At 39.9% G+C, this 530,948-nt stretch overlaps 9 protein-coding genes across 18 annotated transcripts; 2 read left to right on the top strand and 7 right to left on the bottom strand.

Moving 5' to 3' along the window:
* Window positions 1-23,998: 23,998 nt before the first annotated feature.
* LOC310908303 (tetraspanin-7-like) lies at window positions 23,999-24,733 on the bottom strand (the record flags this gene model as incomplete). The annotated part of the gene is made up of 1 exon (XM_083859165.1): window positions 23,999-24,733. Exon 1 carries the CDS (start codon window positions 24,710-24,712, stop codon window positions 23,999-24,001), a length of 714 nt encoding a protein of 237 aa, XP_083715291.1. The 5' UTR covers window positions 24,713-24,733.
* Window positions 24,734-39,185: 14,452 nt separating this feature from the next.
* On the top strand, window positions 39,186-72,486 carry TRABD (TraB domain containing). 3 transcript variants are annotated; one of them, XM_083860059.1, is made up of 10 exons: window positions 39,186-39,251; window positions 50,713-50,775; window positions 52,922-53,000; window positions 55,634-55,800; window positions 56,657-56,797; window positions 61,745-61,855; window positions 63,237-63,376; window positions 64,651-64,823; window positions 66,403-66,514; window positions 69,235-72,486. In XM_083860059.1, exons 2-10 carry the CDS (start codon window positions 50,752-50,754, stop codon window positions 69,443-69,445), a joined length of 1,158 nt encoding a protein of 385 aa, XP_083716185.1. In that variant the 5' UTR covers window positions 39,186-39,251; window positions 50,713-50,751; the 3' UTR covers window positions 69,446-72,486. The 3 variants fall into 3 exon arrangements, with proteins under 3 accessions (XP_083716185.1, XP_083716186.1, XP_083716187.1); XM_083860060.1 differs by lacking the exon at window positions 39,186-39,251 and adding an exon at window positions 39,324-39,340; XM_083860061.1 differs by lacking the exons at window positions 39,186-39,251; window positions 50,713-50,775; window positions 52,922-53,000 and adding an exon at window positions 53,964-55,497.
* A 2,920-nt stretch (window positions 72,487-75,406) lies between these two features.
* SELENOO (selenoprotein O) lies at window positions 75,407-87,042 on the top strand (the record flags this gene model as incomplete). Its single annotated transcript, XM_083859080.1, has 9 exons — window positions 75,407-75,915; window positions 77,270-77,473; window positions 78,444-78,624; window positions 81,610-81,740; window positions 82,095-82,375; window positions 82,690-82,840; window positions 84,660-84,845; window positions 85,423-85,579; window positions 86,237-87,042. The coding sequence occupies 9 exons, from the start codon at window positions 75,407-75,409 to the stop codon at window positions 86,420-86,422; spliced, it is 1,986 nt and encodes a 661-aa protein (XP_083715206.1). The 3' UTR covers window positions 86,423-87,042.
* Window positions 87,043-90,421: 3,379 nt separating this feature from the next.
* Window positions 90,422-113,670, bottom strand: TUBGCP6 (tubulin gamma complex component 6). Of its 2 annotated transcripts, none has more exons than XM_083858917.1 (26): window positions 113,617-113,670; window positions 112,244-113,054; window positions 110,602-110,765; window positions 109,019-109,229; window positions 108,314-108,487; window positions 107,151-107,272; window positions 106,749-106,824; window positions 106,196-106,305; window positions 104,393-104,484; window positions 104,161-104,300; window positions 102,355-102,504; window positions 101,625-101,706; window positions 101,459-101,547; window positions 101,169-101,284; window positions 100,412-100,550; window positions 100,211-100,327; window positions 98,662-99,970; window positions 98,181-98,236; window positions 97,729-97,921; window positions 97,294-97,462; window positions 95,920-96,061; window positions 94,740-94,934; window positions 94,345-94,477; window positions 93,905-94,118; window positions 92,633-92,832; window positions 90,422-90,851 (listed from the first exon to the last, which is right to left on the bottom strand). In XM_083858917.1, exons 2-26 carry the CDS (start codon window positions 112,988-112,990, stop codon window positions 90,760-90,762), a joined length of 5,232 nt encoding a protein of 1,743 aa, XP_083715043.1. In that variant the 5' UTR covers window positions 112,991-113,054; window positions 113,617-113,670; the 3' UTR covers window positions 90,422-90,759. The 2 variants fall into 2 exon arrangements, with proteins under 2 accessions (XP_083715043.1, XP_083715042.1); XM_083858916.1 differs by lacking the exon at window positions 113,617-113,670 and adding an exon at window positions 113,195-113,282.
* Window positions 113,671-114,746: 1,076 nt separating this feature from the next.
* On the bottom strand, window positions 114,747-130,953 carry HDAC10 (histone deacetylase 10). 2 transcript variants are annotated; one of them, XM_083858806.1, is made up of 21 exons: window positions 130,763-130,953; window positions 130,361-130,433; window positions 129,385-129,519; window positions 128,973-129,069; window positions 128,222-128,319; window positions 128,041-128,145; window positions 127,774-127,842; window positions 126,986-127,112; window positions 126,449-126,514; window positions 126,033-126,092; window positions 125,566-125,655; window positions 124,233-124,339; window positions 122,570-122,637; window positions 121,817-122,087; window positions 121,097-121,187; window positions 119,652-119,737; window positions 119,137-119,190; window positions 118,428-118,512; window positions 117,801-117,986; window positions 115,890-116,049; window positions 114,747-115,222 (listed from the first exon to the last, which is right to left on the bottom strand). In XM_083858806.1, exons 2-21 carry the CDS (start codon window positions 130,423-130,425, stop codon window positions 115,197-115,199), a joined length of 2,046 nt encoding a protein of 681 aa, XP_083714932.1. In that variant the 5' UTR covers window positions 130,426-130,433; window positions 130,763-130,953; the 3' UTR covers window positions 114,747-115,196. The 2 variants fall into 2 exon arrangements, with proteins under 2 accessions (XP_083714932.1, XP_083714933.1); XM_083858807.1 differs by lacking the exons at window positions 130,361-130,433; window positions 130,763-130,953 and having other exon boundaries at window positions 128,969-129,069; window positions 129,385-129,498.
* Window positions 130,954-132,421: 1,468 nt separating this feature from the next.
* Window positions 132,422-135,849, bottom strand: LOC310908533 (secreted frizzled-related protein 2-like; the record flags this gene model as incomplete). The annotated part of the gene is made up of 4 exons (XM_083859666.1): window positions 132,422-132,732; window positions 133,827-133,919; window positions 134,829-134,998; window positions 135,563-135,849. 4 exons carry the CDS (start codon window positions 135,847-135,849, stop codon window positions 132,422-132,424), a joined length of 861 nt encoding a protein of 286 aa, XP_083715792.1.
* A 13,461-nt stretch (window positions 135,850-149,310) lies between these two features.
* MAPK12 (mitogen-activated protein kinase 12) lies at window positions 149,311-181,582 on the bottom strand. Of its 2 annotated transcripts, XM_083859663.1 has the most exons (12): window positions 181,403-181,582; window positions 180,360-180,489; window positions 170,671-170,729; window positions 169,227-169,338; window positions 160,261-160,290; window positions 159,618-159,665; window positions 156,535-156,649; window positions 155,846-155,917; window positions 155,194-155,273; window positions 154,337-154,415; window positions 152,659-152,832; window positions 149,311-151,920 (listed from the first exon to the last, which is right to left on the bottom strand). In XM_083859663.1, the coding sequence occupies exons 1-12, from the start codon at window positions 181,516-181,518 to the stop codon at window positions 151,850-151,852; spliced, it is 1,086 nt and encodes a 361-aa protein (XP_083715789.1). In that variant the 5' UTR covers window positions 181,519-181,582; the 3' UTR covers window positions 149,311-151,849. The 2 variants fall into 2 exon arrangements, with proteins under 2 accessions (XP_083715789.1, XP_083715790.1); XM_083859664.1 differs by lacking the exon at window positions 152,659-152,832.
* A 7,361-nt stretch (window positions 181,583-188,943) lies between these two features.
* Window positions 188,944-220,052, bottom strand: MAPK11 (mitogen-activated protein kinase 11). Its single transcript, XM_083859662.1, has 12 exons — window positions 219,860-220,052; window positions 206,821-206,950; window positions 205,829-205,887; window positions 204,782-204,893; window positions 202,529-202,558; window positions 202,347-202,394; window positions 199,902-200,016; window positions 199,707-199,778; window positions 197,998-198,077; window positions 195,154-195,232; window positions 193,614-193,787; window positions 188,944-190,382 (listed from the first exon to the last, which is right to left on the bottom strand). The coding sequence occupies exons 1-12, from the start codon at window positions 219,970-219,972 to the stop codon at window positions 190,309-190,311; spliced, it is 1,086 nt and encodes a 361-aa protein (XP_083715788.1). The 5' UTR covers window positions 219,973-220,052; the 3' UTR covers window positions 188,944-190,308.
* A 51,045-nt stretch (window positions 220,053-271,097) lies between these two features.
* PLXNB2 (plexin B2) lies at window positions 271,098-521,243 on the bottom strand. Of its 5 annotated transcripts, XM_083859523.1 has the most exons (40): window positions 521,136-521,243; window positions 512,380-512,482; window positions 478,961-479,034; window positions 442,110-442,296; window positions 386,922-386,988; window positions 350,093-351,200; window positions 348,248-348,430; window positions 346,970-347,092; window positions 343,130-343,230; window positions 340,866-340,992; window positions 339,199-339,349; window positions 336,562-336,676; window positions 335,773-335,875; window positions 335,197-335,298; window positions 329,280-329,372; window positions 327,999-328,080; window positions 322,587-322,759; window positions 320,281-320,429; window positions 317,235-317,343; window positions 304,511-304,647; window positions 303,697-303,864; window positions 302,588-302,696; window positions 300,663-300,890; window positions 299,996-300,172; window positions 299,391-299,530; window positions 298,257-298,357; window positions 295,830-296,059; window positions 294,657-294,838; window positions 293,853-293,919; window positions 293,591-293,737; window positions 290,101-290,257; window positions 288,956-289,056; window positions 287,847-287,931; window positions 281,727-281,881; window positions 279,963-280,123; window positions 279,231-279,378; window positions 278,669-278,733; window positions 277,913-277,988; window positions 275,788-275,862; window positions 271,098-272,985 (listed from the first exon to the last, which is right to left on the bottom strand). In XM_083859523.1, coding segments are annotated over exons 5-40 (5,535 nt in total). In that variant the 5' UTR covers window positions 386,924-386,988; window positions 442,110-442,296; window positions 478,961-479,034; window positions 512,380-512,482; window positions 521,136-521,243; the 3' UTR covers window positions 271,098-272,880. The 5 variants fall into 5 exon arrangements, with proteins under 5 accessions (XP_083715649.1, XP_083715648.1, XP_083715651.1 ...); XM_083859522.1 differs by lacking the exon at window positions 478,961-479,034; XM_083859525.1 differs by lacking the exon at window positions 478,961-479,034 and having other exon boundaries at window positions 512,380-512,479.
* Between the last annotated feature and the right edge of the window lie 9,705 nt (window positions 521,244-530,948).

The raw sequence follows: 530,948 nt of genomic DNA, 5'->3' as shown, positions 1-530,948 counted from the left end.
AGGAGAGATGTCACTCCCTATGGATCCAGCAAGAGGACTTGATTGTTGCAATTTGGATGTCCATGGTTGGAGTCATCATGGCAGTCTTGATCTGTTGGGCCCAGCCCCCACACAACATGGAGTTTGGCAGCTTATATACACTCAGGCTTATGTGGGAATGCCCCAGTCCTTGCCCCAGGGAGGTGTTTTCTTAGGGGGTCTTTTGATGGTTTGTGGCCCCTTCCAGTGACATGACTGCTTCTTTTCTGTTTCTAGCTGTGCCAGTTGTACCTCCTTAGGGAGGAATAGCTTCAGACCTCTGTGTGAGGGCTCAATACCTGCCCTGGAAAGGAGTTGTATGCTGTCAGCCTTATTGGGGGATAGGAAATTGGTATGGTGAAAAGCATTACCCCATCTCTGCAGGATAAGATTCTAAAACAGCTACTTAACAGCCTTTTACCTTTTCTGGCACAAAAATGCTTTGTAGACATCAGTCCCACTTTATGAGGGAAATAATAACAGAGCTTAACCAGCCATCCAAGCCAAGTTCAGTCCATCACACATTGTTACATACAATGGGGATTTTAGGATAAGCACTATGTGGGACCTGTAATTTACGTAATGTAAAGCCACCATTCCCCCTTACATTACTTCAGTTGTGCCCAGCTGCACGGCCTCTGTGGCCTGAGCAGCCCAGTACCATAAAGGCAGCAAGGCAGGGGACAGGTACTGCTGACAGGGCAAAGGGTTGGGGACAGCTGGAGGACCTGGCTGTAACACCCCGAGGTCTGGGAGCAGTGGGGCACAGAGCTGATGGGAACATGGAGCTCTGGGCTGTTGGCAGATAGGACTGCAATGGCTCCTGCTGGCTTGTCTCCTGCCAGCCCTGGGAAAAGACACTAGCATGAATTTAAATAACAAATCTCCACCTACACAGCCTGGGTCTCATTCCACTCAAGGTACAGGAGTGGAGCATCACCTGTGACAGGATTGCACACAAGGTCTGTGCCTGGCCTGATGGGTTACTGCCAGTCACTCAGAGTCACCTGAAAGCAATGGCACATGAATTCTGAAGATGAGTCAAATGCCCCACTGCAATTTTTAGATGAATTAAAATCATTATACTTCAGAACTTGTTAAACACCAATAAATAATTAGAAAAAAAATTGGAAAATTGCCATAAGACACTAATGAGCTTGTTACTAAAAGCAAGGTGAAAGAATAGGACCCTAATGCCACTGTTAAAGTGATGTAACTCCCTTATGCCACAGTACTTTCAATTGTCAGTAGACAGTGTGGTGAGTTTCTTGCTGGCTGCAGCCTCTCAGCTGACATTTTTACAGACATGTGGAAAATCCCTGAGGTTGCCCATTTGCTCTCCACTTGGTACAGTTACATAAGTCAGCTGAATGGGTCTGAAATGATACACCAATATATGTAAGTATCAGTGTCAGGCAAAGCAGATTTTCTCAAAACTAAGGATCTGAATTTTGTGTAGTGTTTTGAAAGCAGCAAAATTCAATAATTGGAGAGAATTTCATTATGCAGAAAATGCAGAGCAGGATTCTCAGGCATGTACCCTTACATCTGACGAGGGTGGTGTTTCCTAGGAAGAGCTGCCCACAAAGGTTCACATATTGCCTTTTCATTCAAGAGCAGAACTCAAGTCTGTGTGGACAAACTATCATTCTCTGTGACACTAGCAGTGTCCTATTGATTGGTTCCTGTTGATTTAGCATCTGTTGCTGCCCTTGTAGAAATCAATATCACACTTGACTGGACCTAAGAAAGAAAGGAAACCATATACCTTTCCTCATCCCTGGGATAAGCTCAGAGAACACCCACTTTCCTCATCTTTACATGTTGTGTTCCAGCAGGTTTGCAGCAACATCTTTCACAAGCTGGAGGCTGCTGAAGTCAGGCACCCAGCTCTGAGTGGTAACACAGTGGCTGCTTGCTGAGGGCAGGATGGTGGCCCAGGCATGGTGTTTCACTGACCAAACTAGCAGACAGCAAGTGTATCTTGGCTGATATTGGAGTAGATAATTGATAGGCACATAGCAAGCACTGCTTTGCTAAAATGAAAGGAAGACTTTAGTGTCCTCCCCACCAAAGGGGACTTATTTAAACTGAATGACCAAAGATGAGAGAGATGAGAAAATGCCGCATTTTTAAAATGTCTGCTCAGCCTGAATTGCATTTACATCTCCATCTGCCTTGCCTCTGCCTAGTGGTTTCAGCTTGACAGATCTGATGACTCACATTCTTCAAGGCTGCTTTCCCATTTACTTCACAGGAAATAGGACTGCATGTTGAGAGCACAGAAACCCCTTTCTCCAGGGTACTCTTACTCAGAGTACATTTGACAACCAAAAAGAGAGACAAGTGTGTCAGAAACATCTTTTGAGCTATATTTAGGCTGTGTAAACCCAGCAGGAGATCAACCATTTCTGTCTCACAGCAGCTCGAGAAGCACTTCTGTGGGGACTTTTCTAATGCAATAATGATTTTAGTATTGATGTTACTAATATTTAGCTGTACTGAGTAAATGTACACATACACAAACATACATTTATATATATCAACTGTACACCTAAAAATTCTATATATGCATGTAAATATGCATCTTGCATAGGAATTTTCATCTTCTGTACTTTACTTTGTAAATAAGCTTACTTATTTACTTATTTAGTAATTTCTTTTCCCTTCATTCCCCATTATCCCACATTAGGCCCAACCCATCCAGTTACACGTGTTGCTGACTCCACTGGCATTTTCCAGTGCCCAGCCTGCTGGTGAGGATGCTCTGATCCTGCTGGGTTGATACTGTCAGTGAGTCAGGCCCTGATCATGGGAGCTGTTCTGTGCATTGTACTTCCAATGACTCCTTGGCACTAAAACCCAGGACAGAATTTATCTCTGTGCTGGGGACACACTTTGCCACAGTCACTTTGTACATCCTTTGCATCACCAGAGCTGGCTCCCAAGGCCAGCATTGGACCAGAGGAAAGCAAAGCAGAGAGGAAGCTCCTGTCACTTGTCTCAGCCACCAGGTTATCTGCCAGTTAAAAGTACAGCAGGGTTAGATCTTGCAGGCTGCATTGAGGGAATTAAATCTCCAGCTTGAAGCAAGCTTGTCACTGCCCTCTCAGGCTCACATCAAAAGGAGCACTAATGAAAAGCTAAGTCTGAGAGCATGAGCCCAGGCTCCTAAAGCCACTGACTGAATGAGAACTGAACATAGCCTCAATCACACTTGACCTAGCACTGCACAGGGGAAAATTCTTGCCTTTATATCACAATCACAGAAGAGTATTAATAGGAATACTGAAAACCCATCTTTAACCTTTCAGTTAGAGGGTTCAAGAAGCTCCAGAAGAGCTCATCCTTATTGTCTCTGGCTTACAGTTACAGACACTGAAGTACAAGAAAGTAAAACAGTTCTACTTCAGCTGTGCCTGAACATCTAATCTAAAGCTGACAATATGCCAGCAAAACTAGGATAGTTTTGGATTCTGCAGGTCAGGATGGTTTTGGGTTCTGCAGGAAAGCTCTCTGAATTCTCCTCCTACTAGAAAAAAAAATTATTTTTTTTAATTCTGACAGAATCATTGTGGAATATTGATCAAGGAATGTTTCACTTTAAAGAAACAACATCTTTTGTCATTAAAATCATTTTGCTAAAATACATGCTACACAGCACATTGGGAGGTTTTAATGATATTTTTTGTGACACCTTTCAATATTTTCTGGCTTTTAATAATGAATATTTCACTGTCTGTAAACAGACTGTAACTAATGGCAAAACATTCTGTGTACTTTATTTACAAGAAACAAATCTTCAGCTTTTGCTATTCCCTGAGATGTTAGTGGTTTTTAACTGGTTTTCAACATTGTACAAGCAAAAATAATTATGAATGACTGCCATACCACTGAGGATCTCAGGGTTCTGCAGGTCAGATTCAAGGAAATGCTGGCCTCCCAATTCTGTTGTCCTCAGTGGTTCTGGATGCTTCTGTGTTTTAATGCTTTACTGATTTGCTGTTTGTTCACAGAATGGATTTGCCTGGTGTCAGTGCCAGCTTCAACTGAAAGAAGTTGTTGGGCCTCCTGCTGCTCCCAAGAGCAAAGAAGTTTACTGACTCTTGCTTAACTCATTTTGCTTTATAATCACAGGGCTCATAGCAGTCACCAGTCTAGCTTTCCACAAACACATCCAGGGACAGCAAAGACTACAATAAATCCCTGAAAGAGGAATGCATGATTCATAAGCAAAATTTGACATCTTGCATGAAATGAGACAGAAAACCACTCCATAACTCACTCCACTGCAGATGGCTGCCTGTAAAGAAAAATTACACATTTAGAAGATTTTACCAGTTTTTGCTCTTAGAGCTTTTATACCATGGCAATAACCCCATGGCAGTTTACCAGTTCCTGCTCTGGAATAACAAGCTTGTGCCCAGACCCTGAGGCGCACAGCAGAGGAGACAGATGGGTACATTTTGTTGCTGAGGAAAAGAGTTTCTGAGAGCAGTTCAGGAACTTCTTTTGCAAAGTGATGGATGTGTTCATCCATGCAAACTTGGAAAAAGGACGTGCCACAATGGGGGCTAAGAAAACTCTGTACTATTTGTCCTCTATGTACAGTCCTGCAGACTTCACATTGACAGATTTATCCTGTTATTGGAAAGGCTTGAACAATATAAAGGAGTGACTAGATGTCTAGAATAAATTAATAGTCAGGAGAAGGGAAGGCTGCAGGGAGATCTTATTGTGGCCTTTCAATACTTGAAGGTGATTATAAGAAAGATGGAGACAGACTTTTTAATAGGGCCTATAGCAATATGACAAGGAGTTTTAAACTAGAAGAGGGTTGAAAAAAGAGTTTAAACTAGAAGAGGATATGTCTAGATTAAGACTAGCTATAAGGGATAAATGGTTCAGAATAACAAAGCTGAGAGTCTGAGAAACCTGGTATCCCAGCTTTCTTCATAGGATGTTTCACATGACAATAGAAGTGGCAGAAGAGTCAAAGAAGCTTCCTTAAGAAGCTTAAGTATCATAATTACTCCAAGGCAATGAGTACTTTAAAGTACAGAGTACTTTAGCACTTGGGAAGAAGGCATGAAGGGTCACAAAGGTGATACTGGAGGTACTGGAGTATCTCTCCTATTAGGAAAAGCTGAGAGAGCTGGGAGAATGAATATAACCTTTTAGCTGGACAGGCAGTGGCTGTAAAAGGAATGGCATTGAACATACCTAATGCCTCTGTCCCCACGCAGTCCCCTGGTACCAAGCTCCCTCAAAAACTCTCCATGTGACCATGTGAAATCAAGGAATTCCCTGTTATGGTAAGAGAACATCAACCAGAAACACAGTATATATAGAGAGAGCTACCTCTCCCTCTGTATTTAAGATCTTTCCAAAAGTCTATTTAACTCTTTTTACCACAGGTTTGTCAGGATGTCCCACAGCAGCAGTCAAAGTGTTTCTCTGCAAGCCTGTCTTTACTTGTAAGAGTTGCTGGCTTGGCCTAGTTTGCTCTAAATCCTCAGTTTCTACTCAGCTGCTGGGGAGGCCTGGTCTCCTGCCATAAGTCTTTGTTTAAACAGAGTTTCATATTAAAATAACCACAAGATGGGAACCAAGGGCAGATCCAAGAGTAAAGTCTTGGAAATAGACACTTGGACCTAAACCTAGAGCTATTTCTTTTCATATTTTCCTTTTACCATCTAGAGGCAGGTTTATGTTACACTGAATTTCTAGGTAACAAAAGAGGAAATGTGGGCTGACAAATGAAATTTTCTCTGTGGGCTTGCTCCTCTTTTTCCTAGCAGATCAAGTGTCTCCTTTGGACTTCAAACAGTTATAATTAAAACTTTATGGTCTTCTCTTGTACTAGTTCCTTGGTAAATACATGGTAAAACAGGCACGTCATTTTCACTACAAATGGGAATTGGATTTTTGATTTTTACCTTAAGCATTGAAACAAATCCATAAAATTTTATCTAATTTCTTCAAGTTTAAGAAGTATAATTAAGTTTCGTGAGTTATGTAGTGAATTAAAATCTGTAAATCTCTAGGCGTTTTATAAATGCTTCATGTTTGGGCTAATAGTAAATTGCAAGATACTTGGTGACAGATTTCATGTGCAAAGCCAAGGCAGAAGTCTACTGATGAGATAACTTGCTAATTTAGCACATTACTTCCTAGTGTTTGGATGGCAGCAGTGCTTGGGAGCTGCTGTCATAGAGCAGCAGCACAATGGCTGCTCCAGCCAAGAAGCCAGTGAGCCCACAGCTTCTGCACTGCCCCTGCCCAGATGGCTTTGCCTGCCTGCCTGGGCTCACAGCTGCCCCTCCTTGGAGGGCTCCTGGGCAAGCACTGAGAACCTCATCTTTTTGGGCATTAAAACACACTCTCTATTCAGGAGGGTTGTCCACTTCCTTGTTTCTGCAGCCAAAATATTACCCAGCGAGGAATGAGCCCACAGATCTGCAGCCTTGGCTGTGCAAGGCGTGGGGACACAGGAGGGATCACTTGACTTAGTGATTTCTCATGGGAGCTGGTGAGGAGCAGAACACAGCTGAGTCAGAGCTACCAAAGGCAACAGACGTCCTCTGGGAAGTCAAACACAGCCAAAGCCATGTAGACAATGCTTATCCTTAGTTGGGCCAGTTACTGATTTGTCTCTGCTCCCCTCCCCTTCACCCAAAGCCCACAGTCTGTCACAACCCTGCCTGCTGAGCCCTCCTCTGACAGCCCACTGTTTCTCTACCATATATCTCTTTGCACATAAAATCTGTTCTTCTCAAGGCAATTCTTACAGATACTGTGCCTGGGTTTCACTGCCTGTTTCTTCATTAACCAGTAACACAGTACCACAGGAGCAGATCAGTAAATTGATGCAGTTGGTGCTGATTTCCTCGCTGCTCCAGCATCTGTGGTCTGGAAGTTTAAATTCAGATGACATGGACCAAAAATTCCTGCCAGGCATCTATATGAGACTTGTCATGTGTCTGAAGCCTTATTTCTCTACCAGGGGCTGGTTTGTACCTCTGATAGAATCTCCAGGGATATTCTATGCTGGAAAAGCTGCAATCACAACAGACTCACTCTGCAAAATCAACCAATATGCAGCTGGCAGGTGCCACAGGCAATATTCTCCAGAATCACGCTACTCCTTGAAGCCAAACTGCCAGAGATGATGATGTTATACTCTCTTCTCTCCCTCAGTCATCCTCATAACACCTCACTCCCAGAGCTACAGATCGAGTATTGGTGGACAGTACCTTGCTCTGCCTCACCAAAGCTCTGCCTGGCTGCAGCTCATCACCACAGCTGCCACAGAAGAGGCTGCAGAACCCTCCCAGCAGTGAGGAAAACAGGGAGAGCCAGTAGGTGCCAATACTGTTCACCAGCTCTGGAGAGCCAAACTGAGTGGAATTTACCAGGTGCATTCTCCCCAGAGGGTAAAATTGTGCTTATGCACTGAAATGACGCGGAAAGAACTCTACAACTAATAGTAGTTGTTAGAGCAGTAGGTATTTATCGACGTCGAGATGCGTGGGGAATAATTTCACCAAAGACAGGCATCCCTACCAGGGAACTTGCCCTTCTTATTATTCCTTGAGGTCTTGCATATGCATGACATTCCGTGGTCCCCCTTCATACATATTAATTCCCTGACCCCACTCATCTCTCATCTGTGCTCGGTATGGTAATTACTCCACGCCCTTCTGGGCATGCTCAGTCCTTAGTGGTGGTGGTCTCCTGGCATGGTAGTGGTCTTCTGACATTCACCTCTTCACCTTTATCTCTCCCATGTGTGCTTTGGCTCTCTTGGCACGTTTTCAAGGAAACATAGCATCTTAGAGTCTGTGTTGGTTTTTTGTTGTTTTGTTTTGTTTTGTTTTGTTTTTTTAATCTGTGCCCTTAGCCCTGTTCTTCTGCTGTTTAGGCTAGTTCTTCTAGTTCTTCTTCTGAGTATGCCAAAGGTTTCCCATACTTGTGGTGTTCAGGTATATGCAAAAGGGTAACAGACACAACATTCAGTGTTCACTAAATGTCTTCTCAAATGCAATTTCATATATTCTAAAGTACTACTTGGAATACTTTCTAACATACAGTATATGTTCGTAACTCTACTATAAAGGATCAGCTGCGATTTTTCAAATCTATGTCTCATGCATCATCATCATCTTCAGCTTTGCCCACTGAATGTGCTAACATTCAGCTACTGTGAAGTAAAACTAGACTAAAATTTACAGTCTATTTTCTACCTCTGTGTGGCAATTATGTGTGTGTGTGTTTACTCTTGCTCCATGCTAAAAATTAAATAAATCCCTCATTTTCACTAAAGAGCAAGTTTTGCTCTATCATAGGATAGACACAAATACAAGACTGCATGCCCCAGAATACCTAACGCCTCCCAAATCCACTTTCTAGATTCCCCCACCAGTTTCTTCTGTTCTCTGGAGATGACTCCATTAGGAAACTCCTTAGAGAAGGAATACTAATGTCTTCATTGTAATGTTGAAATTTTAAATATTCATTTGTTGTTTCTGCTTAGGAAGTCAGAGACCATATGATAAGTGATACCAAATGTATCCAAATAAACTATGATTGTGCTGAGCAATCTATCAGGTTAGAGTAATAAATGACTACACAAACAGCTAGCTTTAATGATGTTTCCTCTGCAGATTTACAGCAGAAATAACAACCCAAAGCATTTGGCTCCCAAGCAGCACAGACAAGACCTGTTTAACATGGATGTCTGATACACTGACTTTATGGCATAGAAGTTTGCACACCTGAATGCAAACTGAGGATTTTATGGTATCATTTCCATTTTCTTCCTGCTGAATGGTAATAAAGCAGCAAATGTATGAATAAGATAACATTGTTTCTGTTAGCAGGCTGGCAATCAGGTAATCAGCTTTCTCTGTGCACTAGCCAATTTGTATGTGCTGGTCCAATTATGCCTTACTCCTGGAGAATAATGCCAAGTATTTAGAATTGTTATTCCAATGACACATTACCTCCAAACGTTTTTGTTAAAATATCTTCCTCTTGATAACTCCCTTAATCACCTTCTGAAATGTTAATATGTATCTGCCCTTGTGTCAATATATTAAATACTTTTCTTTTAATTAGAGAGTTCAAAGGCTTTACAAATGAAATGGAGTCAACTCTTCTCTACATTAGCCTGGACCATTTATTTTGCCATCACTTGAGCTGGACTAGGAGCTGTTCCCACTGGCAGGAGTCCTGCTGGGCTGTCAGGATGGGCCACTTGTCTTCAGCAAGGCAGAGGCAGCAAATCGGCCCTTGTCCTCAGAAAGGCTGTGACTGAAAGGCCACCTTGAAGCCTCTACTTCAGGGGCATAACCAAACCACCAATCACGGGCCATAGAAATTCAGGGGGAATTTAATATGGACTGCTTTACACAGGCACAGGACCTTTTTTTAATAATCTGAGATATTTTCAGAATTTAGTTATTAAAGTTAGCCAGAGAGTTCTGAGAGCCCACGACTTTAGTACATGTGAGGAAAAAAAAATAAAATTGAGTTGGAAAATATTTTCTGAAGTACTGCTTTTTTTGTCTCCTGCAAAAATGTTGGGATGAAAATACCTGACACATATACAAGAAAAGAGATGTGCAAGGCAGAAAGAGAGAGGACAGCAGATACCTATATGAAATTAGTAATTGAAAACTCAGAGATGATATAACAAAAACAGCTTTACAATTTTGTACAGGCAAGCAGCTTGCACAAAGTTGTATGTTTACCCAAGATCATACAGGTGAAATAAAGAAGTTCTATGTGCTATACCTAACCTAAATGTCAAGGTCAAATGCCACGGTGCAACACTCCTCTGTAAAATAAGTTTTCATTGACCTTCCTGCATCACCTCTCTTTACCACGTTGCTTTCAACACAACGATAGACATTGTGGATAACAGATGCTGCTTTGGGGAACAGGATTTGGGTGTAGAAGCCTCAGTGGCTTTTTTTGGGATATTAAAATTGTAACTTGTCTGATTTTATTATTAATGTGTCTGTTGCCAGCTGAGTTGCCATACACAAAAAAATTCATTTGGACAAGCATAACCCCTCCTTCTCTGAGGAGTTTCACATTTTTTAATTCAAAGGTAGCAATACAGGCTGAGTATACCTACACTCTGTATCCTGATCCTTGAGGTTTCTTCTTCAGCTAATGGCTTATACAATCCTGCCAGCTTACAAGACATCAGGCTCCAGCCAGGCTGCTTCAGGATTCCACACCTGTCTCACCTGCAGGAACCATTCCATCACTATCTGAGGCCACATTAAAGACCCACAGTTCTTCACCTCTGACACTTTCAAGGTAGACAATATGAGTACAGGTGGGTACATTGATTTATGTACCAGATGCTGCAATTCTACTGCTTTTCCATGGTGGCATGAAGTGAGGAATTCAGCTCAATTCTTACATTTCCTAGAAAAATATACCATTAAAATGTACTTAGCAAATTTGGATCAGTGGGTAAGAACTTTGAAGTAGACAGATTTTCTCCCCTTTTCTTAGGATTGAGTATTCTGAAGCAGGATGCAGTTCTTTCTCTCAGCACCAGCACTCCTTTACTGTTAAAACTGTCAGGAGTTCATTAAGAATCCTGCAGTAAGAAAGATTCTTTCTAGCCAGTAAGTCTGACACAGTGCTACACGAGAGACCAAGTAGAGGATCAGCTTGTGTGTGAGTTGTATTGAGCTGAAAGGTGCTGTTCAGTATTCATTGTTGCCTGCTGGGAGCCGACAGCTCTGCCCAGCAGCACTGACTGACCAGTGCCTGCTGATAAGTACAGGAAACACCATTTCTACACACAGTACACAAACAGCATCCCTAAATAGCCTATTTACCCAGCTGCTCCTGCTCCTCTCCTCCTCTCACCAGGAGACAGACCTTAATAGTGTTTGTTGGCAGGAGCTGCCTTTGGTACACAGGTGGAAATGTTTCCGTTAACTTCAACATAGACATTGATCACAATCATGAGCTCATGTGGAAATGGAAGGTTCAGAAAAGAACCAGTTTCTATTCCTTCTGATAAATTAATCCAAAAGGTGATATTTTGTATGTGGTTAAACCAGTTCTGAATAAACTCATTGAATGTCCAGTTTTTCTGATTGATATTCACTCACACATATCCATTGTTAACACTATTCAAAGAGATAAAATGTTATAATTTGTTGCCATTATGTGTCATTCTATCATCTGGTATGATTTAGTGTGATAAGTACTTGTAACAATCTCAGTGCTTATCTGCTAACTAGGTTTAATGACAAGATTCCTAAACTAACTATAAGAGACAGAAAATACCTTACCTGCATATTGCATTAATTATGCATTCACTCAGTGGCAATAATGAAAGTTCAAGGCTTGCCTGAAGTTAGACTTAAGAATCAGCAAATACATTTTTAACAGCTTAAAGCTAACATCACCTTTTATGTAATTTCTTATTGAGAAATAATTATAGCATTCATCTTGCATGTAACTTGCAGACACAGGCATTTATCTGATTTTTTAAAACACTTTATTACCATTTGTAATCAACCAAGGTAACTACACATCTTTGCATGTGTTTTAAACTCTTTTCTATCAAGAGTTTTATAATCAGTTTCTGGAAGAAACTAAAATTTTTATACTGCAACATGCAATCTAAAACTATTGCAAGTATAGGTGACAGAAATAGAGAAAATATGTTTCCAAAAGCTTATGTAATAGGATCTGAATTAATCTCAATGATGGACAGGGAGTAGAAATTATTTTTTACTGAGTTGTCTGGAAAGAACACCCTCTTAACAGTTAGCAGCAATGTTTGTTCTTTAACTATCACAAGTCATATGTAGCTAAAAACAATAATCCCTCACTTGTGAGCCTTCACTCACAGCTTTGATGAATAGCATATTAATATTGCACAGAAAGAACTTGGAACATTTTCTCATATACCTGTCATGTGTGCTTTGTGTTTATGCTAATTTATTTTATGGAATTAGAGTGCTCCCAGTGGTACTGCAATGAAATCAGTGCAGTTATTGTAATTGGATTTACCTTGCCAGAGGAAAGGTCAGCTTTCAAAGAAGAAGGAATTATTTCACCTTTCCCTTCATGAGCCAGACTCCTCTGTGATGTGTACATATAAAGCCTAAACTTCCATCTCCTTTGTTGACTGACAAATTTACTGCATTCTTTTTGGGAAAAAAATAAAGAACCCAGTGTAACCCTTAGCTGAAAGAATTTTCAGGCTGCATTTAGAAATTACTTTACTCATTTCTGAAATGCAGTCACCCCAAGTGAAGTAAAATGTCTTTTCTAATAGGAAGTAGTGTCAGACAATTTCAAAGCAAAATTTCAGGGGGACTCAAGAGAAGTCAGGCTGTAATTACACCTGGTGAAAATTACCCAGGACTGAAGGCTAATAGATATTTCTTTTTAAGTCTCGTGGGATTGCTTTAGGGACAGAGAATTCTCATCATGAGATAGGAGCAGATGAAGCAGAACAGAGAGATAAGAGCCAATCTGTTGAAGGGACAGAGATGACGTAAAGGATTTGGCAGTCACCACATAGAGAGTGGGGCTGGCTCTGGTGAGCTCCAAACTGCTGAGCAGGGTAACCACTCACTGAGGCACGGTTGGGTTGGACTGTTTGGAGGCCCAAGCCCGTCTCTATGAAGCCCCACGGGTCCCTGCTCGCCCCCATCAGGAGTTTCCACATCTCTGTACACAATCTGTCACATCCTCATGCTCTAAATTATCTGAACAAGTACATTCATTAATATCCAGGGACCTCAAAAATCCCCAGGGAAATTAAACAGCTCTTTCTAGACAGGCTTTGTGAAATCTAAAGTTAAACTCCTTTTTAGAAAATATTGGTTTTTTCATAAGCAGAATTTATACCATTGTGCTGGGAGGGCAGTTTCACAGCTGGCATTCTGTGGCTCCACGTAGGATAACAGAACATGCAGAATGCAGCCACAGTGTGCAGCAGCCACACTGCTGCTGGAGCCTGTCTGTCCCTCAGGGCTCTGTGTCTCTGTCTGCAACAAGGATTAAACACATTTCATTTGTACATTTTCTGGGCAAGGTCAGGTCAGTCTCTGAAATTATGGGTATTGGATCATGTCATGCCTGAATACGAGTGCAAGTGACCCATGAAATTAAAGGACATGTTCTTGTATTTGCTCAGGACAGGCCAAGCTCCCCAAAAGTGGATCTGCTTGGAAAATCCTAGCTAGACTGAAGAAATTGTTAGTAGGTGGAATAATCACCTGAACTAAAGATATTTAAAAAATTACAAGTGTAGCTTGAGTCCAGTGAAACAGAAAAGTGGTGGTGATTTCAGCCTGGTTTTTGGGGATTTTTTGTATCAGAGAAAAAGGTAAAAAACAAGGAAACAAAAATAATCCTACAGATGTGCTATATCTTAATATCTTTGAGGAACTAAAACTATAACATCAGGGACTAGGGCACATCAAAAATAGATACCAGCACTGTGGTATCTGCAAGGATCTGTCTGTTGCCAGGTTTTGGCAAGAATTTGAGTCGTCTGAGACACTGTGATGGGGGAAACAGCCTGTAAGAAATTGTCTCTTTCCACAGCTGTGGTGACAGAGGTTATCCTCTGATCCTCTCCCTCAGTATATAGTCTGAGACTGTTTACTGTGAGGTCTTGGGGACATACAAGTCTGCTGCCATCCAAATCTGAAACCAACTAGATTTGGTGATGTGGTGAGTGAGGGTCCACATGAGTGTGTTGCAGTCTGCCTGTGTTATATGTGACTTTGGAGGGGCTTCCCAGAAATCCCAAATAATGTGACATGGTATCCAGTTGCCTGATCTGTCCCTTGCTATCTTGATAACCACTAACTTTCAGATATGTCCATTACATTGTTAAAAATTTCCTGGAGTGTCTCCAGTTGTATAGGCATTTCTGTCTTTTTAATAACACTAATACATTCTCAGAAAATCAATATAACAGCATCAGAATTTACCAGCTCAGTCTTGCTCATTGAAAGAATAAGAACAGTTGTGCAGCCATTAAGAGACTAAAAATTGCTCAGCCTGATAGTCTCTAAAAAGTGAGACAAGAATTACTTTTTGAACACAAAAACTCTAGGTGACTGGTGTTTGTATCAAAAAAAATTCCCATCAGCTTTCCAATGTCTAATACAAGCACCAACTTTTTATCATGAGTAAAGGGCCCTCTATGAAAATGTGGGCCATGCACATCTATGGTGTCCATGCACCATTTTAATCTGAGTGACAAGCAGCATTGCAAGCAGTGATTTCTCCTACCACACCTGCTTGGTATTTGAGGCCACAGCCTTGGTATCAGCCCAGGGTACAAAGCAGAGATTTGCAGGAGTCAAAAAAAGAAACTTAGCATGAAACTGTAAAGTACAATTATTTTTGCCAGAAATGGTGTTAATACCTGCCCTGTTGAAGTGCAAACATTTTCTTACATCAAACTTAATAAAGCACATAAAATAATCTGCCCAGAAATGAGATGCCTGGCAGCAAGGTGAACAACTGGGTTCTTGTCTGTTCTTTACATAAGGCACTTTATGTGCTCTACTTATTAAAAAAGTAAAATTAAAGGATTTTGAAGCTAGCAAGTGCATGCTTTAATTGCTGGTGCTTGTTTGAAATACAAGCAATAAACCAGGAAATCCTTACATAAGGGAATTGTGAAAAGGTTTCCTGCATTGATAAGATAAACTTAAGTTACATGACATTGATATTGACATTTTCTTAGGTGTTCTATAACAGTGTTTTCAGAGAGATGTTTTATTATCCTATTAAATTACTCTATGTGATCCAAATATTAAATAGTTACCTTAAGCATTTATCTTCTCCTGCTTCTTATTTTCTACCAAAAAGAGTGCTACCTGGATTTCACAATTCAGATTTACTCATGCCCAGTGAATGCGGGGCATTGTCAGACAGTAAAGGAATTAGGAACATGGTGGCTTGTCCTTTGATCTGGTTCCATTTTGGAGCATCCTCAATTTTCAAGCCCTATGTCAGGTGACATGTCATCAACAAAAACAAGTATCAGAACAACTCTGAATTCCAGTAATCTCTTCATCTCTCCCAAGGAGACCTGTGGCCCAGAACAACCAAAGCATTCCCTCTTGCATTCTCAGCACCTTCTCTATAGTCCAGAACAGCTGAACTCTACATGCTCAACACTGCTACTCCCTGAATTTGCTTTCAGCCTGCACTGGCACAAAGGATTTCACTGAAAGGAAAACTTCCCGCTGTGCCTGTAAAACTCCTATTTCCCAAAAAGCATTCTCCCAGCAGGCAGTGTACTGTGGCAGAGTGCCTAAGGGTACCCCCCGAGATGATACCTTTGGTCTTCTGCTTTCTAAAAGGTGTCCTCAAGAATAAAATTACCAGGTATAAGCTCAAGGCATACTGTTCAGTAAGTATGGGACCATTAATGTAACATCCAATCATTCTACAGAAGCTTATTGTGAACAAAATGGAGCTGAAATGTTCTAAAGTGCATTGTAGCACATTTTCAAGATTGAGATTAGTAGGTTAAAATTTATAACACATTTGCAATCAGCTTTTATCCTGGCCTCTTCAGAGTGTGTAACACATTCCCATGATACAGAAAATAAAAATGCAGGACTATGTTTAGCCATATTCTATTACAAAAGCTGCTGCATGCCAAGGCAAGGCCTCAAGAACACTTGACTGGCCTGTCACATCTGTTAGCACTCAGTGGCTATTGTTTAACATCTGGGTATATTTTTCAACAGTTTTCATTCAATCCTTCTATGATTTTACTGGCATTCACAATGGGTACAGACATCCAAGCTGGTAACAGCAAAGTGAGTAAACCCCAGAAATGACATGCAGAGATGCTTCAGTCAGCTCTGTGGGAGCCATCACTGCAACCAGGAGCAGGGGTAGCTATGCCAGCATGTGCTCTGCCCCAGCTGGGCAGATTTATTATGGGACTCACCAACTGAAATGTCTGTTCTCTGTCTGGGCTTCTGCTCCTGGCTATGCCATGGTTCTTCAGCCCTTTTCTTCAGCCCTTCTAAGCTGAAAACATCCTCCAGAATGGGTGAGGGAAGGACAACTGCACAATAGGAACTCATACCACTTCAACCCAAGTGCCTCCACTCAGCACAGCATCAAATCAGTCAATCCAGCTTGAGAATAGGAATAGAAGATGAATGATGTACAAAATCTCTGGACACAAATATTAACTGACTTTTCCTGAAATTACTGGACAAGAGAGTGAAAAAAAAATCACTGCTTCTTGTCCCTGGCAAAGTGGGACTGAAATGAAGCATTCACCTTCCTTGCAAGTAAAGACAGTCATATTACAATGCAGTGGCAATATCCTACACATTGTTTACTCATGTAATGATTGTTCTTTTCCCCTAAAGTATGACTTTCATGTGTGTCAGTTCCTACAAGTGACCACTGTGTGATTAAACACAAGAATGCAGCATCTGCAAATGCAGACAACTCTGATACCCAGAGAACTGCATCTTGGGTATACTAAATCATGCCACAAGAAATGTGAAGACAGCAATTTGATGACCCTCCCCAAGCCTTTTTGTCTCCAGGCTGAACAAACCCATCTCCCACAGCCTCTCCTCATATATCACATTGCCCAGCTCCCCAACAGGCTAAGTGGCCTTGGGCCAGATAAGTCACAGTTCATCAACTGTATCTTGTCCAAAACTGGACAAATTGCTCCCAACACAACCTCGTGAGTGCCAGAGACAAAGAATTAATATTTTCTTTGATCCTGCTGGCTACAGTTCTGTTAATACAGCCCAGAATGTGGTTGGGTACCTTGGCTGCAAGAGCACCCTGCTGACTCAACCTCCACAGCAGGTCTCTTTTGGCAAACTTGAGAATGGAATAAACTTCCAGAGCCTTCAAAAGTCATCCCAAGGAGAACTATCTAATGTTTCCTTCTTATCTCTAGAATCTACACTCTGATGAGTTGATACCCTCAGGTAACATTCCCAGTTCACATTGGCTCCTTACTCCTGAGCATATGCTCACCCGTGTGAGCAAACAGCCCCTACAGCACAGTGCCAGCACAGCACAGAAAACATGGCACTCATCCATTCCATAGGAAAATACATGGACTACAGAAACACAGGACTGAAAGCTGTCTACACTCCTCACACAATCCCTGCATAAATCAGCATGGATTTGGGAGCTGTGATGAGATGGACTGTGATGTGAGGTCTATCTGCTCCCATTGCTATCCAGCAGATGGGATGGGCTTCTTTAAAATCATCAAATCCAACCATTAACCCGGCACTGCCAAGTCCACCATTAAACCATCTCCCTAAGTGCCACATCTACATGTCTATTAAACACCTCCAGGGATGGTGACTCAACCACTTCCTTGGTAAGCCTGTTCCAATGCTTGGCCACACTTTTGGTGTATAAATTTTTCCTAATATCCAATCTAAAACTCCCCTGCTGGAACTTGAGGCCATTTCTGCTCATCCTCTTGCTGTTACATGGGAGAAGAGAGTGTCAAATACCTTTTAAATCTCATTTGAAGCTGAATAGCATAGCTTGAAAACATGTAAATATAGGATAGAAATCATGATAAAAGCCAAGAGGAAAGATAAAAAAAAAAAAAAAAAAGTCCCCAAAAATGTACCAACTAAGGACCATTGTACTACAATGTCATAATTAAAAGCTGGAGAGGAAGCAGCAGCAGGAGAATTACATTAATGAAGCTTAGATTGTACAATTGAGCAAACTCTGAAAAACAAATGGCTTAAAGGGAAGCAATTTTTTTTATTACAGTCTCTGTGGACAAGCTGATTAATCTGTGTTTTATATTATAAATTAGAAGCAAACAAGATATTGAACAGTGCAATCTCAGAGAAAAGTAGTGATATCCTTTTTTGGGGGGTGAAATATGTAGGAAGCACAGGAGAAATCTACTGGATCCACTAGCAGGGACAGAATGGTTTCTTCAACATCACTGCTAAGCCCTCTCCAAAAGGAAAAGAGCATGATGAGTGTCTTAAGGCAAAAAATAAGCACGAAATAAATGTGAATGTCTTAAGCACACAAGGATGTCATATAGAATGGAAATAAAGGATGACATCCCTGACACCCTGGAAGCCTGACATATACAACATATGCTAGAAAGCTGGCTTTGAAACAGCACTCACATCTTCATTTCTACTTGTCAGCTGTATTAACCAGGTGGATGTCTCAATGCCCTCTACCAGGAGACTTAAAATTATCTGTATTCTGCTTTTAAGCTGTAAGACTTGTTTTCTGAGACCTTCATTTTTTCCCCACTATCTGATAACACATTTATTTTCTGATGAGTTTGCTCAATGGTAGCTTCTTTTATTAACTTTAATTAAATTATTAGTGTAATCACTAGAGTTGATCAAAAAACACTTATTTCTCCAGGTAAAATACCTAGTTTATCTTCTGCCCAAGTTTCCCAGAATATTATCATTTTGACAAAACAACAGCAACAACAATACCATCAAGTCAACAAAGATGATATATGCAAGGGGAGTGGGGGGAGAGTGTGCTTTGATAAGAAACAACTATCTAATAGAAAAATAGCTATCTGAAATTATTGTTTAATTATTAATTTCTGCCAAATTTTTAATATAATTATAAACTACTAGTGCTAGAAAAGTGCTGCTACTAAAACAGACATATCAAGAGACTTCTTTTGAAAAACCTCTCCAACAAAGAGCTCAGACTTTGATGGACTGCCTGACCTTGGGGTGGGTGGCTAGAAAATAAAGGAATTTGTTCAAGGGAGCCCATAAAGTAGCAGAAAACTAATAAGAGAGATGAGCATTACAGATAATTACACTCCGAGAATAAGTGGACTTAGAGAGGTAGGTGGAAGGGCAAAATGGATAAGAAAGTGTGAACATGCTACACTGGAATGCAGGAAATTTTGCAATATTAATAAGTTTCCAATTCTGCTTATACCTTATAATCATGATGGTTTCTTTACCAGTTTCAGTGAACAACCTTTTCCAAATTATGAGACAGGTGTATTTAGCTGTTGGATTTGTGCTTTACTTACATGGTTATTTTGGCTGAACTCTGCATTAAAACTCAAGGTGCTACTGCATCTGACAAGCCTCCTCCTCCATCTCTTCCGAGAGTTTCTAGGCAAGAATGGCAGTACCTGGGATCACTGATACACCAGTGCACTGTGGCATGGAACAAGGCATAATACTCCTGCACAACTGCTGAGAGGAGTATCTTGTCCTAGAGGTGTCTTTTGGCACACTACACAGCGCTGTCAGCCAAGTCAAGGAACCAAACAGCAGAGAAACAGCCCAGGAAGATGCCCTCAGAAGAGCAGTAAAGCAGTAGAACTACTCTTACTGATGCCGACATTTTAACCAAGACATTATCAATCCCAGCCCTCCTAGAAGTGACCAGAGATACTCTCAGCACCCCATCTCCATGACTTGGAAGAAGTGAAGCTCTCCAAAATTAATAGCACTAAGCATGAAAGCTTCCTTTTCTTAGGTTTTGAGACCACACCTCTGCTCTAAGGTGCTGATATCTTAGGATGATGCATCTCATGGCGAGAGAGAAAAGCTGTAGAACCATTAATTTGGGAAAACTAGAAACATGAATTACCAAGCAGTATTTCTGTTTGTTGTAGTGCTAGGATGGAATATGACAGTCTTTCAAGAATTGGCAGTCCCAAGGAGTTGTCTGTCTTGGCCAATATGAGCATTGCACCTCCCTTTATTTTATTGTGGCCTTGCCTAAGATTCAAGATACTGTTCAAAACCAACAAATACAAATGTTATATTAATAATGTATCAGTCTGAGTACCCTAATATGACAAACCAGGGATAACATGTACAAAATGGGAATAGTCTAAGATTGAAGCTTTAAACACTACCTAATTCAAAACTCAGCCAACCTTAGAGTGACTCAAGACATAAGGAGAATGAGTGTACAAGAGAAGCCAAGATGCACAGAAACCACTTCAAGCAGATTAGAGAGATCTTTATAGAATTAGAGCATTCAAAATAATGTTTAATTTGATAATTTTAATTCTGTAGCCCAGATAAGATGCTCTAATAAATTCTATTTTGTAGGTTTAAAATCATTAACAAAATATTTCCTCCTTACAACAGAGTACTTTGTGTTAATTGTAAATCAAAGCTAATGTGAAGGACAGAATAGGTTCCTCAGTTTGTTTTTTTTTTCTGTCTCATCCACAAGCAAATCCATATATATGACCAATATGTTTCTGAAAAATTCATATGTGTGATGGTGTTCTCTTTTGATAACATGGGATACTATATCCTTTGATATTTGCATTTTACTGGTCCAGAGAGTAGATGGAAACAGTAGAGGGCAGAACAAAGCAGGATTAAATTATGATATTTTAATTGATTTCTCAGCGAACTAAAATGGCATATTGAACAGAGTGAAATTTACAGGTTTGAATCACATAGAGTTGACTAGAAATACGTATTTTTACCATTTTGAAGCACAGTGGTGCACAACCAACAAAATATTCACTATGGCTGTCAAAAGACTTACCCTACAAAGACCGTCAGCCTCTGAAACAGAAGGAAACAGAAGAACCATAGGAGATCCTACCACTAGGTTGTTTTGCACTATAGTTTGCTTTGAATGTCCTTTCATAGCATCACCCTGAAAAGCTTAAAATTCAAGGAGACAGTGTGACTGCCTTTAACTTTTGAAGTTGCACAAAGTAAACAGTGGCATTTAAAAGGAAACTCTGTGCACATGGGAGGCCAAATGTTTAAGTTTTTTAACCCCAGGATAGTCAACCCTGATTTAAAAATTCACCAGTTCTTATTTAAAATTTCATTTGTTATGAAGGCCATTTTTAGTTCTGGTTTTCTGTAACACAAAGTTTAGCTACAGCAAATAATTCATATTGGATGAAATATCAAAACACTTTTGAAGTTTGAAAGATTTATATTCTTCGCATTCTAGATCAACATTATAAAGTAGTCCTTGTTTCATAACAAGGGTCTAATCTCAGCACCCTGTTAATCCTAAATCTCACTTTGTCCAAACAACAGAGCTGTTGTTTCTACAACCGTAACACAGCTTGCTTGCTCCTTGATTTGAACAGCCAGTAATGTTAAAATTGATATTAGCCTCTTGTAAAAAATTGTATGATCTTTTATTAAAATATAAAATATATTTTGATGAGTGACTTTAAAGTTGAAGCAGACAACAGAAAACAAACATGTATTCCAGCAAGGGATACATGGTGATGTCTAGAGTAACATTTTCCAGTTACAGCCATTCTGACCATCCAGAACAAAATCAACCTTGAATCCAGATAAATCTTGAAGTAAGATTTGGTCACTGAGCACAAAGAATTCAAGACAACTGAAACAGCTACTGGGAATCTCTTATCTGGAAATTAATTAGAGAAGAATGACATTTCTTTCTTACTATTACAAAAGTTAATGCTGTTAATTCTAGGAACTGGCAGTAAACATTTAAGTAACACAGCCACTTCATTAAATCTTTGGTGATATGAGTATATTTGGCATTTACATGGTCATTGCCAAGGTTTATCCTATTTTAGTGAGGCCAAGAGTGCAGAGTGATGGTTTACATTTTTAATTATCCATTACATTCAACTCAGATTCAGACCTGACCACTATACAAACATACACTGGTATGTTTCAAACTTGCTCTTATTCCTATTTTGATATTCTTAGCAACTTAAAACCAGAACAAATTCACTGAAGTGCATATTTACACTATGCTTGAATGTGTTTTAACAGAATACTTCATTCTGACCACCTGCTATTTATCACATAAAGCAACAAGGATCAAAATCAGAAATAATTTTAGTCATCAGTGGAGTAAAAATAAAGCAATGTCATATTCTTGTAAATTTTCAAAGCCTATGAATTCAAATAAAGAAGATATTTTCATAAACCCAGTGCAATTCCACGTCCCTTTCCCACACTCTCTACAATACCTGTTTTATTGCATCTATAATGGATCTTTTGAATAATAATTTTAAAAATCCAAAATATGCTTCTGTCTCTACATTTCAACATACACTTCATTTCACTTGCATTTACTTGCACCTCGTGTGGTCATACAGCAATGCAAACACTCTGAGTTGACACAGTGACCTGTTTTGCTCTTAGCAGCTGCTAAACTTTATTTCTCAAGTACCATTTACCATATAAACCATACTTTTTGCCCATTGTTAAAACTGTACAACATAACCTTGACTTCCAGAAAATAACAGGAGTTTCACTACATAACTAAAAAAAGATACAGGGACGTTTACAAGCAAAAATGCAGAATACATTTTGTAAAATAATAAACATCAGCCCTCAAAAATAAATCACTGTTTTCCCTATAAAGAGAGATTCCAAACACATTTCCAGGGTTCACCTAGGCAGATGAATACCCAAATGACTGAGAAGACTGTTCACACTACACTGTTAACCTGGAACATGACTATCACAGCTAAATAGCCACCTAGTATATGAAAAAAGCCTTTCCTCCAAGGTTCTCCTCTCCTCCCATGAAGCTACCAGTCATCTTCTTTACTCATTTGACCATTCTCCACAGCTTTGCAAGTCACGTTCCTAAGAGATGCCATGTTCTAGACTTCCTTTGTGGTTCTTTGATTCTTTTCTGAGCTCATTCCTCCCCTGTTTGCTGGTTAAGGTGGGCCTGTCTTTGTGCTCGGAGGTAGAGAAATATGTAAAAGTACAGTTCACAGGTTTTAAGGAAGTGGAAAGAAGCTGAAGTTCTGAAACTTCAGAACCCTTGAAGTGCATGGCTTGCTTTTCCTCAAACTCTAAATGCAAACACAGATCTGTTGTGAAAAAAAACCTCAAAATCTTGGAGATTTATATTGCTATCTACCCTAAAAACACCCAGGGCTAGACAGGGCTTGGGGATTTCTCCATTTACTCTCAGGCTGTATACAGATCTGACTTCAAAAATGTAGGTGGGGGCACACTTCAGAGACAAATCCTTTGAGAGAGGAAAAATGTCAGAGTCTGAGAACTGTTGTTTAGAAACCCTTCTACAAAACAGCCTGTTCCATTCATCCTGATATTAACAGTAAAAGTCCAAAGCAAACTTCTGAAGGGCAATGAACCCTTCCCTCCTCTTGCTACCCTTCATCATTTCTGATTCTAGAGCTTTTGCCATCTTCCTATAGGACAGGGACCGGGGTTTTAGGTCTTTTCAGCCCTGCAAAGATACATATAACCAGCAAGACACTGGCTAAGAGGACAGTCACATCCCGAAGGAGGGAGTAACACTTGGAGCTACAGCTCCACCTTTAGACAGAAATTGGCATTGGAAACACCAACAGCGGGAAGCGCTCGTAGCAGCTGGACAGTTCGAATACACTCACACCGAAGGCAGGATATCTTTGCGGCAAAGGGATGCGCGATGCTGGACAGTCCCTCCAGTGTCAGCTCTGGCACGGCTGTCTGGGTGCCCCGGACCAGGCCTGCCCCTCGTGCACTAAAGCAGTTTTCCAGTAACATCATTTTCCAGTCTCAGAAGAATATTCACATGGTGTAATGTCAAGAGACATCTCTCTTGCTCTCCCAGACCCTCTCCTCTTTCCTGGTCCACATTTCGGTGCGTTGGTGTTAACATCACCCGGAGAACCGGTCAGCCACGCCTCAGATGCCCCAGAGAGTGATGTCTGTCCGCGCTCCCGGCAGAAGTGGTCCAGAGGCTCCAGTGGGGGATCCGCTGCCCTGCAGGACACACGGCCAGGCCAGCAGGCACCTTCCCAACACCTTCCCTTCCCGGGGACCTGAGATGCTCATAGCGCACCGAACACAGGCGCCAGAGGAACGGAGCCTGGAGGAGGACGCTCAAGTGGAAATGCTGAATATGCAGGGAGAGTTTTCCCGGTGGGATGTACTCAGTTATGTGGGACAGAAGGGCGCTGGAGAGGACAAGGGGCAGGAGGGGGGTCTCAGCGGGCGGTGGTGCCCAGCGGGCGGGCAGGGACGCGGGCAGCCAGCAGGCAGGCCAGCACGATCCCGACCAGCTGCAGCAGCGCCAGCCCCAGGGCGGCGGTGGCGACATAAGACATGTTTCTGCCGACGAAGGCGGACACGGCGTCGAAGCAGCCGTCGGGGTGCAGGCCGCGCACGTCGGGCGGGCTGCGCTGGCAGGCGCGGCGGGCCCGGCAGCAGCTGAGGGGCACCGAGCCGTTCCGCCCCGGCCCCCAGGGCGAGCCCAGCCAGTCGCGGTAGCTCTCCACGCCGCAGCAGGACAGGGCGCGCTGCAGCGCGTCCAGCGCCTCCGCCGCCGCGTCGTCCTCGCCGTAGGCCCGCAGCGCCCGGCGCAGCCCCGCCCGCAGCCCCTGGGCCAGCGCCTGGCGGGACCGCAGCGCCGACAGCCCGGCCGCCAGCCCCGCCGCCAGCGCCGCCGCCAGGAAGGCGCCGTAGGCCCGCAGGAGCCCCCGGTGCTCCGTAGCGGCGCCGAAGCAGCCCAGGAAGCCCCAGACGATGACCCCGACGCCCGTGGCCAGGAGGATGGCGGGGGCGCTGGGGCAGCCGCTGGCAGACAGCGCCAGGTAACTGCCCAGAGACAGCCTGGCCCAGAGCCCGATGATGAGCATGGCCAGCCCCGCGGCCCAGAAGACGAAGCTGAAGGCCATGAGGGACAGCTTGAGCAGGGTCATGGTGTCCCCGGGCCCTGCTGCCCTCGGGGGCAGCGGCGGTCACGGCGAGGGCCGGCGGTGCGGACACACACGGGCTCCCCGGCGGTGCCCGAGGTGCGGGCGGGTCCCCGGGCAGCCGGGGGTGCGGGCCCGGTGCTGCCTCCCCGCCCCAGCGGGAGCGAGTCCCGCCGCTCCCCCGCCCCGGCCCTTTTTGAGGGCGCGGCCCGGGGCGGGCCGGCGGGGCTCGGCGGGGGAGAGGAGCCGCCCACAGGAGCTGCTGCCGGGCCCTGCTCTCGGACCCCGGGCCCCGCAAACAGGTGCGACTGGCGGCAGCTTCCTCGGCCCGCAGCACCGCGACCCTCAGCCGAAAACCTCCTGTGAAGGAAAGCTCGATATTAACTTTTAGTGATATATGCTGCAGCCCAGGTTTACCCTGGGCAAGGGACTAAACTTTCATAAGCACTAGGAATAATGCTTAACACACAGATAACCCACAGGAAGCATAAGGAGAAAGTTTGGTTTTGTTTCTTTTACCGCATCAAGCTGTGCTATTAGGACACCTTGTAGAAATAAGGATAAATCTGTACCCGAATATTAACTAACTACACATTCAGTCAGTCAGTCAGTCAGTTTAGATTTTCCCGGCTGGAAACTATTTTCAGTGTGTCCTGACCCTGTTAAATATTCATTGATTTAGCCCATGATAACAGAGCCGCAGAGAAGACATTAAACCACAGTGAGGTACTGTTATATAACTCGTGGCCCGGGAACCTCCAAGAAGAGATTCCATCCTCAGTGTAATCTCATTGCAAAAGAGCAAAAAATAAGCTACTCCTACAAGTCAAGTTAGAAAAATACTAGGAAGCTGTAAATGAGACAGTGTCTCAGTCAGAGGTAGAATTAGCATCTCCAGGTGTATTTGTATGTACGACAGTCACACCAAAAAAACAGGTCAGAGTACCCTGTGGTTCACATCTTTATCAAACCCTTTTGGGACTGAATTCTGAGGTTTAATTGTGTTTCAGTGGTAACATTTTCTTGATTTCTTTTTGTTACAGATTTGGAGAGGGAGAGGAGGTGCTTTATGTGTCACATTTTAATGCACAGGTTTAATGTACAACCAGAAACTCATAGTTGTCAAACCATTAATATAGCATAATCCTAACTGAAACATCACTTGTTCTTTATTAAAGGCCTTGACAATTTCATTAGCAGGAGAATGCTATCATTCCTGCATTTTGCAGAGTCTCTTCTTTTGCCAGTTTACAAGTTTAAGCTCTTTATCACATCTGAGCTAGTTTGATTCTCAGATCTCTGAAGATTCCCGGATCTTTATGTCAAGATGTTTTAGGAATGATGATGTCCATGCTCTAGAAGTACTTCTCAGGACATTGCATTATATTCCTCATTTTAGCACTAAATCATATGACTAATATCCACAGAGAAGAACAGAGGCTCACTGCAAAGACAAACCAGAGGTCTGCAGGTGTGGAATTTCATGGTCAAAAGCTAAAAGACAATGATTTTCACGGTTTCACACCTAAATGGGCAGTGTTGGGACCTGTGACAGTCACATTTCTGAAGCTGTGTTTCTTCCAAAGCAGTCTCTGTTGGCCAGGGAGCTGTCAGCCATGCAGGGAAAAGTCCTTGCTGTCCTTAGAAGGGCTGGTCATTGCTGTGTTGCAATCTTCCAACCACCTGCTTTCTCTCTTAGGATTTTGCACCGTTTCATAGCAGCATTTTTCCCTTTTGATTCCTTGAACTGCTAACAAGCTATATCTCAAAACTACCAGCTGTTGTTTTGCCTTCTTTATCTCACATGCCTCTGGGGACTTGCTCACAATGGAGAAATTTTTTTCTGAAGTTTCTCAGAGTTATCAGAACTAGGTCTTGGATCACAAACAGCTGAAACCCACAGAAGGGCAAGACTAGCTATGTTAGGCAGTGCTAATCAGGGGCTACAGACCCTTTTCACGGGTCAAACCTGTGAACGCTCTTTCTGAACACTGTCTCAGTTCAACAGGCTTCAACACTAATAAAGAACTCCAGTCAGTAGGATTTTCTGTTATCCTTGCCCTTCCTGCAGTGAAAGCAGACAGGCAAAATAGCTTTAGAACAAGCTCATATCTCAGGTACCTACCTTGGGAAGCATTATACCTGGTAGGAGCAGCCAAAATATAGGTCATATGGGCAGAGCTGCTTTCATCCAGCTTGCTCTAAACATGTGCCAGAAATAAAGAGTGGTGCTAGAGGTACAGAAATCCAGATATCCAAAAATACATTTTATGATCTGTTGGTGCGGTTGTGAAGCATCTGACACAAAATTATAATGGGTTTACAAAATAACTATTGGTTCCACTGGGAGTTATGTCTTGAACTCCCTCCAAAAATCATGTTAAGCATTCAGTGTTGAAAGACGCCAGATGATAATAACATCTGTGCTTTTTTTAACCAGGGTGAATATACAGGGCCAAATTCTGTCCATTCTCATAATCCATGCTCCTGGAACTGTTTGAGTAAGTAGAGGAGGTAGGATTGGATTCCTTGAGTGTATGCAAAGTTATAAATGATGAAACAGCTTCAAAGTCTGAAAAATAAACTTACTGGAATAGCTTGATTTTTCAGACATTGGCCAAATCATAAATTATGTTTACATCTTAGTAAGAAAACTGTTAAAAATCTCATGAAATCATACAAGTGAATAAATTTTTATGATATTACATGTGTAATATGTGGACTGACAATCTGATGAAAGAGAAGTTCCATGTTGTTTTGGAAAGCAGTGTTGTGGAAATACCATAAGAAGGGAGGATCAGATGTGCCTAAGTCAGAGCAGCAATACTGATTATCAAAGAGTGGTTACAAATATGGGCAGGAAATAACTGAGATTGATCCTGGAAAATACAAACTGATACATCCTAGAGAAAACTGGTGCTTACTGACAGCAAGAAGCTGCCAAACTGTGCATCTGAAGGATATGTGGGTGACGGGAGATACTTAATTAGGCAGCACTTTGCAATACTATTTGGCAAGGAGCAGCAGTCTGCTTGAAGCATGAATTTTCCTCTTCCCTTAGTGTTTTGGTTTGGTAATACCTTAAGTGTTACATCTCATTCCTGGCAGATGCATGGTGATTTTAATTTAAAGTGATCATCTCAACTTTCTGTGGGTGTTTTTTTTTGTTTGTTTGTTTGGTTTTTTTGCAGAGTTTACACTTGAAATTCTGAAGTGACTGTTTCCCATCACTCTGTAACAGAGGGAAGAACAATGCAGGGATTCTTCATGGCTTTCAAGGAAACTGAGCCTTTTTGTGGTTCTTAGTTCATGATTATTTAAGATATCTCTGGCTAGAAGAGTGAGTGGCAGCACTAGTACAGAGAGCAAGATCACGTAGTTAGGAGCTCTACCACAAAAACATGGGTAGCAAGAGTAGCTTTAAAAAGTATTGGTTTAATGTGCTCAAGTGTATTTTCCTTAGATACCTAAATGAGATTTTCATGCCATGATTTACAGAGAGGTACTATGCTGCTAAAGTAGCTATAAAGTAGCATTTATTTACCATGGGGAAAACTAGAAGTCCTGGGATGGCTGCATAGTGTTCTGCTGGTGTTATACTAGTGTACCTTTGATGTTGTAACTATTTATGATTAGTAGTTTATTGTCTGCCAATATGCTTAAGAGTTCCTCCCATGGACAAGATGCCTACTGGGTGGGATCCCTGTAAAAACAAAAGAAAAGTGTCTCCTATGGTAAAGTCTGATACTGCAATGCTTCATCACATTGAGTGATTTCTTACACCATAAATTTAAGTCCATTGAGTTCAATAGAACTGTTAATAGGAAAAGCAGACTTTCAGTGTAAGATGAGTTATCTAATTCCAATTGAAATTATTTTTATGTAAAACTGAAAGTTATCTTTAATTTAAATTGATGTAGATGAAACAAAAGTCATAGTTTTACAGACTCTTAGGGCTGTGCAGCATGGATATGGTGCAAGCCCAGGTCAAATGGGAAAAGATGAACTTGGAGAAAGGGAATTTCCTCTTAATCTTTCCATTCATTCTGGGAAGGAAATGTGTCAACATTTCATAACAGAACTCACTTCCAATTCCAGGACCCTTCAGGGAAAATGAATGGATTATGAAACACTACATATTATTTGCTCTATTATAACAAACCTTTGGTCCAAGAGGAAATATTGGATAAACTGCTTGTGCTCTATCAGCAGACTGAGGGATGCAGCCTGGGCAGAGCAGAGAGGCACCCAGGTGGGGTTCCCACCAGCTTGCATAGCTGAGCAGATGTCTCCACCTGCAGCAACTATGATCCTAAGGAAGAACTCAACCTACTGATCCTTGGAATGTACTAATGTACTTCACCAACAGCACTAGCACGAGCACTATATGTTTTCACAGCAAGTTTATTTTAGGAACTCAAGTGTATAATCTCTGCTATACATCAGTTACTTTGCTATAAATAGCAATGATCAGAGATGCTTTGAATTAATGATTTACTTCTAATGTGTTTTTTAACCTTAAAATAAAACACAAAGTTTAATTTTAGCTGTACCTTCACCATAACTAGAGGAAAATATGATCCATGCCTTGAGCAAGTCTCTCAAGGAAAAAATCAATGCACTTTCCATTTACCCCACAGAAAATTATTATATGCTGGACATCAGATATATTTCAACACTAGAATATCCAAATACCATGCAGGCTAGGTTGGTGGTAACATCTTAAAATACCATGTCAAAGGAAGTTTAAAAAAAAAAAAAAAAAAAGTAGATCTTTAAATTTTTCTTTTCAGGGAGCAATGGGAGAATAAGATAAGATTAAACATTGCCAAATTTTACACTTGATTAGGAAATATTTGAACATTAAGTCTCTGTTACCACTTGTTGTATAAGGAGCTGAGGATATTAAGCATTTCACATATCTGTGTCATGTGCATATTGACAGCAGTTCAGTGTACTTGGCCAGTCATCATTCATATAACATTTACTACACTTATCAATACAGATTTCCATATATGAAATTTCCAAGATCTGTAGTAACAAAAATCTCTTCCACTTTTCCCTTGGTTGGTATAATTTTGTATCACCTTTGCTGGGTTTGAAAGTTAATGACCTTATTTATTTATAACTCCTTTTCTTTTCCTGTCTTATCTTAAACAAATGCCATGATACTAATAGTGGAGTAACCAATGCAAAACAGGGTAAATTAGGGAGTCACATTGCATAGCACAATTACTTCTCTCTTTAATTTTATCACAACAGTGGAGGCTTCCAGTTCACAAATGCTGGTGTAAGGGAGAAGACTGTTCTTCTCTGGATGCATAAAAAGACCTCAATACACCATATAGTTTTATTTTGTTATGAAATCAATGGACAGTAGACTTTTAAATTATAATGTAAGTGTAAGTTTCTGGAATGAACATCTGTCATTGCTGATTATATAAAAAAGATAATGCACACTACGTGTTGTATAGAGGTGATCTGCATGTTGCCTGTAATGTTTTTTTTTATCAAAAAAGTACCTATCAGTAGTCCCTTGCTTCCTACTGGTGCTTGGCACAAATTTAGTGGGGAAAAGGAATATTTAGTTACAAGCAGGGTTAATGCTTTCTGTGTCTCTGAGTGAGGAATTGGGAAATCTCATGGATAATTGCATGGCTGAAGCATTTAGCAGAAAAAAAAGGTCCAGTGCAAAGGTAGGTATTCCACATGTACCAGCTGATTCCTGCCTGAACACGTATCTTCTTTGTCTCTGCTGTGCATCTGTGTTTTGGCAGATCTTGCCATCACAGGAGAGGTCAAGGTGACCACACACAGTGTGTGTGGGCTGGTGAAAGAGCACCACTATTATCCTGGGGTCACTCAAACCTTTATCCTTGCTGAGGTGAAAGGTTATGGCTTTTCTGTAACGCAACAACAGTACAACATCAGAGGTTTTTCCAAGCCTTGGGGCCTGGATCCATGTTCTTTTACAGCTTCCTTGAATTGCTCACATTAAGTGTGCTGTCCCCAAGCAAATATTGCTCTTGCCTGCTGTAAAGGTCAGGAAAGGCTTATTCAAAGGAAACAGCATGCAAACAACACACCACACTGGCATCATTGCTTTAATCATTTGTAGGCTGCCTGTCCTCTCTGATATTCAGATATGAAGAATCTTGTTTAGCTCTTTATAATGATAAAATCTTAAGTATTGCCACTACAGTTTTTGTATTAAAAATGCCTGTTACATTATTCATTCTATAGCTTGCCTGTAGACTGTGGTGGTGCTTAAATTCAATTCCAATTGGGTTTTCACTGCTCCGGTTTGGTTTTATAATTTGTGTTTTATAATTTTGTATTTATTACTATTGTTTAAGATGGCCTCTCCTTCCCTCTCCTTCTCTCCTTCCCTCAGACTTTCCTTCCCCCCCCCCCAAACCTTCCCGCCAAAATCTTGGTTGTCCTGGTAACCCCATCCCATAATAGTTGTTTACCACTTTTCGGTTACCTGTCAATCTTTAAGTTATATAACTTCCCCACCCCCTCATCATGTATTCCTCCTCCTCAAGTTACTTGTTATTGGTTCAAAAGTTGTGCATTGCCTCATTATACGATGGCAAAAGGTTGTAATTGGTCCCACGCGATCCCACCCCTGAACCCACTCAATAAAAAGCCGTGCCATTTCGAGGCCAGCGTCTCTCTCCGGAGCGCTGCCTTGGGGCTACGCATCCCTTGGTTGCACACCCTGAGAGTCCCGCCTTTCTATTCTGCGCACTATCCGCACCGTGGCCGAGTTTGCCCACGCCTCTGGCAAAGTGAGCCCCTGGATGTAGTGGCGGCAGGGCTGGCCGGAACTGCACCCATTGGAAAGCCGATCCACTGCAGTAGACAATAAAGCAATAATCAGCATGGTAGAAACATGAGAATTACAAGAAGTTTTCTTAGAGTTTCATATTGGAAAGACAGTAAGAATTGATGAAAATTTTCTTCTTTTATTTTTTGTGACACATTTTTCATGTACTTTTAAAGTTACTGGTCTCCATGGGATCATGAGAGAAAAGTCCTGCTTAACTAACTTAATTTCCATTTATCTCAAGGTCACCCATCTAGGTGACCAAGGGAAGGCAGTAGATGTGGGATTTTTTTTTTTTATTTTGGCAAAGCTTTCAATACAGTCTCTCACAGTATTCTTCTTGACAAAATGCCCAGCACACACAGCTGAATGTGTCTATAATACATAAACAGTATGATTTTATACTGTTGTAGTTTGGGTTTCTTTTCCCAAGAAAAGCAGACAATTTAGGCAGTAACCTGTCTGCGAACTATTCAGGTTTTCAGATGGAGACGCAGCCCTTAAGCAAGTGGCTTGGGAAGTTACTGCTGGTAGTTCCTATATTCTCACTGGAGATGGAGAGACAGATTACAAGAGTGCTTCTAGGCCACTGTCATGCCAGGTAGGATGGATTTGGGAACCCTCACAAGTTCATTAGGGGCACTAAACTCTGATTGAAGGGTGATAACTCTTTAAACTGCTCTACAAGGACCACAAGCCTCAGGGCAGGTGACTGGAAGCTGTTCGTTGTGACCATGTGGTAATTTTATTTTTTCTTTTTTTTTCCTAATAGAGTCCTTTTCAAACTTGTCTGCATTTAACCAGTAAGTTCTCCACCTTCTCAGAAATCTTGAGGATTTCTCCTTCCTTCTCTTCACTCTTATCCTTAGGTGTATGCCCCAGGACTTTTTTCAGAAAATTTGAACACATTCAATTTCTTGGAAATTCCACCTCTTTGTTTCAAGGCCCATTACAGGACACAGGCATGGAAACTGACATTTTGACCCAAATCCATGGGAGGCAATTGAATATTCTGATATACCACAGGTATAACTTTGGATTTTAGGTTTTGATTCTGCATTGTGCAACTACTCTCTACTACTGAAACATGTACACAAACACAATGTAACATTAAGGTGTCCTAATGATTTTATTAGCAACTTAATTTTTTTTTCAAGAGAAAGGCATTATGAAGGGACTTTTCATGTGTTAAACACTTTTCCATCTAATCTATGAAGGCAAAAGCAGCTGGGATTTGTGAATCAGAGTATTTCTAGATATTACTAAGAAAGGGATTGTAATCATGTGACATGCTTGATTTTTTTTTTTTTAATTGAATTACATAATTGAACAAATGCAATACTAATGGTATTGAGGCTCTCCAGCTTTAGCCCACTCACAGCAAGCTCCTGGAACCAGATCCTGTAGTCACTGCCATGAGAGAGACTTTTGCCAGGGACTTCAATTGTGCAAGCTTTGTCCTCAAGTGAATTCATGTACACATAAGGAATCTTACAGCTCATGCAAACAGGGGAGCTGATGGGTGGGCAAGTCGATTACAGCACTTTCACTGATTCCACATATGGACATAGTATATGGGAAAATGTTTGCACCACCTGCTCAAATTAACTTACTGTTCTTTGCTTTGAATGATCCCCCAGGCAATCAGTGGAAAGCAGGAAGCACCCAGCTCTTTCAATCCCCCGTTCAATTTGTTGTAGGAAAAGCTCTTGATGTTTATGTACACCCCAAGGCTTGTGAGAACAGAGGAATTTAACAGAAAAAATCCCATTGGCAAACCAGGGGTTTCAGTACAACTTTAAACCAAGAATCTGGACCCCTCATTCTATTTCTTGAGTTCACATCTTACATTGACATCAGCAGTGATTTTCAGTGCTTCATTAACTGGTCTTTATCTTCAACTCATTTGTTTATTTATTTGCAGGGATTACAACCAAAGCCTCTCATAATGCCATACAGCTTTCAAATCTGAGGCAGACAAGTGTGCATTATGGATTGCAAACTGGCATTAGCCCAGATTTTCTGCTCTGCAGCTCTAATCCAGTCTGTTATTAGTTGAAGACAGCACTGTGCAATTTAATTTTCATGTGTAGGAACAAGACCATATATAATAGCTCTGTTGTCTCTCCTTGTCTTCCAAAGCTTATGGGGGTTAGGCTTTGTTGTGAGACTTGCATTTTCCTCTGGTGAGCAGAAAGATTAATTTGTACAATCCTAGGCTTCCTCACGTCTCTCTTTTGCCTTCTTTTCCAGCTTTTCCTGTAGAGAAGCACAGGCTCTGATTTGCCTCCTGGGTGAGGAAAGCCCAGGGCAGGTGTCACATCCACCTTGCTGTCACAGCAGTGCCACGTTGCTCACTGCACATGCCTCCCACACAAATGATCTCACAGACAGCCCCGTGCTGATGCAGCTTCTGTACCCAAGCTGTGTTACCCACAAGAACTAGGAATGCCTCTACAATCCACTGTGCTCTGCATGTCTGCTACAAATTTAATGGAAAGGGGGAGAGCAGAGGGTGGGGATGATGCAGAGGAAGAACAAAGGAACTGTAGCCTTTCCACCCCCTCTGCCATCAGCACCATCCTCCTCCACATGCGCGCTGTGGACTGCACACCTGCCTGTGCCATGCCACCGTCACCAGCATAGCAGCTAGGGCAGGACTATTAAAGCCTTGCTCACAGTCATCAGCTGCCCTTCACAGCAACCACTCATGATGAACTGTGCCCACATCTCACGCAAGTTTAAGGGAAAACTGTAAAGTCCAGAGACAGCTGAACTAGTCCCCTGTGTGGTTTCGTTCTTCTGATTTACCAAATCATCTTTGTAGGAGCTCGTTCCAGCCGCATACAGCAGCTCCGTCGTAGAAGCGATGTAGAAGGAACAGCTCCTAGACCCTCCCAGCCTCAGGAGCACAACACCGATGCACTGATGGCCCTCCTGACACGGCAGGCTCCACCTCTGTGCTGCCCCAGTGACAGAGCAGCCGTATCCCCCCTGGGCACAGCAGAATCGCTCTCCAACATCCCTTTAGCATGTTTAGATGACGCTGTTTCGGAGCAACGTGAATATAGGCCATACTCCAGATCCGAGGGAGTGAAGCACGCTGGAGGCGGCCCTCGGGGGCTTTTCTGAGCGATAACAAACATGCAGCGAGTGAGATCGAAATGACAGAAACCTGCGTCTCCTCCAGGGAGGACGGTCAAAGAAAATTCAGTGGAGCTGCTAGTCATTACGTCTTTCTTCTTCAGCCCCGCAGTCTGAGATGGATGCTGTCTCCCAAAATCATGCCAGAAAAGCAGGCGGCGGAGGCCGCGGGGTGACCCCGTCCCCAGGGGCGCTGACGGAGCGCGGCCGGCAGGGGGCGCGCCAGCCCCGCGGCACCGCCGCTCCCGCTCCCGGCCGCGGGCGCGCTCCCTCGGGCCGGCACAGCCCCGCCGGGCCCCCGCCCTTCCCTTCCCTTCCCTTCCCTTCCCTTCCCTTCCCTTCCCTTCCCTTCCCTTCCCTTCCCTTCCCTTCCCTTCCCTTCCCTTCCCTTCCCTTCCCTTCCCTTCCCTTCCCTTCCCTTCCCTTCCCTTCCCTTCCCTTCCCTTCCCTTCCCTTCCCTTCCCTTCCCTTCCCTTCCCTTCCCTTCCCTTCCCTTCCCTTCCCTTCCCTTCCCTTCCCTTCCCTTCCCTTCCCTTCCCTTCCCTTCCCTTCCCTTCCCTTCCCTTCCCTTCCCTTCCCTTCCCTTCCCTTCCCTTCCCTTCCCTTCCCGCCCTCTGCTCCCGCCCTCCGCTCCTCGCTGCTGCCCCAGCCCGCCCGTGAAACCCTCCCGCCCGGATCCCGACGAGCCATGGTCACACCAGCCCCGCCTTGCTGCCGGGCTGGAAACGCCAGAGGTGGTGGGGAAGGATTCTGCTGATCTAAAGAGTGCCCAGCAGTGATGGGTCCAGGGGAGTTTTCCAGGCAGTGTGCAGTACCCACCTCAGCCAAGTATCCATGAGGCTGGGACTCACGGAGAGAATCTTAAGGCTCACTAATCTAGAGAAGGCAAGAGAAGAGGTGACAATGTTTAAACACGTGAAGGCTGCTAAAAAGAGAAAGTCCTCCAGTCCCACAGAGCACGAGCTACTGGGCTTGGATACAAGCAAACACGGTTTAGGTCAGATGCTTGAATAACATTTCTAGTGCTCAAGGGCAGTGTTTTGGTTGGTTTTGGTTGGTTGGTTGGTTGGTTGGTTGGTTGGTTGGGGTTTTGGTGGGTTTTTTTTTTTTTGGTTTTTTGTTTTGTTTTTTTTTTTTTTTTTTTTTTTTTGGTGGTGGTGGTAGTGGTGATTTGTTCTTTATTACAAGCTCTTTAGAATCTGTTGTGACATGGACAGACAAGGCCATCCAGGAAACAGCCTGGTACCCTCCCTGGCAATCTGTTCAGGTGCTGATTGAAATGTTGCACTGGGTCTCTATTTGCTGCAAACCAGAGATCCCTGAAGACAATCGAGCCCTTCTGGCTGATGTCATTATTGCTCCTATCAGTTCTTAAGAAATCCTATGTAAAAATAACTTGTTAAGAAAGAGAAACAAGAGAGCAGAATGGATGGAAGATGAAGGCAGGAGGGAGGGAATAAAAGAAGGAAAGAGAGGAAGGGAGGGCAGGCAAAAGTGCACTTAGCTTCCCCTTTTCGTTCCTAGCCCTGGAAATCCCAAAAATTCTTTGAAATTTCTATGGCTAAGAATAGGAGGCTGTTCATGAGGAGCCCTTCTGGCTCATTACACAACAAACTTCAGATATACTGTGCTGTGGCTGGTAACCATTTTGTGAGGATGTTTCAGTATAAAAAAGAAGTGCATTTTAAGTAGAGTTGAAACACTAAAGAAATCTGACAATCATCTACTATGTCCTCTCTTCAATACTGGCATTTGCCATTGATCTCAAAACAATCCCACATTAATAGCAACATTTAAAGAAAATATTCAATGTTAAGAACAGGATTTACACATCACATTAGGCTTCTCAGAAGACACCAGTGACCCACCTTGTAATTGCTAATTAATGGAGTGTTGAATTACGTCAACTCTCTCATTCATTACTCACAACGGAGCAGAATAAAATTTACAGTCACACAGGATCTTGCAGAGACACCACAGTTGTCAGAGGGATCCCTGGCACAAGGGCATCTCTGCTGGCCAAGGATGTCTTGCTTTTGATAAACTTCCTCCCATTTCAGCCCTCCCTCTCCACTTACAGAAGTGTTGTGCACCACAGACCAAGCTGAAACAGCACAGGCAGAATCTCCAGCCACAGTTTTTCATGTCAATAGAGACCTGCATCTTACTTTGGTCCTTGTAAAGGCATGTTCAGCTACCACAGCTCTTGCTGAGCCAGCAAAGGAAACACTGCCTGAAGTAAGTATACAACCAACACTGTTGACATAATCAGGGTGCAGCATCACAAGCTAAAATAAAATCAGGCCAGCAAGGTTCACAGTATTCCCAAAAGCACAAGGCTTGTCAATCAGATCAGATTAGGTGAGGTCTTTCCTGCAGGCTAAGGCAGTGCTCTCATACTCTGACCAAAAAACCATTGAACTTTTGCAGCTGAAACAGTGGGAAGCTTGGGAACAGACCTGTAGCCTCTCAAGGGGCTCACAGATTTTGAACAAAACACCATCGGTGCTGTAGTAGGAGGAGCTGCACTCAAAAAATACTGAACTGTCACTCAGTATCAGCTTGAACCAAACACATGACACTGCAAATAGCTGGGGCTTGAGTAAAAGCCTGGCGCACACTGATAGTTGAGCAAATCTGAGGATAAAACCTGTGATCAGCTGAGTAAGGGACATTACTGCAACTTGATACTGAGGCTGCTGAGCATAAGGGCCTCTCACGTGCTGCTCAGCCAACGTGCACATGGTTCCCCTGTACAGAACAGCCCTACAGTGGATCTGGTGCCACGGAAAGCTTGCGGCTGGGCAAGGCTGATGCCTGGAAGAGATGGGATTAGAAGCAGAATCAGAAGCAAGCAGCTGTGGTCAGGGGGAGCAGCTGCATCTAGAAATTATACTACTCAAAGTGCCAATGCCTTTGGATGCCAATAAAGCCATTGGGCACACTCCCCAAAAGCATCAACCAGCTCATTCTGATGTAGTAGAGTGCCCCATCTTTCTTGGTGACCTTCACTCACCAGTTGTGGGGGAAAAAAACCCAAATGTATTTGGAATCAGTGTACAGCACTAGATTAAAATGCCCAAAGTGAAATTTTCTTCCTTTTATGTCAGTCATTGGATGGTTCTTCCTCAGAACTGAAGGTCTGCGTAGGTTGCACCTTATTTCATTTGGTGTTTTGATCATTCACACATGAAATGCCTGCTCTGTGCTTTTATAGCAGGCTGAAACAGGAAGTAAAACTCCCAACTGTATCAACATGTCTGGACTTGATTTCCACATACCACGTACTTGCAAAGCTCAGCCTGATCCTAAAGTAACCCAGGATGTGAAGTAAGAAAAAATCAAAAAACATATCTTCAAATCTATTCAAATGAAACTGTATTTAGACAAAAAAGTGCTCAGACTAAATGGGTGTTTAAGCCATACTGTCATTGAACTGTGACTTATCAGAAACAGAACAGAGAAGCAGGAAAAGGATAGACAATTCCAGGACACAACCAGTCGTTATAATCAACTCTTGACACATCTTTCTGATAGCAAATGTTTTCTTGACCAGAAAAATATTTTTATGTATCAGCCTAGTAATTTGGAGTATCATCAATTGCCCCTTAAACAAGTGATGTAACACAGATTTTTCATGTTGTGTGTGTGAAACATTTAACTCTTGCGGCAGGAGAGGCCCACTGACAGAGAGAGAGAGTGAGGGGCCAGAACAGCAGGGCTGCACACCGAGGAACTCATGGGTAACCTCAGAGCTGACAGCGTTTGGAGTCTGGTATCCCTGCGATTGCATCTTCATGAGACTCACGGTGTGTTTGCACACGGACACCCCGAGCAGTCCCACTCCTGAGGGTTCTCTCCTATCCTCACACCTGGACACATTTCCAAACTCTTCCAGGGACGGCCACGGGTGTCCCGCCCCGCAGCCCCGGCAGGCACGGACCCCTGGGCAGCCAGGCTGGCTCCCAGTCCGGGGCTGAAGGTCGGTGCCAAGCCGGACCTCCCGCACCACGCCGGGCTCGGCTGAGAGCGGCGGCTGCGGCCGCAGCGTTGCCTCACCAGGACAGGGTGAAGCGGCCTCACAGGCGTGCTCAATTCCCTGCCAGCAGGCCCCCGCCCCCCACGGAAGCCGGAGGCGCTGGGAAGCCCGGCGATGGCAGCGCGGTGATGGCAGCCCAGCACGCTCCGCTCCGGGGCTCCCGCAGAAATCCCGGTGGCCCCAGCGGCCCTTCCGCGGCACAGGCCCGAGCGGCCGCCGGACTCAGCGGACACGGCGCCGCGCGGCCCCGGGCGGGAGCGGAGCGGAGGAGCCGCGCGGGGAGAGCGAGGGAGGAGGAGAAGGAGGAGGAGAGGCCGGCGCGCCCCGCGGGCTGGGAGCTGTAGTCCTGTGCCGCGCGCTGCCGAGCGGCCGGGAGCGGAGGAGGACTACAGCGCCCAGGGTGCCCCGCGCGGGCCCCGCCTCGCGCCGACTCGTGCAGCACGTTGTCCGGCTAACGCGCTCCGCGCCCGCTCCGCCCGCAGCGCCCCGGCCAGCGGCGGCTCCGCCGCTCCCAGCGCCCGGCACGGCAGGTCAGCGGGGACGGGGGGCGGCCGCGCTGCCGCGAATCGCCAGGCTGGGGGCGGCGGGGCCGTGCCGGGGCCGACCCCGGTCGCGGCGGGTTCGTGCAAGGGGGAGCGGATGGGGGGTACCGCGGTTCTCCCGGTGCCTCCAGGAGGGGCGGGGGCCACGAGCGGCGCGGCCGCGTCCCCTCGCTGCTCGCCCCTGTCCCCTTGCTGCTCGCCCTTGGCACGCACCCGGCCCTGCCCCTGCGGGTGCCGGCTCGGCGGTGCCGCCGGGCAGCGCCGGCTGGGGCAGGAGGCGGCCAGGGCGCGGCGGCCCTGCTCGCTGCCGCTGCTGGAGGCGCCCCCCGGGCCTGGCACTGGAAGAGCTGCAGCTGGGGCTGGTCCGGCTGCCCCGCCGGTGACCCCGCAGGCGGCGGGGCCGAGGGGCCTCTCGGGCGGGGGCGGCCTCTCGGCGGGCGGGCGAGTTCCGCTGGGAGCGGGCGGGCTGAGGCGTTCGGCCCCGCTGCGGGGCAGGAGAGGCCGGGAGGCCGCTGCCGCCGCTCCCGGGGCGTCCCTCGAGCAGGCCCGCGCTGCCCTGCCCTGCCCTGCCCTGCCGGCCCTGCCCTGCCCTGTCCTGCCGGCCGGGGAACTGCAGCTGGGCAGGAAACCTGTGGGGAAATGCGGCTCTTGGGGCCGTTTGTAAGGGCCCGGGGCCGCGTGTCCTCAGCCCCTTCGTTACAGCTGTTACCTGGCTGGGGTTCACGGACGTGGCATAACGCACCTGATCGAGGTGTTCACTGATAAGAGCCTTTGGTTCTGGCAGGGAGCTGCAGAAAACCGAGACTCACAGCTTTTCTTCCTTTTTTTTTTTTTTTCCTCTCTCTCTCTAAGCATCTAAACAGTTGTGGGTTTTTCTGAATTCACCTCTGAAAATAGTTCAAATTAACCTAGTTTTTGAACATAACTCGTGTCACAGGCATAGCCTGGGTTTTTCTCTTGAGGAAGATATATGTACAGATACAGATATCTATACAAGAAAGGTGTTTATTTTTGCTAGCTTTCAGGAAGAAAGAGTATTTTTCTTTGGTAAAACTTTGCAGAAAACGCATCTGATGGGTTGGAAAAGTGAGAGAACGGGATGGATGGTGTTTTACAAGTTAGATGCTGTTTCACAAATGTGGTGGTGACAGTACTAGTTGAAAGAAATACGCAGGGGGTCTGGAATGACACTTCTCCATTTTGTAAAGTTGTGTATTTGGGCAACTACTGTTCACCTCATTAATGGAAGTATTCCTTCTTGGAAAGCTAACAGAGTAAAGCAAAAAAAACAAAACAAAAACAAAAAAAAAAAAAAAAAAAACCGAACAAACAGACCCCCAAATCAAGCAGATTCCAGGGGTTTCTCTACTGTATTTTAGTAGGGGATAGATCTTACACAGTAGGGGAAAAAACACATGTCCATTTAATTATCCTAAGATAAATGAATTTATTAATTGAAAAATCTGGGTTGTGGCTGTGGCACTGGTTTGTGCTCTGCTGTCCCTGGCAGTCAGTAGACTTTCAAGACTCAGTATCTTGAATTGACTATTGTATCGTAAATTTCAATTTTAAGTTGCTAATTGTGAATTTCAGTCCTCACAGTGTCTGGCCCTCTGGCATCTTAACTGTAGACTTGGGTATTGTGTAGCTTGGTGCTTGAAGAGTTAAATAGATTTTTCAGTGTATTCTTGCTTCCATATGGTAAATATGATGAAACACTGCTGCTGCTGCCACCCCAACTGTGAATGAACCACGTGGTATTGGCGTCTGTTTGTGGGAGAGCCATATGAATGTTTTTTTAAAATAATACTTTTTGGAAAGCATCTTCTTTTCCCTTAGTTGCTATTCAGGAAAAGTGCAGAAAGAGATTTGGGGCAGTCTTTGAAAACGTAGAAAAGAGAGCAGGCAAGAGATAAGTGTGCTCCAGATTTAATGGGAGTGGTGTGTAACTGTGTCTGTCTGGAGTGATATCACAGCGTGTGCTTTGCCAGCCGGTGCCAGTGGGAAAGAAAGATTCTGTAGCTCTCCTTGTCCTGTCAGGAGACGGGACTCTGGCTGTCTTTCATAGGTGATTTAGTACAAAATCTGACCAGTAAATACTCTTGGTGGTGGTTATTACTAGGTTAGAAATGTATTTGCAAATACCTATGTGAATTGAATGTAAGATCAGACCTTCAGTTATTGAATGTTTTTTTAAAGGACCATTCAAACTTCAGGTGGTTTGAACATGTTAGTTAATACTGCGGTTCTGTATTTGAACTTTTGCTGTGAGTATTTTTCTCCCTTTCTAAAAAAGGACTCAGGGGAACATAATTTTAATATCAACCACAATTTATAGATTTGTATGAAAACATGCATGCACTCAGTGACAAGTTCTCTTCCTGCACACTTTTTTTTCTAACAATAATAATTTTAAAAAAATAGAGGAGCTGTTTTCTACTCCTGCCTCCTTCCTTCCCCTGTCTTTAGTTGATCTGCTTTGTAGTTTCACTTGAAATCACTGAGAGGTGCAGGAACCTGGCATGTCCACGTGCAAGAATTTAAATGTCCTGATGACCCTGCACATCAAGCACTACACTGGGGCTCCAGGAGTGTGTCTTCCAGTGGGTAAGCCCTTCAGGCTGTCTGCTGCTTGAGAGGTCTGTCTCAGGAAGGGTGGGCACGCTTTTGAGAGACAGCAAGAGCCTGCACCACTGCTGAACAACAGCCTACACCATGGCTGCTGGTGAAATTGAAGAAAGTGTCCAGACACCTGTGTGCTGAATCTGGAGATCCTGGTCTTGCCTTGCTGGGATGCGCAGCCTTCATGTTGCAGGACTGGCAGTTGTCCTTCAGAAGGACAGCAAGACAGCCAGTTACAGTGTAGCCTGTAAAGGCCTCTGTGTGAGGGGCTGGGATCAGGAGTTGCTGAGGGGTTTTCTCATTTCTTGGAAGGGCAGCAGATAGTCATGGAAGTAGAGGTGAATTTTTTTGTATATATATAACGAATTTGTTAGGTACAGAGTCCTTTACAGGTTAAACGAGTGGTGTAACAGCTGGATGGACTTGGAAGTAGAACAGTTTCCTGTGAGTGTGTTGATAGTACTGAGTTGTTCGTGTTATCATGGGGCTTCCCTGACTGCAGGCTGGAATTTGCTACCCTGGAGTTTTGTCTTTGAGGAGTTTTTTCTTCAGTTCCCTGCCACAGTAGAGCTGTGTTTCTTTACTTGTTGCCAGAAGATGGGCTCATGTCATGTAACTGTTTTCAGCTTTGTGTTCACCTGAGGATTTTGAAAGAGTAGATCAGCTTGTTCACAGATAGTGTTTGGAGAGTAGGATGAAAGGGACAGACAGAAGGTTACTTATTACTACTGATAAGTAATGTGCTGTGCAGTTGGGCAGACTTATTTTGTCCTCTGAAATCCCAATTTTATCATCATAAGGATTGTGTTTCAAAGTGTTTATAGTAAAAGTGAATGTGTCTGCTGGTACTTTTGAAATGCAGCTTCTGCATGTTTCAGCAGCCAGCCATAGACACCACAGAACTTCTTCACCCATTTCCTTTGCTCGCTGCTTCTGTAGGTAATGAACAGAGTGGAAAACCTGCTTCTTGTAGAACTCCATATGCATGCAGCAGCTGTGCTGTTTTCCTTCTGTTCTGCTTGGGAGTGTTTTGCAGAGGGTTTTCCAAAATCAGAAGTATCACTTGGTTCATAGCTTTACATGGCCTGGAGGGAGGATATCTTACCCCAAGCTGCTGGATACAGGAAAGTCTAATAAAATCATTTTGGTTCTAGATCTTTGCTGAATTCACATAATTCACATTGAAATACAATAAATAGGCAAGTGACTTGGATAGGTCTGTAGGTTCTAAAAAACTGTCAGTTTCTGAGTGTCTGTCCTGACTTGAGCCACATCACTGTGGTCTTTCTGTCCCATGTTTCTAAATGTAGCAGACATTTACAACCTCTTTACAACCTCTGCAACCTCTTAAAGGAGTTAAGAATTTGGGGTAATGTTTGTTCATAAATTTGCAGTGCAGTGTGTTGGTGTCCTGATTCACCTCATACTTACTCATTTCATCAATTAGCCCCAGTCAGTTGTAATAGCAATAACTTGTAAAACCACAGAGCACATGAGAATGCTTTCTTGTCTTTCACCGATAAACATGCTTTCAGTGTCCCAGGCCACATATTCTTGTGTTTCAACACCTAATTTCAAGCAAAATGAATGTAGTTGTCTTTGAACTTTTATGTTTTAACTTGCAAAGCATGCAAGTGGATGTTGACTCTAGTGTGCAGGTACCTGAGTTTAGGCTGCATATGTCTGCATATGCATTCATTCTGCAGGAACACCTCATTGGTGCTCAGAGGGTAAAAATATGCATTTTGAAATTTGTGAACTTCTGAGTCATGAGAAACCAGAGCCGTGCTCTACAACCATCTGTGATTACAGAGCCAGTTGCTCAGTTGAGTTTCAAAGGCGTGGGTTTGTGTCAAAGAGATAACATACAATATGTGGAGTAGGTCACCTTGGTGATAATTTTGAAATACATTCCAATATCTGAATTTGTGGCTGTTACATTAATTGGCAGACAGGTTTCAGCTGATGCATCCTTCTGAGTATGAGCATGCTATCAACAGAGTAGACACCATTTGGAGCTGATGATTGTTTGTAAACATTTGTAAGATTTCTGTGCATAAGTATGAAAAAAGCCTCATCAACCTTAAATACTCTGTTGCAGAGTATGGTGCTGAGACTTAAATGGGTATCTGTTATTTTGGGTTTCCTTTCTCAGTAGGTTAAATGCTAAGCATAGAAAGTGCTTTATTAGATAGGTCAGATGGTGAGTAAAGTGCAACAGTTTGTCAGTGGGAGAAAAGTTGCATCTGTATCTTCTGAAGTACTGATGTGCCTCTTCTGTTTACTTAAAATCAGTGATCCTGGTAAAGGGTAGCAGCATTCAAATGAGATGTGCTTATGCAGGACATAATATGAGTGTAAAGAGTACAGGCTATACCAGCTAAATCAAATATCCATTGCTAGTGAAACTGCACGTTTAGACAATGAAGGGAACACAGCATACCTAGTGCACATAGATACAGGTAAGTTTTTATTGCTGTATCTCATGCCAAGCTGATGGAAGCTGTGTTCTGGCCAGGGATAATGGTGTTGGAGGGCTCGCACATGATTCTGTTTGTGACATAGTCTTTTGTGTGTGCCTGTGGCTTACGTCCAGTTCAAGTCAGTTTTGGCTCAGTTGTAGCATGACATGTGTGAGGTGTGCTATATTCTCACTGGAGGGCTCCCACTTTATTATTCAACAGCTTGGTCTCAAATTCAGTCCTTAGCCTATCTCTTGGCTTTCCCACAGCAACTTTAGAGGAACAAGGATGGGTGGTGGTGCCTCGTTACTAGGGGGAAGTGCTGTGAGCTGTGTGGGGATCCTCGAAGGATCAATGATTAAAAGCAAAGGAAAATTCAGATTGCAAAATTGAAATGCTTTGGAAGTTCCATGAGGCTTCTAACTACTTGTTTAGCTACTAGAGGTCAGATTTGTAGATGTATTTAAGCATTCATGTACCTCAGTTACTTATTTGTAAAACAGGGATGTACATACGATCCTATCTCAGAGGCTACAGGATTAACACTTTGAGTACCATGAGATGTGGGTACCTTCTGCAATGTTAGTGAATATTGTAGCTATCAAAAGCACTAATAGATACATTTAGATTTGTTTGTTGAGGAGATCAAACACAGAAATTTTTGCCTGTTCCTTTCAATAAAAGGTCGAACAAGCTGTAGTTTGGTGACTGCTTTCCTAGTTTCTTTACTACCTATTCTGATGTGTGTGGAGCACATAGAAAATACAGAGCAATTATAGGACTACAGACAGCTTTTATTTCCCTCTTGCACTGTCAACATGTTGAGGAAACAAAGTGCTGCTTCTGAATTTCTGTATAGCTCAGAAGGAGGAAAACATCCAATAAAAATCTTGTTAAAAAGTAGCTGACTATGGTTTTTTATAGAAGCATGAGAAGTTTTTTGAGAGCTTTTTTATTGATTCAGTTGAATCACTGTCTGAAGGAAGCAAATTTAGACAAGACAGTAAAGGAACAAGTTTAGCCCTACTGTAGGAGGATACTGTAATGAATTATCTGTGTGGTGTTTGAATTTTCTCACTGAAATTAAACAGGAAAGGGCCTTTTGTTCTTTAACTTGCCTTGCTAGAAGCCCTGATTTGTGAGTGCATGTGCCTCTTGTGTTCTCGAGACTGCAAGCTAAGAGAGTTTCAGATGCCTAAATATGAAGGTAGAACCGAAACACTTTGGTTGACTGAGGCTATCAAGTATGAAAAATGAGTTCATGAGAAGATTTCGTGCAAAGAAGTGCTGCTGAAGGTGGTTTATATTAGGGGAACTGGAGGGCTGATGGGAAGTAGCATGGCAAGGAGTTCTTTCTACCTCTGCTTTGCCAGTCTCTGTGCAGGGTAGGCATTGCTGGAAGATGTTGAACTTTTCTGTGTGTCCTTTCCTGGACTTGCTTTGCAAGAAAGAGAATAACGCCTGTGTGCATGGGAAAAATAGAGACCCTCTTTGGCAATACTTTTCTCAGTAGCCATGGCTGTCCTGTGTGTGCTGTAGGAACAAGAAGACCTTGAGAGGAAATAGGTGCCTATCAATAGAGATAAGCAATGGCTAAATTCTAGGTTTGCAGTTTATTTGATGGTCTCAGAAATTCCTGTTTGGTTGCCTAGGTATCTTAAGACTTGGCAAAAGGGCTTAATTTTTTTGCACATGTGTATATAAACAACAATTTTTAATGGCCCAGTGAATGGCAGGCCTCCTTGGACTAACAAAGATGCAATAAGCACAAGAATTCCACTTGTCTGGAAAAAAAGTGTTTGAGGTAAAGATTCAATCATCGAGGAGTTCTTTCAAGAAAATTTCAGAGGCAAAGCCTCATCTTGCTGGGTTATAAGAAGCAAGATCAGACCCCTCTTTGTTTCTTCTAGCTCGAGGAATCTATTTGGTAGTACTCAAAGCAGGAAAATGAATCCCTGATTAAGACAGTCTCCTGGCAGATAAGAGAACAGAAATACTTCCTAATCTCTGATCTTTATGAGTGCCTAAAAGCTGCATCTCCCAGTGCATCTGAAAGAAGTACACTGTTGTGTCTGAGTTTTCAGTGATATATCTCACAAGGGGCTCCTACAGGCCTTTGAAGTTGCTGGAGGAGGGGAATTTGATTGGTTTCACATGTTCATGCCAAATCTCATGGTAAGTAGAATTTGAGGTTATGAGATACTGCAGTATACATATTATGGAACACTATAAATAATTGTCTAAACAGTTTTTTTTGCCTGTGGCTTTTCAACTTGGGATTGAATTTCCTTCTGTCCCCTGGCAAGTTCTGTTGAACACCTCCTTTTCACATGCACTTCCTCTAATCGTCAGTGATCTTTTTCTCCTGGAGGAGCAGTGCTGTGTGTTGCACCTCTAAATGGCTGTGAGACTCTTCCTTGCTTGCCAAAATTATTTAAAATTCACCTATGAGTGAACAAGCACAGACAAATAAGATGCCTTGTTACCTTGTGTCATTTCTTTAGGAAGGTAAACTTTGGGGGGAAAAAAGAAAAAGCCCAAAACACAGGTTGGAAAATTAAACTCCAAGAAATTTGGAAATGCAGGGATGTAAATTGTTTAGATGGTTGCCAGAATTTTATCTGAATTGGCCCCTTTTCTTAGTATTGGACATGGTATAAGGAATTGCATACAGATTTGTGTGCTTCAGTTGGTTATCTGTGTAACAGCAAGGTACATTCAGTCTTCTCTCAGAGGTTTCAAATTATATTTCAGATATCATGGCACACACATACCTTCTGTGAAAACACAGATGTACAAGGATAGTGTCTTTTATGTGGATGAGCTAGGTCAGCCTGGGGTTCAAAGTATTTGACAAATTCGTAAAATATACGGACTTTTGCCAGTGGTGCTGAGGAGGATGCTGCTAGCTGAGTACCCAGCTTTGTCTGTACTCTACTGAGTCTAGAAACAGGTCTTCTGCATGGAAAATTTCACCTCCAGTGTAACTTGAGCAGATCTTAGCACCTGAAAACAAGAGCATAGAATTCCTGGGTTGGAAGGGATCTTCAAGATCATCTAGTTCCAACCTTCCTGAAGTTGACAGAAACACTTGTCACTGTACCAGGTTGCTCCGAGTTCCATTGACACTGGCCTTGAACTCTCTCAGGGACAGGGCATCCACAGCCTCTTTGGGCAATCTGTTCCAGGGCCTTACCACCCTCACAGTAAAAGAATTTTTTCTTGTTATCTAATCTGAATCTACTCTCTTTCCATTTGAAGCCATTCCCCCTTGTTGTGTTACTACAGCTCTTGTAAAATGTCCCTTTCCATGGTTTTCGTAGGCTCCCTTCAGGTACTGGAAAGCTGGTCATCCTTAAAAGCCTTAAAAAAGGCTTTTAGGTCATCCTAAAAGCCTTAAAAGCCTGAGTTGTCTCAGCCTTTCCTTGCAGGAGAGGTGCTCTAGCCATCTAACCATCTTGGTGGCCTCCTCTGGACTCAGTCCAACAGGTTGGTGTCCTTCCTGTGCTGGGGATCCCAGAGCTGGATGCAGCACTGCAGGTGGGGTGTCACCAGAGCAGAGGGACAGAATCACTTCCCTTGCCCTGCTGGTCACGCTGCTTTTGGTGCAGCAGCCCAGGACACAGTTGGGTTTCTGTGCTGCAAGTGCTCGTTGCCAGGTCGTGTCTGGCCTCTCATCCCCAGCACCCTCAAGTTCTCAGTGGGGCTGTTCTCAGTCCCTTCATCCCCCAGCCTGTGTTGATAATGGGGAGTTGCCCCGACCCAGGTTCTTGCACTTATTAAACCTCATGAGATTCCCACAGGCCCACTTGTCCTAGAAGAAGACAGTAGCAGACTTGCCTGTCATTGTGTCTGCCCATTCTCTCATCTGGCCGTGGAGCTGGAAACAAACATCTTGTTTTTTCCAAAGGTATAGGTCAGTTAAAAACCGATGCTAGTTAGCATGAGTAAACTTGAAAGAAGATCTCTCCCACCCCCACCAGTACCAGACATATAATTTAGTTAGTAGTGAGAATGGGATGAGGTTTTCTAAAATGTCACTTGGTGGGGAAAAAATACCATGTAGTGCTTCTGTATACGAGTCTATTCTTTAAACAAAACTTGCAATTCATTATTTTGAAGAGCACTCTGTAGATAAGAGTGTATTTTCAAATGCCAACTGGCCTTAACCAAGCTTAGAACTTTAGGTTGTATTTAGGGCCAGCTGATTTACTGCCAGAAAAACACTGTGGTATTTTGCACACAAACCAATTGAGAACTGAGCCCAGAGCTGAGCATCAGAGTATTGGTACACTCTGAGTGATGCTGTAGCTGAACAAGTATTTTCTCAGAGGGCAACTAGTTTCAGCATCTCTGCTTCATGCTGTTCCTCAAGTTTTGAGTCTGCAGTTTTTCCTGCAGCTGTTTGATCATCTGAACTAAAAATGCCTTGGTAGAGTGGGGAGGGGGAAATGGTTTTTTTAAACTGAGCCTGCTTTCCAGTATGGTTTACTGTCTAAGTCAACAGGGAGTTAAACCAGTCTATCAGAGACAGGACAGGATAAAAAGAGGCGCTGAATTTACTTAAGCCCACAAAACTGACAGACTGTCTGGAGCGAGGAGTCCGTGGGCTGGCGTGTCTCAAGGCAGGGGTTTCCTTCTGCTGTGCTGCTTTAGATCTATCTGCACCATTCATAAATTGTGGAAATACTGCAGCAGAAGAGCAGTTCAGCTTCACCTGCCATTTCAGCTTACTCTGACATCCAGGTTTCCTTGACTTGACTCCTTGAAAGGTGGGAAGGTCCTGGTTTTAAAATTATATTGGGCCTTATAGCAAAACCACTGGAGTGCTTATTTTGCCTGTGCAGACTTCTTGTGTGGTTTTGAATAGCTTGTTTTCATGAACCTCTCGGACTGTGTGGAGTGTGTAATTTTTTGTTTTAATGAGGTGTTTGCCTCATAGCTCAGGAGCTGTGTCTCTAGCTGTTGCCTGCTCAAGCTGTGGGGGGCTCTGTTGGGTTTCATGGAAATTTTGTTCCAGACACCATGCAGAAGTCAGGATCTTGGCCACTCTGCTTTTTTCTTGCCCAGCCTGTAGCTGTGATCTCTGGTTTGCTGGCTGACCATGAGCTGTGGACAGTGAGAAGGCACAAATTTCTGAAATCCCTCTGGTGCAGGGAGGGAGATGTGCCAGTGGACAGAATTACATTCACTTGCTTCACACTGCCCAGGCAAATGCTCTTTTAAAAAAACTTATTTTAAGCAAAGCTAGAAAGCAGAATGGCTTTCTAGAATGTGGAGTGCTAATCCAGCTGCAGGAGACGGTTGTGTTTGGAGAAGGGAGGGGCTTGCTACCAAATTTGTGTGCTGAAGTATGTTGTCACCCAGATGCCAGCCAGCTTTTCTCCAGCCTCACCTGACCACAGGGCAAGGAGCCAAACTTGTCTGTCCACTCCTCAGAGTGGGACTGCAAATGTGTTTTATGACTAAGTTGTTCAAGATTGGTCTCTTTATTTAATAAAATAAAACAATGTTCACATGCACTATGAAACAGCTCAAATGGAGGTAGCCCAAAATTCTGTAGTAAAGAAGCAGCACTTTGAGTGCTTCAATATTACTGGGATGGCAGTGAGAATAAGCAGAATGAGCACTAGTCATACATTCAGTGTCTTGTGTGATTGCCTCACAGTACCACTCAAGTCCAATCACAGCGCTCTGCCAGCTTCAGGGAGAACTTTGGACTTTCAAGATTCCTTCGTCCCTATTGTTAAATAAAACGTGGAAACCATTCACTAAAGGTTTGAAAAGCTAGTCTCATGGTTTGTCACACAGATACTGGCTGACTGATCTTCTAAACCTGGCATATTTATAAATGTGTGTGGTCACATGATGCAGATACAACAGCATGTATGACTAGAGTTGAATATTAAGATTGTGACTGCTCCCCTATTCTGTGACTTCTCCCCTATTCTCCCCTATTAAGTTCTAGAAATATAGATAAAAATATAGATAGATAAATACAAAATATAGATAAAATCTGTCTAAAAACTGTCTTGATGTAGTTCATATGGACAAGACAGAACAATTGATTAAGCTGAGCAAGATTTTTGCTGTTGCAAAATCTGTGCTTTGGCTTTAGAGCCTCCTCATGAACGATGCTGGAACAGACTAGTTTTACCTACTGCTGGGGGAGTTGCTCTTGGTTTGTTGTGGTTCTTTTAGTGGCAGTAGAGTTGAAAGGGAACATCTGTTTGCTGCTTTCATTACTTCAACCTTTGTTAGAGACTGTAGAGACACTTTTTTTTCCCCCTGACAGTTCTTGAGCAAATATTGTGGATTATGCCACTAATTTTTAATTCTCTCCCATTTCTTTTTACTTCTTGCAGTTCTTGTGTGGTTGGTGAAAATAAGCCTACGCTGCAGGAATGCAAGAGGAGCAACAGCCTGAGGTAGGGCTTGGAGATGAAGTTTGAAGATGTCTCAGTACAATTGCAGGGAAGGTCAAGACTGAATCAGCCGGGTTCTACGACTCATTCTTGGGCCAGTTCTGCAAAGTCTTAAGACTGAAAATTCCAGTGTGAGACCCCTTTTAAAACGAGGGTGGAGAGCTGAGTGCTATTTCTCTTGATACATTTAGGTTCTTTTCAGGTTCTCTTTCCCTCCAGCTGCAAAAGCTAAAATGGGTCTTTTTTTATTATTCTTCTTGCAAGTGAGGAGTTGCATAAAATAGCCTAACTATGAGATTAAACCTTTAAGAGGAAAAAGGTTTTATGAGTAAATTACAGAAATTGATTGTATAGAAATAATCTCATTGTACATGGCTGAAGTTCCTAGCCAAATTAAACTGAGATGCTTTTTCTTTCCTTGCTGTTCATTTTCTTCTCCTTTCATATCCATGTATCTCAAAACCTTTTTCTAGTATAATGGGTGAAGCTCAGGAACTTTTTATCCTATGAAGTGTAAGAATGTCGGTTCTTTTGTCCCGTTAATGAAAAAAAAGAACAACAGATTACTAATGTGGTGGCTTAGTGTTGTGCTCATTGCAGTGTTGTGATGTTGTGATGACAAAGCCAGCGTAAGTGACAGGATTAATTCCATATGTTACAGATGGATAATTTTTTCCAAAATATTGTTGCGACTAGACTTAACGTATGCAAGCAGTAGAGTCAAGCCATATGTTGTGATCAAAAGCTGAGCTGGTGTTAAATTAGATTTGTGAATGTAATTGCAGTTTGCAGTTGTCAATGAACAGACTTTTGGTTTGTAGTGGAAGGATGATGTGTTGCTGTGGGTATTTTAAACTTTGCACTGTAAAGCTGTTATACTTTTTGAGTTTACTCCATGAGATGTATCATAAATTTTTCCTTGCCTTCAGTGGGGCCACGGTAAGATACTCGGGATTTATTTTCTCAAAATTCCTGCTAGGCATAATGGAATGCAAGAAGAAAATAATAACTTTTGTAGAAAGCTCTTAACAATTGGATGTGCTTTGTACAGACTTGCTTTAAACCTTACCAGGTTAAGTACAAAGTAAATAAACCAGTCATTTTAGCTAAAAAGCTGACATCCATCAGGAGAGGTTGGCTGCCTGCTTGCTGACTCATTAATATTGTCTTTGCTTTGGAAAGTACTTAAATGGTGATGGGTTCTCATCCCATCTCTAACTTTTTGACTTAATATTGTTCGGAAATTGCAAAATCTTCCAGTGATCATCCTGATTAAACTTTGAATTAAGGTAGTTGCCTAAAGGTAGTTTATAATATAGTTTTCCCTTATTCCTGAGTCTTTTCTGCACTAACTCTGCCTCTCTGGCTTGAATGACATTAGCTGAATGACTGGAATTGATTGAATTCTAGGCACAGGTTTTAAAACTTGGCAATTAATTAAAAATAAGAAAGAGTTTTGTTAGCCAAAGACCTGTATCATATACTTCTAGGGATAATATCTAAGAGTCAGTCTTCTGGAATTTTTTCAAGTGCCTTCTGTCCCTTTAGAGAGCAAAACTCTGCAGATGCCTTTTAGTTTTTTTTTTTACTTTGGTTGCTAATATGTATAAAGTCATCATGTGCATGAATTTTCTAAGATTTGATGTGCATATTGTGTAATTGCCCTATTCCAACAAATACTTGGCCTGACTCTTCTAGAATGGACATGTTTAGTCTTTTGAGTACTGATTAACTTTGTCAGACTCCTGACAGACTAATGCTGACTGGTAGTTGAGTCAAATGGTATAAAATAATCAGTGCACATTTTAGTTTTCAACATAGAAAGTGTTGTTGTAGTGTTAGAGATAAATTTGTTCATTTTATCTGGAATCACATTAATTTTAAAACTCCATGTCAGGTACAAATATTATAGGCATGTACAAAAATAGGCATGTAGTAATTAGTTTTTATTTATGTTCTTTATCATACTCAGGCAGCTAGGAAAAAAGAATAGTAAAACCACAGATGTTTTTGAACTGTGACACTGCTTAAACTATTTACTTGCTTGAATATTATTGGTAGGATCAAACTGAGTAAACTTACAAAGGGAAAGATGTATTAAAACATTTCATTATAATTCCCAGCCTCCTTTTGAATTTGTTTCATACAGGCTGCTGCAGATCCAATGTCGTCCTCTGATGCACCGGAAGATGGCCCTAAGGAATCGTCAAGTGTATCGCAGAATATCTGTATGTTTCTGGTTTGACTGGGGAGGGTGTATCGTACCAGAAGGGTATTAAACTAAATATATGTCCTTGCCTTTTCCTTACCTAAAAAGGACAGGGCTGTTAGCAAAAAAGGGAGATGCTAATGAAGGCATAGCTGACTTAATCTGTTCTTGATTCGTTTCAAGGCCCAGTTGTGTAGATCAAATTTAGAAAAAGCAATGATGTATCCATAGTCAGTTTGCTGATCCCATACTTTCAAAAGTAAATATTTTTAGATTGAATAGATACACTCAGCTATTGTTTTAAGCTCAGTTATTGCTTTCCAAGCCAGTGATGCATAAGTATGTGTATGTTTTGACAGTCTGGCATCTAGTGATATGATGGTCAGTTGTCCCAAGTGGAATGCTTTGCCCTTGCTAGCGTGATAATGCTTTGGCAAGCCTGCAGGATGTGGCAATAGAAGTATTCCAGCCAAAATTGTCCTGTGAAGCCCAGGAAGAATATATTTTTTCTTACCTGTTATTGGTAAGATCAGATAATGACAGTCATTTCTTTCTCAAGAGGAAAAAACAAAGGCTTCTTAGGATTTGCCTTATGCCTATATATTGATATTAATGTATACAGTGCTCATTTATAACCATAGGAGCACTTAGATTGTGCTTTCTGGCAAATAATAGGCTCTGAACCACCTTAGGGCAAATTAGTGTGTAACAGTAACACTGCTGAATATTTCCTAGGGATCTCAACTTTCATGGGAGCAAACAGAGCTGTGACTAAAGCTATGGAAGGTGTATGCAGGCCTAAAGAAGCAGATTAATTTTTTATGTTGCTTTTCTCTCCAGATATAGAAGTTGGTTCAATAAAAACCATAGCTGCTCCTGAGAATGTTTTCCTTAATTGTGTCCTTAAATTATAACATCTGGTATTGTACCATTATCACATTTTTTTCTTCACATGAAACATTATTCAGTCCAGTACTGAGTATATGTGTGAGGTAAAGGCTTGAAAAATAAATAGAAATTACAAACTTTAAGGGTTGCCAAGTATGTAGAAACCACTTTCAACTGGGGGAATCTGAACCGTCAGTGGCTTTAGGCTAGGAAAGTATTTGGGACAGGTATCACACACACTTCCCCATGTACTGTATTCTCCCTTAGGCATCCACTTTTGACCATAGTAGGAGGTGGGATATTTGCTTAGGTGGGTTTTTGTTGATTTGCTATGGCTGCTTTTATAATTGTGTGACTGTGGGTGCTACAAATGCAACAGCCTTACTTCTGCTTCCTTTTTCAGTCATGCTTTTCTTACCTCCTCCTTAGCATCACCATTTGTTTTGGCAGCAACATTGTCATAGATCAGACAGTACTGATTGCAGCACACCATGTTCGTAGGTTGCTGAAGGGTTGCTTCTGTTTTTTTTTGGTTTGGGTTTTCTCTTTTGTTTGGTTGATTTTCTTTTAATTTGGTGGGGTTTATGTTTGGTTGGTTTTAGGGGTTTTTTTTGGTTTTTTTTTTTTTTTTTTTTTTTAACACAAAATTTTACACGATTAGTATTTGTGGGACAGAACTGGGGCCAGAGCCACACAGTTAAACCAGATTTGTAAAATGAATGTGTGGTAGGAGGCTGTAATTTATCTGCATCTTTGACGTCCTGCCTACAAACTGTTCACTAATCTTTTTTTTTTTTTTTTTCCCCTGGGCTTATGATCCTATTCCAGGCTTCTGGAGACCACTTGAGACCTCTGCTAACTTGTGCAGCAGCTTGCCAGAGAAAGAGAGTTGGTTGGAAACAAAACTCTGCTTTCCTGCTCAATACTATTTTTTCCTAAGATACATTACAGCTTAAAGATGACTCATTCAAAGTGACTTTAATTTCCCATTGCAGTAGAGTTAAAGCTTCTCTGTCTCAGTCAATGAGGCTATCTGGTGTTTAATAAGGAACTGTGGTGGAGCTCATAGATACTCCTGTTTTCCATACAACAAGCTTGACACAGAGGAGCTAAACTCACATTGTACCATTTTGATCTGAAATAGTTGTTGAATCTAGGGAAGAATTATTGGATTCCTGACCTAAATACCTCTCAAGGTTTAATTTTCCTCTGTGTACTGATCCCTGGTGTGTTAATCACAGGAGAGGCTAAGGCTGGTACTGTAGGTATCCTGTATGTGCCAACACATGCAGGTGACTTTGCCATCATATTCACACCAGTGTCCATGTGTTGCTATCGTTTATATAGATAAGAATCCCCAAAATGAAACACTTTGGGTTTAGAATTTTAAAAATGCTCTTTTTTTTTTTCTTTTTTTTTTTTTTTCTCTAATTTAGTGTATACCTTTTCTAAGTATTCTTTGCTTCTCTGTCCACCTCACCTGCCACACAGCTTCTCTCTTTCCCTTACTGAACTGCGTGGACAACCTGTCCCAGTGTCCACAGGGTAGGAAACCTGGACTGAGACCCATGCTTGGAGGCAGCCTCTCCAGTGATGGCACTCTCAATGATGTAGCTTCAGAATTGAATGTAAGATTACAGTGGTAAATCAATGGCCTTTTAGCTCTGCTCTGCTGTTTAGTGGCGACATTTTTATTTTCTGCCTTATTTACCTGCACTTTATATCATGTATGCTTTTCTTCTCTATTTTTCTTTACATTTATAGCTGATGCAGATGCATTTAAAATTCTCCTGGAGATGAAGTTGAAGAAGAGGCAGAAAAAGCCTTCTTTACCAAATACTGTGACTGAGCTTGATGCTGAGGATGGTTCTAAAGTATATGTAGTTGGAACAGCCCACTTCAGTGACAGCAGCAAAAAGGATGTGGTAAAGGTAAATACTCAGTGTGAGCCCTTGAGCAGGATCTTTATAATATTTCAACTGAGCACTAAGTAGAACGAAGTCCAGCTCTCTGACTTCTTTCTGTGCTGTAACCTTCAGGCTCTGTTTTTTCTAGTTGGCTGTTGGAGGGCTAACAGCACTATGGGATGAGAGGCAGACATGTTATAGTAATAATATTTGGTGCAATACATTGCTCTCCCAGCTCAGTATTTTTATTTGCCCTTTAATAAAAAAGGCAGATATAGTGCCAGTGTTGAAAGTAGAAATCTCACTAGTGAAGCTTACATTGCCTAGATAGTATTTGGCTGTAAAACCATGGTGCACAAAACTTGAATTCCATTCTCAAGCGGCAAATAGGTCTGAAGCCCTAGTGCAAGTCAGGACTATTTCATATTGTATCTCCTGCAAACTCTGCAGTTAAGAGTGGCTTTATTCAGGAGCTAGAGAGGGAGGAATCTTGTAAGAACTGGGGTTGACAATTCTGGCACAAAGTGTATTCTAACTCAGATTGCAAAATACCACAGAGTACAGTCAAGTTAATTTTGTGAATGTGAAAAGTTTAACATGAAGTGTTTCTTCCCTGCTCCCCTCCCCAGCCCAATATGTTCACCATTATCCGGGCCCAAAGCATCCAGTAAAAAGATATTTTGCTATTGCCTTCCTTAGTATTTTTGTCAATGCATAAGTTATTTGGAGAACTCATATTTAGTCTTCTACTGGTTTTTTTAATTTGAAAATTATTATTGGAATGTGCTTTGAAGGTCCCTTTCCTGTTTTAGGTGTTGATATTGTCTGCATTTCCATTTATTTCTTTCTAAAGCAATATAAATAAATTCATCTTTTTCAGACAATACAAGAAGTGCAGCCTGATGTAGTTGTGGTGGAACTGTGCCAGTACAGAGTTTCTATGTTAAAGATGGATGAAAAGACATTACTAAAAGAAGCCAAAGAAATAAATCTGGAAAAACTTCAACAAGCTATAAAGCAGGTATGATTCCTACAGGGAGAATTAAAGGTTTATGTTAAGAACAATTTGTCAAATTGCAATCAGAACCAGTGTTCTCACCCGCTAGGAGCCTAATACTGTTGATGTAGGTGAGAATACTATTACAGTGGCAAAGCTAGATTTGGGTGGTTTTTCTGTTTTCAGATGGAGCATTGAGGACTTTCTTTTCACAATGGGGTTGGTTAGGCAAATTGTTGACCTTGACTGGAATCCTCCTGCATTTAACAGCTGCTCCATTTGCAGGACACAAGTCTAACTTTGTAATTGTAATGCTCTGCTAATATATTTAAATGTGGTTATTATTCCTGCAATCTGCATCTGTATCACAACTATTTAAATAGCACTTAATTTTGGTACCTTCTGTTTAGCTGCATTCCTTCATCATCCTAGTGTGTTGCTCTTTAGTTCCTGCTCTTTTATTCCTATCCATCCACTTGTCTTTTGAGTAGTTTCTAATTGACAATAGGCCCTGAAGGGGGATTCTGAAAAATTTGGGCTAAAATTTGGGCTAAATTTGATCCTATTCAAATTATGACTAGTCTGGCAGTTCGATGTGGACCTGTTAGGATGTGTGTGCAAAAAAAAGTCCTGTATTTTTTTTGGTTCCACTTAGCTAGCTTGCATTTGAGTAATTTTAAGCTAGGCACAGTGAAAACACAAAGTTGACTTAAAATGACAGGGCACTTGATTAGAATGGCAGTGCATGGTCAATAGTAAAAAGAGTTTGTGTCCAGTTGGATGAAGAAATTCATAGATTGTTATTTAGATTGTGTAGTAACTGTATATTGGAATTTCTTTATTGATGTAAGTGGGGAATTTCCAGGACAGCACCCCCAGGGGAATATAATCTGCATGCATGCAGAAGCACTTGCAGTGGCTCAGGGCTGTGCAGTGTGTGTGCTCACACAAAGGGTCTCAGAGCAGGCTTTCTGACTTGCAGAGTTTAGGTAATAATTTGTCTTTCCTGTTTTCTTTATTCATGCTCTATCAAAGGAAACTATACTGCAAAACACTTGCATTTTGCATGAATTGCTGCATCTATCTGTATATCTTAGGTGGATTATTCTGATGCATACAGCCAAAATGCATGTTCACAACAACTGGAACAGCATAGCTAGGGGCTTCTGACCTTGTGAATAGGCACAGAAACTTTTTTCCTTTATATCAAAGCTAAATGCAACAGTTTTTGTTGTGTTAAGAGGAAAAGGACAATGCAAACAAAATAGCAGACTTTTTTTTCTCTGTGATGTAAATTCACGTTGGCAGCTTTGCAGTTACCACTTCCTACCAGGGCTTGAAGCAATTTTGTGTGCAGACTGTTGGCTCCAAAGCCAGAGAATACTGCAAGAATAGAATACTTACAGCTCATTATTACTCTCCTTTACTTTATTTGCAGGAATAATGCAAATAATAAAATTCGAACATAGGGCCTTTTAAAGAACGTATTTCTATATATCTATGGTTTCAAGCAAAAAATCCTCCAACCTTTCCCCTTCAAATCACTAAGAGCATGGATTATATAGGAAAAATCAGGAAGAACAGTCCAGCTGTCTGATGCCAAATTATAGTGTCTTCATTCTTCTCTGATAAAAATCAGACTAGTTGATAAGTTGCTCAAGTTATGCCTTAGTTGCCTCCTCTCATTGAAATGAGATGGGTCCAAAAGCTACACTAAAAGTCAAAGCTGCTTTCAACTGTCATCCTTGTGTTCAGTAATGAGGAAAAAAAGCCTAAATGGTGTCTTTTTATAATCACTTAGATCAATATTGAGCACTGAAGTTGGATTTCATTGCTCTTAATTGAAGCTGGAAACTGAGCAGAATGTTAACATAAAACATTACATATTTGCAATGGGTCACTGGCATTCACAGCTTATCAAGTAATTGCTGGAGGTTAAAACCAGACTTCCTTTAGTTCCTCCTTGAATTTCAAAACCCTTACAGTTGTTTGCAGAGACGTACCTGTTTGCTTTCCGTTAAGCAAAGCAACATGGTGTAGACTGATATCTGGCTCAACCTGGAGATGTGCAGTAACAGTTGGCTTAAACCAAACTGGTAAGACAGGTTTTCTCTTATCTTCTCCCTGGTTCTGCTGTCCCTTCTGTGTCCATGCCATGACCTTGTGATAGTTTGAGTAGGGCTTGGTTTTTTGCTATATTGCTCTCAGTGGCTGCAAGATTGCTGCTCTTAGCACAGAGGGGCAGTTGAGAAACCTTGCTCTGGGGACAGAAGAGAAAGTGAGCTAGTAAATCATAGCTTAACCTCTTTTTATCTGAAGTTACCTGTGGAGGAATATATTGTAATGTTGGTTCTGGCTAGTGAAAACGGCTCACCTTTTGTACTGCATAATACAGCCTTCCATGTTTAGGTAAACCACAGGGGTAGTCCTCTTAAATAAAATGGATATAACATGACTTGGTAGATGATAGGTACATCCATATGGACAGGAGCAGGTTGCTGTTCACTTGCTACCTTCACTTATGTTTTAAAGTCTAACCTTTGGTGGGGTCTTGCAGCAGTAGGAAAGCCAGTTTGAGGCTCCAGGTGTCAAGGCTGTGCTGCCTTAATGGGAATTAGGGTTTTTAAAAGAATTGCGAATGAAAGTACACATGGCTTGTTTCTGCACTTGGTGCTGGATCAGTGACTTGTTCTGCAGTCACAGAGTAGCTCTAAGGCCCTCCTGCATAGGCTATGTTCCCATACATAGTATAAACTTTCTTTGCATGGGTATTGTTCTCTCTTCCTGCCCTTTTCACTGTCTCTATGCAGTTGTGCGTCCGATAGTGCATCTTCCCTCAGTCATCCTTTCCCAAACTTCACCAGTATTTAGTATGTTTAATATCTTCTCATATGTTTGGTATTTCTTTGGACATTTTCTAGTAGAAGGATCTTGTTTTCAAGGCAGGAGTCTGCTAAAGATTGTAAAGCAATGCTTTCATGTTTCAGTATTGTTCCTTTCCCAGTAATCTCTCTTATTCTTCTTGCTTTCTGACTTCTATTGAACACTGAACTGGTAAAATTGGTGGTTTGCTTTCTTTCCTGTGTGCTAATAGCTTTGCATCCCTCTGCCTGTGCAGTTAAATGTCTTTATACTTGCGCATTGCTATGTTTATTTATGGCTGTTCCACCATCTAACCTACAAAATTATTGCTGTCCACTCAGGATTTAATGTTCTTTTTGTGGTCAACTTTCCTTTATACAACACTGAATAATGTAGTATAGATAATGACCTCCTTTACTGTTTTCTTCTCATAATTTTTTCTACATTTTTCTCTTCATTCCCTAACAGTATCTGGCTGGCCAGTTGTTGCTGGTTGCTGCTACATACAGCTGCTTGTCACCCTTTATGTCCTTCCTGCTAAACAAATATGACAGACACAAAGTTTCATGCAGGTTAAGACTACAGACAACTTCGAAACACTTCAAAGATGCATTCTTCTGTTAGCCAACAGGATGTCTTCCTGTCACAGTGTAAAAATGTAAAAAACAACTTCAGGTGCATCAATCCTGAAGGAGAGATCAGCCGGCAAATAACCTCAGGCTGCATTATCCTAGGAGTTCTTTTTCTGGGGGGGCTGGTCGTTTTGTGAGTATCTTTTCTGAACTTCTGGAAACCTTTGTTGCCCAGGCACTTTAACTGGATCTCAGGGATGCTGTGCAAACACTTTTTCTCCTGTTTCTTCCTGGCTCACCCCAGAAGCCCAGCACTTGACTTTCTTCCATGCTTGCTAGTTTGTAGTGTGATAAAGCAGGTAGTCAATTGGCTTTGAAAATAACTCCTCTCTTTTGCCAGTTCTGGTCCTCAGTGACTCTTGAGTTCATTTTATGGCACAAGCCCACCCAGAGCCTTTGGAGAGATCACACAAGCATTGGGTTTGGCACAGGGTAGGTCATTTGAGCAAGGAATGGAGACCAGGACCTTCCTCTGGTAACTTCCAGCAGTTAATATTAAGTCAGGCTATCCTATGTAGCCTCATCTTCAGTTGCATGAAGCTGATGATACAGCAGGAAATTAGCCTTTGTTGAGGGAAAGGGCAGTGTTTTGCCAGAATTATGGACTGATGCCACTTTGGAGGAAATGTGTAACTAAGGTGCAGGTTACGCTTTGATTCATTGAGTCCTAATCACAAAAGTAACTTGTTGAGGACAGCCAGAGCTGCTCAGAAGGGATGGATTTGAGATGTTCTTTTCAATCTTTTTGTAAAAGGTCAGGAAAGGAAAATTTTGCATAAGTATACATAGGAGAATTATTTTCTTTTTCAAGAGAAGAGCTTTGATTTTAAGTCTAGTTCAAGAAAGCAATAGAGAGCCTTCAATATTCTTGTGGGACTGACTCATACTCAGGACTGTGAGGTCTCTTTTAAGATCTTGTGTGCTAAAATCATACACTACAATTTCTTGTACAATGTTAGATTCTCTGTGTTTCTGCATTTAACCAGTCTTCAGCCTAGTGTTTTTCACGATTTTAGACATGTCTGAGATTAGACCACTGGCTATTCACTTCAGTATTTCTAGGACATGGCATTCACTATACATTTAATGAAATATGCTCTTGTGGTCCCTTTATTTTTTTGTATCCAGATAGATCAAGAAAAACTAAATGCACAGTATGAACTGTTTAACCTTTAAGTTATTCAGACACTTTCTTCAAGCAGACAGTAAATACAGACTGATATAAGTCTGGCTATCCTTCTTTATTTTCTTAACCTGCTGTACATTTTTGTTGAAAGGCAGAATATTTTGGCTGCACAGTGAGGTGGACTGATAAAAACTGAAATATGGGCTATATTGATCAGTGAATTGGCTCTAAAATATAGCTTCAGTGCTGTTTCTTCATTAAAATAATTAATGGTTTTTTCACTACTGTGAACAGTGCATTCTTCAGCCTGTTGACTTATTTTTTTACATGTTTTTCTCCCTCTTCTGCCAGAATGGAGTCATGTCTGGACTGATGCAAATGCTGCTTCTGAAGGTTTCTGCTCACATCACAGAACAGCTGGGAATGGCCCCAGGAGGAGAATTCAGAGAGGCTTTTAAAGAGGTGTGAACTTGAAATGGCTTTTCTAAGACAAATTACTGGCCTTTTGCTTCCAGAGTTGAACTCAAATAAAACCATTTTGTTACTGCCTAGAAAAGAGCACTCTGGCCCATATCTCTGCTGAAGCCAATGAAGTAGTAAAAATCATTTTCGACTTCAAACTGTACCTTAAGGTACAAAGATTTGTGGGCATAAGTGGTAGGAAAGCAATTCCAAAAAGGCTTCAAATGATAAGGCTTTTTCCTGATGATATTTCTGAAGACATTTGTTTTCATTAATAATTGACTTTTCTTTAAATACTTGTTTTTGAATTCTGAGTATTGATCTTGGTCTCACTCTTGGTGGTGTCAGGGTTTCAGGCTGTGAAAACCAGCTCTGAAGGTATAATGAGATCTGACACATTCCATTCATCTACAAAGATTGGGGAAGTGAAATATCTGACTGATCTGTTAGTCCTATATGGTCTTTTAACATCACCTTTTGTACTACTGCCAGCAGTGACACCTGGAACTAAATAGTAGCTGTGTTTTACACTACTCTTTTTTATTTATTTATTTATTTTAATTTTTTCTTTTCCCCTGGGAACTAGGACTATCCATCTTGAAGAATATGTATCTTGCTATTTTTATGTAAATTGTAGGCTAGTAAGGAAATCTGAGAGAACATTGCTGATAAACAGTCTGGAATAATTTGGTGTATTTATCCTTAATAAAAAGAAAACTTCTTCAAGGTTTTTCTTGACCATTCTAGACCAGAATGAAACATTTTAAGTCTTTCTCATTTTAAGTGGGGGAAAAAAATTAGCTCTGTCCTATTCTAAAGTGATTGCTGGAAATTTTTAAACAACTATGCATAGGAAAGAATTTTCTAGAAATTTTGTACTGTGCTAAAATTTGTCAAGTCTCGCATTATCATGTGGTATCTGGCATCAGTTATTGTCTCATGAGCTCTTTCTTCAATATACCATGACCAGCTGTAAGGTAAATGATCCTGACAAATCCTAGGTGAAAGCAAAATGATGACAGTTGGTTCACCTCAGGCTTTATTCAGGCCCAGATAGATATTGAGTCCCATTGTCACCTTATGTAGTAAAAATCAAAAGCTTTCTGCTTCAGTACAAGTAACCTCAAGGGTGTGGCATTACAATTTATTTTTTTTACTGTAATACCCACTGCACTGTGTAGCAGATTTATTGTTTTATGAAGTAATGTAGTAGTATTTTGTAAATTATATTTACTGGAAAGCCAAAATATTTTTATCTTGAAGTATGACACTACTTGCTCTTTTTTAAGATACCTTGTTTAACACAGTAAATCCTTAATGTTTGTTAATAAGAATGTGCTGTTCTGCAGTATGAAATGTTGATTTGTATCTTCTCTTTCAGGCCAGTAAAGTACCTTTCTGTAAATTCCACCTTGGTGACCGACCCATCCCTGTTACATTTAAGAGAGCAATTGCTGCACTTTCCTTCTGGCAGAAAGTCAAGCTTGCTTGGGGCCTTTGCTTCTTATCTGACCCCATCAGGTATGAATAAGCACCCCATATGTTTTATGTTGGGGGTGGTTTATTCAATTCTTCAGTTTGACTTTAGTATGAGGGTACCCAGCCTGATGCAATGAAATTTGAAGTTAGTGAGAAGGATGAATATACAAACTATCCTGCAATAATATGTATTTTTGAAGTGAAAGCTGTCTTTCTGATCTTTTGTCAGGGCTTCCTTTAATTGTCTTACAATGCATTACTTCCGAGTGAAGTGTAAGATTAGGTGCTAAAGAATTCCTAGTATACTTTAAAAATTTTCTTTATATTATTATTTTAATGCAGAAAATAAAATCTTTCCCACCACTGTGTGTGGATATTGTAAATAAGGGAGAGTAAAGGTCTCAGTGCAATGATTCGTATGTTCTTAAGAGTTCCACATGCAGATATCAACATGAGATTCCATGGAAAATAGGAGTAATAATTCAGCATCAAAATTGTCAGACTGTTGATGTTTCTGGGTCTGTTGAAAGCTAGCATTTCTCCTTTAGCTTGCCCTGATGATGTTCGTAGTGTTCTTTTCATCTTGGAAACTAAAGGAAGCCTGTTTGACATCTACCTTTAGTAGACAGTGATGCCAAACCAGGTAACTTCAATCCACAAGCTATGACCCACAGCTAGAGGTGCTAACAGAAGGGTTTATAGCACCTATGAAAATAATAAAAGCTCACTACATTTATTCCTGCAGTTCTTATTTTGCATTTCCTGCCCATTTGCTATTCTTCTTTTCTGGAAATTGGTTTATAACTTTGACTTCCCCCCTAGAGTCCTGTGATTGACACTAGGAACCTGCAAATCTCTCTCCATGCCCTCACTGTGCATTACAGTGTGCCTTTTTTGTTCTTAAGTAGACTCTCTGTGTGTTCAGTGATCAGATCTGCTTCCTCAGAAGGGCTGTATGTAGGCTCTTCTAAGCTTATTAACACACACTGAAAGTGGGGCACCACAGTAACTCCTGCCTTTGAAGCCCAGTGGTTGGGCTGAGTTGAGTTGTCAGCTTTTAAAGTGGGAAGGGAGAAAATCCAGTTGAGCTGGCTAAAGGCAAGTGGCCACTTTTCTTTCTCTTTCCTTCACTGTAGAGGCGCTGTTAGGTATCAAGTTTTACAGGTTTATGGAGATTATTTTCCTTCTGGAGAGGAAAACAGGGAGGAGAACTGTACACTGTGTTTAGGTGTAACAGCCTATTGTTTTTATTCATTAGTTTGTGTGTTGACCTTTAAAAGCATAACAGATACTGAGAAAACTTCCCTTTCTTTCAGTAAAGATGATGTGGAGAAATGCAAACAGAAGGATTTACTGGAACAAATGATGGCAGAAATGATTGGAGAATTCCCTGATCTTCATCGAACCATTGTCTCTGAACGAGATATTTACTTGACCTACATGCTGAAGCAAGCAGCAAAGCAGATAGAACTACCTCGAGCTTCAGAAAGTAATTATTTTAAAGCAGAGATTATAACCGGCAAGGTGTTCTTTGTATACTGGTCCAAAGTTCAGTTCTCAGAAAATCTGGAATATTCTGTTCATGAATGCCACATGTCACTTAAGATACAACACTTAAAAATTTAAAAAGGGGTATTACTCTTCTGTTGAAACCACCTAGAGCAGTAGACTCTAAATTATGTTTCCTTTCTCATTGTGCTGTTTAAAACTGGAAAGTAGTGATTAACCAGACAACTATTTCAAAAGGCAGGGATCTGGTATGACAGCACAATATGGGACAGTTGTCTATCTCTCTTGCCCCGTTATCTCACCAAATTCATTGTTGTCACTGGCTGCTGAGGGACTCATTTCTTGATAAGTTAGTTCTCTAATTTCGGAACTCATCATAATTTTTTTTATAATTATAAATTGGGCTGCTAGAAACTTTGATGATCTGGCACTAATAATCATATGTGACTCTGCTGTTTCAGCAAGGTATAGGCACATAGAAAAATAGTATTTGTCTAATCTTTGGAAGTATTTTGCTGGCATATGTGATCTGTATGCCCTTCCTATAGATAAGTGTACTGCACTATGTTACCTCTTACTTAAGATAGTGTTTGTCATCACTTTAGTGCAGACACTGTTGTAGTTGCAGTTCTGATTTAGAGCAATCGTAGAATAGACTGAGAAAAAGAAAATTTAGAAAAAACAATTTGGTAAGTATGTATAATAGTTCTAGTGTTTCCAATACAGTTTTGTTCCATTTTGAGGTGGTCTGCTTTTTATGTTTTTGCTTTATTTTCTGGAAAAACCATGGGTAGATATTTAAAGCTAAAGAGTAGAACTTGTATTTTATATTTAGGTATTATATACAATTTTCCCCATAGGGAAGCAGCCTGATCATTATCTTAGAAAGTTTTTTCTGAGTTATTTTTATTGTGGCATGGTGCTATATTTTTCACTGGAGAAAACTTCCAGAAACCACATTTTGGGTGTTGTGAAATTTGGATGGTAGATGAGGGTGAGAGCTGGCACATGTTGCGTTGGTCTGATGTAGCTGGCCAACTGCTGGATGTCACTGGCCTGGATTTGCTGTTGCTGAAGCCAGGTCTCTAACAGTGAACCTCACAGGGACAGATGTGGTCTCAAGCATAGTTCTCCAGTTGTGAGCCCAAATCTTGTTATACTTTGTGTGCCGGGTGCCCTGTCCAAAGTGACAGAGAAAGTTCTCTGTCCAGGAGATGACAAAGACCAGGGGTGTTCCTCATAAGCAGCACAGAAACATGACTTACACAGAGAAGGAAAGAAGTTAATTCAGCTTGCATCTGCTAAGCCCTGAGGCTGGAGTATGAGCACTGGCCAGATCTATTTATTAAATAAATGATTCCTGAAAATCCAGAAACCATGCTGACTTTCAGACTCTCAATGAAAGAGGCAGTGGGTGAGATGAGTATGTAACAACAGTGTTTCAATATCTGGTAATAAAAGCCCCTATATCTTGGAAAAAATCAATTTTGTAGTCTCACACATTGCCTATTTATTTATAGCTTGAAATTAGATATGTTTCTTTCAATCTCTTTTCTCAGATGAACCTAGACAATATATCCCAGCTGTTGTAGTTGGTGTTGTTGGCATGGGTCATGTACCTGGAATTGAAAAGAACTGGAATTCCGACTTAAAGATCCAGGAAATAATGAGGTAACAATCGGCCTTTCCTATGTATTGATGTAACAGCTTCTCTTGCTGAAAACCAGCAGTTTCTTTGCAGTTTTTCTGGTTGGTTGTCACAGCTTGAAGAGGCATCTCTACTTCATCCTTGCCCTGTCGGCTCACTGACTTGCTGTGCAGTGCTTGCAGATTGTGCTTACAGCAAAGAAAAAGAAAATATCAAAGAAAAAAAAATAGTTGAATATGGAGGGAAGCAGAGATGAGAATATGCCCTTGTCTAGAAAGAAATTAATTGGTCCTCATTTAAGTCTTCTAAAATGAAAATTCAAATGAGGGCTGTAGAATATGCTGAAAACAGAACAAGGCTTTTAGCCTAACAGGTAAATATAAATAATTGGATTTAAAGCTTTTGTTTTGTCAGGACACTGCTGGCTCTGGCAAGCTTTGTGTCACAGTTGCTTGTACCCTTAGTTTTGGATTATTTTAAATTAATTTATATTTTAATTATTTTTTATTTTACCCTATTTGTAAGTATATATCTAAGTAATTACTTGTTTTAATGTGTATACCTAACTAATTATGAGCTGGTTTAACCCATGTATCTGGTGAACTCCTTCCTCAAAGATTTAAATAGATGTATGTGCTTTCTAAAAGACAGAATTGAAGAACCAAGCATTCAGACTGTGTGTATCCTGTAAATCCACAAAGGTCAGGACTTCAGAAATACAGGAGAGCTTATAATACAACCTAGTAGTATTGGTCTGTGGTGCTTTAGGATTTTAGAGTCTTTCAAGTATTCACACTTGCCTTATCACATCTGTTTCTTGTGTTTATGTAACCACCTCATGCATCTCTTCAGAAGCTATGAAAACCAGAAAAGACTGACATCCACAAAAATGGTATATTTAGACATCTAAAATATGATTTAGAGAGATTTTTTGTTGTTTGGATTCAAGAATGCAGAGTACAGAAGTTCTGCATAGCCATTAATAACTATCTTTCAAGGCTAAGCCCCGCCTGGAGTCACAAATTAGCTGTCCATGTTCCTCTGCACCCTTGCAAATAACCCGCACAATGAGGTTGTCCAAATCCATGGAGTTGTGTGGTGGCTGTTGGTTGCATCCTTGACAGCACAGAACTGAATAGCCCAAAGACCAAAAGCCTGTCTTCAAGCCTGCATAGAAGGTCTTTCTCATCAAAGTTTAGGCTCTGACTTGATTGTGTTTACCACACCAGTGCCGTAACTGAGCAGAAAAGTTACTAGTATCTTTCACAAGACATTAATATTTCATTAACTTGATTTTCTGAAATAATATGAAGCAAATGACATTCGTAAGAGTGCTGCATTTGCAACTTATTTTTCTTTAAACTTTTTTGCCCCTTATGCTGTTGCAGTGCAGTTGCAGAGCAGAGCTAGGGCTTTCTTTTGTGTGTTTAATGTTCATCATCTCTCTAGGATGGCAAGTTTTTAAGACTTTCACAGATACTTAGTTAAATTTTAGAAGTTGGAACGTGAACTTGAAAATTTACATATATTTCTAATATATTTACCCATATTTCTAATATATTCTAAAACATACATATATTTCCAATTTTTTTCTAATTTTTAAGTTCATGCATTGAACCTGACTCCAGGCAGACCTTACTGTCTGCCACAGAATATTTTGAGTTGGAAGGGATGTACAAGGATCATTGAGTCCAACCCCTAAGTGAATGGCCCATACAGGGATTGAACCCATGACCTGGGAATTATTACACCATGCTCTTGACCAGCTGTTATTAATTGAGGTTTTTTTAATTGTGGTGAGGTATTAGAATTGAGAAAGAGTAGTTGGAGAAGGGTGTAAGAACATAAAGAGATACCTTTACACCATTCTTGGTTCAATACATATGCTATTTTTAAACTCTCCTGTATATTGCTGTAATGTGCAAAGTCTCACCAGTGATAACTTTTCCCTAGTTTGAGCACATGGATCTAAACTCAGTCTTGTTGTATCCTAATCTCAGCACATCTAACCTGGTTTGAGAGCACCCAGTGTTTTTGCACTGTTGTAACAGAATACACTCAAAACTTTTTCCGCATATAAATAAATGATGCCTTGAGGCTCCTTTGCAACAACATATGAAAACCTCTGAGTTATCCGTGACAGAAAACCCATGAGGTGCTGTGGGTGCAGGGCCAGCTGAGCTGCTGCTGAGCCTGTTAGTGAGGGTGTAGGGCTGCATGTGCATGTGGCTGTGCTCTCAGAGACAGCTTTTTTGGGAAGGCAGTATTAACTGTTTGCTTTGTACACCAGCAGTGAGACTGCTTGAAGGTCATGGGGGTAGATCTGGTGTGCCTGTTGTCCTTTGCCCTCCTTGTTCAAGTGGCCAGTGCAGAGACTTCCAAGTGGCTCTGTGAAAATCTCGATATTCTCTCCTGGTATTCTTCAAGAAGTCTGGATATTGACTTAGTTATTTTGGCAGGGTGATGGATGAGTAAAGGTTCCTAACCATTAAGAGTGGCATAATACATAGGTAAAAAAGGCTTTGTAAGTGTTTTAAGCTTTTTATTGTTATTTAATTTTATGTAGCTCTTGAACATGAAAGAATACACTGTTCATTCATGATGCATCTGTTACCTGAAAATTTCCTGCACTATGGAGAGGAAGGGGGAAAAAGATCTTTTTTTTTTTTTTTTTTTTTTTTTGAAAATGCCTACTGTTTCCAGCTATGCAGATACTATCATTGTTTTCTATCTTTTGTTTCAGTGTGCCTCCTCCATCAGTTTCAAGTAAGGTTTTCAAATTCGTTGTAAAAGCAACATTTCTTGGACTGCTGGGATATGGCTGCTACCGAGTAGGTCACAGGACAGTTCAGTTTGCTCTCTCAATGCCAGCAACACATCTCTATCTTCAGAGGCTGACAGAGGTGTCTCAGCAGTGGACATGGAGTAGAGCATGGAGTAGAGGCTCTGTGTGAAGAAGGTGGCTGAAGAAAGGGTGATGGAGGCAACACGTGAACTGGACTGCAGGATGAGGATTCTAGTCAGAGCTGATTGATGCTGAGCAACACTCAATCACTATATAATAAAAGATTTGATATTAAAGTTACACCAGCTATGATCTAATTAATAGTTTTGATTCTTGATAGGTGTGTTGCATGAAACCAGATGATTCCAGATTGAGGTAAAAGAAATGTGTATGCAAATATATATATATATTATATATGCATACTGTATATGTGTATACTATATATGTGCATTATATATTATATATATATATAAAACTGATGATGTTGTACAGGCAGCTTAAAGGGTGTGTGTTCATGGCTCCTTTTTCAGAGGAAAGAGCAACACAAAGAAAACTAATTGGCTGCATCTCCTCTGAAGTTCAGGGATACTTGAGTGATTCTTTGATTTTTTTTTTCCTTAGGTATAATAATACCAAGTGTTTGTTTCTGGTGCCAGACACTTTTACACATAATTTAAAAGGACATCTTCTCAATGTGTGTTTTATACCTAAACATTTAGGCTTTTTTTAAACTTAAGAGCTTTCCGGAAATTTCAGAATTGTACAGGCTGTCATACGTACATGGCTCAAATTTTTTACAAGCCTTATTGAAGAACAGGAATGTTGCCTTTAGATTGCATCCCTTGTTACCACCACCAGTTGAATTGACTTTCTCCTGCATAGAGAAGGTATAGCCACCCCATCAGAATGCAATGTGGTTTGTGTCAGATGTTTACAGGACGCTCTGTTCCTTTAGATTAGCTTATTTAAACTGTATTATTTAGCCAAATCCTGCTGGTTTCAGTATTGTAAAATTGAAGAAACTAGAACTACTGTACAATTTACTTTAGTTTCTCAGACCTTTCATATTTGGCAAAAAAAGCCTAGAATTAACCTGCCCCTTGTTTTTGCTACATGAAAGTATTTTATTTATCAATGTAATTTCTTGGTGGATGAATATTTTAATCTATTTAATAGAAAGCAGTGTTCAATTTAGTTTTTCAACCAACTGTAGCATTTTATTTGGATTACCTGCTATTTATACATAAAATTATGGGTACTACAGACTGCTGTTAATTTCTTTTTTAATTATCTGGAACATTCATCCATCATCAATCTGTTTCTTTTTTCTTTTTTTTTAATCCTAGGTTCATATTTCTTTGGAATTTTTTGGTACCTTCCCTTTTTACAGGATTGTCAGTGATTGTAAAATGCCCTTGGCAATCAGCTAATCCTAGTTCAACAACACAGATAACATTGTCATATCAAAGTTAACCTGATGTATTTGAACTTTGTCCCCTTTGCTCCTCAGACTCATATACAGTTGCTTATTGTTCAAAGTGAAGTTTTTATCTGTATTAATTTCTTTTGGGAATGAAAGATGGGAACCACTATGTGAGGCAGGAGGAGGAAGAGTTGATGTTGTGCTTTGTGTTTCTTTTTTTTTTTTCAGTTGGTTCAATAAAATCCAGAAACCACTTTTAATAGGGTGTATTTCCAAAGGCTTGTGTTGGAAATGGTTCCATACAGTCTTTCATTTGCTGGAAGTATTACATCTGTCTTCTGTACAGTGTTGTCTTTTTTGAGCTTTTAAAATTAAGGATCTGATGCTCCTCTCTGTGATGGCATTGACTTTGCTGGGAGCTTGTCTGTCCATTCAACCTGATGCTTTTCTGCCTTGCTCTTTAAAAATTTTATGAGTTTCAGTGCAGCAAATTATTAAAGTGCATGTTTATCTTTAACCTTGCTGAATCTAACCTGATTCTGCAGAGCTCTTAAGATGATGCTAGGTGCTTTTCTGGGTCTGGGCCTTACACGTGTCCAGGGAATGAACTTTAGCAAATGAGAATGACAGCAATTCATGCTTCTAGGACACAAAGTGTAAATGATAATATAGAAAACAGTGGGGCAGGTCTTTTTTATTTTCTATTTATTAGTGCTTAAGAAACCACCAGCCATCTCTAGTAAGAGCATTTGTAAACAATTTATAGAAGAGTAGAGTGACTGCCTGAATTTTGATTCCTGTTTTTTAAAAACATTTAATGTATTGTTTACAATTAAGCAGTCCTATTTTAATAATCCTATTACATTTTATGTACATTTGTAAAAGATGAAAGCAAAAGCTTAAGCTCACTCTTCTGGCTTTACTGGCATACCAAAATGTTGTTCTGTTGGTTATTTTCTTGAGAATACTTAGCTGGTAGAATTATTAAATATATTGATATTTTGCTTTAAATTATCTACAGATTTTTAAAGTATCTGCAGGTATTTTAAAAGCTCTGTAGATCTTTGATATCTGTGCTCAGGTAATTTTACACAAAGGAAAACAAATCTAAGGTAAATTTTAGATAGGAGCCTTAATCTTGGGTGGGAATAATGCTAAATGATTGTCATGGAGCATTCTTGCAGTCTTGATGTTTTATGCTTTTTAGCCAAAAGTGATTACCATCTGAGGTGTCCATTGTTATTTAGTTATTCTCTCCAGTCAGTACCTTAGGTCTATTGTTTCAGTCTTTTTTTTTTTTTTACAAAGCATATCAGCAGATTCTTCAGGGAACCTCTTTGTGGATGGAGAATTTGCAATGTATCTTCCCACTGTTTCAAATTGGCAGATGATATGCATGCACTGTTTATTCAGTGGCGCTGGAAAGTGATGAATTTGCAGAACTAACAATTTTATGAATCTATACACAAATTCTTGATGTTGTATATTCAGTGTGTTGTACTGTTTATATAATATAATCCATGTTTTAGGTCCATTCTTTTCTGTTCTAGTCAGTCCTTTCAGTCTTAGCAGCATCCTGTAAAATTTAAGTATATGTTGAATTGTCCCAGCCCCGCCTCAACCTTATGAAGCCATATTGTATTTTTTTGGAGACATGTACATCTGTTTTACGCATTTGTACATGTGATGTAAATTTGAAGTATTTTTAACAATGTGTGCCTTTAAAGTGATTTAAAATAAACAGCAGTATGTTCTATTATATAAAAAATAAAATATTTTAACCACCATTTCTGTTGAAGGTATTTATTTTCCTAATTAGCCAGTATTTTTATTGAGAGCAAACACTGGTCAGCCAGATATAGTACAGGATCATTCCACCATCTAACACATTTTCCTGGAGAACATTACCTGAAGAATTGCCTCCTGCTGAGGGCATCTGATTGTAGTGCTGAAGCAGGGGAGTTAGTTTCTCTGCCTACCACATGTAACTGGTTAATAGGAAAGAACAGTTTCCCTGTCCTACTGAACACACGGGGAGACTGCTCAGCATGAGAACTCAATTTCAGAGTCCAGAGTTAGGTGTGGTGAGTTGATTTTGTTGTTGTTGCTTTTCTTTTCCTGTCTCCAGTGCTCAGTCTTGTAAGGAGCTGACAGCTGTAGTCCCAATCCAACACTGGCTTCACATCAGGCACAGTAATTTGTGTTTCCAGTGCTGTCCTCCGTATGGGAAGTAAAGATCCTTTATGTGCAAAAGATGTTGAATGAGTGGCAAAGAGCTTTATCTTTCAAATTGACATAGGTAAATCAATATGACCATTACTTTAAAAAAAGACATTAATACAAGACCCTGTATTCACATATATGATAAGCTGTGTTCCATACAGATAATGCACCATCTGTTTGTACCCTTTGTCAATCAATGGTCCATCTTTTTTGATTGTGTGTAAAGCAAAATGCAGCCTGTTCTTCCGGGGTCAGGCAAAGTTCCCTGCAGTTGAAATTGGAGCTGTGGCTGCACAGAATTGCTGGTTAAACCATTTAGGTGGAATAAAAATCTTTGATTTTGTACTGTCCCTGAGAGTGGCAGAGGATGCTGCACAGCAGCTCAGCTCTGGAGCAGTGCTCAGTCAGCCTCAGGTGGCACCTGCTTGCTTTGGGAGTGTATTGTTCACCAGCATTAAACTGCACACTGCCGGCCCACGTCATGTTTGAGGTGTCTTCAATACCAAATACAGAATAAAACTGAAAGATTGACTTTTTGAGGTGGATTAAAATGTCTGTGTTTCCACTGGAATCTGTATTTCTGTGTGTGTTGTAAAACATGTAAAAAACTCAGAAACATATCAAAGTTACCTCAAAGTGCCAGGCAGTGGGAACTACCCATGGAAAAGAAACTATCATTTGTGTAGCTCTCAGATAGTCATGTATGTATTTCCCTGTTTCTTTTTAAAACTGAAATAAATAAACTTTAATTTTACACTTGAATGTTTTAAGACTGACATTTTTGTAAGATGCGTGAGTTTTAAGTACTGGCAGGAGAAGGGTCATAATGTGGGTCTAACTGATGGACAGACTTCAGTGGGGTGCTGAGCCCGTGCCGTGGAAACGCACATGGAAGACATCAAGCACAGGACAAAAGTACCTCCAAAGATACACAGCTGAAATCAGTCTACTGACTCTTTGGGTGAAAACACACACCAGCAGTGTATATCCTCTGACCAGCAGGTCTTGTGTGTCCACATGTATGTGAGGACCCCAGGAACAGCTGAAGCTGTCCTGTTCAACAGCTCCCAGCTGAAGAAACTGGCTGGGGGTTGGGTAATTATCCCTTCCCTCGTCGCTTGCCTTGTGCCTGCTGCAGAAAATATATTCCGGGGAGGCAACAGCAGAAAAGATGAGGCTCTCCTTACTCGCACTCCCAGTAGAGAAGGGGCTGGGAGCTGGGGGGTGTGTGCTCTTTTCCATCACAAGACCTTGTCCTTTGAGTTCTGACACCTGGCCTGACTCTGGCTTCTCCCTGGTAGCTCCCTGCTGGGTTGTGACTGTGCTGCAAGGTAAGCAAACGCTTGCTTATGCTTGTTGGTTGTTGTGTCTGTTGATTTGTGTAGTATGACACGGAAAAGCTCTTGTGATGATATGGGCAGGGGGAAAGATGCACACAGCTACTTTCACACTTATCCAAGATACTTGGTACTTGTATATCATGACTAATGCCTGAGTGAAAGTTGGAAGGATCAGACCCAAAAAGGAAAAAAAAAAAAAAAAAAAAAAAAAAAAAAAAAAAAAAAAAAAAAAAAAATAATAATAATAATAAAAAAAAAAATAAATTAAAAAAAAAATCCCAGCTAGGTGATATTCTTTCAGTGATAAGATGTCCCTGATTCTGACGACAGAGAATTTACGTTTACGTTTGTCTATTTACAAACTGGACAAAGTAATGAAAAGCAATATTTGGCTAGATGCAGTGATTATTAACGTGATGTGCCTCTGCATCTGCTTTCTCCGGGGCCAGCAGGAGTGTTCTGTTCTGGAGCCGTGTGTGGGCAAGCCTGGCAAGGTTGCTCAGGGCTTTAAGTCTGTACAAGTGCAACAGGGTTCTGGGTGTGCATCCCCTGCCACTGGGCAGCTCCTCTCCCTCTCCCTGCTGCCATCACCACGTTGTCTCTTGTTATGGTCCTTTAGAGCCGAGACTCACGTTCGAGTTTAGCTGGAATGTACAACAGCAGTAATTTAGTGCCATCTACTGCCTGCAGACGGTTTACCTGCTGTGTCCGGGTGTAAGTGGAGGCATCCACCGGACCCTTCAGAGAAAGAAAGGGTGCACACCTTGGAGAGGTTTGGTCTTGACCCACCACTGAGATAGTGGCTATTAATTGAAATAACACAAAACAGGACCATTCCGAATAAGTACTGAACTTGTAGCAAACATTCGTTTATCTTTTTTCTTGTGGGTCCAGCACTCCCGCGACCCGCTGCCTCAGGCCGCCCCTCGCAGGGCCTTGGAGCGCGCTGAGCTGAGCTGAGCCGAGCTGAGCCGAGCCGAGCTGAGCTGAGCTGACCCTGCCCGCCCGAGGCCCGCCCTCATCCGCCCGCTCCTGGCCGCTCTCCCGGCCCCCGCTCCCCGGGCGGGTGTCCCCTGGGCGGGGTGTCCCCATGGGCGGGGTGTCCCCTGGGCGGGGTGTCCCCTGCCCGGCCCCGCCCCGGCCCATGGCCTCTGCGCTGCGCGGCGCCCGCCGTTTTCCCCCGCGGCTGCTGCGGGCGGCGTCGGGCCCGGGGATGCAGGGCGCGGAGGGCGGCGGGGGCTGGCTGGGCGCGCTGCGCTTCGACAACCTGGCCCTGCGCTCGCTGCCCGTGGACGCCTCGGAGGAGCGCGGCCCGCGGACCGTGCCCGGCGCCTGCTTCGCCCGGGTGCGGCCCAGCCCGCTGCAGAGCCCGCGGCTCGTGGCCATGTCGCTGCCCGCGCTGGCGCTGCTGGGGCTGGAGGCGCCCGCGGCCGACCCGGCGGCGGCGGAGGCCGAGGCCGCGCTGGTGTTCAGCGGGAACCGCCTCCCGCCGGGCGCCGAGCCCGCGGCCCACTGCTACTGCGGGCACCAGTTCGGCAGCTTCGCGGGGCAGCTGGGCGACGGCGCCGCCATCTACCTGGGCGAGGTGCTGGGCCCGCGGGGCGAGCGCTGGGAGATCCAGCTCAAAGGCGCCGGCGTCACCCCCTTCTCCCGGTGAGGCCCGGGGGACGAGGCCGGGGCTCCGGGGCGGGCCGGGTCGGGCTGGGCCGGGCTCGGGGGGAGCAGCGCCCGGGGGACGGGCCGGGCCGGGCCCGCGGGGGGACGGGACGGGACGGGACGGGACGGACTGGGGGCCGCGTTAGCGAGGGGCCGGAGCCGGGCCGAGGATCGGCCCCTCAGGCAAAGGTCAGCTCTTCAGCCCTCGTGGTTATTTGGGTTTTGTTCAACTTTGGCATCAGCGAGTGTAATGCTTAAATGCCACATCAGCTGGTGGCAAGATTTCCCGGTGGAGAACAAGAGTGTAACTGCATCTGCTCGGGTGGCGTTCCTTCTGTCTCCGGTTATCCTCCTGTGCGGGTTCCCCCTTTGGGAGGATGCAGACCGTGGGGAGAGCCGTGTGTAATTACTGCCCACACAGATGGTATTTAAATACGGATATTTGGTTGTGCTGCTGGTCCTTCTCCCCACTCCTTCCAGGGAATAGTGGGCAAGTCCCCAAAACGGCGTACTGACCAAATCCCTGCAGGGGATGGGTATCTTTGTTAGTCACATTAGCCTTTAAATACTTTAAACATTTCAGATGATTTTTCCTGCTTGCATTTCCCCTGTTTTCTGTCCCAGCTCTACCCAGGCTCGGTAACACCTTAGTTTCATGTATGTGAATGTAGGCTTCTGAAGGCCTTCTTCAGGTCTGTGAGGGTTAAGGAAATCACAGTGAAAATCCCAAATATGGTGGTAGCTTTGTAGGTCTGCCCTGGACAACTCTCCTGTTTGCCTGTGGTTTTGGAAGTGCTGGGGGTGTGGGCTGAGAACCACCTGTGTCTGTTCCATTTGTTTAGTATCTAATAAATAAGCTACTTTGTTATCTGTCTGTTTAGGTGGTTTGGGGTTTTTTGGTGAGGCTGTTGTGCAGGGTTATATTTAGGACCCCATTTCTTGATTGCTTACCCAGAAAGATTCAAAATAATATTTTTCATTATATTTCACTTAATTAAGAGGAAAACATTGACTTGATATACAACAAAACAACTATAGCTATCCAAATTTTTAAATTTTTTTGAAAGACTATTGCGTCAATAAAACCAACACAGTTAATGATTAGAAGGGATATGTGTACCTGGAAGGTTTATTCTGATATGTTTGCTCTTCATTGCAAATTGTTGTGTCCATCTAATTGAACTTTAACAGAAGTTTGAAGGTCTTGCTCTTCTTTTCACATGTGCCACTCCTTTTTTGTGTGACCGTGGACAGAGTGTGCTACTTTTAGGCTTTTATTTCTCTGCTGCTCCGGAGGACACAGGAGTTGCTGCCTCAATAGCCTAAACCCCTCCGTGTGTTCTCGCTGCAGGCAGGCTGACGGCCGGAAGGTCCTGCGGTCGAGCATCCGGGAGTTCCTGTGCAGCGAGGCCATGTTCCACCTGGGAATACCCACAACACGGGCTGGCACCTGTGTCACATCTGACTCCAAAGTCGTTCGGGATGTATTTTATGATGGGAATCCAAAAAATGAAAGATGTACAGTTGTTCTGAGAATAGCCTCTACATTTATAAGGTAGGAGCCTATTTTGTTGGTAGATTTTGTTGTTTTGTTTTTTTTTTTTTTTTCCTTTAAAACTAACCTTCTTTAAAATACCATTTTAAGTGTGTTTCCCTCGTGGCACCATTTGTATGTTTCTTGTTCTGGAGGCTTGGAACTTCTTCTGCAGGACTGTAGGAAGCTGCTTTTCTTGCTCAGCAGATGGGATGGGCTGCTGTCCTTGCACTGAGACAAATAAATACTAGGGATGCTGGCCTGGTAGAAAGAAGAAGCAAGTTCTGCAGACTTAGGAGAAGACATTTTTCATGTTTATTCCTACACAGAATATATATATATTTTAATATATTTTAATTTTTTTTAATAGTAATAATAGTAGTGGTGGTAGATCATAGCTCTGTCCTTAATTTCAGTTCTAATGTAGTACTGTGAAAGTTTGGGTGCACTTTCCCAAAGCTTAAGAAGTGTGTGATGTTCCTGCTCCAGCAGAAACTGTTAGGCATTTCAGGAAGTTGCGTTGCTTCCTCTTAGGTTACAGAATATTAGAGGAAGGTGAGGTATAAGGAATATACAATTTCATATGTATGTGTACATTTGTGTGTGTTCCTGTGTGTTTACATATCTGGAAAATATATCTGGTGTTCTTGATGTACAGTCTAATATTTAAAATAAGTCCAACTTCTACATACTTGCAGGGTAATTTTTTTTCAGTAGAAGCTGTAAGAAACTCTAATGAGCTGGTGTTCAGTACTGGCAGGGTTGGTCAGTTCAGTCACATCTTGGATGTAGGAGCTTCCTTTCACCAAGTCACTGAGCCTCACCACCTTCAGTGTAGGGATCTTGCAGGTCTTTTCTCTCAGTCACCTGAAGAATTGGTCTTAAGAGATGTGCTGTTATTGCAACAACAGGAAATGTTTTTATTCCATGCAATATCGAATTATCTTAATAGTATCAGATAATTCTAAAACATGTTTTTATTTTGAAACAGATTTGGCTCTTTTGAAATTTTTAAGCCCCCTGATGAGTACACTGGCCGCAAGGGTCCCAGCGTTAACCGAAATGACATTCGAATACAGATGCTCGATTACGTGATCGGCACTTTCTACCCAGAAATCCAGGAGGCTCATTCAGACAACACTATTGAGAGGAATGCTGCTTTCTTCAAAGAGGTAAGGAAGATCAGATTCTCTTCATAAATCCATATTTCTTTAGGAAGTTCACCTGCAAACACAGATGACTGGAGTCAGTGAATACTTTGTATCATTCACTTGTCTGAACTCTTCTTTGAAGAAAGCACTCGGTAGACCTGCTTATTGATTGAAAGCAGTGTTGATATTGATCTAACCAGTGAAAACAGTTTAACCTTCCTAATGGTAAATCATGATTTCCCTGCTTTGGGGGAGCTTCCCAAGGCTTGTCTCCAGTTGCTGGGACTGTCTTAGACTGTGAGAGGGAGGCTCTGACTGTCAGATGATGAGTTGGTGGTGCTGAGACATCACTTGCAAGACACTGTTTTGTAAAATACTGAGAATGCTGAGTCTCATTTTCCAAATTACAGTTTTAACTTCAGGCCTTAGAACTGGAATGTTTAAGGCAGTTGAGCACTCTTATAACTAGCCAGCAAACAGTAAAAATACCAGTGTCTAATACTTAACTAGTCTATCTAAAAGCTGCTGTGATGCTTTGCAGTCTGAAATGATCTGGCATAGGAATGATGAGGGAGCAGCTGCAGCATGATGCACTTTCATAACAGACCAGTAAGAGGTCAAAAGCCAGACTTAATAGCTGACATTCTATGGTTTGGTTTCTCGCCCTTTTTTTTTCTTTACCACAACCTGTACATACTTGCATTAGTTCTTCAAAGCAAACTGTGACTCAGTTCACCACTATATTCCAAGGAGTTTAACTCTGCTGGACAAACCCTTTGTGTGTGAGCAATTGGGGTTGATGAGGAGAGCTGGGGCTTGTCACTCACTCTGTGTTTCCAGCTCTGCAGCTGATGGCATGTTTACTTCCGGATGGGACTTGGGAATCTTTGTGGATATGTGTGTGTGTGCCCAGTCCTGCCTCTTTCTGCTTTTGGCTGCTTTTCCTGGCCCAGTTACTACTGGTTTCCTTCTCCTTCCCCCCACCCCTATTCCTGTCATCCTTTTCTCGTTTCCTCCAGATCCATTTTTTATTTGTTGTGCTCCTCGTGCCACTGCCTGTCCACACTCCATGTCTGTGCTATCATTGCCTCCTCATGTTTTCTTTCATTCCTAGTGGAGACTTTCCAGACTTTTCTCCACCTGAAAATCACCCCAGTCCATTCTCTAATTGAGCAAATACATCCATTAGCAGGGAACTGCTGTCAGTTCAACTCTGTCTTGTTCTATCATTCTTTCTGCACTGTGGAGGAAATGGAGAATAATGTGCAGGTGATTGCATTTCACAGCACTGTCTAAAAGCATCATTATCTGTACTTCTCAAATAATTTGTAGCTATTGTTTAGATTTAAGTGAGCATGTCCTTCAGCTGACAGTCTTATATATACACACACCATACTTGCCTTCTAGTGTGGCTAGCTGTAGTAAAATGTTGATCAAAAATAATAAAGGTGAAACACACAGAACTGTCTGTTCATCATCGATATACCCATCTTTGAGTGGCACTCAAGCTTTAGTTGCTTTTGGGCACTCTCATCAGGAGGATTTCTTTTTACCAGAACGCTGGTGGTGTGTGATGCATCTGTACAAGGACTGCCTTGCCACTGGAGTCCTTTCATCCCAACTCTGGTGGCCAGGATTTTGTCATTTTTAAGTTTTACATTTTTCTGGCACAGAGCCATTGTGCAGGGTGTGCCTCTCTTACTGGTTCATGGCCTAGGTAATCAGTTTTGGACACATGTAGCTGGCTGCTGGCTCCCAGCTGCCCCATGAACCAGCATTCAGGAAAAATGACTAAAGTACTTACCATGAGAATATTGCAAAAATTAAAAGTGTGGGATATCAAGATGAACCCAAAGGTTCTGTTCCATGCATCATTTGTGATTTTCACTTCCTGTCAGGGCAAGATTTGTCTAATTTTTCTTCTTTACTTGACCGTGTATGTTTTTTAAATAAAAAAAAGTGGAAAAATTCCGGATTTGAGCATAAAGGCATAGAAACATCTAATGAAACAATCAGTAGATTGTTTTTTGAACCTTAGTGAAATACACTTACACTGCAGCATGGAGCAAATAGTTATTTTGAATTTCTGTGCATTGTTAGCTATTTGGGAAGAAGAATGATTTTATTTATGAAAGTTATTTGATTTAAAAGTTTTAGCTAATGGCTATGCAAAATTTTTACTTACAGCAATTGTATTTACTTTGTACAGTAAAGTATTTGCAGCTAGTTTTATTTAAAAACCATGTTAGCTTCCTGAGTTTTAGATTTTTAGTGTTGTAGTTGGCAAGTGGGTTAATGTATTTAAGTAACTAGGACTGCTTTAAAATATTATACTATTTATTTGAAGCATGGTGCACATGCAGTGATTTTAGTCAATTCCATAAAAATAGCTCCCAGTTAAGCAGTGGAAAATTTCTGATGAAGCATGTATTTGGTGAAGAATTGCATTTAAATAAAATTGTCATTCTTGCAATATTTTTATTTAATCTCGTAGCTTTATTTCCACTCTCAGAACTTGGAGAGAAATTCTTATCAGTGCTAAAACCTGTTTGCAGTGAATAGTTTTTTTGTATCAGTCCCTTAACTTCCCTGTAAATCACCCCTACATACGAGGTAAACCAAAAGACTGCATTTGCTTATGTAGTTGTTACTCTGCCTGTTACTCTTTAAAGTTAGTAGTAGGCAAAGAATATATTTGTTTAATGACTAGACTAGTATGCAAGTCTGATGTCAAACAGTTAATCTTATTTCAGTGTACTTTCTCCAGTGCATTTGAAAGCTGTTCAGTTGACTGGCAAGTCAAGCATGAATGGAGAGAAGAGGATGCAAATGGAAATGGGAGGCAGAGAAACAGAGGAGTTACTGACAGGAGGAGAGAGGCAAACTGTCTGTAAGATGTTTGTGTGTATGGCATACTGCCAGAATCTGCTCAGTTCACACTAGGAAATACAGGGATATATTGGAAATACATTGTGATGAAAAATGAAAAGAAGTCCTTTCTTTCAGATAACCAAACGGACGGCGAGATTGGTCGCCGAGTGGCAGTGTGTGGGGTTCTGCCATGGCGTGCTGAATACAGATAACATGAGTATAGTTGGACTAACCATTGACTACGGCCCTTTTGGGTTTATGGACAGGTCAGTGTGGCATCACTGTGTGGAATGTGCATTTGTTCTTGCTATGTTGGACAATCCTGGTGTTTGTGGTTGCTTTAATATTTTAACTCTGAAGTAGATTTTTGAATTGTCTTTATGACAAAAAGATAGTTCTAGTTGTCCTGTAATTCTTCTTTCAATGTACTGTAAACTGTGTTCACAACGTCTCAAGCTGTTAGCTTGGTCTTGTAGCCTGCGGCTTTGGGAAAAGAATCAAGGAGTGGTTTCATTCAAATTTTTTAGTTCCTAGAGCAGAATAAAATAATGAAAGCACTACTTCTCACTGTATTGGTGTCCAGACAATTAGAAGAATGCTAACTACTTCTTCTCTTGTAGGTATGACCCTGAGCATGTTTGCAATGGTTCTGATAATACAGGGCGCTATGCTTACAACAAACAGCCAGAGATTTGCAAGTGGAACCTGGGGAAACTTGCTGAAGCTTTAGTTCCAGAGCTGCCCTTGGAAATAAGCCAGCTCATCCTGGAAGAGGAGTATGATGCAGAATTTGAGAAACACTATTTGCAGAAGATGAGAAAAAAACTAGGGCTGATCCAACTGGAATTAGAAGAAGATAGTAAGCTGGTGTCTGAGCTGCTTGAAACCATGCATCTCACAGGTTGGTGAACAGCACAGAAGGTGCTTATTTAATAGCCCATCAGAATCTATTATCAAATCAAAATACAATTTATATCTTGACCTTAAAAGAAAGTAGCCTTGTGCAACTACGTTGTTATCTGTGAGAAGAACAAAAGGCTGAAAATAATTACCTTCTTGTGAACTCTGTGTGTTGCCTTATATAGGGCCCTTATTTCACATTTGCACCCTCACTGAAACAAGAGTTTATTTGCCTGTACTGCTGTGGGAGGAGGTATGGGAACTGCTTTCCTGCTGATTTATTAGTTGCATTACTAATAAAATTAATTTTTTCAGCTGGAGACTTCACAAATATTTTTTACTTGCTGAGTTCATTCTCAGCAGACATTGATCCTTCAAAATATGAAGATTTCTTAGAAGAGCTTACAAGTCAGTGTGCTTCTGTGGAAGAACTGAAAGTTGTTTTTAAACCACAGATGGATCCAAGGTATGACACTGCTTAAATGCTTTTGGCTTTTGCTCTTAGTTTTATTATAGCCATAATGAAATCTGCGTGGTATATAATATTTCACTGATTTTAAGACTGGAAATGCCACTGTTAAATAGACATGATATATACAGCAGTGACTTTCAGCAGTTGGCTCACAAGTTAAAGTTATCTGAGCTTTTGCTTGGTCTTTTTTTTATTTCCTTCCCTGTCTCTGCTGACTTGGGGCAATGAGAATCCCAAATAATGAAGCGATAGGAAAGTATTTTACAGAAGCGGGTTTGAACTACAATGCTGTTGTGTTCTGCTAGTGTACTGTCAGCAAAAAGTCATTTTCAATAGCCAAAGTTCTCACCTAAGGGTAAACTTCAGGTGGTGTAGTCCATGCCCCAGTTGTTCTGCAGTCCAGCTAGTCTGAGCATGGAAAAATAATAACTCATGTTCAGCTGCTGCTTATAACAGTGATTGCAGCAGTGTTCCACTTTCTGGAGAAGAAGGAAAAAAATTAAAGGTATTTTGGTTACACTTTTCTCCCTCCCCCCCTGCCTTGTTTTTAAGTGCTCCATGAAGGTAATGAACCTACCAAATTTTCCAAAATTTTTTGCTGTGTGTTGATAGCACAATACAGGGATAGCTTGTGTGGTAGAGATGGGACAGTATTTTTTAAACATTGCATTCAGAACTAGAGAAACATCAAAAGTAGCTATAAATCATCATGATAGGGATGTGACATTTTGGAGGGGAATAGTACTGTTTTATTAAAGTAAAGTGCATGACTGATTTCTTTTTTAATTCCAGCACTTGGATATCATAGATCTAGGCATGTCAGATGTGTATATCAGGTCTGCATAAAAGCACCTGGCTTATCTCTGCTGACTGAAAGTAGGAAAATATAACTTGATATAACGAGTTGTCGGTTTTGAGGCCAGGATATCTCTTTTCTCTTTTGCTTAAAAATACATTCACAGAGGAAAGTCACATACAGAATACACTTCATATTTTCATATGCTGCAACTCTTGGGGTTTTTATTTTACTTTATGCTATGCTGTAGTTATTAATTCAGGAAAAATAAAAGCTAGCATTGTATTGCAAAATAAGGTGGAGCTATTGTACAGCACCAGCTAACACAATGAAATATGAAAAGATACAATCCTAGTCAAACTTGCAGCAAAATAGTCTGGATATTGTTTGGAATTTATTAGCAGGAAGCAGTTCTGAGTCTGATTTAGACTGGCTAGCTTAAAAAATTAAACACAGTGTTGTCTCATGTGACTTAAATGAAGTGTTTTTCCCCATATCATTTAGGTTTTTACGAGTACTGGCAAAAAAACCTAGATGTTAAATAAACCAAAAAAAAAAAACAAACAAAAAACCACCAAAAAAAAACCCAAAACAAAAAAACCCAAACAAAACAAAACAAAACAAAAAACACCACCCCAAAAACAAAACCTATGAATTCTATATTATCTTGATATCTAAGTAAGATGAAAATTTTTAAACCAAATTCCTTTCATAGTTCAAAAGGGTGTTTTGATGAGAATTGTGTAACTAAACCAGTAATTTTGAAAATCTACTGTCTGCACTTTTTTTACCATAGGAATGTGAATTAAACACACTGAAGAAGGGGGAAGAAACAGTTAAATTAGGATCATTTATAATAAAACTTGTTTTTTTAATTATGAATTTCTGTTACTTAACCTCTCTAGTGAAATCCTAGTTTGTTGTTAATGTTTTTGTATCTACTTTGATTGCAAAGAGATGGTTTTTGATAGGCAGCTCAACTTTAGTATCTAATGTGTTTGCTCTTTTTGTTCCCAGACAACTGTCAATGATGCTGATGTTGGCTCAGTCAAATCCTCAGCTGTTTGCATTAATTGGAACAAAAGCTAATATAAATAAAGAATTGGAACGCATTGAACAATTCTCTAAACTGCAGCAGTTAACAGCAGATGATTTACTCAGCAGAAATAAAAGACACTGGAAGGAATGGCTGGAGAAATACAAGTAAGGTTTCCCAGTATTGATAGCACTATTATATTTCTGCATTTTGAGAACAATGTGTCTGTCTCACAAAAGCTACCCTGTCTCAAATATAGATTAGGAGGATGGAGAGGGCATGCAACTCAAGATTATTATCTACTGCCATGATCAGTGTCTTTGTTGCTGTGAAAGTTCAAGGGCATCTTTTTATATTGTTTACTAGATTTTGAGGTTGCGTGAGGGTGTAGAAATGACCTATCATCAAATCTAGTATGAAAGTGCTTCAACAATGTTGATGTTGATTCTGACATAGACTTAATTCCAGTTGTGAACTTTTAAGTGCTCAGTTACTACAACTGACTGACCTCTAAGCATCCTTTGAATTCTTTTTCCAAAAGAAAAGTCTATGTATTAATACAGAAAGCAAGCATTCTTAATCAAAGAGTAAAACTAGAAGTCATCTCCAGGAAGCCTAAAAACTTACATGTTAGCAAGAGATTGTTTTGTAAAGTTCCCCCAATAGAGCATTAATTTTTTGTACTGTCACCTTCTACATGTGGTTCTTGGTAAAAACCAGTTGTTGTCACCTGTTTAATTTCAGAGTCCGTTTGCAAAAAGAAATAGAAAGCATTGGTAACGCTGATGCCTGGAACAATGAGCGTGTGAAGGTCATGAATTCAAACAATCCAAAATACATCTTGAGAAATTATATTGCCCAGAATGCCATAGAAGCAGCTGAAAATGGGGATTTCTCAGAGGTATGCTATTATCTCTTACTCTCTAGGCTTGTGTGGATGTGTAGTGGTGCTGTCAATGACTGACGTTGTACCAGGCAAAATTTAGTCTGGAATCTTGGGCAGTAAGGGGATTGGGAATTCACTGTTCAGGAGGTCTCTATTGTTTTTGTTGACACTGTAATTTTAATGACTGCAGTACAAATAATGGAATCAAAATTCAGTCTGAACTTCACCAGCTTTTCTAGGCTGACCTCAGGACAAGAGAGTTGCTTTTACTGTTTCGAGAGTGGCCTGGGAGGCAGTTGAGGATTAATTTACTCTTCTTCCTTTCTGGAAGGTGTTATCTTTTAAAATTTACAGCTTTCACCTGTGGACTTCAGCATGTGGAACATTACATGCAGAATATGAGAAAATAAATTTATTTTGAGAAATTACATAAGAATTTGTATTTCATATTTGCATTTCAAGTTATTTGAGCCTGAGCCTCATATAGATACAAACTCAACCAGGTACAATTTTACAGTTTGCATCTTGTGTATATTGTTCATCTGTTTAATATTTGGTTTGGAGTTTATGTATTAAATACAATATACTTGCTCATTATTTGGCATGAGTTCTTCTCCATATCGTTAAGCTTTCACTTTCTAAATTCTTAATCATGCTATGTTTTCACTCTAGGTAAGAAATGTACTGAAACTTCTAGAACATCCATTCCAAGAAGCAGAAGGTTTCCAGGAGGCAAGGGAAGGTGCAGAAGAGGAGGGAGCAACTGCTACAGCAGCTGTTTGTTCTCAAGAGACCAGAAGCAGACAATCATATTGCAGCAAACCTCCACTGTGGGCTTCGGAGCTCTGTGTTACGTGATCTTCATAACTGCCTTGTTTTGTTTTTTTGCTGTGAACTGAAGACTGATCCTCCTTCAGCAGCGAAGAATTTAGCAAGGCAAACATCAAAGTGCTATTAAGTTATTGAAACAAAACTACATTTGGATGCATCTGCAGCAGTCTTCAGCTGTGCTTAATTTGAAGCAATTGTGGATCATTGGAACAAACCAGTGACAGTCAACAGCCCATACACATCAGTAATCTAAATGTTTAAAGACCCAAAGTTTTTCCTTTATTCTTACTACATTGCAAGTAAAAACCAGTATTTTATGTTGAGGCAGGCTGGACTTCAAACATCCAAATGGAGTTGTTGTTATGTGAAGACAAAAATAACAAGTCAGGAATCTGATCTGTTTTTGTCTGATGTCTTAACTATAATAGTACTTTTAATATTTATTTAGTGCTTTTTCTATGCAGAAACTTTTAGTCCTCTTTAATGGAGGAATATATTCAGTGTTGCTTGTTTGAAGCTATGTTTTATTTAATTAAGTAGTTCATTTCTTGTGAACCTTCAGATTGGTATTTAATCATTATATATTTTCTGAGGATGTGGGCAGGTTTGAATTTGGGGGGAGCAATAAACTTTTTTTAAGAGCAGAATTAAGGGAGTTTACATACATTCACACTTGAAAGCCTGATGGTGATGTTTATTCAGTATGTTTGCACAAAACACCCATAAATATCTACTAAACTCAGGAGTGCAGTTTAGTAGATTGTGCAATTGCCTTGGGCAGGGTCCATAAGCCACATTAGCATGAGCCTTAAACTACCCCAGCACTCAGATCCAGGTTTGTTTTGTATTTATTTCTGCGCTCCTAAGAGAGTCTGCATGTTTGAGAATTGTGCAGGTGAGGTACCTGCTCATCACACTGGTCAGTGGGGTTCTTCCATTCCTTCTCTACTCTTGCACCATTTAGTTCCACAGTCCTTGAAAACCATGCTGGAAGTTGGCCATTTAGGACCATGCTATTTGAGCTTGGGTAGATGAAGGATGTGGGAGGAGAAGAGGAACTGACTTGCTTGTAAGTTATTTAAAACACTTCAGTTGAGGTTTCAGGGAAGGTTGGTTGCCATTATTGTCACATCATCAAAAGAAAGTTGTTCTGTAGTTAGTTGTTACTTAGCTTTCCGAACTTCTTTTTGAAGGACTGTGTTACTAGTTCAGACTCCTGAAAGGTTTGGTTTAATGCAAAGGCTTCTCTTTCCAAAGAGATCACTGTCTCACACTGTAATTTATGTGTCCTCAAGGAAATTCTTCTGCTACCCCCATGCAAACTTGTTATCAGCTTGGGTTGAATTGTGGCTTTTTTAAGTCTTCCTCAATATGAGCTGTCAGCGAACAGGGCAAACAGTTGGACTGTTGCTTAGCCATCTGTACAAATAGTCAGTTTGTCCTCCTCACTGTCACAGGACATAGGGCATGCTTTCTGTCTTGGAGCTGGAGAACTTATTTGTGACAAATGATGATCTCTGACAAGCACAGCACTTTCTGTGCAATTCTGGAGTCCTTACAGAAAAGGACAAACTAGGTGTATTACCTAACCCATGGAAGAATGGTGTAGTTGAAGGAGGTCTTCTGGGAATAATCCATTTTTGTGGGCATTTGAGGCTTTCATTGAGGATTGTCCTTCCTTTAAATTTGGGTTACTAGAACCAAACCATTTAATGGAAACTTTAGCAGAAAATCAGTGCTGGGTTAAGGGGGGGATTACGTGCATTAGGGAGGGAAAGTGTGTTGGCAATTTGAAGTACACTTGAGACATCCTCTTGCAGAACCTGTGGTCTCTTAATGTGCCTGGTCCACAAGGCAGTAACAGGGAGAAGTTGCTCCAAACTGATCAATGTAACTGTGCTGGTTTTGTGTCTCAGTTTGTATCTTTTCTGTTGGGAAGCAGAAGGGAACCGGGTTTTAGAGGAGCTCTGTCCAAGTTTTGCTTAACAAAATGGTGTAAAAAGTAATGATTCTTAACCATGCCTGAGGGATCAAGTCTTTTTAAGGGCATTGTGATAATAATTGCAGGGGCAGTTAATAGTGGTATAGAGGAGAATAATATTTTAACTGTGTGTTTGGACATACAAGGATTTGAATTAACTACCAAATTACTGTGCACCTGTATTGCCAAAATCATGGAGATACTTTGGAATAATTTGCTAGCAATTATCCTTAAAAGGGAAAATGAATGTTACAGTGAGAAAGGCAAATACAGTGGCATTTGCTGCTAAATATTCTTTGCTTACATGTCAGTCAAGTGCAAGAGGTCTAGCAGGGTTGAAATGATTAATGCAGGCCCTTGGTGTGGCTGCTTTGATGTGCCACTCAGTAAAGTTGTATGTGCAATAGATATTCACCAGCACGTAGAAACTCGGAAGGTTTTCACGTGTTCCAGCCGCCCTGAAGTCCAACTGCTCTGTTCCCCAGGGCATGCAACATCATCAGTGCTTTGTGTTTGAAGAATCCTGGTGATCCAGAGCCAAGTGCAATGCTTGTGCTCTTCCAGCACTCTCATTTCAGCAAGTGGGTCATAATTTGATGATAGAGTTTCTTCTGTTCTTATTCCTGGAGCAGTGTGGAAGCAGGAGGTTGTTCAGCGCAATTCAGCCAAATTTTGTCCAGTTTAGAATGTTATCACTTAGTTCTTCAGAGAGAAAGGAGTACAGCTTATAGCATTTGGGAATCTAAATACTTGACTCATAATTTGCTTCTTGATTTTTACTGCTTGTATTTGCAGTAGGTTCTGAAAATAATATTTATTAATGGTCAAATATTTTGCTTATGTAAAAGCCATGGAGTTGTGCTCAAAATGAAGTGGTGACTCTTCTTATCAAAAGCTTTCTGTGGAAATACTTAATTAGACTTAGCCTGTGGCTATACCATATATCCTGAAGTACCCTTGCATAAAATCAAGTGGTACCCAGATTACAAAACTGAAATGAGAGCCTCTTGGAGATGAATCTCTGGATAGTCTCATGTGATAATGGGACTCCTTTCACAACTTGGTAAGATTTCACTTAACTCTGCTTCATGAACTTGCAAATCTGCAGTTGCTGAATGTTTTACTGTCAGCTCTTATTTTGGAATGTTGTGTTGGGAGGGGGGTGGGTGTGTTTTTATTTGTTTGTGGGTTGGGTTTTGGTTTGGTTTTTTTTTCCAAGTAAGTGCTACAGATTTGATTATTTTATTAAAATTAATAAAAATTGCAATTTTAATATTCTTGTTCATGCCTGTTTTCTGAAAGTTTTACTGTTAATCATAGTCTTTGCAGATGTGAATCCAACAGGAGAGTTTCCTAATGATGTCACATCCAGTGTATAGTCACACAATCTGAATTCTAAATGCTGCTGCCACTACCTTGGTTACATCTTGTCATTTGCCTTTATGCTTCCTGCCTTGACAGTGGGAGGTTTTTAGTGTGCAGTGACAGTTCTCAGTTCCTCTCACCTGTATACAAATGTTGCATTTGGTCCTTCCCCTTAACACCTCCCTCTGACATCAGCTGTGGAGCTGGAGGCTGCAGCCACCCTGTGTGCAGCACAGGTGCTGTGCCATGTCAGTCAAAGGACAGGAGGGGCTGTGATAAAGCTCCACACAGACAGCAGCTGAAAGCATTAGTTGGAATATATTGGGAATTATGGCTTTATTTTGCCTTAGTGATGCTGAATTTCTGTTTTAGGTGTTTTAAATGATCACCACAAAATAAGATTCATGGTTTAAATTAAGGATAAAGAAACTAAGTTTGGCACAAGTGTTCCAACAATCACCAATTGCTTGAACAGTCAAATATTGTATCTCCTAGCAGACCACCCTGGCACATCATGTCCTCGTCCATTGTGACTAAGAGTCTTAAAGAATTAGTTACATTTAGATTAAAAATTAATAGCAGTTTGAAAAGAAACCACATCAAATACCAGATACTAAAATTTGTGGGAACATTTGTACCTCATACAAATCTCTCAACAGTTTTAGAAAGTATCTGTTAATTTATTTCACATACATCTATTTACACTGAAGGAAATTCACACCACTGAAAATACAACTTTTACACATTCACAGATATACAGTTTTGCACTCTCTCCTGTGCTAAGACCAGGCACTCATGTCTTCTATCTCTGCAATAATGACAATATTAATTTTTAGCAGATCAAACAACTGGCAGGTTTAGTGGATTTTAGGCATCATCATGCTCTGTATATGGTGGTTATACTCTTCAAGCTTTTAGATGGCAGATTATTTCACTGAAGAAAAATGCCTCCTGCATGGCATTTGCATAAGCTTCTATAAATCATAAGCATATACATAGAGTTTCTGTTTTACTGTGTTCAGTTATCCTTGTAGTAGTTATTAAAGTTAATTCGCAGCAGAAAGTCCTCCAAATGTGGTTGGTATCCTCTATTTACAAGCTTTGTTACCACTGGAAGAAAATCAAAAAAATAAAGTAAGCCTCAACTAAGATTATTTTTTAAATTCATCCTTGACAGCATCTGTCCCTTTTAATTAAAAAAAAAAACAAAACCATAATGCAGAAATCTGAGAACAACAGAAACAAATACATAGTTTAACATAAGAAAAGTCCAGTATTTCTTTCTGGAATTATAAAATATTTCAAATAAATGCAAAAGAAAGACTATGTGTCAGTTCTAAGTGAAAGTGCATTATTTTAACAAAGCATTTCCTTATCAAGTTGCTTTCATAGAAACACAGAAATCAGAGAATCTTTCTCAATAAGATGGTGTGTTCCTATCATAATTTCAACTGACCAGGCAGCATGTTTAGGTCCTCAGGAGACCTCTGTGGAAGAAGCAGCTCTGCTGAAGTTTTCTTGAGCAAAGTCCATTGTGAGAGAGAAAACCAAAGAGAAATTCCTAGGACAAACCCCTCACGCTCTATGAACAAACAAACTGACTGCTCTAAACATCCTGAATTACAAAGGAAAAAAGCCAATAGGAACTCCCTAAGTTCACAAACATCCCATGCACTAATATCAAGGGAATTAGCAAGCAGCAGCAGCATGCAAGGAAGAAGGGGAGGTGTATATATTACAAGTTAGAGCCTGAGCCAAAGCCATTGAAGTCCAGACAACTTTGTATTGGCTTTCAATGGATTCTGGATCAACCCATTGTGGAAAGAGCATTTTACAATACAGGGTGACTGAAGGTACAAGTGGAGATGAACAAGCACATATTTGTTTTGTAGTGCTTAATAAAGAGGGTGTAAAAAACTGGGTCACTCATCAGAGCTCCTTACGGAATGGTCTATCAATCTCTGTCCATGAAGCAACCATAGATCTCGTAGCATGGGCTTAGGTGGCTCCCACAGGTGTTCTGACTTCCTGCAGAATTTGGAAGCAGCCATTCTAACTCATCCTGAAATATCTGTTTTTGGTCCTTTGATACCATTTTTGGACACCCTTAAAGAATAAAAAGGGCAGCTCATTTCCTGAAGAATATAGTCTGAACTAGAAAGTATTCCAGAAAAAGAGATCTAAGAAAAGCAGCTGCACCTCCTTCAGAAATTCAAGATTTTCTGAAAAAAAAAAGGAACCCAGACCCCACAAACCATCTTTATACTAGAGGAAGAATAAGTAAAGTACTAAAATACAAGCAAGATCTGAAAGACAAATGGAAGGTAACCGTTTCAGCACATTACAGCCTAAGCCGACAGTGAGATGAAGTTTTATCATGGTAAAGGAAAGAGCATCTGGCAAATGATCCATGTAGCTGAAAAACTTGTCTGGAGGATGAGCTGGGAGGCTCTCTGAGCTTTAGTCCAACATGGTAATTGGAATTGCCAAATCTCATACCAGTGGCAAAACTCAAATATTGCATATATATCTAAAATTACTTCTGAGTGGTATCTAACTATCTCTCACTGCTGCCAATAAAAAGTTTCAGAACTCAATTCTAGAGAAAAGAAAAACCATGCACATAAGTACAGCTAAATACCAAATACTTATTTTGTAAATCAGCAAAAACTTACAGTCAGTTTTGAAATATCTGTTAGATTTCTTGTGTGGACATCTTAATTGGTGTATATGCAGATCTTGGCAAACCACAATAATGCAGTTTTCATTTGGGAACTACATTTCCAACACTCCCTAAGTGTACAAATCTTCCTACTTTAACAATTTACTACCAAAACGTTCTAGTTGTCAGTTGACCTTTTCTTCTGTCTAGAATTTATGCAATCTCTTACCTTTGAATAAGAAATGGGAGTAATACTTGAAGGTGTTGTAGGACTGCTGCATCAGACCAAAGTTGGGATGAACAGCCATTTGCTTCCCTGCATCAAAGCTCCACGACTGAGAGATGAGCTGGCTGCGGAACTTCAAAATCAGGCTGAAGATGCTGTGTATGATGTTCATCACAGGGGCTGCCTTCTCTGTCAACAGACCCCTAACAGAACAAAAACAGCTTCAGAAATTAGTTGATATAATTTACTGGTTGTAAGACTACAAATACAAAGGAGTGACAATCCTTCAGGTTAAAGATAATTGCTTAAAAAAATCCCCAAGACTGCAGCCAACGAGTTTTAAATAGGGTGCCTAAATCTAGCAGAGTTTCCTTGCCCTTCCAAGAAACTTATATTTGCCCTAGAGTATCTGATTTTTAGAATGACATCTGCCTTTGAAAAAGAGATGACATTTAACAACAATATGCTCTGAGTTTCCTTGAACTTTAATCTCTTATCATCCTATCATTTGCTATCCAAACAGCAGCTCTAGGGAAGACTTTTCTGATTAAAACTCGAGAGACACAAGAGATTTGTTTTCTTGTTTATAATTTCTATTCCTTATCATCTCCCTCCATCTCACACTTCATCATTTCAGTGTATACTCTTCAAGAAGAAATCAAATAAACTCCAGCTCCTTTCCTTTAAGTCACACCACCCCTCTGCCTCACATACAGTAACTAAGGAGCTAAAAGCCTGTGATTCCTAGAAAACAGGCGTCTCTTGCACTGCTCATACATCTAGACAGAGGCATCCTTCTGTCCTTTCCAAGTCCAGCCCTGGTCCCTGCACATGTATTAAAAGCACATACATTGTACAGAAGATGCATTTTACATCCTTTAGCAAGGCTTACTGTGCACACTACTCATGATGAATGAAACAGAAGTAATTTACGAAGGATGGAGTGAAAGAAAAAACTGTGGCATGTGTGCCCTTAGTTTAGGGCTCTTGGTTTAGAGCTGTCCTGAGTAGACTGGAAGCTTGCAGAGGCATGGTGAACAGGAGCAGGAGGTAACTCAAGGAGTCTAGGGAAATGAAAAGGATGGACAGCTGAGAAAAAAGTATCAAAGTAGAGACCTTGTAAGATGCCATGAAGTTTGTTTCTTACATAAGAACACTTTCATATGTAAAGACTACTTAATGTGTCACGTAAGTCAGTTTTGCACAAATACATTAGGCTAGGACTGGCCACTGCCTTAACATGTATTTGAAGTAAAAGTAAGTATGGTTGCTTGCCTGAAGATTGCTTTGTTGAGGTATTCAGCATGTGTTCTGTGAATTTCTTCTAGGTTGCCCACAGAAGACAGTTTGTTTCCAAATTCACACCATGTAACATGAAGAATCTGATTAGCAATGTAACCTTGAATTACTTTCACAAAATGCTGCATCTCGTGTTTATACAGCTGGAGCTGTCGAAACTGAACAGAATTTGATGCACGACTCACTAAAGCTGAAAATAAAAGAAATATATTATCAGCCACAGAGACCATATAAAATCAGAATTTTTAAAACAATGAAGGTTTTTGTCAGTAGAGTCTGCTTAAAATGCCAAGGAAGATTTTTAAGAAAATTGTGGCCTTTTGAAGTTTGACATGACTGTATGTAAGCAATAGTCTAGCAGAGGGTGCTGCAGGCATTTTAAACAGGATGCTCTCTCCATCACTAGTCACACTTACCCGTGCGCTTTAAGTGAAACCAAACGTCCTTCAGAGTCCACACCATGTGCTTCAGCTGAAGCAAAAAGGAGAAAATCTTGTTGTATTTATTCATGCAGCTCTCAGTAATGACAATGTTCAGAGGCCAGTCAACCTACAAAAAAACAACAGCACTGATCATACTACATTTTTGTTAGAAATTATAACTTTATTTAAAATACAAGTATTTCAACAATTATTATGTATTTAAATAAGGTAATGTCATGGTTAGGCTAAGTAAATCCCATAGTTTCCATTACACATTATTTTACTCCATTATTTTAGATTCTGCATTCTTATTAACATATTCACTTTACCATTGTACATAAGAACCATGGCATAACTGCAGTATTCTACCTTGCTCCATGCCTTCTTACCTTGTACCTGAGCTCTAAGCAACTCAGAGCATCTGGTGCATTGGGCTTGAACATTTCTGGGAGATACTTGAGGGCAAAAGAAAGATTGGAAGCAAGCTGGGTATCACCATGAAGACTGTACTGTAGTGCTTTATTTAGGATAGAATTAAGAACCAGTGGATTCAGCAATTCACCAGGTGTTTGGCCTGATCCAAGCTAGGGAAAAAAAAAAAATCCTAATTACACCACATTAATAAAAAGTCTTGGCTCTTGAACACAGGTGAATTAAAGCACAATGGTACAGTGGTGACTACCCTGCCTTGACTGGAGTTTTTACGTCTACCATAGGGATGCATGAACTGCATAAGAAACAACTTCCGAACTATTTTCTCTTCACAGCATGAAGGTGATCTCATACCTACACTGATTTGTTTTCGTATATTTTGCTGTGGTTCAGAAGCTGCTACAAGTTCCTCCTGCAGGGAATAGTGTCTTTAGAAAGCCAGGGACCCAAGAAATTTCTCTGACTTGAATCTGCCTATCTCATCACCTCAGCACTCTCAGAGGTTTACAAATAAAGCTATTCATCAAGTCTAAACCCTAAGTGCTCTCCCTAGTTGGGTCTAAACCATTTTCAGGACTCAGAGAAATGCACTAAGCATTTCCTGAATCTCCTACAGCCACCTATCTCCATAGGCAACCACCTATATCAACCCAGGCTATCTCTCCTACCTTGCTGTCTTCCCCATGAATGCAGCAGTAAATCATGAAAATACTGACTCATCAGAGGGCCCAGGACTCTCTTCACATGCCCTCCCCTCTGCTCTCTATTTGAGGATATTTAAGGTAAGAGTAGGTAGCTTGCAACACAGGCCTTTCCGCTGGATTTTAGCAAATGGCAGCAGGCTCTTCCAGCCTTGCTGCCAGCAGACAAGAGGGGACAGCAATAAGGCAGCAGTTTTCACAGGAAAGAGTGAATTACCCTTCCATGAGTGCTTATCTACCCAAGACCTTTTTTCTGCACCCTTACAACAGTAACGGAGCTCCTGCTACAGAGTTCTTGACACAGTACAAGAGAGGAAATCTTCACAAGCCAGGATTCTAATTCAAACCATTCCCTCATCCCCATCCAAACCAATTCAGAGGCATCAAGGTAAAGCAGACAACTCAAACACTGGAGTTAAGACAACAAAGCAAATACCTTCTCAAACAACAGGTCACTGAGTGACTGAGCAAACTCCCCATCTTCCATTAGCAAAAAGTGTCTCAATGCTTCAAAATGCTTCTCTACGTTCAGCTCCACAAAGTAGTAATCAACTATTGCTTTGTTCACAAGAGAAACACTAAGAATAAAAACACAGAAAAGGTATTATACTCACATGCAACTCCTTCCTTACTGTTAACATTCAGTGGCTACAACAGATTAATGTGCCAATACTTAACTCTGCTAAGACAAGATGTTACTCATATAGGCAAAAACCATGAGATGAAAAATCTTCATCCATTGTATACCAGAATTAAAACCTACCACTTCAGGTAACTGGGTTCTGAAAAATACTGGGGAAGTATCTTAAGACTGGCTACATACAGTGATCTTTAGAATATGCTGCTGGACTTGGAGCAACATTTTATCAATAGCCTTCTTATTTAAGTCACCTATACAAATTAAAAACTATTAAATCCCCAATAAGAATATACTAATTGAAAAAGCTCTGTCACCAGATATTAAGGGCAGATCTATACTACAGTCTACAGTACACTGTAGGTACTCTAACTTCAAATAATTTAACTTGCCTATCAGGGATAGAGTAATTCTCGCAGCACAAAAACTCAGGCTCAGTTTGCTAAATGTGTGAATCTGTACACAGATCATTCTGTAGCCAACCAGATATTTCAAATTAAGTTAAAGACAACATCTTTCTACATTGCACCAAACTTTGAGTATAGCACACTCAGAGCTAGCAGATGGAAACTTACAGGAAAGAACATTCTAAAGAAAGTGTCTGTGAATAATTGTTTCCATGACAAAAGCTAATCCTGCACAAAGTAACAAAACCTTTATTTAAAATATTATTAGATATACTAATTAAACTGTCTAATATATATATGATTTCCTTATATATCCCAATAGTAACAAGAACAGATTCTATACCTCAAAACAGCCTTGAAGCTGGAGTTCTCATAGAAACATGAAATATACCCTGATCAATATTAGATTTCAAGTAATCGAAAGTTGGTTTTTTTTTACTCTTAGCTTTCCTCTTTCAAATATAAACTAGCACAGATATTCTAAATACACATTTTTAAAAGAATAATGAAACTAATGGTGTCAAAATAATTTCTGCATAATCCAAGACTTCCCTCTGAACGCTTATATTCCAAACACATCCATATTTTTAATTTGCACATAAACATCTAAGTTTATGTTATTATTTATCATGCAGATCTGAACTTTTTAATTAGTAATGGACCATTTACTGAATTACTACTAGGAGCAAATTTAAGATATCTATGTGAAACTCCTGTCTCAAAATAGAATACAACCTTAATTGCAAAATTGCTAACAAATACTCACTGAGATACAAGTGGAGCAGTAATAGAACGTTTCATCAGCACTGGCAGAGACAAGAGCTCACTCAGCTGTACAGCAGTTTCATCTGTTGCAGACTGCACCATAGGATCCACAGGAAATGTGTATGATCTTGGTATCACATGATGCAAGAGATGAGAAACGGGTGGTTCTGCTACATTTAAAAATATACAAACATTGTAAGTTATTATATTCAAGCAGCTTAATAATATGTTCCTATTAAACTCTCTATAGAAACACCTCTAGGTTAGAAAACCGTTAACATGTAACATGTCCAAATGTATTTCTCATCTTTGTGCCTAGAAGCAAATTGTTTGTCTATTGCAGTTCATAACATTGGTAATTTACTAGTAAGTCATGGCATTCAGCTTTCTTGCTCGAATTTACCACAGATTCTACTGTTCCAACAGTTCTACTCACACATCAAATCATAACTATCTTGATACTTTTCAATACAATACTGATCCGATAAGGCTTTCAAATAAGCTTGTTCTTTCTTCCATGTATCTTCCTCTTCGCCTTCCTCCTCCTTAGGTGTGGGAGCATTAGCTTCAGAAGATAAAGTTTCTTGAGGCACAGTATCTCGTGGAATGGCCTTTTCAGGTTCTTCTCTCTATAATTCATAAATGGACAAATTTTATGAGAGATGCTGGCTTTGTCTGCTCAGGCTTAATGTGTTCTTACAGGTAACTGCCTAGCTGTTCCAAATGAAAAGAGAAGAGCCTACTCACCTGTGTGTTTCAGACATGTAAAAACAGTATGATTTTACAGTGACTACTAGACTAGGATAGAAATTTATTACCATAACTACCCGTGTGTTCAAATCTTCAAAAGAAAAATAAGTCCTCTCAACAACCACTTTTGTTTCTTACCTGTAAGCTCTGTGAGGAATCTGCAGAAGGGTCCTTGTTGACAACATCTGCAATTACTGTAAATACAATTAAAGTCAACATTTACTTAGACCTACTTATAATACTTGGTTCATACCTCAGATCTGCTCCTAAAGTTGTTCAAAATTCCTGTATAAACTATCACAGAAACAACCACACCAATAACAGTACCTCCCCATAGCCCCACCCAGGTAGTTTTATGAATGTTCTGTACTTAAGGACCCTAAAGGTCCAGTTTCACGAAGTTTCAGGCTAGAATTTTTTAATGCCCTGTTTCTTGCATATAGGAGACAAGTCTAAGCTCAAATTCTTTCCTCTGAATTCTAGCACTATATGAAAAGTAACACAAAGAATTAAGTGGGATAAGTAAGGAAGAAAGTACCCATTTAGAAAATAAACATTCATAGTTATTTTCACAAACCCTTAAACAAATGTTGACTGAATAAACCTAATTTTAATTTACCCTCTTGTTTCTTTTCTACTGTATTTTCCTCTCTATCATCTTTAATATTAGCATCAGGAAAGTCTGTAACACTGTCAGATATCTCTGACTGTGGTAAAGTCTCTTCCTTAACTTGAGATGGTTTTGCTTCCTTTCTGCTCCCTTCAGCAGATGACTCCTCACTGTACAGAAGTGTCTGAACTGTGGAGTCGGATGAAGAACCCAAAATGGCTTTGCGATGAGGTATGGGATCATTTTCTGTAGACGGGGCCCACTTCCCTATTTGGATGCTTGACTGGGATGCGTGTCCAAACGGGCTCCAACGGGATTTCAAAGGCTCTGTGTCCGAAACCAGCTCTCCAATTTTGATGTGTGACTGTGATGCGTGCCCATGGATGTTCCAACGAGGTCTGGCTGAGACCACCTCTGACACGTTTTCACCAACCTTGATATTGGCATCAGATGCATGACCATGGCTGCTCCATCGAGGCCTTGCAGGAGCTGTATTTGACACGTACTCTCCAATCTTAATATTGGCTTCCGAAGCATGTCCGTGGATGTTCCACCTGGGCCTTGAGGTCTCTATCTCTGAAGCATATTCCCCAATTTTAATATGAGCTTCAGAAACATGCCCATGAATATTCCATCGGGGTCGTCTAGATTCAACTTCAGAAGTATAGCTGCTGCTTTTTATATGGGAATCTGAGGAATGCCCATAAGGACTTGAATGTGGCTGGTAAGTGTCCACTTGAGGTACATATTCTCCCACTCTAATGTTGGCATCAGATGCGTGTCCATGAATATTCCACTGTGGCCTTCTGTCATCCACATCAAATACATTTTCCCCAACTCTAACATGTCCCTGCCAAGCTGCAGATGGTCTGAGAACTGTATTAAAATCATACTCGCTCTGCTGATGCAATGGTGCACTGTCTTCCTCAGGTGCTCCTTTCAAGACAGGCTGATTTTCACTTGCTTCCAAAGTCTCAGAAAGATCAGAGCTAATATTTCGGAATGCTTCATCTAGCAAAGATCCTTGCACCCTACCAGCAACAGACTGTTCATCTTGTGACTTCGTTAAGAAATCTTCTATATTCACATTGGATTCAGGCAAGGACTCAGCATTGTATAGAGAACTGCATGCGTTCTCTGAATTTTGGAGATTGCTTTCAGATCCCACTACTTTAGGCTGAAAATGCTCATCAGCACTATTATTTGCTGGCTCTGACATGGGCAGTGCTTTGTCAGCAGAAGTAGCATATCCCTGTTCAGGCTCAGATTCTTTTCTGCCAACTGTCTCATTAGAATGCAGAGGTTCTACAAAAGACACCTAAAAAAGAAATCATTATTACACTGTATGGCTGGTCACATATCAAACTACTAATCGAGGTATTACTTTATTACAGGATTAAAAATTTTCCAATTTTTTTGATGTACTATAAATGATAACTACTCACCTTGCTGTTACAGTAAACCTTGTGTTTACCGAACTGAAATGAACAATGAAATGAAGTCCCTTTAGGGAAACTTGGAACAGCAACTTGAAGTTTATATAAGAAAATAAACTCACTTGTGAAGGTGGATCTTTCTCAACAGCATTTTTATCCAAAGCCAACTGACACTGTTCATAAGGAATAATATCTAATTTTCTCCTGTAGTTTACATCTGGAAGTTTTTCAAGCATTTCCTACAAGTAAAAAAAAGACAAAAGTTTTTAAGTACCAAGTAGCAAAATTTCTAAATTACATTACTAAATCATTTTAGGAAGTACCTCAATGCGTTTTTGATCTTCTAACAGAAACTTAAGACGGGCTGTTTCCAACTTGTGGCGCTGGAGTTTCCACAGTGTTCTTTGTTCCCTACGGGCTGCATCATCAGAAAGTTTGCTATAATGGTCAATTAATTCCTGCCTAAATGAAGGCAAAGAGAAAGCTAAGTTACAGATTTTTGCACACAGATTTTCATCTTCCCTTTTAAAGAATAAGACTTTTTAACACTTCAGGACTGAGAATTGGTTCTTAAAATGTGGAAGCCAGAGGCTTCAGTCACAGAGAATAAACAGGTGGAAAACACAGGACAGCATTTTTAGTCAACATGTATTTCTGTAACTATTTTTAGTACATTACTCATTTGGCTTAAGTAATTTTAGGTGAAACAGAAGAAAGTGAAATATCAATCTAACTCCAATTGCTTTTTACTTCTACTTTGACATACATGTGGCCATTTTGCAGTGGGCTCTGCTTTTAAATTGTAAGACGCAGTTAAATTTTTTCCTCAAATTTTGATTACAACAAAACCCAGACTGGATAAGGCTGGCACAAATTAGTGGATCTCACATTTTTTGGCCACTAACCATTCATAACAAAATTACTCATAGATTACCAAAAATCCTTACATCCATCTTCTAACTGCAAATATTACCCTTATAGAACAATGTCTGCAAACTACTAGTACCATAAATTTTAACACACAATAATTTTTTCCTGAGATCTTTATGATGGTTTTGAAGACTATTCAGGTACATTTACCTTGCCTTTTTTTCCAGTTCTTCTTCTAAAGCTTTCAATCTTTTTTCTCTGTCTCTGAGCTCTCGGGCATAGCTGAAATCATCATCAATCTCCTCCTGCTTTATCGCAAGACGACGCTGCATAAATATTTAACACTTTTAAAAGTCGTTCTCAACACCAGCTCTAACATACACATCTACAAGAAGTTCTTATTTGTACACCATGACGTACTAATTCAACTTGAGTACAGCATGTCCTTTCATTTATTTGCCTAAGAAATATAGTTTGCCTCTAGAAACCCAGAGAGATACCTCTTGGTCCTTTGCAAACTGCTCTTTCAGCTTCTGAAACTGTTCCCGTTTCTTTGCATCCAAAGCCATTCGTTCTGATATTTGCTTGTCTGTATTAAAATAAAGATACTGTTAGTTTACATTAACAAACCCACTAGAAAACATATAAAATGCCACTATAACTTACCACTAATGGCTTTTAGTACTTTGCTAGCAGTTTCCCGAGCATGAACAATTAGTTCTTGTTTGGCTATTTCCATGCGCAAATTCTAAAAAAAAACAAACAAAACCACACAAACCAAAAAGCCAAGGTGGAATTTTTTCTATTATTTTAGACTTGAAATGCATTGTTGCAAAGACAGATGATAACCATTTTATAATGGTTATCAATCAATACAACAAAAATAAGAATAAAACTAGTAAGTAAATGCAAAATCTACAAACTAGTATTGAAAGTTAATACTCCAGATTTTAAAGCAAACCAAATCCATCTGATACATACACTAAATTGATGAAATCTGAAGGCCTGAAGGCCAGAAGTTTCCTTGTAGCTAAAATGTTCTGAAAAAACAATTAGCTATGAAAATTACAAATAGTCTTATCTGGTTACTAATTAGCTTATCTCATTTGTTAAATTAGAATCTAACAGTCTTTTCAGTAGGACAAATCTCCTAAGGCAAAGAACTGAAATTGAAGTCTAACACTCATTTAATATATGAAAAGGCCAGAAAATGTCAACACACTACCTATACTTTTAAAAGCTATATTAAGTAAGTTTATTTGCTGCAATTAAAACTGCAACTAACCCACGAAAAAAATCCTGACTATAAATACAAATTCTTTAGAGGTTATAACAAAAATTAAAATTGATTATTTAAAAAAATCCTGCTGAGGTATTCATTCCTTTATTAATTTACCTTTTCCTCCTTGCTTATGGAACTGTATCGGGCAATTCTTTCCATTCGACCTACGTACACTGCACAATCTCTCTCTATTTCTTTCAGTTCTTCAAGCGAAAAAATAACTGAAATCCGGGGAACAGGTATATCTGACCAACATATATAATGCTGAAAAATGAGAAATTTCCTTTTACATATATTTTTAAAAGTGTAAAATTTTATGTTATAAATTCACATTACACACTTTTTTATCTTAGTGATGCTTCAAGACACTCACACAAACCCCCCCACAGGATCTAAAGCTTTTATTAGTAGCATATTTTGGTATTTATATAATTCAAAGTAGGAGACAAAAGTACAATGGTCCACAACTTGGATCACAGGTCAAATTCTTAAAGAGTTCTGTCTTTGCCACTGAAAATCTAACACATACATTTATATTAATCATGTTCTAAATGTCTCAAATTTTCCTTTTCTGACTATCTACATTAACTGACCATAAGTAACTCAATGCTGAATGCATCCCTCCTATCAAAAATTAGGTTTTGTTCACTCACATCCCCCACAGATCTAAACTCAGTAGGAACTCTCTAAGACAGAACTAACACCCCCACAGGAGAGAGCTCCGCACAAGACAAAACTCTCAAAACCACAGCCAGTGCACATCACAGAGAACCTATTCTCTAACCATACCTGGTCTTCCTACCTGCCTCAACAACACTACATCTCTGAAGCTGTTCTACTAGTGCAGAAAACAGATAACTGAGCTTGAAGGAAAAAACCATAAGAGTGCACAAGCACATTCACACTGGATTCCCCCAGTCTACTGGGAAAAGCCAGAAGATGGAAGCCCAGGGCTGTATTCCTGGGAATGTAATAGCCTAAGCAGAAGGGAAGACCCAGCTCTCAAGGTCATTATCAAAAAGGGATGAAATTGCCTGGCACTCTCAGATACATGGAAGATGATTCAACCTGGGTGCCATATGACCTGGGGGAAGATACTGTGTTAGTGATGCATAAAGCTGTAACATACCATGGAGGTGATTGCTGACACTTTTATAAAGAGCCTAGAACTGCTGGCACACCTGAGTCATGGCCTGGGAATGGTTATCAGAGCAAACTCAGGAGAACTGGCAGAGGGACAGTTCACTTGAGGTATTAGGCTTACACCTGACACTACTGATAATCAATAGCTGATTATGAGCTGATTATCAGCTATATATCAATAGACTGAGCAGCTCCCATCCTAAAGAGAATTCTAGCTACCTGGGAATGTCTACAGACTTTACACACCTCTCTGGTTGTTATATTTTTGGACACAGAGAGAGAAGAGGGAAGACACAAAGCAGTTGAATACGTTTTTCTTGTCAAGGACAAGAATTGTTCTGCAAAATACCAATAAACAGACCTATTTAAGCACTTCTTGAAAATGTAGTGATACAGCTGGAAGAGCTATGCAGAACTGAGCCATGACCTGTAAGTGAGGCAGGTTTAAACCAAAAAGGAGTAGTGCAAGAAGTGGAAGGCACTTGCTTGAATGCCTAAAACATTTTTGTTTTCAATACAAAGAAAATAAATACAGCATGTCCATTGTATACAGTAAATTTGATGGTATTACAATGCCTATTCCTGCAGTGAGGTAGTAGCAGCAGAGTGGATAATTAGCTCACAAGTATCTAGAGCAAGTAATTAATTGCCTTTCACGATTCTACTTACGCAATATTGGGTTTTGATAAAGGAGTTAACTTGCTAAAAACCTGGACTCTTCCTCTAGAGGGATATGGTTTTCTCAATGTAATAGGAAGGAAGCAACCCAAAACTTACCCTAGGACAGCACAATTTCAGCAAGTTTATGGTTTTCCCACATATGTATACATCATTAGCAATATGTTTAAGAAACACAGGGACACAGTCTTCTACTTCTTTTGAAATCAAAACATAACCATGAGTCCAGTAATGTTTATCTATGTAACAAAAAGATAGAAGTATATGTTTTAGTTATTTAATTAACAGCACAAATTAGATAAATTAGAAATGCTCCATATATATACTGTACCTCTGAAACAAAGATAATCCTCATTCACCTGAATCATAAATTCTCCATAAACATCTCTGAATACACCACTGTATACCCAGTCATAGATAAATCTGGAAAAAAAGTACAATATTGAAAATCAATTCTCTTGCATTCTCTGCTTTCTTATAACCAAGGAGTTAGCATGTTCTTTAAAATCCCAAAAGACACAAGCAATAGGCAGGATAAAAAAGCCATCAATTAAGTGCTGTGACACTGACATTTAAATATACAGGAGATAGTGGCTCTAAACTTTTCTTAAAATATTTTTAAGAGACTATTTCAGTGATAATTAGTTTAGATACAAGAACAGTGCCTCAATTAAAACAATTCTATTATTCCTGCATATCAATTTACTAAATATATATATAAAATGTATAGAAAACTTTGCAGCACATCAAGAGAAAAGCAGAAAGGATTTGTTTTAAACAGAGGTAATTTCAGCAGGAAGAAACTAAAAGGGTATAAACCAAAGATGCAGTACAAAGCACTTTTTCCCCAGACCCAGAGGCATTTTTAATATACATGCAATGATGAGAACTACTATTATGGCATATTTATTCATGTTTTTTCATATTTTCTCTGTGTGAGCCAAACTTTTAAAGAAATAAAACTCCCACTATTTTTATACAACACAAGGTGAGGCTATAGATATAAAGGCTCAGAGGCCCTGCAAGATTTTTTTTTTTAACTAACACTGTGCAACAAGGAGGAAGCATTCAATCCAGCAACCACTGCTCAACTTCAAGGTTCTAAATAAAAAGCTAAGAACTTTATAATTATTAAATCAGATGCTTCTATGATTTATTCGAGTAACAACTTGTATTATTTAATTTCTTTCAGGTTAATAAATGAGTGGGTAACACATTTTGTAGATAATAAAAGCTTCCTTCCAGGGTAGTCCTGATCATGTATAATTGATGCTTCAATAGACATCTGCAGCAAATTTAGGAATCAATGCAGCAATCCAAGTTTTTTTAGGTTCCATGTGATGCCCTCGGTATTTCAGAAATCTGACTTCCTTCTATAAATAGCAGGATAAGAGCTGTGAAGATATTTCAGTGAGGCTTCTGGTAAATCTGAAATTAAATTTCTCTGAAGATCATTTCATGCAGATGGAAGAAAACACAAGAAGGGTGGCCACGGGAAGAATCTTAAATTTAGACTACAAATGGACGACAGCTGTAATTGCTGTAAATAGCTATTAAAAAATTTCCCATCTCCAGATGTCTATAAACTAATAATTTCTAAGTTGATGAGCACTGCTTAACAAAACTCTTGCAATCCAAGGAGCCCTACTTTTAATTACTCCTGTTATCAGTTAGTTACATGTATTTAGCCAACAACAGATACTTTATTCACTTTTGCTTACTAAAAAGCCCACAACAAAAAGACAGTGGAAAAAAAGCATGAACTTTCCCAGTTTGTACAACAAAGGAAACTTGTCAGTTTCCAGCTTCAGGAGTTTAACTGAGGTATGAGGAAAAAAAAAAGTAGTTTATCCAAATCTTATGTTCCAGTACGAATTTCCATGACCAGCAGCAAGAAATAAGTCTTATTTACATAAATTTATTTACTAATCTAACCACAAATAATCCCTTACATTGTTACTGAGCTAAGAGGGACAGAACAGCAAAACTAACTAGTTTTAATATATACTGCATATACAGACATGCATTTTTTCTGAAAATATTAAAAGCCATTGTTAAACAGGCAAGAGTTACTCAGCAGATTACCAATTCATAACTCATAAACTCAATTATGCAGAGAACAGTATGGACACACCTTGTGTATGGTTCACAGCTTGTCTTCAACAAAGACAGAAGGACTGGATAATGCTCATTGCTACAATTGTTGAGAGCCTCTTTGTATAGATATGAAAGCAACTTAACACCCTAAAAAATGAAAAATATTTTAACATTAGGCAAATGTCACAACAATTTTAACAAAACACATGGCTCTACATATTTCACTAGACAGACAAGGCACGATTCATCTCAACTTCTTCCATCTATCTGCAGTTAAAATTACCTGAGCAAGTTACCTCAAGCTCACTTTATCATCTCTAGAGTGAAAAAGATATTTTTAGAGTTGGATTCACACGACTAGAAGGCTTATTTTGAGCCCTTTGCTTATTTTAGGAATTGAGAACACTAGACAAATTTCCAAAATTTTCAGTATCTGGAGAAAGGACTATAGTGTTCTAACTGGAGGTCCAGGATTGTAGCTTTGCTAGCAGAGAGACCAACACTCAGTAGCTCATGTAAAATCCAACATAATTTGAAGAATATTAACACTACAACCAAAACAAACATTAAAAAATCAAACAAAAAATCACCGTAGGAAATGAAGCACCAGCTCCACCACTGATCCCCAGTGCCGTTGTTCCTATGCCACACAGTTCAGCTAAATACCTAAAAAAACAATGTTAAAACATATATAAAAATTTCAACCAGGGGTCTCCAAGATCAGCAATGAACTTTGCAGAATTTGAATATTGTACAACAATCATACTTTATCTGCTGAATGGGAACAACAAAGAAACTGAGTATAAGGACTTTGTATGTTTTCCCCAGAATAGTCTGGATATAAAAAAAAAAAATCTGTGAAACAGAGGAAAAATACCGATAGACTAAGTAAGACTGCCCAGGTAATATGGTCTTTTTTAGTGTATATGAAGAAATCAATTGCATTTTTTTTCTGCTATGAAAAGCTTAAACATTTAAAACCATCCTCTTACCTCAGCTGACGACCCAACTTTCTGAATAGAAAGCTGATTGTTAGAAGACTCAAAGTAAGAGGTGTTGACAAAACACAGGCTCGGTAATATTGAAGATACTTTCTCAGTCCACTTGTGAATGCCTGGTATGAAGAGAAAATATTTAAAGTCTTAGGGTGAAAGGTGTTAACAGTCTATCAATGTCTCTCATCAATTGCATCAGCATGAAAACAAACCTCTTAGTAAAATAAATGGCATATGCAAATAAGGGGGACTTGTACACCAAAGTAAGGGGCAAATGAGGGTCCATGCAACTTCAGAATTCCAATGAGCCAGGTGACTCCTCTATACTCTTCACACATCCAGTGCACAGGACCCATGCCCATGCACAGTGAAATTAAGCATCTTAGTTCAGCTTCCTTGACTTGTCCTTTGAGGAGCTCCTCATTCTCTATAATACCAACCCAGGGGAAACTGCTTCCTTACTTTAATGCCTAAACCAGATATTGCACAAAACTTATCTAGAACTCTATCTAACAAAGAGACCTTCTTAACAGAAATTGAGTAACATTGCTGTAAATCAAATATTCAGAATGAATACATTTTCATAAGTAATCCTAACTTAATTCTGTGCATTAGGAAGAGATTAAATCACCAGATATTACAGATTGTAGATACAGCTCAACTTAATATATAGAGACTGACATGGGAAATTTGTACTTAATTTTGAACTAAGGAAAAGTAATTAAAGCTATTCAATACCATATGTCTCTATCTCAGTTTTTATTTTTGAAATATATAAACTTACATATATGTATCTACACAGTGTACTAAGAAAATTCTTGTATTTTCATTTTATACATCTTTGTGTATAAACATATAATGCTTTTAAAGCTTTTAAAAATGTAACTCTTTAATCCACAACAGAACAATATGACTAAACAAATCATCCTTTGGGTAACAAAGACATTTTACTGCATTTTTCAGTGCAAGCCCTCAGCACAGAGAGCTGTGATTTAAACACAACAGCACTGCTCCTTGCTGACCTGGGATGGAGCATTACACTAAAAATACTCTGCAGTTGTGCAGAATGCAGGAATTTCAGCTTTACATGAAATCAGACACCTTCTCTACCTCAGATAATCGGCCCATTTAATGCAGTTGATTTAATACAATTTTTTTACCTGAAACACAAGTCCTTTGCTGTATGAGGAATCCAACACTGGCTGAAGAGAAAAACGACTTAGCCGTGTGTAATAGGTTCCATACTCTGCAACTTCTGAGAGCAGGTTATGCATTGTCTCTGGTGAGGTTCCTGATACATACACCCCCTCCTTTATCACAAATGACTGAGCAGCCTAAAAGGATATAGGAAGAAAAAAAAAAAAAAAAAAAAGGTAGATTTTACTATTTCAGTGCTGTATTCTGATTTAAAATAGCAAACATTTACACACAAAAACAATAGCAGACAAATTCTCAGTTTAGATATTCAGTTGGCTGAGACTGTATAGCTAGGACAGTGAGATAAACATCAAATTGTAGGATATGAATGATGCCTTCAAATATACAGAATAAGACTCATTATATCTAATTCCTTAAAGAAAATCCAATCTACAAAATCATTTACACATCTATTTTCAAGTACTCATAAACCTATTTTTTCTTTAGAAAATTACAAATACTCTTAGCCTATTCCAGTAACATAATTATCACAATATTTAAATACTGCCTTGTTGACATTAGGCAAAATTCAACTTCTTAACACTAGCCACAACTGCAAGATCTCAGCAGAAATAAACGCGTTGAAAAGGAAATCTCTATGAAGAAAAAAAAAAAAACAACCAAACAAACAAATTTGACTGAGAAGTGCAGATGAAAATCTTCCCTACCTGATTGAGTGAAAATGTAGTGGATACCACACCAATGAGGACATTCAAGACATCCTTAACCAGTTCAGGTTCTTTCACCAGCACAAGCTGAGGAAGCTGAAGTACAGTATTAGTAAACAGTTGCAATTCCCCTTCTCGAAGTTTATAGAATTTGTCAAAAGCTTCTCTGCCAGCTTCAGTAAGATATGGTTCCTCTTTTTTACCAGGTGGGCTGTGTCAGAACAAACACAACATTACAAGGTGATTAGATGGAAATACATCTCATCCAGAAAGAAAAAGGCATTTCAGAGTTTTGCACAGGCAGAATTCCTCACGGAAAAGTTCATTGTAATATATATTTTTAATGGAATGTGCATTCAGTCAATGAAACCATAGCTCAAACTCAGTACAGAAAAGAAATACGTAGATAATCTGAACATTAGTTCAGAGACAGAATCCTTGACAGAGAACTACCAGCTGCTTTTATGGCCTTCCCTGATACAGTTTTCACACTAGGAAAATGAGACCCATACATACCATATTTCCATGGTTACTTTAATGCTAATATTCAAGTAAGTTAAAGAGAAATACACTCAAAATGCTAGAAAAAGCTTCTATTAAAACAATTTACCTCTTCTCAGTGAAGATTACTATCTCCTCCAAAACAATTTCTATTTCTAATTCTTCCAAAAATTCCGAATTCTAGTAGCAGGTATTACACTAAATCTGTCAGGCATATGGTCTAGATATAAGTCTTACACCCTTACAGTCTAAACAATAGCAAGAAAAACTGTCTTGTTCTGGTAAAAAAGCTCAAGTGGGCTACAATGGCTTTGAAAAAATATAACAGGGAACTTCTGAGCTTCTAAGGCTCAGAGATGAAAAAAACACTGTTTAACAATGCAACAGCACTCCACTAGACTATTATTTAAAATTACAGAAAACATACAGATTCTCCAAGAATCAGTCACATCACTGTCCACCTGAAATGTCAGGATACCTGCCATAGCTGCCTTTTCTTTTACCTTCCATTTTAGGGGAGCCAGGAACCCTTAACAGGACTGCAGAGCTTTCTCTCAGGAGATGCATCTTCTACTCAAGAGCCAAAGGAACTACAAGTCTAACTAGACCACCAAGAAATCTGTTATAATTTTCTGGCTTGTCTACAGGAAGGGGAAAGGCATACAATACAATACTGGGACATATTTGTTTAATTCTTCTACTGCTCTACAATTACCACTTTCTCTTTTGAAACTGAAAATAGGGAATCATTTTAGACCGAGACAAATTGCATAGCATATAAGAAGTCAAAATAGTTAGAAAAATGCTGCATTTCACACAAATAGCATTTTCCTAATCCCTTCATTTTTTGACAAAGATGATTTTAATCTCTTCCTATGAAACTGCTCCACTCTAAGAACCAGTTTGTTGAAACCACACAACCTTTATTCCTTTATCCCTATTAATGCAGTGTACTGAAATCTGTGAATTAAACATGCTCATTTCACTATTGATACTGAGGTCATGTGGAACCACGATGCAATGCACCCTCCCACATCTGCATATGGTGCATAGTAAGTTTACCAGTAAGATCAGACACATACTACCCAATTCTTTCCCAACATCTTCGTTTGCTGGGTCCATATGTAAGCACTGCATCCCACAAGTCTATGTCTGGAGTCATACTCGGCTCTGACTGAGAATCAGGAGTCAGATTGGATGCTGACTGGAATCCCTCATCTTCTGACTGGTCTATACTCTGAGGAACCTGTCAGAAAGAGTTCAGATGTCAGACATGAAAACATTTTACATTTGCTAATGACTAAGATGATGAAGATACATATGCTAATGAAAAAGATGTTTTGCTATCATTTGTGACCAAATGCCTGTACATGACCCAACCCCTTCCACCTACCTTCCCTTTATATCAATTTTAAGTTTTTACTGTAGGCACTCTTTTATTTTCTTTTCATGTGTCTCTACAGGTATTAATGCCCATACATAAAAGCCAAATCACCTTGAAAATAATATACTATGCTTGTTGGTGTTAAACTTGAAACCTTCTTATTTGGCAGTATATAGTTCTATAAACTGAGAATCTCAGGTATGGACATTCAACAGTACGTAGCACTAATAAAATTATACTGCTCTGCCATTTGTTCCAGGCAAATGATCCAGGCCCCAAGTCTTCAAATATGCAAACATTTTGTTAACTATGACTAACACAGTTTGTTGCCTAATTCATATGCAGAAAATCTCTAAGTGTCCAAACAGGGTATATGCCACATCCTCAACTCCCACTCAACAGGAGCCGTATGTGCAGAACTGTCCTCAATTTTAGTAAAAGACAATCACACCCACGTAAAAAGCAGCACATTCCTCAAGAAACCGCAAATCTTCCAGTCTGATGGAAAGAGTTCAGCACTAACTCAAAAAGATTCTGCCTCCTCTAGGTTACAATTTACATCCACATGTGAACATTGAATGGCACAGGGCTTTTCTATCTAATGTGTTTGCCATCAAGTTTCAATTCAGACCCTGAATTAAAGGAATTGCAAGATCCATCCATATTTTAAGTAAAGGGAAAAAGATGACGATCTAAGGCTATAAATAAGCCTACCTACACACAGTAAAAATGGAAAGAAAGAAGAAAAACTCTAAAAGTGTATCTCATAGAAGTCTATGAGAATAAACCAGCAAAAATAAACAGAATGGACACCAAAAGGGGAAAAAAGATACAGTAGAAACTGTACGCACTGAAAAGGTAAAAGGACAATAGGAACTAGGCCATTCAACGGGGAAAAAAAACCCAGAAAAAAATGCTTTAAGATATAACAAGCCAAGACAACAATACAGCAAGTGAGGTTATGCAATATGAACAGCAAAGCACATACATTCAAACAGGGATGCTTAGGCAGTCAGTCTGAGCACTGAGAAGTAAGCCACAATGCAGGAGTTCCAACAGACAAAGCAGGCAAAAATGCAGGGAAGGTATGGATACAGCTGATGGCTTAAATTCATAAAGCCTATGGCCATGATGGGTTTTGACACAGGTATTCATTATCATACATCTCCAAAGAGTTTATTTGGTTCTGTGCAAGGAAAATGATCCCTGCTCCATCCTGAATTCCAGTGCTGTACGCTTCTATCACCATTTAAACTATTATCTATGTTTTGAACTATAGTTTCAAAGTGACACATGAAAGCATACACACACTCATTAGCCCAAACCAAGTGATACCGTACTTTAATTGCAAGTCCAGACAAATCTGCATTGTCAGGCACTGGTGGTAAATCCAGCTTGATGTCCATGTCATACGTACGGCTGTGGACAAGGGCACCGAAGAGCGAGACGCGCGTTTCTTTCTCGAACTTGTCCCCGGCAGGACAGCTCTGTGAGAACAGCCCTATGGCAGGGAGTCCAGTGCCAGGGGCAGCCTCCATTATCTGAAGTGTTTGTTGAATTGTGTCGTTGAACTGGCATTCTTCGTTTGTTATCAGAGACTGGATGTCAGCTTCAAACACACTTACATCATAATAATCGTAACCCTGGTATTTGACATTCCTCCCAACATATTTGTTGTTCAGAAAATAGTCCCTTTTTTGTGGTACCAGCTGAGGAGGGCCTGTTCCAGCAAGCTGTACTAAAAGATCTAAGACAGAATTAACTTCAGTAAATGGTAAGCATTCAGCTGTTTCCAGTTCCTCCACAAGATTCTCCAGTCTATCTGCTTGAGCACCTAGGCCAGCAACTCTCAAGTTGAAAGACAGCATCAAAATTTTGTTTTTCACCGGGAGCCTGGAAATGTTTGATTGCAGCTTACGAGCCTCATCTTGAAAAAGGTTCATGAACAGAGCATTATAAGCAGCCCTTTTCAGATTTTGCTTAGCTCTTCTCTTGCTGATCTTCTGCCTGCCTAAGTGAACCTTCCATGGCAAACCTGTCAGGTGTGCTTCACACAAGTCATTAAACAACTGTGTAATGCTCTCCATTTCAAATGGAACTGTCAGGGTTTGGCAGTTACAGTCTGGGTCTCTGATTTCATGGAAGGAAGACCTGAAAAATATGAAGAAAAGGAAGAAACTCGTAAGGTGTATAAGAAATTAGTGAGTACGCTTTAACTTGAACTGAGACATGCTAAAAGAAAAGAGAACTACCCTCCAATATATTTAGGACATGAGCTATAAAAAACTCACTTTAACTTTTATCACCAGTGAAGTGATGGTGCAGGAAGCTTAATTCCAGACACCAAATTATTCTCGGCAGACTGAAATAAAAGGGAGAAGGTTGACCTGATGTAATCCGGATCCCTGCGGGAACACCGCTACCTTTTTCCGGAGATACCCAGCACCTCCCTCCCCACGCGGCTGTGCCCTCGGCCCGGGGCCGCGCGGGCGGTGACGGTGACCGGAGACACCGCGCCCGCCATCCCTGGGGCGCTCCGGAGCCCCCAACGGGGAGAAGCGGGGTGACGGCACCCCCGGAGGAGCTGCCGGCGGCGGGGCTCACTCTGAGCATCCAGCCGGGCCCGAGCACGGCGCGCCAACCCCCCCGAGCCCCCGCCACCGGCAGCGCCCCGCGGGGCCGCCCCTCGCCCCTCCCGCCCCGCGGGCCGTACCTGGGCGCTCCCGGGCAGCGGCAGCGGGAGACTCCCCGCCTCCTCCCGGCGCCGCCGACGTCACCCGCGCGCGCCGGGCCCGCCCCCTGCCGGCCCAGGGAGCCCCGCGGGGCCGCCCCTCAGCGCCGGCATTGCCGCCCCTCAGCCCCGCCATGCCCGCCCCTCAGCCCCGCCATGGCCGCCCCTCGGCCCCGCCATGCCCGCCCCTCAGCCCGCCACGGCCGCCCCTCAGGCCCGCCACGGCCGCCCCTCAGCCCGCCACGGCCGCCCCTCAGCCCCGCCACGGCCGCCCCTCAGCCCCGCCATTGCCGCCCCTCAGCCCCGCCACGGCCGCCCCTCAGCCCCGCCACGGCCGCCCCTCAGGCCCGCCATTGCCGCCCCTCAGCCCCGCCACGGCCGCCCCTCAGCCCCGCCACGGCCGCCCCTCAGCCCCGCCATTGCCGCCCCTCGGCCCCGCCATTGCCGCCCCTCGGGCCCGCCACGACTGCCCCTCAGCGCCCCGGCTCCATGCCCCGTGCAGAAAACGCCGATTTGGACTATTCATGAATTTTAAACCATTCCTGCGCTACTCACCCTAAACGTTGTCGCCACTCAGCTGACAAATATATAACAAAAAAGCAATGAACCACGCTGGCCCCGAGCTGCGGGAGGCAACTGCAGCCTTGTGACGTCTTCTCAACCAAATTTTTCAAGACTACACTCTTTCCCTTCTGAATTCATGTTTTAATAAAGGCTAAAATACGTATTAAAATGCAATATTAATGTGATTCAAACACCATACATTCCATTAATCAAAAGCAGGGAAACGGGAAAGAGCTGAGCTCTTTATCAGAAAATGCTTTTTCATTGAAAACGCTGGGTTAAAAAAGAAAGGTGGGGAGGAGGCGTTTAGGGGAGACTGCGAGAGGAGATTCCTGTTAGGAAATAAATTCCTGGTTAGGAAAAATGCTGAAGCTAAAGTTTGGCCATTGTTCAGTTTCCAGTTTAAATACCTCTTTTGGATTTCAAAAGTCAGTTTAAAGAAACTAAACTGAAACAGAACATCTTCATGTTCAGCTCTTCTTGGTGAAAAACCTTTCATATAGCTTTTATTTTCTTTTGAAAGGGATTTTAATTTCAAAATGTTCAAGGATGGATATCATTTCCCCTCCAGCAATATCTGAAAACCAAAACAAATAAGAAGGGAAGCACTGTGGACAATTACAAAAGACAACTGCAAAGGCAGATTTATTTATTCCACATGATATAAAGTTGAACCCAGTAAAAACACCAGTATAAACATAATTTGAAGTATCTAAAATCAAAAGGTCAAATTACTGAAGTCACAATAACAAAAAGGTGCTCTTGAAAATGATCCCTAAATCATACCTGCGATACTACAAAACAAGGCATATTTTGGCTATTGCCTTGGGACGTTTGTTTAATTTTGAGACTTTACGTGATGTGGCCTTAGGCTACTACTAAGTCTCTGGAGATTTGGAGTTCTTATTTGTTATATAGACAATTTATGCTTGGAAAGAGGGCAGAGCGAAGTCTTCATATTTTCCTGTTCTTCTTTATAAAACGATTCTGAAGTGAAATCAATTTCTTGCAATCCCCTCCTTCACTGAAAAGAACAGCAATAGGAAAACCAGCTGTTAATCAAGCTCACCACAATTCCTGACCCCACAAGACTATTTTTATTGAAACCAGACCCCTGGTATTGGGCATTTCTTCTGAAACAGAGAATGGCATTTTCTTTTAGAGATGCCCACCTTTATAATTGCTTTTTTTGGTTGAAAAACAGAAGTCATTCAGCAAAGAAACATTTCTAGACAAGTATGCTTGAAAACATACATACTTGCCTGGACTGATTCCTGTACAAATGCAGTGCCTGATCTTCAGCCCTTTGTGACTGTACTTGCAGCATGACTAATCATTATTGAGTTATTTGTGAACAAGTTAAACATATAAAAATATCACCTGGTTTGGCACTATATTCAGAAAACACATTAGCAATCAGAGCCAGGACATATCTTGTTACCCATTCTTTAAGCACATATTTTGGTAATTTCATTCCAAAATTTTGGAGTAACAGTATTCTTAAGTCTCAAGGGTACAGTTATGTCATGAAATTTGGTGCTTTCTGGCTCAAGTGGCAGAATTAGAAGCATTTAGAGTTTCACATTAGATCAGCCTGGTCCCACTGACTTACAGGACCCAGCTGTATTTACAGGTCATCTTTTCAGAAACTTACAGTATATAAGAGTTAAAGATAAAATCAGACAACTTACCTGAACACTGAAGCATTTTCCATTCCTGCTGAAACTGGTCTCTTAATGCTTTTAATTTATTCACTTTTTCTTGGGTAGGAGGCACATAAATTCCAAAGGGAGGTGTGGAAGCACCCACTAACGCTTTGGCTACACTTTGCATTAAACTTTTCTCTGTGTCCTAATTAGGAAGAAAAAATACCCCTGTGAACCAAACTCTCTTTGTTTCAGTGATACATGCAATACTTTAAAATATACTTTTGTAATTAAATTGCTAACATTAGTAGGTTTTTCTGAAAAATGCAAATTGATTTTTATCTGTTGTAAAACTTGTTTCTTCCAAACTGAGAAAGAATCCCACTTTTCCCTTTAAGACTGAAAAGAAATCGTGCTGGGTTAAGGACAGAAAATATTATCAGGTTAAGGGGAGCATGGAGCTTGCTTACATCATGCATCATTTACTTTCTATGAGTGGAAAACAGTACTATATTTTGCTTACTCAAGAAATTTACTCTTTTGGACTTAAAACAGCCTAAATCAATATCATTTCCTTGCAGAAACTGTATTTGAAATGTTGATGCTATATAAAGATTATTTTTTGGAAGACTGTAACACTATTTTGTTTTTAATAAGCATTTTTTCAAGTATTCTAAAAAGCCATGCACATGCATTGGAAAATCAGCATTCTGTTATGGAACTACCTGTAGAGGACCAATATAAAACTATCAATCATTTTTTTTAACATCTATGCCTAATATCCTTTTATTGTCAGAGTTTACACTTCACAATATCAATAATTCTCTCAATTTCATACTCCTAATTAGTAGTGTGCACATACATTATTTATGGATGCTACATATCAATGTACAAATTATTTTAGCTTAGACAATTGACGTATTAGCATTGTAAATTAAAACAACATTTGAGAAAACTACAGAATAAATTATGTCAAAATCCACTTAATTGGCAGCTTAATGAATAGCATGGCTTTAATTGGGTACTTCTAGGGGAACAGATAAGAATAAGCATACATGAACAATTTTTTGTTTTTTCTCCTTGAAGAACTAGAAGGCACTAAAGTAATCAAAAGTTACTGTTTCTTAGATCACACAGAGAAACTATGTTACTCACAACCAGAGGATGCTGTGAGGATACTCACAGCCACAGGAGAGGCCAAGAGTGTAACGTGAATTCTTTATGTGATTAGACAAATTCATGGAAGATACATTCATTGACACTTATCACTGCTCTGGATACAGCCTCCAGCTCCTAAATTTAGACATCCTTAATGTGGTAGCATGTGGAAAAAGTCAGCCTAGGAAAAGTCCCTATATTTTTTCTTTTCTTTCCTGTGCTCTCTACCTGAAAAAAACAAAGCTGGGGTACTCTGGGCCTCAATTATGTATTATCCCACTTAAGTTCACTTGAAGGACATGTGCTCTTCTGATTTATGTTCTGCAGGCTGGAAGTCGTGTGTAACAAATTATGGCACCGGGGAGAGGAGATTTAGTGGTCTGTTATGAACAGGACAAGGGGCTGCTTTCAGTGACATTTGATGGAAAGAGGCCAAATGATTTAACAGACAGGAAGTGCCTCTTTTCAGGAGACGACTGAGCTGCGGATCCCAGATAAAAATGGAAGTTGTGGCAAACTGACAAAACATCTATGGTCCACAGAGGTAACCATGGGTTTGTGTTCATGCCTTGGCTTCTCCATTGTGCAGGCTGTGACGGCTGCCTACAGCTCGGTGTGCAACTGTGTCTTGTCCTGTTCTCAGGACAGAAAGAAACTTGGGCAGTTTGAGCTGTGAACTCAGGGGTACCAAAGGCAGGATAAATACAGCCAGTATTTTCTACTGAGTGGCTTGAAGCAGTTCATACCAGTGTCTCTGCCAGACACTTTGAAGTACCACGGCTTAGCACCACTTCTTACCTCAATCACTGCAAAAATTCGTGACTCAGCTAATCCTTGTAGTAAAGCAACAAGCAGAGAAATCCCATTTATTCCAAGGCTCCTGTTTGGTCCAATAGCTATTACTGTTAAGTTTGGTTGATAACTATATGCTACAGGAAGAATGAATCCAAGTACAGCAGAAAAGAAATCATTTCCTTCAGCATCCTTTAACAACAACAACAGATTGGTTAGCACAAATATAAAGCCCCAAATTCCCAGATATAAAACAAAACAGAAAGGTGACTCTAAAAAAGCTTTTGATTGTCCTAAGAAACAAGATACTGATCTCTTTTATCAGCAATTTTTATATTAAACATGCAGGATTATTCATCTTTTCCTTAGTGTCTTTGCAGTGTAACTCTGCCTTGCTGAAGATGAACTGCAGTAACTATGAAAGGTTTCCTCAAACCTATGCATTCTAATACACTCTAAAGCTGTATGAAGGAGTAATAATCTGGCAAGGGCAAGAAAAGGAAAAATTTTCAAAGGTCCAAAGTGGAGAAAGGGGTGTAATTCTGAATGTAATTTTATATATTTCTAAATATATTCTATTATTTCTGGTTTTAAAATTTTTCTCCTATGTTGTTTCCAGAAAGTGAATCTTACCTCTTTCCAGTTTAGAGAAATACAGTGTTTGCAGCTGGTCTTTCCAGACTGTTCTTTCTCACAGATGTTTATGATAAGCGTTCTTCTGTAAATAGAAATCTCACTTGAGTATTCAACCAATTATTTCCTAATGGGATAAAAATGGGATATTTTCTTTCCTCATTCTTTAAATACTAATTCATAATACAGGAGCAAATAAGTATTTGCATTAGTACATTACAAAATGTAAACAATTAAAACTGAAATCCTTTTTATGGTAATTTTAAAAAGATGATTAAAGACTACTGGCAAATTACTTTTAAGAAAAAGTGGAAAAAAATAAGTAAAGAACACTTTCAGTGAGGAACTCTGCATCAGCAATATGTGCCTCCTGCAGTCATAGGGGAGATAGGCCCTATTTAATTAATAATTACCTTATTTATTATATTTATTATATTGTATTTTCAATAACAATCTAAATTGCAATTAATACTAAATGATTATACTTTAAACCTACCACCAAATGCATGAAATAGCATTTAAAGACAATAATTTATCTTTGAAGATGTATTTGGGGATGTTTTGTATTATAATAAATAATACAAAAAATTTTATAATAAATGTCAGCTCATGACTGATGCCTTAGTGCAGATTTCATCACCCATATAGACACCTAGAAACATTTAGAAAGCCCTTGGGACTGTACCCCTAATGTAAAGGGAGACCTCACCCATCTTCTGTGTCTGGTATCATCTGCATGTCTCCAACAAATACACAGAGCACTCTGCAGGAAACAAAAATTTACATGCATTTACAAGTAAATTTTTTTTCAATTAGTGCAATTTGTATAAAAGTCTGTGTGTAGATTAGAAGCATTAAAAAGCACATATATTGAATTTGGTCCATTAAAAATAGAAATAAAACACATTTAGGACAGCTCAAGGGAATCCCATTTCTTCCAGCAAATATTGGGGAGGAAAAACAAAAATCAAGAAATTGTCCCCAGGCCAAAGCCAATTGAAAGCTGACTAAAAGTGTAGGCTAGCACAGCCATCATCCTTACAAATTTTTTTGCTTTGGAAAGGCAAAAGGCTGTTGCCGATGTATACACTATTACCTGGATTACATGTGGAAAATGTGTGGGCATGCTATTTGTTTCACAGGCAATTTGCCATATTTGCCACACACAGTATTTGATTTTAAAATGTTGTCAAAGGGCTCTGAATGCAAAACATGCTAATTCACCTTTGAAATCCAAAACGAACAGAATGTCTTAGAGCAACAGCAGCAGAAAGAGCAGTTGTGGGTGATGCTGCAATTCCATTACACACCTACAAAAGACATTTTTACATTCAGAAGCAATGCTGCAAAAGATTATGTCATTTTGTAAGTGTAACAGCTGTATTGATTAATTTTCTACAGAAAGTCCCTATTTGATTATTATGCCCTAAACTACACTATTATTTCCAAAATATGGTGCTATACCAGAAGGCAACTGTAAAAATAGCTTTTCCAGGGGAAGGCCATGTTTACTGGGTCTCTAGATAGTCTGCAAACTGTGCAGAGAAATATACCCTATGAAAAGGAGGTTGTTCCTGAATATTCTGACTCTTCCTTTAACCTAGGCAAGCTATTCTTTTCTGGGAAATACAATTGGTGTATTACTTAGCCAACCCATCAGTTTTCATTTGTGATGTGTGCTTTGAACTCTACATAAAAGCTAAGCAAAAAGATCCATTTCCTCTCCTCATTCCTCTTCTTTGTCAGCACGAAAAGTTAACTTACATCTGCAACTCATTAAAAGTTCTACTTCTTTTTACCAGTAACCATTTTTAAATGGCTACCAGCAACCATTTTTAAAATCTACAGGCTCTCCTGGAGCTGTGTGCAGTTTATAATGTCAGAAATTTGTTCGTATGTGGCTTCCAAGAGCAAGATGTCTTAGTAGAAAGAGGCCATTGTGGTAGTTGCTCTTCCCTGCAGGCCTGGTACCTTTAAGAGAACTTTTTGCTCAAAGGAAGAGTGACTTATTATGATGTAATATTTTTAACTTGTTTTCAGTTCTTCTATGCTTATTCAAGCTTTTAAACATGAATATGAAGATGCACCCTGTAAGCCTGCCCTCTCTTCCTTCCTGACCCTTCAAGAATCAAAATACTGAACTAGAATTACTGTGTTCAGAATCTGAGCACACAGGAGAGCTGCTGAAAACACCACTAAAGAGTATGTGTGTGCATGCACACGTAAGTCAAAACTTACTGTGTAAACTTTGCACATTGAGACAGGAGAAGTATTGACATTTCTTCAGATTTCTTGCTGTTGCTTACTGGTGCTTGATACAGCAACTTCTGCTCCCCTTAAATGAAAGACTTAATGGCTGGCTCCTCCTGGCTCTGAGAGCAATGACAAGGTTCTTAGGGACTCATATTCTATGACTACCTACACTACAGAAACTCTGAACAATGAGTTGCCCAAAGATGATTAGAAAGATGGATTGGGGTTAATAGCTATCCCTAAATAGTCATTTCTCCTCTTGCATGCTCACTCTCATAGCTAAATACATTCTAGCTGAGATTAGTGGATTTGGGAGATAAATAATAACTAGTATCTGGACAATATAGTAGAAGCAAAAAAATCAGAGGAATCCAACTCCACCCCTACCCCCAAGACCAAAACAATATATTATTTACCTCCTTCTTAAGTATTTTATCTAGGATCACAAACATACTGCCAAGAGAGAGCAAAGCTTTCTCCTCTTTCACAAGGTCTGCATAAAAGCCACTGTAAAATAAATGATATGAAGAAAAACTAGGTTAGAGGCAACACTGTCTTCGAAGAGGACACTGATAAAGTCCTTTGTGGTTAGTATTAATGGGGTACATTTTGTATAGGTGCTACACATTGATTCTCAGAAACCTGCTCTAGCAACAAGGTGACAACACTGGTGCCTGACAGTCTTCAGCTCCCTAAACTTGTCTCCATTCTGCACTGGAAGGAAAATAAAAATGGCTGATGATATTCAGGAAACAGAGTTCTGTCAAAATTAGATGAAGACAAGACAAAACGTTGAGTTTCTCAAATCAGAGCAGCTTGGTATTTTTTCTAGCTAAAAGTGAGTACAGAGCTTTAAGACAGCTTCCTAGCAAAATCTCTTTCTAAATTAATATATTTGCATTAACTAGCCTATCTCTGTTGAAAGAATGATAGAGAAAAAGTATTCTGATTATTTCTTTAAAGGATTTCAAGCTATGAGTGCTATACAACACGAAGGTCTTTATTTATAAAGGAAGAAGTTCTGGCTGTAACTCAGTAGACTAAGGCTAAAAAGATGACCATGGCAGACAGAGCTAGATGACAGTCTGTACAGAGTCCTCTCATCCTCTGTGAAAAATAAAATAAATAGAACCAACCTGACAAGAGCTTTTATTTCAGTTTTGTCCATTTCCTTCACCAGCTGAACATGTTCAGGGAGAAAATGTTCTGAACCTTCAGAGCTAGTTGTTGCTGTTTTGATGGGAGGCACTGGAAATAGAATATTTTTCATGTGCAATTCCAAAAACCTTTCCACTTTGTCAGTGTTGTTGTTGTTAGTTATCTTAGATTCATGTTCTGTGGAGGGATTTGAATTAGCCTTCTTTAGTAAGTGTGATTTGGTGCTCAAATTTTGTAAAAATGATGTATCTAGAGAAAAAGAAAGAGGGGTTTAAAAGGTATTAGTTTCTAAGCCATGTGTTAATATTTGGAAATATTTATTCACAAAATAGAATACATGTGTATCCATAGTATACATATTTACTTCATGCACTAGCTACAAAGTTTCCTGACACAGATGTTATTTTTTCAGTGCTACTACATTTGTTTTAGTCTAGTGAAAGGTCATACATTGTAATAAAGCTTATGTCCATATTTTTGACACAGAAAACAGCATCCTAAACAAAGATATAAAAGTGCTACTTTCTGCCATTGTGTTTGCCAGCTTCAGAAAGTTCTTTTCAGACCAGCTGAAGACATGACCTTGAATGAAACCTCATACTGCTTTTTCAGTCACTTAAGGAATAACTGCTTGTTCAATTAGTTTAATCCACTGGTATTAATTTTAATAATTTTCAATTTCTGCATAAATCCATTTATCAATAACATTTGCTTGAATGAAAAGAATCTACCTTCATAAGCCAACCATTTCCAGTAGGGTTTATGTGCTGCTCTCACATTTTGAATAGATTCAACAGCACTAAAAAATAAACCAGATTAACAGTATCAGCAATAATGAAAATCATAAGAGGAATCATAACAAAAAAGCAAAACCAAAAAATCCAACTGAAAATGAACAAGCTTTGATCTCTTCCATGAATGCAAAACAGAATGAGAGTCAACGGGCACATTGCTTGAAAAGATTTGAGAGTCAAGAAAGAAAAGTGAAGAATACATACAGCATGTACACACGTTTACACACTGAGTGAAATCCCAACCCTGCTGTTGGAGGAAGCACACCTGTATGAGTTCAGGAAAAAATTCTCCTGTCTGTCAATGTCTTGCCAAGAGATTTCATCTACACAATGTAAAGATTTAATTAGATAGACTCAAAAGCAAGACAATCTGTTCAGGAACTAAGTAAATCACATACCCTTGCTAGTCTTTGTTGAAGTCTCCTTTTTATTATCATCACTAGCATTTGCAGCACTATGGGCAAACATTCCCATTGCATTCACTATCATACAAACATAATTCAGGTCATATTAAATCCAGGAGAAATTCCATGTACTTGTAGATTACTTTTAAGGTGTTCAGGAGCTGGACTGATACATTGGGTAAGTATGTAATCAACTCTCTATGACATAGGATGACAGCAATCTGAGATACCACAGCTGGTAGAAAAGAAAAAGAAGACACAGAGAGCTTATGGGATGTGCTAGAAGTAAAATAACCAGTTTTGTTCCATCAGTTTATCAAATGCAACTCAGCCCACAGTCTGTGTATATCCACACTGCTTCCCTGACTGATCCAAGATCTGAGTTTTAACTAACACAGCCAACTGGGAGATGCTGTCACCAAAGTGCACTAGGAGCATTTCTGCTAGAAAAAGCACAGGACATCTACTGAGCTGGAGGACAGAACATGGAAATGTGGAGGAGAGAGTGCAGACAAGGTAGAGAGAATGACAATCTTTAGATATGGGACTGATTCAGGCCCAAGGTTCAGAATGCTTTACTAGGTCAGATTCCACCACTGTACAAACATAGTCTTAGTGTCTTTAAAAAGAAGTTAGACTTGAAATTTCATTATCTTGGTATAGCTCTACATAGCCAAGTGCTTTTGCACGCCAGGCCTCAATGCTCCAAATTCCAGAAACACAAGTATTCATCAAGACAGGCTCTGCATAGCATCAACTCTCACTGATGAGAAAAAGGTTTGCCCCAGCTATCGCTGTACTGCAGCGACTGAAGTGGCTCTGGGGTCTGAAGCACTAATCCTTGCCGTTGTATACATTCCCAAATACTGGCTGTAGTTAACTGGTATTACCTTGATTACAGCAGGATTATCTCAGCCTTGAGTGAGATGGAATTCTATCAATTCTAACAAGGCCTAAGGATTAAATGGCTTATAGTTTTATGCTATAAGATCTCAACACTTGAAATAATTTCAGAAACAAAAGTATAGAAAATGTACCTTGGATGACTATTTAAAAATGCAAGTTATACAAAGTAGAAAATAATATATGATAAACTACCATATTAAAACCTTACTTCAGCAAAATTTTCAAAGCATGCATGTCTTTAGTCTCTTTAAAAAACACATTAGTTGTTTCAAAATTCTTAATATGCTTACCTCAGACATGGTGCCATTTCTCCAGTTATTTGAGGTACAGGATCTCCAAGCAAAGTTTTTACAGTCATGCACACTGATTCACCCAATGATTTCAAGTGGTATCCACCCTAAAAAGTATTTTGTGTCAACTAAGGGACAAGTACTTTTAACATCTCTCTGAATTTTAACATAGAAAATAAACTATCCTTTTGAAATGTATCTGTATTTACAGAAATAGAAGATGATACGCAAGTATACCTGAAGTTAATGATTTTTCCATATGAAAACAGTAAGTTAGTAGCCACTTGCTGAACTTCACTGGCATCTCATGATTGAACTCATTTTGTCATAGTTCAAGTAACTTCAGAAATCAGCCATTACTTTGCCATAAAAACATGTGCCTTCTCCATTTCCATCTTCAACAATCCTTGTGGAACATTCCGTAGAAGGCAAATGTCGTCTAAAATAGCTGTATCAGAGAAATCTCCCACAGCCTGACACCTTTAAGATGTGGTTGCCTAATAGTTTGGCAGAATTTGAAGAACAAGATGGATTTAAGACTGCTAGGTGACATGCAGGAAGCCATGTATCACCTATGGAGCAGTTACACCATCCGTGATAGGAGTGAATGCTTATTTGCACTTCAGCTAATAGACAAAAATATCTGTAATAACCTTCTAGAGAGAAGGATGATGGAAGAAAGGTCATGCAAAACAAGAGGTCAAAGTGAACCAATAATCTACAGCTCACTCTTGAGGACCTTGTTGGCAGCAATATTTCCACACACTTATTTACCTGAAAAGCCACTATTTTTCTAACATGCAGCAGAAACAGAGAGTTGAAGACTAGATTTCAAAAGGAGAAAACATTTTAATTGTTTTAAAAAAGAATTAAAAAGAGCTCTGAAAGAGCCTGCATACAGTCATTAAATAAAAAAGAAGGAATTTTCTAAGTGCTCCATTACTAAGTAAGAGTATATTTAAGTTAAAGGCCTTATAAAGTCTCCTGGAGTAAGATACACTTAATAAAACATTGATAATAAAGCCTATTCACTAAATACATTTAAATGAGTTTGGGACTGTTGAAAGCAGTAGACTAATCACTGTTCACAAGAACTGAACAGATTTGTGGAAGATACGCTTTTTTTAATGATGAGCATATGGCTCCTTTGTTTCGAAACGCTAAAGTATAAGAGCACTGTCAATCTTAACCATTTTTGCATTCCTGGTACTCAAAAGAAAGATAAAAATAAGAAATTATTTTGTTAAGAAACTTTGCTTTCTAGGTTCTAGTTTGCCCTAAATGGCTCTAATACAAAGACCTTTCCCCAGGAGCACATTTCAAAAGTCTTTACCTCTAAGATGACACACAGCTTTCCATTAGCTAACTGCATCAGGAAATGGGTCAGGTGGGCAAAAACCTCAGGAGTGGCATTCATCTGACCCTAAACCAAAGAAAAAACTTTAAGAGATGACACCTTGATTCAGAAACACTGGTAAGAAACCCAAACAATCTGAAGTACCCAAGTCTAAGATGGAATACCAGAACACTTGTCTCTCATTATATCAAACAGAATGCTGAACCAACTGCATTTAAGCAAGGTGAAAAAAAAAATCAACACAGTAATTACACACATGGGATAATCTGTCTTTACATGTCTTGTTGTAATGTTTAATGAACTTGGGTCAGCCTAAGGACTCAAGCATTTATTTTTAGCTTGATCAAAGTGCATTTCACTCAGCAATCACAGGACATTAAAACAGCAGGAATATTTTCCTAACAGATTCATGACTGACAACGCGAAGACCACAAGTTACTTACTTCAGGGTCACCAATTCCAGAATCGTATCCAGAGGAGACAAGAACCAGTTCAGGATCAAACTGTTATAAAAGAGACACAGCTGTAGCACACCTTTATGTCCTATTTTCAATTTTGTACAGGATTTCAACTGTACCATGATCAGCTGTTATTTCAATTAGAATATGAACACACATAAGGATTCTCCTTGAATACATTACCCTTTTACACTATTTTCTGCTAGAGAAGCTGCAGATGATTATGTTGAATATTTAAAAGCTCAAATTCCATAAATACTAATCAGTTGTTCAGGGCAACGTCATACCAGCAGAATAAATGTATTAACTGTGCTACTGGCAATTACTGCATTTCTATAAAATATTCAATGGTATTTGTTTAAGAAACACTTAGGAAGTACTCTTTGGCAGTAAAAAATTACCTCAAAAGCCATCGGAAGCAACACATGGAAAAATGCAGCAAGATAATCTGAATTTCCCATCTCAACCTGAAAAATATGAGAAGCACTGGTCATGTTTTCCAGTTCGAATGACAAAAATTCTAAGACTTTAGGGAAAGATAGAAAAAGTTAAAGATGAGAGAATCTTATGAATTATCATAAAAACCCCTTTATTTAAGTAAAGTGAATAAATATCCACTATTTTTAATCTTAATGAGCTTCAGTTCTCTGCTAAACAAGGACGGATGTAACTGTCTCATGAAACACTTTTTGATTTGATGGCTAGGCAAGATATCCACGTAAAAACGAGTGTGTAAATTTTTCTCTCCTTTTTATTTTTCAAATGTTACCACATTTTGAGCCATATTTTTCCAGCAGACGTTACCCTGACAGAAGGATATATACTGTGTAAGACATTTGCCAAGCAAGTGAAGCTGTGCACTTACTCAGAAAGTGTTACAAGAAGGATGAGATACAAAGCTATTGCACTTGGTTTGTTGTGCTGTAAACAATATTTACCTTATTCCAAGGCAAATTTATGTTAAAACCTTTTCCTTTTCCCAGACCCACAGCATCATAATCAGATTCTTTGAGTGAAGGCCAGAATTCCTGATGTTCATAGCGATGCCAAGAAAAGTACAAAACACTGAAAATAAAAAAAATAAAAATCCAATTTGACAAAAAGATTGTGGAAATTACTTTCTATCCTGAACTGATGACTATCCTATCCTGTCCTGAAACTGGTAACTGCATTGCCTGAAAGCAAGAAAATAAAACTATCCCATCCTTTCCCCTTAGTTCTCTCAAAGGATTTAGACTGTGAAAATTGGTACAGTAAGTCCTATGCCAAAATTAACCTAAAAATTAACATGTTAAAAATGTCTTGCAAGCATGCACTCCATACAGATCAAATACAAGAAATTTTCAGAACAGCACACTTGTTTCTAGAACCTACTTATATCACTTTTCCAAAAAAAATATAAAGCTCATGCATTTCATCCAACTACTACTTGAAGACTTTAATTGAGAGATTCATGAACAGAGAATAGATGTACTACCTGAGTACTGGCAAACCAAGGTAACCATATTGCTTATTTTGTTTGTTATTCTTTAAAATAGAACAGATTTACATTTTATTTTGATTTAGATATTTCCTTCTATTTCATAACAAATGAAAAACAGAGACTAAAATAGCAAGCTGAATGTTTTGCAAGATTTTAATTTTAGAAGTTTAAGAAATCATCTTCTCCAGAAAGACAAGCAATCTTTAAACAGCTGATATTAAAGAAGAAAAAAATCCTTCAAACCTTGGATCTTCTTCAAATATATATTGAGTTCCTTGCCCATGGTGCACATCCCAGTCAACAATTAGGATTCTATACAGATCAGTAAAAGAAAACATTCAGAGGAAGAGCCACAACATCTTAATCTACAGAAGGTATAAAGGAAAAAATGTTTATCTGAACTAAAAGGAACATGACACCCAGAAAGCTCTAGATGTTAACCTAAACTAGTACAATGTCAAACTGTTGTTTACATATGAGAAGCTTTTCTAGAGTCAACCATGCACTTACCTCCGCAGACCATATTTCAGTTTTGCATATTCTGCTGCAATAGCAACGTTGTTGAACAAACAGAACCCGTTAGCTGCATTTCTCTGGCTGTGGTGACCTGGAGGTCTGAACCAAAATTTTATAAGTTACTCACAACAAAACAAATTTTGCCAAGTGAAAACTTCCTCAGGTATTTTCTTACCTGACTAAGGCCATCCCATTGCGCACTCTTCCCAACATCACAGCGTCCACCAGCTGCAAAGTTGCTCCCACTGCTAGTCTGGCACAGCGGTAAGTGCTCTGAGAGAAAAACTCATCAACTTCAACAAGGCACTCATGACATGCTTTAGCATCCCAACAGCAAACTGTCCTGACATAATTCTACCCCATTGAAACTATACAAAGGTAGCTCAAACAGAACTTTATAACACAGGCTCCTTTCCCCTGTGGTTATTACCAGTGATCACCGTAATCTTTATGAGGATGTTCTCTGTGGAGCAGCTAAAAAATGTGAGATGGATGTAGTCGGTGGAATAACATGGCATCTCTGAAAATAAGGAATGAAACTCTACAGAAACGTAACACAGAAGACTTCATCTCCATTTCATGGTGCAACATTTAAGAGCAATTGTTACCAAAATGTGATTTGCAGGTCACTAAGGGTCTACACTGACATTAAGTGACAAAAATAGAACTAAAATTTGAGTAGTGCATTATACTGGTGTGATACAATTACAAAAGAGATGACAAGACACTTGAGGAATTTAAATTACAGCATTATACTAAACTAGAAACAGATAATGAGATAATGATAATATCATAAATTAATGTGAGACTGCATCAGTAGCAAAAAAATGTGTTTTTAATCTTCCCCTTCTTAGAAAAATGCCACTCAGGTGCCATAACACAAATAGTGGTAACTCCCAATAGAGGAAGCAGTTTAACTTACACACCGGGTGAAAGAAAAAAGCATCATAATTTTCAGAGACCCTTTTCAGCTCCTCCTCATTCATTGTCTGAGTGCTTTTTGCCACTTCCAAGTGCTCTAAACTGCAGGGGAAAGAGAGATTAACACAACGCTTAAGTAAGCAACTATAAATATTTTTTAGAAGTTTACTTGTATTCCTATGTATAAACTAGCATTCATTGCTTAAGACCCCACAGAGTGAGAATGTAGATTTAGTGGAATAGCAGATTCATAATTCAGCACCTATGCCATACTCAACATTGTGACACATTTTCCATTGCAATTAATGGAAGCCATTGAATTTTGGAACACTCTTTTCAAATGGATCAAAATATAACCTGGAGATACGAGATCTACTGTTTCATTGAACTAATCTGAATGAAAGTTAAATTTCAGACCTATGAACCAACAGGATCTCCTCCTCGCTTCCTTCTCTGGCAGGCACATGGACACATCTTTCCACAAGATGGTAATTTCTAAGCTGCTCATAGGAGGATGAAAGTCTTTCTGGCACTTCAATATCACAAATGGGACTAAAAAAAAAGCAAGAATTATATTACTATAACACTATACCAGCACAGGTAACTAATACAATTAATAAAGCCTAGCTTTTAACTCCCCATTTTAAGAAAATTCGTTACCCTAAAAGAGAAATACATGAGTAAAAATGAAAAAAAAAATCCTTAAGGAATTTCTGTTTTGGAGCTGAGTCAGAAATTGATTCTAAAATATGTAAACAAAAACAAATCTAAAAAAACCCCAAACAAACAACACAATTTTTCGTTTCCTCTCTCACATAAGAGGAAAAGTTGCAATGCTTAACTACAGAATGAAGCAATTAAAACTGTAGGTTACAATGAAGTAGAACAGAAGAGAAGCAGGTTTGGGAGAGAAGACAATCATGGATTGTTACTCTGAGCACTGCAAAGGAATTCCTCTAATTTATGCAAATTTAAGTAATATACCAATTTCTAACTGAATGCAATTGACTTGTTTCAGCTGAGTGAGTATATCTTTATACTTTTCCAAGGTCAATGATACCTTAGCTTTATGAACAATTTAATTAGCTTAAAACACATTATTTAGGGAGCTACTCAGATGCCTCATCCTAGAACCTCTTGTTAAGGCCTCCCAGACTGGATGCCTGCAGCTTCTCAAACCCAGTTTCAGATAATTGTTACAGTACCTAGATATAAAATGAGAATAAAAAGGTTTTTTTCCTTCTAAAGGAAAGACTTTCTGTTTACTTGGAAATGACAGGAAGTATCACCAGATACTTCCTATTACATTTATATTAAAAAAATTCATTTATTTGGTACCACTCTCACGAGTCCTAATAAAGAGCAATAAATAAAAACAACAGCAGTGACTTACTCACTCCAGAGTAGTTTGTGAGTGGTCATCTCCTCATCATAAATCAGCGCTGTTCCTGAAGCCATTGCTACACCTGAGCAGAACAAAACCCCAAGACATCAGAAATTAACTTAAACCAGTTACCATTACACCAGATAGTGAGACTAGAAGTACAGAGCACACCTGCCTGCATGACAGTTTTGTACTTTAGACTTTGTACTTACAGAACCAAATCAAATAAAAACGTTAAGGGCTCAGGATTGTGACAGAACTGCGCCCCCCGACACCGTGTGCGGGCAGGGGGATTCCCGGTGACCGGGAGCGGAGGGCTGGGGTGGCATTCCTGGCGCGGGGCAGGAGCAGCGGGGGCTGCGAGCACAGGCCGCTGTTCCCCATCGCACACGGACTCACCGGCGGCGGGGCCGGACAGGGCGGGAGAGCCTGAGCTACAGAGCCGAGCGGGAACAACGGGACTCCATACACCACGCGCAGCGCAGTCACGGGGATCTGTTCGGTTTACAACTTTATCGGTCTTTCAAACACCCCAGCGAGGCACAAGAGAGATAAAGAAGCCGACGGGCAGAGAGCGGATGATGCGAGCGCTGCCGGCCGCGGGGCCGCGCACCCTGACCCCGGGAGCTCCACCGCCCGCCTCCCGCGCCGCCTGCGGCCCCTGCCAGCCCCCGGCACCCCTGGGCAGCCCCTCACAGACCCCTCCGCGCACGGCCGAGCCTTCCGAGGGCGGGGAGCGCGGCGGCGGCGCGTCCCGGCCCGGCTGTGGGTGCGCCCAGCGCCGCCCTCGCCCCGGGAGCTCCGCCCGCCGCGCTCTGCGCCGCCGCTGGGGGGCGCCCGTGTTCGGGGAGTCCCGCCGCTGGAAGGGTTCTGGCGTGGGCTCAGAGTGACACAACCCACAGCCCCGGGCTGCGCGGCGTCCTCTGACATAATGAAAAATAAAGTAAGAAGCTGGACTAAAGGGTGACCCCTCCATTCCCGCGGTGGCGCGGCCCGGCGCTGGTGCCTCTCTGCCCGTCCGGGCAGCCCCGGGCTGTGTGTGAGCGCAGCATCTTCCTCACCGCCCGCGCTGTCCCTCCCTGCTGCTGGTTCCCAGCCCACGGTAGAAAGTGATGGAACAGTGTCATCACATTCAATAACCTGATACAAACCTGCACTTCTGGGGGATGTATCCAAACCCCAGATCGTTACAGGTACGAATTTTAGAAATCTACTGCCCATTAATTTTCCACGTATTTGTTTCCAGAAAATATAAGAGACACTATTATTGAAATAGCTTCTAATTTATGTATTGCCACCTGTTACTGCGTTTATTATACGCATTTATAAAAGTCAAGTTCTGTCCATCGTCATGTAGTCTTTAATGTCAGTGTATTCACTGACCATGAGTATGCTAATCATGTGCTTACTGTATTTTTTTTAATATATTTTGACTCCATTAGTTCCCTGCAGACCATTTGGAGAACGGCTTAATTTTATAAATTAACTTTTGTAATGTGTCTGAAAATGAAAAGAGACTTTTCAGTCGCAGGAATCTGATTTATGACACCCAGTAACCAAATCTTCTTGCAACTGGGGCAAACCATACCGTGTTTAGTTACTTATTCCTCTCTTTATTCCTCTCTTTATTCCACTCTGATTCCGTCCAAAGCGACCAGCAGAGGGCTGCCTCCTTTCAAAATACTCCAACGGGAGAAAATGAGGCGGATTCATGAAACATTAGGCAAGGGAAAGTTTGGGTAACTGCAGAGAGTGGGTGGTGTAGATAAATACATTAAAAGTAGTCAGTTGGATTTGAAGCTGGTTTATGCTGGTTTTTGCACATATGACTTTTTTAAAAATCATAACTCAAAGAAACATTTATTCATAGCTGTCCAAGTTCAAACAGGATGAGAGTAGCTGTAACACTACCAAAAGGGAAGCCTGATAACACTGGGGTTTGAGTTCAACTTACAATACAATTTAAAAGGAAATTAAAGCTTTATATTCAACTTATAATACATTCCTATTTACAAGATAGGTTTGACATGAGACGTATAATCATCTTTTTACAAATAATAGGATAAATATTTACAAGCATTTATGGTATCTCCACTTCTGAGTGGCCAAAGCCAGCTGGGAGTCCTTCCTCTGCCAGCGATAAACCTGTTTTACTAAAATGATGCCCTCTTCAATATTCCCCACAAGGAGATACACCGTGGGACGGTGGGTTGGTGTCATCTTCTCTATACATTTTTCATTAATTAGCAGCCACTGTTGTATCATACTCTGAGTTTCGTAGGGCAAGAGTGAGCCCTGGGTAATGAATTCCACCTGGCATTCGATGTTATACTCTTGGTCCTCAAATGCTGTTCTCTTCTTGGACAGCTTTACTTTCACTGCTAAGGAAAAAGGAAAAGGAAATGCAAGTCAGACCATTTCTCAAATGCAGCAATAAACAGTACCAGTGAAAACAGCATAAGTCCTTACAAATATTACCATAATTTATGCTGACAGAGTATAGTGAGGCCTTTTCCAGCAAAAGCTTAAAAAATTTTTGAAAAATAAATTTTATGTAGTAAAGGTTTTTTTCCCATTGAATTAGGTGACTTGGAAAAAATATTTTCACAAGTGTAAGTAATTTATTTTTACCATCACACTGTTATGTCAGAGTTTCGGTAATTACATATTGTAAACTGTTGGTCTTGTTCTTGTATCACAAAACTGCCCAGCAATTGCCCAAGCAATTTTCCTGAAACTCACTTTGTCAATGTGTGGGATCTCTAGGCAAAAGTAGCATTTGATACCACCCTTTTAGATATTCCCTTTTCATTATAGGCATCTACCTACCCCACTTGACTCCATCAACAATTTTAACATGACATTTGTCTGTATTTCATGATCTAATGCTAGCCAAAGTCGCTGAAAATCTTTGCACTGCCATCAAAGGGCTTTCCAGGAACTCTCCAAGGCAAACTCCACTCATCACCCCAACAAGGCAACAGGAGGTAAGAATTCCTTTTACTGATATGATTTTCTGAGTCTCCTTCTCAGTAAGTTAGGTATCACAAAAAACTCATTCACAGAAGTAGCAAAGATACAGCATATACTGGTAAAACATCAAAGCTTTACTTTCAATTTAAATGCTATTAAAAGGCAAACTTGCTTATTTGGCTGCTTTTGACAGAAATATTTTCCATAAAGCATGTTGTAGCCAACTAGACCAGAAAAGCTATTTGGTTGGAAACCAGATCATTAATAAATCTTTCATGCGCAGTAAATCCTCCTTATATTTAGATTAGAAAGAACCTATTCTGAAAACCAACCTAAAGCTAATTTAGCAGCCAAACTATTAATCCTTTGAAATCCCTGCAGAAACTGTCACTAATTGTAATCCTAGTTTTAAAGCATTTAGAAGAAGAGTCTCTTTAATACCAGGTACATTAGCAAGGACTTGTTAGTCTCTTTAACACCAGATACATTAGCAAGGACTTACCAAAGTTACTATCACAGAAAACTTCAAGAACTCTTTTGTGTGTAAAGAATTCCTCCACTGCTGGGCAGGTCTGGCAGGTAGGCTTTGGTACAACTGATAAGAAGTTACAAAGTCTCATTGTTATCTTTTAGAATAATTTGTTTTAATTTTCTGCTGTCAAAGCAGAGACTCACTGTTTAACCAAAGGGATAGCAGACAAAATACACATCAAATACAAGGCCAGTGATAATAAGTAAAAGGTCAACACACTTCTCTGAAAATAAGGCTAGAGATGAAAAGGAGTTTCATTTTCCAAGCACATTCAACCCTTGTTCAGACTGACAAGATCAATTTTCAGCAGCAAATAAAATAACAAATACAGTATAATTTCTAGCACAACTGCAGTGGGTGGTAAGGGGTTAGGTGGCTGATTCTGCCAGTCACTCTGGGTTCAGCTGCACTGAGCCTGTGAATATATATGTATTTGGGTGCACTAGCAGCAGCTTAATCTTATTCTTTCCATAGAGTTAGTAAGTATAAATGCATTAGAAGGTTTGAACATTAATGCCAAGATAGCTCAGGTTTCTTTAAGGAAAATTAGATAAAATCATCTCAATTTTCCTAAGCTGATCTTATCCTTAGCTGATCCTAACCAACTTGTTGTATACAAGCATCTGTGATAAAGGCCATTGATAAGCTTATAAAGAGACCTCAAAGCAATTCAAGCATGGTGTGCTGCTGTGTGTGTAACACTACCCACAGCTGTGTAGGGTGATAATTACCTTCCTCCACTACCACAGCACAGCCTGCTGCACTGCTGACTTACAGCATGGAGGTCTGCTGCAGCCTGCACTGCCAGCACGGGCCCTCTGCCACCCATCTGCAGGAACACGTGAAGCACTAAAGGTAGACTTGGCTGCATTTACAAAATCACAGAAGGTCTGGGAACAGTGTCCCTTGTATCTCCTTGATCCCCAGGAACACGGGATATGGCCACCCTCCCCTCTGCCATCTCCGAGCTACCTTTATGCAAGTATTTATAGTCCTTAGTGAGAGGTGCCAGGCACGTGTCCTCATCTCCAGGGAATCGGTCACAGTCCAGGCTGGCAGGCCAGGAGTGGCCATGGCAGAGGAGCACGGGGGCGCAGCTGTCACGGACAGCAACACACATACTCCTGCAAGGATGGATGAACCTGTTGTTGGAAGAAATACCAGGCTGAGTCAGTTAGCTCAGTGATAACAGAAACTGTTACACCAGTGATTCCTGTGCAAAGTACATAATCTGTGCTGACATTTAACATCCTTCGATAATAATATAATTCCAGAAGCAGCAGCTATGCAAATTATGCAAGCGGTTTGTGTATGGACTGAGCTTACAATATTTAGTTATAGTTTAAAAAATGCATTTATGACAACCTGAGGAAAGCTTCAGTATGAGCCTGATTCTATTCACTGTAGGTGCTTCAACTCTAAATGAATAAGAATAGAGTGCAGCTGTAAAAAAATAAAAGATTATAAAGTTCAACTGTAACAAAATAAAACATTATATCCTTTAACAACACCGTTCATGTTCCCAAGGCAAACTAAAGTTGAAGCAAAACAAGTTTTCAGTATCTTTTTTTCTGATGAATACAAAAAAGCTAACAATTACTTCAGAAAAAGTGGAGATCACCTTTAGATTATGATAAACATGCATTTGATTTCATTCCCGTTGTGACAAAAAAGGCTGGAGTTTTGTACAGTGCTGTGATACTTACGTATCTAAACAGATGGGTGCAAACAGGGAGCACAGGAATGTCCTCACGTGAGGGTGACAGTCTGTGTGTGCAAGGTGCTGCCAGGTGGTGGATTTTTGGATAACTTCTGCCATGCTTGTGTGTCCCATCAGGTTGGGAAGTCTCATTTCAGAGTATCCAATCTTTTGGCACATGCCCATCTCCTTGGGTATCACTACGCATTTTGTGGATAATCCAATGTCCAAGGCTGTTGCCACTTTTAGGAAACCATTCACAGCAAAAACAAGTATTTTTGCAGCCAATAACATCTTCCAGTGGCTCCTGGGCTGCTGAACAGGGAGCTGTCAAACCACTCAAGTGCAGAGGCATGCTGAAAACCTTGTGGCTTATATATCCCAAGAGCTTAATGAACTGTTGGTTATCAAGTGCTTATCAAATCACTTGAGACAAGACCAGATCTTATTGCCTAATCAAGGGATTGTTGTGACAGCCAGGGAGGTGGAGAAAAAGTATAGATGTATGTTCCCCAAAGACGCTGATCTGGAATGGCCTTTTGCATGTCCCATGGTGTCAGTGGCTGCAGCTTGCTATGTAGCATATTAAATTTTGACACCTGGAAGGTTCACTATGTTCTTTCAAAAACAAATTAAGAGATCCCCCAGAAACGGGGTTGGGCAGACATGCTGTCTCCTGGGGCTTCTGTGTCTCCTTTGTTTTCAGACACTGCTGACATGACAGAAAAAAACAGCCCAGATTGACTTATCAAGTGAAAATATTTTGCTTGTGCTAATGGCCCATGTCTCTTCCACTGTTTTACAATGTAGAAGAGGCACTTTCTTTTGTCAAGCACTATAAAACATCTGCTATTAACCAAGTATTTTGACTAGAAATTTGGATTCCTATTGTGTGATGTGCTAAAGGCCCCAACTTCTATTTAATTGACACCTGAAAATACAGAGTTGAATTTGTAGCACTGTTGTGACTATCAGTATTTACTCAGGAAAAAAAAAGTTACACATTTTTATTGTTTTGAATGAAGCTGCCTACATTTAAAAATCCTCAAATAATGCAGATATTATAATAATTATAATAATGCAAATTTCAACTATTTATTAATAAATTATAATTATGTTAAAATGTATGAAAGCAAATGATGCCAGATGTGCACGTTTTCTGTTCATAGCACAAAAAAAAAAAAGGCATTATCATTGTTAGTAGAGCTCTTTGCTATAGAGAAGTTAGGAACCAATTAAGATGAAAGAGGATCTAAGTAATCCATATTTACCTATTATGAATAGAAAAGTCAGATTATGAGTTTTAAAAGCTGAAGATCTAAACAAAGCATTTTGTGGAGATTATTTTATTTGATGAAAATATTTTTTCCAATTAGTTATAGGTGTCTATTTCCACATCTGGTTACATGATTAATTAGCAGAAATCTTTAGCTATTAGTAATTTGTAGTTGGATCTACTGTAAAATATCTCTCTTGGATATTAGGCTAAAATAAGTACATTCATAATAGTGTATCATCTAGTATTACTGATGCTTGATTAAAATACATTTTTTTCAGAAACTATAGCTTTTTGTGTTTATGTGAGATGTAGCACACTTAGAAAATGCATCACATATAATATACAGGTTTATATTTGTAGGTGAGGTTACTAATCTTAGCATCTTTGAAACCAAAGACAACCCACTACTGATTCCTCCTTAGCTGCCTTCTTTACTCTAAGCTACTAGTAAACTTACAGTATCTGTTCAAAAAAGTAGGAAAAAAATGACAGCATGCAAGGTCCCAGGAATTAAAAATGTATTTAAAGCAACTGTCAGTTTTTCTTCTCATGCTTTGTTGTCAGAATGGTGTTTTTCCCAGCAAATGTGGTTTCTCTGTATCCATTACCTCACCTCAAAGCAGAGGAACTGAATACCTCACCTTGCTGACATAGGCCTGATGATAGCTTCCCTTTGGCAGGTGCTCCATGTATTTCTTAAGAAGTTAGAGCCTTCAGTAAAAGTCCCATCCTTGCTAAATCCCATCAGGTTGGAAAGTCTCATTTCTTCTCATGTCTGCAGGCCACACTTTCACACAACTGCTCTTGCTACCATTTTGCAGTGAAATGATTTCCTGGAGCTGCTTAACCCAAGGAGAGGGAGGTCCAGGCCAAGCCAACTGCACAGCCCTTCGTCTTGTAATTTTATAAAATGAATCAAATTCCTGTCTCCAGTGATATTCTTCTGTAATACTTCTCTCATCTGATTGCTATCTGAAAGTAGGTGGCCAGATCTCTGGTGAAAGAAACCTTTCTCTTGCATGTGGAGTATGCTATTACATGCAGATTTCTAAATAGTATAAAACATAGAATAAGAAATAGTATTTGGTCTCTCAACTATTTATATGGTTTTCTCTGTGTTGTTCTCAGTGTCTGTCTCACAACCTACAAGAAAACCTGATTCAACTTAAAATCTGACTCAGTGTTGTTACTCCAGCTGATGAGGGGTTTCTGAGTCTTCAGCTGTGCTCTTGGTGCTGCTCTGCAGGAGGAGGGGTGCTGTCGCCTTCCTGCTGCCTAAAACCAGCCCATGCCAGGCCTGTGCTGGGCTGAGCTCTGGCTGTACCCAAAACCTTGTGTGCTGCCTTGTGAGCCAGTGGGGCTGATCTGAGAGGTCCCTGGATCATGACTGATGGACAGAACAGAAGCAAGCACAAGGAGAAAGTGTGAGACAAAGAGCATCTAATAAGAGCTAATACCTATCCTGGCAAACTCAGTCTCCATAGGAACTGTCTTAGAAATAAATAATTGTGTATCTCTGAGTCAGTTTCCTGCCAGGCTTCCCAGGGAGTAGGTCATTTATGAGCCACTATGGAGCTGTGCTTTTAAGTCTCTTTTAGCCTCTTAGAGGCATCCAACTATCTTTTGATGCTTTGCTTTTGGAAAGCTGACTTTTAGTAGACTCAAAAATTGTCCCCAGTTTCAAGAGAAAAATATGCCTAAATGCCTTTGCTGGACACTCATGACTGTACTGGGTCCAAAGGGTGGTTCTGAAGCAAGATCATTATCCTTAATTCAGTAATTTTTGACAGCCATCTTCTCTCAGGAAAGAGAATAATTTATGGGAGCTTCTGATTCTTTTCTGGAAGTGACTTTGTTCAAGTGCGTCAAATTCCTTATCCTGTGCTATTTTCAGTGTCATAATTTATTAAGGAATTTACCAATTTCACATGCTTTTCACTACACTCCCAGATCACTTTTAAGTAAGGGACAGTGCTTCTGTTCAGGCTCAATTATTTTGATGTTCTTCATGAGCAGATGTTACCTTTGAACTCGGTTTGACAGCAAGCCTTTATAATTTTAAATTTTTAGCAGGAGTCTTGCAGAACAGTTATTAAAAGTGAGCATGCAGAATAGATTGCCATTGGTTGGAGACTGCTACAGGTCAGCAGATGTTGGCAGAAGCATAACCTGTGGGCAACCCTGTTGCTGTGCCATAGATTCTCCTTTTTTTTTTTGCAGACACTCAGCTGCTCATTTCATTCTGGGCAAAAAACATCAAGCAAATATACACACAGATTGATTTTGTGAACACAGTAAACTGTTTTACTGTTGCTACACTAGCTAAACATTCAGATTGCACAAAACCTGGCAGCTCAGTATTCCTGTTTGTAGTGATATATGTCTGTAGAGGGTGCTTGAACAAAGACTGGCTAAAGTGAAAAAAAAAGAGATTAGTTTAAAAAGCTATCATGGCAATTGCAGTGCCTGCATACAGTTAGAGATCTCAAAATCTGGAGTCCAGCTACTGCTCTTTGAGACTTCTGAAGAAAGCTGTGTGGTGGTTCCCTTAGCCACAGGCTGTATTTATTGTTCCTGGATATGAGCAAGGGACACCTGCTGATGGACCGTGATAAGAGGAACAGTGGCTGGAGGCTGGTCCCTGCCCACCTCTGTGTCCTCTCCTTTGACTGTTACCAGGGAGACAGACAGAGATTAACCAGGAGCCACCCATCAGAGCCCAGTAAGAAACAGGATTGAAATTTTCTTCAAAGAAAGCAGGGGGTTGAGAGCAAATTTGCAGATGTAGGGATTTTTCGTTTTAATCTAAACATTTGTTGCAATATTTGGCTGGAGTAATTTTTAACTGGAGTTAATTGTAGAGATGCAAGGCTCCCAGACAAAGATCAAAGCTTGTAACCATGCAGGAAGGCAGGGGAGAGGTGGTCCTTGCTCTGATGAAAGCTTAAAGCTTTGCTGGACTAACATCTGCAGTGCAGGATTTACTTCATAACATTTCCTTTGCTTTATTAAAAAAATAATTAGGCCACATATGGTATTTGTAAAACAGCAGAGATAGAGTCATGGATGCCTTTGAATGCCTTTGAAAAGACCTCATTAATTTATTTGTCACAATGGTTTTAGCATTGGTTCAATTTTTAAAGGACAGAAATGCTGTATTTCCTTATAAATCTGTAATGGAAACTTACAGGCTCACTGCTTTGGCTCAGTGCTGTCCCTTTTACTGTCAGGTGATTAACTGAGAGTTTATTTTAATAGTGAAAGAGAAATTCGATGCTTTGGGTGACCCAAACTTAGTTTCTGAGTCTGCCACATTTCTTCTGGAAGCTGCACTGTACTCCTGCACACACAGATTGTCCTGGTTAACAGTGATCAGGGGATGCTGGAGTTAAACATGTTCAAATGTGAAGTGTTCAGATGCTACAGGAGTGGGGAGAGGGCATGTAAATACCCACACGGATCCCAAGAGCATCACTTAAAGCACAAGGGTGCTGAATACTATACAAAAACTGGGCAAGTAGCATTTTCTGAGTAGGCCAAGTCAGTCAGGGCCAAAAAAAGGATACAGGAAGATGGGGTGACTTGCTAACCAGCTGGCAGCTAGTGCAGGCATACAAATCTGAGCTTTGACATCACAATGTTCATTGACCCATTCAGCTTTTGGAGGTTCTGCCCAGCAATGTTTTGTCAATGCAGAGAAGGATAATTTGTGTAAAGTGATTTGAGAGGAAGAAGTGAAATCCAGTACTGACTTACTAGTGACACACTCACAAAATTGCATTTAGGCCATGTCCTGTGTGCTGCACGTCAGGGCCTTGTGGTTAATACCACTGCCCTAACCATTGGTTAAATGCCCTGTGAAGCTGTTTGCTTTCAAGAGGGCTGAAAATAGGAAAGAAATGCTGGTACAGTTGTTGTTAAGAAAGTGGATTTTTGTTTTTCAGCAATAAAAACCATGGCAGTGTTTTTTGGTTTTGCTCCAGGGGTAAGCAAATTCCAAATAATGGCTTTCACGTGGGAGCAAAATACAGACTGTCTGAATTTAGGGTTTTACACTATTGATCATATACCAGATGAGCACCTTCCACAAACAGCCAGTCATAATAGCCATTCTTCTCCGTTCTTCCTCAGGTAAAAAATTAAATGTCTCAGGGTATTTTTATTCCTTGGTTAGTATTGGTTTGCTGCTTTGCCTAATATCTTTCTTTTTAATCTTGAGTCGGTTTTACTGGATTTCAATTTCATTTTGCTCTGATTTAATTTTGTGAAAGGACTATTTGACAAATAGAGTATCATGTATTTCAGGCACAATTTCTGACACAGAAAAGCTCCTCTTTTCTTTTAGACTTAAGCTGCCTTTGCAGTGTTTTGGCAACTGGGCTGATGCCGGTTTTCCCTCTATCAAATTTCTATCATAGCTGAGTCCCAGGTCATGAACTGTCTGTCACTGACAGCTCCGAATGAAATAAAAAGTGAAGTTGAACACAGAGCGCACTGAATTGTTTCTAAGCCTCTGTGAACATAAGGGAATACAAGTAGACTCGAACTCTCATAGGGAGACAGGGCAACAGCTGTTTGGGCTACAAGTAAACATTACATACCAACTATTTGTAGTCCATTGAGAAAGTAAACATCGTCACCTTGTCTATTCCCCCTCCCCGGTTCTTTCTTTGTCTGTCGTCTGTACCCAAGTAGTGATCATCGAGATAAGACAGAAATACATTAAGTCTTGAAAATCGTGTCTGGCTTCTAGCTGCCACTAGAGATAGCTCTATCAGTTAAACAAGTAAAACCCCGGGAGAGTGCTCTGCTGACTCCAGCACGCCGGGAGCCCATCCCTTTTAAGTCGCTTGGCGATATTTCGCATTTAACTTCTATATATCCCAGCCACCAGCAGGAAATGCTGTCGGCATCTGACGTTTTCATAACACATGGCAGGCCAGGCTTGATTCACTTTAATACCATGGGAAGCAGCAGACTTGAAGCTCCTGTTTAAAAGGCAAACTTCAGCCTAAATGCTTTACTGAATTAGCAAAATTGAAATAGTTTCTTTAACGTTTCAAATACAAATACACTGATGTGCTTCAAATACCTGAATTGGATATTATGGCCAAATCTTCTCTAAGCCAGATTCCCTTGTTGAATAATGCAGATACATAAATTTATTCATAGATTCATAAAATCATTTGGGTTGGAAAAGACCTTTAAGACCACCAAGTCCAGCCATAAACCTAACCCTGCAAAGTCCCACTGCACCACATCCCTAAATGCAATATCTACATGTCTTTTGAATACTCCCAGGGAATGTGACTCAACCACTTCCCTGGGCAGCCTGTTGCAATACTTGGTAACTCTTTCCATGAAGTCATATTTCCTCATATCCAGTGTAAACCTACTCTGGCACACCTTGATGGTAAAATGTAATCTCATTCCAGATACTGAATATGTATTTAAATCTAAATAACCAAAGCAAATGTTCCTGTTGCAAATGTTCTTGGTGAAACCAAAGGCTTGGTAAAGAAACCAAAGAAATAGTCAATTACACCCTGGACATGAATTAGAGCTTCTGATCATTTTTTGGTGTTTTTGTTTGTTTGTTTGTTTTGTTACAAACTTCTGTCCAAACCAGGATTCATATTGTTTTAAAGACTGTAGAATGGAATATTAAAATTTCAAAAAGAAAATATATTTTCTTGATAACTCCTAGCTTTAGGTTTTTATATTAGCATAGTGTTGGAAAAAGATTTATTATTTTGGGCTTTCTAACTAAAAACTTTTTAATTCAAGTACAGAGGTGTGTACTCAACTTTGTTCAAAACAAATAGTTGTGTCCTGAACTCTAATGTGTATATAGATAATATTCAAAAACTTCTTGGATTCTGAGAAAATACATTTTTAACTGTGGCAATTACAAATTACAAGAGTAACTGCTTCACAAATTAATGTGTCCATTCATAGGGTATGGTATATAATTTTTACCTAACAGCTATACAAGTATTTGATAGGAATAGTTATTTTCTGTTCTGCACCATGAACTATGTGCTTAAAGGCTAAGGATTACTCACTGACAGTGTGAATATTTTTTTTCACTCCCCTATTTTAGATATTACCTTACCCATACCAATAACCACAAAAGGGAGCTTTTTGAAGTCTTTAAGGCACCTTCCTATCCTGACAAAAGATACGTTGCTATAGCAGCTGCCACTAATCTACTTTGTTTCAGTATTTCTCAAAACATTTTTCAAGGTTCAATGAATGAAGCAACTGGCCTTATGTGTAACCTGTTTTGACTGCAAATGCTCAGCCAAATCACACCTCGGTGTGAGGAGTGAAGAATTCAAGAGAGAAGGAGCACAACACTGTGGCAGACAACTGGCAGGTCCATGCCAGGCATTAGGTGGATCATCATGGGCAGGTCTAGATTTCAAACAGGATAATGTGTTCACAGACACTATTTTTCTATTTGAACCTCTATTATTTTCTCTCTGTTATCATGCAGGGATGGTATCTCTGTAAATATTGTCTGTCTTTTTGTCTGCCTAAGACATCTAAAACACTTTTGTAAAAGTAAGTGGATTCTGCATCTTGTATTCTTATTAAATCTTTTTAAATGCACTTTAATGGTGAATGCATAGTGCCTTCCTGTAAACGCTGATGATGGGCCTGCAAAATCTGTAAAACCTCAGCAATTGTTCCTGTAAAGAGGATTCACATTGCCACAGCCACTACCACAGCAAGCCTGAGAGTTACAGAATCAACCACTTCATGCCCTCCCTTCTGTTTTGTGGGACAGCCACATCAGTATTCATGAGAGGCTTAAAATTCTCTGCAAAGGGGGAGAATTCAATTTAAAAAAAACCAAAAACCAAACCAAACAAACCACAAATCAGTCTTTAAAGAGACAGCATAGATGCAATGTGCTATACAAAAAGATAGGGAAGAAAAAATATCTTCTCTTTCTCTGAGCCTTGGGGCAGATGGCAGGCTCCTTCTTTTTCTGTGATGGTTTATGTTGCACAGTTGCCTCTGTTGACATCAAAGACATTTGGTTTCTATTACCCTATCTTGAAGAGAAATTCACTGATAAAGCAGTCTCCACCCTAATGATTAAACTCTATTTGGATTTCAATACTTGGGCAGAGCCCCTGAGCCAGCAGGCCAGGATTAGAGGGTCTGAGACTTCAGACTTCAGCGCCCATTTGCTAATCTGAGTGCAGACTGCGAGGCCTGCCTGTGAAATGTTATGCCACTTGGTCTTCACAGCCCTTTCTTTACCTTCATTTCAGGGCAACCATTTCCTTCCAGTGGAGCTACTGGGAAGTGAAATGGGTGAATTCATCCTAAATAGCTACACAACAAGAAGAGCTGAGTAAATAAGGAAAAAATGTAGAGCAATAATTTAGAAATAGCTCAAAATCAAACAGCATCTAAATGATCTCTAAAACTATGGTTTACTTCTAATTAGTATATGAAGCTCAGGGAGGTACAGCCAGAGAAATAATTAGATTTACAGTTAGACAGGAGAGACTGATGGTTCTTTTGGTCTTAGGATCCATTTTCATTCTCTAAATAGCATTAAGGGTTTCATGCTGGTTGCAGTGATCAAAGATTGATAACTGTCTCCACAAGAGGCTCCTTTCATTATGGAAACCATAGAGAAGCAAATAGTTTAGAGGGGAAGGCATTTTGAAATTAGACTGGAGCATCCAGAGAAAAAGGATTTCTGATTGCAGCTCTAGTTTCACACCATAAAAGGTGCATGTTTGCCTGACAGTTTCCTCAGCTGTTTTCCTTTGCTCTTACATGTCTCTGATAAAAGTGATAAAAGCTATTGCCACTCCCCATAAGCCTTGTTACATCTACATCTCTACAGCATTACTAATGTTAAATGCATTGGGACAGGAGACCTTTGAATTGTTTGGTGAGAGAGGAAACTACTTTTAGAAATATCCAGAGAAAATGCTGTATGTTTCCCTTCATACTGAGTAGCATTTTTCTCCCTGATATTCTAGCAAAATGAAACAGAGGTACTGGAGTTACTGACAGGTTCTGTACCTAAGGAAGGCAAAGGCAGTTTCTATAATCCCTGACTGTACCCTGGAAGGCAATATTCTGCCTATTTTGCGTATACTGACTATTAGAATACATCCTATTGCTGTCAGTGTCTTATGGCAGACCTTTACGTAAGCAAAACTGACAAAGGTGGCCAGCCAACAGACCACTCTTTCCCTCTTTTTGGTGAATTATCTTTCACAACATTCTATAAAATGCTTGGGTTTGGTCCATGATATTGAAAAAGCATCCGTATGGGAGGTACTTTCCCTGCCATAGGGTTGGCTCAATAAAGCAACCTCATCCTAATACTTTGGCTTCAGCAAGGGATACTGCAGATGTATATGCCAATCTTTAAAGGGAACAAATAACTTCTGTCCCTATGCTTCCTGAAGTCCTTACACAGCAATTCTGTCCCAATGCTCTGGTGGGAGGAGCCAGCTTGGATCCATGGCCACACATGAGGACATTCACTTGGCTACTTCTTTCTCTGAGGATTAGCTGTATTTGGTTTTCTTGGTTAGAATACTGCTTGAGTAGATAAAACTAACACAGAAAAATGAGGGTAATTGGTGCTTCAAATTCTTTCAACTTCCAAGTTTTCATTTTTCTCCTTTCCAAGAGAAAAAGACCATTTATGGTAGAAGGCCCTTCACAACAAGCCCTGCTGTCATGCCCATGTTTACTAAGGTCTAACATTTCTGGACAAGAAGAAAGAGATTTAGTCTTGTTTAAAACTCCTAGCTGATCACAAAGGATGTATGAACCAGCTGAAGATGTCGCAACATTATATTAGAGAAGATTTTGTTAACGCTAAAGGGGCCCTCAGGCATCCACTGGTATGAATTTGATACATTAAGGCAAGCCAGTGTGTGGGACACAGCAATGCTCTCTGCTTGCTTGGCTCAGCTCTTCAGCCTTCCCTGAGCATCTTCTCATGGGAAGTCATGCTTACCCCACTGCTAAGATCTGAGGTTACAGCATAAAGGGACTTTCCCCTGTACATTAATAATTTATGTCTCAAATTACTCTAATGATACCAAACACTAGTTATGGAAAGCAGTTCAAAAGCTGGAAGACATGCAGCAAGTTCATAACATTAATCATATCAAATCCAGGTGATCAAAACTACTAATCCAGCCATAAAGCATAAGAGGCCATAAAACCCATTGAGAAACCTAAGGAAACATAGTTAATGTTCTGTTTTAAAGATTTGCAATGGCAATACTTAGCAGAAAAAGTAATTATAGTTATAGTGAGCTGTTCATTAGAAGAATCACACTCATTTAATTGAGTCTCCAAATACTCACTCATTTTTGTATGGCCATAGTTTCACCATCTGTTCTGAAAATTCAGCAACCTGAATGCAAAACTGTACCAGAGTGCTTGAAAGCTATATGGGGAGTCATGTTTGAAGTCTGTAAGGTGACATGAGACCTAGAGTTTATATGTGTGCCTGGTGACTTAGCCCTCCCACTCTGCCAGCAGGCAGTACTTGATCTCAGTGTTCACAGTATTCTCACCACTGTGGTTTTACTTTTCTGATGAGTCTGATTGTTCATTTACAATATTAATAATGCCTTAAAAAAAAAACCTTCCTGTGTTGTATTTTCTTTCTTTAAAGGAAATCTGTGCTCTCTTGCAGTAATTTTCTTTCCTATCTAATCATTACCTTTTGCACAAATGCATCACGTATGAAAAATTTCATGCATGATGTTGTCATGACCCTTAGTCCAAATGCACACTCACAGCAACCTACAGTAGCTTTGCAAATGGCACAGAAATATGTATTCATTCCACTTATTATGGAGCACTGCCAACAAATCTTTTTAACTTGACCCTAATATAATGTAAACCACTACATCTAGGTCAGGGCAGATGGCAGGGGGCAAGTGGGGACAGCCCCAGCCCTGGGTGTGGGGCACCTCCCTGGGGAAGGGACAGGCCAGACTGGGACATCAGCCTGTGGGTGGAGGTGGTTTGGTGGGACCCATGGCCAGGGACATGGCTGTGGGGTCGTGAGGAGCTGCAACTCAGGCAGGGCCAAGGCAAGAGCCTCTGCTGGAAGCAGCTCCCCTATCAGGGTTTGCCCCCACAGTGCCTGGGAGCCTCCCCCAAGGTCACTATGGGGAAGGGGCCACCCTTGGCTGCAGTGGCTCTGAGCTGCCCCCCAGCCCCAGCAGCCCAAGCTTCGTGACCTCCTGCAGATGCTCTCATAACCCTCACAGCAGAGCTCACCATCAGGCTTTCCCAAACAACTACCTCACAATGACTGCTTTGTTACTCGTTTATGGTTGAGAACAGCAGACAAGAGATGACAGCCACATGCACCCATCAGTTCAGCTGAGCAGAGTTTTGCTCTGTTGGCTCTGTGGCCATGTCAGTGCTAGTAAATGAACCATGCCTGCAGCACTTTGCTGGATCTTTTGCTTTAGAGAAAACTCGAGTGAATGGTTTTCTAAATACATTTCTTGGCTGTATTTTTTCTCCTTACAGTAGTGCACTACCATTTTTATGAAAAAGAAAAGTCAAACTTGGCTCAAACCCAAAAATGTAAGGAGTTACATAGGAACAGCAAAATGTCTGGGCACATGCCAAGGTGATACTACTTGGCAGAAGGAACTATCACGTATAAATGGGACTCTAAAAACCCCTAAAAAAAAGCTGCCGTGGCCCAGGCCCCCGTGGACTAAATGCCCATGGTTTCCCAAGCAGTACAATTTACTATTATCAGCTGTGATATAACAATATTATAGTAATAGTATAGTATAGTAATAGTGAATTTCCCATTAGTATCAGACTGAAGTGTATTAGGTGTTATAGCAGCCTCAGGACACTGCTTCCAGGACACTGTGTGGCAAAACCAAGAACCACATTCTCAAACAGGACCTAAGCAATTCCTTTCCTTTCATTTCATTTGTTTCACCAGCAGTCTATTTTGCTTCTCAGAAATAACAGCATATTCAAAATGCTTCAATGAAAGGTCTAAGAGCTGCATGCCTGGATCACTCTAACTTTGCTGGGAAATGCACCTCATTGCTTATGAAGCCGACCACAAACTAGAAAACTCCTGTTTAGAAAAGTAATGAGGTTAAACATAAAGGAGCTCCCATTACAGAGTAAAACAGCAGCAGACAAAAATGATGAATTATTAAAACACTTTCCTTGTCCCCACTCACCTCCTTTGTGGAATGCTGTTCCTGGTAGCTAAAAAGCATACATCAGACCCATGCCTCAGAGCTGCAGGTGGTTGCTAGGTGAAAATGCAGTTTTCAGATGTTACTATTCCACAGGCTGCAAATGATCTGTGCACAAGAGCTGGTCATTAAGTGGTACTCCATGAAGTTTCAAAGAGTGTCTGTATGACGGGAGTTCTTCTCCCTTGATCTTTCTCCAACTCAGGCTTCTGAATTCTTATGAAGACTTCGGAGGAGATTTTAAGTGCTGCTGTGCATGAAACTGCTTCTGGTATTGTTTGGCTTATACAACCAGTTGCCACTAGCATATGCAGGAGATGGAGAATTAATCAGCAGAGACAGCAGGTGTTTTGAGCCTCTATTCTTTTCTGTGGTCCCTGCAGGGACTGTCAAAATACATGGCTATTTTATACCAAGATCCAGTGAATGATAGCATCTAACAGATATCTCATTCTTTGAGAACCTTAGCTGTAACAGACCAGAAGCATCTGCCATTCACTTTTGAACAGCAGATTAGAAAGTAGGAAACTCAAAGACTCCCACCCACCTCATATGCCCAGTAATTCTGAATCAAGAACAAAGTGCATCTTCTGAGCACATTTTGTGGGACACATTAGCATGCACCTCTGTGATATCCTTTTAAAAAAAAGAAAATAATCAAGAACCACATCTGGCCCACAATTACACTTTATCAAAATTCAACATCTGGTGAGTCTTCAAGGCAATGAAGACCAATACTTAAAGGACAATCTTGCCCTAAAATAGTCAGGGAGCATGTGAGCCCCATACATCCTATTGGAACTCTGTTAACTCAAACTTCACTGTCCAACTCAAAGATAAATATGCTTGATGACCATCAGTCTGACTTCGGCTTTTAAAATCAGGCTGAGAAACGCAACTGCATTTAAGAACTGAAATTCTGTCCTTCACAACAAAGCTGCAATGTCTGGTAAAATTCAAAAAGCTGTTAAGAAATAGTTTGGTGGCAGTAGTACATTCAGATTAGCTCTGTGACAACTCCAGGTTCAGAAAATGGGAGAAATATTAGCATCTGTGGTCTGACTAGCTTTCAAAAGAAACTGTATCAGCAGCTAATATTACATGAAATGTACCTCCAATACTAGTTTCATACAGATCCATTTACTGAAAATAATATTTTCAGTACTGATTTTACATCTGGGAATACACATGGGGAAAATAAGACCATTATTGTGTAAAAAACAAACTCACAGCCTTTATTTGTCACAACACATTTCATGTACATGCAGAATGTATTTACATTTCTCTTTTAAGGCAAACAGAAATTGGGTTCTTACACCTGAGTTGCTTGACACCAGTAGGAATAGCTAATAAAAACTTAGGAACTCTCCCTTTGGAGTAGCAGCTGCCTCTGCTGCAAAGTATTTCTTTCAATGATATTTATTGCCACTTGGAGCCATTTCTACAGAATTCGATCTCTTCACAGAAACTTCTTGACCAACCTGATGTTGCCTTTGCCATTGGCTGGTGGCACAGCAGTACTTCTGTCTTTGCTAACATATACATCAGTGTCTTCTTTATCAAAGAAGACAAACATCAAAGTTACTTTAAGAGTTCTGTTTTCTCCACTAACAATAAAAGCTAACATTATCTTCTTATGTTTTTGTCACGTGTGCTGGCTGCTTGTCCAATGCTAAGTTATAATTAAGAGAGGGAAAAGTTCACCTCAGCCAATGGAGGATTTTAAGGCTTGACCTTATGGAAATGCCCACTGAAATGCTGGCCTTCAGGAAGAAAATGCAAAGCAGTTTTTCGATTAAAAATGCACCCTCCTAGTCTGACTAACATTTGAGTAATCTGCATTATCTCCAGACTTCAGGCATTTGCTAGAATTTAGGATGTTGAAATCCACTTAAAATATAGAGGCAGCACTTTCAAGTAAGTGTTTGACATTTTTCATTTTCCATTGTCTCAGTCTATCAACACCACTAATTCCAATAGGCACTTTTCTCCCATGACTTTTAAGAAGATGACAGAACATGACCCTAAGAGAAAACATCTATTCTGTAAAAGATAGAGTTTCTATTTAACATAGAAGTGTAGACCAAGCAGAAAGTCCATAGTGCAAAATGGAGTATGGCTCTTATGTATGCCTTCCTCTGTGAGGAATCTGTAGTTTGGAAAAATATTTTGATTCCATTTACATTCCTTGCCTTTTTTTCATGTATTTCTGAAACTGTAGTTTTTAATGACTTGTCAAATATATTAATTTAATGTTTCTGCTATTATTAGTCTCTCTAGGTGTCCACCTCAGCTAATCAACTCTCACCACAAACGATTTTTAAACAAATGCTAATATTTACAGGTGTTTAATTCAAACATTCATTGAAAGAAACAGAATAACTGTGACTTGATTAAACTTATGGTTTATGTTGGATATTAAAGCAAAAAATCCCCAAGTAATTTATTCTTTTTTTCCAGTTATTACCTGCTAAGATCAAATGTCTTCTTTCAGTAGTAACACACTACAGTGTATTACATTGGGAATAACTCACATCCAAACAGTCAATTGTGAAAATACTACCTTTAAGAAAGAAAAGCAATTTCACACAGAAATTCCTCACAAAGGTTGGCCAGTTCTTTTCCCTACCTCTCAGAGACCCTTATGAACAAAGCACCTAGGAAAATACAGTAACAGGACAGTAAGAGGAACTCAGGAAGCATCTAACCAATCTATCCCATCAGGAAGTTGACCCCTGCTAAGGTACCTCTCAACAGAAGGTCTGAAGGGTTTTCTAAGTAAAATGAGTTCAAAAGGGTAAAAAAAGGGAATAATAGTTATTCTTCACCTGGTAACAGCCTTGTACACTGAAAAAAACCCAGCTTGCTGCAGGTATTCCTGACAAGGAGCTGCAGTGTATCATTTTGGTCCTCATTTCATTTTCTATAAAGTGACCCACATGCAGCTTTATTTTTAAAATCAGTACTGCTGATTGTCTGAGATAATTTCAATACAAAGATGTTAGAGAGCGTACAAAATTTCAAAAATCTGAATAATTCCTCCCTGGAAATCCTTGATCCCTAGTCTAATATAGAAAGAAAATGCACTGTATTTATAGAAAAATATGATACAGTGATTATATATCCAGTGACTGTTCATCTAGCAAGTTTATGAAATCTTGTCCTGCTATGCTGGTTACTTTGAAAAAAACTTAGGACATCAACACTTCTGAGGTTCTCTTCTACTCACACAGGACAGGGGACACAGGCACTCATCTGGGCTGTGTCTCTGCTACCCACTGCAGTCCCTGAGGTAACAGAAGATAATGAGCCTTCCTAGGCATTTCAGCAAAGGGAAATATTCCAGAGGAAGTCACATGAACACTTCTTGCATTCATGACAGTTCAGTGGCCTTGAAGAGCAGTTACAGCACATCAGACATACTGTGTTCTCAGCTTGCCTGGGGTGGTAACTTGTACTCTTCTGATCTCTGAGTTGAAGAATTGGTCCTGCTCTTTTGAAGATGGCACCAGGTTATTGCAGTCTGAGTCCTTTCATGCAGAAGGAAGAAGCTGTAGGCAGAAAAAAGTTTCTGGATATTTTTGAAATGCTACTCCCAAAGGCACCAACTTCCATGTGCAGAGTAAAGGACATCACTCTTTCTTACAGTGCAGATGAAACAGATTACCTAGAGCTTATTTATAAAAAGTTTTATACCCCTGAAATGTCACAAACATTTACAACTTTTCTGCCTTCCTCAGCGTTCTGAAAATATTGAGCCATACAATTACACTGCAGTCTCCTTTGAGTCCGATGTCTGTGGTGGCTTGAAGTTCAATATCTCTTTATATGTAATGCCTGCAAAACAACAGAATAGACATAACATTGCTGTGGTCTAATCAGAAAAGGAGCTGCACAAACATGAATGAGCAAGGTGCAACCCCAGCATGGTTGGGCTCTGATCTAGCTCAGGAAGAGAGAGACCTCTTCAGGCAAAAAGAGAGGAAGAGTACAAAAAGTAAGGGAATCAAGGATCACTTTTTCACCATTTCAGATTTGAAAAACTAGCCAATACTGAAATGGTATAGGTGCTGTCAAAGGAATGCGAGCACTGACTTTTGAGTATAGTGGGCAATATCCTCAACAAGAGCTGCTGAGCACATTAGATTTAAAAGCCAGGTCCTCAATTAAAAGCCAAACTACAAACCTCTGACCTTAGATGAAAACAAGATTAGACTTAAATCTCTGCTGACACAGATAGGTTTTTTCTCCCTCAGAGAATCTAACTTTAAGGCCAGCAACCACGGCAGTCTTGTAGAGGCAACAGTCTTTCCTATGTTGCAGAAGATGGGAGGACAGAACCATTAGGGAAATGGAGGACAGTCTCTGTTAGGAAGCAGAGAAGAAACCTTTGGAGATCCTTCCACAAGAACCTGCTAAGAGGAACACTGGCTTATCAGTAGTGTTTCTCTTAACGCTGTCTATTTACTCTGTTTGATCAAAAGCAAAGGAGTTAATTTGTAAGGGGGAACTTTTTTATTTCTGCATGGCCTTTCAATCTGGTTATTTTTGAAAACATCATAAAATTAAACTCACGCTTCCACTCATCTAGTGGAAGATCCATGTTATCAAATGTGTCGTCATATTTCTCAGCTTCAATTTCTTCCTCAGGATCATGAATTGGTTCAAAGTAAGGATGCATCAAAGCCTCAGCTGCCGTGACTCGCTTCTCTGCATCCAGCACCAGCATCTTCTCCAAAAGGTTTACAGCTATTGCACAGAAAACCAACAGTATATTCAAATCACACCCCTGATTCCACTTGTATACGATAATATTGCCCTGGAGGTATTTCAAATAAATACATGGAGTAATAGAACAGAATCATTGGGCGTCCATTTATAGCCAGTGGGGCCTCTTTGCATGACTGTTGTGAGCAAGGTGGGATGTGCACAAAGCCTGATGCAATAGAGAGGTGCCCCCTTGCTTCTGTATGCAACACAGAAAACATCTCAGCTAATGACTTCTCAGATTCAGGCTCCAGGACACTGTGCCTGGGGCTTTCCCAGGTGTCTTTAATCACTGCCACTCATTGTGGTTCTAAGGTACATCACCCCCTGACAGCAGCTGAATGAACAGGTGAACAGGGAATGAGGATTGTGCTCTGTGCCACCAAATCCAAACCAAGTACACTTCGAAGTTCATTAAGACAGGTCAGTTGTCCATGCTCAGAATCTCAGAGCTAACTTTATCTGCTATGTGGTTTTGACATCAGCCAAAACAACCCATTAAAAATTTGCATGTTCCCCTCCAGTGGATTTTGGATTCGGTCCATTGCTAGACTGTCAAAGTAGACTAATGTAAACAGGTATGATGAGTGTTTGGAGCAGCTGAAAGAAAGTAGAGGCAGAAGTGTGGGACAGGATCTGCTTGCCATGTTGTAAATGCTCTTTAAATTCCTATTCCAGACCAGAAGCAGCCAGATGGCCACAGAAATGGTAAGAAGAAGCATCCTAAAAACTAAACATAAATGTATAGCTTGCTGTAGCTACCCAACAGGTAACCATGCAGTAAAGGTAAGAGCTGTTTATTAATCAGATTTATTTGTACTGTATCTGAACCTAAAACTTTAACTTCTTAAATTGAGAAAATTCAAATATACTAATTAATATTCTAATAAAACTGGCTTTGATAGTGTTTAGGTCACTGGAGAATTGATAATGCTTAGGGAGAGTAGTTTTAAAGCTCTGGCTGCCTCAGGTCATGTCACAGTTATGCACACTTGGTATGCTCTTCTGGCTGTTAATATCTATGGAATCCAAGCCAGTGTTTCTCAGGAATGCACAGATGTTTCTCAGGATGTATTAATTCCATTACTAAAATCTCAGCTTTCCATTTTCTTGTATTTCAGCTGCAGATCAGATTGGGCTTCCAGAATTACAGTTCAAATGCAGTACAGAGAAAAATTTATTACATATACCTGATCTGCCAGGGCTCTTGAGAAAACTGCTCAAGTAAAACCAATAAATAAGCAGGTGCTAGATTGAAACCCAAACCACAAAATACTAATTTTTTTTAATGCTTCTAAGAAACAATGGATTCCTGGCAGGGTTTAAACTCAGCAAAGTTCAGCTGATACAATCAAAATTATGAATTATGGAAAGCAAGAGACAGAACAGCCCAAGAAGCATCACATCACTTGTCACATGACTGATACTGCAGCTGCTTCCAATGCAAACACAAGAACAAGCTGCATATATCCACAGAAAGCCTTACCCAAAGGATTTGCATACTTCAAGACCGATGCAAAATCTTTCTTCTGAACTTTTGGTAGACTTTTGATATAGTTTTTTGCCTTAAAAGAAACATGGATATTAAATTAGATTTTTGCCACCTTTGTAATGTGACAACATTAACTACATACTTAAGATCTTTCTCAACAATATTTTGACAGCACATTGTACCCCAATGCGTTTTTCTGATGATATTCACCTTCTTCCTGAACAGAGTCTTTTTTTAAAATCAAGCTTTAAAACCATGATTTAGAAATTATAATGCAAAGCTTTAATTATTAGTGCTCCATATTTAATATATTTATTCAAATAAATATGTATGAGTTATTTGAAAGAACATCATAGTGAGTTTATAGCAATCTCTAGAAGTGAACCTTATACAGTAATTCCTTTGTATTTAAATCGTACAGTTAGTCAAATGAATAAATTTAGGTTCTTTATAGTAAGGGTCTCGGGATTCTATAGCATAACATCCTTATGCTGATGTTATGTTCCATCAACATAAGGACAGGAAAGAGACATTTGCAAACAGCTGGGTTTACTGAATATCTTCATGCTTTCAGTACCTTTACAATAAAAGTTGCCATGTATCAGCTCAGCTGTTTATGTGGTACACACTGGAATTCTGAAATATTTAAATAATGTTCTGATAATTTTTTGTCATTCCACCCCCCCATCTCCAGCAGCTATTGTGGGTGCACAAAGCATGTCAAGGCAGAGAAGGACCATCAGGGACCATATCAGTAGTCAATACATATTATCTCAGCCTGTCTAAGAATTGAGCATGGCTTAAAGGAAAATTAAAACACGGAAAACCAACTGACAAATCAGAATACTCACATCTTGACTGTGCAATTTTTGAACAAAATCTTGAGTTGGTGTACCTGTTATTTTCATTATTTCTGTGAGTTGGTCCAAATCTGAATACCAGAAATAAGGAACAAATTCTTTCACTATTAGGAAACTAAGCATCCTGCAAAACTAATGCATTTCTTTGCTGTTGGAGAATAATGTAAAAATCTTAATTAAATGACCAAACAGAAGATTTATAAAAGATGAAAGTCTTCATTTTTCTTAGAAAAGGAAAAGAAAATATCCTATAATTTGGGAAGGCAAAATTGAATCATCTGCAAAATTTTCTAATATTATCAGGCCTGTTCTGTATTGTTTAGACAAAAATCAGTCCAAAAGTATTAGTGTATCTAAACAATCAACACATGTATTGCACGCACTAGAAGAAAAGGAAATACAGCTTTTCTATTATCACAGAGTCTTTTACTTGATGATTTGTGATTCAAAGATCACCTCTACTGAAAAAAATCAGTAATACAAGTTTTAATTGGCAGGTGTGCAGAAGTACAGATATAAAATAATGATTTAATGAGAAAGCTGCAAGCTTTCAATTTATACTCATCGTTTTTTGAACAGACTTACAGTATCACATAACCCCTCAATTTTCTTACATCAGTATCATAAATTCACTGAAGGATACGATCATTTCCCTTGAACAGTGGTCTCCCTGTTATCATCTCAGCCATTATACAGCCCACAGACCAGATGTCAACTGAAGAAAAGACAAAGAGGCTCATTAACTTGTCTGTTTAATGTGCATAAAGTTTAATTTAAAACATATTTTAAATAAGTATAAAAATTACCTTTATAGCCTGTTATAAAATAAATGTGTGCCTTGCCAAGTATGATGAACAGCACAGGTGAAACTACCAGAGTTTTTAATGAGCAAACTGGAGATAATCTTATAGTATGCAGAATGAGTTTCTCAGTAACAGGCACATAGGAAGTAAATTTTCAATGCTTTCAAAAACTTCCATAGTTATCTTAGTGTTATTTGAATTCCCTCCATTTGCCATTTTCCCCTGTCTGTTCAAATTAAAATCAGCACACTTTTACAGAAACACAAGAACAGAGACCAGACTATCACGTCTGTATAATTTTTTTAATCACCTTAGCACTTTCTGTTACCCTCAGAAAACATATATAAAAAAACCCCAAACTCACCAGCACATGACTACCTGCAATTTATCTACAAGGAAATGTTGCATAATTATATTGTCATTTCCATCTCAAATTTCTTATTCATTTCAGAAACGAAGTCTTGTTTATATATCTCCTGATTCAGTGAATGCTTTAGCTCTGTTAAGATACTTCTGAAGACACACTGACCTGTCTGAGTATAGTGCATCCAGTTAAGTATGACCTCTGGGGCTCTGTACCACCTTGTAACCACATAGCCAGTCATCTCACTGTCTGTATGCCTTGCCAATCCAAAATCCAGGATCTGTAGTGGAAGCACAAAGCACATTCAGATCAGATAGCTCATTATCTAGTTCATTCAAGTTCTTTACAACTGTAGGAAAAAAAAAAACAACTGGAGCAATCTGCAGAGATTAGTTTATTTTTGTATCTTTTTCTCATTGAAAGTATCTTGTTCTCATTTTAAAAATCAAGACAGAAGTAGCATAGAGATTGGAATAACTTTTTTTTCAAGTTACATACTTCTATGGCACATTCAAAAGCTATAAGACCAGTAAAGAAAATAATAAATCATTCACTTATTAATTAAAAAGATACTGGACACAGTTAATGCAAAAAATTCCCTGACTGCAAAATCACCATTGTATCAAGTTACAGCTAAAAGAACTCCTATTTTAGAGCTCCTATTTTAGACAGTGTCCACTGCTCTCATATCCCAGGTGGCAAAATTATTTAAGAGTAGAAATAACAATATTCAGCAATATTCTGAAGTAGGAAGGTATTGTTATTTTTACTTCATGAGTAACTCATCCAAGGGAAGACTTCCTCAGGTCACACTGAAAATTGGCAACAAGAGTAGGAAATTACCATAATAGTCCCACCAAGTCTTCTCCAACCTCCAGCATCAACTACAGAAAAACCTTTTGTAAGTAATGCAAGATCCATACAATTTTTTTGAAGTGCCATGCACAATTCAGTATATTTCAAAGATTCTCAGATATTTTTCTCTAGATATGGCAATATGTACAGCAGCAAGATTAAAAATGAATGTTGTGGCATTTTGTCAACTGCTATAAAGAAGGCCCACCTGTATGGACCATCAAAACGTGCAGCGAACAGAAAGAAAATTCCACTTCCAGAATGACAATCATTTTGTATTTATTGGAAAGTTTATGCTTCTAACAAGAGACAGGAGGTGTGGGTAAGTAAATTTCTACTGAAGATAAATGGTCACATACAGACCATGATTTAGATGAAGCTTTGCATGAACAGCCACAATTTGCCATGTGAATTAGGCTGCACATGTTTATTGATAGGGAAGGGGTTTTAATAGGGACACCTGAGCATTCCTATACCAAAAGTCATGTTTTTGTAATGCTCTCTGCAATTAAGCATTTAAAATACTTCAGGATAGTTTCATCATTCCCTGGCACTTAGCAATAAGGAAAGTTATATTTTCATTCACAAATCAAGACTACAAAAATCTATGGCTTATCTTTAGTTCCATACTGGAGATAAAATTTCCATGTTTTCCCCGTAACTGCTGATTACCAATCAATTTAAAAGCAGGAATAGAATGCAAAGGGAGACATTTCTTATTCATACTAATTTGATGCACTTGATTGTGGCTGATTCTTTGGGTACTGAAGATTGACTAGACTCAAAATTTTTGTAGAGGCAAAATACACCTTTATATATGGCTTTTTTTGGTAAATATTCAGCACACATTGTATTTTCACAGTAAGACAGCAGAGAGGGTGGAAGAAAAAGAAAAAAAAAATATATAACAGGTCAAAGCCAGATGTGGTATAGTCTATTCTGTCACAGTCTTTTAGGCATTTTATCTATCAAGAGTTGTGACATGTAGAGTTGGAAACAGCTAAAATATAATTTGGTTTTGTAGATTTGTAGAAGCAGAAAACGACAGCAAGAATTTTTGTGTATAATGCTTTAACTTCATGATTTATTTTCATTTACATCTCATTAAGCTCAGGAACAAGTGTATCCTATGTGTACTTAATATTAATATGGTACTATTTCAACAACTATCTTCATATAAAACTTTTATTCTCACACTTTAATCTTCAAGTTTCAGCTGGAACTTACACAGCAATTTTCAGAGCACATGAAAATCCTTTTTATAATTTGTGAATTATGAAAGAATGACCCAATTTCCCTCAGCTCCTCAAGAACAGGTCTCCTTTGACTCAGCAAACTTTATTTTCCTAAACTGCTTCAGTAACTAACAAAAATAACTTGTAACTTTAAGCCTACAGAAAGGGCAGTGATTTCCCCTCTTACACTGTCAATTTTCTGATATGAGAAATATGGTTTTTGTATGTGCTGAGAGCATCAGATGAGGGAAAAATGAGCAACAGAAAGTACATTGTAAAAAACTTGATAGCTAATTGATTACCCATTCAAGGAATTGTTCCACCTTGCTCACAGTCTCATCATCACTGGAGCTCATGCAAGGGAAGCTGTGGAGTGCACAGACATGGGGGAAATGGCTGCACTATCCCTGGCAATGCGATCCTGTGCCTGCATAAACTGACTTTGAGAGTGTGCAGAAAAAAATGTGTTAAATAAGTAAATACAGATCAGGAGACACCTGGCCTGCATCTCAAAATATAATTGTACAGCTGGGGGTGTGGGGGAAAACAACCATATGCAACTGCTTCTTCTAGACTCTCTTTCCCATCACCTTAGGATTCATTCACCATTTGTCCACCTACAAGCCAGGAAAGTCAATGGCTTTTTGTGTTACATAGGAAAACTCTAAAATCACAGGATCCTGGAACATTCAGGTCAGTCTCCAAAGACCAAAACTTGTATTACAATGGCTACATGCAAGTATATAGTTTGCGTGTTGCATGCTAAAAAACACTTTGTTATGCTTTGCATCGGCTTTTATTTTATTCAGTTAGGGGTGTCCTTCACAACTTTGATCATCTGTATCTCCCACCTTGTAGAATTAGACTTTTTCTATTTATTCAAAGCTGAAATTCTCACATAACCAAATCACTCCCATAAACTCTTATGTCTCTTTTAGGGATGAAACCTTGGCCGTAAGATCTGATGCGTCCTTACAGATCAGGACACAAAAGTCCCCATTCAAATTCCATGTTTTTGAAGATGTACAGGCCAATTGTGATTCAAGAGCAAAAAGCCTGACCCAACACTGAAACCAGCCAGCATGTCCACAGCTGCTGCACCTGTTGTCTTCTGTCTTCTGACACATCTGACTGTTTTTTCAAATAAACATACCTTACCTTCAATTCACAGTCTTCATTTACTGCCAAGTTTCCAGGCTTTAGATCCTGCAACCAGATTTTAAATTACTGTTTTTTTCTTATTTTACTGCAAGACAATAAAATACTCTTTTTTTGCTGTCTTTCCTTCTTTCTTTCTCGTTTTATAGTTTTTATGTGACTATTTTGAACACCAACAGGTAAAATGATGTCATAACAAATAACACAAATAAGAATGTAAACTTTCTACAGTTCCCCAAAACTTTGAACACTAATATAAGGTTTAAAGAAAACCTAAGCATTGCTTTTAAAAGTTTAATCTTCATTTAAAAACCCCCTAAAATAAAACAAAAAAATCCCCACAACCAGAAAAAGCTCTTATCCACCTCAGTTTAGACACTATTTGCTCTTGCAGAGACTTACAACTCAACTTCACAAAGTAATCTAGGAACCCCCAATCTAAGCTGTATTCAGTGCAGCTTGAGTGCCCAGTTTACACTGAGACAGCCATGCTACCTTTTGTTCCCATTGAAAAAGAAATCAAAGGCACCAACAAACTGAGAAAACTTATAAACAAAGTTTCAAGTGAATTTATAAGAATGCTTAAACACAAACATCACTCACATTATCAAAATAGGAACATCTTTCTTGTTTTTTCACTTACCCTGTGAATTATGCCTGATGAGTGAATATACTGTAAAAAGAGAAAATATTTTTTAGTTGAGGTCCTGAGTTTAAAAGTTGCCTGGGGTAGGAGAGAAAGTACTTTTTCATGGTGCTAAACTAAACTGAAATTAGAAAATGTTTATTTATTGCACAGAAGATGAGTTTAGCTATGGTTTTAATGTTCAGATAATTATACTAGCATTTTGTCCTTTCCCTCCCCTAATAATGAGAAATCACTAAATCAGTTTAAGTACTGCAATCTATCTATATCTATATCTATCAGAAGGAAACATGCTATTTTATATATCAGAAATGCTCTCCTGCAATAGGTGTCTCTGGTGTGCCATTATAGTTTAGACTCATATGCTCCAGCAGCACTGGCTTTTAAGAGATCATTAAGAGTGGGATGAAGGCCAGTCAAGGTCTTATCTGGGAATTCTTGCTACATGCTTCAATATTTCCTCAATAGAAAATGGAAAGGTCAAAATCAAAGACATTCTCTTTACTTGAATATTTTCATCACCCATTCAGTGACCTTATTTAAGGGCTCACAAAAGCCAAACCAACAAACTGAACACCCAGGACTAGTTCTTTTGGGATGACACCTGATAAAATACAGATATTTGAAAACATGATTGCCACCAAATGCTCCTCACTGAGGTATGCAGTTTCTCTCACCAGATGAATGATACCCAAGAAGAGACTTTTCATCACAGTCAATAAAGGCAGCTTCTAGTAACTAGCTCACATATATGCATCTCTTGCAAGGAATGAAATGCAGAAAGTTTTTCTGAACTGAGGACATAGTTTCCAAGAGCTGTGTGGGAAGTGCTAGTCCCTTCAGGTGTGGGGAACTGATCTGAAACCCCCACAGACCATACTAGTGATGCTAAGCAACATGAGAACAGTAAAAGCTTTTAAACAAAAAGACTTGAGAAAAGATGAATACGATGCAAATCCTTCAGCTTGACCTGACGAATTTTCATTTTATTCCACCCTGAAGAATGGGACAAGTGACAACAGAGTCACTGGGAACTAGCTGGCAGAGCCAGAGAAGACTAATCAGGAATAGTCAGCATAGCATCACAGATACAGAAAAAAGGAACTTTACACGATAATTACAAATCAGCCACAGCAATGACCATCTTCTCCAGAAGCCCTCAGGATGGGCAATTAACCTCACAAATGCAACAGTCCCTCTGCAAAAGGGTCCTCATAATCGAACTAATGAGAAACACCAAGACAAAGAAAGCAAAGCTATAGAACAAAACCCAGCTTCTTCTGACAGAACCAATGTGCCTTTCAGACTTAAATTTCTGAACTTAAAACAAAACCCATACAACCTAAGCAGCACAACATCTGCATTTAAAGTGCCAAGTTTTTAAAGCAGTGACTGAAAAAATCTCTGACAGTTAGTCCTCTCTTACACCTGACTGGCCACACCAGACTTGGTCTCAGAGGTTCTGAAAAGAAGGAGGGGATGAAAAGCCTCTATTTCCTTTAAGCCTGTGCCCAGAACTTCACCAATCCATCCCTGGCCTGGTAGGGCCCTGTTGCTGCAGGTCACACTGCTGACTGCTGTGCCACAGCCCAAGCCTGTCTTGGCATGTGCAATAGACCAGTTCCTGCTGCAGGTTACTTGCAGATTGAGAAAAGTTTAACATCACCCATAGGAAATGCCAAAGCCCTGCACAGGATTTCCTGGGGCTGACACAAGACATTGAGGGCACATGGCTGCTTCACAGAATGTTGGCTGTAAAACACCCACAGCAAACAAGAAACGGTAGTTTTATCTGTCACAGATGTGCATTAAGTGAATTGAGACAGGAGGAGGAGGAGAAGGAAGTTTGTCAATTGAACATGGGGACCATATGCACCTAAAAAAATTCAGAACAAACCCAAACCAGAAATGTAACTGTAAATAGCCAAACTCCCAATAAAATAAGAAAAATATGTCTTCTGTCATAGCTATCTTGATCAAGGATATCACAATGTCTACTTGCATTCTAAATTATTTCAATATCTTCTAACTGAAGGGTCTTGATTTTCCAGAACAGATGCTTAAAATATTCTATAGTCGGTTTCTGCTGCTAAGACTGTACACAGTAAAGAAATAGCTGGCAGACCCAGTCATCTGGCACCCAAGAATGTGGAATGTACAAACAGGAATTAAATGGTCTGCACCCTTCACAATTTCAGTTAAAGTAAATCTCACCTCTTTGGGGGAAGAGCATGGTTTTGCTGGCATTCTCACCCCACTGAAGGTTTTATGAGTGTTCACAGCACCAATATCACATTCCCCAATTTCACTTTGGGGAAGGCTGCTATGTTTTCTGACCACTTAACATAACACTACTGAGAATACATGAAATAGCAGTCATTCCTGATGGTAATGCACATATCAACCTTTCTGTAAGCTGAAATACTAGTGCTGTGCTACAGTGTTTCTTTAACAATAGCAATATTTTTTTAACTGCATTTCATAATCTGGCAGGTAGCAACAATGGAACTATGCCTTCATTCAGAAGGTTTTCTATTTCTGTTCAGTAGCCTTCAGAAATGGGATCCTGTTCTTACTGGTTCTACTCCTTAAATTATTGACAGATTTTTCATTCTTAACATGGTAAAACGATTCAGAACAGAGTAGACATATCCTTCACAGTGTTTTTACCACTTCACCTGAACCATATTTGATTCAAGAGCCCAGTTAACACAAGTGAAATGCCTTGGAACACGGGAGCTCTGTGCCTTATCCTAAAGACAATTTTTGGTAGCACACAAAAATCCTGGAATGCAAGCTTCAGATTGTGCTAGGAAGTCATCCAACAATCATCCAAATTTTAAGCATTCTTTTCTTTATATGTAATCTCTACACAAAATAAAAAGCTATTCAAAACGGAATTAGCCAAGACTCAGGAGAATGTGTTCTAGGCAACATGCAAAATGAAAATGAAAAGCATCTTGCCAGGGACGTAAAAAATGAAGAGGAAATGAGTCAGAGGGGGAAGGGAAAGCAGAGAAGCAGAAAAAATCCAGCATAAATGTGAACAAAAGGCAGTAAATACAGATGAGAAAAGGAGAGAATTAGAGTAGGTACATCTTACCATAAGTATGGCAAAATAAGCTTGAACAGGTGTTTGTATGGCCCAAGAGCTGTCTGTCCCTTCTCAAGCACTATGAATAAAGACAGAGCACTGACAGCCACCTCTCCCAGACCTCTAAGAACAGGAGCCCAGCTGCCATTCCTGCAGAACAGGGCCCAAGTCTGAAAGCTCCAGTCTCTTTCCACCTACATATACAGACATTCATGTTTAGCTTGCCTTCTGTACTCTTTGACAATACTCAGCTTTCCTGTCAAACAACAACATAAAAGAAATTATGGAAGCCCTTCCAAGATGCAAGCTCACACTTAAGTAAAATTTAATGCCAGACTAAGACCCAGCTAGGAAACAAAGGAGAGGCACGTCATTATTTTTAAGTAGTGTCACATCACATTGAATTCTGATAAATTACAAGGCTCACCAAAGAAAGAAAATGAATATTTATTTTTCTGTAGAAAAAAGACAGTAAAATGATAAGAACTGACAAAAAAGAGCTGTACAGACTTGCAGAGCAAAGGGTGAAGAATTGATACAAATTTTCATGAACTCAGTCTTCACCTCAATTTATACAGGTTTTTTAAAATCAAGGCTATTGAGCCCTTTGGATACAACCAATCCAGAACCAGCCTACAGATAAAATGTAGAAATAAAGCCTGCAAGGAAACTGGGGGGCTTAGCAAAAATCTCTCTTACCCCTTCACAGTACCTCAGTCATGCAGAGTTTTTCCTACACACATTTAACTGTCACATGTAAACAGGTTGTTACAGGAGAATATGCAATGTGACAAAATGATGAACTTCTTGCCTTTGACCAGACATAAATACAGATACCATACAGTTCTTATATACTTTACAAACGACAAATGCATATTGCAGGTTACATCTTTAACACCAAAAAAACCCCCCAGAATAGACTCCATTCAAGTTAAAAGGTGAAAAACAAAGTCATCATACAAATGAGAGGCTAAGCTTGAGAAGCTGAGTGAGTTTTATCACTAAGATCTACAGTAGCATACTCCTCCTTCCCAGGTGTTGCAAGCATTTTTCCTGTGTAATGCCTCTACTGAGTGCTAGCTAAGTGTTTGTTTGTTCCCCATGCCCCACCAAAAAAGCAATCCAAGTAAACACAGATGGGCTGTCTTTAACCTACAAACAGTAAACCTTAAAAACAAGGTTTTCATGCAAAACTTGGCTAACTCTTAAACAACTAATTTACTGATATCTGTAAAAAAATAAACAAATTACTGACTCATTTTCCTTTTTTGTTGGCCTGCTAGCAACACTGCTTTCAGCTTAACACATTTCCTAGCACAGACAGGGCTACAAAAATGTGCCTCAAACACTGGACTATTCCTATTTCTTCAAAATATTTCCAGCTAGGTGTGTACTTCTGGCAGAAATGGTTCAATGAGAATCCAAAATACAGTAAAGACTGTTCGCCAGAGTTTGCTGTGTAGTAAGAAATGACAAAACAGTCTATTAGCTGAGTAATATTTTATTTCCTGCTAGCAATTTTGAGGTGAAAGTACAGTTGTCCTCAAACATGGGGCAAGAAACTGCTCAGGTAAACCACTTATTACAGAAGATCAATCACAGTTACTATCTCAGCATCCCTGCTGGTTGCCAGTTGCCATGTAACTGTTTTTATTTTTATGTCCCTCCCACAGGAGACAGTCCTTCATGAACTCTTTCAGCATGTGTTCTTTACATAGGATGCAGTCCTTCAGGAGTGGACTGCTCCAGTGTGGGTCCCCCATGGGCCACAGGTCTTGCTACAAAACCTTCCAGGGCCTGCTCCAGCATGGGCTCTCTGTGGGCTGCAGCTTCATTTAGGCCACATCCCTGGGCCCCAGCATGGGGTCCTCCATGGCTGCTGTGTGGATATCTGCTCTGTCGTGGTCCTCCATGGGTTGCAGAGGAGCAACCTGTGCCACCATGGTCTTCATGGCCTGCAGGGAAATCTCTACTCCAGCACCTGTAGCATCTTCTCTCCCTCTATCCTCACTGACCCTGGTGCTGGCAGGGCTCCCCTCACTCCCCTCTCACAGCTGCTACACAGCATTTTTTTACCCTTCCTTAAATCTATTACCACAGATGTGTCATGAATATTGCTGATGGGCTCAGCTTTAGCCAGCAGCGGGTCTGCCTTGGAGCCAGCTGGAACTTTCCTCAACATGGAGGCAGTTCCTGGTGTCTTCCCACAGAAGCCACCCCTGCAGCCTTCACTAACAAACAAACCTTGCCACAATATATCCCCATAGTCCTGCTCTGTTTTCTTCCCATGTATGTCAACCACACACAGTTGCTCCATTTGTCTTCCACATTTACTGATCCAACAGATTTCAGCGTCAACCCTTGGGGCCACAAGTTTTGCTCTGCTGGCCTCTGTCATATAGTGTACATCACTAGGGCCAAAATACGTTTCTAAGCCATTTCACTGGAATTAAATTAATTATTCATCATTTCCACTATACTCAGCCTAAGTTAATTATTTACAGTTCATGTATTGCTTGCCTGTGAAGTTAGCACAAATGATGTTTTTCATCCCTGGTGAATACCATGCCTCTCCTGAAAATCTGCTTCCCAGACAGTTACCTGCAACTTAAACAGACCACTCTACTTACACAGTCCTTGAGACAACACTTATTAGGACATGGCTTTGTGACTATGGAACTAATTATAAAACTGAAATCATAACTCCACATTCAAAGTCCAGATTAGAGGTGAATTTCCTCCAGTTTAAATAAAACCAATTTCCCCAAATCTGGCTTTAGTTTACCTGACTTTAGTTCCTACATTTGTAAAATGGGAATTATAGCACTTAAATGCACAACTGTAAAACACAAAGGATAATTACCTGGCATATGTAAAAGGCTATGTGAGCAAAAATCTACTAAACTAGGATCATAAAATCCAGGGTAGGGTCAAAGAGAAATCAATAATGCAGGACTCAACAAGAAAATATATTTATTACATTTTGTGACGGAAGTAAAACAATTTACTTGCCCTCTGTATCTGTTAAGTGCTGAGAGACAACAGAATCGTGGTTATGCTGTTCCTGATGTTCTTGTCCAGGCACAGCATGCTGTCCTGCTACTTAATTAGTTTTTAATAGTGTTTTGCAATGCAAGTATAGATCTGGATGAAACTGCATCCTGAGGGATGTGCCAGATAGTCCTGTATCAAAATCAGTCTGTATTTCCACTGCACAAGCACATCCCTACGCTGGCTTCACTTATCTGTACAAGCACAGAGGAAATTCTGCCCATACACTGTGTGTTTACAGGACCATAAAACCAAAACTGTACAGTGCCAGCAGAAGCCAAGGAATGACATTCAATTTAAGACAGTGCCATTCCATAGCTCCTAAGAGCACGTGTCTAAGAGCAGCAAAGAGAATTGAACAGCCATCACTGCAGGAGAGCCTGGATAAAGCCTGCAGACTTTGATCAAGGTTTTTCTCCTCTTGGAATTGTGTCACCAAAAGAAAAAAGTAGTAAGGAATTAGTAGCCTTTTTATGATCAACAGATGTGTATATATACCCAAGAGGTAAACATAGTAATTTAAGAACTGTAGTACTAATCTGGACCAAGAATCATTTTCATAGCACATTAATAGAAGATATAGATAAAAACAGGGAGCTTAAGGAATATCTTCTTTTTGTGTTGCAAGACCATGAACTTCAATATATACAGGCCAATTTTTAAAAGTCAAACAGTAGGAAAAAGGAGTAGCAATAATAAACAGTATTTAGCAAAAGATGAGGAAGAAAAACATATGAAGTATATGATAGCTAATATATTTAGAATAATTCTTGTGAGAGTCAGTAAAATTCAAGATTATGTTGTTTTGCTATAGCTGTAAGGTCTGCAGTCCACAGAAGTACAATATCTAAGACATAAACCAGAGATAAATATAAACATTATTTCTGAGAAAGAATGGAGGATTAACAGTCAGGCTTACGATCTGAAAAGAAAAAGCAAATCATGAACATGACCAGCAACTTACACATGGCATTTGGTCCTACTTTTTATTTAAGAAAATGATATGTTGAAATCATTATTCTTCCCAAGACTTACTGGAAGAGCTACAAGATGAAGCTTTCCTACACAGTTCAAAACAAGACAAATTTGCATGGCTCATTATAGTATTTTATGAATCTTTTCCTAATTTCACAGTGTAAAACATCAGCACATAATAAAAACAGACACTAGAATTAAAGATCAAGCAAAGTGACAGGAGGCAAGAACTCTTAGGGAAACCAAAACATAAAAAAGCATACATGAGATGGAAGCAGAGTAAAGTCATCCTGCAGGAATGTGGAAATACTGCCCAAGTGTGCAGAGATGAGATTTGGAAAGGCAAAACCCCTCTTGTCCTGAATCTGGTAAGAGATACAAAGGTCAACATGAAGGGCTTCTACTTGCAAAGTGGGAGCAAAAACAAAACCAGGGAAAACACAGGGGCATGAAACTGCACCAGGGGCATGAAAAAAGCCAAGGTACTGAATGCCTTCTTTTCATCCATCTTTACTGGTAATATTTGCCATATCATAGGTCCCTGAACTGCTGGAAAAGTCTGAAGCAAGGAAGACTTAACCTTCAGTGGAGGAGAATCGTATAGGAATATCTGAAGTAACACAAATTTAACATTTAAACAAACTCACTGATGGAATGCACTGATGAATTCTAAGGGCAGTTGGCCAATGTCATCATGAGGCCACCTAATAGTATGTGAAAGGTCATGGTGATCAGGAGATGTTCCTTATGATTGCAAGAAAGCAAATACTGCTCATCTTTTCAAAAGGGTGTTGAAGAAGTGGATGAAGGAAGGCCAGTCAGCCATACCTCACTCTCTGGGAATGTGATAACCAAGTAATTCTGGAAACCATTTGCAAAAACTAGAAGGATAAAGAACTGATTGGCAGTAGACATGGGTTTACAGAAGAAAATCACACCTGATAGCCTGTTAGCTTTCTATGATAAGACAGCTGGATTGGTTTTGTTTACCCTGACTCTAGTAAGGCTTTTGAAACTCCAGCAACACCCTGAGAGACAGTGGAAGTAAGAGTTAGATTAATGGACAATGACTGAACTACTTGGATCAAAGTTGACTGAACTGCCTGGATCAAACAGTTGTGCCCAGTGTCAGGAAGTCCAGCTGGAAGCCCATCATCAGTAGTGCCCCCCTTAGGGTTAGTACTGAAGTCAGTTCTGTTTAACATTTTCATTAATGACCTGGATGATGGGATAAAGGGCTCCCTCAGCAACTCAGCAAATTATGCTGAACTGACAACAATGTTGACACACCAGATGATTGTGCTGCCATTTAGTGAGACCTCCACAGGCTAAGGACTGACAGGAACCTACCAAAGTTCAACAAAATCCTGGGAGGGAATAATGCACCAGACAAGGCTGGAGATTGACCAGCTTAGCTGGAAAGGACCTATGCCCTTACACCAAAGACAACCAAAAGCCTCATGCATTAGGCAGAGGATTGCCAGCAACTTGAAGGAGATAATCCTTCCCCTTTTCTCAGCTCTGGTGAGACACACCTGCTGTGCTCAGCTATGGGCTTCCCAGTTAAAGACAGACACTGAAGCAAAGCCAGTGAAGCTTAATAATGATGACTATGGGACTGGAGCATCTAATGTAAAATGAGAACCTGAGAGAGCCAGGATTTTTAAGCTGTAAAAAGATACTTAATATAATAAATTAATATAATTGTTTAGATTTAATATATATATTTTTACTATACTATACTGTTTTATTTTGCTATTAAATTATAAGTACTCATAGTTCTCCATAACAGTTTATTAGGAAAGAAGACTGTGAAATCAGAATAGTAGTAGAACTGGCAAACCTTTAAGCCTTTCAACATCTGATATACCAGGAACTGGATTCGATCTTCAGTTAATTTCTCATGCTTCATTATCTTACTCAAGTCTGTTCCCATAAATGGCATGACGAGGTAGCTTAAAACAAAACAAAAAAATAGGAAAGAAAACCAAACAGATTAACTTGATTAACTTTGTAATGTAAACATAATTTTATGTTACAATATTATTATTACAATATTAAACTATAGATCATTCCATTTACCAAACAATTCCTTCATCATCCTCCTATCCTCCAAGCCTATCTGTTCTTATCTAATTGTCTTATAGAGGTGTTGCCCAGTTCTGTCACTGATTATGGATATTTGCTAGTTATCAGAACTAGCTTAGAAAGAAACTAACCAAAAGCCTCATGATATTTCAAAGACAGCAACACAGAAAACTAAGACATTCATTCAAGGTGACATATTTCACAGTCACAACTACCTCACTGAACTAGCAAAATCTGGAGGATGATTTTAGGGTCTCATTTAAAACACAGTGCTTCAATGCTCATCACATACATGTGCATTCTATTACATATGCTGTATAAAATGCCAGCACAATAGACAATATGGACATTCCTTTTGGCTCAACAATCAATGTGAACACATGTTCCATGTTTTCTGTACTTCATTTTCTACATTTTTCTGTCAGATAGCTTTCTTTGTTAACATATAAATATACAAGGTTGTTTAGGAAACATACACTAGATGAAATCTAGTTCTAGAACAGTTCTACTAACACAAGAAATCTACATTAAGCCCAAAAGGGTTTCTGAGCACTGTTTCTCTAGCAACTCTAATTCACCAGAATTGTAGCAGTAAATAAATAAAACAGCAGACATGTTAAACATCATGTGTCTGAGATGCCACCAAAAGGTCAGGGAAATGCAGTATAAACAACCTGTATCAGGTGCTGTTTGGATCACTGACTGGGAAAACAGTCATGGGGCACAGTAGACCACAGTAGAGGTAAACACCAAAAAATCAGCAGCACCAGCACTTTTTAACTGATCCTTGAATTTAGATGGATCCCACTGAGATATGCCACACAGCAAGGGTAACTTTCAGCCAACCCGACTGGGTTAAGAATTGTCCTACCATTTGAGAAACCTGGGTCTTACGGTAAGAAATCCATATTTGTAAGGTGGATTAGGGAATTCACTAAACTGCCATTTACTAAAGGCTGAAAGAAGTACACACCTTGTAAGACAGGAAACTGGTTCTAATGACAATCTGAAAACTCCAGCCCACCAAAGTTGCACGTAAGAGTTACATTAAGATGAAACTCAGAAAAAGTCCATGAAGCAACAATTTTGAAATTCTCTATTTAAAAAGCAACAACCTTTCCTCCTGCACAAGCAACAATGCTCTGCTCCAAAAAAAAAAAAAAAAAAACAAACAAAAAACAAACAAACTTAGAACTTACAAATCATTAAACTTCTCCAATGTTACATCAGGTGTGAACACATCCAAAATTCCAATGACCTAAAAAAAAAAAAAATTAATGGCTGATTTGACACAATATAGCCTAAATCACCTAATAAGTGAAAAAAATATAATCCAAAACATAGTGAGACATTAGCTACAGGCATTAACACAGCAGAAAGAATACCTAAAATAGTGCCAGGACTTGATATGTGTTAGATTTTATAATTCACAGGACAGCTTTACCCTGTGATAAATAAATATAAAAAGTATCTACTGGAACTAAAAGTTCAGAGGCTAACTGTTTTATGTAAGAGGACACAGTATTTTATCACTTTAACTACTGAAATGTTGAAAATAAACCAGAAAAATCAGTCTATAATATAAAGCACTTGTAAGTGCTCTCCACCTAGCTGGGCCTGCTGCTTATCAGTGAAGTGCACCTTAAACATCTTCTGATTTTAAGAACAGGGTAATTTAGGTACATAGACTACAATAACTTATTGAAGTCCAAAGAATAAACTAGAACTAAACTGTTTTTATTGAGAAAAAATTAGCAAGAACTTTATGATTACTATGGCTTATACGTTAGGTTCTCCAAGAGGTTTTTTTTGTCAAACAAAAGCATTCTATCATGGAACAGAGAAATAATAATCTAGTAAAATGGATTTTCCACCACAGCTTTTCCTATTAGTATGGTTTTTGGGAGAACTATATAAACTGACTGGGTGCATTACACTAAATACCAATGCTTCTTTCAAGCTCATTGAAGACCAGAAAATTAAATATACAGAACTCAATGCTCAAAAAGAAAGAGCTGGAATGATCTAAAGCCAGATTTTAGTTTGGAGGCTGCTTAATCCAAGTAGTGCATAAATAACACAGGCTTTTAGAGCTGTTTCTTTTCTACCTCTGCTGCTAATTCATGACCATTTCTGTCTGTTCAGAGGAAGACTCCCAAGCCTCAGAGTGCTCGCAATGTTTCCCAGGTGCAGGCTGCTTTGTCACAGAATCACAGAATATTCTGAGCTGGAAGGGACCCACAAGGATCATCGAGTACAACTCTTACATGAATGGCCTGTACAGGGATTGACCCCACAATTTTGCTGTTATTAGCAACATGAGCCTGTGTAGGACTTGGCTAGAAGAAAGCCAAAGGATAATAAGCTTTATAACCTTGTTCAACCCTATCTTTGTGGCCATACAGACATTAGATCATATATCAGGAACTGTCATCCAAATCGGATAGCTTTAAAAAAAAGTAAAAATAAATTAGCAGAAATGGAGGAGTGAAATGCAAGAAAAGGATACCTTCCTTAATCTAAAGCTTTGAAACCCCAACTGTGATGAAATCTTTTATTGCACATAGTTTTAGTCTTTCCACATTAAGGGCAGACTACTAGGATTACCCTAATATTATCAAAATGTCATAATGATGAAGAAGATAGCTAATAAAGATGAAAGCAGAAAATTACAACTCCCTTTCTCTGTAGCCACATGTATCTTTGAAAAAAAAGTCACTAATAATATTTACTTGGGACTGTTATATTAAACTAATTAAAGAAGAATAACTATTATAAAACAATAATTAAACCAACAGAGGATGTGGTTATTATTTAAAGTAATACCTCTAGTGCTAACATTACAGTAAGACTTTTCTTTTTTATGTCAGTTTTACATAAGGTTTTCCTTTTCTCTGTGGAGGTAGTGAGAGAAAGGAGGAGGACAGGATTACAAAGACATTCTTTGCAACAGTGGAGCATAATGCAGCTCTACAGGCATTTCCTAAGGCAGTGTTATGCAAACATGCACACAGAGCATACACAGCCAGGAGAGTTGTGTGCTCTCCTCAGATGTATATATACGAAGAAGGAAGTTAACATTTTAGCAGTAATCTTATTTAATATGCATCTTTCCTGATCAAGCTCCATTTTCTCAAAAGTCTTGCTTGCTCTCCTTGAGCAGCTAGTTCCATGTCCACATACACCTAAGCAAGAAGCATAAGAAAATAAACCCCACCACATCTGAATGTAACAGTGGAAGACACTGGGACACCACAATGAAGAGAAGAGACACAGAGGAGGACGGAATAATGTGGCTGCTCTATCACAGGCACCAAGGCATTATCAGGCACCTCCTGTGAAATAGAAGCATGAAGAACATGTTTCCATGCAGAACATACCAGCTTCCAAAACATACTAATGAAGTTCACTAACATTCTAATGCCTATCCAATCAAGTAAACAGAGTTCCTGGTACTTACTTCAAGCTGCCTGATGTACATTATTGCTGAGATAAGGCTGCAAACTTATGGAGACAAACCTACCATTGCTACAAATCCTCTATAGTAAGTGAAGCCACCAAGACCAATGCTCAGCTCCCAAAGAAGGGAATTTTAAACAATGAACCAGAAAACTCTTTAACTATGCTAAGGATTTCACAATACTAACTCTCTTGCTTTACAAAGCAGGTTTTCTAAAAATCCTGAAACCCATTTTAGTGTCCAAAATAGTAAGACATACTAATAGTTAATCAATTTTAAAATAAAAGTGAAGGACCCATTTCCTTTTCCTCAGTGATCTTTATTTAATAGTTGTGGTTTGGGATTATTTTCCTGTACGGGAGCAGAGTCATTCATATTTCCATTTAGGCCAGAGATTTTTGCAGCTATATTAAGCACAAGGAAATATGGGAAAAAATAAATCCTCTGAGGAAGATACAACTCCAGCTACTTGTTCAGGAAAAGGGAAAGAAACAGACAAAGTGCAGTTAACTCCTTCCTTTATAATATGATGGAAAACTCTGTTTCTGTTTGAAACCTCTCAATTAAAGACAGTATTTGTAAAGAACTTTATGATGTTCCAGCACTGAAGTTAGCCACCATAAACAATCACAAGAATAATTTATTTTTCATAATGTTGCCTATATGAAATGTAACAGAGCTATCTGCGAAACCTTCTATAAATATATTTTTTGGTGTTACTGATACCGTCAGAGAGATGGAGGCCCAGATAAGGAATGAACCCAGTACACTGCAATGGCAATGAAAAGCATCTGTGGAAATCAGCAGCAATGCTGCCTTTTCAGGGTCTTATTTTTACTCCAATTAACTCTGCCAAAAGGCAATTTCTCAAATAAATAAGCCCACAAAGAATGCATCTACTGTACATTTGACTGAAAAATAACCTGGATTTCTTCAGCCTGCACTGAAGTACTTTAATAGCTTTTATCTCAAAGACAGGGTGTAATAGTGTGTCATTCCATAGAACTACAGATTGGTTTGGGTTGGAAGGGATCTTTAAGCTCATGTAGTTCTAATCCCCTACCATGGGCAGGGACACTTTCCACTAGATCAGGCTGCCCAAAGCCCCATCCAACCCAGCCTTGGACACTTCCAGGGATGAAGCATCCACAGCTTCTTTGAACAACCTGTGCCAGTGCCTCATGACCCTCACAGTAAAGAATTTCTTCCTTATTTCCAACCCAACTCTACTCGCTTCCAGTTTAAACTATTGGGCCTTGTCCTGTCACTACGTGTGTTTGTAAAAAGTTCCTCTTCAGCTCTCTTGTAGCCCTGTTTGTGTACTGGAAAGCTGCTCTAAGATCCCTGCAGAGCCTTCTCTTCTCCAGGCAGAACAACCCTCCCAGCATGTCTTCCTAAGAGAGATGCTTCATCTTCCTGAAGTGCAAACCCACAAAACTACCCATCTACTGGTCTAACTTGTTTTCCACAGGTATGCCTTCACCCAATATATTTACTTTGAAGCCGCTGGGGGGTGGGTAGCAGCATCTCCAGCCTTTCTTAACCCTACTGTGTGTGTCCCCTGACCACACTCACCAACTTTACTACTGTTAACAAATAAATAACAGGTTCACATTGGTATGGTGGTTCTTTCCATTCTCAGTTGCCTTCTTTTCCAAACACTATTCCAACAGCAGGGCACAATGATGAATAGCTCCTTACCTCTGCCCTCCCCTGTACTTTGATGTACTGGAATACTTTTATTCAAGAACTGATCCATTATATTTCTGTAAAAGACAGTTTCTGATGTAAGCAGCAGGGCATCAAGAAAAGACCTGAATCTAGTATAAATTAATAAGTAATGTAGGTTAACTCTCTCATACAGTAAGGGCTGCTTTCTCTTGCAGATGTTATGCATGAAAACACAGTGAAGTTGAGTGGCTTTAGCACTCAGGCTAAACATGCAAGTGCATTTCTTAAGAGAGAGAGTCGCTGAACTACACATTATGTCGCATTAAATTTTCTGCAGGATTAACTTCATGTTCCTTTCCTGTTTTCATCATGGGCACCTGCATCCTTTTATTACGCTAAGAACTCTCAATCTTTTTAAAATTTTTACTAATTGTGCCAAGGCTCATACTGCAGTCACCTTTCTTTCTCACAGAGATGAGGGATGACTGCAAGACCTCCTTTTCTTTTCTCCTGCCAGTCAGCACACTGGCACTCAATACTCATGACCACCACCACACTCTTTCTCCAAATGATTCCTATGTAACACTGGACAGACTGAAATCCTGCAGACAGACTCATCTTCATCTCTAGACTGGATGGCAATCCAAAGAGAAAGTCTGGGTTCCAGTGCTGCCTTTCTTATTTTCATTTCACAGAATAAGCTCATCAGTCTGCTTTACCAGTACCCAAGGCTGTGTGTGAATAAATGGCTATCAGCTGAAGCCCAGCCTACATAAAGCACTATTAGTCAAGTTAGGAAAATAGGCAGAAATGACAGTAGACACCCCTATGCTGATTTATTGACTTTTGAGTACCAAAATAAAATTACTCCAGTGTCCTGTTAGCTTCCTAGATGTGCTAAGCTTTCAGCCTGCAGAAAAGCAGACAGGAGTGTTTCTCCCTTACAAATTTTTGACAGCAATAAACTGCCCAGTTATAACTCTGTTTTTGCTTTCATAAGGACCAATAAGGAGATCTGCCATTTCCAGAAAGGAAATATATGCACTTTACTGGCATGTATGTACCCAAAGAATTTGAATTTTTAGCTGGTGCAGTCCTGCATGACTTGCTGCAGGAAACCTCTTCTAACACAATGAGCACACTCCCATCCATTAAGGCATCGCTCCTCTACAACTCCCTTGTTGTTCTGATTTTGTACACTGCAGATGCTGTTGCTTTCCACTGCTCATGTCAGGCTAGATGAACTGCAAAAGGTGACAGATTTAAGATTTTTCTCAAGCAAGAACATAGTGTGACCAACTATTTTCTCTGCAACTAATTTCCCCCTGGATGACACTCTGTAGGTGAAAACAAAAAGTTCAACATTTTTTCAAAATAAAAAAGAAAATAGAATTAAACAGCAGCCAACCTAACAGTGTATCATTCTCAGAAATGTAACTGTAAAGAGACAGATAATTTGGTGTCTGTTGCATATCCAATTCCTTCTAAAGAGGGGAAAAAAGCTACATGCTTCTCATAATGCAAAACACACACTGGTTTTCAGATGTGGGAATACACCAGAGAATAATTTCCACTCTGAGCAATGAATGAGAGCATAATATAGAGTACCTTTAAACAAATACTGAAGTGGCCTCTTACATACAGAGTTTCCAGGAAGGGAAAACATCTGTAGAATATTAACTGACCCAAGAAATGTTTAATGGGCATTTGTCAGAAATTTTACACCAGAAACACATTCAGACTTTAATTGGTAGAGCTGCGTCAGAATTCCCGTGGGTGCCTGTATGTACACATAGGTATATACATATGTACTAACACCACGCTTTGATAAAATCCACACTCTGTTCTGACACAAGCCACCAGCATGAGCCATTGCTCTTCCTTTCCTCTCTCCAGTGCCATCTCCTCTTGCCAGCTATTCTGCACTTCTGCACTCCTGCTTGAAAACTTCTCTTAACTGGAGGTGAGAAGAGCACTGGGGCTGGACCACTGCAAACAACTTGTGCACTTGTTTCAACAAAAGCAGTATCAAGGTATCACTTACAGACCAAACGTGTAAGAAAATCCAAGTTATTTGCCAAAAGAAACGAAAGGTCCTGCACCTCCACTTAACTTGTCTGGGTTTTGCTCTGCATACACAGACATCTCCATTAACTGCAGAAGAATACACAAATACAGAGCTATGCAAATGTTTGAGAGCTAAAGCCAGGGCCAAAGCGAGCACGCTGGCCATATTTTCACTGCTTTTGATTTTAAGCCAGAGCCATAATAGGTAAATTTTAAAGGTCTTCATTTCAAATTAAAATGGACAGAAACACAGAACAGAAGCAGCACTGCGGGAAAAATATTTTCTAAAGGTAAAAAGACTGCTCCTCTGTCCAAGATTCAGCAGATGTGAAAGAAATAATCAAGAGTTGCTAAGGCTGTAGTGGGATGAACACTACAAACTAGCATCATTAAACAAAGGAGAAAAACAACCCCAAGAAGTGTTTTCTTCATTCTGCCCTAGCTGTGTTGATTCCTCATTTCCATACCATGCCCTTCCATAAGCCAGCTATTTATGCAGCCACACAGTGATCCAGCAGCTTATCTCACTGAAAACAAACTTTTCGTTTTGGCAATCTCACAGGAATTGATCTGGATTAGACTGCTTCTTTAGTACTAGAAACAGCTTATGAAGTTTGGGAAACATGCCGTGTCTTCTCAAATTAAAAGGCCTACCAAAAAAAACCCAAAACAAAACAAAAAGCAAACCATACCAGAGCCATTAAAGACTGATTTATCTCTTAACAGACAAGTCCCATCATCTTTAAACACAGCCTCTGTCTCTTGGCCCTCAACACACTCCTTTGGATTTGTTTGCAAAGGGTTGGTGAGAAGTCCCATGTGATCAAGTCTGCATAGTTTATATAGGAACATTCCTCACTATATGGTCTATACAGAAATATGCCTCACTACATTTACTTGAGAGACTTTACAGAGAGCGAAGGTCTAATGAAAGATGGTATGCCAGCATCCAATCTCCTCCTGCTGAAAATGCCTAAATAGACAAGCAAATTGACCTGTGACTTAGCTTTCCTACAAAGTAAAATACAAATCCAATAAAATTCAGTAGAATTTCTCCTATATTTGCTTTTACAGGATTTCTGGTCATCCTACAACCATTCTACATAAAAAAGATGACCATATTCCTCAAAGGGGATATACTGGAGGTCATCTAGGGTACTAAGTAGTTTTCCTCCATTTTTCTTCGCTGACATGCTGATGAATTGTATCACTGTGACACAGGTTTAATGGTATCTTCTGCTATCTTAATGGAGGATCAGAGCTGCTATTTTTAATACAATGTGTCAGACCATTACAATTTCTTCCATCATTCTGAATACAGCATAAGGTTAAATAAACTGTGATAATGTATTGCTGCATGCTCAACACAAAAAATCCCTGAAAGCTACAAGGGGCAGAGATGGTCCACTGAGAGGTAATCATAGTGAAACAAAACATCACACTTTCCATAAAAGCCAACATCAAATTCCTCCTGATTAGAGAAGTAATTTTGAAACAAAAAGAGGTAAGAGTGAACTGGATACAATTTTAACTATCAAATAAACAGAAGAAAGTCTTTCCTGTGAGGGTAGTGAGACACTGGAACAGGCTGCCCAGAGAAGTTGTGGATGCCCCATCCCTGGAAGTGTTCAAGGTCAGGTTTGATGGGGTTCTGAGCAACCTGGTTTAGTGAAAGATGTTCCTGCCCACAGCAGAAGGGTTGGACCTAGATGATCCTTCATATCCCTTTCAATGCAAACCATTCAGTGGTTCTATGTTTCCACGAAATATGCAAAAAGAACCTCTTTTACAGAATGGACACAGGTCAAAGGGGTCAGTCTGCAAATCATGATGAGGAGCAATATTACCATTCTGGTTTAATTTTGGATGAGTGGAGCAGCTAAGGGAGTACCCTTGAGATCAGCTCAGGAATTGAAAATCCTAAAAGGCACTGCTGCTGCTTCTAATTCTCCATGCCAACATGACTGACAAAAAGGAAGTGAGGCTGGGGTAGCAGACAGGAATTGTCTTGATGGCTGTACTGCCATATCAGTCTGATCACAGATGGGTGGGACAGTCAGTTTCTGCCTCCAATACCTGCAGGATGATTTATTCAGTCTTTGTTCTCTAATGAGTAGATAGCATAATTCATGTTAAAACTTTTCCTTAGTACAAAACCCTCTTCTTTCTGCAGTCCAAACCGTTTCCTAAGATTGTGCATCATTCCCTTCCTTCATATATATTGATTTGTAACTGGTACAGATTGTGCTCAGGTTCCCCTGTGAGCATTTTCTTCTGGACTCTTTAATTACCAATTGATCCCACAGTGGAGCTCTAGAGTATTATTCTGAAGGGCATACACTGCATAAAACCTGCTAGGAGTGGAAAATGCTACCCAACAGATTATTCTGGGAAATGGAAGAAAAATAATCTCAAAATTCTGGACACAGTTAGGAGCTTGGCAACTGCATGGGCTGCTCTGTTCCCAAATGTTCAGTAAAGAAAACGCTGAGAGTATTAAAGCCCATACACAGAAGTTTCCTGCAAATGTTAACTCTTAAACATATTCAGCAGTGGTTATGAGGCAGTTACTTTGAAATAATCAGACTATCAGTAATCAAGAAGATTTAGATTAAAACAAGCAGACGGTTTTTTAAGCCTACAAAAAGCTCTTTTTCCTTCTGGACTGTCAGGATAGTGCACAAATTATTCCTCAAACGAACTTAGTTGGTAGTCATAATCTTGGTATTATAATATTAAATGGCAATGACTAGTTATTGTTATTACCACTTTCTCTCATCCTTGCTTTTGATCTCTCAGCTTCTTGTGAAGGCCCTAATGGACCAACTAACATTTTAAACAATGTTCTGATGCATTATTTTAACAACTCCCTCCAAATTGTAAGGTTTTTTTCATCCCATATGTATTCTTCATGAATAGCACTTAAAACTACTACTGTGACCCTCCAAGCCCACCCTGGGACTCTTCTCACCTAGAATCAATGCTCTGACTCCATAAAAACCGTTTTTGTACAAATTTCTTTTTAATTTTTTTCCTAAACTCCTAAGTAGTATTGGGATCATGGATCTTTCTCTCAATCACACTTTCAAGGCTTCTTTCTACAGGTGTTCTTCTTTCATGTTACATGACAACTACGTGCAATTCTATTACCTATTCTCTGCTTCACAGTAAAGCAATTTGTTTAGCAATTTGTTGGCAATTTGTGGACTTTTCCTGTTTCTCATTAATATCAGCCTGTAAGGCTCAAATCCTTCATGAATGATAAAAGGAGAGAAAACTACTAACCCCTCCCCAGAGACATGTATGTGTGCATGGGGAATAAAAAAAAAAGAAAGAAAAGAAAGAAAATGCTGGCACCTGAGACCCACAGACACGTGCTCTGTATTCTCCTGCAACTCACAGGAACACAGTAATTGAGACTGTAATTTCTGGTCTTTAATCCCTCTCACTAGCACTGAGCAAAATGCACTGTGGTCCTAACCTTCCCCACCCAATCTTTCCTACATGGAAATTAAGTGGTGTTTCCCACAGGATATTCTAGTTTGTGTGATGTTTGTAGGACAGGCAGACAAAAACCAACAGGCTGAAAGATTCCAGAACTCCATTTAACTACACATCTTCCTTATCCAAATCTACGTATTTTCCTTGATTTAGAGTGCCTAAGCTGTTATTTTTGAGCTAACGACTCACGTTTTCATGCTTCATGTGTTTCAGGAGACGCAGCTCTCGGTAGGCTCGTTTGGCAAAGAGTTCAGACTGAAACGGGCGGTACAATTTCTTAATGGCCACTTTGGTACCACTTCTTCCATCAACGGCTGAGCTTTAAGGGAAAAGAGAGACTTTGGTGAGCAAGGACCGAAGCAAGGCTGCAAACCCCAGCAAACCAGCGGCTGTATCCTGCCCCGTGCTGCCGGGCTCTGGGCAGCCGCCCGTGCCATGGGGGAGATCAGCTCCCCAAAGCGCCTCTGCCAGCAGCCATCTCATTTCCATCGTCTAAAAGCATGCCAGGCTCTGTGATGAAATGCAGACAATTATCAAAAGCTTTGAAGAGGAACATCTGTGGAGTGGGGGAAAAAAAATTCCTCAAACCAAAAATAAGACAAAAAATCCCACAAAACGCCCAAACCCACCACCAAGGCAGAGCCAAACCAAGGGGCCGCTCCAAGGCTACAACACCCCGGGCTTGGGGGACGCTGCCGCTCCGGGGAGCCCCGGGCAGTGCTCGGGCAGGGCTGGGGCAGGGCCGGGGCAGCGATGGGGCAGTGCTCGGGCAGCGCTGGGGCAGGGCTCGGGCAGTGCTCGGGCAGGGCTGGGGCAGGGCTGGGGCAGCGATGGGGCAGGGCTCGGGCAGGGCCGGGGCAGCGATGGGGCAGGGCTCGGGCAGGGCCGGGGCAGCGATGGGGCAGGGCTCGGGCAGGGCTGGGGCAGCGCTGGGGCAGCGCTGGGGCAGTGCTCGGGCAGCGCTGGGGCAGGGCTGGGGCAGGGCTGGGGCAGCGATGGGGCAGCGCTCCCGGGGCTCTGCTCGCTCCAGGGACGGGACAGGCGCGGGTCGGCGCCCCCGGCGGAGCAGCCCGGCCCAGCCCGGCACGGCCCGGCCAGGTGAACAGCGGGGCCAGCCCGGGTCCGCACAACAACCAGGAAAAGTTGTCAGGGAGCAGACGCCCCGGGCCGGGCCCGCAGCACCCCCCGGGCCGGACAGAGGCCGCCGCCCGCCCCGGGCCGGCCCCGCTCACCACACGGCTCCGTAGGCGCCGGACCCCACCGGCTGCAGGTCCCGGTAGCGGTCCCGCACTTCCCAGAGGGTCTTGGTGATCTCCTGCCGGTAGAAGCCGTTCTTGGGGGAGGACATGGCGCTGCCGACCCCCGCGGGCACGGCGCCGACAAAGAGCCCGGGCGGGGAGCGGGAGCGGCCGCCGAGCCGAGCCGGGCTGGGCTGGGCTGGGCTGGGCTGTGCGAGGGGCTGGGCCTGAGCCAGCGGCACCTCCCGGGCCCGCCCCGCGCACCCCGCCGGCAGCACCGCCCGCCGCTCCGCTCGGCCTGGCCCGGGGGACCGGCCCGGGGGACCGGCCCGGCTTGGCCCGGCCCGGGGGACCGGCATCGGCACCGGCCCCGGCCCGGCAGCGCCCTGCCTGCCCTCAGCCCGGGGCCGCCCCGCTGAGGCGCGAAGGGCGCGGTGTCCGGCAGAGCGGGCCCGGGCAGGGCGGCAGGTGCCGGGCTCTGCTGTCCCTGCGAGCCCCTGCAGTGCCCACCAAACCCCTCCCGGCCTCTCTTCCCCCCCACGGTGCGGCCCCGGCGCGGGCCGTTCTGCGTTTGTGCTCAGGCTCCGGGGAGCTGCCGTCGGTGCTGCATCACAGTGTTCAGGAGTACGGGAGGCTGCAGCTGGTAGATCTGGGAGTCCAAAAGTGAGCTTTGTATGGCCTCTGCCCTGAGACGAGCAGCTGAGGAGTCCCCAGATCATCCCAGGGTCAGACTGCAAGTTACAACGATATTTCATATAGTTAAATAAAATCCAGCACACACACTTGGTGAACTGGGATGGAACTGTGCAGCAGTGGCTGGAAATGATTGCAGTGCTGCAGTATGGACAAGAACAACCTTCTCAGTAGCTCTGTAATAAACGGGCCTGGGCCAGCAACACGTGTAAGGCAAAGACCTGGTTTAAAATACGTTTATGTGTTCTCTTGTGAATATAATTAAAACTCTTGTCCTTCAGCGTCTGGTAAAGCCTTTGTTTTGTTTGACTTCACCCCTGAGCAGTGTTGCTGAGGTTAGACAATTCAGATTTGTTGTCACTAGAGTTCAATTTGTGGTGTAGCTCTAAAGGAGAAATCTGGACAAGTTTCATGGTACCCAATGCCATTCTGGTAGTTGCCAGGGGCCCAGCCCTTTTCATGCCTGACTGAAATATGGAAGAGCCGCCCTGCCCTTGCTCCTCACGGGGCACAGGAAGAACACAATCTTTCAGCCACCTGCCCTGTGTTCCAGTGCTGCTCTCCACTGACTTGTTCGATCTCTGGTTTAGTGAGAATGGAGAGCAACCTTCTGACATTCAGCAGTTAACATGAGGCTTGTGAGAAGTGTTAGATTAATGGTAGATGTTTAGTTTCAAAAATCCACTGCCCCAGGAAATTATTTTTTAATTTCTGACATCCTTTCTATGCTGTTTGCCATTCAGATGTTGGCTGGTGTGATATGTGGTACAGGTAGGGTGAAGGATAGAGCACTTTCCTCTAGTTTTGAACTAGTCCATTAGTTAAATTACTTTTAATGACCATTATATATGTTTCTAATACAGAGAGGATTAGTTCTTCTTGTCATCCCTCACTTAGTTTTCCTTTATCCAGTTGTGACAAAGTGATACTTTTTTATTGCTTGCTTTTTATCAAGGCCGAAATAAGATGTTTTTGATACAGTAGATAAAAGTACTAACTTAGCATCAGATAAGGTCACTCTTGTGCAGAAGCTGAAAATATTTAAGAGCAACTTTTTAAAAGCATTTAAAATTGATAAAGTTATCTACTGCTGGTTTCCCCATGTTTTTCCTTTGAGTAAGTATCCAGGCATGTAGATACATGAAGCTGCAGAAGTAGCTGTGTAGGTAAAATATAAGACCAGCTTTACTCACCAGGTCACACCTACAGGAGATGAACTGGTAAACTTACTGAAAAGACTAGGAAATCAGCACTCTTGTAACAAGGGAAGCTTTGTCTAATAAACCGTTCAAAACGTGGATGAAGGGAATGAGGCAAGAAACTTGGGTCCATCCACAGCTGGTAGATCTTACAGCAGTGTCACAAACTGCATGAGTCTCTGCATCCTGCTAGGCTCGGCTGGATACATGGTGATGCCTTTCCCAAAGACAGTTTATTGCAAGGGGACTAATAGATGCTACAGCCATCTCTTATTCTGGGCAATGTGTGTTTGACAGGATAGATTAAAAAAATAATGATATCAGATGTTTTTGCTTCTGGCATATGTTTAATGTAAAGTTAATAGAAAAAAGGGATCTTCTTCAGACATCATTAACAAAAAATAATAAATGCACTAATGATGCAAAAAATTGCACCTTTCTAATGCTTGTCCTATAAAGGGAAGATTTAAGAGGTGTCAGAATGTGGTGGGGTTTTTTTTTAAAGAGCCAGCTTTTGATGTGCTGGATGGTTGCCATCAGCTGCAAAGCATATGAGGTTGATGGGATAGGTACAGTACTCTTTCTAATCCCTCTGGGAACTGAGAGCTCGAGTCCTTTCCAGCCTGGAGGTGAAGATTTGGTGCTGGAGCAGAAGCTCTATAAGCAAGCAGTGAGAAATTTAACCATGCTTTCCTGAGAAATCCTACATGTATGGAGTCTGGTGAGAGAGTTTGATGGCAAAGCTGCTCACCACAAATTGTCACTTGGAGATGACAAAATGGCACAGCCCTGTTTGTCAGGAGCTGAACTGTGGGTGAGATGCTGGGCACTGCCTGCAGGAGTACATCAATGTCAGCAGGGAGAGGGGACTGATCCATTATCTAAAGTCCGGGCACTGATAATGTACAGGAAAGGAGATCATACAAAGTCCTTTGAAAACTCAAACATCTTCCCACCTTTCTGCCTGTTTATGTCTGTCTTTCATATGATCATTTTATTCTTGATACGCTAATTCACATATGAATAATTTGGCTGTGTAAAACGTATCTTCAATGTCAATAAACATAAAATCTTGCTGAATTGTCAAAAGCTGATTCCTAGAACATTAGAATATTATTTTTATAAGCTTTCTATATCCCCACCTTCAAAAAATACTCTGTGCTTGTATACTTAGACCTGTTGACATAGAGGAAGTAAGTTCATTCTATTTATTACAACAAGAAGCAAAGCTTAAAAAAATAGTAATTAAAAAGAACTTAATTTTTAATCGGAAAACACTCTTGTGCTATTTTGTCCCCACCCTTCCCCACTGGAGTCACTGCCAACTATTTTGTAACTTTTCTGATTTTGTCTCTCTGCCCCATGAGCAGGGTGTTTCAGTTCCAGTTTCTGTGGCATGTAGTCTTTCTGGGGGCCTTGCCATGTTGTAAGGTCACTTAGCCATCAGCAGAAAGGAATAAATATGCACCACCTAAGTGCTTTTTTATTCAAAAAAATAGTTTAAACAGTATGTTACCATGTACTGCCCCATTATCCCTGCTTGCTGGAGGTTGGTGGAAGAAGAGAGGCCAGTTGTAGAGAGCAGTAGGCACCTATGTATAAACCAACTACTTTTAACACTGTCCTTTTTCTCCTCAGAATCCACCAAAAGGTCCTCTCCTACAACAGAGTGAAGGAGTTTAATTTTTTAAACTATCACAGATTGTTGCAGTGTGAGATGCTATAGCCTACAGAGAAAAAAAAAAAGAAAAAGAAAAAAAAACCAAAAAAAACAAAACAAAACAAAAAAAAAAAACAAAAAACAAAAAAAAAAAAAAAAACAAAACAAAACAAAAACAAACAAACAAACAAACAAACAAACAAACCCTCAAGAGTTTCCCAACCTCAATGCAAAAATCGTATAAAAAGAGCATTAGTGGATATCACTGATGGATAGCTTTACTCATTTGTCACTGCACATCTCCTGTTTAAATCACCCAAAACCATCATGGCATTCTTACCCTCATCTTATGCATCCTTTTCAATCCTGCCTTAGTTTTCTTTGTTTCCACCTCAACCTAATGAGAGAGCTGGGCCGGACAGGAGTACAGGAGGACAGGAGTACATAATTTTTGCACAGAATGTAATTTAACTATGGGTTCTTGATTTGAGCAATCAGGCTCTAATATAAAATAGGCATATATTATCTGAGTGGTAATCCACAGGATATTATTTTATAAGGAACAAAGTATTGATCAGTGGAGGCTGCCAGTTATGGCAGATTAAGTGTATAGTTGTCTCAGCGCTGCCAGTGTGATTCAGTATTTCTACTGTGTTCGGTATTACTTGTGATCAAATTGGAACCTAAAAGGACTGGCTAAAACCTCTGTGCTATGGTACACATCTTAATTTGTGACAATAATTAGTGCTGGGGGACTGTGGGAGTGCAAAATGAAGCATGTGTATGTCTGCAAGATTGAAGCCTAATTGAAGAGTTTCCTTCATTATGTAGAAAATTCTGGTCTAATGGAGTAAGTGTCAGATTGGTTGGAAGATCAGTGTTCACACAGAAAGCTCACAATATATTTCCTCCTTGTAGTAAAAACTTAGATCTTTTTAGGTATATCAGTTCAATATTTTATCTTCCAGCAGAAAGAAGGGCAGTGGCAGCAACACTAATGTTGCTTTCTAAATCTCTTGGTACTAGTGTCGTAAAACCCCTTACCCAGACTCATAAATTAATGACACTTGGTACTCTCACTTGTCAAGTGTGCTGATTTTATAATGACCAGTGTTTGCATCCATAAACACTAGCAGCAGTAGCAACAATGTGTGAGAAAAAAGCAGCTGCTTTTAAAGCAAATGGAAATGTTACTATTAATTCTTTCCTAAGGAGACTGATGTTGTTGAGGTTGAATCCCTTTTCTGCTGCTAACAAAAGACATAGTTTACCCAATTTACAAAGCAATGCTCTTTTCATGAGAGCTAAATCTTTACCACTGCTCATCTGTCAGGGATTCTTGCTCCAAATCAGTAATTTACAGATGTAGCAAAAGATACTGAAATAATATGTGCTAACAGCTCACTTTTTGGACAGATTCATTTTTGACCAGGTCCCAAGAGTGGGGAAAGTGGAGGTCTGTTTTCTTGTTATGATCCAGGAGCACATGTGACAGGAAGAAAGGAAGGAAGTAACCTTTGTATTGATGGCTTCCCACCTCTGTCAAAGTTTCTTTTGCTGCCAACATTTTGTCCTTGAAAGGGTTGTTCCCCTCCTGACCCTTAGGGTGAGCTTGCTGTGTCGGATCCTGCAGCACATTGACCCTCCCCTCTTGCTTTCATCTGGTATACCATATCAAAAAGATACCAAGAGCATGACCTGGAACTCTGCAACAGTGCTGTCTAAATAATGACTCTTGACCTATTGATAATGATGTATTTCTTTTCATACATCAGTACTAAAAAAATTTCCTATTTTTTTTCCACTCTATAAATTTTTGAACTTATTAGTAACCCTGCTATTTCAGACTCAAGTAGCCACTTTGTATTTTCAGGGTATGGCACATGATATCCTCTGAAACAGTGCTTTTCCCCTAAACCATTAAAGTTTTTTTATTCCCTCTGTTTTGGCTCTGTTGTATCAATTTCCTGTTGCTGGGTTTCTGTGATGATGAGGTAAAGAGCTTAAAAAATAAAGATATGGATTCTAAAAGTGTAGCATATACTTATGCATGTCAAAAGAAAGAGATTTTCCTTTTGCCAGAGCTTTTGCTGCCAGTGATGATAAAATTACTAGACTTGGGGTTGCACTAACCCTGATTATAGAGTGAGAGATAATAAATACTAGAAATGATTTCAATTCACTAGGTGGACAGATAACAAGCTCTTGTGACTGAAAGCTGAAATTAGATAAATTCAGATTAAAAGGAAATTGCTAATAATGTCAGTAATTGGCCAGAGAAAGCCCTTGGAGAGCTGTGTTCTCCCCACTGGAAGCCTGAGCTGCCTCCTCCATGAGCAAAGCCCAGCCATACTTCTCCGAACTTCCCCTCTGTGCTTTGCAGGTGGCCAGGGATGAGAATACCCTAATTTAGTGTGGGCTAAACCTACACTGCTCTCCTCAAGCATACATACCATGCACAGAGCACCTACAAAAGCACGGCTGTGCTACATAAAGAAAGAGTGCTGTCAGGAGAAGATTAAACCTCCACTGTTTAAGCAGGCAGCACTACGAATTTTGCAAATAACACTTGGGCCATGCAATCAATGCCTTCATTAAAGACATTTTTAACAAATACATTTTTTATAAAAGCTTTATATTTACTTACTCTTTAAAATTTGCTTTTAAGCCATCTGCCTCACCAAGCCTGACAAAGCCCTCTCTCCTCTATATTTACCTCCATCTGCCTGTTTGAGCTGGTTGATAAATGTTTTCTTCCATCTGTGTTCAAATGATAAGCATTGTTAGTGCTAAGCCTTCCACCTTTCTGTCCCATTGGGGTACTGGATTTCCAATTACCCTCTCCTGCTGTTGTAAACTGATAAAGTTATCAAACTGTAGTCTCATGTTGAATTGCCACAAGGGAGCTGGTTACCTACTCTAGAAAAATACTTTAATTATTGGTTTTTGAAGTCTAAGTAATTGCCTTCATTTTGCACATCTAGGAAGAAGATGTCTGTTTCCTCCCTACTGTTTATCCTGATTTAATATGAGATGATTTACAGGTTTTTATGGTAATTCATTAAAAAGGGCTGAGCTATTGTTGCCCATTACTGTCACCTTTGATTAGTTTAAATGTGGCTCTGCCCATATTCTTCCTACATAATTTATCTCCTAGGAAAAAATTGCATCTCTCAATGTCAAAAGAAATATTCAGAGGAAGATTCAGAGTTGCCAGAAGAACAAATTTTGGAAACAACATAACTTTCTTTCTACCTCAAGTGGCAGAGCCTATGGCAACGAGTTTTATGCATCCTTTGAAGCATTTGACAATGGCCACCCTCAGAGCCAGAAAACCAGATTTAACAAATGGAGGGACAAACCCCATAATAAATTAATTATTGTCAGACACAAAAAGTTCTTGTGAAATCTCTTTACTTCATCCTCGCCCTTCCAACTGAAATGGAGCTGCCAAATAAGCTTGTAATTTCAATACCAGATTTCAGAAAAAATAAAGCACTGAGCTACTTTTAACTGGCAAACAAACAAAAAAAGTTTAAGATATGACTGAGTGAATATTTTTATTATGTAGTCAGACAAATAGTTTAAAGATTTAAAACTTTTTCACCTATTTTAGTCAACATGAAATTCAGTCATTGCATGATCATACAGGCCTCATCCAGCTTCACAGGAAGCCAAAGTAATGATGGCTGACAGCACTTCAGCAGAGTTGCAAGAAATCCATGCATTTACTTTCAGATTAACATGCCCTGGGGAAAGTTGAATACAAGTGGCTGCATTTCATTGGATGCAAGTATTGGATAACTGGTCAACATTACCAAAACAGTCTATCACTTAGTCCACAAATTAGAAATATATTTTCTTGATGGAATGTCTATTTCTATTTCTGAAAAAAAATCAAAGTTCTTGGACTTGATTTTTTGTTTTTAAATCTGTTTATTAAGAAAGAACCTTTCTTTTTACATAGAAAAGATACAGAGGAAAGTCAATGTAGTAGAATCCATTACCTCATATAACTGCTATACAATTGAATATTAATGACAAAAGTTTCAGAAAACTTAAATATTATAAAAAGCCACCTCCAAAATAAGACTCTGACAGAGCAAGAACAAGACACAAATTAAACATTGAACTGCTGTGAATCACAAACGTATAGAAAGACACAGCCAATACAAGAGGCCTTGTGCCAAAAGGATGTTCCTGTTACAGTATTATGCATATTATGTTCCTGTATACAATGTAATGGAGGAATCAAATAAATTTAAATCTTAAAAAAATCTCGGTATCTGATGTATCTGGCAATTTTTTATTTAGTTTTCCAACTTTTCAGAGTCAGAAAACTTTTATAATTTTGCTTAAAAAGAAACTCCAATGAGAATGTGTCAAATTCTTGAATCTCTTTGTTTTGTCATGTCTTCCAATGGCAATTATTAGATTACTTTCCCAAGGATTTTGTGAAAGAAAGTAAGACAGTGTGGAATATGTAAGTCAAAGCTGTGAATTGAGCACTCCTGCACTGCCATCTGTGACAGCCTTTTCTGAAGCTTGCAGAAGTCTATAGAGCTCTGCTGCAGTACCTTCAGGCACCTTCCTGTAAACTCAGGCAAATTCACCAACAGTCCAGCATTGGCTTGGTGAGGAATACCATTTGTCTCACAAATGGATATTGTGCAGATTAAAAAATACATGTAGAAAATAATGAGAACAGACACTTAAATGGCAAGAGAAGAGAAAGATTTATTTTTACTGACTTTCAACTGGTGTTAAGATTGCTTGAGAGACATCCAGTACATGTGTAAGACCACCACAGATATGACTACATATGCATATTCTGTCTATCTCACTACCACACCCTCTCTTCATAAAGGCACTAACTATAAATAGTACGAAAACAGACAGATAAAATGCTACCCAAAAAAAAAAAAAAAAAAAAAAAAAAAAAAAAAAAAAAAAAGATTGCTTGTATGGACTTCTTGTTTATGTTTGTATACATTCATGCTTTAAATGCACGATTTTAAAATTAATTTAAAAGGTTACCTTTATTTTGGCAATACAACTGATAAAATGAAACATGCAGAACACACAGCTTGACAGAACTCAGTGCATAATTTTGTCAGAATGAAGCAGTTCTTTACCACCCTTTGTGAGTTGGGAATACATTCATATTACAAGGCAAACCCCCCCCATCCAAAACAGACAACATCTGCCTTCTGTTTAATGCATCTGTTTTTCCACATCTCCTCCAACATCTTTGGATAGTAGAATCTATTTCTGACCACAGGTTAAATTGTATGGTTATATTTTAACAGTCTTCATAGTGCAGCAAGGCAAGACAGAGCTGCCTGTATTCACTGTTCTATCTCCAGGCTGTCCATTTTTAGGTCGGGTGGTTTAAAGCTATTCACTTCTTCATAGGTAAGTTCTGTAGAGGGGATGTAAGGAAGACAGAAGAATTAGGTGATATTTTCTTCAATAGAAAACTATTCCAGACAAAACAGTTCTACAGATGCATGTGACTTGCAGTTTGTATTTCCAGCCTTTTTAGCATCTAGATCCAAAGGCAGACTGAATTCACTAGGAATCCTCCTCTTAACCTCAGATTACAAATTAGACTCACAAATACTGTTATTGTACAACATGACTGTCCCCTTCAACTAATTACTAAAATACACAGGCCCTGCAATGAAAACATCAATTATGCTGTCAGATGATCTGCCAAAATGATGTAATAGAAGACAGTATATAATGGAAAATGGAATCTTTAAAAATACCTAGATAAGTTTTAAAATGTCTACTTTCAACTGTGGACAACAATTGTTATCGTGTCGCAGTCAGTTGCCTTCAATTATATATCATTTACAATTCTGTGCTAATTCCTTGGAATCCTGTTGTTTTTTTTTTTTTAATTTTTTGTTTGTTTGTTGTTTTGTTGGTTTTTTTTAATGTTTAACTGTAGCTGACTTAATTTTAAGGTACTCTGAATTTTTTTTTTTTTGTCTTAGAAGCATGTAACAACTTTCATCAGGAAATTCTATATTCATCAATAGCTAGAAACATGGGTTACTTGCTATTTTACCCTGCTTTGGGAATAACCATTTATCTTTCATGCTAATAGTCATGTTTTTGCCTTGGACATTAATGGAATATGTTGTCAGTGGCTACCTCTTTCTACCTTTCTACCTAGTGGCTACCTTTTTTTAACTTCAGGTTAAAAAATTACTTCAGGTTCTGTTTTCCAGTGATGTTTAAATCATGTTAAATTCATGCCTATTAGCTTGTTTATTAAGTAACTCTGTCTGAGCATACCTAGGTCTCCTCTAAAAAGTATGTAAAAAGTCTTGGGACTGAATCTTGCTTATGGTCTGGTTGTGTCATGCTGTACCACTGTGTGCATGCCAGTTTCAGTGAGGGATTTCTCTGAAGGAAATGCTGGGTGCAGAACTCCAGGCATTGAAGGATTTGTTAGGTGACTCTGAGTGACTGACTTATGACTATCACATAGAATTACAGGCAGCTCCTCCAGGGAGGAGCTACAGCTGACTGAACCTGGAGAAGCCAGTGTCCTCACAAATCGGACACCTGGAATTGTATTAGGAATTATTCTCACTGGCTGCGTGGTTTATGTTTATGAAGCTCTTTGCCCACTTCTCACTGCACCTACTCAGCAGAGATATGTGCAACTGGAGCAACATCTAAGGAGAGAATGTATAGCATTTAACTCTGAATAGCATACTCTTGGCCTCTAAAATTTTGAAATATTTTCTAACTGATTAAACATGTCAGTAAGAAATCTAGGAGCTTGGGCTGATACCCTCAGTAGTGTGCAGTGGAGGCCAAGAAAACTATGAAATGCATAAGACAAAGTGTTTGAAATCCCATGTTACTTTGGTGCTCAGTCCCTCGAGATCAGGCACCACTGATTTTTAACTTGAACAGAAAAGAGCAGAAACATGCCATCGACATCTTGAGAAATTGGGTCAATATTTCATCAACACTACAAAAATTTTACGTCATCTTACTTATAAAAATGTGGCACATGCTGTACTTGAAAATAAAAAGTTTATTTCCCAACATAAAAATATGGCCAGAGGGAAGAAGGAAAAGCAGCAAACCTGCTGTGTGAGTTTGGAGATTTTTGTCTTAGGCCTTTTTTTAAACCTGAATAAAGAAGGAATTTGACCTGTAGTTCCATCAAGATCAATGATGTAAATAATGATACATGATAAATAATATGATATTGCCCTTCCTAGAGAATTCACCTTCATGTCCTCATTTCAGTTTAGAAAGTGTTAAGCTGTTAAGCTAAGATTGTTCCTGAAGTAATTTCAGTGGAGTTTCATCACAAACAGAAATCCGCTTCATGACTCAGAAATTGTTAAACTTTCCTCTTAAAGACTCAGGCAACTGAAAAACAGCAGAAAAACCCCATCCACTCCTAAGTACAGCAGCAAATGAACACAGTTTTCAACAAACAAGATGTATGGGTGGTGCTGTGGGCTGCCAGGTTTTGTAAAGGAGAGCATGTGTACGGAGTAAGCAATGCCAGTCAATCCTCCTTGTTTGTACAGACACAGTCAGCTTCTACAGAAGCCTTCCAGGGCTCTAGGAAGTTGATTTATTGTAGAGAGAGACATGATCCCACTATTATCTTTCTTTAAGATACATTTTGCTGTAGACAGTCTGCTTTCTTCCCTGTAATGCCCAGGATAAAACATGGATGGGCAAGTGTAAGTGGATGGGCATGAGTAAGACATGAGAGTATTCTTCATCATAAACCTAACCACTATGATAATACATTTTTATCAAATCTTTCCTGATTAAAAGTTACAGAAAATGCAAATAGAAACAAAAGAACATTTATTTTATAGAAGACATATTTCATCTTAAACCAAGGAAAGACCTTTATTGATAAATGGAAACCATTCATTTTCTACAACATTATTCTCAATTTAAAATTCCTAGTAAGGAATTTTTAGAATAGTATGTCCTCATTAGACAGTGGTGAAATTGGACTGTACTTTTCAGTGTACTTGTAATCAAATGTCGAGCCACCTTACTTCCGTGATACTGCAGTGCAGTATGATTGTGTTGCAAGCATGGAAAGTTGTTGCAGTATTTATCAAAGAAAGGCTTCGGGGTGTCACTGCCAAGTAAAATCATCAACTATCATTTCAAACAGGACCAATAGCATGGTGTAGGTATTAATCTCAATTCCTTTGCTATCTAAAGAACTATTAACAAAACACACATCTATGTGGATAATATTACTTTCCAGTTCTGATCAGAACTAGACCAGAATCACAAGTAATGTCACTTGCCTCAGGGTAGTTACTTCAGCTGGGGATCTGACCTAGAAAACTAAAAGCAAAACAGAATGTGTGACTACCTGGTAGCTAGCATCAGCTTTTAGTTAAGCTTTCACTGGTACAAAGAATCTAGTAAGGAGATGATAGAAGGGGGCAGAGTGGGCAAAATTCAGACAAGAAATATAAGCCTTTCCACCAATCCACTCCCACAAGCACACATATTAACTTATCTTGTTTGCTTGAGGCTTAAAAGTTCAAATTCCTCTGGCTAGAAATGGAGGAAAACTCTTATTTAAGTTAGGATTTCTTCCACTTCATGTCTTATCTAGTGCATGCAGTTCTGATACCTTTCCATTCATCTATGGTTCTCTCCTTGTTCTCTATGGACTCGTCGTACAGCTCAGCCTCAGGTTCGTCATCCGGATCATGATACTGTACGAAGTAGGGATGTGCAAGTGCTTCCGAGGCAGTGATCCTTTTATCACTGTCTAAAATAAGCATCTTCTCAAGAAGGTCTACAGCTAAGGCAAACACAGAAATGCAGTTCAAAGTCAGAAGAGACCATGAGGAAATAAAAGAAAAGGCAACTGGCTACACACAACCTATTCTCACACACCTTAAACACAAATAATATTACTGGCAAAGCTAAGGCAACATAACAAGTTAGTTTTGAAGATTTTGTACTATGAGTACAAAAGAGCTGTAGGAAGTTTCTGGTTTGCTTGTGGCATGCACAAAGGCTCAGTATAGTCAACTGGAGATCTGATTCACCTCTTTGGATATCCAAGGACTTAATTCTAAAGATCTGTGTGTGCTTATAAGGTAATATCCTGTGGTGTGCCTCATTTGAGTACTTAAGTTTGTACTGATCAGGACCAAGCTAAGTAACTTGTGAATAATAAAGTGTGAGAATACACTTCTAATATGCTGCACCAATGAAATGTTTTTTTTGGGGATAAAAACCCCAAAGCAACTTCACAAGAACCAACATAAACAAAATATGTTTGAAGTACACTAGAAATGAGAGGGAGTTGTATGGCTGAAAATAGTTTTTATGGAAATTTTATCATAACTATTTCAAATACTATTTTTTACTGCTTTCGTATAAGTATTGGCATTAATTTGCCTTTATGCTATTAATATGTTGCATGCTCTCACGTACTTCAGGCATATCAATCCCATTTTTTAATATGAAAGTGTTCCAAACTACTTGTATTTGTAAGAATAAAATTTGTATTAATACACAAAATTAATTCAAAGAATTTTAATTCACAACACTTCCCTATAATGTGCACTTGATGGAACTGACCTGGTACAACAGTGAGATGACTCCGATAACTCAAGTGTCTCCTTTTATGTCACAAGTAAAAGTTCACAGAAACATCTCTTTTGCACAGGCAGAACCAATTGATTAGACAGAAAAAACAATTATACAGAATCAGATCAAAGGTCTGCCTTAGCCCAGTATCCTGTGTCCAACAATGGCTCATATATTCCTAGGAAATAATACTCCAAAGGGTCATTCAAACAGCTATACTTCCTGGTATATTCTTCTGCTTGCCAGCAATTTACAGCTCATGGCCTTCCTGAGCCAGAAGTGATGTCTCTAACCTAGAGCCTGTGACATTTTTATTTATTTCTGCTATGTACAGCTGGCTTTTGCGTTTTATTCATGGACCATTTCCCTTTAGGAGGTTCCTGTAATCTCCATCAGAAAGAAAAAGACAGACTTCATGAAGGGAAAACAGTCTCAGGATGAAAGGTTAAGCAATGCTTTTCTCACTCATCTGATTATTATTATATGGCATCATACAGCAAGGAACTCAAGGAATGCTTGAGTTCCTATGTTAGTGAAAAATTTTATCTGTGTCAGTCTGACTTTCTTACCTAATGGATTGGCACCGCGAAACACTGCTTTCAAATCCTGTTGAGGCATATGTGGAAGAGATTCGATGTATTTTCTTGCCTAGAAATAAGTGAATATATATACCATATCCACAGGGTTAAATTTTGCTCAACAGTAACCACATCAACTCTAAAAAAACAGACATTATATTTTTTATTTTTCTTATGCATGGGAAATCCTCTTTACATAAAACCACAATGTATGACCTTGTTTCAGACACTCACTCCTGTATACTGGACAATAAGTAAGAGAATTTTAAGCAGGCACGTTTTGGTTTAAGGCTTGAGTGTTAGCAATTTAGTTTTCACCTGTGCTTACTGGTCCATTGCAGTATATCCCCAGGAAACACATGGATGTAACGTTCCATCAGAAACTGCAGCCTAAATCATCTTTCAGTTACTCTCAGCAAAGTGGCATAATTCAGTCTGCAGCCTTCCCTCCTCTCTCTTCTCAGGTGAGATGTAGCTTCACTAACCAAAGAACAAATTCTGATACTCCATGGGAACAGATTTTCACATGTTTAACAGAATTTAAATTGCCTTTTCACTGTGGCTGTGAAAGGCGCATCCAAGCTCAGCTAGTAAAAGCCTACCCGGATACAGGATCCACAAATGTCAGCCTGATGCTACATGAGCTACGAATTTTTAGGCTGAGGTAGATAGGTTGGCAAGAGAAGAGGTTGCAAACTTGGCTCAGACAGAACAGGGAATTCTGAAAAGGAATTGTCAAAAAAGAAGGAGGTGGCTATTCCCTTAATCCATAAAAAGCCATAAATCCATAAATCGCCTCAGCTGGTCTTTGGACAAACCCTAACCCTTTTAAAACATGTTTGTGTTACACAGATGTCTCTCCACATTTAGCAGTCCTGTTAGAAGGACACTATCTGCAGAAGACTAACTAAGCATCCTTGGCCTATGGAAAACAGCAACTGATCAACAACTAATCCTAACATGACTGGATAAGATATGGTGAAAATTACCTCCAACCTTGCCCACAAATCCTTTGAAAACAACAGAGGCCTATCAAAGTGCACTTACTAGCCTGTCCCTTCTGCTTATATACTCACCACAGAAACCTGACCCAGAGAATCCCAATGTTTAAATTATACTGAAATGCAATTACCATTTTAATTCATATTAACATGAAACACTGACAAACACCTCAGTAACTTGTGCTGAAACATCAAGGTTGATCTTTTAGTTTCCAGTTCTTTAATCCTCTACTAATAACTGAAGATAGGCTTGGCATTTCAGCAAATCTCTTGACGCTGCTGTTACAGAAATGTTAAAAAATTGTCCATATCTGCAAGCTGCATTAAGAAATATCTACACAATAAGGCCAAACTACATGGTAAAGAAGAACTAGAATGAAGAAACTCCCTTGCAGCTGGCAATTACCTCCAAGCAAGGTATGCATCTCCTTAGACATTGCTTCTCTAATCAGGCAGCAACAGCCCAGAGGTGACCTAGCAGCACTCCCGTTCATTAACCTGGTTTTTGTGTTCTGCCTGTGCTCTAAAAGTATAATTAGCCCAAATAAAATAGTTTCAGGATTCTTGTACCTCACTGAGGTATGCTCTGAAACACAAGAAATTAAAAGAACAAAGCATGTACTATTTCCAGTAAGTATCTAAGGTGTTACTCTCACAATCAAGAAGCTCACTAGTTGTGGGTAAATAACACTACTGAGAATGTGTTACAGCAAAACCTGTAGGATCTTAATAACACATGATGGCTACAAAAGGACCTACAGGACTATACAAGGACCTATGTTTAGGACAGCACAGTCTGAGATTTGTTGATTGATGCAGTCCCTGGCAAAAGGATGGATGCTTAGTTAGCCTCCTGCCCCAGCCATTCCTAGGTGCCGGGTACCCAAAAACTCTGGGGCTGTGTATTGGCCTGTGATGATGATGTTTAATTATGCTTGTACCTTCCAGAAATACAGAGTTGCTCTGGCTCTCCTACTGCTCCTGCTTACTTAACCCACTGTATTCATTAGTAAGGTCAAAGAAAACCCATCAATATATACGCAAGCTGAGAAATAACCATTAGTATTAGTTTGAGGGGTATACAGAACAGGTTTAAGAAAACAGCTGCAGCTCAGGAGGTATCTGTGTGCTGGTGTTTATCTGAACTCTTACATTGTGCCCATCACCTGCCTTTATCAAACAATACTACATCTCATTCCTCAGCTGGCTATCCACAGTTACTGCAGAGAAATTAAGTGGAAATTGTTCATTAACTAGCTTACTATTTTAAAGAAGTAACATGGAAAGTTAAAAAGCCCAGTCTTAACTATGAATATTATCAAGAAACTGGACCTCATGCAAGCATTTAGAGAGATGAATAAATATGATTTTCAAATTAGGGATCTAAATAGAGCACTCATGCAGAACACACATTATTTGATTCAGATACATCTCTCTTTAGAAACCTTACAACAATGGAAAGCATACAAATTACAGAGACATCAGATTTAATAGCAACAATATAACACTCTGAGCTGAGTACCAGTTTGATTTTTTAAAGATAAGAATAATTTAATAATAAGCCTTTTAAAAGATCATCGGGACTAATTTCTTAACTCTGCAAGAACATGAGAACAAGTATCAAAATTTATCCAGATGACAGTCAAGGCATTTGGATGACTCCAAAAGCATATTTTTTGAATGGTGGCATTCTATCAGCAAAAACTAGGGATCATTTTAAGGTATTTGCTCATTTCCAAATCAGAGTGTCTGTGTCACACAGGCAGTGACATACAACGCCAGTTAGAGAAAGAATGACAGAAAGTCAGTTAACTGAATGAAGCTGTGAACTCACATGTTCTGATGATATCTTCTTCAGAAGTTCTGAACTGGGCGTGCCCACAACTTCCATTATTCTCTTTAGTTGATCGATATCTGCATAATTTCAGGGAAATAAATAGCTCACAGCCCTTCTGGGTTTAGACAATTAATGAGCTTTCATGCATGTAACTAAGAAGCTTAAAAGCATTCAGCAAGACAATTCCACCATAGGTCATGGAAGGATATCAATTCATACCTACTTAAGCCTAGTTCTGGAGTACCAAATTCTCTACTGTACTACATTAACTTGTCACATATGTCAGCTGCATGAAAAACATTGCTTTTCTGTCCTAGTTCCCAATTTAATACATTCTTAAGCTTAATCTTAATAGCATACTTATGTTTCAGCGATCTGAGAGATTTCTGAAGATCAGTCTAATATGATACACAGCTCATAGGCCTAGATTACTAAAGAGATAGGAGACTGGCAAATGAAAAGTTCTCATTTAGTACCTTTAAAAATTTTTATAAAAGTCTCAAGATTAAAAACTTGGAAAATGTTAATTTTTCATTGTGATCTGGGACCTGTAAAGTATATTACATTTTTTATAGAGACACAAGATTATTTTACAGCTTTATTTAAATTTATATAATTATATAGTAGTAGACAATATTTTATAACAATAAAAAAATCTTATTTCTTGAAAACGATATAATATATACTAAATATATAAAATTTATTAATATATTAATTTTTTCACATACCACATATCATGTAATCAAACAGTCTGAGGACAGTCATCTCCTGATGATTATACACCTGGAGAACACCTGCGGTCACAAGAGTCTAATGATGCTGAGTGCAATGGAAAGGCCAGTGAGGAGACTTGGTCTCAGCTCTCTTAATATTATTTCATGCAATTCTAATGTCATGGTGCTTTGCACCCAGCAAAGCCTAGTATTAGCAGAAGTGTTTGTTTTTTTGAGGTATTTCAGAGTAGCAAAAAATGTCAATATTCAGTACAGAAGAACGTGCTTTTGTTTCTCATAATAAAAGCGTGATTGTTTCCTCATCCCTTATTATGTGTTTTTCTTCAGTTTTCTTTTATTATTTTAGTGCTTTCCTCAGAAATGTCTCTTTTTTTGCTCCTGCCAGCACAGGAAACGCCAATGGAAATTCCTGATGCTCCATCAGGGACCGCAGCACAGTGCTGCAGAAAAGAAAGGGCTTTGATGCTCCCGTGCCATTTCTGGAACTACTGGCTTCTTTTAATATAACAGGACACAATAGACCTATTAATTCACTTATTATTTAAAAGTTAACTCATCTGCATTTTCTGGAACTTTCAGCCTAAAAGCAGTTCTATTTTGTTAAATCATATTAGCTGATGAAAAAATAGTGCCTTTACTCAGCTTCAGTTTTAGTGTATGTTATTTCAATAAAATCCACACATGGAAGAAATCTACCCTGTTGTAACTAGGTTATTATTTAAATACAGATACACAAAAGAATAAATGTAACTTTCTATTCTTTAGGAACATCTGGTTTTTATCCTACCAGTGGTCTCACATTCAGTTGTCATATACACTGAACGGAAAGATTAGCAAATTGTTTATTCTTTTACAAGTTTGTTACCTCAAAACCATGTCCACAGAAACACTCAAGTCTTTAGGGAAAAAAAAAAAAAAAAAAAGAATTAGAGAGTATTTTTAGTTGCATTTTAAGGTTTATATAAAGGATACAATCATTTCCTGGAAATAGAGCCTTTCCCTTCAATAGCTCTGCCATGATACATCCAACCGACCATATGTCAACTGCCAAAAAACAGAGACAGAAATGTGCACAATGAATCAAAGAGATCCTTAAACACAGCTGCTTCTTGGTTTAAAACTATCACTATATCCAGCTGTAGCAAAATACAAGCCTTCACAGTTTACCTGTTTGATTGTAGTGCATCCAGTTTAACATAATTTCTGGAGCTCTGTACCATCTTGTTGCAACATATCCAGTCATTTCATCATCAGTTTGACGAGCTAAACCAAAGTCTAAAATCTACAGAATAAAAATAAAATAATAATTTTTAAAAATCCCTTTCACTTTTGTTTTAGGTCCTGATTTTCCCATTACTCATTTCAGAGTTTTCTGTAGTCCCTCACTATCAGAGAAGTAAAACAGCAGCACTCTGCAGCCTCTTCTGCTGTATCCATGCAGCCTCTGGTGCTACATAAAGATATTTCCACTGCAAGAAGCCTAGTGCTTTGTTCTCCAAGGCAAACTTTATATTTTGCCTTGAGTTCAATTTTCCATTGACATTCATTTACTAAAAATAAACAGTGTTGCTTTAAAAAATGAAGTATTATCAACTGGGAGTGTTTATGTAAAACGCTAACAGCAAGTGCCAGTGGCCATTTAAAAACCAAATAAGCTGATCACAAATCTGCAGAATTTCTGTTTAATTTTCTTATGCCTAAGCATTTACTCAAATCACACATTATCCCAATGCCAGTAGGAGAGAAATGTATATCCTATGTAACAATGTAAATTTAAATCACACCCCATTTGTTTTCAGTAGAACTTGCCCAGCAAATCAAAGGTGTTCTGTTTATGTACACGGAGGTTTGATTGCAAAGTGTTCCCCTCCAGATGCTTTCCCTTGCTAAGTTTACATTGATAGGAAGTTATTTCAACTGAATTTTCCCAGCTCATTTCCTTGCTCTCTGTTCTATTCTCTGGTTAGTCTATGGCTCACTATAATGGATCCTAGCTCTAAGAGAGACTGCCTTGGAAGTGCACCATCTGAGCCTCAGTGCTCAGTCATCTGAGCAAGCCAGCATCTCTTCACATAGAAATATGAGTAAGATCATTGAGTATCTCCTGTGATGAGATCCAGGATTACTTATTAAGCTGATGGCTAATCCTTTTCATAGTGAATAAGAAAATTTCAAGAGTATAATTCAGAATTCCTCGGTTATAATCCAATTAAAAGATATAAAAAGCCTAAAGGAAAATATTAAGATATAAATGATTGACATCTTAACTTCCAGTATAGTTTAAAAGCATAATTTATTTCTTAAGTAAGTGAAGAAAAATGCATGAGGCAAACAAGCTCAAATAATGGCATGAAAATGCAAACACTAATGCCCTTATTTTTATGAGGATTTTTGGCAATATTTTTCATTAAGAGCTGATCCCTTCTATCAAATGTGCACACACACACACACCTTCCTTCTTTTTGCTTCTATTACCTTTTTTTTTAGTACTTGGAAATATCCTCTAGTTTGTCCTATTAAACATAATTTGAGGAAGTAAAGCTATAAATATAAACAAAACAAAGAGCAGTGTAACGAACGCTGGACAGGGAGGTGCACAGATTTCATAATAGAAAAAAACCCATAAAAGTCTCCTTTACTTACAGTACAAAAATACAGTACACATTTTAGAGTACATGATCAAAGACAGATGACCCACAAAATTTCACACATGCCGAACATAAATGCATGAAAGACATTAAAGAGATAATCATGAGACTTGCTGAGCATCTGCAAGTGTCACTAAATCAAACAGGAACTACAGTTTCTCACCACAGATCCGGATTAGTGCAAGAACCTAACTGCACTGCTCTTACTCATTACTGTGATTTTTTGCTGATCTTGTGGTATTTGGAGTCTTTTCTTAAATCTCTTGCAGCTGAAATAAAGTGATTACATCAGAGTCTTAGAAACAGGAATAAAGATGTTTCTGGCTGTCATGGAGAAATGTTTAATTTCTTATTCTTAAGCTTAAAGGCTTAGAAAGCTACAAGACATCTTTTCCTTCCTTCCATCCTTTCCGTCCAGAGTCTTATGCTTACTATGTAGTATCATATCACACAGACACACCAAGAGGTGTATCTATATAGATGTGTACATCAAAATAGCATTTGGGAATCAAGGATTATAGGGTTCTTTTTGGTTGGTTGAGGTTTTTCTGTTTTATTGCTGTAACTGGTAATACTGGTAATATATTTTTTGCCATCATTATTTAATTTAGCTTGTATGTTCTATAGATACAAAGATGAAAGTTGTTACAAGGCTTCAGTCAATCATGGTAGATGCAGATACAGATACGTATCACAGGTCAGACTCTCAAGATATACTCATTTAAGTACCCAGGGGCCAAAATATTATCTGTGTACCATCTGTGGGGTACATAGGAATTTTGCAAAGACACTTGTATTCACATTAAATTAACATTTGGGAGAAAACACATGTTCATGGAAATGAAGAACTAGCAAACAGCTGAAATTAATGGAATGAGCCATAAAAATGTTATCTAACGTTTTCTTAGAAAACTGTCATCTTGAGAGTTTTTACAACACTCTGTTACAATAGCATGATACCTACCCTCAATTCACAGTCTTCATTTACAGCTAGGTTACTGGGCTTCAGGTCCTGTAGCAGAACACAGAGTTAGTCACGTACTACTTCAGCCTTATAAAATATATTGTAACTATGTCTTAGTAACACATCTGATGCACAGAGGGACACACTCCCTTCATTTTCATTACCTCAAAGACTGAACTCACCCGATGGATGATTCCAGCTGAGTGAATATACTGTGAAACAAAACAAAACAAAAGGTAAGATTTGAAGTTAGAGGTGAAGGGAGGTCAAAGTCACTTGTCTTATTTTTTGCTTCTGAGACTGACTGTTTTATATACAGGAAATACTTACATCATACCATGTTTTCAGATCAGAGGTATGTCAAACTTTAAAACCTCCCTCTTTTGTCTTATCCAGAATTGGATATTTTTGGAAAGCTAACCGTGAGGACTAGAGTCTACCATGAAAGGCAACACTCACAGTGATTTTTCTGTATAAAGTCTCTTGCTAATTTGGAATTTGTTCCAGTCTTCCTTGGATGTCCACGTTGATCAGCTAGTGGCTAGTGGAATCAGTGGCCTAGGGAGCAGCATGGTTGACTCCTAAATGACCTAAGTCACCTTCCCATACTGTGAACACTGATGGGGGTGAAAGCAGCCACAGCTGCACTCTGGGACAAGTTAGGGACCACAATGCCCACCTAAGTCCCATCAAAGTCACAGGTCCACTTTCAAAGTGCTATTTCAGTGGCTGTTTCGTGTCTCTGCTATTTTACAGAAAACATTTAAAATAAAACAATGAGAACACCTTACTCTGTCATTGTCTATCATTCTCTAGTTAGGATTAACAGGAAATTTATTTATGATCTTATCAACCAGCATGAGCAGGGCTTTGAAAACCTTCTATTCTCTAGAGGTGATTTCACCTTTTTTAGGAAGAGGGATTATACACAAAACCTTATAGGAACTGGGAAAACCCAAAGAGAACACAAGGGCATTCTTCATGTTCCAGACCTAGGAACTGTTTGTCAGAAGGCAGGGCCACCTCTCAATATTCCTCACAGCAGCTGCAAGCAGCTGAATGAACAGAAAGCCAAAATACTGCTATCAACAGAAGGAGCCATGTGCCCTCTGCTGAGACAACCACAGCAGCCCCTCCTGGTGCCACCAAGCAGTCATATACAGGATCAAATGTTCTTTGACTAATGAGACATGAGAATTTAACAATAATTTCAATTCCAGAAGAAAGGAGCCACCAGCAACCCCACCCCTTTGAAACAGAGCCAGAAATGCACCTGAGTGCATTTCTGAAATTAATATTCATTTAGAGCACGATTCTTACTATTATTTAGCTTTGACACAACATAGACTTATATTCAAAACCACAAGCAGGATAATTAATGCCAGAATCCATCTTCCTAACTAAGCTATTAACTCAGGTAAATGAGACAAAGGAATTAAGGGCTCAGTTGTGCAATTTTTATTCACTAAATCTGTACCTTAAGTGACAGAACCTGCATGCATGAATAAGAATTACTGTCTCAGGCGCAAGGTGACTTGCTGAAAATCATGTAATAAGTATACTTCACAGCCAGTATTTACCATGGCTTGCTTTCAAACATATATTTATTTTCCATGTCTAAAATATCAATTATTGTTAAGTTAGCTAATAAAGCTGCTGTCCTCTCTCTTTTCTGTTTGCTTATATCTTGGGAAAAAAACTGGTCTGAGAAAAAGCTTAGCACCTAGTAATAGGAAGCATTACCTATATTCTCTCCTGTTTATAGACACTTACATGTTAAACGTCAGCAAAATGATGCATGTTTTGATTCTTTTGGAAGAAAATTTTGCTGTAGATTCATTGCCAATCACCTGTGTTATTAAAGTGTATAATTTTTAACTGATATGATTAAAGAAAATAATGACTTTACAGGCAGATTAAATCCTAACTGATTGTGTACAGCATCGTACATTGCTGGGATAAATTTCTGCTTCCAGATATTTCCCAAAGGACTCAGCTAACTTGGTTATCTCTTCATCCACGTGACACTTTAAAAAAATCAGGACTGTGGTTTATCAAAGTGTTTTTTGTCTTTCAAAGCACAAATGTGAGTTACTTTCCATACTGTTCTTCATCTATTTCACATTCTTCAGAATTTTTGAGACATTATAGCATGTCATTGTCCTGCAGTAGGAACTGAAATAGACACTGATCTAAAGTTAATTTTCAAGAGGAGCATTTGAGTGTATTGTGCATGTAAACATTGGTAGGCTTGGGGGTTTATTTCTTGTTAGAAAAATTACCTGATAATGTCTGAAATGATTGTTACTATTTGCGCACTTTTAAGACATAAAAAAAAAGTGTTTAAGTATGGTCATTGCAACCAACCGGTCCTTACAACATTTAGATTGCTGACTCATTACTACAACATTTAAATTTCTGGCCTCAGACTGTACCTTCAGACCTCGAAGTAACTGATAGATGAGAAACTGTATATGATCATCCGTTAACTTCTGGCACTTCACTATGTTATTCAGGTCAGCACCCATTAAATTTGTTACAAGATATCTGTGAAAATAAAGAAATGAAGAAAAAAACAACAAAGAATGGCAGAACATAAATTCTTCTAGGAGAGTATTCTCCATGACACACTACAGCAGTGATACATCCAAATATTTTTTGATGAAGATGAAGCCTCACCCAACATTGAAGTGGAAGCCTGAGGCACCAAAACTACAGGACCCAAAAGGCCCTGGAATATCTGATGACGGAGGGTAATATTAGGGTGGTAGAAATAAGAGTGTTTTGTGTAACTTCCCTCTCTGTTCCCACTGGAAGTTTTACTTTTTGACAAATTTTGCAGAAACATTGATTCTTTTTCAAATACAGTGCTGGAACAAAAGTGTGCATCCATCATATCCAATTCACATTTGTGTAATTTTGCCCCCGAGTCAAAGGGGTTTGGTCACTAACTTCCACGGAGACAAAAATGTGTTAATTACTATTTCTTTTGCTAAATTGTTTACTTAAGGGCTTATACAATTACATAAACCAAAAGGAAATCAGCATAAATCATATGTTTGAGTCACACCAAAATATCCCTAGTTTTAGGTTAGCCAAGACTCTAGCCTAAATTCACCTTGTCTCAGTTAACTAACAATACTTTCCTGCATTCCTGAACTCTGTCATCTATAACAAATAATCTATAGCTTATAAACATACAATTTAACTGAAAAAGTTTTAAGTTTATTGGCATTTATGCAGCATTAAGTAATTTACCATATACCTTTAATCTAATTTAAATAATTTAAATTTTCATTTAGAAAAGTACAAAAATGAGGTTCATCTCCCTGACTCCTCTTTTGTGGGAAAGTTGCAAACAATTTTTACAAAGCTGACTGTGGCTGAAAGTCTTTTAGAAATATATGTTCTTCCTTTTTAAAACCTGAATGGTATTTACTTACTTAGTAACTAGTCAGAATGATTTAAAAATTTTTACTTACACTTCGTTAAAGTTTTCTATTGATGTTGCAGGTGTAAAAACATCTAGCAGTCCTATAACCTGTCAGATGAAAAAAGGGGAAGGAAGTGACATTTTATTTTTACAAACCTATAAAGCAACATGTAATTTGTATTGACAGTGGTCAGCATTTTTGGGATGAAACTTACGTAAATATGACACACATGTCATACTGAAAACTGACATAGTAAGTGATCAATAAAAGTATCAACTCAGCCATCTTAATTACAATTTTAATTACAGAGTAAAAAAAATTAAGGTAGAAGAAGTAATGTCTCATTACAGAAAAGCTGACTTACGCCTGATACAATTGTTATACTTTAGAAGATACATGGTTTCATGAGTTTTCTTAGTCTGTTTTTGTTAACTTTTTTATCCTTTCTCTGGGATACTTTTCAAACAACCATATTTTATTCAGGCTTCAAATCATCAAGCTACCTTTAAGCAAGTGGATGCTCCACTGAAATCAACTCTTTACCACATAAGCTTAGACCAGTACTCAGTTATGTGGGATCTGAAGGTCTACTGTCTATCATTTAGCTATTACACTGTTGTCAATTGCAGCTACACTAATCTGCCCTTAATTTCTCAACAGAATCCAAGTTTAGAAAAAGCAGGTTTGAGGTGTGGGGTTCTTACTTTTTTTCCTGGGCTGATGTTTCAAGATGTTTCAACAGTAGTGAATAGAACACTTTTGTTACTTTATTAGAGAAGAGTAGGATGACTTTTTTTGAGCTTCATTAACCTCACCTTCAAGACTCAATTAGATATTTTTAACATAAAAATGCAGCCTGTTACTGAAAGTTTCTAAAGTTCAGTGACTTCACTACACCTAAGGCAGCTAAGTCCAGGTATCTTGGGTAGCTAGACAGTTGCATACATCTTTCTGCAAAAGATTGTACCTAACTGAAATTATGCCTATGTTGTAAACTTTTGTAATGGAAAACCAAAGGGAAGAACTCACTCTCCACTTACGTTCTCATGCTTCATGTGCTTAAGCAACCGAAGCTCTCGGTAGGTCCTCCGGGCATGGATAAGTGATTGAAAAGGTCTTGAAAGCTTTTTCACTGCCACCTTCTGTCTTGTTTTGGTATCATAAGCTGAGCTGGAAGAGGGAAAGAAAAAGTCCACATTGATGGCATGTTCTACAGCAAAGCTCTCAACCAGTTCACTGAAGGAACTTACACTCTCCTGAGGGCTCTCACCCCTTCCATTACCCTCTTTCACCTTCTACTCAGGGGCTGCAACCAGGGAGCTAGTCAGCAGTAACTCCCAAGTATTTGAACACAGACCCCTTGTTTTCCATCTAGCAAATTACTAATGCTTATGGTACTGTTCAGGGCTTATCCCCAGGCAACCCATTCCCCAAATGGCAGGAGAAGTAACCAGACAATTAGCTCCATTCCTGCAGCTCCAGCCTCCAGCTCCAAGGCAAGGCTTGTAGGGAATATGGGGATTCAAAGTGAAATTTGTTCTTACTGAGCAAATTGGAACCCTTAATAATTGGAGGAACACTGCCTTTGTATCTGTGAGCATTAATTATTATGTAGCCATCAGCTTGATGGACAATAATGTTCCCAAACTGGTATCAAGCTAGGATGCTGACATAACCATGGCCATGCCTTTCCCAACAAGTGAAGAATGGACACGTCTTATACTCCAGCCCACATATCCACAGCATGTGTTTAATGTCCCACAGATGGAGGTGCTCTGCTGAAAAGGACATTAAATATACAAGTCAATATTTGCAAGCAAGGGAGATAATGCTCTTTTTTGAGCATTAGAAAGACATGAGAAGCACAAGCCACAAATAAATGATGTCTGATATGTAGCATAGGGATAAAAATGATCCCTGTATTACTTCATGACACTACATTGTACAATTATGAAAGGATTCTGTTTGTTATCTCCTCTTAAGACGAAAAGAATTTTTTTTCCCGTTGTTACTCTTACCTATTAAGTAATTGTGTTCAATTAAAATACCTGGAAATTTTCAGTTTAAAGAGTGGATAACACTGTGTACTTGCTAGAGAGCACTAACAAGAGCCTTCCCACACATGGATCTTACAGAACTTTTTTTGAGTTACAAACTCAAAAATTAAACAACATGAAAAATGCGTGGAGTATTATGTCAACAGCCAGCAGTCACATCAAATGTTATTAACTTCTCCTGCACAGTGTTTAAAACACTCCCACAAATTGTTGTAGAATGCACCTGCTAGAGACAAAAAACCATTGCTGGTGCCTGGAGTAGCTTCCAAACTAATACACTGGGCATACAATCAGCTCCAAACAGGTGGACTCTGACACATATTTGGTGCTATGCTAAAGTCATGAAGAGCCAAGTGAGGAGCAAAGCCTCTATCTGCAAGACAAGGTGGTGCTTCTAATCAGAAGAAACAAAGGATACAATCAATAAACACGCAGGAAGAACAGTGGCATCTGAAAGGTGATTGTCCTAGAACTAACCCCTCCAGAATCTCATAAAGACAGAACAGAAGCAATAGACTTAATCAACAAGTTTCCTGCAGGCTCTGTGGAAGGAGGGAGTCACTCATGAGATAAATGACATAGATAAGCAGATTACTTCGCTAGTTTTTTGCAAGCGTCACAGAAGCTGATCTTCTGGCAAGTTTTAAAGGTGTAGAGTGCTGTGGTTTTGCTGAGCACCACAGAAAGGGCATTTCCAGAGGAGAAGAAAGAATGCATAGGAAGAAGGAAAAGACTGGTACCACTCTGATGAGTGGATGGAAAGGATACAACAGAGAAGCTTGTTCCAACAGTAGGGCAGGGACAGAGTTATTCAGGATATGAGGATGCTGTGTGCCTTAATTACATGGAGCAGCAGAACAGTGTGAGAAGAACTGGCAACAAAAATATCTTAAATTCCACATGACCAGCCACAAGGACAACATGAAGGTTGCACAAATAAATCTAAAGAAATAAAAAGGAAGCCAGTGCTTAGCTTCTAATATAGCAAAGATTAGATGTAATTGCCCTGTTTTTAGTCATGGGCAACAAAGCCACTGAAGAACACTGGCAAGTCTCACAAATACACACTGTCTATAGTCTTTCCAGTTTTGGGGGGAAAGGAAATGTTTATCCAGGTAAATAAATAACATTGCTCAAAACAGCAGTTTGCTTAACATCTCAGCTTTCCTGGTAATTCACAAGCCTTCCCACTCATGCTTGTATCAGTTTGTGAAATACTGTACACGTTATACAAGCCTAGGAAGAATCAGATTTTAAATCCCATTATCACGATAAACATCACTCTCCTTCTAATTCTAAGTTCAAATGTGAGTTTCAGTGGTTTAAAAACACTTATCTTTAAGATGAATTGCTTTTTATCCTCTGTATGACTCAAGGCTGCAAAGCTTTCAGATGGTACAAAGCACAGTCTTTTTAGCTTCAGTAATTCTTATGACAGCAGCTTTTTAGACCCAAGACAAAATCACATAAGGAGAGAGAAGGGAGAGGGAGTACAAAGTTGAGTCCTGAGACCTCCAACAGGAAATCATGAATTGAGGCTGCTAAGGTCAGGGACTGACTTGGTTTAAATGAGTGTTTCCACATACAACTAACTGTACCAAATTATAATCAGAGCTAATGCCTTCAGACTCCTTCCTTGCCTGGTTTACCATCATCATAATTCAAGTTATTCACAGTAAAGCATTCAAAAATATGTTTTGTGTTGTTTGAACTGTCTTGTTTGTCAAATTCAAGGAGGACTTGCATAAATGATCTCTGCTACTGCCTCTGTGATCACATTTTTAGACCAGATCTCTCTGTCTTGCTATTATATCATCACAGCTACAATCTGTTTTGTCCCCTGAATAGCTCATCAGCTGCTGAGTAAACTTAGGTGGCAGGATTAGCTGCTTCCCTTTCTGTGTGATTTCTCCATGAATGCTCAGCTTTCAGAGTAGCCCCTGGAAAGGACATCTCTGGTTCCAGTCACAGCAAAATTAGGGGCCCACCTGTGCTTGGCACCTGTAAATCCCTCCTTAGGGGCCTGTAACCAGCATGATTAAAATGACTGAAAATTGCTTCTTAAACCCTCCCCAAACCCATACTGTTAACTAATTTGATTTAACAGGGAAGAAAAGGGTTAGAAGCCTTTTGTCATGGTTTAATTGCAGCTGGCAACTAAGTGCCACACTGCTGCCTGCTCACTCACATCCACCTCCATCTCAGAAAGAAAAAGTAAACTTACATGTTGGCATAAGAACAATTTAATAATTGAAACAAAATATAATAAAATTTAATCATAATGCCAAATAACACTACTTCAGACAGACTTTCTACCATAATTTAGAAATAAACAGAATTACCACTATCCTTTTAGTTAACAAGAAATAACTTGTAACAATCATAGCAATAGCTTTTTCAGATATGATCATTCTTGACCCAGAACCCATCAGAGTTATGACACATTTTTTGCTGTCTCTCCTTTTCAAGATCAAGGATAAAAAGCTCTTACTCTGCTGGGATAGCATCATTTTCACACAGATTAGAGACTTTGGTTTAGTGTTATTTTCAATCACTGCTTAAATTAGACTCACCTTTTTAATGTTGTCAACTCCTAAATTTAATAATTCTATTGAAGTTCCACTAGATGAAACATCAACTTTTAGTTCTATGCACATTTTCCCAGTTCTTAAGATGTCAGAGAAAAGTTTGAACATAGGAAGCTACTGCAGTCCAAAAACTCAAGAGGCAGGAAGCATGGGATTTTAACAGCCTCAGGATAACTCTATAGCTTTTGATGAGATATAGATTTTGGTAGCTCTTTTTTATAACTATGGCTGTACATACAGTAATTTCCCTAGTATCCATGGAGTTTATCCTCTGTGGTTGCAGAGCAGTAAAACTGGAAAGACAGGCCAATTATATGCACAGTCTGCTCAGACCCCTTTGGGATTTTGGGACTAGAAGCACACTATTCACCTGTGGCTACTTAGTCTTTGGGATCAAATTTGCTTCAGCAGCTGGAGGGCTGTATGTAGGAGCCTGATCTTAAAAACCACACATGGAGCCAACTTGTATCCTACTTAGTAAACTCCAGTATTCAATGCAGGAATAATCCTTCCCGGGATCAGCTGGTCCCCTTGAACTACAGCCAGTCCCTGAAATTCCTAACACTTTGGCCTCAGAGAGGGCTTCCTAGCTGGGCACAGCACTACCCACAGTGCCTGGAAAAAGCTCATCTTGAATACAGTGTTCAGTCTATGAGTTCTCTTCATTCCTGGAGCCAGCTCAGGCGTAGCTGATGCAGAATGAAGGCATGACACAAAGCTGGTTGTACGTGGTGCCAGTCTTGTGTCTCCAGCAACATTCCCATTTGCTGTAGGTTACTTATGTCAGACAATATTCCACCCCCATCAATATTCCATCCCCATCACTCTGGATAACCACAAGATTTTGATTGTCTACAAGGTCTTTCACAAGCATTATAGCTGTACAAATTATTTAGGTGTATGCAATCTAAGCAACTGATTTGGGGTTAGGTGCAAAAACCAGAAGACTAACTTTTATGATTTTTTTTATATAATTCAGTGTCTCAGCTTGTGAGGCTGTTACCTTTACATCATCAGAAGTTTGACAACTGGCTGGACACACTAAACCAAAACTTGGAGAGAATGCTGGACACAGCACATGTGACAGTCACACTGGGTCTGGTATTTCCCCATATTGTTACAGAATTCTATTTTTGTTTCTTTCACTGCAGCACAAGTTTCTTTCCTTCACTGGTCACATTCCTCCAAAACATTAAAAAAATCCCCATTACATGTAACTGTTAAAAGAAAGACAACAAAAAGAAAGAAAAACCCCAAAAATGCAATTCATGCTCAAAACACAGGTTCACAATTTTGAATTTTTATCTGCAGATCTCAGCACTCTTTCAAGTAACCACTGACTCCTTCCACTGGTGGAGACATGAACTTCCTTGTGGACAGATGTCCTCTTAATTTCTAAGATCCTAAATTTCTAAGAAAAAAAAGTAACAGCAGCAGATGAGCAGGTATTGAGAGGGAAAGAACTGAAGAAGGGTCAACACTCAGGGAATCTCATCACTGATGGAGGCAGCCCTTACTGCACCATGCACTGCCAAGTACGATAGAAAAGAGGGACCACTGGAACCCTGTCTTGGGACATTTTCAAGTAATTTCATGTAATTTGGGTTCCTACAACTACAGTGAATTACAACCCTTTTTAAAACCTCTCATAAATGTCATGTAAGTGAAAGAAAGTCATCACACGAACAACATGGATTTTTTTTTTATTTGCAAGGTCTGTTTGTGAGCTTTGTCTTCTGGGATTTACCTATCATGTTCTTCTTCTTTAAAATACAAATATTTATTTATTTTTAAATTAAATAAAATACTATTTTTTATTGAAATATGGAGTAGTCATGAAAAAAACCACACAAAGCATCCATCTAATACCAGCAAATGCACCACATCAGCTATTGGCAGTGAAGCAAGAGAAAAGAAAACAGCTACCCACAGCCATTTTAAGTTAAGCAGTAAAGTAAACCCAGGAAATGGTCCATTTGTTTCTTCTTTATGAATGTTTTGTAACTGTTTTGCAAGTTCATGATTTTCACTCCCCAAGAGCTAGCTGTAAGGCTTGTTTGCTAAACCACACAACACAACATATATGTGCATCAAATGGAAACCATAAGGAAAAATTAGATGGTAGCAAGAAAAAACAGGATGTGTAATGGGAAGCTCTGAAACTACAATTCTCTCATTAGACAAAAAAAACCCACTTGCTTGATGATGACAGGTTATTGTACTGTAAAAATTACATCCCCTCACATGGATATTATTCCAACACACCACGCTGAGCTCTAGGATCAATGGTTCTGGTTTTAGTACAATGACTGTTAATTATCTCAGATTAATTTACCCCTAAATCTAAACATAAACACACAAAATATCTCTTACATATGCTAATATGTAAACATAATTGTTCTACAACTAATATAAAAATATGTTCGTTTTTTTTGTTTTAAGCAGACATTGAAAATACTAAAAAATAATCACTCTCCACATGTTTATGTGAATACATCACCAGTTTTCACTCAACGAAACATGATCAAAAAGTGCTGTACCAGCCTCTAAGTCCACAAGCCATATTTTATTTTTTGATCTGTCTCCTGTGCCTCCACAGTGACTTAAACATTTAAATAACTTTACAGAGGAGCAGTCACACTTTTTTAGGTGAAGCTACAGACAGCACAGCTTATATCAGTGGGAATGATGCATCCAAAACCATGGTTGTTAGAAAAATATACAGGTTGGGGTCATAAGCTGTTAGCTTCTTCAGCATGTGCAACCAGCTCATGGATCAATAATATTCTATGTAGACTAAGCTCAAAGTCAGTAAGTAAACAAGAATATCAGTCTGCTGCCACTAAGCCAGTACACTGCTAGTGACAAATATGTTCCATTCAGTATTAAAAAAAAAAAAAAAAAAAAAAAAAAAGACTGACAGGTAGTTACACATTGTGGGCTTTGAAGCTTCAGCTAGAAATGCTTGCAGTTAATCTGAATATAAAGTTTAACATGGAAACTATCAGTGCTTTCAAAAACATTAAACAAACCTATACAGACAAAAATCTCACTTATATTTTGTCCTTCTTTTTCCTATTCCTCCCCCCACTTCTCCTTCACATTTCCTGTTTCCTCTCTCCACAACAGCCAAAATATGAAATGGTAGCAATTATATTCCCAGGTTATGTAGGGGCTTGAAATGTCCTTTCCCTTCCCGGCCGTATGGGCAGAACTAAGATGTTGTATTTTTGGTCTGAATCAATGAATAGGTTCTGAAGTTGCAAACAGCTCCTTGTGAAGCTGTACTGAAGCAAGCAATCAGGCCCTAAGACTTTGAGGTGTTTGGGACAGGGACCGTGTCCCCAGCTGTAATCACGGCTGACAGCAGGACAGGAAAGGAGGCAGCTATGCCACTGCTGCCTCATGTAGTCAGGAAGGTACATATCATAAAAAAATAAACTGAAGGAAGGACAGAGGAGACCTGCAGAGAATACCCTCTATTAATGTATTCTTACAGCCACACAGAAGGCTGCCATTCCATGACCCTTGTTGCCTTTCTGCCACAACTGGTTCACCTCATGCCTCTCATCCCTCTACTATTCCATGCCTCTCCTTTCTCTAAAAAAAAAGAAATTTTTTTTCACCCTGTGAAAGAAAAACTGCACAATACAAAGTCCCCATTTCTTAATCTTGTCTTTTCTCCACCTTTCCTACAAACCCCTCTATCACTCTCCTCAAGCACACTTAAATGTCATCTGCTCACAAACTACTCCACAAGCTTCGTGACAACACCCAACATAGAAATCTCTGTCCTTGCAATTCACAGCCTTTCTCATCCTTTTTCACAAACATCTCCTTCATTAAAAGTGTAATTAGACATTCTCATCTAAAACAGCGACCTTGACACCACTAATTACTATCCTGCTTCCCTTTCCTTTCCCAAATCAGTTAACCACACTGTTCCAACAGCTGGAAAATAGTAAGAGTGAAATCAGACAAAGGAATGACAAGCAATCTGCATTCCACCGTAGTACTCCACAAAACTCTCAACAAACTCCCTAGTGATGTCTCCCCAGCCAGTGCTCAGAAATACCCTTTCAACTTCCTTCATGTGTCTTTCACAAAAATTCCTAAATTCTTGACCTTCCTTGGCTTTGTAGCTGCAAATCCCAATGTGTCTTTCTTCTAATGGCAATTTCTTTATGCTCCTCTGAAGGTCTTTTTCACTCTGCAACCTTTTTTTTTTTACTTTGCTTATTTTCATCCATTCACTCGAGCAATACTGCTGCAAAGATCCTCCTTCTAATTAGTGATATTGACTACGCAACCCCTTTTATTTAGTTCTCCTCTCTGTTGCAATCTTGCCTTCAAGGCCTTGTTTCTAAGTATTGTTATTACATATACTGACTTTTAAGAGGTGTCCTGCCTCTGACTGGGCTCTCATATCAGCCTTCATCTCAGTTTTCAAGCAAGTGTTTGAATATCTGTAGAGGGCTCCATTGTAAATATCTGCACAACTAAAGAAAGGCTTCAATTCTTTCCCTCTGAATGCCACATACCAAAAATAGACAACTCCTATCAGTTCGTGGACAGCAGTACTTTAACAATGTTGAGTGAAAAGTTTCCAATAATTATAATTATTTGTAAGATGAAGTTCAGCCCCTGTACTTATATTGGAAACAAAACACTTAATCAGAAAAAAGTCCACAGGGAGTCCACTAAAATCCACATGTGCCTGGGATTGTGCATTTAGCCTGTAAAGATCTATATCCTCTTCAGTTTCCAGCTGTATTTACATACAGCAATTGTGTGTTACCACTACTCTAAAAGTTTATCTCAGCATTTACTATTTAAAGTATCATGCAGTGCTACAGTGATACACACCATAACTCCAAGTAACCTGATCTCACAGTTGAAATCATACACTTAGTATCACTACAGCTAACTAAACAGATACTTAAAAAAAAAAACCCTGAAATCATCAAGTACAATCTCGGATGAATGAATTTTTCTCTTTATCAGCTAAAGTCAATTTATACCAGCTTTTAAAAACCCTCACATGCTACTGAGTTGTCTTAGCATCTTCTTAGAGCTCCTCAATGTGAAAAGGATGGTATCAGCAATGTTATGTTCCAGTATTGCAAGGTAATGTCCTCAAAACATTTGTGAGTACCATCTAACCAGAAGCACAGAATGGGGTAAATGGCAGGAAAGAAGGGGTTAAACTTCAAGATTAGAGCCTTCTGCTTCTATTTTTCCACTTGTACTTCCTCAAAGCAAAACTGTAGCCTAAATACTATTCCACCTTTCCCCATTTTTACCCAAAACTAGACAGGACAAAAACTTAATGAATCTTAAACATGCACTTAAAGTTAACAGGATAGAGGGATGCTGAAGTGTTGTAAATGACTTAAGGCAGGCTTTGCTTTCCTGCTTTTTTTGAACTGAGGCCAGTGCCATTACACTCTGACTTAGCAGGCCTCTTCTTAAAAATGTGTTAGATCACCTGAGTTGGTGTTAGGCATTGTATAGTGTTAAAACCAAGAGATTGAATGTAAGTACTATTAATGCCAACAGCCTCTGAGAAAACAGTGCAGGAGCTTATGGTTGTGAAGAAACTCTGAACTCAGTTTGTTTCATCTTGCAAGGTCTGTTCTTTGCAAAGAAGGCAGAGCACAGAGCCTGCATTATGCTAATGAGAAACAACCTGTTGGAGAGATCAGAGGCAGCATGCTGCAGAATGCCGTCAATCCCTCCCAGGCAAAAATAGGACTAAATAGGTTGGAAGACAGTTTACAAAAGCTGGCATAAAAAGAGGCATATGGGCTTTAAAAAGATCCAAAGAACAGGAAACCAAAAATCTATGCATGTTACATAATTTGTGGTATAATAGGTCTTTTAAAAAGATGAAGCTCTTTCTCAAGCAGGTAGCAGTGCCACCTCCCAGAGGAAAAGGTGGTCAGGTACCAAACCACAGTGGAACTGCCAGGGCAACACAGCTGGAAAGCATCAGACACTCCAGACTAAACACCCCATTTATAAGCAATATCACTGGGACTTTGACACTGAACACTCAAACACAGCCAGAATTCTTATTTTAAAAAGTAGAACCATAAAGAACAAGAATTTAAAATTCAGTTTGACCTGAGACATAGTTGCTTTTCTCTAGAACTGAAAAGAAAGGGTTGTAGATTCAGACTACCTTCAAAGTAAGTTATCTTGCTTCCTATCTAAATGGCTTAATATAACTTAAACGCTGCAAAACTCTCAATTAACAGGTCTGGTGCCTAGTCCCTTAAGAGTCAACCATCTCTTTGACTTCTGTGAGACTTAAATCCAACTAAAAAGGTTGGACATCAGAAACAAATTTTTTCAAGAAAACTTTAAATTAAGCCAAATTTTGGCTTGAGAAAGAGTAAAAATAATTGTCTAATAATAAAAAACCCCTCACCTTGACAGGCAAAGCTATAGCACAAAAAAGAAAACTATTCCAAACAAAACCAGTTGTGCATGTAAATTTAATACTTGCTAATAAAATCGAACTCCTAGAAAAAAGAGAAATTAAGTAAAATGTACAGTTGAAAATGCCAATGATAATTTTACTTGTAACTAAGCTACACACGCCCCCCTCCCTCTCTTTTAAAATTTTTCCTAAACTTAAAAAAAATCAGATCTGACAGTGGCAAATGACAGAACATACACAAGCTTGATTGGCCATAGGAAAAAGTTCAGGTAAAAGAAAGCCTTGCACAGAGCTAAAGTACAAGAGTAACACAAAAAGTACTGCAAGGATTAACTACTTGAGGAAAAGACCTCACAGTTCTCTCTGTGATTCACATAGATGCTAAGGTGCAACTCTGCTTGGCAGTGCAGCTGAGTCTGGATGATTTCCAAAACCAAATGTGCTTTGTGATACGTCATTTAAAAAGTGAGAAGTGCGGTAGAGATCTTTATATAAAGAAAGATTTGGTGTTTCTACCTATTCCACATCTAAATAAAAACCAAAGAAAAAAAATACAAACAAAAAACCCCCAAAACAACAAAAAACAAATAGGAAAGCATTGTGCTTGGTACAGATATCTCTCTAAAAGTGAATCTTTTTAAACCAGTAATGCCTATTGCCATTGCATATTTGATGCATCTGCCACTAACTCAAACATGAATTCTACCGGACACGTGAAATGTCAATACACTGGGCCAAAACACAGCCTCCTGACACAAACTGCTCTGTTGGTTTTGAGCTGCCAGAGAAAGATGCTTAAATGCAAGTATTTACAGTATGTTTCCTTTTACCAGTTATCCATTCAGTTACCCAAGTCTACGGGCTATGACCAAAAATTTACTGTAAAAAATGAAAAGGGTAGGCCTAGAGAACAGTTTCACTGAGGTAGAAAAGATTTGTTACAACTCTGTTCTCATTTCAAAGCCTGCATTTGGAGTTCAGGACCTTGGCTTCTATTCATCAAAGCACTTAAGATTTGTTTAATTCCAGTAGTTTCTGTAAGACTTGAATACGTTTTTAGATATTTTACTGAATAGGAGTACAACTATTCACAGAAGCAATACAGCATATTACTCAAGGGAATGGTTGCATCTCTTAGGTCTCCTGGGTAAAGCACATGCACACAGACAGAAAAAAATCAATTTCAATAGACACTAAAAATAGATGGCTTTTCTCAGAGAGATGCATACCTTTTCCTCACATTCAAGCTTCTGTTTGGGTTTATACTTCATTGATGTTAACAAGGCTATTAATATAGAGCAATGTTTTATTGCTATATTCTATCTTTAAATATCTATTTTAGAGTAAACCTTTCTCATAGCATCTTCCAGTCTCCATTTTACATCTCAGTTCCTAGGCTTTGCAATTGATAAAAATTACTAGGATTTCCTTGGCTGTGCAGTTTCAAAACCCAAAGCACCAGCTGTGCTGCAAGTGAACCACGACATGTTTTCACTTCCTTTGCAATTTCTGAAAAGCCTTGACATCTCATTACAAAATTCAGTAAAGTAGGTCTTTCCCTCAAAACTATGTCAGCATAAATTGGGAAAGTAACCAGAAATGCAGTTTCAATTGGAACACAAAAGTAGCTACTCTGCTACTGTATATCCATCCAGCACTTAGTTTACTTTCTCCTCTTTTATTTCACAAACTAAGATTTTTATAGTGTAAATAAATGAAGTCGTTGTGGAACTATTCCCAAGAGATGATCACATACTAACTCCAATGGCAGGTATCACACTCACGTGGTATTTGCCCAGACCTCCCTGGTGCAAGCATAAATTAGAAATAATAAAAAAAGAGAAGAATTCAAAGATACCTCACACCAGTCTCAAGTGTTTCTGCTGATAGTTGGAGGGCTTTTTAATGTATATTCCTAGTTTATGTGTAAACTTGGACATTTCACAGAGCTAGAGAATGAAGTAACCAATACAAAACTCCATAAATGTTCTATGGTATCTGACTGTGGAGAAAAAGTGAGAACTACTGCACGAGTTTAGAGCATGGCAAAAAGCAAAGTTCTAGAGAATTTTTTTAATTTTTTATTTAAAGTAGTACTTGTGTTTAAAGGCCCATTATGGATTGTTTTACATCATTCCACTCACCCAGCTTACAAAAGAAACACGACTCCTTCTCAAAATCCCCTTAAACGCCTCTATTATTTCCAAAAATTGATTCAAAGCTTTTATAAGCGCAGTAAAGTGTGCATCAAATACTAAAGTAACAGCCTAGCCTGCAATGGGAGTTCCCGAAAGCGCAAGCCTGACGTAGGAATTATCGAAGAAAGAGAAACGTTTCATGACAACATGTGGCAAACCCTTCTAAGCCCTTAAGACGCCGAAGCCCTTGGGCGGCAATCTGTCCTGATCTGCGATGCCCCGAAGGCGCCGGGAGAGCATCCCCGTCCCCCCGCCCAGCCCGCCCCGCTGGGGCCGCTCCCATTGTCCGGGCGGGCAGAGCCCTGCCCCGGCGCGGCCCCCGGGCCTGGGGATGCCCCGCTACAGCCCCGGCTGGAAGGGCGGCGGGGAGCCCCCCGGGCCCCGCTCGGACAGTCCTTCCCCCGCCCTTCCCCGCGCCCCCCGCTCGGGACCGCCGTGACTGTGCAGGATTCCGGGCTGAGGGGCGATGCCCCGCGGCGGGCGGTCACTGGGCGCTGCCGGCCCGGGGGCGGCCCCGGGGAGCGGCCCGGCTCCCGGAGCCCGGGGGGCAGCGGCGGGAGGGCGGCGGGGCTGCCCCGGTTGCCCGGGTGACGGCGCCGCATGCCCGGCCCCAGGGGCCGCCGGCCGGAGCTCCGGGGGTCACACGGTGCCCGCGGACACGGCCCCGCCCCGGGGCAGCCCCCCCGCCCCCGCCCCCCGCTCCCGACCCCCGGCACGGCTCGGGGCTCCCGCCCGCCCCGCATTGTCCGGCCCCGCCGGCTGCACCTGCCGGCCCCCGGCCCCGCACCCACCAGACCGAACCGTAGGCGCCGGAGCCGACGGGCGTGAGGTTCTGGTAGCGCTGGGGCACCTCCCACACCGTCTTGTTCAGCTCCTGCCGGTAGAAGCCGCCGCGCTCGGACATTTTCACGGAGCCGCCGCCGGCAGCGGCAGCAGCGGAGCCGCCCCTCAGCCCAGGCGGGCACGGCCGGCGCCGGCGGGAGGAGGGACCGCGGGGGGAAGGGGAGGGGAAGGCGGAGGCCGCGGGGGTGGGGGCGGCGGCCAGGGCCAGGGGAGCCCGGGCGGGGGCTCGGGGGGCTCGGCCGAGTGGCCCAGGGCCCCGGGGCGGCTCCCAGTGTCTTCCCCAGGGCCGCCCGGGAGGTGGCGGGGTGTGGCGAAGCGCCGATCCCGCCCCGGAGCATCGCGGCCGGACCGCCCCGGAGCGGGGCCTCGCCGCATCGGCCGCCGCTGCCCGAGTGTGCGGGAAGGGCCCGCGGCACCGATTCCGCTCCCCACGGGGGCGGCGGTGACGGAGCCGGTCATCCCGCCCTTCCCCCGGTGTCTCTCAGGCTTTCTAAAGCCTCGCTGACACCTTTCTTACTTTGCCACGGCCACCTGAAGTTCCCCCGGGCCCGCCGGGCTCCTCCTTCCCCCGCTCGAGCTGCAGCCGCAGCGGCGGTGACCCCGCGCCGGGGTATCGTCCGTGCGGCCCCGATCACTGATGGAGCCCCGGCAGGTCCGGGATTTTCTCCGAGTCCTCTGGTGCCGAGAACTTCCCCTTACCGCATTCACTCCCGCATACAATCATCTGGGTCCTCTTCCTTTTCATCAAGGAAGACTCGAGCCCTCAAGATAACAGATAATCTTGAAAACTTTAGAAGTCCAAAATTCCTGCATCAGTTCAAGGTTCTTTGACTTCTTTACTGTGTGTTTTCTTCTCTCCAAAATGTACCTTATACAACATCTCAGTGACCTCTGAAATCATTGCAGCACTACTGCAATGTTACCAGTATATTTCTTTATATATTGTTTCCTTCCATGGCTTCTTACGCTTCTTTGAGCACCTGTAAGTAACTTGTACATAGCCTGTTTGCACACATGCAGTGAGATTGCTTTACACCTGCCTTTTGAACACCATGGGATATAAATCCTTGCTTTTCAGAACCCTCATATACCATGGATTGCTGTTCACTTTGACAAATAGCTGCTCAGTTTGTGCTAGGACATAACTGTGAGTGTAGAGAACACGTATGCTTGAATAGTTCTGTGCATGATGAGAAGAAGACAAGTGTTACAGATGCTCCAAACACTGTATGGTTCAAGTTCCAGCTCTGAAACCTCAGCCTGTGTTGCATGACAGGACTTCCATACTAGGACTGTTCAAGTGAACAGCAGCAGCAATTTGGCATTTGCTGGGTGCATTTCAAGTAAAAAAATATGTGAGTAGTACTACTATAGCTATTTATCTGCAGCCATCCACTCAAGTGTACTAAGTGCTCCTAAAGCAATAGTCTAGTTCTCACTTCTACTTGCTCTAGTGCAGTAGACCTCTCCAGTTCTCTTCAGACTGCTCCTTGGCCCCACTTGAATTTCTATGCTGAGGGCATAGTGCTTGAAGGAAGTGGAAAGTGTAAAAAAATCCAACAATACATTAATTTATCTTATTTTCCTTAGCATCACCATATGGAGTTTTAAAAATTGAATAACAGTGCAGTGACACTACCCCAAGCCAAGAAGAAATATTTCTGTTACTGCCACCCCATCTTACTTGCCCCTAAAGTAGGTGGCCCCAAATGTTTTCCATTGCTAAAATGGAACAAATACTCTTACCTGCTAACTTTTATTGTACTTTGTCCCTAGAGGAGTTTTGGTGCATTACATTATTTCTTTCTAACTGCAGCCATGATTTTTGGAAGTTGTATCTGTCCATGTCTGCCCAAGCTTTTAATGATGCTATTTCCACAGGATTTAATTTTTAATATTATTGGTTAATATTGATAAATATTTACAGTTGGTCTCAATTTTATGTCTTCTGTGAGTTTCTGTCAGTTATTTGTATTGCAATCATAACTCTGAGATTGTGCTTGATATCCTTGTTTTATTGGATACTACGTGTATGGTCTCTACAGTGTGTAATGAGGGAGATAATGGAAAACATCGACACACAAGGACAGCGTATTTGAGTTGCCTTAGAGCCAGGTAGGTTACAGGCCTCCAGAAGCCTCCCATAAAGCAAGCTCTGACAGCTGCCTTTCCCATGGCAGAATCAGCTCATCCATCTTTGCCAGCTCTGTGAAGGAAGAGGAAGAGGCAGAGGAAGAGAGAGCTCCCTTGTCAGCTGGATTTTTCTCTTTTAATTGCAGTTTTGCAGGAGGTGTGAAGGCATGAAGAAAAGATAAGGTCTTCTATACAAGAAATAATAAAAAAATAAAAGAGAAGATTTCTATACAAAAAATACTGTCACATAAAACTGAGCCTGGAGCTGTGCTGAGACTCCCTTGGACAAGGAGAGTCCATGAAACTGATGTGGACACTGCACACTCCTCCCCACCTTGCCCTGACAGCCTCCTGTGTGACAGCTCCTCACCAAGTCAAGTGCTGATGGCTGGAGGCCAGTGGGCAGCAGGACTCACTTCATCCACATTTGGCACCAGGACTGGGAGGGATGCCCATGTGCTGCAGCAGGACAGAGACACCCAGGCCGTTTGTGGTGTGGGATCAGCTGTGTGAGCCTCGTGGCTGCTGAGGGAGCCCTGGATTCAGGTATGAGGAGGCTGTGCCACCAGCAGGCAGGGTGGGATGCAGTCCCTCAGACACCCAGCAAATGTTGCAGGTACCAAAGGAAGAAAAGGTGCTGGCAGGGCACAAATTTTCTGTTGTGGCTCTTCTCTCACTGCGTGGTGAAACCCTACATTGCTCTCATTAGAATAAACCTCAGTGAAAACAAAGAAATTTATTATTTTAGCCAGTTGTGAGTTACTGATTTCCAGTTATTCCTCATTCCTATTTTTTTTTAAAGTTGGACTTGATGATCCTGATGGGTCCCTTCCAGCTCAGTATATTCTATGATTTTGCCTCCTTTTTTTTGTTTGATATATTGCAGAAAGCTTGTACATCTTTGCTACCCTCCTCCAGGTTCCTTTTAATTCTCATTTATTCTCTCTCTCTAGTTCTGTTTTTATACTCAGTTTAGAAATCTCAAATTTAATATATAATGGAGTTCAAAGATTGCAATTTTCATACTAACAATAAACATGAAAACTCGGAGAAAGAAAATGCCACCTTAGTACTGAAAACATATAATTTCCTGGAGGAAAACATAATCATATTACTGTAAACTCAGCACTGATTTAAAAAAGACTTTGAAAAACATAGGACAGACTGCTTGCAGATCAGAGTTCAGACTGTTCTCAGTACAATTGCTGTAAATATAGGATAGCTCTAACTAAAAATCTGCCAAGTATCACTGAGGTTTTAGGATGAACCACCATGGTTCTGTTGCTGTATCTGTTACATACTTAACTTTGTACTTGGAGATATTCATTAATAGATTTCACCATGTCCACCTGAAGTTAATAACAGTAAACTAAACATAGTAATGTTTCCTGTGCCACTTTATTTTGAAAATGTTATAGGGTATATGGAACATATTTACAAAAGAAACATTTATATTGGAATGTTACATACATTAGTGTTAATAATAAAATGATGTGGTAATTAACTATGGTGATGGTTTTATTTGCAGGTTCTTATGAATTTCTGAAACTACATCTACAAATATGTAATTATAACACATAGGAAAGCTGCCACTGTTTTTAACAACTGAAAGACAAAGTACAGACAGTAGGAAAGACTGATGAAGCCTTCTGTAAATAGCAAGTCAATCATTACCTACTCCTAACACATTGGTTTCCATGAGATTGCTTTGCCAGGGACCATGTATCTTTGTGACTGAATCACAAGACACTTTTTGCATTTGCCCATGAAATACTCTCTGTCTTATTTCTGCTATTAATTCTCTGTTGCAAAATACCTATTTGGTCCCAGGTTAATTCAGATGACCTGCTCCAGACTGAGACTGTTTTTTCCTGTTAGATCTCAGATATTTAAACTGGTAAAGCATTTTTTTTAACTTCTGAGAACATGAAGGGTCTTGCATTGGAGAAAACTGTTAAAATTTAGTTACCCATTTTGAACCTCAGGTTTGATAATGAAAAGTCCAAGGTATTTCATACATATGATGAGGAATGAAATCGAATGAGAAATCCTGCTATTGATTGAGGACTTCTAAAATCTGGGTTATAGCCTAGTAATTACATGGCAAGAATAGGTTTCTGTTTTTTCTGAGAAGAGAGATTCTAATATGGCTTGAGTTCAGAGCTCAGGTTTTGCTTCCTTTTTTTCCACATTCTGTCTCTGTGGAATTAGGATGGCCACTAGATATCTCTGTGCCAGCTTTCTGCATTTATGAACTGAGACCAAGATTGTTTCCTTATTTTAAGGATAAATATATAAAACTGATACTACCTGAGATAGTAATAACACTTGTACTATCTAAGCTTATTGTTGGCAGACATTGGTAACAATTTTTCATATATTCCTTTCATACCACTGTGGATACAAAGTGGGAAATCATTTCTAATATCCTCTTAAAATTTAATTCTGACAAAAAATCAGTCTCCGTTACCTGAAATTACAGGGTAGTGTATCTTGGCCTCCCTTAGTCTACCAGAACAGGGTGGCAGTGTTTTATTTCATGCAGGAACAACACATGGCTGTTATTCTAAGATCATGTTGCTATTAGATTTTCAATGTGATTGGGACTGCAAGCATGCTGCCAATTGGTGTCAGAAGGCTCTAAAGTAAATTAAATAAAATACAATATCTTGCTCAGTCATGTCAACAAGGGCTTCTCAGTGTAGGTACATTCAGAACAAGGCCATCACCAGAAAGATGAATAGAGATTTAACTTTATAATAATTCCTAATTAAGTAAACAAAGGTCCAGATATGAGGAAAGGCTGAGATGGGCTGTTAATATATAGAGCTATATTTTCACTTGCAATCCATGTAATTATGTTGCCTGCTGAATCACAACAACACCATGATGCTATATTCTTATGCATTATACAGCATCACTCAAACACAGTCTAATATTGACATGTATAATCAGTAGCTGTGGAGAGCCCAGCACTGCTCCCATTCAAGTCAAATTTCATTATGAGAATGGGAGCAAGAACACATTGTTCCAAATGCATTAATTTGGGCTTCTGTCCTGAATATATATCAGCTGTAAATTTCTTCACAGTGACTGAAGGTACTCCAAAGATAAAAGCAGATGCAGATGTAAGAGCCCACGTATACCAAGCCCTGTGATTTTCTGATACACATTAAGAAATTGTACTCAAGGAAGACTGTTTAACTCACTATCATGTTGTCTCTTTTGTCTCCAAAAAACACCATGGGTTCTTTAAAATGGCTGTGCATTGCCAATCATGAGTTCCTCTAATCACAATCCAAAAATAATTATGTATGGGAACAATTATACTAATGAATTGTCAATCTGGCTAAAACTGTGCTTATTCTGCACACAAAGTCAATATGAAGAAAAGTTGTTACTTACAGGACTTCTAAATGCCATGGGGTTGTAGATGTGTACAAATTTGCACCTACATCCATAGGGCTGCTCTGCCTAGTGTCTGTGAGCTTTGGAACATAGTGAACTCTATTACAGTGCTTTTAAAATATGCAAATATTTGCAGTTGAGGGAGAGCAATATGAAAGCAATATCTGATTCAGCTTTAACTCTTAATGAACACTTACAGAAAATTGATACCAAGGCAAACTTGTAAAGGCAGAACACAAATTTCTAGTAATTTAGCCTGACTTAGTATGAGGTGCATGTATTCACATGCCTTCATTTGCCATCTGCTACTCATCTGCAGAATTTCGTATTCCAATCTGGTGCTGTTCATTTCCCATAAAGCAGTTACATTCAACCTTGTCATACTGAAAATACTGCGTCTTTCTTCATAGCTGTGTTTTTCAGTCATTTTTTGACATATTGTGAGGATACAACTCAGGCAGTTTGAGAAAAATGGTACAAGTTCAGTTGTTCTGTTGTATATAATTCTGTCCAATCTATCTGCAGGTTTGGTGGTGTGGTTTTTTTTTTTTTTTTTTTTTTTTTTTTTTTTTTTTTTTTTTTTTTTTTGTTTTTTTGTTTTTTTGTTTTTTTGTTTTTTTTCCATTAGCATGTCTCCAGTGCACAGTGGGCCATTCCACAAAGGTGAAAAGTGGAATTTCTACTTTAATAACATTTTATTCCTCACTGATATTACAATGTCACCTTCTTGGTTTTGACTTAACCTGTCTTTGGACTCTGCTGTACAGAGCTTTGGTTCCTCAAACTAAATGTGCCATTAAGTCTTCAAATAATGGATGCAATGTGACTGTCGTGTGACCAGTTATATGGCAGATGTTGAGCAGTGTGGACAATAATGGATCTGATGGTGGCATGCCCTCTACTGAGGCTTCACAAGGGCTTGATAAACCCAGGGAAATGGCTGTTGTGTGGCTTGGAAGGCTGTTAATGGGCACATTTAGACCCAAAACGTACCTTGCTTGGTAATAACTGGACCAAACTTTCTGCTGTTATTATTATGGCAGGATGGTAGGACAATAATATGATGTTTTTCAAATAATTTCAATCATTTGGATAAAAACTGTGATCCACATTCTGTTCAGGAGCTTCTATCCATAAAAGAAGACAATTTTTCACAGGTTCATTATAATTCAGGGTGTATTTGATACACATTGGCTTTTTCAGGCTATATAGACCATGCATCTACTGAGATCTAATTATGAACCTACGTAGTCTCTAAGCAGTTTATTACTCCTCAGTTTTTCTTGTACTTATGGGAGTTCTTATGAACTACATAAGCTGTGCCCACAGCTTAACCAACTTTCTTATATATTTATGGCCATCTTAAAACAAATTAAGCCATAAACCTTTGTATGTAGAACTGGGTAGTATATGTATATGTACACATACAATATACATCTACTAATATTTCAGAAATAAATATCAGGCGTTGCCTCAGTTTTATATTATTGTACCTGAATTACACAGTTAAATCAATGAATAAAAGCAGTGGCAATCATACGGTGCTTTTGAGGAACAACTAATTGAGGGACTTGAACCTCTGGATTTAAGCCCATTAATATCCCTTTTATAAACTTGAACTTAACAAAGGGAATATTGAATCACTTTAAGATCAGAGGCCCTGGAAAGGAGTGGGGTTATCAGCAGTTGCAAGGAATAAGTGAGACAAATCCTGACTGCAACAGGCATATGACCACACAAAAAGGGGAAGGGAATTGTGTTGAAAAGAGTTTTCAAGGAAAGGCTGCCACACTGATGAACAATATCATACTGGAGGTGACTTCCAGTCATTGAATTACAGGTGTTACATATACCATCAAAAACTTGCTGAGTGCCAATTAATAAGTAATTCATGTTCACTGACCTTATCAGAAAATATCTACTAGGTTGTAGGCTACAGTGTATATTTGTGATTATGCCAATGCTGATCTCTGCCCTTTCTTAGGTGTTTCTCTTTCCCCCAGTGTATTTCTAGACATCAAGCGTGTCTGTGGCAGCATTGAGATTAAGTTCTCTGAGATCTTTTTGTCTCCTGTGGTAAGATAGGCTCACCTCTAGTCTGTACAATTCTGAGGAGAGGGCCAAGCAGAAACTGTAACAGGTCCTCCTGTGGAGTTGAGTATTTTATGAAAAATACTATGAGACGGTTCTCTGTGGCCACCAGGGAGTTACAAACTAATCCTTTTTTGTTTTAGAGTCTGTTGTTTAAAGAGGAATTAATTACTCCCAATTTCCTTGGGGTTTTACTCATCCTGTAGTAAAACAAAGACTGTCCTTTTTGCTGCTTGCTTACTGTTATCTCCTGCTTCAAACAGTAAAATAATAAATAGGTTGAGATTTTTTTATCGACCAAGACTCTCAGACATGAATGGCATAACTGAGCTTTTAAAAGCAAAGGTCACATCCACTGCCTTATTTGTGTGGACATTTAAGTGACAGGACAGTGACCTGTGGCAAAACCTTTTAGATTCCCAGTGTGCATTTGAGGGCTTTTCAATATAAATTTTTCATGCATACCAAGTTAATGTTTCTGTCTGTAGTGGTTTTTAACACTAAAGGGAACCAATGAAAGAATTCTTTGCTGGCAAAGGCAGCACATTTGTTCTAGACACCAGCCTGTTTTACAGCAAAATACCTTGGTAAGCTAATGTTTCTGAACACTACTTATCTTCTTCAGTCTCTATTTGAGGTGGAAGAAGACTGAGTATAGCTTGAGAAATAAGGCAAATATGTCCTTAATTGCAGCTTAAAATGGTGATTTTTATGCCATGCTACAGGTGTTCTTGAAATTATTGCAGAGATGGGTGTGAGCCCAGCTTTTATTACTACCACAGTAGCTAATTTGTTTCATCTTACTCCAGTTAGATAAAATACTTCTGTATCTAGTGGTCTGCCTCTTTTTTGCTGTAGTGTGGAACAGTGGATGAGTTTGTAAGAAGCCTCTTTTTCAAATATAATTTTAGGTTTCATCTGTCCCAATATATTCCAGTTTCCTTCTGAAAGACATCAGCCAACTGCATTGTCCAGCAGTTTCAACAATTTTTGCTTAGAGGTAGAGCTTATATTTTCTTTAAACCTTGGAATGATTGGAAGCATGGCAATTGAAACCAATTCTCTCCCTGTCTTTATCCCTCCATTTTATAACATATAGGTTTGGCAAATATTGTATCAATTTTAGCTATTTCTTCTAGAAAGCTCTGTAGAATTTCTCAGTAGGGGCTTTGGAGGCCCCAGGTTTTCTGTAACTTTTCTTCTTTTACTAGTTTTCACAACTTCTTCTGCCTTGAAATATAGATGCAGCAGACCTTGAATCAAGCTTCATTTGAAAGTGCTTTTGTTATGTATTGTAAAATTCAAGTCCTTTACAGTTGGTCTCCTGAACTCAATGGATGCCCTTACAGAGTGTCCATTTACGATTTCTGCCGGATCTGTATCTTGGTTTTTTGTGTGATGCTGCTGCACCTACCTGATAGTTTTAGCAGGTCTCTGCTATGACTCAGCAATTATTCATGTATTTTGAGGCCCAAATCAATGTCTGGACTTGCCTCAGTTTGCGTATCCTACACTAACATATACTTTGAAATGAGGATTAGCAACATTTAAAGCACCTGTGATAGACTATTTTTTCCTGCAATTGAGATAACAAGCATGTTACCAGGAGCTCAGTGGAACGGTGGTGTTTTGTTTTTATACAAATAGGGGCTGCTGGCTTTTGAACCCAGTGAGATCCCAGTACCTGTGAATGTTGTTGATATCTCCCCCAAGACACACCATGGTGCTCAGAGTCTGGTTCTGTACCATCTGTGCCATTCAAAAGACCCCATGCTATTCCTGCTGCAGTTTCTGCCCCTTGCTTTGGTGTGATGAATTGCTAAACTTGTGATGTCCCATCAAATTCTTAATTTAGCTGCATACTGGAAAAATAAGGTACTCTCTATTTGATTGTGCTATGGCAGCAGAAGAGCTTTGCAATCACTGGTGGTTTTGTGGACAGGTGATCCTGCAAAGTCATTCAATCTCAGCACTATTTTGTGTGCTGACTTACAGAAATTGCTAGCTATAGAGTAGATCCTTTAGTCTCAGAAAATCAATAAATTATGTCATTAGCTATTAGAACCTCCCACACTCCTTATGCAGGTGGAGCAGTAGATTTTTTGCAAACATCCAGCCTTTTGAAACTATTTTGCCTCCTAGATAAGTGGTTTTCTCACACTGCAACAGCTGCAATGTCATCACATTTAGGTCTTTTTAGTCTAATTCAGCTGGCTTCTCCTTTCCTCTCATTTCCAGCTGAGGATTTCAAACTCATTTCAAATTGGCAGGACTCCACAAATAATAACTATTTTTTAAGACTTAACACCATCAAGTAATTCAATCATGCTACAAAGTGTGGCAAGAATTATGATTATTCTTACAATATTTGATGACAATGGGAGCCTGGACTTGACCTGTGAGATTCCTTCCCAGTGCTGTCATGTTCCTATTGCAAATCATACCAGCAAAAGACCAAATGGAAAAGAGAAGGAAAAGCTAAATCATGACATATAGACATGAAACAGCACAAGATGTTCCCTCTGAAGGTACAGTCCCCTACCCCAATCTCACTGTCCAATGAATCATTTTACCTCAAACTGCATTACAAAACTTAATTACACCAGAGCTCAGATCTTCACAGCTGTGTGAAAACCTGTTCAGACCAGGAAACATATTTTTTGTTAAAAATTAAAGATGAGAAGGCTGTATTGTCTTTCAAGAGTGCCTATTTTTAGTTATTTGTTTCTATAGTCATGCATGCATAGTTGTCAGCAGATCTGCTTTAAGAGAGAGAGCAACTTACCCCCTAATTATTACTGGACATTCCTTTCCTAATATTCATGCCCACCATGTAGTGTGAACATTCCCTTCCTTGATTGCTTGCTTTCTTCCTTTCTTCCTTTCTTGCTTGCTTTCCTGTGTCTTAGACCAAAACAAGCCTTACAGATATTTCCTACAGTACCACATATGAGAGAAGAAGATAAAAAGAAACTTCAGGTAATTTGGGTTGGCTTGCAATAGTCCCCACTGTTGTGTTGATTGTGCATTCGCTCTCATTAGCTTACATAGGATGTGGAGGTTTGACCTACTCAATTCTGCATGATCTGTTTCTTCCCTTATGCCTACTTTTCACTGTTCTGTTGATAGATGCAGGATATAAGGCTCTAAGGATCTGCCTGGCAGGGAATTTCCCTCTGTAGTACAAGCTATGGATAGCATGTATAAGTGAACAACCTGGAAGGTTCATTGTTAAGAGGGTATGAGGAAAAAAAATTACTGAGATTGGGCTCAGTGACCTGCTTCCATTCATGAGATCTGCAGTAATCATAAGTCAACCTGTACTAATAATAGGCAATATTTGTTCAACAAACAAACAAAAATAACATCAATAACAAAAGCTCAACCAAGGTTCACACTTGCTTTCTGAGGTACAAATTGATAAAAGTGCAGTTTAGACAGAAATATCAGTTTCATTAGACCTTTTGGAGAAGGTGACGGCCCTTAGCTTAAGGAATATGACAGGTGATGCTTTAAAGGAAAAGGCAACAGATGAGAATGCTTACATCATAAACGTTGTAGCTCTCCTGCTTTATTTAATGAAACGACTGTAATCACAGAGAGGAAAGCAGACAAATGTTTCACGCATATGGCAGGCTTCAGCAATTCTCCCAACACAATGAACACAATCTTTCCAGCTCTAGGCCTTTGCCACAAAGCTAATAGCTCTACTGTTCCGGAAGCATGCCCCATGCCTCTCCCTGCAGGTGCAGCTTTCCTGGGCAATCCAACCACAAACACTGTATTTTTGCACTCTCATGTACAGGAGTAAATTGCAATCCTGCAATCAGGAAATGCTGTGACCAGAAGTCATTATGGTGAATTTTCTGAAGTGATGCAAAGGCACACAGGAAATAGCTTTCCATGATTTAAAGCCTTTTCACATGGGCTGGTAAATTCTCAGAAACAGCAACTAGTAACTGAAGACAAGTGATGGGTTATTGCTTTCTCCCCTGCCCTATTTTTCCATCAAAGCAGGAAAGGAAATTAAAGATAAATCTGTTTTTATGAAATAGAAATGGGTTTTTTTATTACAAATAAATCTTGGACAAAAACAGAGCAAGTGAAAGCACTGCTGTTTCTCTTTTTTGGCAGGTAACTTGGTAAAGTACAGGTGGCTTCAGGAAGCAAATTACTCCATGCCTCTGCATGTGTTTGGTGATCTGTTAAAATAGCAGCTGTCCCACTCTCATTTCAGTCATAATGAGAAAGCAATTATTACAGCCTTAGTTATCACTATAGGTAAGCAAACAGGCTTCAGCACAACTTGAATCCTGGCTCTTTTCTTCTTGTTTACCAGAAGCCACACACTGCTCTAGGCAATTCACACAGCAAGTAGACACATCCAGTGTCAGCCAGAAAGAGGAAGGGTGTTCACCAATGTCAGCAGTTAAATGTAGGTCCAGTTCTTGTGCTCACACAGGGCTTTGCTGGGATTGCTTTGGCATGCCTTTTCCAGCCCAAGTGTTTGGCTCTCCCAGCTGCAAATCTAACCCCAACCCCAGCCCTAGCACTAGCCCTTATCCAACTAATCCTATGAGTTTTCCAGATCAGAAATATGTTGGAGCAGCAAGGAAACCTATACTTTTTGTTTTGTGTTAGGGCTAGGGATAAGGCTAGGGTTGGGCTTAAGTTTAGGGTTAAGACTGAAGAAGCCAAAGAGTCTACAGCTCCAGGACCACCAGGGCTGGAAAAGGCATGCCAAGATGATCCTGGCAAGGCCTCAACCTTGCTGGTCCTACATCTTTCTGATTAGGAAAACTCATAGGATTGGGTATGGGCTAGTGCTAGGGCTGGGGCTAGGACTAGAGCTGGGGTTAGGGTTGCAGTTAATGTTGAGAGAGTCAAAGACCCTCCAGCTCCAGAAACACTGGGGCTTGAAAAGGAAAGCCCATGGGTTCCTGGCAAGACCTCAACCTTGCTGCTCCTACTTCTTTCTGATCTAGAAAACTTGTAGTCTTGTGTTTGGGTTGGGATAGGGTAAGGTTAAGAGTTCAGGTTAGGGATAGGGTTGAGACAGTCAAAGAGCCTACAGCTCCATGAACACTTGGGGTGGAAGTGGCCAAGGCCATCCCGGCAGGGCCCCAACCTTGCTGCTCCTACTTCTCTCTAAACTCGAACACCAATTCTCCTGGAGACTGTGGGCTTAGGCTTAGGTTTAGGGGTAGGGTTAAAGGTAGGCTTGAGTGAATCAAGGAGCCTACAGCTCCAGGAACACTAGGGCTGGAAATGGCATGCCAATGCCATTCCAGTAGGGCCCCAACCTTGCTCCTTCTACATCTTTCTGATCCGGAAAACTGATAGGATATGGTTAGGTAGGGTTAGAGCTGGTGTTAGGGTTAGACTTAGAGTGAGGGTTAGGGTTCAGAGAATCAAAAAGCCTAGAGCTCCAGGAACACTGTTAGTGGAAAAGGCATGCCAAGGCGATCCTAGCAGGCCCCCAGTCTTGCTGCTCCTACATCTTTCTGATTGGGAAAAGTCAGGATTGGTTTAGGGCTAGCACTAGGGCTGGGGTTCAGGTTAGACTTAGGGCTAGCAATGAGAGAGTCAAAGAGTCTTTGCTTTTCCAGACCCAGGAACACTGGGTCTGGAAAAGCAATCTATGAAGTTTGCCTTGGCAATATGAACAGTAATTCCAACAAAGAATAAAAGATTTCAAAAGAAGGACAGTTCCCTTGCAGCACTTAACTTGAGGCATATTTAGCTCAATCTGGCATGTCCTTGTGTAGGAAAAATTAATCCTGAGGCCTAACACCTTCTCAGCTGCACTGTGTCATCACAAAGTGCATCACAAGTATGCTGCATGTTGGCCATGGCTTTCTGGTGCAAGCATTGTGAAAAAGATAATCAATGCCCAAGAAGAAACTCTGGAAGCTACATGATAATAATCCTTTTAGCAGCTTATCTTATTTTCCCTTTTTCCCTTCACTCTTCAGTAAAGATTCATCAGCAGCTGTTACAAGTCCCTATGGGTGGAGACCAATGAAAGACTGGACATAGGAGGCAGCCTGTTGCTCAGTGCTGAATTGGCATTTGTGCAAGTTTGATTTTGTTTTCACTGCTGCTAGGGGTGAAAGGGACATGCAGCACATACAAAAGGATCAAAAAAAAAAAAAAAAAAAAGGATGAACCCTCCATTACTATGCTTCACAGTGTTTGCCATTTGAAATCAAGAGATAATGTTAAATTCTGTCATATTGATTATGCACACACACACAAAAATCAAAGGCAAATGGTCAACTTGTGACACAGAAGTCTATTCTGAATGGCCCACAGGGTAATTTGAGACAGTGCTGGGAAATTCTATGATTTGAAAATTCATCTGTGCAAGACAAAAGTTTCTAGTCTCTTCTGAATACAGTGAAATCATTTGAATTTAGAGAACACAGGCAGTCCCTGTCCTTCAGAGGCAAGGTACTGCCAACTGGTTGATTGGTATCACCTTTCTGTGAGGTAGCATCCTTCTGCTCCCATTGATCTTCTACCAGAGCTGCCCTTAACCTCTAAATTGAAAAAGAAAATACAGCTTGGCATATGCTCTAGAAAAAGTTGCTTCTCCAGCTCTGGAGTACAATTGTCTTTGAGGATGATCCATTTATTTGGGCTCAAACATAGTTTTCAATTGAAGCTGTTAAAGCTCCAGACTGAAAGTGCTTTTAAAATTTGCTATGTGTCCTATGAATCACATCATATCCTGAGATCTCTATTGTCTCAAGTTGCCTTTTTACAGCTCTAGGCTAATAACTTAAAAGCACAGCATTTTAAAAAGCTGAATGAAAGAAAGGAAACACAAAGAGACTTGTCTGGCTCACAGCCAGGCCAAGGTTGCTATCTGAAGAATACTCTGAAATATAAATCACTAAATATGGAGGCTTACCATGTCATCAGTTATTTTTAGCGGAGTGAAGAAGAACTAACTCAGTTTTAAGAAACATGTAAGAGAAAGATGCAGCCTTAAAATTAAGTTTAAGTTTCTTCCTTGAACTATTGGTATTGAACATTGTGATTTGCATTTCATGTATTCCTTGTATATGTTTGCTGTTTTGTTTACTAATTGAAAATGCATCATATTTTTCTGTAATAAGACTAGAAATCTTAAATAAACAACTATGGAGCTAAAATGTAATATGAAAAACAAGAGCTAAAATAATTTGGGGAAAAAGCAGTTCTACACATTTTTAAAGGCTTTGCATTTCTATACCTTAAGTGTCAGCTTACCTGATACTTTCGTAACATTTTAGGGGTGATAGCCAAAAACCTACTCATTCAACTCACACCTTGCTATGCTGTTACACTGAATGTATTTCTGGACTCTGGCTCTAATTCAGAAGATGTCTATTATTTTCAAGTGCTGTAGTTCTTAGTCTTGTACATGCTTTCAACTTCAATGGATCTCAAGATGTGATAACATTCATGAAGGTACTTGTGAACACTCATAAGCACATGAACTAGCATTCCAGAAGTCAGCTTTGCTGTGAGACACAGAATCTAACCTACTGACGTGGGAGGCAAATAGTGATGACAGCAGCAGCAGCAGCACACATGAGAGCTCATGATGAGAGGGGAATAACACTGTTAATCTGTTCTAGAGCTGTAGCCCATGACTTCCCTTGCTTCATCACATTGTAGCCAATGTAATGTTAAATAGTTGATCCGAACTTCTATTAAATTTAGTGTAGTCACCTTGCTTAATACAAAAAATCCCTGTAGCTACATAGTCCCAATCTGTTTGCAAACTGATTTGCTTCTGACAAACCATACCACACTGTCCAGGATGTTGCCTTTCATCAAAATAGGTATTTCTCCATTAAAACAAAGTAAGTGAAAACTGATGAACAACCAAAATTCACCCTTGGCAAAAGAGTTGTTCTGTAAAAGGAGGAAAACATTTCTGACACAAACAGGGACTCCTGATCATTGAATCACATACGAGTGTGGCCACCATGTTAGTGGAAGGACTGGGAAGCCACTCCTGTACTCATGACTGGATGCATTTGCTAATGAGTATTAATAAGAAAGAGGAAGGAGGGGAACAGGGATCTATGGTTTTCTCAATTATATGGAAATTCATACTACTTACAACTACAATGCTCAAAAACTATGTCCCAATATGTGTGCAGGTGTTCTACAAGCTCTACTGGCACATCGAGGGCCATATCCTCCTCTCTTTTCCTCGCATAAACTGGGAATAACTCAATTGCAATTCATGTTGCTGAAATAGGGAGAAGAGTCAGACTTGAAGTTTAGTTTTCTCTTATTTTTAATGAAGTTTTTCTACCAAGCTATCACTTGCATGCAATGCAAGATGTCCCCTTGCAGAAACTATAAGTGCTGTTGGCAGAAATATTCCAGTTTAATTAAGTTGCTAAAAGAGACTGCCACTTTTAATGTAGAAGGAGGGGTACTTTCAGGGAAAGATGCAGCAGAAATAGCTGCCTGCAGCAGAAATTAAATAGCTGGGGGGAAAGAAGCCAGCAGCTTCTTCACAGTGTAAATGATGATTACATGGAACTGCAAAGGAAGAATAAGGAACAGATCAGTGAAAAGGGAGATGAAGACCTAGAAAACAGAGTATGAGTAATAGTGTTAAAGAAAATGACTTCTTGTGCAAGAGTAATGAAAATGCTAGACTATGTCTCTGAAAATACTTAACTGTGTAAAGAAGTAGTGATCATTATAGGAAATTATGATTTAAAAAGTGGAAGGTGAAAAGAGCTAAATTAAAATGCAGCCCACATCCTTAAAAGGTATGAGAGCTCAAAAAGAAGCTAATTTTAAAGATTAAGTTGGAGATGCACGGGATGAAGGAATAGTGTATGAAGAAAAGTTCAGAAGAAATGAAGAAATCAAAAGTTAACATCCAAAGCATATCTTTATGGCTTTGGAATCAGTTCTTTAGACTGAAAGCATGAGAAACTTCAGAGAAATTGTGAAAGGCTTCTGGTGCTATACATTAGATTTCTGCAACTTGCAGTGAATGACCACTTAAAATTTACAAATTAATGTAAGAAAGGATGCATGAATAAGAAGCTTGTCAGAGGGGAGAGAGATGGAAGAGCATGATGGAAAAACCTGATAGTTCAGACACACAGCTGGTAATTAGGCACTTCCTGGGTGTCTTTTCCCTGCTCCAGGATGTGGGGAGGTGAATTCCTACTCAGATTAGTCAAGGATCAAAGACTTTTGAAAGCCACATAAAGCAAATTTTTCTTTCTAACATGGTTTGGGATGCTTCTGAGCTAGTCCTGTGTATGCAACTGGAGTTTAAGGAAGAGAAACAGAATGAAAAGACTGAAAAGGAGGAAGAGGATTAACAGAGAAATAAAAGTTATTTTTAGCCTTTTCTTTTTTTCCAGTACAGTGTCAAAGTGATGAAATGTAATTAATATTGATCCTCTGTGATTCAGAAGCTGCCTGTAGTATCTTTGAGTCTATATGCCACTTTTATAGCTGCTATTGGTTTTCCAGGGGCACAGAGCTGCACTGAGCACCACAAACCACACAGAAGAGAAAAGGTATCTTTGGGGCATTACTCTGATGAGGGAGCTAAGTAGGGGCAATGGTTTTAGCAAGTGCATTTAAATAGGTGCCTATCAGAGCTTTAAATGGTTAGATGTTGGGGAAGACAGTCATTAATTTGATGCAGCAGTTGCTTACACATAAGGCCAAGTTTGGAACACTTTTGTAGATGGGATATATCATAATTCCTCCAAGTTGTGACAGTTCATTGTGAAGTTCATCATCTGTGTCACCTGTGTGCAGCCTCATACAAAACCTCCTGAAAAACCTGTATCCTGGAAAGCTGGAGGCAAGAAGAGCAGATCCTCCAGGTTGCCAAAGTGCCATTGTTGATATATTTTTGCCAATCCACTTTCATGACAGACTCTTCTTTCCAGCCAAGGTAAGACACTGCCTGTCACTGTCTCCCACCCCATCTGTCCTATCAAATTGCCTTCTCTCCCTCTGGCTGTTTCGTGTTTCACTTATGTATACAGGGTTTAATACCTCCAGCCGATTAGTTAGGAGAAAAAACAGTCTTAATCTGATAACAACAGGATAATGTATCATTGCAAAGACAGGATGATTACATTATTGAAAAAATAGTATTTATTTACTAATGCGGTTTACAACAGAATACAATGGGGGTTTTTTGCAAGAAGCTAAGAAGTTGTCCTAAAACCATACTGGATTTAAGACCACTTTATGAAATACTGATATCATCCACTAAGAAGAGATATCTCTTTCAGCAGCATGTTTTTATGCTGGTGTTCCTAAGGGACTTAGCATATCTTTGGATCTTCTTGTTCTTGGCTCAATCTACCCCACCTAGGAAAATTTTGTACATTCAGAAAAATAAAACCCAGGCATATGTTCCCTTATTAAAAAAAGTAGCTGCCTTCCAAAGAAATTTTCTTGTAATTATTTCCACAATGACCTGGCTGAAATAACTTGTAAATTTCAAGGCTTAAATTGACAATGTGTCAGATATTTCTGTAAAACGATTTATGCAGGCCTCACCATTTTAGCTATTGGTCATAGTTTGAGACCGATTAGCTGGGAATTTGGAAACCCATTTCATTAAATTGTTCAAGTAAGCTCATCAGACATCTTGTAAGACACAAAAACAGTAGCTTAATAGAACTTCCCTTTGTACTGAGGTGTGTAATCCTACTTCTTCACATCAGCAGGCACACATCTGGTGCATTCAGGACAAGGAAATGCTCATCTGGATTACATGACAGCTGTGAGCCTCCAGCCTGCCTCTCAAGTACAAAAAACCCCTCCAGAGGTCTGGAACTTCTCGTCTGATAGCCCTCCTGGTGACTCCAGGTGACCATCCACAGATGTCTAATTACAGAGGTTCCCATGGGTGGGGAGGCTGTGGAGGACACAGGAAGGGAGAAGCAGCTTGTCCAGAGCAGGAAATGCCTGAGGCAGAGTCAAAGTCAGAGTCAGCAGCTGGACTAATTCAGGCACAGATCAAGGCCATTGCCACTGACCTCAGTCAGATTGAATTTGCAGAACTCTTTCCAGCAGGTTTAGCTGCTTCTTTTGTCAATAATTATGCCTTTAAATTTAATAGATTAAATACAAAATAAATATATATTTTAACTTATTTTGCTGAGTCAAGTTGGAGGCTTATGCCAGGGAAAAGTGGAAATCACAGTGAGAATCTTCACGAAAAGGTAAAATCATTTTGTATGTATGTTACGAAGGGAGAGGGGAGAGCTTAGACAAGTCCCTGCCTTTGACAGGTTTCTGGAAGTAGACAGCAGCTATATTGAGGTGGCCAGCGCTCCAAAATCCACTCTCACTTGCAAGTTCTTAATAATGATAGATCAGGCTCACAACAACATGAATCATTTATTGAGGAGACCAAGGAAAACAGACATAAGACTTTAAACAAACTACCTACTGCACAGGTTAACACAAAAAGAACTACTTGTAGATAAAAATACAGTGCACGATAATAAAGGTACCTATGTTACAGCTAGCAAAGAAATAGTGTAGATTAAGGGTCAATGTGACTTACCAACACATGATAGTGGTGTGCAGAGAATCTCCTAATTTTTCTCCATCCTAGAGAAGTATCTCAGTGTGAACGTCTCCACATTGAGGAAATCTTTTATATGCTCTCTGAGGGGAAGTATAAAAGTAACAGCCAAGAGGAGGCTGTTATTGGGTTTCTGATTTTGTTTATTGTTGCTGCCATTGTTGTTGTTTGTTTGCCTTGTAATACATACAAGCTAGTAAAGAACTGTTATCCATTTTCCCATATCCATGCCCAAAAGCCCCTTAATTTCACTGTTACAATAATTTGGAGGGAAAGGGGTAATATATTTTCCATTCTAAGGGAGGTTCCCACCTTTCTGGTAGACACCTGTCTTTCAAACCAAGACAAATATCTAAAAGGGAAGATTTTAAAAGTTAAAGCTTCAGAAATAAATGATGTAAAAGACTACATCTATCACAAATCAAAATTACAGGTCAATAGAGATGAACTGCCGCTGAATTTACACAGAATTGTAAATGCAGTGCTCTTTTTTAGAAGCATTTAATAATTGATTCCACAGTAACCTCCTGTTAACAAGAACTCAAGATCCTCCCCCCATACAGGAGATAATTTTATGCAGAATCTACAAACAGTACAGCCTTGTATGATTCAATTAATATTTAATTAATATGTTCTCATACACTTCATCATATTTATAGACTCACCAAATGTTAATAGTTTTGTTGAAGTTTCCTTGTTGAATATCTTCTTTGCACTGAAATTTCAATTAGAAAATTTTGTAAAATGCAACAAACTCATATTTTACAGTCACACCTTGCTCTGCCATGGAGCTGTGCTGGTTTCCCAGACAGGTAGTGTTCTGGGGCTGTGAGCTGGTCCTTTGAGTCCCACAGCTTTGCTGACAGTTTTCAGTTCTGAGTCAATCTGCGCAGTTCCGAGAATTATTCATAGCCCCAGCAGAATGTTTGAAGCATCTTCTAGGCTTTCTGAGCTCAGGAGAGATAGTTTAACAGTCTTTTATTTCCTTTATGCCTGACAGCAAGTTCCTTTAGGAGGTCTTTGGCTCTCCTGGTCTTTTCTCTCTAGGTTCCTGCCTTTGCACCCTGGTGGTGATGATTTATGTGTTGGTCACTCATGTGCAGACAGAGAGTGTTAACTCATCTGCCCACTACTGCAGTCACAGATATTTCGTACCTCATTACAGAACTTCTGACAGCAATACCTCTCAAGCATCACAACACCACTTATTCAAAGCAACCCTCTTCCCCATGTTCCCTTTCCACACGTTGCCTCTTTATCCAACTAGATGTTCACAGGATGTCTTCTCCTTATCTGAGTAACATGAAGAGGGTTTAACTTTAGGTCTACATTGAGAGGGCTGGTCAGAGGGTGACTCCTGGGCCTGGTAAGGGATGCAGGCAACTCAAGTATGGTTCCTGAGGCAGAATCATGCCATGTGGCTGGCATCAAGGTCATGCTAGTTGGGATGTCGAACCCCCTGTGATGGGAAAGAGGAGATCAAAAGAAGCCGCTGAGGCTGGCTCTTAGAGTATCTGTGATCCTGCTTGGTCCTGTGGCTGAACACTAGAACCTTTAGATCTAAATAACAATTCTTCTTACTCCTCTCAGCTGCTGTGTCAACCACAGGAAGATTTGAAATAGCTTCTACAGAGCCTACTGGCGTTAGTAATGGTAGGTAGCAGCAGGCACTTCATGCTGAATCACAAGCTTTTCTTGCTGCATCTGGGCAAGCTGGCAGTTTCAATGTTTGGACAGGCTGCAGCAATGTTTTTCAGCAGGTTTCAGTATGTCTCTTTCCAAACACTATTGTGCAAAGCTCATACCTGCCCCAGAAAGACTAAGAATGATGGAGAAAACACCTGCTTCCTGAGTAGATAATTCCAGGAGTTAATTACACTCACTGTGAATAATGTGGTCCTATTTCTGTTCTCATTTTATTTGGCTTAGTTTCCAGCTAAAGAATCTTCCTGCCCTTTGACTATTAGAAATCTTCTACACAGATATTCAATTGAATCAACTCTGAGCTTCCTCTTCAATAAATTAAGCAGTTTGAAGTTCTGTTATTAGGTTCCCTGCGCTTTATATAATTCTTTTAAGTCATTCTGGAAGTCCTTTCACATTTTTCAGAGTTCTTCAAAGAAAGCAGAAGTTAATGTTAGGCAGTATTCCAGATACAGCCATAGAGTCTTCATCTCAGCTGTGGTGCAGGAGTGCTCTAGGGTGTATTGTGCATTCTTGATCTTCTAACCAGTCATTAAAGCCATTCTGGCGATGACTTTGTCATTGCATAAACCACCAGGTAACAGAAATTGTATCATCACTGCTTTTTCTGACTTTAGTGCTCCACAGGCCTCCTCATGTCTCTCTGAAAAGTCACATGCATATTTTCTGTTCTAATTTAAACCATTAAAAGTTCAGCTCATCTCTGAAAAAAAAGTTATTAGAAATCTGACTTTCATAATTTATTTCCAAGCCTAGATGCCTATATGAGCTACAGTGTTAATTCTGCTTTATATTAACGAAAGCAATTTCAGTTTGTTTGTGAACTGGTTTTGTTGGTCTCTATGTTGCTGTATTTTAACACAAACCATATTCTGTAAAGCTGATGCATTAATCTGGTTAAGAAACCAAAATAGGTATTTCCAGCCTGAGAGGTTTCACTTGTTGAACCCCCAAGGGAATTTAACTCCGTACTGTGGATTTTTGACTCTTTTCATTTCAATTGAATCAGAAGTGTTATGCTGGGGATAAATTTGTATCGGCTTGTTCACTGGCCTATTTGAATGATTACACAATTGTCACACTCTAGGAAATAATTCTGCTATTCAAAGCATAGGGCTAATCAGAATTTTCTCCTTGGAAATAAAAGATTATGGGTAAAAAGCATAGAGGAGAACAAGACTATATTATCTCATGAAAGTAATCAACAAACACTAATCCCTTTAAGTGCTCAGTTTTGAAGTAGAATAGCACTATGCATGGTATAGAATTCAAAAGGATCAGTCTGTACTACCAGCTAGTACAAAATAAGACAAAAATAGACAAAATAAGAAGACTCCAGTTTGCACCTTTCTGAAAGAAATATGCTTTCCTTCTGCTATTCACTAGATTGTTATTTGCACAGCTCTGTGATTTTCAGTTAATACTGCAAGAGAGAGATTATATTTGTTTTAGAAGTAATGTTATTATGACAACACTAGTATTTCTGTTACCTAATTATCCCTTTGAATCATCATATGTGGACCTTGCTTGGTTTTTTTTTTTTTTTTTTTTTTTTTTTTTTTTTTTTTTTTTGAGTTTGAACAAAAGGTTTACCTGATTACAGTAATTATTTGCTTTAGTTTAAAAAATGTCCAAGAAAAGACATCAGGCTGTACTTGACCACATTGGATTGCATTCAAGAACATAAAGGAGACCTGGCAGAGGACATTCAATGCCTCATCATTCATAAAAAGTTTGCTGATCTTTCTTATAGTTGCCCAGCAACAAAGTGTCCAAGTCAGTCCCTTTTAATTAATGACAGGGAAGCAATGAGTTAATAATTAATGCAAAGATATGGGACTTCTGAAGTAAGGCCTTGACAGATCATGTCTCTAACACGTGGCTTTTAACCTAGGAAAATTATTTTTCTCACAATATTTAAATAAATGTCTCATAAGTCTATTGAAATTTAAACTGTGAATTAAACGCCTCTCACTCTCAGATCATAATCAATGTCTGGATAATGTATATTCTACCAAGTAAATTGAAGAAAAATGGTTTTGCCAGATACCTTAAAAATTATATGGACAAAATACTCTTAATGCATGGACTGCTGTATAAAATGGGATTCCCGAGGCATTAACACTGTCTTAATTTTGTCACCCCTTTACCGTGCTGGGCTTACACATCCTAATTGATCGCCAGCCATGTGACATCTCTGAGAATGTTCACAAGTACTCGGGTTTGTTATGCAGATTACAGCTCTTAGTGGAATTGTAAAATAGCTTGTAGGGAATCCTTGTCTTCTGAAAATAGGCTGTGACACGGAGGTTGCAATTGTGTTTGAAAAATTTTGTCAGAAATGTTTATTAGCCCTGGTACTGCCCTGGGTCAGGACAGAGGGATGTTATCAGCACTTGACTCACAACAGCCATATCATTTAGGTGAAGGCAAAAGCGAGGAGAAATATTTTACGGTGTTACCAAGAGACGAGCTTCCTTGTGAAATTTATTGCCCATGAAAATAATGGATTGTAGAATTAACCTGTCACACAAAGAAACAGATAACGTGGCCTCGCTCTTGCTGCTCACTGGCGTGGCCAGGCTGGGGGAACACGGGCGATGCTGAGGTACGTGCAGTTACATCAAATAATTGCAGCAGAGATCTCCCATTTAGGTTTTGTTTTGTTTATTTTGTTGTTGTTGTTGTTTTCTAAATTATCACTGCAAAGATGCACGAATTAATGTCTTCAAGGTGCCTTTATTACACCAGGGCTGCACTGCTCCCTGAGGGATGGTGAGGCCCCGCAGGTCACAGAGCCTGTGGGGGGGGCTGCCCAGCCATTCCTAAAGGGAGGAGCTGGGAATATCCCCACAGGAATGTCACTGATGCCGCGGCCTCCTGGCACGGCGCCCGAGGGCTGTGCAAGGGTATTTTAGGTGCTCCTCTGGAAGCAGGGAAGAAATGTGGAACACAAAAGGAAAGCCTTCTCCGAGAAGACTCCAGGTAACTAGAGGCGTTGTGAGAACTGAAACCCATGCCATTAAAGCGCCTTAAAAACTGGTGGTTTGTTGTTGCTGCCCAACCGCCCGGTCCGGGGTCAGGCCGTGCAGCCAGGCGGCCCCGCCGAGGCCGAGCCCGGAGCCGCTCCCGCCGCCAGATGGCGCTCGCCGCCAGGCGGAGGAGGCGCCGCTGCCCCGATGGCGCCCGGCGGGAGAGCGGGGACAGGGCCGGCCTTGGCCGCCCCGTTAAACTCGCCCAGAGCGTCCCTGTTTATTTGTACGCAAGTGTTTGGGATTTTGACAAATAAAGGCGAGTTCCCGGAGATTTCCACGCAGCGTTTCTCCCCGCCTGCCCGCTCGGGCCTTGCCGCGGGCCCCGGCGCCCTTGAGCCAAGCCCCGCGGCGTGTGCGGCCCGGGTAGGGCTGGCGGGGCGGGGTGACGGAATTGGCACGGCTAAAGGAAACCCACACCGTGCGACTGACTTCACGTCTCGGCCACCAAACTGGTGGGGTTGGTTTTTTGTTGTTGTTGTTGTTGGTTTGGTTTTGTTGGTTGGTTGGTCTTTTAAATACAAAGACGTTACAACAGCGTGTTTTGTATTGCAGTTGCATTACAAAAGGCAGTAAATTCAAATAACAGCGTTTTCGACCTACTTTAAACAAAATTTTACTTGTGTGTGACATCATTCAGAAATTTTGAAATAATTTGGAAATTTTATGTTTTTTTACTGGAAATCACTGTACTTGAGCAGTATAATCTTAATAATGTCTATTTTTCAGTTTTCCAGGAGACAGAGAAGAGTTTCCTAGGAATGCAAGAAGCTGTTTAGTCTACTGGTTTACGAGAATGTCCACTGGTAATAGTTATCAACTTGCAGCATTTTTGCTGTCTCATCTGGAGGGGAATTCTAGCAAGGGAATTTGGGAAGTGTGCACAATTTATTTTAGTGTTAGTAATACTTTTGCAAGCTGTGTGCTGCTCATTAAAGAAGAGAAAATGATAAATGGGCCTAAAATAACAGTGCAGAAATGTTCGAGAATGTAGTAGTTTTAATTTCTTTAGCATTAAACTAAGGCTTCAGGAAAGTGATGTAGGCTTTCTGATAGAAGTGATTTAGTGCCAGAAATCTGAGATAAAACTGAGTTTGTGTGGGTGGGAAATAGATGGAAATTTAACTGGAGAACATTTCTTAAAAATTAGGACAACTGAGCAAAACAGCACCAAGAATCTACTTCTGGTGGTTAAGGTTCTGCTGAAATACTGAGGTTTTTTCTGTAAAGGCACAGGAAAATTTCTAATTAATTAGATTTATTTACAACAACTGGGTTTGGGATTGAAATAATTGCCTGGAGACTGAAGTGCAGCTGCAACACACATTCCAGATGTGAAATGTAACACTGTGTTGTGGCCGACTTCATTTTCTGATTTTAAACTCAGAATTGGTCAGAATTAGTAAGTGAATAAGTTACTATTGTCCTCTGAATTAATCCAATGCAGAGGTGCTGTCACATTTCCTCAATAATCAGATGAGTTTTGGGAATAGGAAGGGAGTTAGCCTCCTTCCAGATGGAAGGTCACCCTGAGAAAGATCATTCACTTGGTAGGAAACTTCTACCTCCTGGGGCATGCATGTTCATTGGATTTTAATTTGCGTTGCAGTTTGAAGCACAAATCAGCAACAAGTTACCATCACACTCCTCACATGGGTCATGCTATGATGTTCAGATGGGGGAATTCACCAGGAAAGATCCCCCTGCTCCTGGAGAAAGCAGCCAGGTGTGCTCTGTGTCCTGCTGCACTTTCCCTGCAGAAGGTGTGTGCTTCCTGATTGTCCTCTTTTTTTTTATTCTTCCAAAGTTCAGGCCATTTTTGTATTAGGCCACTGAGCAACATCAGAGCCTGTGTGAACAGCTTAGTGAAAACAAAAAAATTATAAACTAAAAGAACCTGTGGGAAAGCTAAGCTTTGCCACTTTCAACAGGTAGCTAATGAGACCCAATGTTTGCAAGAACATGGAACAAACTTTCCCTTTACTCTTCCAGCTTCTTTTCCAGCATACCATGATGACAAGTATGTTTTCACAGTAACTTTCAAAGGGTATACTGTTTCATACTTAATGTTTATTTCAAAGTGAGAAAAATATTCAGTGCATTAAACTGATACATGTAGGTTTTTTTCTTTCCTCTGTTACTCTTTCCTTAGTGTAGCTGGGCAGACATATCACAAGCATGTGATGTAGATCTGCAGTCTACTATGATATTTTTACTGGTCAGAAATGGTTTTCTTTAAAACTCTGTCTTGCTTAAATTTTTCTGGAGTATCTTTTTACATCTCTTTTAGATGTCTGATTGAGATATGCTGAATAGGACAGATTTTTAGAGGCACAACTGTCTCATTCCTAGAGAAAAAGACAGCTTAGTCTGAGAACTATTCCAGTTTTCCATAGGAGGCTGCCTGGGTTTATGTTATCAGAGCACAAAACTTCCTACAGTTCATTACATTAGGGAAAACTGTACAAGGAGCTCCAAAGTTAAAAGAAAAAAGACTTTATTTCCTCTTAATTTGTCAAACTTATTATAACAGGAAATAATTTCTTTTGGCATAGGTCACTGTACTCTTTCTCAGTTTTATAAAAATGTCAGTGCTGCCTGAGCATCACTGAGGGCTTGGAGGAGCAGGGGTTGCTATGTTTGGGCATGGATTTTCACTAGTGGGTTCCACAGTGGAGAGCCTAAGAGGGAGTAGTGTCCATGAGAGTCAAACTGGCCATTTTGAGCACTAACTGGCTAATGCTCCTTCATGGAGAAGAAGAATTCTTCAAAGATCTACTCCAAGTTCCCATGTCACCTACCCCAGCTTATGATTTGCCTTAGTAGAAATCTTAGTAGAAATGTTAAACAAGTTTGAGATGTTCCCTTAGGTGGTTTTAAGCATTAGTTTTCTGGCAGCAGCCCAGACTGTGTTGTAAGGTATTGTACGGTGCTAGGCGATGGACCAAGTTCCATCTCAAGACAGACAAGGATGTTATGCAAAGGAATGGCAGTGTTTATCCTTGAATAAACAAGCTTCCTAATTTGCTCCTTCATGTTTCAGAAAGGACATATTGGGGACAACATAGGAAACAGCATAGAAGCAGTGGCACACTTGTAGAAAGTTAAATATCTCCTAGCAGGAGAAAGTGCGAAGTATCTTTGTTCTGTGTGAGATATAGTGCTTATCTTGTATTCATTTTTCCACTATAAATACTTTTATCATGGTAACTTTAGAGATAGAACTCAATTAATGCTCTTCATGTAATGTTTTTGCATCTATAGATAGGGCTTAAGGGCATGGGTTTTTAAAACATTGGAATTAGACTTTACTTGACAGTGACATCAGAGACTTAGGATGGTTCCTATGTCCTCTGTGTCTCTCTTTAACCTATGTCTGTGCTGTGAGCTGTGTGAGTACTTGACTTTCTCAGCCAAAAAATAAAACAAAATTAACATCAGACTAAGAACCTTCACATCACTGTACAGAAAACTTAGCCCAGTAGCCTGCATATTACTATGGCACTGCAGCAGTAATGCTCAGAGAAAGCATAAGAACAGTGAACAAAGAATGTGAATAGTGATCTCTCCTGCCCTGCTTTCTGAGTCAGAGGTTGAATTAAAACTACTGTTTGGTTAAAAAAATTATTAATTTTTACCAGTGGACCAGCCTTCACTGAATTTCTCTGACTTTTTGACTTTATCCACACTTTTGGCCTGCACAGAAGTCTGTGACAATATAATTATGCACTGTGTGAAGAAATACCTGCTCTCTCCTCCTAATTTGACACCTAATAATTTCAGTGGGTGCCCTGGAGGTTTTGTGTGGTGTGAATAGTCATTACCTCGTCACCTCTTCAGCACCATTCATTGTTTCTAGCCTTTTTCATTTGTCTTTTTCCTACCTGGAGACTCCTTATCCGTTTGGTTTTCTTTTATATAGAAACTGTTTGCTGTCTTGGATCATCTTCACTGCTATCATCTCTGCTCTCCAACTTCTATACTCTCCCTGAGGTAGAAGGACCAGATTGAAGGACAGAGACTTAACCAGCATGGACAGGCTTTGTCAAAAGGAACCATAAGAATAAATGATAACCTTGTTTTGATTTGTTTCTGAACAGATCTAATAAAATCAAGTTACAGAATGGGATGAATGATAATGATGTCCTTTATACATCAGTTGTCACAAAAGGCATGAAATGAGTTCAGATCCTTTCTACCTACCTTTGAGAAGAAAACTGAACTAGTTCTTGAGCTACAGGCTGATCAGGGCAGTCTCTCTTGGTTTTGCTACACTGGTTTTGTTCAGAGTTCTTTCAAAGCTACTGGAGTAGGGACTGAACCCCAACCACTTTGCTTCTCTGGTGTGTGCCTTTATCACTTGTTTAGGGAAATAGTTCCCCACTCATGCTCTTCTCTGCCCACCTTTGCTATGAACACCCGCCATTAGTTTATTTCCTTAAATAAGTTTGAGCTGATGTCCTCCAGGATACAAGAGTTCAGAATCCTGATGACTCAGGGCTGTTTAATCAAACAACTGCAGTTGCTGAGGGTGCTGTTGCTAATTACTGAGCTGATATTACACCTACCTAAGCAGTGCAAGAAGTGGCCACTCAGGAATAGCATATCTTTATGGTGAAACAGTCATGGCCTTTGCCTCACTTTGACTATTCAGACAAATTTGTTTGGAAGTTGAGGAGGCATGGCTGGAGTTCAGCTCATCTGCCCACTCACTGCTACCAGCAGAGATGTGTTCAATGATCAGAGAAAGGACAGAGGTTTTTTAGAAAATACTTAGGCAGCAGTGGGCCTGTCAGTTTAGAACTTCATCTTTAAAACTAAAGATGCAATTTTTTCTGCGTATGGAGTCCAGGGCTCCTGGTCCAAGCAACACACAGCTTCTGTGACATATCTGGCCACAGTGTGAAGCCCTACCCATCCTTCTCCCCAATCTCCCTGATCTTATAGGCTTTTGGAAACACAGCCAGAGAGGTCCCTTTCAGCAAAGAGAAATAAACACTTTTTAACCTATTGCTAAGACAAGGAAGGGAAGGAAGGAAGGAAGGAAGGAAGGAAGGAAGGAAGGAAGGAAGGAAGGAAGGAAGGAAGGAAGGAAGGAAGGAAAAGAAAGAAATAAAGGAGAGAAAGAAAAAGAAAGAAAGAAAAGAAAGAAAGAGAGAGAAGGCATGTGGCCTATTTTGACTGTACAAGCCTTTTAGGTAGATGTAATTAGAGATAGCATTGTTGGCCTTCATTAGTCTTAATTAGATGTGGATTGGTAGGCAGCTCTCGCACTGGTCAGTACCTCTTCCCCCTACTTCTTGCTCTGGAAGTATTCAGTACCAACACTCTGTGCTGCTTTCTGGCCTTTTTAGGCCTGGAGGTTTTCACAAAATGAATGTGTTTGATTGCAGTTCACCTCATTAACAAGGAGCTGTTTCTGTATTGGCATGCCTGGATGATCTCTGCTCACTCTAGCCAGCATGGAAGGTGTTAGTTCCAGTTTTGTGTCCTCACAAATCAGTGTTTTCAGCCTGAAAATGGGAGAAATAAAACCACTTGTTTGCAGTTTTCTTTCTGCATCGGGAGAAGGTTTTTGTTTGTGTCTGAAAATACAACCTTGTCTGCAAGCCCAACCACTAATGCATTATCACAGGTTGTTTGAGGATACAGCATTAGCCCTGCACATGAGTCAGGGTTCATCTACAATGCAAGAGGAACTAGTTGAGGTTTGCATATCACCCTGACACATACCCTCTGGACATAGTGATTTATATTTCTGTATCTGCTCTATCATCCCCAGCTTAGCAGATGAATCTATACAATGTTGCAGCATGCATGTTACTCTTTACCCTTCCTAAGAAAATCCTTGGCATAACAGAAGGTTCTAGATGGTGTTTAGGTCAGCAATGTGAACTGATCTGAGCATCTGTGCTCTGTAGAGACATCTGAAAGCCAGTAGCTGAACTTATGGTTGTTTCTTATATCCTCTTCCATTATTAATAAAAAGACCCAGGCTCTGCTGATCTGGGCATTTAAAATGTATTCCTTTCCCTGAATCTGTTTCAAATAGTTGAGAAGCTGGAACAGGAGCACTTCAGGTGTAAGGTTGATAGCCCAGGCATAGCAATGCAAAATCAGATTGCCAGCTACTATGTGCTGGTTTTCAACCTCCAAAAGTGTTTCCTATTATTGCAGGTACATGATGAGATTGGTCCTAGTGGACTTTGGAGCTTGATGTAAATGTCTCATAGGAGTAGAGCTGGTATGGATTCCTGCTGTGACAAAAGAGAAAGGATTTGCAGGACAGGTCAGATAGTTGAATCTCTCTTTGAATATACCTGCTTTTCTCATTATTGATTGTATTTTTAGCAGAGGAAGCCATGTTCCTGATTTGCCCTGGTGAAGTTATCATGGTCCTGCTCTTGCAGTGAGCCCTGCGCTGAAGCAAGCACTGAAGTATGCACTGAAAGCACTCACACCAGTGTGGCATTTAAACAGAGAGAAAAGGAAATAAAGCAGTAAGTATTCTAAGATGACAGATTAATTTGCCTACCTAACAGGCCAGCACTGAGTGCTTTGTAATTGATAAAATAAGTTGATTGATATAGTATTGATCAATGTGGAATAAAATTATTCTTGTGATAGATGATAGCTTATTTTACAGTTGATACAGTGACATGAAAACAGGCCATGAAAACCTGACACTCAGATGAACCCCAGAGCTAGAGCAAGGGGAAGGAGAGAGATTGAGAAGAGGGGGAAGAAACAAAGCAGAAAGAAAATAACATGGCAAGTGAAGAGAAAAAGGCTTTTCAGCTTTCAAGAGTGTTGAGACTTTGATTCAGGTTGTTCATATGATGAAACCATACCGACAAGGATTGTGCCTGAGATGTCTTTACTTTCTATCCGAGCTTAAGATAAACATTTACATGAGATTCCTGTCGTCCCCCCCCACCCCCACAAAGAAAACAGAATAGAGAACAGAATGTTTTTATCAATCTAGAAGGTCAAACTGCAGACAACGTTAAAAAACTTCATAGAAGAATTTTAAAATCTACACTGAAGGTATCTTATTCTGTATATTTTTTTCTGGGCAAACATAATAGCTCTTTTCCTATATTTTGTTGTAAATTTTATTATTCTGAAAATAAAATACAGCAGTTTGGAGAAAATCAGGATATTACAATGCATAGGCAAAAGCTTTCCAGATGGAGAAAAAGTAATATCCTAACCTTTTTTGTCCCTAGTATTTCTTGGTCTAAGTTATTTTGTTCTATCAAGAATATTTTCCCATAACTGTAATCCCTATATATATGTGTGTATGTGTGTCTGTGTTTGTGTACGGTAAGTAGTAGAGGAAAGAATTATAAGCCTCTGTGAACACATTACAGAAGAAAGCAGGTGGTAGTTGTTTACCTGACAGTAGTGCATCCAAGACTGGAAATGCCATGCCAGAGACATGGCAGGAACATTGTTACTGTGAAACTTTCAATTTGTGCACTGGGAGCAAATGATACTTAAGGTTTAGAAAGACCTCACAGTATCAGTTTAACTGCCACTTTTAAATAAAATTTAGCTGTGAGGAAGGAAGAATGTTCTTGATCACAAGATCAGGGCAGTTGTGCTCTAGAAAGTCTCTTTCTCCATCCCCTCACTCTGGGACTTATATTAAGACTTGCAGGTGATTAATTTCTGAAGTGACTAAAAATCCTAATGTAATTAAGTTAGTAAAAATGGGAATACAAGAAAACTATTTATATGAAAGGAGAATGCAGTCAACCTGGGAAACAATAGCATCTGTATCACATATAGCCTGATAATAACATTACCTTTGGGATAGTTACATGTATGAGTATTCCTTTACACCAGTAATTCAACTGCTGGCTTGTAGCAATGTAATTACCCTGCTTTCTCTTTGAAGGCTGGCTGTGGTTTCAATTAATTTCCATTCTAAAGAAATCTATTTTTTTAATAATAAAAAAAAGACTTCTACGGGTCTTAACAGGTCATTTTAGCAGATCTCTGCTAGGCCAGTACTTGTCTGGGAATTGTGGACAAATTTGATTCTCCTAAAGAGAGCCAAACAAGTAATTTAAGTCTCTTAAAATTCTGATCCACACAAGCAGAGCAACCTTCTACAGGCAGCTGTGGAGGTACTCACAATCAGATACAGTTCTGTGGGAGGGCAAAACATTCCAAGCTCCCTGTATTCAGCTTTTTTCACAGGTGTTTGTTGTAGTTCTGTGTTTGACTGAACACTTTGAAAATGATGGTGGGTAACAGCATCCTGCCATCAGCTGGTAATAATCTGTGATGGCTGCTTAGGTTAGAGACAAAAGCTCTGTCTTCCATTAGCAGGTTGCTGAACACCTAAACATAACTTATGAGCTTCTCCTCTCAAAAATGCCTACAGCTCCACTAATGAGGATATGAACAATCCAACTCAGTCTGGTTTTGAATGCTGTGCAGCCAAGAAGATCTTGGCAAGAAATGTGTTTTCTGCACTGATTAGGAAAATATATTGAATACTTGGGTGCATGTTCAGAGAAGCAGAAGGGTCTGTGCAAAAAATGCAAATGTAAAATATGTAGAATGTGGATGTCCAGAGTGGAAAACAGCTATATGCAAAAGCTGCAAATCTTTTTACCTAACTTGAGCTGTGCAGAAACTGATGTTGACTCTAATCTAATACCTTATTATTATACCACTGTGAATCTCTGTCACCCATCTGGACAAGCCCTGTCCTCCCTCCCAGTGGAGAGGGACACAGGGAAGTAAACGTAGAGAAACTTTTAGATAGCTGAAGTTAGGGAATATGAATTAGGAATACATTCCAAGAGTCAGATTACTGCTGTTATAAATAGCTTGGATTCTGATATTTCCCACAAATGCTGTAGCACTTTCAAGAAATTTCTTGGATGCATATAGAAAGGGTCCATAGATACCCAGATTGCATCAAATTAATTTACACACTGGCTGCACAGAATGCTGAACTCTCTAGAAATCAGAGAAGAGCTAAAAAGCTCAGTTTCTTGTAATGTAACATTTCCAGGTGAAAAAATAAGGCACTTAAAAAAAAGGTCCACTGAGACTTGATAATCTTAATTGCCCAACAGTTTGGGCTCTTCTTGCTGCAATTTCTCTGTTCCCTTAACAAGATTTTTCGCATTTGTGAAGGTGTCACAAGCATGATGTGGAATGAACTGTAATATATGATTTTGAATGGTGTCTTTCATTGCCTAGGAACCTTTAAAATGGGCCCTCTGTGTGTACTTATGGCAATTGTAGTGAAGCAGACACAGTTTTACCTAAGTAAAATAAGAAAGTAAAATCTAGGCAAGAATTCTGTCCCTGAGTCTGAATTACATTTAGTGCTAACTCCTTGAAAATGCTATTTTCACTCTGTCAATAACAGATGTGCTGTTTGCAGTGTATGGCTGAACAAATCTATTTTCAAATGTCTCCTTGACTCCTTCACAATCTGTTGCATTCCATTGGTAGTACAATAAGCTGCTCAGCTGGGAGAAGTATGGAAGATGGGAACAAACTTGACTTTATTCATTTGGAGAAAATAGAAAAGAGATTTGGGTTCTTTTTTATTTATTCAGGAATAAGTCAAATTAGGAGATCTGGTTTTGTAACTTTTGGCTCCAGGAATGGTGATAGCAACAATAATAAATATTAGCTCTTATGAGTAGAAAACTCTCTTTTGATTACTTACAACTACTTATTTGCATGCACTGTTTGGTTAAATTTTACCCACACCAGAAAGCAAACACATATGGTCTTTCTCAAGGTCTCAAGGCATTGCAGCATTTAAAATTATATGCCACAAATACATGCACTAATTTTTACTTGGTATAATTATAATAAATCAAATTTTTACTCTGAAAATAGAGATATTTCAAGTTGGTTATTAAATAACTCATTGAAACTGACAAGAACAATATGCAGTGCTTAGAAAAATGGAAAATACTTTTTGCTCAAGAACATTAAAATTTAAGAGACAGGGTCAATTCCAAGGAATAGCTGCTTAAGATGTTGGTGATGCCAGATGAGGATGCAGCTAACTTTATTAACCCTATAAATAAAAAGACATGATTGTTCACTTGGACTAAAGCCTGAGGACAGTGTGGGTACGTCATTGATTGCAAAGTCAGTGTATGCAGGCTTGGCCTCTGACACTGAGGTTAACTGGTATGGAAGAGGCTATGTCCATGCCATTAAACTCTTCTTTGCCAAAATGGGTCAGCTCACACAGTTTGCCCCTTGGGAGTAGTATGCAAATATCTGAATTATGGCCTAGAATTTTGTGGATGAGTATTTCCTGGCCCTGGCCAGCAGTTTAGTTTGTGTCTTGACCCAGCCATGTCCTCTCATCTGCATGCTGCAAGAGAGACTGCACACTGCATGTTCTGCTGTGCCTCTCAGGAAAGAACAGGGAGGAAAAGGATGTGACTTGACCTTACTGTGATACAGAGTTGCTCCTCAGGCTCCCTTTCGATGCTTGATACCATAATGGTCAAATCTCCCAACCAGCTGCTTGGCCCCACCCTCAGCAAGACAGTTGTCAGGGAAAACAGGAATAACAGAGAGAGTAAACTCATGGGTCATGATAAAGACATTTGGTGTCACCTCAGCTATTTCTCATACTTTTTGTTCCCTAATGGTCCTTTGCCTGTTGTGGCATTTCCTCCCCTTTCTTAAATTAGTTATTGCAGATAACATGAATCATAAATGTTTTGTGGCCAACAGAAGACAGTTTTCCTGTGCCATATTTGAACTTCTGCCCTAGACCACAAAGGCAACAAGGTTCCTCAGCATTTCATGTCAAAGAAAACACTGGATAATTTTTGCCATGCATTAAGTTACTGAAAAAAAAAAAAAAAAAAAACCCAACAAAAACAACCCACAAAGCATGTACTTAGTTCATACAGCGGGTTTTGTTGGTTTGTTTTTTTTTTTATAGCTTATGTATGGAAAAATTAGGAGAAAATAATGCTTAATACAAGGTTTTGAGCAAATTCTACTTAACCATTGATCTCGATACTTCCACCAATGGTTCATTGGTATTACAGGACAGGAGAGGTCCTTAGACCTTTTGAGGTAGCTTCCCATATGTTGCAGGTGGTTGAGGATACTCTATATTGCAGTGTTAATTGTTTCGTTATGAATATATATTTTGTTTTCCACTGAAAGCCTTGTTTAAGAAAGCATGTAGACTTAATCTGGAAACCCAAATGATGAAGAGTAAACCTTTTCATTTGGTAATTTGTTTCAGTGTTTAACCACCTGCTTTTTAAAACGTGGTTCTATGATTTGCCTACCTTACTGCCTCCCATCTCTTGTTCCTCCCTTCATCCCTCCTGTTTTTCCCCCTCTTCCCCCTTCTGTTTCCCTTCCTTCTTTTTCTGTCTTTCACCACTGATTCTCAATGGGTTTTTGACTGCTAGCATTAAAAACTCAGTAGTTTCTTCCTTTGAAATGCTTACCTAACCACTCTTCGGTCATCATTTTGGTCAGCTAAAAGAGACCAGGTTTCTTATCTTTTCCACTCCACCTCTCAAATAATTTAGTTGCTTTATCTTTTTCTGTTTGCCAACATTCTTTTCTAAAATAGAATCCAAACCCCACAGAGTATTTCAGTCTTCATTCACAAGTACCTATAGCACTTAATCAGTTTATTAATCCCGTTCAAACTTCCCCTAGCTGAGTTTCGTTGTTACAGTTTTGGTCTATTGTACCATCAGTCTTTTCTTGTATCCTTTCCCTTTTTCAGTGGGTCTAGACTTCCCTTCATTTTTCTAAAAAGGAAGAATATCCTTTGGCTATACCAGTTTTTTGAATGGGTTACTCAGGTTTCCAGGCAGTCAGAATGTTTTGTCTGCTCTGTCCTTTATGTTTGCTGCATTTTCAATCTTTGTCCCTGGAATTGCAATTTCTTCCTTCATCACTTTTGAAAACAAAATGTGAGTAGTGAAACTTTTTTACTGATACTCCTCTATTGGCAATGATGTTTACCAGAATTTGCTTTCTACCTTATTGCATTTATGTTATATACCACTAATTTTTAGATTAGTGTAATGTTGTATTAATTTAACGTATCTATAGGAGTCAAAGATATTTGTGGACCTACAACACACTTAATCAAAGTTGTAAATAATTTTAGAAGTAATTCAGGTATTTGACAAGAGCTATTTCCCTAAAACCATGTTGACAAGAGTATCCTACATTCCTGTTCTTTAAATCTTTTTAAGGTTGCATGACGAGAAATGATATTTACTGATTTCAGAAGGAAGGTAAGAGGGAGAAGTTCACAGAAGGAGGTAAGTGGATGTTCTTGGTACAGGAATGCATGCAAAAGGCACTGATGGTTTAGAATAGAGATTCATAGCAATACTTCTTTAGCAAACTATATTCTGGTTCCTTTTGCTAGCTGCAAGAAAGATTTATAGAAGGTGAGGGCACAGTGATCAGTGTTTTTTATTTCAAGACTCCAAAATGAAACAAAAAAATCAGTCAAGCCATTATCCAAAATTGTTCATACAAGTAAAGAAATTGTTAAAGAAAAAAAATGTGAGATTAGCAATCCCCAAGATTCTCATTACTATCCCCCAAAGGCTGTGTTTGATAAATTGTATAAATATGCCATTGGGAATTAATGAACAAAATGTTATGTGCTGCATGCTGGGTCTAATAATGAAAGCATGGGCAGCTGGGCCTATATACATTTGTGGGGCTGTAAATATCAATGACAGGAAAGCAGATGGACTGAAGGGAGCAAGCTTTACTGTAGTGATTGTCACATTCCCACCTTTAGGGCTGTGGAACCCACAGTGACAAGCCTGTGCCCTCAGAAGCCCGGAGGTGTCACCCGCTCAGGCAGCCAGAATCTGGCTAGACCACATCCACTGTGTCATTTCTGAATATCCCTTTTTTCAATTTCCTTGTCTTCTTTTTTATCTTTTCTTATCTGTTTGTTTATATCTTTAATAGAAGTCTGGTTCAGCTGACTAAGCTTGAATCCTTTCCAATGTTATTCTAACTCTTTGGCCAAAAAGGCAAGTAAAAGAACTTTAAACAACCTGATGCTTGTATGCATCTCTGTCTGATAAGGCTATGCATGCATCTGTCATTCTTCAGCAGAGAGTTGCACCAGAAACAGAGGCAGCATTTGTTATCTCTTATGTGTATCTCTCTAGTTTTGTGTTCAGGAAAGCTAGAGCAGACTCCCAACAGAATAAAAAAGCAAGATGCCTCTTAGCTCACCTCTAAGTTTTTCTCCCCTTTCCACTTCCCCTTCCCACACAGACAGGTACATTCAGTACATTTATACTTTGGACCAGTTAATACTCAGAAAATGAACATGGATTTTTTTTTTTTATTGAGAGCTCTCTGGCATATTACCTGGGAGTTGAAATACTTTTTCATAAATCAGACTCATGGAATGGTTTGCAAGGGGCAATTTGAAGATTGTCCAGTTCAACCTTCCCTGCTGTGGGCAGTGATATCTTTTCCTAGATCAGGTTGCTTCAGGCACAACCCAACCTGGCCTTAAACACTCGTGATGGGGTATCCACAGCCTTTCTAGGTAGCTTGTTTCAGTACACAGTGTTCCACTTACTGTAAAAAATCAGTTTCACTTAGAACTCTGTCAAGTTCTATTTTCCTTCACAAAATACTTGTGTCATGTAAGACTTTTTGGCCTCTAAATTACTGCAGTTGCCCTTTTAACTAAGTACTGAAGAATGCAGCTCTCTCAGATCCAGATCATATTTTCTATCTCCTGTGCACTAAGCTGGAGAATTTGGCAGGAGAAGTAGACATCTGTACAAAACAAAGTAAAAAAAAAAACATGGAAATGTGAGGGAGTTCCTTTCTGAATGGGACTTTTCTGATGGGCCTCTGGTTCTGTAACATGACAGTCAAGGAAAAGGTTCCTGTCTAAAGGCTTCACATTCCTCCTCTGATCAATCAGCAAGGCTTAAAATTATCTGCCAGGAAGGGCTTTCCTTCTCCACTCCAGTTTAGTTGCATCCCTCTCTAAAAAGGAACAGCAGACACCACCACTCTGAGAACTACATATTGGAACCAATAAGAGTCATCACACAGCTCCTCATGGGTATCATTATGGTTCATCGTTGTCCTTACTTGAAAATACAGCAAAAATCTCATTCTCAATCCTCTTGTACTGCCAGGCAATTTTCTTTCTCTTTGACTGTTCTCTAATGTGAAGCATTCAAACCACAATTGCCTGCCAGCCTTGAAGGTACCTGAGTCTGGAGCAAACAATGAAAGTGCTTCTGGACATATCCACCTTGTACAGTTGCACATGTATCTTAGGCTACACTTTATTTCACAGTCTATTGCCACAACAAGCCCAGCAGTGCCAAGGAGGACAGGGTGGCTTGGGCACGAGGCAGGTTCAAACTAATGTCCCCTAATAAGTTGCCTCTGTAGAGATATCTGGCTGTACTTGAATGAGTAACCTGCCTTCAGATCCTAGTTCACACAGGTGCTCATCCTAGAGATCCTTTGTAACAATTCAGAATAATAAACAACTGAAGAACTATTTTACCAGACCTTAGAGAAATATGTCAAAAGAGTTTCAGTATAACTTAAAACAATATCAGTTTGTTGAAGAAGACCCAGCATATATTACATGTCTTCAAATTTCTTCTAGAGAGATTTAGAAGCTCTTTAAAGGACATCAGAAATCCACTAGGGCCAAATAACCTTGCATCTGTTCTGTGCGGGGCATGAAAATAGGCAGTATATGAAAGCTAACTCCCAAGTTCAGGTTCTTGGTAAGCTCATCCTTTAAATTTAATTGGTGCCCTAGGGGAACATGAAGGCCTGAGTCAACTTTGAGGACTGAAGTAACCAGGTTTTGGAGTTGACCTCCCTAACAATGTGTGAAACCACTACTGTGATTTCAAAATCTCATTAAGTATTAAATATAGGGCAAGTCAGAAGTGATTTTGCAGTAAATAAAAATGTTCATCCATTTAAATAATCAGACTGTAGTCTCATTACAGCTGTATTGCATGAAGCATTATTTATAGAGAAGACTTCTTAATCATCCACTTCAGTCAAATTTATAGAGAAACCAGCTTTAGTGAGTTAATTTCAAAGAATAACATGTTTGGTTTTGGATTATTCTTTCGCAGCTGAAAAGAAAATCAAAGTGTTTTGAAAATTACTCTGAAAGAACAGAAAATTATAATCAACATAGAGTGAATGACTAGTGACTGCCCATTTGCAAAACAGAGGAAAAAAGGATTTGCAAAATGCAGCTTCCCTCCAAATAAGAAACTGATGTACAGATATAGCCCTCTGCCTCTCCTATCCCATAGGAATTGGACACCAGAAAATTTAGGGAAAAAAACTCAGACTTTCAGACCTTCCATATGGAGCATTTTACCCAGAGAGCCTTTTACCCAAGAGACAGTGTTGACATTGTTAATGAGAGATGGCAAATATCCTTTTAACTCTCTCTGTGATCTTATGTGTTGCTGTAAACAATGTACCTAATAATAGAGAAAATTAAGTCTTTGATGCTCTTACTGACTAGGGGGAGGGGTTTGGGTGACTGATGTAGCATGTTAGATATTTTGACATTAATATGTATAGATCTGTAGCCTTAAAAAGAGATCTTTTTATTTTCTAAACAGTGCAGGCCAGGGAGTGCCATCCAAACAAAATGGTCCTGTTCTTGCCACAGGCTCATCTGGGAGTTCATGTAATGAGTGTTGGCCTATGCCTTAATGCCTGTTGCCTTTCTGTCATGCCACATCATGAAGAGCCTGACTCTGTGCTTCAAATGACTTCTTGTTAGGTAGTGAGGACTGTCTGAAGGCTGGGCATGTCCCTCAGACTCCCCTCTCGGGGTAAGTGCCGGCACCATGGCCATACTCTGAACATGTTCCAGTTGATAGATACTTTTCTTATACTCATTGGGACAAACAGACCAGGCACAGTACTTGAGGTGAAGTCCAACAGCTTCTAAGCAGAGAGAGGTAGTGTCTTCTTGAAGTCCTTTCCAATATGAATTTTTGCCTGATCTAATGACATGATTGGCTAGTAGGTCCTAAAGGTATAATAAGCTAATAGGGCTGCAGTAGGTAAATAGACTTCATGTGAATATAGGTGGGCTGTGTAGGGTGATTGGGTGGGTGAAGATGAAAAGATGAAGGGTGTTAAAAGAGAGAAGCTGTTGTTGAGGCAACAAGGGAGAAGTCAAAATAAAAAATAGGAGAACAACTCACCTCCAGAAGTTCAGTTAAAGGGTCCAGGGTTTTACTAGAAATCATAGAAATCTACAAATGGAGCTGATGAAGTTATTAACTTTGGAAGAAAATTCCTGAAACAGAACCTGGTGGTTTTAGGGTATAAGACAGTGTAAGAACTTGTGATCTCTTTTCTATCATTATTGCTTAATTACTCATTAAAATATTGAGAAGAAGAAATGAATGCAAGATTGCCTGTAGGTTTCTTTATTCCTGGGCATTCTATGGTGGGGCAGTACATGGCAAAAGCTTTTCTTCTTCTCTTGGCTGAGAAGGGAACATGAAATTGCAAAGGGGAGAGCAACAAAAGGAACCATTCTGCTCCTCTGAGCTGGAGATCAAGCTTGTCACATCAGACTGCATCCTAAGACTCAGGATATTTTGTGTTTTCCTAAAGTTCCAGTTTCTCTAACTGAGAAGTAAGCCCTTACAATTTTAGTGAGCACCTAGAAAAAATAGAGGACATGTCAATGTTTAGGGCCTAGAGAGCAAATACTGCCAAACCCTCTATTTCATAGTTTTCTCTTTTTTATTCCTTGCTTCTGGAGTAGTTGGTCAAACTGGCCACCATAACTGAATTTCTACCTCCTGGGACACTGATGATGGAATACAGTTTGGACAAACGTGTGATGAACATGCGACATGTTGTCTCCTGGTTTTAAGCTCTCTTTTTACCTGGTGACAGTGAGGAGCTGTGGGCACATATTTGTGCATTACTCTTATAGGAATTTATCCCTGAGGAGAGAAGATGAGGAACGTGACATATCCCAGGTCTGAAGGGTCGTTAGTGCAGCAACCTCCATGTACTGATTTCAGTGATGAATGTGTTTGACTTGAGTCATACAAAATCTTCTTTAAAAATTCATATTTCCTTTTTCCTCCTGCTCCTGGTGGCTCAGTTTACTCTTTGAAAAATGACTCACTTCTCTCCAAGACCACTTGATATTCAAAGAGCTAAACTACTGCTTTTAACCAATGGTTTATTGAAAGATTTCCCCCTGGCCTTGCTAGCTCTTTTGGGCAAACATCTTTTCTGCCTTGCCTTGCCTTGCCTTGCCTTGCCTTGCCTTGCCTTGCCTTGCAGATACACTTATGCATCCTATCAAAGAGCCCAAGCAAAAGGTTTTGAGATAATTCTTGTCAAGCAGCAGAGGTGAATTTTAGGTAGACATCAAATTCAGGCCAGGAAGCAAAAATCCTGGTGTGCAGAGAGTGACATGTCCTGGGCCAGCCCAAGCACGGTGCAGCTTTCTCTTCAATGCTGTGTGAACAGCAAAATCGCATAGTTGAGGGAAAGGCATGCTGATACAGTACAGCTGATGGCTCTGAAGGGGGTTGGGTATTTTGGCTCCTTTAGATTATATTGTTGTTTTAGATAGAAGCTTAGACAATTTTTATATTCTAAACAATGACAGCTGGAGACAAAAGGCACTAGTGTAAAAAAGCTGTGATCACAAAAAGAGAATTTTATACCTTGTTACTCCCAGAACAGTTACGAGTCAACAAGGTTTATGTTGATCACAAATATTCATGGATTTTGCTGTCTTTCCTGCAATACCACTATCTACATTTGCTTCTGGAAAATATTCTAGATGCATGGCAGGGAGGTTAAATTTTAACTAAGCTCTTTCTTTCATGATATAGCTGTTCTCTTTCTCATTTATATCTTGAGTAAGTGTTGATAAATGTTCACATTTGCAGTAAAATTCAGAGGCAAAGACAGTTTCATTTTGGTTTTACAGTGACCATATCTGAGCAGAGACTATTAATATTGATCATCACAATCTAATTCAAAGCAGAGAGCAAAACACAGGGATGTTAAAGCCTTGAGCAATTGTCATAATTTACTGTTAAGGAGAAAACTTTATGGTTAGCTGCCTGGATTAAAAATCCCTAAGAGTTTTCCACAGGAAAGTTTCATTAAAGGCATGTGGTATAGTTAAATGTAGTTATACACCACTCTCTCCTCACATATATAGTCACATGTATATTTATGCATCTGTAAAATCAAATTTCCTTGCTCATTAATGTTAAATGACATTTTACATAATTTGAATAAGTCTTTAAAATAACATGTAATTATTTGTATTACTTATGTTGTATTTTTATAATATCTTCTGTTTCCTTCAGCTCAACCAAGTGCTTTCTCCTCCTAAAAAATCCCCCAAACCAGTCCAGAAGGATCACTCATTCCTGTCATCATGTCTGCATGGAAACATTTATCCAATCATAATCAGTTTTCCACTGTGGCAATATTTAACTCAGTTTAAGAAACCCAGTTTGATGTCCTCAAACATCAGTTTGGTGCCGTGAACTAGGGTGAGGCTTGCCTTGATGCCTGGGTATCTCTATTTGGTGCACTCAGCTGGCCTGTGAGATGGGGAGGAAGCACAGGTTTCCCTGCTACCATGTCCTGGAGCATGGCAATGCTCAGCCTGGACTGTGGTGTGTGGTGATGAGTTTTGTCAGTGCAATGCAAGCTGGAGCTGACACCAGCCCAGTGAGCCTGGACCCTGTAAATGGTCTTGGAGAGGGGCACAGTGCAGTTCTTTGCTCTCTTCCTGAGGTGGCACTGCGTGTCCTGCAGGGCTTTGCTCATAGCTGGGGCATGCACAAACCCCTGTTTGTGAGGATCTGTTTATGCACCATTGTGTGCTTGGTGAGGTAGATGAAAGATGTGACTTCTGCAGTACAGGCAGGGGTGCCCAGGTTAAACATCAGCTCAGTGAGGAGCACAGCCAGAACCCTGGGGGCTGCAGTGGGGCTGTGGATGTGGCCAGAGAAGAGCTGCATTCTTCCCTAGGCAGCAGCAAGCTCTGTGCCACAGGTGGTCATGTCCAGCTGGCTGTCCTCTGGGAATACACAATTCACCTACAGGTGTACATCCACAACATTTTAGGCAAATGTAGATGGTGGTAAAGTTACACTCTTTAACTTGTTACAGGCTGACAGAGTTACATTGTACCCACATTTACAGGATGGGTCAGCCTACGTGCTGAGAAACACTAAAAACCAGGCCTCACATATCCTTTTCAAGGATGCTAAATCTCCATAGTTTGCAGACTGCAACTTGGGCAAACTTCTTTTCTACAAAAAGAAGTACATATTTAAGCACAGAAGTTTTTCTTTGAATTATAGATTTTGAACATATATTACCCTTGCCAGGCTGGTTTTTCCAATCTCCACCTTGTGTCTGAATTTTATTTTTCTCTACAAAGCCATGGAAAATTGTAGCATGGAGCAATTTAGCTGGATAAATTTTAATTTTTCTGTACTGGCAGCAGGCTAGATTTAGGATCCAAGGATTTGGAATCTCAAGTTTTATTCCCAGCCATGGAATTGACTTGTGCTCTAACTTGGTTAAAAGTTGGTGCTCTAAAGTTGGTTTTGCCTTAAATTTTTTTTTGTTTGTTTGTTTTTTTTGTTTTTTGTTGCATCAACAGGAACAGGATACAACCTCACAGAACATAATTAGTGTTTGTAAAACATTTTAAGGTTTTTGGGTGAAGAGAGGAGTTATTCCATATGATAATCCTGATGTCTAATAGCCAGGCTCAGGGACTGCCAATCTTCTGTGTGCAGAGCAGGCACTTGGGCAGTGGTATCAACCTGATAAATGGTCTGCTTGGTTCCCTTCTCTCCCTATCTCAGCCACTCGCATCAACCTCCAGTTTCCTCTCTTGTGCTGGTCATGTTAAAGCACTAGCTGTATTGATTTTAGAGCAAATATAATTGATTTTAGAGTAAATCTCCTAGAGATTGCAGGAGAGATTCAGAGTCCATTTAAATGACTGGGGACCCCTGATATGCTTCATTAGATCCAGGGCGAGCAGGGGCAACATCTGCAGCATAGGAATAACTAGATCAAAGCTCCTGCTATGTTAATACATAAAGCCATGTTGAAAAGGGAATGCAGATGGACCTGATCCTATCCATTCGCCAGCTTCTTTATTGCTTAGTATTTTGGGCATATTTATTTTCTCATTATAGGCATGGGTGATATGGCTGATAGCAGTGTTGTGTGATATGAAAGCTGTGTTTGTGTCACATTCTTGAATCTTAGGTCCAAGCAAAATACCCAGTAGTTCTAATGAGAACAGAATTCAACTCCATTTGGAGAAATAAAATACTCTGGATTGCAAGGCTACAATGTTCTCAGTAAAGGAATTTCCTGTAGTAAAAACAAAACAAAGAAACCCAGGCAAAAACAATAATGGAGAAGTGGCACAAAAAGTTAAAGTATCTGGGTTTGTTATCAAGGAATTCAGATGTCTGGGTTTGGTTTTTTTTCATGCAGATAGTCTATAACAAAGCCCAACTACACATTACTGGAATAACAGTGTCTACATCAGCCTCTGTGGAGAGACTTGTAAACAGAAGAGAGTCACTGGGAAGTTTGGAAAAAATGACTATAACATTCAGTTCTTGTGGAGCATAGTGTGACTATGAATATGATACACCTCTGTGGTGCAGCCATTCATAAGTGAAGCTAAAAAGATCTCAGAGCTTTAGGAAAAAAGAGAAAGGGGGCAGGAAACATATTTCCTTAAAATTTGAGCACTACAAAGAATTCATATTACCTCAAAACCTTTTGCTTTTGTAAGAGCTTTAAAAGCACAAGTACTTCAGAGACGATCTACTTATGCACCACAGACTTTCCAATATGGCTATTGACACACAAACTAGTGCTTCCCAGAGCTGTTGGTAGTTGCAAAGAGTGGGTGTGAACTGGCTGGTTAAAATTTAACAGGATTTTTAGATTAGCTTCTCTTTATACCTCTGGAGTTCAGCGCTGATTCTGACCTTTGAGGTTTCTTTATTCCTGTTAGCATTATTCTGCATCGTTTTGAATTTCTGTACTCCAAATTAGTATTTCAACAAGCAATGTTTCATCTGGGTGCTCATAACAACTGGCCCTGTAAGCCACTCATGTCTCTAGACCCACACCTGGGAGCTGAGAGCTCTGTCAGGGATGTCTGGGCATGGCAGTGGCTCTTGGTGCTATCTGTCTGCTCAGCACTGGACATAGAGAGCAAGACCATGCCTGACCAAGGTCTCCCTGTTGTGCCATGTGCATGACCAGCCATACAGATGCTGTTTGGCCGTGTCAGTGCTGCAGCAAACTCAGTGGAGCAATGCTGCCTGCACCAGGCCCATGGTGCAGTTTATATCAACCTCAGATCTTTGGCAATCAAAAAAAGATGGAGATCTTGGAGGCATCTAATGACTGTCACACCTGAGTCAGTCAGCCTTATGGCTTTCTTGCATGTCAGCAAGGCAGAATATGGTGCATTCAGTGATCCCAACTGAGGAGAGTGTCCTACTATTAGTCTTGCAGCAGCCAGTGTTCAGAGCAGCTCCTGGTCTTGAGGGCTACACGCCTGTCAAGGCAACTCAGACTTTGGCAAGGCTCAGAGATCTGATCCTCTCCCTGGCCTTATGACTCAGGCTTTACAGTGAACTTGTCTTTGGGTTTGCCACTTCCTGGCAGGAGGCTAAAATTAACACCCTTTCCCAGCAGATAGTTAACAGAAAATTTTTGGCTTTGGACATGCCAATTGGGTCATTACTAGTGGAGCAAGTCTTCTGATGAGACTCTTAAATCACTTGTCAGAGAGCAGTTTGACTAAAACAGGAGCTAACCAAAGCCTAGCCTGTAATTCATTAGACTCAATCAGTTCCTAGAAAACCACAGGAGCCATTAGCACAAACAGCCCCCAGCCCTTAGCTAGCCCAGCAGGTGAGGAAATGGCCTTGGCTGTCAGACCAGCACAAGGGTACTGTGTGTAGGGCAGTCTCCAGCCCAGCTGGCAATCCCCAGCTTACCCCAAGCAGCTCATGGGTGCAGGGCCACAAAGAGGAATTGGTTAAAAGGTTAAAATGAATAATTCAGCACTCCTTTGATTTGTTTTAACTACTGCAGAATGTGTGTCCTGCCACATTACTTCAACCTTGGAATGAAGTACAAATACATGTGGTTCAGACTCTAAATATTTAAAGCCAGAATCTAATCTTAGATACATTGTGTGTGCTGTCATCTCAAAAATCCGCTAAAGAGAGACAATGATGGACAGCATGGATTGAAATTAAATTCAAGCTCTGTATTAAAAAACTTGCCCTCCTAGTTCACATGAATGATTAACCACAAAGAAACTAATGTCTGTCAGTGACAGCAGTGCTCAAGTTTTCTTTGTCGTCACTGTCTTCGTTAACTTTAGAGAAGAATAGTCCAAAACCACCTCACCTCCCCTATATAAAGGACATCACCTCCCCTTTCTCCCTATTTTCTTAAAGAGATGCAGCTAAACTATTAACTTTTTCCAGTTAAATGGCAAACAAAACATTTCTACTCTTCCTTTCACTGAAAAGAAAGATAAAATCACAACCGTAACTTAAATCAAAAGCTATAGTAGTACTTGGGCAGTTACAGGCTCTTACACAGGTCAAAGCAATCAGCATATGAATCTTCACACACAGCCAGCAAAGCCATAACTTGACACAGCTCTCTATCGAATATTATTGTAAGAGGAGCAAGCACACCAGGGCATGACCCTATTAAATACCAAACCTGTAGCTCCAAAATAGCACAAAACCTAGATGGATGATCTCATCTCCAGCAGTAATGTGTCAGAATACAAATAGAGGATTGTCGCTGCTTCAAGTGCACAAGGAAACAAAATAAGGCCATGTTAAAATAAAGGCTGGAATATACACTGACAGCTGAGCAGAAGGACCTGCTGCTGCTGAAAATGATGGTGTTTCTGTTCCTTTTGTTGGATATTAAGGCCTCATTATGGTACTTTTGGATATCATAACCGTATAGCAGCCTCACAAGACAAACTTTAGTCCATTAAAAGAAGCAATGAGGCTAAACACCCATACCAAGCAAGTGAGCTGTGGGAATCTAATCTCATCTAAAGGCAAAATGATGTTAATATCTATGTCACTTTCTAGTTTAGGGCTAGCATAGTACAGCCACCAGTCCAGGGTAGAGTGCTGCAGACTTTAGGTGGAGTTCAGACCATCTAAGAAGGGCCATTCATACATCAGATGTGAATAGTAATGTATGTGTAGGGTACATAATTAGCAGAACAAATGTGTGTTATCTTAGATAGAAATATTTTATGTTTCAGTAAGGTTGTCTGCTCTAGCACAAAAAAATCCACTTCTATAATTTTCCAGTGAGCTGAGCCTGGGAGGGCCTGAGTGCCCATGGGGCGCTTTGGGGATGAAAAGTGCATGATTAATCCAGGCAGTGATTGTTTCCTTCCTTGGGCTTTCAGAGGAATGTAGCATTGTGATTCAGAAAGTGCCACTGAAACACAAGGTGAAAACCCACACGAAGAAGGATCACATGAAGGAAGATGAGGAAAGCAGCCAGACCCACGATAATAGTATTCCAAATACCATCCTTGAGGCAGTTTTACAATTGTGAGCATTGCCACGGACCTAGATCTAGCTGCAGGAAACATGGATTTGGGTTTGTTTTAAATCCCATGGATTGGCATCCAGGCTCTGCAACTAGCAAGTATGATCCCTTATTGAATAGGAGCATAGCCACAGGAGAGAAAAGATTAAGGGTATCAAAGGAATACATTTTTTCATTTCACTCCTTTCTTATTACAGTAGATTAAAAGAAAAAAAGTGAGTTTTGTTCAACATTCAATTTTGAGGACAATTAAATAAGCCAAAAACATTGTTCAGAATTAGAGCACTGAATAAAGAATTTCAAAAACACAGTGTGGGGCTCATGGTGGGATTTTTATTTCCTTTTAAGATGAGCCATATACAGCTGTATGAGATCTATTGTCCTCTGTCCCACTGAAGAAATAGTTTCTTTCTGAAGCATCCAATCTGTTAAGACACATAGGTTCTTTAAAAGCTTAAAAATAAAAGGAGAGCACTCAAACTCTCTTCTGGTTCAAATGGCAATTATCTGAGAAGCAGCAAAGAAACAGGAATACATGGGTAAATGAAATAGCTTTTGATGGCCTGGCTATGAATGACAGTAGGATTTGTCCTCTTTGGTAATGACATGCAGCAGCAAGCAGTATGCACTGGCAAGACAGAAGTCAGCCCTGACTGTCTGGTACATCAGCAGTGATCTTTCACAGCATAGATGGTTATTACAAGCCTGCACAGGGGAAACTACTTTCTTCTCTAATGGATGGAGAAATGTTCCTTGATACTGAGGTAAAAGGGGACACCATTTAAAAAAAAAACAAAACCTTTGAAAACTTCCTTGTAACTGTGGTCTGGAAAGTCTCTTTTCCTTCTGTTCTGCAGGAACTGTCAAACACCAAAAATTCCATCATCATTTCTGGGCCCCATCAAGATGAAGGCTAACAAAAGAGGAAGGCTAAAAGACCAACTCTCGTTTACAATTCCACCTTTCAAGCTCATCATTCATCAAATGAAGGAAGGTTTCTCAAAATAAAAAAACACAGACTAGGTATGTAGAGTCTGAGAAAAAAATCACTGATCATTATAGTTTGTGTGCTGCTGCCATTCATTCTCCAGGGAATCTTGTGCTCCAGGCAGATCTGGCAAAACAGACAACTAACTAAGAGAGGAGCTTTGTGTGATGGAGAACCTGGAATGCTTGAGGCACAGAGTTTGACTGTACAGATGTCAAACTTTGCTTGGAATGAGGGATGAAAGCAAGTCACAAGGGCAACAGTGCTTACATTTCCAGTGCATCAACTCTAGTGACTCGAAGTGCCAAATTTCAGCTCCTCTGAGTGTAAGGCAGAATAACACAGGACTCAAGTCAATGGTTGGTAGAAGAATGGCAGGTAGACATCCTCCTTTAAACCTCTGAAGCTGACTGTCTCACTGCTCTGAATAGTATCTCTAGACAGAGATTATAAGGAAAAAGCAACCCTGAACAATTTCTCCTGTAAGTTTTTTTCTAAGACAAGACAACAGACTTGGGAAAAGTCTTAAGCAATCTTTGCTCAAGATCAAATTCTTTAGAAATCAACTCCTCAGAGAACTGTTACACCACATGCTTAGGTGCATATGGGAACCCTGACTAGAACCACTATCAGGATAAATAGAGGTGTTGGAACCCTAGGAAGCATGTAAAAGAGGGGTTTCCCTTTCAGATTTAGAGATTGGGGTTTTTTTTGGCCATGTAGATACATATCATCAAGGGCATACTATAGTTGAAAATGGTTGTGTTACTAATTAGGCTGGAGAACCTGGATGGTCAAGTACTCGCCACAAAAACCCATTAGTGCTGGTAAGTTCACGACAGCTGCATTTCAAGCTCAAAGCCATTTGAAGTCTATGCATCTGGCTAAAAATTCTCCCATGTTATGACAGTTTGTGAATTTGTGAATTCCAGTTTGAATTTCTGAATTCCCTGTATGGTTTTGTTTATAGTGATGGCTCTGTTTATTTTCAAAAGGTTACCAGAAAGGCCAACTTTAGAGAGTGCATACAAATACAGCTCGGACTCAGCAGGCTGAGAAATGTGTCCAACGCAGCAGGGTGCAGAAGGGGGAGGATCAAGTGGGGTGTAACAGACTGATCAGAGAAGTCATCTTCAGGGGACATTATGAATGACTCACATATGTGAGCTAGCTGAGGTCCTCTCCATAACCACTTGCTTATAAATCTATAGCATATAGAGAGCAGCAAAAAGATCAAGTAAAGTGTCAGAGGGAAACCTGGCACTAAGTGAATTCCTGGCCAGAGACAAAAAAAACTCCATTCCTGTTCAGTTGGGTGAGTTACTACATATCAAACAAGCAGGTGCAGGGCCTTTGTCACATCATAAGGAATCTATATTTGCATATTTGCTGGTGAGGAGGCAAGCAAAACCTTGGAGAGACTGCTGTCAGCAATGGGACTCAGACTTGCTGGCGGTGGTCAAATGTCTGTACCAGCCTCTGATCTAGGTCAGGGAGATGACCAAGCAAAGGAACTTTGCAGCTCACAGCTACTGCTATGGACTAAAGTGATTCCTGTTTGGCAGTGAGAAGGTTCTTATGCTTTAAGAAGTGCCTCTTAGAGGAGCTGCAGAAGGGGTGAAAAGGAGGGAGACCTCCAGTGAGCTTTTTCCTTTTAACTTGTAGATGAACCAGATGTAAGGAGCAGCAGAAACCAAATGAGGAGCTTGAAGGTTTTAAGAATCAGATTGCTAAAATGTAATGAAAACTGAAGCCAAAAACTAGGCCTGGACAAAACAGAGCACCAGAGTGGAAAAACAAGCACTGGAGAAGTTAGCCAAAAGGGGAAACAATAAGATAAACTAGCTCAGTTCTTCAATTCAAATTTCAACTTTATGCTTTCAGGATAAGGCACTTGAAGGAATTGAACTGGCATTAAGTTTCTCTGTAGCTGCAGCTGCTCACAGTTATCTGCCTCTGTATTCCCTGGCAGGCAGCACTGCAGCACCGATAACCTGCAAATTTCCCAGGATGTGAGAATAGGGCACCAAGAACGACTAATGGATCCATCATGAACTCGCACATGCCAGCAGACACACATGCCAGTTGCCTCACAGGTAGGATCCAGCTAGAGCACTGCTGCATCCCACAGCTACAGCCTGCAACTGCTCTGTGTCAAGTCACTGGTGATGGGGGACATTAAATGTTCCCTCTGAAAGACCTACTTGCTCAAGCAGGGCTTTCTGATCTCTCTGGAGAGATGCTGCTGAGCCTGTATTTTAATTGGCTTTCAGGTCCCAAAAGATACATCAAGCAAGATGACCTCACTCTGGTATGTTGCACTACATCCTTGCCTCTCCAGGGTACTGTCATTTTTCAGAGCAAATGCCAATAAAAAGGGCATGATGTCAGGCATTCCATCTGCAGGATGTGCTGCACTCCTCCGTTCCCAACCACAGACTGATGGACACTCCTTCTCCATCACTCCCAGAGGGAGCATTACAAATCCTTTCAAACACCCATCCCCCCAGTTTTAGTAAAGATCCACTGACACTGGGTGGAAAAAACAACATTGTATTTGATTTACAATTAACAGGATTTACAAATAATGAAAAAGAAACAGATTAGCCATGAAATTAGGATGCCTTTGTTGATGAAAGAATAACTGGCAAAGCACCTTCCTGTAGAAGTCATACAGCTCAGTCCTAAACAGTATAAAATAACTTACAGCCCAGGCAGATTCAGGAATGATTATAGACAAATGCAAGAAGTCGAGTACAAAACAAACAAAAAAAACTGCTCACAGCCTACTGGGCAGGAAACCAGTTCTGGTGAGGCTTTTGATTTTCAGAAACTGAAGGAAAGGTCCACTGACAAATGCTAGGAAATTTTCAAAACGGAAGAAAAAAAAAATCAACAGACAGTAAAAGTCAGTGTGTGACAACCTACCAGGCAGGGAGAGCGGGCAGCAGACACTGCATTAGCTTGCTGAGAGTCAGCAGAGTCCGGGTGCTTGGCAGGACAATGAACAAAGGAGTACAGATGGCAGCACTTCATTAAAATGCTACTTTACTGCCAAAAACTTGCAAGACAAAGAGAAGTAAAGTTCTCTGATGTGCAATACAGCAATTTAAGAAGACGTACCTAACTTTTTGATTTGTACGGAGCTTACCTATATTGTAAACACACACTTTCTGACAAGTTATTTCAATTTTCTTTGCTATGGATTATAGTGTGTATTCAATCAAATGCAGCATTCCAAGGCTCAAAACTGACCGAGTGGTTTTCAATAGACTGGTATATGATTTTTCCAATATCATACTAGTATTTTACATCACAGATACAATAAAAACAAGTGATGGTATTTCTAGGACAGTTCCAAGATTCAAATAAAAAATCATCAGAACCATTCTAAAATAGGATATTATACATAATCAAATCATGTTAAACAGCACACTCTCGGCAAGCAGCTAATTACAAGCATTCTGCTGGTCATGTTTTTCACACAAAAGTCATTCAATAGCACATAAATACTTATTTTTCTGATCTGCTTCTTTTTACAAAACCATTCATCAGATTCACAGAATTAGTACAAGTAAGGCACATTAGCATATATCATAAAACTCACAATAATAACAAAGAGTTTTAAAGTTTTAAGGACTAATTCCTTCTTTGTAGTGATTTCTGAACCAAACAAGACTTCATCAGTAGAACTCTTCTGCAGTGACATTACTCTTATTTCTCTCACAGCCAACTGTGGTGGGTGCAATACTGTGCATCATCATTGAGATAAAGAAATAAATTTAGAACCATGTGTGGTAGCAAATCCTATTTTTAGATCTTGCAGAGAAATTGGACACTATGTTCATTATGAGCATAGACCAAGTTTTAGAGCTCTATGGAAGTCAATTTCCAGTTATCAAAATAAAAGGGGATATTGCATGTGTCTCTGTGAATGTTATTGTTTTCCTAGTACAAATATTGCTTAAGGTAGAAAGGATGCTATAGTATTGAATTTACTTGCATAATGAATGCTAAATGCTGATGTCTCAGATTCTACTAAATCAAATGAAGTATGGGTTTTTCTTCTTCCACCCCCCACCCTGCCCCCAACCAAAGGACTCTCTTTCCCACAGAAGATTCATTTACACACAACACAGCTTTTAATTAGAAGCATAATTTACAGTAAAAATTCTTTACATTACACCTCTGCTATCAAAAAACCATGAAATCTTTCATTTAAAGTTGTAATTATACATTAAAAAATAGAACACTATTTCCTTAACAGGAAGAATGAATTTGAACATCTTCAGATCAGATTTCTTTATTGCGGCTTTTGAGTCAAAGGTCAGTCACTTTATTCTCTAGCGCAGCTGCTATTTGCTGTAAACGGAAGGCAAGCTGCATTTTTTGTGCAGCTGGATCCTCTTCAAGTGCATTTATAATCTGGAAGATATAAACACAGAAAGCTTAGAATAATTTAGCTTAAAATGTATGACATAGTTCTGAGACCAAGTGTTTGATACTACTTTGGTTGTAAAGAGTCTTTTGCATTCACTCTGTACCCAAGTCCATCTATTAGGCCCAATGTTCTATTTTTTCACAAAGACAATAAAAATTATTGTCTCTCTTATTTTATCTAGGTTTCTGTAATGTTTCCAATTATTGAGATACAAGCCAATTAATAGGTAGTACTTTATCTTGTAAAATGTTACATTCCAAGATGGAGCAGGCAGGGGAAGAATTTCCTTAGCGCTATTTAAGAAACAGTGCTTTTACTTACAGTGCACCCTACAAAGCTTAAGGGTCATTTACCATCAGTAATTATATCCTATGCCCATGAGCTTTAGTTATGAGAAGCTCCTGGGTGGCCCATGCGCAGGCATACAGTAGGACAATGCAAGGTCTCCTATGTCTGTAGCAATATGAGGAATAAAGCCGGCAGCTCCCTTTTGGCCCTCGCCAAGAAGTGCCATGACTCTGGCCCAGCACAACATAGTTCAGGAAAGGAAATAGCTCCTTGGAGGAGCCCGCAGCATTCTACAACTTCTGCTGTACAGAATATATATATGTGAGGATATGATTCTTAAGACACAAGGGATTTGAAAACAAGAGCCAGTAAAGGTCAGCTGTTATGAGAAAGCTTTTCTTCAAATAGAGTTTTTTAGGGCTTCCCAGATCAAATTCAAAAGGTTTTGAAAGGTTTTCATTTCCACCATCCTTTAGGAAAACTTTCTCACCAGCTATTAGATTTCTCCATTAGAAAAATGTGTTACATGACAAAACCATTCCTTTTCTAGAACTGGCTTTATTAATATAAGTCTGACAGTGTAATCAAGCAGAAACCTTTAGCACTGTTTAAATACTATATAAACTTGCAAGTACAAGGACTGGAAAAATGGAATTTGCCTGTCACTACCTATGGTTCTTATTACTTCTTGAACATCACTGGCAATGGAGATTAATGCAGTCAGAATCAATCTAGCCAATGATTTCACTTTGAAGGGCTGGTATAGTGTTTGCATTTCCAACACTGGAGCAAATTTGTTTAGAAATAATTATTTTAATGAATTTGTTTTTAAAGTGTGAAAACATTTTTACAAGACAGACTTAATAAACACTTATTGCAGTATTTAAACTGGGCCTAATTTAATTTGATATTGTTTCCTTAATTTAAACAATTATATCTAGCTGTAACTCCTCAAATCTAGACTAAATAATTCATGATTATCTCTACTGGTGAATATATCCTTCATATAAATGTGGACAATTAGAATGTACCCACTTAGTCATTGTCAAGCCCTGCAGAGATGCAGAAGGTACAGCACATGCTGGGAACCACTGTGTCAGTAATAAAGACAAGGGCAGCTGCAAAATGTTCCAATTTATGCAAATCAAAACATTTTCATGGAAAATAAATAAGCTTGATTAATTTTACTGAATGGTTGTTGACAGATTATCTCCACAATTCTGAATTAGCAGCCTTTTCATCAGATGCACCTCATTGTTACACAATGATGTGCATGGAAGGGAAGAGCTGCAGCTACATAGTGGGGTGTGCTGGCCTGTCACTGATGAAGTCCCACAGGCTGGTGACTCTGCCTGAGGTGTGGATGAATCAGGGATTTACAGTTCATCTGTCATTCAGGGTCCCCAAGTGTTTTTGTAAGAGGTCAAATTACGGACACATTTGGGAAGGTGCTGAAAGCCAGCTTAGCACTGGGGATGGGGGTGAGGGAATGCCATGGGGTTGGCCTACATTCCTCTGTCTGCTTCTCCCACTGACCATCATTGCAAGACTTCTCAGGGTGATTTGATTTTCCCTGCTTCCATCTGTTTAAAAGCTGTGACAGGCTGGCTGCTCCTGTATAAAGCAGCTGCAGTGAAGGATGCGACTCACTGTCTTTAGTGCTAAATATAAGTGAAAACATGAACTGTGCTGAGGTGCAAGACTAACCAAATAGAGCTCACATGTGCTGTGCTCGTTTTTGATTCAGCATCTGTTCTTGCTTTAATTCTGAGAGTTTTCTGGAGGCATTCATTTCCATGGAAACCTTTGAAAAAAAGTTTCCTTCTCTCTTTTTGTTTTCAGATTAAGTTTGGAGAGCCATAGCCACAGCTCAGCTACTCTGGGGTATTCTTTGTCCCCCTTTCCACAGGGTGTGAAAAACCTAAGAAACTTTTTAAACTGAAGCTGTGAGCCTGCTTTTGAATCAGGCTACATTCAACAGTTACTCTACTTAGGTTTACCTTAAGCAGACACTTCACTTGGCATGGCAAAACAGGGATGGTAACATGCACAGAAGTTTAAGGAGCATTTTAACTAATAAAAAGGACACGGCTCCAATTCCTACAAGCAAAATGAGTTTAATGGATTGTTCCTAATAAAAAAAGCACACTGTCTTGAAACCTGATATAACTCGGGTGACTTTTTGCTTGATGACATTCTTATATAATTATTAGGATGGTAGAACTGAAGAGAAGTGATTTTTAAATCTATTTCTCTTTCAGATCTGGTTAAACAATCTCTACCAAAACCTGATAGCCATAATGAAATTGTTAATTTATAAGGACATTCTCTTGACCAGTGTAATTGCCAAGCTGGGTATATAACTGCAAGGTTTTTGTTCAGCATTGCTTTTACCTGATTATTCAGTGAAATCCAGAAGTCACTCCTTTAGACTAGTGTTAGCCTTCAAAACCTTTTACCATTGATATTAAAGCATGAAAACAAAAGCCATAACTTACCTCATCATAGTATTTGTTAGTGTACTGGTAGAGTTGGTGTAGAGCCACAAGTGTGTTTAAGGAATCGGTATGTGCCTGTTAAAACAAGCAGGCAGCAAACATGTCAAAATAGGGTCACACACAGCTGAAAGTTATGCACATGCACAACTGTTGGGTATAATTGACAAGATTTCAAAATGCAAGCTCTGTGTTTAACATTTTTTAAATGACACTTATGGCAGACAAAAGGAATGAGAAAACTTTTGTTTGGTGATTTTTTGATCAAGACTTTCCCTCTGGTATTTTTCCAGCCTGCCCACAGCTCTTAACACTGGAGGTGGAAGATATTTTGAACTCTGAACGTCAAACCACAGGCTACGGCTCAAACATCTGTTAGCAGCATGGGTGTGAAAAGCTAAAGTATTCACTCAGTACAATCTACATATTGTTGAGATATTAAGCATTGGCTCTGACACAGTCATCATGGGTGTTTGAAATCCTTTCTCCAGTTCTTTTTACATCCTGGAAATTATTCACACCTCACTACAGCAAGGGTGTAACTCATCAATATCATGACCACATGTACATTTGGAAAAAGGCACCTGAATCATGAAGATAGAAAGGTGTGTGGGGGGGTGTGGTGAGTAGAGAGACAGAGAGACAGAGAGAGAGAGAGAGAGAGAGAGAGAGAGAGAGAGAGAGAGAAAGGACTTCAAATGAAGCAGGAAATAACCCTTCCACTACCTCATCTTCCCCCTGCCCCCACACATATGACTTATTTAGTGAATGTGCTCTACCTGTCTGAACAGATGTTCTTCATTCAAATGTGTAGGATTCAAGTCTCTAGCTACGACTTCAGTCTTTTAAGTTAGTTAAGAAAATGAAGAATTGCAAAATATTGCTACTGGCATAAATTATTACCCAAGGGATAAAGCAGCAGAGAAACATCCATCTTCCCTTGCTCTATAAAAGTCACTTTTAGAGCTGGTCAAAATTTGCAGTGTTCAATCACTCCTTCCATATTAATTTTTATCATAATTTATAATGAAAAGAGAAAGGAAGAACATATCGTGCTGATGCTAAAACATTATATTGAATTTACTTTTAATCACCAAATGTTCTAATTTTATATACATCTCAATTTATGTAATAAATAAAGTGAACTGTAAAATGAAATGTCACTGCAGATGAGTTTTGTAGTGAATGACTGAAAATAGAAATGCTCTCATGAGGATGTTGATCTGCAAAATGTTAGGTCCTAAGGGCACTGAAATAAACAAACTGCAAAAAATTCCCCAAACATCCTCCTTACGCTAGAACTCTTCAACTAAATTAAGCAAATGAGCAAACCAGCTGGTAAGTATACTGCCTTCTTACTCAGGCTAAACAACATCTTTAGGACTGGTGAGGGGCTCTCCTGGTTCTCCAAGTTAAATAGAGTGCTTCAGAGGCAAGAGCCTGCTCAAGCTGAGCTGATCTGCAGAGCAGACAGGCTCTTTCAAGAGGCTCTTCACAAGCAGGTTTTGTAATGACTTTGTTTCACCCATCTCCAACCAAAGTCCCAGATAGCAACCACCCTACACTGTTCTTCTCCATGTGAAGTAACCCAAATAATGTACAATGCAAAAACTGCCACTGAGCAAGGACATGATGAACTTCTCACATATAGGATAAAGCAGAAATATTGCCCCTGTATAGACAGTTATAAAATATGCTATACTTAATGTTCATGCCTCTTCTTTAATTTCTGGAATCTAATTTTTGCTGTGGTAGCACTGTGTATTCAGTTAGCAGTATGATCAATGCTAAAAATCCTCTGTATGCTGTGGAGAGAAAGCACAGTTCAAGAGTGCTATAATTTTTCTGCATTGGATGTGAAAAATCCAGACACTGTGCTCTATTCCCTGTGTAACTCAGATAGATTAGTGACAATAAGGGTTCTTGATTCCATTCACTAATCAGTTTTAAAGGTCTAACAGGCACGACTACAATGAATAGGAGTTATTTCAGTATTTCAGGAGTATAACTCATTCTGATATTTGCACATACAAAAAACCCCATTTGTTGAGATAGAAAGAGAAGACAACAAATACCAATGCTACACTTGGCTCCAATTTCACAACAAGAAAATGGATTGTATTCTTACCCTAGAAATCTCTGCTAGATGGGTATTCATGTCTTGGTCACTCACTGGCACCATCTGACGAATACCTTTGTAGTAACTGCAAGAGATTAAAAAAGATTTTCAGTTAAGTAAAATAAACTGTGTCTTTCTGGTAATTCTGCCATTATTTTAAAAATGCTTCCTTACTAACACAGGAGATACTCTTCCACAACCAACCAATGACTCCTTCAGTAATTCCTGCCTTCCAACATTAGTACTTTTGCAGTAGAGGCAAATCATACCTGATCGTACAGGAATGTACCACAGGAAAAAATCTATAATTGCAGGTAGTGATTGTTTTAGGTCTTAAAACTGACAAGAATTTTGTTTCGTGGCAGATCTGCCATGATATTAACAGAATTTCCAGTTAGTAAATGAATAAAGTCAGAGGCAGAATAGAAAAAAAATGTTTCTGAAAATGTTTTCAGGATTTGGTCTTTACTGAGTTATGGAAGTGCAGCATTTGTTAGATTGTGTCAGTAGCAACTATGACTGCAGAAAACAGCATCATATTTTCTCCTGAATAAATCTATTAATCTCTCTGTACAGACAAGAATACATACTGGGCCATAACAGAGCTCCATTTCAAATCTGCCAATGCCACCACCAAGGGGATCTTTAAACATTTGGGTGTAAAATTTTTGACAGTTGACTTTGACTATATCAGCATTCCCTTTCCCTCTTACACAGGTTTAAAATCCTAACAACTGAATAACCATGAAAAGAGCTGATACTTACTCTTCTACCATTTTCTTATAGTTAGAGATTTCTTTTGCATAAAGTAATTTATTACTTGGAGAATCCTGAAAAATTCAGAATACAGAAAAACGTATTTATTTATGAACATTTCTAGGAAGCAAAACAGTCAAGAATATAAGATCAAGCCTTTATATTCACATACACTTGAGCTTTACAGATATTAACATTTGGATACTTATTAACATTGGTGGGATTATTTCATAAAAAGATGATGTTTACACATGGCATTACTGCTGAGTTTTACAAACGTATGAATGCAAGGTGATAATAAATTATTGGTGGGCCTGAAAGAATCAGTTCTTAAACATGCTTTTAATAAAAGCAGTTGCTATTTTCTCCTTTTTTAATAGTATTAATTGGCAGACTACACAAAATACTGACAGGTCACCAACCTGTTAAGAGGTGAAATGTTAACTTCATTATAAAACTAAAAAGAAACAATCAAGGCTGTATCTCCTCAGAGAATGGGTATTGTCTGTGAGGATGCCCTTTGTCTTGTCAGGCATGAGCATAGTCAGGAAGTAGAATGCAAATCACTTACTCTGCTTAATTTGTGCTCTGTTCTTGTGCAAGCATCCATGAAAGTCTGTGCAATGACTGACAAGGAAGCATCCACTACTTCATGAACGTGGACATCAAAGATGAAATGAGGATTTTTCAATATGTTTACCCAGAATCTAAGAGGCAGGCTGCAAAGCAATGAAAAAAAAATAATCCTTTTTACACAGCAAATATTCTAAAAAAAGAAAATCACATGAAATTAAGTATGGGCTTTACATTTTGATCTCCTCACGGCAGTGATATTTAATTTTATATTTCAACATTTATACAAGCTTGTCTGGGTCCCATGCCTAAAAACCAACTCTTTACATCTCTCAGAAAAACTCATATAAGAAGGCTCTTGAGTGCCCCCCAAAAACAAGGAAGGATGTATGTGTGGTCAGAGAAACTATCAAGTAGTATGTATTAGATTTTGTGATTTGACAGGTAAATTTAGTCCCATCTGCCTCTTGCTTTCTTCTCTGAGGAAAGATAAAAAGTAAAACATGGTAAATCTGTCAGTGACAATACTATAGGTAAACTGGTTTCATTTTTTGCCGCTTCTAGACTTACAGGGAATCTTTTTCATCACACAAACATTTTACCTCAATTAAAATGATTCCGAGGATTACAAATGAAATTTACTTCGATTTGTGGTAAGAGTGCTAGTATATACCTGGGAATTATACTCTTATTTCTCTGCAATATAAGTATGACTCTGTTTATACTGTACCTGTTCGTTTTCCAGATGTGAATGGTATCTTCATCCTTGATGTCATGTTTTTCTGCTTGCTCATCAAGAAAGTCAAAGAAGTACTTCACAGCTGGTGGCACCACATGGTTTGAGTTCAGCACACTATGAAAGAAGTCATCTACAAACTGCTGAAGTGTCCCCTAAAAGCAAATTTTAAAAAATCAGTTACATTCATGTTACAAGCTGAACTCAGCATCTTTCATTCCTTTGGACATAATCCAGTTGCCATCACTGGTGGCCTTTATCCTGAGTGATAAGAGTGACAAAAAGCAAACCATTTCTTAAAGTTTGTAAACTGCCAACACAGTAAAGACCTTCTAGGGCACAATTTTATGTTCTAGACTCAAAGGTTATGACTTCACCAGAGATTCTATGGTTTGCACAGAAAGGTGTGCCTTCTGCTTGACAGAAGAAGCAGAAATTGGTTGCTACATTTACCCTTCAGGGTCATTGTGCACATAAAATAATTTTTAGCCACTTTTTTAATGGTTTTGCAGCTTCCCACATCCAGTTTCTCTGACACCAGAGCACTGCAATTTTTAGAAAGGGTGTGAGAGGAAGAAGTACCACTGAAAATTTGCCCTTTTTGTTTAAGGGCAAGCACATGGGTCTCATCAGACATCCAGTCTGACTCAGTTTCATGAAATCCATGGAGCTCAAGAGTGAAGTGTCCAGAAGGGCTGTGTTCTTGGATTCTGGCATCTGCCTGGATCTTAGTAATGGCAACCTGAGAGACTGTTCCCTTGTTGTAGAGAGGACCCTGTTGAGGTCACATAGAGTTCATCCCCAGTCAACTGATTGGCCCTACAACACCTTTGAAGGGCTGGGTCTTCTCTCCAAAGATGACTCCAGCTGACAGCCTCCAAACAGTGAAGGCACCCAGATGGCAAGGAGCTCCAAGACATTCTACTGTCAGGCAGAACACACAAGTCCCAGGGTTGAAGGGGTAGCTGTGATCTCAGCTACATCTCACCAACATTTTATGAATCAGTAAAGCTCCAGACTAGTAATAATCTATAAAATGGCTATTGGGAATATAAAGCAGTGGCTTAATTAACAGAAAAATGGATGCAAGCATCTTTTTGGCTCCTTATCCTGAGTCTATGTCATCTACCTAAAGACTTTCCTTCATATCTACTTCCACACTTTGACAAGTGGCCTTAGCTGGAGTCAGACTGACTTCATTTTCACAAAAGGAGCCTGGGTTTGTGGTCATTAAATACATTATTCTAAATTCTTTCTCCAAGGAGAAATGTTTTAAAAAATATTTTGCTCATTATCAATTCTGCAGTATAGGCACTCAAAATACTCTAAAAGGATTATTATCACTTGGAAACTTTTTTTGGGGGGGGGTTTATTGCAGCATTGGTCACATACAAGAACATGGAAATATAAGGCTCTGTAGGAGTTTATAAAGAATTCAGTTCAAAAGAAAACCAAACGAAGTATTATCTAAACAGGTGGCACAGAGCAAAATATCCATCTTTGTCTTGCAAGGAAAATCCTTATTTAATGATCACATGATCATGGTTCTCATCTTTGATCAGGAGTTGTATTTCATCTCTTTCCCAGTAATCTTCCTCAGGGCATATTAATCACTTGAAGCCTTGAACACCAGCTTGTATGTATATGATGCATATTCCAAATTGTAGCTGAACACATAACTAGTATTTGCATCTATTTCCTCAGTTGTATCTTAAAATCTGTAAAGTAAGGTGTAACTATAGTACATCTGAGTCCTACCTTCACAGAAAGAAGTCTGGTCAGGTAGATTTCTGTAATAGCTTTGGTCCTCTCTTTTTCTTTCACACTGCCCCGCTTTGATTTACCTTCATCCATTTCATCCACTGGCCGGACTAGATGCCAGACTTTATTTTCATCTTCCAGAAGTGCATGCCCTAGAAACAGTAATTGCAATAATTATAAAAAACACCCAACCCCAAAACGGCAACACAAAAGTAATCATATCATATATACAATGATCCCTACCCTTAACATACCTGTCCTCTCGCCAAGGGGATCTAGATTACTCTGTTCCTGTCCAGTATATATAACTCAAGTACTAAATGTTCAGTGGCACAAAGCTGAAAAAGCTTGTTTTTGTTAAGACCAAAGGGAGAGGAAAGAATCTCACAACAGGAAAACTCCTATTTGGTCACTGTCCTGTTTCAAGCCAGGGATAATTTTTGCAGTAGCCAGGAGGGGTCATGGCTGGGACACAGAGGTTGTTCTATATGACCTCATGTCATTGTCACAGCTGGGGAGAAGGGAGTCTCCTATGGGGAGAAAGAGTTCCTTCCAGTGGAGTAAGTGTGGAGGGAGCAACGGGGTAATGCCAGTTTCAAGCTGGAGAGAGCAGAGGGAGCAGTCAGGTACTGTCTGTTGTTGAGGGTTTCCATGGTGAGCAATAACGTTTCTTCTCTTGTATCCACTGTCATTAGTTTTCTTTTCTCATCTCATTGCTGTTTCCAGTAAATTGTTGTTATCTCAACCCATGATTTCTACCTTTTGTCCTCTCCATCCCACTATAGGGGAGGGGGAGGTGGAGGGGAAAGTGAGCAAGCAGTGCTTGGCTTGGTGTAGTAGAAGACTAAATTGGAGAATACCATTCCTAAATCACGACAGTCATGTAAACACGGTATGTATATGTTTTGAGCTTCACACAATCAGGCTCTTTACCTCTTTGTGAATTCTTGAAGACATGATCAAGTTATAGAATCCTAGCTAGGACTGACCCCATAATCACCACAGAAATACCAATTGCAGCCTACTCCTGGTACAACTCTTTTTTGGTAACACCATTACAATTCACATCTTTACCCCATTTGCTGAGGTCAAAGTACAGTGTCTCAGTTCAAACCTTCCTTTTATCAACATTTGGTAAGCACTATTTGACTGTGTAGCTGAGTGGAGGAAAAATACATCCCTTCACTGGGATGACATGAACTCCAGCAACCAGAGTGAATGACTGAAGCAAATTCATATCCATTATAATAAGATTTTTAAAAGACCTTTTTGTCAGTATTCATAGTCTAAAGCAGAGGAAGAGACACATCAAGTCTGTTACAATAAAGCAGAAAGAGGAGTAAGCACTTGGATGATAATGACAGCTCATCTGGTCACAGTGCCCCACTGTGCTACCTGGGGCTTGGCCGTGCACTTGGTCCTGAGGCTTGGACCAATGGTCATACAGTGGATAAAAGCAGCATCAACATTATTGTTCAAACAAACTCCATGCCTAAGGATCTTCTTCTGCTACAGACAGTTTAAAAGAGATTTTACAATTGTTTTAACTTGCCATTAATATTTCTTGAAAAGGGTTTCTGTGTAATTTTCAAATCTCCTGGTTTTTTTTGTTCTTCCTTTATTTCCTGAACTTTTGCATCTACTTGGCATAGTCCCTAAAATCAATGGCACTTTTCCAGAAGAAGTTATTGAATCAGTACATTTAAAATCATTGACATCTTAAAAATATGGGTTATTTTTCCCAGAAAAATTGTGATTCAGCCCCACTGTACAAATTATTTTGCATTCTGCTAAGTTTATGCCTTAATATACACCTCTAACATGACTGAATCCCAGTTACAGCACAAAATATCAGGTTTTAATTGCATTAACTTTGACCATAATAGTTTATTAACTAAGTTCCTCAGCAGCTATATTGAATTTCCCAGCTCGCATGTACATTCAATATTTTACATCACAGGGGAAAATAACATTTAAGAGTAATCTGGCTAAGCCAACACTTTTGCTTGAATCTACTTTATATATTCTCATGAAAAGCCTTAGTTATGCAGTCTTTTGGGACATTTACTTCTTTTTAACAAGGTAGGGAAAAAATATAAATCCCACATTAAGTCATATTGTCCTTCGAGAGTCCTTAATTCAACTTGAAAGTTCATGTGAATGAAGCCAGAAAAAATAAAAGTTATCACTTTATTTTGAAGCAGTTGTGATTTCACAATAGATGTCATTCATGGCAAACATCTGCCAGTACAGTAAGAACCACTGCTGGGCATGAAGCATGGAATTTCTTTTGCAATCCCTGTTTATTTAATTTTGGAAATTAACAGATCAAATCATGCAGTTAGACCAGAAACTATATTCCAGCCTTATGCCAGTTGTTTGTTATTCCGCTTCCTCCTATGAATCAAAGGAATTTATTCTCTTTGCCCTCCTGATGGTATTTGGTCCAGTTTAACTCTGGACAGAAGAGGAAATGGCTAAAGAGGTTTCCACTGACATTACTGGCTCTTACATGCAGCTGAGTTTGTTCTGTGTTTGTTTAGCAACAGCAGAATTGGCTACTAGTGGAATAGTAGTTATGTCATAGGAAAGTGAGAATTAAGAGACTACAGCTTAACCAGATGAACTTCTGCAACCTGAAGATCTCACTTCATTGCTACAAATAGCAGGAAGAAAGTGGAAGAGAAATTTGGAACATGGACCAACAAAACATGTTAGCAATATGGTTGCTAAGAGAAAATAACAGTTCTATGAGATAACATTCTCCTCAATGTGAAAGTAGGAAATGAAGAAAATAAAAGAGGGAGAAATACTTCCTTTTTATATCTTTAGTCATACTAAGCATCAAGCTGTAAGCAGGAAGAAGATTGTGTCCAGGGGGTCAAATGCTTCCCCCTAAGCTCTTTGTCTTGGCCCTTGGGCATTCTTTGGCCAATATAAAATAATTATCGGGGTGTTGGGGGTAGTGTAAATGACAAAAATAGACTGTGCTTACTAATTATAGTGGTAGGAGCCATGATGTAAACATCAGGCAATGCAGCCCCTTTCCCCTTGTGTGACCTGCAGCAAATTATTTTCCTTCCAGTCTCTCCTACCATGAATTCTGCTCCATGGAGATGAAGAAAGGGCTGCCTTAACAGATCTGCTAATTAGTATTTCTGACAGGCAACCTTTTGTCTATTTTTATTCAGAATTTAAAAAGGACATCCCCCCCAAAAAAAGCCCCCATCCTAACCCCAAAAAACCACCCCAAAATAAAACAAACAAACAAACAAAGACCCAAACCCAAATATCAGGGAAAAAAACCACCCCAAATAACAGAATGTTTTGGCCTGGTTTATAGTTCAGTACAGAAATACTAGTATGAAATGACTGGAACCATTCTCCTTGATACAAATTAGTAACTGCATTTATTGTCTCCAGAAGCAAAAGATGCTGTATTTAATTTGTCACAATCTCCAGTTTCCAGTGTCTCCCTGTTAGAAGCTCTGAATAAAAGCAGCATAGAAGCAATGCCAGGTTTTAGAGCAACATCTCTGAACATGGTTTAACATTTTCGGTCAGTGCAAAGCCTCCTACTTTGGCTGACAGTCAATGGCTTCAGCTGACACTTCTCAATGCAAAAGGTGCAAGTTAATGAGACTGAATAAAAGGAAATCCACTTTGTCACAAGCCTCATTCATAGTCAGGATAGGATTTCTGTTTATTCAGACCCTGTAAATCCCTGTGCCATATAAATGTGTATGTGTGGGAAGGGAAGCCTCTGATCCTCTCCTCTCCCTTTTATACACAGTGTCTCACAAATCATGGTCACAGCAGGCTCTCACTTTGAAAAGCTATAAAATGTTATAAAGCTGCTACTACAGAACAAGTTGGCACCAGATAGCTCTGTGGACCTTACAGTGCTGAAGAAAGCAGGGTAGCTTGGCATGAAACGCTGTCATCCCAAATTTGTACACTACGATGGTGCAAGACAGGTGTGGAGAAGAAACATGGTGGAAGCTGTTTGCACTCGATACTTTGGGATCTGAACTCTCGGCAAACTTTTCCCTCACATACAAAAGCCCTTGTGTGACAGCACCATCCCCAGAAGTCTGCTTTTCCCTTACAATTTAGTATGTCATACAGATAAATAAGGAATTCTCCTTGGAGTACAGATTATGTTTGTTCAAAGAGCTTCATTATACTGAATCATATTGAATGATATAATTGCAGAGAAGGAGGAAAGGAAAAAAACCTAACCCAAGAAAAAAAGAAAAACATGTGATCTGGTTTTCTACTGCCTGCCACAAGAATAGAGAGGGGAAGAGGATGAAGATTGTCAGTCCAATACAGAAAGCTAACCACTATTCTATATTAAGAAAGCAAAGCAAGTTAAGGGCACCACCAGGCATCATTCACAGTCCACTCCACTTCTTTAGAAGTGAGGTGACTATAGCCCCAGCCACCAGTGCAACCAAACTGAACAGGGACTAGGAATCAGCAGCTTGCCTGGCTGCACTCCACTGCCCTCTATATTAAACTGGATGGCTTTTTAAGTTAACACGCTGGGTTGGCACCTGCTGTGACAGAACAGTCACTGCTTGGCCAGCTATGCCAGGCCCTTGGAGTAAAAGGGTGAGGATAGCAGCAGCAGTGTAGACATTACCATTAGAAGACTCTTCTTTCTGGTGGAAAAAATCTCAAAAGAAAGAATCCAGGAGGACACAGTAAAAAGTAAACAGTAAGTAATTCTGCCTGTTTTAATTTCCTGTCCAACACTCAAAAGAAAAGTCTGAACTTTCTGCTAAATAGCTATATATGTCAGAGCTATCAGCTGAGACCCATCTTTTTGAAAAATGTACATTTCTGGCATATTATTTCCAACCTGTTAAACTGCCCAGCCCTCAAAACGTATTAAATCTAAGATCAGTAAATCTGTTTAAAGGAATGAAACTATTAGGTGAAGTAATGGCCTTTGCAATCAGTGCTAGACAGAAAAGCATATCAAATGAGTTCATGGGAGGAAGAATGATCTCAACAATTATTGTTCCATAAATCTAACTTCTACCTCATGTAAAATAATTGAATATGAGGATAAAAAAACCCAGAGAAACTGAACATCTGACATCAGTAAAGGAAATACATGTGACAAGGAACATATATTCACAAGTAAATATTGCCATAAAAATCTGAGTGCATTCAAGGCTGTAATGGATATTGTGTCTCAAGATATTTTGAAATATAGAAAATTGGTCTAGACATAACACTAACATGTAAAAGTAGAAGCTTTTAAGAAGGGTTGCAAGCTAACAGGTTGTCTTCTGTGTTGCAAAGTCCAGCATAATGTAGCAGACAGCAATACAAGAATTATGCAGCAGATGCATTAGTGATGTGAAAGAGAAGAAACATTACAAGGAAATTCCTGACACTCACTTACAGAGGATTGAAAACCTCAAAAAAGCAAAGGAATTGTGAAAAACGGTGCATCTAAAGAGACAAAATGCATGGAATGATCAAAAAAGCCCTGGGAAAAAACAAGTCAGTGTAGCTGGTTAAACATCACTCAAAAGGAAGGGAGACACAAAATCTGAAGGTAGAGAGATGAGTTTGCAAGGCAACACAGTCGTAAGAAATGCTACAAAATTACATCAGATTCATTATGTTACAGAGAGGGGAGCTGGTCTCCACTGTGGTTCATCTAGAACATTTAATTCACAGTCTAATAATTAGTGAAAGAAATTTGAAGAGGAACATGAGTAAAAGCTGAAGAAATGAGAAAAAGAGATAAATATATTGAAAAAATGAAATAAACATGAAATAAACAGTTTGACTATAGATGTAGTGTGATTAAAAAATATGTAAGGAAATGTTTAATAAGAGTGGTTTCTATTAAGTTGGGGTATGGACTCATAGCATTTATGGTTAAAGTCCTAGGGTTCAAGACTTTGATAATGAGGGCTAAAAAACCATTGCAAATGTCCAGTGGATAACACACAACAAACAAATAAACCCTATATGGTGGGGATTATCCAGCTCCATGGAAGTGCTTGATATTCAAAAGCCAAACGGCAGCATCGCTCTATGGGTTTTGACTTCTACTCATTTTGGGAGGTAGGGAAGCCACAAGATACTTACTTTCCCCTGGGACATCTTGCTGATTATCCTCTGGCTGCTGGGAAATTCCCATTTTTGATAAGATGAGTGTGGCACCATCTCGGACCTTTGAAAATACAAACACAGAGGTATTCTTCAAAGGAACCATGCACTACTGAACCTCTTTCTTACCCTGTAAACTGGGGATCTGTAATTGGTTGCAGGGAATCTACGACAAATGCTAACTTTCCAAGGCTTTCTGGGCAACTGGCTCTGCTATTCAGAACAGACTCCCTCCCACTCTGAGAGATCCCATCATCACCTCCTCTGAGATTACTGAAACACTAGGAGCATCAACCTGCTGAGGGTGCCCTTTGAAAAATGGGGTTTATCATGAAGAATCAGACCAGTCTGACTTTTTAGGGAAAACTAACCAACTTTTCTGTTTTCCAGTCAGGATTAACTGTTGTTAGAAAGCAATAAATAGCATAAAAAGGAAAGATAAGTGGATTGCAAGTGTGTGGTAGAGTGCACAGTATGAAACCTAAAACAGACAGTACAACAACGTCAACATCTGCTCTCCTGATTAGGCTTTTGAACAAACCAGACCAAGTCAAAACCTATTTAGCAGCACAGCGAGGACAAATACAATTCTCAGGGATAGGAAGTGGTGGAGAAAAGGGAAGATGATTATGAGACCTAGGAAAAAGTTCAATGTTCAAACTGGAATTTAGATTTGGATACTTCAATATTGAGGAAACCAAGGTACTGGCATTTAGGTTTTGTGTTTTTATATAAAATGCTTAGGCAGAATGTCTAGACCCAGCCTTTCACAGTCCAAACCTTATACTGACTAGACCCAGACCCATGTTTTTCTTTTGATTCTTTTTCATAGAATCACATTATGGTTTGGGTTGGAAGGGACCTTCAAGATTTCCAACTCCCCTGTCAGGGGCAGAGACACCTTCCACTAGACCAGGTTTCTCAGAGTTCCTTCTAGCCTGGCCTTGAACACTGCCAGGGATGGGGTATCCACAACTTCTCTGGGCAACCTGCATGTAGCACTGAAATTTCTCCATAAACAAATAAAGATTTTACCTATTACAAGGAAACAGATAACAGGTGCAAACAACATTTTTGAAACACCTTACATTATAATGCATCAGTGTGTTGATACGTTTCCATCTGCCATCTCTTTGGGATGTTAAATCCAAGTCTGAGAGGATCTGTGCAGTAGAACCCGGACGCCATTCTAATGGGTAATTAAAGTGAGAAAAACCAATTTTTAACCATATGCAAAAATAACTACTCCAAGAATGTTTTACAGACCCACTGACACATTGTGGAACATCAAAAGAAGTAATATACCCCATGAGCCAATGTGTGTTCTTTATTGCTTAATCATTTGGTCTTTATTACAGAAGTTTGCATGAACTATTCCAAACCATGCATATGACTTCTGATTATCTTCCATAAAAACTTAAATTCTTTCTCATAGAATTCAATAAATATATATAATAAGATCTGCTATTGATCCAAAAGGGATTTCATGGAATAGAAAAGACATTTTTAGGGGATTTACTAGGATTTTCTGAAATGCAAGAATTCCATTTTCTACTTTCAGGTTAATACAGAAATGAAAATATTGAAAAAAATATTAGTTGGAGCTCTTATTCTGAGTTTGTTGTTCTGAGTTTTGTTCCTTTTAAGAAACACTATTTTTTTTTTTTTTTTTTTTTTTTTTTTTTTTTTTTTTTTTTTTGTCAAGAAGAGAACAGCTATTTTGAAAGCCTTCAAGGAAGATGATTTTCAGAGACTAAGTAGTACATCATCTCCTAAAGGTGCAGTTCCTGTAAGTTATAGTTCTTTTGAATAACCATCATAAAGGCAACTAAAAATCAGTACCAGTTTCTGAAATTGCATCATTACTTCTCCATCAGTTAATTATCCATGCTGCCATTATCACATTAATTAGTACCTGAGATACTGACTCTGTCAGACATGAATTCATTTGTGCCAACAGTCATTAATGGCTCTTGCAATGCTGATGACAGTATAACAAAATTTTAAGAGGCAAGAAAAACTAACTCTGTAAGAAAACGTTAATTTTTAAGGCATATTCAGATTGTTGCAAAATGATGTATTTTTGAATTCAGCTTTTTTTTAAAAAAAAAAACAAAAAACAAACCAAACCATAACCAAGCAATAAAACCTTCTTATAGACATTTTTTCAGAAAATACAAAGTCACACAACAGGTCTCACCTGTTCAATATAGTATCATGAATAACTACATACCAAGAACTACACTGTCAGCCTTTGGCCACTGAGAACATGGCAGATTTCGATAGACTTGGTCTATTATCTTTTCCTTTACTTGTGATATAGTATCACAGTTCAGCACTTTCACAGGTATGGAATCGTTTCCTCCTTCTTGCACATATACATTAACTGTCTGTAAAGAAAAGAATGTACAGGGTTATTAAGGCAAATCAGTGCTGAATTACCTCTGAATCTGTTTTTCTGGGTGATTTAAATGCAAACAGTATCTGAAATTCACCATGCACTGATTATTGCACAGCAACTCATATTTGCAATGAGAGTATGGATTCTTTGAGGGATTATTTGAAGGATCTTTTGCTGTTATGCAGGCAACCAGTTATCATAAATTCCAGCTAATTTCTCCCACTATGACAAGACAGAACACATACAAAATAGATTTTGTCATTTCTAATATGCTAATATTATTAAGTCTTGGGAGTTTATTAAAGAAACATATAAGAACAAAGAAGTTGGACCACTGACTCGTTACATGCTCCCCATTTAACCTGATAATTTTAAACATAAAAAAGGCCAAGTATTGCAGTGCCCAAATTTCATGAGTTCCCAATAATCATTTGAACTGTTGAACTCCTAGAATATTATGCACTTTTGCCTTCATTTATGCTTTCTTCCTGGCTGTGGTTTTAAAGATGAGCAGACTACTTCTGTACATATGGTAATTTAACATGGCTCAACTGAAGAGCAGTGAATTGTTCAGCTCTCCAAACTTCACTTCCTGTTACCAGCTGTTCATTTAATACACAAACACATACACATATGTATGTACATATAAAAGTAATTTCTATCATCTTATGTGTTTGAAAACCTCGTTTACTGCCTACTGTTGTCATAATAACTCTAATAGCTCCAGGGAATAATACACCTAAGTAGCTTATGCTAGTTCTAAAATATTACTGTTTTCTGATAGTATTGACATGCTTTTTTTAATGTTAAAGAGAATTTCTTGAGAGCCTGTAATTTTCTAAATCTAGAGTGATTATTTTGGAAGTAGCTTTGCCATGTAAGTGTCAGTGTCAATACAGATAAAAGAAAATAAGAAAACCATGGCCAGAATACCTCTCCAGAAGGCAAAAAAAACCCCAAACCCCAACCAAACCCCCCAAAAAAACCAACCAAAGAAACCCCCCCCATAGATACTGTGAAAACTCTCTTTCTTTGACTACCTGAATCAGTACTATCGCTCAGAGCCCTTGTGGATCTTTTCCCAGTCAGGTAACTGAGGAGGCTGGGCACATGTGAAGCACTGCAGCTCTCAGACACATATGGTCCTGCCAACCATAATGCCTGAATTTATCACATCAGACTTCAGAAATAAACGTGCATAGCTGGTATTTTGAAACAGCGAAGAAAAGCTATGCCATACGGCAGTCAAATTAAACATGATTGCACTGTCCCTTGACAGAACACTCAAACTAATCATGAGATTTCACCTTCCTTTTCCTATTAGCTTTATGGTAATTAGACATGATTTTGCTCCTGGTTCAGTATGCAGCATGTCAGTGCAACCAGTGATGCAAAACAGATTCATCTTTTAAATAAGAACAATTACAGAGCAGACAACTGCTCTATGCTGTACTTACCCACCTTGTCTCACTTTCAGGCAGAAGTGAAGGAATTAACTAGTGTTTTAACCTACATTGGTGCACAAATGCTCCCTAACTGTTCAGAGTTACCATAACATCATCATCATGTCAAAGATCTCAAAAACTAATGGCAATAATACCCTCCATAATCTTTTATCATACATATATACACATATACATACATCTCATCAACATCCACGCACCCACATACCTAAAATATTTGTTTGATGGGAAATCTGTAAGTCTGGACCAATTACTGCTACTGTACAATATTATAATGTTTATTATCTAGCTAATATGCATATTGTGCCCACATCTGATTACATACATGAATTTTCTGCCTTCACACTGATTCATTTAGTTTAACTGCAGGCTTTTTTTTTTTTTAATGAAAAGAAACAGACTGAATAAAGAATTATTGCCATTAAGACTTTCATGACGTGCAGTGCATACATACACAACAGAAATTATTTTCTGATTTCCATACACAATAGAAATTATAGCCAGTATTGCCAATCAGTGTGTTTTCTGTGGGGGGCACTTATAAAGACGGTAACTCAACTAATCCCTGAAATATCAGTTGAACTTAAAATTTCTTCTTGCTCAACACATTCTTCATCCAGGCACTCACAGTCTGGTGACTCCATGCAAGTCCTGCAGTAATCTTCTCCCATTAACATCCTTTCAGAATACATAAAATGGTGACACCCCCCCCTCCCCCCCGCCTCGAGACTTAATAAAGCTTTCTATTAAATTTCTTTTCCATGCTGCATATATGTCACTGCATCTTTCTCAGTTGAAGACAACTAAAAATGACCCCTAACATGTCAATAAAAAAGAAATTAGAAAGGGGAAAAAATCATGGATTGGTCTCTGAAGGACAGTCTGTGCATCTTTGATATTCACTACACTGTATGTACCCTGAGGAAAACCAGCAAGACTGTCAGAAAGAGTAAAACTAGATTTTACACTCCCTGAAGAGTTAAAGAGTGGGCTGCTTGAGTTTTTCCAAAAGGACAGTGAATCTGTGTTCTAGAGTATGTTTGAAAAGTGGTGGAAATTTCTGGCAGTGAAGAGAATTAAGTTAGAGTAGAATTCATAACAGAAAAGAACTGGACCATGGCACTGCTGATCAGATACGGGGGAAGGCTGAGTTCAAGAGGGTGAGTTCCCTTGCCAGGAATGTCTACTTCATCCCACTTGAAGTAACTAACACAGGTCTCCAAAATTGGCTGTAGAGCTACTGTAGGGAATTATTTCCCTAAGAGGAAATAAACAACTTTCAATGCCAGCTGGGCTGCCCATGTTCAGGAGATCTTGACTCACACAGAAAAAAAATGTAGAAAAAGATTCATAAAGTGTTCTGGAGATTGCAGAGCCATCTCACAGGACTGCAGAGGAGCACAATTCTGTATATTAATAAAATGATCTCTAAAATGATGTTCAATATGCTTATTAGCAGCAGTTGCAAGAGAGAAAGCCTGAAGTTCAGGCATAATGGCAGTGCAAGAATTCTGCAAAAATCAATTGCTGATGAATTTAGATGGAAAAGGGGAGGAGCCAAACAATCTAACCACTTTTCAGACTGACTGAAAATTATGAAAGGGATTTATTGAAATGGATTCTGCACTGGCAGGATTTGAATCTCATTTTAGAAGACTCCTTATAATTCTGTTCCTGCTGGGAGACTTGTTTTTGTCAAACTACAATCCTGCCCATGACCAGAATTTCTATGCAGTTCACAGTAGTCTAGAAAACTGTGTACAGACACAACACTATAGGAACTAACTGTAAAATAAAAATAATAATAATAAAAAAAAATTTAATGATCGATTATGATCTATTAATCATGCTTTGCTTACCAACTGTGTGTACTCTACATCATCTCCCAATAAGCCTGTGTCATTCAGTGTATACTTTGCTTTCTTCAGTACAGCATCCACTGGGCCTTTTTCTACCTGGTGTTTGATAGCCTTGAACAATTTATAAAGAGGCTCCCCGGCATTGTCCTATGTAAAAGAAAGGAAATGAAATAAAGCAAAACCAAAAGACATACTCAGTGCAGCGTTTTTAAGTATTACTGATTAAAAAAAAACCCCACAGGCAACAGACTTCAACTCTTACCTTGAGGTACTGATATAAACAAATAGACATCCAGTTAGACAACATTCTCTCAACAACCGTTTCAGATCTGAAAAAAAAACCAACCCAGAGTATAGTAAGGGCACCTAATGACAAGGTTTAAAAAAAATAACCAACACTGCTTGCTTGAAATATAATATTTTTACATGCTTAACTGCATTCAGTCTCCTAATGCAATGATTTCCCTATAGAGTCTTGAAAGCATATACTTGCTTTAGGATAAGTGCTTTGTATTGCTCATCATTCCTGAGTTTGCTGCTGGAAAGCATACATCCTTTATTCAAAATCTTAAATTGAGTCTAATGCTGTGAGAGCTAAAAAATTAACCCAGTTGTGCAGTAACTGGGAAACAACCAACAGATTACAAAGCTACAACATACACAGAGCAAGATCTATTGAAATTTATTGGGAATAACAGCTGAGTTAAAACACTAAAGCAAGCCCTCACTGAATGCACAATGCAGCTGATTACGTGTGCTCATTATGTGTGGTATAAATGCTAGATCATTTGGAATAAAGTTAGATTAAAAAGTAAATGAAATGTTCAGTGTGGCATTCTGCAGTAAGGTAGGTGTTCCTACACTGCAGTATTTGAATAAGCAGTGCTGTCCAGCATCCTGCTGGTGCCTTCCACAGCTGCTCCTGGTGGGCTTGCCTTGCTAATATGCTTGAGCCAAGCTATTTCTGACTTTTACACATAGCTGGCATTTCACCACAGTCACAAAGCAAAAGAAACACATTTACAGAAAGCCAGAGACATACAGAAAGTATGACAATCATTCAAACCTTCTTAGCATCAGCTTTGGGTTTTTGGCTACAACATACTGCTCCATCAGTTCCAAGAACAGTGTCCTCATGATGTCAGTGTAGTATTCTAGTTTTCCATGTAAAGCAACAGTCAGTAAAGATGCAAAATACACTTTAGCTCGAGCAGAGAACTCTCTCTGGATTTCCAGTGTGTGAATAAACTGAAAAAGAAAACAAATGTAAAATCAAGTCAGATGGCAGGTTTGTGAAGAACCTCAACACTTGTCTGCACTAAGAAGACAAGCAATATTACTTTAATATTAAATCTCCCAAGTGCTGAACCAAAAAGTTTTCAGAAGTTTGAAAGAACTTCTTAAAAGAAAATGTTGCCTAAATTTTGGTTTTAGATACAGAATGCACTGGACTGAACTAAGGAAGGCTTATATACTTAAATAAAATCTTATCTAAAAGGATGCTTTAATAAAATGTAAAATAGTGCTCTGTGTCAATTTTAAAAGAGAAAAATCAACTCCTCTCTCCCCCAAATTCCCAGTCCTTTCACATCAAATTACAAAGACACTAATGTAAGTACACCTGTAAATGTGCTCTCATTTGCCATAAACTCTAATTCTACCATTAACTAGCTCAGCACTAGATTCTCATAAAAAAAAAAATAGAAAAAGCTAGAAGCCTAAATCTATATTTAGGTGTCTGACAATGAGCTTCAGTTTTTGAGAGTGAGCAATTATAAGTCTCTTTAGAGCAGCTATGAGCACTCATCAGTCTTGATGAATAGGCCACTTGAGGAGCCTCTACCTTCACTGGGGCAGAGCTTCTGGTAGATGGCTGTCTGCAGGTGACTCCCGTGAGGAGCCAGGGTGGAATCAGCACTCTCTGATCACATTTCTGAAAAGGCTAAACCAAACTTGTAACACCAGTTTTTATGCCAGTTTGGGAAATACCTGCTTTTTACAGCCACTGCAGTGTTGACTAACTCCACAGTACATGACCTGGCACAGAAATATGAGATCCAACAGGAATCTCTGGCTGTGATGCCACATATCTGCACTGGTTACTGTGAAATCAGAACCATATGAAAATCACTTATGTGTATCAATTTTGGTTCAGTTGTGCTTGCAAACCTATTGTCTTGAGCACATATACACAGGTATGCCTAGCTAAGAGACAAGGTGAATCCACTTCAGTACTCACGTTAATGAGAAATGATTTGCTGTTGAGGAGGTTGGAGAACTGGTACAAAGCCTGCTCCACGGTCTGGCGCCTGGCCTCAGGAATATCCAGCTTTCCTGTAATCATCACATCTTTCTCCCCATCTTTGGACGGCAAGAAGAAGACTCTGTCCGTGTACGTTTTGTAGTCTAATACTGGAATTCCAGCTTCATTGATATCATTTGTCTGATCCTCCATCTCTATCATTAGATCTGCAATATGCAATGCAGGTTCAGTTTAAAAATTCTGCAGGTTTTATAGGCAATACAAGCTCTCTGAATGCCTTGTAGTAGTGAAAAAGCAACACAGCAGTGAAAACTTATTTCGTCTCACGTTTTCTCTTGCTATTTTTAACAATCATCCTATTAACTATTACCACAGCTAATCCTATGGTGACATGAGGATAACTGCCTTTAGCACTGATGGTTTCCTTGTTGCTGCCTATCTGTGAAAGGGCCTTTATGGTGTCTATGTGAGTTCATATAAATGAATGTAGGATTAGAGTACAGAACTAGAAAAAGACATTGTAATATTTTTTGCTTTTGTTTTTTTCCCAATCCATATTCTATACCATCTGAGTCTAGTTAGTACAGAAAGTTCTTTTAAAAACACAGCAATCTAGGAGAGAGTGGTTTAAAGTGTAAAGCAAGCTAACTTAACAGGAAGGAAGGGGGTGGCAGAAAGGAAGAAAGTTAAATGGCTCACTGAAATTGATGGAAGTGTTTCTGTGGGACTCAAAAGAGTGAAGTTTTTAAAAGGGACAAAAATTAGAGAATCATCCTTTGGAGCAGCTACTCTAGCTGAAGGCTTTCCAATTACCCAATATTGCTGATTGATTGGAATACCATGTTAATTAATATAGTGACCTATTGTCTCAGGAGTTTTATTGCTCTTGTTCATTTGCCCCTTTATTTTATAGCATTCATCAAATCTGAGGGACAAAGAATCTTCCCTCTGTGTGGTATTAGTACTTCCTTCCTGCTGTCCCTTTCCCTGGCTATCTTTGTTCCCATGTATTTTAGAGAGTTTGCAGGTTGTGCTATTGACATTACAGTTTCACTGTATGGAACTGGAATGTGTTTTGACTTCAGTGTTTCATTTAACTGTAAGTCAAGGTGGATGTAGTTTAGAAACTGGATTACTCCTTGGATGTGCATTCTACTCCCCCAGTGTTTGTACTTTGTGGAGCACAGAGGAAACATTCAAGCCAACAGCTAGTAGGAATACGTAACTCTACTCTTGCTCCAGCAAGAGAAAAAAGCTACCTTCTCCTTTCAGAAATGGGTATGAAGTGCCCTAGGAGAGGTAGACAGAGAGAGGGAGAGCCTTGATAGATCCTCTCACAGTTCAAAATGCAGTTTGAAATGAAGCCCATTTGGGATTGATTCAAACATTTGCTTCTAGTTTGTGTCCAGAACCTGGAAGGAGTTGGTTTTCCAGAGAAAGCAATCTGGTACAAGTAAAGAACATCCTGTCCCAGAAATGCCAGAAAAAACAAGACTGAAGGAGGCTTCCAGCATGGCTGAAATCTCTGAGATACCCTGAGCTTCTTAAATGAATGTCAAACTCTAACCTGAAATTGCTGTTTTATTCAATCTTGCTTTTTAGCCACTGTCAATATGAAATAGTGTTTTCTCTTTAGCAATAAAGCATGTGGGTATTTTTTTTAATAGAGATTATTTCAACACGATCCAACAGCAAGTATAATTCAGATAATGAGGTGACATTTCATGGTAATAATTTAGGCCAATATTTGCAATGTTTGCACTCAGATGCCTAATTTAAGCGTTGCAATGTTCAACATGTAAAAATGCTGAGCCTTCACACATCCTGCTGCCTTCTCTGGGACGATGCCTCTACATTTACACAGAACAATTAGCTAGCTTCTCTAATCAAGCTTAAGATTTTCCCCACAGTGAAACCGGTAAAGTGCTATGTCTTTCCTGTGAGCTTACCAAATGATCCCTTTCTATGCTAGTGGCTACAAATAAATTTTGCAGCTCTGAAAACAGTTATTAATGTGCATACATTGCACACACAATCATTGTGCTAAATATTAAGTCCACTGTTAGTCACTATAAAACATTCTTATTTTTGTGTTAATGGCCAATCACATTAATGGTTATAAGTAACCCCAATCTCAATCAGTTTCTACTCCTAGTTTCTGACTCTGATCTTCCCTTAGAATAAAATAATCAATTTCTTTTAATAACCTCAGCAACCTATTTTATTTTCTTCTCTCATACATAATAGCAAAATATCTGTTCTATGTCAATGTCACTAATGAAGACTACTAAGATGTATTGATTATTTGTTCCCAGAAGGCAGTTTTAGTGAGCTACCACCATTCTCCCAGCATGTCTTGATTGCTGAAGAGGACCCACACAGCAGAGAAAATATCTGCAATACCTGTGAACTCCTTCTTGCACCGGTCTCTGACACTCTCCTCCAGGCCTTCAAGTTGTGATTTAATTTTTTCATACTCTCGTTCTGCTTGTTGGCTCTTGCGCCTTTATGGAACAGAAGTAAGATTTTAAAAAAGTTACAAAATGCAAAAGTAAATAATTTGCAACAGCTATGAGAGGGAAGCCCAACGACTGGAAGAAATTGTCATGGCTTTGATTTTTTTAAATACAGCAGAAAGAGGATGGAGGAGAGAAACAGCAACAGGGACCAAAATCTTCATTTCATGTAAAGCAGCTTGGCTCTATCATGGGCTGGTTGCTTCAAAGCAGACTTGGGTCAGTAATTTAAAATCCAGTAAGATGTAGCTACAAATGCTTTCAATTATATATCAAGTACAGGAAATCAGTTTGTATGCACTGAACAAGGATTGCTTGCAACATGTCCTGTACTGGCTGTAAACCACCCCAGAGTGTGTCTGGGATCAGACTCAGAAGGTTTGATGGAGGTTCACAAGAACTGTACAGCACATGCTTCAGCTGTATTGATACGTACCATAAGCGTGAACTCCACTCTTTCCTGAGGGACAGTATGAGGCCCTCATTACTAACCTGAAAATTGGACTAAGTAGGTTTTAAGTGAAATACAGACATATATTCTGGCCCTTTATGAAGCATGAATTCCAACATTAATCATGAAATTTGTGTGTGGGTAATGTAGCTGGAAAGATGAAAATGACCCTTTAGTCAAAGCCATCCAGCTCAGACCTACAGTGCTGACTGAGGCAGCCTAAGTGGTACTGGGTATTTATAAAGAATAAGTTACCTCCTTCAGAAGTATGACTTTAGCTGCCATTTCAAAAGGGCATGTGTGCCACTCAGTCTGCAACTGTTTATTTGGGAAGCCTGAGAGCAATTGTGTTTATGTATAAAGGAGGGACTGGGCTGACTGACACCAAGGAATTTGGCATGCGTGAGAGGAATAAATTGGTGCTCATACATATCTCCAGCTGTAACTCCTTTTCTTAACTATGCAGCTCATAAAGAAGATGAAGATAGTTTCTGTAGACAGAGTTGGAAACAATCAGGTAGTACCTTGAGAGCATTACGGAAACAAAAGGACCTAATTAGAAGAACTTACCTGTAACAGATGATAGAAATGCCAATGATTACTAACATAGGAATAAGTACCAGTGGCAAAATAAGATTCAATGGGATATCAGTTACACGGTTATCATATTCCACCCTTCCAAGGATCCATTCCCGGAGTCCAAATTTTACCTAATTAGATAAAAACAGATATTTGTCTCAACAAGTGCAAATGTAAGATGGTTCACTTCTCAGTTGCACTCTAAATTCTTAGTAATTTTCACAAGGGAATTTCTAGCTCAAACTGCCAACAAAGGAAATACTTCTGAATATTTTAAACTGAATTTGGGTCACTAGCACTTTATTCCATGAAGTAATTTAATTTTGCTCAGCTGAGGAAGAAAAATTCCCTAGTCTGTCTGGCTAGAGTTCTACATTTCTGTATAATGAAAGCAGAAGACATTTGGCAGCCTTGAGACTGCTCTTTACGTGTGACACCTTTTATCCAGTAGGCAGAAGCTGGAGGAAGAAAGAACTGCAAAGAGTTTCTTCACAGTACTACAACAACTTTGGAGAACAAATTACTTCAGTCAAGAAGCACTGTAACAACAGTATTATTGATATATGAATCTAAATTCTACAGAAAAAGTAACGTACAATGAATTCAGGAAGGTTATTGATGGTATCTCTCTTCTGCCGTTTCTTTGGTTGAGGCTGTACTTCTGGTGGCTCACAGTATAAGTCCGTTTCAGTCAGAGTTTTTATATTGCAAGGCTCATCACCCACAAAAGCCTGGGCCTCATCTATTGTCATGGCTTTGTTCAGGTTACTGCCCTAGACAGAAAATAAAAGGCTGAGTTATCATCACAGAGTCTTGGGGGACAATAAATCCTGAATTGTAACTTTCCATTTGGGTCACTTTTAGCAGCAGATATGATTTGCACTGCGGGCTACAGAACAGCAGAGTGATTGGAAATGATGTGATTCCTCTCTCTTCCTTCCTGGTGTGAGATAAGATGTCCCTTCCAGTTCCTGTGAGAGTTCTCTATTGAGAGAGGGCATTTCCAAATGCAAATGCCAGACTCAGCAGGAGGGGGCATCCTCAGTAAATCCAAAGTAGGGCTAAAAAGATGGGAACTCTCTCTGAGAAGGGGTGTGGGGCAGAAAAGGGAGCTGTCAATGTTTATCATCTAGCAGAGGTAAGGGACTCTACCAAGATTTTGGGGTATGGCACCAAACATCTGTTAAGGTTTTGGCAGAGGAATGAAATGCCATACATGCTTCAAGGACAAAATGAGCAAGCACCAACTTTTGACAAGTTTACCTTTGCATTGATAAGTTTGTTGACTTGTTTCTTGATGCCATCTGTGAAGTTTTCAAAAGTTGGGTCTGCAACATAGGCAAAGGAGTGGCTCTCATTTTTTACAACCAATTTATAATGATCCATTAGAATAACAGTGGTAATGTTATAGTTTTCTGGGTCTTCCAGTATTGGTGGGGAAGAAAAAACCACTGTGGTTTCATTAAGCCTTGTGACAACTGTTCCATAAAACTATAAGAAACAAAACAAGAAGAAGAACAAGCACATTTTAGAGTCAGATTCCTTTCTGTACATAACTGTTGATAACTTTAGATCATAGATATAAAACTACAGAATTTATATCTTCTCCATACAGCAGAAATATCAATACTTTTTTTACTATGAAAAAAAAGAAAAGTATTTTTGAAAAAGAAAATGAAATAAAACTGTTTTGATGGGAATAAAACATTGATTTGCTATATTCTAACAGTTGCCTGCAGAAGCAGCTTGGGCTACAGATCAGTTTCCATTGCCTCCAATTTCTAATGCTCTCTACCACTGATACTATCAAATTCCTCTCAGATTAGGAAATTAACATGTCAGCCTTAATCCTGATCATCTTCTGTACCTTTGAGTAGCTTGGGTTAATTCTTTTCTGCTTACACCATATAATGCCTCGTTAAACTTCAATACAACTATTAAGTGAAATTTTGGAATAAAATTCAACAGTTGTCATTCAATTACTCCAGGTAACAATGCAGTTCACCCATTCTTTATCCCCAATTCAACAAATGTTTTTACCCTGACACTTTCAGTCATTCAGTAACATCAACCACAGGCAACGACCCTAATAGGAGCCCTCAATATTTATTCTATCACCATCTCTGTTTCTCACTTCATGACTCAATACAACTTGATAGCTTCTCCCCAACATTTCTTCTACTGTTGTGTAAGTGAAAGCAAACCAAAAGATTAGAAAAGCTGCAAAGACTTAATGGAGGATGTGTGCTATAGGTAATGCTGACTTAAGCTAACAGGTTGAGTATACCTAAGAGGAGGTGTAAGAAATGTTGATAAACACTGTCAAGAATGCTAAATAGCCTTTTAGATTGTCCTGGGAGTCAAGATAATCAAGATAATTACTTTTTGAAGTTTATGTAAGCAGTTTTCCTCTTAAAAATCTTTAGGGATAGGGTTCTAATGGATCCCAATCCAGCTGGCTTTGGCATACTCTAAAAGTTGAATCATGCATATAATACAAAGCATGCACATTATTGACTCTTTATGGATCATGAAACAGTCTTACACTAAAAAGCCAGACTCAGAAAGAGTCTTACAATGTTATTACTGGAAGATCACTCTTAGGTCTAAATCATGTCATTAAATTGTGATCTTCACTAGAAGAGGGGGAAATTGAGACTATTGGTAATGTCAGTTTCTCTTAACAGGAGATGAAAGAATGGGTTTTTTAAAATGTGATTTTTCACAATTCTTTGCAGGTGGAATATGCATAAAACAAGAAAGAAAACTTGATTCATTGAGATGTGAGGAAATAAAAGACACCAATTGTGCAAAGCTGAGTAGTCTGCATTGTCTACATTTAGATCCTGCTTCAGGCAAATTGCTAATGCTTGCAGGGGGAGAACAAGGAGAAAGATAAAGAAAAAACAAACACTTCCAAATTCTGAAATACATTTTTTATCTTTATCCATATTGAATGAAATTAATTTTAAAGCAGAAGATTGCAATGTACAGGTGAATGTAAGGCAAGATGGTAGGAAAGTCAAGTCCTTCCACAGGAAAACCCTGAACAGACTCAGAAATATGTTCAAACTTTATTTCAGTCCAAGCCCAGTGAAGTCCAGTGGGAAAGTTTATAGGCACTTTTTGAACAGATTATATATTGTGCATCCAGTGTTATGCCTTTGGTGGAAAAGAAAGAAAATTACCCTTTTTTGATTCATCCTCCCTGCTTCTGGATGTTCTGCATATACCACCAATGAGAAAGTCTGGATGAGCTCAAAACCGGTTCCAGTTACTGTAATATTTCTCCCTCCACTGCAAGGCAGAATCAAAAAGAAAGTCAAGTCATTGGCAGACTACTACAGCTATACACTGCTTCATCCTGCACTGCTATTGCTTCCACTGAAAAACACCTATGTATAATGCCTACATGACAATTAGATATCCTACAAAAAGGACTTCTCTTAAAGCTATTGATGATGAAAGCATTTAAAATATCAATGTCAAAACTCTGTTTAAAACAGCAGAATTGAAAAAAAAGTACAAATTGCTTTGCTAGGATTTTTGGCTGTACACTGATGCCAGTCTTTGTGTGCTTTGTTTTTCCAATGTTAATATTAAAATCACTCTGCCTACAATACACACATGGAGACAAAGGTGAGAGTGTATTTTCCACAGGTCTGTAGGGACTTGGCTTCTCTAGTCCCTTTTATTTGCAGTACATTGTTTAAAAAATAATACATTCACATAAGAAGAAGAATGAATGCATGTTGCCACTGGGAATTAAAGTCATTGAAGTGACACGGATTTAAAGGGATAGTAAACCTCAAAGCAATCCATAAAAATAGGCTTTAGTTTATATAGAAGAAAAAAAAGAGTAATTTAAATTTCATGGGGTAAATCACTATTGATCTACCAAAGAAAAATTCCAGGCTCCAAAGTCATCCAACCAAAAATGAAAAGGAAACACTAAAAACAAATCCTATTTTATGCAAGTGATTACTCAATATTCAAGGAGACAGGTACTAATATCTCCAAGAGAAGTCACAGCCAAATTTATTTTTAATGTTCTATTTGTTAGGTCATGATGTTACATTTTTTACATTGACCTTTGAAAAGGGATGAAAATTTGGAATTAAACAGAATACTTTCAAACATCAATTGCAGTTAAGACCACAAACCCTACATACCTAAATGTGCGCATTGATAGAGTACAGGAGTTTATTCCAAAAATTTCTATATTTAATATTTTTATTACATATTACACATATTTTAAGCCAGTTGTGAAAAAAAGTTATGACAAACATTTCATTACCTGCTGAAGCTATTTACTGGGAGGAATTTGGTGACAGTAGGATTCTCACTGTATGTAAAGAGCTGTGGTACAGTAATTCTCGTGCCCCCATAGTTCATCGTGACTAGAACAGCTTCAACCTTGTTATTACGTCCTGTAATGCAGACGATCTGGTCTCCAAATTCAGTACTAGATTGGAAAAGAAAAAGAAGAGGAAACATCTTCTGTTACTAACATTATGGAGTTTTGTATTCTTTTACTGTATACTCCAGAACAACAAAACTAGGGCTCTGTTTTTGCTGGGTACCAAGTATTTATGAGAGGAGATAGCACTTCCATCAGATCACTTAAGCTTTTCAAAGAAGAGATATAGGATATAACAAAGAAGAGTGTAAAAACACAGGAATAATGCAATGTCAGCACACTTAGTGTCCTTCTCTTTTTTTGAGAAAAGACAAGGGAAGCAATTAATAAAAGGAAAAAGAAGGGAGAAAAACAAAGCATGGGAGACTAGAAAATTAATATTTTATACAGAACCACTGAGGACATGCTGAGTAAAAGCATGGGTGGGTTTGAAGCAGCCAGTCTAACAGAGAAAGCCAGAAGTGGAGAAATCTTTGGACATCTAAATTCTCCCACTTAAGGTCTTTTTATAGATGCTTCTTCCGCTGAAGCCTCTGAGTAAGTTTCTGTCTGAATGTCAGATGCAGAACTCCATTACATGGGAGGAGTCACAAAGATATAGAAAATGGATTTGTTTAATTTATAAGGGGCAGAAAAGGTTGGTGCTTTTTTAGGACCCAGCTCTGTATTGTTAGTTACTCAAGCTACATACACGTTGCAAGGCTGGCTACCAACTGAAACTTGAACATCCTTCTTGGAACCAGTGGCCAGATTTATACCAGAGATGGTAAGTCTGGTTCCGCCTGCTTGTGGACCACTTTCAGGTCTTATTTGAGAAGGATGAGGTTCCTGCAAAGAGAAGATGGTCAAACTAAGTGAGAAAATGAAAATAAAGTTTATACCAGTATTATTTAGTTTAATGGGTAATATAAGTTTAATATTACTACCTGAAAAATAATAAAATTAGAGCAATGACAGACATCTTCTAAAATAAAACAAAAATTTTTATTATTCATGTTGAAAGAAGTAACAGATAATGTGAATGCACTTTTTTTCTTGATTGTATTTTATGAGGCTTTATACAAGTTTCAGTTCCCTATCACAAAATGTAGAGTTAGCTGCCATTAAGTTTGTGAGAGCTTCCTGTTGGATTTCCTGGTTTCATACTTATTTTAAGATTTCTCTCTTCTTTATGTCTGAGTTTACCTTCATCTTTCCCTACCCTTTCCTATGTTCTGTGTCAGCTACAGGAGATAAAGAATAAGATTTTTAAAACTCGGACAAAACCAGAAAGAATATAAAAACTCCCTTTATCTCATAAGGCTCTCAATGCCTGTGGCAAAACAATTAACCTATGCTTGAGCAATAAAGTTGCAAAGAAAGAAAATCAGAAGATGTTCAAATCGTCTTAATGTACCTAGAACCTTGGAGTGGGTTCCTCAAAACCAATTAAATGAAGCAGACGCTTCAAATTGTTATAAAATTTGTATTATATTCAAATTTCTCAAGAAGTTACCTCCTTTTGTTCTCAGTTCGGTCTTTGTTTCAATGATTGTATTCTGGGAGCTCCAACAAATACTGTAAATTAACAGTGAGGGCTTTTCATGAGCAGCATGATTTAATTACTTTGTCGCTAAGTAGTTTCTGCTTCCAGTTGAGAAAAGCATCCTTATTCAGGACCACACTCAAGCTGCTGAATCAAGAGGATGACTGAAGCTGACAAGCCACGTGATGTGGGCCTCCAGCTGGCTCTGGGTGACACTGCCTGCTGTCCCCACGCCTCAGCACGCCTGCAGACGTGCCACAGCCCTCGTGCCCACGGGGCCACAGCTGCTGTGCCTGCAGGCAGCACTGTGTCCTGGGCAGGCTGCACCATGATCCTGGGCAGGCAGCACTATGATCCTGGGCAGGCAGCACCATGCCCTGGGCAGGCAGCACTGTGATCCTGGGCAGGCAGCACTGTGCCCTGTGTAGGAACCTCCATGTTCTGGGCAGGCAGCACTGTGGTCCTGGGCAGGCAGCACCATGATCCTGCACAGGCAGCTGCCATGTGGCATTGCACACAGAGGACAGGATGCCAGATCTAAGCATGTGGCTGGTGCATGAGGCTGGGGCACTGCTATGAGGGAACCTGATCCTGAGTTTGCTGAAGCATACCAGATCAAGATCTTAAGAGAGGCTGTGAATAGGTGATGCCCTTTCTGATGTACAACTTCTGATGTACTGCTTCACCATATTAAAACACAGGCTTTTCTTAAATGAGTCTAAAAAAGTAATAAGCTTATTTCCCAGACTCATGTATATTTGTAAATGACAGCTGTTCTATTCCTCTTGCATAATCTTGCTAAAATGTTTGACTGATAATAAAGTCCAGGCTTGGAGCCATTTCATACGAAGCATATACAAATAAAGACAAAGGAAAGAAATTTGAAAACTTCCCTTGCTGATGAGGGTTTCCTTGATCACTATTACACAGCACTGATCTTTCACTTGAAGGAGGAAAAGCCCTTCTCAGAGACAGAGAGCAACACGCCCACCTCTTCCTAGTCATGCAGCAAACCCCTTTCTCTCAGATAATTTTGCTCAGGCACAGACCATGTCTGTGACAGCTTACAGCTACAAAACCAAGGGCCCACCAATTTCAGGGAGGAAGGGATTGATATATAACATTTCAGTTCAAAGCTCGGTGAGTCATCAACAGGTTTTTAACAAGCAGCAGGAATCCATAAAAATGCATCCAACTGACTTCATGGTTGCTTTAAAAATTTGTTTTATTGAAGCTCAGATATTATAGAAGCATGGAGAACTCTTACGTGCTCTGCTTTTTTTATACTTTCATGTCTAAGCAACTTCCCTCTGAAGGAATGCATCATGGTTCAGCACACTTCACAAATCCACAATGACAACTGTAATTTGCTTTCGAGTCATTGAGCTTTAGGAATATGCTTTAACTAATTGGGTGTCAATTGCTTTTCTTCCCCGAGAGAAATCTGTTTGTAAACCCTTCACTCCTCAAGAGCGATCATATGACTGCTCTCATGCACTAACCTTTGATTTAGCTTTAATTTAATACATCACTCAGGTTACAAGATTTTATATAGGGAAGTCACTCAAAGTAATTTTAAAGCATTTTGAAAGCTTATTTAGGTATACATAACCCTGCCTGTGCATCCTCATATTTTGATTTAATTGCTTGCTGATTTAAGCGAGATTGAAACAAGACACACCAGGGTAAATAAAAAGTTTTAGGGAGTCAGTTTTAAAAATCACATTTGAAGTTTAAATTAGAATAAGTCTGGATATACACTTTATAGGAAAAAAACCTCATTTGTGCTTTTTTACAACAGAATTTTGTTGCTAAAAAGATTACAATTAAAACTGTACATGAAATACACAGTTAATAAATAACTTATAGAAATGTGTCAAATACTTTCAGCATAACTGTATCACATGGACAGAAAACCGTACTTTTTATTAAGTTCAAATTAAATCCTATTTGATGTAAATTGTTAACTATACTGGACTTCTGTATTATCCACAGTAATGATTAGGTGCATAGTATAGCAGGATAGCTCAAAGTACTCCTCAAGAACCACTAAAAAAGCATGGTAGACAAATTCTTTCCCCCCGAACCTCTGAAAAAATCTGTTTAAAATTTATAGTCTTTTCCTTAAATACTACCTCCACTGGAAGGCTAGGCTCCAAGGACAGGCTTAGGAAGAAAATGAACAAGAAACCACTTAAAGCAAACCTTTAAACTAGATTAAGGAAAGAAACAAAAAACGGTTTTTGAAGTGTCACACACACTATTCTCTGTAATCTCAGCATAACGAATGAAAGGAACTTCAGCTGGACAGCCATATTCCTTTCTCTTAGCAAAAGAGGGAAATAATTGCCTGGTTACAGCTCTGCTGGGTTATCTGATGGGTCCCTTTGGCAGGGCTCAGCTGTCACTGTTGTCAACAATCAGTAAATGCAGGGTGAGCTACAAACTTGAAGTCAAATCACTCAGCATCATTTTCTTTGGGGGACCTGTTAATGGTGGTCGGCATTTGTCTTCCAGAGAATAGGGATATAGAGGTAACCAGCTAGCAAAGTTCTCTCTGAAAACACTGTAAAAGCTGTGAAAAAGCTTCTCTCTGAAAAAGCTGTAAGGGGAAGTGAGGGAAGTATCTGTTCTGTTTTCCACAGAAAGGATTTTTTTTTTTTTTTTCCTTAGAAAGACTCCACCTCTTGGAATTTAAAGCTCAGCAACACCAGAAAGGAGAACTCACCACCCACCCCACATGCACCCATTGTGCAGACACATCTCAGTTGCACTTCAGGCTGAATGGAATATTGGGGCCAAGAACCACTCTGGGGTCTAACACAGGGAGCAGTCAAAGAGGAGGTGGAATGGTTATGGATAACCCTTATTTCATCTTTAATTGCTGATCTTGTAGCTGTCCCTCAAAGGACTATTTTAAAAGCGCTTAATTCAAAATATTCATATTTAACACATATAAAGTAATTCTGCAAATACCAGGAGCTCTCCAGGGAACAAATAATGTGGACACCTCATAAAGATGATCTAATAAGGAGAAGCTGAATGATACTTTGTGTGCAGAGGAATTCTTCAGCATGACTGCTAACACTTCGTTACCGTAAACTTGGAAGGAATATGATTTGATTAATTTTAACTTGCTAAGCAGCTGAAATAAATTCTCAAGAATTTTAACAATTTTAATAATCATTTTATTGCAAAACCAATGTACTATGAATAAATTTTATTGCTCCTCTAAAATATTCATGGATGGCTCAAAGAACAAAGCTCCATCGGCCCACCTGGCAGTCTTCTTAAGAGTACCAATAAAGAAAAAAGTAGGGTCAGGCAAATCCTCAACCAGAAAGTATTTTTCAAAAATGCAATTAGGTAGATAGGATCAGGAGAAGAATGATACTTTACTGAATGCCAAGTTAATTTGAAAAAGTGCCATCAGTGATGATACAAGACTTCAACAAAAGCTGTGTTACCTAAGGAGAAGGTAGCCCCTTCCCATGGTACTCACCAGTCAGATACACACAGACCCTTGGAAGGTGCCAGGCTAGTCTATCTTACAGAGTCTTATCTTATGCAGCCTGGCAAAGCTGCACCTGACCCACAGCCACTTACCAAAGTCCTACACGAGATTCCTTCTCCTTGCAGAGGAAAACAAGGGGCAGACAGTAAATCTGTCAGTGCAAACCTTGTCTGAGGGATAATAAAAATGCTGCTTTTACCAAGAGCCCTTTAAATTGAACTCAACCTGAATGTTCAACTATTACAAATGGGACTGATAAGCCTCCAACCTCAAGTGCTGCAGTATCAGTGAATGCTATTTTTTTCCAAATCCCCTCAAGGATTTCTTCTCTCCTTCTTTCTGCCCTTTTGTCATTTCAGTCTCTGAATCAGAAGTACACCTGCTGTCATGATAAATACCTTCCTTTCTTTTTCAGCCCTCTGCAACTTGAGATTTTTGTTGGGTCCATCAGAAGACACCCGGGGGAACTCACACTTTCTATAACATCACTCTAACATCACACTGCAGTGCTCAGTGCAATTATGATGTTAAACAGAACATTTGATAATGTGTCCTGTATGGAATTTGTAGCAGTCCTGTAAAAATTCTTCTGGAAAACATCAGCCCTTTTGAGGACCTGGCAATACTCCATTTCTCATGGACACTGTAAAATTTAAACAACCCTGCAAATGATGATTTAACCCTTGTTTTATAATTCTTTAAAGTGTAGAAAATCATCCAAACATATTGCAGCTTTTTTCTTATTTTGCTTGAAATGGAGGAATGTTTATTTGGGTCTATACTTCTTTTGTCACCAGGAAAGTATCATTCATGTCTTCTTAATGTTTGAGCATAAATATTTTCTGCAATAACAGGCTACCTTGTTATGAGGGCTTTTTGATAGTCTAGTTTGAAAAAGCCTGTTCCAATGTCTGTCAGCTGTTCAGTGGCCTGGTTTTTGAAGAGTCTGGTAAGCCATCTCCCAGCAGAGGGACTTTGTGCCACCAGGACTCCCCACTGCCTTTCGTTCTCACGATCATGCCATGTGTTTGTAGAAAGTGGATTTGCAGTTTTGATAAAACCTGTGCAAATCCACAGCCATGCTGTTCAGAATAAAATTCAATACAATGGTTCAGCTGGGAGAGATCTTCAATCATCATTTAGCCCAACTTGTTACCAGGTGTAACTTGCTCCCTACTGCATGATTTATCCTGAAAAAATTATTTGACAGGATTAAACAGGATTTCTTGCTTGTAGGTCTGAACAGAATGTAGCCTGTTTGCAATGGGAAATTTGAGTACTTTACATACTTTAGACATAAATCTTCCTTCAATCCTACCTAGAGGTAATAATGTTGAGTTAAAGATCTCAAAGTCCACCTGAAACCCAGCTTTTTCATCTTGTACCAGACTGCTGGGTAAGTATTTCTGAACTGATAAGTAGTTTTCCCAATGCTTTGATAACCACAAGGCTATTATCCTTGTTAGAAGGATAATAATGCTATAAATACATTACCTATTTGTGCCTTTACACCTGTGGTTAGTACCCATCCTGTTGCTGTGGTTTACCTGAAAGCAGTGGTTATCTGCTCCAAGCAGTGAGACAACAACACTTGCACATTGCTTTTGGAACCTAATGTTCAAATAATGTGATCATGTTTAGTAGTAAATTCATTTATTCTCTTTGTAATACCAATGCAATACCTGATGTAGCATTTACATTCCTGTGTGCCACTGTCTTATTCTTGCTTCATCAGCCAGGAGTACTGGGGAAAAACCCAAAGAAAAATATTGACAAAAAAGGTCCAGCTGGCCCAAGTATATAAATGACTTCACCTTCAGACCATTTTCCAGCATCCTGTTTTCTTCATCACAGCTAGAAATCTCTTCTTTGCTTGCTTTGTTTGTATCTTTTGCCCCTCACTTAAAAGTCTGTTCACAGAAATGCATATATATTTTTCATTGCAGTTTCATGCTTTCTGTTTGCTAGAGGGTAAATTAGCTCCATGTCTGTTCCACTTATAATCACATTTAGACATGAACTTGCTTATTAGCAGTGTACATGGCTGCTGCTCTTACATACCTACTGTAGATGCTCTGAGCATTCACATTTAGCTCTTACATTTTTCATCCTGTTTATTAATCTAGAATGAACTTTTTAATCTTTTATATTTTATGAGTAGCAATTAGTCTTTTTGCAGAGTTAGGAAGGTGATATCTTATTTCTTCTAATTTTTAAACTTCTATTTTAGTAAAAAAATACCATTTATAGTCTGAAAATTCTCTGAGAGAGCTCCTAGCATTCTAGATCTCTGTGGTCTCCTGGTGTCCAATCAAAGCCCATCTTTTACCTGGCTAGCAGTGGGGTTATTCCTATTTTGTTTTGTTTTGTTTCCTGCTTTTTCACATTTTTCTTTGCAATTAAAAATATGGAGATGTAAAAGAGAACCATCTCCCCAGCTTCTTTTTTGCTCATCCATCTTGCATTTGGGATTGGATTTTCCAGACCAATTAATATGCTTTTCACTTATTTTGTTTGCTCTGCAGCTTTCCTGGTTTGCACTGTCATGTCCAGCTAGCTCACTTCTAGTCCCTTGCACACTCTCCAAGAACAAGAGGAGTGCACATCCATGGAGCATCACCAAAGTTCTGCATGCCTTCTTTATCCATTTCTCTGCCTTCCCATTTGTCAAGCACATCCATCAAGCACAACCTCATCCATACAAAGTTTCTTTTTCCCAGAAGAATTCCTGGACATGACTCTATAAATAAGGAATACTGTCTCCTATGGTATCCATCTGTGGTAAGCAGTTTCTAGCCCATGATCTACATCACTGAGACAAAATTGGTTGCCCTTTATCCTTCACTAATGCAGAAAATCAAGGAGAGAAACAACAAACCACCAAGGAGGCTACTGGTGGATCACAAGAGAGGCCAAAAATTCAAGAACAGTTGGACAGCAACAGAGAAGGGGAACCTAACAGAGATGCACAGAAACCTTGGCATCTGAGGTCTATGCTTCAGAGGGAGATGCTGGAAAAAACACCACTGTGCCAGATCACAAGCAGAGACACAACTGGGAAGGGAAAAGAGGATGGTGTCAGAGTATGTTCCTGTGATGCTGTGAGAAATGCCAGCTGCAGCACAAGGGGAAGCCAGCAACAGATGGAGGTGTTCAAATGGACATGATGGGCAGCAAATGGCAAAGCCACCTAAGCTCCCTTCTGTTGGCTTTTGTAGATATTGACCTCCATTTGGGGGTTTGCCTTTGATGCAAGTGCACTTCTTCACAAGTAGGAATGGGCTCTCGTGCTTCCACACAAGCAGAGAACAGGGATGCTGTTTCCAAGACCTAACGACAGTGCACACAGATGTGGATAAGATTTTCACAAATGCAGAGCCCATGTTGTTGCTTTGCCTTTATTGCATCCATCTTTCCTTCACAAGTAACTCTTCCCCCTCCTCATCCTGGTTCCAGCTGCAGTAAGTTCTGTCTCTTGAAGAAGTAATTTTTTGACAAAATTATCTGCCTCACACTGAAAACCAACTTATTTTGCCATCTCTTGCATATTATGTACACAAAAATAAAAGGCATAGCCCACAAAGTGCTGTAGGCACCAGCCAGCTTCTTGGAGGTTAAAATGTCATTTCAGGGACTATAAAGGTAACCACAGGAGCTAAATTAAATGTCTGAATGGAGAGCTCAAGCCATTATCTGTTCTTTCCCCCTCAACTTCCCTCCTTTCTCAGACTTAAGGGAGCCTGTTTCTTGTTTCTTCAGACAAGCCACCCACTCACAGGATATTCAACCAGAGAATTTCCACTGTGCATTCTTGGCAGCCTGATGTTCACCACACTGGCTGACCTGACCCACTGGCTCACCTCATCACAGCATCCATAACACAGGTCAGTTCCTGGCTTTCTGCAACAGCAGAGAGATGAGCTGAGCCCTGCCTTTCTGGGGCTGCTTTTTCCAAACCTCACACCGTGTAAGCTGATCAAATGCTTCCAGGCACTCCAGGTGCCCAGGCAGAGCATTTGCCTGGCAATGTACACTGTCTGTTGGCTGCTGCAGATGGGACACTTAAGCAAAGGCTGCTATGTTAAACAACTTATTCTTTGGACTGAAAGCAGAATCTTTTTATCATGAGGCAGACATAACATGATTTTCTAAAAAGACCACAGACCTTTTCTGACAGGTTTGATGGAGAAATGGAAGCATGCATGACTGGAAAGTCTGCACTATCATACATCCAGTGTTTACTGGCAGCTCTTGAGCAGAATCATGAGTTCTGGATGGTGGGACATGTATTTAAATGCATGGCTCAGATGATAGAGTTAAGACTAATGTCCACATGAATAAGGGTCAACTTCACTGAAACTCTCAGCTATCCAAGAATTCTCCTGTCCCCCATGTGGACTGACACATAAACAAGATGTACTGCAGGACTTAAGAATAAAATAAGAACCTCTGGAAGCAATTCCAGACTTTTGCAGATGTGTGGTTTATCAGCATCAATCATAATGGCAACAAGCATGTAATTTTCCCCACCAAAAAAACCCACCCAAAGCCCCCAGCTACAGTGTAAAATGAATGTATAGAGGCAGCAACTCAGGGAGGAAGATCAAAGAGTGAGTGAGCTGAAACCCTCCACGAAAGCCTTGGGGCACTGATCTGGTGAGAGCTCCCAGTACAATTGCTTCAAACATCAAGAAGCAAAGCAGAGGATGGATGCAGGTAAGAGGAAACTGCAAGTTTGGGGGTAGATTAAGGTGGAAGAGTGCAACTTGTTAAATGTAACTGTGCTTCATTTCACATTCAAATTTCCAGTATGGTGAATAGTGATGTTCATATTTCTTTTCAGGTTGGGCTCTAATTTATCCCCCCCTTCTTCCTCTTTTTAGTTACTCATCTCATTTAGATAAACAGACATTCTGGTTTACAGGAAGTCATTTTTTCCAAGCAAGTTCCTAAGCTACCTTCAGCATCTCAGAAATGTATTACACTTCAGCAAAGTTCTACGTCTAATTTCACCATCTTAGATTTATTTGAGCTTTCTGAAACCATATAATCATTTTAACCTGCACAGCTTAAACCTCACATAATTGTTCCAACAAACAAACGTTGGAGATGCCAGAACCAGCTACAAGCTTTTATCCTGGTGTCTTCAGTCTAAAGAAAAGGTGTTCTGAGAAAAGGATCAGCACTTCTATGGGATCATACAAGCAAATCTGGGCAACTTAGAAAAGCTTAACTCCTTCCTTTGACACTGCTCCTCATTGCCATAGTAACAAGCAAATCAGATAAAGTTAACAACAAATGAAAAAGCAGGACTGGCCTTTAGCCATGTTACTGCTCCACCTGCTCAGAGACCAGCCAAGCTGTCAGTGCTCCAGATGCACCGCATAGCTGGATATTAAAATTTAGCATAAGTTCATTTCTATTTCACTAAACAGGAGAAAGGTTATTGCCTGAGCCTGCTTATCGTGAAACAATAGAAATGTCAGCAGAGGATGACTGGGTTATCAGAATTTAATTTCACTGGGACTGTACTTGAACTGAACTTAGGCTGGATAGAGAAATTGTGATGGGTAGGGAGACATAACGCTTTTTTCTCCCTTTGTGCAGCAAATTTACTGTACAGCTATTTACTGTACAGCACAGACATGTGTGGACAAAGGCATGTTTGTTCAGAAATAATTTTAAATTGAAATCATGGCTTCCCTTTTAACTGGATTTTTGACCCATTTCAGGAAGGTCTTGCATATTGTCAGTTCTGAAATGCTCTGTGCTGGCAGACAGGTAAGAAGCATGAGTCTGAGCCCCAAATTGTTATGACTCTTGAGTCTTATCAATCTACCTTTAAAAATAAATCACACGGTTCTGACTAGATATCAATAAGAGCCAAATGTAGTACTACTTATAGAATCACTGAATGGTTTGGAATGGAAGGGACCTTCAATGATCACCTAGTCTCACATATGGGCAAAGACACCTTTCCCTAGATCAGGTTGCTCAAAGCCCCATCCAACCTGGCTTGAATAGTTCCAATAATGGGGCAGATACAGCTTTTCCGGACAACTTCTTTTAGTGGCTCACCACTCTCATCATATAAAAAATACTTTCTTATACCCAATCTACTTGATAAGTGCTTTTGGTGGTGGATATTAATCACGTGTACAAGGCTGAGACAGTGGGGTGTATGGTGATACTTCTGGTGTACACAGACACACCAGGATGAGCATCTCCAGTGTCTCCTTGTGCACTTCTGCCCTGTCATACCAACACTGCATGTGAGAACATATCAGTGAGAACTGCATTTAGAACAGTCACTGTTAAAGATGAAACTATTCTGCTTCAATTGGTCAGAGCTCACAGTAGCAGTTTTCAGCAGAAGGGTAGCCATTCCATGTGCCAAAGAAACAGGGAAATACATAAGAGAAAATTTATTTTAGGGGGGCTCTTGGAAAGAAGATTATTTTCTTTCCTTCGTATATACTGAGTAGAAGAGGTTTTACACAAAGGACAGATTTTGCATGTCTGCTGAAAGAAGTCACCAAAGAACTGTCTGAAAAAAGCACTGAAACAAGATTGCAGCTTTTAAGCGAACATTAGCTGATGCAACTGTCTGCTCTGATTGTCTGTTCTCATGCCAAAGCATTTGTGTCACACTTATAGAGGTGTGCATCAATGTGACACCTCATACTGATTTCAATCCTACTACAGTCCAAAATTGGCTTCATTTGCTTGTGGAATAAAGAGAAATGAAACTAGAAACCAATATCACCAGTTTTAAGGTGTGAATTGTATTACTTGTCAATGCTTTCCATATTGTAAATACACAGAAAGATTTTTGCAGTAAATAAAAATGCTCTTTATCAGCAGTTGGTTTTGGCATCTGATTTTTCAGTAACCTCAATGCAGGCAGAGACTGACACACAGGGAATCTTGGACTTGCAGGAAAACATCCACCTAGTAGATGCTTGTGCACAGCTTCTTCTAGCACCTCATTGATAAGCAGTTAAAAATCTTTCCCTGAAGTGGCTAAAAGCAGTGGCTCCTTATGTCTCTCTCAGATGGGCTGAGCAGGGAATCACACCAAAACAAATTCAAAGACAGGCTTCAAAGACTACGTGGTTCAGGTAACATTTCAACCCAGTCCATAATAACTTCATGTGCTTTCCAAGAAAATCATGGGAAAATCTTTATACACAGAAGGGTAGGAGAACTGGCACAGAACATACCCAACAGATTCATGTCAAAATCTCATGTAGGTCTTACTGTCATGGTCTCTCTCCTAGAGACCACAAACATATGCGTGGGAGATTCTATCATTGTTCTCTGTTTAAGATCATAACCTACATTTCCACAGAGGAACAGATGACATATTCAAGCAAATAGGGTAGGTGTTTTTTTGCAGCAGTATCACCAGAGAGAGTAAGTATTTGCTTGGAAATTACAGAAACCCCACTTCTAGCCTGTTTTGTGTAAACAAGAATATCCTCTTCTCAGTTAAATGTCATTCTTGACTTATTCCACTGCTGACTTCTTTCCTTAACTTCTCACAAGACATCAAAAATTAATGAGACACAAGTTTAAACAAGGGAGAAGATAAAAGCCTAACACACAAGTTATGTTTTATAGTTTTATAGTTTAGAGGTGTAATTTTAAGTGTCAGTATGGGAACTGATATTATTTAAACCTCTCAACTATCACATGAACTTATAAAATTTGAAGACCTCATAGATACAGATAAAGCTACTTGCTGCTAAACCACAGGCTAGACCAGCTATAAGCGAGGGCCACATTTAGAGCAAAGCAATTAACACAGAAATGAAATTCTCTTTCATAGTCACACTGAAAACAAAGCACATAAGTAATATGATCACACATCATACTGTCTGTGGCTCTGCATGCCATACTTTTGAATGAAATAAATTATTAAAGAAATTAATGTACCTTCATTACTTATTCTTCAGCTACTCTGCATCCATTCTTCTAATTATGAAAATTGCCTAGACTAAGTATCATGATTAAAATAGTGCACCATGTATCTAGAGAATACCTAATTTTTTGCAGTGCTGACTTTCTATTTAATAGTGATACTTAAGAGATGTTATGTCACTAGTGAATAGGCTTATTCCAGTTGCTTTTCTACCACATCTTTTTAACTTGGATGGCAAACAACATCATCCTATTTTGAAACTCTCAATCTATTGATCACGATTGATTTTTGGTACACCTTTTGTATATAGAAGTACTGGAATTGTTTTCTAATATTTTTTCAATGACAGTGCTATTGGTGAAAGAGTGAGACAACCACAACTGATTCTGTGCTTAACTTTAACTTTTGTCACACATGAAGTATAAAACAGGTCTCTGAAAAAATGCACTTACCTGGTATGTAAACAGCACTTCACTTGGTGATTTACCTAATTTTCCATTGATGTTAACTTCAATTTGACCCTGTTGTGGTTCATTCATTGGTCCAACTTCACACACAATCCTAAAGAGAAAGAATGTAAGCTTATCTGTTAGAAGTAATGAAGACGAAACTGCAATACCACTGCAATGTATGTGAGCTACCACACACACTACCAGCAAGAACACCAACTTTGCTTTATCCTAGACTATTTAATCCAGTGCTGCCTCAGATTCCCAGCAAAACCACACAAGAATAGTTTGCTTTGTCCATCTAAAGGCTGGTAAAACTGAAACCTGAGCACTGTACACAGCTACTTTAGCAGTCTGTTAGTTAGAAGTGCCTTCTGCAGAAGACTCAAATTCAGCCCATAAGTCATTTGAACCTCTGCAACCTGACACAAGATTTACAGTGGACTTTGTGATGTTCAAAAAATCCAAACCCACAAAGGAGCCCCCACCTCCTTGATCAGACCATCAGCTATCTTATAGTTTTGTGTTTTAACTGCTGATAATTTTGTTTTGCATCTTGCTATCTTTCAGCTTCAAACTACTGCCTTTTCACACCTATGATCAAAATCCCTTCAGAATTACTGTTCTCTGAAAATAAATTCACAGATAACACATGCAAAATCAGAGGTCAAGGAACACTGGCCAAGAAAATGCTGCCTTAGAACTAACACTGCTACTGAGTGATAGCTAGAATGTTTAAATTTTTATTTCAAACAGGTAAACCACAGAATGAAAGCATGAAAAGGCAATAAGGATTTGACACACTTGAAAACTGGGACAAATGCTTAATGGAGAGCTGATAATACAGTCAGATAAGGAGGTATCTTAGTGCTCCCAGCCTGCTCAGTCAGACAGTTTCATACAGGCCACACCCTGAGGATCACTGTTCATTTCTGTCACTCTTTCCCTCCAGGATTATTGCTATTCTTCCTTAAGCAGTGCATGACTGCTTAAAAAACCCCAAAGCAGCAAAAAACTCCTCAATGACTCCAAATTACTGGGTATAATGTACTTAAATCGGGACTTATAATAAAAGGATTGTCAAGTCGCTCTGCAGATCACTCCAGACCCTTTTTTCCCTGGTACTGGCAAATGGACAAAATTCTCCGAATTCTTGCATGTCCTGGCATGTGTATGGCTGCCTGAGCCTGTTCCTCATCATCTCTCTACTGTATTCTTGGAAGTTGTATCTTCATGTCAGGCAGAAACAGGAAACGGTGCCTTTGGAGGAATTTTTACCATATGTCACGCCAGGGAAAGCAGTGGGGGCCGGGGCCGGGGGGTGTGGGGGAAACATCGTAGCGAGGATTTTAATTGGAAAAGTTCCCTCCCCTCCCCAGCGCTGGCATTGCCTCCCTTCCCCCACATTACTAATGGAAAACTACAAAGAATGACTTCTGGAAGGCCAACAATTAAATCACCGCAGAGCAGAAAGCACCCTTAAGTGTCTTAAATCTTGCTGTGCATGGGAGCCACTGTCTCCTAAAAACACTAGCTTTTAACTGCAGAGGGATAGGGGAGCAACACAAGGCATTTTCTATTATTTTTAAATTTCATTTAATATAAAAAAGGTAACAATAAAACAAAAGAACAGAGGAAGACAGTTTCAGAAAATTAAAGATACCTATTTAAAGATTTTGACGAGTTCTTTTTTAAGGCTTCCCTAATCGGGAACATCCTTCAAAACTCACTAATTTGTTGATAAATGACACGATGCAAGTTGCATTTGTTCTCACCCATTACTACACTGCCAGAACTTAGGAAACCAGTAATGTTGCTATGATACAAGGAACCAGTCATCTCAGTTCTGGCTCCTTTCCATGTATTTAAAAATATCAAAAAGCTTTAGAAAAGGCCAAGAGGATGGGGAAATTCTTGTAAGGCTATGTTGCAATTCAGTGCAGCTTTTACAAACACTGAAAATAGGGAATGGGGAAAGATGACTGATTGGAAGTACATGTAAATGGAGGAGTGATGGCAATAAAATTGGGAAGCAGCAAGAAATAAACAGTTATTCTTTACCTTCTCAAGTCTCAGAGGCCTGGGAAGCTTCTAAATGCCTGATTTGCACATTGACTAAAGCTAAATATTTTTCAAAAGCTAAAAAAAAAAATCACTTAGGTATCTTGATAGTCATTTCAAAACATGCCACAGGAATAGCAAAAAGTTGCTGTGTTACACTTTAAATTATAGGAAGGCAAAGAAAGCCAAGGTTTCAATTGCAGCTTTCCAAAGTGAATGAAAGAAAAATCATGCTCCCTGAAATATGTCATTACTCTTAATATTACTACTGAACCTTCCTGCTATGCTTTTCATCAGCTAATATCAAAAGCAAATCTCCCTCTTGAAATTAGAAGCTTGATATAATCTGTAGTAAACACCTAGATAGATACCCACCTAGAAGAATTTAGGCATTCTGTTTTAATTTTTGGCACTGCTTAAGAGTGTGACAAGTAATCCGCAAAATATTTACCAACCTGCTTAGGCAATTCAACATCCATGGACTTGTTGGCTTTGAGATGAAACTTAGTCATCTACAGCTAAACCTGAGCTCTGGCTCCCTCCCTGTCCCTAGGCAAGAAACTCTGTGGCTGGACGAAACAGATTTAAGTTTCCTCTTGTTTTGCCTACTTTCCCATAAATCTTGTATGCTTGGCTTCACTGTGGTTCAGATTTAGCAAAGCTTTAATGACTAGATGCACATGTAGAATGCTTTTAATTCAAAAACAGTCTTGATATATGTGCAGTAATAGTTCATGAAAGCCTTTCAATCATGTATGGAAAAAACTACAATCAGGAGCAGGATGGTAGTACACCATTGTAAACTGGCTGCTGTAACAATTCCAAATAAAGAGTCAGACATGTTACTATGAAATATTGCAGGTATATCATAGCAATAGTTCTTTCTTCAAATGGTAACATTTTGTAACTACAAGAAGATAATCTTTTCTTGAAAATGCAGAGGATCCTTTTTTATTTTAAAATCTTGTGAAAAGCATCCATCAGTTACCTTGTAGAAACAGAGTAGAACTCCTCTTTAAAAACACATTCCTTGTCTGCCACTGTTATATTTTTTACATCTTCTGCCTTTATTCCCAAATTAGATCCCATTATGGTCAAAAGAATTCCACCACTTAGTGGTCCAGTTTTTGGCTCAATCTGTTTGCATAAGAGACAGGACAAAAAAAAAGCAAAATTAAATAGTACAGTGACTTTATTGCCCTTCTATATTATTTAAAGCTACTTTGACTTACCAACATTTGAAATGCAGATGTTTCTTGTAGTACAAACAAAAAAAAAAACATGCTATGCAACTTTTAAATGTTAATTAATCAGTGAGCTCAGAACTAGCATTCAACACCTGAAGACTTCATGTCTCCTGTGGCAGGCTGTTATGTACAAAATGCTTGCTGGGTGTTTATTCTGTTTTAAGTTTGCTTCCTCCACTGAAGTACTGTGATTTTGAAAAGAAAATGGATTGCACTCTTCTCACAACCCTTCTATGGAGCTTTTCCAGCATTTTGTTGTTGTCATTTTATCCCTTTAGGTTTACAGCAGAGCAGTGCACCTTCCTAACACACTGTGCTGCCCCACATAGTGTCTTCAAAAGTTCCTCCAGTCCCTTAATTTTCCTTACTGCATCTCATGGTAGGGTGCTGCAGCATGGGCTGATGCTAATTGAGTCATTTACAAATAAAGTGAGGATAGAGAAGATCATGCAGTTGCAATGGACTGCTCAGACTGAAATATGGCTCTAACAGGCACTTCAATTCAGAATATTTGTTAGGAGGCTAATCTGCTTTCCTACCTAATGCTTGGAGCACCTCCAGCACGACCTTTTCAGATTTTCAGCTTTGGAGGACTGAAAGTTTGCCATCAAGAAGAGTGAGGTTGCACTTCAATGCCTGCTCCATCAAAATCAGTCTCTCAGATCTCAGCAAGTGTGAGCACAGTGATGTGGCTGCCTCTGCTGGCTGCCTACCCCACTGTCTGTCTGTTTGCACTGAACCCCTAAACAAACTAGCTGAAAAATTACTCAACTGTTTGTCCAGCTGTTTTCAAATGTCATGTTCATATTTAAAGCTAATGTAAGGTCTGAAAGCCTAACGTATTTTAGTATCTTTTTTTAATCCCCAATAATGTAGAAACAGTGTCTCAGGTGAAAACACTTTTTTTCTTAATTTTTCTTTTCCTTTTTTCTCAAATCGTGTTTACCTGGGCACAGATATTACACAAGTATTCTTCTCCACACATTCTGTCGAGCTTCTAGGGTATTTACCTTCCTTGGCAGACTTCAACTGTGTAACAGCCATTTCTTCTTGGATTTACCCTCATCCTTCCCCAAACTTCCCCAGTGTACTGCAGGTCTGTCAGTAGGCACACTGCACCTCTAACTGCACTCTCCAGGGATGCAGTGTCTCTACCAGTTTGAGCCACAGGTTTCAGACACAGTTTTGACTGAGTGAAACATCCCTGTTACAACTCTCAACCTCTGTCATACAGTTACCACATTTTGCTATGGCTGGGGATGTGTTCTCATCAGTGTGTCTGAGTTTTGAAGTGCTGATACCACTGCTGCAGCAATTTAGATTTGTCCACTGGAAGCATGTATCACTCTTTTCCCAACAATTATGCCCATAAAAGCAGCATTTGGCTTGTTTCTGAAAAGGATTCTGAAAAGGACATAGATACATGACTTTCTTTGCCTGCTGATCCACCAATGTGAACAACAATCTTCCCTGACCCTGCAATGCTACAACTGCCTTTCTGGCCTTTCTGACTTCTTACATTCAGTTCCTACAGCCTTGGGTTTGAAGCTGGTATGGACTGAAAAATATCACTGACACATGGAAAACATTTTGTGATACAGAAACTATCTGCTCCATTATTAAATACTATTTAAATGTCTAACTTGAAGCCTGTAAATGAACTTGTTATGTATTTGTAGTTCCAGGAACAATGAACCTCTCTTACAGACTCATTTCAGGTAGAAAGGACTTTATGAGAGAAAAATATCCATGCTAAGAATGCAAGAATCAAATGCCATGTTTTAAGCATGCACTGCAACCCTGGCTTCTGATACAGCAAGGACAAGGCCTGAAAAACAAGGAGGCTCAAAGACTCCATTCAGTCTCTTATTTTGAGTCTTTACAAATCTCTCACACACATTACTACTGACATTATTTCCTTTCAGCTATTTCAGAGGCTTACTTAACATTCCAGGAAAAAAAAACCCTGCCTTTTAGTATGAGCTTGCTTGGCTGCTTTCTCCTGAAAAATATTACACTGGTAGAGAGAGAAAAAAAGCAATCTTACGCCAGTGATTTCTGGAGGAGGACACGTGTCGGTGGGGGCAGTGCGACAGAGCTTTTCATAGACACATTTGCTGGGCTTGCCATCTTCTTCACACCAGACACACTTATACTCAGGACGGGCAGCAAGGCACAAGCTGCAGTCGCTTCGCCCATAGGAACAGTTGTACAGAGTCACTGAAAGATGAATGGCAAACATATTTAGACATTTCTCTCTGTTTCAAGGATATTTACTGTCCTTTAGGAAGGAAAACTAACCCTCTGTATAAAGTTCAGTGGAGTTGTGTGAGTAATATGTACAGTCTGTACCTAACTCCTGAATGATGCTGAGAGAAAGTTTTATTTTTCCTCTATGGAAAAACCTGACATTTATCCATGTGCAGAGTATGACTACTCTGCAAATATATTTTTGTCACTCAGGCACTGTCAAAACATTAAAGTACAAAGTCCTTACTTTGACTAACGTCAATAACACATACAACTGCTTAGAGATTAATTAAAAAATCAGGTCCTCCTGGAGCATCCTAAGTCAGACATGGAAGGTATAAACTCTTCATGGGTGTCAGTAGGGGTGGACACCAGCTGGCATGGGATCTCTGCCAGTTGCAGAATTAAAGGAAGAGAGCTGCCTTTGTAGGCTGATTCCAGGACATTTGGGACTTTCCATAATCATCACTCATGCCTGAACCAAATAGGAAGTTAGCACTTAATAAAATGCTGACCTTTGTTCAAGTTAATACCTCTATGTATCTTCATTCTTCTCTGTTTTCCTGCTTTTGTTTTCCCTTTTGTCTTGAACTGTCATCCTGATGTACACCTTATTCCTTCTGTAGTAGTGTTTTGTTCTAGCTTTTCTGAGCCAAGAAATTAAGTCTGATAGTCATACCTCTCTTGCTGATGAAGCAGAGACCAACTGACCCAGACACTAAGCTTGTTTTGGCTGCCATCAATCTCTAGCATGATGCACAGTCATTGAATAAAACTAATTTTCCCAAATAGATGCAAAGCCTTGAGACATATCTTGGTGGTTCAACACTGTAAGGAGAGCCTGGGCTTGCAAAAAACCACATGGAGATGCACTTGAGAACTAGCCCAGAAGAAAACAGACTGAAAAGATGCCACATGTTTCTCTAGACAAAATGTGCAAGTTGCCCAGATTACCCAGCATGTGATGTTACCCAGCACCTGCCCCTCCCTGGGCAGGTGAGATGATTATTTTAAAAAGGAAAATATCTTGCTGCCTGCTTTTATGCTCCTTCTTTCCCCCTGTTTCTCTCTACGCTTTGCTGCTCTGTATTTCTGGCCATGCAACCTCTTACCCTCTGCCACTGAGACTCTGGCACTTCTTGAGTCTTGTAAATCAACTTAATTTACCAGAACAGCAGAAAGCTTTTTAGGTTTTCTCCTGTGCGCTTTCAAGAGTTAAATGTGCTTACAGGTGGGAATGGGGTATACAAGACTGAGACTCAATATATTCCCCTTCCCCTCATTAATTCTCAAGAACCAGTAGCCTTAGGGACACTGGATTTTTTTAAACTAGGTTCATACTTAAAGATCCAGGAAATAAAGGAAAGTAAACATATGTGGACAAAAGTAAATGCTTTTGAGATGCACATAGTAAAGGCCATTAAAAGTGCCTGTTTAAAACAAGCTTTTACTCTCAGAGGAGCAGGACTCTAAAAAAGACACTGGCAAAACCACCCTCCAGTCACTAACCTTTCAATACACTTGGTATCTGCCTAGATAAAAGCAGCAGAAGTAGCTTTTGAAATCTAATTCCAAGAGATCACCATGTCAGATTTCTAGTGATACGAAAAAGTAAAATGAGAATGCTAGTTTTCCATTATTTTTTCAGCAGTGGCCTTATTGGCCTGCTAGACATGAACAACATTGCAGATAACCAAACCTTGGCTAGCTTCTGCCACTTGCAGGAGAACATGTAATCCCATACAGGAAGTTTTTCCCTAAATACTCAATGTTTAAAACCCTCATCATTCAGTTTCACAGCTAGTCTTTAAGATAATAGGTTTTTTTTTTCTGTTCCCTTGCAATGAAGAGTTAATGCAATGATGAAGCCTGGTTTTAACCCTTTCTTACCTCTAGTCAGCATATCCATTTGATTTCAAGTAGCTTTACAAGCACAAAATCAGCTGAAGTATCATTAGAGGTGCATGCAAAACTGAGAGACTTTGGCATTTGGAGAAGTGAATCAATTAGAAAGGGCATCCATTTGATTCAATCACTATCTTGAACTTCCAAGGAATTGATGAGCACAAAGCAGGAGTAGAATCATTTGCTTCACAAACTTCACAAACATCAATAAGGAAGGCACCAAGCAACAAACATAAACCAAGTGATATTTCCTGCAGCTTGTGTGTTAGTTATCCACACTGTATATTGGGTATAGACATAGCGCTGGGGAAAAGCACCAGACTGATAGCCCATGCTTGCTGCTGTTTGCTTTGTGGACAGTGGCAAGAAAAGTTTCCTCACTGCGAATCGCTTTTATAGGAACGAGATTGCTTTCTTATTCCAGCACTCTGAAAGATTGTTCCTGCACAGACACTTGAACAGGATAAATTGCTGAGCAAATCTTCCCCTTGGCCTCCTAAACCTAGCATTTCCCACCCAGGTGACCACATGGCCACCAGGTACAGCATGGGAATGTGTTTACTGAATTACTTTATTAGCCTTCATTGGCTGGATATGGATTCTGATTCCACCCCTCAATGGGGTGATTTAAACAATGTCAGCACTGCAAAGTCTTCATGTCCCTCACTTCCAGCTGCATAAATACAATGAAGGAAGGCATGGCTTTAAAGCATTAACCACTCCCCTTTTTCACTGATCAGCTCATTATATGTACCAGCAGCAAGCTACTCATTAGATTCAGACTCTTATCCATCACCTTGAGATACCAGCTGTGATATCATCGATAAAAAGGACAAAGGATAAAAGGGATATATTGGATTTCACACTGTTCAGAACCCCTGATGGCTTGAGATGTAAAAATGCTATCATAAGTTAGTATTCACAAAGTGTCATACAAAGAAAGGGTTCTTTCACTGGCAGGTTCAAAGGTGCTTCTCAGCAGCAGCCATATACCCAAAGCCAATTCTTTTCAAGATGCATAAAACACATTATGCTCTGGATTTCATATGGCAAGGGAGTGTGAAAGTCAGAAAGAATTTGGATTTTTAAAAATCCCTTTTATACTAAAAAGAGACATCTGTTGATAATTTTTCAGTTCCCGTCTTGGAAGTGTTCTATATTTCAATTTGAATGATAACATTTCTTTAATAATTTGGCTTTTTTTTTTTTAAATGTTTTTCCCTGTCTTGGAAAAAAAATGTTGGAAATATTTGGTCAAAATTCTGCTTAAAACAGCCTTTGGAATGGAAATTAAGACAGTGTGAGATTGAAATATGACCTCCCTGTAACATTCATGCCAGGTCCTCTTTTAAGTCTTTTAACACTGCACACAGAACCATAAGGAAAATCTTCTAAAACCATAGTTCATGCTGCCAATATGAAAGGGAATAAATTTAAATATTGTACAATTGGAAAAATATGGTCTGAAGATTTATTCTGCAGAGAAAATTACTTGGGATACTAGTATTTTCCTAATGTTGACCCATCATGCAAATAACAAGAGGGTTGCCTCATAGTTTTTGCAATATTCTGCCCTAAATGCCAGTCCAAAGATGTGTAAGGTAGGTCTCTGCTCCTAGATGTTGCTCCATTGATTTTAAAGGATCTTTCTTACCTCAGCTCTGGACTAGGCTTACAGACATAATTGCTTCATTATTGTATGTTGAAAAAAAATGAAATTTATATTCATAAAGAGATTTTTATCAGAGGTCAAGTCTTTGTGCTATAATTTTTAATTTATTTTTAATAGAAATAAATGAATAGAGCAATGAGCTGAAAACACACAATGTTTCTGTGTTTTATTGATTGCCAGCTGACATAGGGACTGCAGAGCCTGTCTGAACTGAGGCACAGCTAAGAGATGAGATTTCAGGTGAGTCCATAGGAGTGGATGTGACAAGGATCCTCTTTCTGCTCTTCAATGAGGAAAGTTCATTGAGGAAGGGAAAAGATCATTGAAAGAAAAAAAATCAAAATACTTAAGTATTTAATTTTCATACTTAAGTATGAACTGGGAAGCTTTGCTATTAGGATTGCACTTCAGAGCAAAAGCAATCTTGAAAATTATAGAATCATAAAATCAGAATATTTTGGTTTGGAAGAAACCTTTAAAGGTCACCTAGTCCAAATCTCTGCAATGAGCAGGGATATTCTCAACTAGATAAAGTGATTTTTGAGATTGTCCTGTCTACAGCCAGGAGTTGGACTTGCTGACCCTTGTGGCTCCCTTCTAACTCAGGATATTCTGTGATTCTGTGATTCTACACTGAGGTCCATACAGCCTGAACCTAAACGTTTCCAGGCATGGGGCATCTACCATCTCTCTGATATCCACAACATAGCCCTGTATTAGGCACTATGAAGCAAATTAACTCTACCCCAAGTGACCTGTGCCAGTGTTTCACTATCCTCACTGTAAAAAAACTTCTTCCTTATATCTAGTCTAAAAATCTACCCTCTTTCAGTGTAAAAGCATTACCCCTTGTTCTATTGCAAAGTACTTACAAAAATTTTTGTCCTTATCCTTTTTATAAGCTGCCTTTAAGTACTGAAAAATTGCAGTAATATCTTCCTGGAACCTTCTCTTCTCCAGGCTGGACAACCCCAACTCTCTCAGCTTTTCCTCATGAGAGAGGTGCTCCAGCCCTCTGATCATCTTTGTGGCCCTTTCTGCTCTGTACTCATTCCAACAGGTCCATGTCCTTCTTATGTGGCAGGCCCAGAGCTGGATGCAGCACTGGGTGCCATGAGAGTGGAGCAGAGGGAGAGAATCCCCTCCCTTGCCCTGCTGGCCACACTGCCTTTGATCCAGCCCAGGATGTGGCTGGCTTTCTGCCCTGCACCCACACGTTGCTGGGTCCAGCTTTTCATTCCTCGCAGGACTGCTCTCAATCCCTTCACATTCCAGCTTCTATTTGTGTTTGGGATTTCCCCAATCCATGTGCAGGACCCTGCACTTGGCCCTGTTGGTCCTCATGAGGTTTGCACAGGCCCACCTCTCATGCCCATCAAAGTCCCTCTGGATGCCATCCCTCCTCTCCAGCTGCACCACACAGCTTGGTGTCACTGGCAAACTTGCTGACAACACAGATGTTTAATGCATTTGTTTAATATTAGTAAGTTTTGATCTGTCAGATTTAATTGTTTCACCCAAACGAGTAAAACCTACCAACAAACATTCTTATTAACAAGACTTCAAATTATGAAGGAATAGATTTCCGCTTACTGTAATTAATCTCCCTTTAATCCCATATTTCATACTTACCCATTAGTTTGCTGTCAATCTTGACCTTATCTGTTTTTATGGATAAGTTAAGTTGTAGGGTCTCATTTGCACTATAGGAGAACTAGGAAAGATGACATAATAGAGATATTTATACATTCATTTGGCAAGGTTAATTTCATGCATTTCATACGGTTCTCAAGAATCAGTCCTGTGAAGGTTTTAGAAACTCTCCCAAGCCTTATGGCCCTTTTCATCTTGGGCAGATACATTTATAGAAAAATGTTTTAATGAACCTAATCCTTCACAATCAGAATTTTCAAGTACCAAGGGACAGCAGTATCTGAATACTCGCTTTTCATTAATTTAATTTACATTTGGTTATAAGTATCTAAGCAGCAAAAGTGCTGTTCAGAGGCAGTAAGTATAGCTGCTGACCCTGCTGAGTTCTTCCTTCCCATACCATCTGGCCCCATTACTTCTGTGGGCACAGCAGACTCGCACCACATGGAGGGGAAATCTCTTGCATCTTTTACAGTGCAGCCTCTTAAATTTAAAGCCAAATCACAAGGTTCACATGCTCCAAGACATGAGCTTCTGCTCATGCTGAAAGAGCAGCAATGACAATTGTTGGGAAACAAGAAGAACAAATAAAAATACAGACGCTTGGTAAAACAAATGCTTTGTGCTAGGCACAGATGATGCATAAATGCTCATTAATTCTCAAAACTAGTTAGTGAGCTTGTAAGACATAAAGTTTAAAGTCAGCATAACATTTGTGAGTCAAACTTGAAGCTTAGAAAATAGACTATTTTAAAAATAATATTTCCTTTCTCAGTAAAACAAGCAAGAGTGAAAGAAGCATAACTACTAGGTAGCCAAGCAACAGCATATTGTTACCATTCTTACTATTCCCATAATGAATAATAATAATGAACATAGATAATGAATTGGAATGTGGAGAGGAGAGCACTGAAATTCTTGCATTTTATCCTCAATAATTTCACTGGATTGCAAAAAAAAATGAAGGATAAAACAGTAGCGGTCCCAAATTCTTCCAGAGACACTTCAATAATTCCATGGATTACACAGGTAGAGCAATCAAGGAGAAAGATTGGAGGCTTTGAGGGGAGACTTCAGGAGTTCTGAGCCAAACCTGCAGCCTTTGACTATTACTGCCAAAGGAGAAATTCCATTAGAGGTGGTTTTCTTTTCTGAGGGAAACACATATTACCTGTATATTTCTGGACACATGTGGCTACTGGAACAGTTTAGAAGAACTACTGAGTATATTTCGTAGGTGAATCATATTTTTACATTTACCTCTTTACTCACGAATGAAAATTTTCCTTCATCTGATTCATCAACAGAAGCTTCAAATTCAAATTGGCTGTTTCCAACCATAAATTTTTTACCCTAAGGATGAGAAAATTTCAGTTTAGAATTTGTGTTGCATCACCAAGCATAGTAAAATATCACCAGGTGATACCCTGTTCAGCACTGGAAGTAATCAAATCCAAATAGAGAAGGCTTAACTGGTTAGTCATCTTCTAAAACAATGCTAGTGAGAAGCTGCGACAGAGCAATCTGTAACTTTGCTGCACTCCTCCAACATTCATTCATGGTAGGCACACCAAGAAGTTCAAGGAAAGGAAGATCATATATAGCACACTGTTTTAGAGAGCAATAATAAAAACCTAAGAGATGTGAATACTGGATGGCTTCACACATCAGATGTGTTATTAACAGAGCTGTGTGAGTTCTGCCCTTAAAGGTTTTCTCTGTAGGGATTCTGGGCAGAGCATCAATGCAAGTGTTGCATGGGAAACTGGAATGAACATCTCTCAGCTCTTTGCTGTCTTTCTCCTGCCTTACCATGACTCCAGCTGTATTTTCATAGGACAGTCTTTGATGGCTGCACTAATTTAAGAGTATTTCTATCTCCTAAACATCTTTTCCCCCTCTCTTCTCCCTAGATCCTAAATCTATTGATTCCTGTCTTAAGTCCGTAGCACAAACTGACCTTCTGCACTGACAAAACCTTCAGCTTGGCTGTTCTGTGATTCAGTCAAAGACCTTAGCTAGCTAAAAACCTCATCTCATGACATTGTTCCTGTGCTGGGTCATTCTCCTGCCTGTAGGACAAACATGCAAGCAGCTTTGCCAGAAGAATATAAGAAAGAAGTGAGTAGCAAGAATATTTTCAGACAGTAATGTTGGTAGAGCCTTGTCGCTGTGGAGTCTGAGACAGGGATGTGACATTAACATACTGAGATCATGCAGCAACAGCTCACGTTTATTGTCTACCAGCTCCTTCTATAGAGGGTTTAAGTTTCTTGTGCTTATAGACATGATTGGTTAAGGGTTTCAACTCTGCTTAGTTTACTGGCCAATGATATGGGTGTATTTGTGCTTCAAAGGGGTTGCCTGAGTTCCTCTGTTTGGGTTTGAATCTGACAACTTGTTGTGTTCAGGGACGTGTTTACTTTGAGCTAGGCTGGTCAAGCTGGTGTCTGTTAAATCAAACTATTTGTGCAGCAATAAACCAGCTCTATCAGTCATAAAGTCTTACAAAGTCACAACTCACCTGAGGACAACACAATCTTCACCTTTACAAAATCATAAAATGGTTTGGGTCGGAAGGGACCTTCACAGGCCATCTAGTCCCACAATCCTGACATAGGCAGGGACATCTTTCCCTCAACCAGGTTGTCCAAAGTCACATACAACCTGGCCTTGAACATTTCTAGGGATGGGGTACACATAAGTTTCTCAGGCAACCTTTTCCAGTCTCTCACCATCCTCATTGCAAAAGACTTCTTCATTATCTCTCTAAAACTACCTTCTTTCACTTTAAAAAATGTTGCCCCTTTTTCTGACCCTACAGGGCCTGTTAAAATGTCTCTCTCCATCTTTCTTATAAGCATCCTTTATATATTGGAAGTCCACAAAAATGTCAGGAGTTTTCCCCAGGCTGAACCACCTCAATCCTGTCTCTCTCCCTGTCTGATAATTTCCATGTCTCTTCTCTGGACCCATTCTAACAAGTCCACATCTTTCTAGTACAGGGAACCTCAGAGCTGGATGCTGTAGTCCAGCTGAAGTTTCAGGAGAGTGGACTGGAGGAAGATAAATCCCTTAACTTTGACCTGCTGGCCACACTTCTTTTGACGCAGCCCAGGCTGCATTCTTTTGATGCAGGCTTTTTGGGCTGCAACTGCACATTGCCAGCTCACATCTAATGTTTCCTTCTCAAGTCCTTCTCCACAGGGCTACTCTCAATCCATTCAACCCCCACTCTGCACTGACCCAGGTGCAGGACCTTCTCAGTGGCCTTGCTGAACTTTCTGAGAACTTCACTGTGGATGTAAAGAACTAGTCCCTGGTTTTGACCAGACTCATCTGACTCTTGGGGTGCACATGGCAAAAAAATAATGGTTACTCGATTCCTCTTATTCCTCTTTTCTGCTCCAAAGGTTAAGTACATTGTGTCCTGCTATCACCTAAGTCTTGTGTGTAAGCATCTGATCCTTTTTATTTGTAGCTACTTCTTCAATGTTGGAATCACAAGAAACTCCTGGGTCAATAGGTTTATCTAATTAATGCAGTGGAAAGCTTCCCTGCTGCACCTTCACTGTGACAGGCTGGGCAGTGGACATGAGCCCACCAAGGGTTGGGGCTGAGGAGATCAACATGTTTTAATCAGACAAAGGATCTGACTCAAGGCTCTGGGTGATTATTTTATAGAAGAAAACAAACCTTTTATTTCTTCCTTCTAGGAAGCTACGTATAGAAAAAAAGATACTGACTGAGCTCTGAAAAGCCTTCTCTGAAGCTTTACAGCCCATTCTGCCTTATGGAAAACATCTATATAGTCCAAGTTTTAGAGCATCTCCTTAAAAATATTTTTTAATAGGAATGCTGCCTTGTTTTCCTTGCCCCACATATTTTAATGTAACATGTATTTTCCAAAATTGTTCAAATTCTGCTGCTCCTGTGTAAGGCTTTCCCACATGCTTAACAGCAGGCTCTGGGAGAGAAGGAAAGCTTTGGTGTGTGTGACAGCTGACACCTGGAGTGCATTGAAATTAGGAGTTGCTGTACCAGGCTCTTGAGCAGAAGGCAACAGAACTCACAGTCAGTAGTTTTGGTGCAAGAGATGTGTAGCAAACACTAGGAAGCAGGTTAAACATCAGACACACATGACAAAGACAAATTCAAATGGGAAATTACTTTTAACGAAAATCTTTGGTGGGCTAATAAGGTTATCTTGATGTCGGTACATCTGTCTCTCCTACTGTGCCAATCTTTCAAGGACTCAGCTGGAGAATGCCTCTCAGAAATTGCATGCAATATGACTGATCAGCACTAAACTTCCCTCCCTCTGCCTGTCCTGGATAGGGCTATTCCCAGAAGAATGACAACAGCTTGGATTTATCTCTCCTTCCTATTGAAATTCATTCAGAGGAAGGAGGGGCAGAAGAACAGTGAACAACTCCTCTTTTAGGCTATTTCCCTCCAGTGGAAGGGAATCATGAGGAGACTTATTCTTCACACTTTAAGCATTTAAAAGTTAAGAGGAGCATACAAAATATATGAGCTTATACTTCCACCCTCAGTGGAAGTATAGCAGTTTCCATATTTCCAGTATAGAAATCAGTTTTGATATAGTTCTGCAACAGCAGTTTTTAAAGCCATTTACCTCTCCTACTCACTAAGTAAGCCCTTCAATGTTCATGTCCACCTAGACATGAAGATACTTATACACACAATGTTGGATAGTGCACTTAGTCACCCACAGCAAGGCTGGGTGTGCAATACCCCTTTAAGTAAAGCAGATTAAACCATGATAATAGAACTGGTAGTTCAAAGTGACATTACAACATTATTTTTTTGCTTTTTCTAAGCAAGAACTTAGGCAAGGAAAATAGGAGGAAAATGGATATACCAATGTCCTAATCAATAGAGACCTTAAATGTGCTCATAGCTGCATGACTGCTAGCTTCAAAGATGTTGTAATGCCCAGCATATCCTGTGGCAAAACTGTTCCACATGAGAAGACAAACGCTATTTAGCATTTGGGCTGTGGGCCAACCCCTACAAAATATCCATCCATGGCTTCTCCTGAGCACCCTGTTTTCCATGAAATGTTTACCAAAGGCTGAGTGTAAGTTATGCCCTTCATTCAAACGAACTTTCAGTCATCAAAGTTACTGCTTCAGATAGCATGACCCCACAGGCATGACTGCCTGTATGATTACAACTATTTCATGCCTTATTTGTCTGTTATCACATATATTAAAGGCCTGTGTATAGAGCTGTAGTCTGTTGTGTCTGTTGAAATCCTGTCACTAAAGACATTCTTGTTTTGACTTAAAAACACACCTTTGCATCAGGACATATGGAGCTGATCCCATGACAGAGATGACATTTTCACATTACTCCCACTCGAGAACAATTACTGACATCATTTGACACTCACTGCTCTCCAGCATCTTTCCAGTTTTAGGACTATGCATTCACCATGACTTCTTACAGAGACTTGAATTCCTCATAAGCCTTCCCAGTTGCAAGTTAAATAAATACATTCTGTAGGCAAACTGTTAAACATTGCTACCCATGACAAAGTATTCAATCCACAGGATGTGTCTTTGCATTTGTTAAACTCAATTGATATCTCATGGAACCAAAAAACCCCAGCAGCCTTTTCTCCATTCCCTTTTTGTTACTAGTAGTTCAGAAAGACTAAAGTGCTTATTCATAGAATAATAAACTAGATTAAGTAGTTTTTGCATTCCTGCTGCTGTTTCTCCTTGGAGCACAAGGGTCCACTACAAGTCAAATTCAGCACATCTAGATTATGCGGCTGCCCTGAATTTCTCTAGAGAGAGAAAGGGCTCTTCCAGTTATTTCAAGGGAGCAGGAAATTATTTTCCTCTTGGGCAGAAAAAGAGCTCTTCACAATGTTAAACAAAACAAATACAAGTATAATCTCTAGAATACTTTTCAATTTTTAGCAAGGAGAGCTGTGGGTTTAGGAGAGGTGTTGTGTGCCACATGTTGCACACAGTAAGACATCCTACCAGGGACCAGTTCTGGCATCTTGGAGAACAGACCAAATTCACCAAATTTGCATTTCACTGTCTGCATATATTTTATGGTGTTCAAACAAAAATGTTTCTTTTTGAACATATGTTTTTATATCACAGTTTTCGTATATGTCTATAGTAGTGAAACACATCATGGTCTTCATATAGTGCTTACGGGTTGCTTTTTGCACTTCTCTGAATACCCTTCTTACATTGCTACTCTTCAGGCCTGTTGACCCTTTTCCATCCCTTGGCAGGAGTAGCAAAGGTGATAGAAAGAATTTAGAAACTATACAGTACTTCAATTTGAAAAAGGAAAAAAAAAAAAAAAATCAAAAAGAAGAGCCTTCTTTCCCTTGATAGATGGCTAGTAGTTAAAGAAATCAATGCACTCCCCAGTGCATCTATCATCAATTCACATTTACACAAAGACAACACTGAAACAACGAATAGAAACTGATAACAATACCTGAGCTATCACCTAAAAATTATTTTTAAGCTTCATTTTTATTCAACTAACAATAAAATTTTATGCATTGTCTAGACTATAAGGCAATTAAACCCCTGGGGTCTATCTGACTTAGAAGCTTTGTAATTTATTTTCTGGAAGCAAGTACTAAGAAAGAGAAGCCTTTGCTATGGGTGAGAAAATACCTGATCTTCTGGTTTGATGGTCACACACACAAAAGCAAAAGATTATTTTATCCAAACTAAGAAAATTTATTGTCTGAGTGCATTTTTGTGTTTGAAAGGTGAAAACTGAATTAAGCACACAGAGTGATGTCATTCTAGAACAATAGCAACAAAACCCATCAAATGTTTAATTAGAAAAAGATGTGAAACATTCACAATTGCTACACCTCCTCTCATTTCATTACATGAAAAATAGTTGTCCAGTGTTTTAATAGGTCCATATTACATTCTTTAAAATGCCTCCTTCACTTTAGTAGAATTTTCTCCAGCTCTGATTCTCTCTTGATGATGACTCTACCACAGTAACCAATATTGAATACACTTGAATGTGTAGCTCTTTTCTTTCTTAAAATTACAAGCAGGATCTCCAAAGCACATAACTAATGCTTTAGTTTAGGGGTGTGGATGCAGTTTAAAAGGCATTCAAATGACAGCTAGCTTTGAATTAATCTGCTTACCCGATAATAATCTAGATGTTTTCCCTCAAAATACACAGTTGTTTGGTACTCCATAGGTATTATTGAAGGGTCAGGGTTTAGAAACTGTGGGCATTCTCCTTCCTGGGGAGAGAAACACTTTATATGTTATTACAAATAAAAAGTCTTATCACAACAAGCTCCAATGGCCTTTGGACAATAGAATGATTGTTCTGAAGAACTTCATGCTTAAAATACAGTGACAGATTTGATTACACCCTTTCAAATTAGACATGCTAAAAATGACTGCAACGTATGTCAAAGCTGTGGGTGATTATCTCTCCCTGCCTTGAAATCTCGTTCCTCCCACTGAAGCAAAATAGTAAAAGGAACAGAAATATCCTTTCAGGAGTTATTCAGTCTCACTGCCCCGCCTCGATCACACCCTTAAATTCCCACTCCCACATTGTCACTAAAAAAACCCACCTCACACTTCTGGAGTTAACTTTAGAATCATTTTCATGTCTCTAATTCAACCAACTGATACGAGAGATTCAGCAAAGAAAATATTGAAGTGTTCTAATAAAAAAACCTAATAACCTTATTTTTAAACATTACCATATTTTGTTTAATCACATCTTGTACTGAAGAGGACTCTTCACAGATATGTCTCTTCCAGTCCCACTGGCAATTCCATCTATTGCTCGCACAGGAATAGCATCTACAAATATAACATGGTAGTCATGATAAATTGTCAGGTTTTTTTCCTGTCAGGTTTTTACAAGAAAAGTAAACGAAATTTCATATTTATTCATGGAGGGTAGATCAGTCTGTTAGAGTGTCCTTACTATATTAAGCTCAAAACTTCATAAGAACAGTTCAAGAACCCCAAAAAGATATTTTATCCCTTAAATAAATACTTGAGCAAGGATCAGAAAACCATAGTATTTGCAAAAACTTTGAGATCAAGCCTGAGAGGACTGGGAGCAATTTTGACCAACCTTCATATACAAGGATGAACAAAGGGTTTGGGCTGGCTGCAGCTGCCCTATTTGAATGCACTGCAACCCAAAGCACCAAACGACCATTGTTACAGGGAACAAGTAGGCATACAGATGTGCATGTTGCTCACCTGCAGACACATTAGCAGCTACAGAAACGGCAACACAGTGAACTGGCCCGAATTATATGTGCCATGAATATTTCTATTCCATGCTTTATGTTGCTGGCTCACAAGGTGTCCTTCAACCATTTTTAAACTCCATTAAAATGTAAGAAAAAGGATTTGGACACTGGCAAATTTTGAGTGCCAAAGGCTTAATTATGAAATGATTGAGTAATTCAGGTGCCAGTTACCTAACACACCAAGCTACAGGATCTACACACTCAAGGAACTGAAATACTTACGGCTGATTTTCAATGAGATTCATTGCTTCTTCACAGTCATAAAAAGGGTAAGTATGTGATGCAAAAAAAATCTTGTTCTTTTCAAAGGTTAACTGAAGTGGAACCGAAACATGATCTATCACAAAAAAAAAAAAAAAAAATCCAAGTAGTTGTTGAATTCTTTAGCTCTTGAGCTGAATGATACAATGATAACAGTTTTATTATTTTACAGGACATAAGCAAGTATTTAACTATATTGTTGACACTCTGGATCTCATGACTTCAGGTCTGTAAGTTCTGTTTTGTCTTTTTTAGCTTTACAAAAATTTTCAGCACATGGTTCTCAGAAGAAATGCAGAGAGAGAATAAAAGGAAGAGGCAAAATTAGAGAATAGCTTTGTTTTATGGAAGTGTATTTCAGTGGTGCTATCATCATACTAGAATTTTAAAGAGTCTAGAAGGACAAGGATAACTGAGAAAGGACATAATTGAACACAGATGAGAACTGGCACAAGAACAGTCATTTTAAATAAAACATTTTCTTAAATATGAATATATATGCAGACATATATATTCATATTTAAGAAATGCATGTAAAATTACTTCTCTCATTTGTGAATTAAGAATGTGAATTTAAGCAAGTGATCTTTGTGGTTAATGTCCAACAACAACAGGTTAATGTCCTGCCTGCAACAGTTACCACAGGCACTTGTGAGTTTCAGTTTGCCATACATGATTTCTCCACAAATGTACTTCATGTTTGGATTATTACTACAGAGTGAAATAGTTTGAAATACCTTTTGCAGAAATCATTAAGCTCTTACGACAAGCCATTTCACAAGCTATTGAGCAATTTCAAACTCTGCTTTCCTTGAACAGGTTCTTGGAAGACCATCAGCTGCTTGGCTGGAAGTTACCTCTGCCTGCACTAGGTCCCCTTGAATATTTCAGACTCACAGGAATGACAGGGGGTTTCCTAACAACATGACTGAGAAATGGCATCCTTTCTAGAACTTCCTTTTGGAACCAACCAACCATAACCAAAGTAACTCAGACTTCAGTTGCTGGATGGCTCAGGACTGCCAGGAACATATAAATACTCGGCATACAAATATCTTAAGGGCAGGTGCCAAAAGGATGGGGGCAGACTGTTCAGACAGAACAAGGAGCAAGAAGGGTCCATCTTTAGAGACACAGGAGGGTCCATCTTTACTTTGAGGGTGACAGAGCACTGGAACAGGCTGCCCAGAGAGATTGTGAAGTCTCCTTCTCTGGAGACATTTGAAACCCACCTGGACGAGATGCTGTGCAATTTGCTTTAGGTAAACATGCTTTAGCAGGAGGGTTACACTAACCTCCCCAGGTCACTTTTGCCCCAAAAAATTTGGTGGTTCTGTGAATGCTTGTAGCTGCTTGCCTTCTCCTGCTGTCTGCTGAGTTTCTGAGCACCCTTAATATTACTTTCAAACATTCTTTCAGATGTGCAACCAACTCAGAGAGTCATATTATTTCTAGATTACTTGTTTACTCTAATTCCTTCTCTGATAGGCTTCTAGTCTTACATTTAATGCTGGTTGACATCAATATATCACATTTATCAGCCCCATTGCTTTATGTCCTGCTTTACAAAATATTTAGGGAATATGAATTGGGTCTAAATAACAGAGTGCTGCTTTAACAATTAGCAGAATCTAATACCATGACATACCCCAGCTAGTGTAAAATGCAATAACGAGATTTTAATGTAGTTACTCTCCCTGCAACTAAAATTAGATTTTTACCTGTTTCAGCCTTAGAGAATTGAAACTTATCTTAAAAAGTGCTTCCAAGTACCACTTTGACAGTTCATGACTGTTATAATACATATAAAAGACTTATCCTCAGGGGCATGTCTGCAAACTGTAAGAGCACATATTTTTTGCTTGTAATTTCTCTTCAGATTTTTAAATCTTGATACATAATAAACAGTGTTGTGTAATGAGTTTCATTCCATGTGTTTATGCATCAAGATGTATGAATTAAAACATGAACAAAGCACTGTCTAGGAAATTGCACAGAATTATGGCTGGCAACAGACCCTAGGCCTATAATCAGTGGTTTAGAACAATGATGCAGTCTTTAATTATATCATGAAGTATTTTTCCATCAGGCTTACTGCTGCAGAAGTTGGAGCACACACAGAAGAGGCAGAAGCCTGGATGCTAGAAAGGATAGCCTTGTAACATGAACCAGAAAAAAAGCCATGGAAGAACTGTTGACTGGAGCAAAACCAAGAAGTCAGACACAAATTGCATCATAGCTGAAGCAGGTATAAAACTCTTGCATCCCCACAAATCAGAGTGCTTAGGTTTAGGTTAGAGTAACTGGGTTTTGTTTGTCTGGGACACAGAATAGCACTCTCTGACTCCATGTCTATGTCTCTACCAAGCTACTGTTTCAGGTTCCCAGCAGAAACACTGGGAATGCTACAGCTTGTAAATATATCAACAGAAAAGGTTTGAGCAAACTGACAATTCAGCGACAGACTATTTGGGGAAAAGGACTGGAAGAGGGGGAAAAACCCATCTTGTAGGCACCTCATATAAGAGCATAACATTAGAAACAGGAGTCTATGTTCTTTTCTCTTACTATCCATGTAGGGTAGCAATATTTCTTTACCTTGATGTTTTGGTGTTGGAGGAATTATATCAGGGGGATCACAGATAATAACCCCTTCTTTCAACTGAGCAGAATGCACTGTTTCACCAAAGGTACAGCAAACCTTGTCACTCTCAGTCAAAGTTGGCAGTGGGCTTACAGTCAGTTCCACCTGGAAACAAAAATTTAAAAGGGTAAAATAGTTGGAAGAAATGAGTTAAGACCCAGTAAGATCTGGAAAATTTCAGTTTCAAAGGTGGATATTTTAGCTAGCATCACAGAACATAGTTGTCTTTTTCAATTTTTACTTCTTCCCATCTGGTGATCTTTTCTCTTTAAACCTCTAACAATTTTCTCAGGCTGGGTCTTTGTTCAATTAGACTGATACAAAAATGTCTTGTCCTGTCAGTGCATTAGATCAGAACAAAATTGTCTGTACAGACACACCCAAAACCTTTTACTCTTGTCCTCAGCATCCAATTTAGCAACAGTAAACAGAGTGGTTAATACTTAAATCCTGACAAAATTAATTAATATTACATTAACCTTAGGTGTTCTTAGTGAATTATGAAAACAGAGCTGGATAGGCTGGAAATGAAGGAGTTTGAAAGGGATGAACAGAATATGGAAATGAAGGAGTTTGAAAGGGATGAACAGAATAGTGTCTTCCTCAAGGCTCCATGTAAATGCAAAAAATCCAATACTGAAAAAGGATTTCTGAGTGGTGATGAGATCTTAGCTTCTTCAGAGAAAGCACTTGAGAAACTAAGAGCAAAATAAGATATGAAAACTTAACAAGGAAAGAGAAAACAATTCAGCTGAAATTTGGGATGCTGTTCTTGACTTAATGTTTCAAGTGTGTTAATTACACAGTTTAACTCTTTCCATTTTGTATTGCCAGTAGAAAAGACAATTATCCCTTTCTTACTGAAACCAGTTATACTCTACTAATATTTCTATTCAACATAGAAATGGCTTTAACACAATGTTGTTTACATCATTTAGAAATGGAATTGAAGTGACTTGAAAGAAAGTTTCTTAATTTCTGATTAAAAGGAATTAAAAGCCATTTTATTGATTTTACTTGCTGAACACACCCAGGAAGCACTTAGTCTGCATTGGCATGCTCCACTTGGAATTAGAGCAAGCTATGACACCCCAATCACACTCCAGAAACTCAGTTTTGCAGGTTTGTTGTCACAGAGTCATTTTGCATGCTGAATTTGCCTCCTCCATGTACCCAGACAGACTTCGCTGTGTAGGCAAATCCACTGCCGATTTTAAAGCAACAGCTTATGGCTTCACTGCTTACTTAAGTTCATGCTCAAGTAAGCTGAAAGGGCAGCATGAAATCTCCCCCACCAATTACTTTTTATGGGTTATACAACACTGTGCAACACTTTTATAATATTCAGGTAAGTGTAAGTGCTTTATCATCCATACTGTGCAACACTTTCATAATATTCAGGTAAGTTTAAGTGCTTTATCATCCATACTAGTGCATCACTTTGGTTTACAGAGGTCAAAAACATGAACTCAACCTGCAAGAACAGCAGACAAGAAAGAGTACTGTGAGAAATGACAGAATGAGAAACCAAAACAGTCTCCTAATTCCTAGTCTCCACTGTGCATTAAAAAATGCAGACATTAATCTTTGTGGTAGTCATATCAAAGTGCAAAAGTTATACCTTAGCAGGAGCTCTGCGACTCATATTTAGAGGGTCTGCACTAATGATAGTCACACATGTGCCACTTGGACTCCAGAGCCAGTGGTTCTCCTTATCAGCTGTCCCACAGTCTGCCTTCTTTGTGCACCTGAAAAAAAAAGGAATAAAACTCAAATAAGTATTATAGCTGGACTCTGCTTTCTCTGAACTACACAACAATTCCATGATTAGAGATGGAAATTACAACACAAGATGACTACAAATTTGCTTTAATATTGACTAGTAGGGTTGCTATTAGAAAATTTTTAACAGAGTAAGTGGTGTAATTACAAGTGATGGTTTTGATATGTCAAAAGCAACTGTCTATACTATTTTGGACAGCACCTTGAATTAGACAACCGAAATCTATAGAGGCAGTGACAGCACAGGAACCATGGGGCAGTGGAGCCATCTGAAATCAAGCTGATAATCTTCATAGCAATATATAACAACATCCTGAACGAGAGGGCACAGACTGTATTTTTTCTGCAGATCAAATGGCAGACACCTCTGTGCTGCCACTAACAAGACACAACACTCAGGAGAGCCAGATGCAACAGAGAAGTATTGCTGGGGGCACACAAACTTGTGGAGAACTTCTGTGTAACCCCCAGCACTAGAAATGTTATTTTGCAGGGAATGTTGTCATTAACTCCTGCCACTATTAAGACCTCTCCCTGCCAAGGTAGTGTTACAATTATGGGAAGATGAGCAGTTGTGCAGCCTCACCAAAAACACTGGAAGATTCTCCCAGCTCAAGTACAGGAGGAAATGCTGCAATACAGAAGCTGCATGTGGCTGCAAAAGCTTGTTGAGGTGGGAACAGTCTCACGTGTTTTCTTTCCATTCTAGGCAAAGTTTAAGAGAAAATGCTGTAGGATCTCTGCTGTAGCAGAAAGTTGACTATTAACTCATCAGAGGCTTTAACACAGTGCAGCTGTTGCACAGCTCTGTCAAGCCTCCTTTAAACAAACCATTTACATACAGAGTCAACATTTCACATAACATATCCCTAAACACACTACTAAGTGCTGTGTGTGATCATGAGACAGAACTGAAACTTAGAAACGAAGCACTTTTTTTCTCCCCTTTGGAAATAAGTACCAGCAAATGTGAAAATTCATGTTTGCCTGTTCTCAGAAACCATTAATATTTTGAGATATTGAGGTCAGTGGTCATATCAGAAACCTGAAGGGAAATCTAAGGAAAATTGCCTTTTTCATGATACATGCCAAAGCCTTCAACTCTGGCAGCCCAGAAGGAGTTTGAGGTTACATTCCAAATTCTCAGGTTTCATCCACAGCAACTGAAACCCCAGGCTGAAAGAGTTACAGTATATTACATAAACCTGCATACACCACGTAAGTTTCTCTGCAGTGCTCCATATTATGCTACATCAGGCTAATAGGTAACCTAATGCGATAGTTCACATTTTCAGGCAGGAAACTAGAAGCCTGAAATTCATCTGCATATTATAATTAAACAGCCCCTTTGTTCCAACAGCAAGAAGTTAGAATCACGAATTCCCAACCACTCTTGCCAAGGGGTTAATTAATTTAGCAGTCAAAAAGAGAACTGCAGGACTGCTCTTCCCTCTCGGCACTCCAATCAATGCAGAGTGTAAAGAAGAGACATTCCAGGGCTGTTCAGTGCTGTCCTAGTTTACATGTGCTTGAATATTCATTCAGTGAACCTCTGCAGATAGTCAGCAAAATGCCACTTTCTGCTCTCCTACAGGTAGGTGAGGGTTCCCTGTAGCTACATGTCTTGATAGATGATGTTTCTGTAAAACCAGCATTTGAACTATACACTCTGTTTTAGACATGGAACAGTTTTTTCTTTTATGTTCCTTTTTATACTTTCCTGATGTACTTAAAATATATGCTGTAGTTTCTGAATTTGAAATAGGGAGCATTTTTAAAATTTTTTTTTGGAGAACATGTGACTGTACAGTCAAAAGAGTGATAAAACATACAGTTAGAAGATGTATAATCATTCTAAGTACCAGCAGAAAAGTATATATTTTCCCAAACTAATCAAATCTGAAGAAGTCAACAGGGACTTTTTGGTGTGCACAGAATATTGGTATCAATATCTGTGTGATGAAATCAAATGCTTGTCAGGAGCGTAAGGCTGAGTACCAGGAGCTGGGATCACCATGCCAAGCAGTCACCCCGAGCACACACCAAGACCTGAGCAGTCCCACTGCGTGCACTGAGCAGGGGCTGCAGCAGTCACTCACTCACCTGCCCTCCCTCACGCACCAGCCGCAGTACGGGTCCCTCGCCTGCGCACACTTTTCGCAGTCCGAGTACTTGTGGCAGTCCTGCACAGGTAACCGGTACACCTAGAAAACCAAACGCAAGGCAAACCTAACAACTGATTGAGGGGATAAGGAAATGGAAACATTTGTGGACTCAGCTGTTCAGTTCATTGCCTGTGGCAGCTGTATTATTACACACAGAGCTCAGCCTGATTTTAATGAAATACATACAAACTCAATCTGTTCTTTTCCCCCTTTACAAAGTCTAAATTCACACACTTTTTTCTGCTTTTTTTCCTAGTCCAATATTATCTAACCTGTCTTCAAAGTCATGTAGGACTTGTTATAATCAAGAATTATGAGCAAATCTTAAAAAAATTGAGCTTTTAAGTTCCTCCAGTTATATTACTTGTGGGAATCTGCACCTCAGGACAGAAACTGCATCAGTGATGCTCTGAATTCAAGAAACAGCTACTGCAGGGTGAATACTTCCAAAAGGCTAACTTGGTACTGGCTAGATCATTTTTAAAATAGAATATTCTCCCCTCCCTATCACTACTATGGAGGTGAAATTGTTTGGAAATGCACTTCCAGCCAGAAGGCATTTCAGAAAGTCTGTAAGCGTGAGAGAGCCAGGGCAGTCTGGGTTACTGCTCTTCTCCATGCATAACCTTCCACCATGGAATACATTCACTAAATAAAATGGAAATATGACAGGAAGCAGCAGGAAAAAGAACATCATCAGTTCTCATGTCTCATTCCCCCAGTAAATATACAGCTTCTGGTTTTGATTTCCTTTGGTGCAGAGAATAAACAACATTTTCTTCGGTGCACAGAAAGAAGAGGCATTCCTTTTAGCTATGCTGCTGCAATGATGCAAGAGGAAAACAGGACTTACATCTTCCAGTTATGACCACGTTTTACTCTTAAAGAGCACAAAAAGTGTAGAAACTGAAACACTGAGGTGTAGGCTTTCTTATAGTCTCATTTTAATGTAATGTCAGTCTCATCTCACTGGCAATTATGAAGTTACTTTGACAGTCTGAATTTGGCCTTTTCTTCATATTTGGAGAGTTAAAGAGAATTACTCAGTTAAGGAAAATGTCAATTTTGTGCAATTTTCTTACATTTATTTATATAGGAGTTTACCTTTTCAGCATTCTCTTCTTTCTAGCTAACTGGGGCTGTGCTACTGGCACTTTTTCACTAACTGGTACCTATAAGTAATTTAATACCCAGTGAATGACTTTTTTTTTTAGTGACAAAATATTTGTTTCATGATTCTGCAGCATGAACAAGCCCTAGAGATTGCTGTCTTTGCAAGTTTTGTATGACCTTAATGACAAAAAAACCTCAAAACCAAACCCAAAGAAACAGCTCCTTTAACAGCCAATTTCAAAATGAAAATAAATTAATTTCAGAGCTTTTTGAGTTGGCACTCTAAATCAAAAAGTGTTAAAACTAAAACATGCAAACAAGCTTCATAATGGTAAGGGACTGCCACAGACTTCTCTGCTCTCCTCCAAGTACATTAAGTACCTTAAAGAATCTAGGATGCTACCAGTGATGTACACTTGTAATGAACCAGCATGAGCAGCACAGGGGTGCTAAGCTCCTTTCCAAGTCCCACAAGAAGCTGCAAGGGGTTTCTCCAGCTCTCTGTTCAAGATTGAGGAGCAGAGGGACTGACTGCTGAAAGCATTTGCTCAAAACCCCCACTGCTTTTGGCACCACAGCAGAAGCTGGGAGAAAAGAGGGGAGAAAGGTGAAACAGGAAAGGAAGAGCTTGATTCTGAATATGGATCTTAACCTCTTTGTTGTTTTTCCCTGTGGTTTTTTTTTTTTTTTTTTATCTGATTTCTTTTTAAAGAAGCTATCACCTACCATGTCACCACTTCCACTTTGCTCAAGTGCTCACAGGGCGCAAGCAATTACTTTCTAAATGATGGGGCAGTCTGCATCTGCCAGGTAGCTCAGCAGTGTGCATGCCTGTCAGTGCAGCCAGTTGTCCTTTATTGTTTACTGTTAACCATTAAATCTCACAAATCAGGGTTCTCATATCTCTATTCTCACACTCCACAGCCATGCCTAACCCAGAAGTACATGTTTCATCATTATTCTTTCCCTCCTCGCTTATGTCACTTTGTTTCTCCCAGCTCTAAAGGCTCCCATTCTCCTCCTGTCTATCTGCTTCTAAAAGTGGGTGGGACTGCTCACTGTAATTAACTCCTGGAGATGACAGTAATGCAATGCCATTACAGAGCTCCCAACTTTAGCTATTCATATTTAAGCTAAATAGGTTTTGTAAAAGAAAACTATTATTCACATTATTCAGAACCTGCAGTGTCTACGAGAGCTACTTGGAAAAGATTTAAGTAAAATCCTTTCTTTCGCAGGAATTTGCTGCATTCTAAATTTTAATGTTTTGTAGTGATTGAATGATTTTTTTTTTTCAGGTTTTGTCTCAAAAAACAGTTGTCTGCTGTCTTTCTAAATTTTACCAATTCAAGCTGACTACTACCAGAAAGCTGCTATCCCTTACACTGCTCAGCAGCAAACACAGTAGCCTGCTGCGGACCTCAGGGCTTTTACATAATGTGCCAACTTGTCAAATGGGGGGCCAGGCCACCCAGAGTTTTGTGGACAATGTTGAAGCTCGGAGTTGTGTTCCAAATCTGAACAGAAGCCAAATGAGAATTAGCAACAATTCAAGAAAAAAAAAAAAAAAAAAAAAAAAAAAAAAAAAAAAAAAAGTGACCTGTGTCTCACACTGTCATATTATTAAGTTCTTTATCAGTTGTTTTTCTGGAATTTTTTCCAGTATTGTTCCTATCCTAAAACCTACAGCTAGGCTGTAACATTCCTGCAACAGGAATTTATATTAATCCTTTTATAAAACAGTCAGAAAATATTCTTCTTGCACTGTCTTCCCAAATACTCTCCTTTCACAGCCCCCTCATTTTCCCTGTGTTAGTAGTGTGGAGCATTTCCCATGTTGCATTCCATGTCACTGGCAGGGCTGCAGATGGTCACAGCCTGTCACCCACCTTGTCCTGGAGAGCTGCTGAACAAACTGTTTGTGGCTGGCAGCTCCAGCCTCCACAAAGAAAAATGTCAGAAGAGGGTTACTCCTGGAGGTGGAGGAGAAATCTGGCATCTCTCTCATCTCCTACTTGCTTTTTTTCTTCCCTTTTTTTACAGACCCTCATTGTGCCTTCACCTTGCAGCAAAAAGAAGGGGCCTAGAAGAGATTGCCCATGCCTTTCCTAGTGAAGTTGGACTTTTCTTACTGTACTCAGTTCTAGCAGAAGCCTGAATGAAAGTGTTTCCCAAATACACAATTCCCTCCATTGCTTCTTAGTTTTTGACAATAAGACTCACAAAAACTACTGGTGGCTTTACAGACATGTCAGTGTGAGCATGTCAGCCACCAGCATCCCGAGTCCTGAAGTGCCCTTGAAAAGATCTGATGGCAGCTAAGCATCCACTGGCACCCCATACATCCCACACTGAGTGCTAGGGCTGCCTGACCCTGAAGCCTGCTAGTGCCAAACATCTCCATCCCTCCCACAGACCCTGTATGACAGCCCCAGAGGGGAACTCACTTCCCATTCCCAGTTGCTAATCATCATGGATATTACAGTTCTCCAAGTCACAACAATCCATCAGCTTAGACTTGAGAAAGATCTTCATACACACAGAATAGGGGAAGTCCCACCAAATAGGGCAATTTACAGAACAACAGGAAAATGTATAAATCTCAGGTAAAGTTGCAGAGAAAGTGAAAGAAGGCCGGGTCCTTAACGCAAGCAGGACACCTTACCTTGTCTGTGGTCATCACGTACAGATTTTCTTGGGTTTGATCAAGGACCAGGTCCTTCTTTATGGGTTTGTTTAGTTCAATAGTAAGAGAGCTGTACTCAGCAGCAGTGGATGACAAGAACACCTATTTTGTGGAAGAAAAAACAAGGCGGTTAATGTTGTCTTTTCTGCCACAGAGGTAGGGACATAAGCAGAATAACAAATATCATTATATTTGCCTACTGCTATAAAAGACAATAAAATATTTCTAAAAATATATTAAGAACAAAAGATGAATCTTCAAGAAAGACATGAGGTGTTGGAGAGTACTCAAAGAAGGGCAGTGAGCTGGTGAAAGGTCTGGAGTATATGTCTGATGAGGAGCGGCTGAGGATATTCAGTCTGCAGAAACAGAGGCTGAGGGCAGATCTTAGTACTCTGTACAACTACCAAAAAGGAGGTTGTAGTGAGGTGAGAGTTGGTCTCTTCTAACAATTAGCAAGCAAGAGGGAGAGAGGAAAAGGCCACAATTTGTGCCAGGGGAGGTTCAGATTAGATATTGGGAAATATTTTTTCACAGGAAGGTTTGTCGAGCATTGGAACAGGTTGTCCAGGCAACTGGAGATATTTAAAAGACATATAGATGTGTCATTTAGGGACATAGACTCATGGAATCACTCAGGTTGGAAAATACCTCCAAGATCACAGAGTTCAACCACTACACTAGCATCACCATGTTCACCACTAAATCATGTCTCTAAGCATCACATCCACATGACTTAGCATGTGGTTTGGTGGGACTTGGCAGTGCTAGGATTAAGGCTGGATATGGCCATCACTCTCCTTCAAGCAGTGTTGCAGTCTTGATATTTAAACACCTCAAACAGGTCAAGCCTTGAGCACCACATGACCAGAATTCATCAGAGCTTCAGCTTGGGCTTTGTATTGCCACCTCTATGCACTGAATGACCAGAATGACTACAGATTGGAAAGTTGCTCTTAAACCACTATGAGCTTGAATAGAGATTAGGCTAAAAGCCGTTGTTAGATTACCTAAGGCTGTTTATATAAAGCTCTCAGTAGGTATGAAATCCTTCGCAAAAGTGCCATTCAGACAATGCTAATTCAATCTGTGTTTCAGATAGCTGAGGTACATCAGAAAAAATTTATCTTTTCTTTGAGATGAAAAATACCGAGCTCCAAGAGAATCTGCTCCTAGTATGAGATCTTACAAATCCCATTTTGACTTTTAGTTCATAACCTTTTAAACACCTTCCAGTCTTTTAATCCTGTTTGTTACCTTAAGGATTTTACCATCCGACGTTCCCAGGAAGGCCACGGTGTGCCCGTTCTCCACAGCCACGGTGACAGCCGTGAGATTCATCCCTTCCTTCTGCAGCACCGGCTTCTCCAGAACACCATTCCTGCTTCCCAACAGGTATGGCAAGTGCTCGGAGCCACAGGGGAAATTTTTGCTTGCATTCTAATGAGGAATAGCAATACAGAGTGGTGTTAAACATTCAGATCACTAATTTCTAGCTAAGAATGAAGTGCAGCCCTATTACTAGACAATATAATACCCCTCAGACACTGAAGAGTAGGAAGAGGGAAATGGATTGTCTGGGCTTTTGCTCCCAGTCAACAGGCAGTAATCAGACTGCAGCTTGCTAATTGAGAACTGCTTCCATGCTTTCACTTTCCAGGAGGCACAGGGTGAGAATTTTTTTTGTTTCTGTTTCATTATAGCAGCAGTTTAAAAATTAACCAGTTGGTTTAATTAAAATGAACACATCACAGACACTGGTTTAACCAACTTTGCCTTGAAGACTGCTTTTTTAATGGCTGTTTTGTTTCTTGCTTTGCTGCAATCCATAAAAAAACAACTCCCTGGCAACTGCCTCATGAACTTCAACACATTACCTCTTCACTGCACTTTAATCCTGAGCTGCAGCAAGAGCTACCAGAAGGAAGTTCATTCACACCTTGCTTTTCCTGCTATATTTGGTAACAAAACCATCTTTCTGATCTGAAATTCACACCTTCTTTTTGTCAGGAGCCATGGCCACTTGTCACATTCAGGATTTCTGTGTTGATGCTCACCCCATTTGCAGCAAGTAACACTGGGGCTTCGAAGCAAAATGTGTAATTTTGACTCATCAGCACTAGTGACTTACTGTGTGGGAGATGGCTTCAGTCTCACAGGATGAAGGATTATGGGTCAATACCAAAAAAAGATAATCCCATGCCCCATCTCTTCAGCAGTTCACTTCTCTCCCTGGACTACAGCACACCACTTCTCAAGTTGTGCTTAAACAGCTGTTTATGCAAGGGTGTACCTTGCTCAGGCTGGGAAATTGGAACATCCTCCTAAAAGCTGAGTGAATTATTTTTAAAATGATTCAATTTCTCAACCCAGTTTACAGCTGGTTGCAGTAATGAATGAGCGGCATGCACAAGTGGGGCTTGGGAATAGAGTGATGTGGGCAAAACAATCATAAAGCCAACAGAGATGCTGAAAATGGCCTTTTAGACACAGTCACAGATTAAAGAACAGTAACTGAATGGTTGTAACAGTACCCTTCAAAAACCTTAGAGTCAAGGTCATAAAAAGATGGCTATCATGCTATTACAAGTATTTTGAGCCACATCAAAATATGAACACTATCTGAATACAAGAAATCTGGGTACTTCAGTTGTCTAACAATACAAATACAAGTGAGAAAAAATGCTGAATTACAGACACCATCTAAAAGATTCTTAGTACATTTAAGAGCATTGTAAATACATTGACTGAAACTACAATTGTCTACAGTAATCACCCGGAAGCTGATCATGGGTGGAAAAAAATCCCTGCATTTGACTCAGTAACTCCCATATCATAAGGAACCCTTTAAAAGAAATGCATTTAGGAAAGCAATACTTATACTTGAGAAAACATCAAATCCTTTTTAAGAGACTCAAAATTTTGTCATTTCTTGACCTGTTCCACAACCCCCCCAGCCACATTCCATTTCTATAGTGAATCTATATATTGAGTTTTCAGTCATCTTAATATAGCTCAAAGCCACCCTACAACTTGTAGTTATATATTTTCCACAAACTCTAACACAGATTCCAGCACTAATATTTATATTATTTATATTACCAATCCATGTAATGCACACGGGTTTTCTGCTGAAAAAAGTTTGTAAAATGAGCTGGTATTCTTTTTAGTGTAGCAATCATTCCTGTTTTTTTCCATCTTTTCGTTGATCTGCCGCAAGGAAAACACACACATTGCAGATCTTAGAGAGCCGTCATCTTTGTTCACTTTGCTGAAGAGTGCAAGAAGAATTTTGTCATCTGAGGGATCTTCAGGTTGTCCCTGCTGAGCCATGCTCTCAGACAGTTCTTTCCCAGGGGTAGTGACGTAAGCAGAATGACAGTGGTCATAGGCACCGTCATCATCTTTGCAACCCAAGTCCATTTCAAAGTAGGAATAATAATGGGCATCATCTTTGCACAGACGTGCAATCAGTGTGCGGTTGTTGACAGGTTGTTTCTCTTGTTGATTAAAAATAAAATAAACATATTTTTTGTCCTCAAAAACTGCCACAAATTGTTGTGTGCTTGATGAGTGATAAGCTGACTTAACAGCTGCTGAGTCTGTATACATTTCAAAAATGTCTTTTCCATCCCTGGCATAAAGCTGCCGAGTGCTGATTATGATCCCATTGTCATTTGGTCCATTCCCTTTCCCAACAAACAGCACTCGATCATTATTCAAGGAAGTGATCAGTCCCACAGTTGATACATGCTCATCATTGCTTGCCACAAAGGACTTTTCTCCGCTACTGTCTACATAATACTTCTCATCACTGATGTTTTGTAGATCTCTGATGGCACAGATTCCCTTAAAAAGGCTTCCACATACCACAGTTGTATTATCCGCCTTGTTCAGCAACAGTAATTTGTTATAATTGTCAGTCAGTACTGCCTCTTTACATTGATTTTCATCAATGGGAGGTGTGCATTTTTTGTTGTCCTTTCTTGGACCTGTTTCTACAGATCTAATTACTTCCAGGTTTTCTGTAAGCTGATACAGCGCATTTACCACTCCCAAATAGATTATCCCAGTGTCATTATCCACTGTTAGATGATTTAGCTCTGTAGCACTCTGAAAAAATTTCAGTTCCTCATTTCTGGATAAGGTGACACAAAAACAGCTCAAAATGGTCAATGTCCGGATCCATAAAGCCATTTCTATGTGGTACCTAAAAAGGGAAAGAAAATAACATTAAACATAGAAAAATACAATTTACACAAAACTGAGAAATGCGGAAGTTTTTCATTACTTAAACATGCTTATCCTTGTGCAGGTGTAGACAGCATGAAGATTATGGAAAGCCTCAAATCCTGTTAATTGCCTAGCAATTTAATCTGTTGGGGAAGGATTTACCAAGGTCATATGTCTAAATGATGATCATATAACCAATTAGATAGTTAATCATGTGCCAAAGCACAATGAGAACAGCCAATTTGAAACAACGTGGAGTGACAAAATGTGGTAGTGCTTGTCCAGACAGCCTCACACAATGTCAATTGTTTACTGAAATTTTAAAAATAATTTGGAGAATCACAATTTTGAGTCGCTCCTCCTTAAGAGGTGGGGGGAAATTTACATAAAAGTGTTGGAAACATTTGGTATTGTGGACTTCCCCTAGAAAGGAAAAAACCTTCTACTGTGTACAAGCAAGTCTGGATCTAGCTGCTGATGCTTTTTGAAAAGGCACTACACTAATCCTTCATCAAAGTGAAGCCAGAAGATGGTAGATCCCTTAATATGCAACACTGCCTTTGACTGCTGGTATGCATTAAGGTCCAACACTTCCATTCACTAGAACACTGCAATTTAATAGTTTCAAATCTGTTTTAAGAACATCACCTAAAATTTTTTTGGGATTATGATTGTTACTTTTTTTTTTTTTTAATCCCTTTCAGAATTCTTAGTTCCCAAGCAGATCACCTGGCTGTTTGGAATTAGAGAAAGACCTTCTGAGACTTGTAAGCAGGGGTCTAATTTTAATCGGAAGAGTTAAATGAGGAGTCTCAGCTGACTTCCTAAGGTCTGAATATTTTGTTAATGTGTTCTCAAAGTGTTTAGTTCTGAGAGCAGGAAACAAAAGATGGCATGCTTGGACACACTGATGTTAATGGGAAAATATAAATACTGTTTGGAAGAAGATCAAATATAATCCACCACATTTTCATTTGAGAAGTAAGCCATGGGGTTCTTTAACCTGATGAGGAAAGAACCTGTAAATTTATGGGGAATCAAGTGAAATGTGAAAATATCTGGAATCTAAATAGAAAGGATTAAAAACAATTAAACAATTAAAAACACAAAAAAAGACAAGAGAAACATTTAACAAAGCAATCTAACAGGCAACAGTCTCATAGGAGGAAGAAAAGAACATAAAATGCCCAAAACAGAAACTGAAAAAAATAAAACTTAAAAAAATAACAATAAAGGAACCATACTCCTTTGTCACCTATTACTTCTGTTTTGGCAAGAGCAACAGACTCTGGTGGGACACGAAAGAGAGTGGCTGAAACATTTATACTGGATAACTAAGACTAAATATTAACAACCTGGATGTGAAAGTTTGAAGAAAAGGAAGGACTTTTTTTTGTGAACATAACCCATCTGTGAGCTTCCCAAACCATCTCAGCACTGCCAGCAATGAGTAAAGACAATGCCTGTCCTCCAGTATTTGAGCATGTTTTGTTCCTCTATAGAGAAAATGCATGTGCAATGGTGTCCTGGGTTGCAGTGTAGGATGTACACAAAGTATTTATTTTATCACCATCTTCATGAGCTGTTGAAACCAGGTGGGGCAGTGTCTTCCCAGGCCCCCCTCCTTTGGGCTGTCTTCTGCTAATGGCCCATCAATGCCTTGCCCATGACTCACAGGTAACTCCTTCCAGGAGTTGTCTCTGTTTAATGGGCCATCAAGGACCCACTCCACAACTCATCATCCCATTGTGAGATGCTCTGCCCAGGGGGAGGAGCCAAGCATTCTCACCTGGATATAAGCTGGTATGTGGGACAGTGCAAGCAGCCCTTACCTACTGGATTCCCAGAGGACCAGAGCTACCAGACCTTTCTACAGGATCACTGCTTCAGGAAGAGCACCTCACCTGGACTGCTTCCACTATCCTGCTCAGGTTGTATTCTGACTCTGTCAGTGGTGCTTTGTGTTATTGCATTTATTTTATTTTATTTTTACCTTTTTACCTTTCTTCTTATTAAATTGTATTTCTGACTTGGAGCCTCTCACTCGTTTTGCTTTCAAACCACAACAAATGGTGAGGACAACTGTCCTGAAATCAGAGTGAACTGAACTTCTAAATCCCAAAAAAATCTATTAAATGTAACTCAGGATAAATAAAACACTAACTTCAATCTTGTTTTGCTGAAGCTCCTAACATGTACCAAACTGAGTAGCTATATATAAAATGATGCCAAAAACAAGAGAGTACATCACCAGCAGCACAAGCTGGACTTTCTAATGATAGATTGAGTTCCTATGACACTGACCAAGAAAAGACAAAGAATTATAACCTCCTCTCAAGACATGCAGACTTTAGCACATGCTTTGCAATGTGATGAAGTGTTGAATCTCTATAACAGCTGACCTGCTCCAAGGAACCTAGAATTCTTTTCTTCTTACTGTTCTCAAGGACTACAATTTTCCAGCTTTGATCTCACTTAACTTCTCCATTGGTAAATGATATGTGATAATGCTTGTCATCTAGTTTCAAATATTACCCCTTACACTTATCTGCAATGAAATAAGAAAACCAGCTTGACAGACTGCTGCAGTGTTGTTTCATACCAGTTTTATCATTCTACTACCTATTACACAAGGATCAAATGCAGAACTGAGGTTCATTTGTTCCTGCTTTTCTCACAAGGTAATTATTTTTAGATTATTATAATATCTGCTCTCAGTCAAAGAAACCCCCATAAATAGCTCTACTTATAAAATATGCCTTAAATTAATGGAAAATAATTAATTGTACCTTAATTTCTGTACTCAGTTCATCTCCATATTCCTGTATTTCAGTGGATTGAAAATCCCCATTTTGTCCATTGGTGGCACCCAGAACACAAAGGCTGCATCTGCAATACTCCTGCCTTTCTCCCAGAAGAACAAAGAGTTTTGCTGGTCTGTGCCAGAGCCAGAATTTAAGGAAAAGTACGTTTTGCATATCTAAACCAATCTCTTAGAGGAGCAATTAATTCTCTGTATAAAAATGGGTAATGTTTCCTCCCTACTATTTTCTGCCTTGTTTACTTATAAAATGTTTGACTTAAATAATTCAGAACTACATGCACTCTCCATTAATAATGCCTTATCTTTGTTTGTTTATTTGTTTGTTTTTATTATTTACTCCCTGCCACTTCTGTCTCATGCCAACCCCCATCAGAGTAGCTCAGATCTCTATGCAAGGTAACAGTTCATTATTCTCTGTACTTATTAGTTTCACTTTCCATCCTCTCTCCATAGCAAATAGTAAACAGAAATTAAATATACTATGAAGAGATTCAAAATTAAACTCTCATTCATTTATCGAAGAGCAGGCTTAAGAAAATTAAAAAAGCAAATGGAATGAAATGAGATGAACTACAACCACAGGCCACTTTCACCTGATTTTAACTTAATTGGGAAGAAGCAGCTGGAAGAATCCTTCTATGGCCAGCTGGTGTGATAAGTATGACAGTGCTGCTATTAACACAGATGCTGTACTGAATTAGATGTGCTGGGAATGTATCAAGAAGCAGTCTCCTGCTGTGAAAAACTTCCGTTTGAAATGAACAAGTTGCAGAAACACAAGAGGAAAGGTGTAAGAAGCATCGGCTGGAGCACGGAATCCATTATATTCTGCACAGGAAATATATTTCCAATGGCTTAATCACACCCTGTATTTACACAGAGGCCTGGGTGGCTTACTCTAAGTTGTGCCCTGGTCCTGAGAGCTGCCATACACCCTCCACCCTCAATTTGCACTTAGTTTTGACCCCTTAGCAGATTCAGGACAAAAGAAGACCAACAGAGAATTTGCCCACATAATTTTTTTTTTTTTCTCTCAAAGTCTTGTCTCCATCTGGCCTCTTGTCCCCACTACTGCTTCCTACAAGAAGTATGACACTCTAGAAGTTATGTGCAGGAGACACAGGGCACCCAGGAGAACACTTCATACAGGGGAGCTGCCATAAAGTGACACCGTGTGGGAATCATTCAACTACCAGAGCTCTGCCCCACAGAAATCAATTTTAAAGTTAGTACCCATAACTTTGTATCTTTCTACTCATGCAAGACCAATAACCTTAAATAACACCCAATTCTGCAAAAAGCATGCAGAAAAAAAGGAGCATCTATAACCTACGAGCACCAAGTGAGCTTCAAATTGACTTCCTATTTTTATAAACAATCCTAAGAAATAGCACTAGCACTATGCTGACATGGACTTAGCAGGTGTTCTCCTCCTTAACGGTACAATCATCTGCTGTGCCTGAACACAGGAACTTTCAACTTTTCAGCCACTCCCCATCACTTTAGCCTTTGATATATCTTTAGCTTTATGCTAAGATTTTGGACAGAGAGGAACAACTTTGGTATACTACGCCACACATCCAAAATTGGTAGAACCAGTGAAAATAGTGATCACTCTGATGGTGTCCATCCCTGTAGTTGTGACAGTTTGCTGTTAGCAGATGGGACCTGTGGGCCAGAAAACTGTGGGGGGTCATGCTGTGGACAATGAGAAACCAATATCCACTTCATCAGGTGTTGAGATAGCCCACACTGCTCAAAAGGAGTAATTTTCCCTCTTGTTCACTTCTCAAAACACTATTTGCTAAGATGTATAGACCATCTTCATACGGAACAAAAAATTCCATCAGGTCAAAAGGCCTGTAAACTGGTAACATATGGTTAAATAATTTAATACTGTTTCTATTCCTGGTGTGGAAGACAAAAGTTTTGTCTGTTTTCACAAGACATATTTTAAATTTTTATTTTTATAATTTTTGGAGAATTTTGAATAATATAAGATTATTTTTTAAAATTATGTGTAATAGTTATATTGACATGGATCTTTTGTTACAAGGAATAGTTGAAAGTTATGAATTTGTCAAGGAAATAATGAATGTTACACCCTTAGTCCCTGTGCATTCTGTTGGTGTTTTCCTGCAGTCCCTGGGAAAACAAATGGAAGACACGTGGAAACACAAATTCAGGTTACTGAATTACAGGGTTTCTTATATAAAGAATAAGCTGTAGTGCCCACCAAATCACGCTGTGATTACATTCCTTGGCTAAACAGGATGAGAAAAATATGATGAAAGGATCAGGGGTTGAGATAAGGACAGAGAGATATCACTCATCAATTACTGTCACAGGTAAAACAGCTGCAACTTAGGGAAATTATTTTAATCTGTTGCCAATTAAAATCAGAGTAGGATAATGAGAACTGAAACCAAACTTTAAAAAACCTTTTCCCCACACCCTCCCTTTTTCCTGGGCTCAACTTTACTCCCAAATTCTCTACTTTCTCACTGCAAGCAGTGCAGAGATGTGGAAAATGGGAGCTGCAGTCAGTTCCTCACATCTCTGCCAATCCTTTGTCACACTCTTCCTCTGCTCCAGCATGTGTTCTGTCCCACGTGAGACAGTCCTTCATGGTCTTCTCTAAAATGATTCTTTCCCATGGGCTGAAGTTCTCCATTAACCCTTCCAAAGTGGGTTTCTTCCACTAGGTGCAGTCCTTCAGGAGCAGACTATTCCAGTGCAGGTCCCCCATAGGGTCAGAAATCCTGCCAGCAAATCTGCTCCAATGTGGCTCCTCTCTCCACAGGGTAAAGGTCCTGCCAGGAGCCTGCTGCTGTGTGAGCTTCCCATAGGGCCACATTCTCCTTTGGTGTTGGGTCCTCCAGGGGCTGCAGCAGGGTCACAGCTGCCTCACCATGGTCTGCACCATGGGCTGGAGGGGAATCTCAGCTGTGGTGCCTGGAGCACCTCCTCCCTCCCCATCTTCCTTCCCTGACTTAGAGTTGTTTGTCTCACATTTTTCTACTCTTCTCTCCTGGCTTCTGTTGTGCAGTAGTTTTTTCCCCTTCTTAAATCTGCTACCTCAGAGTACTCATCGTTGCTGAGGTGCTTGGCCCTGACCAGTCCAGCTCTGTCTTGGAGCCAGCTGGCATTAGCACTGTTGGACATGGGGGAAGCTTCAGGCAGCTTCTCACAGAAAACACCCTTGTAGTCCCCATTACCAAACCCTTGCTATGCAAACCCAATGTACCTATACTATGGTTTCATCTGTCAAGAATGAGTTGTACTTTGGTCCAAAGAGGAGTAAATCTACGTCTTGTGCCTACATCATCAGCAGAGGCCAGCAGTATCTGGGAGAGGAGAGTATGCACTACATGCTTCCCCTGGGAAAGGGGCATGAGCAAGATGTTTCCATCACCCTGGAGACTCATCTTTCAGAAGGTCTGAGACAGCAGCATCAAAAAGAATTCAGATAACTCACTGCCTGAGATAACCCATTAACCCAAGCAAACACTGTGGCATCCCACAACTTGGTTAGCTGGAAGCTCAAGGGCAAAGGGATGTATTTGAAAAGGTGAGGAAACGTTGTACAGGCAAGATGGTCCAAAGGGAAATTTAAGGATTTTTCTTGACTTTTGCTTACAGCCCTATCAGCCTTCACACACAAGTTAAAAAGATGAAATTTGGGAACCTGTACCATCAATCATTTACCAAAGATGACCCAATCTTTCTCACATCTCACAGGCTTCAAAGGGGTAGGGAAGGGATTAAACAGGGTACCTCATCCAGCTCTAGTATCTCTGGCAACTACTGTAAAAGAGTATTGCTGCATACCACCAAGACAAACAGAGATATTTCCTTGTCCCACCTTAGAAAAGGTTTCTTCAATTGCAATTGAATTAACAGCTGAGGAACACAACAGCCTTTTACAGTAGGTTCTATACCCATCAGCATCCCAGCATACCTATGACAAGGACTCACATGAACTTGGTGCAAAATTGGCAGGATTGTGTCCAAGGTTTAAGAGAGGCAAACAGCTAGAAAATTCAGAGTTCATATTAATAATTATGTTAATAGCTCCAAGCTAAATTAATAACACTATTAGTAGTCTGAATCAAAACCTTTCATCCATGCACACCTGAACTTTAACGTATTTAATATTCTGATCCAGATTCAGAGCAAGAGGGAGCCATGTGAGCCTTAATTTTTCAACTAGAAGTCACTCAAGAGAGCATTAACAACAGGTAATGAGACTCAGAAAATGCATACTTTAAAAATTTTGCTATTGCACTCCAGAACTTCCAATAATGTCCTGTTTCTGCAACATCAGCAGGTAAACAAAAAAGAAGAGTAGCACTTTGCAGATTTATATGCACTCTTCGAAGCAAGAGACTAATGAATTCCCTGGTTCATTTCAGGCAGACCTGGCAATGTTTTGATTTCTAAAATCTTTTACACCATAGATTCTGCCATAGTCCAAGGACAGCTTTTTTGGCTGGTCTTAGGAATCAAAATAAAATTTCTTTTAAGTGAAAATACTTTCAAGATTTTACAGTGCCAAGCAGCTTAAAAAAATTCAATAAAAACAGCTGCTGTGGAGAGACCTCATTCAACAGCATTCACTACCAGCAATTACAGATTATAAACTACTCTGAGATAAGATTAGCTTATGCCAGAAAGGTCTCTTCAAATCCTATTTTTTACTATAAAGACAAGTGTTCATATTATCATCCCAAATCAGAGGGTTGCACATTCACATTCCAGCCCCACTAATGCAGGCAGGAACACACACAGAGAAGAGAAACACTGCAGAAGCAGACCTGCATTCATGCCTTCCTGGACCACTCCTCCCATTCAGTTTGGGCCTCTACATTCGTCCCTCCATCTTTTCTCCATTCTCTCAGCAGCAATGAAGCACTCATTTTAATGAGGCCTCACTTTCTCAAGTGTTACAAAGATGTAGTTGATCTGCAAAAAAAGCAGCTGAGTGACGTGTTTAATAGTAAGCAGCTGACTTGTCAGGAATCTGAACCCACAGAATCTCCTCTTTGACCTGCTTCGTGGTTTTGTTGAAGCCACGAGATCTCTGAATTAACAAAAACTAAGATTTTATTTTTATCTAAAATCTCACTGAGCACTAATGCCCATTATGCCCTATGGACTAACACCCACCTGAATCAGTCTGCAGTCAGCACAGGGCCACAGGAGAGTCCAGACACTCCCAAAGTCACTTACACTTTTATGCTACCTGATCCTGCAAATGGCCAAATCTAATTTGGCCGCCAATGTAAACACCTGCTGCAGCTGCCTGAGCTTCCAGGGGGGGATGACTTCCTACAGCAACCACTACACAAGGCAGCCACAGAAGCCCAGCAGAAAGCAGGGATGCCTCATGCACACTCACTAGCTCCATGTGTTCCCTAGGCTATTTTACCCCTTCTGCAACCCAGGAAAAATATTTTTTTTTTCTTTCAGCTGGTAAACCTGCAGAAAATGAGACATTGGAGCATGGGAAGGAAAGCCCAGGGAGTTAGGATAGCATGATTTGCTGGTTTTCCTTGCACTAATAAGGGTATTACAGCACAAGGGAAAAAATGCATTTGTACTGATAGTAAAAGGAGACTCTGTGTCACCAGCTCCATGCTACAACAATGAATTGCTTGTTTGCAGTGCTATAAGGTCATCTTCAAGGACTGGTTTCGGACTTCCCCTGGAAGAAGCCAGAAAGGAGGCGTTTTTTCTTCCAGCGTGGGGGAATCTGAGCATGACCATGTGGAAACAAACACAAAGTATTCTGGCTCCTTCCCTGCCAGAACCAGTTCTTCCTTGTAATTAACCTTGTAATTAACTATTTATCACATGCACAAAGAAACATTCAAGTCAAAAGGACACTTCCAGCACGTGTGAATTCAAATTGGGAGTTCACAGGGAGGCAATTGGTCTTGCTGTCCTCCTCGAAGCAGAAGCACTGAACCACACTCCAATATCCAGTGCAGCTGCAGCCTTTTGCAGCAGCACCAGCCCCCTGTGTCAGCAGCTTGAGCCTGCATGTACCCCTTGCTGACTTAAGCACAGCCAGAGGAGAGCTGGAAAGGGCTGAGGATTTCCTCGCTAAGATACAGCTGTACAGAACAGCACACAGACATTTAAAGCTATGAGAATTTTGGCACGAGGCAGAGCCAACATTTTTGTCTTCCTGTTATATTACAGTATTGTAGGGCTTAATAGAAGAATCATGTTTAAGCTGCAATGATAATGCCATATGAAATTGATCCTGTAAATCAGTGGGGTAAATCAATTTTAACCCATACATTAATGAAACGCAAATATAGTGAGTAATTAATTAAGCCCCATGCAAAAAAATCCTTTCCTGCCAATTCTACCTCGCATTTAGTGAGTGTGTCTGCTGTGTGATTCCCTGTCTCATCACCATGCTGTCTTCTTATTCTTCTGTTTCTCTTTATTTTGTTTTTGTATTTGGGTTTAACAGATTCCTGCATTCTTAATTTTCATGTCTGTGCCAGTGATTTATCCAGGACTACTGACACATGGGACAAAAGCTCTACGAAAATGGGAAGCTATTGACCACATTCAATAGAGTACTACAATATACATTGTACTCAGGCAGCTGATAATGCAAGCCACAAAGAGAGAGGGGTAGATGAGGAAAACTCTTGGAACTGAAAGTTTATTGATTGCCAGGAGCTAAGAAACACATAGATGAGGAATAGAAAAATTTCCTGGCTTCTGCTACTGGAGATAAATCACAGGTGTTTATCTGGTTTGTCTTTCTTGAAATTTTTTAAACTTTCATTTGGACCATTTCTATGCTTATGTTGGTGTTGCTCATTCTGATCACTCTGAGATTAAAGTGAGTTTTTTTTCTCTCCGTCCTTCAAATTAATGTTCACAACAGCTTTTAAAAAGCCCTTTTATTTTTCTCGCCTTACACTTCTTTTCTCATCTCCTTACAGCTCCTCCTGCCCTCACCTTCTTATTTTCTTTTTTCTTAGGCACAGCCTCCAAGTTTTCCTCTCTTACAGTTGCTGCTAGAACAGCTTAAGTACTTTTGTTTAAAGTCTCAGATGACAAAGTAGGAGGTAGAAGAAAAAAAGGGGAGGGGGGAAATAAAGGAACAGGAACCTCAGGTGATTTTCAGATCTCAATGGGGATCTCAGACATACTCACTGCCTTATTGACTTCCTATCTCTTTTCAAACCCCACCTGGAAACACCTCTTTTGTTTCTTGACTGCTTTTCCCTTCTCTTTTGTTTCTTACTGCTTTCTCAGGAGCAAGAAAAACACAGGGAGACATGCTTAACTTGGTGGCACCTGCTGATTCTCTCCATACCCAATGTTCACTCCAGCTTGGGGAGCAGGAAGGAGCAAAACTGCGGGAGAGATAGTGCTGGATGAACTGGAGTCCTGCCTTAGGGAGCCACGAAGAGGCAGTGGTACCTGATGCAGACGGAGCCACCCAGTAGAAGCAACAAACTGGGGGTGTGTGTGGGTGTGTGTGTGTGTGTGTGTGTGTGTGTGTGTGTGTGTGTGTCTGCTTCTGCTCACAGATAACTCCTGCAGCTGAGAATGGAACTGGGAGAAGATGGGGAGACACATGACAATAGGGCAGAAACAGCTTGGAGAAACAGAGGCATATCAAGAAAGGGCACACACTAATATTAGGTAAGGCTTTTAAGGGGAGATGAGTAGAATAGAATCCACAAGAAAGGTCCCTGCAGGAAATTGAACATGCTAAAATAAACACATACACAGTATAAAGAGTTAAGGACAAATACAGAGCAGGCTGTATGTTCCAAGTCACATTTGATTGCACTTATTCATTTATCTATGGTGGCTTTTTGCTGCCACAAGTGAAAAAAAGGTAATTACAACATTTTCACTTGTGTTTAGCTTTTCCTGGTGTTTTGTTGTTGTTGTTGTCTTGTTTTGTTTTTGTTTGAATAAACACATGAGGCTCATCTAAATGAATGGAGTGTCCCTGACTCTAACAGCACTGTGCTGACTTGTGCTGATCCAATCTGCCTGAACAGACACTGTGTGCACTTCTATGTTTCTATCCATTGCATTTCACTCCAAACTTATATAGCTAGTTAACCAGTAATTTGCATGAACCTGAAAGCAGCACCTACCTGTACCTATCTACTTAAGGGCCTGTCAGCAAAAGAATTGTAAAATCACCTTTTTATGGAATGCATAACACAGTCATAAAGTATGTTTTCCTTGTTTCAGAAGTTTCGACCACAGGAGCACTTATTTCAAAAAAGGAGCATGATACAGTGCACAATTAAAATGTATTGCTGCCTATTTCACACCAGTCTCTGCCTAATCTCTCCAAAATAGAGGTCCTTCCTTTAAAATCATAAGTCATCAGTTATGCTGACCACAACAATAGAGTCTCCACAGAACAGCTCTAACACACAGGCAACAAACACAAATAAAATCAGTCAATTGTCACAGGCAGGATCAGAACCCACTCCAGTTGGACTTGCCAGCTGGGCCAGGACCTGTCATGGCCTGCCTTGAGGGCTCTAGCAGGATGTAGGCAATGCATAAACTTACTGAGAATCATAGCATGGCTTGAGATGGAAGAGACTTTCAAAGATCATCTAGTCCAACTTCCCTGCTCTGCACAGGGACACCTTGCAATAGACCAGGCTGCTGAAAACCCCTTCCAACTGGCCTTGAACATTTCCATGGATGGGATATACATGACTTCTCTGGGTAACCTATTCCTATTTCTCACCAGCCCCATGATGAAGAATTTAATTTTTATGGCTAACCTAAATCTATCCTCTTTCAGTTTAAAACCATTGCCCCTTATCCTGTCACTAGAGGTCCTGGTAAAAAGCCACACAATTTTTCTTATGAGTCCCCATTAAAACACTAAGCAGGCCTTCCCACTCCTACAGAGTGCAAATTTTACTTGGAAATGCTGCTGTTTATTAAGAGCGTGCACATGTATGATCCTTTCTGCCCTGAAAATATCATAGATCTAAGTCTCACCATTTGTCTGTATAATTACTGGTCCCAGATTTACAATTTTCTCTTGCTTCCTCGAAGGTTTTCAAGAACCACAAGTCATGCTTCTAAAGATTAGAGAATGCAATTTGAGATGAATGGAAGTAAATAGGAACAGACAAGCAGACTGGCCCTTCCATTCCTACCATTAACAACCCACTGATTGGAGGATTTATTTATCTGTTTGCTGGTTGCATGATCAAACCATTCTTGAATAGTATTTTAACCTAAAACAACTGCAAGATTCAGAAATGTGTCTTTAAAAGGAAAAAGGAAAGGAAAAAATCCTCTTGTTTGTGCTGTATATAGAGCATCTGGTTTCAGTTTTTAACATTCAGAGCTGACTCTTCCTAAGAACTGGTAACTCTAAACCCTTTGCCTTTGACTGAGGAGCTGGGCTAACCATGCTCAAACAAAGGAGCAGCAATTTCCAAACTTCTGGCAGCACAGTGCATCTAACCTATTGTTTAAATAGGTGCTGCCAAAGCATCCCTGTGAAAAAAACCCACATGACAAAAGCCATGCAAACCCTTGCTACTTTCTTAGCAGAGGAGCTGCAGGACAAGTTGGGCACAGGCTTTGCTTCACACTAAGTCCTGCTTATCACTATAATTGCACTTCCAGACCCCCATTGTGTTTTGATATTTGAATAAATGCAAAAGTATGCCTCATGAGAAGCCGATGCTAACAAGTGGAAAAGAAGTCTCCATCAAAAGTGCTGCTGCAGGGGATAGTGGAATTCTCATTGTAACAAGGTGAGTTTCTTCTGTGTATTTATAATAGGATGCAGAGGTCACTGCAAGGCTGCTCAGCAGCTGCTAGGAACATTTTTCTTCTCACTGCTAAGTGCATTTGGATACATGAGTTAGCAGAGTCAATAAGGGCCAGCTACACTATACAAGGGGAATAGAGAGCAGTGTAAATCCTGCTCCTTGCATGACCAGTTTCATCCCACAAGATTAATTATCCAGGCAGTCTCCAAAGACTTCAGCTGGGCAGCTTTCATCATGCATCTTCTGAGCTCTTAGGCTAAATGTTTCTTTTACAGCACTCAGTGATGTGCTTAAGAGGTCCAAGCTAGATATATTTTACAATGTTTGCTTTGTGCATTAGATACTTTGGTATATATATATTTGAATTTACAGTAGCTACTCCATGTATTCAGAAATTTTGTACAGATAAACTCTAAACTCAAACACAACCCACACTTTGTATTGGAGAATATATATCTAGGAAAGTCTTCAAACACAATCACCATATATAAACACTTTCAACTGTTTAAAAGCAAATAAGCTGAAAATTTATAGGGTTATATTAAGACCCTAATTGTGCTGATGTGTAAGGACAATAGGAAATATGCCTGAGGTCATAATGTCATTGAAAACAGAACTTGCATTCCTGCCCAAACAACTGAAGGACAGTCAGAATTCCAGCATTTAATATATATGTTCTTAAACAATTATTTGGATAGTCTTATTTCCAAGGAAACAGAATGCATAGCTAAGCTGTTCCAGGAGCACTTCCAAATTTATGTATAGGGTGTCAGGAAAGAACAAACTATTATTGCAATAGCTGAAAACTGCAAGTTTTTGTTCAGGCTGCATATTTTACTAGAGAAGTCCATCTAGAGACTCATGTAAAAAGGAAAAAATTTATGTGCTAGTTTATCCTCCAGAATATTCTCCCTAATCCTTGTAAAAATATACTTCATGATAATCTTTCTCCCTGAAAGCATTTTTGCAGACAACTTAGAACATTTCTATCACATTTTATTAGCTTTAAGCTGATCTAATTTACCTGGTTTTCATCAGGATCTGTCTAGATATCAGATTTTATAGTTGATCTGGTCTTATATAAAATGCTCAAACTGGTATATTTTAATTTCCCAAGTGGACATCTGTCTTCATCTGCGTCTTGTAAAATGCTAAGTATCTTCCCAGCCCTTAATTAATTAGGAGCAATGACCTATGCATCAGGTAGTAATAGCATCCAATTAATGTAAATGCATAATGTAAATTATTATCAGTCACATCATAGCACAGAGGTATTTGCCCGTTTGTGCTGCACACCCTGCACAGGCTGTACCAGTGATCTGCAGCCACCACAGAGTGCTGGGACAGGATTAAATTCCCCTCAGCCCAGACTTTTCAATGTGAATTTCTAAAGCTACTCAGGAGCTAATACACTGTGCATTTATGACTGCCATTGGAAACACTGTATCTCCAAGCTTTAAACATGCCTACCATCGAGCTGTAGGATAACCATGGAGGCTCCCTGAAGGCCAGGCTCTGTGAAGTTCTGTGAGGTTTGAACCTGCTGGGCACAGGAAAGCTTTGAAGCACTGGAAGTCTCCCTGCTGCACACTTTGCCCTTCTTAAAAAAAAGCTGGAAACCTGTCTGAGAGGACAGAAATCACTTTTCAACAGCTCTTGCAGCACATTTTACAGAGTTTGTGGAGTCACACCAGAGGAAGCTTCACTCCAAGGCATAAATGACTTGTATATGCGGCTGTGTGCTTTGCAGATGATCTTTTAATACAATCTACCATCAAATAACTATGCAACATATCTCACAGGAAACAAGAGAAGTTGCACATGAGCATCTGAACACAGATTTCTCACTAGCTTTCTGCAGTACTTGGATTCCGACATAAAGAAAAGCCAGTAGGAAACTCAACCCCTGCTACTCTCTATTTGTTTGACGGGCAGGCATGAACTGTACCTGGCAGGGAGATTAAGAAATTAGTTACTAAAACACTGAAATGTAAGGATATCTGAGAATGTGAGGATAATTCTTCAAGTATGTCTGAAATATGTGTTTGCTTGCTCTGAGAAGCCAAGTAACAGCAACTCACCAAGAGCTAGAGCAAGGAGACTACTGCACCATGAAACTGAGCTACAAGTCACCAGGCAGAGTACTGGAGTGCAGTGATTTTATTCCTTTGCAGAGGATGTGAGACCATGGGTGAAAAACGTTACATAAAATGAGAACTCATCTCATGGCAAGATCCAAAAAACCAAAACAAGCACCCAGAGAGCTCCAGTACATTGCTAAAATCAGCTGCAGTATTACACTTTCCTTAAAGTTTTGGGTAAATATCTTCAGGCAGAAAAATCATAAGCACTTCAGACAGAAATGTGTCTTCCCACTTCGCTTTCAAACTGGAGTGTCTATAAAGGACAACCACTCCCCTTTGGCTGGTGCCTGCTTACAGCAGCTAGGAGAAGGTCTGAAGTGCAGCACCACCTCCAGCTCTCCCACCTTACAGGGAGGAAGACGGAGCCAGGACTCTGCCTCTTGTTCTGGTCTCCATCACCACAAGGGTTTACAACAGTGGCCTTGGCATCAGGTATAACCATACAAGGCCATTATAAAGGGCATGCAAGTCCACTACTTTCATGCTTTAGAAAGAACTATGGCTGTGCAGTAGGGAAAATTAGACCACACTGTTCAGCATATGGCCAGCCATCCTACCCTTCCTGCTAACTTGATGTTTGAAAGCACTCTCTGTCAACAAAATGACAAGAAATTCTTATACAGTTTCGCCCACTGATTTTACGAAAGCACCAATCTAGATCTACCACTTCTAGTAAAAAAAAATCCCTAACTTTTTTTTTTTGCCTCAACGTTTATAGATTTGCACTGCTTTTCCTATGGTGTGATGTGCAGCAGTCTGTAAAAGTATAATTAGATGAGCATGCTTGCTGAAGTTTCAACTTTACCTATACTTATTTGACTCATCTAGTTTTTAAGTAAGATTTTGAAATAAGGCACTTAAATACTTTAAAACCAATACCTAACATTTAGATTTGTTTAGACTGAACATAAATATTTATTTAGACATAGTTAAGCTTATGTCAAATGAGAATTCAGCTAAATTGATATAATCATTCAGTAACATTAAACCAACTTGGGAATTCAGACAAGCCTTTGAAAACTAAAAGCATTAAACATGCACAAAGATTTGTAGAAAAGAATGAAATGAGAACATGGTAAATGTAAGCAATTTACTTTTTAGCTCTCTAGAGAAACTGTCCCAACCTGTGGGACATCCCACAGCCCAGTACAACCACCCAGAAGACAGAGCTATAGGGAAACTGCCTACAGAGTTGAATGGGGACAAGAATTGCCTGTTGGGTGCATCAGTTACTTCTTTGAAATAATTGACCCCTGATGCTAAAGATAGTAACACTGGTGGGATTCAAATACTCCAGACATTTATGAAGTCCCTCTCACTTTCTGGCAAAGAATTTATACTGTCCCTACTTCCACTGTACAGTGCCTTCAGCAAGAGAGGCTGAAGGGGACTGTAAGTATTCAAACTGAGGAAGTTGGAAATCAAAGAGCAAAGGAGGGTCACTGTGCTCATCCTCACTAGTATGTACAGCATGCTCACTGCCAAAGGAAGAGCTAGGGGAGGGGGATGGATCCCTACCTCCTGACATGAAAGAAAAAAAATAAACCAGCCAGACAGCTACACCACTGATTTCAGAGACCAGTGCTCCTTCTGAATAACCTGGAAAAAGCAGATCAGTCTCCATTAGATGGTTAAACAAACATCTACCCCCTCAGAAATAGCTGCTCAGCAAGACTTGTGTTTGCTTTTTTGACGAAGTTCCTCAACCTGTAATGTCTTTTTCATTTCCTTCCTGTCTGGGACCACTGACAAAGCAGTCTATCACACATTGTGCTAGACAGCTGATTTCACTGTACCAGCCACCAGAAACACCAAGGTCTCAATTCAACATCTGCATCCCTGGTCCCTTTTGCACAGCAAGCACAGTTCACACAGCTTGAGGAAATGCAGTAAGTATCTTTATGGATGACACAAATGCAACATTTTATTAAGATTTCTATTAACCTCTAAGCAGAAGTGTGAGAGGAAAAAAAACTGTTCTTGAAAGAGTCAACCACCTTTGCCTAGATGAATCAATGGTCCTTTACCCCCTTCATCACTGCATCCATATGGGATGGCCATAAACCTGTTGCAGATGCATGTGGAGAAACTTCATTTCTAGTGCAAGTCAAGACTCTCTTGTACATTGTGGAGTCCTATAACAATATTCCCACAGCAGTCTAGGTAGTCTGACAGGGATCAGCACTTTTATTAATAATGCTTTATTTCAACTTACTGGAACTGCTACTTGATTTATAAAGTGCTTTGCAAGCTTCAGAGTGATTTGCACAAAATCACTATGATCTGTGCTGAATGAGTTGGGTGACATAATACCTATTGTCCTAGCATCACCAACCCTATCCAACACATCTTTTGACATATAACCTTGTCCAATTAAATAAACAGAGCAATTTAGATAGGCAGAAGGCAATTATTAGGGTTGGATGCTGTCCAGCTAACTGAAGCAGGAGTACCATTTGTTTAAAAAAGCTTTATGTCGTTTAGCAAATTTAATGACTGGAAGCTTTCAGGAAGAGTTTTGGACTGTACTGCATCCAGCTATCAAACAACCAAATATATGGTGTTCCCTTCATACCACAGCAGGTGACATTTGTGAGGTCTTGTGCAAGACTGCTTCTTTCAAAAAGACACCTGGAAATAAATAGGTTTATAACCTGATCCTTTCTATCCCTAATTGTCTGTATCTTAGCTGGACCCTATTTATTTGGATGACAAATATGTAATTAAGGAATCAGGACTGTGCTACTTTTGCAACTTCTTTTTCATACTGGGAAATTGTCAAATACCATTTCTTACTGAAGGATTTCAGCTGTTTTTCACTATCTCTAAGTTATTTGTCAGGGTTTCTAGTTTTTTAATGGAAGATAGAGTAAGAAGAAAGACAGTGAATAATAGCATGATAACATAGAAATAAGTCACTTAATTGGTGCATGACTGTTACTAGCAAAATGATATTCCTGTATGGCAAAACCTTTATGACAGAGCCCAGTGAACAGCAGAGGGAAGAAAAAGGTCTGTGCTCTTCCATGCAATGCTGGATACTTACAGACATATCTTTTTGTGCATTTTAACTAACCTTTTTTCTGTATAAACACGAGACCTATCACATGGTCATTTCCCACTGAGGTTCTCAAGCAAGCCTGTGCCAGTGCTTCCCTATCCCGGCCACCCAAAAGACTTCACTGCAAAAAAACCCCTGACCTCTTCCAGAGAGAACAGGATGCAGCAAGAATGAATGAAATGTTTGTAAGGCCCTCATCCTATCTGAGCACCCTTTCAAATCTCAGCCACCAGTTGGCCCTACACTGAGCTTTTTGTTTGTGCCATGTCTGAAAGGGTCTGAGTATTAGTTTAGCCTATTCTGGTAAGTCATTCTTCAAAAGCCTTTTAAAGCCTGCCTAATTGCATTGAAACTTTTATACTAAACCTGCCAGTGCTAAAAATCTCTCCTAATGCTTTTTATTTTGGACAGGATGCCAGTTTTATGAAATCATTGAATGGTCTGGGTTGGAAGGGAGCTTCAAAGACCACCTAGGCCATCCTTCCTGCCTTGGGTAGAGATATCATCCAATGGACTATGCTGCTTAAAATCTCATTCAACATGGTCTAGAATGTTTCCAGGGATAGAGGATCCACAGCTCCTCTGGGCAACCTGCTCCAGTCTTACCACTCTCAGAAAAAGATTTCTTTTTCATCTATCCAATCTTAATCTACCTTCTTTCACTTTAGAACTGTTTCCCCTTGTCTCGTCACTACAGGCCATGATAAAATGTCTTTGTTTTTCTTATGACCCCCTCCCCCCCACCCCCTTCATATACTGGAAGGCTGCTATAAGGTGGCCCCCAGAGCCTTCTCTCCTTCAGGCTGAACAGTCCCAACTTTATCAGCCTGTCTTTCCAGCAGAGGTGCTCCAGTCCTCTGACCATTTCTGTGGCCCTCCTCTGGACCTGTTCTAATGGGTCCATGTCTTTCTGTACTGGAGACCCCAGAGCTGCACACAGAACTCCAGGTAAGCTGCATTTTGAATGCTGTTTCCTTGTTTCCAATAACCTCCCTGACCCGGAGTGCAGATACTCCACCTGTCTTTCCCACCCCTGGCCATTCCAAAAACCACTCGCTGACCCTATGCTTTCAGTGCTCCAGTTGCCTCCAAGGGCTTAACTCTCCCTGCCCCCTCTAATGACCTTCTTTTTACACTGAGCACAAATATGTAAGATTTTTCATTTTTGTACCCCATGCTGTGGAAAAAAAAGGCAAAGAAAAGCTGGAAGCTGTTGCAGCCCTGGCTTCAGCTCTGTGCTGAAGGGTGCTGGCCTTCACTCTGTCCCTGGGCTATGCACCTTCAGAAAACCACTATTTTTATCTTGCGATAAGACCCAAGGGCCCAAGTGGGATCCAGAAAACAGACAGATACAGCCCAAGGTCAATATGTAGGCAAACCCAGCTTGCTCATGACTGACTAGCAAATGCCACGTCCCTTGTCCCTTTTGAAACACCCCTCAGCACAAGCCTTCCCCAAACACACACTCCATTTACATGTCAATTAAAGCACCCCAGTATAAATGAACAGCTACCACAAGAAAGTATCCAGTTCTACTCCTGAAATGATTTTGGTAAAGTTCTTTTTCTCCCACTCAGCAATGATCTGGACTAATTAAAGAGAAGCTAGCTTCCTGTTTGAAGGAATGGCCCTTCCATGTCCGTTGGCACACCTCAATGTTAATGGTATTTAAGCCAGGCAGGCACCATTAAGATTTGAGATTCCATGCAATTAAACATTGATACAAGAGGAAAATTATCCTTTTAGCAGATTACTAACAGCACATTGGCTTCTGTTGTCCACATGGGATCTTGAAAATTGCTCTTGCCTGCATGGAGCTCAACATTATATACTACTGCAGAAATGGAGCAGAATTAGGAAACAATTATTGGTAAGCATTAAACTGTGGCATCATAAAGGCCCCATGTGTAAAACCAATCTAAGGAGAAAGAATTTTTTAAAACTACTAACTTTCATTTTTCCTTTTTTTTTTTTTTTTCCTTTTTTGCACAGCTGGAAATTAATTCCCTGCTGTTTCATACTTCCTATACTGATTAAAAGTGTTGCCTACTGCATCATTCTCTTCAAGGCCAGGATTTTCTAGGTGAAAGCACCATTAGAAACAACAGGGTTGAGGTAGTGAAATAGGGCTGAATTGAAGAATTCTTATACAAGCAGTTAAATGTATTTTCCCCAGTAATATTTTATGCATGGCAGAAATTCCTTTTCCACATCAAAGTCAAGACACATTCAAACAATGACTAAGTGTGAGAACCTCAAGGATAAGACATTTACAAGGATTTACATTTTTAGGAACAAACAGACTTGCAACAGGCAATACTGGGTATTAATCCTGGTTAGCACCAAAACATGCTTTTCTGGGAAAGGTTCTGAAGACCTTTTTGACCTCCCTTCTCTGCCCTCAGGAACTGTATTGCAGAATCAAGTATTGCACATATTGAGAGAGCTATACATATCAGTACAGGAAAGGAATCAGAAGCTTCTCTGAGCTTAACATCTCACTTTCTTATCTATGAGAAACTTTGAAGTATCCATAGTCTCACCATTATTCTAAAGATTTGCGGTTTAGACGTGAAAGGAGCCTTCTGGTTTTCTACTAGCTTTTCTTCTGCCTAGTAGAGGTAAGCAGTAAATAACTGTGCCATTAGCTTGCACAAAAATGTAAGCAATCTAATTTTAGTGAGAACAGCAAAGGAAGATAAGTACACTGGGTTCAATTAATGCTGATGCTAGAAGTTGTAGTAGGAAGTCAGCATTTCTTAAAACTTTGTTCATACTGAGATTCTGTGAGCTCCCAGTTGTTTTATCCTGTTTATGTTAAATATTCTGGCAGAGTGGTGACCCACATAACCTCCACATTTTCCTCTTAGAGTTACAGTTAAAGATAGGGCTCAGGTACTAGATTTTTTTACTTATAGCATCCCTGTCAACTGCATTTAGGATTGCTTAAGGGACTGCTTACAACCACATCATCCCCAATAAGTACTTTTTTTTAACATTAAATTTAAAAAAAGTCTTATCTTGATGAAGTCTTGGGAATGTGACTCTTCCAAAATGCACAAATATGATTTTCAGTCCTGTTTTTAAAAAATTACATTTAAATAGACAAACAGAAAATTAAAATAACGCTTGAACTTTCTCTTTAGTCAGTCTTAAAGACTGCTGGACTCTGTCAGCATTTACAGGAATGCTCCAACACCCCTTGATCTGCTGAACTTTACTGTCTATAAATGGATTAAAATATATGACATGACTTAAAATATTACTTATTTTTTTAAGTTTCTTTAATGAGTTTATTTAACTCATTTCCCTTAGAAAGAAATTAGCCAATTTAATGCTAACAGTTACATGTTGAAAAACGGCATTCTTAGCCCCATAATAACAAAAAATTAAAGTAGCACTCCTAAGTTGTTTTTGTCATTACCAGAGTGCCATTCTCATAGCTTCTGACTATGTATAACATTAGTTTTCTCCTTTGGTTCCCTCCAAATTCCCCAAAAATCTGGATTTCATAGAAGATGATTTACTTTCACCTTGTCAGCATTCAGCAGCTTTGCTCTTTTTCTCAAGCTCAAGCATGTCTGGGGAGCACAGACTAAACATTATTATACTTATCTCCAGTAGAAACACAATCCAGATTTCAAGCACTTGAACACAGCAGAGGGGATCTCTGCACTTAGATGCCAGGGCTACCTACATTCAAAAAGAAACACATGCCCTTGACTGGTGGGAGCAGAGCACAGGATCATATGGATAATGCTGTGGTGTTTGCACCGTAGCTCTGTAGTGGGAACAATTGCTTTAGGAATTGGGAAATTTCGATTCAGGCTGTTAAAAGCATCTGCACCCACCTCTGATGCCTTGCTACCAGATGCCTTAACCTGAAGTGTAGCTCCTTGATTCAGAGCTGCAAAAGAAACACTCCTACATTTGTAGGAACAGATTGAAGGAAACGTGACTTTTAGGACACTGAGTTGTGTGGGTGATCTGGGCTCCTGGAGCAGGACCACCTTGTGCACTTTTCCCAGTGATGAATAGAAAATGTGTAACCCATTTTCAGAGTGGGTATATGAGCTCCCCTCAGTTTAACATGAGTACTGACTTCTATGTATCCACAAATGGGACTGGAAAACACCTAGAAAGGAAGGTTTTAAATGCATTTTTCTCCTAAATATTCCTTGCTAACTGTTTTGGGTATCCCTGTTCTGCATCCTGCTTGTTCATGAATTTTTGCTCTCATGGGCTTAGTGCTCTCTATGCAGTAACTTGAAGTGTAGGCATCTTATTCAAAGCTGCTGATCACACCTGAAATAGTAACTGGTCTGAGCATTACAAGGCTGCATCCTTCTGGTGGTCTAGTCTTATGGCAGCTGGGCTAATATAGTACTCAAAACAAAAAAAAAAACCAAAAAAAAACCAAAAAAAAAAACAAAAAAAAAAAAGTAAACCCACCAAAGACCTCTAGGTATTGGGATGTGGTGTAGTTCTTACTTCAGTAATACAAAACAAAACTCCAATGTCACATTTACACTGCCAGAATACGACCTACAGCCTCTAATTCTTGTCTTGGAAGGAAATACACTTTATTCCAGTTATTTCCTACTGCTGGAGAGAAGCCATTCTCCCCTAACCACTGCCATGAAACACTCATCTATAAAATAATTCTTCCTTGAATGTTTGTTTTTTTTCCTGAAAAAGGATTTGGAAACAGCAGGGATATGAGCTCTCGCCTCTTTCAAACTCTGCACTATAATCTTTACATGTTTATCAAAACAACCATATTTTATCAAGACAAAAACTTTGCCTTTGCAATGGCTCCCACGTTAGTCCTGACTGAAAATGTGGAGAGCTAAGACCTAAGAGCCTAATATGAGAATTAGGTAGAATAAAAAAAGAAGGTTTTACAGTCTGCTAAGGGAAATCTCAGCAGTAGGCTATGAAAATGCTGGATGTTAGTGCTGTACGACAGCAAACAATACCCAGAGTTCCTCAATTTACATAGGAAACATTTTTAATAGGCACTATACAAGCAGCTCTCAGACACTGCCTCCTTCCTTCTCACTCCTGAGTAAGTCTGCAAGTCCACAGATCATCAGAGCTCTCACAGGGATACAGCAGCAAATCCTGGCGCCTGCAGTGTGCATTTTTCAGAGTGTTGCCATGGTGATCTCCAGTACGCTTATCCCCTGAGAGCTCAGCTCAAAATTCAGAGGGAACCAAAGCAGGACAAAGAAATGACACCCAAGCAAAAGCAACGGGGATATTATGTGTAATTAGCACACGAACATCCGTTCATAGGGAAGATTTCAGAAAAAGAGTTATTCTTAGAACTGAGTGGTCTTTAGGAAAGAAATGCAGTTTTCATAGTCCCAATTCTAAACCAATAATCATGGAATAAACCCAAGAATTTCTAACCCTGTCTCTGTGTATGGACCACTATTTGGCACAGGGTAAATCCTCAATCTTGGTACTGCAAAAATCCAAATTCTTACAGTCAGGACAGAGGAAAAGGTATAATTAAGCAGATAAAACGAGGCAGATAACTTTAATAATGTAGCACTGTAGACCAGCAACAGATCACTACATAACCAGAATGCAACATTCACTTTTTAGAACATTCTATTTCCCTACTTTATGAAAAGAGTTAATACAACAATTCTTAAGTATTGGAGCAAATTATTTTTTTGCCAATTACTTTACATCATCTGTCAGTCTTTACTGCAGTTCTTCTCTCTTATTGCACTTTCAGCAAAAGGAAACTACATTTGTGCAAACATGAAAGCAACACTCATGTCAAGTAATGTATGATCTTGATATATAGCCAAGAAACCTGTTGGATGGTTTTTCACTCCTACCTTACAAAAGTCCTATGGTATAGGGGTCATATACATAAAAGTAAAATATCAAGAAGAGACATCAAAATTAAAAGTCTGGGTCAGGTCAGATACATCACAGTCCAGAAAAAAATACTAAATGAGAATCAACCAATGTTCTGCCATTAGGGCAGCATGTTTCAGTCAGAGCTTATTACCAGATTTCACCAGACCCTTTTGTGCCTAAATGAGCTTGGAGATTAGTTAATCCCACACAGTTTGATGCTCGGCCACTTGTGTATGGCAGTTTCTTTCTCCAAAATTACATTCTTTTTGTTCTTATGTGGGTTTCCTACTCCTGTTACAATGGACTTTGTTTGTTCTTGCCACATCATCATCTATTAGATCACGGAATACTTAACCACATTATGAAAAGCTGCCTCCTCCTGAATAGGCATAGAGTTTTTCAGTCAGATCTGCTTTACTTTCCACAAAATCTTTCTGGGTTGGTACAGTACTAATCACTACAGGGCTTTGCTCCATCCCCTCTCACAAAATCTGGTGTGCAGTCTGTTGCTTATGACCATGGGCAGCACTTGACCTGCTGCTTTTGTACTAATGCCTGATGCTCATCACTGTGGAAAGTGACCTGGTGACAGGATGTTCATGGAGGTTTGGTTCCTTCAGCATATTCAGGTTCTCACAATCCCATTGATAATAGACATAGAAAGGGTTGTGCAGCGTAAATCACCCAAGTATCCATTTGTATGATTTACAAATGTTTACTCAATGTATGCTTCTCTCTTCCCTTGTAGCCCTTAGGTCCCTTATTTTTCTTTGCTATCTACTCATTGAGTGAATTCTCTGTGCTTTCCCAGACTCTAACCTCCCTGGTTTTCAAATAACTACAGGTCCAACAACTGTTGACTGAAGGAAGGGCTGAGGGAAAGACCCAGCTACAATCTTTGGCGTTTATCATTTTATCTTTAGCTCCTCTTTCAAAGGGTGCTGACACTTGACTTGAGCAGCTTGCCTGTATTTTAAGCTTTCTTGATCCCGTCTAACAGTGGATCAAGCATTTATTTCTGGCATACATTGGTATTTCTGCTCAATTGCAGGGAAACAACTTGAACTTTAACAAGATCCCTACAAAATCACTGACTGCAGTAGACATAATACTATGGTTCTTACCTTGATCCCTTCAGGGAAGAGGTTTTATTTACCATGAATAAAGATGAAGACTGACAAGCAGATTTCAAATTAAAGCAAAAGCTAGAAAATCTTGGATTACTTGTGGAACCAGCATTTAACAGCTTAACGTACTCTATTTAGATATTATACTGCGTATTTTACCCCATAATGAAAGCAAACTTGTCGTGAACAAAATCATCAACATCACTCACTGACAGACAAGAACTTAAATAAAATTTGCTCTTATGAGATCAATTTGTACTAATTTCCATCTCTTAGATGCTTATTCCTTTTCCAGGGCTGGTGAATGGAATTCCAACCACTCCAGGAAACGTAGTTGTATACTGTAATGTGCATACACTTAGGGAATTCACTTAAAATGCTCACTTACTGTAACAGCATGCACTCTACCACCCACTATTTGTATGACAATATTTTACAAGGATACTGCAAATCTTTAAAGCATGGGGACAAATTAAGCATACAGGAGTTGTCAAATATCTACCTTGCCCAAGAACATTAGATATATTAGATTAATGCCAAAGACAATAAATGCTGCTTGACTTCAGTAAAGGCATTGGCAGAGCAAGACAAGAAGCATTACTGCAGAGATGCTTGCTTCAAAATCATGTGTTGCAAAACATTGGATGTGCCCCCTTCTTCCCCCCCAGTTGCCTTTCCTCTTTTCCTCTCCCCTGCTAGTCAGCAATTGGAGCCACAAGGCAGGCTCCTGCCAGCTGCTTAACACATGCATAAAGAAGATCAAATGCCAAACACCTCAAACACCTTCTTTTTTCTCTACTCTCCCACAAGGTCAGTTTCAGTTTATCTAGTGCTTATGAAAGTAAGCAGCTTGCCCCTCTCTACACAGGTTGTCCTGCCATTCATTTCAAATAAAAATCTTGGGTGAATGTTATACTTTGCCTAACATCTGAACAGAACAGTTGATACCTAATTCATCACTAGAGAGAACCTATGTCACCTCTAAGCACAGTAATTCCTTACCCTGAAAGGTAAACCTCTGCTTTGGGCTGGTAGTGGCATGCAAAATATGGTGAGAAGACACTCATGGAGCTGTTCTATCAGGAACAACCCATTTTTCAACTTCTGGCCAGTTCAGTTTTCACCTCTTGCTTAGGCTTGAGTTTTGGTGGTACCATACTCATAGCACTGATGGAAGCACCAGGCTGGACTGGTACCTAAAAAAGTGGGTGTGTGTATAAACATACCCTGACACAAATTAAGTAGAAACCTTCAGTATGTTTACTGCAACTGAAGAAAAAAAACCTCTTCCTGTCACCTTTTCAAAGACAACAGACAGACTTGCTGAGAGAAAATGTCATCCCTGTTCATTCTTCATTCATGAGAATAAACATCTGCTTTTGTATAAGATTACTATTTTCAGGGTATCTCACTTATTTACAATAATGTTAGCACATTCAATTTTTCTCAAGTTCTGCAAAATAGATATATTTGGAACATTTTCCTTTATACAGCTTTTTTTTGTGGGTTTCTTTTTTTGTTTGTTTCCATTCCCCATCTACATCATTTACTTGTTCTTTTCCTTCTGGTCCTATATATACTTCAAAGACATATTTTCAAAGAACAATTTCTCTCAGCATAACTTGTCCCCGAGCTGTAAAAGTTTTGCTCACATATACCTCCCTCAGGAGAGATAACTTCTTTGCATAGTGCTCCTTTAGGCAAAATCTGTAATCATGCAAACAGGTAGAACATTCCCATGTGGGGCAGCTTAAGCAGGAAGCATACACATCCTGCAAAGCAAAGTCAGGGCAGCACCACAAATATTTACCCCCCAGATAAAATCTATATCTTGCAGATTGGATCACTATAAACAAGTGCTATCCAATATATCTTTCAAGGCAATCAGTTAAAGAATTCACATATGGATGGATGGCCCAGTTCACGCAAGGGTGTGACAAGTCTGGCAATGCAATGAATCAGCTCATTGACCACATTTCCTTACTAGAACCATCCCAGCCTTAAAACAGGATCTTATTGGCTTTGAAGCCAAGAAGAGCTTTCTACAGTCATTTAGTTTCTGGATTTTTCTCATGATGCACTAGCAACCAATGCCACTGCAGAATCAGGGCCTTTGCAGAAAGAAGCTTTCACAGAGCCTTCTGTAAAGAATAATATAGCTAATGTTTTCTAAAGATGTTGGCTGTAGAAAGTGCAGGAGGACTTGAAGAATCTACTCACCACCCCTGATATCAGCTGTACTCTATGTTTCTGCTTGCTACAATGGAAATGGTATTGTGACCTTCCAAGTACTCGGAAGAGATAAATGGCCAGTAGCTTATGATTTTGGGGTGTAAACTGATGCAGAAGATGCCGAGGTCAAAGTTGTGACCTGGCAACCTCAAGGTTGGGAAAAAAAAAAAAAAAGGAAGAAGATGGGGAAAAAAAAAGAAGAGGAAGAAGAGAGAGAAGAGAGAGAGAAAGAGAGAGAGAAAGAGAGAGAGAGAGAGAGAGAGAAAGAAAGAAAGAAAGAAAGAAAGAAAGAAAGAAAGAAAGAAAGAAAGAAAGAAAGAAAGAAAGAAAGAAAGAAAGAAAGAAAGAAAGAAAGAGAGAGAAAATTCCCAGGCCCCAAGCCCTAAAAAACTTGCCTCTTAAAAACTATGGTAAATCCATTCATTGTCTGGAATTTTCCAGATCCCTTTTTAAGGAAACACTGTCTGTGTACAAACAAGAGTTGCAATGTTTTGCAAAGTGGTAAGTTTCTAGGAACTGTAATTTGATATGATTCAGTTAACTAGTAACAAATTAAAGTCATGCAATTTTAAGGAAAACCAGCAAAGATAAACAAGACCTTTGTTTACAAAGTCATTGGCTTACTGACTGAAAATGAGAAATTTCCTACCAAAATGTAGATATTTTTACATCTTGACATTATTTCATGACATTATCATGTCAGCTTGGTCAAATTGAGGGCTGCAATAACAACACACCAGGATATTGCCTAGCTCTCCAAAGGAATGGTTAAATACAATGTCTTTACACTAGATTAATTGAATCAAATATGGTTGAAGATTGCCTTGAATTTAGCCCAAAAAAGTTATTAGGCAAGCAAGTTGTCTCGGTATTTAATTGTTACTTTTATCCTTATTAAATCCCTTATTTAAATATAATATAACATTAATTAAAGATTATTATGAAGGTTCAAGTAATATGTTTAAATGCTTTAAAGGAGGGAGAAAAACAAAACCAGAACACAAGCCAGGCTTATAAATAGATTTCATATAAATTAAAAATTTAGCATTAAAAAAGTAATATTCTGAATGCACAGGGCATTTTTTCATGTTTGCTATCATAAGGTTAAGAGCAGTGGAGATGGTGTATTCTATACAAAATAGTGCATTAACTAAATCATTGTCATTTAGCAAAGTGACAGACCAGTTTACCTAAGACAACCTCCTAAATAACATCATTGCTATGACAAAGCGAGAGTATGCACTGCAGGAAGGGAGCAGAAATCCCACACTATGAAGAGTAACACACTTGCTGCTAGGCTCTGGCAACAAACCCAGGGGGATCAGCAGCATGAAGACTTCAAATGCACTTTTGCAGAAGCCCTGGTCTATAAGCCAGGTGGAAGAGTGAAAAGCCCTGAGTAGGGAGCCAGGAGCAGCCAGGGCGCAAGGGCTGCTGCTCCAGGCAGGTGAGGCAGAAGGCAGCTGAGGTGAAGGAGTGGCACTATCCTGCCTCCCCCAAGGAGCCCTCCTCAAAGCCCTGCTCCCTGGGTTCTGTAGGCTCAGAGCATGTCTCAAAAATTAATTAGACATGAAATGAATGGAGCCTCCTAGAAACTATTTGTTTATGAATAATTGCACAGTTCCTACAGGCACAGCATTCAGAGGCTTCCCCTGTACAGACAAGCAAACAGCAGCAAGATCATCAGCAAGAGCAGCAGGCCAGTGCCCTTATCATTGTCTGTTCACACTGGTATTGTTCACTCACCTGAAATTAAATAGTGAAGTGAGGAAGCTGATTTCACCTACTCAGATTCTGCAGTTCCATAAAAGAGCTTACTTTGTCCAGGAATCAAAGGTTTATGGAGACAAGGCCAATGTAGTGTCTGAAAATGCCACTAAAAATTATACTCAAGCTGCACAATGAATGTGAAAATCAAAGCTGAAAAGTGATTTGCAACAGTTCCCTCTAAGTCTGTAATGCATTTCCTTTTCTAAGCAGGGACAATCCTCAATTTTTGTTGCCAGACACAACAAGAAACTTGATGCCAATATTTTCACTTCTTTGAGAGTATAGAATAATAACCCAAATGGGCAACTCAACCTTCTTGTTCTGTGAAATACCATAGGCTGACACATAGATTTGAGAGAGTTATGTTACCTCCCATTCCCATTGCACACTTGAAGGAAGAAACCTGCTATAGTGTGGGCAATAGCCATGCAGTTGTATTCACCAATCTTTCCAGTAAGAAAAGGACAACAGTCTAGGCTGGGAGCTTTGGCAGAAATTTTTCAGTGAATCTCCTCTTTGCATCCCCCTCAAAACTTCAGATCTGGCTTTAATGTGACAAAGAACTTATGCAAAGCCCTATTTTACTGCACCCAGCTTTCTGCTTGGCTTTGCTAGACCTGGGTAAACTGCTTTTTGCCTTCTCTTGATCTTCCCAGGACGGAGCAGCCCTTGCCAAAAATAATTTTCCTTCACAATTCCCTTGCAGAGGTTTGCACTGTTTTAATTCTGCAGCATAACATATCCTTTTAATCCCTGCCTACACATTTTAACATTTCAAACACATGATTATTTATAAGCAAAATGCCACCAGGGCATTGGTGAGGTAAAGTGGTTTAGTGGGGACTGAAACTGGGGAAGGGGGAGAGGGGAGGGTGAGTCATCATTGGGTGTTTTTAATCCTTCACTCCTCCTCTGTCGGGCTTTGTTATTAGAAGTAGCATTTACTCACTTAGAGCAGGGCCAAGACAGCAAACAAGTTCTCTGAATTTGAAAGCCAAACAATTCCAACTCCTAATTCAGCCATGCACGCCTGCTCCAGGCTGTTCAATCCCTTGAGACCCCTTTTTGTAGCCCAGCCTTTTCCCTCCTTTAAGTGCCAACTCCTCGACAGCCTTTGGCTAGGGTTTTGTGCATTCCCACCTGCTCCTGCAAGAGGGAGAACAGACTGGGATGGAGTGACGCCATCCTTAAGTTTTGTGCTGCATTCAGGGCTGGGCATTGCCACACCAAATGGAGCAAACAGGTTACAAAAACTGTTTGCACAGACAAAGCAAGGCACTTGACAATCACCACCCCTCCAACTAAAACACCATTTGGAAACAAGTTGCATTGCACACTGAAGGGGAGACAGCACTTGTTCAAAATCTCCTCTCCCTTTCAGTCGTTGCTCAATAGAGCAGCAAAAAATTTGTCGTCCAGTCCAATTATAACACTCTGCTGAAGCTGTAACAAAAGGAGAGAGAACCATGACAGAAATAACAAGATAACCTGCATCTTTAATGGAAACAACAGCAGGAGGTAGAAGAATTAATTTTTATCACACATCATTTTTCTTTTCACTTCAAGCACCCTCTCCCTCTCTAAATAAAAATTCATTCTGTACACATCTCCAAAAAAAAAAAAAAAATAAAAAAAAAAAAAAAAAAATCATTGAAGACTGATCCTCCCAAGACTACCTATACCTCTTACTTTTTGCAGTTCCACTGAGAAACAACTCTACCTTAAGGTATGAGAGCTGGGCATTGCAGGGGCCTGAGCCTAGCCTGGGAATTCTGGGAATTGACAATGTGTAGGTTCCAGCTCTAGGCTTTTTAGGGCTGCTTAAGTTTGGAAAAAGCCTTTTAAATGTGGATGCCTTAGGCTCAGCTGCCATACATACCCATGCTTCTGCACCAAAATACTTGCATTCAGTTTCAAAAGACTGAGTACTCTGTGAGTTCTAAGCATAACTCAGGACAACTAAGAATATGAGAATATGAAGAACCTTTGAGAATTAGACTACTTATTTCAGTAAATTAACTAGGTAGCAACTGTGAAAATGCTGATGTTAGACAGTATTTAGCTTCCTGGGCTATAAATGGACATAATTTTTACTTACCTGACAGGTGTGTCATGAGAATTAGCTAATATTGGCACTTTGATCTTTAAAATGCTTTGCCAAGTATTAATTAAGGAAGGACCATTTTGCATTTAAAATACCAAGTATTTTGAAGTTGAATTTGTCTCCATCCCTCTCCTAAAATGGTAAAGAGTCTACTGTTTGTTTTTCTACATATTCCCCAGGAGACCGTTTCAGAGAAACATGAGAGAGGAAGACTGACATGTGGGTCTGTGTTTCAAGGAGGATGAATGAATACCTCTAAATAAATAGCTGTATTTTGTTGCAAGAATCTTCTCTCCTGTGGGTCTTCTAGCCAAACCTACAGACTTAGTCAAGTGTTACTGGATTAGGGAGAAAGGTCATTCCTACCCTCCAATAACCACTTTTTAATAAGTAACCTACAAGGGTTTTTTACAAGACAAGTCTCAAAGTGAAGTATGAGAAGTACATAACATGTTTCAGATATTGAAGTCTGCAACTACTGCTTAAATGTGGCCTCATTTCTCTATAGAGGGAAAGGTGCCAACATATGGGCAAAACTCTATTACAGTTCATCTGCAGCTAGTGATATGAAATATGTACTAAGCTGTGCAATGCTTTTGTTAGACAGGTCACCCTGTAGGCTTCTGCTAGTGAAAAATGGAGAGCCAAGGCTTGCCTGTGGAGCCAGCTCTCTCCTAGTGACTCTGTGCTTGATAAGGGCAGGAGTTTCACCATGGGCACTCTCATTGCAAAGATCTAGCAGCAAAGGCATGACATTTGGCCTTTACATGACCTAGTGAACATAAACTATGATTAGAGGGAAATAAAAGATTGTATTTGATGGCATGTGAGAAAACAACAGCATAAATAAGTCTCCAAATAAGCTGCTCTACACACCCTAGAGAGATCATTATGCAGAGCTTTCCTGTGGTTGCTACTATAGCCTGACCTGGTGTCACAGGCTACTCATGCAGAGTGCAGAGATATCGTCTCCCCTGGACCTGAAGTATGCTCCTTAAAGTTAGCCAGGCAAGAACAGGGAAGACAGAGATGGAGGGAAAGAAAAAAAGACAGGACGTAGGTACTGGAAGAGAGGCCAGAAATCACATGCAGGAAGACAGATGTAACCCATGTGTAGTGCCCCTGCATGCCCTTTGGGGTCTCAGCGTGACAGTGGCAGAAACTCTGAAGGAATATTTTGCAATGTCACGTTCTTGCCACTGCCAAGGCATACAGAAGATACAGAACAATTTTTACCGTTTTTGGTGACTTAAGTCTTAAGGATTTAAAGATGTGTCTTAGAGGTGATTCTGGGGACTAAAGTCTGATTGATTGTGATGCATAGAATTAAAGTTCCTCATATGACTCCTTCACAATAATCTCTATAATGGGAGACTTCTTCCCCTGATTTCCTGCCTCATTTCATGCACAGCATAGATATTACTTAATGAAGTAGTAACTATTAAATATTTATTTTTCTCCTTATTATCAAGTGTGCTTCTATGCCTTATTTACATCATTCAAATGTTGCTGAGGATTATTTATAACATTCACAATACAGGAACCAAGCTCTTATAAATGATAATTAATTTTATAATAGCCAGCTGGATCCTGAAACTAAGGTGGACATTTTCGAGACAGGCACTGGTTTTGAGAAAATATTTTATAATTCTAGAAGTCTAAAAAGCATGTCCATAGACCTTCCAGGAAGAACCTGTCTACCATCTAGCAGAGCATAGTGACAGCACATGACATGATATCATCCTCACCCTTCACAAGGGTGTTTGAATCAGGCTATTTACGATGCCAGTGCACACATTTTACATAAGAAATACTGCCGAGAACAAGGAAAAAACACTCAGTGCTACATTAAGAACTAGTTCCTGGGATCGTAGATTACAAAATGTTCAGCGAGAACCTAATTTTGGTATCTAATCAGGGCTGAGTGTTCTTCCTCTCATCCTGTGCACTCTCTTGCCTGTGCTCTACTTGATGGTGCCTGCTCCTGATTCCCTAAGGTACACACTCCCCTTCCTCCTCCTTGCAGTCACCGCCTCAAGATTATTTTGATGTATCATCAGCATAATTCAATGCAATCGGATTTTCATCATCTCCACCAGTCTGTTTTATGTTTTTCCTAGCCTTTCCTTATTTTTAAATGGAACACACCAGTCACTCTCTCAATTTCTTTTCCCCTCTCTGTGAGGTAAAGAAACACAGCAGGCCAACATTTCACTGGGTTTATCCAGCATTCCAGCTGGGTCTTTTATCCCTTTGAAGGGTCAGTCCAGAATTTCATTGGATGAGAATGAGGAAGAGCAAGTTTATTCCATCTTCTGGCTTTATGGGTAACCAAAGCCAAAACTCTACCAGTTATTCTGCCAAACCATTACAATGTATTCAAGCTCAAGTGTCAAACTTACTTTTCAACTTTGACTAAATCAAATTTTTTAATAAATATTTCTAGATGTGCTACACATCAAAATGGATAATTATAAGACCAGGTGCTGGATTTCACAGATCCAGGGCTCTACCTCCAGTTTGTCGTGGCTGCAGGTAAAGCCATCACTCCTCTTGGTTCCCATGAGATCCTCTGATCCCTCCTTTCAGCTCTGCTGTCTTGTATATGAGAATATCTCCATAGCCACTTTTGAGATACAAAGCTAAAACTGCATATGAAAAGGTATTTTCTCCTCTCCACAAAAACTTATTTATTTGGTATTACTGCAAAAATCCCAGCCAATGTGAGGCCAATTAATTTTTGAAAATGATTGATGAAGGATAAATCTCTAATTTTAATGTCAGATACCTGTAAGAGCCAGATCAAAAAGAACGTTTACATTTAGTAGCTCAGACTATATTTGCACAAAATCAAAATATCAGAAAAATAACATGTATTAGAGATATTATTTATTTTTACATGAAGGACAAAATGCTACTATCCATCTCTGCAGCAGGATGTGTTTATTCCTCTGCCAGTTTCAGGATCACCTAATAATCACATTGCCAATATTATACTCAGTTTCCTGAAACACAGCTCTACTTCATGTCTTTTAGTTGTTGCCACATAAATACATGAAATGACATTTTAACTGGGCAGATATCTTTTATAGTTCAACTGACACTCAAATGGTGCTCTCCTGCTAAACAGGCCCCTAAAAACTACAGAAGAAACCAACAATAATCTGCTTACTTCACAAAAAAATGGCAACTATTGATAGCCCTTCCCAAGTTTCCCAGAAGTAAAAGTTGAAGATCAAGTGGTGAGAAAAATGTGAAAGCAACTGGCAAAAAACTTTTACATGTACAAACTTGTCACACATATGAGATAGTTCAAGAAGTGTCACTGGCCTGAACAGGGTAATTTGAAATCTATTTTTAGGATCTTGAAGCAACTAAAGTGGCTTGTCCCAGTAAATTACTTCAAACTGCATTGTTTTGCTCAATACACATTTGAAGGTTTTAAAGGACTTGATTTTATATTTTATAAACCTACATACATTTCAAACTGGGTCAGATACTAGTAATGGAAAGAATCAATGCACAGCCTGATCTGTAAATCTTTAACTTAAGTACAATGTTGTCAGATCTGAGGTTCTTCATTTCAAGTAATCCCATATCAGTAGACAACTCTATATAAACCAGACTTTGCAATGCTATATGCAGCTCCTGCAGTTTTCAGTACTACTGGTCAGCCAGTAATTTTTGAAGACAAGTTTACAAAACCTGAAAGGCTAGAATTACAACCGTCCCAGCTTGTTAGACATTTAAGACATAATCACTGTCCTCTTTAAAATCTAAGTCATTAATTCTATACTTTATTCAGCATTTGGAAAGGCTTAGTTGACTGCTTCCAAGCTCATCAGTCAGGCTCTGGGAAAAGGAAGGTGAGATCGTGGGAATAATGTAATATGAAAAAGCACTGGAATGAATCTGTGGTAGCTAAGAGTTCATGACTATCACTGCCCTGCACATCAGAGCCACTCAAAGTCTCTTGGGGAATGACTTGCAGAGACACATCTTTGCCTCATACACAAATATATACATACAAATACACATGTGCAGGCACACAATTAGGGGGTTTCACATTATTATGAAACACAGCTAAGGAAGGAAATTACTTTAAGAAAAATAATGGCGTATTTGCCAGCAAAGTAACAGTTTCAAGAGGTTCTAGAAAATGAACCAAAGCTCTTATTGTTAGAGAACTATTGACTCCAGGTTTGAAAAAGTGACCTCAAGTGAGCAATGATGTACTTAGCCTGCAACTTGCAGCTGCTGTATTTCACTCTAAATTGAATTGCCAATCCACAGTGCAATCTATTTCTACTGTAATCTCACATCTTTGGGGCAAGTATACCAAAAAATACTATATACAGGCTGTATTATTCCAAGTTAGACTAAATTCTTCTGGAAATGGAAAATATGTCTGCATTACTGAATTTAAGAATCCCCGTGGGTATTTATATGCGAATAGTAGGGTTTTTTATCTTTTTAAGGGTGCTTAGTGACAACTTCATTTTTCCTGCAAATAGTTCTTAAATATGCAAGTGACTAATAGCATGAGGCCCCATTAAATAGCATTTAGGTATATATTAGCCTGTAGACCCACATAATAGATATTCTATACACAAACACACATATGCAGTGATCAAATCCTGAATTCTCGCCATAATAAAAGTGGCTGCCAATTTACCATGATTTATAATATCACCAATGTCAATGATTTACAAACATAGATAATTGACACATGCTGTGAAATACTTACATTCACTTTTCCACTAAGTCTTCTTCACTATAATCAAGTTATTTTCCAGGACAGTTTAATCTTCTCACTAAATAAAAGAAGGCAACAATTAAAAATATATTCATATACATTAAGCTATGTTGAATCACAAATAAATTTATTAACTTTAAAATATTGATTTAGGATAATCTATAGTGTAATATAAACTTGTAATTGGTTTATATATTGTCAGTTTTATTACATTTTAAACACAACTTTATCACACTATAACTTTCCATCCTAAAGCTAAATGGGGCTATGTTTAGTATTTCAATAGCTGCTTGGATAATAAATCAGATGGACAGTTGCTCACAGATGTACAACTAATTACTGAAGGACTGCAAGCTAAACTGATGTATTATCCAAAAGAAAGCCTAGCATTGCAGATGGGTTACTGTATGACTTGGTACTCCTCTAGCCGGAGCTTGAGCGTGCTGTGATCAGTGGCAGTACTTGGCACTTCCCCATACAAAATATTCAAGAATGGAAGAGAAGCAAAGTCTGGTCCCTTTAAGGAAGGATAAAATACCATCAGTTACTTTTTAACATTCACTGTATATGCCGAAAAACTATAAAAAGGGTTCATGTAGATTGTTCAACATAAATGTGAAGATGACAACTGCCCTCAAAAAAATATCCCAGGCATAGTGAGTGTTGTATCCCTTGACCTGTTCCTTATGCAGAATTACTTCTCAGTTGCTTTTAGCAAATGCACCATCAATGCAATGCACAATCAAACAGTTTGCAGCACAAGCCAACACATGTACTAAAAGACAACCACATGGCAGTTCCCAGGTAAGAGAGCCTGAACACCTGGCAAAATCCACCACCGTTTCTCCAAAGCCATCTCATCTCAACTGAACATGACTTTTAGACTCACATTACACTGGCTTTCAGGGAAGTAAGACACAAACATTAGCAGGACTTTTATTTTCCCTTCATGTTTCTTGAGGCTGCCCAGTCCAAAACCAAACTTATTTTGCTAATGTTCCATGGGATTTAATTTTCTGTGTTCACACCCTATATCTAGTTGCTTTGGGAAGATGTTCTTTAAGACTATGTACATTCTTCTCTTTGCAGGGAAAAGCTGTGTGAGGGAACAACCCCTACTGGGTACAGGATGAACATGGATGCTCAGCAAAATTGTGAGATAAGGCATATGGGAGAACTGGGTGAGATATTTAGACCACAGCTGCAGGATAAAGCCTAACTGGAGAGTGTAGGATTGGACTAAGGAAGGTCATAGGAGGGAAGTGTAAGTAAAGCAGCCAAGCCAAAAAACAAACAGACAAAAATATTAGACTGTAGAACCAAGGTAAAGGTCAGATTTCTTTCTATGTTTTACCAACAACAGGAAAAACAGATCTGGTGCAACTTAAACATGTAAAGGAAAAGAAAATTCAGAAGTAAAAGGAAGTACAAAGGAATGTGAACCATTATCATCCTGTCATCTGCCAAGAAGGAAGGAGGTGGAGGCAGTCAGCAAGGAAACAAGACTTGATCCTGCTGAGAAGTTTGCTTTATATATCCATGTTTTCTCTTTCCTTACGAGCAGTTTTGCAAGCACTGCTGAACAGTAATTTAGGCACGTCTTGCACAGTTGGTTCACCTCACAGCTTTGCAGATGCCAGAACTGAGGTGCGTAGAAATTGGTATTTGGCTGAGCCTGAAAAAGTTATCAAATGCTGTCAACCCTAACTGTTATGTCCCGCCAGCTATACCCCCAATAATAAAGGTATTAATAAAGGTATATCCTTTACTAAAAATATCAGGAATGTATTTATTGAGAAAACTGGCTCAGCCATAATCCAGGACCTGGCACAGAGTCATCTAACTACTTATGTGGCAGTTCTCACATGGATACACCAGGCATTTCAGTCTGTAGTTCAGCTGTGCCAGAGAATGATGCTACCAAATTGTATTCAATTTTCTGTGTTGTAAAATTGGAAGCCTTTTTAGTAAGAGGCTTGGGACACAAGCCAGAAATCTCACTCACTGTCTCCCTATGTATTCAGACTGAGTCATCAGATTTTCCATGTTTCTCCACTCAAATGGCACACTGCTTGGATGGACACAGGTGGTACCATCTGCCACAAGGCTTCTTTGGTTTGTTTGGTTTTGTTTCTTCCTTCTGCCTCCTGCTCATAGCATAACGGCTCTTTTTCAGTATATTACACTAGATCTGGTCTTTCATGGTATGGGTGTGGCCAGCTGGCCAGTCAAAATGGACTGCTTGAACTAAAATACTTCAATACATATTGGTAGCAGCTGGAGGCACTTGCAGACTGACCAGAAGCAAAAAGTACTTGGACAGCACAGAGAAATTGTTCTTTAAAGATGACAGAAACCATGAGCATAACACAGCAAGTGGGTAGGGGGATGGTCACATAAACTAACTTCAGTCTAACAAGGCTAATATTCCTGTTTCTTCTCTCTCCATTGGTTTGACAGAAAGAGTCCTCTGTGGATTGCCTTTTGGATTAGGAATCAATCTTCCCTGAACTGCTTTTTAGAGAGGACTCCCTCTCCCCTCCATAACCTGCAGAGGACAGCCAGAGATTAGACTACTTTTAGCTCTTTCCTGTCTCAATCTGAACTAGCTTAATTCCTCCAACCTTTCACATGACATAATTTCTGCCTTTCAAATCAAAATACACCTTTAAGGGGAAAGGATGAAGACCACCTTGTAGAGTCAAAGATCCAGCAGAAATAGGACAACTGTGAACAACCTCCCCATCCTGCAAGTGTCCTCTCCCTCTTGAGGCAACTGCACCTCTGTACTCAGGGTCAAGGTCTCAGATGCCATCATTTCAAATAGATTATAAACTCAGGCTGACTGGTTGTGTCCCAGTGCAAAATTTTGCAAGCAGGTAACATGCTGCCTTGGCACTGCAACTGCCAGGGAGATAATGGCTTCTGAAAACATCAAGGAACAAACTGTGACACTTGTTCTGCAGTGCCTAAAGCTGATGCTGCTGTAAGTATGAGTAAGAACATATTGAGTTCTTTTTTCTTTTGTGGTGTTTTTTTTTGGTTTTTTTTTTTTTTTTTTTTTTTTTTTAATGTTTGCTTCTAGAGCTAAAAACAGATCATAAACCACTTTTCTTTGAGGAAGGATTTTGTTTGTTTGTTAAAAAGGGCAAGCACTGGGTCAGGGATCGAAAGTTGCGCTATCCGGTTCCCAGACACAAACCATATTCCCCTGAGCCTTCAGCTATATGGAACATATGGAGCAGATACTTTTTGTAGACTTTTACATGCCCAGGGAACTTTTATCCAGCTGTTGAGCTAACAAGCACAGTGCCCTTGATAGGATGGAGCACATAGGATAAAAGTACATGCTGCTTTTTGAGCTGAGTTTTGAGAATGGATCTTCACATTTCAGTGTTGGGAATGTGACACTACAACACTGAGACAATGTCCACATGGAAACAGGATATAGAATTTAATATTAAAATCTTTTGGGTGATATCAGATGTCAACCTAATATTTTAAATATTGCAGTGTATTTACATCTCTAATTAACTCAGTTTCACACAAAATCCGGCTAATGCATTATCTTCCCTCACCTTTGATTCTCTAGGTTACATGACTCTTGGTCATCTTCATTCTGCCCTCTCCACCCCCGGGTTTCACTTCTAGCACACAAGCTCCTGAGTTTTATTATGGACTTCCTTTCTCCTTTGCTTGGCCTACTACTATTCTCTTGGATGGCTCTAGACAACACTTTTTCAGACTGTGAGCACACTTTTTTTCTGCAGCCTCTCCCTTTCTTTTGAGAGCAAATGGAGCCAAGGCCAGCCATGATGACACACCACCTCCATGCAAGGGACCTATTTGTGCAACCTGGTGGTCTCCCAGCAATGCAAGATGCTCCCCAAGTCATGAGCATCACCTAGCACAGGGTGCAGGAGACAGATCAGCATTACACAGAAATTTCTCCCTTTTAATGTCCCCAGTTTTCAATTCCATCCCTGGAGTGGGAAGGGGAAAGAAAGTGGGGTGAGCAAGTGAGTGGTTGGTTTGGGAAGTGTCTTGGGGGTACAGGCATTTATCTGGGGAGTGCTGTTCCATTTCTAAACCATGACACCCAGAATTCAAAATTAAACAAAGATCACACATTCAGTTTTCCCTTCACTTTCCTAATCCTTCGAAGTCCTAAAACAGTATTACTGTTTCCCTCTGTTCTCAATTCTCATACAGTCCTCTGTTTCTTTGATCCTTTGGCCTGTGTGGGACAGGGGAGAGAAGAGGCAAAGAAACATATGGGAAAATGAAGCAGACTGACATCTGTGTTTGTGCTGACCCTAAAAGCCAAAATAAACACTGACCAGTTAGACTAGTTTGCATTCGCCAGCCATTTTCAAAGTACTGATGTAGCTCAACCATTTCAAAAAAACAGTAAGCATTTCACTGATAAGAATTATTAGGAATCCTGTGTTATTCTGGTGTTATGCAGAGTTACAGGTAGCTCTGTGCTTGCCATGAAATATTCTACAGCTGCTGCTTTAAAACAACCCCAGCAACACCAACCACCCCCTCTTCACAACACAGTTGTTAACTACTAACTGAAGAACACAAAAATTCACCAAAATTGTTCTACAACCATTACTGTTCAATCAAGGTAAATGGTGCAACATCCAAGAACACTGCTCCAGAGCCTCACATCTCAAAAAAGAAAATCAGTGTCTGTTATATTACATTCTCCCTTTCATCTTCATGTCACTGAAGGTATTCCACAGGCAGTTTTACTTCTGACAGCACTGATTTTCAATCAATCTGCTCTTGCCTGGATTTGAAATAGAATACTACATGAAATTGGATCCTGGTAGCCTCAAACATGCCCAGGCTTGCACATGAGTTTAAACAAAAAGAAGGGGATTTTTTAAACACAGGGCACTAGTAAAACTGATTTTAAAGTGCCACTTCATTTCTCTCAACTGGAAGTAATATATTACCTCTGTAAAATCTTTTATACTAAGTTCTTGAAAAATCTTTATTTATACAATGCCATTGGTGCTCACCTCACCTTAGAAATATACATTTTAATAGTCAACCGAAGTGATACAAACCACCAAAGTAAATAAGACTACTTTAAAATTGGCTTCACTACCTTTTCCCATATACCTGCCAAGCTAGGGCCTAGTCCTGCAGTCTCTTTCATCATGTACTCAATACTCATACAAGAATTTGTAGGTTTACTCCTTGAATTACAGAATGCAGCTTGCCTTATTGGAAAAACGAGCAGGCATGACAGATGTGAGTGTGAAAAAGGAGAGGAAAACATGAGAAGTGTAAGAAAGTAAAAAGGAGGAAAGATTGTAAATGGAGAATGAGGCATGGATAAGAGAGAATAAGAGACATAAGAAGAGAGCAGAAAACAATGGTGTTAAAAACAAGAGGAAAGGCATAAAAGAATGAAAAGCTTATCCTGAGCACTGTAGGGTTTAAAATGCATTCGTATGACACTGAACAGAGAAGAAAGTACAGGAAGAAGTGGAGAAATGAGAATTTTATTCTTAATTTTATTTAAAAAATAAGAATCACCCAAAGTTCACTCCTTTGTCATCCTGAACTGAGATGTCCATTCCTCTGAAGTGGGGTATGAAAGGATGTAAGGACTATTGGCACGGTGGGCCAGGCAAGCCTCACCTGAGACCAGCAGGATGGATCAGTGAAGTTTCCAGTGTCATCTTTGATAATGACTGATTTTTCCCGTGATAGCCCATTGCACTGCAAATTTCATTCTTCTGTTTGTTTCTAAAAGTGGAAAAAGGAACCACTACAAAGGCTGGTTGGAAACTCGAGTGAAAATTCATCATCCCCACTGAGAAATGTATAAAAATCACAACCTTCTCATTAATGCAATGGTGGCCTGGCTGTGCCTCTTGCTGAACAGAAAGCATCACAGCAATCCAATGTTATAACATCAGGAATGTCTCATTTGTCTATCAAATCCAATGAACAAGGTGAATCTCAGCCTAATTACATGCAATATAGGAACACTTTTCTCCTTCAGATCAGACAGAAGGGCTCTTCTCATCTTCAGTGCTTCTCAGAGAATCAGCCTGACTCCCTCCACACTCTCCCTTGCTTTCTCTGTGACCTGTCTTCCTAATCTGGAATCCTTCAGAGCTGGGAACTGGACCCCCTGCCTTGATTCCCATCATCTGCACTGATTTATGTTAGCAGGCCAGGCCAGCTGGCTGCCTGCACACCCAAAGAGCCCATACACCCTGATACTGTTCACTTAAGAGAAAAACAAACCAAAAACCCCCTTAGAAATCCCGCCACTGCCAAAAAAAAAAAAAAAAAAAAAAAAAAGGCACAATCATCTAGCATCGCTTTGCCTGCCAGGTTAAAACTTGATCTCTCTTTGTCAGTCTAGTCTACCTGCTGCTGCTGGGCACAGGTACTTCCCTGGGTATAGCTGCTCTTCTGGTGGCTGAACCCCTCCTCGGCAAACATTTCAAAGGTATTTCTAGGCTGGGGGAGGGTACATGCTACTGTTTCTAGTTCACTAGGAAAGATACATGTGTTGACACTTTTTTAAAGAAAGAAACCATTCCGAACAGCCATAGGAGCTGGCTCGGGTAGATACTGTCCTATCTTGCAGAGCAAGTCGCAGCAGGTTCTGTAATCACGGCTCTGCAAACACTGATTTCCCCCCACCCCCTCCGCGGGACCTTAACCTGCCCCGTGCTCCCGAGCAGGGGACAAAGACAGCTGGAAGTACTGACAGGGAACGGCTGGGCAAAACCCCAGCTGATCTCCTTCGTCTTCAACCAACTTCAGCTCTTTCCTTACTAACAATCGTTTTTTTAATTTTTTAAAATTTCCTTGGCGTTTTTGTTTGTTTTTTTTTGTGTGTGTGTTTTTTTTTGTTTGTTTGTTTGTTTGTTTGTTTTTTTTTCTCCCCATAAAACTTCTTTTTTCATGCTTACATGGGGCATGAGCTAAGGCAATAAGTGCTTGTTCAGTTCAAGCACTTTTTTTTTCTGCCAGCAGAGCAAAACTCGTTTGGATGCACACGAAGGGAAAGGCAATATTTATAAAGGAAGTTCCCACACTTCCTCTTCAAACAAATCACTTCTGGCTGGTTTTGCAATCACAGACCTACCGTAAAAAGGGGGTGGAGAATAAAAAAACATTGGGTATACTATTTCCTTTTAAAGCCACTTGCTTCTGAAAATCAAGCTTCCAGAGAGGAAGGAGTTAAGCACTCAGGACAAACTGTCAAGTTTTCAGTAACTAATTTACTTTTCCTGTAGGCCTGGAGGAAATCCACAGCTGCCACAAATATTCCTTACTCATTTCAATACTACTCGTTGTGAAATGGATTTTAATGGCCAAGCAAAGCCATCCAAACCGCAGATGTAATTAAAGCCACTCAAACTGGCTCCACGGAAGGCTGGGAAGTGCCCTGTGCCCTGTCTTGGGGCAGATGCCGTGGTAGAGGCTGGCAGGGTGGCAGTGATACCAGCACACCTCGGCCTCATCCTTGGCACAGCACACAGTGCTGCTGCTGCTGACAGGATGGATCCTGCTCACCGGGAGGAAACAGGGCTCATAACAAGGTGCAGCGGGCGATGGACAGGGAGCCAGCAGCTCCCTGCAGCCGGGACTGGCAGCCGCCTGTGCTGTCAGTGATCAGAGCACACCAGCCTCTGCAGGGCACTGCTGCGTCCATCTGGAAGCATTGCTCCCACCCAGTTTTCATCCCATGCCCTGCTCCCTGGGTTATAAAGCTCTGCCAGCCCAAACCCACTTGTTTGTAGTGCTACAGTGTTTAAAACCTCCCCATCCACGGGCAAACTGTATTTGACAAGCCAATTTCCCTCCACACAGAGTGGCTAAAGTCTGCAACACAAGCATAGGAAGTCAAGATTTTTCTGAGAATTCACAATATATCAGCTTCCTATTGGAATTGGCATACCTTAATTTCTTCTGCAGTGAGTCAAACTACTAGTCTACCCAAAAGGTTGGTGGTCCCCTGGTGCTGAAATCTGTATTAGATCCATACCTAGCAAAGGAAACATAAAGTTTTCCCGAAACTCTTATCCAAAGAGTGGGAGGATGGAAAATAAGACCAGCATACCTTGCCGAAAATAGTTCTTAAGATAATAGATATGATTGCTCTAGCACTAACCTTCCTCCTCCTTCCCTCCCCTCCTCAGTCACAATGAGGTGCAAATGCCTTAGGAAACTCCCTGTCCCCACTACGCATTTTTTTCATGTTTAATCTTAGGTTAGAATAGGGTTGGGTTTGGACTTGATTAACCTTTCATGCAAAAAAAATTCCCACACCTTTGAGTTACTAATTTCATTTGATAACAGCTGCAGAAAACTAGCTGCATATTTCTGAAGTTAAATCGCTGCCAAATTCTGTTTTCCGGTGCCAGCTGCTCAGAATAAGGCTGAAAATCTTTCCAAAATAATTATATTTAAATTATTAATTAACACCACTTGGAATATTATGACTAAAATCAATTAGTTTATGCAAAGGTATCTGCAAACCTGAAACACAGTAACAGTGAAAGAGATTCTTTAGTTGATGAATAATTAACACAGCTTTTCATTTGTTTCACCTCATATGCCGAGTAGCACAAAAGGAAAGTCATTAGTGTAAGTGGATCACAAAGGTAACAACAGCGATCATTACACATTTATAGCCACTAAACTGTTTAAGTGAAAAGTTTGCAGGACCAAAAATACTCCTGCAATATCAGATCCAGAACAAACTAAAATACAGTTTTGATCATCTGGATGAAACAACAAAGAAATGAAAAGCAGAGGTGCCTCCTCAGTTTGTTTGCTGTGGGTAAGCAGGAAGATCTGTCTTCAGCTGTAAGTTAGGTTCTCTGAAACCTCTGTCTTCAGACCTTCAAGACTCAATTCATGAAAGTGGCTTCCCATTTCTGGAAGCAAAACACCATGGTTTGGCCAATTACTTCCACGTTTTTACCATGAAGCCATGTGATTTTATACCCACACACATACTGTTTCCTTTCAGGCACCAAAAGAAGCATTTTTCTAGTCTGACATGCTCCAGGTTTCTTGGCAAACCACAACTCTTCTTTTAAAAAAGTGGGTTTTGGTAAACAGTGTGCAGATTTCCTGGGGATTACCAGAACTACAAAGCTCTTGTTAAAATATGCTCCAGTGACATGAGATGATGTCAACAGAAGAACAACATCAATCATTAATTGCTGCAAAACTAAAAGCTTAGCATGTATTAATTCACAACATTCCTCAACTTGATTATTTGGGTAGGAATCGACAAGCAGTTGCCATTATGCCAGTGGTCTGACACTACTCTGCTTTCATCCTACTTAACCATTTATCTTAACTATTTATGTAAGATAAACCCTTACACCATTAAAAAAAAAAAAGTTGGATTCCTACGTTTGTTTTTATTATCAAAATTACTCAGAGTATCTCTCCAGAGAAATGTCAGAAATTAAAAAAGTATCTCAGTGGGAGAACATTCATTGCCATTTAAATGTTGAACTACAGCAGAGCACTAAGAAATGATGTGTTTGATCAAAGAGCTTCCTGCATGCCCAGTAACAGTTCCTCTGTGTGAGGCAACAATGGGGATATTTTCACGCTGTACAAACACTGACTTTGCAACATTTCTGCTCCAAACAGGAGGCTCACCTGCTTCTCTCAATACACAACAAACATTCTCTTTCCTCATTACATTACTCTTGCTGCCCCTTTTTTGTGCTTTTCCCCATAGCCTCCTTTATATCCCATCAGCTGAAAACAGAGCCAGCCACATTAGACTTGAACTTCCTACCTCCTGACATAAGCAGACCCAAAAATCTAGACAAAACAAGATGTCCCATTTCTGCTCTATCTGTGCACTGATTTCAGAATCTAAAACCCTTCTGCTCACAAATGAGAAATGATGTGGCTTCCTTCATTATAAACGTTGCAACTTTCTCCAGACAAAGCTTATCCAACTGTGATGCAAAGCCTGCTTTGCTTTGCCTGGGACTGCCTTGTACACGGAAAAAAATAAATCTATGAGACTCATCTTCACCTGCCTCTGGAAATGAAAGATTTTTCAATTCTGTGAATGACCTGCTTTCCTTGCAGCACCTCTCCTTACTGGGTCAAAATTTTTACACTCCTCCAACCAATATGCACTGCCACCAACCCGTTAGTGCATACTTTTCATGTCTTTCAAACAGATGGTAGTTTGGGGATGAATTACACTTGGTTTCACAGTCAGCCCAATCCCAAGCACAGTGTTATTACCACAGACAAAAGAGCCCACAGATCTGCTTCATTTGGCCATAAAGGTTTGCTCCATCTTTGCATTGATAGTGTTTAATGGACAAGACTGTGGCTTAAATATTCCCCAGACCAGGAAGACTTTTAAAGAAGCAGCATTAGCTCACTTAAAGGGGAAAATGATCTTTTGGCTGAGAAATGCCCTCTATTCTGCTGTGTTTGGGCCCCTGTGGCTACAGAGCTGCATGGAGGATGTGTGAACTGAATGTGATGTTAGAAAGGCAATGCCATGGTCTTACTGGCATGAAACCTATTTTATACCCTGTGCCGAAAGAGCTCTTGACATTATTATGGTCTGGAACATACCTGCATTGTGCCTATGGCCATAATCTGGCCAGTTTTGATTTCTGGGTCTCAGCAATAGCTAGGTAACTAGAAACAAATTGTTTTGCCTCTACTTACAGGGTGTTGTAGTGAAATGAGGTCCTGGGTGAATGTGATGGTTTTCCCCTCTCTGTTGCAGCTTTTCTCAGAATTTCCTCTCTGTAGAAATACTGTGCTAAGAAACCACTTGCACTGTAGGACTCGAAGGACCCTCATGGCAAAGCTGTCTCTAATTGGCATGCCTATCTGCCCATCTCACCCAACAAAAGAAAACATTAATCCCCATCTTCAAGAATTCAATAGTCATTTAAGCAGAAGGTCAGGTACCTAATGGGCTGTCAAGTTCAGGCTGTCTATCCCTCTGTCTTCCTGGGTCCCCAAGTTCTCAAGCCTTGACTGAGCATCCTCAGGAGCTGGGTACTTTGTTTTCCTGCCAAAGCACACTATGAAGGCTAGAGCACAGGTGACTGCTGTGCAAATTTAAATGGGATGACACATTCTGGCTTCATTGAAAGAGAGAGGGAAAAAAAAAGCACCCAGGAAAAGGTACACAGCAAGACCTGAGAAATATACTAAGGATGTTGTTTGTCCTGTGTTGATGGTATACTTCAATAGAACATGAATATACATTCAGTAGTCTGCATCGTGCTTTTTGATCTGAACCTTATTATGACTGCTGCAGTTTTAGGATACCTTACAATACCTTACAGCAAGGATAACTGTGTGTAAATAGTGTGGCACCGAGTAGTATTAAATATTATATAGAATATATAAATATTACTGTAATTACTATATATATATATTATAGACTAATATGTTTAGTAGTGCTAAAGGTAGAGAGGATGATTGTACCCATTTCCCAGGTCTTTTTCAGTGCCATGAGTTATGGAGTGAGTTTGAAGACTACAGTCTGGAATGCAGAAATATTTCTACAGCCCCCAGAAATTTCCAGGAGGTACACAAAGAGGAGGGAGCCCCTTCCAGATTCGCTGGGACACAGCCCACTGCAAATACTTGCTTTTGAACAGCCTCGTAAAACCAAAACATTTTTTTCTAAACAGATCACAGGTCACGTAAGCTTCCCAAGGGATATATTGGTTACAGATGTTTTCATGTAATAAAATATTCCACTCGACTGCAGTATTTCTAACTGATAATGCTAAAACTAAATTACCCTTGTCTAATGGTTATGTCTCCAATGTACTCCTTACCATGGTAAACACTGGCTCATTTGTTACCATTTAGCCACATAAAATTTATTTTTTTATATGAGCATGCCACAAAGATTATGTATTTCAACTTTGCAAGAACTATTCGAACTTTTCAATAATATATACTTAAAATTCACTCTTTTTTGCATATTTCCAGAATAAATTATACCTCTAAGTTTCAGCATTATCATATAAATTTGCATTTTTAAGTTATCTCATTCTTTAAACATGAGTGAGTCTAATAATTTTCCAATATTTAATTCTTGAACTTGGAATATTTAAGAAAAATCACTTGATTGTCTGAATAGTATAATATTAATAATGAAACATTCAATTTGATGTCCTCTTGGCAGAGTTGTTAGGAAAGGTCATTGTGATGGTATCTCTAAAATGATCAAGTAGTTTAAAAAAAATAAAAAAAGGAAAAGGAGAGAAAGAGATAATTTCTCTATTCAAAATATGCTTACAATATAGCAGTAACAAGAATTGTTATGAAGAATGAAGAAAAAAATTTTGAAAGGAAAAGGAAACTTAGTAGTCTTTGACCATACCAAGGAGCCTCTGTCAAACAAGGGAAGCTCATGCTGTTGTAAGGGACTACATCTCTATGAAAACTACCACCCTGGCATTTTTATGTGGATGATTAGATCATTAGGCTTGAGATATCCATTCATCATTGCTCTCCTTTTTGGATCATCAAGATACTTATGCTTGGATTTCAAATACAGACATTAAGAGCAATGTAACAAAGTGACTCTTGATGTCCTATAACCATTCTATGTTACCACTTCACAAAGTCAACCTAGTCTAATTACATTTCAGTAAGACTAGCAGGGGCAGAGTATCCTCTGTGGAGGGAGATATAAACCACTTAGCACTACTGGGATTATATCAAAAGTAGAACCTGTCTATTTTTAAGAAAACATGGGAGTTAGTAAAAATTGGAAACAGTCTGTCTAGACTTGATTAAAGAAAAAGAATTCTTCAAACTTCACAATGCCATGATCCAGGTATTCACTGCTTTAATGCTAATGCTCTGTGTTTGGTAAAATATTGTATCCTTTCTGAGATACATGTAGTCACCAACCTTGACAAGCAATTTTTGCAGTTATCCAATTCAAATGCATGGTTGTGCTTAATAAAGAAAAACATCACTTTGTATTGTTGCAGTGGTCAGAAGCACGTTTTAATGACATGCTATAGGGGGAAAATATGGGAGCATTTCCCTCCATTCCTCCATCCCAACTGAAAGGATAATTCAATCTGCAGCAAATCACTTGAGGAAAAATTTAATTCAGATCGATGGAGATGCTTTCTAAACACAACACAGCTGAACCTGACCTGAATACAGTTTGGAAGAGGAGAACTTTGTTTTGGTTCTGAGCAACATGCCAAGGAAACTTTTCTCAGCTGACATTTTTACCATAGTCCTGCTTATCTGCCTATCACTCTTATTCTCATCATCATATTTGATTAACTGTGGATTTATTCTGAAGCTGATGCAGTAATTAGATTGTTCCCATGTACAGGAGGCAACAATGGTTCTCTGATGGCTCTGGCATTTGGGAGGGAGGTTATACAGCACATGAAATGCAAAGCAACAGCCTTGTTCTGTGCCTCAAGATAACATCCAGGATAGGAACAAAGCAGTGCTTTGTGACAAGTCATATTGCTTTCTGAAAAATTGTACAATCCATTTTTTTCTAAGCAGATGCTCTCACACAGAAAACAAAAGCCTGATCTGATGATATTTGAATTTTTAACCAATTTAACAGTTTTTAGGGTGATATGACTAAACAGCAGGAAGAGCAGTGATTTTTGTGCAGCAGTGACTTGAAAACACGTGAGTCTTGGAAACCCAAATACTCCTTTCCTCTTCCCTTAAAGAGCCTTTAGCATGGCAATCTGGCCTAATGGGAAAAGGACTAGCTTTCTGGAATCAAAATCAGCTGGATGCAGAAGTGGACCTGATCTGGCAGCATTGCCCCCGGGAGCTGTGTTCCTGTTGAGTAGCAGAACGCTGCCCATAGAGCACTGGATACCACAGTACCTTCCATGAGCTCCCCTTTTCCATTGTTATTTTTGCTGGCTGCTACAAAAAACCTCAGCTAGCTGACATTATTCCCTGGGCAGAGAAATCTCTATTTATTTTAGTGCATGAATAATGTGAGTAGCAGGAAAGAGCACAAATCAAACAACCTAGAAGCTCATCTATGGGAGGGGACGTGAGCAAAGAAAAACTCTTGAGAGGTTCTACAACTCCTGACTCACATATGAACATAGAGCTTGCAGGGTGAAAAGTTATTATTTTAAATCCATTTTTTGGTATGTTTTGTGATATCTTTTTCTTGCCCTAGTTGTTAAGGACAGCACCCAGAATGCATAGCTAACTAAGATGTCCAAGAGTTTCATTTGTCTGTTGCTCATCTTCCTCCCATCCCAAGCCCCTTTAACTATGCAGTCAATACCATATTCAAGTCATATTCACATACTGTCTCCCCTGAATTTTTTAGTTTTCAAATAAATGCCTAATTAACTCACCCTTTGCTTCAAACCATTGTATGTAGCAAAATGCTCCAATTAAAAATGGAATGTCTATTAATCGAAGCCAAAAGATTCTGTTAAGGCAAGTTTCATGAATCCTAAAAATAGAAATGCATTCATAATTTTTTCCTCACTTTAATTAGGCTTTTTTTTTTTCCTGGCTTGAATTTAAATATCCCTCTGCAGTATCTTCAACTGCATTGCAGTAGTAGAAACCCTGCACACAACACAGGAGCCACAAGATGAAAGATGACTTGCCTTTTCCATTCTTTCTCTGAAAGAGGAGTGTGAAATGGAGGCATGCATCCCACAGAACAGAAGTGTGGCAGTAAAATAGAAGAAACTTCAGAAAATGAGACTCCCAGAACCAAATGGAACTTCTGGTTGATTTGTGTATAGGCAGATCTTGGTCCTTCTCTAATGTATAGTCTTAAGTGACATGTAGGAAAACAGCACTGTGGCAGTCAAGGTGAAGGTGATATAACTAATGGTACAGCAGCCAGACTAAGGGCAGGTCAGTTCAAAGTGAGCTGAAAAATATGCTCTGTGTAGCTCTTTGAATGACATTACTTATGGCAGTCACAGAATGCAAGGTCATGTTTCTTCAAACACAAGTTAAACTTGTAAGGTGGTGAACTAATCTGGAAAGCAGTGACTTGAAGGATGACTTCAGGGCCATGGTGAGCTGCAACTAAAACTCTGGCAGGGATGCAGTGGCTAAGATGATGAATGAGATCTTTCAATACCTGAGCAAGGGGAAGGCACAAAGCAGAAAACATCATTGTAGCACTTCAGAGGAGCATTACTAGGAACAGACAAAGTTGAGGTTATCCAGGTCAGCTGGGAAGTAAGCAAAACAAAGCTAAGTAGCAGTCACAGACCTCTGCCTGCTTTGCCTATGCCAGAGCCGAGCTTCCTCCTGCTACTGCAGTCCTGGCCTTCCAGCCCTGGCCACAGTGTTTTCCTCCTTCCCTCTTCCACTGTTAAGATTAACAAGCCCAAATCTCCACTGTGAGTCCATTCTATCCTTACTCCTGGAGCAGCAAAAAATTCAGTTTCTCTTACACTGCTGAGATGTCTAGGGCTGGGTCTGTCACTTCATACAGCATTACTGAAATTATTACAAGCACATGTTGACAAATTGGAAAGGATTCAGGGTGGAGCTGAAAGAAGAGTCAGGAAAAGATGTCCTAAAGCAAGAGCCAGGAGTAATTCAGTCTATTTATTTGCACAAAGATAAAGTTCAGGATGGCTTGATCATAATTCAAAAATACTTACATTAATAAGAGACGTTTAATAAAAAGTATAACAAGACACAGAGTGGAAAAATGGAACTTTGAGATAAAATTCAGGCAAAAAATGAGGGAGAAATGTTAGAAATGAATGCAATTAAGTCAATGGAACCTTTCATATTCACATGCAGTATATTTGCCATCACTTAAAGTCATTAAAAGAAAAAAAAGAAAAAAAAAAAAAGAATGATCACTTTTAAAATTGGTATTATCTAGCTCAGGCAGAACTTTCAGGCTAAGTGGCGAATTCGTACAAGGGTATAATACCGCTAGCTGACCAAACTAGAAGAACACTATGTTATAAAACCCATGAGCACATATTTATTTCTTGAGTGAACCTACAAAATCCAGTTTTTTTTCTTTATCTGTTTTAAATGGATGCATCAGATTTGCTGAACCCAATCTGAAATTCTAACTTGAGCATTCTGCTGTAGATGTGATACACAGCCAGTTTCTTTCTCTTCAGATGCTGTGAAGAAGCAACTCAAATACCCAAGACTGAGTGCAAGTGAATGCAGTGAATCTGAAGGCAAGATGCACCTGTAAATTTTCAAGCACCTCCTCTAATCCTGGAGTCTGAAAGCACTGGCATACTTTCCAGGGGCATTTACAAGCCACCTTGGCTTGTTTCAGCATGTGGGATTAGATGGAGGGAGGGGATTTACCACCTAGAGCTCCTTAACCCTGGCCAACCCTGTCGTGCTAAGCAGGACAGTATGGGAGGTATCTTACTATTTAAGCACTTTTTGGCCACAAGGCAAATAGTTTCACCAGGGTTGTGACACAGAACTGGGCAAAGCAGGATAGCCTAGATATGTCCAGGTTTAGGACAGTTAAATTCTATACCTTTGAAATCCACTGTAAAAGTACTATACACTTTAGTTTAATGAAGGAATTAATATTCAAGAAATTATATGCAATGGCAGCATTTCCTAGCAATCAGTGAGCTCTAGGAATGATGCAATTGTGTGGTCAGGAGACAGACTTAAATAAGACACATTCCCTACTCCACTTCAGCTCCTCTGATCAATTGCTTACAAATCCATAGTCCTTTTTTCTCTCTGCCATCATGAGAAGTATTTACTGTTTTTATGATCTCAGAATGGAAAAATATTAATCCAAAACAGCAGCAACTATTGCTTTTTCTTCTCAAATCTGTGTGGCATTAAGTATAATTACATAAATAACTGGAATGGCAGAAACAGACAATTACAGGCTTTGTATGGGTATTGGAAAAGATTATACTGTTTTTATCATGTCTCTCAAATAATGGGTATCTTCCAAGTCTACTGTCAAGAATACTGCTTGCTGCTTTAATGCTGATATGAAAATAATCTTGTAAAAACAGTGAGAGGGTCTTTCCACATACTTTCCACCAAGAAAGATTACTTAAATAAATGGTTTAACCTGCTAATGACCTAAAACCTAGTTGCATAAACATTTTAAAAATTATTCTTCATCCTGAGGAGATAAAAGTAATCTAGTAAAGTCAAGGATAACATAGGAAGTCCCTTAATGACAATTGCATTCTCTGCAGCCTCTATTAGCATATGATTTTCTACTGGCAAAGCAGATTGAAATGAACTATAAGAACACATGCATGTGATAACTCTTCCTCTTTGTAAAAGACTGAAAAAAGACAGATACATATAAAGGAAGAGTGAAAACCTTCAAAGAGCTCTTACAAGAAGAGCCTCAAATATTTTTGCCCGTTTTTTCATTATACACATTGCTATACCTTTTTTTTAAAACCAGTAATAAAAATTACAGAGACCATAAGGAAGTTAAATACAGAGGTTGTGTCTATCCATACCTGAGCTACCATAATCCCAAAGTCCTTAAGAATGAGTGCATGCAGCATTTGCTCCAGTGTGCCAAACACATGCTCAGAACCAGCTAAGATAATTAATTTGGTATAGTTCATCTAGTATGCGCTGGAGATACAAAGCATCACAGGCACTCCACTTCAGTGTGAGCAAAGAGGACAGTGTTCTTATCAAGCTTAAAAATAGGCTACCTCAGGAAGGCTGACAGTGGCTTCCTCTACTAAAAAGTCCCCTACTTTTAATATCCTGTGTTAGCTGGCATTGCAAGAGACTACTCCGTGGAATGAGAAGAGTCTCGAGCGTCTCAGCCTTCCGCCCCTGCAATCAAGGCAGTGATGCCAGATGTAAGTTTGGAAGTCTTCAGCATTTTGTCTGACAGCATAAATGTTATGTTTTTTCATGAACAGCAGTCATCTGGTCTGCTGCATGCTTTCACCACCTGCTTATATCAGGCACGTAGGATGGGATGTTTGTGCTTCAGTGACCAAGCTGGCAAGTATCTAAAGCTTTAGCAGGTACAGGATTATCCAAACCTTTGGGTTTGTGGGGTATTTTTTTTTTTTTTCCAAACAGATCATACATCTGACATCCCCCTTGCTCACTTTAAGGAAACATCACCTTTTCTACAGACTCAAACAGCAGCCATGTGGTCTACAGCAGCATGCTGGAAATGGTTAAGACGATGTTAACATTGTCCGTGCAACTTCAAAGGGATGCAGCTGCCCCAGGAGGTGTTTCCTGGCCATATACCTGCCCACAGACTGCAGTATTAAAGACTTACACTAAAGACCATATTTTCCATACATGCAGATCTTTATCCCTTCTACTTCCTTTGGGACAGGTCTGTTTGTTTTTTTTTCTAAAATCATTACTAAATTCATAATCTCACAGCCACATATATTTCCACTTCCTGAAGTGTTAAAAGAAAAAAACAAACAAGCTCTTGATATTTCTGTCAATAAAGACAGACTCAGGATCAAAGAAATGAAAATGCTAATTATGGTGCACTCTCTAACACCTCTCTCCCGAGCCAAGTGCTCTGATTAAGTTAACCATCGTGCTAATTATAATAGTGTTTAGCACAGCTGGGGCCAAAGAAAAGCCATCTTCTACCAGAGCATGGTTGCTGGCCTCAGAAATGAGATCAAGCATTTGTATACTGCAATGGAAACTTGCCTACAATTCACTGAATAATAAATTTTAAATATTCAAAACCATGTTCAGTTTCTTTTATAATCAAAAAAAAAAGTGGACATTTAAAAAAACTGATGTGGTTTGTTTATTTTTTGACATGAAAAAATGCTAGAGTCAGAAGCTTAGTGCACAGGAGTTAAGTTACTGTCTCCTAAGGGAACATTCAGCAAGATAACACATCTTTGCAATTTAAAGGGAAGCCCACTCTTCTGCGTTTTCTAAGTCAATACCATACGGCTGTAAAGTATGCCAGTGATGAGAGGAAGGCCACTGTACTCTATACTTTCATTTAAAATGGAATGAAGTAGCATGCAATTACTGGCAAAGCCACCTGCCACATTTCAGCAGCACATTTGGATGGAGAATGGGGATGATAGTACCAGTGAAAAATGTCATTGGAGTGTAAGTGAAAGTTAATCCTTCCCACCAATTCCTTGGAGGAGAAAAAATATAATAAATCAATAAATCCCTGCAGCTCAGAAAATTGTATCTTCAGTGGATGCTTACAATCCTTGTTCCACACAGCATAATTGGAAGACATTTTTAAATGGTTATGTGGTTATAACCGTATCTTTCATTCATCACTTCCCTCCTTGAAGAAGTCATCAGCATTTACTGGCAGTACCTTCCGGTGCACCTGCTTGAAGGATAAGAACTACTTACCATGAAGGAGCTAAAAGGTAAGAAAATTGCCTTAGATTCAGTATCACTCCTCAAAATGGCTGTTTTGTACTTACTCAGTCTCCCTGAGACTTTGAGTAGCAGCAGATGAGCAGACGGTTTTTCAACATGAATTCAATCATTAACTCTGAATTATACAAGTCATCTAAACACAATGAGGCAACTAATGCTCCTGAGTGCATATGTACTTTCCAAATTCCAGGCATGTTCACAGAACTCCTGTTTCACTGCAGATACAGCAATCACTGACACCCTTATGGGCCACCTTCCCATTCATTTCTCATGCATTGCATTGGCTCACTTAATTATATACCCACACATGTATATTTTAATAAATACACCACTATTTTATGCAAATTGATAATCTGAATTCCTTACTGCTTTAGTAGGGTGGTAAGGGCTTAAGTGAGTTTAATCCACTCTCTGGAGAGAAAGGCTAATTATTGCTCTGGTTTGGAAGGTAGAGAGGAGAGGTTCCTCAGAGGGAAAACCCAACAAATTGGCTGAGATGTTAGAGAAGGTCAAAACATGGGAAGAACACCCTTGACAGAGTGAAGACTGTGACCCAATGGAGCATTATTAAACCTCTTGGGCAATAGCCAGTGCTATTTCAGAGGTTTGTGGACCCTCTAGGAGGGTTCATAATGAATTTCAGTCTGTCACACAGATTCAAGAAATATAGCAATACAGCGAAAATTAGTGAATTTTAATCCTCTTCTTTTTCACTGACATCCTTGGATGTCAGCATGACCCTGTGATTGAGTATAATCCCATCTGCCTCCAGCCTTCCTGGGAGTCACAGATCCTTCTAGATCTATGCTGCTTTACTCTAGCACCATGCTCTGCATTCCCTTGTATGGGTGAGGGAGATAGGTATGGCAGGAAAAAACAGGGAGGGAAAAGTGATCTCTCATTAAGTCCCAGTCCCTCCCTTTGTCAGCTGCTAATTAGCAATGGCCAAGCCCTGTGGAAACTATTACAGTATTACAGTAAGCTGGCTGGTGAAGAGTAATGTCCAAGACTGGTTATTTGGCACTTAAGATAGTGCTCACTGCTGCACAGTTAGGTGACAATACTACTTTACTCTGTATATATCTTTCAGTGCTTAGGTAAGCTTGAACATTAATTCATATTTACTGTTTGCATTTTACAGCAAGTTAATTTCCACTCTATGCATGCATACATCTAGGACAGGTGGAGAAAAGATTATGCAGTAGATAGTCATGTACCATGGTGATGTACATAATAGGAAAAAATAGTAGAATAATAGAGGAAGCAGAAGGCTAAATTGCATACTATAAAATATTAAGACAGATAGTTTCCTGGGAGGACTTTATGTGGGTGTTTGCATTACCTGCACCCAAAATGCTCAGGAATTACAGGTCACATCCTGCCATTACATCTCCTATAACCCATTCCAAAGCACTAAGAACCTGTTAGTAGAAAATGCAAAGCAAAGTAAACAGATCTGCCTAGTTTCTTTTTGCTGAGTTTTCTTACAAGAATGTTTTTTGACTGAGAAAAAAAATGTTGCTGTAAAAATCAACACTGTTATACACTATCTAGTTATCTCTTCATAATAAAGTAATCAGAGTAGCAATTAAAGCATGGTCACCATAATATTTGGATTTGGCTGAGATTTAGAATATTAGTTACACAAACTTTCACTCTTGAAATAATAATCAGTTAATGATATGTGCTTCACTTGGGAGTCAAACACTTAAAGTAAAAGCTGATGTCTGACAAATTGAAAGTAATTTCACATTGAAGTAAATTAAACAAATTTCCCAGATGTTGCTATAAGAGACTCGAGGAGGTGAAATGAAAGTCACAGCAGATGCATTCAGACACTTACCATAAAGCTCCTAAGAAGGAAAATTTTAAAACGAAACTGTAAAAAGGAGAAATAAGAGGGAGGAAGTTTACAATGCCACTGACAATCTTCGTCAGAGTATCTTGTGGCTCTGTGTCATTTCACAGGGAGTGGTTCTCACTCGTGTATGGGAAACCCTAGGCAAACAGTAGAGTGAAATCTGTCTTGGTCAAAGGGTGTTGAGTAGTCAGAACAACCTGCCCCTCCCTTCTGAGTAAGGAGAAAGAAGACAAAAACCAAGCCCTATCTTTAGTACTATTTTGTTTTCAGTACCTTGCTTTGGCAGATCTCAAAGTACACCTAGGATTTGGAAATTCCAACTTCTCTCTTAAAAAAAGGTTTTCCAGTACAGAGAAATATATATAATTGACTTGGGCAAATGTCAAAAGCTAGAAGCATCCTTGCATGAAAACCCTCTGGAATACCTTTCCTTCCCTTCCTATCCAATTACTGCAACTCCACTTGAATAACATCTTCTTCTACCATATCCCAAATGGAGTAAAGAGCCCATAGGTCTAAGAAGACAAGGAGGAAAGGAATTTTACAGTTTGGGGGGATTGTATAACCAGATCCCAGGAAAGCCTACACACTCACCTCTTTCCACTGTCAGTTGCAGAGACCCATGCCCTGGGTGCACAGACACAACCCTGCCCACAGACAGCCATGAGCGCCCTTCCTCCCATGCAATCCTGTTTTCAAAATTCTCAGCACATTTATGTCTCAGCAGTTTCCTCATCCAGCCTTTCCTCTAGATTCCTAGAGGTGCTTGGGTGACTATTCCCTCCAAAGGATGGCTATGTGAAAGAAAGAATACTCTCTCCATATTTGTCTCCAGTCTCCAGCATCCCACACAGATCAGGGTGTTACAATATGGGTTTGCAAGGCTTGTTCATATTGAAATAACTGGCTATGCTCACCTGTTTCATTAATGTAATATTTTCCTTTGCTATTGGTTTTTTTTTCTTTTTCATGTTCCACTAAATTGTCATCCAATAAATTAGAAAAAATACTTCAATGAAAGTGGTGATTATGTCAAGTTTATCTTCTTATTAAAATTACAGATTTTCTACAAATTACTTGGAAATCTGCTTTAAAGACCAACTGATGTTAACTTTTCATGCTAGACTAAGAAAAGCATCTATTCCATTTGCATCTGGTGACCAAGGCAGCAGGGAAAAAACCCCAAAATACTTGAGAAGTGCAAGAGGGTCCAATTTTCAAGGAAAAAATCCCACCTGAAAGTCTAAAATGGAATACCATTAAAGAAGTTATAAAATCCTACACCAACACTAATGTTTGACAGTTATGTAAAAAGCTCTATATTTTGGTGGGGCTGTTACTGCTGTAACACTGACTTCAGATTCTTGGGACATAGAGATTTTGCTCTCTTAACGTTTGAAAGATTGAGAACTTTCTAGATTTAGTAGCTACAAATGGAGCATTATAAAACAGACTGTAAACTCCAGATGTATATTTCAAAATGTTTCTGTAGAAAAATTGAGACACTGCTCCATAAATAGCTTTCCTGTTTCACATTTATTTTTCTTTAGGTATATCCAGTGGTACAGCTGTAAGAGCTAAACCACAATTTCAGAATATTACACTAATCCCTCCTTTTAACTGCAAAATAAAACTAATTCTGACCAACTCCCCTATTTTTAAATATATAAGGCAGTGAGAAAAAAACTATTCCAGATGAAGCCTTCACCAACACCTCCACTCCACAAATAGCAATCCTGGCTGGTAGTGCAGGTTCCTCCTGTGAGACCAAACTCCTGGCCAACATTCATTTGTTTCACATTGCTCAAGCATAGATGTGAATTACTGGGGTTTGCAACAAACCGTATCATGCAGAAGTGGCTCACTTCAATGTTCCACAAAGAGATGGAGGAAAACAGCCAAAACCCTCCATTCTGCTACCCCTCTTTCTTTTTTTAAGACTTCTGGAACATGCCTCGGACCAAATGATCCAGGATTTGTCCAAACTGAAATAACTGCTTTGATCCACTTCTTAATAAGAAAAGCTAACCAAGCAACAGTGGCTACACCAGCTTTTTCTCAGGGATTCTCTCTTAATATATTTTGTCAATGAAAGAAATCACATTGTTTCCAAGTATTTCATTCTAGTACAGCAGTTCAGCAGAAGAGGCACAAGCCCATTTTCTCTAATGCCATCTGAAGTTAAAAAATCCAGTTTTGAATTGGAGGAACTTACATGGACATGCAGAAAAGAAGACAGAAGACAACAAGACCCCTAAAACAACTCACAATACTACATGACTTATTCTGTTATCTTCTAAGCATGGAACATTGGTTATAAGTCTGACTGACTCTTAGTAATGGTTTGAAATGCCAATAACTCAGTAACTCAATGAAGTTAAGCTATATATCAAAATACTTACTTTTGTCATTCTAAAGCTCCTAAAAAGAGGAGACCCCACACTTATCCATTCAGAACAATAATGTTATTGCACTGTTTCCTCCTCACTATCATAGTTTTAAAGGGATGCAAATAAATCCCATAGGAGGATGCCACTGAGAAAAACTGACACTCAAAAATATCTTTTCTTTTAATAGTGGGTTTTGGGGTGGGGGAAGGGATGCTTGGGTATGGATGCATTCCCTTTCTTATGGAATAAGGGGGTCCTCTGAAAGTTGCTATGAGCACAACACTGTACATTGGATGACAAGGTGACCTTTCCTTGGTAAAGGAAAGAAGAAAATTTTATTCTCTGGTACTAAGATCTATAAATGCATTTCCTTGCTTTTCCTAGGCTATACAAAGTTCATACACATAAAGAAAGAACATTACTCTCAGATAAGAGAAAGAAGAAGAAAAGCAAGAAAAAAAAATTTGAAAACTTCAGTCCAAACTTTAGTCTGGACAAACAAGGGACTCATTTTTACCTCCAAGAAGGTTAAGGTCACCAGAGCAGTGCTCACAGTTTCTCTCTATGGGGACAAAAGAATACACCACAAAGCCAGTAGCGCATGTATCACAATTGGCAGCTGGCTTGAAAATGGTTGAGTTCAATTGACTATGAAGAATGAATTACCCTTATGTTTGAACAAAAAAACCCCTCAACCTGATCTCACCAGGCCAGAAGCACAACTACATTCCAGCCGCAATGTGTGACAGCGCACAGAATGCGAATTTCAATTTATTCTGCACATTTGAGCACACACAAAAGCCTATATGGTTCTCATTAAAATAAAAGATATCTTCAGTCATCTGAAGGAGCAGAGTGATTTAGATTCTTACTCTCATTCAGAAGAAATAATTTACCCTCCTGTTCGTGCTTCCTCCTGATCTGTGACTTAAGTCCCTTACCCCACTTTTCATATTTATAAACAACCACCAGTAGATTAAAGATCTTCTCATATTCATTCCACGCTCTTTTTTTAATGGAAATTTCTTTGACAAAGTGCAACAAAGCATTCTCTCTGAAAGAAAGAGCACTGCAGATACGCACCACTTTCAGAGAGAACATTCAGATGCAACTCCTCAAAGTTTACGTAGATCAGCTTAACAATGTTCTCAAATAGGAGCTATAAACCTCGCATGAAGGGTAGCTTTAGTGGTGGCAGAGGCTTAACAAGCTCATTCATTAATGACCAGTGTCTTTGGGGTGCTCGGTGGACCTTCAAGTAGCAGGTGTTTCTGCCCAGCTTTTCTCCCTGCCTGTCTCCCTGCTTTTCACGGTGTCTGGCACATTCTCCTTGCATGCCAGGCTGGCCAGTGAGCTGGGCTCATCCAGCAGACCCTGCTGAAAGGACTATTATGAACTATGGGACAGAAGGAACAGAATATACAACAAAAATAATTTACAGGATTCTCTCTTTTTTTGCATTCACAAGCTTCCTCTTATGTATTTCTGTGTGAAAAAGTGATTGCAGTGTAAGTACATGCAAGGCAGATGTGGTGTAAGATGTTTCATCTGGACCTCGTGTAGGACCAGTTCAGGCAAACAGAGCCTGAACAAAAAACTTCATAGACAAATGAGGAGAACAGGTATCTATTTAATATCAATTAAGACACTGAGGGATTAGAAGAGGGCTACAATTAAGGAGTTCTAATGCAATCCCTTTAGCTTGGTGTTTAGACCCCTACCTATGCAAGGTTTTTCTAGCTGGAACATCAGCATGCCTTGCAGAGGCTACTGCTTGTGCTTGAGACTATCAAACACTTTTTGAAATATTATGCAAATGACTCAGAAGGGGCTGAGAGACAGCAGGATTCTAAGAATACAATGAATTAAACATAACTGAAGTGCATGCAACAGAAATTAAGAAATTGTCCATTTGCATGAACTGTAGGTGTTTATGAAAGAAAATTATGTCAGTGTTTGTCATGTTACAGGAAGTGCTCTGGCTTGATTTGTAATTAAAAGGGAAGCTTAATGCATATAGCTACTTTAAAATTATCTACTTAAAACTTAGGCAAACTACAGTTTTAATTTAATTAAAAGCCAGTGATCTGATTAGTTTGCACAGAATCTGAATCTTGAAAAGACCCTATAAAATCAAATGAAAATTTGAAATTCTACTTCCCTCCAGCAAGCTTAATTCAAACGCTATTACTAGTTTTTTGCTGACATATAATCTAAAGGCAGGACAGAACGGCTGAAAAAGAGTACTTGACAAGAAGATAATTAGTTAAGTCAGAAGGTACCAAGAATTGCACTCCTAAACATCAAAGAGAACATTAACTTAGTAGCAAATTTCAACAGGAAGTATTTTAGTGTTTACAGCCTGCAACAAAATAATTAAGAACAAAACATGCTATAATAATATCAATTCTCACTGGAACTGCTTTAATGGGTACTTTTTTTTTTTGTTTCTCTAATAAAAGGATAAATATCTTAAATCTCTAATAGCACTTATGTGATATTTAAGATTCTGAAGAAAAGAAACCTTAAATGAAAGAAAAGGCCTAGGTAGAATTTGTCTTATCACTTTAAACATCCATTTTTCATTAGGAGAGGCAATAATGGTGCCAGTGGCCACATTGCCTCCCATTAGGTTCAGAAAATTATTTTGCAAAATTAGAATGCCCCTGTGAGTGATGAAGATGCATTAGGTCTCTCCTCAGGAGTTACACATGGGCTGTATATTCCAGTGATACTATAGGAAATCCATACTCTAGAAGACAGCCCACCACAGCCAAAGGCGTGACTTGCAGCAAAACAAAACCAAAAAATCCAGAACAAAATCAAAACTAGAAAATAAGATCAGTAACTGTTAAGTAGCAATCAAACCACCTTAAAAGATGTAGGGGAAATACTAAGATACTGTGCTGACCGCAGTAACACAGTTATTCCATTCTGGAGGCTCTGGCTCTGTCATCTTTACAGACTTCACCTCCATGTGGGTTACTACAAAAGGGAAGCTGCATTCCAAAAGGTTGTTGTTGTTTTTTGTTTGGTTTCTTTTGTTGTTGTTTTTTTTTTTTCTTTTTTTCTTTTCTTTTTAATGGAAGACACTGCATTGCTTTCTCTTCCCCTAGCAAACAGCTCAGAGCTGGAATGCAGAATAAATGTCTCAAATACTCCTCAGTGCTGGAGGGCTTAGCAGAAACCCAGCAGTCTCAATATAAACCAGATGTGTCACAATAAGTTTTGGGGGCAGAGATGTGTCTGCTCAGAGTCTGAGAGTGCTGAGGGACTCTCTTACAGAACAGGCACAGTAACAATTAAGGAAGGTGGGAGTAGGCTCAGCAAATATTTCCCAACAGAACTGATGCCTTTCTTTAAAGCCCCATCATTCATTCTTCAATACTTTAAGAGGGCCCTGATGAGATATACGCAACATTTAGCTTGTGTTAAATAAAACTTCCAGAACAGAGAAGGGCCAAGAACCCCAAAGATCTTGAAACTTTTCCACAAAGGCAAGCAGGGTAAATTATGTGATGATTTTGCTACAAAAATCTGGAGTATTCTCAGGTTGACTATGATCTTCAAGCTGTTTTGGCCTCCCCAAAACAAGAACACAAGAAGCCAAATTTAATCCTGGGTAAGTACATCTCACTAGCTCCACATAATTCTGAATTATTCTCCTATGACGTAGCCATATAAGGCACTTAAAGAATATGTGCCTGCCCGAAGCAATCCAAAAATCTCATCTAGAAGCAATTAGGAGTAGGCAAGTACTTAGGGAAATTAGTCATTAGTTTGCAAATCCAGACTCAGAGAGTCACTCAGTTACAAGACTCACTTGGGTTTAGTTCACTCTGTTTTTAGGGTTTTTTTCCTGCCTTTTTCTGCTGAAAGGGCATAGGGATAATGCTTTACAGTAGCAGAAATTTGGAAGTACTTGCATAGATCATCCCACAACAATTAGTTTTGTTAAATGATGTAGAAGGAAGAAAATGTTTGATTAAAAAAATATTTCTAAATGAAACAGAAGAAAATAAAAGAAAAGCAGAATAGCAGGAACACTCAAACCCAAAAAGGGTGGAAATCCAGGGTATAGACAGATGTCAGGAAAGAGAGAAATGGAGCAGGGAAGAAGAAATAAATTTCTCATCCCCCCCTCTGCTTATAGTTTCAAATTTCCAAATAACACCCAAAAGACCTCTCTTCCAGACAATGTAACAAGCACAAAGACCCACCTGTTGTAGGCAAACTCTGCCTCCAAAATCTCTCATTTCAAATCTGAAATGCATACATTTCAGGTCTAAAGCATGGAGAGCAGGCAATTAGCAAATGAGAAGCCCTGTCTATAGGCAGGCACATTCCAAATCCTGCAGGCATTTGATGCAAATACACAAGTACAGTAATGCCAATCAAGATGCTAAATGAAAACCACCTGTGTTGCAGGCTGAACTCGACTTTCTTGCCTCACATGTATCTATCGACTCAGCATTACCACATCACCCTACTTCTTTTTTTGCATAAAAGGGAAGCTTGTAAATATGCTAGAGTAATGCTGGACGTATCTAGGGGAGACCTGTGGTTTCCCACGGGATCCTCAGCCTGTCTGTGGGGTTCCTATGTGTTGTGGTAATGGCAGCTACAGCATAAACTTGAGCAGTACTCTGCTGCTGGCCAGGATCCCTCAGCTGACTCAGCCTGCAGCAGATTATAAAATGTGGAACAGTCCATGTGGTGTCACAGCTGAAGCTTAAAATAGGCAGCTATGGCTGTGCTGGGTAATTGGTGGCCAAGTGGGCACAAGAGCCTGTCTGCCAGGAGGAGAAACTTCTAAACTTGTAACATTCCTTATCTATTACTTCACCTAGGAGCTGAGACCAATCAAGTGTGATCCAGCCTGTAAATGGGCCAAGTGAACAGCTACGTGGATATGGTAGAGGGAGGAAAAATTATAGGTCTGGAACAGCAGCCAGTAGCCCACACTGGGGCACCAATGGTGGTGCCACCACTAACCAAGCTGTAGGTTTTAGAACCAGTCAGGCATCAGCTGATGTGCCCCACTGGTGCCAGACATGGATGGGCACATATACTTTGGCTCCAAGTCAGGCTTCAAGCTAAATTCATCATTTTTTTTGTGTCAAGCAAACTATTAGTTTGGAATTGATGTGGAGGGAAAATGGGAAAAGGGACTGAAGTGATTGGCACTGTCAAGCATCCACAGATATTTCATGCCTTTCTTAAAGGGCATACACATGCCTTGGCATGCCAGGCAGCTCACAGTGCTCACTCTGCAGAGCTGATCCGATACACACTGAAGGATGAGTGAACAAAAGCACACTCAGAGCATGTGAGCTGAGTGAGCAGGAGAAGCACATAAAACGATTTTGGACAGATCCTGGCATTAGATGTTAAAGGTCTCCAGTGAGGAGGTCACACACCACAGCTGGGACATCCACACCCACTCCTCATGCTGAGGACACGATGGTGAAAGGAGTAGGTTGAGGGTCCTGGATGGTCCCAAGAATTGGGAGCAGGATGCGGGTAGGGGGGGAGTCCTTTTCAGGCCACCAGCGTGATCCAAGCAGCAGGGGGTGGGGGCGTGTGGAAGCACCTCTCGGCTCTCACTCCCCCACATATGACACATTTTGTGCAACTCAAAAGACACTTATGCATGACCTGTCTGTTCAGACAAATATATCGTAGATGGCCTGTCAGCAGCCCAAGAAGACTGCCTGCTATTATTCCTGTCTTTGGACAGATGACAATGGGAGACCCACTTCTGGCATCATCTCTGGGAAATGTATTCCTAAAGAATCCATTCAGCCAGACAAGACACTCTCTTAGCTGCCAGCTATTTAGGAGGATAACAAACTTCCTAACTAAGTTACAATTGCACATATTCAAAATGTCTTATCAACGAGGCTTGATGTAAAACTAAAGCTCAAACAACATGAATAATAAATGAAAATTACTTATAGTGACTCCTACAGTCAGCAGGGCCCAGGGCTTTGACTTAAACTCCTTTCTTCCCAAGACTGTTTCTCCCCCTTTTGCTCTGTATCCCAGTATGGGTTATATGGTTTGCTATGCCAGAGTAGAAAGCCTGTCCTTACAGCTTGTGCTGCAGTACAGAGGAGGAGGTGGAACCATTTTGCAGAGTTTCGCAGGAAGGATGAGTGCCAAAGAACTGCATTAAACAAATATTGCAGCCAGCCTAAAGAAATACTAGCAATTATATAGTGACTAATGCCTCAGCAGCTATAGCATCCTGGTGCTGGAAACCTGCAATACATGCACATACACATGGATGGACAGACACAAGGACACACTCTCCAAAAGTTCATTTTAAGACATGCATCTTGGTGACTTGAACCTCTCCAGTCTGAGAGTCTGAAAAACCGACAACAGGAAGAAATATAAACAAGTGACACAAGTGTCAAGAATGCAAATCTGAGTATCCTGCAGCCACAGTATTCCAGCTGATCACGACTATTTCGGGAACAGAGTGTTTGACCAATAACATTTTGTATGTAGCTTTAAGTCTAAACAGAGCCTGAAGTGGGTGGACTGCTAGAGCAGAAGGAACCAGCTTGCAGAAGTTCAGGACAGTAAATTTGTGCCAAAACCAAGAACTACAAACTATGTGCACTAGTTTTTGTGTTGTTTTGGTGTTTCTTTGCTAAGAGGATTTGTTTGTTTATGTGCTGCCATATTCTGGGCAAGAGTAAAGCATGAAAAGATTACAAGCAAAATAAAAGTGAAGTAGGAAGTTGAAAAACAGGTAAAACTGGATCTGAACAGTTTCACTTCATTACAATGGAATTCAGCCCATGGCTGGAGGATAAATGTAGGTAGCACACTTCTATTCTAAAGAAGAAAAATACCTAAACCTGTCTTACTTAAGGAATTAACTTTTTGACTTTTCATTCAGTCATGGGAGTACTCAACATTTTCTCAAGCAGACAAATGAGTTCCAACAGTGTGTATGGAAAACTGACAGAGTCACATCTTTTCCTCTCTGTTTAAATGGCATTATTATTATTATCACAGACATCCAAAGAAACTCAAAAAATCCCTGTAGTCTTTTAAAATTTTCCTAATATTTTGGGTGACAGGGCAGCAGAGGAAAGGAGTTTGAGGGATGGACGCGCTTTGTAATATTACATAAGGCTACAAAGAACCATTAAAAAATAATTGAACTGCCATAACAGGAGTACCAATTCTGTCCTGAATATATACCGTGGATCAAAGAGCTCCAAAATTCTGCTCTGAATCGTAAAACGAGGAAAATGCAGCGCTGGCACCAGCCTGCCATTCAGACATCCCACGTGCAGCCCGTGAGCAAATCCAGCCAACTTAAATGCCTTTTGAGGTGGCTGGTTTTGAGCATTAAGAGCACGGGCTGCAGGCAGAGCACGGCCCGGGCTCTGTGGCTGCAGTTTCGGGCTTCCTGGGCGCTGTGGCTGCAGTTTCAGGCTCCCAGGGCGCTGTGGCTCTGCCCTTTGCTCGGCCCAGCGCCCGCCGCTCCCGCTCCTCGGGGGGAGCTGCTGCTGCTGCTGCTGCTGCCGGCGCTGGGAGCGCCCCGTGCCCGCGATAAACCCGCACCCTGCACCAGCCCGGCCCACCCCGACAGCTCCGGATGCGCTTCTCAAGTTAATTTCACCCCTAAAGGTCTCCAAAATTATGTCAGAGCAATGCTATGTAGCTGGTTGAAGTCACGGTTATCCCCCTGTGACAGCTACACCGCAACTTTTCTAAGCTTCACCTGGAAAACCTTTTTCTAACCCAAGCCTCTTTCAAATAGGAAACTATGAGGTTTCTCAGACTGGATTTTTATCCTCAGAATAAATCAAAACAAACAAGTTTCTGGCCAAGTAAAATTTGAACCTTTATTGCCCTAGTTGAAAATGATGGCAGATTTATTTTTTTCTGCAGTGACCGCAGCAAACTCTTTCAAAAATAACTCCATGCAAAATTCCTTGTATAAAAAAAAATAATTTCCATTTTGTGCTCTGTGTAAGTGATAAACAATATTACTCAAACTCTTAACAGTTCAAGTGGGAGGATTTTCGAAAGAAGCTGTTTTTGCAGTTATTACTTGTCAGAGTATTTTTAGAGAGGGGAAAGCCCAAAATGAAAACAATGACCTTCCAAATGAAGCAGCATCAGAAAGATGACAGAAGTCAGAAAAGACCAATCAATCACAAATATCTTCCAAAACAGAAGTGTCTACAAAACTCCAGTCAAATTATTGAAGTTCAAATTATTCATCTCTATGTCAACCACTATTAGGCAAGAAATTCAAAAAGTGCATTTTAAGACAATTTCTTGTTTTTCTCATCCTTGTCTCTCCTACTCTCTAACCAAGTGAACAAACCATGAAATTATCTAGCTTCAAATCAACCCATCCATGCAATTACCTCACATTCCCCTACAAAATTTTATTGCCTAGAAGGAGTAAAATTAAAAGCTTTACTTCAAAGTTTGAAAGTTGCCAAAAGCCTATTTTACAGACTGAGACAAAATAGTATTGTTCAAATCTATAGATTTCATCACTGATTGAAGTCTCTCAGTATGTTTGAAAAGGAATAAATCAAATCCACAAAGTTATTCTATGAGCAGGAATGTTTTAACCTAACCAACAGTGAGGATCTACTTCTCCTGAAATAAGGCTCCTTTTTTACTATTCTGCATAATACAAGCAAAACTCTTGCTGATTACATTAGACCATTGGCAAATACAATTTACAGATGAAAAAAAAAACCCATCATCACCAAAAAAAAACCCCAAAACTTGCCAGGGTGAGACCTAGGGACCTGGAAAGTATGTGACATAGAGCATCCTTCAGCTTTTTCCTTTCTTTTAATAAAAAAATCACACACAACTGGACAGCTGAATGAGAGGACTGTGTGTTGGTAATGAGAGTGACTTCCCTGAGCAGTCTGGTGTCATCAGTGAGGACAGCAGGAACAGCTCTCTGCTCCAGGGGAGTTTGCAGGCTGCAGGCACAGCCAGGCATGGCAATGAGCAGCAGCTCTACAGAGGAAAGGTCACAAGTTGATTCAAGAGGTGGAATGAGGAAACACAGGATGCAGCCAGAGGTTTAGCAATTTCATGGGTGGCTGAGATTTCCAACTGGATTCCATTCTCTCCTTGCACTGAGGAAAAGACATGGATCCCCCACCGCACATTGCGTAGCTGCTCTGATTAGAGGGTAGCTCTTTACTTCATGATCTTCATTTTCCATGGTTCTCTGGCACAAAATCTGTCTAATTGCACATTTGTAGAAACAGAATACTGCTCCCATTAGAGAGAAGGAAAAAACCCCAACGAACCTCAAAAAACCCACACAACCAGAATATAGCCAATTCCATTTTAAGATACGAGACATGTAAGATCTAAAACATATAAGACACTCACTTATCAGGAGACATACTTGATTGACTCTACCTTTTTAAAAATAAAACCCCAACTCTCTTGTCCTCAAGAAAACAACTCTTTTGTCCTCAAGGAGAACACATTTCTTGTGTGGTGCAGAGACTATGCTACACAGGTTTTTGCTCTTAAAAACTACCTGGGAAGGTACTTCTCAGTAGCTACACAAGCTCTCAACAAAAATAAAGATCAACTTGCATTTTGGAGTTGGTGAATGATTAAGGTAATTTGAAATCTAATCATAAACCCATTGCCACTTAAACATTTTAATGGAACTGACAAGTAGGACATGCACTTCCAGCTGAAGAACTTCAATGCAGCTCCTTTCTGCTGAAAAAATCTGAGATTTAAAACAGAAAAGGTAATACATACAAAGAAGAGTAGTCTGGAGGAAAATAAAACCTTTTTAGATGAATGACTGCAATGTTTCCTACTGCTGTTTCAAAAAGAGATTGTTCAGTTGACCGAAAGAAGATGCAGTTTATTTTAAATACCACAGTAGATTTTGCTTTTCAACCTGTAAGTGAAATGTAGCCAATGTTCTTTGCTACTATGTAATTATTATTAGATTAGATTGTTTCTTACAGCAGTGGTTACCATCCACCACATTCTTTGAGAAAGTAGTGGCAGAACTGGTTATGGGAGGGTAGGGGAGTGGGGATTGTGTTGTTAAATGGTAGGAAATATACCAATGAGGTGTTTACCTACTGGCTTTACACCTGAGAGATGTTAAATTTGCTCTTGAAGCTTCAGTTCTTGAGTGCTCAGCAGGCAGAGAGGTGAAAACCACAGCACCATGGCATGAGCACACCAAGCAGGATAAGGAGAATGCACCTGGTCATGGACTTTTCCAGTTGCAGATGTAGAAATGGGGAGGAATTCCTGCTAATTACAAAATAGACAGACAGAGGAGTGTGAAGGTCATCTTTACACCAGGTGCTCCAGTGGAAACAGAAGTTTAAAAGCCACCCAACAAGTGAAAGCAGCTTCTAAAACCACAAACAAACCTGAAATATGGTTAGCACATATCCACGTATCAGGTGTGCTGTGGAGATGACTTGTGATCTGAACCAAAAGCATGGACAGATATTGTGTTTGACATTCATGTAGACTGTCCTCCTGTCCCTTCTGCCCTACGAGGTTCTTCATTCCAGAAACCAGGGAGTTCTGACTGCAGTCCTGCCTAAGGCTGGCCAGGGTCCTGGACACCTTATGGAATCTGACCATGTAATGATCTATAACACCATTTAAATGGCAGCATGTTCAGCACAATTCAGGAGAGCAGCATTGCCTTATCTAGAAAAGGAGTTCAGCACTCTTTTGCTGGTAAGGCATTTTACAACCTTTGATATTAAGCATTAAAGGTACTTAACTTGACTTGGAACATACCAGTTTGAACATTATCAATTAATAATGCTGTGTTGACTGAGAAAGTATGGTCATTCTCCAGCAAGAGCGGCTGCCAAATGAAATGGGGGATCAATTAATGTGATGCAAGACTCCTCCCAGGCGACTCAAGAGCACTGAGGGGCCACATATTCCACCCAGTGTTTGAAGAGATGTGAACAAGCATAGCTGGTACTGTTGTTTTGATCCGGTGCCTACATGTTCTTGCCCTTGAGTCCACCTGCATCTGCAGGAGTTGCAATTTCCTGCTATAGGAAAATAAAAGAGAGCATCCCTGACTGGAGCATTTCAATATCCCCTCTCTGAGAGGAATGAGGGCAATGTGGCTGGTTTATAACAACATGCTATCTGGCAGGATATGTGATTTGAAAGACAAGAGCATAAAGATAGAAAAGAGGCAGAAGAGTGAAAAAGATTTAGAACAAGAGGCACTTGAATAGTAAAATGACAAGATGCATTTGAGCATCAACTTTAAAAACCCTGCATCAGTACAGGCAGGAATGAAAAAATATATGGAAAGATACTTTCAGTCAGAAAGGACAGACTTAACTTGAATAATTAAATTAATGCCTATACTTCCCACCCCCTTTACTTCCCAGTTACATGTACTATGCTGTATCTACATAATATCCCAAAAGAACAAAATTATCTATTTAGAGGATTGTTTACCTATCAGTTTATTTCCAGCTTCCACAAAATATGAGCGATCTTGCTAAGAAATTCAGGAGAAGGACCAGGATAGAAGACATGTGGATTGACATTCTTCAAAGTTTGCTTCAGTCTTCTGGCACTCTCTCTTCTGACACTCACCCACACCCCTCCCCATATATTTTACTGGAAAGGGCTCTTCTAAAGAGTTAGTTGGCATCTACAAACCTAGCTATTAGATATTACTCCAAGAAAGTGAGGTTCATTTCTCTTGCAGGCAAAACATTTCTAATTTTTCCCTGGTGTGTTGTATGTAGGCAGAATGGTGGAAGACAAAACACTTTTGTTTGTTTCCCACCTCTCCACTCCCACAGATGGACTGCTCCACAAATAATATGGATAGAGTTTGTGAGCATAAGCTTTTGGTTGCACCATGAATTGGCAAGGGTCACTCTAATCTGGATAAAGCAATTTACAGCTCTTCAGCCTGTGAGATAGTGAGAACTGTAGGTATAAAATTATTTAAATGGAATATTTACTCCTGACTAATCTATATCCCTTGATAGCTATATATTTTCCTTGTCATCCATAAAATTTAAAAAACAAATTATGCCTCAATGAAGAAAGCATACTTTGATAAAGCATACTTTGATAAAGGCTAGGCAAGAATATTCTAACTTACAACGTTACATTATTTTGATACTACATCCTCAAGGTGTAGTATTCAAAGGTGAATCTGAAAGATCAACAAGGTTTTTCTTCTTACTTTAATGAACGCCTATAAATAATGAAGGCAGTTTATCCCTATGTGCTCTGAAGGTACTGTCATCCATCAAGCCAATAATATCTGGCCAAGCAACTTTCAGACATTAAATTAAATTCTCTTTGGAGAAGACTCATCAGCTTTTGTATCTCCTCTCTTGTGAGAAACATGGCATGTCCCTCACTGATCAGCAAAGGAGTTAACAGGAAAATATTCTCTCAGCCATTTAGTATTGTTAGTAGAGCAGCAGAGAGGAGAATCATGGGCTTGCATAGGCAAAAACTAGCCAGAAATCCCCTGGTAGGATGCAAAGCAACTGTGAAAAACAGGGAAGACTGATACTGAGAGCTTGCAGTTAGTGAGTTTTAGGGACAAAGCTCTCCATTCCCCAAGGGCATTAATAAGACATTCAAATGGCATAAGTAATGCATTGAGATGTTGCATAGAATCACAATATTTTTGAAAAGTGGAAAGGTATCCTCTCTCAAGGGATGTCAAAATAAAAATATGCATTTCATTTAACAAATATGCAATATGCAGGTACTGTTGAAATACATAGCTGACTATCATAAAACTAGTTTACTAACATTGCAGAAAACATTTTTTTATTTTATTTTTTTTACATTCTTTTTCTCATATCTTTACTTTTCCAAATTCCCAAAACCAAACCCAGGAAATACCTCCCCACAATTCCCCTACCCTTCTCAGGCTTTCAAGTTGTCTTGCGAAGAAGCAATATATGGCTTTCTTTTCCAGTTACTCCTTTCAGAGTCAGAAATTTAATTTCAGGGTAATCTTCCTTTAAATTAAAATGAACCTGCACACAGGGCTGCACATACTAGAAAAGACTGACAGGTATTTTGGTGTATTTCTTTAAAAACAGTAAGAAATATTTTACACCCACCATTTTTTCATTAGTGTTTATAAAGTCAAATGGCAGCACTTATGTTTTAATAATATGCAATAAAGAGAACATCGTTTTCCAATGACTAGTCTAAATTAGCAACACTGCTGAACGCTAAATGCATAAATATTTTATTCCAAAACACTTACATAGCCTGTGGTTTATAGCTCAAGTAAGCTGCACATTTATAGTTGACCTGTGATGATCAAACCACAGCACATTAATTCTGAAATATATTTAATACTATTTCTACTTTCAGAAATACTTATGATACCATTTTACAAAACAACAACAAAAAAGAGGTTCCATTTTAACAATATACCTGTGATCATAAGGCTGGCTTTGAAGTCCACCATTACACATTTCTCTTTCAAGTACTGTTAGAAACAATTTGTTCTTACTTTTCACACCAGCAATTGCAGTAAGTTTCTATCAATCCTTGGAAGACAAACTACAGCTTAGAAGTAGGACACCTGAAAGCAGGTTTAGGACACTGAATTGCAGCACAGTGTTTTAGAGGATTCTATTTCCCAGCAAAGCACAAATAATTATTAAAAAGAGCTAACCTTCATGGAATGCATTCAATATGAGTTGGACATGAATTCAGATTATTGTTTTAAATCCAAATAAATTTGGAACAATCATTTGACTTTCAGGTTTACACCAACATCTTGTAAATTCTCAGCCCCAGGATTAATGGGATCACTAGAACGTCAAGGACTCTTGGATTCTTGAAGCCTTCCTCCTTCTCCACTGGAGGAATTCTGCAGTTTTCAGAAGAGATGGCAAATGATTAACAAAGTCGCCAAAACAGAAACAAATACAGTAACACTGATTCAGGAGGGGTTTTTTGGGGAGGGTGGCTCTTTTTCACTACTCAGGGCTCAGTCTTATGGATGCTTAACAAAGGCCTGGCTCTCCTCCCTCTCACACAGTGTTACAGCTTCAGTACTGAAATGCTAAGAGATACCACCTCTCCTTATGGAAGTATATATTCAAAGGTGCCCTTTCTCTTCTGAGTGGTTTTGAGTACTCCTTTTGATCCACAAACATTTGGACTCACCAAGTAAATTTTAGTAATATTATAGAAGATATGAAAATGTATAAACACTTGCAATATTTAAGGACTGCTCATAATGCATAATTCATATCCAAAAATGTGTTTTAAAGCATGATGGTTTATCTCTAATGTGGAAGGGGAGGGTTGCAGGAGGAAACTCATTTCTTGGCTTAAAGTTTAATCTAAGAATGCAGTTAAAAATATATGGAACCTGATAATTTATCAGAACACTTGTCTCCATTCCAAGGCTGCCTTCCAAAGCATCATTTCATTAGTATGTCATTCTGGGGGAAAATATCACTGTAAGTCTTAAAAGAAAGCTTCAGGTTTTTTTGACATTAGCTTGCTCAGCTAATGAGCTAACATTCCCTTTCAATTAATTCTCTAATTTGCCCAGGCAGTTAGCAGATATATACATCTTAATATTACCTGAGACGCCTTTCAAATTACTCCTTTCAAATTATTCCTGTCTATATACTATTTAATCCTTTTTGAGCAGGTGACTAAAAGTTGTTTTTAACCACTTATTGCCCTTTCATCTAGTTTAAATATAGCCAGCTTCAAAATAAACCTACCCAACAGACCCAGCCTCCCACTTCAATAGACACAGTTCTGAAGCTAACAGGGGCCATGGCGAATTATTAACACTAGGCTGATCACTGCATACAAAAAACAAGGTAAGGCTGTGTTTACACCCATTACAGGTGTGGTTATTTAACAGGAGAGAAAGGGACTGAAGAACCTGAAGAGCAAACATTACACGAGGGCAGCAAACGCCTTAAGCCCTGGGGTGGGGGATAGTTAGGCCATGATCAGAGAGAGGAAAATAAAAAAGAAAGAAGAGTTTGGAGGGAGCAGGGCTGGGATGCAGAAAGCAGCCGGAGCAACAAGATCCTGCAGGAGGAGGTTGCAAGGAGGAGTCAAGCAGTCCAGAAGAGCAGGAAGTCCTATCCCAGCTGGAGTGGACCCTGACACCAGATGATGTCCATGCAGGCTGTTCCTCTGCTCCCAGTCACGGCTGGACTCCTCTCCCCGTCTCTCCCCCCGTGTTCCCTGACAGTGGAGAGGAGCCGAGAGCAGTCAGGATTGTCCCTGATCTGGGGCTTGGTCTGGGGAGTGGCTCACACAGAGACCCCGCCGACACTGCTTGTCCCTGCCCGCACGGCACTCGCTGCAGTGCCCCTTTCTGACCAGCTAGCTGCCTCCTATCTACAGAGATTATTTTTCTTACACCCATGCAGTTGATCCAAAATATATCAATTTGATGTTGAAGTAGGTTCCATTTCCCTGACAAGGGCTGCTCTGCTCAAGAGTCTGCTCCACTCCAGTGCTCTGGAGAGATTGTTGACTCTACACCAACATTATATCATACCTAGCGAGTTTAAAACAAACCCAGATGTCCCTGAAAGGCTACATGATTTATGTGCATTAACAGCCTTAGAAATGCATTTTAAAAGCAGGCAGGATCCCACAGATGCCTAGAAGTCCTCCTGCCTCTCAGCTATGCTCCAATTTTGGAGCTATGGAGCAAATGTTCAGAGTTGCAGCCACCCACAGGAAGCTTCACCCACACATTCCCCCTGACAGACAGAACTGTATTCAAAATCAACACCCCAGAAGCACAACCAGCAGGTTATGCCAGTTGTATTTATCATCCACAACTGTGCTGCCACAGCCTAAACTAATCATGCAGAAAAGCACTTACTCTGTAGCTTCAAAAGTCAGCTCAGGCTCCAAATTTTAAAGAAGCATTTTGATCCTCCTAACTTCCCTCTCCATCTGAGACATCCTGAATGCACTGTAAAATCATGAACATATTTGGCCCAGGTTCCTTTGTACTTAATACATATAACTCACAAAGAGACAGGTCCCTGGTCTGTGCCCTAACTTTTCCAGCTGCTCTGGATGCTCAGAGGGAAGAAAAAGGTTTAAGGAAGTAGGAGCATGCCACTCTGAATAGTATGTATTGCACAACCTTATCAACTCACATCTTCTAGGGATGGCTGTATAATATAGTGCAGTTTTGGTTTTACTACTGGCAAGTTAATGTGCCTCAACCTGAAAACAGTCTCTCTAGTTTGTACAGTATGTTTACCTCGTTACGTCAATTAAAATCATCCTGACCTGACAAGAATCTCAAGGTGCCCATAAGCATGCAACCCCCAAATTTTTGGTACAATTTTCAAACGTCATTGTTAAGCTGCTGACTGCTAACAGATGCAACAAAGTATATCTCTTGTTAATGTTAAAGGAGCAGTAGAAACATATCATCTTAAAGGAAAGCTTAAAACATTAAATACATTGAGATTATCTGTTGGGTTCCTAAGATTTACTGCGGTTTTAAGAACCTTTCCTTGAGTAATCATGCCTTGGGCTGGAAAAAAAAAGAGTTCTCTCAAAAGGCAGATAACTTCTCCCATTCACTTGTAACAAAGAAAGATATACGATGTGAAATGCTGAGCACCACCAGAAGGAAAAACAAGCTCAGGAGGAATTACATCCACTTATCTTTAGAGGCCTAAAGATTTTCAGTAGCTTCACACTAACTCAAGAGATTTTCATCCTTCTGCCTTTTGTTTGCTTCCCTGACTTCCATTTTTTCTTTTCTTCTCCTGCACCATATTCTATCCTTTTATAACTGTGCACAACTGTGGTATCCTGTTTCTGCCTCTACTCCTTGCTGGATGAAGCAAACTGAGCAGCTGCCTCTGGGTGAAGAAGAGGAGTAGCCCCAGCCTGTCCTACCACCATCCACATTTTCTTTTCCTGTACACGGAAACCCATCCATCAGTTCATTATAATGTGGTTTTACTTCTAGTAGTGTGCAGTTGCTTCAGAATTTGGGGTACGATCCCTCAGGGGAGTTTCTACAGCAATATTTTACACGAGCCTTGTTACCACTCTTTTTTTCATTGTTCTTTCTCCTTTCATAAGCTTCCTTACCTTTTGCTGTGTAAGTAAATGAATAAACACATCAAAGATAAACAGACACTGCAGATACAAGAGAATATTACCCTTAGATGATTACTTTGATAAAATTGAATTGGACTACCTACTACAAGAATACATATTTTGAATTACAAATTAAAAGACACAGTAAGGGATCGATTTCTTGATATACGGAGAAGATCTAAACAAAGTGGTCTGCAGCTCTATAAAGAATTGCTTTTTATGTAATTCTATATATCCTCCCTTGCTCTCACTTTCCATATCCAAGTGAACAAAACAAGGACAGCTGAACTGAATTAGTGAGCATCCAAAAATATCCAGCCCATCTTTCTTGAAAACACAGAGGGATGTTTCTAGTTTGCCATAAAGAAGCAGTATTTTTAATACTGTGGTCCTCAAATAAACTGCTTCTCGACTGTCTGAACTACAAACTACCGTCTTAGGGAGATGAAACAAAGAACATGTGAAAATACAGCCATGTATAGAATGAGCAACATGGGAATCAGCTGGCAGCCATCTCTATACTGTCCCCCATCATATTTTTATTCAAACCAATGGCCTGTAAAGTCAAGAGGATTTTGCCAGAGTAAAATCTCAGTGCCTAGCATGGGATTTGTTAGGTTGTTTTGTTTTGTTTTACATAAAACTTTTCCTCTTAATTGCCAGTTTGGAGTAATTTGCAGGTATTTTTACCTTCCAAGACTGAGCTGAAATTTTTTCCATGAGAATGGGGGTAGAGGAGAGAGGAATGGTAAATCTCAAGTTCAGGAATGCAAGAGAAACAAAAAAATTTGGAAGCACTAGTCATACTGGAATTCAGATACTAATATCAGAAGACATGCTCTCGTGTGGTGTCAGAGTCCTGTGGACACATATTTGAAATACTGAGCCTAGTCATTTATTTACAGCAAAAACATATCCAAAGCCAAGTTTCAAAAAACGGCAGGAATCCTAACTGTTGCAAACTTATCTGTGAGCCACAACAGTGCATGCTTAGGCCATATAACAAGTATTTACAGGAGCAAAAATCTTTTCCATCATCTTCAAAGGGAGTTTAGACATCACGTATGAGTGGTTTAAACTGGAAGAAGTCCATGCATAAAGAAGAGAGAACTTTATGGTTGGCCACGGTCATGGAACTTCCCTCTTGCACGAGAGGATTAAAATAGAACCACCTAGACAAGCAACTACAACGTGTTGCATTTGGAGATACCTTCTCACAGATAATACACACACATGCAAATGAATTAAGCAAGAGACTTTGTTGTTTCTATACTGTGATCATTTCTGGTTTTAAATGCCTGAGTGGTGTTTGGAAACTATGGGCAAAAGGTAACTTGGGAGAATGACAAAACAGATTTGGATTTTGAGGTAGGGCAGGGCAGGGCATTAAAATAAAATGGTATCTTCCTACCATATAAATGTAGATACATTTTGAGAGAGAAAAAAAACAATTAAGTGCTGTAGGCTGAACTAAAGAAACATTTGTGTCTCTCTCTCTCTCTCTTTTTTTTTTTTTTTTAAACAAACAAAAAACCTCCAACCATTGCATCTTGTTCTGTTTTGTTGCCTGCCCAAACACACTTAAAAAAAGACAAGGAAGCCATTGAAGGGCCATGCAAGGCTCACTGGGTAGCAAGGCAGGAAAGGTGAAACAATGGCCTCCCTTCCAACAAATTAGCCGGGTTTATAGCTTTGAAGGACACCTCACACCGATCCTGACGGCAGGGCTGTTTGCCAAGCCTGGGGAAAGAAGATCAAAGGACAGCAGCATTTCAAGAGAAAGAAGCACTGAGCAAGTTCAGAATCACTGCCCTGTGCCTCCAGGGAAACAAGCCGGCTGGCTTGGAGCACCAGCATAGGAAAAGCTGCACCATCTGATAAAAAAACATGAGCAAGTCAGATTGGTCTGAAACACAGGCATATACATCCCTTTTTGCTCTGCTGAAGTGCAAAATACAATTTTGAAATGAATCAGTGACAGTTTTTGGAAGGACTTTTCCACTTGCTCCAGCCAGCTGCTAAATGAGACTCTCAATGAGAAAGCTGCACAGGTACCCCCATCAGACCTGCCAGACCCCCGGGGCAGGGCCCAGGAGGCTGCCCCCTCACCAGCTGCTGCCCTGGAGGATGCATTTGGGCAGAGATGACTAAATGCCTCACTTTATCCAGTATCCAGCAAAAGCCTGAGAGAAGGATGGTATGCAAATGATCCAGGAAACTGTTTCCTTTCAGAAGTGAAAAGCCAGGGATCAAAGCTAAAGCTTACTTCTCTATTACTCTGTATCAAAAAATATGCCTGCAATCATGAGTCAGAGATCTTTAAATAAGGTATTATAGGCTCATCTCTTTCAAAAAGTGCTTTTTGGAACTAAATAAAGCTAGATATAGATATAGATATATAGATATAGCTATATATGTATGTATTTATATATATATTAATCACTAGTTGATGTATCATGAATTAAAATAAAACTCATCCAATGCATCTGTGGAAAGCTTCCATATGAAATACAACTGAAAGGCTAAGTATATTTAATTAGGAAAGAAAATGAATAAAATTAAATCATAAACAACATAGACCCAAGCACAGAATTTACCTTGTGAAAATTCACAAGGTAATACAAGAAATACATTTTGAAAAGAAAATACAGTGTACAAATGACTGACACTGTCAACAAGATCATTAAATCAACACAACAAAGACCAGATGATGATGGCAGGAATAAATCAAAAGAACCAGCCGGGCTAGAGGATTGAAATGGAGCTATAAGTGGGGCTTTGGACAAGCTCTTTCTTCAATGGGTAGCTGGAGAGGTACAGTATTACCACTGCCCCCCAACACTTGCTAGCCTGGCCCAGCACAGCCCACAGAGGAAGAAGCCCACTAAAGTCCTGCGCCTTTTTTTCACAAGATCATTTCTTTGCTCTATCAAATGAAGTATATCCCATCACTGTAATTTTCCCTGGGCACAGGAATTGATCAGAGTTATCCACTGGAGCTCACACCACCATGGGTGGGAGCAGACCTGTCACAGGAGGACAGTTATGGCTCAGCTGGTCACCCTGGCCTGCTCTGCCTGCCCACACCAATGTGTTCGTGGAGTGGACACAGAGCTTTAGCCTAATGCACACTTTTCCCTACTGCTTGCTACATGATATCATGTATTTTCATATAAAAATATTATGCAGTGCTGTGTGAGACTAAACATAGGTGGAAAACTGCACTGATATTGGAGGGGAAAATCCTTTGTAACATATTACAGATGCAGAAATTGATCCTAAACACTTTCCATCCTTGCCTTCTGTGCAAAGCTTGAGAACATCTTGAGGATAAACAATTTTTTAGAAGGCCACCAACATCCCGAAATACAATTAGTGGAAGGCAGAAGTCAAAATTATTTTGACCTTAAATAGTGCATCCCATTTTCTGCTTTATCGTGAGTATAAAAAATACATGAAATATGAGATAGTCTCAAAATGTCAATCTGGACTGAGTTCCTCAGGCATAGCAGGGAAAAGGCTAATGTGAGAGAAGAATAATCTGTTTACTACATGTATTGGTAAAGCTTTCCTGGCACTACTGTGCAAGAGTTCTAAGGAAAGGGATATAAACAGCTTATTTTTGAAATACTTCACTAAAATCAGCTTCAGTTTGAATATTCAAACTTTAAAGCAATCTTTTTGTAGCCAAGCTTGCCTCCAAGAAGAAAAAAACAAACAGGGTAGGGGGAGGAGAAAGGACCTCACAGATCAACTTTGCCATATGAACTGGAGGCAAAAGCTGAATAGTTTTTGGTACCTATTTGTTTATTTGTAAATAGAAACATGGGAGAAGAGACACAGGTCTTTGCCTAGCTGTTTCATTGCTGAAACCAAAATGCTGGATTACATCTTTCCTAATATTCCATAGCAACAGCATGCAAATAGCTTTCACAGAGAGCCAACTAGCCTCTCTTTATCAGCTGAGAAAAACAGGCACTTAGAGAATGCAGTTACTTTTGTCCAAGGTGAAGAGCTCAAGGGCTGCAGTGGATAACACTCCAAAGTGTTCATTTTCCTTCTGCTGATTATGAAGAAAGCCTGGATTCTTCAGTTTCTACTGTTCTTGTATTTTCACCAAGAAGCATTTCATTCCATTCATGAAGAAAAACAAGCAAAGCTCTCAGCTCCCAAACTGGAACATTCTTGTCAAAGAATTTAACACATTAGACTGGCAAGATTCAGGAGACTTGATGTGAAAGAACACAACTAGGCAGCGATGACAAAAGGGTAGCTTGACAGCTTATTGACTGAAAATGGCTTTCACACCAGGAGGAAAAGAATAAACATATTTTTTTTGTGTGCCAGATATGAAACACTCAGTAATGTAAGTAACTATACAGATGGCTGACTCTATAGCAGACCTTACAGATAACTACAGGGTAAAAAAAATAAGTTTTAAGCCACAAAATACTTTTTAAGCATTAGGCCATCACCTATGCTTAGAAGATTTTGAATCCTGAGTCCAGAAAGTCAAGTCCCTCTGAAAAGGCTTGAAGCCCTACTGCTTCTTACTTCCGTAATGATGCAATTTGGCTTAACAAAACCAATTCTGTCTCCTCAGAAGCCCTGCTTCTGTTATGGCATGCTACATGCCATGACATAATCAATTCTCTGTTCTGTTCTAAATTCAAAAAATAGTTTTGTGTTAGCCTATACAGTTTCCAGAAAGTTACACTAGGTCAAGCTCTACATAGCAGAAATGTCCCTGTTCTGAAGTGCTCTGCTAAATTTTTATCTTCCTCCCTTCTTACTGTTCCTGCCTTTCTCTTATGAATTGTTGTTTTCTGATGTGTCAGACTAATTGAATATATGTCATGCAGAAAGGCAGATTGCTTTTATTTGCTCTCTTGTCCAGCTATAACCATTTCCTCTGTCACTCTTCTAAATATTCTCCTTCCATTTTAAAGCTTGCTACAGCATTTGTGTTGCTCTTAGTGATGTGTGAAATTCTCACACTCCCTTCTCCTTACCAGCCCCTGGCTACATGCATTAATGCAAAGTAGAAATGTTGGCATAAGGTACAGGATGGAGGGGGCTGTGAATTGGAGTCTGAGAATCCCACCTCAAAGCAGTTAGTCCATGAGGAACTTAAATTACAAGATTTACAAGGGTTGTACTGATTGATCTGAGAAGCTGGATGCTGCCTACTGCTTAAAAAAACCCCTCAAATTACTATTTTTTCAAGGTGTTACCAAGGGACACATAGCCCATTTATAGAAGCACATAACATATTGGTGACCCATGACCCAGGCTAAAACTAAACTAAACTAGGAAGTGAAATAATATAAACCACTTTGCATCAAGACTCAAGGGTCTAAAATTAAAAAGAATTTTTTTTTCTCCATAGTTTGCTGCTACTTTTTTGGCAGTTATGAACAAAGAGCCACCCTTATACAGAGTGCTTGGAGAGCCTCTTTAAGCAGGCTCTTTCATTCTTTTTTGGGAACCTGAACAACAGCAACCATGATAAAAGCAACTTTAAGTCACAATAAATATATTGTTTCCATTTAATTCATGTTTTCTCAATACAATTGGTGTGTAAGAGATCAGAGGAAAAGAAATTTGTATACTACAGAGACCATGCTGCCAGGTAGCACATTAAAATATTTTCTATGACTGTTCCACAACAATAAAAAATGTTCCCATAAATACATGAGCAACAAAAGGAGGGCTAAGGAGAATCTCCATCCTTTATTGAATGTGGGGGGAAACATAGGGATAAAGGGTAAGGAAAAGGATGACATACTTAATGCCATCTTTGCCTCAGTCTTTAATAGTAAGACCAGGTGTTCTTTGGGTATCCAATCCCGTGAGCTCAGAGACAGGAATGGGGAGTAGAATGAAGCCTCTGTAATCCAGGAGGAAATGGGCAGTGACCTGCTACACCACTTACACACACAAGTCTATGGGGCTGGATGGGATCCACCCAAGGGATCCATGGAGGGAGCTGGCAGAACTGCTCACTGAGTCACTTTCCATCATTTACCAGCTAACCAGGGAGGTCCCAGCTGACTGGAAACTACAGATGGGCTGGGATGGGACTGGCAGAATGGCATGTGCACCAACCAATTAAAATGAATACAATATTTTTAGTTTAACCTAAGCTTAGCTGCAACATTTCAATTTGCAAACACCACCTTGAAAGTCTTATCAAAGACTCTTGAGTAGTACACTATTTTCCTTAAAACCAAACCTCTCTTTCTCTCTCTCATTCTCTCACCTCTAAATACAGTATAAAACTCTCAGACATAGGAACAATAGAGGAAACTCACAGGTGAAAGAAATCTTCCTGAGACACACTGTAATGCTACCATGCAGAGCAACCAGAGCTTAAAATGAGTTTTTGTTCAAGATTAGCAAAAATCCAATGACTGTTTCTTTTCCTTATCAGCACTAAAAGTATTCCAACATCCTCATGTCAGCAGTTACATATTTTCAAAACAGAGATCTCCTATTAGGCTTGTTTATTATCAGCAAAAAGTAATTTTGCAATATTTTCTTTCCAGGTCCCCTTCCCCAAAGAACAACCACAAAGTACTGCTGATATCTTTAATTTTTTGACAAGTTTTACTTTGTCCAAATAAGCATGGAAATCAGTTTTCATTCAAATGTTTTAGGAACTCAAGAGTTACAAAGGTTTTTCTTGTTGTTGTTGGTGGTGGTTTTTTTTGTGGTGTTTTGTTTTGTTTTGTTTTGTTTTCAGGTTAAATATATTCTTTTGTATTTAAATTGGGATAGTAGTCATGGTTTGGTTTGGTTTTCAAAACATGGTTCGAATCCTAGCACTAAATTAAAAAATTAATCCAGAACTGAACTGTAGCTAAGTGTGACCATATGTGAAACTGAGCACACTGAGACCATGCAGGGCACTGTTGACTTTGGACACTCAAAGGAATTTCATTCAAAGTTCAATGATCTTCAGCAGTGACTCCCTCAACTGCTTATTATCTCAAGACACTTCATGTACAGCAAAATGAAAAAAAACCAAAAAAACTGAGTCTCCACTCAACCTCTTCAATAGCCCCCCAGATAAGTTTTTCCATATCTTCTCCTAAACTGACAAAACCTATTGAACTGAGAAAAAGATGGGGACTACAGAGAAGGAATAGCTTTCTTCAGGGAGTATTCCAAGCTCATCTGCACTATACTGTAGTCCTTTCTTGGGACAGAAAATCCATTCAGAATGTAAATCTATTAATTATGGGAGTATATAAAAGACAATGAAAGCACTGTGGAGTAAAAAAAACAAAACAAAAAAGTAAGACAGTGAATGTTGCCAGCAGTCTCTATTTGCACCAGTGTCCTCGCTAAGGGGCTGCCATCGAAGAGGAAAATCAGGTACCATGGACTGCCTGTCACCAATATGTATTAACATCTGTGTGGCATCTACATGGGGCCAAAATCAAACCTAAGACTGGTGGAGGAAGGCTCTCCACTGCAGCACCATTCCCCACAGTTCCTCCTCTTTCAAAACCAAATTTAAGCATTGTGAACAGAGGTACTGTCAGCCAGCTAGACACCTTACCAAATGGTATGGTAATCACCTACATATTAAAGGGGGAAGTTGAAGCCAAGATTTTACAGTATGATTAATGGTTTCTGGGTGTACAGTTCAAGGTACTGTGAAGAAATGCTGAGTTCAGCTTCTGGAGAAAATAATAATAATAAAAAAAGCTCCTTTAACATCCCTTAAGCTAAACCAGCTTTGGGTTCCCCAACCACTGTTTTGGGATGCTTGCCATGAGGACCTTGAGAGAACTACCTTCTACCTTGGGAAATTAATTAAGCTGCAATACATCACATTTAAAACCTGGTGTCCTTGCTTCAGGTTGCACTTCGATCTTCGCTCAGCCAGCCTCTGTGGGTGGGGTGAACATGAGATGGGAAAAATAAAAGGTCTTTCCTGAGGGCCTGGACAGGTGAGTGAGTTTCTATGAGGTAAGCAAGGGTGTGAGCCCATGGGCGTGCTGCAACGGCCCCAGTGCCTGCTCTTCCTCCAAGGTGCACACACAGAATCCTGCTGCCAGCACGCACAGGAGGGACCATCCCTGCTCACCCTGCAGCTCACAGCCTCTGCTCCCCCAGGGCCCACACAGCCACTGCCACACACTCAGCAGGGACAGGAGGCTGGCTGCCCACCCCAGCACCCATACAGCCACTGCCACACACTCAGCAGGGACAGGAGGCTGGCTGTCCACCCCAGCCCCGGCAGTGCTTGTGGAGTGACCTAACCTGAGAGGGGAGTTCACACCAGTGGAGGAGAGCAGTGGCTCATCTGGAGCAGGGTGGGCTTGGCCTGCCTGTGCTGTGTGACACCAGGCAGACATGGGCAGTGTAGGTCAGCTGATTTGCTGGTGGTGATTGTGAGGAATGGGGCCCAAAACCACCTGAGAACATTTGGCTTTCGGCTACGTCACTGTATGCCTCTGACATACCAATGATCACTCAAACATCAATCAAATATTGTTCACTTTGTGACACAAAGCTTGGTCTTCACAGAGGTGTCTCTCTGCTCTCCATCTATGCTTCTCAAACCTGAGACTGTCCTCTGCTCACCTTCAGAGTAGCCTTCTCTCTCCAAGCATCCAGTATGACTGGCCACCAAGGACTTCTGGCTGAACACCCATCAAAGCAACTGCCCTCCAGCAACAATCCAGTGGCATCAAGTGCCCACTTGGGCATTGCACTGACCTCCACTCCCTTTGCATCCTTGATGGGCTGGGACTCTGGAAGAGGTGAGGGGCACCTTGGCTGTGTTTGTGGAAGGGGCAGAGATAAGACCAGGTTTCATACAAGGCTATAAGATAAATCAGCAGAAAGGATATAGGGACAATCTGGACACTGTGATGAGTCTCTGTTCAAAGGCTGCTGAATCCACGCTGAAATTTGGGGATTTCAGGGAGCATATGACAGCAAGGAATAGCTGTCTCAGTCCACTGAGCTTCAAGTCTCGCCCTCTCCTGATATCTAATATGCCCCTCAAAATTGATCCCTGTGTGTAGGGGCTATATCAGATAACTACCTCGTTTAGCTGCTCCTGGGGATACTCTGCACCAAAAGGATCTTAATAGCAAGAAACTCAGATCACCTCTGTTCTGGCATTGTCTGAATACCAGAAGGCAGCTGGACAAGATGCTTCCTTCGTCTTAATATTTAACTGATTATAGATCTTGGATGTGTTTATGGCTCAGCCTGAAACACCTGAAAATGTCTGTGTACTAGGCACACTGGACTCATTCAGCAGAGTCCAGTTTTACAAGTGAGATGAAGCTCAGCCTTCTTTCTACAGAATGTGTGTCACAGAAGACACACATTCAGGCTTTAAAAAAAAAAGGCAATCCTTCTTTTACTAACCAAAGATGCAAATCAAATGGCAGTGGCAGACTCTTCTCTCTTCTCAGTTCAACATAATTTTCCATGCAGAAAATATTTTATGTGCCTGCTGGATTCTTTCTTCCCTGATACTCTGTTAAACTTTTGATTGGAAGACAAAAATTACACTACTCTTACAATAGCTGTTTCCATGTACAGGTGGGTCAAGAATCTTCCTCATAGCCACAATACCTAGAGTGCAACTACCCACCAAAGAGAAACATAAATTCCATGGAATTACTGCAGCAGCATTTAAGTGCATAAGCTGCCAAACCATACAGAAAGTTAATAGATTTGTTTATGGACTAGACAAGGTTTAATTAAACCAGGCAGCTCTGAAGAACAGTAAATCCTCTCTCTTTTTGTCTTCCCCTCCCCCTCCCCCCTTTCTTTTTTAGAGTATCTTTCTCCTAGTGGCTTTCCTCTTCCTAATAATCCCATCACAAATGACAGATATGTTATCAGTCATCACTGGGATTTGACACATTCTTAATACCTGTCATGACAGCTCTGAAGTCTGCATGCTACTCCATTGTATTCCAAAGCATTTGCAGGAGGTAATGGACACATCAAACACAAGTCAATGGCTCTGCTTTATTGAACCGCTGAAGGCTTGCAATATAGAAGCAGATACTTAAAAAAGCCTAATTGTAATTATTCAAAATTACACACATAATAGTTAAATATAAAACAGTATATAATGTGGCATTATGTGTATTGCTGTGCTGAAATAAGAGTCTATCCTGGTACCTCAGGTCTCTGTTTTACTTTAATAGAGAACCTAATGCAGAAGTGAAGTGCAAGTCATGGCTAGAACAAGAGTCAACATCAAAGGTGGACACCTGAATTGATATGAAGACAGTGGGATTGTGAAGTGTGTCACTCACAGCAGCTGTCAATACTGCCAAAGAGTAAATGTGAGTGTAGTAGATCATGAGTTTGAACAGTGTCTCCCTGATAGGGACACAAGGAAAAGACAGCATCTTATCACTGAGCAATACGGACAAGGAACACCAACTGACAGGTTTTGTATGAGTCCATTGCTAATGCCTGTTGATTTCTGTGGATGCCTTAATACAGGTAGTTTTGTTTTCTTTCGCTCAAGCCCTCAAAAGAGTTTTAACAGATGCAGCACCCCACAGAAAAAATTCAATACAGAGCTCTCCAAGCAGATAAATTTTCTTTTGATCAAATTCTAGTATTATTTCAGATGACTCTGGTCATCTGTGTGTAACACTTTTCAGGCACAAAAAAAATTTATAGTTTTTTAGTGTAATGTTTCTTCCAGCCTTAAACTTGCAAAAGGCTTTCTCTCAGTTGAGCCCAGCTGCTGCAAAGCATCATATAGCTACAGTCGCTGCCAACAGCATATGAGCTGCATGACAGCAGTGTGCTTTGCCATTAGTAAAATGCAATGGCTTGTTGTTCTCAATGCATTGACAATTTCGCACAAAAGCAGAAAAACCACCCCCAACAAAAACAAAAACCCCACACAGATTAGAGACAAAGCAGTCCTGTATAACTCAAGGCCCTTTCAGCAAGGCAATGAAGCCAAGGCAGAATTGTGAGCTGGAGTCAAAAGGAAGTGTCCCATTGACATAATGAGCTTTGGAGCAGGTCTGGAGGGAAGAGGACAGGAAAAACACATTCAGCTACCTAAGTGATTTTATGTCCTCTGGACAAAATTAGTTAACAAGTTTGTTGTGGTTTAAGAGTATCGAGGCGCTGTTTGCATCTACAAGAAATGGATAAGCAAACTGGAATTCCTTACAGTGCAATTTCATTTAGGAGAGATGCAAGAGTAAGTTTTGCACCTATCAAGCGCTTGGGAACACAGTGGTGGCATTTAGAGGAGTGGGTGTTCTCAGGATGCAGCAAATCCTATTCCAGGGATCTAAATCACTGCCATAACAGCACTGGTCGAGTGTAAGCTCATCTTTCCAGCTGAAGCACTTTCAAAAAAGCTGAAAGGTGAAGTTTACTTTAGTAGGCTTCTCACCCGATCAGATACTACTCATTCTCGAGTGGCCTGTGTAAAAACATACCACAACTAACCATGGTATCATATTTTCTGATGATGATCTTATACGAGGGCCTATTACAGATCAAATTTGAACTGTGAGCTGAGCTTGGGTTGCATGGAGGCAAAATCATGGCACCCCAGCCCCACTGAGAAGTCTCCCAGTAAATATTCCCTTCTGGCTTCAGTCCAAGGAGCATTACTGCTTCTCCTGCTGCCTACACTCCCCAGTTATTCCTTTCATATAACCTCTCAGCTGTAAGCAAATCAACATGCCAATCCCTTGGGACACATGGCTTAGCGCTTATACTTAAGACTTGCCATTCTGCTTTGTGCTTTGGACATTGATTTCCATTGTCTCAGCTATCACGCAACAAAAGGGCATTTAATCGCTGTCTCATTTAGTCTGGGGGAGAAGAGGAGAACAACTTTTTCTAGCCCTGATTGATGGCAGCCATTAGCACCTCCTAGCACAATACTGACTTACTAGAAGCATGATTTACATGTGAAGTTCAGTGCCACACAAGTGAATCAGATTTGCAGCTATGCTTACTTGAACAACTTCAGAGACAAAATCTTCACGTGAAATGAATTTGCAGAAATGCTTACACTGGTCAACCATTTAAAGAGAAAACTACAAAGTTTAGGGAGGTTTGTTGAAAGCTAGAAACAAAAGAAAGTTTAGCAGAGATCTCACAGTCTTTGCTTCACTTGTCAAGTGCTCTACCATGCAGGTGCTTTAACGGTTGTAAAGGGAAAAAAAAACCCGAAAAAACACCCAATTTTTTATACTTATTTACGTACATTTAACATTACGAAATACTTCATATCCACTAGGCATCAAAATTCCCAGTTGCATACTACAAAAGGCAATGCTGAAGAATCCCAGAAACTGTTTTCTCCCTTTCATTTGAACATTTCCTTTTTTTTTTTTTTTTTGTGATTGAGGAAAGAAGAAAATTAATATCCACATTTAATATCCTTTATATACTGGAGAGCAATAAGCCACATGCCTCGGTGTTCACACAAAACTGCTGATAGTGGATTTTTAGTACTTGTCTCATTTTATTAAAAAGCAAAAGGATGCAAATCTCCCTTTCAAAAGAACAGAGCTCAAGAAACAACTAGACTAGTGAAAGCTTCTTGAAATAGCACCTTTAATCAGTCCTGTTATGTGAAACTTGCAGTAATTTCAGTAAAATTTGATGTAGTTTGATGCAGCTTATCAAAACATTTAATAATTGCAAAATAAAAGATCAAGCGCCTTTTGAACACCAGACTTTCCAGTCAGACATAGAAACAAGCTGAGGCACTAGGTATTATCAGACACACCTTTGTACATTTTTGGGAAGATTTACCATGGGAGACACAGATTGAGAAAGGTCGACTTTCAGCAAGCCAGTGATGTGCAGCCAAACACGCAAGCACTCACGTTGTCTCAGCTGTGGGAGCACTAACCCCAGCCAGGCGGAGGCTTTCTGAAACCATGCTAGCTATACCCACAAAAACCCACTTCTGACTACTTTCAGAACATATGCTCTGTTATTCACATAATTGGTTTAAAATTCCACAGCAAAATTACTCTGCAATTACTTGCTTTCAGTGAGTCCACGTCTTACTTTCACATCCCCCACAGGACCCACCTTTGTTCCTCAGTGATACTCATCTTGCCTGATGTGCATTTCTAAATAAGCTTAAATAGTGGCTATTTCTGTGTCATTTCAAGCTTTTTCCTACATCTCGAAAAATCATGATTTTAGGTACATAAATGAGTCTGCAAAGGCAGAATGTACATTTTTGGTTTAGAACAGCTGTTTTCACTTTCATTCATTCTGTACCACACATGCATGGAAAACTGTATTTCAATTCTTCCTTTCCCCGTTTGTTTTTAAGGGAAAATGAAACACAGAAGCATCCAAAATAAATACCCCCCCCCCAAACAAAACAAAACAAAACAAAACAAAACAAAACACCCTAAACAAAATCCCTCCAAAACTGGCATGAGGCCAGATATTAGTTAAACACTAGAATACACTTGTTTCCTTAAATTGGCTCTTCCTAAATTTTGTTTTCCCCTCCCACTGTTTCCTTTTTTTTTGGTGCCAGGCAGGAGACACGTGTTTCTCTTGCTGGAAAGGATAAGTGTTATCCTCCCAAAAGTTCAGTTTAGGGACAATGATTACTGGTAACCGTGAGGAAGGTGGCACACAGGATCCCAGCGTGTCTCCTTCCCCTCCAGGCTTGTGCCAGGCGGGAACCAGAGCTCTCAGTGGCAGCGCCTCCAGGAGCACCTCAAGCCCTAAGAAAGCCGCCAAAAAACCATTTTGCAGCTGAAGAACAGACCGAGAACCATGTTTGTGCAACCCCTCTATCAATCTTCCTTCAGATCTCTTTGGCTACTTGGGAATAAAGAAGAAGGTTTCACATGCTGGTTTCTGAGAAGCCAAGCCAACACATGCTAATCGATGTGAACAGGTCCTGGAAAAGAAGCTGATCAAATCTCTCCGATCATCCTCGGAGTCACAGTCAAACCCACACACCTTTGAGATTCAGGTCAGCCACACAGCTGCTCAGCATCCCCTGGGAGACTCAGATTGTAAGTGCAAAATTAGGGCAAGCACTAGCACAGCAGTAGGCTGCAGCATGTTGCTGGCAGAGGCACAAACCTGCTCCTCTACCCAGCACATCATCTATAAATAGCTTTATGAATACAGAACCTCTGCCAAGCTATTCTTGCTTTTTTTTTTCTTTGCTAATTTTTAATGCCTCTTGCAAGACTGACTCCTAGAAGTTTTATCTCCATTAGTAGTAATAAACACTTATTAAATGCTCCAGCAATGTCTGAAAGTCTTGATAAATAGCAACAAATTTGTCTAGAAAACCAGAATATAATTCTGCATTTAGAAAACTCTATTGTATTAAAAAAAAGAAGGAAGAAATGAGCTTACCTGAAAACAGGAAATTCACATGAAAAATCCGTGTGCACACCACAGCTTGGGAAACAAGAACCCACTTCTTCTGGGACTTCAAGAGGAGACAGGCAGTGTCAGTGCTTACTATTGTTCAGCTGTGCTCCTGGGGGTACTTGCTGAATGCCAGAATTGAGCCCTGGGCTGTCCCCCTCACTCTTCGCACCTGGAACAACAAGACAGGCTCTGAGCTCCCTCCTGCAGGAGCAGCACAACATCCCACACCCCAGACACAGTGAGAGAGGCTCACGCTGCCTGACTGCTGCACACCCAACACTGCCTCAGAGAAGGGGAAACCCATTACAGCTGCCATTATTGATAAGCATGGCTCTCTGCTCTTCTGTACTGCAGGTGCCCTCTCCAGATACCTTGGGGACATGCAAAACAGCAGAAACCTATCTACAGAGCATCCTAACTCTCCCTCAGAGGGACCACTTTTCTAGATGACAACAGTAGCTCCATAACAAACCTGCTAAAGCCCAGACTATGGCAAGAACACTTTATGGTAAGAATTTAGTTTTGAGCTGCCAGTTTTTGGGTGACTGAACCAGCCAGGAATAATTTCAAACAGGGACATTAACCAAGGATGTAAATTACCTTGTACTTTCATCTGGTATCACTCTCTTGTATCTCTGTTTTTTCCCTTTCCCTCTCAACCCTTACATATTTCACCATCCATTTTCAAGGATGGATGACTAAATGAAGCCCTTTATTAAGGCTCAATTTTCAAAAGCAATGTCACCTTCCAGTTTCCCTTTGCTTCAGAAATTAGCTTCTAGGGGCATATTCTTGAAAAGCCTACATCTACACTTATTTAAACTTTCTGGGGAATAATTGAGTATGGAAAGTAAGGTTTAGCCTGATTAAATTTCTATTTCCATCTAAAAATGAAAGGAAATACATAGTAAAGAACTAGGAAAGCTTGAGCCTTCCTTTTTTTTTTTTTAACTTCTGAAAGATGAAGACAAAGGAGACATATTACAAAAAATTTTGTTTCCTTTCAGAAATCCCAAGAAATTTATGACCATATTATTAAGTTTTGACCTATGTAGAGTTGACTGCTAAATACCTTATATGTTCTTAGCTAGGTGATCTTACTGGCCTCGATTTGAGCCATAAGACTACATGACCTCTGGTGGTCCCTTCCAAACCAAATTATCCTATTATTTTTCCAAAGGGAACAAAGACTAGTCTGTGCTTTTCAGAAACATAGCCAACCTTTTTTTTTTCATGTTTGCCACCACCTTTATTTTATGCATCTTCTCCAACAAGGTACCTTTCAACAGTCCTAATCTATGTGTATTTTTTATACAAAAACTCTTTAAAGTTATTTCAATCTCAAATTATGAGCAGTATCTTGTCGCACGTCACAAACTGAAAGGATTTAATGCATTTAGGTTAAACTACCTGGTAAGAAAACTGAGAGAATGAATCCTAAGTCCTCCACTAGGTAACACTAAAGAAGGAACTGAGGGTAAAAGACAGTTGGCAGTACTTCCCGTGGAAGAAACTCCAACTTTAAAGTAATATATTTTCTAGCTGTGATTCTGAAGGCAGGACACTATTTTTGAATCAGCTCTTGTGTCACATGGCTCAGCCCTGTCTGCAGGGAAAGCAGTGGAATCCTTTGCACACTCCTCACCTCTTCCTGCCAGCACCAGCCTCCAGTAACACCTCCCTGTGCCAAGGCCCAAGGTCAGGCACAAGCCCACATCTCCCGTGGATCATCACACAGCCATTTTCCAGCCCTCCAGCTGCCTCCATCATGTCCATGTGTCAATTCTTTTAGCTGGCCCACAGGTCTGCTCCACAGTAAAAAGCTGACTTTTCAGAGTCTTCTGGACGATTCTGAGGCATGTGTGCCTCAGAATTCTTAAGCATGTGTGTTTCTTGATTAATACTAAAAAAAACCCCAAACAAACCCTCATACAATACAGCAAGATCTTTCTCTGTTTCTCTCTGTACCTGCTCTCATCAGAGAGGAATAGAGACATTATTAATAGTTAATATATCTAGGGAATGAAGTTCAGGATTTCCAGTCCTAAAACACCATAAAGACAAGATATTAAAATTAAACAGATTTTTCCATCATTAATGTGAAGGAATGCCATACAGGTTGGAAATTTCTCCTCAAATCTAAGTGAGCCTTATTCTTAATGCTCTGACATTTCTGTCATCACAGTTTTCTCCCTTTCCCTTCTCTGCAAAGAGAACTGCAAATGCCTTCTCTCTTAACCCCAGCAACACACTGGCCATCAGACTCAATCACTGCTTCTGCTGCAAAGGAACACTGAGACAAGAAAGGGGTAATCTCCTCAGAAAACCACTCACATGGGTCTACCCAGCAAGTGGATATATATTCTTCCTTCTCTCATTTTTCCATAATCACAGGTACTTCTCTAATAAAATTATTTCAAATAAACTAACACCATGACCATTTTTAAAGTTGAGCCTTAGCCTCAAACAGACTCTAAAAGGGACTGTTGTTAGACATGAAGAGCTTTTTCTTCAGCATGCCCATAGTTTCCTTCAAAACTCATTGTTTAAATAGGAACAGTTGACTCGCAAAGTCAAATTTAAGGAACTTGGGAATAGCTCTGCATGATGGGCAGCTGGCAGGCAAGTCTACTGAAAGGATGCAGCTCTGCACATGAAGTCACCAGAGTGAGATTCCTAATTTTATGCAGTAACCAAGGCAAGGAAGAAAAACCACTTCATCAGTTAGCATCCAGCAGCACCGTGAGGAAGCTTTGTTCTCTTCTCTGGAAAGAGGAGAGTCAATAGTGCTCATATCAAAGCCTGGATCCACAGCCCTCCAGGCTTAATTAGAAAATCATGAAGAGTACAAAATGGCATTGGACACAAAAAATGATCATTTTTCAAGTAAATTTAGTGGAGTGAGAGCACTCTTACTTTACAATCCACACTCCCTCATCCACCCTTTTCCCTCGTTAATGATACAGAGTTGGCTGCAGATGCAACAAAACCTGTCAGCAACTGCGGGGTGTCCTAAAGCAAGTCTTGCCTATTATTTCAGCTATATAGATGAAGGTCACTGACACTGCTAACACCTCTGACATTTTATAATCAATTGGAACATTTACAGAGGAGAAAATACCACTAGCTTTGAACAGAGTCAGAAAGAAAGAAATTCTTCTCAATTAATTTTAAACTTGCTCTCTCTGAGCCAAAACATGAAACATGAGGCAACCTAACAAGTCAAATATTAGTGAGATTGTTTTCTGGCAGCCAATGCCTTATTCTGTTTGTATATAAACAATTGTAGTTTATCCATCTCTTCAAAATAACTGCAGAATGAATCATCATAAGGACAGTGTCAGAGAAAACTGCCAAACACTTGTAGCCGAAGAAAAATAATAATTTAACTTTAAAAGCAACTATGAATACCAGACTATCAGCATGTTGCTAACACCAAATTCCTATTGGAGAAATCTAGTATTTTGTGGATTAGACTCTTGGAAGATGAAAGGGACTGACCTTTACCTATTTCTTGGCTGCTGGTAAAGAATGATGAAGCTCTTGCTGTACACTGCACATTCACCTCATGCCTGCTTTTCCGAACAGGAACAGACATTGCTGCCTTTTAGACTAGTCATACGTTGATTTTTTTCCAGCTGCAATATTCTACTGCTATAGCTAAGGATGGAGGGCTAAGGAAGAGATTTGCAAACAATACTTTGTAAAGGGTCCACAAGTCCTGTCTGATTTATAAACTGTCAATGTGCTTGATGAGTTCAGCAGTTGGGAAGCCCTGGATTTGACATTGCTGCCCTTACTCAATAGTTCAAAGCAATCATTTTGAGTTAATACAGGGCCTCAGAGAACACTGGGATCTCTAACTTAAGACCTCCTAAAGACCTATATTTTGGTCAACATTCTTGCTCCTGACAGCCCTTCTCACCATCCAGCTCCTAATTCAAATGGCATTAGGAGTTTTTCACAGGACTCCATTGCTATACGTTATAATATTTGCATCAAATACAATTCCCAAAGGCACTCCAATTTTCACTAATAGTTATCACTAGAAGGAAAAAAAAAAAAAAGTATTTTTGTCCAAAAAGAGGCATTTTCTGATGTTTAGCATAGGCAAGATAACAGTCACAGGCAGCATCTTGGCTCAGCAGGCAACAGTAGTAGGTGGTAAATGAGAGTGGTGGGGAGGGGACAGATCTTTTTCCAGGGGGGAGAGGGGGCAGTGGAGGCACCCTGATGGCAGTAGATTTATGCATCCACTCTTGTCAGTCTAGGAGGAGGGAATCATTATGCAAGACCAGCTGCAGGGGTGTGCAATGCTGTCGGGAAAAATTAGAAGTCTAGCAATGAACTATAAAGAAGGGAGAAGTGACAGAGTGAATGAAAACTCCATGATAAACCCATTTAGGCTTTTTTTCTCCCTGGGATGAAATATGAAGCATAATCTCTTTGGCATACTTGCTGGCAGAGACTCAAATAAATGCCTAGGTACGCTCAGGCACATGGCCCAGAATGTGCAATGACAGCATCCACCCAAAGGACCGAAACTGCACAGGGTATGGAGCAAGAGTCCTTTCTCAGCACATTCAGCTCAGTTCTGGGGAAGGATCATAGCACACCAAGATGCTTTTGGAAGAAATCTTCTCTGCTACCGAATGCCTTCTTTGTGCAGATACCTTGGAAAGAAAGCTTTTCCATTTGAATACCTTGGGGGAGTGTGGGGGTCGGGGTGGGCACAGAGCAGAGATGACCAGACTATAAAGCAGTGAAAAGCATCCAAAATAGGGCCCTGGTATTTCACCCTTATTTGAGAAAATAACTTTTCAATTACATGTGGCATTCCTCCCCCTAGGAGAATTTCTGTCTGAGTTGGGGAGGTCTGCATAACTTCTTGTCCTGTTTAAGGTAGAGGTGTGTTTTTTCTCCTTTGTTAATACATTCAGAGATATGAAATACTCCAAATATTTATTCATTGTGCCTGGTTATAAAAAAAAAAAAAAAAAGGATTTTCGGTCATTCCAGTATTGGAAAACAAGGGAAAGGGAAAGCAAGGAAAGCTGTGCTCTTTAATACACTCCCAAAAGCCTGTGGTTACAATTCAAGTTCCAAGCCTAAGAGGGAAAGTGTTTGGTAGCTTTTCCTTCTGGGAAAGTGTTTGGTAGCTTTTCCTTCTGCCTGTCCTGACCACTGTTAAAGCCTAAGGGCTGGTGAAACTCTTTCTGGAATGCTAATGCCTTGCTGAAAGCCAGAAGGTACAAAATGGGAGCTGTCTGGAGAATGCTTTCCTGGGGGAAAAAGGGACGGAGGGATGTACTTCAATACCTTTTTTAAGTTACACATAGGGACCCATAGTGTTAGGCATATTTTTACCAGGAACAGAAGAAATACATTTTCCTCAACATGCTAACATTGTAAATTCTGCCACTGTATGTCCTTCAGTGTAAGCTTTTCAAAATCCAGTTTGATGAGAAAGGTTTGTTCAATTAAGTGTGTGAGAATCAGGGAAAACAAAAATAAACCACACACTGTTCTACTGTAAAAGTCCTTCTTTCTACTACACAGCATGTTCAGAAAAACAGGTATTTATTTGATTTTCTGTAAAATACTTTGAATCCATTTAACTCTCTGTAAAATACTTTGAATCCATCTGCCTTTTTAAAGGCAACTCTTCTATCTTCCTGGTGGTATCATCTATCAAGCTATAAATGAAAATAAATCATCTATCATCTATAAATGTTTTTTATGCTACCAGGTGTCAGATTAAGACACCACTGACCACATTGTAACTACTGATGTGTTTCACAAGCACTTATACCTGCACTGTGTAGGCCTAAACAGCTTTAAAAAAAGCTCAAAAGTACATTAAAATAACCCCCAAACACTCCAAAACAATGTTGATACATTAACATTTCATTAACATTTCGTTAACACTGCACAGATGTAAATGGGGTTCTGAAGTAAAGAATGGGGTCTTCTGATGATGTAAATGGAAGATATCTACATGCATAGGGGCTTGAAGGCCACTGATTGATCAAAGCTTTGTGAGGAAAACACAGAGATAAACTACAAGCTGCTACAGTGAGCAATGGAAATAAAACTGCAAATTCCTAAACTGCAAAACTATATAATTGTCAAAGTGCAAACAATACTTCTTACAGCTACATGGTTATGTTTTGCTTTCTTTTCCTAAGGAAAGTAAGAACAGGCAAATGCATAATTTTGATTCAGGAAAAGCTTTAATAGTGAGATATCAAATATATTATGGAAAAGGTAAAAGGAACACAGTTATTTATCTGACTTGAAAACAGCGCAGTGTCAAGTTAATTTAAAGTTCAATTTCAGTTTAAAGCATTATAAGGAAGAAAGAATCCTATGTATCATAGGCTGTAAATTGAAACCCTAGCAAGGTTTTTGTCTGCCAACTAGCTGTGTATCAGCTATAAAGCCAGAGTGCAGGTTCTTCTTTTAGGAGATTGGGCTGCAAGGCTCACATTCTGAGAAGTTTGTCATTTACTATTCCCAAAGGCATTTAATTTAAATTTTTTTATAGTCCGTTAGTTAATGGAAAGCTGGCATTACAATAACCCAGAGGTAATTTCAGCAAGGTACAGTACGTGATGCAAAAGCACAGAGGGTCCTACCCTGTGGAAGTCACTAAGAAGGTGAACATTCACATAAACATATCTTTTACAAAAGCAAACATGCAAAAGCAGTTTGTCTGCAAAAACAGCTTTTGAGGTGACACGAATTTAATAAATAAATAAAGAACTCTTGGAGTTTTTTCCCCTTTCTAGAAAATATACCTGCAAAAAAAATGTTTCATTTAAACTCTACACAAGACCTTGAACACAATGGTTTGAGGGAAGAGGCAGGATAATCCTCCCAGTTTTCTGAGCTGAGGGACAAATAAATCTGATAGAAAGGACATTTAATTCACCCCTGGACTCCAAAACAAATGAAAGCCTACGCAGATTTGGTACGTATTATAAAAAACGTGACTCAAGGACAACAGCTAGACTTCCAGCTTCGGAAGGTTCCTGCAAAGAGTACTGACCAGTCTGATCAGAAAGCCAAATTTTGCTCAGAAAGGCAGATTTTGCTCCTCAGCCAGTAACAACCCAGCCAGCAAGCAGGCAGGAACAGGGCTCGAAGGGCATGGAAAACCTGCGCCGACAAAGAAAATAAATGTATATCCCTGACCTCCGCTTCTCCAAAAGAAAGGCAAAGAAAAGCTGCCATTTACAGCAGCTGGGCTACTTTTATTTAGTCACATAGGCCTTGAACCTTCTTGTACAAACACTGTGAAACCTCAAAACCTTGCTGAGGGAGCAGATGAGCACCTTGGAAAGCTTTAGTTTTGTCAAAGTGGAATTTAAGGTGTGTGCAAATTGGTACTCAGGAAAGGGTAATATTTGAGGACATGTATTTATCTCCACTGACATATCCGCAGCTGGGAACCAGTATGAACAGCTTCCTCCTGCTGGTACATTTCACTTCTTTTTCAAATGGAAAGATGTGGAAAACATTATTAGAGGTGATAGGAAAGTGGTTTTGTACTGCAGTAATGGCTTTTTTCCTATCTTTGAAAATGACATAATTTTGTGTAAATTTATCATATATACCCATTATATATAGTTACATTTTTCACAAAACAATAATTTCTAAAAATGCTGGAATATTTAAGAACACTAAGGAGGGAGGAATTTGATACAGCTTGAGATGGAAAAAAAGCCTTTTCCCTTAGATTTTTTTAAAGTACATCTGGGCTCCTTCCTGCTCCCACAGCAATACATGAGTCTGTGGTTATGCCACTCCCCACTCCCCTTCAACTCCCCACTCAAACCCTCACCATTGGAATACTTTATCCACCTTTTTGCCTTGCCAAGCATTTTTGAACCTACAGCTGTAAGCAGATTTTGAAAAAAAATTGCTGGCACTTAATATGGAAACTACCACCACTGCACCAATATTTATACATATGGTATTACAAAAATATACTATTTGCTCTAATGTACTACTCTTACCCTGCTTCCTACTCTATCAGGAAACAGAAAGGTTTAGCAGTAATAAGGAATTGATGGATATCTTCACTCTGTAGTGCCCTAGTGAAAAAGGTTTATACCTGAATTATGCAGTGTTCCTTGCAGAGTGGCTAAAACAAGCCTCAGTTTGCTTAAATTTCTGTGGAAACTAAGAATCACTGCCTAAAAAAAACCTCACCAAAATAATCCAAATTAAAAACCGTGCTGCATCTTTTACTAGGAAAACCAGGCCACAGCACAGGGATGTTGCACACAAAAGGATACAATACTTGCTTTCTTTCCAAGCTGTCCCTGACACAGCATGTGACTCTATTCTAATGCCATTTTTTAGTAAAACATTTTTGGGCTGCCAGATGTTGCACAACCCAAAGAAGGAGGACTGGAAGCTGGAAATTCCAGCTGCTCCAAGATAATGTGCCTTGAACTAAAGCAGCCTGAGACTGGAATGTTCCTCACATGATGGAGGGAGCCTTCTGTGCAGGACTTGAGGCTTCAGATTTTTACCAGTTTGAGGGTGTTTGGGAATTCAAGTCTTACTGGACTCTGTAGCACAGTCTGATACCATTTGATTGTGATATGGGTAAAACCAAGTAGCAAAGGTGCTCAGAAGTGATTGTACACTGACACAACCACAGGGTTTCATAGGAAGGCTCGCAGTGTATCATGGAGTGGGTAAAAGGATTAAATATTACATCAAACTCCATCCCACTGCCCATTTAAAAACAAACACTGGTGCAGCAGAAGACCAAAAGCAGCCTAAGACTACATTTAATTGTCCATCATTTTTATCTCAAAAAACTAAAAAGAGATTGTTTTAAAATAATTTTAAATGTTTCAGTTCCTCCCCTTACATTCGGTTTGCACACCAAAGTGATAAAAAAGCTTCAAATATTCCAGTATTATGCAAAAAAAGTTTAAAGTATTGGTAGTACTTCAGAAAAAAAAGAAAAAAAAATCAGAACACCCAAATATATAATCAAATTCTTTGAAGTCACTTTCTGTTCCACTAAGACATTTATACTAATTGGTGAGCCCTTCGTTTAATCTTTTCATGTACAGATCACTTCTAAACGACTGAGATTTAGAATACACTATTTTAATGCTGATGGTGTACCTAATGAGATCAGATTTTTAGTAAGATTCTAGGCATTTATATTAGAGAAAGGCTTTGATAAAAAAATAGGAAGGTAGCTGTATATCATTAAGAATGAGCCTGTTCAGATCATTATAATCACATTTGCTATTCTTTTTTTATATACCATTACCATTATAGGTGAAAATCACAAAAATATATAAATCCTTGATATTAATACAAAATACCTGCAGGTCCATTTATATCTCATTCTCATAAACACATGTCACTTGTGATTAACTTAACTGGATTAGCTACTTTCTAATTTGTTTATCGACCAATATCAGAAAAACAATTAAACATCCATGTCAGTACCAATATCCTAATTTTAGTATTATCACTTTTTATTCCATATCTTGCCTGTGAAATACATAATTATGGGAAGTAATTATCATCATATATGCATAGGTGTCAATAACTACTACCAAAATTCTGCTGCTTCATTTTTCTACACAAGTATATCTAGAGCTACTGCAGGTTGCCAGTAAGACTGCAGTGTGTCCATATGTTAGATCATACACTGCCTAAGCAAATGCTGAGGCACATCACCTTTCAGTAGTATAGCAATCTCAGGCTTGGGATGGTTTTCCTACAGAAATACAACCAATTAATATTCAATTTTGAGCCATACCAGAAACACTCCCTCAATAGATTCAAGTGCCTTGATCATTTGTGGCAGCTTTTTTGAAGTGGCTAACCTGAAAAAATTTAACAGACAAGTATGCTTTATTTCTGTACATTCCTGAGTTTATTGCAGGTCCTGTCTCTGTGCACTTCCTTCCTTCACTTGGGTCCAGTCCAAGCCATTTGGGCCTCCCAGGACAGGGAAGAATCCCTGACCCACATTTGGAGGGTAAATTCATGGTGGGCTTCTGAGGTTTAGTGTAGGCAGCACGAGATCATCTGCACTGCTGCTCTTTCCAGGCTGATGGCATGGAGGTCTCTGTATAAAAGTACTGTTTTTTCAGAAAGACAACAATGTGAAGAGAAGTCTGGCCATATCAGGGAGTTAACGGATCTAAACCGCTCACAAGGAGTCACGTGCCTCCTGCATGAGAGCCCTGGAAGAGTTTCCCTGCCTGCTCAGCCAAGCCTTGAGACTGTGTCTGGGAGATGTCATTTGCTGTAGTTTGAAGCCCTTTTACTACAGTTTACATAAAATAGGAAATATCTATAGTTCCTCTATAGGAAAAAACTGTCTTTAGAACCTACAGTGGTATTTTATCACTACACCTATTCAGCCTGGAGCACAAAGCCCAAGAGAGCTCAGAGAAAGAGATGCACATGCAGTCAGTCAACATCACAATCCCTGATGATGCTATGTATCCCCAAAGCACTTGTGGTTGTCCATATTGATTTCCCTGCTGAGGGAACCCCTGTTCTACACCTGTAACCCAACTGTTACTGCTAGACAATTGAAAGGCAAATGTAGGCAGAGTTCTGTATGTTCCCAGCAGTCTTTCAAGTATTTTCCATAGATTTAGTCAATTGAGTACCTATTCAACTTGCTATCTCCATCTTAAACTTCTTATAAATAAGACACGAAGGATAAGAAGTTTTGATCCCATCAGAAAACATAATTTGTGCCGAAAGCTTGGGTTAGTGCTAATTATCATTAAATCTCACAACTACACTGCAAGTCAGTCTGAAGAGAAAGTGTCCTTCTGTTGCCAGGTATTAATCAGTTCACAAATATTGTGTGCCTAGGAGTAAGAAAGTTAAGGTACAGGATCAGTGCCAGGACACAAACATATTATGCCTACACATTGTTATTCCAGTTCAAACACTCTCACCTAATCTAGTTCTGAAATGTATTGGCTTCAGTTACGAGTAAATGCAACTGTAATGAATACTAATAAATAGACTACAAATAAATATCAGAATTTTTTGTCTTTGATGGGGAACTAGTACAAGAGACTTACATGTAGACAGAATGGCCATTTCCTGATACAGAATCCATCACTGTCACTTAACAAATGACTCTCTTGTAATGCTGTGTTATGAGACAGAAAGTCAAATAATCTCTTTTGCTTTGATGAAAGCATGAGGAAGTTGACTCAGATAAAAGCAGGGAGTAATCTGTTTAAACAGCTTGGGTCCAAAGTTGAAAATTAAACAAAATCAATAACAAATACAGGCCTACTGTATTTGGAATATGGCAAATCTGCCTTGAGCATGAAATTTTTAAAAAAGGATGAAAAAAAAAGATGAAAAATAATACAAAAATATTTCATGCCAGAATATTCTATATGTGAGGTTTCTGAAGACCCTCATTTGTTTGAATTTACATGTGTTTGTTCTCATTTAAATAGCTATAACACACACTATTTGCTAGTAATTATGTAGTTTAAGAAGGTTTTAGCTAATCTAGAGGCAATGAAGAACATCAGGGTAAAGTGATATTTATTAGAAAAACAAATAAAGAAAAAAGTGAAAGCCCTCAATGTGTTGTGATTATTTAGGCACCAATCTTTGGTGATATATTTCTGGCACATATCTATTCAGGCCAGGTTTTTATCTGAACTAGTGATATGTACAAGAGCACAAAAATGCCTGCATCTTGGGTCACAAAATGATTTTTAAGGAACTGGCCATTCAAATATCTGGGGAGAGGTATTCAACAAGTCCTTTCTGCCTTTGTAGAGAAAAAGCAAAAATGTGCAACTTATGTTTGCAAAGTAGGAGGGACAATTCCTTCCCACTCCATGCATAGAAGATTTAGCATGAATACCTACACAGTAGTATTAGTAAGAGTACTTACTCAGAAGACAACAGAAATGTTGACAAAATAGCTTAAAATTGGATCTGAATTTGGATCACTACAACATATCATTCCTATACCTTAATAGCCAAAGGCGTGAAAAGAAATGCAAAGAGCATAAATGTCTTGTCTTTAGTTGATAAATTCAAGTGTTCATGAAAGGAATCAGAACCTAAAATCATCACTGCAGGGTTCTGAGAGAAGATATTAAATGTGCATGAACCTTTCCTACATGGACAACCTGCAAAAACCTCCCCATTAACCTGTCTGAGATCTTCTGAAGTAAAAGCAAACTCAAAACCCCCAAAGCACCTTTCAATTTCTAAAATTATTTTTCCATAATAGTCAGAGAGAAAGACCAGTAACAGTTCATGCTACCTTAGTGAGAGCAGGCAAGTGTTTAGAAACATAACATACAAAGTGTGCCTGCAAACATAGTTTATTAAATTCTCTTAAAATGCAGAATTACTGTAATCATAACAAGAAGAAGCATGTAGCACATATCATCAAATTTATAACTGACTTCCTTTTACCATCTAGAGAAAATAGCTTTGCAGATTTTTGCTCCTCTTCTCAACAGTCCAAAATAATGCTCCTCAAGGAATTGAACTAGTGAAAAGGCCAAAATTTTCCAGAAGGAAAATGGAAGAAAACAACATATTAAGCTGGCCAAAATAAATAGCTTCAGATATGATTCATCAAGTAGAATACTGTGAATGGTATTTTTATCATTCTGTAGCAAAAAAACCCCCACAACCCCAAATCACATTCTTTGAACAATGTTTGGTCTTTGTAATTATTTAGAGAGACACATGTTTATCTGCAGTCCTGTGAGCTGAGTAACTTTAGGCCTTGTGATTCCATTTGTCTCAGAATTCAAAGTGTTTGAACAAAATCCATGACACCCACCTGGCCAAGGGTTAAAGCAACCTTTCACAGGGAAGAAATCAGCCTTTGTGGTTCTTGGGATGGCTTCAGGCCCATAAAGAAACAATTGCATCATGCCCTAATTACTCCACCTGACTCAATGCACAAACTGGAATCCCTCTGAAAGCATTTCAGAACATTTTGTAATACAGAAAATTAAGGTGTTGCATTATATTTCCCAGACCTGACAGCAAGTTTTTTTGCAGAGCTCATTTAAAGTAGAACCAATTTAAAGAGGAAGGATCAACAGGCATGACAAAATTATGCAGAGGACAGAACATACGGAGAACAACTTTCAGCTCTAACAACAGACTGCCATGTATGACTCTCAAAAAAGGTTTATTATTTACCCTCACTAGGTAACACCACAGTTATCTTTGCCTCCTGGTAAAAAGGAGCAACACCTGCAGCAGATGATCTATAAAGCTTCCCAAATTTCTTGTGAGGAGCAGTGTTTTATTGTTCAATTTGGTTTTCCCATAATGCACATGTCCATCGTCCATAGTGATGGATAAAGAGTTTTGATTAAGCAGTTTAATACTGGGGAAAACAAACTTGTATTTTATAGGGAACACATACATATAAGGACAGAAACATACAATACAGAATTATAAGGAAAACCTGCAATTTCCTAGATTCATATACAAAGAGATCTTTCTATGTATTTTCCCTGTGTGCATACATGAACATTATAGATATGCTAGGAGTAGCAACACTAACTCTACAGAGTTGCATCTCTTTCTCACAGTGTATATATTCCTGGAATTCAATCAATTACAAGGACAAGCAAACATCTACAACACTGGTAGGTAGCTGCTCATCTTTCAGGCAAGACATATATATTGCTGGCTAATTTAATGCCAAAATAAAATCATAAGATCTACATATTAATTCAAGGTAAAATGAGGTTGGGAAGCACTTACAATAAAATGACACATTGTAACATAAACCACTGGTTTCATTTCCACACCAGCCTTCAAAGCAGAGCAGCCAAGGAGCAGAAATGTGCTTTTAGGAGCCCAGGCTAGTGGGCTCCATTTCCCACACAGGAGCAAAGCTGCTACCAGGGAGGGGCAAATGCTGCAGCTCACCCCACGGCATCTGCTCCAGTCTGGGAGTCAGAGCCTTACACAGGAGATCTGAATCAGGACTTTAGTAAAAAGCAAAGGCAAAAAGCACTGACGAGCATTTCCAACCTCAACTGCTGCCTCTGAATCTGCCAGATAATCTCTTCTCCCATTTCCAGACCACTGTCTGGGGGCCTTGTCTATGTTTTGGCATTCATTGCAAAGTTTTCATTCCAGTTCTGTACACAAAGACTTCCCATGATGTGCTTTCTTTCTTTACACCCTAAAAAAGTGTCTGCTTTGATCTTTTTGAACCACCTTCTCCTCATCTACAGTCCAATTCCACAGCAAGCTCTGGACAAGCACTGTGCTTATGCCTTACAGATGTTCCTCCTGGGCAAGCATGTTTATATACGGATTGCAATGCAACCCTGTAGCATGGAAGTAAACAAATGAACAACCCACTCCCTCCTGCAAAGACATGTGGAAACCTAAATTTAGTTTCTTTTAATGAGAACCTATAAGCAGTTAAACTATCCATCTTCATCACCATAATTCAACATCAGGCTTCATTTTTGTACAACAGCATGAAAATAAAACTGCTAGTAAACTATTATTTTGATGTATCTGGCAGATAGAACATAGCATATCCATTCAGCCAGTGCAGTGAACTCAGTATTCCTGTGGTCAGAAACCCTTTGACTCATCTCAACCTCTACCTTAGCTAAATTTCTCTTTTGGTTTCTCCATCATGACTGCGGGGCAGACACCAAATGCATTTGCTTCCCCAGGGAGGTATAGAGCACAGCTGCTCTGTGGTGATGTGCAGGAGAAAACTTGCATTTTTATATTTTTTCCTCTGTTCAGTCTCGGGCCAGACACACAGGTCATCCTATGTACACAGGATTTTAAGTGGAGGCCACTCGCTTGTCTGATGCATGTAATTAAATTTGTTCTACAAGCTTGTCTAGGCAGTAAGTAATTAAATATCACTTCTCAAACTGAGATTTTAATTGTCCTGAGTTGCCTGACAATAGCATTTTTCTCAGTCTGGTTTGTTCCCAAGTAAATGTGAAATTTTAAAAGAGCTACCACTGATAATTCTGCAAGAACTAAAGCAATAAAAGCAACAAAAAGTGTTCAACTACCAATCACTTTAAGACAATAATTATTAAATATTTCTAATAAAAGTTTCAAAAGCATATCCAGATTTTCTTCAGCTTCTTGACAATGGAAATGTTAAAAGACAAACACAGAGCATTCTGCCTTTGTTTTCATGATGCCCACAATAAATCCTGAGGCAGATCTGAACGACGGTTTTAAATCCAAATCCATCTTTTGCAAGTCAGAACTACATCTAAATTACCATAAGAGTATCTGTAGATACTTTCTTAATTTGGAAAATTCATTAACTGCTTGGTTATGTAGAATAATGAAGCCTTAATTTCAAATATTATTGTAAATTATTCTTACTATTTCACAATATACTAAGCATCATCTTGAATTTTCAAAAATCTACAAACTCCCTGGAGAAGCCAACACAAACTCGTTAAATGTGGGACAGAACTATTTTCAAGATCTGAAATGCAGCGTACAAACTAGCCAGGTGTGTACCTCCCTCCACTGCAATGGCACTTAAACAGTCACACCTTTGCAAAGTCCAGTTAAAGGACATAACCATATTTTCAAAACTTAAAAATGTAGCCTATTTTTCTCTGCAGCTGTCTATATTTCACCCTAAATAGCAGACAATCCACATTAGGTTTTGGAGAAAAAAGCTTCCTTTTGTGCAGTCAGATACAGAAGATATAGATATGACATGGCTTTCTACTGATAAATAGGGTCAGGGCTGTACTCTAACAGGTAGATTCTCCTACTCAATTACTTGTACAACTGCCCCAAATTCCTGTCAAGCCGTGGTAACTGTTCTCAAACTCCCTAAGTCAAAAGGGGAGGAGGAAAGCACTGCTCTTGGTGCAGTTACTCCATGTTATATGGGTGGAGGTGTAAACAAGCATCTCCTTTTAGAGTCCCTTGGGAGGAGAATTAGAGTCATCCCTTCAAGATGCTTTGGGAAGATCAGTTCTTGCCTTTGACCTGGAAAGCTGTTAGAAACAGGATCAGGATACAATGACAGGGAGTGGTTCCTCACAGATTTACACCAGAGCAACCAGGCCAGTGCAAATTTGCAGAAGACAAAGGTAGAATTAGAGGGCCGCTTTAGGATCAACCAGCAAGACAGAAACTAACTTGAAGTTACATGGAAGCTGCTAACTAGAAGCTACCTTGCTCCTCCTCAAAATATTGAAAACTCAGAATATACACGTCCTGAAAAAAGCCACAGAATTAAAACACATACATGGCAATAAGAGCAGTAAGATTTGTACCAACAAACCCTTAGACATGAGACTAAATAGTTTAGCAGTTGAACATGCAAAAAAGATGCAGAAGGATAACATCAAGGACAAACACCATCTCGCAATATTAAAAACTACAAGGTCATCTGAAGTCAGATGTTCAGATAGTAACGCTCCATGCAGCTACAATTTCTGTCACAAGTTGAAAGTTAAAAAGAGCTCATCAGAATCCTAGAACCCTATGCAGTTTTGGGTTGGAAAGGGACCTTGAAGACTACCTAGTTCCAACCCACCTGCCATGGGCAGAGGCACCTTCCACTAGACCAGGTTGCATGGAACTCCATCCAACCTGGCCTTGAACACTGCCAGAGATGAGGCACCCACAACTTCCCTGGGCACCCACAGCTTCCCAGTTCCTGTGCCTTTCCACTCTCACAGTGAAGAATTTTCTTCTAATATCTAATCTAAACCTATTTTCCATCAATTTGAACACATTCCCCCTTGTCCTATCACTGTATGTCCTTGGAAATAGTCTTGCCCCATCTTTCCTGTAAGCTCACTTTGGGTCAGGAAGGACACAATTAGGTCACCTTGAAGCCTTCTCTTTTCCAAACTGAGCAGACCTAATTCTCTCAGCATTTCCTCATAGGAGAGGTGCTCCATTCCTCTGATCAACTGAATCACAAACTGAATTTTGAAGGAAAAACAGATACTTAAATACAGAACAGTCATGTGGAGTGTTCAATTTAGGTGTTTGTTTTCAGGGGAAATTTGATTAATTTATTTATTTCAATTTAAATATATCATTAAGTATGAGCCTATCCTTCAAAACTGCAGTATTCTCACAATGCCTTTTAAATATTTTCTATTTCCTTTGTGAGATTAAATGATGATATATGATTTAACTCCCACTCGATGTGATGAAGGGAGATGGTATGTGTTTCTCTTTCCTTATTCTTTTCTGTCTAGTTTTGGATGTTTGACCGCTTGTGTGCTGTCTTGTTCTTAGTCTTAGCATTTATGGCATCCTGACCTGATATTTACAGAAGGCAACTGCTAAGATGTAATTGCTTTAAGACTAAACATGGGAGGAAAAAACCCCCTTCCTTAAATAAGCTATTAAAACCCTACTACAAACTCCTGGACCAGCAGCACTAATATCTCCTAAGCACCTGCTGCCTATTTAACAGAGACAGTTAACCCAAAACCAATTACTCAAAAGACCACCTGAAACTACAGTGGAGCTTAGCAATTGTGATAGGTAGTAGACTTAAAAACCCAAAACTTAAATTACCATAATACTTCAGAAAGAAGTGACATATCTTCATGGACACCGTTAAACTGCAACAAGTGATTGCAATAATGAGTGTATGTTTACCATGTAATTACTGTCTTTCTAAATCCCAAGGGAGCAGTATGTGAAGTAAAGTATTATGTAAAGTATTAATGCAGTTTAAAAAAATTATCTGAATGCATACTGAGTTATGAGCTCCTAAAAATTCTTACTTACATTTCAAATATGTGTGTTTGATTTAACCAGTTTATAACACAATAAAACCAATCATTATGGACTGCTGACTATAAAAAAAAGCAGTCTGTTAAATTATTTTTATTATGACAATTACAATAATTTCTTTCATGGGGCATGCTACCAGTTGTGCAGGCTATGATCTGAATAAGAAACAGGATCAGTTGAACTACTGATGCAACAACATTCATCTGCAATTCCACACACATGCACTTTGGGCTTCAAGTGCTGTACAAGATACGTTTGAAGCTGAAATGCTGAAGATGGCTTAAGCTCACTATCAGCTTAAGTGATTTATTGATGATTATTAAGTATTTACTGTGATAAACACAAAAACCCCCAGCAAGGTTTTCTACTTGCCCAACCATACATATGGTTTCTGCAGTTTCATATTTACAACTGCTTCTCTTTGAAGAATCTCTGAAATAGCCTGAGATCTCAGGTAAAATTTGGAAGCTTTTGAGAACCTACTCATCCTTCTGGTACTTTTCTGGACTTATAATGAAAATTAAGAAATTTCTAAGCAATCTCAAAAAGAGAACAGCCATGGCAGCTCTTCTCCCTTGCCCAGTTGCTTAGGAGAAAAATGTATGGAATGTACTTAAATAATGCAGTTGAATTTTTTTTATGAGCAAAATCCACTTCATCATCTTGAATTACTTATTTGTAATGAGTTACTTGTTCACCACTGGCCAAAATAAAGTTTATCCACTTAAAAAGAACTGATCAAGTCAGAACTCTAAGAATTCTGTTGCAAATACTGTTAATCTCTTACTGTTAATTCAGGAAGTTAAGAGAAAGGAAGCTGATTTTAATTCATCTAGCAGAACCCCAAAGACAAGATTGTTCTGTTATTAACAAATGCTTCAAAGATTTTCTGCCAGTCCTGTTTCCTCTCCAGCTGGGAATAAAGTTTTCTTCCCTATTAATACAAGTCAATCATTCTCTGACTCAAATTCATCTTTGAAGTTTCCAGTGATCTCAATGTTCCTTTAATGAACACATATTTCTTTTTAGTAGATAAGAATTCCTTCTTATTATAGGATATTTTAATTCATATTTGTTGGTTAAAGTTGGAAAAGTTAAACAGTAAATTTCATATGAAAAGTACTAAAAATACTGGGAATGATGGATGATACCTATACACACATGATGGTCAAAGGATGTTGTCCTGCTACTTTCAAGAAGACAGCCACATTCTGTAGTTGCAAAATACCTATTTGTCTTGGAATTTGGATACTGTACACTATATTGTGAGGTGATGTGTGATATTTTCACCAAAATCCTCTGAAAGGTGGTTGCAGCAGAAAGAAAAGTTGTCTGACAGTAGTAACAGAGAACGACAGCCAGCTATTCCACACAACAATCATTTAATCTCACAAATTAGAGCAACAAAGTAATTAATTTCCATACAGCTAAGCACTCAAGGCCTAGCAGTAATCTTGTCTGTGGAATTCAATTTTAACATGAGAACATACTGGCACATGGAAGAGTGCCAGTATTTTGGTTTATACTACAAAGGTGGTAACAGAGATACCTCTTGTTATAAACAAGTTTGATTAGCAGTTTAATGGGGCAGACTGACCTCACTGTGTCTGGCCTCCTCACCCTGAGTCTTTACACACTCTCTCTAAACTCTCCTCCAGGAAGAGCAAGTTTGCCATATTTTAATCTGATATTAATCTTCAAGTATAAATAATACATGGAGATGAGCTAAAATGTCTCATTGATTAAAATTCTACACCGTGAGCTTGTCACATTTCAATGTGCAAATTGCTTCTGTCTGGCCTGCATTCAGAAGTCAGTCATCTAAATATATATACACACTTGCTTGATTTTAAGTTTAGTATCACAGCTGAACCATGGATTAGAATCAGAAGAGATTTTTCTCTACAATGAATTTTTAAGAAATGATGTATCTGGTCAACTGATTACCTAATGAGATGACTGTATTACATGATGTGGCTGCCTTCACACAGCTGTGAAGAGCTCAGCCAAGTCTTGGGTTGAAAGCAATGCCTTAGCTTTCTACCATGGTTTGCAGCACTTAAACTATAGCTACAGTCCTCAGAGAGCCCAAGAAATCAGCAAAATGGAAAGGCTGTGGATACCAAATTTGCATAGTAATAGCTTTTTACATGTTTACAAGAAATTCTTAAACATCAAATGAATCTAGGTAGTTTCCTTGGGAAGCAAACACAAAAGTCAGCTCTAGTAAGAGCAAGGATTAATTGTTTGTTCTCATATATTTATGATTAGTGCTGCAGAGTCTGTACATAAAGTGCAAAGGTGGTCAGAGAATTATGCTGTTACTCTGCCACATGCTCAAAATGTTTGGATTTCAAAGTCATATACGCAATATTCAAAGCCTGAAATGCTCCCTTTGAAAGCAGTGGTCAGACTTGCATAGGCACCTTTAGAGAAAAGGGATGTTAGAGAATCTATACATTTGTCATACACAATAACTTGTTTCTTGAATCCACCTCAGAAAGAGAAATTACTTCAAAGTACAAGCTCTTCTTTTAAGAGTTTGCTTTTATTTGCAGGTCAGATAAACACATTATTTTCTAGATTCAGATAGTATCCAATAAACTCAATAATTCAACATATTGAGCCATAAGCTCAACAGAAAAAATACAGTTCTGCCTTGACCAGAATCATATTTAAATATACTGCTGTGTGAAGAGCCTTCTCTCAGGAAGGCACACTGATTGAAACATAATGGAAGTAACAGCATTAATGGCCACCAGCAAAAGAAATGGGAAGAAAAAAATGCATGTAAACCACTGTCATGTTTTCTGCCAAGAGCAGAAGAAAAGGAATGCAGAAACATTCAGTTCTCACCAAAGTATTTTTCAGTTTACTACTGCTAGGACCGAGTCTTTTATTCCTTAAGCTATTGTAAGTTTGGAGTAACTGATATTATTTTTAACTGATGGACATAAGGCAAAGATTGGTAAGGTCTCCATGCTTACCTCATAAAAATTGAAAAAACACCACACAATCACACAGCAATAGCAAAGAACCACAAGATGAAATTCTTCTAAGAATGAAGGTTATTAAAACAAAATTATTCTTGAAGTATTATTTTCTATGGCTAAATCTTTAAAAAATGCACACTTTTGCTTCTTCCATTTTACTTCATGCTGCCAAACTGACAGTTTTAAAGAAAACATGGCACCTGCAGAGACATCTTTCCAAATGAAAACTTCAAAAACATTTCTTTGGCTTGTTAGAAAATTTGTTATTTAGTTATCATTACATGATTATATAATGAAGGGAGGAGAAGCTGCTTAAAACAGAATTAATATATTGCATTAGATCTGTTTATGAAAACATCTAACTTATATAATACCTGTAAGACCAAGAACACATATGCACAGAAATCCATAAACAAACAAACAAACAAACAAACAGAAAAAAGGCAGATAAATGTCTGCTGGTATTTTCAGATTATACATGACACATTCTGGCATGTGCATCATATTGATATGCACAACAATTTCATGTTTATCCATTTAGCTGTATGCAGTGGGTGACAGTGCAGAAAGCAAGAACCATTTCAGAGAGGCAAATTGCATGGAAATAAAGTATTTTTCAATTGCCCAGCATTTTCTGAGGGTCAAGGCCATGCACTGACAGCTATAAGGAAGGTAGGACTGATCTGTAGCAGTGCACACATGCTGCATTGACCCAAGTTATTAAGATAATGATAGAGTAGCTATTTCAACATTTTTGATGGATGAATAACCTGAAATTTCCACAGTAGTAGAAAATACTAAGGAGAAATGGTAAGCAACCTCATAATAAACTGACAAACCACATAGTTATAAAGGAGTTTTGGCAGGCACCTCCATAACTTTGTCTTCATTTCCAGTCATCAAGACACAAATCAAAGATACCTAAAAACATGAAAGTAATTTGTAGAAGATGAGTCTATGCCTCTGTTGGAGTTCGTAGGAATGACTTGAATCCATCACACTTTGCAGGAAATGGCAAATCTTGAAAAAAGGTAGTAATCTGATTTTTATTTGAAAATCCTTCTTGCATGTTGCACAAGTTCTGCTAAGATTAAACAAGACTTGGTTTCATGAAAGCTATATACTCTCCAAAACACCAAATGGTATCTAGCCTGAAAAATTATTGCAGTTTATTCCCAGGGATCAGATCCCACTGAAAGAAAAAACCTGAATGACTGACAGCAGTCCATGCAGAATTTCAGTGAAACTAGTCCTTTAACAGCAACACATTTCTCTAGTTTTCTAGAAGCTTCAAAACCTGTCTGACCTGAATTTATTTTATAGACCTGACAGAAAAGCCTTCCCCTCCCTCCACTTCTGTGAATAAACAGAAGAATACCTTCAATAATACAAGTGTTTTAAACCCTGCTTTACATGTGATGAAAGGTTAACCTCACCAGAAAGTCCAGTTTTGAAACAGGCAACACAGCATACTATAACAAAAGGAAAGAAAAACAAAATCTCGGATGTCTTCCTTCAAAATAAAAGGAAATACTGCAAAGGCTCTTTCAAGAGGTGAGCTAAAAAAAATGAGCTAAAACATGCCCTTACCCTTCCTAATGTTGTGAAGGGAATCCATGACACTCTGGCCAGACATGCACGTGTGCGTTTGTCTCCAGAGGCAATTGCATCTGCTATAGGTTACAATATCAGGGAAGCAGCATGCTCTCTGTTGATGTGAATAGATAATCTGTATAATTTTGGTGAAGTTGTTAGTGAGATGCCACAAACACCAGTCTCCTAGCCCTAACATAGTGTAGTGTGGGAATATGAGTCCAAGCAGTTCATGCCTGGTGGCAGATGCCACCCTGTACTGTCAATCCTACCCGTCTGCTGGAGGTTGCAATCCCTGGAAAAGGATGGCCAGCATATTTCAGCACAAGTAAGCATACTGGGCTGTGAACTATGATGAGGGGGAAGTCGACTTTCATTTCCTTCAAACATCCCTGCTAAAGAAACATAGCTGACAGCTGGAACAGTAACTTCTTAAATCAATTCAGCGTGAAATTCCAGAGCATTTCTCTCGGTGCCCTCTAAAACTAGATGGCTGTAATCACCAGCTGGCTGAGTTACTGTAAGTAGATAGGCAAGGTGGCATGCTCGGTGTTCCCTCTTGTTATCTCTTTATACAGCAGTGTCCGCAGGAGACCAAGTATTCATTAACTCCTGCCACAGTTAGCCAACAAATGCTTCCTGCTGCTTGCAAGGGGATGGCTAGCTCTTTAATCTTTGCTAGAAAAGAGGGATAATTAACAAAACACCCTGTAAATATGCACAATTTGAGCCTTTTTTTCATTGTCAGGTGAATTCTAGAAGTCCAGTCTAATTGTTCAGTAGCACACAGTTAACACTGCCACAGAATTTAGCATCTTTCCCATAAAATATGTGGAAAGGTTTTCAGGCACTCAGATTGAGCCGCTGTACAACGTTAGAATAACATGTAACCCTACTGGAGTCTGAAGCCCTGTCTCTGTGAAATATTTTTCAGCACAGGAGGTTCTACCAAAGAAACAAACTATCACAGCCCCAAAGTGATACACTTTCATTTTTTCTGCTCCCATAGTGATACAGCAGACTTACATTTTCCCTGAAAAAAAAAATCAAGGTTTTGTGGAGTTTAATTAACCAAATAAGGTAAAAGAATGTTTTTTAAAATCCATTTTACTCTGAGATATGGGCATTTACAGCAGTCAGTGACTAGTGGAAGCTGTTACTGAGATAGAGAATTACTGAGCTGAAGAATAATACTTGCCACAGCCTCAGCTTTAATATTTGAGGGTGAGGGATCAGCTGTGCTGACAGTGGCTACACTCAGCATGACTAGGAAATAGGAATAGCTTCTCCAGCATCCATTCATTTTTACAGGTTATAAGACAAATGTTTTTATGAGCGCTGGGATCAATGAAATTTGTTTTCTAAACCAATTTGTTCTCTTGTGCTTGACTGTCTCTTTCAACAGAATTGCATAAAAGTAAAGCATAATTCTTAAAGAACCCACGTTGAAAAACACATGAGAGGCACAAAGAGATTAGTGTGGTCTCTGTACAGGACTGGTTTCACTGAGTTTGCATCTTGGTGGATACTCAAGAAGGAATGCTTTGGGCACAGCTCTGAGTCAGCTGAGCCAGATGATCCACACTACCAGGCAGAGGGACCTTCTCTGTTTCTTATCCTGCACCATGCAGTCACATCCTCCTCGTACCTGGCCCTCAGAAGTAAATTGTTTTGAATCATTAATCTTGCAAAAACCTTGTTTTTTTGGTTTGGTGTGGTTTGGCTGTATAATAGCTGAGCTGGCTTACTGTGCAGACAGGCAATCTGCAGAGGTGATAAAGGGAAGAATAGGGACAGCACCAGCTCTTAGGGCAGTAGGAGTGAGTAGAAGAAGGTGGATGATAGGATGCCAGAACTAACATGGCCATCACCAATCTTTCCTGACCAAGCTAAAAAAAGATCTAATAAAACATGTATTACAGTACCCGAGGAAAACCTATAATGTCCTTTTTAACTGCTCCACCCAAATCAGGAAAACCTCAATGGTTCACTGGAGGTTGATCATTCTCCTTTCAATTCTCTCTCATCTTCGTTTTCCCAGCACAGCCAAAGAGAGGGTAGAGCACACACTGCTCTGTGCACTGTAAAATGGCTTCCCCAACCCTCAGCACTGACAAACAAGCAGGAAGTTGCAGGGATGGGCTCTCCAGATATCTTCCAGGAATGTTTTCCTCTCAGACAGGCCAGTCTCAGGGCCAACAAACCCCTGGCAAACACCAAGGCAGTTTTCGACTGGATCCTGCTGAATAATCTGTCTAAGGAGAATGTGCAGGGCCTTGCTATGGGAGCAGCTTGGGGGTGGGAGCCCTGCAAAAGCCCAGATGTGGTGAACAGCTGTAGGATCCAGCTCACTTAGAGCTTACAATTTTGTTTCCAACTTGAGCTGGATCAAAACCAAGTCATTTGTCAGCAAAATGTAAACCACAATCTCGCCACATTTGTAGGCACACAGATAGCCACACTGTTCCCGTGCCTTCCTCCAAAGTGTTGCACAGAGCTTTTTAACCTATGCAGGGCCAAATAAGTCTTCCTCCCTCTCCCCACCAGCTTCACAAGAGTTAATGTGGGAGGACTGGCTCAAACATGAAACTTCAGAGGAAGGGCTGCACTTCCAGTGGGCAGTTGGACTGTATGATTTTGGGTAATGCCATCTCCTGTGGAAAAAGGATCACATCCAACCCACCATGCTGGTTTTTCAAATGCTTCCCAAAACCTTCTCAAAGGGCTTTTTGGGACACAAAAAGACCAGAAGAATCATCCTACATGTTGCTCTGGATTATTACTTCCTTTTGTGAGTCTGAGCAAGACCCAAAAAGTTATTTATTTATTTCCCAAATTGTTACGGGGATAGAAGCCTTCTGCCATCCAGACTTTTAAAATTAGAGGCACCATGGATAAATTAAACAGGGATGAAGTTTTAAAAGCAAGTTTTTTTAGAAAGCAGGTATTGATACATTAAAACTTAATAGCTCTTTTCAAGATATTGCATTTCCTAATCAAAGCCTCCTTAGAATTTTCATTAAAAAATGAAATCGCTGATCCAACAAACCATAACAGCTGCAAATTAGGTCTGGAAATAAATACTTATGCATAAAAACTTACTTATTAATATTCTGATGAGGCTGAGACATGTATTTGAATGAAGAAAAGGCATTCCACATATTAAAAAAACACCCAATACCAACAGAAAAAACTACTGACTTTAATACAAGAATACTCAAGTGGCTTAAAAAGTTATCTCAAAGGTGGCCATTAATGGCAAAAGTGACTTATCAAATATGGATAACTTGTTTCTTTTGGCACTGAGGTTGGGAAAAAATTAGAAAAAAAAAAAAGATTCCAGGAAAGGTATCACTACACCCTGTAGGAAAACACATACACAAACCAAAAAAGCAATCCTACAGTTTTTTATACTCTTGAAATTGAGATCTTGAGTGCATCAAACCTGTTAATAAGGTGCCTGGAGACAAGAAAGCAAGAAATATTTTCTCCCTCTTGTCAGGACCAGCCTTTTGAAACACTATTTATGAAAAGTCAAGCTTGGCTAACCAATAGGGTTCTCCTCTCAGGATCCCTCCAGCCCAGCACACCCCCCTTTGCTGGAGAGATACACCACATCCTCCTATCCCAATGAGACTGTGGTAAAACATCGTGCTGCAGGGAATCCTCAGGAATTAATTTCCTTTCCTTCTTCTACAAGATGCCCAGGGCTGTTATGTATTTCAGCCTTCCCACCTGAATTAGCAGGTTCTGGATCTGCAGCAGTGGCTGGAAATAGCATTGTAGCAAATCAGCAGCCACAGCCCAGAGGGAGGTGTTTGCCCCCACCTCCTCCATGGTCCCTCCCAGAGAAGTGCAGCACCATGGGGCACTGGGAACCCACCTAAGGAGGTGTGTGAGGAAGAGAGTAGAGGGTAAACAGGAGATAAGCAGGGTCTTTATGGTCTTGCAAAGGCAAGAGCCCAAACTGTACAATGTGAAGAAGGCAGGGAGTTGTGTAGGAGACATAGACTCCCAAGCAGCTGGCAGGTTGGGACTTCTGGGGCAGGACAGAGACTCTTTCTCTGCCCTCAGGTCTGAAGGGACAGGACTGGTTCTGTGATATGATAGCCTGTAATATAATAGGGATGAGGAGCAAACTCCATGAAGTGGGTTTCAAGGCCACAAACCTTAATGAAGTACGAACACCATAAAGAGGGCTGGATAGCAGTGGTTGGAGATTCCCTTCTGTATGGCTCAAAGGCATCCATCTACTGATGCAAGATGCTGTCATGGGAGATAGTTGTAGCTATAGGATAGTGAGCTTCAGGTTTTTCATCACCCCAAATTTGGCACCCCACAAATAAACTATCACTCCTTGTTTCTCATCCATGTAGGCAGTGGTGATATTGCCATGCTAGACCTGGAACTGAAGAATCATTTTAGAGCTATATGGGTAAAGACTAGAGTCCAGGCAATGCACTCCTTGATCCTAAATGGAAAAAAGGAGAAGTGCAGGTAGAAGTGTATAACTCCTGCCAATACATGTCTGGCTGCATGATGACTGGTATCTCAGGCAGAGATGTGTTTTTTATGACCATGAAACTCTCTTGAGCAATAGAAACTATGAGAGAGATCCACCTAAGAAAACAGAACAATGCAGAATTGTTGCCCTTTACATGAAAGGAACACTCAAATGTGTGGAGCTCATTTATGGGATGGACAATAGCCTGGGTGAATGCTTGTGGATTGGCATTAAAAGAAAGACCAATGAGGGTGGCACTGTGATGGAAGGTTATTGCAGACCACACAGTGAAGAAGTTGATGAAGTCTTCTGTAAACAACTCTAGGAAGTCTCCAGACCACAGACCCTGGTTCTCAAGGAAGACTTCAACCTCTCTGAACTCAAAGAGGGAAAGGCAGCCCAAAACAGATTTCTGGAAGGTGGCACAGACAATTGGTTAACACAAATGCTAGATGGGCCAGAAGGGATGACATTCTCATGGTGGTTCCTAAGGTTATTGTGGTATGTCTTAGTGAGATGAATTAGTATCCAGTAATATGCATATAAAAAAAATAAATCAAATATATATACAAAGACATGGTTAGATGTTCAACACTACATTTCACATACATACAACTTGGCTCTTGCCTTCAAATAACTTCCATGCGCATTCCAGAAATGTGGTTTAAATCATACACACGGGTACACACAGGGAGTAAGAGATTCTTAAACTGAGTGTAAAATCCAGGCACTTTCTTTTTTAAAAAGCTACCATCTTACCTACCAATTATCTATTCAAAGGCCAAAAAAATCAGACCATGTCACATAGCAAAAGGAAAACCTCTATTCAATATTTAATCACGTAACATCAGTATGGAAGTTGGCAAAACTATACCCTTTTCAAAGGCTTGACACCAGTCATTAGTGCGAGCATTACTTTAAAATGAGAAGTCACAAACAGCAAACAAACTACATCTTCTTTAGCATATTGAGCCCTCATTGTTAGAAAACACAGCTGTTAAACATTACCTGAAGTAATTTAGCTATGGAACTCAAGTAGTTTAAATTAGCCAAGTCCTCAAACAGACTTGCACACCCTCTAATCATGACATGGAGTATCAGAGGGTTCTCAGGGTTGGTAATCTACATAATTTCCCACTTGTAGTCAAGAAACCCAGACCTTATTTGAAGTAGTTTTTATTATTATTGGCATTTCTTTAAAAGAACACCTTTCTGCCAACAGGCATTAGAAAACCCTAGCTAATGTTTTCATATGTAAAGCCAAATAACACACGTTCATTGGACAGCAACTGCCTCTCTTTTGAGGTATCTTCACAACCTTGAGTGACTTGCCTCTGGAGAACAAGGCATGAAACAGATCCAAAACACACAACCATGTGCAGCGTCAGCAGTTACCAGGTGGGAACAGTCCAGACCCTGCAATGGGAGCCTTGTAAACTGGCTGTTCAGGCAGTGCACCTGCAACAGCTGTGCCACACTGCCAGAAACCATTCACTACAATCTCTGCAGGCCTGCTACCTCTTGCTTTTAAGCAGTTCCTAAGAAAAGCCAGCATGTTATCAGGAGATTTAATTTCATGGTAGTGATGTCTAGGTTTGCATTAGAAACTTTGATGGTGTCAAAAGGCAACAAGAGATTGCATGATCAGACAGGCAACACTGGGGCAGAGAAGGCCATTTCCCACTCTACTTTCTCAACACAAATTTCAAACACTGGAATTCCATGGATATGGAATACACATCCACATTCCATGGATATTGAATACGCATCAAACTGAACTACATGAGTTCCATTACCTAAAACTCCATCCAAAACCAGCCACTGGATGACAGCAGGTCTCATTTCAAATCATCTTTTGTGGAGACCAAACCTATGCTGATCTCAACTTCACAGACTATACATTACTTTGAAGGAAATGAGGGTCTAGAGAAAATACCAAAATTCAACCTTCTGAACTGTTTCTCCAAAATTAAGGGATTTATTGGCTGACTATAATGCAAGAGATGAAGCAGATCTGAGAACAGCCAGAAGATCATACCAGGACTGAATTAATTATGGATTTACTTGGGAGAGAAAGAAAATACTCGAAGAGCTCATTTTCACTTGAGCTAATTGGGAGATGTGCGGATTGCAGTGGGGATCCACTTTTGTCCTGTTGGAAGAATGCCAGTCAAAGTCCCACCACATTCTTGGTAAATACCACCATGAATCAAGGAAGGAACAAGCCTGCAGTTTCACTTGTTCAATTTATTTTTGTTATTGTTGCTGAGTCTGAAGGCAAGGTCCAAGGAAAATGAAGGCTTAAATGATTTTTTTTTTTTTTCTAAATAGACAGATACCTTTGAAAGCAAGAGAAGCAAATTACAGCTAGGGCCCATAGGGAAACTCAGGTCCTTCAACACTAAAGGGAAAAATGCATCCCTGTGCAATGGAAACAGATTTGATCAGTCAGCTTTGGAGGAGAGGACAGTTATCTCTTACACCATGGCACTGAGAGGACAGGTAGCAGAGCTTTATAGCCTTACTCCATGGAAGGGATCCTCTGAACACAGTGCTGACTGGAAGAGTTCTTCCTCCTCTTCCACAGGGATTAGTGCCCACACCCTCCACACCTCTGTTAGAAGTGACCACTCTTGCCATGGCAGTGCTTTCTGTAGTACTTCAGAGCTGCTAGAGCAAAGGCATACAGACAGCTTAACAGATGAGGCTGAAGATTCACAGCAAGGTCCTGGCAGTACTCTCTGCTTACACTGCTGATGTGTCCTTGCTCCACAGCCCATCATCAACTGTGCTGCATGGAAACAAACTCAGCTCACAAAAGGGCTGCCAAAAGTAGGGGGAAAAAAGCCCAGGCTGGATCAGTTCTGTGAAAAACTATTAAAAGAGTACAAAGGAAGGATATGTGTCTGTATGATTTTGTCTCACACACATAGACAGACACAGGACAAAAATTTTGTCCCACAAAAAAACAGTTTGAGTTAGTGGTGAACTTCACTGGGGACAGAGAAAAAGTCGGAAAAGCTGAAAATTCTCCCTCTGATTTTGCTGATGAAGGATACAAAAAGTTGTCAAATTCCTAGTTCTGCAAGTACCACCACATAGTGCCCTTCCAGCTCATAATGCTTCACAAATCATAGAATTTTTAAGGTTGGGAAAAACCTCTATGATCACCAAGCATAACCATTAACCCAGTACTACCACATCCATCACTAAACTGCATACCCAAGTGCAACATCTACATGCCTTTTGAAAACTTCCAGAGATGGTGATTTCCCTGAGCAGTCTGTTGCAGTACCTGATCACACTTTCAGTAAAGAAATCATTCCCAATATCCAATCTAAACCTTCTCTGGTGCAATTTGAGGTAATTTCCTCTCATTCTGGCACTTGTTACCTGGCAGAAGAGACTGACGATCCAATGAATTACCTCCTCCTCTGAATCCATATTCATCCATGCCTGTACCATGCCAGAAGAGCACTCTAGTCTAACTAGACTATAAGAAGACCAACAGATCCTTTTACACTTTTACCCTGACATAACTCTCTGTTAATGACTGCATTTGTTGTTATCTTGAAGTTCTCCAGAAAGCATCAGTTGGATGTTCTGAGGATCAGCTTCTCATAGTACCAAGTTTTGTTTTCAGGCACAACCACATGCTTGCTGTGCTCCACCCACCAAGGTCTAAACTGGGAGCTCAGTGTTCATCTTCTCTAAAATAATGTGTTCTCTGAACATTCAGAGGGCAAATTATGGCCACCAGCTGTGACAAATCTTGGATCCCATAACCACATTCCAGAGCTAAGAATGCACACAACAACACAACCCTCAGTTTGAAATATGCACTTCCTTGACTATGTTCTTACCCAAGTTATTCAAACACAGACCAGGAAAAAAGATTTGCCATAATGCAAGTCACAAGCACTAGTCGCAACTTGTAGCCAGACACCATCTCCCAGCTTCAGTTCCACTAGTTGGAGCAGTGACTGTCTTCAGCACAGTGCTTGTCCCGACTCCTGTGGATATCACCAACCTTCAAAGCTTCCAGCAGAGCCATTTGGATGATGCTCCCTCCCTTGCCTGTATCTGCCCAAACAGGTGTGTGAAGACCTATTATTCAAACTATCCCTGCTAATTCTGACTAGCTGACAGAGTTGTCAGAAGAGGAACCGTGATCTGCCCAACAGCTCTTGATGTCAACTCTTGTGTCTCTGGAGGTTGAGAGGAGAATAAAAGCAAAACTAGATGTTCACCTCCATGACCAAAGGGGAGCACTTCTCACCATCAGCTAGGGAATGCTGGCAGCCCAAGATGTGTTATATCTTCAAGCAGTAATGGAAGGGAACAACTGCAAAATGAAGTGCAGGAAAGACCTGAATTGACTGTGTGTTCTGACAGAGTAACTGAGGAATGACACCTTCCCTACGGCAGCATGAGAAGGCTGTGGAAGAACTTTACCTTATACCAACTTCCTTAGGTAGACCACAAATATATGAGTGGTTGTGGAACCTACCCTTTGTAATTGGAAGTTGTGGGGGGAAAGCAGCATGGAGAAGACACAGGGTAGAGAAAAAAAATAGAATTTATTAATTGGAAAAAGAAATAGAAGCTGAGTAGCTCTGTATACTAGTAGTCCTGTCATAAACAACTTCTCCCCAAAATTCCCCCAAACTGCTTCTGGGCCAATTCTGTTCTCTTTCCAAATACTTCTGTTTCTTAAAGCAATGCTCCTAGCTCCCTATAAGAGAAAAACTGCTCGTGCCACAAAACCTGTAAATAGTAGAGTGGCAAGGCAGTGATTAAAACCAGAACAAGTATATATATTGGGGGAGAAAGTGTTCACTGCCTACAGCCTGGAGAAGGTCATAAGGGACAGTGGCACAAAACCAAAGAAATGATAAATGGATTTGGCATCAGCATTAACTTCTTCTCGGTAAAATCCCATGAAGAGTTTTGCTGGCTTTTATTACCATGTGTGCACAAATCCAAAACACACATGCTGTGTTGATTTAATCCACGACTACAGTGCTTTTATGTGTCCATTTCTGCTCAATTCTGAGGCCTCATTGCTTCCTCCTTTTTCCTGCAGAAGTAAAAACCTCTCCTTCTTGCAAGCAAAACTCTTCCTGAAAAATGATTCCATTTACCCAGAAATGGTTCCCAGATTTTACACTTGGTGGGCAGAAAGCAGTAAGTTCTGTGAAGGATTTAGACTAAGAGAGTTTTGGGGAGAGAGCACTGTAGGGCTTAGGCTTGTTTCTCACACACCATTACAATGGTTTGTCCACACAGCATGATCAGTATGTGCAGGGCTCCTCTGCTTCCCTTCTCTGTGGTTTCAGTTTCTAAATGGATGACTATAACTATAAATATATATAATGGGTTTGAAAAATAATCTTATCCAGGGCAAATGGAAAACCAAAATCATCAACTTTGCAAAATGAAGGGTTCTACTAAAAATAACCATGGTATTTCTGGTTTTGCCAAAACTGGTATTTTCAAATAAGTTGGGGACTAATGTATCTCAGTGGCCACTTCCTGAGCTCGAAGACAGCACAGTCTCCCTCTCCTTACAATCAAAAACCAGCAGAATGAAATTACTAAGTGCAGACAATTTAACTGCTCCATGATAAACTTACCAATGGCACTAACAAGACGGGAAAGGATCACACCAAATACAGACCTTTGGAAGACCCATAAAGAACAGCTGAGAAATGGAAGAGGAAGCAACTGGAGAGGCAGAAGGACTGGAAAAGACTGAAGAGGGGACCAGAGTAGCAGAGACTCTTTTTTGAAGTCTCAGGGGAAGTACTAGAGGGATGGGGAACTAAAAGCTCCTTAACTGTTAGGAGATTATAGCAACAGAAGAAGCAATAGCTTTCCCCTCTGAGTACTTGGAATATGAGAGAATAATAAAATTTTTAGACATCTACTGTCAAGGCAAAATTCACAGTGAATAGGCAGCATTTAGTCCTCAGTCATGGGCCAGGAATGACAGCATAGCATTACCTCCCCAAACATCTACCTCCTGGGAGAGTCAGTGGTGTGCCACCCAAACTCCTCAGAGGCAGGAAAATTGCTGCTTTCCTCCTTCTTGACTGTTTTTTATTTCACTCTATAGTTTTCTCAAACTCAGAAACTATCAAACTCCAAGAACTTTCAAAATGAAACTCAGCAGCTTAAGAAAACCAAAGGAAAGGTTCAGTTTCCATGGCTCAACTGTTATGCCAAAGTGCATTTTAGCTAATTCTTAAAAAATTACTAGCTCCAGAAGGGTGTCAGAAATGAAACCTCATAGCTTGATAGTTGAAGTATGACAGTTTGACTATTAATGAAACAGAAAAAAATAGCTTCCTCAAAGCATCTGTTCCATGGGTCACAAAAAAAGAAAGAGCAAAGACTGTTTTTTATAAGTAGTATTTGGTAGCAAATGTTAAAAAAAAAAATCAAATACCTAATTATCTTATTTGAAGAGAGGAACAGCTGGTATGTTTTAGTGAAGATAAACATCCAAAGTCTATCCTTGCTGTTTGAGAGTTGATCTTTTTTACTCACAGGCTTTTCTGAAATTAGCCATTGCCTTACTCAGCACCAGAAGAGGAAGCTACTGCTAAGCATCATGTAATTAATTCTTAAGTTCCAAGAAAGGTAATATTAAATATGCTTATCTATATATTTTTTCTGAATTACACATGCATAGAAAGGATAGGAATTGTGATGAAGCTGTGGGAGGAAGAGAAGGGAAGGGAAGGGAGCAAGATTCCCATATTTTAGAGCTTTTTCTTCAGAAAAATGTTAAAAACCACAAATTTAAAAAAAATAAAATAAAAAAAGCCCTGCTAGTAGGATGAGCTGTCACATTTTCTGGAGAAAAGTACAAATGAGCATTTTAAAACAGAAGACTTTGTAGACACAGATTGTGTTTTCCACATCAACTGCAACTTTTCCTTTTGTAATTTATACTGTAATTTGAAAATGCCAATTGAAGGGTTATGCAAGCTTCTGCTGCGAAACAAAAACTGGAAGGTGCTTCCACATTTCTCTCTAAATTAAGATGAAGCAAAGGGATGAAAACATATTCTAATTAATGGAATTTCTAAAAAGCCTTCTTTTCAATGAAATTGTACAGTGGCTTCCTTCTGTGATCAGCTTTATATTCCTGATTGAACTTCTCAGCTTGTTTTTTTCCTAGTGATCAAAACCATATCCACACAGGTCCCCCATGTTCATGCATGAATCTTTCAGATGCCAATCTTCAGTGCCCATATCAACGTAGTTAGCATGAGCAGTTCCCATGCACTACATGGCTCGTGGCTTTTGAAGATGGCTGAGTGAATCTCACTCATTCATGGTGTTCCTCTTGGAGGTTATACATGCCTCTCTTACAGGAGTGCTAGAATATACTCCATGCTTTCCTGTAATGTCTACCCCAAGTAGCCAGTAGTAGGGATCCCAGTGGTAAAAGTCCCCCCTTACCCCCTCTGATACCACAAGCCAGGATCTTGCACATCTGCACTCTGAGAGCTAAGCAGAGGTCCCTGCCTGCCTTGTCTCCCTTGTTCTTTCCACCATCTCTCCTTCTTTCTGCATAAGGCTGTAACAGTCTGGTTCACATCCACGCTTCATGGCTCCTGCTGGAAAGCACAGGGCCCAGTGAAGAGTGTAATGCAACTGGTAGTGTGAGCAGCTGCTTCCTACCACATGCCTGCCAGCAGATATAGGTGAGGAAGCCAAGAATGTGTGTGTAGAGAGGCACATATGTTACCACTCTCCTTCCTATTGTCCTCCCTGGCCAGCTAGGTCAGAAGTCAGCAGCAGGGGTGCCAGCAGGGTTTGAATGGGGTACAGCAGGATTGAGGGCTTGGGGCCAAGGGATCTGCAAGAGGCAGCATTTCCTGGCTCCCATGGGGTTTGCCTAGAGACAAGGCATGATGGCCCCCAACAGCATGATGTCTCTTCAAGGGACAAGATTTCTCAACTCTTGAGTTTACAGGCATAGCCCTTGTGGGTCAGCCTCTCATTTGAGAAAACAAAACCTGGCATAGCCCTCTGAAGAGACTGCCAACCTACAGCTGCTAATTTATGAATTACTAATTCATAAATGTAGAGCTTTGGGGAGGTCTCTTTGTCAGAAAAGCAGCACAGACTGTCTCTTTCTGACAAGCAGAAGCAGTACAGCAGGGAGCTGGAGGGGTCATGAGACACACCCCACTCCCTGGTCTCCAACACCCATATGTGTGGGTTTTAAGGGTTTTTTTTCCTCTCCAATAATTCAGAGGCGGAACCACTCAGTTGCCTGACCTGCTAGACTTAGGACTACTGCAGCACCTCATGAATATCAATCCTCTCCCACCCTATTCACCTTCATAAAATGAACATCAAAGGGTCTCCTAAATGCTTGGGAGGGAAAGTTAACATTTACTGTATATTAAATGTGAACTGGATACACTTCAGTTCACCTTTGCTTTTACATACAAGTCAGAAGGTTGAATCATACTGGGACAGGACTGACCTACTCAGGTTTTGCTCAAGTTATTGAAGCTGCCTAGTTATTCCTTTTAAGCCAGACTCTTAAGAGTCTGGCAGACAAGGCTGCAGGGGAGCCTCAATGCTTCTGAAAATCTCATTAGGCATCTAGCTGTAATCTGAACCCACAGCCTTAGCAAATATTTGACCTTTCATTACTAGACCCATGTTCTGCAGAGGAGATGCTATTGTGAGAGCTCTGCCATGTCTCCTGTGAACATTCTCAAACAGTTACATTACACATCCTGAAGTATTGAGAAACCCCTGCCCTGCAAGGAAGAGTGGACAACATATAAAATTTAAAGAAGGCTCCTTTCAGCTTCTAGTACCTGGGATTAGAGATGCAATCATTCTGGGTTCAGAAAAAAATTGGACACTTCCTGAAGCTTAGACCCCTTTATTCAGAATTGCATGTCTCTGTACACAACTGAAACATCTTCTGCACAGCCAGTCCCTCTGCCAGCAGCTGCCTAAGCCTCAAGGATGGAGGGAAGGAAGAGAGAAAGAAGCAGACTGGATTTTTGCCTTGTCTGCCAGACTTCTCCCTAAGACTGAAAACCTAACTTGCAAAGAATGAGTTTCCTTACAAGAACATTTTTAAGGCAGAGTACAGCAAACACTAGTCCCCAGCCCTGCAGCAGCAGCTTCTGCTAGGGCAGATGTAGGGATCATAAAACCAAGGGAGGGAAAAAAAGTAAATAAAAATCTTAATTCCTTACATTCTTGATTCCTACAAGGCAGTGTAAGAGCACAACAGGATTCTGAACTGCATATTTGTCTTTTTCATGCTAAAGGCAAACAAATCACCATAGACACTGACTCCTTAACACTCAGGACAGACTATAAGCACAACACACTCATCACTGGCACAACCCCCCAACTTTTAACAGTCAGTTTATTTAAAACCTAGATTTGAGCCTTCTGCACAGAGAGGTCTAGTATGCCAAGTTGCAACCCAAAGTGACTCTTATTACCAGACTATAAATCCCAGAAAATAGGGCTAAGAGTTCATTATGAAGCTGGTGACAGACTCCTAATTATAGTGGTGCTATCAAGCATGATAAAGGCTGGTTGGTTTTATTATAGTCTCATCCAAAGACTTGTTGGATGCTGGATTAGCTCATCTTTTCACTCCTGTTGAACTGCCATATGTTTCTTTTTCTCCTTTATGTAGCATTTGGCAGGAGTTATTTGTCAGCATTTAGAAAAAGAAAACATGTCTCCAGAAACTTAATTTCTAGTTCTTTCCATGCAAAGTTTCTTGTTTTACCTGTTAAAACCTTAGAAATGGCATTTTCATGTCTAAAGCAAAACTGGACAAGAAAAAGTTACCATTAAAACATGAAATATCGACAGCCTTAAACTGTCCTGATTACAATACTGCAGTATAACATCTCAGTACACTTTAAAGAAACAGATACCTCCATAAAAAGCTGTCTCTTTCTCCCTCCCCTTCCACATCAATTCTGCCCGATTTCATATCCACTTCAAATATCTGCAAGTAAATCAGAGCAAAAGCAGCATTTTACTAACAGATTTGATTATTTATTCATCACTACCACCTACCAGCATTGTTGCAAAGATCCAAGTTATACAGAACAAGTCAAAGGAATAAAAACAATATTAATGCAAGGGCTTTAAAAAAAGCCTCTTGTTTGGAAGCTGTAAACCCACTGAATGTCACAAATTTAGCTAATACACCGTAGGAGAAAGGATTTAATTGCTTCTAATCCCAGATATCAGAGAGTTGGGAAGAACTAAGCAGCACCTGTATGGAGACAAACCTGGAAGCCAGAGCAATACTGTTGCTGGACAGAAAAGAGAGCTCCAACAGTTATTTCTAGACTTCATAGACTTTGGAGAAAAACTGAAGCAATGGCAGAGTTCACAGAATTAGCCAGAGGAGAGGCAGATTATTTCACCTGTGTATCAAAATATACTCAGAAAAGGTGGGGAAGGTGGCACCATCAGCTTCAAATATGGAGCAGAATTCAGCAACAGATAAGGATTTTACTACCTCATGTCATTCGAATCAGACACACTTAGAACATCACTTTCCACTGCCCTTCCTCCCCTCTCTCAGCTTCCTCTTCAGCAAGAGCATTTCTGCTATGGCAAACAAGGTATTCTTCTGTAGGCATCTCTTGTGAGTGACACACTTCCCAAACAAATGTCATGGGCTCATCTCCAGACAGAAAGAAACACAGTTTATTTCAGAGAAAAAAAGAGGAACGGCCTTGAAAGGCCACAAAAAGTGACCTAGGGGCAAGATAATGAGAACTAATAGAGCACTTGTGAGAAAAGGAAGGTCACCTGTCACAGTTGCTATTCAGCTCTGCTAAGTGGTTTTATTGATGGGTCATTAAAGGATTCTCATCCACCTTCAGCCTCAAAGTGGCTTTATAAAACAAACAATCAGGAAAAAAAAAAAAACCCATATAAAATTGCCTTAGGTTTAAAGTATCTTAGCAGGTTTAAAGTATCTTAGCCTGATATCATTGTGCACTGAGAAGCCCATAATGAAGGTAAGAATTTTAATTAAATTTTATTTTTAAATTTAAGTGCAGTCTTTCTGCAGCCATGCCTCATCACCAACTGAAAGTTTATGTCTTTGGATAGCTGAACCTCACCATAATGCAGTTTCCTGAAAATAAGTAGTATAATTGATTTCATGATTCTCTGAATCCTTTGGTGTAGGCTTTTGTCTGTCCCATCATTTGCAGGTGTAGATATGCAGTAGATAAAGATTAGTGCTTGTGTGCCAACCCAGAGATGCTGAGCCTGCCAATTTTAGGAGCTCTGCAAAACAAGCCATGAGATGCTCCCACAATTTTGAAGTAAGTAGGCCAATAGAAAACCAAATGAATAAGGCCATTTTGATGGCTAAGCCATAGCTACTCTAAGCAGTGGACTGGCAGCATAGTTAAAAGCAAACAGATTTTCTTGCTTTGCCTTCAGACACTGGCAGTGAGTGCTGTAGGGAGGGACTGAAATTTCACCAGCACCTGCAGTAACATGCAGGCATGAGCAGAACCCAGCTTCAACAGGGTCTTTATAAAATACCAAAGAATAAAGAGCCACATGTTACTGGTGAAAAACCTACAGTGAGCAAAAGTAATTTCAGTGTTGATTGCCTGTAGTGTTCTATGATAAATATTCTGATTTCTGCCATTATATCCAGAAAAAAAACCCCAAAAAAACTATTAACAAGAACTATTAATAAATTTGGTTTTTAGTTTGCATTTTGTAGCTCAATAGACAGCAGTTATAAGGGATGTATTAAGCTAACTGCTACTGTGAACAGTGAATAGGTGCATCTATAGGGACATCTACATATATTATACATACCCAAAAGATCCCAAAAACACTCAAAAATTGTCTTGCAGACACTGTTGCTCTCTGCCCCATTTACATCTTTCATCCCCGTCCTTTGCATGGCCCAGGCTCAGTCAAGAGCCATAGGGAAGTTGGGCACCCCATATCCCCAGTGTCCCTGCCCTGGGGCTGGGTAGGGACCAGTTTCCCCTCTCCAAAGACCAGACTTGCACAGCCCGCAGGCATCACCTCTATGGGCAAATCAGCTGCCATGAATTAAAGACCTGCTAGCTGGTGTTAACTGAAATGTTTTGAGAACTTGCACGTCAACCTGTTTTGGTCAATATTCACAGAAAAGGCACAAGCATCTGTGACAGCAGCTCCCCTCTGTTGCCAAATCCTGCCTCTGAGCTGCTAAAAGAAAAGGTCACTTAAATCTAACAGGACTAACAAGGTATTTTCTCAGTCCTCTTTCTTGGAAACAGCTGAGTTGCTCTGGCTAAATGCTGTTTTTTCTTTTTAAATAATAATAACAGAATATTCAGCAAGAGGCAGACACCAAATTAAAAAAATCTCAATGCAAGCTGTTAAAAATTGGCAAACTTGTAAGTGGCTGAAAATAGTCGTATAATGGGAAGTGTCAAACAACCTTGATAATAGGCAGCATTACCAGTCTGCTCTGTAATTCAAAATTATGTTTTATTATAGTGTTAAATATGCCTAAGCTCCGTTTACCAGTTCCACCATTGCCAGCCCAAGAGCAGCTGCTGGCCGATGGCAAATTAACAAGTCATAGTTTTCCTGGTGTAGACAAGAGGGTAGTTGTTTCTGGCTTTCAGCAGTTGGAGCAGGTTCATCTCAGCGGTTTTTATAGAGCTGAACGGGTTGGCATATGGCCATTAACACATATCTCAGGTGGCTCCCTGCAGTAATAAGGTGGCCTGAACATATGAGAAGTAAGATCAAGTCATGTTTTTCCAGAAGCTGGTGTAAATGCAGTCAACAGGTGATCTTGAAGAAAGCACTACAAAGTACACACATTCCAGAGTTTTTGCTATTTTGGAAAACAAATTAAAACTCCAGCTGACACTCAGGAAGCCCAGGGCCTTTACTGCATCACAGGATGAGATGTATATGGTCAAGTTCAGAAAGGGGTCTGGGGACATTTCTTCTGAGGCAAAGTAAAAAAGTGGTCTGCTTCTGTATTTCCCTCAGGAGAACTAATGGCCATTACAGAGCCAAACCTTGAAGACCATCAATCATTTTCCTTCAGAAGATGAGCCTCATGAGTTCCCAGCCTAAAAGACTGCCACATTTCAAAAATTCAGAAGTTTTTAACAGTCTCCAAGAAGCTCTTCAGATAAATCATGCAAAAGGGGCCTTTTTCAAGGTACCAGAATTGCATGACACCAACTAACTTTTCACCACTCAGGACCAGTCAGCCTGTAAGAAAGGCTGCCAGTTCTGAAACCGTCTAAAATGGAAACTCCAGCTCACATTGTTCCTATGGAATAAAAAAAGGAGGGGATGGACACGACACCCTTCCTAAGCTGCATGCCCTGGGGAAGCCAGATTTTGACCATCACAACAACCCTGGAAGCGAACCACTACCTTGGGTGTGCCAGAGAGCAGCTGCCCAGTGCCAGAGGTAAGAGGATAACACTTCACATAAGGATAGATCAGGAGAGCATGAAAGATAAGTAGTTGCCTGTCAGCACTGGGCTGGGCACCCACTGGCATCTCTCCCGGACAAGTCACAGCAGGGAGCTGAGGCAGTTGCTGGCACAGCATCACAGTGACTCAAACATATCCCCTTCTTCTTGTCCCCCAATTAACTCCCTCAGCCACTTTCACACTTTATTCTTCCCTCCACAAATCAAATGGCCCCTCTTGGGGGCCAAGATTGAGGCATGGTGATGATTTGGGGCTGAGATATACAAGATCCCAGAAGAACCAGGGAACGTCATTCAACCTTCCATTTCTATCACCAAAGTGAGACTGACTAGCTGTCCTTGCTGGCACAGTTACAACAATACATTTTTGAACCTTCAAAGCATCCACATATAACAGTAAAAAATCCAGAGAAAGATCCTGCTAGCAGTATATAAAAGCAAAAAGAATGGATTCAAATCAACTGTGCTGCTCAGCACAGCAGTTCATCCAACTGCGCCTTTCACCCTGGGGATCTCAGGGGTGCAACCCTGGGTAGTGGGACAGAAACCACTGCAAACACAGGCAGGTACTGCCCCAAAGGTGGTGAACATTGATTTAATCACACTGGCACACAGGGCCAGGGGCCATTTTCCAACTACTGATGGTGCTGGCTCCTTTTTTACCTGGTACATGCACAAGTTGAAATGCAAAGTGGGCACTGGATTTTTTTCAGAGAGATTAAATAATCCTTTGATCTTGAGAACAGAGGGCAGCATCTTCAGAGGCTGCATGTGCATCTTTCTCTGATGATCAAATCCCTTTGAGGTGTCTTAGAGAGGACATGCTCGAAACACCTCAAGTCAGGCTGTTTGGCTAATCTAGACTCCAGAAGTCTTGTCTGTATTCAGCAAAAGTATTATTTGTTTCTTCAACATCTCTTACAGCTTCTCAGCTACATTTCCCCACTTCACTGATTCTTTCCATGTGTCTTCCAAAAGCAGAAGCTTCTGCTAACCAATTCTTGTACCACTGGTCCCAAAGGATCAACATCTCTGTGGCTTCAGAGCCACTTGTTGTAGGACTCCTGTTGCCCATTAACAAAGTATACTCTGAAAAGCATCCAGAACAGATGAGTTTTTAATTCTGAGACAACCAGGGCCAAGGTGAGAAGCTGCTGAACTCTCAAATGATCCAATATGGAAAAGTGAGAAGAAGGGAGAAACAAGCTGTTTTTTTCTTTGGAGGGTAATGGGCATAATGAAAGATCCAAGTTGGGCTAAAAACCAAGACTCTCTTCCCTGCAAGAAGGAAGCAGTAGAAAATAATTTTTACAAACTGTACCACCATGATAACATGACAGAGACTCACTAGACTATTTCATCTCAGGGACAGAGATGCAGCAGGCTGGATTTCTCTTTTAGATTCCAGGTAACTCTTCCATGTACAGTGACTGATGGCTACCATTTAGTTCTGAAATTCTCACTTCTACCCTTCAGAAAACAATCTTATTAGAAAAATAGTTTAATGAGGCAGAGAAGCAAAGAACTACAGTCCTTCTAAATAAAGGCTCTAATGAGTATCAAGTGCTATGACTGAAGGAGTAGCTGTACCGTAAGTCCTTCTAAGCAGCAAACATGGCTTAAGGAATTCCCACATATACCTCTGTCTGCTGCAACATCAGCTGTGCCCATTTTTGTACTATACATTATTAATTGGCAACTAAGGCAATGTGGATTGAAAAAAATAGACAAAACTAAAAAGTTGTTTATATTTTAAAGTAAAATAATAAATCAACTTATTTCAGTTGTCTCTGACCATGCAAGAATTGATAGCAACAGAATAAGGAGACATCCTCCTTAGGATGACCAGCAGAAAGACACTTTAGGGGAAAGCTTAGGATGTCTCAAGACCACAAAGAGATATGAAGTTTGGAACATGACTGAAACCTGTGTCCTAGTTCTGCCAGTCTGCCTATAGCACTGGTATGGATATGGCAGAGCAGTCATTTACAGAAACGTCTTGTAGTGCTTCAGTATGGAAATACGGAAATATTCCTGGTAACTATGTCAGTCCAAACTAAAAAACTAAAAATAAACTATAACTGTTAGTCATTTGATCCCTGTCCAAAAGCCTGGACAACTCATTGCAGGAAGTTTCTCTGTGAAGCAAGGACAACAGTAATAATACCCAACAGCTCTTGAAGCTATGACCACTGAGATGGTATTTCTTTCTTATATAACTTTCTCTCTTACAATAGAATTTGTTATATATATATATATATACACACACACACACTTCAGCCTCACAATATTGATAAGGATTTTTCCTTATAATTACTGTTTACTTCAAAGAAGCACTGTCACCCGTGGAGAAGCAACTTGTTCACGCAGGAAGGTGTAAGAGAAAATGATTGTTCTGCATTCAAGGAGGAGAAATAACTACTCTGTCCCAGTTCTCTCACTAAAGAAGTACACTGCAAATTGAGAGAGCTCTTACTTATAAGATAAAAATATGTGTGTTGCCACAGAGTGCTTTCTATTTGAAATGCAGGCAGACTAGGGAGTCTAAGCAGGAGAGAGGGACAAACTTCAATCCTCTGGCTGTTTTAGGGGAGGGCCCAGCCATAGTTCTGTTAAGAAACTGAAGACACTGAACAAGGGAGTGAAATAAAATGCTGCAGCAAAATTTTGATGGAGCATACTAGGAAATTCTGGCTGTTTCTCTGCATTAGAAGAGAAATGAGCAGAGGCAGCACAAGCAGCAGCTCCTCATGTTTCCTCCAGGCTGGGGAGAGCATGGCCACCTCCCAGCTTCCTCCTCCCTCCCCAAACCACAAATTCTTTTCCCAGCGTGCAATCTCCCTTCCCACTGCTCTGGCAAGTCTTTCTCTTTCCTTTCTTTGCCTTAGCTCCAAGTTGCCAAGCAGGTTAAAAAAAAAAAACAAACCAGAAAAGAGCTGAACATATCTGCAGAAGGATGTGGGGGTTCGGGAGATCTGTGTCACGTTAACAGACCACAAGTGCAAGAATCACCTTTCTGATACTGTTGGGAAAATGGTTAACTTTTTTTAAAAATATGGATAGATGGATGGATACCAATTTTCCTCACATAACATTCCACTATGTTTCTTTTCTCTCCAGCATGCACATCATTAAATAAAACAATTACTCATCAGCAGTGCAAGAACATTACAATTCAAATAAAATGGGAAGCAGAACAGCAAAGTAAATATGCAAGAGCAAAATATCACAGAGCCATCTGAATTAGCACCACTGCTCAGCTTTCTTTATGTCTAGCTGAAATCTGTTTCAAGATTGAAAGCATTCAACAAGACTAAGTAATGCTAAGAGCAGGAGGAAAGAGTTTTAAAGACCTCATTTCATAAATATCCCTTAATATTATAGGATATTACCTTAAATTAAGTTGAAGTAAGCCATATCTGTAAGATTAGACTATGGCTGAATTGCAGGTACTAATAGCAATAGCAAACAAATCATGCTACCCTGACTGTGAATAGGTCAGAGTTATATTCTCATTAGACACCTTTCAGAAAAATGGAGAAGCAAATGTGTCCCTAAAGCTGCCATTAGCACAGCATGAGCTGCTGGGTGTATCTGGCTCGCATGCCAACTTTAGCAGAGGCTTTCCATTCACCAGCCTTTTGCTGGAAAACCTGAGGCTTTCAGGCACACCAAAATGGAGACTCTGGCACCCTCTCACTCTGCCACACTAGTATTTCACTTGAGTTTTGGAAATCAGCAGGTACCATTTTCTGAGAAAGTCACAGAAGACATTATACAGCATTTTTAAAAGTTAAAATGTTGAGCTGTCAGCCCAAATCATTTGTTCCCACAAGTTTATAAGTGTGAGCCAAGAAGCTACTGAGGTTGAAGACTTCTTAAATATCACATTATGAGAATGTTTTAGACAACAAGACATGAAGTGTTTTAGCAATATTTAAGGACTGAAAATAAGTTCACTGTTGAAACTGCGGACCATCTAAGACATTGATCTTGAGCACCTAAATATACATAGAAAATGAAGAACATACAAAATTAAGATATAGAATCCTCAGGAAAATAGTCAATATAGCTCTAGGAAAATCAGACCTATAATCCCCAGCCTGACAAATTTAACTAAAGAAGGCACCCAATGTCTTTCAGCAAACTAAGCATCTTATAACTAAGGCCTTATAACTAAATAGTTCTATTTAAAAACAGATGCCACGTAAGTTAACAAAGCAGATCAAACAGCTCATAATGCTCAACAATTCTCATTCAATCCTTGCCATACCAGCTCTCCTAATCTTTGTAAGAAACAGAAGCCGAACCAAAAATTTGACAGGAACATGGAAGTACTAGTTAAGAAAGATAGTGCTGGTATAAATCCATCATTCCATCAATTTTCCTGTGACCTGAACAAAAGCACAAGTCAAGTTCAAAGATATGATGATGTAGATCATGAGGTACAATAAACTCAATTTAACAGCAGCACTGCTACTGTAACCAAAGAAGATCACACAGAAAGCAGACCCAAAATTTAGTTCACAGTGTTGGAATACAATTTGGAACAGAGTAATGTAAAAGATCATTAGGGTCACAGTTGTTTACCTGCTAGCACAATCACTCCAGGGAAGTGGAGAGAGAGCAAACATGATACTCCAACACACACAGCATCAAAGCACCATGTCGAAATTGTAAGATGTAATTACATCATTTAACACTGGACTTCCTAAAATGTATCTGTTTCTGACATTGACTGCTTGAATCTAATGTCATTACATTGGTAAGAGCTCAGATGGGAGATATATACTCTATTTAGAGCTAGACTTAAAGACAGACACTATAGCCAATCCATTTAATTTAGTAGAGAGGAGGTAAAGAGAGGATGATAAAGAGGTAATAGGCATTGTCTGTCAGCTTATAGATGTTAGGTCTTTTTCTTAGAGTTGATTTGATCAGAGAATGCCAATCCACTGAATTGAAGCTGTTATTAGGAATTTGGCAGATTTTATAAACACTCCCACATCTTATTGATGAAATAAATCCTCGAGGAAAGACCACTGGCTACTCCTGGTCAATTTTCTTCACACAAAAGCCAAGACAAACCCTCATTATGGGTACACCTCCATCTGAACTGAAGAGAGAATACAAAGTGCCTTTTCAACTCAGAATTAACCACAGCAGACTACTTGATTTTTCCTGTTTTTCCCAATCAGCCCCTTGCCTGCCAGACAGGGATCAACTGCTTCCATGGGTCCCCTCTGACCTTCAAAGCAACAAGTGCAGGGGCTCAATTCCATCAAGATCTGACCCCAACCTCTTCCAGGCCCAAACCAAAAGTCCCCTTTTGGGTAGACAAGCTTTGCTGCTCTGACACTGCTCCCCTCACAATGCTTCCCCATATTCAAAACACACCAGGAAAAACAAAAATGTGACTTTAGCACAGGAATAATTGAGGGCCATTCAGAAACCATTCAACAGATATGGTAGAGTAATATAATGCAACTAACTTCTCTAAAGCCATGTCTTTAGCTTCCAAGCTTCATCCTTACTGGAATATGGCACCAAATTTTTAATTATATTGCTATTATGAAATGGTAATGAGCATTAGTTGATGACTCAGAATAATAATTACTAGGTGGTGCTATCATGAAGCTACAATTTCAGAAGCCAAGCAGGTGTTACTTTCCTGAATGATTTAAAAATCACAAGCAGCAAATCCTCCGGCTAATTGCACACGGAAGCTGTGCACATCTGAAATGTCTTTTTTCACATGTCCAAAACAGGTGGAGAAGAAAGTTTTTCCTTAATGCTGCTAAGCTGATTGGTTGTCAGTGTTCAGAAATAATTCCCCAAGTACAAGGTTTGGGTTTTTCATGATGTGTCAAGCATCTCTCTATTAAAAAGGTTAGGTTGCCTTTTCTTGCAGAAAGAAATATTTCAGGCTTGCTTCCACCTAAACCTCCCACAGCCCCCAATTCTGAATGTCAGTCATTTTGAATCAGTGGCAACAGTAGCAATAAATGCCTACTTGTAATTACAGCATACTGGTTTTAACATTACCGGGTCTGTAATAAATGAATAAAATAAATATATAAAAGCCTTAATTAAAAAAAAAAAAAAAGAAAAAAAACACATTTAAAAGGGGGCTATTTTTGTAGTTGTGCAATAGATATTTAAAAACAGTAAGCAATTCTGAAAAATTGTTCAGAACAGTCTTATAGCTCTGAATTCTGGTAACTTGTTAGAAAATACCTGTTATAAAAGGCTTCCCTTTTCTCCTGAATTGTTCTCCAGGTTACCCCACTGCACCATAAATTGAATCATGAAAAAATTTCAATGTCTCCATTCCTAATGAAAAGCCAGCTGACTGGGGATATATCTATGACATTTGTAGTACAGAGTATTTCAACATGAGATTGTTTGTGACAGCAATTTAAAAATACTGAACCTCGCAACTCCCTTCTCTCCTGGGTGCTTCAGTAGTTCTTTTTTCAATCATTTGAAACAGCTATATGATGGAGTTACATGGGACTTGTTATGGGAATGATAGATAGCTGATTAAGTGTGCTTTTCTTTTTGCATTTCTTAAATCTTCTCCCACAGCACTGCTACTTAAACAATTCAATTAAAATTTTGGGTGATAGCATGCTCTTAATTTCTTTATCAAATTAACTGGTGTACAAAAAAAAAGGATGATTGAGAAGTCTTTCCCCATGATATGGTGATTTTTCTACTTTGTAAGGGATTTGCAGGGAGTTAGTGATAGAGGCAAGAAACAACAAAACCCTGGGTGTGTTGGGCCATCAGCTGTGACGTGGGCTGGTGGAGGAATCCTGTCTTCCACCACAAGCATGCCCACGGTGACTAATGCCTTCACACCCTGCAGGATGGGAGCACACTCACCCCATGGTTATGTCATTTTTAAAGCATGTGGTGGTAATTTAGAAATACAAAACTAAAAACTAGACAGGCACGTACTTGGTAGGTCTACTATTCACAAAAGCAGTGATGCAGTCACAGGTAAAACAAATAAATATTGAGGTTCACCCTTCTTAAATCTGAGCTGAGGAGTTACCTGTTTACTACCTTGCTTTGAACACTAAGAAAAGAATTATTCACCTGTTACAACTGGCAGTTGAGCAACACAGAAGAAATGTTTACAGTGGTAGATAGATGAGCTTCATTACTATAGAACTAGCCTCTTGTACAAAGATGCTGTACCCATTTTAGGCCCTTAGTAAGGCAGATTACCTATTATCACTGCAAGCAATCTCCACTATATGTTTAAGTTATTACATCAGGCAAGCTGCCCTCATGGATGGTATACACCCAATTAACATGCCACAAGAACAAGGAAAATTTCTCTCTGACCTCTTCCAGACCCCTTATGTGCACACACTGACTCAGAGCTCCTCAGTGGCTCCTCCACTGGCTCATGCCACCAAACCCATGTGTCAGTGCTCAGCTCCGGAACCTCCAGCACAGAATTGCAGAGGTGTTTATTATTGCATGTAGTTTAAAGATAGCCAATTTTTATGAAATTAATGACATAAATTCTCTTGGGCACCACTGGAATGTACTGTGAACTCAATGGAGGACATAATTCAGGAAATTACATTCATTGAAGATATTTAAATGTTAATCTGTAACTATGTTTATTCCTTATTCCATCAGGATTTGTTTCCATTTCTTTCAGTACTTGAGCCCCTCATCAGACAACTCCATCTCCCTTAGAAGGATGGAAGCAAAAGAAGGGACACTACTGAACCTGGGCATTTCAATTGGAGCCCACCTTCACACCCACGATCATCCAGAGCCATCCCTTGCCACTCACTGCTGAATGAGCTCAAGACCCTTTTGAAAAACAGACCAACATACCCACTGTGCTAAGTCATTTTGAATTAAGGCCCCTGGTACCATCCACTTTGATGCACAGCTTTTTGTGTTGTTTAGAAACCTGAGAGCTGTCCTGATAAGACAGAGGAAACATCCTCTAGTCCAGCACATTCCCCAGAGAACAGACTTCATCTCACTTTCTGCAGAGCAGCCCAAACTAGTCATTAGGTTATTTCTGTTTTCAAGGAGACTGAGCCCTCCCAGGGGCAATTCAGCTTCCCTAGTTTAGGTGCTTATCTCAGGCTTGCATGAATCACCTCAGCCTCCCCTCTTCCCATCCCCTGATGATTGTTTGCTGTAAATAAACGTATAGAGATAGAAATTAGGTGTCTTGCTGAAGACAGTCAGGGAAAATGAACCACATTTTAACAGTAGCCAGCAGCAGCCACTGAAGACCATTAATTTTTCATGTCAGATATCTTCCCAGATTCCTAAGAAAAATGACTTTCAGGACTCTCTCAATTGAAAGTTGCATCAAGGCTTTAAAGTTACCAAAGGTCTTATTTTCTATGTATGTGCATAATCTTTTCTCCATATCACTGGCATTTAAAAGCTTCCTGCAGCAACTCCATGATTTAAATTTCCCTCAAACAGGAGAGGGGGCAGAAGAAGGAACTGAAGGATTTAGGCCTGCTGTCTGATAATTGTATTGTCCCTAGTCTGTACTTTTAAATTACCTCATATTTTCTCTCTCATGCCTTTTTTCACGTGAACTGAAGAGTTTTTTTCCTAAGAAAAGGTGGCCCAACCTGCAGATGAAATTATCAGAACCCTCCAGGGTGTCTAAGATTCAAAAAGGATCTATAAAATCACAGGGATAATTCTGATTTTGCTCTCTACTCCTGTCCTAGTATTTCTTATTTTCTATTTACTTTGCTGACCACCACTGCACACTGAATACAAAGTATTATCCATTGAACCTTGTATGTTGAGGCTTTTTAGCCCCTCAGAAAGAAGAGGATTATTTCCTTTCCCCTTTCATGCATTATTTTGCATTCCTTGACACTGAATTTCATTTCCCCATTTTTCCAGCTCTGTGTTCAAAGAGTCTCTGCAAGTAATTTCAGGCAGCTTCAGGTCAGATTATTGTAAATAATTTTGGTATTCTCTACAAGTTCTGTCATCGACTAAAAATCAGATCATTGATGAATATGTTGAACAGCTCCAATAACAGATCTTTGAAGGACTCATCCCCTGCTGCTACAGAATAAGGATGCTAATCAAATAGTCCATTTCTTTGTTTCCTATTTTTAATTGCTTAGCACTTTTTCTTTCATTCCCTGATAACTGTGGTTAAATGTAACTATATTTCTAACATAGCTAAAATATTTCTGTGAAATATAGCTCGTACTTCTATTTTCAAAGAGCTTTTTACAAAGTACCAGTTTGATCTGTTGTATCCATGTAGTAGCTTCCCTCCAAAACTTGCACAGAATCACAAGAAGCAAATTCCCTTTACAGAAGACATGCTGTCTCCTCTCTGGCTCATTATATTTCTGTTATCTACTGCTTCTATTCCTATTCTGATTTCTACAAAACTACGTAATACAGGAGCAAGATTTATGATAATCTCCCTACGTGACCCCCAGAAGCCCTCACTAGGCTGGTATAATATTGGTTTATTTAAGCAGACAGCAAACTAGGAGCAATTTCTTATTTTTATTCCTCTAGAGCTCTGCATGAACAGCATCCAGCTCCAGTGCCTTGTTACCAGAAGTTGTTGGGGTTTTTTTTTTGGTTTTTTTTCTTTTCCATGAGAAGCCTTTTAGAACTGACATTTCAAAAAGCGCCAGGCGACTATCAAAGAGACATGTCTGGTCCAGTGAAGGCAAGTCCCTGCAATCTGGCTGCCTTGAAGATACCAACAGCAATTTTAGCAAAGCTAAGGATCTGTAGGCTACGAACAGCAAAGGCATGAGAAAAGACAGAGTACAAGGTAAAAGGATAAGGGATGAGTCACACTATTTAAAATAACTGACATCTAAGTTTCCCTTCATTTTGGCACCTAATAACATGTGTGTCCTCAGCCCACTCCAGCTGGAGGATAGGGGTGTAGGCAGGAGCTCTGCTAGGAATTTACTGCATAAAGGTGCCACCCTCAGCCCCCTGGGGTGGGAACCCTCATGCACATTGAGCCAGTCTGCAGTAACACCTCGGTGGGTGCAATGTGGGTGCATCGTTTCCCATGTGCAGTAGGGAGTTCCAGCACTGAGGATCCCACACTCTAACAAGGAGAGGAGGAAAGATTCTCCCCCTAACTTCAAGCTCTCCCCTTAACTTCAGTAAACACGGATTTGTCTTCCATTTAGGGTGGTGTCAGCTGCAGCTTAGGCCCATCAGAAAATGATGAAGGAAGTGATCTGAGTGGAATTTGAACACTTTACCACTATTTGCTTTGATGAATGGTACTGTAGTTTGCAGTAGTTGTGCCAACCCCAAATATTTCCAGAGCAATGACTCAGATGATTTTCTTCCCATGAGGAAAAAAAAAAAATCAACCATAAAGCCAAACACACATGGGGCAGCCCTGTTCCTGTCTGTATAGCTTTATTTTCAGCATGTGATTTTTGAGCAGCAATGCACTTCCATTGTTTTTGTCTTTCACTACATTTTTCGAAATATAGGAATTCAGTTGAAAGCTGGAATTATTTATAATGTGACTTCAGGGATCTGTGCTTAAAGAAAAAATATGCCATGAAATATTCCAAGATTCATGGAAGAAGCTGTACTTTAGACCACACTTAAATGATGCAGCAACAGTGGAAATTTAGCATGTGTATCTGCTGGTAGATAATTAAATAGGTTTGCAGCTTTCAATCATGTCATTTCATAAATGCACTTGCCCAGGCATTGCTCAACATCACGTTGATCATCCTGGCAAAGAGGCCAGGATTTCCAAGGTTGGATTGGTTTTACAGTCCCTCTCAGAAAACATATAATTCAGGAAAGCCCAAGTACTTAGAATTTATTTTATTTTTCTGGAACAAAAGGTCCAAGCAGAATATAGCTTTGCAATTCCCTTCAATAATTTAAACACTATCAACATAAAATATAAGTACTGCAGTTATAGCCTCATATTTAGAATAAATATGATTCAAAAAGCTAGGAAAATTGTTATTACACTCAGATGACTGTTAATTCTTCCACCTTGAAGGAAGAAAAAAACAACTTTAAGAAGCTAAATTAGTAGCACATAACACAAATAAACAGATTTTTAAAGAAGCTGTTTGAATTCTTCAAATTCATTTTTGCTAAGAGCCCATCTGGGACTGACTTCCATCACCACATTATGAGACCTTCGTTCGAAAGGTGTTATAACAATATTCCAGTAGCAGAACATAGTTTTCTTTTCTCCCTTGAACACAGCTTGCAACTTTTCACATACAGCGATGAGCAGGAAAGACTCTGTCTGCCTACAAAAAGCCTACCTGCAATTTTCTTCTTCAGCTTCATATAGACATAGAAGAAAAAACAGATTACCCCATGAAGGAACAAGCAAACTAGCTGTCAGTCAGACCAGACAATCTCAGTACAAATAAAGGAAGATTACTGGAAAATACATGGTTTTGATATGGTGACAGAAATCACTCTTGTCAAGTTGTATTAATACACAGTGACTTGCAGGCTACTTTGGGTGCGTTACTTCCCCAAACTTCTTTTTTTTTTTTCATGACTGTAAATGCTGAACTACATTTTTCTTATGTCCCCAGTACAGGGTGGTTGGATTGGTTTTGGTATGATTCATAATCAACTGCTTTAAAATCTTATTCTTTTCCCCCATGATTTAAGTGAATGTGTCATTGTCACTTGGGAACAAGCAACCAAAAGCATGAACAGGAACATGTTCAGCATAGTGAGCAAGGCCAAATATTTTTGGATCTCTGTCTTCCAGCATAACTAGAATAATTTCAAAGTTTCTCCCATAGACCTTGCTGCAAACTCCTACCACTCACTGAGAACTCAGAAGTGGCAGTGCCAATTCAGCCTTTCATTTTAATTAAATCTAAAAATCAGGAGTTATTTAACATTATTTTATACTGCTTAGAGCCAGTAATTGGACTCTATGTGCCTTTTTTTTTTTTGCAGCCAAGGGCATAATTCTGGCAGGTTCACATAGCTTTTGCTCACAAGCCCTGAGTACACAGATCCTTCAAGCCAATTGGGACACAGCTAACAGATGCTTCGAGAAGATGTTATGGGTGGTTTTTATAAGGGCTAGGCTCTCTTTGGCTGCTAGACAGGATTCCTCACAGAAGTGAGCCAGGAAAAACTAATATCTAAGTAGAAGCTCCTTAGCAAGACAATTACAATGCAGCTATGCCCATGTCTTTTCCAGGGCTATCATAAACCCAGCTACAATGCAGGAAAAAATGAGGTTACTGGAGAGGAACCCAGGCACAGGCACTGAAAATCTCATTCAGAGTACAAGAACCTTCAGCCACGGCCCCTCTCCAGCTCCATTACGGCAATCATTTCCACTGATCTTGTGACTCATCCTGCATGAGAAGACTCATTGTATTCATAGATATAGCCCTATCCTGATCACTTTGTGTTGGACTAGAACAAAATTAGAGCAGTTTAACTACAGAAGTGTGTACCAGGTGGACAAGGGACACCCAGCTCAGCACTGCTCTCACTCTGGGAAAACGTCCCCAGCTCCCCTCCAGCCTGGTCAGGCTCTGTCTGTGCTTATGGCAGATGGGGGTATGCCTTCAGTTCTGTCACCAAGGAGTTAAAGTAGAAGTCTCATCAGCTCCCAGGGAGTTCCTTGGACTCTGTTTGACCAGAGCATTTTAAGCAAGTGGGCAGCATCTTTGGGGGGGGGGGGGGGGGGGGGGGCGGTGGTGGTGGAAAGTACAGAAGCACCTGGGGAAGGATGCTGCTGCACCTTGCCAATCCTCCGGCAGCAGCAAAGCTGGTTTGGGGAGCTGCCTCCTTCCCACTGCTGCCAACTCTATGCCTCCCTGCCTGCACAGGAGAGCTACCACACCTTTCCCCTATGCTAATTCAGCTGCTTACCTAACCACAGGCAAGCTGGGTACACGTTCACACATAGAGTTTAAAAATAAAACCTCCAAAAGAGCACTGTGTTCTTTAAAAAAACCCAAACAAATCACTCCCAAATCAAAACATCTCACAGGTCTGGCACAACGCACAGCCCTTCCAGAAGCTGAATTAGCTGGGGAGGAAGCACTACCCACCAGCTGCAGAGAATAAGAGGCGCGAGGAACTGGAGGCAGGATGGAAACCACCAAACTCCAACCCTGCCCATGAAGAAAGGGGAACAGCACTCAGTCTGAAAGCTACTTTTGGAGACAAAGGATGACTACAAGCATATTAAAGTCTCTTGGAAGTAGCCCAACCAGCACGACACATGTTTCAACATAATGCATATGCACTGCCAGCAGCAAGCCTTTATCATGGGGTGCATGCAGTCCCGCAGTACCTGAGCCACCCAGACACCTGGGTGTGCAGGCTGCAAAGCCATCTGGGCCCTGGCCATACTGATCATCTCAGGTCCACTGATGGCAAATAAGGCATGTTTTTATTTACCTTTCATTTTTAAGCATTTAGATTTAAGTTGCTCTTCCTTCTCAAGTTAATACCAGGAACAGAGAGATTAATACTCTGTTAAGAAAATGCTTACATTCCCTCAGTCATTTGACTCCAGAAGGTTGGGATTTAAGCTGGTGATAAACTATTTTCAAGACCAGTGATAAAATTGTACAAATTGGCATTGACTTACAAGACAAAAACACACATCTCCCTCTGAAAGCTCCCCTCCCCACCTGTCAGGCAAAATCTCTTGCAAACACTGCCACATCTCTCTGTGTCTTTGCATCTCGCTCACTCAAGCTTCCTTCAGCTCCCAGCAGGAGACAGTCGAGGGACTTTTTATTCCCACCTCCCTGCCACTCAGATCCTGACACTAGAAAACTCACACCTTTCATTGGCACAAAGTTCAAGCCAGTGACTAGTGGTGCACTCCAGGGGCCAGTACTGGGTCCAGTACTGTTCAACATCATCACCAGTCATCTGGATGACGGGGCAGTATATCTACAGCCAGCCTGCAGATGACACACAGACAAGAGGAGTGGCCATACAGAGGGTGACACATGGCCAAGAGGAGCGGCTGATACACCAGAGACATGCCGCCCTACAGAGGGACCTTGACTGACTGAAGTAATGGACCAACAGGAACTTGATGAACAGTGAGAAGTGCAAAGTCTTGCAGCAGTGGGGCACAGTCCCAGGCATCAGAATGTGCTGAGGGCCATTTAGTTTGACTAAAGCCTATGTGCAGTCAGAATCTGCAAATGTCTTAAATAGTCCTATGGACACTCACAGGTAGGAAGGCTGGGAGCAACTGAAACATGTGAAAATATCTCTTACAGACTACTGAATCGGCTTCCAAACACATCCCAAAACCACTCAGTGCCTGCCAGAGCATCTTGGAACTAATCATTGCTGGAGGTCCTAGGAGATCTTTCCTCGTTGGAAACTGAGCTGCTGAGTCCTAGCCTCCAGCCAGCTCTACCCTGTGACCACCTTCCTGGGGCCTAGGGCATCAGCACTAAATGCTAAACCTGATCCACCGGAACAAGAATCTTTTCCTGTGCTGGAAAAAGAAGATCTGTTCAGTCAGATCCATCACATACCTCCCATCATGCCACTGCTACCCATTTTTATCCACCATCTTCTCATTTGCAGCTTGTCTGTGCCTAAAGGCAGAGCAATCATCTGCCCTGAGCAGAAAAGAAAGATGTGAAAGCTATAAACTTCCTAAACATCCCTCCTGCCAACACCTGTCATTCGTTTCTACATTTCCTATTTGCTCTGTTTTCATTTAAGGTATTATATGACTCAGATGAGGCCTCAACAACTTCAAAAGAATTCCAGTGTCTGACTGCCTCAGCTTTATTAAACGTAACTGAGCCATTGATCATCATCAGAAGATGTAGTCTCAGAAGACACGATATCATTTGTAAACAAATAATCCTGTGAGCACAAACACTCCACCAGCTGCAAATAATAGGAAAACAAATAGGTGGTTGGGGAGGCAAGAAGCCCTCCCAGAACACCAACAGACCATCTTAGGGATAACAAAGACAGTCACACCTTTACAAACAGCCCAGCTAACAAGAACATGCTCTTCCAAAGGCAGGGTGAGGGGGAGAAGCAATTTTCTTTTGCTGTTTTCAAGTATCTAAAAGCAATTTCATGCTGCTGGCTTAAGATGCGAGCAAACAAGACTGCTCATCCCTAATACAACCAATTCCCTTCATTCAGAGGGTGTTTTTTAGCTTACAGTTTCCATACACACCCTCACATGCTGCATTTCATGGCTGACCAAAGAGTGAAGTCTGGAGAAGGGAATGCATGACTGCATGGCAACACCTGTGAAAAATCAAGCTATTTTCCTTCTGTTACTGCCAGCTAGCTACAACAGGATCAGCCTGTCTGGGATATGAAACTTGTGGCTACAGAAACAAATTAATGAAGATCAGCACCATGGATTAGAGCACATAAAGAGCCAAAGATGCTATATAGAAGTCCACTGATGCATCTGCCAGTCACTCATTCTTCAAGACTAGTGAACCAAATACCCATAAAAATGGACTTTTTAAAATAAATGCCTTTATATAAAATAAATGCCTTTCATATGAAAGGTCAGTGTTTCGTATTGCAAAACGTAATGGACAATGCCTGGCAAACATTTAACTTCAATATAGTGCAGGTTCAAAAGCTGCTGCTCCTGGAATGGAGCAGTTATTGTGCAATTCTGCTTTTTAGAAGGAAAAGGATGCCAAAATCTGTACCAGATGCCCCACATTCTCCAACAAAGGGTATATTTACCATATTCAGTTTAATACCATGCCATTCATATGGAAGCCACGAAGAATCTGCAAGGGTTTGTCAAACAGGAAGTGGGCCTCTAACCAAGAATAGCCACAGCAGAGCAGACACAGACAAGGTCCTTTTGGTCTTCAGCCAGAATCCTAAGTACCTAGAAATAATGACTTGGTAAGACAGTGTGTCTGAATTAGCTGGAGCAAGTTCCCACTTTTCCAGAAAACCAGCTGGTAAAATCTTCTTTGAAGAAATCATTGTGCATGGAGGGGGGAAAAAAGAAACAACGTCATATTATCTTCACTGCTGGGCAAATATATCACAAAATCTTGCATGTCAACTAGCCACCAAAAGCCTGGCTGAGTGGATGCCTTGAAGTGAAATTCATCTTGCTTAAGTTCATACAGAGTACACCTATCAGCAGCTCACTTGCTTTGGGGGCTAAGGGTGTTCATCAGTGTGTAAAGGTGCTGAAGGAAAGAAACAGCAGCACTGCCATGTGGTTCTTCAAAAGAAATGCTGTAGCAGTCGGCAAATTCAGGCCTCATCTAAACTCAAACAGCTTCTCTAGGCAGTCTAGAATTTCTTTTGAAGTCTGTCTCCAGGAGCACATATGGTCCTGGAGCACATCCACACACATTCACCAGAAGGGAATGAGAGTGGGTGGAATGCATAAGACTATCCCTAGGAAAGGGAGAAGGAAAAGAGAGAATAAAAATTCTGGCATAAACAAACAGCTGCTATTTCTAGCCCTCCTGTACCCCCTCCTCCAGCCCAATGCCACTCTGCAAGATGCCTTGTTCAACTTAAGACACAAACAGAGAATTAAAAAGCGCAAGACCATGCACTTTTACAGCCCAATTACGACCACTTACAAACATACTGTAAATCCATTCACTGCTTAACACACCAGGTACATCCAGCAAATGCATTTGCTCAGTGTGTACTCAATGTTGCTTGATATTCTCCACGTATCTTGAGTGTGCACATTCAAGCAATAAAAAAATTAAGCAAAGCAAGTCTGGATTAGAGTCAGTCCACAATAGCAGGGAAAAAGGAGTAATTATTGACAGTGGCTTGGTTGAGCTTACAAAAGCTTAATGGAAAAAGATTTTTCCGTAATTGCCATCTCTAACCTTTTATCCAAGCTCAGTGGGTACATTACCTAAGTCAGCAGGAAGTTTAGCCACTCCACATGAAATTAATAACATTTATGGGCTGACCCATAGCCCATAACTTTTAAAACAAGAGCTATGAAGAAGTTTCTGTTCTTCCATCAAGGAACAGTGCATACCACATTTAATTGCTTAAAACAAAACAAAACAATCCCCCCACACCTCCAGGCAGCTTTAGTCCCTGAAGACTGAGCCTCCCTCTTTAGCATACTCAAGAGGAAATTAACCTTACATTCTAATTAGAGAAACAAAAACAAGCATCTCAAGAGCAGTGCATTCCATCTGCTGACCTGCCAGTACCTTGTGGGGCAGCAGCTTCCACACCATCAGGGTACCCCTCTTCCCTCACCCAAATATCCTGAGAAATGCCCCATGACCTGAATCAGGAGCTTCCCTGCTGGCCTCATCACACCTACCCCTGTGCTTGCAGGCCCATTTCTCTGTCTCATCCATTCACCCATCTGAACAACAGATCTCACAGTTATAAAAAGGATGTGTTCCAAGTCTGGGTGCCTTTAAATGGACCTGCACATCAAACGAGGGCTTTCAGCCTGGCTTCATATTTATTATACAGAGAACAAGATAAACTAGTTTAACTAATGCTAACCCAGTTCTTTCCATTTTACAGTGGAAAGAACCGAAATGGATATGAGAAGTTAAAATATATTCCTGAAGAGATACTGTTCATCTGTTTTGAAGTGGCAAGCATGAAATATTTGAGTATCTGTGCTAAAATTCTAGGTGATGACCGAACAGAGCAAAAACAGGTCAGCAACCTGACTTAATAAAACTGTGTTGAAAACCATTAACAGGAATACAGCACACATGCTTTATAAGATGGTACTTTTCAGTGTCATAGACTAAGGAGAGAACAAGAAAAGTCAAAGGGAGGATAAACGAGGCTGGCTGGGAATTGATTGCCACCTCTGAAATTTTAGTGGAACAGTTGGAGCAAGAAGCTGACTGCAGCTGAACTGAAAAATCACTATCTGTAGCTAGATTACTCATCTACTGTTAAACCAAATGAAAGTGTTCTTCCCACAGGCAAGGCTGAAGACTCCAGAAAAGCCATAATTTATAGCTCAGGAAAAGTTTAGAGGAAAGCTCTGCTACCCCAAAATGAATTTTGTACTTAATGGGCAGGAAAACAAAGGACAGATGGAACTTCATGTTTCTTGGTACAACAGTAAATACTACACAGCACGCGGGATGCGACTGAGCCAAGAAGCTGATGAGCAGCATTAAAGAAGAGTTCACCTTATTCAGGTCCCAGCCTTCCTTGCCCTGCAAATCACCCTTTCAAGATGATATATGGTAGCAGAGGCAGAATAAAAAATAGATTTTGAGCAAACCAGGCCTCAATTGCAACCAACATTAGGAAGCACTATCAATACAGCTGAAATAGGCGATCCTCCTTAACCTATTTCATAATTAGGTAGCAAACTCATTTACAGGAAGTGCAAAGAGCGAGCATGCAAGGCACAGAAAAGCACCACAGTATTTCTGTCCAGTTTGTTTTGCAGGAGTGATCATGCCTTGGATGGAAGCCTATTTCTAACGATTTATTTTTCATGTCTGGACAAGGCAATATAACTTCTTCACAATTTAATCTCTTTGCTAATAGACTTAGCTGTTATAGCTGAAATGCTCAAGCTTAACAATAAGGCTAAAATACTCAGAATACTTAAATCCAAGAAATGTGTTCGCTGGCTTCAGTTCAGGACAAGTAGAAGCAATCAGCAAAGGCACTGTGGACTGGGGAACCACAGCAACACCTGCCAAGAGGTTACATTGGACTCTATGCAACTGACTACAGAAGAACTGCTCTGAGCAAAGCACAAAAACCATTTACAAAAAGTCTTTAATTGCCAGCGAAGCTCCTCCAAAGGACCAGGAGGCACCTGGGCACCCCGACAGCTCGCCTGGGCTCCTTGGGTCAGCACTACCCTAAAATTACAGGGACGCTGGGCCAAACCCGCCCCCCCAATCATTTCCCTGTCACGTTTCCCCTGCGGTCGTTTCGTTCTGCTTTCAAGCTGCAGTTCAGTGAACAGGCTGCAATTTACCTCTTCACCCTCACCCTCAAATTTGTTTGGATAAACAAGCTCTCCTTTGTTCCAGACTGCTACTACATTTACACATTGTGTTGTAAATCAGCCGGTACAAAGCAAGGCAGGCCCTTGAATGAAGACACTAGCTGTTCTGTTCACAGCAAAATTAAACAAGAGGCACAGAACCCCATTTATAACCCCAGTCTGGAAACAATTGGGTTTTAAAAGGTGAGAGGTTTTAAAAAGTTTACTAAACAAACCTATCCAGTTGCAGAGTCTACAGTCAGCTCACAAACAAGTTCAAGGCTGCATAAGTTGACAAAACAGTGTTATTTCTTAAGAGAACTCTAACCAGTTAAAAAGCTTGCTTTCTTGCTGTTTCAAGGACCCAAGAATTATTGGCAAGTGATTTAGCTTTTACTGAGGACACAAGTAGGGAGAAATTAGTCACAGAGGAAGGGAATGAACTGTTCACCATGTCTATTAAAGACAAGAGACCTAAATAGCATCCAGGAGTTGCAGGATAAAGACCAGGAAAAACTTCACAGTAATAACAGCTGAGCAGAGGAATGACAGCTACCAAGTCTTTTCCTTTAGAGGAGGAGGTTCAATGAATGGCTTAATAACAGCTGATTCTCTGCCTTATGACAGAGCATGGACTCCGTCAGCATATGGCTTCTTCAAGTCTCTCCTCAAATCTATTTTCCATTATTTTAAATGTTCTTTTAAATAAACTGAGTTTGCTGAGAAGTCTCCCATGGGTTGATATTACAGAAGAATCTACAAGAAAAAAAATCAAAACTAACCATTATTTGATAGCTGCCCAGGTTTCCTAGGAAGCTATCAGCTCAGTCCCAAAACTGAGTAGGTATTCAGAATAATATTTAAAAAAAATCTAAAAACTCAACTGTCTGATCCAAGGGCCAAGAATAAATTACATTTGATGTTGTCTGCAGTACAAAATTGAGGCCCTCTGATGGGATGCTACAGAGAAAGTTCAGCTGGACCTAAGTCATTCACTGCTGCAGACAGCCCTGCATCCTTCATAAACATCAAGCTTAAAAAAAAAAATCCCAAGGCTGAAACATAACCTTGAGTGCCAACAATATTTTTATTCCTTTGACTACTTTAAGGGAGAGAAACATGATAAGTTTGGGTTTAAAAACTTTTTTGCCCCGATTACAAGAAGTATGTTACAGTAAGAAGTGTTCTACAACTCCTTTTGGTACATCTGCCATTAATAGTACAACAAACCACCATCTTCCAGCAGTTTCAGATCAAAACCAAAATTCAGGAGGGCATACCTCCATTTGATGTTTTAGAAGCCAGGGCATCACTGTCCATGCTGCAATTCTGTCATGAATGGCCAAAAAGCACTTGCCAAGCAAGAGGAAGGGAAACTCAACCTCTTCTTTGCCATCAGCCCAAGCAATACTGCCCAATCCCAAATGCCGTGACTGGGGTCACTGCACACACTGCTGCCCTTGGCCACAAGAAATAAAAACATCTGATATAGTTGTGAGCATGGCAACTTCCCTTGAAGACTCCTGTGCTGCTGACTCCAACTGGAGCGAGGCCTGCCCCGTCCTCTGTCAGGGAAGGAGGCAGTGGGGCACCACTGCAGCTGCTGGGAGCACTGGGCACACAACAGCCAAACCCTTCTCCCATGCAGTGCAAGGCTGCCAGAGGAGCACACTGGGTTGACACAATGCCTCTCACAAGCTGAATTCAACCCCAGGCCCCAAACAGCTTGTATCACCCTTTGTGTCCTGCCCCATGCTTCCAGCCCTACTAAATGACCCACCTTTTATCCAACTTCATGACTAGCAGAATAATTGTCACTGGAGTGCTTCAGCTGTCACCAAGCTTCACTTGAAGCATGACCTGAGCTTTGCCCACTCTCCTCCCTCTCCTAAGCTGCCCTTCCCTCTAGGATCAGTGTTTCACAAGGAACTCTTCAGTTTCACCCCTTTCACCTGAAAATGACACAAATCACGGAGGGAGCACCTCAGGGGACAAGAAACACGATCACCTGAAGCTGGACCCGTTTCTGTCCTGAATAAACAGAGGTGTATGGAAATGGTGTTCCAGGGAGTGAAGAGAAGCCAACAATACACAGGCATGCAAAGGTCTGCAAACCCTGTAATTTGTGCACTAAAGAGAGATCACAGCCCATCTGTCCCAGCAGGAGTACAACAGAATTCAGAGTGGTTTGTGCTCCATTTCCTCACCTCTCCTGGCCCTGTTTGGCCAAATAACTAAAGCAGATACGTATAGCCATGTCTCTTGCTGAAGTAATATGCTCCTTTGTCACTGCTGCAGCCTTTGTGAAGGCATGGACATTGCATTGGGAAATCACAGGTTATCCAAAATCATCCAGGTTATCCAAAATCATCTCCTGGAAGCTGGCATGGCACAGGCTTTTCCTGTGGTTTGGTCTGAACCCGCACTGATGGACTCCAAGTGCTCCATCAACAAGATTTACTTTCCTGCTTGGAGAAAATGCCACTGAAACATGTAAAAATAAATACATTCACTTTAATGTTAAGCTCTTGCACTAAGTATTGGAGTGACACTGCCAGATTAAAGGGACTGTAATATATTTTTTTAATACCCCATTTTAAACTGAGATTATTACCCGTGAAAGAGCTTTTAATATCTCTTCTTTGACTGAGGTGTGTGACACCTGTCTGTCCTCCATTTCTGCCTCATTTTTGCTCCAGATACCCAATGCTTACCAAGGCCCACCTGGGGTTTTACTAAGCTCTGCTCCAAAGGAAGCAGTGGGGGAGGCTGGGGGAACCTGCAGGTCACCTGCATGTCACCCATACCACCGAGGGCTGGAGCAACACAGGCCCATGGCCTCCTCAGTTACATGGTGAAGGAACACCAGGAGGCAGATGTTGGGAACATGCTGCCATCCCAATGGCAGCACCACCCCGGCCTTCCACTGCTGGAGCAGCCCTCGATCACAGACACCAGCTGCTCTTCTGGCAGGCACCTGGGAACGGCTGCTCACTGCCAGCACAGGATGGAAATAGGTATTTAAATGTTATAACGATAAACAACTCACCCTGTCACTTCTCATTTTAATAATTTCTTACTCTGACAAGCAGGGGCACGTTTGACCAAAAAACTACTAATAGGAATCACAGAATTGTTAGGGTTAGATGGGATCTCTGGAGATCATCTAGTCCAATCCCTGCCAAGGCAGGGACACCAGAAGCAGGTTACACATGAACACATCCAGGTAGGTTTTGAATATCTCCTAAAAGGGAGACTCCACAGCCTCCCTGGGCAGCCTGTTCCATTGCTCTTCCACCCTCAGTGTAAAGTTCTTTACATTCTTCTTTCTCATATTGAGATGGAACTTCTTGTGTTTTAAGAAAACCATATGTGTCCTGAACAAAGAAAAAAGTGCCCAAAAGCTCTCATTGTTCGCTGTGGTGCACACAGACAATAAGAAGCTATAAGAAGCATTTTTGTCTTATCTGTCTTTGACTACAGGGCAAATAAAAACAAAAGTAAAATCATTTAGCAGAACACCCTCAAAATCAGAACAAAAAAAATCTCCCAACAATATCCCTCCAAAGACACGAAAAAATAAATTGGTTCCTTTTCTGTTCCTAAAGGGAGGCAAGAAGAAATTGTAGCTGTCCCTGGAAGTGCTGCAAGTGGGAACTGCCAGAAGACAGGACAATAGAGACATGGCACCCACGATGTCACTGTCTCAGCCCTGTACCCAACAAGTTCCTTCAACTACTCTGGGTCTTGGTTTCCACATCTGCAGACTGGGGATAATAACAGGTCTTTACATCACAGGGGTGTTACAAAGATCAATTAGTTAATGTCTGAAAAGCGCTTTGAAGATATAGCAGGTGGTGAGTATTATTATGCAAATAACATGATTTAAGAAAATCACAAGTGCTGGATTAATACTAATCCCTTTGATATTTAAAAGACACCGTTTTTTTCATATTTTAAAGCAGTGAACGTTTATGCTATAGCTTTTAACGGCTGCTGCAACCACAATTTTTAACCTTTTCTTTTCATACAGCTCCATACATAAAACTCCTCTGCAGACATCTTCACAAAATCCAATCTCGACTCAAAGTGGAGCAGTGGAAGAAATTATGCACGTTGATGAACTGGATAACTAGATTCTATGCAGGAATATTTCTCAGAGGATAGAATGTCACAGGCCTAACTTACTGTAACAAACACTGCAGAGTCTTTCAGTTTTAGGGCTTTTTTGGGAAGCACTAATTTCACGCATAGAGGCATTTGTAAAACAATATAGCTGCTATTTAATTATGCCATTTTATGTGGTGGAAAAAAGTGGAGGAAAAAATGAAGCTATGGTTCATTCACTTCTTCCAAGGTTGGATATCTGAATTGTGTAAAAAAAAAAAAAAATAATGTCTAAAGAATTCACAGGAGATCAGGCATTGCAATGTTTCCTCCAACTTCCAACAAGTATCTGCACAATCACTTCTCCTTTAGGTGGGATGCAGGGGGCAGAGTGGACAGCTACAAAACACAGCCACAAAGCCAGCCCAAAACCACAGCTTTCCTAGAAGCTTGCCACTTGCCATGAGAGAGAAACACAAGTCAAAAAGAGAGCCAAGGTGGGATCAGAGCAAAGAGCCTGAGGTGAGCAGCAACATCAGAAACCAAGGTGAGAGCACAGCCAAGACTAGGCGTCCCTCTGATTTTCAGTGTTACCCTTGCCAGACCTCACTGTGAAAACAAGACATGCTGCCCAGTGCTTGAAACCTCCCCGTGCTTCCAGGACTTACACAGCCACGTTCCCTTTCTGTGAGGAAGTCTGTTTCTTGTCTCCTGTACTGTAAAATTTAGTGCAAACCAGCTGGTGCATTTTGTCTAGGAATCTGGAAAATATTGCTGTGATTAAAACCGGCTTAATATTAACCCTCTCTGGAATGCAGGCATGAAATTGATACTAATGAAATAAGATCAGATATTAATATTCTGTACATCTGGTTCCTCAAGCTGTGCTGTAGTGTCAAATCAAATCTTTCCCCAAATCAACATCCAAAATACAAACACAGAATGGCAGGTAGCATGCACATATGAGGAGACAGAAGGAGCATTTTAAAACTTTAGAAGCTATTATGTTTGCAGCTCTAGGCAGCCATGCTTCCCTTCCTGCCCCATCTCCCACAGCAGCCATATTAATAGCTATTCAATACAGTAATAGAATGCTAGCTGTACACTTAGTTGTTGGGGCTCTTTTAATCTCCAGGTCAATATTAAAACATTTGGATGCTCTTTAGGAGGGAGGAATGATTTTGCACTCCAAGAACAGTGAAGCACTTGCAGCATTGCCTAGAAATGCTAGCAAAGGATTTCCTTCATATGTCTCTGCTCATGACTGATATTTTATTTTAACTGGACCCAGTAGTACAGATTCACAATTGAATTTTGTTGCATAAATTGCACTCTCTGCGACATCTGTGTGATCTTGCTAGTTGAATTTATAAAATTTACATACAAAATAGATCCAAAACACCACCTGAGGGTCACTGTGCAGAAGGAGACCCTGGAGGGTCTCTGAACAAAGTTGTTTGGACACAAGATTTTTACTCGTGGATATGCAGGCCTGGGGAATAAATCTGCAGTTGTGATCCTGGGCAAGTAAGTAACAGACCCATCTTTCACTTTGCTCTCCTGTAAAATGGCAGCCACCTCATTTCCTGAAAAAGATTTAATAATAGACCTCTCCATTGAAGAACAACTCCCAAGTGGGAAGATGAGTCAGCATGATGCTTCCTCCATCTTCACAGAGTAGAAAGTCAATTTCTCTCTCCAGAGTGCCCTGCAGGTAGCTTGAGGTTTGGTGTACTCCATCTCCACACCTCCACTTAATTCACCTTCTCAAATGTTATAAGTTTCCCAACAGCTTACTTGAAGAAAGCAATCTGATTTTCTTGTAATCTGCTATTCATTTTGAAGTACACAGGTTAAGCTTATTTAAGTAGGCCATAGATATTTATAGCTAAACTTAGAAACAAGAAAAATATTCCAACATTCTCAAACTTTTATATGTGTAGCCTCACACCACAAAAAGAAAAATGTAACTTAGAAGACACCAAGTTTTTATATCTCCTCTTCAAACAGCCAAATAACATGAAGCTCCTGCAAGGACTGCTCCCATTAGTCAACCTTCCCATCACTCAGCAATCTGTTGCCAGGTTTCTCCAGATGAAAACTATACTATCCCCACTATACTTAAAATGCACAGTCTGAAGAAAAAGCAAGGCTTTGTAACTGTGACAGAGAAGTAGATAAGACAATGCCTTCTGTCTGCCCACAGAGCAAGAGGAAAGCCATTCAAACAGTACAAAATGACAAAAAAAAAAAAAAAAAAAAAAAAAAAAAAAAAAAATCTGGATTCCTATGTGGCTTGTTGAACTTTGCACCAAGTAGAGCCAGGAAGGTCCAGTCTCTTCCATTTACTATTGCTGCCTTTTCTTTCTCAGGAGATGGACAGAGAATGGGAAGGGAAAGGTTGCTCTGATGATTTGTAGCTCATACACAAAGCTTCTGGGCTGACAATCTCCTGGCTTTGGTACAATTTGCATCACATTTCTAATTGTATTACCTGGACAGCTTTAACCTCATTAAGGATTCACAGGTAAAAAGCAGATGCTGAATTAAATCTTATAAAGCAATGTCTGCTTTAAAGGGGCTACACTAGGCAGAAGCTAATTCAACACCTTCCCTCTTTCCGGTTTGTAAAGAGGATATTCATAATTTCACTCAGGAAAAGAAATATATATATCAATTGAGGTAAGGTTTATTTGAACTGGAGAGCCAAAAAATTGTGTGGTTTAGGATGTTTGAGTTCATGCTGCATTAAAGCATAGCTATTTTAAAAGAAACTATTTCAGGAACACATCATCCTTACCTTGTGGCTAATATATAAATATAAACAACTTTAAAAAATTTACTCAAATTGTAATATTTCCTCTCCCTCCAGTAAATATTAGAGCTTAGCATTAAATCTATATTAAAAAAAAATCTTCTTATATATTCCAGGGACTACAAGTACAGCCAAACTGGGCCCTTGCAGCCAAGTTTGCTGCTCTGCTTTTGGCACAAGTACAAATGAAATACTCCAGAAGACAGATATGTTACATTCTTTCAGGTGTTTTGAGTTAATGTTTATGGAACTCAAGGAATTTCTATTTTAAAAACCTCCATCTTCAGCAAATTTCGTAACCTTCAGTTGGGAAACATGAAGGGAAAGTTTCCCTAAGACAGCATACTTTCCTTTAAAAACCTTTGATAGTAACTATAAAATATATTATAAATATTGTATATAATTCATTCAATTATATATATATATATATATTTAACAGAAATCCTGTTTCTGAAAATGAGTAAAGCACACTCCATGTGCAGAGCTTCTTTTGTGAAGTGGATAGAAATGTGAGGAGTACCACTATGGATTATTATGATACTGCCCTTTGAGTCATGCCAAGGGAGTAAAATTGATAATGAAGGCTCTTCTTTTGGGACCAGGAGGGCTCCAGCTTCCTCCTTGTGCTGCCACATACATGAGCATAAAATTGAAGTTGTGTTTGTGCTCATGGCCTCAGATTATAACTCAACTGTTGATTTGAATTCCTGCAGGCCTTGTACTCTCAGGACCTGCCCTATCTCAGTTGGAGGAGATCACATAATGTTTTTTCCCCTTTACAGCCTCAACATACCCTTGTAGCTAAGCCTCACAGTTGATAAGTCTAGTTTTTTAACAAATTTTCCTAAGCTGTAAAGAGTAAAGACTGTTCAATACCTAGGATGGAGCTAAATACATTAAGCATTAGCCATTTATTTGTCAATTTTTTCAAAGTCACATTTTTTAACAGCTGCCTAGACTTGTCTCCTTTTAATAAATACACCAAAATGACATCTGCATATCCTCTTATAGGTATTATACCCTGTAACTGCTGCATACCCACCATTACAGCACCCAGAGTCACAGCTTCCCAAATTAAACCCATAAACATCATGATGGCACTGGAAAATCTTTCTAAGCTCCCTCCAAAAGCCTACCAGAGGTAAGAATCTTCCTTGCATTTAGGTGAAGTTTGCTTCAAAGCTTTTTTTTTTAACATGTAAAGAAAATTCTCTGTATTTCTTTTAGCCTATCCTAGGTATTTTGATTTTCTTTCTCTGCTGCACGCAATAAAACACTTTTATGTTCAATATATGAATAGTAGAGATTTTTTAAAGCCTAACATTTTACAAGGTTTTTCTAAAGCTTGTAAAATATGAATTATCTGTGCAATGGCTCCATACATTAAAATGCAACTTGGGCATGCCAGTTCTCCATCTCTCCCTTTATTCATTACTTAAAGGGCTAGGAACCATCCTGGGATGTCTTGCACTAGGAGGGAAAGTACATAACTAATTTCTTAACTGGTCTGTTTACTTTGCCTACCTTGTGGGCAAAAGTTGGCAAGAAAGGACTGGAAGCTGTTTGCTTTGAAATTATCACCCCATTTACAAGATTCAAGAGCAAAGTCTTTTAAACTGAGGTAAGAGGGAAAAGGAAGTGACTTTGTGCGTGGTTAATGCTTCAGGAGAGTGCCAGCTGTGCACTGGAGGTCATCAGCTGAGAAAGAAAACCAACAGACACCAAAAAAGCTTCCTCACAAAGTGAACAGGAACACGATATTTAGAGCACCCAGAGAGAATAAGGGCACTAGCCAGATCTATGTAAAAAGGCTGTATTTAGTTTAAAGCCACCTCATATTATTTGAAATGAAAGAACAGCTACACAGGAGCATGGCTGCTATTGAAAGCACAAACTCAACACCCTAACTCTATTTCCAAAAGCCTCTTCTTCCCTGACTAATAGGGCCACCCAGGATGGGACCGGCAGGAAGGGAAGAGAGCTACAGACACAGGCGAGGCTTGATTACACAAAGAACTTGGCAACAAAATTACTTTAAGCAGGTCTTAAATCCTTTTTTTTTTTTTTTTTTTTTTTTTTTTTTTTTTTTTTTTGGGAGGGGGGGTTGTGGAGGTTGCCTTCCAGCTTCTCAGTCCAACATTGCAAATTATTATGTTACCATTATCAAATTACCATTTGCATGGCCATACTGTGAAAACACAGCAGAGATGAAGGGAAACTGCTAAACATTTTTTTAAAAGCCATATAACAGCTACATAAAATACAGTCTAATGGTAGGCTGGCTCTACTGTCCACTCCATAGCACACCTCCACAAAATAGTCATGGTAGCACAACCAAGCAGGTACTGGCCAGTGATGGTAGAGCTGCCACTGAAGATTTCATATCATTGAATGATGGTCTGTGCCCGCTGCTAACCCACTTGGAACAAAAATGCTCCCTCCTGCCAAGTCATTTCATGGATACAGAGAGCACGATGTGAAAGTGCTTTGTAGGAAGCTTTGTTCAAGCCAGGAAATCTGGGGATGCAAGGTTTGCTTTTGCATAGGGGCTTTTGGGAAAGCAACATGGGATAACGTAAGAGAATTAGCAGGTCCCCAACCTTTCTGGTCAAGAAAGAATGCTGCAGCATCTACTTGCCCTACTTATACTTGACAAAAATACCACCAAATTGTACTTTTCATCTACAGATTTCCCAAAATGCCCCAAAGTGAATCAATGAAAAAAAAAAACCCAACAAAACAACAAAACCAACACCCACTCAGACCACCCTCCACCCACCCCTCCCCCAACAAAACAAAAAAAACCAAAACAAAACAAAACAAAACACACCACAAAATCGCAGAGAAATTAAATTACTTGCTAAAGACAGCAACAAAACCACTGTGCTGAAGTCTGCAGTCAAGAAACCTACAGTACCCCACTGCATACATTGGACTGCATAGATGGCAGTCTGGACACCAAACCTACACACAAAGCAGGCCAGACTTCTGGTATTCCAGTAAACATGCCAGTTTCATTTGACTGATGCCACTGAATTATTAGCATGGTGTTGGAGCATCTCAGTTTGGGACAGAGACCTGTATATCCATGCAAAGTTACTACACATGAAAGATCTGAGAAAAGAGTCTCTAACAGGGAAGGAAAAAGAAGTAAGTATGTAGCCATTTCTGACCACGAGTTTGCAAATACCTTCTTTTACCAACAAGCTAAGTAATAACATAAAGTAACTCTTCAGTGCTGCCTCATTCATAAGCCCCTAACTTCCAAGGTTGCTGAACCCTCTTCAGATATCAGAGTTACTGTTCAAGTATAATTCAAGTAGATTAATTAAGTCACAGACAACAGAAAACACAGTCTGCCTCTTCAAATAATCAGTAGGAGAAAATAGCATTAAGAGCATTAAGAATGCTGTTTACATTTACTCATTTTACAGGCATCAGGATCAAAATTAAAAGAGAATAACTAACTGCTGCATCTGGGAAAAGTAAATAGGCATTTAAATTTGAACAGTGGCAACAAGCAAAACATTGCAAAAGTGAAGTGGAAAGTGTTAGGCTGAGCAATTGAGATACTATGTTTTGATAACTAAGTTAACTTGGAGATGATTCACACCCACAAGTTGCTTAATGTCCTTTTACACTACAGGTCCAGGACATACAAAACTATGCATAAAAATCACAATTGACTCAGACAATATCCAGGACAATTAGAAAGTAATTACACGTATTTACATTTTCATACCAGATTATTACAATAAATTTGAGGCTGTAATATTTCAACCTAAACCCATATATCCCACAAACATCTCTCATCTCAAAGCACCAAGCCAAGTGCACTGTGGTGCTCTACACAAGAAATTCCTCCTTCTCAAGCAAGCAGCACAACACTTTGGAAGAAGAAATGGAGATTAAAACAAAACCCTCAGTCTAAATGAGTTCTTAGCCCACCTGAGCAGCACAAGCGTTGCTAGGGAAAGGGACTCCTTGGGGCTCAGGCTTCCGTGCAAATAGAGTCTGGGATGAAGTGCTTTTTGGTGTATAGTTGCTCCTGCTGGAAGAGACACAGAACAGATGCTTCAGAGAACACATAAGATAAGGAACAAAGCAATATGTACAATCAAACATAAAGAGCTTGCCTAGGGAGCCTATGGGCATCCTAAGCGAGGAATCATTTTGGAGCTGGCATCTCAAGACATTGCAGAAAGTTCCTCATTTTTATCTTTATAAATATAAAAAGGGTAAGAGTAAGGATGGTGAAATCTATTGATTTTGCATCACATTGAAGACTTTTTCAGCAACTGAAGGCTTAAAGATGTGACATAAGCAACAGATATCAAATCTTTGTGATTTTAAAAATAGAACATCAAAACATACAGGAAAAATATGTAAAAGTTAACTTTAAGATCTCAGAAAAGCTGTCATTAGTGAGTAACATCACGATACAACTGTAATGCTTCTTTTGCAGTTCAAAATTACTGGAATTATGTTCTATATTACCTAAGTGTTTTATTAGCTACCTGGAAATAAGCAAGTCCTTTATAATAAAATTAAGAGATTACACGGTTTAGTAACATGAGAAATAAAAACAGAAGGCAAATCACAGAGTTAACACAATTACTTGTCAAGTTGTGCTCATTCCAATCAAAGCAACCTTAAGATGTCTGAATGCAAATATATATATTCAGTAACAAGGGATGCAGGAAAGGTTTGCAGATCAGAGGACTGTGACCTCTGAAACAAGGAAAGCAAAAGGGATGAGGCCAACACAGCCTCACAGCTAATCATCACATTCAGAACTTTTGTGGTTATAGAAGGGCTAATGTGGCTCCTGGGTTCAAAGATATGAGGGTGAATGGAAATAATGATTGGGGCAGCATGGGGCATGCACTGAAGAGTGACACTGAAATATGGTACCCAGTTCCATGGCTGATGGTCAAAAGGAGATGTTGAAAATTCTAGAACATACAAAGTAGACCTACAAAAGCAATTAGCATCTGAGGGGGTTAAAAGCATTGTGTATAATCAGATTTAAAGATTCAGTCCTTCTGATAAGCCACCCAGACAACTGACAGCTTATTTGATCATCTTTAGGGGAAAAAAAAAAATCAGCAACAAAAAGTCTTTAATACAGCCACAAGAAAACTTAAAAGGGACAAACAGATGCAATTCAAGAGCATAGAAGGCTCTTGTTAGAAACAAGATGAAATTCTGAAAAAGCAAAACCAAGTAAGAACAATATTCCTAAAGATGGAGGTTTTTTTTCCTCGGAATTTTCAAGGTAAGATATGCTTTAGTCCTATAATTTGTTTGGTTCATGATCAATAGCCAAGTGAGATGTTCAAACAAGTGTGGGACTTGACAGCTCTGCTGACCCTAAACTCTAGATAACAATCTTAAAAAACCCCAAACAAAACCCAAAACCAAAGAACCCCCCCTTCAATCAAATAGTTAAAAAAACCCAAAAAACACAAGGATATTGCCCTGCATTTTCATCAGTGCTACCAAATAATGAATTAAATGCACAATGGACTGTGAAATGCTTGCAGATCTTCCCCCAGTTAAATGTCAAACCAAGAAGCCATCTGTTAATAAACAGAGATGTCACCTCTCTGGAGTTTTATCCAACCTACTAATACATAAACTCATACCACCACTTAGGACTCTGGATTGCCAAGGCAAATGAAGTCTTTTGGTTTTCATCTCAACAGATTGGGTAAGCAGAAGGTGGCAACACCTGGACCATACAGCACATGCATAATCCAAGTCATGAAGTCAGCTTTGTGGCTGCAAAGTTACTGACTTGAAAAACTTCTTAAAAGTACTTGCAAAGACATTTTAGAGCCTTTCAGACAAAACCATTGCCATTTGACATGTGTGGGGGAAAAAATCTTGGAAGTCACCCACTTCAGTTGTTTCTTTAGATTTGTAACTTCTACCCATATGGGAGATGTGCACATATCATAACCACAACTGCAGTTTACATGAGGTGTGACTCAGTTCATAAGGGAAAAGTTCCAGTTGCTGATGATGTGTGTCAAAACTGCACAGAAAAAAAAAAAAATCACAGCTTTTAAACTACTTAATCACACAATACTGGAAATAGAAGAGATCAAACGACTGCTTTTATTGTCCTACAATTCAACGAGCCCAACATTAAGTTTATATCAATTTGTCTCATACTGATTAAATGAAGATAGCATGTAAGTTCAACACACACTGTGACAAGACACTAAGGAAGGCCAAATTAATGTTCTTCTGATATATTTAAGAGAGATGTTGCATATTTTGGATTTCCGGCTGCAATAAGCATAATCACATCCATTAAAGAGAAACTAACTAACTAACTAATGCAACCTGAAGAAATCATACCCTTCTACTATTAACCATTCCCAGTGCCGTGTATCTTCAGGAAAGAAGAAGCTTTTATTTGCTTTGCAGGCCTAGTTTAAACCCCAGCAAAAGATTACTAACTTGTCCTGATTCAGGATGGTAAACTTCACCTTGTATTTCAGTTGCACCCTTTTTACCAGATCAATGTGGTTTATATTTTCTGCCCTCTGCTTTCTCCCTGGGGTTGAATACATTTGACCAATAACCATTTCCCTACAGGGCAAACATTGGTTAAAAAAATGGTCCTTCATAAATTCTAAACAGTGATGCCAATAGGAATATAAGAGCTAGATCTTCTTTAAATACAACTCTTAGATGTCAGAAAGAGATATTATCTCTTCTTAAACTATCTAGAAGATAAACAAGAGCCCTGGGGAAAAAGATGTGAGGAGTTCACTCCTTAAATTTTTACATATTTAAAACAGTCAGTAAGTATAGACAGAACATTAAGCTTTCTGCATCCCTTCTCAGAGACACAGAGCTATCACATTAATAATTCCTCTAGATACAGCAAGATTAGCATCAGCTTTATGAAAGCTTCCTTCAGTCCAAGTCAACATGCAGACCTAATCCAGTTTAACTAGAAATATGCTAGTCAGGTCTGTTCAGCAATTAGCATGAACATACCTTGTTATAAAACAGTAAGTCCTGGAATAATTCAGTTTAAGTGCTAAACATCCCATGGATTTTTATTTAAAATCATGTTCACAGGCAGTTTCCAAGTACCTAATCTTGAAGAGTGGTTCTGATGGATCTACTTGAAGGTCCAACACGGAATTAGGACATCTTAGGGGCAAAGTTTTCCTATAGCTTCCTGGATTATTGTAGTATTAAGAAGGCTTTTTAAAAAGACAAAAAGAATGACATCTGCAACATAAAGATAACTATGATTGCCAAGTAATACCAAAGCCATTCACTGCAAATTACATAAATCATAGAATCAGAGAAAGGTTTGGTTTGGAAGGGACCTCAAAGATCATCTCATTCCAGCACCCCTGGATACCTTCCCCTAGATTAGGCTGCTCAAAGCCCCATCCAGCCTGGGCCTGAACATGTCCAGGGATGAGGCACTCAATCACAGCTTCCCTGGGCAACCTGTTCCAGTGCCTCTCCACCTTCACATTAAAGAATTTTTTCCTAATAGCTAATCTAACCTACTCTCTTTCAATTTGAACCCATCCCTCCTTGTCCTGTCACTACACGCTTTCATAAATAGTCTTGCCTATCTTTCCTGTAAGTTCCCTTCAGGTACTGGAAAGCCAGTTAGATCATCCCAAAGCCTTCTCTTTTCCATCCCTAACCTTCTCAGCCTATCTAACTAAATTCTTGAAGACACACTTTGATTGAATAAATCAAAACTACTAAATTCACTTGTTTCCAGGATCTCAAAGCTTTATGGCATGTCGAAAGTGAAGCTACAAAGGCAGGAACTTGGAAGCTAACTACAAAGGTGGAGCAAGGTCGGAAGTGTTTCAGAAGGTGCCAGGTGGACTCTGTCCCCTGATGAGTACTGAGGCTGACGAGCCTGAGGAACTCGACATGGTGCTAATCATCAATCTGTGCTGGCGCCAGCTCCCAGAAGCTGAATTCCAAAGAGAAACCAAGCGTCCCAGCAAGCACGTGGCTGGTGACCACAGCTCTGCTGACACATTCCTGGGGGCAAACTCTGTCTTGTATTACGGTGGTGTCAGGCTGAGCAGTTGAGCAGGGACTGACCATCACATTGATGCCGAGATTTTTTTAATAATTGTTAGTAACATTTATTAAGCACAGACACTTTTAGACATTACAACAAGTAAGTCTTCCCTCAACCACCTGAGATGGAAACTCAGAGAGATCTCAAAGTTATATATTTCCAGAGATTCAACTGCAGAGACAGAAACAGAAGTACTGTTACAATCATATAACAGATAACTAAATTATTATCTGCCCAAAGAAAGTAAGCCCCAGGTCCACAAGATCCTCTGAAGAGCTTTCCAGTCTGTCTGGTTGCTCCAGAGCTTGGGCAAGCATGTGTCCTCTCCCTCCTCTATCCATCCTCTGCTGCCTCCAGGGGCAAGGACTCTATGGCCTCTTTTTGTAGCCAGATTTGAGAAGTTCTGTAGAGAGTTAGAGAGCTTTTTGTACCAGTAAGCCACTGATGGTAAAATAAAATGTCTATTTTCAACTCCTTATTTCTCCATGTGTTTGATCAATTAAAAAGTAAGAGGCTAAACCACTTACTATCCAAAGAGTGTTTTTTTTTTTTACAACAGACACTCCCTCAATCACTTACTCAGGCTATGCGATTTGATTTTATTTTCAACAAGGATTAACTAACCAATGACAAATCCTAGTTACACTCACACTTAAACAAAACTCTTTAAGTACTACGCCACTGATCCTAGTTAGCCCAGGACGTATTACAGCTAACAATACTCTTTTGCTTGTTTGTTTTTTTTCCCACCTAGTATTAGCCATTTAAATAGACCCTCCACTATAAACTGAGCTTTACAATTTCCTATGGTGCACAGAAAACCTGCAAGAAAAGCCAGAATAAATATCCACTACTGAACTGAACAAAACAAGTAAAAGTGAAGAAGTAGGAGGAATACTACATTGAAGTTGTTTGTTTATTTAATTTCATCATAATTATTTAGACTCTCATCTCACTAATAGCTGTGCAGGTGCTAACTTTACTTCAAGAAGGACCTAGAGTTTTTGTTTGCATAAATCAAGTACATTTAATCAAGTGCACATTAGCTCATCAACACATTGGATCTGATGAGAAATTGCATAAGTGACAATGCCAAGCTATTTCAGTGAATATTCATGATATCTCTGCGGAACAGGCTGACTGGAGGAAAGTGAGAACAAAATGACAGTAAAAGAACGGTAGCAATTACTTTTCTAGCAGTTAATGTTGCCATTAACTGCTTGCTGGCAAGAGCTTAAAGTTGCAAACCCCAATTTAAGCTTGTTACCTTAATTTTACAATTGTAATTCAATATTCTGAATGTGGCACCAGTGTAACAAATATCTTCATTCAGTGCTTCATACAATAAATAATTTAAAAGTATATGAAAATTTCCAAATTATAGCCATTATAAAAACAGAAGCGCTTAGTATTACATCTTCATAAAAATAAATAAATAAATGTGCAAATCTTTTTCTCAAAACTGAGCCAGAATCTAAACCCACTTGCAACAATTAAGTGTGACTTTTTTGTTCTTAATAGGAATTCATGAAGAGGTCTCCCTTCAGAATGTAATTTGTCCTTAGTGGTGTTCTGCATATGAGGCAAACAACTCCCAGTTTTTGTAAAGCTATACAAAGCCTTCATCCAACTTCCAACATCATCTGTAGAAAATTCAGGCAGAGTAATGCTCTGCCCTTAGTGAGGATATTTTACATAGCAAATCTTCAAGTCAAATGAACAAAGCAAGGCTTAAATAAATGAAAAAAAAAAACAAACAAACAAAAAAACTTTCATCACTTTCTGATTCCTAGAATGAATGAAGGAGGAGAGGAAGAGAGGTCAGTTCAGGTGCACCATTCAGTACATCCTTCTGAAACCCAGAACGTCACGTGCTGCTGACCAACCTAACAAGAAGGTTCTTGTTAAGAAGAACCTTCCTTAACCAAAACCTAACAGCTCTCCTTGTGCAGAGCTGCCTCCCTGCTGCCACTGCCCACCAAGTTCTGGTACAAGGTACTTCACTGGACTCACATCTGCCATTTCAGAAGAATTTAGATGCTTATGGACTATGGTTCACAACTGCAGCTCAATTCAGCTGACGCCAGCTGTTTGCTTTGTCTCTCTGCAACAACAGAGAGATACATAGGACTTTCATGCTATCAGACTTCACAACATCACACACTAATATGAACAGCCATAAAATATAGTTTATGTTCATATGCCTGTCTGTAAACTCTGGCAGATTCAAAGTTCAATAGAAAATAACTTTGAATGGCAGAGCAACCTCTGGCAAAGGGACAGGATGAACAGCTGAATGCATCAGCTTCTGGATGTTGAGTCAGAGTCACAAACGTATTTATTGTGCTATCCTTCCCATGTCATTGGCTATCCAGGAGTCTCAAAGAAGTCTGCTTATCAACACAGTTGTAACAGACTATCATGAGCGGCCAAAGCTTCAGTTGCACATTTTGAGGGTTCATGTTACTACAAAATACAGTATCACATTTTGATGGGTTGACCCTAGCTTCTTTCAATGATCTCAGATGATTTAAATAGCTTTTGGTATCAGAAGCCACCATTCAAACTCCTTTCCCAAACACTGACACCATTTAGTTCCTGTATTTGTTCAAGTCATGTATTTTAAGAAAGACTATCTTCTACTTCATAGGCAATCAGACTAGGCTTTAGATCCACAAGTATTCTAGGTAAGGAGGACAAGCCATGCTAGGCTTGGAAGTAGACTTCCTTCCTCCCTCTTGTTTTGGCTGGAAGCATGTTCTAGTCTGTTATATCAATTGTGGGCAGCAGCCCCCGTACCCAAGTGTGCTGGATCTGTCTCACACCCCAAGAGGCAGGTGAGGCATTAAGCATCAGCCCAACATGCATGTATAATCTCATTTCCTAGCAAATAGTGAACAGGTCTCCCAACTAATTTGCCTATAGCATAGTACACAACCCTGCTCCTGCAAGATCAGTTGCACATTTCAAGCTTTTGGGGGGAAGAAAAAAAAAAAAAAAAAAAAAAAAAGGAAAAAACAATTTAGCCCAAATTTAGAGTTGATGTCTTCTGAAAAGAACTGTAAAGAAAACTGAAGTCAATCCTAGGTACATACCAGCAGCCTATTACTTACCAACCTTTGCTTCCTCCTAGATTCCATTGTAATGAGAACATAAACAGTAAAATAAGCATATATCTCCCTCGAATAAATTACCTATTCAGAGTTCCCTCTGGTGTTCAATAAGCTCATCATCACATTCAAGGTAACAGCTTTCGTTACAAAAGCATAAGTTCCCTCACGAGCAAGTTATCCTTTGATGACGAGCACAGCGATAGGGACAGGACCACAGTGTTACAACTCGTGGACGAGAGCAATGCCATTTTCCATCAGATTTCAGAGAGGTGATAAACACACACTTCCTCCTTTGTGTATTCAACCGAGTGTCTGATTAACCCCAAAAGGACCCGAAGTGTTAAAGATCACTTCTGCCTCCCGGTGTCACCAAGACCGGCGAAGTCTCGGAGGTGGCAAAGTCACAAATCACAGGTACAGCCCAGCCTGAACGGGGCACGCAGAGATGTTCCGCACCTCCCGAATAACTATGCCTTGAGTCACAAGCCTCTCCAGCCTCGCACTCCCATTCGCCCGCACGGAACACGAGCAAAGTACAGCGTATCTAATTAACAGTTTGGAAAGAAAGTTTAAAGCAGCCTCGGCAAAGAGACAAACCGCGTCTGCAGGAAAATCCCACCCGAGTTCCCGAGCCGTGGGTGCGCGGGGCGGGCGCCGGGCCAGTGCCGGCCGCGAACCCGCGGCTGCTGACCCCGGCCCTCCGGGCTTGCGAAACTCCCGGGAAGAGCAGGCAGCCTCCTCCATCGGCGGGCGGAGGGAGCTCGCCGGACACCGGCGCTCCCCGGCCGCCCTCGGGAGGAGGCGGCTCCCCGCGCCTCCCCCCCTCCCCTCCCCGCCCCGCACGGCTGCTGAGAAAGGCTCCGAGTCCAGAGCCGCCGCCCGGGAGCCCCTTAACCAAAACCATCTGGCCGCGGGCAGCGCGGTGGAAAGCCCCCTCCGCCCCGGCCCTCGCCGCCTACCGCCGGCCCCGGCCTCGCAGCCGAGGAGGAGAGAAGCCGCTCTACCCACAACTCAGCAGCTCCCGAGCTGGGGGGGACAGGGGAAGTCGCCGCGGAACCCGCCGCCCCCTCCCCTCGGCGCCCCATCCCGCGGAGCGCGGCGGGGCCGGGGCCGCGTTACCTTCAACAGGTGCAGGCGCCGGCGGGAGGAGCCGCGGGCACGGACCGTCCGAGTTGCCCGGGCGGGAGCGGCGGCCCCGGCGGCCCGGGCTGGGTGGCGGTGGCTGGAAGAGGCGCTACGGCAGCCCCCGGCGGCCGCCCATGCTCCCGGCCGGCCCCGCCGCCACAGCAGCCGGAGACAGCGCGAAGGCGGCAGCGGCTGCGGCCACCTCCGAGAGGAAGGACGAGAGCGGCGGGGAGCGAGGGAGGGGGAGGCAGAGAGACAGAGGAGAGAGAAAACGCCCCGAGAGAAATAATCATCACATGGCGGTCACGATCCGCCGCCGCCCCCCGACAGGCAGAGCCTAAGCTCGGGAGCCGGGAAAGAGCTGCGAGGAGGGGACACACCTGTAGGCGCAGCACATATCCGCTGTGAGCACAATGCGAACAGGAAACTGAAAAAACAGCCCAGGGAAGGAGAGAGGCTCCCGTTCGTCCCTCCTTCCCTCCCTCCCTCTCTCCCTCCCTCCCTCTGTCCGTCCTCCTCCTCCTCCTCCTCCTCTCTCCACCCCCTGCCCCCGGTCAGGATCCGCTCGCAGCGCTGTCTCATGCAGCGAGATCCAGGCGGAGGGCTGGGAGGCGGCAGGAGCCGTACTTTCTCCCGGTTTTCCTCTGCCTGTCTCCGCTTTGTTCTGCCCGCCTGCCAGGCAGAGCCGGGGAGAGTTCCCGGAGAGCCGCGGGGGACCGGGGCCGGGCCGGGGGCAGCGCCAGCGCCGGGGGCACCGAGCCCCAGCCGCCCCTGGGCCCTCGGGGGAACGGGGGGAGCGGGGGGACTGCCAGGGGCTGCTCCTGGGGAGCCTCTGCCCGCGGCCGGATCGGGGCTCGGCCTCCCCGGCGCTCTCCGGGGGGACGGCCGTGCCCTGGGAAAGATCTACCTGCGGGTCTGTACCTGACCGCCCCGGGTACCTGTCGAATCCCAGCGGTGCTCTGGGGACGCTCCCGAACATGAAGGAACAGTGTAATCCCGCCCCTTCTCCCCGCACAGTCTCGGAGCACCCAGAGGCTGTCTCCTCTCTTGTCCACCCTTGTCGCCGAGGGGCCCGAGTATGTCACTGCCATCAGCTTTACTCAACTTGAAGTACTCTAGGGTTTATCCCTGTTAGATAAACTCTCTAAAATCACAATCTCTGCAGGTTCTTTCTCTGCTCAAGCATTCTACTAGAAAGCCCATGTGCAAATTTTTCATTTCTTTCCCCTAGAAAAAGGTCAACAGAGTTATTGCAGAGCCCACTTTCCACCCGTTGTGAACACACCATTGCCTTGCTGTAGCATCATCATCTCCACGTTCAGATGTTAAATTTGTCTCAACTATAGCTAATGTAGGGATAATCTGTTAAAAGGAGGGATGTCTTAGAAGAATGGCTCAGGTAAGTTTTGGTCAGGTTGTTTAGACTTTGTAACTTTCCATCAGTGGAACGTGAACCAGCAATGTTTCAAGGAGTAATTAATTAACTGCTCTTGGCACTTTGAGTGCAGCTTTATTAAATGCTGTGTGTGTCGTGCTCCCTACTAAAACAACAGGAGACAGCTGGTCCAAATTCCATGCTTCCAAACCGGAAGTTGTTGAAAAGTTATCTTTGCATCTCAAAACAGCAACAAATACCAGATAAATAAAAATCAGCTCAAAAAAACTTGGGCAAGAGTAAAGTTACACTTTTGAAAGAGTTGTCAAGAGTGGCTTTCAGACCCTGGCTGTGCAAAATGCCATCACAGACCTAACAGTGGGTGGGGGCCATTCAAACATAATATAGAGTTTTGTGGGGGTTTTAGTTTGGAGTTGCATATGAGAGGCAGACTGTGCTGGCTTGATTTTGCCAGTCTGGCCCGGGTTTTGTGCTAACTTCCACCAGAAAGCCCTTGTCCTTGTTTATTGGCTTCTGTCCTGCTCTTCACCTGACTGGGCTGAGTCACTTCAAGATGAGAAAGAACAGCTCTGGCATAGCTCTAGTGCTTCAGAAAGTCTGGATTCCCCTTCTGGACTTCTTCACTTACTGGAAGAGAGAAGGGGAATCTTAAGAGAGATGGGACTTCCCTAGGAAAATTGAGTTAGTCACCCTGCAATCCTTGTGAGGAATCCAGTAAGGAGAAACTCACAGGCTGCTAATGGGCTTGGGAACACCTGACTTTCCAGGCTGCTTTCTCAACATCTGGGCTTCTGGCCAGGTTGTGCCCTAAGTTTTGGCAGAATGCCCTGGAATTACCAGCCTGGCAGCTCTCTTTGTGCCCTGGGCTGTGAATCTCTGCCTTCCATCACACTCTGCCCCAGGGCCTTTTGCTGGGGTCTCTGTCACTCATCCCCCTACTCTGCCTGCTCTAAACCTAATAATCTGCTCTTCCTAGTCTGGGGAAAAGCCCCATCAGATGACTATCTGCTCTATCTGATGACCACTGACCAGGACAGTACTTGCCACACTTTTGCTGTCTCAAGGTGGCTGTAGCCAGGTTGAATCTAAGCCTTGCCCCCCTCCCAGCTCACAACACAGCTCCCTCTGGCTGGAACAGTTTCCTCCAGCTCCTGTTTAGCTCCTGTTGGTCTGGACTCACGACAACCTTTTTTTTTTTTTTTTTTTTTTTTTTTTTTTTTTTTTAAGAAGCCTGCCAGCAGGAGCAATGGCAGCAGTTTATTTAATTTGAAAGAAGAGCTGAAGATTTGAAGTGACGCTGTGCTGAATCCTCATCCAGTCTGTAACATTCCCTTGCTGTGCACTTGACCTTTGCAGGTATTACAGGGATTATGAAGCTGATCTGGATCTTGAGGTGGTCACAACAGCATCCCACCCCAGGACAGCCGTGTTCTCTTCTAAGCCTCCACAAGTTGCTGCTCTGCCAGGCTCATGCTTCTGCCAGCTGGGACACAAATGTGCACCACAGCACTCTGGTTTCTGAATTCTGAATTTGGCACTTGGTCCACTTTCAAAGGTGAGAAGACCATCACAAGATGGTCTGCATTTCCATGTCTTGGAACCAGCACACCATCCTTCTGACCCATGGAGAAGTGTCACAGGGAGATATTCTCCAGTGAACCCAGATAAACAGCTGCACATGAAAACCTGCTATTTGTGACTGAAGGACTAATTCCCTCCCTTTTCATCATCCACCAAAAAAGAAAAAGAAGAAAAGGGGTCACATCAAATCCTAAATGCAGAGACACTTAGAAAAGAGCAACGAATAAAGGGACTGAATGATCATCAGCTTCCCAGACCCCTGGGAATCATCACTGCCGTCATGCACATACACCGGGTGTGGCTCAGGGCAGAAAGCTTTGTTCCCTCCCTCTCCAGCAGCAGGACAAAGATGACAGGGCTGTGTATGACTAAAACTCTAGTGCATATTTCAATTTCTTCTTTATTTCCTCCTTCTGCATTCCTTACTTTCTTCTTTCCCTCCATACTTTATCACCCACTTTTTGTTATGTGTATTCTTCTGATTTTTATCTCTGCCTCTTATTTTTTCTCTGCCTATTATTTTCTTTTACACTGAAGGTGACACCTGTGCCTCCTCCCCGCCCGCTTCTCTCCCCAGTGCCGTCAGTTCTGACTTTTGTCCAAGACTCAGCCATACACAGCATCCTTCCTACTGCTGAGACCTTCAAGGCCGGGAGAGAAAAGAATTTTCAGCTGTTATTATCAAAAACACCTTTTCCCATCATCAACAGCACTAATGAGGGCAGGTTTCCTGCGGTTTGGTCTGTGAGTCAGTGGCTGCAATGGGCTGGGCTGGTGTTTGTCCCCGTGTCCCGGTGCCTCTCTCCCGGCCCCGCGCCAGGGGCGGGCGCTGCCGCGGGCCCGGAGCGCCGCGTGCTGCCCGCTCGGCGCGCCGCCTCCATCGCTCCCCGCTGCAAAACTAATCTGAGCCTCCAGTCGCTGGTGCTCGCAAATCCCCAGGAACTTCATTATCTTTGAGGTTTCTACCTCTTTTATTCATTTGTTTGCAGCTAGCCAATGTGTTCTGACATTTTTATGAGGGGCTGATGGGCAGATAAACAGTGAGATGATTGATTATCAGTCTTTAGGAAGGAAGGTTATTGCCCCGTGGTCATGGAGATAACCTGGGAGCAACCCAAACAGCTAAAAAAGAACATCAAATCCTTTATGAAATTTTGAATATTGTACTTTCTCTGTGGAGACAGTTTCGATTGCCTGCATGCCCACATGTCTGATCAACCTCCTTACATCCTGCTTGGGGATGTCCCACACCTCAACTCTCTTCTGAAGGGTGGGGATGGGAAAGAAAGGGAAAAAAAGTATTCTTCATTAAGCAGCAATTCATCAGCTGTACTGGGCAACCATTAAAATTCAGCCTGCCCTAGCACTGCTGCTACCACCATCCTTTATAAGAAATTTATATCAATAATGGGAAAGCAAAAACCACAAGAAGTAGGGTACTACCTGAATGGGTTTAGTCTCATGGCAAAGATATAAACAAAGCATCTATAAGGATTTTGCCTCTCCATTTGATGTCTCTGGTTTGGATAGGGCACTGCATCATCTTCTGCTAGAGACTGAAATGACCTAGATATACGTATTTATATTTTTACAGTCCATAAATCACCCTGGGATCTACTTTTTCTGTATAAAATGTGCCAGATAAATCTAAGGTGTTATTATTAAATTTGTGAAATGTCACTGTGCACATCCTGATTTTCATGCCCTTTGCACCAAGCTCACATGGCAGATCAATTTGTAAACATCTGGAGTTTTTCTTTGCTTGATGGATTTCTCAGTGTCCATTTTCCAACAATCCAGGAAAAAAATGTTTAGAGATGAAATAACCTAAAGTTAACTGTACAATTCCCTTAATTTTTTTCCTTTGATGCTAGAAAATATTTGATCCACCCAGAGAAAGTGGGTCTTGGCATTTCCTACCCAACCATCACTTCATACATTTGTTTACTGCTGCGCAAAATGTTACCCAGTCAGAATTTTCCATTTGTTTAGTTTTATATATACTTTTTTACAAATATAAATTGTTGCACAAAGGTATGAAATAAAAACCTAGCAGGCTCTGGGTACAATTTCCATGTGGAATTCACAGAAAGCCTTGTACGGATGTATGCAATACCTATACACATATGCATAATTATTACAAGTTGCAGCCCTCCCAGTGAAGGCTTGATGTTCTGACATTGCCCTGATTGTATGTGAGCTTGGTTAAGAGATCCTTGGTTAATGAAGAGGTTCATATAGGCAATGCTTGCATTTTTTAAAGCTATCTTGAATTTTTTGAGGAATTTATTAAAAAAAATTATAAGAAAAAGCATTTATAAGAATTTTCATCATGAAGTTTAGTGGTGTTTCAAAACATAGGTAAAATGCAATTAATACAAAGTATTGACAACAAATATTTGGCCCTGCCCTTTTTTTTGCCTTCTTCCTTTGTTGTTTAAATAAGCCCTTCACAAACACACATACACACACCTGTGTATATATAAACCAGACAAACCAGCATGTCCAACTTTGATTAAGGCAGCTGCCTAGCAAAATACCAGAGCCATTGCTCTGCCATTCATTTTAACCAGAGCCAACATACTTACACTTGGTGGTATTGGTAATTCTTCAGATGTTTGAAGAATTGACCATTGCGATCAGCTAACTGCCATGCACACTTCTATAAATATATCTATGTTGTAGAAAAAATAATATCAGTATTTTATAAAAATAATATCATTATTACAGTGTCCTGTTCAAAAGTAGAAAATCAGATTTACCTCTTCTGTGCTGGAAATAATGCATTTTTTTACATCACTAACATCAGATACTGCTAGATTAGTATTTTCCAAATACATATTGGAGGAATTTTATATTTATACTATTGAAGTGTGTCTGAACTATAGCAGTTTAGTTAAATAGTAGGAGTTTAAGATGGTACAACAGCATTGAAGAAGCATTTGTCATTTTGAAATATTTAGACCTTTCAGAATTCATCAATGACAATTCAGTTAAGAAGGAAAATTAAAGTATTGACTACTAGCACAGAAGCTGTATTTTACCTTTTTATTCAAAGGAAGATTTCCCAGATAATATGTGTATTTTAAATGACTAGCTGAGCTTCCATCATGTAATGGCAACTAATCAATAAATCATGTGCCATTGTTGTAGCTCAGCATGTCAAATAGCTGCATTTCAGTGTCCACACTTGAAGGTGTTGAGCAATTTTTTTGTTGTACATTTCTAGCTCATTAGCCCTGATTCTAAGAGTGGTTATTTTCATGTCAATGGAATTGGTAGAAAAATCACGTCTTACCTGCTTCTGCCAACGGGAGGAGATGGAATGGGGTAATCAACGGGAAACTTCTGTTCCTTAACACTGCCTGCTACCCCATGTGAGTTTGCTAAAGCAGCTTTTCCTTGTGAGCAACATGGAAAATAAATACATGGCATCCTGCTAGACATACTGGACGTTTTGATGCTCATGGGAGATGGTAAAAGGATGAATGTATTTGAAAGCAGCTTTTGGCATACATAAATCATGAGGTTTGTACCGAGGCCTGGGACATCCAACTCAATGGATTTTGGTTAGATAACAGCTTCCAATTACCCTGCACATCTCTGTTACATTTGCCTACCAGAGCTCCAGTGCAATCTTCATTGCCACATGAAAACTGCCCTTCATGAATAGGTGAAAAAGGTGGCCAGTATGCATCCAAATCTCTGGTTAAAGAACAGTGGCAAACAGCTGAAAAAGCATTAACCTTTGGTGTGATCTCCCATTGCCATTAATCACATTCAGAGTGCCTTTGCCACTCTGTCAGAGTATCTCAAAATGTTCTTGATGAAAATGGTTGGTTCACTTGGACTCAGGCCAGAATAAAGTGGTGTTTGTCCTCAGAGAGATGCAACAAAGAACTAGCCAAAGTGCAGTTGCTGTATTTTGTCTGCAGTAAACAGCTCTAGTTCATCAGCATATTGTAAAATCTCAATGTTCTTTTTGCATCAGTCTTAAAAATGTTTTAATTTATTAGATGATTAAGTTATTTTCTTGGGGACAATAACTCAGGCTGTAATAAACCCCATGTTTATCACAGGCACATCACATAACTGGAACTCATGCAATCTGAAGTGAATTGTGAGGGTTTGTATATGTTTCTGCAAGCACAAACCACAGATGCTCAGTTTTCCAATGGCTCTGTTTTATATGTGTGTGTGTGTGTGTATACACATGTATATGCATCAAGTCCGTGCTTGTACTCCTTTCCTGTATGCAGTGTAAGAAAGCCTGGGGTTTCATTTTCAAAGTGATTAATAGTTGAGGCTGCTGCTCTTTCCTGCTAGTAATTCTTGCATAAACTGTATTCCTCTGAGAAAGCAGATCTCAAAGCCTGGTTTTATAAAATTTGTGAGAACTGAACAAAATCCAGTGACATCAGATCAACTAAAGGACTATCCTGCACAGTGCCACAGGCTAATCAGGATTTTTGTCACCTTTTTGATAGTTCTAAATGCTTTTTTCCTTCATGAAAACTCCTCATCCAGACTGGTGGCGCCTCCAAAGACTTGTCACACAAAGAGTTGCCGTTGGATGCAGAAGGCCCTCTGCAATGTGGTTTTTCTCCTGAGACCACATCTAGTGTGTGAACTCACACATGGAGGTTCACAGACCCAGGCAGCTGGAAAAGACCTCTGAGGTATTTAGAACATAGCCCTGACTTGGAGCAGTATCACATGCAGCTATAGGTAAATTTTGACTTGTCCAGAGGAGGATCATGGAGTTGATCAGAGGGCTGGAGCATCTTTCCCATGAGGAAAGGTTGAGAGTGTTGGGGTTGCTCAGCCTGGAGAAGATACGGCTCCAGTGTGACCTTATTGCAACCTTTCAGTACCTGAAGGAGGTCTCTAAGAAAGGTAGGGAGAAACATTTTAACTGGGCTTGTTACAACAGGACAAGAGGTGAGAGTTTTAAACTAAAAGAGGGTTGGTTTAGAGTAGATTTAAGAGAATTTTTTACAGTGAAGATGGTGAAACAGTGGTACAGGGTACACAGAGGGGTGGTCAATGCCCCATCACTGGAAATACTCAAGGTCAGGCTGGACAGGGTTCTCAGCAACCTGATCTAGTTGTAGATCCACTTGCATTCTACAGGGAGTTGGACTAGATGAGTTCTACAAGGTGCATTCAAACCCAAAGTATTCCATAATTCTATGATATGTTCCCCTAAAAATCTCCTTTGATGGGGGTCTGAGCATTTTGCAGGCCATCTATCTACCTCTTAAGTGTTATTGTAATCCTTATATCCCATCTGAATTTTCCTTACTGCAGATGAATCACTTTCTCCCTTAGGTTAACAAGGATGTTAAATCAGGTAGGTTGTTCTTTTCTCTTCACAAAATCTCTTTATTTATTTGAAAATTGTGATTATACCTTTTCCAAGCCATCATTCTTTACACTTCTCTTCTACCATTCATTCAAATTTCTCATGTAGGCTGAATTTTCTAGGTCTCTGATTATTTGCTGGGCTTGCGTAACTGGGCAGCTTTATCTCTGAAATGCAGTTCTTAACAGTGGCCCTGATCCTTCAGCTGAGCCCTTGCTGGTGGTGAATACAGTGAAAAGACTGCTTCAGTTGCTCTGCAAGTTGTACTGCTATTATATGAAACTTGGAATTCTGAGCTAAAAAGCCTTGGGAAAATGGTGCACTGAAATGGAGAAGAATTGAACCATTCTGGTAAGGGGAGTGTGGATCCTGTCAGTAGATGGGTTTGCTTATCAAGTATACAATACTTCTAGTGAAGGTGAAATCTACAAAGATTAGATGACACATGCCAATGTTATAGTACCCTGAAGATGTTATTTACTCTTCCTGGATTTGTTTTGGTTTGCATTTAGTCTCCTTTTTTAGCTGACTGAGGAAGAAAATGATATAAAAGTAATAAAATATAACTTAAATTAACTAGCAAAATAGGCGTCTTGGAGGATAAACTTCATGGTCATTAGAGAAAAGAGGCAAACACAGAGATCTAACTAGACAAAAAGGTATACTTCTTTTGCATGCTGGAATTAAGCCAAGTCCTTCATGGCTGCCCAGGGCCCAAACCAAAATACCATGAATGCAACCCTAACCCAGTGATGTGACTCCTGGGGCAGCCATCTCCCATCTAACAGCTCAAAGCCTGAACGGGGGGATTGAGTCTGGAGACTGTTCATCTAGAGGCACACTAAAGCAGCAACTGGAGCTTGCAGCTGGGAACTCCTGTCTCCCAAATATTCACCCTAACTACATTTCTGCTGCCTTTGGCACCTCTCCCAAGCAGTTCTCTCAATGTGGTGATGCATGGAAGTAAGGAAATGAATGCTGAAAGTAGCAAATGATGATTAATGAACACCTAGTCCCTCTGTTTTACTGTTCTTCCCCTTGTAACCTGTCCTTGATAATTAATTTCTTCAAGAGGGGTTTCACGTTATAACTAAGCTAGTTTAAGGTTCTCTTCAGTGATCGATGGTTCCCACTCCCTTCCCTGATTCTGGCCATATAATTCCCCAGCCTCTTGGTCTGGTTTGGTACATATCTGACCCCATAAAATAAGCCTCTTTTGGGAGCCAACAGTCAGAAAACAACAAAGAAAAGAGATCTATATTTTCTGCTTCCAGAATGCCTGATGATATTGATCCCTGAGCTGGTTTACCACCTTGCCAGGATGGTGCTAACAGTGGCGTGTTGGAATGAGATTGGGATAGGATAAGAGAATGGAATATGCAGGCAGCAGGCCACTATATCAACCATCAGGTAAGCCTCAACATCCCTTTTTGCTGTTAGAGGTGAAAAAAGTAATGGGAAGCAATCACTAGGTTCTTCATTTGTGTTTTCTGAAATATGTGGTTTAACAATAATTGACTTTCAGCTTCTACATTCCACTGAAGTTGCAGATGTCTGTACTTGAAGTAGGTGGGATGCTTAAGAATGATATTGTTACAAAGAGGCGATGCAGTTTCTTTGATCATCTGTTTTTCTGTAAGATTCCACTCCCTGGCTCAACCTCAGAGCAGAAGTCAATAAGGCGGTAGGAACATTCACATATTAAGCTTTCTGCACACCAGTTAGCATGGGGCATGAGAGTGCTGTGAGTGTGAACTCCTGCTGCCACCCACGTCTCCTGCCTCCATTGCTTACAAAAGGATGGAGGCAGCAGGAGCCAGCAGCACAAGCCAGAAATCAAGCAACATGAGA

This window comes from Zosterops lateralis (genome assembly GCF_965231275.1).
Source record: "Zosterops lateralis genome assembly, chromosome: 4".
NCBI lineage: Eukaryota > Metazoa > Chordata > Aves > Passeriformes > Zosteropidae > Zosterops > Zosterops lateralis.
The sequence above is the reverse complement of the archived record's forward strand: the minus strand, read 5'-3'. Positions and strand labels throughout refer to the sequence as shown.

What these genes read in the sequence shown, in the direction of transcription:
- TRABD (XM_083860059.1), top strand. Translation starts at nt 50,752, where the DNA reads ATGCAAGAGGAGCAACAGCCTGAG. An exon ending in AAGTGTATCGCAGAATATCT is followed by an intron (nt 53,001 to 55,633) that starts GTATGTTTCTGG and finishes TTACATTTATAG; the next exon opens with CTGATGCAGATGCATTTAAA. An exon ending in TTCTTATCTGACCCCATCAG is followed by an intron (nt 63,377 to 64,650) that starts GTATGAATAAGC and finishes CCTTTCTTTCAG; the next exon opens with TAAAGATGATGTGGAGAAAT.
- PLXNB2 (XM_083859523.1), bottom strand. An exon ending in TCCAACACCAAAACATCAAG is followed by an intron (nt 336,677 to 339,198) that starts GTAAAGAAATAT and finishes TTTTTGTGATAG; the next exon opens with ATCATGTTTCGGTTCCACTT. An exon ending in ATTTCTATCATCTGTTACAG is followed by an intron (nt 298,358 to 299,390) that starts GTAAGTTCTTCT and finishes TGTTCCATAAAG; the next exon opens with GCGCAAGAGCCAACAAGCAG.
- MAPK12 (XM_083859663.1), bottom strand. Translation starts at nt 181,518, where the DNA reads ATGTCCTCCCCCAAGAACGGCTTCTACCGGCAGGAGATCACCAAGACC. An exon ending in GGCGCCTACGGAGCCGTGTG is followed by an intron (nt 180,490 to 181,402) that starts GTGAGCGGGGCC and finishes TTTCCCTTAAAG; the next exon opens with CTCAGCCGTTGATGGAAGAA. An exon ending in ATGAAGACTGTGAATTGAAG is followed by an intron (nt 156,650 to 159,617) that starts GTAAGGTATGTT and finishes CTTCCACTACAG; the next exon opens with ATCCTGGATTTTGGATTGGC.
- TUBGCP6 (XM_083858917.1), bottom strand. Translation starts at nt 112,990, where the DNA reads ATGGAGAGCATTACACAGTTGTTTAATGACTTGTGTGAAGCACACCTG. An exon ending in GAACTGGAAAAAAAGGCAAG is followed by an intron (nt 100,551 to 101,168) that starts GTAAATGTACCT and finishes GCCTTCATTTAG; the next exon opens with GCAGGAATTAATTGACCATT. An exon ending in AGTAGAAAAGAAACAAGAGG is followed by an intron (nt 98,237 to 98,661) that starts GTAAATTAAAAT and finishes TTGTATTTACAG; the next exon opens with TAATTGCAGATGTTGTCAAC.
- HDAC10 (XM_083858806.1), bottom strand. Translation starts at nt 130,425, where the DNA reads ATGGCTTCAGGAACAGCGCTGATTTATGATGAGGAGATGACCACTCAC. An exon ending in ATATTTGAAGAAGATCCAAG is followed by an intron (nt 127,113 to 127,773) that starts GTTTGAAGGATT and finishes TTTTATTTTCAG; the next exon opens with TGTTTTGTACTTTTCTTGGC. An exon ending in ATACCAGACACAGAAGATGG is followed by an intron (nt 118,513 to 119,136) that starts GTGAGGTCTCCC and finishes TTCTATTTACAG; the next exon opens with AAGAACGCTTATCATAAACA.
- MAPK11 (XM_083859662.1), bottom strand. Translation starts at nt 219,972, where the DNA reads ATGTCCGAGCGCGGCGGCTTCTACCGGCAGGAGCTGAACAAGACGGTG. An exon ending in AGTTACTTCGAGGTCTGAAG is followed by an intron (nt 202,559 to 204,781) that starts GTACAGTCTGAG and finishes TTTGTTTCACAG; the next exon opens with TATATTCACTCAGCTGGAAT. An exon ending in AGAAGATATCATCAGAACAT is followed by an intron (nt 195,233 to 197,997) that starts GTGAGTTCACAG and finishes ACTTATTTCTAG; the next exon opens with GCAAGAAAATACATCGAATC.